The sequence below is a fragment of the Sus scrofa genome, chromosome 5, assembly GCF_054392235.1.
Source record: "Sus scrofa isolate SSC_HxYL_T2T_F1_AM1 chromosome 5, Sscrofa_HxYL_maternal_Yorkshire_Landrace_v2.0, whole genome shotgun sequence".
Classification (NCBI taxonomy): Eukaryota; Metazoa; Chordata; class Mammalia; order Artiodactyla; family Suidae; genus Sus; species Sus scrofa.
This window is the reverse complement of record NC_139387.1, coordinates 84138087-84679598: the sequence shown is the minus strand read 5'-3', so window position 1 is coordinate 84679598 and position 541512 is coordinate 84138087. Positions and strand designations below refer to the sequence as shown.

Below are 541512 nucleotides of genomic sequence, written 5' to 3'. Positions count from 1 at the left end.
CTGCTTATTAAGCATTTGTGTGCATTTTTGCCTCAACTCTCTGGTTAAACACTTCTCCAAAGCATTCATGCTTGAGTGAATCGTTCTAGAAGTCTAGACTTAAAGAGCTAGGGCACAGGTTTTTGGGGGTTTTTTTAATCTTTTTTTTTTTTTCCAATTATATTCTTTTTTCCAAAGACAAGGATCTTGCCTGAAGTACAAACATAATGAAAGGCCTGTGATGTGTAAGCCTAACAGAAGTTGTTTGTTTTTTCTGTCTTAATATTCATATTTAATTACAACCTTAGGGAAGCCTTCAGCTCTCAGTCCGACCTACTTGAAATCAGTGGAGAAAATAGCAATATCACCCCTAAGCAACCATTCATAATAACTTTGACTCTTTCCTAAAGCCCAGAGGAAACGTAGTTCTCCATTCTGGGCCAAGCTTGTCAGGAACAATTTGCATTAATAAATCTTTTTCATGTAAGGATTCAATTGAACAATCCTATCATCCATCATAATATATAGTTGGAATAAGGACCTTCATTAGCTATGTAGGTTGAAGTGATTTGAATGACAAATGTGTTATGACATTTTTTTGTTTGTTTAATTGGTCAATATTAAGCATCTTAGGAACTGGACAGAGTTTTGGACAATGAAATTATGTGTGGCCCCATAAAGGGGTCTGAGGTTTCCCTAAAGACTTAAAGCTTGCTTTTTAGGGATTTCCTACTAATTACGATAAGACTGCTAACTCCTCTGCTGTTTGTCACTCAGAGTATTCTCTAATTCTGCTCAGTTTCCAGTACCGCACACTTGGGGAGATGGGAGAGGCAGCATCAAGCATCCCATATATCTCTTGAATTTAGGGGGGCTGCCAGGTTCCTACCAAGCCTGGGAGAAGCCTCTTCCCACAGGGCCCTAAAGATTTAGAAGAGATGGCAGCAGAGGCCGTTATGAGAAGTTTTCTCTGGCTACCTGTTCATCTCCTCTATTTATTTTTGGAAAATGCTTAGGAAACGTGTTTATTATTTGCTATCAAACCACCCTAAAGATACTTGGCTCCATAAGCCTGCCTCCAGCTCCACCTCCTCTCTCTGAAAGGCCTTCTTGTCCCCTGGAAAGTGCTGGGCACTGAGTACTTGACAATCTCTGGGCATTTCCTGTTCAACCTGTTTATGTTTGCTCTGGAAATGCCTTCTGGGTTGTTGCATAAAGGTGGTTCTTCCCATGGTCTTTCTCATCTCAGTCAAATAGCCACCCCATCCTTCCAATGGCCCAAGCCCCAAACTTGGTGTCATCTTTGACTCTTTTTTGCTCTCACACCTGATATCTCTGCTGATCAGTGGGGAAGGTCCCTTGGGATGCCTTCAAAATTAGTTTTGGGAATCCAACCTCTTCTCACCCCACCAGTCATCCAAGCCACCAGCATCTCTCCCCAGTCTTTCCACTCCCATCCTTGGCCTTCTTAAAACTACAGCCACCATGATGCTTCTGAAGCCTAAGCCAACGTCTGTCCTTCCTCCGGACTCGGTGCATCTTAGCCCCCTGATTACTTCCTAGAGGCCACGCAGAGATGTCAAAAACTTTCCCAGGCCTGGGCTCCATCCCTGCAGATTTGGATTCACTTGGTTTTAAAAGTTCCGCAGGTGATTCCAGCAATGGGAATCCCACCCTGGCAGGTCCTCTGGCCTCATTCACTTGGTTTTAAAAGTTCCGCAGGTGATTCCAGCAATGGGAATCCCCACCCTGGCAGGTCCTCTGGCCTCACATCCACTGCCCAGACCCACGCTCACTCTGTGCCCGCCCCTTGGCCTCCATGCACACGGGGCATGTTCCCACTTCGTCCTGGGAATTCTCTTCCCAATTCCCACCAGGCTGACTTTGCCTCCTTCAGCTCTCTGCTCGAATATCACCTCAGTGAGGCCTCTGAGCAGTGAGTCCCCCACCCGGCACGCAGCCCACCCTCCTGCTCCCTCTTTCCTGCTTTATTTTTCTCCATCACACTCATCACCAACCAGCTGACGTCCTGTGTGTTTTGAGTGTCACGATGCTGTTCCACGAGGGCAGGAGGTTTTGGCAGGTTTTCTTGGGGGTTGTGCCATGAACGATAGAAATAAATATTCACAAATAAATATTTATCCAATGAATGAAGCACGCTCGGGAAGGAGCTGTGGGGCCGCCCCCTGTGAGCAGCGCTGAGGTGAGGCCCAAACAGGCAAGCGGTGCTGAGGACAGTTGCCTTGTTTTTTGCTTTGTCCCACTGTGACACGCTTCTTCACCCCCCGAAGCGCGTAAGAAGGGCTTGGCTGTATTCAATGATGAATGAACCATCTGAGTACATCCTAGTCCCCCTTTTGCATATTTTTCCCATCGTTTTAGGCATCTCGTTTGGTCTTTACAGAAAGCTGTCCTGCTGGGTACAGGAGAGGCCGGAAGCCAGCCTGTCTCCTCTTAGCATCTGCTAACAGAGTGATGCCAATTAGCATGTGTCAAGGGCCTGAAAAGAATCAGACTGGGCTTAAAAGGTATCAGGCAGTCAGCCTGGCACAGATTTAATAAGCTGTCTGCTGCCTCTGGAGCAGGGGGGTTTTTTTGGTTTGTTTGTATTTATTTATTTATTTATCTGTCTAGCTCTGTCAAGAGGAGTCCTGATTGCTTTAGTGGTTACACAGCAGAGATCCTGCATTTACTCAGTGACTTCCGAATGCAGTCAAAGATGACCTCTGGGGCGACCGTGTGGTCCAAACAGGGCAATTAACTCTTCTTGTCCATATGTGTAAACTTCCAGCAACTTCCATGGCAAAGTACTTTCTGAACTACTTCCTGGTATGAGGAGAAAGTTATATCACCACGGAGAAAACCAGGCAAAAGAAGAACCCGGAAAGGGGTGGCCCCTCGGAATATCCACCTACTCCAGGGGAGGGGCAGGTGTGTGTGGTGAGTGGGAAGTGGCTGGTGAACCGTGAAATGCGAGGTGGTGGGGGCGATCAAAGATGCAGCTGGGCTGGTGTCAGTGGCTCATGGGGGTGGGGGTGGGGCACGGCCAAGCAGCCCTCTCCTCCATCAGGGTTTTCCAGAACATCTACTGCTGCTCCCCTCCACCTGGACCCCTCTTGCTGTTCCCTTAAGAGTCTGTGGAAAACTAAACCCAAGAGAGTGGGGGTCAGCACACTGCTTACACGAGGCTACTCCTCTTGCCATATGATCGTCTATGCCATAAAAGCATTGTTTTCAGGTCCACGCTATTGTCATCTTGTCAACTTAATTTCTGGCTATTAATAATAACCTCAATGCATAAGAAGTGACAACGCGAAACAGAAAGCTAACATTTAGTGAGCCCGCACCATGTGCCAGCCCCTGTCTTCAGTGTGTTCCAGGAAATCCTCCGAATGACCTCTGAATGAGGGATTACTTCAAAAGCCCCTGACCTGCCTGCAAACGAATGCACAGAGATTTAGAAACTGGCCCAAGGTCATGCAGCTGGTCTCTGGCAGAGCCAGCGCTCACACGCAGCACTTCATTTCATCTAATGTAGACAGGGCCACACTGAAGGAAGTACTATGGAGCCAAATTACACAGGAGATGCTCAAAGAAATGACTCCCCCAAGGCCATACAGCTATTAAGAAGCTAAGATCCGAACCCAAGTTTGTCTGGTTTCAAAGCCCTTGGCTCTGCTTTAATTGGTTTCTTGAGTAAAGACCACTCTTTTTTATTCATCAATAGTATTCTAAATGTGGTATTATCGTGAGTTACCATCGTGGCTCAGTGGAAATGAATCTGACTAGCATCCATGAGATCCCAGGCCTCACTCCTTGGGTTGGGGATCCAGCGTTGCTGTGAGCTGTGGTGTAGGCTGCAGATGGCTCACGTCTGGTGTTGCTGTGGTGTAGGTCGGCAGCTGTAGCTCCGATTCAACCCCTAGCCTGGAATCCTCTATATGCCGTGTGGTCCTAAAAAAGAAAAAAAAAAAAAAAAATTGGTATTATAACTTCAGCTGGAAGCAGCATCCAGATATAACTAGGTGTTAGGTTAAGATTCTGTAATTTTTAGCTTCACTAAAAAAAAAAAAAAAAAAAGGGGAGTTCCCATCATGGTTCAGTGGCTAATGAATCTGAATAGGAACCATGAGGTTGCGGGTTTGATCCCTGGCCTTGCTCAGTGGGTTAAGGATCCGGCGTTGCCTTGAGCTGTGGTGTAGGCCCCAGATGAAGCTCGGCTCCTGCATTGCTGTGGCTCTGGCATAGGCTGGAGGCTACAGCTCCGTCTGAACCCCTAGCCTGGGAACCTTCATATGCCTCTGGTGTGGCCCTAAAAAGACAAAAAAAAAAAAAAAAAAAAAATAGGAGTTCCTATGTGGCTCAGTGAGTTAAGGACCCCAAGTAGTCTCCATGAGTATGTAGGTTTGAGTCCTGGCCTCACTCAGTGGGTTAAGAAGCTGGCATTGCCACAAGCTATGGCATAGGTAGCACAGAAGCAGCTGGGATCCATTGTTGTTGTGGCTGTGGCATAGGCCTCAGCCGCAGCTCCCATTTGACCCCTAGCCTGGGAACTTCCATATGCCGCAGATGCAGCCGTAAAAAGAAAAATAAATAAATAGCCAATCTTCAAAATCTGAACAGTAACACCATAGAGGTGCAAAGAATGATGGCTATAAGGCACCCATGACCATGGACTGTGTACTTGACACAGTGCCAGGTTCTTGCTGCCATAATTGCAAAGAATTGTGCCATCCCTGTGAGGTGGGCCTCAACAGACCTGTCCTCAGGTGGGAAAAACTGCCTGAGGTTATACCACAGAGCTAGCAGGTAGCTGAGACGGGACATGATCCCACATCCCTTAACCAAAACCCAAACCTGGCCCACAGTCATCTCTTCAGCAATGTTTGGTGCAAAAGCCCTGTGCTGCCTGGTACGCAGGCATCTTAAGCACACCGTTGTTATTTCTTTTTCTGTCATAGAAGAACTAAGAGGAGTTCCTGTCGTGGCCCAGTGGTTAACGAATCCGACTAGGAACCATGAGGCTGCGGGTTCGATCCCTGCCCTTGCTCAGTGGGTTAAGGATCTGGTGTTGCCTGCCGTGAACTGTGGTGTAGGTTGCAGATGCGGCTCGGATCCCGCGTTGCTGGGGCTCTGGCCTAGGCCGGTGATTAAACCCCGAGCCTGGGATCCTCCATATGCCATGGGAAATGGCAAAAAGACAAAAAAAAAAAAAAAAAAAAAAAGAAGAAGAAGAAGAAGAACTAAGAATGCTTGTCATTACATTGGGGAATGTTTGAGTGTGAGCTTAAGGGTCAGACCCCTCTCTGGGCTTGTCTGGCTCCATCTAGCCCAGCAGTGCTCCATTCTCTGGTCCCAGCCAGCCATCGAAGGAAAAGATGCTACTATTGGCCACGAGCAAGACCCGTCGAGATGGAAGATAGTCATCATAAACCTAGCCTTTCTGTTAGTAACCCTTTGAAATCTGTGCCCAAAAGCAGACACGGAAAGCATTTGGCGCTTCTTTAAGCTCATGGATGGATGAAGGTTTTTTACTCAGTGTTTTCAATGTTCACATTCAATTCACGTTCTGGCAAATTCCAGAAAGTATTTATTGGTAGCTGGATAAATTTAATTGAATGAGTCTAATAAAAGTCTTGCTGAAAATAGAAGCAGCATTATCATTTTGACAGTGATTACAAAATGTGTGTCTGTACATATTATTCATGTTTATCAGCTTATGTTTTGTTTTGGTCTCATGGGGAAAAAAAATCCCACTGAATGTGGCACCAAGTATTAAGTCAGTTCCTTTCAATTTTCTCTTTTCCTTTCCCATGTCCCCTTCCTTCCTTCTTTCCTTCCTCTCTCTCTCTTTCTCTTTTTTCTCTCTTTTCCTTCCTTTTGTAATTAAATCACTACTGTAATAATAATCAATTCTAGTCTGGAAAAACTGTAGCACTACTCTTCTAGACTAATAAGCCCTTTAGAATCTCATCGTTTGGACTCAGCTAGCATATGCCATTTAGAATCTGAAAACACATTATGTTTTCTCATTCAGCTCAATATCTAACATCAAATTCAAACCAGTCTTTCTTAAACAGTATATAACCAGTAGAGGTTACCTTTAGCGTGGCTCCTAAGGCTGCTGCCTCATCAGTGAATATCATTCTAACGGAGGGAAGAAGAAGATACCTTCAATTCACCAGACCCTCATGTCACTAACCTTAAACATCCCTTTGGGTGTCATAAAATATCCCACAATATTGTCACAGCCCACATTCAAAATCAAGATAGTTGGTACTTAATACGTTCCTGAGAAATAATTGTATGACCTTGGAGTTCTTTGGTGGTACCGTGGGTTAAGGATCCGGCATTTTCTCTGCTATGCCTCTTGTCACTGTGTGGGTTCAATCCCTGGCCCAAGAACTTTCACATGCCCCTGGTGTGACCAAAAATATTTTTTTAAAAAAGAAATAATTATATGACCTTAAACTAGGTTCACAAAATATGTAAATAATTAGCACATTGTATTCAGTATTTTGTTTGCTTGTTTTGAGTGGCAAGATGAATTTGTTGACTGATAGAATGCTTCAGAATTTCTTCAGGAGTTCCCGTCGTGGCGCAGTGGTTAACGAATCCGACTAGGAACCATGAGGTTGCGGGTTCGGTCCCTGCCCTTGCTCAGTGGGTTAAGGATCCAGCGTTGCCATGAACTGTGGTGTAGGTTGCAGACGCGCCTCGGATCCTGCGTTGCTGTGGCTGTGGTGTAGGCCGGAGACTACAGCTCTGATTAGACCCCTAGCCTGGGAACCTCCATATGCCTTGGGAGCGGCCCAAGAAATAGCAAAAAGACAAAAAAAAAAAAAAGTTCTTCAGTTTTTATAGGTCTGGGACTTTAATCCAGGCATTCTCAGTCCCAATTCACTGTTTTAAAAGCCTTTAAGAATAATTACAGAATCTATATTAATTCAATCTTTCCCAGTTGCAAAGCAGTTTTAAAAATTAAAAATCACTGGCTTAATTATTAGCCAGTCAAAGATGATTTTTACCATTGATGGAAACTTTCCCTAATGCAAACTATTTATTTTCCGGCACAAAATAAAAAAAGTCCTCCTTGGAGTATCTGAATTTGATAACCAAGCCTTTACACAACAGAGCATCCTCTTAAACAATCTATCACTTTCTCTGGAGATGATATTTTTGCATCATATTATTTTCCTTTTTTTTTTTTTTGTCTTTTTGCCATTTCTTGGGCCACTCCCGCGGCATATGGAGGTTCCCAGGCTAGGGGTTGAATCAGAGCTGCAGCCACCAGCCTACGCCAGAGCCACAGCAACGCGGGATCCGAGCCATGTCAGCAACCTACACCACAGCTCCCGGCAATGCCGGGTCCTTAACCCACTGAGCAAGGCCAGGGATTGAACCTGCAACCTCATGGTTCCTAGTCAGATTCCTTAACCACTGCACCACAACGGGAACTCCCATATTATTTTCCTTTTAAATAACTGCAGTTTCCCCTAATTATTTTTCTATTCTTATTGGTTAGATTATTTTATAAGAATATAATTATCTTAGAGTCATATTGATATACACTTTAAAAATTAGTCTTTTTTTTTTTTTTTTTTTTTTTTTTTTTTTTTTTTTTTTGTCTTTTTGCCTTTTCTAGGGCCATAACCGCAGCATATGGAGATTCCCAGGCTAGGGGTCTAATCAGAGCTGTGGCCGCTGGGCTACGCCACAGCCACGGCCGCAGCCACAGCCACGGCCGCAGCCACAGCCACGCCACATCCAAGCCACTTCTGCAACCTACACCACAGCTCGTGGCAACACCGGATCCTTAACCCACTGAGCAAGGCCAGGGGTTGAACCCACGACGTCATTGTTCCTAGTCGGATTCGTTAACCACTGAGCCTGATGGGAACTCCTAAAAATTAGTCATTTAAATGGGCACTGGCTTTGGTTAAATATTACAGTAACTGATAGTTTTCTTCTTTGTTTTTGTTTTTTCTTTTTGCTGCCCCACCTGCAGTATGGAAGTTCCCAGGCTAGGGAGTGAGTCGGAGCTGTAGGTGCCAGTCTACACCACAGCCACAACCCACACCACAGTTTGCAGCAACAGTGGATTCTTAACCCACTTAGTGAGGCTGGGGATTGAACCCATAATCTCACAGAGACAACATCGCGTCCTTAACCTGCTGAGCCACAACAGAAATCCCCTGATAGTTTTCTTTTAAACAATGTTTCCTGAGTCAGTCTTTTTTCATATCAGAGTATTAAAAATGCAGCTCTTAATACTATTTCAACCTGCCCCCTCAGCTCTTCCCCCCCCCCGCCCCAGTGCATCTCTTGGCTTCTTTTCTGGCATTGCTGTGACATATGCTGTTTCAGTCAGTCTTTGGGGATCCAGCCTATGACCTGTCACTTAATAATAATGATTAAAAATAGTTCCTTTCACTTCTCTAAACTGTGTTAATCTGAAGTAGGGAAATTAGATGCAGAACTCAATTTTGTCTTGCATAAAACACATTTAATGGTACAACCCTTTAGGATTGCACTCAAAATTCTCTTTAGCTTGGCTCCAGGCAATTTTTTTCCTGTGTTCATTCCTACAATTCTTCTGCCTCAACCATGCATTCCAATCGGGCCTATTCAGGGTCCCTAAAGAATGTTCTCCCTGTTATTTTCCACTGATTGGTAGCCTATTAATCCTAAAAAGAACTAGCAAAAATCTCACTTCTATGAAGCCGTTTTTAACTGCATTCATTCGTAGGTGAAATTAACATTTTCTGAACCAATTCTGATTTAAGCCCTTTTGAAAGACCCCTTTGAAGAAGAGAAGGCATATTAATTCAATCTGCATCTGAAAAAGATTCTTCTGATAGGTTGAGATGGGTTGGGTGTGGAGAAGGCGGGAATGGAAGCAGGGAAAGCAATAGAGGGCTTTACATCAGTCTAGTAGTAAGCACAGGGCAGATTTCTAGAGAGATTAACGAGGCACAATTTTTAGGACTTCATTGATTGAAAGTAGACAGACATCTCATTCCCAGCTCACACAAGGTTGGTGATAAAGACATGCACAAAGCATTATAGGAGAACAAAGAAGGCTGATGGTGCTTAGTGTTCAGAAAAGCTTACCTAAGTGTTTTCAGAGAGACAGCAGTGTGTGTGAGAGCTTGAAGTGAGATCTTAATTCTCTGCTCAAGAATTGAACCTGAGCAGCCTGGGCGAAAACCAGGAAGCCTAGCCACTAGACTAGCTAGAGGCTAAAAGCAGAATTGCCCTGATTCTTGCCCCCATAGAAAGCAAGGATGTTTCAAGGACGCGAAGATGGAGGAAACAGGTACAAAGTTTACTGTTAGAAACAAGTATAAGACATGGGAGCACACACAGAGAAGTAGTCTATTTATCCAAGGCAGAAGCAAAGCAGTAATACATACCCAAAGAGGAGTGTGCGTACGGGCATCCTCCTGAATGAGGAGCAACAGAGAGATGATTTAAACCACTTATATATGGGGTAGTTCTTACATATGGGGCGGGTCTTTGTTTTCCTTTGGCCGATGATCTTTTTTTATTTCTCGCTGGACCCAGGGCCTTTCCTGATATTCATGTGCATGTTTTGGCCAAGATGGATTCAAGAGCAAAGGGTTATGGGAAGGTTATCAGGACTTATTGTGGCCTGGCATCTCCTCTCTTTCTGACCCAAAAGGGTCTTTCTATGCATATGGAGTTGGGGGTCTCTCTGACCCCGAGGATAAAGATGAATGAAGATGCCCAGAGCGCAGAAGAGAGAGCTGAGCCAGAGATTGAGAGTTTGATGATGAGTCTACATTTAGTGAGTGGGTCAAGCCATGGAGTGGATGAAATGAATCAGAGAATATGTAGCAAGAGAGGAGAAGAGGATGGAACAGGGGAGACGGCAATATCTGAGTAGCTGGAAGAACGGAAGCCAGAAAAGGAGGAACCAAAGAGGCAAAAGCCATAGGGAGATAGGGGAAGAGAGCGCCTGGATGGTTCACTGGATTTAGACACAGGTGACCTCAGCACGAGCAGTTAGGTGGAGGAGGAAGGCAGATGAAGAAATCAGGAGATGCACACATCTCTTTCAAGAAATTTGGATGCGAGGGGAGGAAATCAAAAGACAAAGCCTGAACTATGCAGGGGGAATGCAAAATCAAGAGAGGGCCTGAATCAAGAAATTCAAGGAGTTCCCATCGTGACACAGTGGTTAAGGAATCCGACTAGGAACCATGAGGTTGTGTGTTCGGTCCCTGGCCTTGCTCAGTGGGTTGACAATCCGGCGTTGCCGTGAGCTGTGGTGTAGGTTGCAGACACGGCTCGGATCCTGCGTTGCTGTGGCTCTGGCGTAGGCAGGTGGCTACAGCTCCGATTGGACCCCCAGCCTGGGAACCTCCATATGCCGCGGAAGTGGCCCAAGAAATAGCAAAAAGACAAAAAAAAAAAAAAAAAAAAAAAAAAAAAAGAAACAAAAAGAAAGAAAAGAAAAGAAATTCAAGAAGTTCCCGTCGTGACACAGTGGTTAACGAATCCGACTAGGAACCATGAGGTTGCAGGTTCAATCCCTGGCCTTGCTCAGTGGGTTAAGGATCTGGCGTTGCCGTGAGCTGTGGTGTAGGCTGCAGATGCGGCTTAGATCCCGTGTTGCTGTGGCTGTGGTGTAGGCCGGCGGCTACAGCTCTGATTGGACCCCTAGCCTGGGAACCTCCATGTGCCGTGGGAGCAGCCCAAGGAATGGCAAAAAGACAAAAAAAAAGAAAGAAAGAAAGAAAGAAAGAAATTCAATAGGTGTGCACTTATTTTGTTAAAAAATTTAATTGAAGTAGAGTCAATTTATATGCCCAGGAGTGGGGTTGCTGGATCATATGGCAATTCTATTTTTAGTTTTGTTTTTTTTTTTTCCCTTTCTCTTTTTAGAGCTGCACCTGTGGCATATGGAAGTTGCCAGGCTAGGGGTCGAATCAGAGCTGCGGCTACTGGCCTACGTATGCCACAGCCACAGCAACGCAGGATCAGAGCTGCATGTGCAAACTACACTGCAGCTCAGGCAACACTGGGTCCTTAACCCACTGAGAGAGGCCAGGGATAGAGCCCACATCCTCATGGATAGTGTTGGGTTTGAAACTGCTAAGCCACAAAGGGAACTCTTATTTTTAGGGTTTTGTTGTTGTTGTTGTTGTTGTTGTTTTTGGAGGAACCTTCATACTGTTTTCTATCCTGACCGCACCAATTTACATTTCCACCAGGAGTGTTCGAAGCTTCCCATTTCTGTGGGGTGGGCATATTTAAATGCTGAGTGGAAGAGTCAGTAGGAGAGAATGAAGATCTGGCTGAGACAGGGCAGAAAGACAGCAAAGCAAAGGCTTGAGACAGTGGGAAGGAAGGAAGGCAATGAATGCATGGGGGGCCACAGAAGGGACATGACTTCAATTCAGTGAAGCGGGAAGGGGAAAAAAAGTAGGACTAGCGAGGAAGCGGAGGGAATCTTTGCCTGATGATCTCAATTCCTATGTGGAATAGAAAAAGTTCATTTGGTGAGAGTGAGGGGAAGTGATAGATTGGGGAGGAACCCAAAGAAAGGGGAGAAGATTTGAACTAATCATTGGAGGTATCGGAGAGGAGAAACTTCTTCTACCCTCTTAGGTTCATGGACAGAGTCCCGTGAACGAAACTAACACAAGACATGTTGGTGAGAGGAAAAAATAGATTTCTTTTTTTCATATACATACAGAGAAGTTCACCCAAAAAAATGTGATTCAAAGAGATGGTTAGAATTTGGGGTTAATATACCATTTTGATAGGGGAAGAAAAAAGGAAAAGAGAATACAAATAACCCTTAGGAAAGATAGATAGGCCCTTAGGAGACTGGATGGCAGGTGTGACAGTTTTGTGACAAGGTCTGTTTAGGTGATCTCCTATCCTGGTACTGATGTCTCATCTTTGGTGCTAGGAGTCTACCTTGTTGGATTGTGAAACTCCTAGGGCAGGGATTTGTGATTACTGAGTTCCTTTGGAAGGCTCTGTTTTTAGGCAGATAAAGGGAGTTCAGAAAAAAGAAAAATCTCTTCCTGCATCTGTTGATTTCTCAAATGCCTTCAGCTCAAAATAATTTTTATGTCACAGTGGCGTATTTCTGGAAAATAAGATAAAGTATGACCAAGAAAATGTGGAGCCTTTTCAAACTGATGGCAACAACATGTCTACATGTTTGTGTGACTTTTTTCCCCCCAGCAGAACCCAGCAGGGTAGATGGAGGAGCAGAGGAAGTGGGGCCTGAGATTGATGCATGTTTATAGTTTCTTCAAACTGGTGGGATAGAAGGATAAGGGGTGAAGAGAGTTTAGGGTGCTGATTAGCCTGGGCATGATTGAACTTTTGGACCATTGATAACAAAATGGTATCGTGGCGTGAATGTTTGTATCCCTGCCCCCCATTCATATGTTGATGCCCTAAAGCCCATGTGACTATATATGGAGACAAACCTCTGATAAAGAAGTTAAGGTTTAATGATGTCATAAGGGTGGGGCCCTTATCTAATAGGATTAGTGTCCTTATTAAAAGAGAGAGCCTTGAGACCTTTCTGTCTCTTCATGCACACACACCAAGGGAAGGCCGTGGGAGGACATAATGAGGTGAGGGGACCGTCCACAAGCCAGAAGGAGAGCTCTTGCCAGAAACCAAAACAGTCAAATCCTTAATCTTGCACCTCTAGCCTTCAGAGCTCTGAGAAAATAAACATCTGTTGTTTAAGTCACCTAGACTGCCGTTTTCATTATGCTTGCCCTGGCAGACTAATATATGGGCAGGGAAAGAGGTAAAGACAGGAAGGGCAGAAAAGTGAATAATGGATCTCAAGGGTGCTGAGGTCAAGGTAGTGGCCATTGGGCAAAGGAGGAAAGCTGTGGAGGAGTCTGCTCTAGCATTTGTAATTGTCAAGGAAGATAAGCGGTAGGGGATGAGGAGCTCTAAGACTGTAGGTAAAGGGCAACAGAGGAAAGGAGGTTAAGATGGCTAAGGAAGTTAAGAATTGTGAGGCCAAGGCTTGAAGGTCATCCATGGGGACAGAGAATTCACCTAGGAGGTAGGCAGGACCTGAGATGAGAAGGATGTATGAGTCAGGAAAAGCAATGCTTGCTGCTGTAACAAGCATCCCTACATTTCTGTGCTTTACCAGAATAAACTTTTGTTTCTTTCTTATGTCACCTTCCAGTTTGGTAGGCAGCTCCCCTGACAGCTGCCCTCCAAGCAGAGACTCAGAGATGGGGACTCTGGTGTGCGGCCCTTCCACCTGGGGTCATTTATTTCCAACAAGTATAACCCCAATATAAAACATAGCAAAGATAGCACACAAAGAAAGGAAACCACCATCTCACTTATAAATATGGATGCAAACATTTCTATAAAATGCCAGCAGTAATAAAAGAAAAATATGGCGTGACCTAACAGAGTTTATTTTAGGAGTAAAGACAGGTTCTGTCTACTGGCTGAACTGGATGGAATGGAAACATTTGCTTTGCTCAACCTTCTGCAGCTCATCCAAACATTTGCATATTATAAAGTCAGAAGTAGTGGCCCTCCACTTCAGCCATCAGCAATGAGATAAATCTGTGAAGACACTCTGTAAATTGAAATGCACTCAGTAGGAGTAAGGAATTTCTGAGCACATAGGGCCACATGCCAGGTGTTGTTTAGGACAAGAAGTTGAAGGCATGATTTCTCTTCTCCTGGATCCCACTGTCTGGTTGGGAAAGATAAGCTTTGAAAAGATGCAAAGGACACCAAGCAGTCAAGGTCCAATAGTGGGATAGACCGTGTTTGGAGTTGAGAGGGAGAGAAAATAATTTCCAGCATTGTTGCAGAGAAAAGAAATCATTTCACTTGCTCTCTGGGAATGACTGCTTTTTCATTCCATAGTCTTCAAAGGAAGACTACATTTTCCAGCCCTAACTGCTTCTGGGAGAAGTCACCTAACAGCTCTGGCCCCTGGAATATGAGCAGGGCCAGTGGTGCCATCTAGCCTTGGCCCTTAAATACCCTGCTGGTCCCTCCCCACCCCCATTTTGTGCAAAGAATAAGCAAATGTCAATATTACACCCTCCCTTCAAAAAAAGGCAAATTGTTTTCCAGTCTCTTATTTTCTTAATCTATTCGTTCACTTAAGCAGTATTTTTCATGTACCCATTATACACCAGAAAACTGTATCCTCATGGAGTTTGGCATGCTAGTTGATTGGTGAGTTCCAGGGATTTTTTTTTCCATTTTATTTTGTTATTCAAAGTTACCTCTTGGATTGATTAACTCAAACAATTTTGTGTTTTCTAAGACTTGGTTGCCAAGGAGGAAGGGGAGGGAGTAGGATGGACTGGGAGTCTGGGGTTAGTAGATGCAAACTATTATATTTTGAATGGATAAGCAATAAGGTCTTGTTGTACAGCACAGGAAACTATATCCAGTCTCTTGGGCTAGAACATGATGGAAGATGTATGAGAAAAAGAATGGATATATATGTAGGACTGGGTCACTTTGCTTACAGCAGAAACTGGCACCACAACAGTGTACATCAACTATACTTTAATTTAAAAAACAAAAATTTAAGCCACTGTAAAACTAAAATAAAGACAACAAAGTCACCCCTTTATTGACTAATTCAACCAATTTTCTGTTTTTCCTAATTCACTGATATCACTCTTCAGTCTGATGGTTTTCTTGTTCTTCCCTGACTTTAAGATGATTTTGTTGTTATTAAAATTCCATAAATTTTGGCCTTTTTTATTTCTCCTCTTGTTTAATAATAAAAGTATTTAAGAGGACAACGAAGTCATGTCACGCATGCATTAAAAGTTTGTGAAATTAACTGAATACTTTTGCATGGATATTCCTCAGAACGACCAACCCTGTGGCTTACACAGAGGAGGCAGTCAAATCCGAAAATTGTCAGCAGGAGTTCTAAAATTCAGGGAAAGAACACATGAAGGATTTTAAAGTTTTCTCAACTATTGACAAAGATGTAATATGCACCATTTGTTTTAAAAAATCAACGTGATCCATATACTCCATGAGTGATTACAGGTCTTTTCAAGATGTGTTTTTACCATAGGTGACTTTTGCTTTCATTTCAGGGCCAATTCTCCATTTGTTTACTTGCTTATAGCTATTATTGTCCCTCATATGTTTTCAGCTAGCACATTCTAGCTATCAGTGGTCTAAAGATTGTTTACTGTGGTTTTGATTTCTTTGAATGTCTGAGTTGTTAGGAAAGGTCACCTCATCTGATACCTTGTGGCAGAAAAATCCCCACTTCTAGGAAGTGTTAAACACTTCTCTGGCTCTTAAAAATATGTAATTGATTATACACGCATGATGTTACAGATCGTCACACTTACTCTTTACTGGTCTGCCCTAGGCATGCTAGGATGTGAATTGATCACTGAGTTATGCATCTTTATCCACTCAGATTGCTCATATAAAGTCCAGCAGCAAAGCGTGAGGATCAGAATGCTACGGATTAGCATTAATGATGCCCACCTATGATTATAGTCACCCAACCACCATTCACCTCGCAATCAAAACAAAACAAAACCAAAAAGGTAAGAAACAAGAACAAACTTGCTTTTGATGAAGCTTAACTAAGAGCCAAGAAGCTGAGGCCATTGGGAGATCCGGGCAGTGCCTGGCATGTGGTGGTACTTAGTACCTTTCTTTTTTTTTTTTTTTGTCTTTTTTTGCCTTTTCCTGGGCCGCTCCCGTGGCACATGGAGGTTTCCAGGCTAGGAGTCCAATCGGAGCTGCAGCCACCAGCCTACGCCAGAGCCACAGCAACGCAGGATCCGAGCCGCGTCTGCGACCCACACCACAGCTCACGGCAACGCCGGATCGTTAACCCACTGAGCAAGGGCAGGGATCGAACCCATAACCCCATGGTTCCTAGTCGGATTCGCCAACCACTGCGCCACGACGGGAACTCCTACTTAGTACCTTTCTAGTGAATCACCCAGCAAGTGAATTCTGATTTCAAATCACACGCTTCTCCTACCTCATACCCTCAGTGTTATTGTGAAGCTCAAACAGGAAAGCGTTTGCCAAACTGTCGAGCCCCTTATCCCTACTGTGGTTTTTACGGCGCATATTCTGTGACCCTAAGGCGCAATGCGCGACAGAACCGCCAGGGGGCGGCAGCCATTCTACTGCTCTGAAAAACCTCAGTGAATCCCTTTCAGAAGGAAAATGAAAGGCTCTTGGTCTCGCTAAAGCTTTTTTAAAAAAGGATTTCATTGTCAGTACTAAGATCCCCCAGATTTAACCTCGTCTCTACTTATGTGAGGTGGCTGAGAAAGTGGGAAAGAGAACTTAGGTAGCTTTACCACCAACCACCACCCCGCCCCGCGCCCCCTGCTGCTGCCGCTCACCCCTACCCAACACATGGGACTGCAGAAAATATTATTTCTTCATCCCTTTGGGCCAATCAGCTTTGGAGGAATAATAGATCAGTGGGTCAACGGTAGAATGATTGATTTGTGCCTTTGTTTCCCTGAATATTTTAGGATAAATTATTTCCTGGAACATGATCACATGAAAAGAACTAATACTGATTTAGCACTTCTTTTGTATCAGACCGTGTTCTTTACATGAGGTAAGTATGATAATCATCTCCATTTTATACATGAGGAAACTAGCACAGAGAGGTTAGATCATTTATGTAAAGTTGCCCAGCTGAAGTAAATGGCAGAGCCAAGTTAGGAAGCCCTATGACTTGGCTTCTAAAGGTGTATTCTTTTTTGTTTGTTTGTTTTGGCCACACCAGAGCGCATGCAGGTTCCCTGGCCAGGGGTCGACCTCACACCACAGCAGCGATCAGAGCCAATGCAGTGACAATGCCAGATCCTTAACCTGCTGCACCACAAGGGAACTCCCACCGAATGTGTACTCTCAACCACTGAAACAATACTACCCTTTAGAAACAAAGGCTTTCCCCCACATCTCATAATTGTAGCTAGACTGCTGGGCCGGTTTTGCACCTGACTCTGTACATGGCTTTGTAGTGAAGGCATGGATTATTTTCAAATCACCAAAAGCATTCCTAGTAATTGGCAGTCCATAAGGAGTAAAGTCTGAGATTTCAACACAGGCACTTGAACAACTTAGGTGTGATATTTATTGGGGCATAGCTTTCCACAAAGCTGAAATTGCATAGCCGAAATTTCTTTTTTTAATTAAAAATTTTTTATTATATAGTTTATATACAATATTGTGCCAATTTCTGCTGTACAGCTAAGGGACCCAGTCATCCCTATACATATGCAATCCCTTTCTTATATTATCTTCCATCATCATCTATCCCAAGAGACTGGATATAGTTCCCTGTGTTGCACAGTAGGACTTCATTGCTCATCTATTCTAAATGTAACACTTTGCATCTCCCAACCCTAAACTCCCCATCCATCCCACTTCTCCATCCCCCCCACTCCCGGCAGCCACACAAGTCTGTTCTCTATGTCTGTGAGTCTGTTTCTGTTTTGTAGATAGGTTCATTTCTGCCATATTTTAGTTTCCACATAAAAGTGATATCACATGGTATTTGTCCTTATCTTTCTGACTTACTTCACTTACTCTGAGAGTCTCTACTTCCATGCTGCTGCAGATGGTATTATTTTGTTCTTTTTAATGGCTGAGTAGTATTCCATTATGTATATATACCACATCTTCTTAATCCATTCATCTGTTGGTGGATATTTAGGTCGCTTCCATGTCTTTGCTATTGTGAATAGTGCTGGTGTGAACATGTGGGTGCATGTATCTTTTTGAATTGTAGTTTCGTCCAGATATATGCCCAAGAATGGAATTGCTGAATCATATGTTAGTTCTTTATTTAGTTTTCAGAGGAACCTCCATTCTGTTTTCACGGTGCTTGTGCCAATTTACATTCTCACCAACAATGGCTTGGGTAGATGGGTTCCCTTTTCTCCCAAAATTTCTCTTAAGGAAATCATGAAGGTTTTCAGAGTAGATCACTATAGACTTTAGCACTTGCAAAGGGGCCTTAAAGATGACCTTGTTCAGCCTCTGAGAAGCTCAGTAACTTGTCAAAGGCTCTACTAGCACAGGTAGAATTTGAATCCAAGGACCTGAGATCCCCAGTTCCAAGTGCAGAGGTCTTTATAACAAAGCTTTCCCTCTTCATGATAAATTTCTCTTTCTTCTTGGCTCTCTTCCAGCAGCTTCAGCATTCAAGAGAGAGAAAAAAAATCGAGATATTTCTCTCAAGGAGAACTCAGAAAAATGGGTAAAAAAACTTCCTAAGGTCCCCACTCACTTGGACTCGGTGCCTTTCCTTAGTTCCTTCCATTAGTGATCACATGTAAGCTTCAGGTTTTTGTCAAGAATGGCAGAGGCTCTGAGATTTTACCTATCAGCAAGCTAACCGCTTCACCTGCAGCAGTTTAATGGATGCTGGTAAGAAACACAAGCCTCCTGGGTCAGAGATAAAGGAAGGTTCATTATTCACAGTATAAGCATTTTTTGCACTGGCTCCCGAAGCCCCAACTTCCAAAGAGCAATAGGAAAAAAGCAGATGATGCCTGCTTATGCAACAGGTTGTGGTGCAGGAGAAGGACTCTGACCCGAATCTCCTGCAATGGGCAGTAAACATGCTTTTTCTTTCCTCCAAAGAGAGAGATTATATTCATGCTACTGGACAGTAGATATGCCTGTCCTTCGCTCCAGTGGGAAACACTCCATCTGTCAAGGCTGCTCTCCATACAAAATCCTTGAAAAGATAGTCTGTAACAAAAGACAATCAATGCCTCTGTTTGCAGGATGTGCCACACAGTTGAGGGACCATGAGGCAGCCTTGAGATCCATGGAGAATTGTCTCCCAGCCTCATGAATCTCTGAAAACCAGCCCTATTCAAGTCATTGAATGTTATGCTATTTTTAAAGTGCCCAAGGTAGCAGAGTTACTTGATAATCAGACATCCATTTCATATTGTTTCACCTAAACCTTGCAGCAAGAAAGCTGACTTTTGACCCACTCCAGCAAAAATAACTCAGTGCTGATGAGAGCATCTCGAGAATTTTAAAAATTATTTTTCTGAGTATTTCATTTTTCCGGAGAAAGAACATTTTCTTTAACACACAAGGGCCCATGAAAACTTTTCTCCTTTGGGAAGTGACATGGAGGAAGAAGGGCAAGTGACAACTCCATTTCTCAGGACCCACATCAGCAACACTTATTTTCACGTACAGACATCACTGGGGTGGTGTTGCCACACCGATCAGTGCAAATATCTCCCATGTTATATAATTGTTTATGTTAATACAATTCCTCTTTATGGTAAGAGAAAAGATATCATCATAAGTATTAAAGGCTTATGCATCCTATGTAAATAGTTTTCCTAGGTGATTAGAATTTTTGCCACTTAAGGCAACAATTTCTTTTCTCTTACCTTAATATTTTGAATAATGCCAGCTACCATGTGTCATGCCCCTAAGATTCATGTAATTTGCATATTTAATCTCATTTGGATTGTAATTAAGGTATAGGAAGCAACAGACACACCAGCCACAGGATTCAGTTCTACCTGTCTGGAAAGTTGGTATATTGCTATTATTGAATTACTCTGCTTTTTTCTTACCTGGCCCACCTCTTGGCCTGGGTATGGATTTCCAAGAAGATTCTGAAGCACGTCCCTCCAGGCTGCTAAGTCAATGGCCTTAGTCTCCTTGGCTAGGGCATGCTGGCCTTCTCCACAGCGCTCCCGTCTCCGTAGTTCAGGAATATCATGGGATCTTGAGACGAAAGGGGTCCCAAGAGTCTCCAGTCTACAGCATCCCCAGAGCGTGCCCATCTGTTTCCTGCTGCCAAGCTTCCTTGGTTGGAAGTGCCTGTAATTAGAAGTTTTTAAAATGTTGCTCCATTCTGTCATTTTGTAATTGGCACATATTGTTCTAAGTCTGCTCTTAAATCTACTTCCTTTTCTAGAAGGACCTCTCATAAAACCCGAGAAAAGCATTTCCAGAGAAGCATGCTGAACAAAGAGCAATAATCCAGGAAGTTTATATAGTTATATCTTTAAATTTGCTATTAAATGTTAAAATATAGCTGTTCGCTTTTCAAGCACTGTTTGGGGTTAAATCATGCCAATAAATTACTCTAAACCATTTGCCACTGGAAGGATTGGGGCTGCCTTTAGTGAAATGCTTATTGGTGCTAATCCATTTTCTATTATGCATCTAACACATATGTTAAAGTTAGTAGTTTCAGCAGAAACCCAACATTGAATAAATTTTTTTGTTTTGTTTTTGGCCGTATCTGCGGCGTGTGTAAGTTCCTGGGGCCCGGAATTGAATCAGAGACAAGCCGCAACTTGCTTCAGTGACAACGCTAGATTCTTAACCTCTGTGCCACAAGGGAACTCCTGTCATTCATTTTCAGAATAAACCACACAGCAGACTTATGGGTGGTCTGATAAGAGATCATCCTCCTAGAGGCCACCATCTCTAGCTGTTAACCCTCTCTTCTGTGACCTGCAACCTCTGACCCATCTACTTTTTCCAACTAAGTCCTTTTTAAAGAAATCCCACCTTAAATAGACTTCATTTCCTCAGATCCAGGACAAAGTACGAAGAAATTCAAGTCTCATTTGGGAAAGTTGTTTTTTCCATTTACTGCCCCCTAGAAAGTCATGTTTATCCAGAATCTCAGAATATGACTTTTTTGGAAATTTGTAGATGTGATAAGTTAAATATCTCAAGATGAAATCATCCTGGATTTAGGCTGGGCCCTGGATCCTATGACTAGAGTCTTTTTATCTCTTTTTTTGGCCACACTCATGACACACCAACGTCCCTGGTCAGGGATCGAGTCTGAGCTGCACCACAGTTGCGGCAACCCTGAATCCTTAACCCACCGTGTCAGCCTGGGGATTGAACCCTCACTGCCACAGAGACAACACCTGGATCCTTAACCCACTGTGCTACAGTGGGAACTCCCAGAGTCCTATTAAGAAGCGGAAAGGGGAGTTCCTTTGTGGTGCAGGGAGTTAAAGATCCAGCATTGTCACTTCTGTGGCTTGAGTCACTGCTGTGGCATGGGTTTGATCCCTGGCCCAGGAACTTTCACGTGCTGTGGGCATGGCAAAAATAAATAAATAAATAAAAGATATAAGAAGAGGAAATGACACAGGGAGACAACGGAAAAGAAGGAGATAGAAGCAGAGATTTGAGATATGGGTCTCCAGCAAAGGGACACCAAGGATTGCAAGCAATCACCAGAAGCTGGAGAAGGATGGGCTGATTTTTCCCTCCAAGCCTCCAAGGAACCAACCCTACTGACATGTCAATTTCAAACTCCAGCCTCCTGAATGATGAGAGAATCAATTTATGTTCTTTTCAACCCCTGAGTTGGTAGTAAGTCGTTCTGGCAGTCCCAGGAAACTAATACAGTGATGTAACAACAGTTTTAAACCGAAAGAACAGAAGTGTTTATCTGTAGGTGGTGTCCCAATCAAACGAGACACACTGAGAAAAGTAAAAAGGATTGACTGGAGGATGTTGCCGGATCTGAAAATAGGCTGCTGCTTTAATTAAAAACCATCACTCTTCATAAATAGCCTGCAAAGATAAACGGACTGCCCGGCTTGTTCTCAGTTATTCTCCACAGCCGTGAACACGTTGTATTGGAGTCGTTTGTCTTCTGCAAGGGCCCTTTCGTATTCTCAGAGGAGGCTCTGTGTCCTCACAGAGGGACTGGCGGCTGGCAAGTCACAGTAAGTGCTCAGTAGATAAGGGGACATGTATCCAGGTTTGCTGGGGCAACCCTTGTGGGCACCTGTTTTCCTGGCGTAATTATCAATAGTGTCCTCTTTCGTTTTCAGAAATGTCCCATTTGGATGAAAAATTACACGGTCATTCTATTAACTTATCCTTATTGCATATAGGGAACAGATGATTTTGAAAGTACAGATGATTTTATGAACAGACGATGTTATGAGTCTATTTGGCAAAGGGGCAGAGTGAAGTTTTTCCCTAGCTTTATTAATTTTTACTGGGAAATTCACAATTTAAAAACTTATTGTAGTGACTACATCCGGGATGATCCCATTAAGGTGAGTCAGATCGTGTCTCTCCAAGGCTCAAAATCCTTCCTTGTGTTTCCAGCTCCCTCAGAAGAACAGCCAAAGTCCTTACAGCGAGCGGCCTCTAAGGCCCTGTGTGATCTGATCCATTTCCTCCCTGACCCCATCACCTGACGTCTGGTCCAGTTGCCCCCCTTCCTGACACTCAGAGACACATATACGTTACGGAGGCAGGAGATCTGCACTTGTTGCTGATAAACACATGTTAAAATTTGTGGAATATACCCCAGTGTTGGGATCTTAATAGACTTAAAATATTTATAATAGAAATAATAGAAATAAAACAACAGAAATTAATGGCCTAAAGGTAACGCAGACGTGGCTTGGATCCCGTGTTGCTGCGACTGTGGCATAGGCTGGCAGCTGCAGCTCCAATTTGACACCTAAACTGTGAACTTCCGTATGCCTCACCTGTGTCCCTGAAAAATCAGTAAATAAAGAAATAATGTTGAGGGAGTTCCCATCGTGGCGCAGTGGTTAACGTATCCGACTAGGAACCATGAGGTTGCAGGTTCGATCCCTGGCCTTGCTCAGTGGGTTAAGGATCTGGCGTTGCCGTGAGCTGTGGTGTAGGTTGCAGATGCGGCTCGGATCCTGCATTGCTGTGGCTCTGGCATAGGCCGGTGGCTGCAGCTCTGATTCGACCCCTGGCCAGGGAACCTCCATATGCTGTGGGAGCAGCCCAAGAAATTGCAAAAAGACAAAAAAAAAAAAAAATAAAAATAAAAATAAAAAAAAAATAAAAGGCTTCTGTAAAAAAAAAAAAAAAAAAAGAAATAATGTTGAAACTCAGCTAGAAGAAAGCCCCCTATAATCCCAAAGAGAGCAAAATAAAGGCAATAGTAATGACAAATTTACAAATGCATGAAATTAAAAGTCTCTAAAGATGACCAACACAAAAGTCGTTATTTGAAAAGACTAAAAGTCCTGGCAATTTTCATCACGAAAAAAGAAAGTGTAAATAAATATTGTTAGACATGAAGACATGTAAGCTCTATTAGGGATTTTAAATCATGGGAGAATATAAATAAGCAAGTTATGAAAAAAGTTTTGAAACTGTAAATGAAATAGATATTTTAAAGGAAAATATAAAGAACCAACACATGACTCAGGAAAGATATTTTTAAAATGCAAAAAATCAGTATTGGTTAATGATAGATTGGTAGTCCAACCAATCCCTTCCCCAAAGGGGTCAGGTTCAGAAGGTTAGGTATAAGTGAATTGTACCAATCCTTTAAGGAACAGTTAATTTCCATTTTATATAAACTGCTATAGAAAAGTAGGGAAATTTATTTAAATATTTAATACAATCTGGATAAGGACATAAGAGTAATTCAAGATAAACATTGTAGCCCAATTGTAGTTATGAACATTATTTTATGAAAATATTTGCAAATCAAGTCCAGCAACGTACAGACCAAAAAATATTAAATGTTCAACATTAGAAGCTCATTAATATAATTTGCAATATTGATATTCTAAAGAGAAAAATTATATGGTAATCTTAATAGAGGTAAGAGAAAAGCATTTGAAGAAATTTAACACTCATTTTCTTAAGTTTTAAGAAAAACCTGACATATTCTACCAAGTATTAAAATACAAGTTCTAAAGTTCTCTTGTGGCACAGCAGGTTGAGAATATGTGGTGTTGTCACTGCAGCGGCTTGGGTCTTGTTGTGGCACAGATTTGTTCCCCTGGCCCAGGAATTTTCACATGCTGTGGGCCAGGCCAAAAAAAAAGAGAGGAAAAAAAAGACATAAGTTTTACCAAATATTTATTAAATGAAATTCCAGTTTTATATAAATTATTCTAGATTCTATAATTATTTTGATATCAAGCATAATATTTTTTTTTCTTTGTTTCTTTTTTTTTTTTTTTAGGGTCACACCTGCAGCATATGGAGGTTCCCAGGCTAGGGATCTAATTGGAGCTACAGCTGCTGGCCTACACCACAGCCACAGCAACATGGGATCCCAGCTGCATCTTCGATCTTGACCACAGCTCATGGCAATACCGGATCCTTAACCCACTGAGCAAGGCCAGGGATCAAACCTGCATCCTCATGGATTCTAGTCGGGTTTGTTAACTGCTGAGCCAGGAAGGAAACGCCCTCTTTTTTCCCATTTTTAAAATATTATTGAAGTATAGTTGCTTTACGATGTTGTGATGATTTCTGCTGTACAACGAAGTGATTCAGTTATGCATATACACACAGCCATTCTTTTGCAGATTCTTTTCCCATGTAGGTTATCGCAGAATACTGAGTAGCGTGCCCTGTGCATCAAACATAATCTTGATACCAAAACTAGACAAGGACAGTGAAGGTTGGCAGAATAGGCCACCCCAGAATATGCCACTGTGGCTTAAGGATTATTCTGAGCTAAAAACACTTGAAAAATAGCAGATCCAAGAAGGACACTCTGACCTTAAAGCATGAGATAAAAATTCCCATGTGAAAAGTTCCCTCCCTTCCAGTACCAAGAAGAAACTTTCTTATCAACAGAGATGAGGTGTCAAGGTGGAGAGAAATCTGCCCAAACAGACCTTGTTAAAATCATTCCTATCTTCCTTCAGTCTCTTTATACACGCCAGTTGCTTTCTCACGCTGGCTCCTCTTTGATCAATCTAGTATGTAAACACATACGCCTACCTACTTCTTTGGGTCTTCATTTTCCTACGGGGTCTCCCAGGTACATATACAAATCTATCTGCTTTTCTCCTATGAATTGTCCTACTCCATTTTAATGCTCAGGCCCAGCTAGAGAGCCTAAGTGGGTAGAAGTAGCTCTGCTTCCCCTACGACAACATTAAATAGAAAATTCACAGTCTAATTTCACTCGTGAACATAGGTATAGAAATCCTCCACAAAATCTTATAAAACCAAATTCCATCATCTATAAGAAGAAATTACTGGAGTTCCCGTCATGGCGCAGTGGTTAACAAATCCAACTAGGAACCATGATGCTTTGGGTTTGAACCCTGGCCTCGCTCAGTGGGTTAACGATCCGGCGTTGCCATGAGCTGTGGTGTAGGTTGCAGACGCGGCTCGGATCCCGCGTTGCTGTGGCTCTGGCATAGGCCGGTGGCTACAGCTCCGATTCAACCCCTAGCCTGGGAACCTCCATATGCTGCAGGAGCGGCCCAAGCAATAGCAAAAAGATAAATAAATAAATAAATAAAAATAAAATGCTTTAAAAAAAAAAAAGAAGAAGAAGAAATTACGATCAGGTTGAATTCATTCCAGGAATACAAAGTTGATTCAAATGTCAGAAGGTAAAATTACATTATTTATCTCATGTGCAGTAAAGATTGTAAACTTGCCCCCAAAGAGGTCTAGCTTTTGTCCTTTGCTTCTGGGAGATAATCTCCAAGCATCTGGAACATCATGCCTGATCCGACTGTCTTGATTTGCCTGGAAGCTTTGGATAACTGGATAGTTGAACAGTGTGGTTTAGGGTAGAGGCTGGCTACATCGGAAACTAGAGACTGGAGACTGAAATCAGCCGTACGAGTCATCTGTCCTTCTTACGTAATGGAGTCAAATTCATTAACATCCCAGTAAAATCTCTGTCCCCCAAGGCTCAGGTGAGCGATTCTGGTGGACGTTACTTTGTGCACATTGTCACACATCGGAACTGGGGAAGGAATACCTTCGTGACCCCACGCGGAAAGGACAACAAAAGTTTCGTGTCTCTTGTATCCTGGACTCTGCCTTAGGGCCTCTTCTTGACTGATTTTAATCTGTCCTAAAATGATCCAACCAATCAAATGGTGTTAATTCTCCTAAAATCCCAACAGTGCAACACGCCAATTTTAAAACTGACATGGAATAGCAAAGGATGAAGAATAACCACGACTCTTTTTTTTTTGGTAGGGTGAATTTTCAGAGCTTTATTGAGGTATAATTTACATAGTATACAATTCAAACATGTAAAGTATACAGTTAAATATTTGCAGTTTAATCACAGAATTATGCAAATATCAATTCAGAACACTTCATCCCTGAAAAAGAAAACTTATTAGGGCATCAACTCTGTTGCTCCCCAATTTCCCCTTCAGCCCTCTGTGACAGCTAATCTTTCTGACCCTGTAGTTCTAAGTTTCTAAGACACTTCTGAAGAAGATGGAGGTCTTCTATAGTCAGATATCAAGATTTATTCAAAAGCAATAGCCGTTTAGACACAGTGTATGGCACAGGGATTGATCAATGGAACAGACCAGAGAGCCCAGGACTAATAGACCTACAGGTGTACAGACAACAGTCAGTGGAAAGGAGAGAAGCTCCAAGGAGGAAGAGGGAGAAAAGAAAGGAAAATGGTCGAAAGAGAGAAATGTTTGTCTCTGTGTGCCTCTGACCATGGCCCAAAACTATTTTTTTTTAATATTTAAGGAACGAGGAGACATCAAGAGTGCTCAAGTCGCGGCTCAGTTTTCACGCTAAGAAAGAGGATCAGTCACCTCATTTGTGGGGCCCCAAATGAAACTGTTGCACCTCCTCTGATTCAAATCTTACTGATAATTTCAAGACCCTGAGAGCCACCTCCACCAAGGAATATCTTACAGGTGTCTCTGCAGGGCGGGGCTTGAGTAATAGACTCTTATGAATCCTGTATACATTATTGTCAACTTTTTGGGTGTCCGCTAATGTGGAAAAAGTGCTATCATGTCAGTGTTTTCCCTGACAACTCAATATTCTCTGGAATTAGGGTAAGGAATTTTCTACTTTCTCCCCAGTTATGTTAATTCAAACACACTTGTAACACAATACCTCATTTTAAGTTTCATCTTAAAGACAGTTGCAAGCTATAGCCCAGTTCCGAGAATTTTGGAGAGTACTTTAAATTTTCCTCCAGTACCCTAATAAAGTCTCCATCGTTTGGCATTTTCCTTGTGGCATTCATTTTCAGACTTGAAAGATGAATGGAACATTTCACGGAGGTAATTCTAGGTTACTTTATTTTATTTTAGGTTACTTTATTTTTTGTGGTCCAATGGAGTGAATAAATCAGTGTCCGAAGTTGTAGAGATGATAACGTATTAATGTGAATAACTGGTAAGGCCTAAAAATTGATTTTCTAGAACGGAGTACAGTTGAACTATACTCAAAATTTGTCTTTATAAATTAAAAAAAAAAAAAAACAACTTTAACCTACTTTAAAGCAGATACTTTTGAAAAATGTGAATGTAGAGAAGCTCCCACTACATTATTTTGAATCTTCCAAAGATGGACTGGTTGCATTTTAATTTATTATTATTTTGGGCATAATGCTTCTTCACCCCTAGGGCCTATGAATAAAATTATGGTTGAAGTTAAAATATTCACAGGTGCTTGGTAGTTTGTTATACCCAGGCCGTGCTTCTGGAGCCATTTGGGGCCATATCTATTACAGGTAATATTTTCCAGTGAATTCTTTCACCCCAGATGAAGCATTCCTTTCACTTTCAGAGCAGTGATTAAACGAACGACTGCAATTGCTTGCTTCTTACACAGTTACTCTTAAAATGCTGCAAAGGATTTCATCATAGATTTCAGGTCACATCTTTTTGTAAGTTTTCTCATCGGAGATCTTCTGCCTGAAGCCACAAGCGGGAGTTTTTAAGGCGGTCAGAGAGAGCGTATGAGGGCATCTGCATTTGCTGTTATTAAAGGGACCCTACTGATGAGTGCTTTTATTTGGCAGCATCATAACAGATTACCTGAACATTCAAGCCCACAGCAGCCCTTCAAGAAAAATCCAATTTGCAATGTGCATTTTCCACTCTTGCTCTCTGCCAGCTCACAAAATCAACGGGCAGGTGCCTGTTCAGCTCCAAAAGGCATCCTAATGGGAACGGCAACAACCCTAAGCTGTCTTCGGGATGCTCCCACTCAGTGGCCAGCAGAGGGTGGCTGCGCTCTGTGCTCTCAGTTGGTGGTGGGAAGAGGGCAAGATTTAATGGAAATCCAAAGTCCTGTTGAAAGCTGATAAACTTCTCAGTGACAGGGGCTGATCTCAAGAATCACAGATACAAACAGTGGAGATTGTTGACTGTCACCCAGGCTCTGTCAGCCTGAGGTCTGGCCCTTCCTCCCCTCCACACTCCCCGCTTGCCCATTGGCCACAGGGCCTCCACTTTGCCATGTCTTGTTTATCTTTTGCTTTGGACTTGTCTTTAAGGAATTGTGATGACGGAAGAGTTTACGGGCCATTTGCATAGCCGCTTCTGGGAGTTACTCTTATTCATTTTTCTATCGGATTTTTTTTTCTTATTAATTTGTAGAAGGTCTTTATATATTTGGGATAAGCTTTTAACTGTTGTTTGTGTTGTGAATATTTTCTTCTCTCTGGGATTCCCCTTTATCCTTTGGTGAATAGAAGTTGTTCATTTCAATGTAATTAAATGTGTGGCTTGTGCTTTTATGGTTTCTTTATAGTTGGTATTTTTTATGCTGTCTTTTTTCTTTTTTTTAAGGCTGCACTCATGGCATATGAAGGTTCCCAGGCTAGGGGTCAAATCAGAGCTGCAGGTGCAGCCCTATGCCACAGCCACAGCAAATCGGGATCCCAGCTGCTTCTATGACCTACACCACAACTCACAGCAATGCCAGATCTTTAACCCACTGAGCAAGGCCAGGGATCAAACACACATCTTCATGGAAACTAGTCAGATTCCTTACCACTGAGACACAACGGGAACTCCTGTTGTCATATTTTTGAAATCTTTTTCTAGTCTGATATTCCTGTCATATCTTCTTGACGTTCTTTCTTTTTTTCTTTCACATTCATGATGAAAATAATCTGGAGTTAATATATGTTTGTGGTATAAGGTAGAGGTCAAGTTCCTTTTTTTATAGTGATATTTGATTGTCCCAGGATTATTTGTTGAAGAGAGTCCTCCTTTTTCCTATTTCTCTGTAATACCACCTTTCTCATAAGTCGGGGGTCCATGTGTGGCTGTCTGTTTTGGCTTTCTATTTGTCTGTCCTTGTACCATTCTCCTAATTTGTGCCAATGTCCTAACGACTGTTGCTTCATAGTCTTTTTTTTTTTTTGTCTTTTTTTTTTTTTTTTTTTTTTTTTTTTTTTTTTTTTTGTCTTTTGTTGTTGTTGTTGCTGTTGTTGCTATTTCTTGGGCCGCTCCAGCGGCATATGGAGGTTCCCAGGCTAGGGGTCTAATCGGAGCTGTAGCCACCGGCCTACGCCAGAGCCACAGCAACTCGGGATCCGAGCCGCGTCTGCGACCTACACCACAGCTCACGGCAACGCCGGATCGTTAACCCACTGAGCAAGGGCAGGGACCGAACCCGCAACCTCATGGTTCCTAGTCGGATTCGTTAACCACTGCGCCACGATGGGAACTCCTGCTTCATAGTCTTGATAATCAGAAATCTGGTTTGTTCTTCTTCTTACCAATCTTGGTTTTCGGATTTCTAACATATTTCAGCTAGTTGAGTTTAATAATAATAATATTCTAAAAAGTATGATCAAGAGAGTTTTGCATTAAATGTATAGATCCATCTGATATTATTCTTTACAATTTTGCTTCCTCCAATCCATGAATATATTTCCCATCAATTATTTAAATATTATTTTAGTCTTAATAGTGTTTTATACTTTTTTGCATTGAGGTTTTTCATATCCTTTGTTAGATGTATTATTTGAAATTTGATATTTTTAAAGTTATTATAAATGGAATCTTTGTATTCGATTTTAAATTACTAGTATATAGCATTTAAAAATACTGTTTCTAGTAACTTTGCTAAACTCAATTTATTAATTACTTAAATTTGGCTGTAGTTTCTTTTCAATTTTTCCACTCACATAATTATATAATCTGTCAATAGCGATGTTTTATTTCTTTATTTCCCAAAATTATACAATTTATTTATTTTTCTTCTCACATTGCATTGGCTAGGACTTTCAATGGTTTATGTTGAATAAAAGTAGATCCTTGTCATAGACCTCAAAAAGAAAAACTTTCAACATTTTATCATTAATTATTATATTCCTCAATATTTGTTTTGTAAACATCCTTTATTAAGAAAGTTCCCCTGAAATCCAAGTTTACTAGGAGTGTTTGTTTTTTTAAAATCATGAATGGATATTGGATTTTTACCAAATGCTTTTTCTATAGCTATTGAGATGATTTGTGTTTTTTCTCTTTCATTCTATAAATCTGGTGAATAGCACTGATTTATTCTTCAATGTAAGACCAAAATTCAAAATTGCGTTTTTGGAATAAATCCAAATCATATTACAGGACTCTCTCTACAGCACTAGAATGTAAGTTTCATAAAGGCAGTGGGCTTTGTCTGTTTTATTCATTGTTGTGTTACCGTGGCACACTTTGGGAGTGAATGAATGAATGACTCCCCCTACGCTGCTTGTGAATAGAGAGCCCTGAGCCCCTGGTTACCTGGGGTGGGACCATTTCTCTTGGCTGCACAGGGGTCACCTCTCCTCGGGACAGAGCACTACCTTCACCCCACTTTCTAGAGAGCATACATCCAAACAACCCCTTCTCACTTGGTTTCTTACCAAACCTTCTGTCTCCTTACTCATCTCCCTGCCCTTCCCATCCACTGAGACCCCTTATATTCTATATCTGGGGTGTAGTGGATTAATGGGTCACTTGCTCACTGGCCTCCCACCCCCCATTCACCCACATGGCACAGATGCCTAGGAGGCCAAGAGGAGACAAGGAGAGAAGGTGGAGAGACTACAGCTACCTTTTATCACTCTGAAGATCATGCCTAGAATCCCATATTCTGGGAAGAACTCCCACCTGTTCTGTGGAAGTCATCCTTGAACATGCCCCTGACCAGAATAGAAGAGCTGAGGCATGAATTTTTAATCAGGGATCATGAAACCAGGAGGAACAAGACCAAAGTGTACTGTCAGATAACAAATAGATACTCACCTATGTTCCTCCCTTACAAAGCTTAAGAAATGGTTTCAAATGCTAAGCATTTCATTTCCAAATATTTTTAAGTTAAGGGGGGAAAAAAAAATCTCATTTTAAAATGATCAAGTACCGTGAAGTCAATAAGCTAATTTCGAACAAAAATGATACGAGCTACATTATGATTTCTTTACTGGTGACACTGTGTAATTACAATTAGAATTCTATTTGTGAAAAACAAAATCCATAAACAAAACACTGGACCTTCAATTGGCTTAGAAGGTTACAGAGTTCTTCATGACTCTTCTGCCTACTTCTCTATTTTTCTCCTTGCACTTTTGCCCCAGGGGGTTTGTAATTCCCATTATCCAATAAACTAAGTTTCCCAGACTCTAGATGTACCACCCCCCCACACACATACACAATCTTCACTCTCTTTCTTTCTCTTGTGCCCTTGGAACACTTCTTTGTCTGTCTAACCTCAACCTTTCAGAGGCCTTAAATATCACTTCCCACCTCCAACCCCAACTAGGAACCAGGCCCTTCAGCTGTATTTTATAGCCCCATGAAATTTTCGGCCCTGTGACATTTTCTTATCACATCACTCATCAAATGTCATTTATTTGCTTGTCTTTCTAGAGTCTACAAACTCTTAGGGGAGGCTCCACCTTATCTTTTTCACCCTTGAATCCCTAGCCCCTGGGGTTGTACCTAAAACATATCAGGGGTTCCATAAATATTTATTGCATGAATGAATGAACAATTAAAATCTTCAGCTGTCTTATATCCCTGAATTATTAGTGTACCTTTCTAAGCTGACTTAGACCTAGTTTCAGGGACTTATGTCTCAGGATATAATTTTTCCCTAGATGAGGAGAGGTGATTTAAACCTAAAAGCCCCTGCCCAGTGTCCAGTGAGAGGCAGGCTGCCTGGGTTTGGGTCCCTACTCCCCTACTTACTAGCCATAGTTGATCTTGAGCAAGTGACTTACTTGGTGTGTGTGTGCCTTAACACTTCCTATAAGGTGGTTGTTGAAGGATTAAAGGAGTTTAATCTTTTCTTTTTTTTTAAGGCTGCACTTGCAGCATACAGAAGTTCCCAGGCTAGGGGTCCAATCAGAGCTGTAGCTGCTGGCCTACACCACAGCCACAGCAAGACTGAATCCGAGCTGCATCTGCAACCTATGCTGCAGCTTACGGCAATGCTAGATCCTTAACCCAATGAGCAAGGCCAGGGATTGAACCTGCATCCTCATGGATACTAGTCAGGTTCCTAACCTGCTGAGCCACAGCGGGAACTCCAGGAGTTTACTCCTTTAAACTGGTATACAATGAGGGCTGAAGGAGTGCCATTCCCTTATTTGATGGTAAGTTAGGGGTAAGTGGAGTGCTTGGCATCCCCGGAAGCTGGGGAAGAGGCTCCCCTTGGAGGAAATAGTTCTCTTGTAAAGAGGTACTGGGGACACCAGTGAAAGGGGGCATTTCAGTCACCTGAACTGAAAAATGGTGTTGGGGCTGCTGAGTACCCTGCAGTCTAAAACAGACACTGGGCTCCAAAGAGGGGAAGGGGAGACCTATTTAGGGATATATAGGGACTTCTCTCAATTTCAACACTTAAGAACTAAATATAAACAGGGGGAAACTCTCAAAAAAGATGAGTTTCCTTGTCCATTATCTTATTTCAGGGGACTGTTTTGAAAGCGCCGTAACCATAGACCCAGCCAGGAATGATCTCCTAGTCTTTCTCTGCCAGTGTTCAGATTAACTGGAGGAGACAGTGGGTGCTGGGGTGGTGGGGGGAGAGAGAACGGAGTGGAGCTGTGGAATGCATTAAGCATCCTACACTGTGTGAGTTGGCTACCCCAAGTCTCATCCTAAACCGCCTTCTCATCAGCCAGCTTCCAGCCAGGGTGGCCCTGTGACATGATTCTGACTGATGAGATATAAGAGAACATTTAAGTGCTGGGACCTCTGGGAAGTTGTTTGCTTTCTTGATAAAGAGGAGTCTGAATAGGCTAGCATCTTCATTTTGCCCCTCTTTCTTTCCCCTTCTCCCTGCCTAGAACATGGACGGATGTGATGTCTTGAGATGTAGCAGCTATTTTGCAACCATTAGGCAGTAAGCATGAAGGCAAAAGCCTCTGAGCTAAGGATGGTGCAAAGAAAGATGGAAACACCATGGTCTCTGCTGGCTCATGGAGCTCCTGCCCTGGCCCTGGAAAGCCTGCCTCTGTCATATGGGACAAAATAAGCTGAGACGGGAATGTAGGGGTGTGGGAAAGGGAATAGGGAGCTTGACAAGAATGAAGCCATTTTGCTGCCACCATCCATCTTGGTGAACTTAAGTGACTCAGATGAGGGCTCTGAGAAAAACAAAGTCATTAGGACTTGAGAAATTCCGGCCCAATTGTTCTAAAGAAATTCAAAAATATCTAGATTGTGTTTGAGGTTAATCATTAAAGTAACAATATAAGACATTCCATACAGCTATGCATCTTTCTGTATCCTGCGTGTAACTAAAGATTAATGTAGCATGTTAGACACGTAAGCAAGCACTATAAATGTACCTCCCCCTTTTTGTTTGAGGTCCATGATTGGGAATTCAACAACAGGAGTTGGCTGGGTTTTCTTGTCTTTGAACAGACTCCTAACTCATATGTACATGCATGCCTGCATACATACTAATACTGCCTGCAGCCCAAACTTTTAGACCATGTGGACTTCAGTTGCAACACTTACCACAGTATCTAATCATGGTTTAGTTCTTTTTCTTTTTTACTAGACCTGAGTTCCTTATGAGTAGGGATCTGGGCTTATTTAATTCTCTCTCTGCAGCAGACACGGTAGACACTTGGTAGATGTTTGATGAATGAATGCATTTCATTGGGTGTATTGTGACGTGTGAACTTGCAGATCAGGAACTGGTGCTCAGGCCCAGCCAGGAGAGGGAATTGCTCCTTGAATTCTCAAGGTGCACCTTGAGAAATGAAGGCTCATCAGCCATTGACTGAACTCTTGTGTTTGCACTTGCTTCTGGATCTTTCATGACAAAAAAAAAAAAAAAAAAAAAGAAAAAAAAAAGAAAAGAAAAGAAACATGCTAATAAATATAAAAATTCAGTCATTTTACTGGATAATAAAAACATGTTCTTCTCAAATATAGAATTAACCTTCATAGGAGGAGTGATGGGAAAACAAAACAGAGAAAAGGGCAAAATCCTTTTTCTCCCCTTATTCATGTGACTGCTCACTCATGCAGTAGATCTTGATTTTGCCAGAAAAATCTAGACATTTGTAAATTTTTTTAAGTTTTATTGAAGTATGGTTAATTTACAGCAATGTTGTGATAGACAGCTATACCTTCAAGCATCCAGAACCCTTACTGATTAAGAAAAGCCCAATCTTGACCTTATCAGTTTCATCCAGGGAACAGTCAGTGGCTGTCTGTTTGCAAAAGGTTACTTCTCCAGGCTTTGTCTTTCCTCGCTGTCTTCCCCTTTGCCTGAGGCTGATTTCATTTTCTTTGGGATCTTGAGGCTCAGGAGCTAGTTCGCCCAGAGCTTTCCTGTCGTTTGCATTTCAGCTATCCACTTCTCTGCTAGTTTCTGTTTTCAAATGCTTATGTAACCACTTGGGGCCTGCTGGGGTCTTTTGAGCCTTGAAGATTTTAATCAGACAGGCTTGAGTACCTATTTCCTGCCCTGTAGAAAAAGCTAGTGTCTGCTCTGAGATTCCTCCTCATTCCCAGGCTGTCTCAGAGATGCCTGTGGCTGAGGGGTCGGTGCTTTTCACCCTGCACTTGTGCTAATTCCTTATCTACTTTGGCGTGGACATGGCTGTGGAACTCCAGACTTTGCTTAATTTGTATTACTGTTTTGAATTAACCAACTAATTTGTAGCAGTAAATGGGACTTCCTCTTTCTAAGTAACATGTCAAACTTCTGTGAAGATGTGTGGAGTACTTTTTTTCATTCTTGTCACTGTCATGCCAAGGACACTTTCATGACCCATTGGACTAGGTGATGGGGAGGTAACTGTGACAGGAGAGCCACCATCCCTGCCCTTGTAGGGCAGCGGACAGGCCAGCCCATAAACAATTGGGTGGAGGCACTGTGGTGGGGTCCATTGGCCATGAGGGGTGGCAACACTCCCCGTGCCCTAGGCAGGCATGTGTCTGTAGACGCTTCCATATTGTTCTTAGGCTGATCGGCTCAACTGAATTGCAGCCTCACTCAAACTCTCTTTATAAGCTGTATTTCTTCACTATAAAATCCCTACTAAGAAGCTCTAATAATTAAGTCAACATTGGAAAACAAATTACTTGTGTGAGTACCTGCAAAAATAACTCATGTTGAACACAACATGAATTATATTGGTCTGGACTTATGTGGGCTCCAAGTTATGGTCTGGATCTATACATGCCCCAAGAAAGAAAAATGCTGCTGTGTTAGAGAATAAAACTTGATTCTGATAAGCACTTAAATAAACCCAGGCTAGATATTTTATCTTTTTTTATTTTTTTTTTGCTTTTTAGGGCTGCACCTTTGGCATATGGAGGTTTCCAGGTTAGGGGTCAAATTAGAGCTGCAGCTGCCAGCCTATGCCACAGCCACAGCCACATAGTATCCGAGCCTCATCTGAGAGCTACACCACAGCTCACAGCAACGCCAGATCCTTAACCCACTGATCAAGGCCAGGGATCGAGCCCACAACCTCATGGTTAATAGTCAGATTCATTTCTGCTGCACCACAATGGGAACTCCTTAGATATTTTAACTTTGCATGAATTATCTTTTTCTGCTGGCTCACAAGCAAAGAAAAGAGGTTTTTTTTCCTTCTGCTTCTTGCCAACTCATACAAACCCCTGTGTGCGCTGATCCCTTTGAAACATCTGGACTTAAGGTGAGCTTTAGGGCCCTCTAGTGGTGTCTTGAACATGAAATAAAAAGCTTTAGGGCCCTCTAGTGGTATCTCGAACATGAAATAAAAATCGCCACCAAGCTGAATAAGAGAAAAAGATATCTCTTTACGTTTGCTACATATCAGATCTCAAAACGTTTAAAGACAGATATTGGAAAACTCGCGGTAGCTCCTATATATCCTTTTTCTCCTTCCAAAATGAAATGTATGTGTTACTATATTTTCATTCCCACTGTAGTATGAAAATAGCTCCCAGATAAGGGGTATCTTACAGCATAAAGATAAAATAATTTCATATTTAGAACTCACATGCCACACTAGTGCCACGGCACTGTGTAAGACTTATCTTACTTTTTACATTGGCGTATTCAAATGTGGACGCAGAAAGGACCCATGTGAGTTTTTGGATTTCTTGAGGAATGATGAGATTTTGCTATCTTGTGGGTTGGTCATGGAGTTTTAATCCATTCTGACAACTAAGAGAATTTTCTGGCACCAACCTTTGTGCCTTTCTATTACATCCAATCTGAAAGAAGGCTAGCCTAGGGCTAGCTCACTCCTAAGTGATTTAAAGGAGTAGTTATAGACTTCTCTCAGTTTGGTCAAGGAGGTAGCCCTTATCAAAGATTGGAATATTTAAAGACAACATTGGGACTGACAATATGAGTGTGGGGAGTCCAATTACAGTGAACCCAGCTGTGTTTCCTTTTGCCAAAAGAAGCATCACCTCCAATTTAAATGCTCCCCATGTCCCCAAAGTCTTGCTTGGTATTGGCCGTGTGCATGGTTGCAGAACTAGCAGTAGGAAGGAGCAAGAGGAACCTGGGCCCGCGCTGAGTGAGGCTGTCAGTGGTCCTTGTATTTGTGCATGCTTTAAAGGCCTTCATTTATTTAAGGCAAGTATTTAAAATATACTACAATTTTGTAACATTGCTTTGTCCTTTTTCTGTTTTCTGAACACAGTGGAGCCTCCCTGTATTGTGAGCCATCTGCCCCTCTCGGCCTCAGAGAGACCCCTTGTGGATGGTTTCTAGAAGGCTGTTCATCAATTATCTGGATTGCAAAAACCTGAGAATGAGTCAATTATCTACCCCTTCCCACAATCCTCTCCTCAACCCATCCGTGAAGAAACTAACCACGTGGTGCATGGGAAAGGGTCTGACCTGAGGACTTTGAGTTGCCATCACGATGACGTCGTATAAACCGTAAGACCAGACGGGTCACTTAAGGAGTGAGCGAGGTGTTCCTGTTGTGACCCAGTAGGTTACCAACCTGACTGGCCTCCGTGTGGATTCGGGTTCCATCCCTGGCCTTGTTCCGTGGGTTAAGGATCCAGCGTTACCGTGAGCTGTGGTGTAGTTTGCAGACGTGGCTCGGATCCTACGCGGCTGTGGCTCTGGTGTAGGCCGGCGGCTGCAGCTCCAATTGGACCCCTAGCCTGGGAACCTCCATATGCCGAGGAAAAAAAAAACCCAAAAAACAGAGTGAGCTGAAGTGTAGAGCCTGGGTGCTTCCACGTGCAGAGATCTGGGAGAGGAGAATCCAGCAGAGAAGATGGTGAGGGAGGCATGGAGGAGAAACACCAATGATTGTTAAAAAAAAAAAAAGAAAGAAACCAAACCCCCCCTCAAAAACAAAAACCCACTATTTCATTACTGGCGCTTCACCAATTCAGAGGGCGCTCCTTCCACAGACACAGATCCCTCCTATAATCCTGGATTGCTCCGTTTCTGCTGGACACACATGGAAGCACCGCGCTCACAAACAGACCTGCGGTAACACTGACCTCAGCTTTCCACCCATCTCCTGACCTAGCGTCGGGGAAAGGACACAGTTAGTCATAGAGGTTGACTTAGATGTGTTTTCTTTAATAAGTCAGGTTTTCCAAGTTGCTCTTTATTGGAGTTAAGCAAATGAAGTAGAAACCACTTCAGATTTTTCAGCGAGGAGGGACTTGAACAGAGGCAGTTAGGCACTTACGAATTCATCAGAAGCTCCCGGGGCTCCCAGTGACCTGTTGGTTTCTAGATCTAACCGCTATTGCTGCTGCCCCCACCACACCTGCTCACAGCCTGGAAGCTGAGAACCAGATGTGAGAAGAGAGTCCAGCTGCCACTGCCAGTTAGGTTTGGGGGAACTTCCTTGCCGTCTTGGACGCCACCAAGGTCCAACATTTTTCTCCTGACCTTTCATCTGCACAAGCAAATCATGAATCCATTGATCAGCAACACAAGAGATGAAACGGCTGCTGAGGGAGAGGGCGTGAGGAACATCTGATGGGGGGGGTTCACAATCTGCCAAAACCCAGCCTAAAAGTATAGACTGACCTCACCACTGTTTCCAGGCTGGTCTCACTCTCTTTTTTTGCCCCTGCCATGCCTGTGGCATGTAGAAGTTCCTGGGCCAGGGATCACCCCTGCGCCACAGCAGTAATCAGAGCCACAGCAGTAATCAGAGCCACAGCAGTGACAATGCTGGACCCTTAACCCACTGAGCCGCCAGGGAACTCCTAGGCCAGTATCTCTTAACTATTGCTTAACTTGATCCCAGCACTGCTGATCCACGAAGTGCACTTGCCTCTGCTACCTTTATTCAACCCCCTCTTCCTACTTCACACCCAAGGTCAAAGCTCAGTAACTTACAAACCAGAGCAATGGGCAGTACTTAGTTCATTTCAAAACTAAAATGTCTTCTTCTGAGACTTCCACTCTTTGTTATTATTTTTTCTATCTTCAGCCTTTGTGGGAAATTAAAGAAAGAATACCAAGAAATAAGTCAAAAGCCACAACTCCCGAAGGAAGTAAAACTAAGTAACTAATTCTATTGTAAAAATACCTTACAGTCCTCCTCCCAGTAGACTTGACAAATGAGGAGAGTCTCAAAGATGCATCTAGAAACACGTGTCATGGCTAGGGCTCCTTGACTATTATCTTTCCTGTTTAAAACACAGCGATCCAAATAATGATGTTTTTTCTTCGTGAATACTGTAAGGCTGCTTGGATATCTGTGAATACTATAAGCCTGTATGTTATAGAATATTAATGGGGTATTTCTCAGGGGTATTGCATTAGAGAATATTAAGACCTGTGATTTGAAAAAAAGGAATTACTTGGTTTAGTTGTCTGCCACCTGAGCTGAGGAGGAGCTTCTTGAGGACAGCTCTGATGTGAGCTGTGCCCAGGATACAATGGGGGACAGGAGAAGGCTGAGGGAGGTCCCTGGACTCGAGTTTGGAAGGATGAAGAGAAATGAACTACATGGATAGCACTCCAGGGAGCCAGTACATTTCAGGCAGAAAGCAAAAGCATAGCATGCTTGGGAAAAGGTAGGTGGCTTAAGGACTGTTCTGTTGGGATGTACAGAGGAGTGGGGCTAGAGGAGGGCAAGGTTCACAACACGCAGAGTCAAGGCTGCGAAGAGAGGAAGTTTCAGCTTTCTCCGAAAAGCCACAGGAAGAGCTTAATCCAGACGGAGGGGACAATCTGGAAAAAGCATCCTATCCCTGTAGGCTGGGTTGAGGATGCACTAGAGAGTGGGAAACAGATGAGAGACAGGGAGGTCAGCTAGAAGGTAACTGCGATAAATCTAGGCAACGACTGATGATGCTCTAAACTGGTGTTAAGTGTATGGAGTTCAGGGAAGGGACACATGAATTTGAGATGTAATCAAGCAGGAGAACCTCTTGCAAATCTGCCATCGAAGTAGAGTCTGGCTGTCGAGAAGATAAGCACTGAGAACACACTGCCTGGGTTCAAGTTCTGCTGACTCTGCCACCATGGCATGGCTTTGGCAAGTTGCTTAACTTCTTAGTACCTCCGTGCCATCACCTGTGAGACGAGGGGTAGTAATTTAACACACAGAATTATCATGGGGGTTTAGTCAAACCGTACACGAAGGGCGCACAGCTTTTTTCACTGCCTTCCCAGGACTGGAGACCAGGTGAACCCCCAAGTATGAGAGCGGGATGTATTCCCGCTTGAACCACAAGGGGGCGGTAAAAAAAAAAGTCTGGATGGAAGTGACTTCAGAACTTCAGTTTCTCAAGATTTGCAGGCTTGATATTATCATCATGGAGGCTTAGGAATTTTGCTTTTTTTGACACACGAAATTCACGAATACACTTTGAACAGTGTATCAAATTGAAAGACAAAACCAAAGGTTGTTCCTGTTTTTGAGCAGTTTTTAAGACAAGGGGATGCTTAGTGCATGAAAGGCAGTTTGGAGAAAGAAATCTGACATGTCTGTACATCCATGGCCTTCGTAGAATATACCCACCTGATTCCTCAAGGACCTCAGCACAACAAATTGGCTTCAGAGATTAGAATCCTAAATGACGGCTAAGGGTAACAGGGAAGATGAATGGGTTTTAGAAATTGTTTTGGTATATCTTTCTTGAAACAGATGATGCGCCTCAGATCTAGAAGGCCCACCAAGGGAGAGACATGAGCTCTCCAATACCCCCTGTCTCTCTTCCTCACTCCCCTTTGCCTCATTCACTTTATCTCTTCCCATCCTTCAAAGCCCTGGTCAAATCCCTCCTCTATTAAGACTTCCCTGCCTCAAAGCTCAGCCTTTGTCCTTTGGTCTCTCTGCTTCACGGCGGTATGTGTACAGCAGTGAATTGTGAACTTTAATCTTTCTTTGATTAAGAGGTGCCCTGATTAAGGTGGAATCAATAACAGAGTTGAAAGAAGATAATAACAGATGTTATCAATATTTCTGAAGAAAAAGACGAATGCCAGTTATTCGAAGGAAGCCAGGAAGAAAGTACTCTTTTCTGTTCTAAAGATGGTATCCTCGAAAAAGCCTGACATGGCATTTGTCTACCTTGGCATTTCGGAATCATGTTTCTCAAATGATTGACAGCCTTGTTCTGTAATGCTGGCAGGTGTGCCATCATGAAACCCTAAGAAATATACTAGACTCTGTTAGCTCCTGTTTATGCTTCGCTGTCCCATTGGTTTGATTATGGCAACTAGGAGAATGCATGGGGCCTGCATTTGGCGGGGTGTAGTTGAGATGCATGGACATGTGCAGGCTTTCATAGCATGGCTTTAAAACACTTTGGGTCACATTTATGAGCAAAAGATCCAGAATTAGACACACACAGGTTCTACCCCGATGAGGTCTTTTACTGGCAAAGTGACTTTGAACAAGTTACTCAAAGACTGAGCCTCAGTTTCTTCTTTTGGAAAATGACACTTTGCCAGATCGTTGTGAAATTTAAAGGAAACGAAGTAAAGCACTTGGCATATATTCAGAATTTTAGAGAGTTCCCTTTGTGGCTCAGTGGTTAACAATCCCAATTAGGATCCAGGAGGATACAGGCTTGATCCCTGCCCTCACTCAGTGGGTTAAGGATCTGGTGTTGCCATGAGCTATGGTGTAGGTCGCAGATTCGGCTCGGATCCCATGTTGCTGTTGCTGTGGTGCTCGGAGTTGACTCCTAGCCTGGGAACTTCTATATGCCTCAGGTGCAGCCCTAAAAAAAAGCAAAAGAAAAAAAAAGAATTTAATATAAGTGGGGGTTTCTGTTTTTTCATGTCTAATTCCAAGAAAGTTTTTCTGAAATGATTGTATTTATAATAAATGCCACTTTAATAAAAAAATAATATGCCTTTTACTGTAATAATTGCTGTTCCCAAGGGCCAACATGTAATAAAGCATTTTTATACTTCTTCCAATGTTATCTGTATGTGTTTGGAGAATATGATTTTGCTTTCTTGTCTTTTTATCTTCAGCAAAATCACTCATTCTTTCATAATTTGCCTCTGAAGAAGTAAGTAGCAATGAAAAGAATCTCTTCTATCACTTTGAGATGGTTAGAAAACAAGGCATTTGAAGGCATTTCTAAAACTACGAGATAAGAAACCATTATCATTATTTCTCACTATTTACTACACGTGAAGAATAAGACAATAGAGAAGATCGTGTGGTTATAATTCTACAAAGGATCAATTAATACAGTGGACTTGACATCTCTCACAATGATTCTTATAGATTTGGTCTTTTATAGACAGCACATCGCTTATAACTTTAAGTCCAAGCAACCAGAGAGCCCAAATATGCATTTTAAGAAAATATTCCAAGTATAAACCTGTAGGGTCCTAAAGTATCATTTGAACAAGAGTGACATTAAAGCTACCTTAAGGTTAGGGTCGAGTTTATTTTATTGCATGATGGGTTTTGGTGTATTGCCACTGCACATATTTTGATAAAATAAGTTAATAGACATATTAAGTTCTGAAAGCTTCATTTCTTAATTATACTGGCTAAATTAGAATTTACACATGCCCGCCTATAAATTTTTGGATGACTCAACACTTCGCCCTTGGCTATTTGATATAACGATTTCATCCCTCCATTGTGAGGAAGAAAGAATCTCATTGGACCTTCCCATGTGTTATTTAAAGCATCAACCACCTCAACAAAGAATAGAAAATACAAAACATTAGCCACTAGGTGGCACACCAGTAGCGGGAATACTCTATCATTGGGGACAAAATAACATTTTTGAAATCTAGTTAAAACAGTAGATTATATGGGTGTACATTATGTTACTGAATGAAGGAAAACATCAAAAAGTTGACTATAAATATGAATTTCCATACAATAAATTTCTTTTCCCCACTGACTTCTATTATAAAGTCAAAGATGTGTTTCTCTGGGTAGTGAAAATTGCCGTGGGAGATAAAATTAGCCATGATGCAGGAAAGCCATGAGCCTTTTATATGGACATATTTAAAGGAAAATGTTACTTTAACAGCCTGATAAAGGTATGGATGTGTCAAAATTTGAATGTTATACAGTTAAGATTAATTTTGTGTTTGGCACAACATCATACGAGTCTAGAAAAATAAAAGGACATTTATTTATTTATTTATTTTTGTCTTTTTAGGCCCGCACCCATGGCATATGGAGGTTCCCAGGCTAGGGGTCTAATCCGAGCTGTAGCCCCCGGCCTACACCACAGCCACAGCAACTCAGGATCCTTAACCCATTGAGCAAGGCCAGGGATCGAACCTGCAATCTCATGGTTCCTAGTCAGATTCGTTAACCACTACACCACAACAGGAATTCCTAGAAAAATAAAGGACATTTAGATTGCACCAGATACACGGGCTCAAAGTCAATCAGGCATAATTCCTTCGAGACTCTCTGAAGGGGTTCCTGATAGCCCCTGGATTGTGATGAGTTTTAGAAGTTCATAGTCTGGGCCAAGAGAATGAAGGAGAACTCAACACAGCAGAGGCAGGAACTAAAGCAGAAAAGCAAATGAAAAAACAGTGGCACATCCTGCAGGTCCAGAGAAGTAAGTAACTGAAACCAGAGGAAAGCCCAAAGATCGAAAGGGAGGAGGAAAGGACTGGAGAGTTCTGGGAAAAGAGTCTTTAGTGACCCAATGATTCTTTTTTTTTAAATTATGAAGGTGTGCCTAAATGAAAACCAGGTTCATTTTATAATGAGACAAACATTTTTCTGTCTATTTGATTTAGACATCACTGTTTATCAACCAACTGCTCATCAAGATCTGATGTACAGCTGTCTCTTAAATCAAAACAAAATTCATAATGATGGGATCACAGGTCCCCCCCTGTCTGGCTCTCTGCCTTGCCTTACTGTTCCCATCTGCCTGGAGGCGCGAATTCCTACCCCTGCCAGGCAGGCGTGCTCGCTGCTGTTCTGCATCTCACGGCATCTCCCCTCTCCCCTTGCGCTTGGCGGTGGCCAAGATGGCAAAATCCCTTTCCATGGCATAGAGCTGGTGCTGAGAAGCCCTGACCAGCCCAGGCCCACATTCCCCAGCTCCTCTCTCCCTTGCATCCAGGTTGGACTCTGTCACTAGTTCTTTTTTTTTTTTTAATGAAAATATAGTTGCTTTACAATATTTCTTCAATTTCTCTTGTACAGCAAGGTGACCCAATCACACACAGTTCCCTGTGTGGTACAGTGGGGCCCCCTTGCCCATCCATTCCAAATATAACAGTTTGCATCCAAAAAAAACCCCCCACATGCCCAACCATCCCACTCCCTCCCCTTCCGTCTGGGATCCCAAGTCTGCTCTCCTTGTCCATGGTCTGTTTGTGTTTTGTAGATTGGGGCCTCTGTCTGTCACTAGTTCTCGCTAGTGGAGTATGAAAGGAAATGATGTGTGTCACTTCTTGGCCAAACTGAGTGAGAAGTGGCCGTGCCTTCTCTGTGCTTTCTCCCTCCACCCGCTTCTGCCAGGTGGATTATGACACCCAGCATGACGGTGGAAGGCACAGGAGGAAGGTGAGGGAGAGTCCATCAGCTCGGGCTCTGCAGGCTCATAGGGAGCAGAGCCTTCTCCACTTCTAGGCCTGTACTTCCATTCCGGTCACCTCACTGGAACCATTTGTTTTGGATTTTATGTGAGTGAGAAATAAGCTTGTATTTGTGCTAAGTCATAAAGATTTATTATTTTTTTTAAAACAGCAAATAGCCTTATCTGAATTTATTTGCAAAAGCCATTTTCCCAACTGGAGTATTTTTTCCATTATGGTGGGGGACAGAGAATGTTTATTGAGCATCTATTATATGCTGATGACATCATAATGGTAACAACTTCACAATGATGTTCATACGGTATCTTTTTTTTTTTTTGGCCATGCCCTCATGGGGTCCTTAACCTGCTGGGCCACAAGGGAACTCCATTGTATCATATTTTAAGTCTTCCCAGCTCCAAGAGCTAGTCATCATTATGTTATTGGTATAGACTTAATATGTGCTGTTGCATTGTTTTGTTTAAGTGTAGACAGTCTCTGACTTGTGAACATTTTATATTATAAGGTCCAGCGGGGGACGTAATTACAGGGTTGAGTAAGCCAAAGATCAATGAAGAAAATACGGGAGATGGTCAATGACATTCTCAAATATTTAAGTCGGGCTATAGTGTAGGCACAGGCTTTGACCTACATAAAGAAATAATAGAGAAATGAAACTGATAGACTAAGCTCCAGATAAATAATGATATTGAACGCAAATCTAAGAAATTCGGACTTTGGCCTATAGGCAATCGGGAGGAGCCAAGTCAGGTGATATGAACCAAACTCTGCTTTAAGAAGATTTATTTGGCAATAATATTATATACAGCCAGTTTACAAGTTAACTTTAGGAAAAGAGGGTTTTTTGGTGTGAGAGAGTCATCCTGAGCATTGCAGGATGTTCAGCTGCATCCTTGGTCTCTACCAATGAAATCCTAGAAGCAATTCTCACCCCCTTCACATTGTGACAATCTCTGGACATTGGACTTTGCCACATGTCCCACAGGGAGCAAAAGCAGCCCTGACTGAGCTCCGCTGTTCTCGAGAAATGGTTCACCAAGTGAGACTTGTCTTTAATGTTTTCATTTAAAGACACACCACTGCCACATCCTCCTAGATGGGGACAAGAATAGCCCCTGGGCCCCACCGCCACCCCCACCCCTTGCTTTCATCAGAAGACACAGGTGGACATGACACACCCCTCCCGTAATGCAGGTGGTCTTGGGACCATGGGGATTTGGCCACCCGAAGTCCATGCCCTCCTTTCTACCATATTCTGGATACTCATGATCCTGGAATTCTTGGCCCAAACAGCCCCATTTTCCAAGGGATTGGAGATTGGGGGTGGGCATAGGTTGAGTTTGGACATGCGGGCGAGGGCATCCACGTGCCTGTGCCTGAAGGCCCTCGTGGTACCAGAAGGAAAGAGTGTGGGAGGAGAAGGGGGTGACTCCTTAAAATTCCTGCGTGGGACTCCGAGAAATGTGAGAATTCGAAATTCGAGGCTGACCTCCCTGCCTATTGAGAAACTTAAAAACACAGTGCCAGAGGTGGTGGGGAGAGCAGGGGTCCCCTGTAACAAGAGGGTTTTTGTGCTATTTGGAAGGAGTGGGGTGAGGAGAAGCCTGAGCCATGTGGGACAGGGCTCCTGTTTGCCCATTGCCTCAGAATCACAATTTGCATTTCACAGTCCAGTTAGGGTAACAAGGTAGGAAGAAGAGCTTGGGACTCTGAAATCACAGGCCACAAGGTGACAGCCTGATTCTGCCTATAGCATCTGCCTAGAGCTGAGCAAGGCTGGGAAAAATTAGGATGCTTTGGCCAGGCAGAGAAGGGGGAAGGGCATCCAGGGAGTGTGTGAAAAGGCACAACAACGGTTTGCACAATGCTTGAGTGTTTCGGAGTGGTTCAAGGACGAGGAAGATGAAGGCGTGGTTGGAGGACAGTGCGCCAGGGAAAAGAGCAGAGGGTGTGCAAAGACCGGAACACAAGGCCACTCAAAGGAGCAGAGACTTCCTATTGCAACCACACAGAGCTTTGAGGGTCGTTAAGCAGAGCAGGCTCTCTGGTTTAGCTCTGGATGGAACTGGAGACAAAGTCAAGTCCAGGAGAATGAAAAGGTGTTTTTAAAATTCTGACAAGAGAAATGCTGGGCTGAACAAAGACATCAAGCACCAGGGAGTTCCCTGGTGGTCTAGTGGTTAGGATTCAGCGCTTTCACTTGCTGCAGATTGGGTTCAAGTCCTGGTCTGGGAACTGAGATCCCACATCAAGCTGTTGCACCTCTGGCCAAAGATGTTGGGTCTGGGAGTGAAGAGGAGAGAGTGGAGAAATTCCACGAAGGCTGAATTGCTCAGAAAATGATAGCTCTTGATAGAGCCCCCAGCAAGTTGAAATGTGGACACCTGCTCTTGGCTTTTAAGAATTTGGCATAGGGAGTTCCTGTTATGACTCAGAGGGTTATGGACCGGACTAGTATCCATGAGGATGCAGGTTTGATCCCTGGCCTTGGTCAGTGGGTTAAGAATCCAGAGTTGGAGTTCCTGTCGTGGTGCAGTGGAAATGAATCCGACTAGGAACGATGAGGTTGCAGGTTTGATCCCTGGCCTTGCTCGGGGGGTTGAGGATCCAGCGTTACCGTGAGCTGTGGTGTAGGTCACAGACACGGCTCGGATCTGGTGTTGCTGTGGCTGTGCTGTTGACAGGCAGCTGCAGCTCTGATTCTGTTTCCATATGCCACAAGTGTGGCCCTAAAAAGCTAAAAAAAAAAAAAAAAAAAAAAAAAAAAAAGAGCAGAAGATTTTGGTTTTTGCATGGGGACACACTAAATGAAATCTTCAAACAGGATTTAAAAATTTTACTTTCTTCTTCCTTTTCAGGGTGACTTGGTAGACCTTTTGTGCCTCCACATCTTTTAAAAATGTTGCATTTCACTTGGGTATGTGTATGCTCTTCCACAAATATGATTTCAAAAATAGACATTTCAGGCTGAATGAGAACCAGAAGAGGTTATATTTGGAAGCAACAGGGATTCTGATATCCCTGGAATCACTCAGCCTTCGTGCCTCACAGTACTGCCAACACGGACACGTCTCCATGTCACTGTCCCACAAGGCGTTGACCTCTCACACATGGAAATAATCTATGGAAAGGAGAATCAAAAAAGAGTATAATATTCCAGTTTAAGTCAAGAGAGCAAATTCTTCAGGGCTTCATTTTTGGATAAAGATCATCCAAAAATGATTCATTAAACATTAATTTTCATCTCTATACAACTGCCTTCAGCTATATTTAAGAAAGGTAACTTGTCTATATTTAGAAAATTTCAACAGATATTTACATTCCTGTTCACCTTCTGCTGAGATATCAACAGAAGGGAGATGTCTCTGAATGATTAGTGTTCTTCTCTACAACTGGAAATTTCCATCCCTTCCAAGGAGTTTTCAGACTGTCTCCCTTGGGTCCAATGACTGTAGGATGCCAATTAGAACATGGCAAACAATGGGCTCAGGAGGCCTGGAAGAATTCCCAGTCATCTAGTGGGCTTGTCAAGGCTTCTTCTGGACAATGAAAGAAATGTGGGAAATGCAGCAGCTGCCTTAAAGGGCATATTGTTCCCCTCTGAGAGCTCTCTGTACGACGTGTTTTGATCCACTTTCAATTTCATAGAAACAGGGCGTCACAAGTCAGAAGGGGCCTTTCAAGGTCATTTAAATCTGTCTTTCCTTTTCCCATTTTTAACTTTACACAAAGACATTTAGACCAACAAGGATTTTTAAACAGTTACCCTGTGCAAGTTGCTGGGACAAGAATAAAGTCCCCTTGTACCGAGCCTTTGCTTGCAGTGGGCAGGAAAGCCTTTTCAGAAAAGGTAGGAGGTGAACTAGAAAGTGCTGTTAGATGGGATCTGGGCAGCCTGTGCTAGGAGAGCATGTGAGGCAGAGGAAATGAGATGCAGAAATGTGCAGAGGAGGGGAGAACAGAACCCAGTCAGCAAGACATCCGTGTACCAGTTGGACCTGATAGAAAGTTCACATAAGGAATAGGGGTTAAGGTACCATAGGTCTTTGCAACCACGAATCGGTAAGACTTGGACTCCGAAAGCAGTGAGGACTAATGATCAAAGCTTTTTGAACAGAGGTATGGACAATAAACCCATCCAATGATCAAGGAATTTACTCATGGAAAAAGGAAATAAAATTTACTCAAGGAAAAAGATTAATTCTGATTTAAGAGAAACTGGGGATCCAATATGCCTATTAAAGCAATCTATAACGATGACTTCAGCGTATGCCTGACAAGTTCAAACTCATTTCTAGGAAACCTGCCCAGTTGCCTGCCATGTAGGCCTATCACTGCCACCTATCAGAGATGAGAAGGAGCTGTCCTGGGGAATGGATATCAAAACCCTGAGGACTTAGGTGACATAGGTGGCAAAAGAAATTAAAGCAGGATTGAATGTGGGAGTGCAAGAGAAAATAATTGGAAATAACATAGGACATTTCAGCCATTCGGGAATATTGACAATTTCAAAGGCTATTTTGATTTTGGTCTCCCACCATTGAAAGCTCCATCATTACCCATGGCAAAAATATAGAAATACTCTTGTCACTTCTATTTACATTCTCTGGGAAAGATCATTCATGTCTATGTAGTTAAACCCCATATGCATGTGGGCTTTATGAGCGCTAGAGCCGGAGGAAAGCGTTAAATGCCCTCCTACGTGGCTAGTGGGGATGTTAATATAAAACAAATAATAGATAACAATTATTCCCAAACCCCCAATCCATCCCTCCCCTTCCACCCTTCCCCCTTGGTACCATACACTTGTTTTCAAAGTCTGTGTGTCTTTCTGTTCTGTAAATAAGTGCACTTGTATTATTTTATTTTATTTTATTTTATTTTATTTTATTTTATTTTATTTTATTTTATTTTATTTTGTCTTTTGTCTTTATAGGGCCACACCCATGGCACAAGGTTCCCAGGCTAGGGGTCTAATCAGAGCTGTAGCCACTGGCCTACACCACAGCCACAGCAATGCTAGATCCGAGGCACATCTGCCACCTACATCACAGCTCAAGGCAACGCTGTAACCTTAACTCACTGAGCAAGGCCAGGGATCAAACCACCAACCTAATGGTTCCTAGTTGGATTTGTTAACCACTGAGCCACGATGGGAACTCCTTGTATCATTTTTAAATTACACATGTAAGTTATATCATATGATATTTGCCTTTCTCTGTCTGACTTGCTTCACTTAGTATGAGAATCTCTACATCAATGCATGTTGCTGCAAATGGCATTATTTCAGTCTTCTTATGGCTGAATTATATTCTGTTGTATACATGTACCACATCTTCTTTATCCATTCTTGTGTCAATGGACATTTAGGTTGCTTCCATGTCTTGTTATGGTAAATAGTGCTGCAGTGAACATTGAGGGGTGCGGGTATCTTTTCAAATTTTGGTTTCCTCTGGAAAGATGCCCAGGAGTGGGATTGCTGGGTCATCTTGTAGTTCTATGTTTTTTTTTTTTTCATCTTCTTCCTGCTGATTTGGATACAGCCTCATCAGCCCTCTTTCTGTTCTCTAACCTTACCAAGTCTGTTTTCATCCTAGGGTCTTTGCAACTGCCATTTGTTCTGTCTGGAACCTTTCCCCCAGATTTTCACACGTCTCATCCCCTCCCTTCATTGAATTCTCAAATTAAAAAACAACTTCTCAGAGAAACCATTGTTGCTACCATTTCCATATCTTCCACATCCTCGACCATTTTCCATCACTGCAAAATCCCTTGTCATGCTTCATTTTTATTTTTTTCGGGTGCTTGTGAAAGTTCCCACGCCGGGGATCAAACTTGTGCCACAGCAGCAACCTGAGCTGCTTCAGTGAAAATGCTGGATCCTTAACCCAATGTGCCATAAGGGAACTCCAAATCATGCTTCATTTTTATTCACAGAAACCATAATTTGTTCACCTGTTTATTTATGATCTGTGCCTACCCGTAACCCATATGTACTGTGATTATATTATCTGTTTTATTCACTGCTATATCCCTAATTGCCTAGGTCATTGCCATAGAGGGCACACAATAAATGTCTGTGTTTTGTTTGTTTGTTTTGTCTTTTTAGGGCTGCACTGTGGCATATGGAAGTTCCCAAGCCAGGGGTTGAATTGAAGCTACAGCTGCTGGCTTATGCCACAGCCACAGCCACATGGGATCTGAGTGGCATCTGTGACCTACACCCCTGCTCATGGCAACACCAGATCCTTAACTCACTGAGTGGCTCCAGGGATCAAACCCACACGTTCTCATGGATACTAGTTGGATTTGTTACCACTGAGCCACAATAGGAACTCCTTTTTTTTTTTTTTTTTACTTTTTAGGCTGCTCCTGCGACATGTGGAAGTTTCCGGGCCAGGGGCTGAATTGGAGTTGCAGCTGCCGGCCTATACCACAGCCACAGAAACACCAGATTCGAGGGGCATCTGCGACCTGCATCGCAGCTCACAGCAATGCTGGATCCTTAACCCACTGATCAGGGCCAGGGATTGAACCCACCTTCCCATGGATCCTAGTGTGGTTTGTTACTGCTGAGCCACAACAAGAACTCCTGCTGCTTTCAGTTAATTCATTAAGGCAGAAACCCTCTTGGTTATGTATAAGATTTAATTTACCTTGGCACTCCGTGAACCAGAACCTTCCTGCTCTTACAGATTGTTTTTTCCTCAAAGAGCACTACTCTCCAGGGAATTTGATATTTGCATCCTTTATTTGTAGAAGTGGGTAATCAGGTACCTATTTCCTAGGATGAGCATCAAGATCCTTTGAGATCCCGTATGTGAAACGCTGAGCACAGTGCGTGGCACATGGTCCTATGGGCAGTGTCCTCTCCACAAGTGTAAGTTCTGGCCACTGCTGTGTCTGCAGCCATGTCTGGATTCCTGTAGAGAAAACTTTCAAAGTACAGGAAAGAGGGGAAGTCTATTAAGCATTACCATATTTCTAAAATATTATATTTTCTAAATTTAGGGGAAGGTTTTTTTTTTTTTTTTTTTTTTTTTGTCTTTTTTAGGGCCACACCTGGGGCATATGGAAGTTTCCAGACCAGGGGTTGAATTGGAGCTGTAGCCACTGGCCTATGCCACAGCAACTTGGGATCTGAGCCTTGTCTGCAACCTATCCCACAGCTCACAGCAACTACAGATCCTTAACCCACTGAGCAAGGCCAGGGATCGAACCTGTATCCTCATGGATACTAGTTGGGTTTGTTGCTACCGAGCCACAATGGGAACTCCTAGGGGAAGAATTAAAGGATCTAAAATAGAGCTGTCTGCTATCCTGATGGTAAAGTGAGACGTGAGCAAGTTCTGAATTGCCTTTCATCTCTTCAAACCCTCTGGACTCTAAATCTTTTTTATAGTATCACCGGTTTACTTGCGATACTGTAACCGTTCAGAATATTATGGCCATGCTTTCATCATGACCTAATGAAGAGAAAGCAGAACAAAAATCCTTCTGGCAACAGCCTGTACTGTATCTAATGCATTATTGAACACAATAGGGATTTCCATTCGGTTTTTACTTTCAAATTAAGAATACATTCAATCATAGAGTTGATGAATCCCATCCCTATATTTCAGTTGACAGAACCATTAAAGGTGATACAGTTAACATAGTTAATCCAGTCTCTTGGATAATTCTTTCCAAAAGCTATGATCAAAATAAATCTTGCGAACAGGATCTTTAGGAAATGGCTTCCAAACACTGAAAGAGCCTGAGAATATTAAGCTAGTAAAACACTGAGGTAATTGTTTTCAAATAAAGAATCACTCTGGGGTTTTTTTTTTTTAAGCAATCACTTAAAAGAATAAGCTCTCTCTTGACTCATTAGTATAAATACCCTTTGCTCCATCATTACTGAATCATCTCATAGACCTCGGTATTGGTTTATCCATGGACAGGGCGGGTGGGGCTCCCTCACTGCTGGCTCTGGGACCAGCAGTGTCTCCCTCCCGGATCTACTCAAAGAGGGTCAAAGGTCCTGTATGTGCCATTTTATAGGCACATGATACATCGGATGGAAGGAGTTGGGGTGTGATTGAAATGCAATTCCTATGAAAGCGTAAAACATGAGAGGCAGCCCCCATCCCCGCCCCCAGCACCTATCACACACAGGACGATTCGCATCCCTACTCGGAACTGGCATTTATTACACTGTTGCCCAGCCTCCTCTGCATCAGGCTGGGTGGCACATTGGGAAACCCAGCCTCTACATGGAGAGAGAAATAGAATTGCTGATGGGGGAAAAAACAGAGGTTATGACTTTGGCTGGCTCAGGTGACCACTCTGCCTTTTCTGGACCAAGGATACCCTTGTCCTGGAGGTACGGGTAGGGAGTGGAGACGGAGGGGGCGGGAGTCAAAGTCTTCCTCTTGCTTTGGGGTCGTTCTAGCTGTTCTGGTTCAGAGGGTAATGGTTGTGCTATCCAAGAATATGCTTCTCACCCCCTCCTCATTCGTGATGTTAGTGGAAAGCCCCTCTGAACTTGGACGTTATTTTCTCTTTGGTTGACTGCGCTGGGGCCAGTCTAGTATACTATCGTTTAGTAAACTCTCATGGGTATTTTAATAAGAAATTGAGAAGATGTCTGTTGGCTGTTGCTAATTTGCTGCCACGTTAACCTGAAAGTTTGTTTAAGTTCTTTGATTTTGTTTATTATTAAGAAAGATCAGTGGGGCAGAATAATTGGATCTCATACTGAATGGTATCATAACGACCCTCTAAGGATCAGTCTCAAAAACTCAGTCTCTTTGATTGGTGGAGATAAAAGGGAAATGGAACATCATCTACTCCAGACCCCCCTCACTTTATCTTAGGAATCTGATGACCCAAGAGGCTCAATGACCTGCCCAAGGACACAGTCCATTAGGGATGGAGAATCGAGCAGGTTCTGTGTCAACCGGTTAATATTATTCTGCATCACTGATTTGTTATAATTTGAACAGGAGTCTTAGGAGAGGGAAATACCAAATACCTATTATAAGTCAAGCCTGCGCCGGGCGTCTCACTTATATTCCTTATTTGGATCTTCTCTCTATTTAATTTATTTATTTGACGACACCTGTGGCATGCAGAAGTTCCCAGGCCAGGGATCGAACTCTCGCCACAGCAGTGACACCACAACAGTGACAATGTGAGATTCTTAGCCCGCTGTGCCACCAGAGAACTCCATCCTTATTTTGATCTTCATAACAACCTACTGAAAGAATGTGTTGTTATCCATGTAATGCCAGTCAATGATTTTATCTTTATTAAAATGAGAGATTTTTAAATTTAAAGTTTTTTGCAGAGCAACTATTGAAATTGCTAAATACATTGTCAGAGAAGGTTCTAAAAAGTGAGAAGTCTTTATTTCTAATGACCAGATTGTATTTCCATCAGGAACTCTATTACAACTAGTTTAGAGCATTGAGGTTTCACCTCACTGATGCTTCTTGCTCCGTGCTACCCACGTCTAGGTCCCCTTACACTGTGGTATAACTTGTTACATTTGTAATATCAGGTTAGACAGTCAGCTTTGTGAGGCAGAAACAATATGTGTCCTACACACATCTTCAACTCCAGCATCTAGTTCTCCCATAAAAGGCATTCGATAAATATTCATTTATGGACTAATTTGCATGTAACTTTTGGTGGCTTCTCTGTCTTCTTGCTTACTACTCAATTATGACTTATTAAAGATATTAGTTTGCTAATAAGTACCATTTATGTCAAATTGTGGATGTTGAAGACTAATAGACATGAGTGGTCCCCGTAGTGCTTGGCAGTGGTGTTTTAGAGTGAAATTCTCTGCATGCTGTTCAGCTGCAGTGGGAATATTAAATCCATGACTTCATCCCAGATGTTTCTTCTATTAACTCACTTTCAACATGTCAAATCAACATAGTTAGATTAATGCTAAATTGCAAATTGACCAAAGTAAACATTTCCTTAGATTATTTGGGATTACTAGCATTCTGGGGAAATTATAAATGAGTAATTCTAGGAACTATTCTTGCTTTTGTCTTGTCTTCCTCAGAATTCATGCCATTATTTTAATAAGCTTTTTTTCTGGTTGGGTTAGTCATGACCATATGGAAGTAATATGTAGTTTTATGTAAAATAAAGTAATATCCAATATTCTGAAATGGGTTTTTATTTTATTTTAACAATAGGCAGTATTGGCTTTTTGTTGGCATCTGAGGTAAGGCAACTGAAAAACAGGAAAACAGGTAGTAACTAATCAACATCAAAGGAGTGACAGAGAAAAATATACAAAGTACGGTTTGTTTCTTTGCCTTTGCCTGTGTATTGAAATAATATACTTAATTTCAAAACATAGGAGTTCCTGTTGTTCAGCAGGTTAAGAACCCAACATAGTATCCATGAGGATAAGGATTCGATACCTGACTTAGCTTAGCTGGCGCACTCTGGCAGTTGCAACTCTGATTTGACCCCTAACCCCTAACCCATATATATATATTTATATATATAATGTAATTAATTATTAATTATATATATATTTAACTCTTAGAGACTCTGAATCTGAGTTCTCTTTGAACAAGTGTTTATAATTCATCCGTCTTCAGTCACGATGGAGAGAAAATGAAAATGAGATTACATCTAGCAAAATGCTTTTCCTTTCATAGGGATGGGATTCTCAGCTTTTCCCTTGAAGTGCGAAGAAAAAAGCAAGTTCTGACCTGTGGAGAGGCCAAAGCACGTTCTTTTTTATTTTTTATTTTTAGTCTTTTTACTATTTCTTTGGCCGCTCCCGCGGCATATGGAGGTTCCCAGGCTAGGGCTCGAATCGGAGCTGTAGCCACTGGCCTACACCAGAGCCACAGCAACGCGGGATCCGAGCCGCATCTGCAACCTACACCACAGCTCACGGCAACGCCGGATCGTTAACCCACTGAGCGAGGGCAGGGACCGAACCCGTGATCTCATGGTTCCTAGTCGGATTCGTTAACCACTGCGCCACGACGGGAACTCCCCCAAAACACGTTCTTTTCCCTCCTAGCCGTTCATTCTTCCCTGGGCATCTCACGTGTCCCCATGACTTCGGGCCTCCGAGGGCCAACCTTTCCTTTAATATCAGTTCACTGAATCTCAGCTCCTGACCTTTACAACTGCGGAAGTGCGGGTTTTATGGGGTCTCTCTGCGAGTATTTCTGAGCGTCCTCAAGGGCTGCTTATACATCCTACAAAGATGTTTCCCTGCGTTTGTGCTTTTAGGCAGTCGCTGTTCTCTAAAAAATATGGCTTGTCCAGGCTGCAGCAGCTTCCTTACAATTGCACCCCATGGCTGGCGGGGTGGGGGCGGGGGACATCCCATTTCTCTGAAGCTTCACTAAATAAGGATGAGTTTTTAAGAAAACTTCACGGAAGGCTTGGGGGTTATTAGATGGAATGGAATGTGGCCCTGAACTATCCAGCTCTCACTACTCTCAAGTCCATTACCAGTGCCCTTCTTTGTTATCCTCTATCTTCCTTTCTTCTTGATCCTCAGATGGTGCCATCTTGAAGGGATTTGTACTGTGTACCCTCCTGCCTGAAATCTAGGCTCAGTTTCTCCTGGCTCCCAAGACCTCTTCACGGGCCTAGACTCTTTCCTTTCTGGCTCTTGGGATGACAGACAGGAGGGACTCCCACTTGTGGCCCCCCCGGTAGCATGGGCTCCATTCCTCCAACTCCCTATTCATTGCTTAGACAGGACACTCAGCAGAAGTCTATACATCTCCTGAGGGCTGAACACCCCATCTGTAGAACAAAATCAAGCAGTCCACTTCTAAACCAACCCCATCTACTTCTTTGTCTGTGTGTGTCTTTTGACGGCTGCACCCACGGCATATGTAGGTTCCCAAGCTCGGGGTCAAATCAGAGCTGTAGCCACTGGCCTACACCACAGGCACAGCAATGCAGGATCCGAGCCACGTCTGTGATCTACACCACAGCTCACAGCAACACTGGATCCTTAACGCACTGAGCGAGGCCAGGGATCGAACCTATGTCCTCTGGATACTAGTCAGATTCGTTTCCACTGAGCCATGATGGGAACTCCCTCCTTGGATTATTTTAGATCACTGGCATTCCAGGGAAATTATGAATCAGTAATTCTAATAACTCGCCTTCTTGCTTTTGGCTTATTTTCCTCAGAATTTATGCCACTATTTTAAGAAGCTTTTTTCTGGTTGGGTTAGACATGTGCATCTGGAAGTGATAGAGATATATTTAACTTTCTTGAAAATTGCTTTTAATTTTAAAAGATTGGGGGGCGGGGGGAAAGAAGAGGCAAAGCCCTTGAGACTCCACAGTTTCCCTGACTCTTAATCACATTACAATGGAACTTTCAGGACTTGGTCCATTCTGAGAGAGTTTTGGATACAAATCTCATTTCCCTTTTTCTTTTCTTTTTTTTTTTGGCTTGTCTTTTTTTTTTTTTTTTTTTTTTTTTTTTAGGGACACACCCATGGCATATGGAGGTTCCCAAGCTAGCAGTCTAATCAGGGCTGTAGCCGCCGGCCTACACCACAGCCACAACAACGCCAGATCCAAGCTGCATCTGCGACCTACACCACAGCTCACAGCATTGCTGGATCCTTAACCCACTGAGTGAGGCCAGGGATCGAACCTGCAACCTCATGGTTCCTAGTCGGATTTGTTTCTGCTGCGCCATGATGGGAATTCCCAAATCTCATTTTTCTATTGAGTGGAAGCAAAAATCAGGAATATTTAAAGAGAAACAGAACGCATTTTACATTTCTACAATTATCCTATTTAAGGGAAACACACCAATAACTGCCCCCCAACCAGGTTTTAACATAGCACCTCCTCTCCCCTCTCCCATTCAGTTAGCTAACTGACTGGTGGAGAAATCTGCCTGGGTAGGAAATGCCTCAACGAAGCCCTGAGGGACTAGGCGAACCGCAGGCCAGACCATCCCCCTTCCCTCGTCATCTCCCAGAGTTACATGTATAAGCTTATTTGACAGCAGAGCGTTGAGACCCAGGGCTTTCAGGCCCACCCCTGCCTCCCTGGTTCCTTCTTGCCAGCTTATTCATCACTACACTTTCCTTTGAGCGTGTTGTGCGTTCCCAGTTGCGAATCACAAGATCACATATCGCAAAATCCAAGGTCATGAGGGGGGCCACATACCCTCTCTATTTCATGGACAGGACGCAGGCCTTGAGGTCATGCAGCACAGAATGCTCTGTTGGGGCAGGGCATCAGGGAGGGCTCCCTGGAGGAGGAGGCTTCTGGCTGGAGGGCAAGAAGACATCAGCCATGCGTAGGCCAGGCTCTGCTTCAACACTGGGCCAGGCTGAAAGCCTGGGATCCTGGGCAGCCGAGAGAGTTGCAGAGGGTAGGGAGGGGGGCTAATGTGGGGGGCCAAGTCTAAACACCGGTGGGGCCTCTGTGGCCAACTTTGGAGGAGCTGCTCCATCCCTGCTGGCCTCTCAGTCTTTCCCTCACCTCGGGAGGGAGGCAGGCCAGTCCTTCACTCTACAAAGCCCTTAATTATATTTTTCCTCTGTCCTGGTTCTTGCTCCAGTCTAAAATCCAGTGCATATAGGATTGGAGTTTGTTCTACCAGAGAGAGAGAAATAGATAAAAGGTCGCAAAAGAAGTCTTCTTTGACAACACTTTAGTGTTTATACATGTTCATGTCCTTATTTGCCTGTTTTGTAAAACCAAGCACCTCTAAGAACATATTTTTTAAGACAGGAAATACGGTATTTCTGCTTGCAATCTCATGTGCATTCTCTTTTTCCCTATGAATGTATTTTTACACTCAAGTGATGTCTCACTGGTTATCTGTGGGTAGGTTTCCAAAGAAACCCCAACCGCATTGGGACTTATCCCTGCTCCAGTTTGTTGGCCAGATTTTAGTTTCAAGCAAAGGCTTTTTTTTAAAAAAAAAAAAATCTGTGAAACAAGAATGTATTTGTCAAAAGTCAGAAATAAGCTGTTGAGTACCCGGTGGGGAAGTAATTTGATCAGCTATTATTTAGCAATCTTAGGTATGGTTTCAGAGCTGAAGCTGCTTTGGCGCTCTTTGGAAAGAAAACTCTGATAGCATCATACATCATATGCCTGGCTACTGCAAGTGTTTGAGATACTGTTTACATGAGGCCATCTATTTGCCTTAAGTTTATTTTGTTTTTGTCTTTTTTAGAAAATGATTAAATTGGATATTGACCAGCGATGTCCTTGGACAGCCATGTAAGTAGACGAAGAGCTGTACAAACACAGACGTATGAACACATTCCTATCACGGGGATTAAAATCCCTGCCCTAGTCCAGTGACGCATGTGACAGAATAAGTGACCTATCTCCTCTCTCCTTGCTCCCCAAACAGTTCCTCGAGAGTGGATTCATTCAGGGGTAACCATCAGGCTGTAAATTTGGAATGAGATGGTTTTCCAGAGAATAGGTGGGTGTGTGTCTGTGTGTCTGTTTGCCCTGGTCATCCCAGGCTTGGTGAATACCTTTGAAATGTGAAAGATTACACCAGCTGCTCACCCCTCTCCACAACCTGAGAAGGTGAATACTCAGACATTTTATATTTGAGAATCTAAAACGGAGCCACTAGCCTACAAGGGGGAAAGCATTGGATCTGCGAGTGGTGAGTCCCAAGACCACGTTGCATCTGAAAGACAAGTTGTGTCTATGAGTGGAGGCAGGGGTTGTGGGGAGGGAGACTGTCTCAGTGGGCATCAGGTCAGCATGCGGAACAGCGGTGGAACATAGGACCTCACCTGCACTCGCCCTGTTACCACCGTGGCAAATGTTGTCATGTGAGTTAGAGATTTCAGGTCCACAAAGCTTTAGAACATCCTGAGCTGGATACAGAGGGAATGTCCCAGGTCATTTCAAGATGGTTGCAGTGCATGGGGGAGTGGTGTACCACAGGATCTCTTAGATCAAGGATCACCATCAATCAAAACATACATCTGAGATTCAGGCAGGAAAAGGAGCCACACAGACATACAGGTAAGTCCTTATCACGAGACCTTGGCTTATTGGTAGGCATAAAAGTAAGAGGAGCACAGATATGTTATGTGAAATCAATATGTTGGCTGAAATTATGATTTCCCCTAAGATGTGGGGACCTATTCCAAGCTCACTTGTTGACAGAATTTAGTTCTGTATGGTTGTAGGACTGAGACCCTAAATTCTTAGCAGCTTCTTGCTATATCCTGCCACATGGCCCTCCTCACAACCTGGCAGTTGTTCTTTCAAATTCAACAGGAATGCATCACTGCTGCTATAATGCTCTCTCCGGGAAGACCACAAGGGTCTTGGAAAGATCTCGCCTGGTTAGGTCAGGCCCACCAAGGATAATATCCTCCCTCTACCCACCCCTTTAATCATTTTTAAGGATACAGTTCAGTGGCATTGGGTATATTCATTGTTGTGCAAGCAGCATCACTATCCATCTCCAGAGGTTTTTCAACATCCTATACTGAAACTCTGTACCCATTAGACTACAACTCCCTACCGTCCCCACCTCTCAGCCTCTGATAAGCACTGTTGGACTTTCTTTCTCAGTGAATTTGACCATACTGGGTACCTCATATAAGTGGAATCATATAGTATTTACTGGCCATTTGTCTTCAAGTTTCATTCATGTTATAACATGTTTTAGCCTTTCATTCCTTTTTAAAGACTGAGACTATTCCATTGAATGGATATACCAAATACAGCTTTCTTAGGGTAAGTCCTCTGGGACAGCTCTGAACTGGAGCTCCCTAATCTAGGCAAATGGGTTGCATTTCACATACTGATGCCAATGGAATTCCTGGAATGTTGGATTGAGAAAGCTCTGTGGCCACTTTTAGAAGGAACATCCTGGTAGATGAGGAATAGCACCATGGATACAGATGAGAATCAGGTAGTAGGACCAGGTGCTTTAAACACTTCCCCATCCAGAACAAAGTTGCTTCATAGAGGCTTAATCATTTCACCCTGGAGGATTGCAGAGATGATATATTTACACTAACTACCCCAAATTCATATTTCCTTATTCAAAGCAAGCCTTGAAAACTTCATGGAGAAATGTCCAGGAATCAGGAACAAAAGGATGTCCCAGTATAGATCCTTCTCAGTGTGCTCTTGGCAGACCTGGCTGAGTGTAATCCCCACAGGAGCCTTTGCTGTGGATCTGGAGTTACTTCCTCAAAGTCAATTGTTGCCTATTTGCTTGATTTGTTGACTGCACCACCCTGACCTGCACATGGCAATGGGAAATTTACTCGTTGGCATCAAGGGGAATAATAAGAGGCAAACCTGCCACGACAAGGCCTTTGGCAGAACTTGTTGAAATCCCTTCTATTTCCAGAACCTGGAATGCACATGGACCTCAAAAGCACTGGAGAGTCACTCCAACTTATTCTTAGTGCCCCTAAGAGAAATTTTTTTTTTTTTTGCAATATTTGACCCTATATGACCTACCCAGGTACAGCTTGGTATCATATTTCAAATGCTTTATTTCCATAGGTGAAGAATTTATCTCCCCATCTGCTGTACCCCAACAACCCCCACAGCCCAGCTCATGTAAATGGGCAGACACAAAAAGAAAATGTTGAAATCCTAAAAAACAAAAACAAACAAACAAACAAAAAACCCCCAAATTAGGATACTGATCATAAAGGGCATTTTTCATCTTTGAAGTGAATGATGAAAGTATCAGGTCACGTGGGTGGAAGAGACACTGACATATTTTTTAGCTGCTGCACATGAGCCATAATTTTAAAATACCCATATGAAGCCTTAACTGTGATTTTGTTTCTTTCATTGCACTATGTAGCCCTTCCTCCAAATATACGTCATTAGTCCTCTACCAGATACCAAATCCTCTCTCTAACCAGCTGCTAATAAGACACACATAAGAGATAACGGAGAACAAGGATGAAAGTTCTTTGTGCTAACTTATCATGAGAATAGAGGCAACATATCAACTTAGGATGCATCAAAAGAAGGAATGCTTAAAACAAGTCAACTACAAAGAGCAGGAATTAAAAAAAAAAATCTATGACAACAGTTTGATGCAAGAGTTTTCATAAAGCCCATTAATAAACACACAGCAGGCACTCAATACACAGTTATTGAATTGAACTAATGATGGTTCCAGTTTCTTAAACTCTCTCTGAATAGCTTAGTCTTCACTAGGATTGCAGGTAACCTCTTTCCCTTTTACCCTCTATCTCCCCAACCAAAAGTAGTCTACAAGCATCAAAAGATGAAACCAATGCAATTTTTGAGGACAAATCCTAGCTCATGAATTCTGTATATAGGATGAGTCTTCAGAGGGAACTAAGGATCTGTTCCACATTTGTCCCCAAGTTCAAGGGGAACTGACACACAACTTACAGAAGTTTTCTTTCTGAGAGATCTGGTTTAGTCCATGCAAGAGCCAGTCTTAACAAAAGGGCATCTTAGGAATTACTCTCCCCAAGGTTTCAAAGTAGTGAAGTGTAATGGGCAAATCTTGGTACTTTCACAAATCATATAGGTAATAGTCTGATATTTTCTTAATTTTCTCCTCTTATCTTCTTACCTCCTGAAGACAAACGCTTCTTTTAACAATGATTTTAACCTATCCAGACCTGACTACGTTGCATGAATGTTTTATCTGTAAAATACATCGTGAAGAATATAGCAATTGCCTCCAATTATTGGAATATAACTGATTTTAATTATTTATATCTTTTAGCTTTGTTTACTTTCCAGATGATTTGGAGAGAACAAAGCTTCTCATAGAGAATGAGTGTGATTAGGAAAGTGGTTAAAGGAAATGAGTGGAGAGCCTTCCATAGTTTCTTTAGATTGTGGGAAGCTACCAAATACTCAATAAAGAAATCAGTGCTACCTGAACAGTGACTCTGGTGTTTGCTCTTTTATTTCCGATGCCCCAGATTAAGTCCTCATCACCTCTTGCTAGACTGTTGTGATAGTCACCTTATCTGGCCTCTCAGTCTCCTCTCTCTCTTCTTCAATCCATCTTGTGTCAATCACATAACCAAGAAATGTGTACCTGGAGTTCCCGTTGTGGTTCAGTGGTTAACGAATCCGACTAGGAACCATGAGGTTGTGGGTTCGATCCCTGGCCTCGCTCAGTGGGTTAAGGATCCCTCATTGCTGTGAACTGTGGTGTAGGTCGCAGACGTGGCTCAGATCCTGAGTTGCTGTGGCTCTGGCGTAGGCCGGTGGCTACAGCTCCGATTAGACCCCTAGCCTGGGAACCTCCATATGCCGTGGGGGTGGCCCTAGAAAAGATTAAAAAAAGACAAAAAAAAAAAAAAAGAAAGAAAAAGAAATGTGTACCTAACATCTACAACATACTAGGAATATTTTTTAAATAAACTACCTGGGGATCTTTGGAGAGAAAAAGACTTCTCTCTGTTGAACTAACTTTTAAAGAGAACAACCTGAAGGGGTGGTCTGTCAAATTCATCCACATAGGATCTATGATTAGGAGTGTGTGTGTGTGTGTGTGTGTGTGTGTGTGTGTATCTGCTAGATGAAAACTTGACATGACTGTGCTTTCATCTCTGAAGAGGGAAAAAGGTAGTCATTCATGTAGATGACTATTCCAACAAGAGCCTGGGGATACACAGAGCAAAGCTCTGGATCTGGCTCATGTTCTCAGGTATGAGGAAAATGGGTGTCACTGTGATATAATTACCATCACATTTCTCCAGTCATTTAGCCTAAGAATGATTCAAAGCATCTCACCACCTCTTCCCTCCCAGAATCCCTGGTATTTTTCAAACTTGATTTCATTAATATTCGTATGCCCTCTGTTTCCAAAGCAGCTTTCAGAATGTTTTAAAAAACATACTCACATTATTTTGAAAATTTCTTATTCCAGGATGAATTTTATTTTTCCATTTAAATCTGTAAATCTGAAATCTTTATAATGCTATGTGAATAGTAACTGGTGGTTTTAAGAAAAAAATTTTGATCTCAAGAAATCTCTTCAATTAAGATGCCTATAAGCTTTACGAAAAGGCTTAATTTATATTCAAGACTGTGCATTGTTTTATTTCTGTCTATTGAGAAACGAGCTCTGCCTGCCTGGGATTTGTGAAATGATACTATGGAAAGAGCTTGGGGTCTGGTGAAGATATGGATTTAAATTCAGTCTCTAGGAGCTCCTCCCATGGCTCAGTGGGTTAAGAATCTGACAGCAGTGGCTCGGGTGGCTGCAGAGGTGTGGGTTCAGTTCCTGGCTGGGGACTTCCATATGCTGCAGGTGCGGCCATAAAAATTAAAAACTAAATTCAGTTTTAATCCCTTGCTGTGTTCTCCTGGGAGCGGCAATTTGGATCTCGGTGCGTCTGTTCCCTCCTGTAAAAACCTCACAGGTTGGTGCTGAGGTATGTGAAATCCCTCTGGGAACCTAGATTTACTCTCTTACTTGTGCACTTGTTGTGAGAAGGGATGCCTGGGGCCCGTGGGGTCTCCCTCTGACAGTACAGCAATTGAGGCAAAACACTTCTATCTCTTCTTGCCAAGCAGAGATGGGGTCTCCTCTGGAACTTGAAGATTATGTATTATGATGAGTACTTGATACATATTGCAAGTATGAAAAAGGACTAAAAAGCATTACTCATTGACCAATTAATTATGGAAGCTAATCAGTGAATCTGAATAGCCTTTGGCATAAACATGCAAATATTTTTAGCCACTATTGGTAATGAATCTTTCACTTTTATGGGGGCCACTTTTTCCAAGTATTTGTTTAATCTTCGTTCTTCTGCCTCCTGCACTTTTAGGGTTGGATACTAATTAGGAAAATACATAGTGAGTATCCAGACATAAGCCACAGGAATGCATGATTACATATACTCAGTCGTGTAAAAAAAATAAATAAATAACCAGTAGACTCCTTTCAATTTCTTAAAAACACAATGTTCTGGTCTCTAAGTCAAATAGATGAAAGATGACTAACAATTATCACACATGAAATGTGATTAAATCTACTGGCCAGACAGAAACCCTGACAGAAAAATAAAATCTTTCCTGTCTTTAGACTAGAATCCCTACACTGGTCCAGCTGCAGATTCTCCCAAAGGCCTGTGGGGTTTGTTGTTAAAACATTAAATCCTGGTAATAGTGAGAATTTTTGAGGACAATTATATGCCTCTAATTACCATGTTACTTCTCACATTTAGAAGTCATTGAACTAATCCTTCTACTTACATTTCAATGAACATAGGTCACCATAATCTTTTAAAAATATAATATCCGCTGAAATTATTTTCTTCGAAGATCCACTGGCACATTTTTTTTTTCTGTTCACTTTCTGTCTCCATTTCTGTCTCCATTTCCTTACTGGGGCTCTGTGCCCTCTGGGGACTTTTTTGTCACCATCAGTTCTCCACCTGTTTGAATTTCATGAGCAGCTGGCTCAGACCACTCCTCATCTTCTTGGAGATGCAGATGTTGCCAACAATCCCAGTGCGCCTATTTTTCCAAGCTGTAGCCACCGGTCATTGGAACTGACCAGCCCATCCAGTCGTAGAAGCGGACCTGGTCAGTCACTCCACGGGCACAAGAAGAAAGGGGACAAAGGTCATGCCAGGCTGAGCTCTGGAGAAGCCACTGAACAGTGACTTCCTGAACCTTAAAAGACATTGACTCTTTAGTCAGGAAAAGATTCTGGTTCCTGAAAACTTATTTCCAGCACCTATTTTGTAGGAGGAGATGGAGATACCTTCGTGTGCAGTTTTTGCATCCTTTTCATCTCTAGTTCTTTATTTATTCACACCAATCACTTTGCTGAGAGCTAATGGAGGGTGGAGGTAGAGGGGAGCAGAGGGTGGAAGAGACGCAAATGAACTCCAGCCCACCACCTAGGACACACACCAACTTTCGAGGGAAAAAATATCCAACCATGCCAATTGCAATGGCAGGCAGACTAGCATGGCACTGAGGGCTGGCAGCGTCCCCAGACATCCCACCTCTGAGTTCCTTTTCCGTGATGTTTTTGAAGCACCTCTGTATATCCCACAGTGCTGGAAGTGTGGCAGATGACCCAAAGGGCTTCTTGAGTTCCCTTTTTTTAGTAACCATCTCCTTTATTTCTCTGATTATTAAATGAATTTGCAGAGACTTTGCTTTCAGAGATACTGGACCTTGAAGTGTTACAAAGCGACCTGACTGAATTCAGCAGATTCTATATTTTTAAAACCTCCCCACCTTCCACTTCCCAATGAATCACTTCAGTAGTCAGGGACAATCTGTTATACAACAGTCTCAGTAGCTCAAAGGACAACAGTTAATGATTGATAGATCAGGAGTGGCTCCGAGATTTTGAAATTGGAGAGTGTGACCCACAAATGAAATATGTAACATACACACCCAGTCCTCTTTATTTTAAAGATATACTTTTACCTTAACTAAGCATATCTCTCTTTTAAGTCTTGTGTATTTTTTTTTTTTTTGTCTTTTTGCCTTTTCTAGGGCTGTTCCCGTGGCATATGGAGGTTCCGAGGCTAGGGGTCTAATCAGAGCTGTAGCTGCCAGCCTACACCAGAGCCATAGCAGCTCGGGATCCGATCCGAATCTGCGACCTACACCACAGCTCACAGCAACTACAGATCCTTAACCCACTGAGCAAGGCCAGGGATGGAACCCACAACCTCATGGTTCCTAATCAGATTCGTCAACCACTGAGCCACGATAGGAACTCCAGTCTTGTGTATTATTAAGGCAACATTAACACAAATTACCAAGAAGTACGGAACTTACTTTGACTTCACGCTGGAAACCTTGACACTAATTTGAGCATTTAATATTTTGAAACATCTTCTGGTGGCATACAAAATTTGGGATGACAAATCTAATGAAATAAAGACAATCCACAAAGGTCCTTGTCACATTTTTTTCTTGAGAAAAGGGCACCGCACAGTGGAATTTCTTAGCTCTCAAGATGAATTTGGCATGACAGCTGTGGAATTGGGTTAGCCAAGAAAGCCTGAGGGTTAAGTGAGAAATCTTGAGGTGGATGAGTTCTTTGAAATAAAGCATCCCATAAAGGAAGGAGGGTCTACTTATTACCCAGGCATACAAAACTTCCAGGAAGAAGTGTTACAATTATTTGTTCCTATACATCAACAGAGTGGTGGATTGCCCTTTGGGTCGACTAGTTGCTTTCTCTGCCCTCTATGACTTAGATACAGTTATATTTCCTCTTCTATCATAGGCTGGGGCCATGATGCAGTCATGGAGTTGAGCTTGAAGACTGCCAAATGAAGTGTTCGAGGGACTCTAGGAGGAAAAGAACATGGTAGAACAGCAGTCCTGAGGCTATTTGAAAGGCAGGGGGGCAGGGGTCTGGAGGAGGTGGGGCATTGTCAGGAGAGGGCTGGCCAACTGCCCAGACAGGTCCTTAGGAGGAGGCTGTCTCAGGGATTGAATCCACCACTTGCCAAGGAACATCCTCAGACTTGTGGGCGCTGACATTCATCAGTAACCCAGGGTCCTTTGGACTTAGAAATTATACCTTAGCTACCAAAAGCTGAAAAAATCATGAAGTAGAAACACAGAATGCCAATCTATTACGTTTTAAAGAGAAAGGTAACTGTCAAGGAGACCCACATTCAAGCCAGTCTGACCAACACAAAATACACTGAGAAGTCTACTCTGGGGAAAAGGAAACAGAACAAGGGGAATGAGTTGTATGAACAGGATATATCGACTTCTTGCTTGCTTGGGGGTGCACCACTCAGGCTTGCCCATGATTTTAATGGGATTTTCTAAATCTCTCTCTACTACAAATTATGGTGGATTTATTTCTTAACTTTAATTTTCAAATTACAATCTCACTTCCCTTATTTCCAGGTTTGTGAGATCCATTTCTCTGTGTTCCCCATGGACTGTTGGCAAGGTAAATGACCAAAAGATCTAGAGCCAAATTATGGAACATTACAGCAGTGAAATGTGTCTCTGATACCCATACAGTCAAAGGCACAACTAAAATAACATCAGACCCTAAAGAGATTGGGAGTGACCTCAGACCAGTGTGCTGGGTGGCATATTTTCTTGATCCAAGACCAATGGCCACTGTTGGCAAGCCCACCATGGAGGAAAATTCTCCGAGGATGCAAAAGTCTTGAAAATCATTTCCCACCTTTCCCTCTGCTATCCAAGGTGAAAACTTCCGCTAGATGCTGAGTCATCAACCAGCTGGTATTTACAGCTGTAATTAAACACAAAATTTTTTTGTACACCCATCCTTCCTTCTCTCCTTTCCTTTTTCTCTCTTTTCCTTGATGGGGTGCTATTGGGAAGGTAACTGGAGCTAGACTGGAGATTTTTTCCTAGGCCACTGTAATTAGATATCATTTAAACAAACACTTTGAATGATCAGGATTCTCTTTTTTCCTAGCCTAACTAAGAACTGCAATTGGCACAGAGAACTATATCCAGTCTCTTGGGGTAGAACATGATGGAAGATAGTATGAGAAAAAGAACATATGTATGACAGGGTGGATATGCCGTAGAGCAGAAATTGATATAACACTGTAAATCAACTAATGAAAAAATACAAAGTTAATATGTAGAAAGCTACTCTATGTCCATAGACTAGCAATAAACTAGAAATTGAAAAAAAAAAAACAAAACTTCAATTGGGTGCTTATGCTGTTTCTTTTTTTTTTTTTAAGTTTTTTTTTAAATTTTTTTTTTTTTTTTTTTTTGTCTTTTGTTGTTGTTGTTGCTATTTCTTGGGCCGCTCCCACGGCATATGGAGGTTCCCAGGCTAGGGGTCGAATCGGAGCTGTAGCCGCCAGCCTACGCCAGAGCCACAGCAACGCGGGATCCGAGCCGCGTCTGCAACCTACACCACAGCTCACGGCAACGCCGGATTGTTAACCCACTTAGCAAGGGCAGGGACCGAACCCGCAACCTCATGGTTCCTAGTCGGATTCGTTAACCACTGCGCCACGACGGGAACTCCTATGCTGTTTCTTAAAGACAAACACACCTTTAAAATCCTTATCACATCACCCCACACCAAGCTGGAAGACTATTGATTACGTGGGTGAAATTTACCTCAGAAAATGTGTCACAGTCAATATAAATTCAACCAAAGCAGGGAATATTTTTTTTGAGCCTTGACAGCTCATCACTCTTTTGCTGTTATTGGTGGTGGTCAACACTTTTGTATTTTTTGACGCTAATTGCAGTTTAAGTGGTTAACATTCTGTGAGGCAATATGATTCTGATTAAGCCAGTGTACATAACTAAGAAGACCCATCCAACATGTTTTGGAAGAGCAACATTTAGTGTTCGCATATACTGAAGTCTTATCTCCCAGATTACCTAAATCTGTAATTTCAGATCAATCAGAGCAAGCAGTCCTTCCTCAGGGAATCCAACTTTGCAGGAAATAGTGCAGCACTGAGTATTTTCGTACTGAAGTTCATACTGGGTTTTATTGTGTTTTGTTTTTTAAATTTATTTTACTGAAGTATAGTTGATTTACAATGTTGTGTTAATTTCTGCTGTAGGGCAAGGTGATTCCGTTATACATGTGTACATTTGTTTTGTTTTTAATTTCAAAGTAGGAAACTACACAATGCCTTCCAGACAGAGGTCAGCTACTAAGGAGAACACTACATCACCTTGTTCCTGAGCTTTTGTCTTTATCTTAAAGCAGTTTAATCCACAACATCTATTTTGAAGAGAACTTTAGAGAACTTCAGCTATTTTTGGACTCTACTGAAGTTCTCCATGTGTGAGCACTTTCCTGTCTGACCATTCAATTACTGACTTCCTGTCAACGGGGAAATCTGCAAAGAGGGTTTTTCGAATCTTTGGGGCTTCTTATCACCACTTCCGTTTATAGTTATTATAAAATATTGGCTATATTCCCTGTGTTGTACAATATAGCCTCATAGATTATTTATTTTATACATAATACTTTGTATCTCTTAATACTCTACCTTATCTTGCCCCTCTGGCAATCAATAGTTTGTTTTCTATATCTGTGAGTCTGTTTCTTTTTTGTTGTGTTCACTAGTTTTGTTTCACTTTTTAGATTCCACATGTAGGTGATATCATATAGTATTTGTCTTTCTCTATCTGACATTTCATTTAACATAATACTCTCCAAGTCCATCAATGTTGCAAATGGCAACATGTCATTCTTTTTTATGGCTGAGTAGTATTCCATTGTATATATATGACACATCTCTTTATCCATTCATCTGTTGATGGGCACTTAGGCTGCTTCTGTATTTTGGCAATTATAAATAATTTTGCTATGAATATTGAGGTACATGTATCTCTTTGAATTTGTGTTTTCACATTTTCAGGTATATACCCAGGGGTGGGATTGCTGGATCATATGATAATTTTATTCTTAGATTTTTATAGAACCTCCATATTGTTATCCACAGAGGCTGTATCAATTTACATTCTTAACAACAGCATATGAGTGTTCCCTTTAGGCAGAGTACTCTTTGACATAAACAGTAGCAATATTTTTTTGGACCCATCTTCTAAGGCAAAAGAAATGAAAGCAAAAATGAATGAATGGGATCAAATTAAACATAAAAGCTTTTACACAGCAAAGGAAACTATTGACAAGAGAGAAAGACAACCTACTGAACGGGAGAAAATATTTGCAAATGATATAATAAGGGGGTACTATCCAGAATATATAACTAGCTCATAGAAGTCAAAAGTAAAACAATAGAGAGCCCAGTTAAAAAATGGGCAGAAGACTTGAACAGACTTTTTCCCAAAGATATACTGATGACCAACGGCACATGAAAAAGTGCTCAATATCACTAATCATCAGAGAAATGCAATTCAAAACCTCAGTGAGCTATCACCTCACACTTGTCAGAATGGCTGTTATCAACAAGTCTACAGATAACAAGTCCGAGAGAATGTGGAGGAAAGGAAATCCGAGAAAACTGGTGCAGCTACTATGGAAAACAGTATGAAGAGTCCTCGAAAAATTAAAAATAGAACTATCATCCAATCCAGCAATTCTACTTGTGGGTATTTTCACAAAGAAAACCAAAACATTAATTTGAAAAGATTTATGCACCCCTGTGTTTCCTGGAGCACTATTTACAATGACCAGGATATGGAAGCAACCTAAGTGTCCATGAAGAGGTGAATGGATAAAGAATAGGGGGAATAGGGGCACACATAGTGGAAGAGGGGTGTGGAATTAAGAGACACAAATTACTACGTATAAAATAAATAAGCAGGAGTTCCCGTCGTGGCGCAGTGGTTAACAAATCCGACTAGGAACCATGAGGTTGCGGGTTTGGTCCCTGCCCTTGCTCAGTGGGTGAAGGATCCGACGTTGCCGTGAGCTGTGGTGTAGGTTGCAGACGCGGCTCGGATCCCACATTGCTGTGGCTCTGGCGTAGGCCGGTGGCTACAGCTCCGATTTGACCCCTAGCCTGGGAACCTCCATATGCTGCCGGAGCGGCCCTAGAAAAGGCAAAAAGACAAAATAAATAAATAAATAAATAAATAAGCAACAAGAACATATTGTACAGCACAGGAAAGTGTAGCCATTATTTTATAATAACCTTAAACGGAGTATAATCTGTAAAAATATGGAATCGCTCTATTGTACACCTGAAACTAATACAATATCATAAATCAACTATACTTCAATTTAAAAAAAAAGAAATGTAATCTAAAAATTGTTCCTTTTCAGTCCTGTAAAAATTGCATTTTTAACTTTCAAAAGAGGATGAAAAGGGTGACCTTTGAATGCGGAGCCAACTGATTTGTCTTTTAAAATCAGCACTGACTAGAACCTTATGAATAAATGATTAGATTCTCTATACATCTTTCCCCGAAGTTGTCAGGTATGTTAAGAGGTAAATTAATGTTGGTTGAGGAAGTATAAAGTGAGTCATAGGAAGAGAATCTGGTTCAATAATCTTGAAATGTATCAAATGTCAAAGATAATAATTTAAACTCTTTTTTTTTTTCTAGTTTTTTAGGGCAGCGACCCATTATCTAAATACTTTTAAGAAGCAAATCTGGCTATCGACGTAGAGTGATTCAACAACATGAATTTGCTCGCAGAACTTATAGCCATCAATATAAGGAGAGCATTCCAGAATGTGAAAGCTGCAAACCTGCCCTCATTTTCCTCCCTTCCCACTCTTCAGACAGATGAGGCTTTTTGACTCTTCTGCTGAAAGCCTGATATAATAGATACCTTAAATAACTTACCAAGTTTGAGTCTACACCTCAGACCTAAACTGAGCGAAACAGACAACTTACAAACACAATAAATGGGACGGTTATGCGCATAGATTTGGATGCATGCAAGATGCATATATACCCCAAATACTTAATAATCATTATGGCATAAAAACTGATGAGCAGAGTGAGTGTCCGCTGTGGGCTGGAGCAGGGTCCTGGGAAGCCTCTCTTGCTCCAGGCATCAACCTTTTTTCTTTTTACATCACAAGGAGGTGGGAGGATGCCAGGGAGGATCTAGGGTGGCTAGAAAGGGGATGCTGTTTACCAACTGGTATGAGACAACTTCAGTAACTTCGAAAACAGTGTGATCACCCTGGAAGAGATCAAGTAACTATCAGCTCTGAAGATGGAAACGTCTCTAAGTTATCTTTTGAGTGTCAGGAAACTGACTCAGAATGTATTCGGCCTGTCCAAAGTCATATTCACTGAGTCAGTGGGCAGAGCCTGGACTCTGTCCCAGGTCACTTGACCCCTAATCCTCTGCTCTTTGCATCGTAGTAAATATTTCAGGCAGAGAATTAAAACAACACCGAGGAATGGAATTTTAAATCTTATTTAATTTTAATTAATTTACATTTACCTCTAAATAGGCACATGTGCTTAGTGGCTATGATGTTAGACTCTGCAGGCATATAGGGAGCCAGAGAAAGCTGGAGATGGGAGGAGGAACTAAAGATGCTACGAATTACTGAGAGAAGGGAGAAGATGGTCCTTCTCTTTCCTAAACTACCCTATACCTAAAAAGCCATTCCCTTGAGGCTTGTTTCAGCTGTGCACGTTTACACAATACTTTTCTAATGACTTTCTTTGCTAAGGCATTTTTCCAGGGAGAAGTCTGGCTTATCACTCGTTTCTTTGGAAATTAGTGTTAGACACTTGCAATTGTGTAAGACATTGTCTATCTTATCACAGGAAACCTTTTAAAATGCTTGTAGCTTCCGTGTTATGCTCATCCTTGTCTTGCGAGGGCTGACTTTTAACTGCATGTCCAAACATATTAGCCTTAATTTCTCTGTCTTTGAGGAGCCCTCAAGGCAGCTTTGCTGATATGCAGTGAGTCAAAATCCAAAACTTCTACTGGCAGAATATTGCACTCCAAGGAGATTATGTTCTAGAAAGACTCAAAGCAGATATGCATGGATATGCTACAAAGGGTAAGATAACATGGATGCTTAGTAACCGGGAGTGGTGAGAACCACAGGTATTTTGTGGGCAATAGAGCATTTTTCATTTTCTTTTCTTTTTTTTTTTTTTTTGTCTTTTTAGGGCCTCACCCACAGCACATGGAAGTTCCCAGTCTAGGGGTCGAATCGGAGCAATAGCCGCCGGCCTATGCCACAGCCTTAGCAATGCCAGATCTGAGCCACATCTATGACCTATACCATAGCTCGAACCACCAGATCCTTAACCCACTGAGAGAGGCCAGGGATAGAACCTGCGTCCTCATGGACACTAGTCGGGTTTGTTACCGCTGAGCCACAATGGGAACTCCTTTTTTTTTTTTTTCCCCATCTTTCATCTTGATTCTAGGTCATACCTTGAACTAAAGAAAAAAAAAAAAGGATTATCTTAATACTCCTTTCTCCCCAGTATCTCCTTCTCTGGTTAGGAGATACTAAAGCTTCTGTTCTAACTGAATAATAATAATAATAGGTAGAGGCAATGGATATTCAAAATATGTTATCAGGCTTTGGGCAAAACACTCCCAGAAAATGGGAAGAAAAGGTTTATTTACTCTTAAATTTGACTGAAGAAATAACCACTAATTAATTAATAGCTTTAAAGTGATACAGAAACATGAATTCTGAAGGCTTGTTCACGTTTATTTCTCATTAAAATGCATTTCAAAACACATCCTATTGTTCTTAGGGTGCTAATGAATTCATATTTAAGAGATGCACACAAAAGCATCTCCCAGGCTTCCGAGACAATATAAAAATGCACCAGTTGACGGTTTGCTTAAATGGAGCACAATTATCACCAAGTTGCACAGCCTTTTTATCTGTACTGTCACTGCAGGAAATCTCACTGTGGATGTGACCTGAATACATATAAGCCAGTGGAAAATTCCATAAATGCAGAGTAGCCTAAGAGCACCCAACAGCTGCCTTTTTTTTTTTTTTTTAATCAAACACCAGGGATTGCTGGAGAATAGTTTCCCAAACCACTGGGCCTTTTTAGAATTCTCTGTCATTTTCATCTATCCATATTAATTCTTAAGCAGTATCCACTCAAATAGCTGTGCTTCAACCCTGAGGAATGTAAATACTGAGGTAATTATGAGCTGTATTTTCCAGTGGCACATATCTCAATGATTATCGGAAAGTCAAATGTTAATGTCACCAAATAAAGAAGTAAAACATGGTTAATGTATTGTGACCAAAGTTAATAGGCTAAGATGGAGCAAGCAATCTCACATTGCCAGGACATTTGAATGGGGAGACCAGAAGTGCTTTTTCATCATTGCAATCTTACAGGACTGTAGCTGTGTTTTACTTGCATGAGCCTCTCAGAAGGACTGACGAGACACAGGGTATGAGGCAGAGGGCTGAGATAAAAACGGGTGGAGGCGGGTTGTTGGACAAAGTGTGTGTGTCTAATTGGGCAGGGGTGCGGGGTGAGAGAATGACTCAGGGCACAGTCCTCTTCCTAAATCTGCGAGAGTTCAAGGGCAGCAAGGAAATCCTTTGTCGCATGGGAATTGGCCATGAACTTGCTCTCTGGGTTTCCTCCTTCTCCGGGTTCCATTCTACAAGTTGCTTCTCTTCCTCTCTTCTGTATCCGACTCCCCTTCCCCTTAAGCAAATTTGAACACATATCGATTGGAAAGTTTGTAGTGTCCCTAATTGTTTTCCACTTTCTATTTATCATCCATTATGGAATCTGGTGGGTCTACAAAAAATCTGATTGTTATGGGCCGAATTGAGTATCCCTTCAAAACATATGTTGAAGTCCTAACCCCCAGTACCTGTGAATGCGATCCGCCCAAAAGATATGTTGAAGTCCTAACCCCCAATACCTCCAAATGTGATTCTATTTGGAAATAGGGCAGTTACAGATGTCATAAGTCAAGATGGGGAGGCCTCTGATCCAACGTGCCTGGTGTGGTTAGAAGAGGCTCGTGGCCACGTGAAGACACAGAGATGCACAGGGAAAATGTCATGTGAGGATGGAAGCAGAGATTGAAACGATACAAGTGGAGAAGGGACAAGGTGGCTGAGCGGAAGGACCTTGAGCTCATCTCCTCTCCGGAGAACGCCAGCATCACAACTAACTGCTGAACAACCTTGGATCAAAACACCTGGAAATGATGCACCTACAAGCCGAGGAATGCCAGAGACTATCACCAGAAAGTAAGGAGAGAGGCACGGAAGAGATCCTCCCTCAGAGTCCTCAGAAAAAACCAACACCTCGATTTTAGACTTCTGGCTTTTTCTGTTATTTTAAGCCACCCAGTTTGTGGTCCTTTTTTTATAGCAGCCCTAGGAAGCTAAAACACGAATATTTGAAAGAAATCTTAACATTTCTCCCTTTAGATGACAATTATATCCATAGCCCAATAACAAGAATGACTGCCAACATTTAGTGCTTGCTGTATACATGTCAGACATCAAGTTTTCCTCCCCAGAACTGCCCCATTGACCCTACAGAAAGTAGGCTGCCTGTTACTCTTTGACTCAAGCACCCAGGGATCCTACTGTTGACAATAGATGGTCCACTCAGTAGTTACAGTTCTGAGGCTCCACCACGCAGTTCTCAGAATCCCCAAGAACCCCTTTGCGGACTTATTGCCTCCCTAAAGAGACACCTCCTGAGACGTTAAACAGTCGACTGAATATTGGTCGGGGGAGGATGAACTCAGAGTCAGCTGTGTAGTCAGATGAACGGGATACTCCATGACACCAGACACTTCCGTTTCACAATGAAGATAATCTTTGAGCTGGAATGTTGCCATCTTCTTCTCTGGTCAGAAGATCCGAGCTGCAGTTGGCAGTCTTTGTAGAGCTCCCTGAGCTGACCAACCTTTCTGAGAGCAACATTTTCCCCTTTGTTGTATTAATATACTAATTAATCAAGTTACAGTTGGTTATATGTTAGTTCAGGAAGCAGATGTCAAGATGGGATTAAACGTGCATGGATTTTACCTGAGGAAGAAGTCAGGGAAGGCTCGGAGGGTCACTGGACCACGAGGCAAGGCTGTTCCCTGATGAAGGAAAAAAGGGCAGAAAAGAGAGGGCGGAAGTGTCCCAGATTGCCACATGGTGTAGGGAAGTTCATTAAAGCCACTGGGGCAGGAGTGCGTGGAGGAGGTGACTAGAGGCAAAGTGGGAGGGAAGAGGAATCCTCCTTCTCTCAGGAATGGATCTGCCCTGGTGGTCCTGCTGTGCCCTGTGACTGGCTGGGAGCAACCCATGGGAGGCTGGGTCTTAGAGCTGATGCAGTGAAGGATTTCAGAGGCAGAAGGTGGGTGGGTCCTTGGTCAATTACACACACTGTGGTTGGAGGTCTTCCGTGGCCCACACACCACAGCCTGGGAGTCACTCTTCTGTAAGGGGATTGACTGCACATCTTGGTAATGCACTGATTTAAAGTTTAAGTGCCAGAAGCCATTTTACTTCCCATTTCTTGGAAGAAGCCTCACTGGGGCACAACTTCCAAGTGTTCATAATACCTATCTTGTTTTAGTTCGTGTGCCTGTTATATACGTAAACACACACATACAGACATATGTTTAAGATATACTACTGTATTTTTTTTTAAAAAAGAGAAGGCCATTGAGCTAAACACTTCCTGAGAAATCTAACTTTTTCAAACCTATAGTGAAATAGCTCTTAAATGGAAGGATCCTGTTTCAGTACACTGCATTATATCTGCTAGACTTACATAAATGCACATTCATAATAACACCTCAAGGTGAATAAATGATACACCTTATACCTTGCAGCATAGACCACACTTAATGAAACACCTCGCTGGCTCTAGAGAACACTTTGCTTCTCTTTAATAAGAACAGATGTTGTCTGCAGAAAAAGTAATTTCCACAACCCCGGTGCTGAGAACAGGTGAAACGAACAACAGTGCACGTTATTCTTACCACACCGTCCAAATGGCACTTGAGGAATATGCTGAGCACAGCTCTGTCTGTCTGGTCAGAGAACTTTGTGTAGAGAAGATGTGGAAGAACATGGTGTGCATGTGAATTCAACCAGACCAGAGTGACTGGCCCTCCCAAACCTCTGGGAGGGAATTCCTCTTAAAATGATGTGAAATACACAGTACCCAAGAGGTGAGGGAATCAGCGAAAATGGCCATCCACTGAATAAGAATCTTCGATTGTTGTCTAGTGCATTGTTGAAATTTAGATAAATTACTGAATTAATGTCATGATCAATTCCTTTTTTGTTTGGGCTGCCTCCTTTTTTCTTTTTATGCAGCCCAGTTTAATCCACATAAAACCACTTTGGCCTGATGGTTCCTTTTATCAAAGTGATTGGAAAATGCCATTTCAATAATTAGACTTCCTCTATGTTTTCCCAGTATTTTTTTTCCCATTTATAACTTGTTTGGAATATTTTTTCAATGTTCTGATGCAATGCAAAGAAATATGACCCCCCAAAAAGCAAAAACATTTTGAGCCTTTCTTTATCTAGAAACTAGTCATTCTTTTGGTTCCAAAAACGCTCAACACTTCCAGGTTACCTCAAGTTCGTGAACAGGGTAGAAAAGTTAGAATAATAATAATCTAAATAACTGGAAGCTTCAACTAATCAGATTTTTGTTTTTCACTGTCAGCACTCTAAGTTTATGAAAAAATTACAAGTAAACTATAATAACAATTTCTAAGGTGATTTTTAGTATTCTTGGTCATATTCAGTGGCTTACAGTTGAAAATTGTGTTATTGAACTATAACATACTTTGAACGTGTATTTGAAATGTTCTATTTGCTAAGGCAAGAAATAGAATAATACATTTCATCAATAATTTTAGGAGTTCCTGCTGTGGGTACAGCGGGTTAAAGATCTGGCATTGCTGCAGTTGCGGCGTAGGCGGCAGCTGCAGCTTGGATTTGATCCCTTGCCCAGGAACTTCATATGCTGCCAGTGTGGCCAAAAAAACCCCAAAACAAAACAAAACAAAACAAAACAAAAAAAAAAAAGAAAAAAAAAAGTAAAAAGAAAAGAAAACAAAAAAACTCAATAATTTTTAACTAGAGGAGGAGACAACAAATTTTGGCATTTAGAGCATTAACTCTTGGCCAAGCAGAAAGTAGAATAACCAGAGTCTCTCATTTAGTTATCCAAGACTTTGCACTACTTCTCAGGACACAGGGACAAATACCTGGCCTCTTACACACTAATGCAGATTTACATCTCAATTCCATGAGCATTGAGTCAGTTTCTAGGAGGCCTATTAGCACTGGCAGCCTCCTTGTTATGCCCACATAGTGCTCCTATAGTGATCCTGAATCTGAAGAATTAGAGAAATTATTCTAGGCTGCATAGTTTAATCGAGGAGTGGGGGCTGGAGAAAGAAAGCTGTCAAGTCAAAAGGAGATGATTATAGGTTTCCCAAGGCAAAGAGATCTAGAAAGAAAGGGAAGCTAGATTCTGCTGGCACCTGTTCCTCCATTACACACACACACACACACACACACACACACACACACACACACATTGTGGGCGGTACCTTTCTCACTTCTTTTCTCTTCCACCTTTGGTGTTCATTCGAATGGGACTGGGCACAGAGAATGCTTATGAGCTAAAGAGGACCTATACTGAGTGAATAGTCTTGAGTCACATATTTGTCTAGGAAGTCATCTTTGGGCCCATGATCTATTAAGCAGGTACTTAATAAACATTTATTGAATAGATGCATGTATACTGGCTGCCTACTGACCCAAGGCTTAAATCAGATTGTTAGAAGACTTATTCCCCATTGCTTCAGAATCATTTCCTCTGCACAGTTCAGGGATTCTATGCTGCTAAGAGCTGCTGCGTTAGGAATTAAATAAGAAGATCCTGAACTCTTAAAAACTCTGAAAAACATCTATCGAAGCTTGGGTTTTTCCATCCTCTGTCTTGAGCTCATTCCAATTTTGTAAATGACTTTCAGCTATTCTCCTAATAGCCCATCTGTAAACTCTATTGCTGCCTTGCAGTGAAATTCTTCTATAGGTGAACATGCAATATGGGTACCAAAATCCATCAGAAACTGAACTATTATGATGAGAACATAAATAACTAGGAAATTGGTGTAGAATTTTTTGTTTTTTTATACAGAAAGTGTGCTTGTTGTTTAATGTAATACTCTGTGTATAAATGATTGGCTTAACATATAATAACTTTTAGAGGGATTCCAGATTTTTATTTACATGTTTAACATTCATGTGGCTTGACTTGAATCTATATCTTTGGGGTCCCGTTTCTCTGAAGTCAAGAAAGGGGTAGGACAGGAGCCGCTAACGTCTACAGCTGGCCACTGTAACGACCCTTCCCCATCCTGCCACGTGCACGCTTCCTTCATCACTTGAGTCGGCTCCCGAATTTCTGCACATGTTCAGAGCCAACAGAGCTGTGTTCATCTCCAAGCTCTCGGGAGGAGCCTGTTCAGAAACCCCGTGACATCTTCCTTGGGCACAACAGTATTGCAGCTTCAGTGCTGTTATGGGCTCAAGAACTGTGTAGCAAAATGTTTTAGTGCTTAATGCAAATTACACAGAGCCATTAAATACTGAGGAGTAAGTCTCTGTCAACAGGAAAATATTTTGCAAAATAGGAAGCCACCTAACCAGATTTCTTTAATAAAACCTGTTTGATAACAAGGTTATGCTGGTGTTGTGTAAATCAGAGCCCTCTGACTGACCTTCCTTATACTTCTTTCACATCCTACATGGTTTCTCACAATACCTTGCACACTTCTCATAGCATCAGGACCGAAAACATACCTACTGGTGGTTCTCAAAAGAACAGCAGTGATTTGGGGGGCAGGGAGTTATACATATATATAATTATTACTCATTTATTGCAAAGTAAATAACAAAATTAGAAATAGAAGAAAAGTAAAATTCTCAGAACTCTACTACCCAAGAATTAACCATTATTGATATTTTGTCTGAAAGATTTTCAGACTTTTTCTGTGCATCTATGTACATATATTTCCAAAGATGGGAGCATATTCTACATACTCTATACACATACCTTTTATTTTTATTTATTTATTTATTTATTGCTTTTTAGGGCCACACCTGTGGCATGTGGAAATTCCCAGGCTAGGAGTCAAGTCAGAGCCATAGCTGCCGACCTACACTATAGCTCACAACACCAGATCCTTAACCCACTGAGCAGGGCCAGGGATTGAACCTGCATCCTCATGGATACTAGTCAGATTCATTACCAATGAGCCACAACAGGAACTCCTTATTTTATTTTTTAATTCTTTATTTTATTTTATTTATTTATTTATTTTTTCTAGGCTGCTCCTGAGGCATATGGAGGTTCCCAGGCTAGGAGTTGAATCAGAGCTGTAGCCACCAGCCTAGCCAGAGCCACAGCAACGCAGGATCTGAGCCGCGTCTGCAACCTACACCACAGTTCACGGCAACACCGGATCTTTAACCCACTGAGCGAGGCCAGGGATTGAACCCGCAACCTCATGGTTCCTAGTCGGATTCGTTAACCACTGAGCCACGACGGGAACTCCTATTTTATTTTTTAAATTTACTTTATTGAGGTATAGTTGATATACACTATCGTGTTAATTTCTGTCATACAGCAGTGATTCAGTTATACAAATACATGTGTGTGTATACATTCCTTTTTCATATTTTTTCATTATAGTTCACCATAGGATGTTGAATAGAGTTCTCTGTGCTCTACGGTAGGACCTTCTTGTTTATCCATTCTACTTATAATAGTTTGCATCTGCTAATCTCAAATTCCCAATCCATCCCTCTCCCACCATCCCTTCCTCTTGGCAACCACAAGTCTGTGCTTTGTGTCTGTGAGTCTATACAGATAACTTTAACCTGATTCTTACACTTAACAATTTATCAAGATATTTTCCTATGTCAACAAACATTCTTTCACAACATAATTTTTAATGGTGGCACAGACTTCCTTAAGATAGAGGTATCATGACTATTTAATGATGATTCTACATTCTACATTTAGACTGGCTTCAAAAACTCACTACTATAAATAGCACTGCCATAAACATCTATAGCTAAGCAGTTATTTCATGAGGATTAATGATTTCCTTATGATAAATTATTAGATATAAAAGTGCTGGCTCAAAGGCTATCCGTGTTTTTAAGGGCTTGGATATTTAGAGTGGCAGCAATTTCTGAAGGAGTCCCTTGCCATGGATGCTATCTGACCTGGGTTTTTGGAACAGACAATTTGAAGGACAAATTTGACCAAGAAAATGTGGCAAAGCCATCTCATTTGGGATATACAATGAAATAGTGAGATCTCTTGGTTTCCAAATGAATATTGGGCTTCCAGGTGAGTATGTCTATAGGAGATAGGTTTTAAAATTAAAAAATTGGGACAATCCATAACTGGAAAAATATAGGTACACCAGAAATGCAGAGGTCACTTTAGTGCAGTGGACGGCCCTGAATGTTTTCTGAGCCACCTGGGACAGTAGGAGTCCTACCATATGGAATGGGGGGGGTCACTGATATTGACAGCTCCTTTCAGTGACATGAAACCCCCTTCCCAGTTAATTTTATCTTGTTCTTTTTTTTTTCTTGTCTTTTTAGGGCCACATCCGAGGCACATGGAGGTTCCCAGGCTAGGGGTCAAATTGGGCTGTAGCTGCTGGCCTATACCACAGCCACAGCAACACAGGATCCAAGCCGCATCCTCTACCTACACCACAGCTCATGGCAACGCTAGATCCCTGACCCACTGAGTGAGGCCAGGGACCGAACCTGCATCCTCATGGATACTAGTAGGTTTCATTACCACTGGGTCACCACATGAACACCTTATCTCATTCTTTACACATTGAAGGGCATGAAGCTGACAAGTGCCAAATACTGAATTAAGGCTCAACAAACCACCGTCTGCTGAGTCAATTTATTGGGAACTGTACCATGCAAAGTCCACACGTGACTCAGTGGGCTCCCCCCAAATCCACTGTGCCCTCAAGATAATGGAGCTCTGGTTAAGAAGGCAAAGAAGAAAGGAGGAAACACTGAGTAGTAGGTCAGTGGAGGGCTCAGAAAAGATGAGACAGGACAGGGACCTGGCAGAGAAGGCATGAAGAGCTCTCTTCCATTCCAGCGGGGACAAATGTCAGCGTCAGAGGTGACAAAGAATGGCTAAAAGTTGGGGGCGGGAGAGAAAGATGCACACACATGTTTTTCTAAATTTCTTCTTCTTCTTCTTCTTCTTCTTTTTTTGCTTTTTAGGGCCAAACCCGCAACATATGGACGTTCCCAGGCTAGAGGTCGAATGGGAGCTACAGCTGCCTGCCTACATCACAGCCACAGCAACGTGGGATCCGAGCCATGTCTGTGACCTAAATTTCTTCTAGAATTGGTTAATAGGCACTTACCTGTCCTTTAAGAAGGGACAAAGGCCAAATGAATACATGTAAAATGTCTCAGAAGATGTAGGGTTTTGTCTTGGGTCCCAGGTGGACACCAGGTGAGTGCACGCGGCTCGCAGGGGCAGTGGGGCTGGGACAAGGGGACAGGCACGGAGGCTCACGTGTTTCCCTCTCATGTCCATGGACATCCCTCCTCTTCCCTTCCCTCGGCCATCACCAGGAAAGGGACCACGGCTCCTGGCCCAGCAAGCCCACGTTCTCTTGCTCTACGCTGCCCTCTTTCCATTTCTCTTCACCGTGAGGACTCGAGGGGACCCTGCTTAAAATCCTGGGGGCTGGGGCCCTGGACTGAGCAACCCACACAGAAGATGGAGGCCTGGGAAATGACTTTAAATGAAAAAAACATATGAACATGAAACACTGAAATACTAGCGGAAAGCAAAACAAAAACCAAAAGAAAGCAGAATTGAGACAACAAATGTTTTAAAAATTACCTTTGTATTTTATGTTTTTGCCACAGTGTGTTGTGGCTTCATATGGAATCTCAGTTCCTAGACCAGGGATTGAACCACGGCTGCAGTGGTGTAAGTGCTGAATTCTAATTACGAGGCCGCCAAGGAACTCCCCCAAATTATTGTTTTGTTTTGTTTTTGTTTTTTGCTGGAACAAAGTAATGCTAAAAATATCCTTCCTAGAGAAAATTAGAGGCACACCAACCACCTCTAAATAAAGAGATCCTCAGTCAATCAAATATTTTCTAAACCTAGCAGTTGTTAATTTGCAACACCTTGATGGGAAAGGAAGGCCAATGATTTGGGATGTTTCTTTCCTAGTAAAATGGGATATGACCAGTAACTTGTTGCATTCCATAGCTTATGTAGCTTATATTCATTAAGTTAAGATAGCTTATATGAACTGAGAACTTGTAAAGTACCAGAAACAACATTAAGTATTTTTTACTTGTTACCTTGTTTTATAGATACCGTGTGATGTCATCATCCATAAACTTATGCAGTGAGTGACTGCGAGGGCTCTGGACACGGGCTCTGTGAGGCTGGGTCCCTGCTTCTCACTGCTGTACTGCATTGATCACCACGTGGAACCGCAGCTTGGGAGGGAAAAGAGCTGATCAGCTCACCAGGCCCACCTCCTCTACCACGTTTTGTCAAGGTTTCTTGTTTCAATGAACCAACAATGGTCTCCCAAGAAACAGATTTCTACAAATGGTTTTGCACATTGCAGGATCCAAAACAATGCCAACTGAATAAGAGCAGCTGTACAAAGAGTGCTTTGATCCTATCTGTATGAATAAAAGCAGAGGGTTTTTACAGTTTTACCTAAAAGAACACAAAGGAATGCTGGCCTCTCCTAAAATGAATCCCATTTTTAAAAATTGAAGCATAGTTAAATTACAATGTTATGTGAGTTTCAGGAATACAGCAAGGTGATTCCATGATAGACAGATAGGTGATAGATAGACAGATATGTATCTATATGTACATATATCTATATACTTTTTCAGATTATTTTCCATTATATGTTGTTACAAGATATTGAATATAGTTCCTTGTGTTATACAGTAGATCCTTGTTTAAGAATGAATCCCATTTTAAATACTCAAATAACTTAGAGTAAAATAGAAAAACAACAACAAAAAAGTGTGACAGTTAAATTAACCTCTTTGAATTGCCTTGAAAACAAATGGCCGAGGGCAAAGATGGAGGTGATTTCTCTGTGTTCTCCACGTGGGGGCGCACTGAGCCCTCCTCAGGCCTTAGGACCAGCCTGTAGCTCCGAGTATGTACCTACCAGATAAGGAAGAAGAATGCAGGAGCAAGACCAGAGGCCCCTGAGAACCATCAGTCACGTTCAGGGGGATCAACGATCTTTATCAGCAGCGCTCAAGCGCTCGTGTCCATCCTCACAGGCCTGGGCGACCTTCCCCTGGGTTGGCAGCAATCACGACCAGGCCTCGGAGGTGGATGCAGCCATTCGCTAGTTTTACAGAAATCCCCGCGTAACAATAATCACAGCACACCACTGTTGTCCTTTGCACTCAGCGAGGGTGAGCGCGCGTCTCTTCTGGAAGGCTGTACATTCTGGGTCTCTTCTCCCCAGTCGGGATAAATTCTCTTCATGAGACACATCAGCAACTGTGAGGGGATGGCGTGTGAGGCACACTTTTTAAAATAGGCCTGGTGACATAATTCAGTAAGTGGCTCTTTCCCAGGCTGGGGTGGAACCTATTTCCAGAGGAAGATAAAGGCAGCGAGCCAAAGGTAGCCAGCCAGCCCCCTGAGCCCAGAGCAAAGCCCGGGCCCAGAGAAAGACCAAGGTCAGGAAGCTTTCTAGATTTCCTTCCTCTCCCCCTCCCCTAAACATAGCTCTGAAACGCAGTAGCCATAGGTACCTTTTCTTTGGAAAGCCAGGAACAGAGGCATTTACAAGAAAAACAAAGGGGGAGGCTGGTTTAAGACGCCAGAGCCTGAGGGAGATTCCTGGGTGGGCATTAGAAATACTTGACACTCATTTCTATTCTGTCTCCAGACTCTTCAACATGGTTGTTTCAGGACGTGCTGAGGGATTCCCTTGCTCCTGGTTTCAGGATAACGGAGCTGTGGGTGCTGCCCGACTCCCTCTTGTAAAGGCCCCTCTTGCTACTGGGCACCCGTCTCATGACAGAAGGTGCCTTGAGGTAAAGCAATTCACTCTCAAGTGCTCCCAGTAGATGGCAGCACTAACCTGGCTCATTTAGTTCAGCGTCTGCTTTGGCAGCAGAACTCGGCCTGTTGCTTCAATGGCAACATCGTAAGGATGGGAAATAGATAATTAGATGCTTGCCTTAAAAAAAAAAAAAATGTCTACTTGGGAAATAGATAATTAGATGCTTACCTTAAAAAAAAAAAGATGTCTACTTGGGAAGGAAGAGGTTGGAGGATTTTGCCCACATTCATGGAGACACGTGCAAGGCAAAGGGAAAACCTTGCTTCGTTTCAGGTGGCTTTTCTTCCTCACCAAAGTCCCAGACACATCCATTTGTTACGACTTTCCTGAAGAAAAGAAAAGATAAGGCTTGGAATTAAAAAGAGAGAATTGGTATTTTACTATATAAAATTTCTATCTTAGGGTCTGACAGAGTTGGCTTTAATTATTATATTTTTAGTAGACTTCATTTTCTAGAGAGGTTTTAGGTACACAGAAAAATTGAGTAGCAGGTGCAGAGATTCCCCATACAACTCCTGCGCCCCCACCACTACGAAAAGCACCCCCTACCCCCAATCCGCATCGTGCACCACTCTGGTGCACGGTCGAAATGGATGAACTTACACTGACACATCATTCTCACCCAAAGTCCGTGGAGTTCCTTTTTGGTGGTGTACATTTTCTGTGTTTGTCTGTTTGTTTGTTTTTTGCCTGCACTCTCAGCATGTGGAATTTCCCAGGGCCAGGGATGGAACCCACGCCATAGCAGAGACCTGAGCCGCTGCAGTGACATTGCCAGATTCTTAACGCACTACTCCACAAGGGAGTATTCTAAAGTGTATATATGCATATACATTCATGTCTATGTGGTTTCTGTATTCTAAATCACTTTGCTGCACACCTGAAACTAACACAACATTGTAAATCAACTATACTTCCAAAAAAAGCAATATGTATGTGCACATATGCCAGTTACTTTATGTGCAGTAAAAGAATGAAGAGAGAGAAAAGGAAAGAACAGAGAAAACTACACTGACAGCTGCCGTGGAACCAATTTGCAGTTCCTAGTTGAGAATGTAATCTTGGACTGTAGGAGCAGAGTCCTGGAGAAACATAGCAGGTTCCTTGTTAGAAGACCCCTGTCTACTGCTGGCACCCATCACTTGTATCTTCAGCCTCTGTTTCAACCTGTGCAGGTGTCTCTGTTTCATTGACTGGCTACCCATCAATTCGGAATCTGATCTGCCTCATTGACAAACTCATTCACAATGGGCTTTCATCAGCTTACTAGGTTTACTAAGTGGTGTATACCTCTTAATCTTAAACTGTACCACAGAATCACCCCGCCCCCACTATTTTCATTTCTTTTTTTTATTGCTCAAATGAATTTATCACATCTATAGTTGTATAATGATCATCACAGTCCAATTTCATAGGATTTCCATCCCACAACCCAAGCACATCTCCCCACCCCCCAAACTGTTTCCCCCGGAGACCATAAGTTTTTCAATGCCTGTGAGTCAGCATCTGTTCTGCAAAGAAGTTCCGTCTGTCCTTTTTGCAGATTCCACATGTCAGTGAAAGCATTTGATGTTGGTGTCTCATTGTATGGCTGACTTCACTTAGCATGATAGTTTCTAGGTCCATCCATGTTGCTGAAAATGCCGGTATTTCATTCCTTCTAATGACTGAGTAATATTCCATTGTGTACATCATGTACCACATCTTCTGGATCCACTCCTCTGTCGATGGACATTTAGGTTGTTTCCATGTTGCCCCCACTATTTTCAAGTCAATGTCAAGACTGCTGAGAATCCTAACTGCAGACATTTATGGAGCTTTCCACCCCACCCCACCCCTTGCTGGGGTTCATATCAGGAATCCAGGGTTATAGATAGCGTCCAAATACGGGTGACTAGAGGAAGGAGAAGGGGGGGTCAGATCCTCTTTTCCTGGTGGTTGTTTCTCGTCTGTACTTTACTCCTGAGATGACCATGATCCTTGTCCCTGTGACCCCTACAGATGTGATGGCTCCCTGTGCCTCCATAGCACAGGATTTGACTGGGAAGCAAACTATGTTTCTATATCACCCTGGAGCCCAGGAGATCCAGAACTGGTTCACAAATATTTTAATGGCATGCAAAACTTTTTTTAAAAAAATATATTTTGTGGCATTCATTTAGTTGTCATGTGCTCTGCTCCTCTTTTCCATTCTGCCACATTTATTTCCCCAGGCAGTGGGATTTAACACTGCTTTTCTCTTCAAGCTGGAGGAAAAAAAAAAAAAACAGTCATAAAGACTAGGAAAAAAAATTGTTAGTATTTCAAAATACTCTTCCGTCACTACCCCGCATAGTTATAATTATTCCAGGTTCCTATGCTATAGGGTAACAATAAATCAATTATTTTGGTCTTCTAGCTGAATTTGTCTACCCAGTTACGACAGCTAATATGTAAAATGCACAAGCAGTTTAGGAAAAGATAAAATTCCTTGAAAATACCCCTGAGAATGGATATATGTATATGTATAACGGATTCACTTTGCTGTACACATGAAACTAATGCAACATGTGAGTCAACTATATTCCAGGAAAATTATTTTTAAAAAATCTTCCTTTCCTACCTCACAGAGAATGAGATAATACAGAGAAGAATATATTCTAACCTTTAAGCTGAAACATAGTAACAGTGACAGTATCATTCAAGAAGGTTGAGCACCTCTTATACATCAGACAGCATTCTGGGCTCCAAGCATATGCAGAGCAAAACAAAGATGGCTGCTCTCAAGGGGTCAGTCTTCACTCCTAGGAAAATGAGTTTTACCATTCTTTCTCTCATCTATCCCTGTCCATCTCCATTGCCACTTCCTATGCTATGGAAAATTGTTGTGATTATACTTCATTGTAAGATCTTTTATTGACGTTACTATGTTAGGTCCAATGGGCCCTTCTCTGACACAATAGTTTTTTTCCCCCAGTCACCAGCTCTGGATTGAAAGTGAAATTGCAATAAATTATCCTTGACATTCAGAGAAGGGAACAAGGCAGTCTTCTTATCCCTGGTAAGGATCAATCTAATTTGTTCAGATTTGTCCAAAGATTTTAGTCGTGGTGATTGTAAAGATTCCTTCCTAATTGCAGATAATTTTAACTTCTCTTTGCCAATGTCAAATAGCTATGTAATGCTTTACACAAACTGAGATGAACTCTCTGGGACTGATCCCAGAAGACACGTTCTAAGATTATAATGCAGAATAGCAAAATTATCTAAACAGTCACGTTGAAAGCATTTCAATAAAATTTACCCGCAAAAGACGACTTCCATCAAAATCTGTCTTTAGAAGTACTCCAAATTCTTAATTGGAAGACTATTTTATTTGCTTTCTTGACTTGTTTAAATATGATTTTTTTTTTTTTTTTTTTGTCTTTTTGCCTTTTCTGGGGCCGCTCCTGCGGCATATGGAGTTTCCCAGGCTAGGGGTCGAATCGGAGCTACAGCTGCTGGCCTACTCCAGAGCCACAGCAATGCCAGATCCAAGCCACGTCTTCGACCTACACCACAGCTCACGGCAATGCCGGATCCTTAACCCACTGAGCAAGGCCAAGGATCGAACCTGCAACCTCATGGTTCCTAGTCGGGTTCATTAACCACTGTGCCAGGACGGGAACTCCTGAAATTTTTTTGAATGGACCCAAATCACATTAAACATTTTTCTCAAAAAATATTTGATGTCTTTTTCTAATGAAGATCTGGGGTAGTGCTATCTGATAGAATTCTCTGTGAGGATAAAAAGGTTCTAAATCTGTACCACTAGCCATGTAGCTAAAGAGCACTTAAAACGTTTCTAGTTTGATAGAAAAACTGACTTCTTAATTGTATATTTAATTTTAAATAATTAAAAATTAAGTAACCACCTGTGTCTAGTGACTACTCTTTTGGGCCCTGCAGATTCAGGGCTTCAAGCTCCTAAGAGCCAGCACTTAAAATATGTGTAGTGTGATACAAAAAACTGGCTTTTAAATTGTATTTAATGTTCATTAATTAAAATTTAAGTAGCTACCTGTGTCTTGTGGCTACTGTTTTGGACCCTGAAGATCCAGGGCTCTTAGATCCTAAGAGCTATATGTTCTAATTCTCCCCACTAAAAAGTTAGGAGTCCAAATTGCTTCCACAGCCATCATCACCTATGCAGAAAATCAGAACCATCAAAATACATGAAGGGGAGTTCCCGTCGTGGCGCAGTGGTTAACGAATCCGACTAGGAACCATGAGGTTGCGGGTTCGGTCCCTGCCCTTGCTCAGTGGGTTAACGATCCGGCGTTGCCGTGAGCTGTGGTGTAGGTTGCAGACGCGGCTCGGATCCCATGTTGCTGTGTCTCTGGCGTAGGCCGGTGGCAATGGCTCCGATTCAACCCCTAGCCTGGGAACCTCCATATGCCGCGGGGGCGGCCCAAGAAATAGCAAAAAGACAAAAAAAAAAAAAAAAAAAAAGAAAATACATGAAGGAATCTCTTCTCCGCACAGAACAGGGATTGGGAAGAGAGATGGAAATTTGATGTTTGTATTTAGTTTTATGGAGCTAAAAAAACAGTGCAAATATCCACAAACCACCACCTTCCCATGACTCCATGAAATATATACTTTAATACAGAGAATTAAAAAAAAGTACCTCCCCTTCTGACATGCTATAGACTCAAACAATTTCTCATTTTGCTCAAGTGGAAGAATTTCCTCCTAAATCGTTTTCTCTTATTCCAAGTTAGAGTTTTATTCATTCATTCAATAGACATCAATTAAGCACATTGACTGGGCTTCCATATAGTTAATAAAGTTTTAAGCACTGCAATCATCTGTGTAAATCTGACATGTTTACTGAATTAGCCAGCAGGGTATAAACCAGATTCTCTTTATTCTTTTCCCCCCAGGACCCTTCAACCTGCTCTCTTGCTGGTTCTTTCCTGCCTCTGGAGGAAATACCAAGCGTATTCCACAACTTTTCTAGTCTTCTGCTGTCCCAAGAGTAATTTCATTCTATAGTTTGGAAAAGCATCTTCCAGTCTAACCTTGAAAGATCTACGGTTTATCCAATTAAAAGCCTCTGCCTCTCCCATCAAGGACTGTCTGTGGCTGGGAAATCTCCAGTGTGGATCCGGGGTGGGGGGGTCTCCTCCTTGCTTCTCCCAGTCTCCTACTCCTCACCCCTCACTAGCTGCTGTATGGGGTCCCTCCAGGGATGGAGCAAATGGAAGAAGGGAGAAGTTTTAGTGATGGTCTCTTCTAACTGTACTAGTGCCGTCACAGTCTGGGATGTGCCTTCTGGTAGCAGATGCACAATTGAGGACTCGGGATATGACCCGCGCCCCTAACATCATCTTACGAGGCTCCTCACTTACACTTCTTTTGACTTGGATGAAGATGCCTCCTTGGTTGGCCACCATCAATTCCACCATCAATTCATCTTCCTGGCTCCCAGGCAGTCCACACCTATGTTGAATCCCCTTGGCCCTCCAGACCAACCTGTTTTTGGTTCAACATGTGTATCTCAGTCAGGAGACTCCTGGCCATAACCAGTGATGTACAGGAAAACAAATTAACAACCAGATTTTTTTTGGTGTGGATAGGAATCCCCAATTCGGAGCACTTCACAGTTTCTGAGTTTTAAATAGTCCCATCATGGCCACTTTCGAGCTAACAAGATGATGTCACTGAGTACAGAGTTGGGAAGAGATGTGCCCAATCAGCTCTAGTGAGCTGGCTCCAGCATCTACTGTTGCTTCAGTAAGTGACAAGTCAAACTGGCTTATGCTATAAAGGAATAGATTGGTTTATATTACAAGAAACCTGGAGGTGGGTGAGAGTTAGGGCTTTCTTATCTGTGAGTTTATGGAACTCGTAAAACATCCAAGTTCTTTCTGGCTCCAGGAGCAATGTTGTCTTGATTTTTTTTTTTTTTTTGTCATGCGCCAAATGTTATATTTTTTTTACCCTGAACTGGTATAATTTGAGGTAAATCTGTTGCCTTCTTTATTGCATTGTTTTAGTACTACTCAAACTTTTAAAAAATAATTTGTATCAGCGTGTTGTTGATTTATAATATTCCTTCAATTTCTGCTGTATGCTAAAGTGACACAGTTTATATATATACATATATATTCTTATATATATATTCTTTTTTTTCATACTAATCTTCCATCATGTTTTAACCCAAGAGATTGGACATCGTTCCCTGTGCTATACAGAAGGACCCCATCGTTTATCTATTCTAAATGTAATAGTTTGCATCTATCAACAAATGTTGTCTTGAGTTTGAGGCACTGTTCTTGACTTGAGTAGAGTTAGCTCATTTTGAATTTTTTCTTGGTCTGAGCTTTGGACCTTTAAAGTAACTTGGGATCAAAGACCTTATCAGTAGATTTTTCTTTAGAATTTAATTTCTCTCCTCTCCTCTTAGACTCAGAATCATTTTCAGGTGAAGAAAAAAGTTGTGCCAGATAATGTGTAAAGTCCTATCAGCTTTCAAAGAGTTATGAGCTGCTCCCACAACTTGTTTCCACATAACCTTGTTTCTATGTACACTTTTCCATGATGATCTCATCTCCTCACATGGTTTCAGTTATTGTCTCTGTGTGCAGTAGATAATTCACAAATATGTAAGTCTAGCTCTGAAATCTCTTCATGACTCTAGTACCTACGTTTCAAATTCCCAATCAACATTTTTTTCTATGGGGGTCCCAGGGACTTCAAATGCAACTCATCTAATCTGAATAAATCACTCTTCCCTTGTTCTTTCCAAGTACATAAACGAACAAGAGCTAAACTTTTCCAGAAAGGGTCAGTCACTGTTAAGGGCGCCACTACTCTCCAAGGAAAAAAAAAAATGACTCATCTTTTGATAATTAAGGATGATGCTCAGGTCAAAATCTGATTTAAGAAAATAAATGACTCATCGTTTAATGCACTGAGAGAGGGAAGGCATAGAGGATAATGTGGTCTCTTATGATAAGGGTTGGAGGAGAAGGCGTAGAGAATAGGGGATGAACTTGGCTTTGAGTACCTTATTTATTTATTTATTTTTTGGCCACACCTGTGGCATATGGAAGTTCCTGTGCCAGGAATCGAACCTGTGCTACCACAGAGACAATACCAGATCCTTAATCCCACCGTGCCACAGAGGGAATTCCTGGTCATGCCAAATTTAAAGCGTGATTTTGACGTCCCAGAGAAGGTATCTGGAGACAATGATGCTCACTGGTCTGGTACTCAGGGGAGAGATCCCGGCTGGGGAGAAAGATGGACTTGACGGTACCGGTGTGGAAAAGCACACTCAGGTGGAGCAGGCAGAGTGAGGAAAGAAGAATAGTGAGGCTGATGCCCTGAGCATGATATTGAAGGAAAGACATGGAGAGAAAATATCTTCAAAAGTTGACTGAAAAAAAGCAGGGAGGTCGGAAGAAAGCCAAGATAATGACATGTTCTTGAAGTCAAGGGAAGAGAAGGTTCAAGGAAAATTTCCGGTCTGGAGAGTCAACTCTTGTTGACACCTGACAGAGGGTTGAGGCCTGTGAAGTGTACTCTGGATTAGCAATAAAGAGCTTGTGGGAGATCTTCCAAATGCATTTGCATGGGTGTGTGGGGTGCAGCCGCCAGGATGTGGTGAGCGGGAAGTGAGGACACAGATGACTATTCAGCAAATGGTGTTAGCAAAAAGGGATAACCTTTTGGGAGGAAGAATCAACACATGTTCGCTTAAATATCCATTATGTGGCCAGGGTGGAAAATAAAAACAAACAGGAAATAAGTCCAAGAGCTCATCCTCCAGGAAGATGTAAGAGAAGGCTTCAACCGAAATGCAGCCCAACATTCCCTGGCATTTTCAGGGGCAGCAATGTGAAGAAAGTATTTTCAGGACCAGAAAGGGTTTGAGTACAGGTGTAACGACAGCAGAGGAAGGTATGTATGTGCTGAGGAGCTGTCGTGTTTCAGAAAAATTAACTAAGATTAACCAAGACAGAGCAAAGGGAGGGAAACCTGCAAGCAGGACGAACACGGGCTGGGAGGCTCTCTTCCACTGTTCTTTTCACCGACGTTTGAACATCTTCAAGACCATGGCATTTGAAAGCACCACCACTGCCACCACCATCATCATACAAACCTCTTCCTGGAGTTCCCGTCATGGCGCAGTGGTTAACGAATCCGACTAGGAACCATGAGGTTGCGGGTTCGATCCCTGGCCTTGCTCAGTGGGTTGGGGATCCGACGTTGCCGTGAGCTGTGGTGTAGGTCGCAGACGCGGCTCGGATCCCACGTTGCTGTGGCTCTGGTGTAGGCCAGTGGCTACAGCTCCGATTTGACCCCTAGCCTGGGAACCTCCCTCCATATGCCACGGGAAGCGGCCCTAGAAAAGGCAAAAAGACAAAAAAAAAAAAAAGCCTCTTCCTATAGCACCCTACTTTTCTCTAGTCCCAGCCACACTCTCTCCTTTTCACAACCAAACATTTCAAAATGCTTTCTCTCCATGCATGCTGAGCTCCTTAAAGTTCTTTTGAATCCGTTTCAAGGCCTCGTTATTTACTCCAACCTCCATCTAAATTTTTTTTCCGGGTTCTTTTCCACGGAGGAAGGGGAAGGGAGGGAAGGACTGGGCCGACGAGCAGTCACAGTACAGGCACACGGTGGCCCCTGTGCTTCGGCGAGGCAGAGCCCTTCTCTTGGCTCCCCTGGGCTGCTGCCCCACCCCCACTTTCTTCCTCCTTCTGTTTTACATGTCTTTGAGCTTCCATCATCTCTCAGTCTCCCAAATGTTTTTCTGCAGCATGGTTGATTGTTTTAAATTGAAGTACAATTGATTTACAATGCTGCGTTAGTTTCAGGGATACAACAGCAAAGTGATTCAGTTTTATATATATATATATACATACACACACGCAGATATATAATCTTTTTCAGATTCTTTTCCATTATATGTTATTACAAGATATTGACTGTAGTTCCTTGTGCTATTCAGTAGGTCCTTGTTGGTTTATCTAATTTTTATATATAGTAGTGTGTGTATGTTAATTCTACACGCCTAATTTTTTCCCTCCCCCCTTTCCCCTTTGGTAACCTTAAGTTCATTTTCTGTGTCCATGAGTCTGTTTCTATTTTGTAAATAAGCTCATTCATCTAATTTTTTTAGATTCCACATATAAGTGATATCATATGATATTTGTCTTTAACTTCACTTAGTATGATAATTTCTAGGTCCATCTATGTTGTTTAAAATGGCATTATTTCATTCTTTTTTATAGCTGAATAATATTCCTATATATGTATATATAAAATATTCCTATATATACAGACACATATATATACACACACACACATACATATATTTATCCATTAATTTTTGATGGACATTTAGGTTGCTTCCATGTCTTGGCTATTTGTAAATAGTTCTTCCAGATACTTTTTGAAACCTTTGTTCAATGCTGATTTACTTTCTGTTTTCCTTGTGGTTATAAGTTTTTCCCTTTCCTAGGGGGTATTTAGGAGGGCTCAATTTTGTTTTTGAAAATAGCGTAAGAGAATAGAGAAAGAAAAAATATTTTTCCCTGCCTGATTTTTATTAGCATACCTTAAAATGAATTTATATCGGAAGACAAAATTCGTCTTTATGTATTGGTTGTGGCATGCTAAATGTTCCCTCCCTGGGTCTTTGCTTCACTCTTTCCTCTGGCCGATTTCTTGTCAGCTTTCCTTGCCGGTCTCCTTCTGTCCATTTAGGACGCTGCTCATCTGTCACGACCTCAGAGAGCCCTTCATTAACAATCAGCCTATCCCTGCCCAGTCCCTCTTCTATCGACCGTGTTTGTTGTCTTCAAAGCAGTTCTCACTGGGTGAAGTGATCTTGCCTCTTGTTCATGGTGGAACATCAGAAGCTTTGAATAGCGCCTGAGGCACAGGAAGTGTGCAATAAAAAATATGATCTAGGGAGTTCCCGTCGTGGCGCAGTGGTTAACGAATCCGACTAGGAACCATGAGGTTGCGGGTTCGGTCCCTGCCCTTGCTCAGTGGGTTAACGATCCGGCGTTGCCGTGAGCTGTGGTGTAGGTTGCAGACGCGGCTCGGATCCTGCGTTGCTGTGCCTCTGGCGTAGGCCGGTGGCTACAGCTCCGATTCGACCCCTAGCCTGGGAACCTCCATATGCCGCGAGAGCGGCCCAAGAAATAGCAACAACAAGAACAACAACAACTAAAGACAAAAAGACAAAAAAAAAAAAAAAATATGATCTATATAATTTATTTACTCAGTGAAGTACTTCAACAGTTGAAGCTTTTGTTCCTGAAATGATCAAAAATTAGAAGAAAATGTAGTTTAAATGGTTACTTCTTTGTCCTATTTGTGGACTTCAAATCTTTGAATTTCTCATCAGCATGCCACACTCCAACCCATGAAACATTTACTAAACACTTACTAAGGGCAGGCGTGGTAGGAGACAGAGAGCTGTAAGTGGGGGTGGCTGACTTCTGCTAAACCAGCTCACATGGTTCCCTGAGCCTCATGACATCAGGTGAAATGTCCTAACCTGCCCTCCAGGAGCTTCCACCCTTCCTTTCTGTAACTCTATCACATAGTGTGTGTCTTAGATCAAGCTCCTAAATTAATGATTACTGTGCCTCTGTTGATTCCATTAGAAAAATGCTCCTCTTCTGCATAATCAAATCTTGGCCATCCTTCAAGACTCAACTCCAAACTCCTTTCTCCATGTGCTTTTACCCAAATCCCAGTTTTCAGTGTTATTCATTGACTTTGATCAGAGTACACAGTCTGTCATAGAACTTCAGATTTGTCTTGTTCACTCTTTCCCGTTCTAAGTCTTGACTCCACCCTGGATTACAAACTCCAAGAGGAACTTATAGTAGGTTCTCCATAAACACCAATCCACTGGACACCACCTAACTCAGTGCCCCAAGATAGGTTTGAAGTTCAGAATCACGTTCATGCAGCAGAATGGAAAGAGATCCCGAGAGCTTCTCCAAAAAATCCTGTTCTTCACCCAAGCTAACAAGCACTCTCTGCCATAGTCATAAAAGTTTCTTCTTCCATTAAGACAAACATGTTATATTTGGGATGATACAGTGGCCCCATGTGTTCCCCACCTTGCTCCTTCTCCCACACTCCAGCATCTGGGATCTGTATCACCAAGGTGTTAGAATCTTTGGAAGGATGAAAGTGACAAGGAAAGGAAGGGCGAGAAGGAAATGGGATGGTTTGTGTATTTTCTCATTTAGTGAAACATGGATGTGTATTAATTCATCCTTTCTGTGCCTAAATTCTAAAAAAGATTCCAGTGGGGAAAGAAATAGGATTATAAACCCTCTTGCCTCTCACATGTCAAGCACTGAATTGTGTGTGTGTTTTCTGCCCAAATTAGCAGTGGAAAAGAAAGGATTCCAAAGCTGTTGGTGTCATGATGCCAAAATATCCAGATGAAAAATTCAATCAATTGTGCAGATGTTCCAAATTCATAATGCCAAATATCCCAATCTGTGGAAACATCCAGCGATGATCTTTCTTCATTTGTCCGTGATATTTTAGTAGGGTATAGTTGCAGCCTGATTTGCCAGGCTTAAAAGCCAAAATCACAATATTTTCTTTCCAAAGTGATGAGGTTGATACTCTGGAAAGGGTTTTTGGTATTTTAAAGATTTGCATTTTCTTCTTTTAAGGTACTCTTCAAGAAGGAATTATTTTTCTCGCTTTCATTACTTATTTAATTTAATCAGAAGGGGGGAAAGGTAGACAAGATAGACAAATGCTCAGAAATTGCTGCAGACACGAATACACACTATTTTCAAAAACAAATGGTATATAGAAGGACACAACTTTTAAAGCGATTTCAATAGTCCTAAGGAAAAATGTACAAGATACTATGAATTAAATTTTCTCATATCAACATATTAAATTTTAATAACACAACTTCTGTAAACGCTGGTCTATTTCAGGAATGCTCTAATTTGGCCTCAACTATCCAGGTCCTCAAATATCCGACACTCTGATTCCACAGTTCACCCTTGCTTGTACCAGAACAATTTGACACCAGAGTTTCACTTGGAATTTTGCTTCCAGTTAATCCCACGCACCTTCATGTCCCTGTCATGCTGGGTCACTGCCCAGACTGCAAGTACTTGAGGCCTTGAGGTCATCTTTTATTCTGTGGCTGCACCTGCAGCATGTGGAAATTCCTGGGCCAGGGACTGAATCTGAGCCACAACTCTGCATTCTTTAACCCACTGCACTGGGCTGGTGATAGAATCCTCAGCTCTGCAACGACCGGAACTAGTACCGTCGGATTCTTAACTCGCTGCGCCATGGTAAGAGAGCCTACTTCTTCCTTCACCACCACCTGCTCTTGGTTTTCTCTCTTCTGACCCAAACTCTAGACAGCCTCCTCCTCTCCGAATCCTTGATTATGGAAGAGGGGGCGGGGCTAAAGAACAAAGTTTCTTCACTCTCACTTTGTTTTTTCCTTTTCAAGGCTGCACCAGCGACATGTGGAAGTGCCCGGGCTAGGGGCTGAATCAGAGCTGCAGCTCTTGGCCTACACCAGGGCCCTGGCAACACCAGATCCTTAATCCACTGAGCAAGGCCAGGGATGGAACCCACATCCTCACAGAGACTGCATGGTCTTCTTAACCCACTAAGCCACAACAGGAACTCCTCCCACTTTTGCAAAAGCAAAGATTCTCTTCAATCATGTAACGGTCTGTGTTCACTTTTAAAAAACATATTTTACTGTCACTGTGATTAAATAGACAACCAAATGTTGTTTCTAGGGCACCCGGGACTATCTTAGCCAAGTGCCCAAATTTCCTCTGACAAGTGTTTTTCATGTTTGCCTTCCAAAAATTGAATCCTAGATACACAAAGAATAGAGAAAAATTCTCATGCTATCTTCCATACCTAAAACTGCCTGAGATTTCCCAGAGGGCCCCTGAACAATTACAAATATTTGTTCTTTCACCTATAAAAAAGAAAAGTACTGGGAATAAGCTAAGTGTGTTTGATGAAGCTGCATGGGAAGGGTTGTCAAATCAAGAGATGCTCAAACATTCCTAGGTAAAACTTTATTAATATACATTTATCAGGAGTTCCCGTCGTGGCGCAGTGGTTAACGAATCCGACTAGGAACCATGAGGTTGCGGGTTCGGTCCCTGCCCTTGCTCAGTGGGTTAACGATCCGGCGTTGCCGTGAGCTGTGGTGTAGGTTGCAGACGCGGCTCGGATCCCGCCTTGCTGTGGCTCTGGCGTAGGCCGGTGGCTACAGCTCCGATTCAACACCTAGCCTGGGAACCTCCATATGCCGCGGGAGCGGCCCAAGAAATAGCAAAAAGACCAAAAAAAAAAAATATATATATATATACATTTATCAGAAATTGTATGCTCTATAGGAAATCCTTGGTGAGTTGTCAGTATCTTCTCTGTCCACAATATATTTTAACCTTCATAGATAACATTGATCAAAACTCTCAGAAGTAGCTGTGTCATGTTTTCCTGTATCTATCGGAGTCCTAGTACTGCTCTTTCTGACGACCTGATCATTCTCATCTCCACTCTCCCCTTCCTGGATTTATTTTAACTGCTTCAACTCCCATCTACATGCTAATGGCTCTCCCATTTATACCTTTCTCATTTTTTAAACATTACCCTCATGTACCTTAATTTAAACCAAATCTGTTGTGTTTTTTTTTTTATTAAGCATAGTTGATTTACAATGTTGAGTCAATTTCTGCTGCAAAGCAAAATGACCCAGTCATAGAAACATATATACATTCCTTTTCTTATATTATCTTCCATCATAGTCTATCCCAAGAGATTGGATATAGTTCCCCTGAGCTAAACACACAGGTAACTTATTACTTATCCATTCTAAATGTATAGCTTTCATCTACTAACCACAAACTCCCCATCCATCCCACTCCCTTCCCCCTCCCCCTGGACAACCACAAGTCTGTTCTCTATGTCCACGAATCTGTTTCTGTTTGGTAAATAGGTTCATTGGTGCCATATTTTAGATTTCACAAATAAGTGACATCATATGGTATCTGTCTTTCTCTTTCTGGTTTATTTCACTTAGCATGATAATCTCTAGTTGCTTCCATGTTGTGGCAAATGGCATTATTTTGTTCTTTTTTATGTCTGAGTAGTATTCCATTGTGTTTGTGTACCACATCTTCTTAATTCATTCATCTGCTGATGGACATTTAGGTTGTTTCCATGTCTTGGCTATGAATAGTGCTGCAATGAGCATTGTCTTTTTGCATTATAGTTTTGTCCAGATATATGTCCAGGAATGGGATTGCTGGATCATGTGGTAGTTCTTTTTTTTTTTTTTTTTTTTTTTTTTTTGTCTTTTGTCTTTTTTGTTGTTGTTGTTGTTGTTGTTGTTGTTGCTATTTCTTGGGCCGCTCCCGCGGCATATGGAGGTTCCCAGGCTAGGGGTTGAATCGGAGCTGTAGCCACCGGCCTATACCAGAGCCACAGCAAGGCGGGATCCGAGCCGCGTCTGCAACCTACACCACAGCTCACAGCAACGCCGGATCGTTAACCCACTGAGCAAGGGCAAGGACCGAACCCGCAACCTCATGGTTCCTAGTCGGATTCGTTAACCACTGCGCCACGACGGGAACTCCATTTTTTTTTTTTTTTTTTGGTAGTTCTATATTTAGTTTTCTGAGGATCCTCCGTAATGTTTTCCATAGTGGTTGTACCAATTTACATTCCCATCAAAAGAGTTTTATTCACACCCTCTCCAGCATTTGCTGTTCGTAGACTTTTTAACGATGGCCATTCTGACCAGTGTGAGGGGGAACCTCATTGTAGTTTTGATTTGCATTTCTCTAATAATTAGTAATGTTGAGCATTTTTTCATGTGCCTATTGGCCATCCATATGTCTTCCTGGGTTAAGGATCCGTCTTCTGCCCATTTTTTTATTGGATTATTAAGTTTTTGTTGTTGTTGAGTTGTATGAGTTGTTTGTATATTTTGGAAATTAAGCCCTTGTTGGTTGCATCATTTACAACTATTTTCTCCCATTCTGTAGGTTGTCTTTTTTTTATGTAAACCAAATCAATTGCTGAAATATTATTCACCATGTTTACATGTCAAAAATTCTAATAATCTGCACTTTCCATGACATTTATAAATCTTAACTTATTTAAAATCTATTTTATGCTACTATTGATTTTATTAGTAAAGCTTTAAAAAGTTTTAAGTTATGTTGGCTCAGGGACTGACAAATGCATACTTATCCCATGAAAGCTGTACTGCAAACTTAGGGAGCTCTTCAAGATATTTACTCATGGGAGTTCCCATCGTGGCTCAGTGGTTAACGAATCCAACTAGAAACCAGGAGGTTTCGGGTTCAATCCCTGGCCTCGGTCAGTGGGTTAAGGATCCAGCATTGCTGTGAGCTGTGGTGTAGCTCGCAGACATGGCTTGGATTCCTCGTTGCTGTGGCTCTGGCGTAAGCCGACAGCTGTAGCTCTGATTAGACCCCTAGCCTGGGAACCTCCATATGCCGTGGATGCGGCCCTAGAAAAGACAAAAGGACCAAAAAAAAAAAAAGTTTTTTAGTTGTAAAGCATTACAAGTATGTTTTACAAGTGGCACTCAGAAGCATGCTAATGGTTAGGACAGATAAGCAACCTTTCTATAGGAAATATTTTATTTCTGAGAGTCTTTGCATCATTCTCAATGTGGTATGGCAAGTGTTAATTATCATTAGTCAGAAAGTCCGAAATGAAAAGTGTATTGCAATAATATCGCTGCCATTGACATTATCATCATAACTACAACATATGCAGCTAGAATATCTTTAAAATTTTCTTCTGTTTTGATAGAGTATATAGACAGGGGTGGGAAGGAAGGAAGAGCAAGTAAAAGTGGAGGTAAGGAAGCAGGGAAAATAGAGAGATCAATGAAAATACCAAACTGAGAACATCTGGAAGGTACTGAGAAGTTAGGAAGATACACAGAGAGATGGGGAGGAAATAGGAGACACTCAGAAAGAGGATCAGAGCACACCTCCCAGCCAAAAGTCTTTTACAGACGTACATGGGACAGGAACCTGGTTCGAAATTTTTTTTTTTTTTTTTGCTTTTTAGGGCCTCACTCGAGACATATGGAAGTTCCCAGGCTAGGAATCGAACTAGAGCTAGACCTGCCGGCCTACCACAGCCACAGGAATACACATCTGTAAGCCACATCTGCAGCCTACACCACAGCTCATGGCAATACTGGATCCTTCACCCACTGAGCAAGGCCAGGGATCGAGCCCAAGTCCTCAAGGATGCTAGTCAGATTCATTTCCACTGTGCCGTAATGGGAACTCCCTGGTTCAGAATTACGACATCCAGGAATCAGAACTCTAACAGGCCAGAAAGGTTTTTCCTAATGAACAACTATAAAATTAACTGGAAGGAAAAATCTGTTCCTCTTTCCAGTTCATATTAAATCCAATATTTTTTGGCACCACGTTTTCTCCCACATGTTGAAAAAAGTCAAATAACATAGTGTTTAATAAACAGTTTCGGATGCTAAATACTTAATATTTTTGCCACATGTAAAACTATGCAAAGCAAATAATCACAGACTAGATGTCTATACAGTGCCACTTGCAAAGGCCAAAGCATCCTTCAGAGCTTAAAACCACCTTAATCAATGGATAGCATGATCCCCATTGTGCAGACATGGAAATTAAGAGACAAGCAAAATAATTTGCCTCAAGTTACACAGCTACTGGTAAATGACTGAGCTTTTGCTCCTCCCATTGTATATGCCTATAATCTCTATTTTATGTCATTGAAGTAGAGTCGATTTACAACATCACGTTAATTTCTGCTATACAGCAAAGTGAGTCAGTTATACATATGTGTGTACGTATATCTATTCTTTTTCATATTCTTTTCCATTGCGGTTTATCCCATGGCTATTGGCTATAGTTCCTTGTGCTATAAAGTAAGACCTTGTTATCTTTTCTATATGTGGTCATTTGCATCTGCTAATCCCTAACCCCCACGCCTTCTCTTCCCTCCCTCCTTCCCCCTTGACCACCACAAGTCTGTTCTCTATGTCTGTGAGTCTATTCTGTGTCTGTTTCCTACACAAGTTCATTTGTGTCCTAGTTTAGTAAATCTCTACTATAGCCTTTTTGCCCATCGGTATCCCACTGATTTTCAAGGTCTAGTTCAAAAACGAATACCTTCAATTATGCATATCTGACACCTCCACCTTTATTCCCACCCCCAGCACAAGGACTTCTCTTCTCTTCTCCCGTCTCCCAGCACTTTGACATTCGTAGGGCACAACTTTGTCTTTATACGTTTGGTTTCCTCTACTACAGCATCTGGCACAGCACACAGCAGAGGCTTCACCAAGCCTGCATAAAATTATTTAATGTTCTCTGTACGTACCTCCTCCCACCACATATCATTTATTTCTCCTCAAACCACCAGAACACTTAGCACTTCCCTTATCCAATTTAACCCTTTTCCTACTGTTTTAAACCCTCCTCCTTGACCAATCTCTTGTAAAGTTTATAAATTCCTTCATTTATTGGACCTTAGTTGATTTACAACACACAAAATCTGCACGCAAGGAATGCACTTAGAAAATATCTGTTGAAGTGAATGGATGGGAATAACATCCGCCCCTGTGAGAGCAGTCCCAGTCCCAAAGAGATATATTTTAAAGACTTCATTCCTTAATTATATCCCCTAAGTCAGATCCTTAACACCCCTGTGCTTAGCTTAGCTGGATAATTGCCTGTATGTTCTAGTGGTGCCCGCTTCCACTTTAAATAAGAGCTGCAGGATGAGCTTCTCTGGACTTAAGAGTTTTGTCCTCTCTTAATAATGTAGCAAACAGAGGCCAATTGAGAGAGGAAACCCAGGGGCCCCAGCAAGGAGAAAATGAGAAGCTGATCTGAGAAGCTCTCTCTTCTTTGAATAAGAGGTTAGTAAGTGCGTAAGATTAAGAGTGGAGGAAGCCCTGAGAATGACAAGATATGACCGTGTCAAAGACAAGTAGACGGGGCCTTAGCGAGGATGACATCCAGGGGATTAAGGAAGGGGTCCAGGAAAAACTCCCCTCCTAGTGTGGGAGCTGCCAAAGAGCACCCGACGGGCCATTCAGCCAAGGCAGAGTGTGCTTGGTAGCTTCAACTTCGAGAGCTAGCAGGGCTTGACAGAGCCAGATAAATGTGTTAGTTCCCACAAATGCCAGATTCTTTATCCTGTGCTCTGCTCAGCTGGACAGGACTTGTACCACAGAATCCCTCACGTCGGAGTGGAGTTGACGGCTTACTGAGTCCATCTGCTGGGACTTTAAAAGGATGAAAAATGATGGTGGGTCTAAGGTGGTCTCGAAGGTTTGGTTGAAAGGGGAGAATTCTGCTGTCCCTTGGAAGATTCAGGGGGAACGTGACCCCTCTGCCCTAATGCCTTGGGTGTCTTCAACACACAGCCCCCAGCAACCACCACCCCCACCACTCCCAGAGGATTCTCCGGAGCTGCCCCAGAATACTCCCACTCTGTCTCAATTACCCTTCCACCCAGCAGCCCAGGCTTTGCGATTAATACGGTAACATCGTCCTCCTTTCTTTTGTCCTGGGCTTCCTTCCAAGATACACTGGCTGTGCATGTGGAGCCTTTTCCTGGGCATAAAGCATATTCAAAGTGTCAGCGTAGGGAGAGTTCTTATTTCTCATGGAATAGCTTTCTTGCAAGGTGGCACTGCTGTCTTTGGATGGCAAGGAAGTCTATAAAAGGTCTATATATCTCATAGTTGAGTTTTTCCAAGATAATTCAGAATTAAAATAGGCTATCACTGTTTGATTTTTGGTGCAGCAATAATATTCCACCCAAAATAAGCTTTTTTTCCTATAATCTGTAAGATTCCTGACAACCTATACCTCACAGTATTTTTTCAGTGCCATAATTAGAGATTTAAAAATAGCTTATCCAATTAATGCGTGCGCATGTTAAAAAAAAAAGCAGTATTAAAACACTTCCATTAAAAGTCAGCTGCTGATTAACCCACTTCTCCATATCACCCCCACCCCAAACAACTTTCAATTTTTTTAACTGTTTCTTCTGGGTTTTACCATTATGTTTTAAATGTTACCATCATGTCTCAAGTTTTGCCAAAATTTACTGTTGAGATTATTTCACTCTCTTATAAGCCCCACCCCTCCTTAGTCACTTCCACTGGCCCCTTCTCCCAGTACAGCTACATCACAATTTCTGAAATTAAATGATTAGTTCACGATTACACTATTACAGCTATATAAACATTGACCACTGCTGAGTCAAACATTGTAGTTGATATGTTTTCTTTCTTGTATAAATAAAGCTTTAATTTTCCATCCCCTCCTTTTTTTTGTAGTTTCTTCTGTGTCTGTGCAACTGCACCATGAGATCTGTAAAATACTGATAAATTTCCCAAATGCCCACATCAGATATTTTTTGATTTCGCAAATGCTCCCTACAAGATGCACAAGAAATCTCCGCTCCTGAGTCTTCTTTTCTTCTGCTCCAGTTTTCATGAAATTATTTTCTAGTCTTGAGTGGAGCTTTCATCCTGATGCTTTTCTTTGCTGTCTTCCTCTGCTGGGCCCCCAGTTTCCTGGGTCAAAGAACTTCCTTCTTGGTTCATTTCCTCATTTTTAAAACCACATTCTCTAGCACATGCCTAAGAAACCGTGCATGGGTGGTTAGTTTTCTGAGCCTGAGCATATCTGAAAATATCTTTTGCTCTCATACTTCACCGGTTGTTAGGCTAAGTATAGAAATTTTGATGTTAGAGTTCCTGCTATCGCACCGTATGTTAAGGATCCAGCTTTGTCTCTGTGGAGGTGAGGGTTCAATCCTTGTCCCAGCATGGTGGGTTAAGGATCCAATGTTGCCGTGGCATAGGCCTCAGCTACCGCTCGGATTTGATCCCTGGCCTGGGAACTTCCATATGCCATGGGTGCAGCCAAAAAAGAAAAATGGAAAATAAAAAAATAATTAAAAAAAAAAATAGAAGAACTTTTGGTGTAAAATCTTTTTTTCCCTCAGATTTTGAAGATATTAATTCATTGTCTTATAACTTTCAGTGTTACAAATTAAAGGTGTGATGCCATGCCACTGATTATATATATGTGTGTGTGTATTTTATGTATATGTATATACACACATATATATTCATATTTGTACATATGTTCATATATATGTATGTATTTGTGTTCAGGGTGTTTAAATATTAAGAATATAAAATATATATACAGAGTTCCCATTGTGGCTTAGTGGTTGGCGACTCCGACTAGGAACCATGAGGTTGCAGGTTCCATCCCTGGCCTTGCTCAGTGGGTTAAGGATCCGGCATTGCCCTGAGCTGTGGTGTAGGTTGCAGACACGGCTCAGATCCCGCGTTGCTGTGGCTCTGGTGTAGGCCGGCGGCTACAGCTCTGATTGGACCCCTAGGCTGGGAACCTCCATATGCTGCGGGAGTAGCCCAAGAAATGGCAAAAAGACAAAAATCAATCAATCAATCAATCAAATCAAATATATATACACCCATACATATTTGGTCTTTTTAAATTCAAAGATGCTTCGAAATTCATTTTTTAAAAATTTATTATTCTGAGTTCTCTGTGGAGTTTTCATTCTGGAAATCATGTTCATCGGCCATAGGAATTTTTCTCACTCTTTCTGTTTTACCTTCTGTGACTTCATATTCTCTTCTCTTTCTTTCTAGAAATCTTACATTGAAATTCCTGGTTGATTTTCCCATTTTATCATATCTCTACCGGTTACAACTCTTTGTCTTTTTGTTGCATTTTCTGGGATAGTGTCTTTGATTTAGTTGTAATCATATTTTTATTTGGGGGACTCTTTCTTTCTTCACAGCAGCTAGTTGTGCAGTGAAAATACAGAGATGCAATATTCTCTCTTCTCTCTCTGAGGATACTAATAAAATAGGTTTCATTTGACCTTTTCCTTTATTTCTTACATAGTGTCTTTTGTGGTTTATTTTCACTACTGTCTTTCATGTTGGAGGCTCTGCACAGGTGTTTGGTCCTCTGTAGCTCTCCATGTACATTTTTCTAAGAGCTTTATTGAGATCTACCTCACATGGCACATCATTCACCCATTTAAAATGTACACGTCAATGTTCTGTGGTATATTCACAGAGCCGTGCAGCCATCACCACAATAAAGTTTAGGACAGTTTCATTGTTCCCAAAAGAAACCCCATGCCCACCAGCCATCATTCCCTCTTTCCCCTCCATCACTCTCCCCGCTCCCACTCCTGATCCAACTCTAGGAAACCACTAATTTACTTGCCTATTTGGGCCATATCATCTAAGTGGAATCATACACTACAAGGTCTTTTGTGGCTGTTTCCTTTCACTTACGACATTTTCAAGATTCATCCAATGCTGCAGCATGTGTTAGAACTTTCTCCTTTTTAATTGCTGAATGATATTCCACTGTACCATTATACTTTAATGTTTATCTATTTGTCAGTTTATGGACATTTGAATAGTTTCCACTTTTTGACTATTATGAATAAGCCTGGTGTGAACATTTCTGTACAAGTTCTTACGTGGGCCTATGTCTCCATTTCTCCTGGGTTTGTATCTAGAAGTAGAATTACTAGATCATGTGATAAATCTATGTGCAACTTTTTAAGGAACTGTCAGAAAAGATTTCCAAAGTGTTGTGCACTTTTATATTCCTACCAGCAATGTATGAAGGTTTCAATTTCTCTATACATCTGCCAACAGTTGTAAGTATCTGTCCTTTTGCTTACAGCCATCTTAGCAGGTATGGAGTGGTAGCTTATGGTTTTGATTTGCATTTCTCTAAAGGCTAGTGATATTGAGCATTTTTTTCATGTGCTTCTTGAATATGTATGTAGAAAATACATATATATTCTTTCTTCTCCAAAATACATCTTATTTATTTTTTTATCATTGAGTTATAAGCATTTTAACATATTCTGGATATAAGCCTCTTAGCACATATATGATTTGCAAGCTTTTTCTCCCATTCTGTGGATTGCATTTTCACTTTCTTGATGGTATCCTTTGAAACACAAAAATGTTAAGGTTTAGTGAAGTCCAGTTTATCCATTTTTGTTTATTTCGTGGCTAGTGCTTTTGGTGTCATATCTAAGAAGGCATTGTCTAACCCACAGTCATAAAGATTTAATCCTCTATTTTACATGTTTTATAATTCTAGTCCTTACATTTAGGTCTATGATTCATTTTAAGATTTTTTTGGTATGAAGAAGCAGTCTGACTTCATTCTTTGCATGTGCATAGCCAATCAAGTCGGTATTATTTGCTGCAACGACTTGTTCATTCATATCGAAAAGTGAAATAGGAAAAGTCTGATTGGAAGTACCGTGTGTCTGAGAGTGGCTAATCAACTGGCAGACTTTACCTTAGGGTTGAACAGTGATTTGACCTTTTCCCTGAGTTTCTAAGATATGTGATATGTAGTGATATGGCATTCTGTCCTCAACCCCACACCTTACCCATTGCACCTGCTACTTTTAGGTCCAGACAGCTCTTGCTTAATTCCTCCAAAGAATTAGCCCGTGGTCACTTAGATAGAAGTGATGGGTAGGTGGTTAGGACAAGGCTGTCAATTATCCAGAGTGGGTCAAAAAGAGTATCTGCAGGAGTTCATCCACTTCATATGCAGACTTCCAAATTATTCTCCTGATTTTAACCTTTTGCTACATCCACACTTTAGTACCTCCAAGTCCTGAGGCTTTTTAAACTAAGTTTCAGGGCAGCAAATTGGCCATTCCTCATCAATCCCCCTTTCAGCACGTTGTCTTCTTCCACTCTAAGTCACTTACCATGCCTCTTTTAAATTTTATCATCTGAAAGTCTATTGAAAGCCTTTGTCTGCCGATGAATCATCTCCCTTTCTTGTTTTGATCATTCATCATTTTAATGGTGTTCAGGAGCAAAGGAAGATAACTACGTGATAAGTATGCCAGACTTAACAGGGAATTTCTCTTCAGTTTTAACTGTGCACAGCTTTCAAAAGAGCTTTCTTTCACATCAGAATATAGCTCAATTCAGTGGGGGAATCTAAGGTAACAAATGTAAGTTTTCAAGTTAAAGAGAGAGTGACAGAGAGTAATCTTTCTAAAGGAGAGGCCATGGCCCATATTAGACACCATCCCACTAACAAGTGTGACTTCCCTTGATGGCAGCACCATGTCTCTTTGTTTCACCATTGAGTTCTCAGAGCTTGGTGCAGCGTTTAATGCATAGGGAGGGACTTTGTAAATGAAGGGAATGATTAATGAGCAACCATATGACATTGATCAAAAGTTTCCAATGACCTGAGTCGCCTCCTGTTGTACAGTAATTTTTTTCATCACTAAGAGCACTGATTTTGACTGCCTTTTACATTCTGACTTGGGGGAGTAGATGAAGTATATTAATTTCTCAACTGTAGCACCAAAGCTAAGCTGTCTTGTTCAGACATAAGTCAGCACAGACTGATGAGGTAAAAGAATTTACTCCTAGTTCAAAGAAATCTGACTTCAAAGCAAGTTAAACTTACTCCTTTTTTTTTTTTTTTTTTTGTCTTTTGCCATTTGTTGGGCCGCTCCCGGGGCATATGGAGGTTCCCAGGCTAGGAGTCGAATCGGAGCTGTTGACGCCAGCCTACACCAGAGCCACAGCAACGCGAGATCCAAGCTGCGTCTGCCGTTAACCCACTGAGCAAGGGCAGGGATCGAACCCGCAACCTCATGGTTCCTAGTCGGATTCGTTAACCACTGCGCCACGACGGGAACTCCCTAAACTTACTCCTAAATCAGTCTTCCTACCAATTCCAGAAGACAAAGTGTTATTTTTCACCTACACGACTTAAATTGAATTAATACAGTCCATCCATCTTGATGGTTATAAAAGATAATTAAATTTATAACAGGATGCTAGCATATTACCATCCTGTTTCAAAATTACCTTTTTTAGCCTACTGAGATACATAAGAATTGAAATGAATATTTCTTTTGAATGAAATTTGGTTAATTTTATTGAGAAAATTCTAAAGACATGTTGAGATTCATACCACCTAGAAACTTTCATTGAGTCTAATATTTTTATTGTAGAAGGTAAGACACCATGAAGCTGAACAAAATAACAAGTTATTTGAAGTTGAAAAAGCAGAAGAAAAATATGCAGAGAATATTATTGTATTATACAGTTATAATTTTATACAGTTTTACTCATCATATTTATTACACCCTAATTTAATCTATTAGCAAACTCTGAAAATGGAACATGCAAAACAGGAGGTGTTAGTGATTTGGCATCTCAAAATGTTTAGCTTGCTGAGAAAGTTGTAGATAACTTTCCGATACAGCATACAGTGCATGTAAATTGTTCAGTTGGTCTCAAACCATGCCTGGGTCTTGGCTTACTGCCTAGCAATTTCTTTAGGATTGCTGGAAGGTGTTGTTGCTTGTCTTTTCCAGAATAGTTGAGACACAATCAAGAAAAGGATAGGTTTCCATTATTCTGAAAAAAAAAAAAAAAAAAAAGTAAAAGCAAAATGTTTTTCCCTCCAAAGTGGAAAAAAGTTGTTTCATTTCAATCAAGCGCTGCTTGATAATTACAACTTCTTTTGTATTTCTTTTGATTTCTTTGGTTAAAATCTCAATAACTACTGGAACTTACTGCTTTTCTTGATTATCATTGATTAGGTATTTAAAAATGATGTGAACATCATTTTTAAATCTCAAATAATAGTAATTTTAAAAAGCCATGTATTTGTATTACTTATACTGTGATTATGAAGACATTTTCCTGGTAGAACCAAATACTGGAGTTTCAGAGGAGTAAATATGTTATTGTCATTTATATTTTTCTAAAGACAACATTTCACAAGCCCCAGCCTAAGGAGTTCACTTTTAATTTTGTTCCAGTCTCTTGTTTCTGTAACATATGCAACTTCTGGTGTTTCTTGGATCACACATCCTGACTGAATGTTTGTATGCCCCCCAGATTTGCATGTTGAAACTTAATCCCCAAGATGATGGCCTTTGGAGCTGGGGCTCTGAGGAAGTGATTAGGTCATGAAGGTGGAGTCCTCGTGAATGGGCTTAGTGCCCTCATAAAAGAGACCTCCCCAGCCTTCTGCCACGTGAGGAGGCAGGGAGGAGAGGCCATGTAAGCATGAGAAGTGGGCTCGCTGGTCACCGAATCTGCTGGCAACTTGGTCTTGAACTGGGCTTCCAAAACTGTTAGAAATAAATGTCTGTTATTTATAAGCCATCCAGTTGATGGAATTCTGTTATAGCAGCTCAAACTAAGATACATTTTATATTTGGTTGATTTGTCTATTTAAATAACAAGGGAGCCTAGACTTTTGGAATTCTTGCATGCCCCCAAATGTCTTAATTTTCCATGACCATTGGATTAATTTTTGTCTGGGTACAGTATTCTAATCCAGACGTTAGAATTTACAAACCGTTATTCCACTGCTGTATGTGAAACATCCGCTATCAACCTGATTCATGGTACCCTGCAGATAGTTAATTTTCCTCCAGAGATTTTTAAGGTTTTCTTTTTAGCTTAGGGTTCTAATATTTCTTAAATATGTCTAGATGTGTTTTTTTTTTTTTTTTAAATTTACTGTCGTTGCCACTGAATAGAGTCGTTCCCATCTTTCTTCACCTAGTGCATTTCTACTCTTGTTTCCCAATTATTTCCTCTCTTTTTCCACCCGGTTTGCTACTCTTGAAACTCTATGTAGGTGGCTATTGGACTTAATGAAACGTAGCTTCCACATCACTCAGCTTATCTCCTACTTTTAAAATAGGCAATGGAGAATAACTAGCTAAGAGCAAGGTCTTTGGAATCAGATCCCCTGCATTTGCATTTCAGCTCTGCCACCTCGTTAGCTATGTGACTCTAGGCATGTTATTGACCCTCTCTGTGTATATACCAAGAGTTTTCGGCTCAGAGAGCTGTTATGAAAATTAACTATGTTATCATAACTGATGTACTTAGAACAGTCTAGCACATATTATGTACCACTGTCACTTTCTCATTGATTCTTTGCTCATATATTCTAAAGAGTTCCTTGAATTTATCTTCCATATCATCAGCTTTTCCAGGTGTCTAGTTATTTTGACCACTTATTAATTGTTTTCATTCAGGCAAATGTACTTTTAATTTCAATAAATTCTCTCCAATTTTCTGATTGCTCTATTTTCATAGCAGATGGTTCTTTTTTTTTTTTTTGGCAGCAAAATCATCTAAATTCTAATATTAATTTTTTTTTAAAGTGTAAGTCCTTGTTGGTTCACCAAGTTATGTCCTTTTCCCTAGGGTTAGTATTTCTTCTGTTTATCTTGGCCTTTCTCTTCCATGGTGTCAATTTTCCTTAAAGGCCTAGTAACCCCTGGTTTCCTTTGTATGTTTATGAATATTGATCAGTACACATACTGGGCTTGGTTTCCTTTGTAATTGTGTTCAATCTGGCTTTATAGCAGTCAAGAGTCCAAACAGAAAAGCAAAAACCACACTAGGCTTTTTAAACATGAATACAGATCAAATTGAATACAGAGACTCTTTGCATGATTGCTGAAAATTCTGGAGAAGCAAAAGATAAGATCAAGTCATTTGAAGATGAATAGCTATAGGGAACTGCGACCATCTCTGGGCTAAAGAGGAAAAACTTTACCCAAAGGCCAGGTCAGATGTGCTGCTAGGGCTCTTGCTACTGAAGCCCAGTTGCCTGAACAGGAACCTAGTAATTTGATCTAAATGGTTGGGATTGGGGTCTACAGACATAAATGCCTTCGAGGGTTTGGCATGCCCTATAGACGATGAAGCAGGTGGGCCAGTGGTCATGAAACAGCAAGGGTGGTACTATGGTTAGCTGGAGAATGCACATCTGGCTAGAAAGCATTTGCATGAAATTTTTACAAAATATTGTGCTAACATGAGTTTGCTATTTTTCTTGGAGTTGAATATGAGCCACTTGTATCTTACTTTAACATTTCGTTATAATCATTTATCATCTCACGATTTGGGTTACGCTGTTCTAAACATCCAGTTGTTTTTTGTCCAGTGATTTTGAGGGTAGAGGAAAACGATTCTGTTCCTTTAAATACTTTGTAGTCTTTTTGTAGCTCTGACAAACAGGAGCTGAAGCATCATTATGAGTTGGATGCTCTCCAGATATGACTATCACTTTTCAGACCATAAAAGGAGCGATAGGATCCTTGGCAAATGGACCAGAACTGACTGAACCTCCGAGGGACTGACTCTATGCTGACTGGCACAGCAAGAAAAGGAAACAACGGAAAACAAAGTGGACCCATCATATGATTGCTTGAATTTCTTCCACATACTATTACATTGATGAGGGGAAAACGCATACAAAGACCAAGCAATTATCTTCGATACTAGAGGAAAGGAACCTAGAGGGTTTTGTGTCAAATGCATGCCAGGCACTGTACACGTGCCATTTTTCTTTTTCTCAAATCAACCACGTAAGTCAGACATGTTAGCCCATGTTATAGATGGCAACTTGAGACTTAGAGAATCGAAGTCCCTCGCCTAATCAAACAGCTAATTAACTGGCAGTTTTGCTATTCAAACGTAAATCTGTTTGACTTTAACACCTAGATTTTTCCCTCCAGAGCGTATTATCTCTTTATGAAGTCAGAAGTGAGACATTTCAGAGACCTTGGCGGCGTTCTCAACAAAGGGGCATATTTTGGGAGTTGTCAATTTCCCCCTAACAATATGTTGAAACACTTTTAAGTTTTAGACACTTGACTGGTTTAGTTGCGGGCAGAGCAGTAAATGGGTAGAGTTATTCCAACTTCACCTCCACTTAGACAGTTGTTGAGGCCAGTCAGGTGTTGAAGATCCCCTGGCAGTCTTTGCCCCATTCCACAAATAGAGCAGTGATGACTCGGGCATAGTGCTGGTATTAAACCCGTTTGCTCACACATGCACCCTGAGCTGTGGTCCCCAGTGACTTACCGCGTTTCTGAACGTGGACAGGCAGCCAGCTACTTCTAAAAATCCCAGCTAGGAATAGAAAGGAACTGAGAAACCAGATACTGCTCACCACTTCCAGCAACCTCACAGCAGCATAATGGAAAAACCAGAGCAGGCCTTCAGTAGTCAACTGAAATATTAAGTTCTGGGGTGTCAGCATTAGCCAACATGAAACGTCATTGTTCAAGGGGCAATCAACCCTATGACCCGCAGGACACGAGAGGCCTCTGGAAGCGGGGCAGTCCATGAACACTGTATGGTTGTATCCTTTCGCACTGAAGGGCAGCATGCTGATATGTTTATGAGCATTTAATGGCACTGCCTAATACCACTGATTGGCTTAGTGTTAATCTTGGGTTTTATTCCTTCTGGGCTTTTATGATCCCTTACCTGGTTAGCTGCACCAGAACTGGCTGTGAAGGAGGCCAGTGAATGCTGCCTTCTGCATCCACGCATAAGGGACCAGAAGTCCATGGGGCCTAAGAAGGCCACAGCTCGGTATTTCTCTTGCCACCTCTTGTCTTGAAATCGTTGCGCCTAGAAAGCCCTTCATGCTTGCTCATATGAACTAAAAAGATCCTAAACGGCTTCCTAAAATCCTCTCTAACCCCATGGGCCTGGCCTCAAACTTTGGCCTGCATTGGTATTACCTGAGAGGCTTATTAAAAACGATTGTAGGCTTCCAGGGTAAAGCCTCCAAACGTCATCTCTAGCAAGTTCCAGGTGATGCCGATGTGACGGCACACTTTGAGCCCTGCTGCTCTGGCTGGATTCCCCAAAGCCACCCTAGAACCCATGCCTTTGGCAAGTCATCTAGCCTGGCCAAAGCCCTGTGCCGGAGACCCAAAGCTTTGTCAAAAGACACACTGAGGAAAAGTCAAGCTCTATTTTTTTTCCCCTTAAATGGGGGAAAGCCACAGGGATCCTTTAATTCAGTGGTTCTCAAAGTGTGGTTCCCCAACCAAAAATAGCAGCAGCCTCTGGGAACTTGTTGGGAATGCAGATTCTCAGGCCCCGCCCAAACCCGCTGAATCTGACCTTCTGTCGGGGGAAGCCCAGCGATCTGTGTGTTACACACACACCCGGCTCCCACTCCCTCATCTCCCACCGCTGGTCGCAATGAGACGGAGTGATCTTTTTCTTTCTCATTGACATTTTATTGTGATAATTGTAGATTCACTTGCAAACGCAAGGAATGGTATGGAGAGATTCCTTGTCGTTTTTCCCCATTGGTGGTAATGCTTTGCAAAAAACGTCATAACCAAGGTTTTAACACTCATAAAATGCACCGACTTTATGCTGATTTCTCCAGTTTTACTTGTAGTCATTTGTGTGTGTGTTCATCCCGTTCTCTACAGTTTTACCGCCTGCGTCCTTTCATAAATTCGCCACCACAGACAAGTTCCGACATCACGAAGATCCTTCAGTTTGTCCTTTTATAAGGAGACCCACTTCCCTCCGGCACAGCACCCCCTCTTCCCTGTCCCTCGCCTCGAGCAACCACTCATCTATTTTCCATTTTCAAGACTTGGTCACTTCAAAAATGCTAGAGAAATGGGATCATAACCTTTGGGGACGGGCTAAGCGTCATTCCCCAGCGATTCCTCCAAGTTGTGTACATCAACAGTTTGTTCCGTTTTATTGCGGAGTCATTTCTATGGTGCTTATGTAGCGGGGGCGGGGCCTGAGAATCTGCATTCCCAACAAGTTCCCAGAGGCTGCTGCTTTTTCTGGTTGGGGAACCACACTTTGAGAACCACTGAATTAGAGCATCACAGTTGGTTGAATCATTCCCAATGAGGAGTATCTAGATTGATTTCAATTTTTGGCTAGGAACATTCATATACCAGTTTTCGTGTGAACCTAAGGTTTCATTTCTCTGGGCGTAAATTCTCAAGAATTCAATTGCCAGGTGATCTAGAGCTGTGTGTTTAGTTTTATAAGAAACTCCCAAATTATTTTTCAGAGTAGCTGTATCATTTATATTCTTACAGCAAGGTATGAATGATCCAGTTCTCTGCATCCTCGTCAGCATTTGGCATTGTCACCATTTTTTGTTTTAGCCATTCTGATGTGTGTGTAATGATATCTCAGTGGGGTTTTAATTTACAGTTCCCTAATAGCCAACGACATTGAAATCTCTTCATGTGCTTTTTTTGCTCTCAGTAAAATGACTACTCATGGTTTGGGTTTTTTCCCCCATTAACTAAATGCATTATTTTGTTGTCATTGCTGTTTTACTGTTACATTTTGAGGATTCTTTATATATTCTAGATATGAATGCTTTGTCGGATATGTAGCTGGCACACCTTTTCTCCCAGTCTGCAGCTTGTCTTTTCATCCTCTTCACACAGACTTTCGCAGAGCTTTTAATTTATAAAAAATGCTTTGAATTTTGATGAGGTCCCATTTTTTCCTTTCATGGAATAATTATCCACAGCGACCTTTTTTTCATTCAAGATTTTTCTTGTTTCTTGAGGTAGGCCTGCATCACTATAAACTTCCTTTTAGAACTCCTTTTTCTCTATCCCATAGATTTTGGAAAGTTGTGTTCATGGTGACCATTTAAACATATAGGTATATATGGTAGTAAAATATACAGAACGTAGTGATTTTTGAAACCCCAAATTTGATTATGTTGCTTCCCTGATGAAAACCTTTGGGTTACCTATTTCCCTTAGGAAAAAGTTTTTTGGGTTTTTTTGTTTTTTGTTTTTTGTTTTTTGTTTTTTTTTGTCTTTTGTCGTTTGTCTTTTGGGGGCCACACTCACGACATAGGGAGATTCCCAGACTAGAGGACGAATCAGAGCTGCAGCTGCCGGTCTACACCACAAACACAGCAACATGGGATCTGAGCTGCATCTGCAACCTATACCACAGCTCACGGAAATGCCAGATCTTTAACCCACTGAGCGAGGCCAGGGGTCAAAGCCACGTCCTCATGGACACTAGTCGGGTTTGTTAACCACTGAGCCACGACGGGCACACCAGGAAGAAGTTTAAAGGCCCTAATGTGGATGACAGCCCTCAACTATCTTGCTATGAGGTTATTCTTCTCTGCACTTCAGCCAAATGGGAACTACTTTTACTTCTTCTAAGATACCTGGTTTCTCTGTCTTGACTCCTCCTGGGAAATTCTTCTCCTCGTCTCTTCTCCCCTCTACAATTTTTTCCCCCAGGTTTTGGCTTTGCAGTGGCTTCCCTTGTATATATATTTCATAGCACAAACATCTATGCTCTTGAATCACTTGCTATGTGGAGTTGCAAGTGCCCATTTTTCTGCTTCCCTGTTCTCTAAGCTCCTTGAAGGCAAGAACTATTCATTGCCCTCTTTCCACTGACTGTCAGAATGCCTACCACACAGGATGCTGGGACTTAAGTCACTAGCTCCCAACTTCTGGGACTGAAACCCTCCTCCCAGGACCACCCTGCAAGAAAAGAAAACAAAATCTAACCAAAACTTCAGCTTTGAAATGAACACCACCCTCATCGTCTCTGATCAGCTTTCAAAACCTTCTTCAGTTACAAAGCAGCTTTATTTTCAAGCCCTTGCATGGCATGGTATTTTGGCAAAGCCTTTTATAATTAGCTCATTGATTGCTTCTCAAAACCCTTAAGGAGAAATGTTCACGCTCTTTCAGAGAAGAGGGAACTGAGCCCAGATACACAGATCAGAAAACCACATCCACAGTCATATGACAAATCATTAGCCCTCAACACAAAGTGTCTTTTTCTCCGTGCTTTGACTGATGTGTAACTGCTCACTCTACTGGGGAAATCCATGAAACCCAGGGTACCCTCAGGGAGGGTTATCCAATACAACTCTCTTCTTTGGACCAATAGCAAAAATCGAATGATGATGATGTTAATGTCTATTTGTATGAATTAAACAACACAATCTTAACTTTTATTTTATTTTATTTATTTTATTTTATCTTAATTTCTGCATCCATGGCATATAGAAGTTTCCAGGCTAGGGGTCAAATTGGAGCTGCAGTTGGCAGCCTACACCACAGCCGCAGCAATGCAGGATCTGAGCACATCTGTAACCTACACCACAGCTCACAGCAATGCCAGATCCTTAACCCACTGAGCGGGGCCAGGGATTGAACCCACATCTTCATGGATGTTATGTTTTTAACCCACTGAGCCACAACATGAATCCCAATCTTAACTTTTAGATGTGGAACTAACTTTCCTGTTTAAAGAGGTAGGCTCAGAGTTCCCATCATGGCACAGTGGTTAATGAATCCGACTAGGAACCATGAGGTTGCAGGTTCGATCCCTGGCCTTGCTCAGTGGGTTAAGGATCTGGCATTAGCCGTGAGCTGTGGTGTAGGTCACAGACGTGGCTTGGATCCCACGTTGCTGTGGCTCTGGTGTGGGCCGGTGGCTACAGCTCCAATTAGATCCCTTCCATGTGCCACAGGAGCAGCCCTAGAAAAGGCAAAGAGACAAAAAAATAAAATAAAAATAAAAAAATAAAGAGGTAGGCTCATTACAAGTTCTACTCATCATTGGGCTACTGAACATTTTTGCTTGTATGAAATAGACTCCACAAAAGAGTATAATCATTCCTCCTTCTATAATATTGGAAGTGGAGAAATACATTCACAAATGGCACTAACTCATTCTCTCTATTTTGCAGTTTCATCTGGATCTCTTCTCTAGTAGTTGAGTGGAGTTAAAGACATCCGTTGTAAGCCACCCACATTGTCAGATCATTTTGAGCCTTCAGTACAGGCCTCACATAAGGAAGAAGGGCCAACTCAAAGGAAATCATGTTCAATGAAGAAAATTCAGCAATAAGACAGATCAGTCCATCCCCCACATAGCCTCCTACTCTTTTAGTTCTAAGGTAGTCTACATGGTCTCCTTTGGAGCAGCTATGGTTGGGACAAATGAAGTATTAGGACTTCTTGGACCAAGGCTTGATTGCTGCTGGATCTCCATCCTTGCATTCTTGTCAGGAGGGAAAAGACAAAGGAAAGAGGTCTGTCTCAAAGCAACGCTTAAACCAGTGAGCTATATACAGCAGCAGCCCCAGCCTGCCTAGGGCTCAGGTCTCACCCCATATCCATCCATCCAAGCAGGACTGCTCACCTCTGGTTGATCCAGGGCTTTTGCATCAGGAGCAGAAAATTACTTATTTTCTCCTAAACTTACACAGATATAGATTACAGCTATCCTTAGTGGTTTTACTTTGCTTGTGGAGATAACATTTATATATAATACAGGGATCTAAAATACTTTTGTAGTCTGGTTTTGCCAACCAATATAAAACCCTTGTTCATTTATTTATTCAACATGCACTTATTGAAAACTTGTTCTGACAGGCACTGTATTGGGCCTGAGGATTGAATGGTAAACAACATCAGCAGGGCTTCTGCCCTCTTGACGCTTACAGTTGAACAGGGGACGTTAGAGTCATGTAAGTGCATACATACCTCCTTTAAAGCCAGCCTACATATGCAGCGTTGATTTGCTATAATGCCATTTATTTTTAAACAATTTCCTTAACACACACACACACACACACACACAAGATGCACACACAGCACATCAGATGTAAAACACTCTATTGCAGTGCACTGTGCGTTTCCTGCACACTCAGTGAGAGCCAGCTCAGCCATTGCGGCGTGATGCTCTACTGTACAAAGACCCGGAGCCTAAATGCCAGGACAGCCACACGGCATTGCCTCCATCCTCATGGAGCTAAATTCTGCCAACAACCTGAATGAGCTTGAAAGTGGATTCCTCTGCAGAGCCTCCCAAAAGGCATGTACCCCTCCCAATGCTTTCGACTTTGTAGCTCCCAGATCAGCAGGCCAGCCAAGACCATGGGATTGCTACAGAGCTGTGAAATGATAATTAATGTTGTTTTAAGATACTGAGTTTTGATTGTCTGTTACAGCGGCAACAGAAAACTAATACAGGGGTAAGGGCACAAACCCCAATCAAGAAATTACTGCAAAATTCTAGACAGAGATATTGTCTGTGTGGTCCAGGCAGCAGAATGGGAGTGATGAGAACTGGTAAAATTATGTGTATGTTTTGAAGGTAGAGCCTGGGTGATTTGCTGATATAGTGTATGATTCAGAGGAGCCAAGGTCCTTCCAAGGTTTTTGGTCTGAGCAATTGGAAAGATGGTGTTCCCACTGAAATAGTGTCAACTGTGGGAGGAGCAGTTTGACAAGATGCATTTAGTGAGGTAGGTGGGAAACATTATATGGAGCTTTCTGAGTTATGTGAAGACTATTTGAACATTATCTAAAAATAAAGATGATTGAATACTTTTAAGTAGACACAAGTTAGAATCAATTTGCATCTTTAAAAGAACACTCAGGAGCCCTCCATGGTGAAATTGATGTGGTGAACCCAATGTAAGTAGGTAACTTACACGTTTAAGGAAGATCAGCAAAGCCAGGGTCCCCCCAAAGTGAGACCAAGGAAAGCCTCTTAGCTCATTAGAACAGAATTTCTCAAATGTAAGTAATAAAATGAGAGAATATTTCAAAGGAAAAAAATGCTCATGGGCTACTAGGATTTACTCAACTTATTTTAATTACAGTGCTACTTAAATGTATAATAAAACTAGACATAAACCATGTATAATTATAGTTCTTATATTGCTATAAAACTCAATACATTTACAAATTAAACACGAGGGAAAATATAACTCAAATTTACAGCGTTAATACACTACTATAGAAGATGTTGTTTTGCAGAAACTAAATTGCCAAAGCTTGACTTAGTAGTTGAAAAATGCAGTCTGTTTCTTTTTTCTTTCCTTTTTTTTTTTGCTTTTTAGGGCCACACGTGTGGCATAGGGAAGTTCCCAGGCCTTGGGATCAAATCAGAGCTGCAGTGGCCAGCCTACCTCAGAGCGACAGCAATGCAGGAGCTGAGCCACATCTACAACCTACATCATAGCTCATGGCAATGCCGGAGGGAAGCCAAGGATCAAACCCACATCCTCATGAATACCAGTCAGGTTCATTACCACTGACCCACATGGAATCTCTATGTTTCTTTTTTCTAAAATATCAACAATACAAATGCCAAGGTCGACTCTCAAATTGTAAAAAATGATGTTACTGATGTCAACCTCTGTTTGCTAGTTCAAGATAATCAGATATCGTATCAGTCAACATTTTACCAATGTCCCAATCTTCAAATGACATTTTTAATGAGACACGATTTGATAGATCTGTAAAGTGTACTCATTGGCATCAAGACGATACAGCATTGCAACATACTAGAAATTATTATTGATGTGACATTTAATAATTTTGTTGAACTTTCTTCATTTTATATTTACTTCCACACCAAAGAACTACAGCAAACAGACACATATAAAGGAGGAATTTGTGTAATACACCTACTTACAACACAGCACAGTGCCTTTTGAATTTGGCACACCTATATGCAAAGAAGACAAGGAGAAGAAAGTAAAATTATAAGGATTAGAAAAGAAAAAAAAGCAAAATTGAAATTCTTGCTAAACGATATGATTTTGCACATAAACGCTCCAAAGACACTTCAAATAATTAGTATAAATAACAAGAAAGCTAAGCAAAGTCGCCGGAAATAAAAGCAAATAAATGTTAATAGGCATGTCACATACCAGTACCAGTTTAAAAATAAAATAAAATAGATATTATTTCAAATATCATTAAAAAGAGCCACCTAGGGACTTCTCCTGTGATGCAGTGGGTTAAGGATCCAGCGTTGACACTGCAGTGGCTTGGGTCATTGCTGTGGTGCAGGTTCTGTCCCCCCAGGGAACTTGCATGCCACAGGTGCAGCCAAAAAAGAGGCACCTAATAATGAATAAAACACGAGATAGGTAAGATCTTTCTGGATAAATGTATGAAACTTTTCTGAATAATGTTTAAGGAGGCCTAAATAGATGGAACGATAGATGATATTCATTGATTGGAAAAAATGCTTTTTTTTTTTTTTTTTTTGCTTTTGCTTTGCTTTTTAGGGCTGCAGGTGTGGCACATGGGTGTCTCCAGGCTAGGGGTCAAATCAGAACTACAGCTGCAGGCCCACGCCACAGCCACAGCAATACCGGATCTGAGCTAGGTCTGTGACACACACCACAGTTCATGGCAACGTCGGATCCTTAACCCAGTGAGCAAGGCCAGGGATTGAACCTGCATCCTCATGGATACTAGTTGGGTTCGTTTCTACTGAGACACAATAGGAACTCCCAGAAAATGCACATTTAAAAGTGTTTCTAAATCAATTTAATAAAATATAATCATATAACCAGCAGGGTTTTTTTTTCTTTTTTAATAATTGATAAGCTAATTGTAAATTTTATATATCTGCAAAGAGCCAAGAATAACTAAGACATTTCTGGAGGAAAAAACAGGGGGAGTGACACCCAAGTGGACATTTTTTCCATAATGAATTATCAAGCTGAAGCAATTAAGACTAGAGGTAGTGCTGGCACAGAGAAATAGACAAATAGAGAAAATTAGAGCTTCCTCAAATAAACTCATTAATATCTGGGCTGTTGAAATAAGACAGGGGTAGTACCGCAGATCAATAAGGAAATGATTTTTTTAAATACACCATTCTGTGCACTAGCTGTCCTTTCAGAAAAAAAAAATAAAATTGGATGCCTTTCTCACACCGCAAATAAAAATAATCACAGGTAGATTAAAAATCTAAAAGAGAAAGCCAAAATTATTAAAGTTTAAAAATATAAAATAGAATACTTTTATGACTTCAAGGTAGGGAAGAATGTGGTAAATATGATATAAAAGCATAAATCATGAACGAATGATAGATTTAATTAAAATTAAGAACTCGTGTTCATTAAAAGTCACTACAAAAACAGTGAAATATGGAGTTCCTATTGTGGCTCAGGGGTTTAAGAAACTGACTTGTATCCATGAGGGTTAGGATACGTTCAATCCCTGGCCTCGCTCAGTGGGTTAAGGATCTGGTATTGCTGCAAACTGTGCTGTAGTTAGCAGATGTGGCTCAGATCTGGCATTGATTGGCTGTGGCATAGGCCTGCAGCTGCAGCTCTGATTCGACCCCTAGCTCGGGAACCTCCGTAGGCCACAGGTGCAGCCCTAAAAGGAATAAAAAGAATGAAATGACAATCCACAAACTGGGAGACGGTATTGAAACACATCTACAAAATGGGTGAATATGAAGAGGTTTTCTTTTCTGGGGGGTGGGGGGGCATGCCCGCAGCATGTGGAAGTTCTCAGGCCAGGGATCAAACCAGTGCCACAGCAGCAACCCAAGCTGCTGCAGTGACAGTGCCAGATCCTTAAGCTGCTGCGCCACAGGGGAACTCCTAGAGTTTCTTCTTTACAGGGACCTGCGTAAAAGAGATGGTAAAGGCAGGGATGGGATAATTAGAAGATAGAAGTCTTTGGGCAGGCAGGAAAAGATCAAAACACTCAAGGAAATATTTACTTTTGATAACTGTGGGAGCACTTGTCCATTAACCGAAAGGATGAAAAAGAAGAGAAGAACAGACAGAGGGACAGTTTTGGGCGTGCTGGAGCCAAACAGGGGGCTCCCGAGTGATGCTTTCAATTTTCTTTATCATTTACCAGGTAGTCATAAGCTGGTTGTCTAAGTTTAGGGATGCGAGATGCAAGGTTGAAGATGAGAGAAGAGCATGTGGAATACTTGTAGGGGGAAGAACGAATTTACTTCAAGCAGTATGGAGGGCCAATTTGCATTTGATGATCAAGACTATCTAAAGCTATTATTTTTCCCAAATACATAACAAATTTTCCGGTAATGCTCAGTCTTTGAACATATGTTCAGAGACTGCCAGCAATTGGGTTTATCCAGGGTTGGATATTTCCGAAGGCATGATCAAATAATATTTACTTAATGTTATTTAAGTTTCAGGTGAACTTCTAAATGTTTCATTCTCCTAACCCTAAAAGTCGTAATAATAACACTAATATTATTCTTATTTTACAGAGGAAGTAAGAGGATTTGAATTCTGACTAATGGAATGGAAACTACCAAGGGAGAGAGACTGTAGTTATGGACCATGATATTAAGGCTAGATAAGGAGTTAATGAAGGTAGAAGGGGCCTTATAGATAGAAAGGCAGGATAAACTCCGCTTTTAAGGCATCTTGCTTATACACCGCAAGCTGAAACATTTAATCTTGACTAGGAACATTGAAAAGTTCAAGCTAATTATTTACTCTGAGTTAGCAGATCAAGGCTAAACGTTTGCTAGTGGTATTATTTGGGAGGGGGTATAGTAAGTGGTGTGGTAATTCCAGATAATATGACCATATTATCTAAAATTATAGATAATATAATTATCTATACCGTTATAGGTTATTGTGAGATATTGAGCAAAGTTCCCTGTGCTATACCGTAGGGCCTTGTTGGTTATCTGTTTTACATATAGTCGTGTGTACATGTTAATCCCACTTTATCCCTGCCCCTCTCCCCTTTGGTAACCACGAAGTTTGTTTTCTATATCTGTGAGACTGTTTCTGTTTTGTAAATAATTTTATTTGTACTATTTTTTAGATTCCACGTGTAAGTGATATCATATAATACTTGTCTTTCTTTGTCTGACTTACTTCACCTAGTATCATAATATCTAGGTCTATATGTGTTGCTACAAAGGACATTCTTTCATTCTTTTTAATAGCTGAATAATACCCCATTATAGATCTATGTCTATGTCTGTGTCTATATCTATGTCTAGAGACCACATCTTATTTATCCATTCATCCGCTGATGGACATTTAGGTTGCTTCCCTGTTGGCTGCTGTAAATAATGCTGCTATGAACATGGGGGTGCATGTGACTTTTCAAATTAGAACTTTCCTCTTTTCCAGATATATTTCTGGGAGTGGGTCTACTGGGTCATGTGGTAACTCTGTTTTTAGTTTTTATTTATTTATTTATTTTTTTGGTCTTTTTGCCGTTTTTTTTGGGGGGGGCCGCTCCCTTGGCATATGGAGGTTCCCAGGCTAGGGGTCAAATTGGAGCTATAGCCGCCGGCCTACGCCAGAGCCACAGCAACGCAGGATCCGAGCCGCATCTGCAACCTACACCACAGCTCACGGCAACGCCGGATCGTTAACCCACTGAGCAAAGGCAGGGACCGAACCTGCAACCTCATGGTTCCTAGTCGGATTCGTTAACCACTGCGCCACGATGGGAACTCCCTGTTTTTAGTTTTTAAAGGAAACTCCATACTGTCATCCATAGTGGCTGTGCCAATTCGCATTCCCCACCAACAGTGTAGGAGAATTTCTTTTCCTCCACACTCTCTCCAGCATTTATTATCTGTGGGCTTTTTGAGGAAGACCATTCTGACTTGGTGTGAGGTGATACCTCATTGTGATTTGATTTTTTATTCTCTGTTAATTAGCAAAGTTGAGCATCTTTTCATGTGCTTCTTGGCCATCTGTATGTCTTATTTGAAGAAATGTCTATTTTGGAATACAACGGTTTGTTTGTTCAATTGTTCTTTTTAGGGCCATCCCTGCAGCATATGGAAGTTCCCAGGCTAGGGGTTGAATCAGAGCTGCAGCTGCCAGTTCACACCACACAGCCACAGCAACGCAGCATCCAAGCCACATTTGCTACCTACACTGGATCCTTAACCGCCTGAGTGAGGCCAGGATGGAACACGTATCCTCATGGATACTACCTGGGTTTTTAACCCACTGAGCCACAGTGGGAACTCTGAATACAGCTTATTTTAAAAGGGGCATAACGCTATAAAGAGGCTATGGATATAACTGAACAAGTATGATAGTCTTATTATACTAGTATTTTAGTTGTAATCAATAAAGCAAACTGATTTAGGTAGAAAGACATTTATGAAAAGAGCATGCATACCTTAGGGACCCCCCAAAGGAGAGGCAGAGCCACCATATGCTGGCAGAGCCCTGCACCTGACAGGAGGGGGCAGCTTTTTCTTTTTCACACAGAGGCCTAAGCAGGCTCCTGGAGGCCTTGGGTGGAAAATTTGATACAGGGTGGCAGATCCAGACAATGCCCCTACGGCTCCAGAGGGCGGTAGAGGGAAGCCATCACTGCCACCTTCCTGAGCACTGCAGCCTGTAGGGTGACAGACCAAGCACGGGCTCTGTTCATACCACTGGCACTCCTGTTGCTGCTGGCAGAGGCGGTGGCTCTGAGGTGGGGTTGCTGGGCCCTCGCTTCAAAGGAGTGGGGAAAGCAGGTTCCTGACATAGTCTGTTGTGATAATGAGCAGTGTCTGAGCCACCCACCAAGACTCAAGTGGTGAGGAATTCCCCAAACACAGGGAGGGGGTCTGCCGGACAGCTGAGGATGCCAACCCTAAAAAATATATATGTGCATGTAACAGTATATACATTGTAGAGACATACAGCAATTGTCATCGTTGTAATCATTTTCCATTTTGCTTCTGTTTTCTTGCTTTGTTCTCTATTTTGCCTCCTTCCTTTCCCCTTGACCCCCCCCCCCCGCCGCCACTGAATCAATCAGTACAATTGATTCAACTTGATCCCTTAACAGCATGAATTTCAACCATCAGCCACCTGTCCTTGATCCTGGTTCGTTTTATTTATTTATTTATTTATTTATTTATTTATTTATTTATTGATCTAACTTTTTAGGGCTGTACCCACAGCATATGGAGGTTCCCAAGCTAGGGATCAGGTCAGAGCTGTAGCCGCTGGCCTACACCACAGCCACAGCCACAGCAACGCCAGATTCGAGCCACATCTGCGACCTACACCACAGCTCGAGGCAACACCGGATCCTTAACCCACTGAGCAAGGCCAGGGATTGAACCTGCATCCTCATGGATGCTAGTCGTGTTCGTTAACTGCTAAACTATGACAGGAATTCCAGATCCTGGTTCAATTTAACTCAATTCGGTAAATATTTATTGTTTGCCTATTATGTGCAATGTATACAGATGTTATTAAAAACTCAGCAGTATGTCTTTCTTTCTCTTTGTCTCCCTCTCCACAGCTCATAGCAAATGAAGCTACCCCAGACAGATAAAAACAAATGAGATGGATGGAGGGACATAGGCAAGATACAGAAAACAAATGAACCCAGTATCTGTAAAATATCAATAAAATACTTTCCTTTGCCACAACTTTTTTTTTGTTATTTTTTAATATTTGAAAACACTCTGACTTTAGTACACTACTCAATAGCAAACTTTAAATACATTTAGAAATTCACTACACAGTAGATAAAAGCTCTGGATAAATTAAATAAAGCACTCCTTCATTCTAGAGAAAATTGTAGAGATGCCTTTCTTATTTTCAATTATTTTTCCAATATTCTGCAAATACATTCTCATAAAATAATGAGAGATATTAAGGAATGTACATTTAGGATAAAGAAAAAAGTGTTAACACACTTATAATGTATAATTATTTAAGGTGATATTACTTCAGCAGGCTAGATACAACTGGAGTCAATTTATTAGTGATATTCTTTGAAGCTCAACCAGAACTTTGATGTCTATTCCCTGGGAAAATGATTTTCCAAGTTTGCTAAAGCCCAGGGGAAGAAGGCTGAGCCGCCCTCCAAGACTCAAGAGGTGAGGAATTACGGGTGACACTTATGGGTATTGTTTTAAACCCGAATTAAGAACCAAATAAAGGATACAGTTGCGTTGCTTTTTATCTAACAATCTATCTTGTCACTTAACAGTCCTGAAGACATGGATGAGCTATTACTGGTACACTTACTGTGAATTAAAGATATTCTGCAAAAGGAGATGTTTGTTTGTTGGCTATTTGTTAAAAAGAGAGAGGTGACTAACAGATTCCAAGAGAAAAGGGATTTGTTTTTTAAAAGCAAATATGTGGCACACATGGACAGCTGAAAATCAAATTCTGGGACCGGGATTTGGAGACGTTCAAGCAGAAAGTATGCATAGCTCTGCTTTTGTTTACATATTCCTGGTCCGTCTGTTCCCCCTTTCCCTACCACTCCTCTTCCTAATTTTTATCATTTCTTTCAAAGCTTCTGCTTAATTCCATCTTGTCTGTGAGCAAATGACCTTGCTTTTTACCTTTCAGTGACTCTAATGCTTTCAGAGTCAAACTTTCCCAGAGTCCCAACTTTTGTGCTGATTTACATAGGGATCTGGTTATTTGCTGAATGTCTGTGTATCTGTCTCACTGGCTAGAAAACTCCATGAGATCAAGGATGGACCCTGTTCACCAGTGTCCCCAGCACCTGGCACATGATCTAGTGGGGGCTCACTAGGACACGTGTTGCCTAAATGAAGGAGCAAACTTCCTTCCCCTCATTTATAACTTTTCATCTTAAAAAACAAAAATCGTGTTTTTAATATACAGTCATGGTAAAAAAAAAAAATAAAAGAGTAGGGAATCATATTAAAGGAAAAGTTAAACCACCCTCCCCACGGGCTCCCTCCCTCACCTCCACTCCAGCCTCAGAAGCTAACCTTTCCCCTCTGCCCCAGATTCCATCCTCTTGCTGTGGTCTCTTCTAGGAAGCGCTTCACCTCCACGTGGACAAGTCCGGGAGGGGGAGTTGGCAGGGCAGTTACTCACAGTGGCCAAATTGCAACAGCTGAGGGTGAGGGCAAGCGTGTGGCCAAGGAGAGCAGTGGCCAGATGCCAGAGAAGTTAAATCAGTCATCAGATCTTAAGGGTGAATGCAAGCAAAAAAAAAAAAAAAAAAAAAAAAGAGGTGAAGCAAAAGGTCAGTGGGATGTAACAGGAGGTCAAGAATGCAAATGCAAGGCAAGAGCAAGTGAGAGGTCCAGGGCCACATAGATGAATGGAAGAGGAATACCAAGCAGGCATTTTTAATTGATTTGGGGGGAGTTTGCTAAGCAGTGAACCAGTAGGCTAATGAGGACTGGGCTGGTACCCTGAAACCTCTTCCCAACTTCAACTGCATTAATTATCCCCTCTTCTGTACAGTGGGCATCCCCCTTTCCTCTCATGGTCTCAGGTTACAAATATGCTAAGACTCTTACACTTAAAAGCAAAATAAAACAAACAGAAAACCTTTCTCTTAACCCTGCATCCCCCTCAAACTATCCTGCTCAATCTTTCTTCTGCTCATTCTAGATAAATTTCTTGAAAGATTACTATAAGCTCACTGTCTATACTCATTATCACGTCCTCATTGCCCTACTCAAGGGGACCTGCATTCTTCCCCATCGCTTTGCTGAAAATCATCTTTGGTAAGTCATCAATGGCCTTCTTATTGTTATCATTAAATATAGACGTCACACTGTCAATTCTATGTGAATTGACTCTTTGATGTCTGATGCCATTGATTGCTGTCTCCTCATTTGGCCTCTTTGATATACCCCTCTGCTGGTTCTGCTCCTCTATCTCTGGTTCATCCTTTTAGTTTCCTTTGTGAGACCCTATTTCTCCACTCATTTCTATCTCTAGCTGCCTGGGGAGATCAGGTAACATTGTATGGTAGGCATATGGCTGTACATGTCTTTCCATCCTTAGGCAGCTAATAGAGTCAGGCTGCAAGGGAACATGCCCTGAAACAAAATCTGCTCTGGGTTATTGTCCAGCACTGCTCCCCACTTACTTTCAATCTTCTCTCCCTCCTCAGCTCACTCTTCCTTTTTTTCATAGGAAAGCATTTTTTTCTGTCATGGGTCGTATTTTTATGGTTATGATTCATGGTGCACTTGCAATTTGCTAGGAATTCCACTGGGTGCTTATTTTATTTATTTATTCATTCAGTTATTTCCTTATTCAGCAAATATTTACTGATTTATTATGATGCAGGCTCTCTGGCTATATAATTTCTAGTCATTACAACTAAATTAAACTAAACTTAAAATAAATGTTGTTATTTTACAGATAATGAAACTGAGGCTAGGGGTTGTCCATCTTGGCTAAAGCTCTAAGACCAGGCAGACCAGGCATTTGAACTCACAAATGTCACTTTGTAAATTCTTTCCATGTCACTAAAATACCTCAAAAATATTCTATCTTTCATTGAGCATCTTGTGCCAGGAGTTTTTTCCCTCCTTTATCTTACTGTACTAGTAGGATCATTTGCCTATGGACTGATGTTATTTCTGAAACACAGAAGGGAACAATTCACAGCAGTGAAAACCCAGAATTCCACAAGCTTGTTATCAACACCATCACACTTGTTTCCACATGATCCAGATAAGGCTACCTATAACTCATGTAGCTAGAGATTTGCTTATTTATTCATGTTTGTATAGAGCTTACTGTGTATTAGTAGGGTACAGGGAGGTGGGAAAACAGAGCTCAGTCAATTAAATGAATGAGAATATATTATTATATCTGAAGAAATTCCAAGGAAGGAAAAGGTACGGTTATATATAAGCTAATAACAAAGATACTTGACCCAGATTGGTGGGGGCTCGGTCCAAGAAGCTTCCCCTAAAGAAGTGACATGTGACTTGAGATCTGAGTGATGAGTAGAAGTTAAGCTCATAAATAGGTAAGGAAGAACACTTCAAGATGAAGGAACATGCAAAGGCTCTGGGGAGAGGAGGAGGCGTAATGCTTTAAAAACCTAGAAGGCTGGGACATAGAGGGAGAGTAACGGGAAGAGGTATAGAGGGGAAGCCTGGGCCAGAGTATGTTGGTCATGCATCATTCTTTTTATCTTAAGAATCATAATCCTGGGAGTTCCCATTGTGACTTAGAGGGTTAAAAACATGACTAGTATCCATGAGGAGGCTGGTTTGGTCTCTGGTCTTCCTCAGCGGGTTAAGGATCCAGCATTGCTACAAGCTGCATCATGGGTCACAGATGCACCTTGGCTCTGGCATTGCTGTGTCTGTGACTGTGGCTGTGGGGTAGGCCTGCAGCTGCTGCTCTGATTTGACCCCCAGCATGGAATTTCCATATGCCACGGTGCAGCCTTAAAAAAAAGAAAAAGAATCATATTCCAACATGACGGGGTCTTATCAAATTTCTGTTCTGAGAAGTTCACTCTGGCTGCAGTGTAGAGAAACTTGGTAGAGGGCTCTAGGGAGGATGTATGGAGAATAGTTAGGAAGCTGCTGCTATCATGCGAGCATGAGATGATGGTGGCTTGGACTAGAGATATGTGTCAATTTGATGTATATTTGAAGAGGTAGAATCAGGAATTGCTGACAGATTAAATAAGAAGTGATGGAGAATAAAGCATCAAGGTTAAATCCTAGGCATCTGAGATGCTGAACTGCATGAATGATGGTGCCATTTGCTAGACAAGGAAAGGTAGATGTCCAGGTTTGGAGGAAATCATGGATTTGGTAAGTTATGTTAAAATTGAAGGGTTTGACACAATAAGAAGATCGCTGGATGCACAGGTCTGGAACTCCAAGGAGAGACCCAGGTTGAAGAGGTAAACTTAGGAGTCATCCATGGAGTAGTAATCAAGCCATGGCCATGAATGAGATCAAGTTGGAAAGAACGATAGTGTACTAAGAGGGGGATTTAAGATTGAGCCATCCAGAATGCCTTCATGTAAAGGACTCACAAAGAAATTTACCAGTCATTTACAAGGAAAACATTTTCTGAAGGAATGTATGAATTTCTTAACATAAATTTCTCTTGGCCATATTTTAAAATAATAACATCAATAAGAAGTTTGGAAAACACCCTGCAACTCTGTGACCCCAGATGAATATGTAGTTTTTTACTTATTAAAAAAAATTCTAAAGCATTCAAGATATTGGCATTTGTTTAAGTCTAATGGTACATACATGGGTGTTTGTAACAGGTCTCTGTAATTTTTGCATGAATGAAATATTTTGTATTTAAACAATGGAAAGTAACAGCAAAAATTCCAGGAAATAAGGCCTAAGACAATAAATACTCTGGCCAGAAAATTAACTACTAGAAGCAGTTAAGGGAAAAATAAAGATCAGAGATATTGCCAAGGAGCCTGTTGGCCCCAAAAAGAAAAGTTTTAGACTCAACCTAATAAGATGTACCATGAGAAACTCTGCTGATAGTCTTTGTAGGAATTTCCATATTATGGAGACCATACAAATAGAATCTTGGCTCTATTTATATTTCTGGATAATGAGAGACAAGAAATTGACCAACATTATTTGCTTTGGTTACACATAAAAGTAATCATTCTGGCTTAATGAATGGATGTTACTCCTATGAGACTATATATGCAGGATTATTATTTAAAATTTGGAAGCAAACTACATCTGAAAGAAGAGTATGACCTCTAATCTCTACAACCACCAACATCCTTTCTTATTCACTATCCCCAAGAGAGGATAAAGGATGATTTTGGAAGGGTGTTTTCTCTAAGAAATTCATCTGCCCCTGTATTAAGGAATAAATGGCTCAGTAATTGGCCAGCCTAAACAACCTTGTGAAAGAACAAAGTTTGAGGTATCATACTCCATGATTTCAAACCATATACAAAGCTGTAGTAATCAAAACAGTATGGTAGCTCAAAAACAGGCACATAGACCAATGGAACAGAATAGAAAGCCCAGAAATAAGCCTGTACTTATACCATCAATTAATCTATGAAGGAGCAAAGAAAATACAATGGATAAAGGACAATCTCTTCAATATATGTGTTGGGAAAACTGGACAATCACATGCAGAAGAATGAAACTAGACCACTATCTTACAAAAATAAATTCCCACAAAAATTAGTTCAAAATGGAATAAAGACTTCAGCGACCTGAAACCATAATGTGCCTAGAAGCAAACAGATAGTAACCTTGTAGACATTAGTTTTAGAGATGTTTTTGTGGATCTGACTCCAAAGGCAAGGGAAACAAAAGCTAAAATAAACAAATGGGGCTTAATCAAGCATAAATCCTTTTGCACAGTGAAGGAAACTCTCAAAAGAATGAAAAGGCAGCTTCCTGAATGGGAGAAGATATTTGCAAATCATATTATCACCAAAGAATTTAATATCCAAAACATATAAAGAATTCAAACAACTCAACAACAAAAAGTAAACACCTGATTTTAAAAAGTGGGCAGAGGACTAGAATAGACACTTTCCCAAAGAAGACATACACAGGGCCAATGGGAACATGAAAAGATACTAATCACTAATTATTGGGGAAATGTAAATCAAAACCTCAAAGAAATATCATCTCACACCTGTTAGAATGGCTGTTATCAGAAAGACAGGAAATAACAAGTGTTGAAGAAGATGTGAAGAAAAGGGAACATTTGTACACTTTGGTGGGAATGGAAATCAGTACAGCCACTATGGAAAACAGTACAGAAATTCTTCAGAAAATTAAGAGCAGAACTACTACATGACCCAGCTATTCCACCTCTGGGTATCTATCTGAAGAACATGAAAACACTAATTTTGAACAGATACATCCATCCCTATGTTCACTGCGGCATTGTTTACAATAGCCAAGATATCGAAACAACCTAAGTGTTCATGAATGGATGAATGGATAAAGATGCTGTATATACACAATGAAATATTACTCAGTCATAAAAAAGAATGGGATCCTACCATGTGCGATGACGTGGATGAACCTCAAGGGTATTATGCTAAGTAAAATAAGTCAGATGGAGAAAGAGAAACACCATATTATCTCAGTCAAAAGTGGAATCTGAAAAACAAACAAATAGGGATTTCCCTTTTTTGTGCAGTGGAAACGAAATCTGACTAGTAACCATGAGGATGTGGGTTCGATGCCTGGACTTGCTCAGTGGGTTAAGGATCCAGCATTGCCATGAGCTGTGGTGTAGGTCACAGACGCAGCCTGGGCTATGGTGTGGTGTAGGCTGGCAGTTGTAGCTCTGATTCGACCCCTAGCCTGGGAACTTCCACCTGCCTTAGGTGTGGCCCTTGAAAAAAAAAGCCAAAAATTTTTTTTAACTAAAAACAAAACAAAACAAAACAAAGCCCTCAAACCCCCATACAATGAACAAACAAAGCAAAACGTACTCAAAACAGATCAGTGGTACCAGAGGGGGAGGGGGATTGTGGGGCGGGCTAAACAGCTGAAAAGGATCCACTCCATGGTGACGGAAGGTAACTAGACTTGTGATAGGGATCACTCTGTGATGCATACAGATGTTGAACTATCATGCTATACACCTGAAACTTATATAATAAAAATGTTTACTATTTGGTGGGTTTTAGTATACTCGCAATTGTGCAGCAATAACCACAATCAATTTTTTATGGTTTGAGAAGTAATTGAAATATTTCACTGTATAAGTTTAAGGCACAGAGCACGATGGTTTGATTTATATGTATTATGAAAAGATGACCCCTATAAACTCAGCTAACAACCATCATCTCGTATAAATGCAATAGAAAGAAAATGAAGAAAGGAAAAATGAAAATTATTTTTCCTTATAGTAAGAACTCAGGATTTGCTTTCTTAACAAATTTCCTGTACATTACACAGTAGTACTGTACATTAACTGTAGTCGTCATTTCTTCCATAGAACTTATTGTATCCTATAGCTGGAAGTCTAAATATTTTGACCATTTTCTTCCAATTATCCTTTACCTGAATTTGGTTGGATGGTTGGTTGGTTGGTTGGTTTTTCCTTCTTTCCTTTTAGATTCCGCATATAAGTGAGACCATAAAGTATTTGTCTTTTCCTGTCTAACTTACTTCACTCAGCTTAATGCCTCAAGCTCTATGCATGTTTTTGCAAATAGTGCACAATTAGTGATTCATTCCTTTGGCCTAAAGGTTATTTTGCTATTCTGTTAGCAGCAAACATTCCTGGGAAGGAGGGCCCCTTCAAATGCTGGAGAATAAGCATAGTTAACATTAAGCACTGTCCTGTTGCTTTGGGGAGGATATTGAGATATTTTCCAACAATGTCCCAGTTGGAACCATGAGCCTGCCTAGTTCTACATTCCTTCATTTTTGCTCCCCACCACTGTCCTCCACTCCACCCCCCAAAATTATTCTCATTTAGAACAATTACTTTTACCTGAATGCTTCCCTTCATTAGACTACAATTTTTTTTTCTGCTTTTCTTTTTTTTGCTTTTTATGGCTGCACCCCGCGGTATATGGAGGTTGCCAGGCTAGGGGTGGAATCAGAGCTACAGCTGCCAGCCTACACCACAGCCACAGCGACACTAGATCCAAGCCAAATCTTCGTCCTACACCACAGCTCATGGCAACGTGGGATCCTTAACCCACTGAGCGAGGCCAGGGATTGAACCCGCAACCTCATGGTTCCTAGTTGGATTCGTTTCCGCTGCACCCCAACGGGAAATCCAGACTACAAATTCTTAAGAACAGAAAGTGTCTAATTAGTCTCTGTATCTTTGACATTATCCAGCATGTAACCATAGTATATTCTGTACTATCTTCTTAATAAACTAAAGACAGTACAGAATATAGTACCTTAAATCCTTGCACCTTTTTAAACATTTTATTTATTTGTTTATTTTTAATAAATTTTATTAGCGTGTGGGTGTTTTACAATGTTGTGTTATTTTCAGGTGCACAGCAAAGTGACAGTCATAAATCATCATAACTTAATGCCAATGGGTTATCAGGTCACTGCAGATTGATGTGGAGAAAGATGAGAATGTGAGGGCACCGGGACCCTTCCCACTGCCCGCCCCCCCCCAACACACACACCGCTTCCCATGCGGCAAAAGAAAGCTGAAGATACAGCTGACAAATGTCAAGCGGTCATCTTTCATGCTGAGGTCAGTTCTAAAAGGGTGATACCTCCCCCATATCAGGCCTCTTAGGTGGCCATAAAATAGCTGTTTTTTCAGGGCTTTGCTCTGTGAGCAAGCAGAGTGGGTAGCTCTGAGAATTCCGGGTTAGTTGATGCCTAGAAGTCTGCTTGCCCTAAATATTCAGCTTAATGATACTTAAAGAAGATCAAGCTTCTGATAAAATGAAAGGGCCTTAAGTTCTGATAGGTGTCCAGGAATATAGACCCTACACCAAAGAGCAAAGTCAGGAGTTTGCCTTCCTAAATGGACAGAAGGCTCTTTCTTCTCCTGCGAAAATAGAAAATGGGACAGTGGACAGGCATGCAGGCCCTAGAGGACACTCGAAGGGGAAACTAATTCAATGCATCTGTCACATTCCATCCCATTTACTCTGTCTAAGGCCAACCTAAAGAGTGGGGACCCTGTATCGTGGGGTGATTTTAAAGTGAGGGCAAAGGTAAAAACACCAGGTTTATGAGCAGAAGACTTGATTTGATGAAGGTATTTGAAATTCACATTTGGAAACCAACTGTCATGATCACCTTGAGACACGTGTGTCCGAGCTCGTACCTTCGAATGAGGATGGCTGAGTGTATCCGGTGGGATTTTCCTTTTCAGTCGTAAGGCAAACTGCAAGCATGAGAATGGGTTACATTAAAAAACACAAATCCTGGAACCTGGGCTTGAGGTGTGACTTTGTCCTTTACACATTAAATATTACAACACCTCTTTCCTAACATACTGCATGCTGCAATAGGTCAACATAAGTTTAAGAAAGAATTCAGGCACTGACTGTAAATCTCAGTTTCGAACTGACTTTCCCACTTGTTTGTTTGTTTGTTTAAGGTTGAAAGGACTCTCTTTCTGTTTCATGTACCAGACCCTCCTCAAAAGGATGGCACCCAACATCCCCACTCATTCATTCCTGTCTCACTCAGATGCTGTCTCCAGTTAACCATCGGGCTTATTTTTTGTCTTTTGTCTTTTAATGGCTTCACCCCAGGGCATATGGAAGTTCCCAGGCTCTGGGTCAAATCAGAGCTGCAAATGCCAGCCTATATCACAGCCACAGCCACAGCCACACGGGATCCGCGGTGTCTGCAAACTACACAATATCTCAGGGCAACACAGGACCCTTACCCCACTGAACCAGGTCAGGGATCGAATTCGAATCCTCGTGGATACTACTCAGGTTCGTTAACCCCTGACCTATGATGGGAACTCCAAGCCAGAACCTTTTTTGACTCTGAATCCTTTGGGGCAAATTGAATTAACAGATTCCCCACGTCTCCAACTCAATCATCAGCAGAGGATCTGTTATCAAAAAGATGCCATCCGGGAGTTTTTGTTGTGGTTCAGCAGTAATGAAACTGACGAGTATCCAGGTTTGATCCCTGGTCTTTCTCAGTGGGTTAAGGATCCGGCATTGCCACGAGCTGTGGCGTGGGTGGCAGACGTGGCTCAGATCCTGCGTTTTTGTGGCTATGGTAAAGGCCAGCAGCTACAGCTCCGACTCGACCCCTGGCTGGGGAACTTTCATAGGCCACAGGTGTGGCCCTAAAAAGACAAAAAAAAAAAAGGATTCCATCCAGCTGGATCATCCCTTTAGAAAGCAAAGGGAGTGAGCCACCACTGATTACTGGTGCCCTATGATGGTTAGTGCAACCGGTACTGACTTAAGGCAGGACAAAAAAAAAGAGCCGAAAGCATGGCATTAGGGGTAGGGTGTGATTCTCTACTATTCCTAAAGGATCAGGCAAAAAGAGAAGTAACTCTGGTTATCTCTGGATGAGTAAAGCAAGTGTCTGTGGAATGTGCTGATCAGTAACACGGAGCAGCCAGCCCAAGGCTCTCCGTGGGGGAGACAGAACTAGACTCAGTTTCCTGTATTTATCCCATCTTGGAGACAAGAGCACTTGTGTCTCTGCAGAGCATGAGTTAAGGAAACGGAGCAGGGAAAGTGTCCCTCTTACTATAAAGGCGATCACTCCACCGGTGATGGATTCACCGGTCCCACCATCTCAGGAGCACCCGCCCTGTCCTGCCTTCTCCACGGGGGTGAGCTGCCCGCTGGCATGGGAATAGGCCAAAGTCACTCACCTTCATCTTCAAGGGTCGTTTCTTCAGGGGAGCCTGTCCCCATCATCAGTGTATCACTCCTTCAGCAGTCTTTGTCATCTTACATGTATGAGTGTATTTCCTCCTCCCAAATTATAAACTCCAGGAGGACGGGGATTGTATCTGTTTTCATTCACAGTTCTGTCCCCGCACCTAGAACTTAGGAGGGACCCAATAAATTTCTGCTGAAACAGAGGGTCAGCAAATGTGGCCAGAACTGTTTTTTTCTAAGGGAGAAGATGGGGTCGCCCACTTTAAATAGAGGGCTCTCTGAGGGCAGGCGAAGTCCAGAGAGGAGACCTGCTTCCAGCGAAGGCAGAGTACGTGAGACTTGGTGTCAGAGTCTTTTCTTGTGTGGTCAAATTATTCAGAATTTCAATCTTAAATCATCCACCTTGGAAAACCCTCGGAGGTGTGGCTCACCCTTCAGAACTTGGCATACCTACACACGCATGCATTTGTGGCTTACTGAAGCCTGACCGAGAAGGATGACATGAAAGAGAAGAGCCTGGACCTTCCACTTTGCTGAGGGTCTCAGCAGAGAAGTGGCTGGAAAAGCATTGGCCCCCCTAAGTGGAATAGAAGGCAGAATTCCCCTTAGTTGGTGGCAGCCGAGTGCAAAGGCACAGAAAACCCCAGGAAGACTCAGCTTCTCCAAAGTTCCACATAGGTTAGGAAGATCTCCCTTCCAAACTGCAGTAAGATAAGATGCCCAGACAAACCAGTTTATAATTTTAAAACCAGTAAGTTCCAAAATCTTCTTCACCATAGTATTTTAATCTGAAATGTTTTTGTTTGATTAAACGCCATTTTTATCTTTAAGAATTTTTTTTTTAACTTTCTTGGGTCACGCCCGTGGCATATGGAAGTTCCGAGGCTAAAGACTGAATCGGAGTTGCAGCTGCCAGCCACAGCCACAGCCACAGCAAGGCCAGATCCGTGCAGTGTCTGCGACCTACACTGCAGCTCATGGCAATGCCAGATTCTTAACCCACCTAGTGAAGCCAGAGATCGAACCCACATCCTCATGGATACCAGTTGGGTTCATTACCACTGAGGCACGACGGGAACTCCATTTATTTTTAAGAAAATTATTACTCAGCGTTTCAACTTCTTGAAAAACAGGGAAGCAGCAATTGACTGACACATCTATTCTTTCTTTCTTTCTTTCTTTCTTTCTTTCTTTCTTTCTTTCTTTCTTTCTTTCTTTCTTTCTTCCTTCCTTCCTTCCTTCCTTCCCTCTTTCTTTCTTTCTTTTTTCATTTTCTTTCACTCATTCTTTCTTTCTTCAGCAAATACATTTCAGCATCAAATCTACAGAACTTACGTCTCAAGAGGAACCATGCAAATCATCTATTATACAACACAAAGGACTGAAATGTACTGCATTGGAGCAGCCAAATGCAGGAGGGCAATGGAGAAATAAGCACACACGTCTGACTTCTTTCATACCATCTACCTCTTATATTTGATGACTAGAAGTTAAGTGTTTTCACGGTTTCAAAGTTAAACTGCAAATTTTGTTTTACTTTAGATTTTTTTTGAAAATTTATGAACAGATGAATAATAGTTTCCTGTTGTCCATCTCTTCATAAGGCCAATTTTAGGAACTTGGAGTTTTGTTGTGGCAACAGGGAATAAAAAAAGTAAATATCCAAAAGCTGTGAAATTGTAGAATCCTAAGAGCACACAGGATACAAGGATCAGATGATCTGCCCTCTTGTACTAAAAACAAGAAACAGGCCCAGGAGAACAGAATACAGTTTAAGGATCATTATAAGAATTTTTCAGTCACAGATGATATGACTATAAGCAGTATTTTCCATGTGAAAAATGATAGTTAAGAGCCTTAAGAAATTCACTTACCATTTGCAGCAACATGGATGGACCTAGAGATTATCATTCTAAGTGAAGTAAGTAAGACAAATATCATATGATATCACTCATATGTGGAATCTGAAACAAGCATACAAATGGACTTACTTACAAAACAGAAACAGACTCACAGAGTTTGAAAACCATCAAATGAGGGATAAATGAGGAGTTTGGGATTAGCATATACACACTATTACAGATAAAATAGATTCTCAACAAGGACCTACATATAGCACCGGGAACTCTACTCAATATTCGGTAATAATCTATATGGGAAAGGAATCTGAAAAGGAATGAATTTATGTGTACGTATAACTGACTCACTTTTGGGTACCCCTGAAACTAACACAACATTATAAAGCAACTTACTCCAGTAAAATAAAAAAGAAATTCACTTAAGTTTTTAGATAACTTTATGAGTTGTTTCTCCACAAATAAACAACACTGTCAGCCACAAATTATGGATAAGGAAACTGGGCCATAGAGAAGTTAATAATTTGCCTACTTATTATATAGCTAATGACTAGTTATCTGCTAGTAAATATCAGACCTGGAATTCAAACTCAGGGAGTAGGGCTCCAGAAATCAGAAACCAAGTGTTTAACTTTATATGTTCTATTTCCTATTCATTTAAAAAATATATATATTCATTTCAATTATATATACAATATTTATTTTTATTGTGAATATTCTCATTAAACATGTCTCGTTTATGATGATAAGTTCTTTCATTTTATTTTTCCAAATAAAGGGAATATAAAGTTAAGCTTGACATGGATAAGTTTCTAACTCTCAGAGGAATGTCACAAAGGGGAAAAATTACTTTTAGAGTGATTTGATATTTTCTGAAGGCTGGCATACTATTGCGTTACCTGGCAATGTCAAATCAACGTCAGTCTCTGTTCAAACACCAGTTGTGCAGAGCATGTCAGAGTAGCTGAGAGCCTGGCAGCTTCAAATTATAACTGACCACCTAATCGTGGTACCTCTTAAAATTAGAAAAAACACAGAAGATGCAAAACAGCATTAGGGATAAATCACAGACAACTTTATTTAACAAATCACTCAGGCATAGTGTTTATGACAGTAAGCAAATCATAGGGGTATTGCTCATTCATTCACTCAAATGCCAGGAACACTGGTGAGAATAACACAGAGACCAAGGGCTGAGGGGCTGGAAGGCTAGTGGGGGCCAGACTCGTGTGCTTCCGGAGCCCTAAAGAGGATAAGTTTAATGCTGGGACACAAGTGGAAGGTTTGGAATCATATACACTGAATCTTAATCTGATTCCGGCAAGCCACTTCATTCATTCATCCTCTGTTTTCTCATTTGAAAAGGGCAGATGAAACCACCCACCTCACAGGGTGGTGGTAAGCACTAAATTCCATGTCCCAAAACATGCTAGTCTTCTTTGTTTTTTGTTTTTTTCCATCCCCGTTAAAACTTCCCTACCACTCCATGTCCCCAACCTACCAAGAAAAAAAAAATAAATAAATAAATAACTGGAGGAGTCGGAAAGAGTTTCATTCACTTGAGTGGTGACATGTGAGCTGGGGCTTGAAAGACAAGTAAAAGGTGAAGGTGACAGACGGGGTTGGTAGCAAGGTTTCCAGGAAGTGGGGACAGTGCGTTCAAAAGCTCTGAGCTTTGGCAATTCCCCCTGGTGGCTTAGTGGGCTAAGGATCTGGTTTTATCCCTGATATGGTGTGGGGTTTGATCCATGGCCAGGAAATTTCTGCATGGAAGGAAGGAAGGGAGGGAGGAAGGAGGGGAGGGAGGGAAAAAGAAATCAAGGAAGAAAGGGAGGTTTGGACTCCTGCGACACAGGGAGCTGGGAGGTATGGAGTGGTTTAGAATATGGGTTGTTGAGAATGAAGCTGGAAAGGAAGGTGGCTGTGACTCCTCAGCTCTCTGCTTGCAATGCGGTTTCCAGACCAGAGGGACAGAAGCCGAACTCCCTGGGGCTGGTGATGAATACTGACCACAGGATGCCCACTCTGCTCTCTGAGCGATTCTCGGATGTGGCCTGGGCCCTGCTCCCTTTTCACCTCCTGGATGGGACCTCAGAGTCCAGACTCTGACATCCCAATCTTAGACACTAGAGTTGGATCTTCTAATATCCCAGATCTAGTTTGATAGTTCTGTTTTGAGATCCAGTATCTAGTTGTTTCATCATGTGTGAAACCGAGACAGTATCTTTGTCCTCGTGCCAAGAAGAAATCTAGCCCACTGAGAGAACATAATACTAAAGAAATTCATCCATAAGCATAATTCATGGTATCACTTGGTTTCTCACGTAAATCAAATACAAATTCATGGAAAAGAAAACCATGATCTTGAGATGTGACGTTTGTAGAGGCTCCTGTGATTATAATAAAGAGAAAATTACTTTTATAGTAATTATTTAAAATTCATAATTGTGTGGCTAACCATGCCATTCAGGACTGACTACATTATAGGTAGGAAAACAATGATCAGTTTCAGTAAAGAAAATGCTCAGATAAAAAGGAAGGTGGGCTGTGGGAGGGGAGACACTGAATTGGAAGCCAGAAACCCTGGTTCATGGTCCAGTCTCTTAATTTATCGGCTCTGTGTCTTCAGAGAAGTCATTCAGCCTCTTTGAATCTCATTTTTCTTTCCCATGAAATGGAGAAAATAGTAATATCTACATAGTGGGCTTATTTTAGTATCACGTGGCATAATATCTAGTAAGGTATTTTTTAACCTACAGTCATTTTACTAATTGCAATAAGTATTAATTGGAAAAATAATCCATGTTAAGTCTACTATCAACGAAAGCAAATTTAAACTAAAGTTTACTAAAATCACTGCAAACTTCGCAATGATGATCCATAAATCAAGGAACTTCATGCATGAGATGTCTGAATAATAACTGTGTTTATTTCCTTCCTGGGACATTTATTTATACTAAAATTCAGGAATGATTGCTCTCTGAATGATAAGACCTTAGAAAGCTTTCTCCAAAAAAGGAGCTCATGGTCATAGAGAAATACAGCGTGCTCCATCCCACCTTCAAGAGAATGATTCAAACTTTTGAGGAATCCTTCAGTAATATTTTTTTTCTTTTTATAATGTCTTTAAAACTTTTCCGAAACACAATTCACATACAATAAAACTGACCCATTTAAAAAGACAATTAAATTAATTTCAGTATATTCACAGAGTTGCAGAACCATCACAACAGAATTTTAGAATATTTTTGTCATTCCCCAAAAGAAATCCGTTAGCAGTCCCTCTCCATCTCTCCCACTTCCTCCTACCACAGCCCTAGACAACCACTAATCTACTTTATTTCTTTTTTAAAATTAAAGTGTAATTGATTTACGATGTCATGCCAATTTCTGCTGTACAGCGAAGTGATCCAGTCATAGATATACATACATTCCCTTTCTCATACTATCTTCCATCATGGTCTATCCCAAGAGACTGGATAGAGTTCCCTGTGCTGTATAGTAGGACCTCATTGCTTATCCATTCTAAATGGAATAGTTTGCATTTGCTAACCCCAAATAACTTTTAGCAGAATGTTTTCCAAACGTATTGCAGCATAAAACTCTGTTCTTAAGTATTAGCTCTAGTTCGAAGGAAATCTATTTGAGGAATATTTTTAAGAGAGACTTTTCTTAGACTCCACAACAAAACCAATAATCATTCCTAGGGCCAGTGTGTTAATATGTATGATTTTAGAGAATTTCAATTAATTCAGCTTTGTTCAAAAGGGAGTAAATTCTGACAGTTCTAGCCTTTTTATCGTCAGCTGCTAACACTTTCTATTCTTCCATCACTATTTGAGTTCGTAGCACTGTCTGAAAAAAGGGAAGGAAAACCATATATGAAGAAACATTCTCTATTTTTAGCATGGAGAAACTGAGTCACTAAGAACCGAAGCACATCGGCTCTGAGATTAGCACTCAGGTTGTCGGTGCCAGAGCCAGCAAATGATCTGATAATAAATCAAAATATGTTTCACAATGTGGTTCTGCAGGGATATTCATGTTCCTGGTTAGGGCTGCTTCACCTCCTTCCAACACTGGTTTAAAACAAACCCTTGAGGATTGTTGGATAGATTCAATGTAGTCATTAAAGCCTCAAGGTTTTGATAAGAGCATGGAAGACAAGGGCTTGTCCTTTGTCTCATATCCCCCAGACATTGCTCCGAGCTCTTCTAAAACTCTAGGTCCGAGAGCTACAAAAGAGGACAAATTTGAATTTTGCTCAGCAGTCCATTGCTTTATAGATTAATGCAGCTCATTTTACTTCAGCTCACACCTGATGAGTATTTATAGCACATGCATAGACAAATAATCCACAGTTCTCTAGTAAATTAAGCAATGAATCTCTGTCTTCAATCTCTTCTGTGGTGGCTAAGATATAGAGATCAAGAATTGATTAAATAAGCAATTCATTAAAGGGCTGATCAGTTGCACAGTAAACTAGTATCGTATCTAAGACTGCATTAATCCTCTTTATGTGTATTTTCTCTGGAATCGATTTTCATTTTAGTATCCTGGATTTTGATTTTACTAAATACCAAGTTAGGCAGAGAGAAATATATCTCTATCTTGATATCTCATTAATCCTCTCCTAATCTTACCAATTTTGACATTATATAGCTTTATAAAAGAGTTTATAGTTACTAAATTAGAATCAACGGAGAAGTGTGGTAGTGTAAATATAATCTAGTTTCAACAAGTGTAAGGGACTACCATATTATTCTGATGTATTCTAATTTCATAAAATGGAAACTTCTTATGACAGTCTAAAGAGGTATACCATATCTGATTAGGTGAAGGATAATCAGCTTTCAAAACAGATATTTCTTATACATCCTATTTAAATCATTAATGAGTTGTTTTTAGGTTTCAAAATGGTAACTCCAGGAGTTCTCCTGTGGTTCAGTAGGTTAAGGATCTGTGTTGTCACTGCAGCGGCTCTGATCATTGCTGCAGTTCAGGTTTGATATCTGGCCCAGGTACGTCCATACATTTAGAGCCAAAAAAAGAAAAAAAGAAAGAAAACCCACCACTAACAAAATGGTAGTTTCAGTGAGGGTATTTATGGCATCATCCTTCTATTGAATTTGCATTGTTGGATAGTTTTAGTACAATTTAATGTTTGTGCAATATGTATTAATGGAGAGTTTTAAATATTTCTGACTATAATACCACTGCATTACCCAGATGGATTTCTTGTTGTTATTGTTGTCTTGTTTCTTAAAGTGCTAAGATCTGCTGGTGTACTTGTTAGTGGGAACCATAAAATGAGAGGGTTCTAGGTATTCAAGTTCTGAACAAATGCTGAGACTGACCATTCTGAATAAGCCGAAATAAAATAAAGTGTTCCTTAAAGAATGACAAATATAGAATAAACATGGCATTGTGAACATATTACTTGGGCCTTCTTTGAAACAGGAATTTCGATTAACTTCAGAAAATGGTGTGGGTTTTTTCGTTTGTTTTTTTGGTGTTTGTTTGTTTGTTAGTTTTTGTCTTTTTAGGGCCACACCTGAAGCATATGGAGGTTCCCAGGCTAGGGGTCCAATTGGAGCTGTAGCTACCAGCCTAGACCAGAGCCCCAGCAATGCGGAATCTGAGCTGAGTCTGTGACCTACACCACAGCTCGTGTCAATGCAAATCCTTAACCTACTGAACAAGGATTCTTAACCCACTGAGTGAGGCCAGGGATCGAACCCGCATCCTCATGGATGCTAGTTGGGTTCTTTAACCACTGAGCCTCCACAGGAGTGATAGGTATTTTTCTTTAGAGTGATAGGTAGTGCCTTGGATAAGCAGAAATGAAATTATGGTGCAGTTTATTAAATCCGTATATGCTGAAGATTTCTTACCGTGGAATCCTAGGAAAAAAAATTACCACTAAAGACCCCTACTGATGGTTAAGTGCTGGCAAGCTAGTCTCTTCTCTGCTCTTGCATAAAGTGATTTATACTATGAATGACAGGGCGTTTTTGGTACCCCTTCCCCAGCTGTTTTTTTCCCCCTTTATATCAAGTTCAGGTTTGACATCCCCAAACCTGGAGGACGTTTAGAGCCATCCATTGAGAGAAAAACAAAGCTCTTTTCCAGACTTCAAAATGAGGATCGACGTGTATTTCTGTACATAAGACAGATCCAATTAATGCAACCTTGACTAATGAAGAAAATTAATCATCCCCAAAAAAATTCCTCGCAAAAAAAGCCCAGCTCACACCGTGAACCCAGGAAAGTGGGCTCAAGGGCTGGCAGGTCCCAGGCTTCACTCTTGGGGGACAGCTGGACAAGGCAGCCCCACCTGGGAGGATGCTTTTGTTTACATCTCAGGTTGCCGCCTGATGATTGGTGGCTGGGCTGGAAGGGAGGGTCCATAGGAAATGCGACACTGGGGATGCTGCCCCCTATCACATGATGGAAATTTCCACTCTTTAGAAAGGCGAAAAGAAAGAAGGGTCTCTCAATCCATCCTTTTCCCCCGGATCCCAATCGGGAGAGGGAAGAAAAAGGCGGGTGAGTGAAGCTGTTTCTATTTTCCGTTAGACTTAGAGACTTGTCACTGTGCAAACTTGTGGCTGGATCCTACCGGTGATGAGTGTGTGCGCATGGGGACACGCACACGTGTGTGCAGCCGTTCATTAAACAGTCTGGGGCTTAGGTCAGGCGCCGTGGCTCTTCATGTCTTGTTGATGGTCCCCAATCCTTACTGTCATTTCCCAAAGGATCCCACTTTGGGCGGGTTATTGCAGGCTAACGACTGGAATGACAGAATTAAGTAAACCAGGGCACACCGGGGTGTGTTGGGGTGGGTGCGGTGAGGACACAGGCTGGGAGGGTTCCTGTGCCTCCCTTTGCCAGGAGTGGTGGCCATGCCAAGGCTGCCTATTCCGGGGGTGCAGGGGTGGGGAGGGCAGGGGGTGGCTGCCGTGTGGGACACCCCCGCTCCCGGGCCCGGGATTCCCTGGGCTCTTGAATTTCGAGATGCTTGCCCTGAGACAGCCTCCCACCGCGGTAGCCCGGCCGCCTGCCCGACGGAGGAAGCCCGAGTCCCGGCTGCGGGATCTGGCTCCGCGTCAGCTCGGGTTCGTGCCCCGAAGGTGTTATCCTAGTAGCGGGACCCATGCCCGTGTCCTCAGAGCGGGGACAGTGGGTGCAGCACTTAAAATAGATCCATCGTCGCTGACAGCTGGGCCACCCAGGAGACCTGCAAGTTTGGGGAGGCTTCTTCAGGGCAGGAAAAAAGGCGAGAGCAAAGCTGGGTCCCAGGGGCCTTGGCGGTGGGCGGTGAGCAGGTTTGAAGACTGAGCCCGCGGTGCTGAGCGAGGCATCCCGCGCCGTCGAACTGAGAAGCCTGGGGCGCCCTGGAAAGAAGGAAGAGTCGGCGCAGAAATGCGGTGGAAAGAAGAGTGGAGCCGAGCAAACGGAGAGAGGACGTCGGGGAATAAGGAAGAAGCCCAGAGAGAAGGGAAGAAGGAGAGATCGTGTGGCATCCAGACGCCGGGAGGGACAGGAGTTGGAGGGAAGAGAGAGGAGGAAGTGAACGAAGGGAAGAGAGGATGGAGGGGGGAACGGGGACGCAGGGAGCTCCCTGGGAAGGAGAGCTGGGAGCACCTCCGCGTCCGGGGGAGGAGAGGGGTGAGCGCGGGTACCAGCCCGGGCTCCGCTGGCGGCTGCAGGGAGGGGCTCTTCTCACAGGTAGGCGTTCGCCCTGGGCTGGGGGTGGACGCGTGAAACCTGCGCACCTCCCGGCTCCCCTTAGGGTTCTGGCCGAGAGAGGTGGAGAGTGTCCCTTCGGTGCGCGCGCGCGCACCAGCCCAGGAGATGCGCACCGGGCTGCTGACTTGGTTGGAGGACCGGGTTGAACGAAGCCTGGGAACCCGGGCCCGGGAGACTGCGTCGCTCGTGTGCCAGGGCGCGCGCTGGGGACTGAGGAGGTAAGATTTGGGGGCCTTGAAATACTCAGCGAGGACCCTGAGATCCCCACCCGCAGTCCTCTGCAGAGCCGTTAGATACCTGGGCCTGGTTTCATCAGAGGAGAAGAGGTTGGCTCTTGATGTGTATCTCTCAGGTGCAAAAAGTCTGTCTCTACCTGCGGAGAGGAAAGGGGAAGGCGTAGCCGTGGCCCCTCTCTTCCCTGCTCTGCGTCCTGACCGGGTCCGCATCCCCCAAGCCTGCTGGACCTGCTGGCCTTGTTACCCACTGGGGTGCACCTTCACACCCTTCAGGAAAGGAGGGAGTGGCCAGACTGTCGCCAGGAATGGCCCGTTTCCCAATTTCCTGGCTTCCTACATTCATCTTTATTTGCTCCCCGGAGCAGCTGCAGAGGTAATCTTTGTGATCAAATTGCCTTATGTTGTCAAGAGAGCATCCGACACCCAGATCGCAATTTCCAGGGCCTGGTTGCTGGGGTTTGTTTCAACTTTGGTTTTAGCCTTCTGTAGACTTTAACTTTGTGTGTGTGGGGGGAGGGGGTGGGAGTGTGGGTTATAAATTAGCCCACAGGTTTTTGTTTGGTTTTTGTCCACACTGCAAACAAATCTCTAAAGAGTGGGTGGATTGGTGGGCTCTCTCATAGGAACACAAGAAGTGTGTGTGTGTGTGTGTGTGTGTGTGTGTATGTGTGTGATACAGTCTCTCAGATTCCAATAAATGAATCAACAGAAAATCTGTGTTCTGGGTGGAAATTTCCAAGGATAGAGACACTGAAGAGAATATCTGATCTTCCCAAAGTGCTGAATACACTATGTGTTCGGAGACAGAAAGATTGTATTAGGCTGATTTTTATCACAAAGCCTCAAAAAACCTGAAGACTGGGGGAAGGGTTAAGTAGCTTTCAAGGCTGCAGGGGCAGGACCTGAGCTTTTCCACCAGAGGGGCATGTGGTGCTAAGGGCTCCCAGGCGGCTCGTCTCTACTGGATTAAGGATGACAGTGGCTCACACAGACATAGCAATGATTATATATTCCTTATATGTTACTAAGTGCTTCTTTTGTGTTAACATTTGACCCTCATAACAACTTGATGCGATAGGTTCTATTATTCTACTTGTTTCCTAGATCAGGAAATGGATCTACACAGTGTAGAGAACATAGAGCATCTCTGGAAGTTTTATCTGGATATTAATTATTCTTAAGCGTAAAGAACAACTTTCAGAGTTCCCCTGTGCCTCAGCGGGTTAAGGATCCAGCATTGTCACAGCAGCGGCTTGGGTCGCTGCTATGGCGCACTTTCCATCTTTGGCCGGGGAACATCCCTATGCTGTGGGTGCAACCAAAACCAAAATGACACAAAGCAAAAATAGAGAACGATTTTCTTTTACTTTGCACTTTATCATGGGCAGAACTGAACAGGTGATGTCTAGGGACCCCAAACTGACTTCTTCATCTTTTAGAGACAAATCCTATCCACAGAAAGCCCAAAACATGATCCTGTGGTTTAAGAATTAATTTTTGCCAGCCCCAGGACTGGATTTTTCTAGCAGTGACATTTGAGAAATGCATGTTATAACTATGGCTACCTCTCAGTTTATCAAACCCTCAGAGCAAACATAATAAATATAGCGCCTATGAACTTCTGAGCTAAGTGTTTTCTGTCTTTTATGTCATCATCTTTGTTCATTTCTGCCATGTTTTTTAGGTTCCTTTTATCCTCTTATCCTTCAAATATTCTTAATATTTTCTATTTAAAAAAATGAAACTTTTTTCACTTTTTACATATCCAAAGCAATAATTTCTATAAAAATCAAAGGTTTAATAGAGTTTAATGTCTATGTACCTATTTTAATATATATCCAAAAAATTACCATTTTAAAAAAAATGAGCTTCCGTGCAGAAACCATCTTGCATGCTGCTATGGCTCGGATGACATCTTGCAGGAAGGTGGGGGGCTAGGAGTAGGGGAGAGACAAAAAGCAAGGCAAGGAAGACTCTCCGAAGTCCACCTTTCAGCCAAGCCTCTTCCATGCGTGAATCACATTTAATCTTCATACCGTACTCCATGCCATAGGTGTTTGTAATCTCCATTTTACAGAGGAGGAAATTGAAGCTCAGAGAAATTAGGGAAGAGCTAATGGTCACAGAGCTAGTGAGTGCCAGGACTGGCATCAGAGCTCAGTTCCTCCTATGCCAAAGTCCCTGCTTCGGATCCAGACAGCCGTAAGATAAAGATTACTAGGAGAGCAAAAACTTAAAGCAAGAAGCGGCTTAGAGAGGTTTTACACAACAGAGTAGGATGTGAGAGACGGAAGAATGGAAAAACCAAATCACTTTTATGTGCCTGCTAAACTTCCTCTGGGCTTCCTTCCACTCTCCATGTAACAATCTAATTCCATTCATTTATTCCACACACCATCACTGAGTATCATTATCTCCCAGGGACCATATTAGGGAATCTCTTTTATCCTTGACTCCCTAACACCTACCGCAGTCCTGGGCAAATACACAGTGCTCAAGTAATGTTTGTCGAATACATGAATTAGTCTAACGGGGCAAAGAATAAACAAGCAAACAGTTGTGCTAATAGCATGTGAAGGATTAGGGGGAAAAATCGGATTTGAGCACTCTGCTGCCCAACTGGCTTAGGAAAGGGGTCAGAGGACATTTCTAGACCAGATGATGTCTGAGCTGGGTTTGGAAGCAGGAATAGAAGTGAGCCAGGCAAAGAAGTGAAGGAAGTGGGGGAAGATTCTCAACAGAAAGGCCGGCCTGGACATAAGGGAGAAGGTAGGAGCTACTGGGGAATTTAAGAGTTGGGTGGAGACGTTGGGAGGAGGCAAGGGAGAGGGTGGGGGCAGGTGTGGCCTGGAGGTGCCGGCTGGGTTTCTTTGCCAGCTTCCCAATAGCTCTGCCCCTCCCTTGAATTCCCAAAGTGAACTGTGCTAACAGGGAACAAAATGACTGAATACGAGCGTCAGCAATATTTTTATTATTTTATCATTTTATTATGGCCCTGAAATGGAGAACAAAATTTTTTGGGTTTTTTTTTTTTTTTTTTTTTTTTTTTAACTCTTTATACTGTTAGTGTTTTAAAACCAGAGCTCAAATGGAAGGACTAGACTTTGTTGCCCTCTGTATAGAAAAAAACAAATTATTTCCCTATTCTCAAGGGGATATTCTATTTCAGCAGTGGTACAATCTACACATCATGAAAAAGACTTCCAAACACATGCTTTTCTAAGTTTCCTTAGGGGGGAGGTGGGGGGAGGGGGATTCTCTATATTAATTTATATATATATAAATTATATATATAAATAGATATATTTCTTTTTTAGGGCCGCACCCATGGCAATATGGAGGTTCCCAGGCTAGAGGTCGAATCAGATCTGTAACCGGCCTACGCCACAGCCACAGCAACACAGGATCTGAGCTGTGTCTGTGACCTACACCACAGTTCATGGCAGTGCTGGATCCTTAACCCACTGAGCAAGGCCAGGGATTGAACCCGCAACCTCATGCTTCCTAGTCGGATTCATTAACCGTTGAGCCACAAATGAAACTCCTATTTTAATTTTTAAAATTTACTTTTAATGAAGTATAGTCAATTTACATTGTGATGTTAACTTCTGCTGCACGTATACACAATCCATTCCATATATCTCTCCTTATTTTAGTTTTTAATGGTTTTATTTTTTATTTTAGTGTATTCTAGAGGAATCAAGAAGTAAAAATTTTCCTCTTTTAAAGTGAGGTGATTTTAAAAAATGATTCAGCCATACATATACATATATCCATTCCCATATATCTCTTCTTATTTTAATTTTTGATGGTTTTATTTTTCATTTAGTGTATTATAGAGGAATCAAAAATAAAAAGTTATTTATTTTTTTTTAAAGTGAGATGAGAAGTGGTAAGGAATTTCACTCTCCTATCTCCAAAGTAGATGTTTATGCCAATAAAGTTTCTGGCTTTTGATAAGAGACTTTGAAAACATAACTCCCAATGTCTCTTTTTCCCTTAGGGAATCTTTGATACCAATTTTTCCTTCTAGGCTCAGAAACTTGCATGCCCCTGCACCATTTTCACACTTGGACAATTCTCTCACTTACGCTGTCATTAGGAAGGGAATTGAAAGAGTAAATGCAACTGATAAATAATCCAAGATCTAATATCAGTTAACAGATTAAAACTTCTCCTTTTTAGCGTTATATCCTGGGACAAGTTTCTTAATCCTTCTGAGCTCCAATCTCTTTATCTATAAAGTCAGGATCACAATAGCTTTGGCCTCAAGAGATTATTATGAGGATGAAATGAGTTAACACATGGAAACTTCTTAGACTAAGGCCTAATACATAGGAAGTGTTCAGCATATGGTAGCTCTTAATATTCGTGTTACTCCTCTGCCAGACAAGGCACGATCTGAAATGTGAAACGAGGTCTATACTAAGTGTTCTTTGAAAATGTGTTTTCCTCTAACGGGGGTAACTATGAAGGGAACAGAAGGGAACAGAAGGGAACAGAAGGGAACAGAAGGGAGGAAATGAAAAAGGGGCTAAATACATCCAGCCCACAACAACATCTTACCTGTATATTAAGATTGAAATGTTCCCTCACTTCCTGAGGGGTATTTGCCCCTCTTGCCCCTGATAAATCTAGTGTGTATCCAACATTAAAATGAACATCATCTTTGGTTCCCTTGTTTTTCGCACCTTTGTCTCTTTTGGTCACTGCTGTTGCTCTGGTGCCTCACCCAGAGCCTGGCACAAACAAACACTCATGCATGTCTGTCGAATGAATGGAGGAAAGAGGAAAACCCATTCCTCCCCTCCTTTTTTTAAACAGTATTTGTTCTTCACTTGAACACTTTTTTATTGCAAAGTCAAAGGGCTTTATGAAATAAATCTGCATTGTTAACAGTTGACATAAGCCTTTTAAAACTCAGTTATTTATTCAGTGTGCTTCGCTGCACGTGACTAAGCACAAAGGCTTGGAAGTCCAGTGTGTGGATATTAATCCTGGTGCCATCCTTAAGTTGGGCTTCCAGGATTCAGATTTCATTTCCATCCTTCTGACTTCCCAGGTGCACATTTTGATTCTGTCACTTTCTTCCTGAGCGACCCCAAGTCCTTTAACCTGACTGCTTCATTCTCTTCATCTGTAAAGTGAGGGAAATGGGTCCTACTTCAGAAGGATTTTATGAAAATTAAATGAGTTAACGTGTGTAAAGAATTTAGAATCATGATGCACTTTGTAAGCATCAGTCAAAATTATATTCAATTGGATATAATTACCCACCTTATAGAATGAATTCGATGATACTGCATGGTACCCAGTAAACACACAAACTGTAACTACTACTACTGTGATTATTGCAAATCTTTATTTTTATTTTCTGCGCCGGAGGCGTTGGGTCCCTGACTCAGCCTTTCCATTCTTGGTCCATTGAAAGTCTTATTGATTCTACCTTACTTTTTTCTCCCCACCCTGTGTTTGTCCTGTTTTTTTTTTTTTTTTTTTTTTTTTGCCTTGCGTCATTCGCGCCTTTTACACGGCATACTCCTCAGGACAAGGACTTTGCTCTTTGTTTTGGCATAATTTTATAACTCTGGGTACACCCACGGTACTATAAAAATGTTAAAGAAAAAAAGAAAAAAGATGTAATTCACCAGGAGGCAACTCAGGCCCACAGCGACTGGGGCTGCTGTTGGGTTGGTTCTCTGTGGGGCTGCCGGGCAGCATCTCGGGGTGGCCGGTGGCTGGCGGCTCTCTAGGGAGGGACGCGCGCAGGGACGCGGGGACGCGGGGGAGCACGAGCTGGGTCGCGGCGTTCAGGGAGGACCGCCGAAGGCCGCCGCCTGGGGACTCCGCTCTGCTCGCAGGTTTGCTTGCTTTCTTGCTGGGCTAGAAAGATCAGGCTAGTGCCTGAGACGTGGACGCAGAAGGAGCAAAGAACTGGAAAAGGCGGGGAGAGGGAGGTGTTGATTGAACAGAGAGGCTCTGGGGCGCAGGGGTGTGTGTGTAGGGGGCCTTCTGTTTTAATAAACCTTTTCTGCGTGCCACGTGGGGCTACAGGCTAGGTCTTATTTTCTGGAGTTTTTCCAAATGGGAGCGAGGAAGGGGGTACCTGGATGCGGAATGTTCTTGTAAACTCTGTGACCAAATTGATCTTGATCGTTAATGGCTTCGTGTTTCCAGCCTCGCCCTGAGAACACACTTCATCACTCTTTTATGCCTTCTTGCTTTTGAGGCAATTCTTTAGTGACGGAACACTTTTTAAAAAGATCTGACACTTTGTTGGCCTGGGTCATTATGCTGTATTTATACTTGCTGTACAGAGGTGTACACACTGTTGGTTGACATATATATATATATATATATATTCTTAACCTTTTTATTTTAAAGTAATTACAGGTTCACAGGAAGTTGTGACGGGAGCACAGAGAGGTCCCATATACCTTTCACCCAGTTTCCTCCAATGGTGGTGGGGGACATAATTTGCTTACAATATCAAGACCAGGAAATTGACATTGATGCGATATGTGTATAATTTCTATGTCATTTTATCACATGCACAGATTTGTGCAACCACTACCACAACCAGTGACAGAGTTTCCATGCCACAGAGATATGGAAGCTTTGTAGTCACACCCACCTCCTCTCTACCCCGGCAACCAGATATTTCCTGTCGATGTATTTTTCTTTTTATCATTTTGAGAATGTTACAAAATGGAATCGTAGTATATGTGATCTTTAGGGGATTGATTTTTTTTTTTTTTTTCATTCAGCATAATGCTCTAGGGATTCATTCAAGCTGTGGTATCCACGGTTGGGTCCTTTCTGCTGCCAAGGAGCATTGTAATTGCTTGACTATATTTACCAGTATATGTTTTTCTTTCAGTTGATAATACTTAGAGAGTCAGCTGGATCAAAGTGCTAAAAGCACTTGGTAAAATAAAGAGTGTGAGGACAAAATTTGAATGTTTTTCTCTTAAAAATGACATTTGTATAAGATGGCAAAAGATGTGTGAACTATATCGCCACTGAAAACAGAGGTCACTGGAGGGCTGGAAAGGAGAAAAGAAAGGGCAGAGAAAAGTATGTACTTAGACAGTAGGGTATAAAATCTAGCACCTGTTAAAATTTCCACACCTATATGATAATCTAGTCTGTGACTTTACCTTTATTTAAGACAATTCAGATTTCTTGAAACCAAAAAAAAAAAAAACCAAAAGCCAAAAAACCACCACCACCAACCACCACCAACAAATCTTGTAGTAGAGAATTCCCTGCCAGTCTATGCTCAGTCACAAAGCTGATAACTCAGGGACAGATGCATGGCTGGAAATGCCAGCAAGTGGCCCCTCAGTTTGACAGGGGTCACCAAAAGTCAAAACAGCATCTTTAGCCCCAGGGCAATTATCAAGGGTTCGGAGACAGGTAGTGTTACCCTACTCTTCTGGCCTTTTGCCCCACCTACTGGGCAGAGCTTCTTCTAGAGGCCACTAAAGTCATGTTTTAAATGAGGATGTTGTGCTTCACCAGACTGCTCGCTAGCGTGGGGAACTTGGACTCTGGGGCTGTGACTGACTAGGGAAGAACACCGCTTCTGCGTAGTTCCTGGAAGAGGCAGGCTTGATCCCTCCGTCAGCCAGCACCTATCAGACAGCTGCCCAACCTCCAGCAAACCAAGTCCCCTAGGCACAGGGAGAACAAATATCCATCTGTTCTATCTACAACTCTCTGAATGTTGTAAATAGTCCTTTAAGTTTTTAGAGTTTCACATGGGAGGCTTTCTGAGACATAATGATTCACAAAATAATACAAACTATCCATCTGGAACCCTGACTAGACCCAAGTTTAACCGAAGATACTGCCCTAAGTCTCTGATTTCTGTTATCAGAAAAATACTCTTTTTCCCAAACCCTGCCCGAAGATGGAAGCTAGATATGGGATGCTGGTTCCAAAGCCTACATCTGGAAAGCATCATCATAGGTAAAATCATTGACAAGCCCTTTTACAGGCAAACCCACGTTTCTGAATCTTTCAAAATGGAATAGAATCGCTTTGCTATTTTTTTTTTTTTTTGTCTTTTTGCCATTTCTTGGGCCAATCCCGTGGCATATGGAGGTTCCCAGGCTAGGGGGTGAATTGGAGCTGTAGCTGCCGGCCTACGTCAGAGCCACAGCAACTCGGGACCCGAGCTGCCTCTGCGACCTACACCACAGCTCACGGCTACGCCGGATCGTTAACCCACTGAGCAAGGGCAGGGACTGAACCCGCAACCTCATGGTTTCTAGTCGGATTCGTTAACCACTGCGCCACGACGGGAACTCCCGCTTTGCTATTTTTATGATTTATCTTATTTTGTGCACATAGTAGGTACCTGTGTTGATTTACAGGGTTTTCTTTTGGGTCATATCTGGGGCACAAGGTTCCATAGCAAATGGTGGGCCAGATAACTCAGCCCCGAAGCCTTGCTGTGAATGGGGAGACTGGATAAAAAGCCTGCTGAATTCTGTTCACTTCTCTTTCGTTATTCTGTTTACTTATATGACTAATGATGGCAGTCATTGGCTTGGGGGGAGGGAAGTGACATAAAATGTTAAGTACCCATACACTGTGGTTCCCAACATTGCAGGAGTTGTTTTTTAAGGGGTGACAGGAAGGTTTGTCTGTTCTTTGAACTTTCTCTTTAAAGAGAAGAAATAGAGCTTTTCTGAAAGAAAAATAAGAGATATCCCATGTCCTATATCAAGGTAGACAGAAATCGCATATTAGCTGTGCAATTGCTCTCAGACAATTTTGTAACACTATAGCAGTATCTGCACTTTGAAGAATGAAACCAAATACAAGGCTTTACATTATTCTTTATACCAGAATTCCATAAGGTCCAAACTCCTTAACCTGGTGGTCAAGGTCAACCTCAGCCAGACGCTATACAAATATTCCATTTGAGCTAAAGTCGACTCTAGTTGTTTTAGTGTTTCTGGGCCCAGACTTCTGATCTCATTTCTCCTGCCTGGAACTGCCTCTCTGGGAAGTCACACCATTTTTCCTCCATGACACCTGCTCTGTTTGCCTCCAGCTCCCATACGGAACCCTCCAGTTCAGTCCCATGACTGAAAGACAGGGATCTGTCAGGGAAAATATCCAGCACACAGTAGGTACCCAATGGCCATGGGATCAGGCTCTGCAGTCAGATGTGGGGGTGTGAGTCCTACACAGCCAGCCCTTCACCAGCTTTGGTCTTTGGATAATAAAGTATTCAACCCTTTTGAGCGTCAGTTGCCTCCCTTGTAAAATGGGAGATAAGAGTACCTACCCCAATGGCGAGGCTATTACTAAGTGGATACATGCGAAATGCCTGGCCCAGTGCTGGGCTCTCGTGATATAATTATCACTAATGAGAACTTAAGAACAGAAAAAGAGAGACCTCAGATTTTACAAAATTGGCAGCATTCTGATCAAGAGGAGGATGAAGACCACAAAATGATTGTTTAGGCTTCTCTGTATCTTTCAACCCTCAGTGCTGTCATAAGAAGGAACAGAGTACCTCTCTGTCCACCAGGAAGAGAGAGTCTCCAGCTGCCCACCCACTGAGATTGAACACAAACAGACTGAAAGAGAATGAGAATTCCCCTCTTAGATCTAATGGAAATATGTGTGGCTTGGCACAGATTTTATTTTGGGTAAGAGATCATCAATTTGGATGAATTTCTATAAAAAGGGAACAAATGCTAGATATTAGCTTCAAAGAGCAATTAAAATAGTCTCACAATGCATTATTTGCCTTGAAGCTATTTACAAATACAACCTGAGGACAGGCAAAAATGTCCATAAATTATTGGGTTGTTTGAGCTACACAATACCAGATTATTATGTGTTCTCATACTTCCCTACAAATTGGTTGATGTTTTATTGAAGCATGGCTTCAATCAATTCAAGGTCATAACCATTAGCCCTTTTACAGGTTACACTGACATCTAAACAAACTCCTTCTGTGTTTTGAATTAGAGATCTAAAAAGGATGTGTTTAGACCATAGCATGCATTTAGAAACAGAACAGCAATACTTTAAATAAATAGCAAGGTAGATTGGGTTTGGGATCAAGGGTGCAGTCCCATACTGATTCTGACTTTTTCCTGCTCCTGGGGCCATGTCTTAAATAATTACTCTTTGTTAAGTAGTTGGAACTCTACATGTGCAAGTGTTTCAGAATAATGACCTCCTCCAAAGGTGTCCTCAAAAATTAGGTGAGGTGCACCTTTGCACAGGGTTATGTATAAATTTCACAAGAACAAACTCTTCAAAAGTCTCCTTTGTCTAACTAATGGTACAGAAAAAACTCTGTTCAGTGACTGGGGAAGGCAGTGTTCTGGTTAAGAGGAAATTATACTTACCATGTTTTGTCAATTTTCAAAGAATTAGAACACAGCAAGATCCATTTTATTTTATTTTTGATGAAAATTCATTTTTATTTTTATTTTTTTAATTCCCCAATATATTATTTTTTTTCTACTGTACAGCATGGTGAGCCAGTTACACATAGATGTATACATTCTTTTTCTCACATTATCATGCTTCATCGTAAGTGACTAGACATAGTTCCCAGTGTTACACACCAGGATCTCATTGCTAAACCAATCCAAAGGCAATAGTCTGCATCTATTAACCCCAAGCGCCCAGTCCATTTTAAAACCAGTTTTGGAGTTCCTGTTGTGGATCAGTGGGTTAGGAATCCAACTAGTATCCATGTGGATGCGGGTTCAATCCCTTGCCCTGATCAGTGTCTTAAGGATCCAGCATTGCCATGAGCTGTGGTGTAGGTCACAGATGCAGCTCGGATCCCACATTGCTATGGCTGTGGCTGTGGCAAGCAGCTGTAGCTCCAATTCAACCCCTAGCACCACAGGTGCTGCCCTAAAAAGAAAGGAAAAAAATAATTTTCTTGAGTATAATTTAATCTTTTTAATTTTTCAGAGTTCCTTAGGCTGGCCATCATGAACTCCATCTATAATGGCAAAACTCAAAAATGCCAGTTAAAAGAAATTTCTGGTTGTTTGGAAGAAATTTATAGTATCTTCCTTCTGCTTCCAAACTTTGCACAGAAATATCAAGGAAAATACAGGTAGTTGTTCTGGACTAGGAAACTTTAACACTTTTAATGTGGAAAATTTCTGACATAGTCCAATGTAGAGAATGATATAATGAAACTTCATCTTTACCCAACTTCAACAAATTTTTTTTTTTTTGGTCTTTTGTCCTTTTTTAGGGCCACACCATTTGCATAGGGAGGTTTCTAGGCTAGGGGTCTAATTGGAGCCGTTGCCACTGCCCTACGCCAGAGCCACAGCAACTCGGGATCCAAGCCGAGTCTGCAACCTACACCACAGCTCACGGCAACGCCGGATCCTTAACCCACTGAGCAAGGCCAGGGATCAAACCCACAACCTTATGGTTCTTAGTCAGATTCGTTTCTCTGCTGCGCCACGATGGGAACTCCCAAACTTCAATAATTATTAATACTTGTCTGCTGCATTTCATTTGTACCTAACCATTTCCTCCCTGATACCCTCACCATAATCATTATTAGATTATTTCTAAGTAAATCCCAGACATCATACCATTCGATCCATATATGATTCAGGATATACCTCAAAAAGATAAGAAGTCTTTAAAAATAACTAAAATATCACCACACCTTAAGTAAACTGACATTTCCTTAATATATTTTTTTTTTTTTTCTTTTTGTCTTTGTTGTTGTTGCTATTTCTTGCTCCCGCGGCATATGGAGGTTCCCAGGCTAGGGGTCGAATCGGAGCTGCAGCCACCGGCCTACGCCAGAGCCACAGCAACGCGGGATCCGAGCCGCGTCTGCAACCTACACCACAGCTCACGGCAACGCCGGATCATTAACCCACTGAGCAAGGGCAGGGACCGAACCCTCAACATCATGGTTCCTAGTCGGATTCGTTAACCACTGCGCCACAACAGGAACTCCCATTTCCTTAATATTATCAAATATATAGGTAGTGTTCAAATATCTGATTCTCTCCCTCTTTTGTTTTACCCTTAGATTTTTTTTTTTTTAAATCAGAATTGGAACAGGGTTCATATACTCCTTGGTTGATATGTCTCTTAAATGCATTTTAACCCAGGGTTCCGCCACCCTTCATCTCATTTTTTTCCCTCTTGCAATTTATTTGACCATGATACCCAATCATTTGTTCTACAGAATTTTCAGTGTTCTGAATTTTGTCGATTTATGCAAACTTTAAAATGTCCTCTGCAAACTCTGATTTTTCTGCCTTCTTCTATTTACCCCTCATAACACTGCCTCTGTTTTAAAGAAAAATTGTACCTTGTTGTCATTTCTTCACTTGGTTCCTTGAAGATCCTCCAGCCTATATTTTGCCTGGTTTTGCACAAATACTCTTCGTCTTAGCACCTGTGATTTCCCTAACATTTCTTCCTGATAGAATCTGGCCGACCTAGAGTGCCCTTTCAGTTTGGTTACTAACCCAGGTGCTTACCCAACTTTCTCCAAGATTGCAAGACATCACCAGTAAACACTGGGGCTTGATTTGATTTTAAAAGTTGTGCCACAAATTTACCTTTTTAAAAAGGGCTTTTCTATTACTGCTATGCAAAGATATGCTTACTAGAAAATTAGGTATTTGGAATTTGCTTTAAAATAATGGAGGGAGGAGAGTGGTGGTTGAGAGGTAATAAGATTGGCCATGGGTGGTAATTGTTGAAACTAGATAATGCATATGTGAGATTTCTCTATATTATTCCATCTACATTTGTATACATTTGAAATTTTCCCTAATAAGAGATAAAAATGAAATGTACTCTATAAGCTAAGGTAGGTCATGAAACATTTCATTTGGGGGACCTTTATTGTAGTACTTTTGCACAGAACAATCAAAAAAGCATGTCTAAGGAACAATGCACTTGCTTTTCTCATTCTGCAAGTCTGGGTTGCCTAAAAACAAATCAGTTTTAAAGTTAAAAAAAAACCACCATTAAATAATATGTAAATAAAATGGAGAAACTGGCTGGAGTGATTAAAAATATGACTTTTGCAGAGGTGATTGATAGATTTTGTGATTTGTGTCATCTGACTTTCTTAAGCCTCCAGGGTGGCAGAACCCATTGATGTGCCCCTGTTGTCCACCAATAGCTGACAAAAGGTTCCCTGAGGAGAAGTGAACCAAACCATGCCATCATCCCATAAGAAAAGATGCTAGAATGACTGTCACAATCACACTTAGAATCGTTCCCTGCTATTATACCGTATGAACATGCAGGTTTTATCTCCCAAGGTGAAAGTCAAAAGCAAAACTTTCCAAATACCTATCAGCTCTTAATTTCAGTTTGATTTCTCATTTTGTTCAACTATTGAAAAGATGAGAGAATTGATACCCTATGCTTACCTTAGTCATATGTACTAGAAAGTACTTCTTGAAAGGACATTTAGCTTCTGTTATAATAATAAATTTCTGTTACTTCATTCGTACTATGTATAATTAAGTACTTTAGTTAATAGTGGTTCATTTTTAACTATAATCAGCTTTGCAGTAGCAAGATTTAGTATTCTAGAAACATTTGAGTGAGCAAAAGATGAAAGGTTGAAATTTAATTGTATTTATCATAGTAAATTTAAAATAGGTAATAATATCATTGGTGGTATTTTTACTTTTATGAGTCTAAAAATATTTTACACATTCACTCAGGTTTGGCCCCAACCCTGTAAACTATATCTTTTCTTAACCTATTTAGTTACCCAACCTGCAGTTCTCCTGTCATGGACTTTTCAGGAGTTTGATTCTTTCACCTGGTGTGAGGTTATTCAATACCCAGATTCCCCAAACCCTCTGATTTGTTACTTCCTGCACAGTCACTTAAAACAATTTTTTTGATCAGAATTAAGATAAAAATGTATGCCACTTCGTAATTATTTCAATAGAACTAACGCTATACATATATATTATAGTTCTGAGTTTCTGGATGTGTCACTATTTTACATTTTGCAAACAAATTAGAAAATTAATTCAATAGCCCATGTAAATACATTTTTTTTATTCCTTTATTCTCCATCAAAATTAAGTGAGACAGGGAACTTTATCCAGTCTCTTGGGTAAGAACCTGATAGAAAATGAAAAAAGAAATGGGCATGTATGGGTGGCCGGGTCACTTTGCTGTACAGCAGAAATTGAAGGAACATTGTAAATCAACTATACTTTAATAAAAATTTTTAATAATTAAGTGAGAAAGATAACTGAGGGCAGTCCACTTTGGAATAGGGAAAGTATGGCAACAGTCAAGTGTATTTGGCTCCAAACTTCATGAGATTTAAGCCACCAAATATACCAAATACTGAGGCCAAAAGAAGGCTCAGTCACCTACCCACCTAATAATAAAGCCCAAATATTATTTTCTCACCTTAAAAATAGAAGAAATGTTTTATACTCATTCTTTGTAAGGATATAGAGTGGGGTTTTTTTTAGGTTCTACAAGATTTACTTTTCTTCTTTTTTTTTTTTTTTTTTTTTGTCTTTTGTCTTTTTAGGGCCCCACCTGTGGCATGTGGAGGTTCCCAGATACTTAACCCACTGAGCAAGGCCGGGGATCAAACCTGCATCCCCATGGATACTAGTCAGATTCGTTTCCGCTGAGCCACAATGGGAGCTCCAATTTCTACAAGGTTTACTTTGAACAAATAAACCTCAAACATAGAAGTAAAATGTCATGCAAAATGAAAGTAAGGTATTATACTTACAAATCATGTTTTTTATAAAGTGATAGTCATTAACCCAAATTCTTATATTGCTGTGCTTGTGTCTTCTTTTCCAGAGTCACTGTTATACATCCAAATACCTTTAAGATTCCTTTTAAGACTCCTTTTGTCAATAATAATAATAGCAATAATACTTAGAAATAGTCTAAGTATTTAGAAATATTCTCATGAAAATGGTATTACTATCCATATTTCCATTTTGCAGAATATCTAACCTGTACTTGTATGTTTCATTCAAAGAAAGTTCTTCTTACCTTCGAAATACATAGATACTTTGTGTTGCAGTGGTTGCTATGGCAAATTTAATATTTTAATAAACACCAGACCAGAGTAAACAAGACTTTGCAGCAGACCAAGGTAGTGCTGGAGGCATCAAGATCGTGTCAGCATTTCTGTTGTAAATATATATGTTTTCAAGGTTTCCTACATGTGAAATGTTAACTCTGTAACAAGTTAACACAAAGCAATGAGTGCTAATGCTTAAGAGGCTGAATATTTTATGGAACCCATAAAAGGAAGCTATGTCTCCTAGGGATCTGTGAATATTACACATAATAAAAGTTTGGGTACCATTCCCAGAATGTTTGCTGGTAGGCCTAGGAATTAAATTTGCCATCTAGGTTTTAGCCAAGAATATGGAATGAAATATTTAAATTTGGGATTAGTTAATATGTAATCATTATTCCTCTGAATCAAAAATAATCTCCTGCTTAAGAGAGTGCTTATAAAAATATTAAGTTTCTAGGCTACTTTATGTGGTTCAACAATTTAAAAAATCTACAACCAACAACAACAATTTATATATATAAATATATAATTATATATATATATATAAAACATATATTACTATGTCTCAAGCCTTGTTCTAAGCTCTGTACTTGTGTTATCCTACTTGCAGAAAAATAAGGAGTTCCCGTCGTGGCGCAGTGGTTAACGAATCCGACTAGGAACCATGAGGTTGTGTGTTTGATCCCTGGCTTTGCTCAGTGGGTTAACGATCTGACGTTGCCGTGAGCTGTGGTGTAGGTCGCAGACGCGGCTCGGATCCCGCATTGCTGTGGCTCTGGCGTAGGCCGGTGGCTACAGCTCTGATTGGACCCCTGGCCTGGGAACCTCCATGTGCCGCAGGAGAGGCCCAAGAAATGGCAAAAAGACAAAAAAAAAAAAAAAAAAAAAAAAAAAAGAAAAGACAAAAAAAAAAAAGAAAATGAAGACCATCTCCTTATGATTTATAGAGTTATATATTGCTAAGAGAGTAAATCTTAAAAGTTCTCATCACAAGGAAAAAATTTGTAATTAACTGTGGTAATAGATGTTAAATACACTGATTGTGGTGATGATTTTACAGTATATACAAATAGTGAATCGTTACATTGCACACCTGAAACTAATATAATGTTATATGTCTATTATAGCTCAATAAAAAAGAAAAAAATGAGACATAGAGCTATATACAGAGAGCAAAGTCAGTGCCTTCTAACCTCTTAGAATTGTTGAAAAGTTATTCACCCTCCCCCAAATCAACTCAATAATGGCATACTATCACATACCATGTGCATGTCAGTTATTCTCAAATAATTGCAGGGGTCACAACATAGAGTAAATGTGATCAGATGAGATAATGCAAAGTTTTGAAAGAAAATTGTTTCTTAAACATTTTTGGTGGAAACTCATGGGCCAAGAAGCTGTGTGAAGGCACCTGTTTCTACACGCTGAAAGTGGGCGTGTATATACACCTAAACAGTCCCTGTGGGTTGATCTAAACTTTGTGATAATAGAGACAGAAACCAAATACTTTTATTTGCTGACATTCTACAAAAAAAGTAAATAAATAAAACAAAGCCTTGCATTTTTCACTATAGCTGGAGTAAGAAGACATCTAAAAATGTTTCATCTTTTTGCCACGTTTCTACATTCTTATATTAGTGCAATAAAAAAACCCAGCTACACTGGATGTGAAAGAAATATTCAAACAATATGGCTTGTGACCAAAACATGACCAGAAAGCACTGAGTAAACTGCTAGGGGATTTTTCAACAATTCACTGAAACCTTATTTTTTTCTATTTCATATTGTAGTTCTTGCTCCTATTGATTCTTTTCCTAATTGAACATGGAAGAGATGAAAATCTTGTTTATCGAATGCTTGTCCCAGGAAAACCCATCTAGATGACTATGCTTTGGACAATGAATAATGCAGCAGGCCAGTTTTGTGGTCCTACCACCAAACAGTGGGACTGATTTAAAAAAAAAAAAAACAACTAAAATTTACCTTATAAAAATTAAACAGGGTTGTTGAGCCATGAGTCTTAGTAGTCTGGATAGGTACTAATTTTCAAGGCATCTATACTGTTATGCTAAATATACTTCAACATTATTTTGCTTAGAAGAAAGACAGAGAGTTACGTCAATTTATTTACATTGATGTGGGAAAAGCTCAATATGTCAGCAACTGGAAAACCAAGTGTTTGAAAAAGGAAGAGATGGAAGGAAAGTAGAATATCCGAGTTACATCACCAACTTTTACCAGCATTATGTTTGCTCCCATTTCTACCCATACTACCTGCGAAAAAAAGCATGTTTCCCAAAGAGCATAAGAATTTCTATACAAACACTAAAGATTTAAAAATAATGTTGTTTTTCATTTCTATAAAGCTTCCTGTTTGAAAACAACTGCATATATGTCTCCTTATTTCTAAATTTCCAAGAATAAATTGATATGGACATAAAAAAGAATTTGACATCGTGGTCTTATAGAGCTCAACTCAAATTCTTAGCAGGCTTATCCACATTACCATGAGATTAATGAGAAGTAGCAAGGTATGCATGCTTGTAAGGCCTCCCTGTATTTAAGAGATGCAAAGATGGAAGTCATGGGGCCCTGTTTGATCAAGAAGCTGCCTCAAAGAGAGACATCCATTCACGTCGCCAGCTTATCCAGACACTGATTCATAATGATTAAAAAGGTCTTGTCTTTGAGTTAACTGATTCTGATTAGACCAAAATTGTGTGGCTTGACAATTTGAGAATTAGTACAAAAAGGCCAGCCATCTTGAATCCTAGAGTGTACGTAAAATGTAATTATTTACTGAGGCATCTGGAAAAATGTGTCTCATACATTTTGGAGTCTTCATGTTTTGTCAATTTCACAGGAGAAAATAATCCAGAGGAAAGCCACCCCCTCCCCCCAAATCTACCAGCATATTGGCATGTTTAAACGAGGGCTCTGAGGACAGGTTCAGGAGTAAATATGTACCGTGTTGCTGTTCAACTTCACAGGTTGGTTAATGTTAAACAAACATGTACTGCAAACCATGTCTTATTACGAGGTTGTTTTCTGAGATTCCATGGGTCAGGGTCAAAACCTGCCATTTTCTAGCCTTTTGACTGTGCTAATCAATAGTTTAACAAATGAAATAATAGGCTAATAAACAGTGACAATACACTGCCAAAGCAAAAGGAGTAATTCTATAATCAATTTTGCTAACGTCATATTGCCCTTATAATCAAATAATAATAAAAATACTTTTTTATGTTTCTAGTGCTTAAATATCCATTATCTTGTTTAATCCTCACAGTCATAACTGTTTTTATTCGACCTGGTTTTAAAGAGAAAACGGAGTTCTAGAATACTGACATGCTTTTATCTACCTTTCGACAAGGACTTATTAAGTAGGTACCATCTTGGATTTTGACATTAAAGACAATTCTATAATTTTACACAGATAACAAGTACCTAATGTTTACTATGTGTCAGATACTCTTCTAAATGCTCTCCAAGTAGGGACATACTAGACTTAGTTAATCTTCATAACAGCCGTGTGAGGTAGGCACCATTATTATCTGCTTTTTACAGAGGAGGAAACTGAGGCGAGACAGCAAACAACTTGTGCAAAGTCAGATGGTTATTGAGTGATTTCAGAATCAGATTTAAGTCTAGGCAGTCAAGCTCCAGAATCTATACTAGAATCAGCTCTGCTGAGTAAGACACAGTGTCTGCTCCTAAGGACTTCAAAGTCTAGAAGGGCAGACCTGTAGAATACATCAGCATAGCAAGAAGGCACAATAGCAAAGCCTGCAGGATGCAAAGACAGCACAGAGGAGGGGGAGACTAACTCTACTTTGTAAAGTTTCTCAATTAGTAGATGGTAGAATGGGGATCCCATCTGAATCCTTGAACTTGGACTCCAGAGTCAGTGTGCTCTCCCTTTCATAGGGCAACTCCATATTTGGTAAAAGAATTTGGAATTACAGTGAGAAAACAACGATGCACTTATAGGAAAATAGGATATGAACCAAAGGATAAACTATGACTTTCTTTAAATAGGAAAAAACCCACTATGGTTCCTAACAGATGTAAATGTGAACATAGATACAGGTATGCTGATCTCTCTCTCTCTGTAACATATAATATATAATTTCATACCTATGTGGATACACACAGAACTCTTGTGTGTATTAACTCAACTACAAAGCTGTCCAGTTATACTAAAGCTTATGATCAGTCAGAAAAAAACAGCCAAAAGTAGAAGGAAAGCCTAAAGAAAGAGCAACACTCTTGGGCATCGTTCTGGGCATAAAATAGGTGTTCAGTGTTTACTCCCTAATTGAATGATTGCTTGATTGACTAATAGAAAACTATTAGATTGACTAATAGCAAAGAGAAAGGTGGGATGAAGGACTAAGACAATTCATTCCATTATTCACATTTTCACTTGGTGAAACTTTCGATGAGGAGAATTATTTAAATCTAAATATAACTAGAATCAAGATTTTATGTCAACATATCAGAATTGTATGTCCAATGTGCCTCTACTGGACAACCCCGTTGCTGTTTCTTTGAGTGCTCTGTAAGTGTAGCTACCGTCTATTTACATTTCTAAGTTTTATAGTCTAGACAGTGGCAAAAGGAGCTCCATGGGAAGAAAGAAATAAGTTTTGCCAGTTTGAAATGTAGACATGTTTGTAAGTGTATGTTTAGCACATAGTAGGTCCTAAATAAATGAATGCATGAATTTCATTTGCTCCTTACAATGATCTTGTTGTCATCCCGAGAATTATATACTTTTTATTAATAAGAAGACAGAGGCTCAGAGACTGTACTGAGTTACTGAGAGTTCCTCTAGTAAGTGGAGTTAGAACTTGAACCCAAATCTTCAGAATCAAGTGCAATGCTAAATGTTAGCATAACAGAGGAGGAAGACCTTATTCAGCTATTCGGATTCTTTGGGTATCAGAAGCCATCTCCTGGAGATTATAACAGTTTTAAGACAAAAAAAAAGGGAGCTCATCTCAGGCTTCCTTTGAAAAAGCTCATGTTAAAAGTCATAAGCTTCAAAGGAAATGTCATCAGCCTTTTAAACTGAAAAAAGAGCACAAGCAAAATGATTTTCATCAATCTGATTGTCTTATGCACATGTAAAAATTAGATCAAACATCATTAAAAAGCAAGTATCAGGAGTTCCCTGGTGGCTCAGTGGGTTAAGGATCTGGCATTGCCACTGCTGTGGCTCAGGTCACTGCTGTGGTGCAGGTTCGATCTCGGACTCAGGAAATTCCACGTGCTGTGACCTCAGCCAAAAAAGGACCAAGTATCAGTCTTCCAATTGTTGTTTATTATACTACAGTAGATACCATAAAAAATGAATAATTAAAAAATTAGAGCCTATAGATGCTTGAAAATTAGGACATTAATATTACTGAGTAAATTACTCATATAATTTAGTTATCATTCTTTACTTAGATGTATTTTTAAATCATTAAGAAAAGTTTAAATACGTTGAACCTTAGATTCTAACTTAAAAAATAATCTTCAAATATCTAGGAATAACTAAAGAAAGAGTCAAGATTTCTATAGTTAAATTTCAATTCCTGTAAGTCTTGTGATTACTTCCTTTTTTTTTCATTTTTAAAAGTTTTATTGAAGTATGGTTGATTTACGACGTGATCATTTCTGCTATAAACAGTTCCGTTATACATGTGCACACATCCATCCTTTTCCAGATTCTTTTCCCATATAGATTATCACAGAATATTGGGTAGAGTGCCTTGTGCTGTATAGCAGATTCCTGTTTGTGATTAGCTCCTCTTTCATATATTTTATATTATTTGAAGCAAAATACCTCATGAACCTGAATTTTTCTGTTCTTAGCCAAATTATAATACAACAATCCTGATGGTCTAAACAAAGCAGAGGCCTCCATCCACCTAAACACTCTTTCCAAGGCTGCAATGCAAGCAAGAATTTCCTCGTGCTAACCGGGTGGTTATTTATTATTGCTCGCAGTAACCTTAATTATCACAATTCCTAATGAAGCATTGGAATTTTGAACTCTATGTAGCATTGCTGGGCTGGCCTTTTTTATGAACTCACTTGAAGAGAACAGACAAGGAAAAGCCAGGGCATCCAGACCCCCTATGATCCCACCAGTGACCTGTCCAGCTGCATTTCTCAGCATCCCAGGAATACCCAGCAGCCAGCAGCTGCTTCTTGCCTCCTTGCTTTTCTCATGCTGTTCCCCGGCCTGCAGTCTTTTCCTCCCAGCCATTGCTCCTGGCCAGCTCCTGTTTGTTCTTTCAGTCGGACCCTGGCTATCACCTTCTCCAGTAAGTCTTTTCTGTCTTTTTCTTTCTTTCTGTTTTTTTGGCTGAGCCAGAAGCATATGGAAGTTCCTGGGTGGGGGAATGAACCCACTCCACTGCAGCAACTGCACCACAAGAGAACGCTTTCTCGGTCTTTTTCAAGCTGTCTTTTGGGTTTCACACTTCTGCCACCCTTCTGTTCCCACGGACATTTCACCCATGACCACATAGCATGGTGACCTCCTTTAGCAATGGATTCCCTGGACAGAAGCAGGTCTTCTTGTGAGCAGACACTGGGTCTTTTTGTTTGTCTTGCCTTAGCGCCTACTGTAAAGCCTGACAATTAGGTGTTGAATAATATTTACTGAATGAATAAATGAAGACGACTGCTTATTATGCTATAATAGAAACTGAGTCTCTTACATCATGATGAAAAAAAAATTTAAGGCTCCAGATATATTTAAAAATCTCCATTTTTCTCAACAATATTTCGAGATCTATTAGAGTACCTCTCGCTGGTGGGGAAAAAACAGTCCATCCTTCCAGAACAAACTGGATTTGTATAATTTTATCTCGACCCTAAATAACTCAAAGTGCCCATTCAGAACTGAAGATTTTTTCTTTAAAGAGGGTTGATTATTGCTAGTCAAGCACCCAAAATATTCTCACTCAAAATAGAGATTGAGCTAGTGGCTAATGTCTGAGATTGATTCACAATTGCTCCAAAACCTAAGAGAGGAAGTATTTGTTTTTGTTGTTTTTGTTTTTAATAATGTTTGTTGTTTTTCTCATAGTGAAAGTAATCCATGCTTTTTAAAGGTTAGCTGGCAAATATAGATGAGAAAAAAAAAAGATTATCAACATTTTCACTGCCTGGAAATAACATTTTATTTTTATATGTGTTCTTTCAGGCATTTTTCCTTTTGCAAATGTTTTTATATATTATGCACATTTTGGAAATAACACTTTATATTTTGATATGTGTTCTTTTAGACATTTTTTCTTTTGCAAGTGCTTTTATATACTATGTACATTTTATCTGGCTTTTTAAAGCTTATTATAATTTTCCCATACCCTTATTATTCTTTGAATTTTCTTTGAGCTCATTATTATAATTATTGCTTAAAATTCCAGAAATGCAGCTCTTTATAAAAGGACTAATGGCTCCTTGCATACAGCATGGGAATCCACTTTACCATCTCACAATTGGCTCTGAGCATAAGAAGGAACTACTGCCTTTTAATATATGGCAGGATCCTCAATTAAAATGTTTCTTTTTGCAGCTCTTAAGTAAATTCTAAAGAATTGTTTTGGATGCACAGATTAATCAGTGCCTTTAATAAAGACTTTTATTTATTCAGCATTTACACAGTACTTATCATGAACCAGGCATAGCCTAATATTAATAAGGTAAACAAGCAAAAGAGATTGTTTACAACTAATCTAGATTGGCTGTCTAGACATACTTGAATCCATCCCCAAACCTCCTAAATATACCATTTGCCCAAAAGCCCCCTCAACTGCTGTCCTGCTGAATGAGGTCAAGACATTTACTTTTTCTGAGTCAGCTTTTCTGTATTTACAGAAAGACTGGTGCTACCAACGTTACACCCAGCCCTCCAGGAAGTCTAATTCCTAACTCATGCAACCCGTAAAGTACAAAAAGTTCAGTGAATCTCGCCATGCTGGACATTGCTAATTCTTGTAGCCAAGGACAGTACATCTGTCCACAAGCAGGCTGCAAAGAGCTCTGATGGCACCAGGGGCAGGCTCTGCGGTTGCCTATAGCCCAGCAGAGAGAGAGCTCCCCAGGCAGAAACATGCCCCCTCACTCACTGAGGACACCTGACCCAGGAAACTCTGCATTCCCCGAAAAGTCCATTAGGAAATGTCAGCATCACTATGGTGTCTTGCTCTGCCCCAGTTCCTGTAAAGAACACTTTATGGCAGACACGCATTCCTTAGTTCAGTGTTCTGAAGAGGCCAGCCTGAACATACCTTTTGTTCTTAGGGGCACTGATTCTTCTACAGCATGGATTTGTGTCATCATTTTTTCGGAGAGCCCCTTCCCTTTAAAAATCCTGCTAGGGACTCTTCTGCCTCCTTTTCCCTCTATCTTCTCCCCATCTAGTCAGACAGCCCATTGGGTCCCAGCTTGCGAAACCAGTGGTTGTCCAAATTCAAGCAAGCTGATGCCAGTTTTACGGAGTCCAGTTGCTGATGAAATTATAAAATCCAAATGCATAGAAATTGTTCTGGTAGGGAGTTTGCTTTGAAAGCAAAGCAATGGGAGGGACTATGAAAGCAAGGGAAATGAATGTGCTCTGGCCCAAATAGAATGTAAATTTTGAAACCACCAATTGCTATTAGCTAGAAAGGCAGTCAGTTCAACCTGCACTATATTAGTACTGTATTCTGCATGAAGAACTTAATGGGGTGATTTGGTCATGTATGCAGTGTTGTTATAATTTAATCATTAAAATCATACATCTTCTAGCACTATTTTTTTCAAGCAGGCATTTTAAAGGATAGGTGGGAATCATTCTTTCAAGCAAGCTTTTAAAAGCTCTGATCTACCATTTAGAGTTTCAGTACATTTTTTAAGTTAGAATCACCCATAAGCCCAACAGACCTTGTTATCCTTCTTCCTCTCGGTGTATCTGCTTAGGCAGAAGCCTGGAATGAATCTATGATACCCTTTCATCATCTCCATGTGGGATTAAGAAATGAAACAGACCAGAAGGATTTGAGTTGCTTGAAAGGCAAAATGCAGAGAACAGAGTACCGTGAACAAAATGAACTGTCTTCTAATGAGGTGGTTTTTTTTTGTTTGTTTTTTATTTTTTCCTGTCAGCTGAGGCTAAAAGGAATTTTCTATTTAGGTCTGTGGCAAAGTCAGTAAGTTTGTCAACCTGCACTAAATGTGTTTACTAATTTTGCAACACAGTGACTATTCAAACATTTCCAAAATGCTCCTTTGTATAACTGTAAAGGTGGCTTGGGCTGGGCTGAAGAGAGGGGGCTACCATCAACCAAGTAATTCCCTCAGCACGCGTGCTTCTTGCTCTTCTCTTGGTCAGGGAGGTTTTTCAGAACAGAAAAGCAGGGCTGGGCAGTCTTTTCAGGCCTCCTATTTGGGAGAATCCCAAATTTAGACTTTTTGAAGGTATCATCAAGTAAGGCTATTCATAAAAGTCACTTGTATTATATGTGCGGTAGGGTGTTATTTTGTGAACTAAGAACACTGAAAATGTATTACAGTTTAGAACCTCTATTTTGGATTTTTTTTTTTAATTATAAGTATATTTGGGGCCTCAAAAAATAGAAGTGGACTAAGCTTCCATGGCTATCTGAGAGACACTGCCAAAGGGGAATTAGAAAATAATTCATCTTTATTTCTATTGTGCAATGAAGTTGGTATGTGGCCTTTTGGGGTAATACACATATATTTTAGTCCTTCTTTCTTATTCTGTAAGTTGAAGTTAATAATTTCATAACCATAAAAAGAGAGGCCTATAGCACAATAATGCTTTTCAGGAGATGCAAAAACCTAAGTGCTCAGCTCAGCTCCAGGATAATATGAGTTCTGCAACATTTCTATATAGCTTTTTCTTTTTTTCTTTTTTCTTTATACTAAGATAAGGTAAGGAATTTGAAGAGCCAAAACAAGCCATCAAAAAAGAACACAAACTCTCTTCATTACTATAAGCCTGAAACCCCAAGGCCAGAGAATAAATCCTGTGATTAAAAAAAAAAAAAGGTAATCAAAATCTTGCTTCCAACTGCAGTTGTGCTAGTGTCTTCTGTTTCTAGGAATGACTTGGTCAGATAGACATTTACCTGCAAAACTATAAAAAAGTAGTTGGCTTCATGTATGTGTTGTCTATCCTATCTTTGGAAGCACTAATATTGGTTGTTGGATGAGGACAGACCTATAATCCTGGAAATTGATCTACTTGATTAGATTTTGAGTTTACTGAATCTAAAGGCTGAAAATGATAAAAGGTAGCTTCTTGGAGAAAAAGGCATTACACAAATGTTAAAAAGAAAACGGAAGCAAGGAAAAAGGTAGGTGACCTAAAGGCAAATCAAAGTAGGAGCAAAGTAAGTCAATAGAGATACAAGGCAATACAAAATTATTAAAAATAGGTAATTTTGTTTCTTAGCCCTTGCTCTTTCTACTCATCTTCTTCCAGTTTGGCTATAACCAGACTATATTTCCAAGTATTATTTTGTCCCATGACTAAAGTTAGAAAATTGGGTATCGTCATGATAAGAACAGGAGGTTATCTTTCCCAGTGTCATTGCAAAATGTGTGATGGTCTGGCTGAGGGATTTTTTTTTTAATTGTTGACCAATTTCAACTTTATCCAGCTGGAACTTAGATAAAGTTCCACTGAGAGCATTGATGAAGCTATAAATTTGAAACAGATGAACAATACTTTCAAATACTGACAAGAAAAAATATGATTCAATTCATGGGTATGCTCTAAGTCTATTTTCAGTCAACAATTTTGTACTTTTAATTGGTAACATATTGAGATTTACATTCTAGAACCTTCTCTGTACTACTTGAAAATGATAGCCACAGATTGATGGAAGGGGTGATGAAAAGGATCTATTCTTTTTCTCAATGTAAAGAAAAAAATGAAGATTTTATTTGAAGTTTCTTAGCTCTCATAGAATGATCCCATAAAATTCATAGCATGTGTTGTATGCAAATGAAAGTGATAAATAGAAACAGTAATGCAAGAAAGAGTCAAACTACCGTTTACCATACTTTAATTCCTTTCCATCTGACTTCTCTTCTGCTATTATTCTCAGACAGGCGAGTATCACCAAAGCCAAGCCATAAGTCAACCTCCTCAGCATCCTCCCTGTCTCCATCTTCATCTCCACCCCATCATCCCACCTGAATCCCTTCCCTGCTGATTTTATGATTTCCTTCAGAAACTTTCAACATATCTTGCTCACAAAGAGTCTGAGTTCCTCAGACTTAATGTCTTTTACAGCATGGATAATTCCATTCGATTCTATTTTGCTCCAAAAAGTCTTTACTGCAGACAGCCTACTTTTAACTGTTGCTGGAATATGCTTTTAGCATGACTACATTTTTCATCCAGGATATCTCTCTTTTTCCTCTCTACCTATGGAAAATCTTACCTGGACTTTAAGGCCCTCTTCAAGGTCCATAGATGCCCCAAAGTCATCTTGGATGACCTTAGCCCCTGGGGACTTTTCATCTTTTGGAGTCCCAGGGCACGTGGTGCAGTTCTGCTGACATTAATCATGTTATAGTCTGGGAAGCCAGGGTCCCTTCAGGTGGACATATCTTACCCCCTGCAAACACCTCTCCCCAGACCAAGTCTCACATACTTGTTCTTGGTGACATTTAGATGAATTGCTTATATGAAAGATCAAAGTGTTTGTCATCTCATTGGTCAGACTTGTTTCACTATCCACTACCCACATATTTTTCATTTTATTCTTTTGTGTGTGTGTGTGTGTGTGTGTGTGTGTGTGTGTGTGTGTTTGCTATTTCTTGGGCCGCTCCCGCGGCACATGGAGGTTCCCAGGCTAGGGATTGAATTGGAGCTGTAGCCACCGGCCTACACCACAGCCACAGCAACGCGGGATCCGAGCCGCGTCTGCAACCTACACCACAGTTCAGGGCAACGCCGGATCCTTAACCCACTGAGCAAGGGCAGGGACCGAACCCTCAACCTCATGGTTCCTAATCGGATTCATTAACCACTGCGCCATGACGGGAACTCCCCATTTTACTCATTTTTTAAAAAAATCTGTACATATTCTGGTCCATTACTTCCTTATACAGCGATACTTGAATCAAAGCCTAACAGAATATAGGGCATTTGCATGTTTTAAAAATCAAAAGACAACAGATCTATTATCAAGCATATATGAAATTATATCAGAACATGAAAGTAAAATGCTTAAGTCTATATTTGAATTATGAAAGGAAAGTAACTGAATTTTGTCAAGACCAGACTGTACATTTCTTCATTAAGTTTGGCATGTCTAAAACATGTCAAATATCTAGGGAAAAAATAGGTAAACAACAAAAAAGTTCTTACGTTATTTTAATTCATCCAACTTTTGTCAAATTAGTTTTTGTATATGTATATTTGATTTTTGAGTCAGTGTTAAAGTTTTGTGATAAGAATTTTGCAGCTAGAGTAGGTTCAAAAGAAACATAAGATCCTTTATAGACATCTCTTATGTGTGCCTTTTATTTTAATCTAACATTGTAATTCACTATAATTATTTAGCGTTCTTAAAGAAGATTAAAAGTCAAAACTTAAAATTTTAAGAGAGGTAAAACTACAGGTATTTATACATTTATCTCTACCTTATTTCGTATGATGATATCATAGTATGAAATGGAATTCCACAATTAAATTGCAATTTGACTAGAATACAAAATGAATAAAGTATTTCATTTTCTAACAATTAGTACAGCTTTTTGATTTCTTAATCTTATACTCTTCTGGTAATTTTGCAGACAGAAGGAAAACTTAAATTGGAAAGATTATAAGTGATGGAAGTAGTTCAAAAAGGAGTATTCTTTAAATTTACCTGAAATGAATATTAGAGTATTTGTTATTTTTTTCCCTAGACCATAATAATTTGCATCTGATAAGGGACAAAACTACAAGATAAGTCTGAAAAGTAAAAAAGCAGCTAACTAAAAGACAAATGAAAGTAAACATACCATGTAAAAGTTCACAGACCAAATGGGCACATTTGAAAAGGAAAAGAGAAATGGATAATTGGATATTTTGTTTAATGTTTAATGTCTTGCATCAACTTAGGAATTTCTTACTCAAAGAACAATGTTTAGTCTTTTTTTTTTTTTATGTAGAAATAGGGAATTGACCCAACTGTTGCAATCTAGCATGTCTTCTGATTGGTTATAAGATAGCACATTCATGTTATAAATATTAAAAAGGCAAAGAACCGTCAATTCTGGATTGATTTTTAATCTGGTTTCCTCGCCTCACTTTCGGAATGCTCAATCTGCTTTATATATTTTGTTGACAGAATGAATTATTTGCCAACACATTTTAACTATTCCTCTAATATGTGGAAAGCCAAGAAGATTTTTTTTGAAAGGGAGAAAATGTCCGCTTAGAAATTCTTTAAAAACTTTAAACGGTGGTGTTTTGCTTACTCAGGACGCTGCCTTTGAAATGGAAGAAGTGGCTGAAAGGACTTAGGATTTCAAACCTCAAGGCACCTTGAGTAACTTGGTGCTGTTAGGAGTATCTGTTATTCTTATAACATTTCCTCTGGATAAAGTCGACAATTCAAAAGAAAATAAATAATTATTTTGCCGTTTAATTACTATTTTCTATGCATTCTGATTACAATATTTCATTAAGCAGTCCGATTCCATCTTACTGTATTATTTTTACCTTGACTTAAGTTCCTAAACCTCTTGAAAAATTAACATTTCTAGATTGATCAGTCAACCAACCTATAGAATCAAGGTAACACTCTCAGTGAGTATTTTGTTGTATAAAAGCCAAAATTCTAAAAGCAAATAGAAATTGGTGTAACTGATGTTTCATCTGAATGTACAACAGTAAACTGATTTAGCTTCCCTTTTTTTTAAAGAGCTGACGCAAGTTGGACGGAGGGAGGTGTTGGGGTGAGGTGGTGGTGGTGATTGGCTTGTCTAGTTCACTCCCACTCGTCTTTAAATCATTGTCTAGATCCCCAAAGTTTCATATAAGTCAACTTTGCTACAAGGGTCTACCATTCCAAACAATTCCGGAAAGATTACACAGGACTGGATAAACAATTAAGGTAAAGCTGTTTTTACATGAAAATGTGTAGTGTTAAAATAATACTTCCTGTCTTCTTTTTATGGTATTTATTTTCTATTAAAAATTAAAATGTTGGAAAATACTGCTTGGGTAACTTTTTTCTCATTAAAAAAAAGATAAATTTAATGTAACGTCAGGCATTGAAATGATTTACCCAGATACTGACTGCAGGGTGTTTTTTGCAGATAATTTTAGGTTTGAGCATAAAGTTAGGATAGTGGGTAACAGAAACGGGAAACATTGCAAAACCAGCAGGTAACAAATGTTTACTTATTTAAGTCTCCTGGCTAATCACTGAGTGAAGAGTTGATGTAATTTGTCTTAGGAAAAAATAGAAAGTTCAAGAAGTGTATTCTCATTTTTATAACATTAGAGATTTTCTTTATCTTGAAAACAAAACCCTCCACAAAAACTTAGTCTCTTCAAAGAAGTCACATCACATGACTGCAGCAGACACAAAGGCTCAGCATTTGGGCTGCATCATTGGCAAATGAAATACAAAAAAAAAAAAAAAGTTGTGCCTTACCCTGTCTTCTTATGTAACTTAATGAAAGAGTAATCTTACAGCTAATTTACTAGAAGAAACTGAGAGACTGAGTAGAGTATCGGCAAAGGTTTAGATTTTGAAGGACTGGAATCAACTATCTAAAATTTTGAGCTGTGCTCAAAACTGTACTCCTCAGATTTATCAGTCAGAGATGGGGGCATTCTCAATGGATTCAAGTATCCTTTATTTTGAGCTTCTTGCAGAGGGTATGGTGATTATTTTCATTAAATGCCCAAGTGATAACAAAACTGAATGTTTTATAACTCAGTGAAAAAATATTTGAACTGATGATATATATTGTATTTATGAATGACTCATTGTCTGAGAAGAGTTTTATTTTTGACAAACTAAAGAAATTTAGCTATGTTTCCTAGAGAAGATTGCCTTTTGTCTTACTGACCAAGATTTTCCAGTTGTTCAGATTTATATTTAGATAATATTTTGGGATTTTCTTGAAAGTCTTTTCTAAGAAGTATATCAGTAACATTTACGTACTGAGAAATGTAGTTTTAAGAGCTAAACTCCTGAGTTTTCTTTAACTAAATTATACAGTGTGCTTTTTGGGTTATTGAAGATATTATTTTTAATACATGAGTTACTTTACAGAAAGTGAAATAATTTATTGTCAGAAGATAGGAAGTACCTCTGGGGGTGGTCCTGTATGTATTATATAGAATGTAGATACTTTGGAACTTAGCGCAGCCACAATTTATGACAATTATTAAATATGCATTAACATGGGTAGCATAAACAGTTCCCTGTGTTAATATCATATATGCTATATATTGCTGTGAGTTTCTGTAAAGAAACTACTGTTTGGGAAAAAAAGTAACTAAAATTTATGCAGGAATTTAAGGTATTTCTTAGTATTTAAGATGACTGGAGAATCTGTCTTTTTCTAAGAGCAAAGCTAGAAAATCTGTAAGAAAAATAAAATATTCAGATTTTATGAATAGTCCTTTATACTTCATCAAAAGGCTACTTTAATTCTTATATTAGCAAGCATGTAATATTCTTGGCAAAGGGAAAAGACCTCAGCATGGGTTATTTCTTTTAACATTTCTGGTTCTCCCTTGATATTCTTTCTAAGCTATGTCTAAGAAGAGGAAGGGAATGAAAATTCTAAAATATTAGCTCCAGCAATAGGAGTCAAGCAAATACAGTTCTGCTGTTATTGGCAGTTTCTTTTCTAAGATATAATCTCAGACTGAATGATAGTGAATGCTTTTATGGAAGCTAATTTCTGTGAGAAATCATGCCGTGGGCTACCAAGCCATCTGACTATCAATGTGTGACTAGAATGGCATTGTTGGGGAAATTGTTTAAGCGGATTTAATATAAAGGTATAATGGAGTGATTTCATTGTCAATGCTACGTTCGCTTACCTAAGATGTCTTTTGGATGTGGATTTAAACCAGTTCTTTGGATGCAAGATATTTTGGCTTTTAGAAGTTGCAGGACCATCTACCTCCTGTTCACTCAAACAAAGGCAAATAATTTCTGCTACCCAAACCTAGATTTCAGAGTAGATTCATCAGAACTGGGCTGGCATGAAAGACAAAACAAATAGCAATGGTGGGAAATGCTCTGACAATATAGCTCCTTTTCACTTTCACGTATCAAAGAAAATAAACGTTATAAAGATATTAGAAAGAAATGTTATACATAATGTTTAATAACTAGAATTTGGATATAGGGAATCAGCTATTTAGCAGCTATTTAGGACATTCAGGTTTTTGGGTTTTTTTTTTTTTTTTGGGCTGCAGCATGCAGTGGCTTGATGTAGAATTTAGGTCCTATACCAGGCATCAAACCCAGTCCAGCACCAGCAGTGAAAGCACCAAATCCTAACCACTAGACCACCAGGGAACTCCCTCAGAATTTTTTTTTTTTTTTTTTGTCTTTTTACCATTTCTTGGGCTGCTCCCACAGCATGTGGAGGTTCCCAGGCTAGGGGTCTAATCGGAGCTGCAGCCGCCAGCCTACGCCGCAGCCACAGCCACGACGCAGGATCCGAGCCACGTCTGCAACCTACACCACAGCTCATGGCAACGCCGGATCCTTAACCCACTGAGCAAGGCCAGGGATCGAACCCACAAACTCATGGTTCCTAGTCGGATCCATTAACCACTGAGCCATGATGGGAACTCCAGAAATCTTAATAAATGTGATAAAACCAAGTCTTCTAAATGGCAATAGTATTCCAAATACCTTTATTTCAAGTTTTGATTTTGCACCTTCATGAATGAACAAAGCAGCAAAGTAGAAGACCACTGCACTAGCATTTCCAGTCTATTTCTACAAAAATCTCCTTTTGCAGAGAAATTTAACTTCACTGGAAAGAGAGGCTAGACAGTAGAAAGTTCTGTCAAACCAACTTTCATTTTTCTTTTAGAAGAATTTTGAACATTCTTTGTGCAACAAATCTGTCCTTCCTCTTGAAAAACAGAAGGGAACATTTCTGCTTTTGAAATATTAACCTATAAAGCTATCACAAGAATGCACACTTATATCTGTAAAGGAGAACATATGAAGTTGCCTTGGTCTTAGCAGAATATGGCACCAGGCACTGTACTAGAGGATGGGAGCATGGATAGTCTACAAACCTGGCCCTATTCTTATATTCATGAAATTTTTTGCTTAGCAGAGGAACCAGTTATTTATTAATCATACAACTAAGATTGTAAGTGCAAAGTGTGCTAAGTACTGTGAGGGAGAGGAGATCATGCTCAATGGGGGAATCTAGTTTAGACGTGGGGCTTCTCTGACCCATGGAAAGATTTTCCATTCCTTTTAGTTAACTTTGGGGTACGCTTGGGTTAAGAGTGTGGGGAAGGGCATCCCAGGCAGAGGGAACGGCATGTAAAAAGTCCTGAGGTGGCAATGAGGAAGCGACAGAAGTCCAGGGTATCTGGCAAGTAAAGGGGGGATATGATTCAATATAGGACTAAAGAGCTATGTCTGGATTCAACTCTGGAGAGCCTTACAATATATTAGGAAATTTGGCTTCTTTCGGAAAGCGATGAGAAAATCATTTTAGGGCCTTTAGCAGGTAGTCGTGTGGAATAACATAATGGTCATGGAGAGAGAAGTGGATGAATCTTAAGTTAATGGTACTAGATGGATTGAGAGGACTTGGTGATAGATTGACTGTGGGTAGGGGTTTCGGGACAGAGAATGGGATCAGTAATGACAGCCAGATTCCTCTTACGAGCCACTGGGTGACTAGAGGTGCCATGTACTAAGATGGAGAGCAGCAGGAGAATCTATAGCTAGGACAATTATATTATATATTATACACATTATAGTATATTAGTATATTGCATCGTATTATTATACTTTTCAATCACAGTGTTTGGCAGAATCACTCTTTTCTGGCCTCCCCATGCAGTGATTCATTAATTAGTTCAATAAGTGGCCAAAAAAGTAAAAATGTAAATCATGTTATGATATAATAGTTTGTTCAAAAATCTGTGGTCTCTACTGAACAGAATTGATCAGGTGCAGGGATTCTGTCCTATCCATGCTTTAACTTTCATAGTTTCTAGCTCATATTTCATTCCCAATGTGTGTTGAGTAAATAAATGCCATCTTTAAAATACTTCCATATTGAAGTCTAATCCTGTAAGTAATTATGCGATTAAGTTTTAGCAATTATGCTGCAGTCTATGTGCTTCCAAGTATGTACTTTGAGCTGCAGGCAAATGATTCAGACTATCTAGTTTCTCATAATATTTTAATTCTTTTAAAACTATGCTTTTAGCTGGCGTTCCCTTAAAAATAGGTCAGTAATAGAATCTTCAGAGCTAAAGATATGAGGTGTGAAAATATGTCCCAACTTTTGCGTGAAGATGTACTTGACCTGGGCCACATCGGGATTAGAGTCCAAGTCTTAAACTATTTCTTATGTCACGGGATATTTCTTGTCTTTAACAGAGAATAAAATGCATGGTTTTTTTGTTTGTTTTGATTTGGGGTTTTTGTTTTTGTTTTTTTGCTTTTTAAGGCCGCCCTCACAGCATATGGCAGTTCCCAGGCTAGGGGTCAAATTGGAGCTACAGCTGCTGGCCTACGCCACAGGCACAGAAACGGGGGATCTGAGCTGCATCTGCAACCTACAATAGAGCTCACTGCAAGGCCAGATCCCCGACCCACTGAGCAAGGCCAGGGTTCAATCCTGCATCCTCATGGAGACTAGTTGGATTTGTTTCCTGGGCCACAAAGGGAACTTCCAAAATGCATGTGTTTTATGTATGGTAAAAATTGCATAAGATTAAGGTCTCAATTTTCTTATTTGTGACAGTGTACCTACCTTGCTTACAAGGTTTGTGAGAGTTTTGAGAACCATCAAGTCCTCTAACTGCCTCAAGTAAATTACATGCGTGTGCAGATATACATACGAAATACTCTCTATGTTTGCATGCAAATGTAGACAGCAATTAAATTCTAATGACTGGAAGAGGGGGAAGGGATTTAAATGTATTGAGGGCCTACAACAAACCAAACTTTGCCACTCATATTATTATTTAAACTCTCACAACACCGCTTTATCCTCATTTTGCATATGGGAAGACAGAAAGATGGAAGTTAGTTAATTTGGTGATAACTTACACCCAGTTTTATTTATCACCAAAGCCAGCATTTCTGTTCCCTGTCCAGGCTTTAGTTCTCTGTAGTAGAGATGGCAGCACAAATGTGGTATTGCATGGGGAATGCTTAACCTCTTTGGGCCTCCATTACCCCATCTGTAAAATAGGAATAAGAACAAAAATAGTACCTACCTCTCTTAGCATGAGAATCTCTAGTTGCATCCATGTTGCTGCAAATGGCATTATGTCATTCTTTTTTATGGCTAGGTAGTATTTCATTATGTATATGTACCACATCTTTTTAATCCACTCATTTGTTGATGGATATTTAGGTTGTTTCCGCATCTTGGCTGTTGTTAATAATACTGCTGTGAACATCTGGTTGCATGCATCTTTTTGAATTGTAGTTTTGTTTGGATATATGCCCAAGAGTGGGATTGCTGGATCATATGGTAGTTCTATGCTTAGTTTTTCTGAGGTACCTCCATACTGTTATCCATGGAGGGTGTAACAATTTACATTCCCATCAACAGTGTAGGGGTGTTCCCTTTTCTTCACAACCTCTGTAGCACTTGTTATTTGTAGACTTATTAATGCTTTTTAAAAACTTGAAAAAAAAAAAAAAGTACCGACCTCAGCAGATTGCTGTGAGGATGAAATGAGTTGCTAGATCTGAAGCCCTTGTAACAGTGTCTGGCATAGAGTCAGTACCTTAAGCATACTTGATATTCTCTCACCTTTTATAAATCCCAGGATTAGCACGGATTCGTGTGAATAAAATTACTAAGGCTCCGATGAATAAGTACAATGTGAAGCAGCCTTTAAAGTCCCCAGGACTGCTGCCGTGTATACTGCAGTAAAGATCCAGAGAGGAAGACTAAGCCAACAGTGGAGTGCAGGAGAGGGAGAGCATTCCAGGCACTGTGACCTGAGTGTGCGAGTGGCCCTTGCTGGTAGAGAACTCGAGGGGTTCCTGAAACCAAGAGGAGGCCAGAGTGGCTAAAACAGTGACATAGGGAGAGTGTGGAAGGAGTGGAACCAGAAGCAGAGCAAGGAACATGTCAAATTTTGTGGGCATGTTGAGAATTTTGGATTTAATCCCAAGAGTAAAGGGAGGACATTAAGGGTTTTACACAAATAAAGGACATGACCTAAGTTTTGTTTTTCAAAGATCATTCTGGCTGTTGTGTGGAAAATGGGGTGGGCAGGGGGAGGGTAGGCAAGAAAGGATTCAAGACATCAATTACGACAGTTGTAACTGACAATGTAAGAAATGATATGGAGTCTCCACTGTGGCGCAGTGGGTTAAGAATCCAATTGCAGCAGCTCGGGTCACTGCAGAGGTGCCAGTTCAACCCCTGGCCCAGTGCATGAGTTAAAGGATCCAGTGTTGCTGCAGCTGCAGCTCAGGTCACAGCTGTGGCTTAGTTTCCATCCCCAGCCTGGGAACTACTTCCATATGCTGCAGGCGAGGCCATGAAAGAAAGAGAGAGAGGAAAGGAGGAAGGGAGAGAGAGAGGGAGGAAGGAAGGAAGGAAAGAAAAAAAGAAAGAAAGACAAGGAAGGAAGGAGGGAGGGAATGAAGGAAGGAAGGGGGAAAAAGAGGAAGAAAGAAAGAAAGAAAGAAAGAAAGAAAGAAAGAAAGAAAGAAAGAAAGAAAGAAAGAAAGAAAGAAAAAGAAAGAAAGAAAGAAAGAAAGAAAGAAAGAAAGAAAGAAAGAAAGAAAGAAAGAAAGAGAAAAGAAAGGAAGGAAGGAAGAAAGAAAGGCAACAGTCACTTGGACGGGACTGATGGTGGAAGAAATGGAAAGAGGTAGACTAATCTGAGAAATAATTTAGTTGCTTGTAAAATCAACTAGACTTTGGAAAGGACTGGATGTCAGAAATTTAGAAAAATTGGAAGATTGTTATTTCTGACTTGAGCTGGAGAAATGGTGATAATATTCTCTGAATAGGAAACACTAGAAGAAGGGGGAAGCATCACAAGTTAGATTTTAGACACATAGAATATAGGAGTTCTCTTGTGGTGCATCAGGTTAAGGATTCTACATTGTCACTGCAGTGGCTCAGGTCACTGATGTGATGAGGGTTTAATTCCTGGCTGGGAAATTTCTGAATGCTGCAGGTGTAGCAAAAAAAAAAAAAAAAAATTTTTTTTTTGTCTTTTTGCCATTTCTTGGGCCAGGCTAGGGATCGAATCAGAGCTGTAGCTGGCCGGCCTATGCCAGAGCCATAGCAACTTGGGATCTGACCCATGTCTGCGACCTACACCACAGCTCACAGCAATGTGGAATCCCTAACCCACTGAGCGAGGCCAGGGATCAAACCTGCAACCTCATGGTTCCTAGTTGGATTCGTTAACCATTGAGCCACTATGGGAACTCCAACCTACATTGATTTTAAACTGCCTTTGAGCTTTTGAGATATGCAAGTGTATATCCATCAGATCACTGGTTACATGGAACTGGAGATCAGAGCAGAGGCCTGGGCCAAAGCTATGACTTGAGGGGCCTTTGGTTTATGAAGCCTTGGGAGTAGATTGGAACAGGGGTGCTTAGGACCTGCCCTTGAGGAATTCAAACAATGAAACCTCAAACAAAACGGTACTTTTTAAAGGAGCAAAGCCACAAAAGTTCTGTAAAAATAATAGCAGTGTCACTAACAAACAGAAGGTTTAAGAATTCCTAGAAGCCAGAAAGCAGAGAGGGCTGGAAACCCCCTGAAAGAGAAAAGGAACCAGGGTAGACCAGGTAATGGGCTTTTTCCAGAAGGAGACCAGTATCAGTTCCAAGTTAAGTCAATAGAGACAAAGAGGAGGTGTGGATCACGATCAACCAATGACCGGGTGTTCACCAAGGAACTTTGGTTTGGACTCTCGGTCTGTTTGGGTTGCCTCTTTTGCCCAAAAGATAAGGCTGTAATCTAGTCCTGATAAAGGACTCTGTAATAAATTTCAGGGCCTCCACAGCAGGCAAATAGGGATTACAAGTGGAAATGGAAGCTCCATCAAGAGGAAACTACATCATAGTGTTTTGCTTCCAGAGGAAGCTCTCTTCCAGAGCCAGCTGTGTCTGGGAGTGGGCTCCTACAGATGCTTGGCACACAGACAGGCCACATAGAGGCCCCTTACACAGGACCTACAAGTGAGCAACCTGCCAGTGGAATAAACCTGCAAGATTTCAGAGAAAACCCAGGTACTAGCTTTCTAAGTTAACCAGTATACTCTTCGTTCATAAATATGAACAGACAAGCTAGGGTCATTAAGAATGTAAGGAAAACCAGTCATATGGAAGAGAAGGGCCACATCGAACAAACAGAATAACTCCACAAGAAAATAAATACAAAATTTAGGGAACAAAAAGAGCTTTTGGAAACTTCTAATCACTAGTTGTAGAGAGGTTTGAGTAAATACTGCATCTGGAAGACAACAACAATAAAAAGATGTTATGAAAATAGAGGAAGAGAATAAACAAGTTATCAAAAGTTAAAAACATGACTGTGAGAAATAATTAGTGGATGGATTGGAAAATCAAATGAGTACAGCTTACAAGCAAACACTGTTTTTCACCCTACCCTCAGTACTTTCTTCGACAATGAAAATGTGGGGTTTTATCACACGGGCTAATTCTCCTACACTAGCTGAGGGTCCTACAGTTCAGTCAATTTTGACCCTATTTCCTGGAGTTAGCATCAGATCCCACAGGTTAAGGGCTCAGTCCCACAAGATGGCCTCAACTTCAGATGCAATGGCAGGTCCAGACCTCCTGTACTTCTGTCCAGCCAGCCGTAAATCAGATTGAATAATTTTCTGGACTCGCTCACAGAATTCCAGAACACAGTTTCCTTACTAGATTACTGGTTTATTTTGAAAGGATGCAATTCAGGAACTGCCAGATGGCAGAGATGCATGGGATTAAAGTATGAGGGAAGGGGCTCAGAGCTTTCATGCCCTCTCTTGGTGCACCACCCTATGCACTACAGTGCAGCACCTCCATGTGGCAACCAATCCAGAAGCTCTCCAAACCCCTTCGGTTAAGATTTTTTGTGTGTGTGGAGACTTCATTACCTAGGCATGACTAATTAAATCATTGGCTATTACTGATTAACATAGCCCCTACCTGCTCTCCTTTCCCAAGAGGTTAAGAGTGGGGCTGAAAGTTCCAACTCTCTAAACACTTGGTTAGTTTCCCTGGCAATCAGCCACCCACCCTTAGGGGCTTTACAAAGTCATTTCATTTATATAAACTCAGGTGTGGTTGAGAGGGTCTTGTTATGAATGACCACCACCACCACAACTAAAACCCACACCTTTATCATTTCAGAGCTATTTCAGGGATAAAATTCAAATATTGATTCATTGCATTAATTCAGGGCTCTGTGCCAGGAATGAGGATGAAGACCAAATATATCTGTTTACTGCTACATGACAATATCACACAGCTGAAGATCAAATGCGTTGTTTTGGACATAACATCGAGGAACTATCTCTGAACATTGAATAATAAGACAAAGAGATGGGAAATAAATAGCAAATATTAGCAGTATAGATCAAGAGTTCCAAAACATGATCAATAAAAGTTTCAGATGGAGAAAACCCTTTTTAAAATAGTAGAACGTTGCAGTTACAGTGGGAAAATAAAATAAAAAAAAAAATAAAATAGTAGAACGTTTTTCTGATCAGAAGAAAGATACAAGTCTAAATGAATGGGCTCTCCACATGTGAAGTAAGATGAATTTCTAAAACCTCTCACATCTAGTTACGGCCTGCAGAAACTTCAGATTGTGATAAGGAGAAAAATTCTAAAATTCTACAAAAGAAAAAAAAATCAAAGAAATGAGAATCTGACTTTTCAGTGGAAGCTAGAAGTCAGGAGACAAATTATGAAGGAAAAAGATTTTGAATCTAGAATTCAAACAATCAGAAAAATTTGAGAGCAAAGTAAAGACATTTTCCGACATGAAACAACTCAGAAATTCTGTTTACAAACATGGACATATTGTGTGGGGGAAAAAAGAATTATTCAAGGCAGTATTTTGGCACAATGCAAAATGAATTGAAGAAAGGGGATCAAATGGCATTCAAGAATCATTGGCAGCTGAATGGGACCTAGAGGATGGAGGAAGGAGCCATTCAGAAAGTAAAAGAGCATGAATAATTTGCTATCAAAGTTTCAGTAATATAGGATTATGTTTCATTTATTATGAAGGTATATATACTATTTTGAGTCTTTTAGGGCATACTATTGACACAGTCATAATGTTGTAAATACTGATTATTTGGTTTAGGGTTCAGAAAAAACCATTCGATAAGTTATGAGAGATTTAATTGATTTACAGAATAAGATGAAAATATTATGAATCTCAGCATTGGAAAGGTTTTCCTAAACCGAAACAATTAGTGTGGGGAAAGGAATTAGGAGCACAGAAAGAACTATGCTAATGTCCTTATCTTGCCTAAGTGTCAGTCTAGAGCAGATAAACCAAGGCAGGAAGGTTTTAGTGAATAGTTTAAATTTAGAATGACTTTAAATGAAGAACTAAAAACAGTAACTCATTAGGGATTGCTACTGGGAAGTGAAACTGATACTGAGTGATGCTGAGAGAAGCCTTTGTACTCAGTTGATACAAGTTTCTATTTTTTTCTTTTAACTCTATCCTTGTCTTATTTTTATTCTCTGGTGCTTTTAAGATTTCGTTTTCTTTGAGGTTAAACATGCACACTACCTCATACTAATGAATATATTCATTTTTCTTCCTCCTGCTTGAAATACTGTGTGCTTAAAAAAAAAAAAAATCCTGAGAACTATCTTTCTTAGTTCCCCCCAATTTTTTCCCATTATATCCTTTTTATGTCTCCCTTGTATCACAATTCTCTTATATTAGCATAACCTAGGGTATGTTTAAACTTCTTGTTTTCTTTTCCATGTCTCTTCTTCATCGTTTTCTTTCTTTGTGATTTAATTTGAGTGATTTCCACTGATCTGTCTTCCAGTTTCATTACTTCTTCCTTCAGTTGAGTTTTTTATATGACTATATGTTTTATTTTTAGAATAATGTTTTTTTTGGCTCTTTGTTTCAGACCAACCTGATCTTTTTTTAGGGTGTTCTAAATCTATGGATGGTCTTTCTTATTTTGAATATTTTAATTGCTTGTATTATATTAATTTTAAAGTCCATTTTAAATTACTTTGCATTCGTAGTCACTTAATCTGATGATTTCCTGTGCCTACTGCACTCCTCCCATTGAGTTTCCATGTGTGATGTGTAACTTTTGCAATTTGGGGTATGGACTCTTCTTGAGTGGAGGCACTGTGGAGGCATTCTCATGTGGCTATTTTGTATTTGTCAGGTGATTTGTGGATTCCATGAGTTCTGAAGCAATTTTTATGTTAGTGTCTCTGCTCAGGGTTCCCTTACCAAATGAGCAGGGCACATTCCAGAACCATACCTTCCATGAGTGTTTCTCCCAATATAATTATTCAATGAGAATTGAATGAGTCTAGTAGTAAAAATTTCAAAACATTAACAACATTAGTGGATTCATAGCATTTTTTTTAAACACGGTTCCAGTCCACCTCCTTTTCACTTTACAATTGAGGGAAATGAGGTCCAAAAAAGCTAAATAACTTGTGTTGAAATCCAGTGAATGAAAGGCAGAACAGAGCTTGAGTGCTGGATCACTTTCTCGTCAACTTTAATTTTATATAAATGGTGAGTGATGCTATTTCAAAGATGCACCTGTAGTTGCTTTTGTTACTATTCTTAACTTTGGCCTCAGGATCCAAGTGCCTGCAAAGTGGCTTCCTAAGCCTAATCCTACCTTTGTTGTGTGTTACCAAGCATTTTGGTGGCATTAATTCTTTCATGCCCTATTAACAAATTAAAGCAGCAATTTTCTTATGTTACTCTGGTAGAGACACTGGTAGGTTCTGCCTTCTGCCTTCACAGGTCTTCCTTTATCAAGTTTACCACTGTCACTGTTGTTTTGAAGTCATGAAATCTGCTTACGAATACCTCAGACTTCTGGAAGACTGCTGCCGTCTTTTAAGATTTATTTATTTTTCTTTCTACAGTGACTAGCAAAGCACCTGCCATACATACATATTCTATAAATACCCACTGATTTGGCAATTTAGTAATAATTTTCCTTTTTCTCTTCCATTTTCTTTTTTGTTCCTGGGTAAGGGAACTTTTTGGGACAAATTTATGTGAAGTTTGCAGGAGTTTACTTCCTTTCCATGTTTTTTTGTTTGTTTACAGAGAACATATACAAAGAGGTGATTCCTATTTATTTATCTAATTTAAAGAAAATCAGAATGATTTGTTTTGTGTTTTGTCTGCAGAACGGTGTGTTCTGAACATCACACAGCTTCAGGAAGAGCCTGAAGCTGAAGGTACAGTATATTGTTTACACTGAAGGAGCTTGTGTGTGGACAAGAAAGCGCTGACAGCTCAAATGGATCCCATGGAACTGAGCAATGTCAACATCGAACCTGATGATGAGAGCATCAGTGGAGAAAGTGTTGAAGATAGCTACACCGGGATGGGAAATTTAGAAAAGGCAGCAATGAGCAGGTATGGGGTTAAAAATGAGCAGGTTCCATGGGAAAATAAGAGAAGTCTATGGCCCTGGAAAGAATTAGATTTATTACCTATCTGAGCGATAACCATGACTTTGATGTTGAGACATTGACTCCCTGATCCTGAAATACATATTATTGTATCATTATTGCGTGTCAGTCCTTTGTGTGACTAATTTAGATTCGCAGTTACAGTGAAAATAGTAATAGAGAATAATTTAAATTATATTAGCTATCACTTCTCTTCCCTTTCAGACTTTTCAGATTCCTCTTCCTTTGCCCTTTAAATGTTGCAACATCTCCAGCATTCTGCAGGGATGCTTCTCTGGCTAAAAGTGTCCTATGAGTAACCTCATTTACAACGATCATAGCTTCACCCACTGAACATATGCCGTATCTTCAGCCTGTTAGTCGTCTCAGCTGAATTTCAGATCACTATAGCCAACTGTTTACTACACATCTCTACTGGATGACTCGTGGGTCTGAACTGCCTAATATTGAACTCCTGTAATTCCCTTCAAAGTTTCCTCCTCCTCCAGCACATTCATCTTGGCAAGAGTCATCAATGTCGTGATTCAGCAATTCTGCCAAAGGACCTTTGGTGTCAACTTTGACTCATTCCTCCCCCAAACCGCACATCCAATGTTTGACCAAGCCCAGCTGGTCTGACCTCATTAATGCTTCAAGTCCATCCACTTGTCTGTATCCATTCTATTACCATCTTACTCCAGGCGCTCATCCTCTGTCACCTGCCCCTTAGAACAGCCCTGATTTCTCTCCTCCAACTAGCCCTCTACATCCCTTTCAAAAGTAATTTTTTACAGATGCAAATTCGTTCATGTTCCCTCCCTGAGTAAAACCTTCCAGTGGTTTCCCATTAGCCTTAAGAGGAACATTAGCGAGTTCCTGTTGTGGCTCAGTGGGTTAAGAACCTGATATAATGTCCATGAGAAAGCGGGTTCAGCCTCTGGCCTGCTCAGCAGGTTAAAGATCCCATCTTGCTGCAAGCGTGCAACTCTGATTTGACCCCAGTCCAGGAACGTCCATGTGCCACAGGTATGGCCATAAAAAAAAAAAAAGATAAATATTAGACTATACATTGCTTGGCATATAAGGCCCTTCATTGTCTGGCCTTCACCCAGCTCTCCTGTCCATCTCTTGGTCTGCTCCCTGTTTGTAACCTCTTTTCTCACCTTGTTGAGCCACTCACAACTCCTCACACACAATTCATTCTGCTCTGTCTGCCTGGAATGCTTTCTTTTACTGTTACCCACTCACCTTGTCCTTTTTCTCCACTGACTGCACTCATTGTCGTTCAATGCCAGGTCTTCTATGAAGCCTTCCCCCAGTTAGAGGTGCCCAACCCTTCCTTGGTGCACCCTCTCCCTATTCACATGTTCATGATGCCACTCCAACAGGTTAATGGCACTGCATGGTGCAGAATGGCTGCATGATTGTTATTTGATAAATATATTAATTTCTCACAGAATATTATATAATACAAGTTATGCATGATTTAAGACACTCGGAAGTGAATTTTTGACCAAATCTGGGTAGGAAGTAGAGAATATTAGACCAGGACATCTTATTGCATTCAAATATCCAGGAAAGGCTGTCTGGAGAAAGCAGTGTTCTTTCCTCCAAGGAGCTGGTGCAGTTAGTGATGTTGGATAGAGGCCATGGTGATATCAACATGGCACTTTCTAGGTTGGGTGACTCTGGAAGAGCCACAGTGTGGTAGAACCCAGGGCTTTGGATCTATGGAGGAGTCTCTGGACTTTCAAGAAGATATTATCTTCTTCAAGCTTCAGAGGAAAATCTAGAGAGGCAAACCAATGCCTGCCTTGCTGAGGATTAAATGAGCGCCTTTAAGATAGACAATACTCAGTAAACTTTTGTTTTTTTATCCCCCACTTCATCCCCCTCAGCACCTGATTAAATCTGAGGGCCCTTTTGTTTCTTAGAAGGATGCATACAAATATGAGCTCCATGAGGTGGCAGAGCTGAAGGAGACATGGTCCCAAGAACAGTCCTACAGAGGCATTCAATGTGGGCCTCTGAAAGCCATCATGGAAAGAGCAAGAGTGCTTTTGTTAGCACCAGACGGTGTGTTCTAGATCTCTTACAGTGACTTAGCTTGTAACTCCTGACTCAAGTGGGTCATTATTTTGCAATTTTATGATCACTTTAAAAAGTGATTTTTCTTTTAATGTTTGGTTTGAATTGGTCTCTGAAATGTAAATGGGGGGAAGTGAAACATAATACATTCATTTGGAATTATTATACCTATGTTTTCAATATATGCTGGGTTTGGCATTAAATCATTTAAGACACTGGGGACATTTCTCATGTATTTTATACAATCTTGGCATGTTTTATGACTACAACTCATCTCACACCGAAAGAAGAACATGCAAATGCCTCAAAGAAGGTAATCTCTTTACTTTCACATTTAAAAATTTAAAAATTACTCAGGAACTAAAGGATTCTAGTTTATCGATAAAGGCAAAAAATGGAATGTTCAATGTTCCAGAGATTAAATATGGATGACACTTTTGTTTTTATAATCATCAGGCCCATTTTAGGCTTAATTTCATCTTATCATCTTAGTTTCCAACTATGAACATTACGTACCAGTTTCCACATAGAGGTATATTAACTACAGACTGTTAAAATAAAGCACAAAAGGAGTTCCTGTCGTGGCTCAGCGGAAACAGATCTGACTAACATCCATGAGGACGCAGGTTTGATCCCTGGCCTCACTCAGTGGGTTATGGATCATTGCCATGAGCTGGGGCGTAGGTCACAGACATGGCTTGGATCTGGCATTGCTGTGGCTGTGGTATAGGCCGGCAGCTGCAGCTCCGATTCAATCCCTAGCTTGGGAATCCCCATATGCCGCAGGTGCGGCCCTAAAAAAAATAAAGCACAAAAAAAAGGAGGGAGGAGTACAGACATGGAAGAAGGCAGCATCTGAGGGTATTACGTTTCCTATGAGAAATAGAAAAATGACAAGAAATGTTCCTAACCTGTACACTGGGTTCTAGAAAACCCACTTCTTGGCTTTTAGGAAAGCACATAAAACTTTGTGATTTTACCTGCTGTTGTTGTCTATTCTCAAATGGTAACCTTGTTATCCTTCTTTCCCATAAGATATTTTCAGGATTAGCTTCCATGATAAAAGATAATTTGTACAGATCTATAATAATTATTTCCCTTTTTTTATTTCTAAGGGTTATTTTAATAAAACACTCTGTAATCATTTTATCTTACTCTCTCATGCAACAAATGCTCTAACAATTGCAGTCTATCTAACCCTAAAGCACTTCTGAGGAATATGCAGAGTTCTGCAGTGGCAAAGCAGGCTAGGGATCTGGCTTTGTCACTTCTGTGGCTCAGGTTACTGCTGTGGCGCAAGTTCACTCCCTGGCCGGAGAACTTCCACATGCCATGGGCATGCCCGCCCCCCCCCCCAAGAAAAAGCATATTTGGGGATTTCCTGCAACAAAAAGAAAGCCCATGTGATATTTTATAGTGTCAAAATACTATGGTGGCAGGTGGACTCATTAGTCAAGTGTTTTGGAGATGTGACTGATCTGTATCATTAAAGCCTCTGGCATAAGCTGCAGGAGCCAACCAGTACTGTCAGAGCATATGCAGGTTCCAGCCTGTACCCAGAAGACCACAATCACAATGCTCCGGGACTAGTCACATCTTGAAGTCCTGCTTCCCTCCCACCTCTTCTACTAATTCACTGCGTATCTTTAATGTTTTTCTTAATTTCATCCATTGTCTGATAACCCAAGTACATTTTCAGAGTAATGAAAATAAACACACAAACACACACAAAACAACCAACACAACAGGGAGCTTTCTCCAGCAAGAGCTACGTGTATAAACAGGTGGAGCCAAAAAAAGAGGAAAATACTGGCTACAGGTCCCTGCCTGGGGCTGCATGCTGCTGTGGGGGACCCTAGGCTTGGCGTCTGGTGGGGTGGGCTTGCCACCTTACTCTGAAGCCATAGTCGCTTCATCTTTAGAGCAGGGATACTGAGGTTTCTCCTCCAGGACATTTGAGCACCAAGAGAGATGGGATGACAGTGTGTAGGCACTTAATAAATATTTATGACTTAATAAGATCATCTGATCATGGTGTATGCGCAGTTGAGAAAACTCAGTCACTGCTTTGTTCCCTTCCTCTGGGAGGGCTCTAAATGGCAACAACATCGGCTTTAATTATTCTCTTTTTGGCATAGTCCACGTGCGATGAAGAAATGAAGCTTAAAAAAGGTCCCAACTAAAAAAAACCATTTTTTTTTCCTTCATAACTTTGTTCCTCTCTCCCAAAGTATATTCACAAGTGGGGCTCAGCCATTGGTCTGGAAGGAAAACTAATGTGAAGGAGAAGAGAAAAAGAGTGTTAAGGGTCTTATTTTTCCTCCCCTAAATGAGTGACTTAGATGACCTGAAACAGAAATATAATTCAGAGCATTTACCTAGCTGTTTTTCCTGTCTTATTTTCTCTCATCTGTGTGGCTTCAGTCAATTTGCAAACGAAGATGCTGAAAGTCAAAAATTCCTGACAAATGGATTTTTGGGGCAAAAGAAGCTGGCCAATTATGACGATGAACATGTAAGTGACTCTGCTGGCAGGCGGTAAACAGGGCCTGAGGGTGTCTCATCGACCTGGGTCTCTGCAGGAAAACAATGTGACTGAAATTTTCCAAGCCTTGATCAGCACATTCTCTGTTTATTCAGGCCCTTACTGGAATAAGGGCTTGTTTTTCCTGTTCGCCATATGGCTGCATAAATCATTTATGAAATTTATTTGTTTTTTGGAGAAATCATTCTAACCCAAATGTAATCTGCAGCCAGACATGGTTCCCTTCTGGAGGTCACTTAACCTGTATTTTTTTCCTTTTACTGACACCCCTGCTGAAATCAAGGATCCACTGAAAAGTCAATGGCATTTTCAAATTCCACTGAAAATGACACACTTTTATTGAAGTAGAGTAATAGCTTTTATTCACGGTGATTTTATCTTTGTCTTCAACTTTGGACAGTAGTCTCCTCCAGTAAAGATAATGTGGGATAAGAATAATCCAAAAAAGTAGATTTCCCTTTGTGGCTCAGTCGGTTAAGAACCTGACATAGTGTCTGTGAGGATGTCGGCTCAATCCCTGGTCTTGCTCAGTGGGTTAAGGATCCCACCTTGACACAAGCTGCGGTGTCGGTCACAGATGCAGCTCAGGTCCGGTGTTGCTGTGGCTGTGTTGTAGGCCTGCAGGTGCAGCTCTGATTCAACCCCTAGCTCAGAAACTCCCATGTGCTGCAGATGCAGCCCTAAAAAAACAAACAAACAAACAAACAAAAAAACTCCAAAAAATGTTCATCCTTTGGCAAATATTTGCTTACAATGCGTCTCTTTTTCTTAAAGCATCCTGGAACCACCTCCTTTGGGATGTCTTCATTCAACCTGAGTAATGCCATCATGGGCAGTGGAATCCTGGGCCTGTCCTATGCCATGGCCAACACAGGGATCATACTTTTCATGTAAGCGAATGGACTTATCCACACTTGGTTCAAAGCCCATGCATACCCAGTGTTCTTTTAGTTAACAATCTGAAGTTTGATCTTTGTGAACAGGAATAATCTGAAAAAGTATTAGCATGTACACTTCCTTTTAAATTAAATAGCAGTGAGAAGGAATCAGACCAGTCTAATCATGGTACTTGTTCAACCAGCCATGCCTAACTGAGGGGCAGAAAGTTTATGCTCTAGACCACCTCAAAGTGTTGGGGCAGCCCCACTAGTCTAGAGAGACCATTTTACAAAGTAATTCGTTATAAAGTAATTTGGTGTTCAGTAGTTGAAAAGATCTTTCCCAGCAGAAAATCACATTCTTTAGGAAAAAGATCCCATTCCAAACCAGACCTGCAGAGTCCTACATGTCCTGGTCCCATCTCACACCCCATTCCCCCATATCCCATATGCCAGATACACTGGGCACAGGGGTCTTCTCTCCATCTCATGAAGGTGCCATGTTCCTTCCTACCCCAGGGCCTTTGCATGTGATCTTAGAAACTTCTTCTCCTTCTTCTAGTTAACTAGTTAACTCCTCATAGCTCAGCTCAGCTTCGCCTCAGCCCTTCCCCAACCTCCACGACTGGGACACACCACCTTATTATACACTCACCACAGTGTTCATATTTTAGTGCAGTTGTCTGATTCATTTAGTTAATGTCAGTCCCCCTTGCTAGACTATCAGCTCCAAAGGATTGAGCCCAGCTCTGATTTTATACCACATGTCTCTATCCCCAAGGCCTAGTACAGTGCTTGGCCTAAGGATCCCAACTAAAAAAAAAAAACATTTTTGCAAAGTGGCCAGAGTTTATTCCTAAACCTGTGCACTGTATCCAAACTTGGCCAAATGCTGTGTGGTGGTGGCAGTGTCACATGGCTGACTTGGAGGATGGACACTGCATTGTCAGTGACAGACAGCCACAGGCATTTGTGCATGACGTATGGCCCGATACTTTCCAAGACACAGTTGGCAGCAGTGAAATTCTTCACGGGAATAAAGTCTAATGTTAGGCATCAGCAGGAACACACATCACAATCCCTAATGCAATGCTGGAGTGTTAAATAACTGTCTAAGAATGCAACCTTTACGTTGTAAATATATGCTGCTGGTGTTCCGAACATCAGTTGTGATTAGGTCATCACACAGCTATTTGCAGGCTAAGGGTCAGGCTAGACTATAAATATTTATATTGTGTCAGTGCTTCGATTGAATTGTTAGGTATAATTTTTAGCTGAATGGATTTTTCTGTCGATTTTATTTTTGTAAGCCATGTTTGAAATAAGGTGATTTAAAAAAATTCTCTGCATCTTAATGGCTAGAGATATGTTCATATGTATACGTGTATAGTCTTATAATGTACTACTACCTCTAAGACGGAAAGACCACCTTCTCCTTACGAATGACACACACCATTACAATTAATTAGGATGTTTTCATAGATCGCTGATGAATAGAAGCGGGAAACACGTCCCCTGATCCTAGAGCCACAGATCATGTTCACGGGTGGAGAGTGTCCCACTTTTAAAATTGAGAGCCTCATTTCAAGCCTGTAAACATTTAGCAGATTAATTTGACTGGAGCAATTAAAGCACATTAGGGAGTGTGTTTTATGTATCCAAATAGCCCAAATTGGATTCAGCAATCTCCCTTAATTCCCAGCAAGTGACATAGGATGTCATTGGTTTTACTTGTAGGAGTTTCTGCTAAAGCAGGTAGGTTTAGAATACAAGAAATGCTCATTATTTCTCCAGGGAACGAGTATGTAATCTGAATTACATAACTCTTTTAAAACAGGTAAATGCCCAAGGCATAGAGGAAAATATATGAGTAAGACAGCTCTGGAGAACATATTTCATGAAAAATGAGAGCACAATAGAGCTAGAAGAGTTATAGCATTTGTAACTCATAGTCTAGATCTACATTTGCAACATTGACTTCCCCATGTATTACCGAAGAATTTGATCAATTGTGGGGAGAACGTTTAGTGTACTCTCATCATATAGAACAGGCAAAGAATAAGATTTTTTTAGTAACAAACGCTGGAGAGGGTGTGGAGAAAAGGGAACTCTCTTACACTGTAGGTCGGAATATAAATTGGTGCAGGTACTATGGAAAACAATATGGAGGTTGCTCAAAAAACTAAAAACAGAATGATCCAGCAATCCCACACCTGACATATATCTAGACAAAACTATAATTTGAAAAGGTACATGCACTCCAATGTGCATAGCAGCACTATTTACAATAGCCAAGATATGGAAACAACCTAATGTCTATCAAAAAATGAATGGCTAAAGAAGATGTGGTAACATATACAATGGAATATTACTCAGCCATAAAAAGGACTGAAGTAATACCATTTGCAGCAACATGGATAGACCTAAAGATTATCATACTAAACGAAGTCAGTCAGAAAGAGATAGTTGAATACTGTATGATATCACTTATACATGGAATTTAAAATATGACACAGATGAACTTATCTACAAAACAGAAAAAAACTCAAAACATAGAGAATAGATTGTGGTTGCCAAGGGGGAGGGGGATGGGGAAGGGAAGAATTGAGAGTTTGGATTAGAAGGGACAAACTATTATATATAGAATGGATGAACAACAGAGTCCTACTGTATAGCACAGGGAACTATATTCAATATCCTGTGATAAGCCATAATGAAAAATAATATGAAAAATAATATATGTATATGTGTGTGTATATACACACAAACACACATATATACTGCAAGTATACCAGAAACTAATATAACTTTGTAAATCAACTATACTTCAATAAAAAGATGACATAAAATGATAAGATTAAAAATTTTTTTCAGGTAAAGCTTAGTCTTTTGCCTTAATTTATTACAGAGATGCTTCTATCTACAGTCTTATTTTGGCTCTTCACTTCTTGTTTTTAGAGAAGCACTGACCACTGTATACATAAAGACACCATACATGCCTGTGGACTTATGGAGGGTCCTGAACCACAAATGATTTTTTCTGAAAACAACAAAGGTTTTCTGCACCCTCTACCTACCTTTCTGTTTTCTCTATTATACAGGCAATTGCCTGACCCTCTGGTTCCCACCATCTAATGTGTAGGATCAGTAGTGGTGGAGCTCAGACTTTGCTTTGGCTTCTATATTTCTAGATTTTTTTTCCCTTTTGTCTTTTTAGGGCTGCACCTGCGGCATGTAGAAGTTCCCAGGCTAGGGGTCGAAGCAGAGCTACAGCTGCTGGCCTACACCACAGCCACAGCAATGCAGAATCTGAGCCGCATCTGTGACCTACACCACAGCTCATGGCAATGCTGGATCCTTAACCCACTGAGCGAGGCCAGGGATTGAACCCACGTCCTCATGGATACTAGTCAGATTCGTTAACTGCTGAACCACGATGGGAGCTCCCTATATTTCTAGATCTTAGATTCAAGTTTAGTTAGGTCAGTGAATAGCCCCTCAGTTATAAATGTTCATGGGACTGTCATGCAAATATCGTACCCATATAGCCCTATACTGTAAGTAGATACAGTATTTGCTAATTTTGCTGTACATTTAGTATCTAAGTTATAAACCAGATTCTACTATTGGGTAACACTAAAAAAAGATAATGTTAGGGACTTCAAGTGGTACACTTTGGTACAGAAAATAAAGCTAATTCCAGTTCTGTGTCATGAAAGAATGGGCATTTGTGGAGTTCTAAACAGAATTTTTCAGCTTCTCCCCAATTCACAAACTCTTAGAAAGTTAATGATTGAAAAGACCAATGTAATAATGTATCGGAATACCTAATATTATCACGTCTTATCTTTTCTAGAAACTTTATTGTCTACTCTCTCTTCCCTTCACAGAATCATGCTGCTTGCTGTGGCAATCCTGTCACTCTATTCAGTCCATCTCTTATTAAAGACCTCCAAGGAAGGAGGTAGGCCTCTCATTACACCCAAGACATTCTGTTTTGATTCTCATTAGAGGGTATTTCAGTCCATAGCCCCATGACTGTAGGAGGATGTCAGTCAGTTTTACATTTCATTTTCTTCTGACCCCAAACAACATGGTATCTCCAATGTTTTTAGTTATCTGGGAAAGTTAGACAAGTGAAAATCAACCCGTTTGAGTTCAGCTAAATAGAGAAAAGACTTTTGGTGGACGATAGACATAACTGTTCCGACTCATTGCATGAAGCCAAGATAAATGAATGAAGCCATTGCTTCTTGTTTGGAGAACATTTACCATATTTTGCGTCAGCTTTTGAGGTTTCGTATTTGGGGGTTTGTCATTTCTGTAGGGTGTTTATTTACATGGTTGAAGCACCAGGGTAGTATGACATGATAAGAATATTTTAGTCATTAAAACAATTTTTGAACAAGGTTCTTTTCATCTTTGACAATAGGATCTCTAATTTATGAAAAACTGGGTGAAAAAGCATTTGGATGGCCTGGGAAAATCGGAGCTTTTGTTTCCATTACAATGCAGAACATTGGAGGTAAGAGGATGTAGTTTTCAACAAACCATTTTAAACTTTTCAAGAATGCTCAAGACATGAGACGACTCTAGCAATAAACAGGCAAATACAGAAAAATAGTTGCTTTACAGTTTTTAAATTTACAAGTAAATTTCCCTAAATAGATTTGCTGTCCCTTATTAATGAAAAATAGCCTTATCTAAGAAATAAAATACTGTGTAAAATCCTGCCAGATGAATTCTGGAATTAAAATATAGAATGAAACCTTCCTTGATTTCAAATGCTATTATGGCTTTAATTATTACTTAAAAAAATTAAGTCATGAGTGCTTACATCTGTCATTACCCAGACAGTTGATGCGTCACATGTATGGTTGAGTTCATTTCATAAAATTGAAAAATCAGTATCTCAGGGGCATGGGGACATTTTGGAGTCCTTGAGACACAGCCTGCACAGAGCCAGCCCATTGGAGAGTGTCCCTAGAAGGTGTGCTAAGGCAAAAATCTGGCCAGGCATCAGAAGCATTCTGAAACACAGATTTCTTGGTTCTACAATTCTTATAATTCTTACCGAATGATCTTTTCCAGAGTAGAGCCTAGAAGTATATATTTTCAGTAGTGTTCCAGGTGATATGTTTGCCCACCTACTTCACTGATCTTTTCAAGCCTTTGACCCTAAGGCATCTTGACCCATACTTCAAACGTCCTAGTGGCTATGTCCTCTTGCATGACCCAGACACATAATGGCCCGTATTTCCTCACCTCCTACCCAGTCCCCAAACCTCTTATTCTATATTTCTGTTCTTTTCATCTCTCAATGAACAATACCAGCAGCATCCAGTTCCTTTTTTTGTTTGTTTGTTTTTTGTTTTTGTTTTTTGTTTTTTCCATTTTTTTTATTACTCAAATGAATTTCTCCGGAGGAGACAGTTTGGGGGGTGGGGGGATGTGCCTGGGCTGTGGGATGGAAATCCTGTGAAATCAGATTGTTATGATCATTATACAACTACAGATGTGATAAATTCATTTGAGCATCCAGTTTCTTAAGGCAGACATCTGGATGTCAGTCTAAACTCTCCCCTCTCTCCCTAACCGAGAACATCCAAATACCAGCTCTTATCCATTCTTTCTCTTATTTACCTTTCGAATCTCTCCACTCCTTCTCTTCTCACCACCGAAGTTCAGGTGATTGCTGTTTCTGCTCAGACTCTTGCAATAGCCATCTAACTGGTCCTCCTGTCCTAGGTTTCCCCTCTTCCACCTGTAATTCACCCTCCAAATTAAATTTCTCAAATTTAGATCTACTGTTGCTTCTCACATGCATAAAATCCTTCAGCCTGCCCTCATTATTTTTAAGATAAAATTTAATCTCTGTAGTCTGACATATAAGGGTCTTTATCATCATTCCTTTGCCTCCTTTTCTGATATCTTTCCTCCCAACTTCTGTATCTGTCTATGTATCTATCTACCTGTCTGTCTATCATCTGTTCCCTATGTGTCCTGTGTGATACCACAATGAACTATATTCTGTCCCCCAACTTTTACAATCCTCCAACCCTATCACACACATTCTCCAGCTCTCCACCTCCGTTTGTCACAAATGGTGCATCATTCCTCCAGGCTTTTAGGTCCTGGCTCCTCTGGGATTCCTAAGCCTTATTAAACTGTATCTGGTATGTTACTGGTTTTAAAAAGACATTTAAAAACCCTTGAGTAGAGAATAATTTTTGGAGCCTGATGCACCTGAATTTAAGTTTGTTTCTGTCACAATCTGTGACCTTTGGAAAGTCACTGTATACCTCTGAGTCCAAGTTTTTCATCTATGCAAAGTCATATTTCATCCTCAAAAAGTCATCAAAATACAGACTCAGTACATGCTTCCTTCTTCCCAGTTCTTGGATTCAATATCCATGTCTCTGGAGCCCTCCTGATTGTTATTGTTGTTTTTTTTTTTCCATTTTTTAAAATTGAATGATTTTTATTTTTTTCCATTATAGCTGGTTTATTGTGTCCTGTCAATTTTCTACTGTACAGCAAGATGACCCAGTCACACGTACATATACATTCCTTTTTCTCACATTTTCATGCTCCATCAGAAGTGACTAGATATAGTTCCCAGTGCTATATAGCAGGATCTCATTGGTTATCCATTTCAAAGGCAATAGTTTGCATCTATTAACCCCCAATTCCCAGTCCATCCCACTCCGTCCCCCTTCCCCTACCCCTTGGCAACCACCAGTCTGTTCTCCACATCCATGAGTTTCTTTTCTGTGAAAAGGTTCATTTTTGCCATATATTAGATTCCAGATATAAGTGATATCATTTGTCTTTCTCTTTCTGACTTACTTCACTTAGTATGAGAGTCTCTAGTTCCAGCCATGTTGCTGTAAATGGAATTGTTTTGTTCTTTTTTATGGCTGAGTAGTATTCCATTGTATATATATATACCATACCTTCTTAATCCAATCATTTGTTGATGGACATTTAGGTTGTTTCCATGTCTTGGCTATTGTGAATAGTGCTGCAATGAACATATGGGTGCATGTGTCTTTTTCAAGGAAAGTTTTGTCTGGATATATGCCCAAGAGTGAGATTGCTGGGTCATGTGGCAGTTCTATATTTAGTTTTCTGAGGTGCCTCCATACCTTTTTTCATAGTGGTTGTACCAATTTACATTCTCACCAACAGTGCAGGATGGTTCCCTTTTCTCCACACCCTCTCCAGCACTTGTTATTTGTGGACTTATTAATGATGGCCATTCTGGCTTGTGTGAGATGGTACCTCATAGTAGTTTTGATTTGTATTTCTGTAATAATCATGAATGTTGAACATTTGTTCATGTGCTTGTTGGCCATCTGCATATCTTCTTTGGAAAAATGTCTATCTGGGTCTTTTGCCCATTTTTCAATTGGGTTGTTAGCCTTTGTGTTGTTGAGTTGTATAAGTTGTTTGTATATTTTAGCGATTAAGCCCTTGTCAGTTGCATCATTTGAAACTATTTTCTCCCATTCTGTAAGATGTCTTTCTGTTTTTTGTTTTTTGTTTTTTTTATGGTTTCCTTTGCTGTGCAAAAGCTTGTCAGTTTGACTGACCTGAGAAAATATTTGTAAGGTTGATGTCAGAGAATGTTTTGCCTCTGTTTTATTCCAGGAGTTTGATGGCATCTTGTCTTACATTTAAGTCTTTAAGCCATTTTGAGTTTATTTTTGTGCAGGGTGTGTGGGTGTGTTCCAGTTTCATTGATTTACATGTGGCTGTCCAGTTTTCCCAGCACCACTTGCTGAAAAGACTGTCTTGTTCCCATTTTATATTCTTGCCTCCTTTATCAAAGATTAATAGGTGTCTGGGTTTATTTCCAGGTTCTCTATCTGTTTCATCGGTCTGTATGTCTGTTTTGGTACCAGTACCACACTGTCTTGATTACTGTGGCTTTGTAATATTGCCTGAGGTCTGGGAGAGTTAGGCCTCCTGCTTAGTTTTTGTTCCTCAGGATTGTTATGGCAATTCTGGGTCTTTTGTGGTTCTATATACATTTTTGAATTGTTTTTTATAGTTCTTTGAAAAATGTCATGGGTAATTTGATAGGGATTGCTTTGAATCTGTAGATTGCTTTGGGTAGTATGGCCATTTTTACAATATTAATTTCTCTGACCCAGGAGCATGGAGTATCTTTCCATTTCTTTGAATCCTCTTTAATTTCCTTGATTAATGTTTTATAGTTCTCAGCATATAAGTCTTTCATCTTCTTGGTCAGGTTTATTCCCAGGTATTCAATTTTTGGGGGTGCACTTTTAAAAGGTATTGTATTTTTGTATCCCTTTTCTAATATTTTGTTGTTGGTATACAGAAATGCAACTGATTTCTGAATGTTAATCTTATATCCTGCTATTTTTCTGAATTTGTTAATCAGTTCAAGTAGTCTTGGGGTTGAGTCCTTAGGGTTTTCTATATATAGTATCATGTCGTCTGCATACAGTGACAATTTTACCTCTTCCTTCCAAGTTGGATACCTTTTATTTCTTTTGTTTGTCTGATTGCTGTGGCTAGGACTTCCAATACTATGTTGAATAACAGTGGTGAGAGTGGGCATCCTGTCTTGTTCCAGATTTTAGTGGGAAGGCTTTCAGCTTTTCTCCATTGAGCATTATATTTGCTGTGGGTTTGTCATAAATGGCTTTTATTATGTTAAGGTATTCCATCTATACCCACTTTGATAAGAGTTTTTATCATGAATGGATGTTGGACTTTGTCAAATGCTTTTTCTGCATCTATTGAGATGATCATCTCCTGATCATTTTTAAATAGGCATTTTTATAATTATAAGATAAATATATGCTAATTGTGAAAAATAAAACATTACATAAATATATAAATAACAAAAAATGTTTATGTAAATTATCTTAGAAATAACCTCTCCAGGTTTTCCTCTATGACAAATTTAATAAATATATTGTTACTTTTAAAATTGGATCATCTCATAATACTGATGTGCAGCTTGCTTTTTTAATTTAACAATATGTCTTGAATGTTATTTGCCTAGTTCTCTTTCTAATAGCTTTTGAATTTTCCATTGTACAAATGCACCATAATTGGTTTATGAATCTCTTGATGAACAGTTTTGGATTGTTTCCAGTTTTTCACTATCACAAACAATGCTGCACTAAACAAACTTGCACAGGGATCTCGCAAGGAGGACATCCTTTTTGATTAATAAAATCACTGGAATTATCTAGGAGTTCTGGAATACAGCCATTCCTTTAATAACCTTTATCCAACCATACCTGCTCCTGATGATGGATGGTTGGTAAGCGGATAAATAAAATCCCGCCATATCATAATGGTTTGTATTTATGTCTTTCATATTTTTATATAGTAAGACTACAATCCTAGGTAGAATTTGACAGCAACACTGGAATTGTTTCATTCATTTTACTGTGGTTGGGCCATAAGAATATAAGGTTCCCATCCCCTATCAAATAAATTGCTTTCCATTTGGTTCAAATTTTCAGCCTTACCAAGATTTAAAATACCAAGCATTTCATAGGATCTCTTCATAGGTGATCTAACATACTTGTTCAGACAACTGAACTAACTGGACATACTCTTTTAACCGTGAACTCAGTAGGTTGAGTGGCAATACCATTTTTTATTATTCCAAGGGTAGCTACTATTGTGCATCTAAATAATGGAATAAACTCTAACATGGCCTCTCAGTCACACCCTCCACACACAAAACCCGCGTGGCTTTCAGGGAGTAAGATGAGATTTCATACATCATTGCTGAAAATCTCTCACTTTGGTTACTATATATGATTAGTGGTTATTGTGGCCAAAAAGAAACACTTGTATTTCTGTATTTAGCAACTCCACACTTAGAATGTTTAATTTTCTCAATGCCCTGAAAAATGAACATTTACCACGGATGTTTCAACATTAGCAGAATAATGTTGACATTACTCAGACAGGTCTGGGTCATTCTGAATTTTCAAAGACCAAACACATTAACAGAGGTGACATCACTGAAAGTCAGCGATTAATAGCTCTAAAACTGAATGCTGCCTCACTGAACCAGTTAATCAGAAATATCTCCTCTGTTTACCCTCTGTAAGATTTAGCTTTACCCAAGGCCTTTGTAAAGATTAACCAAATCATGTTTACAGAAGGTACATCAGGTATTGTAAAAATCTTTTCATTTCACAATAGAGAGGAAACACTGGCCTGAAATCAGGGATCTTATGTTTTGTATGTGGTCTGTCACTTTCAAGCTGTGTGATCTCGGACAAGGCATCTCATCTCTCAAAAATCTTTATATCCTCAGCTGCAGAATGGAGATCATAACAGGCATCTTTCTTTTTCACGTGGCTTTTCGGCTAATTACATGCAGAACTAAACAATGTGGGAAATTGTTATTACTATTATTTGAAGCTAAGGAAATATTTTTAAACTATTCATAGTTCAATTTGCAACGTAAATATCTGCTTTAAATGCCTCTTAGCAAAAAATCACCAGAAGGATGTAACACACACACTGAAACCTTACAATGCAAAACTTGTCAGTTTTTATTTTTAACTGAGTCTTTTGCCCACGTGTGAAATAGCAAATTCGTGTCATACTTCACTGAGTTCATGAACTTGGGAAAGAGATGTTGCATCAATTCCCTAGGCAAAAGTGTGTGTTCTGCATATGTATACATATATGTTTTTCCAGGGTGAGGGTTTACAGATTTTTATAGATCAGATTTTCAGAAGAGCCCATGATCATACACACATCACTTATCTAGATGCTCGAGAAATGTTGCCACTTGATATAACTTCTTATTTGGACAGAGAATATTTTTTAAAAACCTTCATTCACAAAGTTTGGAGAAGCTATCATCTCTCTCTCTCTTTTTGTCTTTGTAGGGCTGCACCTGCCGCATGTGGAAGTTCCCAGACTAGAGATCAAATTGGAGCTATAGCCTCTGGCTTATGTCATAGCCACAGCAAGGCCAGATTCAAGCCATGTCTGTGACCTATACCACAGCTCACCGCAATGCCAGATCCTTAACCCCCTGAGTGAGGCCAGGGATGGAACCCCCATCCTCATGGATGCTAGTCGGGTTTGGCACTGTTAAGCCACAAAGGAACTCCCAAGAAGCTGTCATCTTTTGTACGTTTTTGTTTTCACCAATCCAGTATGACTCCAGTTTAGAGAATCAGTGGTCTGAGACTTTCTGTGTCCCTCAGGGAGATGACAGAGGACTTGAATGGAGCCCAAATCTAGAGAAGGCTAGAGTGACATGTATTCTACCCAGCGCCACCCTGCAATTCTGCCCCCTCTCTCTGGCCCACGCTTTTTGTGACCAGACCCCGACCAGGTTATCAACACTAAAATATTCAGAAAGGCTAAGATGACTTATAACTATTGAGGGAAAAGCTTGCAAAGTGTGAAAACCTCAGGGCTGAATTTTACACAGAATCAGCATGGATACTTAGCAAAGGTCCTTAGACAGGAGCCAAAGGGCGAATGCCTGTTTCTGAGAGGGACCTGGCAGTCGTACAGAATTCAAAGTGGGTGGCTTTTGTCTCCATTGGGAGATTACTGAAAAGGATGGGCATCCCCCATGCCTGGATTTCTCACACCCTACCTGTGACGTGAGTGCCATGCACACCGCTAAGCTGTCACGTTTTCCATTTCAGCAATGTCAAGCTACCTCTTTATCATTAAATACGAACTACCTGAAGTAATCAGAGCCTTCATGGGACTTGAAGAAAATACTGGGTACGTCTTCTCTTCTCTCTCTAACATCAGGCAACTCATCCTACTTGGTCTTTTCTGATCCTGATTCTTGTCCTTCTGTTCTAGAGAATGGTACCTCAATGGCAACTACCTCGTCATTTTCGTGTCTGTTGCGATCATTCTTCCACTTTCTCTTCTTAAAAATTTAGGTAAAGTTCGTTTTCCATTTTTATTTTCATTTCATGTTCTAAGAGGTAAGCTGATTGTAGATGCCATATTCACCTTCCAGAATTTCTCTACTGACTCCTAGGTTACCTTGGTTATACCAGCGGATTTTCTCTTACCTGCATGGTGTTTTTTGTCAGTGTGGTAAGTGATTTTTGACATGATCCTTTTGGTTTAGTGGGCATGTGATGCTTTCAGTGCCTGAACTGGTGTCCTCATTTTAGTTCAAGTACATCACTAGCGTGAAATAGTTCTTGCATCACAGGCCATTTTCTTGTACTCTAATTTGGAATAAGAAAAGAACAGTCCTGAGTTTAAATATAGTTGAATTAGAATGTCAAGACCATTGCTCATAGTGTGTTCTAGGCACACTGGATGTATATTTGGACAAAAAGGAACACTTTAAGCAGGAATGGGACAATAACCCAGTGTTTAGAAGAGTGGAGGAAGAAGAAGTGAAGAGTCAGGGGAATTCCCTGGTAGCTAAGTGGGTTAAGGAACCAGCATTGTCACTGCTGGGGCTCAGGTCACTGCTGTGGCACAGGTTCAATCCTTGACCCAGGAACTTCCACATGCCACAGGTGCAACCAAAAAATAAAAAATTAAAAAGAAAGAAGTGCAGAGTCACAGGAGATAAATGAGTAGGCTATAGAATCAGCCGTATTTACATGAATCAGCCATTTTCTCTTACTCATTCTACCCATGAGGAGAGGGTAACCACAGTGAAATTCAAGAAAGAAATCTTTCTCCCCCCTCCATCCCCACTCCTTTCCAAAAGGGGGAATTTCTTCTAATATGAACGCCAACATTTTTACAGCATTTTCCCACAGAGGCAAAGGTGGGGAGCAATTTCTGAAAACCCATATTTTCACTAGTTTGAAGAAATGAACTGTATGAAATGTAGCAAGAAAATGATCATCTTTCTTATGGAAGAGTATGCATGAAATTTGGGGTACATTTACGCAAAATACCATCTTGTTGGCTCTCAGGGGCAGGCTTGCCAACCACGGTTCCCACTCTTTCCTTCGTGGAGAGGCTGGAGGGCATCTCCACCTGTCCGTTAGTCTGAAAGGGATCCTCAGCAGGGTTCCCTCAACTCTACACCGTAAACCACAAGTACGGATTTTTGTCCTACTGTTTTCCTCCAAAGGATGACGTTGTTCTTGTTGTTAATGATCGGGTCTAGGTGATTTACAAGAAATTCCAAATACCCTGCCCTCTGCCGGTTCTGGATCACAACGTTGGGAATGTGAGCTTCAACAATACCCTTCCCATGCACGTGGTCATGGTGCCCAACAACTCCGAGAGTAGCGGCGTGAACTTCATGATGGACTACACCCACCAGAAGCCTGCGGGGCTGGATGAGAACCAGGCCAAGGGCTCTCTTCACGGCAGTGGAGTAGAGTACGAAGCACACAGTGATGACAAGTGTCAGCCCAAATACTTTGTATTCAACTCCCGGGTAAGTGAGAGGCCATAGGCCTCGAAGAGCCTGGCCACATGGCCTCTGAGTTTTTATTTCACAAGCCGAGATGGCCCCGGGGTGGCCATCTGTGCTGGAATGCTAAACATGCGGTGTTGTCTTTGTCTTTCAGACGGCCTATGCAATTCCCATCCTAGCATTTGCTTTTGTATGCCACCCCGAGGTCCTTCCCATCTACAGTGAACTTAAAGAGTAAGGCAGCCATCATTTTAGCATTCTGATTTGCTTTGAAAATGTGCTCATATGTTCAACAGTGCTTTATACAGAAGCAGAGTTCACAGCTTTCTCCTCACAGAGAGTTTATGCTATAACCACTCCTCAGCCATGTGTTGTAACCACAAAGGTGTCAATCAGCCTCCTTACTGCACTATCTTATCCGCTTCCTTCTCTCCTATTCTTCCACCCTAAGGATCCCTGGGATTCAGGAGGAGGAGGAGTCAATGTCTATCAGAACTTTGGTAGGCTTGGGGAATTGGAATTTGAATGTTGTGGGAAGCAGTGACGTCACCTGAACTGGAAATGACCCACACTCATGAAGAACAAAAATTATGCTGAGGACAGCCTTGCTAAGCCACGAATGTCACTTGTCTTTACCCCCTGCCTAGAAAACATTCCATCACAGCGAGGTGCCAGCACCTGGCCTTCATTGTCTTATCTATGTAGTGGAGACACTGGCCAGACAGTCTTGTTTCTTCCAGCTGATATTCTATGATTCCTTAGTACTCTTTTCCCTTTGAGGCTTTTGACATGCACTTGGGGGTGAGTGGGTCTGAGCCCACTCTCACTACAGCAGTTTCTTCCTTTACCCTTGGCGGGGCTGTCATAATAATTTTCATCTTTACCCAGACATCAGTAACCTCAGTCTTTGTTCTCATGAAATAGCAATAACTTGCCCCATAAACTGTGGTTTACATCTTAAAAAAAAACTTTTAGAACACTTTCAAATATGCTGATGTCTGTGATTTACATGGAAAATCACATGTAGCAGTTACTCTACACTTGATTTTTGCCTCCAGATGGAGAAGGGATGGCAGTTATTCTAGAGGTTTGTTGATGGACTCTGAGCAGCCAGGTGCCTCTAGAATGGTTCCCAGAAGCTGGCCAGGTAACAGTATCAGGCTTCAGGAAGGCTGACCTCCCAGACGTAGTGCTTTGCTGATTGCAGTGGATTCTTGTCCTCAAATCCGTCTCACTGTGAAATATGAAGCCTTTCTGCATTAGAAGCCCGTTTGATTTTTGTGTTAATTACATTCATAAATACCCAACAGACAAGCATACTTAGCACAATCCTCTTCTAGGAAAACAGTCGTTTCTCAAGACTGATGAAGGCATGTTTAAGAAAATGGAAACAAATCCTCCGCAGCTCCCTAAGGCGAATTTAAATAAGCTACGTTTCTGCACTAGCGATGGGGTTTTATACGGAGCAACACAGACATACCGTTTTTAAATTATTTTTAAAATTTTAATTTGTACTTAAAGTGCTATGTTCATCCACTAAAAACAAAAACAAAACTCAGTGTTCTTTTCCTTTTCAGTCGGTCCCAGAGGAAGATGCAAACAGTGTCCAACATCTCCATCTCAGGGATGCTTGCTATGTACCTGCTTGCTGCCCTCTTTGGTTACCTAACCTTTTATGGTAGGTCACGCTCTCAAAGTCATTCTCTTTGTGCAAATCCTAGCTGGACTGATCATTAACCTGGGTAGGTACAATTCTTTTAATTACTCTCAATAAGCAGCATGACCTATGGATATACATACTCAATTTAACATACTGTATTAGCATTGTCATTTGACCTAAGAAAATGGGACCTGAACTGGGCTGCCTAACAGGTTAAAATAATTTGTGAATTCCCACTTGTTTTGTAAAAAAACCATCCCTCAAATTTAAAGATTTTTCGGAAAGGGAGAGAGGATAGTTCTTTGCCTTCACTCACTAGGTCATCTGAATGACTTTAGAGGATGAGAGTGACTCAGATCACATATTGTAAAGCTCTTTTGGTGGAATGACTAACTACCAAGCAAATGATGGGAAAGGCACAAAGTCCTTGAGGTGGGACCTGTGTCTTATTTACCAGTCAAGTCAAATCTGGAGGCTTGGGTCAAATTGTCTGGCTTCTCTCATTCTATTCTGTTACAGTGAAAGGTTTCTCAAGAAAAGAGAACCTGATCTAATTCCCATCCCATCCACCTGGGGATGTACTATCCAAAAAAAAAAAAAAAAAAAAAAAAGTGACTATAGCCATGTTAGATTATGCCTAAAACATTTCCTCTGTGGCATCTTAATAGGACACAAAAGGAGCAGAATCACTCTTTTCTTCCAGGATGTATGGCCCTACTAACATTTTGCATTTTTCTTTCTGACTGACTTGGTAAATTAAATTAATTGCAACACAAGTTGGGGAGGAGACGGAAGGGGGCACCATTTGCTTGTTTTGTTTTGTTGTTTTGTTTTTGACTAATATTTGGCTATTAACCAAGCACTGCTTTAGACTGGGCGTTAACTCTTTGCTAGTTGTGAACTAATGAAAGTCAGGTCAATGCCTTTGAAGGTATTTTTAATCCTCTTTTGTCTGATTTTGAGGGGAGTTTGATTCTCTAAGCATTTCCTTGTCATCTGTGCCTGGATGAAACGTGTTTTCCTGGAGGGCAGCATCTTAATCTTAGAGCAGTATTTACTGGGACACCCTGCAAAAATCACACTAATTCATCTTCACATTGTTACTCAATCTAATGAGTCTCCTCAGACCAATGAAAACCTGAAAAATCCCAACGTGTGTCTGTCAATGTCGTGAGGGAGTGTGGGCTTGAAAAAGTGTGAGATCACTTGCCCTATTGGGTTTCCATACTGGGTTTGGGGACGCCGTGTCAAGAGCTCCCTGGGCAAGTGGAGGTGGAGACAGGTGTAGTAACGGCTGATGAGACTTGACCTTTTCATCCCTTTCAACCGGAAGACCTCAGCCTGTCCTCTGCTTTGTGATGCTTCTGTGTAGTAGGGAGAAATGCATACCAGGCAAATGACCTAGAGAAGAGCCTTAGCAATTTTACATTAGCTCCTGCAAATGTACAAGCATCCGCACCCCTTTGTCTATTGGAACAAAGGTCACACAGCTAATAAGCTAAGAGATAAGATGAAAATAGAGGTGTCGGAGTTCCCATCGGGGCACAGAGAAATGAATCCGACTAGAAACCATGAGGTTGCAGGTTCGATCCCTGGCCTCGCTCTGTGGGTTAAGGATCCGGCATTGCCATGAGCTGTGGTGTAGGTCGCAGACGTGTCTTGGATCTGGCGTTGCTGTGGCTCTGGCGTAGGCCAGCAGCTGTAGGTCTGACTAAACCCCTAGCCTGGGAACTTCCATATGCCATGGGTGTGGTTCTAAAAAGACTAAAGACCAAAAGAAAAAAAAAAAAAAAAAAAGAAAAGAAAAGAAAATAGAGGCGTCTGGATTCCCAGGCCTGGGTTCTTTCTAGGACACTGTTCCTTCCATAAAACGTTGTCATGGGATACCGGTGCCTGTTTGGCTACACCAGTGGATTCATTTTCTTCCTCCTCATTGCAGGGGAAGTGGAAGACGAGCTGCTTCATGCTTACAGCAAAGTGTATACGTTTGACACCCCTCTCCTCATGGTACGCCTGGCAGTCCTGGTGGCGGTAACACTAACTGTGCCCATAGTCCTGTTTCCCGTAAGTACATGAAGCTTTGGTAAAAGAATCCTGCTTGACCCTAAGAATTAGTACATCTGTCCTGACTTGATATTGACCTAATTAAAATGTGACTTTGCCATTGCAATGCCCGAGAACATTATTTTTATGTGGCATTTTGGACCCACTTAAAACTGACCGTGTAATATGTAGAGAGAGTAAGTATTTTAAAGTGCTAAGTATTTTTTTAAATGTAGGGGAGAAAAAAAATCACAAAATTTATTTCTATGTATTTATTTGTTTTTTAATCTTTATTGATACTGAAATTTATTTTTAAACTCAAATTCAAAAATAGCAGATCTTGAGCTTCTACCTCGTGGATTAGTAGAAATGAGTCAAAGTTCACGTGGCTTTTTTTTTTGTTTTTGTCTTTTTGCCTTTTCTAGGGCCGCTCCTGCAGCATATGGAGGTTCCCAGGCTAGGGGTCGAATCGGAGCTGTAGCCGCCTGCCTACACCCCAGCCACAGCAACGCGGGATCCAAGCCGCGTCTGCAACCTACACCACAGCTCACGGCCATGCAGGATCCTTAACCCACTAAGCAAGGCCAGGGATCGAACCCGCAACCTCATGGTTCCTAGTCGGATTCATCAACCACTGAGCCACAACGGGAACTCCCCATGTGGCTTTTTTTAATTTTTACCAACATATAGTTAATTTACAAGGCTGTGATAATTTCTGCTGTACAACAAAGTGACCCAGTCATGCATAGACACATATCCATTCTCTCTCAGATTCTTTTCCCACATAGATTATCATAGACTACTGGGTAGAGTTCTCTGTGCTATACAGCAGGTCCCTGCTGGTCAGTCGTTCTATAAACGTCAATGTGCATATGCCAATCCCAAACCAAATCCCCAGTCCATCCCTCCCACCTCACCCCCAACCTGTCCCCATTGGTAACCATAAGTTTTTCAAAGTCTGTGAGCCTGTTTCTGTTCTACAAATAAGTTCATTTGTATCCTTTTTTTTTTTTTTTAGATTCCACATATAGGTGATATCATATGATGTTTGTCGTTCACTAACTAGCTTCACTTAGTATGATAGTTTCTAGATCCATCCACGTTCCTGCAAATGGCCTTATTTCATTCTTTTATATGACTGAGTGATGTTCCATTGTATACATGTACCACATCTTCTTCATCCATTCCTCTGTTGATGGACATTTAGGTTGCTTCCCTGTCTTGGCTATTGTGAATAGACCTGCCATGAACACTGGGGTGCATGTATCTTTACAAATTATGGTTTTCTCTGGATATATGCCCAGGAGTGGGATTGCTGTATCATATTGTAGTTCTATTTTTAGAGTTTTGAGGAACCTCTGTACTGTTTTCCATAGAGGTTGCACCAACTTACATTCCCACCAACAGTGTAGAAGTGTTCCCTTTTCTCCACACCCTCTCTAACATTTATTATTTGTAGACTTTTTGGTGATGGCTGGTGTAAGGTGGTACCTCATAGTAGTTTCAATTTGCATTTCTCTAATAATTAGTGATGTTGAGCATCTTTTCATGTGTTTTTTGGCCATCCGTTATGTCTTCTTACTTCTTAAATTTTAAAGCGCAAACTGCATCAACTTTCTAAACATAATTGCATTTTCACCACAGTTCTGAAGGTATTTCATGTCTTCCCCCTAGTTTCTTGTGCTACCTTAACATCCCAAAGTAACCTCATTTAATCTGATTCCTTGAAGGCTAATGAGGAGAGTCATGTTAAGTAAATTACATGCCAGAACCAAATTTCTTGAAAAACAACCATATTATCCATCATATGTCTCTTCTGCTGCCCCCAAGATTGACACAGACCCTCTTGCTGGACTTGTAGGAGTATGGTCCCTGCAGGACTTTTGCCATTGGCATCAGTTATTCTGGGATCTACTCAGGCTGGTCATGGAAATTGGGGCAGCACGAGTTAAAACCACCACCTATGGATAAACACAAGCCTGCACTTTCCTGCCAACTCTTCTCCTTTCATAAACACTGAATTTACCATTCATTTCACAGGAGTTGGGGGGGGGCATAAGCAACACAGTAACCAGTCCTGTCCTGTACAGAATGTTCCATACGGAGCCAAGTAGATGAGGACGACTCATATAATGACACTGTGGTCACTTTAAATGCAGCTTGTGTGCTGAAATATTTTCTGGCACATTCCTTTCTCATGAGTGCATGAAATCAGATCCTTATTACTATGGCGGCTAAGAGTTTACTTTTAAAGAATGTCTTTCCTCTCATACATCTGAAAGTATTTCAAATAACATGCACATAGCTTTCATCTAAAATCAGCGCCATTGTGGGTACAAGGCAGAAGACAGCTGTAGACAGAAAGTGTACCACAGGGTAAAATTGCCAAGCAAACAGCATTGCCAAGGAAAAAATATCTGGAGCCCTTATTTTTCATGTGTAAAATAAGATATTAATGATTACATTTGGGGACACAGTGGGCCCTCATATCATTGTCGAGTCACAGTATTTCATTAAAGAACTCTGTTGTGTGTTTCTGTACTGCTTTGTTCATAAGCCCTAAGCACAGTGCTTTCAAGTCGTGGTCTCAGGAGATTAATGGACTTGGCTGTGGTTACACAGCTAGTTGGTAAGAGTTGAACTAGTGCACTGCTCAGAGCATGACCCACTGGTGGTCATGGTAATGAGAAAACGGGAAGTGAGAGTCAGTCTTTCATTTAGTGAGGATCATTCCTGTCAACATTAACAATCCAGATCTTGGGAGTTCCCACTGTGGCTCAGTGGTAGTGAACCTGACTAGGATCCATGAGGATTCAGGCTCAAACCTTGGCCTCGCTCAGTGGGTTAAGGATCTGGTGTTGCCATGAGCTGAGGTGTAGGTTGCAGATGTGGCTCAGATCCCACATTGCTGTGGCTGGGGTGTAGACCGGTAGCTGTAGCTCTGATTCAACCCCTAGCCTGAATATGCCACCTATGTGGCCCTAAAAAGCAAAAAACAAAACAAACAAAAAAACAATACAGATCTCTCGTAGAAATGCTTCCCCGGTGAAACAGATAAGGCATGGACATAAACCCGACCATCAGGAATGGCGACACATTTCCCATTAGATGTACTTGCCATGATAGTTCAGAAACAATTCCCATCAGATGCCCATTCGAACCAAAACTGATCATTAGAACCAAATTTCAGAAAAACAACTGCTATCCTGTATTATGTACTTTCACTCCCCATTAGCAGATTTGAAACACTTTGCATGGAGTTCTGTTTCACCCTTACAGTGTTATATTGAGATGTCCTGTATATCTGTCCACTTTTTCCTCTGGGTTACAAGTCCCTGGAGGTTAGGGGTAGACACAGGGACTGGCACGGGATGAGCTCAACCAGGCGTGCACAGCTCACAGCAGGAATGCTAAGGAAAACAGTCTCCAAATGAATCTTGCCCTTTCTAGAGATGTGTAAACTGCCTTTTCTATAAAAAGCACAGACTTCTCCTGGCCGACATGTGCCGTGAACTTCAGTTTGGGTGAGGATCTTGGCTACGTGAACCTAGCCTCCAGGGTAGTGATGGATGACATAAAAGTGTGTCCAGCCCCCCTGTCCCAGTCTAGTGCCACAAGGCTACCTTCAGACACTTCTCCCCCAGAGTGATAGAAGCTGTTAGTGGTGTATATGTTTCTTACAACTGAAAGCCAAGATTTCCCACATGTTAAATGCGGAGTCTGAACAGCCTGGTTCTCCTAACATGTTTCTTTGAATGAAGAAACTCTTCATCAATACGTTTATTTCCTTTGTCTTGATATCTCCACATATGTGTAATAAACAAACAAATAAAACCTAATCTGGATTAATACCTGTAAATTTTAGGTATTTTTGTATTCTCCTTTTTCAATAAATAAGTTGATTCTTTTCCTTAGGAGCTCAAACTGTTGACAAGGGTTTTGGTTTTGCTGGTGGCAGTGGTTGGTTGGTTTTTCCTTTTATCTCTCCATTTATTATCTTTTCTCTAGCCAGGTTAGTTTTCTCCTTCTTAGAAAAGGCACAAAGTAAGGGCTTGAAGTACTTACTGAACAAATCAATAAAGTGAATTAAGACTTTAGCTTGTTCACTAGGCACCGAACTTTGTTTTCTCTTCCTTTAGTAGTAGGAAGAGGGGGGTGCCATGGGGCTGGGGTGTCTATTATGGGACTCTGTCTCCTTCCTAGGGACTAAAAATGCCATTTTGAGCTGGTGCTTCCCTTGCAGCAGAACATGCACACATAACCATGAAAACCAGACACCCCAGTAACCCCAGTGTGTTTATCAAGAACACAGACTCAAATTCCACCTACTGCACCTTAAAAAAAAAAACAAACCTCGGATTCTCTAGCTACTTCTGTTGTATTCTATTATAGTAAAACCATTCATTTCACTTACATTGCCTTCAGACTCCCTGATGTGAAGTGTATGTGGCAGACGTTATTGTGAACTGGAATAGAAGAGTGGTGCATGGGTGTTTCCTACACTCTCCTCCTACACAATCCTACAAAGTAAGGTGTGGTTCCCTTCAACAGAATTGATTTTTTTTTTTTTTTTTTTTTTTGAGTTCGGAATTAAAGCTCACACTTTCTACTCAGCCTCCACATTTCTCCTTTCACATTGGGTCCCCAAGTTAGGACACGGTGCTTCCTAACCGGCTCTTGTTCATAACCCTATCTCTGGAAACAACAGATGTTTTCTCTAGAGCTGCCTGGAACGTTTCTGACATTGTTCCGGAAGTGGAGGCTGTGGCTGTTGCTGGGGACTTCTCCATGCACAGCATCTGACCCACTTTTCCAGGTTGTTATCAGTTTGTGTCAGTAGAGAAAAGGGCACTGAGATAAGGGGAACAGCAGGCGAGGCTTTGTGGGTCATAAGCCAGAGTAGCCTCTATCCTGACACAGGGAACTAGGGCTGCTGAGGACCTTGGGAGCCCAGGTTCCCCCCTCATGGCAGCGCTTTAACATGGCATGACCAGCAAGTTTCCTTCTCCTCTGTTCTACCACCTACCACCACCAGGAGCCTCCATTCTCCTTGTGTGCCCTGTTGCCTATTTTAGGAATGCACTGGCAGCTCTATTGCCTTCAGTTCTGTTTGGGAATTTTTTTTTTTTTTAGGTATAGTTGATTTACGATATTGTGTTACTTTTCAGGTGTACAGTACTGTGATTCTGTTACACATATATTAAATATGTCTTTTCAGAGTCTTTTATTTTAGAAGTTATTACAAAGTATTGAGTATAGTTCCCTGTACTATACAGTAGGTCTTTGTGGGTTATCTATTTTTATACAGTAATGTGTCTCTGCTAATCCTGAACTCCTGGTTTATCTCTTCCCCCACCTTTTCCTTTTAGTAACCATAAGTTTGTTTTATACACCTGTGGGTCTATTTCTGTTTTCTGTATAGGGATTTATTATTCTTTATTCAAGTTTGAAGAGCAGGCTTTCACCATTTACTTCAACCATTATCCCTGTAAACTTTCTATACTATTACATCATTAAGCCAAATCTCAGTCTTTCTAGAGCCACGAGACCTTAAGAAACTGCATTTATTTCCACTCAAAGGCTCAGTGCACATAGATTTGCCTCTAACTCAGCTTTCTGAATTAGAGAGCTTATTTCTTTTTTTTTTTTTTGTCTTTTTTTAGCTATTTCTTGGGCCGCTCCCACCGCATATGGAGGTTTCCAGGCTAGGGGTCGAATCGGAGCTGTAGCCACCGGCCTACGCCAGAGCCACAGCAACGCGGGATCCGAGCCGCGTCTGCAACGTACACCACAGCTCACGGCAACGCCGGATCATTAACCCACTGAACAAGGACAGGGACCGAACCCGCAACCTCACGGTTCCTAGTCGGATTCGTTAACCACTGCGCCACGACGGGAACTCTGAGAGCTTATTTCTACAAAGGACTAAAAAGCACATACATGTGACCTCTGTCTGAGAATAACCTGTATTCTACTTGTTCATGCTAAAAATGTATCACTTTCAAACAAACATATCCTTAAGCACTACACATATATCATAGAAAGCTTATTTTAAGCTTGCTAAGTTTGGACCATATTGCATAAGCACTAATCGTAGGACATAATGGAGAATTTATAAGCTGCTGGGGAAAACAAAATCAAACCATTCATTTTCCTCAGTCTACTTTACAGGGTGAGTTTTACAATTTTCACTCATCCAATTTTCAAAATCCGTTACAAACTCACTCTTCAACTGTTTCCAGAAACTATCTGGCTTTGTCATTCTGGAAATGAAATTGCCTGTTAAACCTAAACATATGGTTTTAATTTGGGGTGGACCGGAATGAAAAGAATGTCGCGTTAGACACTGCAAGTAATTCAGCTCAAAGTTTTTGTCATTCGTACGTGAGCTTCAAAATATATTTTACATTTTCTGTCTTTTAAATGAATTCCCTTCTCTGCACAGGTAAGAGACTGCAGAAGCAAAATTTTAAAGAGAACATCAATCCCAACCTTTTTATAAATGGGAAGGCCTAGATTCACTGAAGTGCTCCCTTACTGGAAAGCCAATAAACTAACTCCACTAAGTCAAAAAATGTTTTCTAAAAGATTCCAAAGATAAGAATATTTCCAACTTTGTCAAACTGTTCAAACATAATCCGCACTCCCTCCCTCTACCCACAAGGATCTTTTTATCCAGTTACATCAGAGTAACTTGAGCGGCTGCTGCAATTGGAGCCTCTCCTGACCCTTCACCTACTTATTTCAGTGGCTGAAATAGGGCTCAGATCGGTCAAGGATTATAAAGGGAGGGAAGAGATTCATTCTATTCAGTTTAATTCAACATTTATTAGGTGCCTGCTGTTTGCAAGACACTACGGTAGAAACTCTGAGGAATGTTAAGATCTTGTTCTTTTGCTTTTTGTGCATTTATAATCTATACTTGGGAGGGAGGAAAAAGAGAAAGGAGGAAACATAAAAAGTATCATATTTTTTAAAATATTAGGAGGCAAAAATGTTAAATCAAATGTAAAGTTAAGAAATACCTAGGTTCCTAAAAATTCTGTTGACAGTCACATGCAGGTAAATTCAGTGCTTGCCTTTAATACTTAATCCAGGCTGATAAGACATGATTAGAAATCAACAAGGGTTTTACCGTGCCTCTGTATTATAGATCTTATCTGTTCTTTTACCTCTTTCTGACTGAAATTCTTTTTAAGAAAAAATTCTGAAGGCTGAGAAAGTGAACAGAAGATAGAACACCAAGGAAAAATGACACCTTTCCAGACATCACACATTAGCAGCGAACTTGCACAGCAATGTGAATGTACTTAGTGCCACTGAACTCGACACTTAAAAATGGTTACGATGGTACATTTTATGTTATTTGTACTTTACTACAATTTTAAAAATTCCAACATAAAAACCAGCTTCATGATCCCTTCTGGGAGAAGAATGAAGAACAAAGAACATGCTTTAGAGTGATGAGAATATTTAAAATAGTAAATAAAGTAAAAAACAAAGCAGTGACCTTACTTTTGAACCTTCTTGTTGCAGATTCGTACATCAGTGACCACTCTGTTATTTCCCAAAAGACCCTTCAGCTGGATAAGACATTTCCTAATTGCAGCCATAGTTATTGCACTTAATAATGTTTTGGTGATCCTTGTGCCAACTATAAAATACATCTTTGGATTCATAGGTAAGTGTCAGACAAGCTTTTACTTGGTCAACTCAAGTGGATACCTCCGTAAACAGAGGACAGGGAGCCAGTGATGGGAGGTCAAAATCTCAGTCCCTCTCAGGCTCACAGAATTCCTAGTAGCCCAGCTGGGCTCCAGCTGGTCACCTCCCCAGCCCCCACCCCGCACCTCGCCAGGTGACACTGGAAGTTATTCTTAGGATCAGAAAAAGTTAGTGCTAAAGCCTACCTTATAGGTTGTCTAGTCTAGCTGCCTCTTCTGACAGACAAAACAACTTGAGCCCCGTAGAAGCCAAGTCATAAAGCTTGGACTAGACCCAGGATCTGCAAAAAAAAAAAAAAAAAAAGAGAGGGAGGGGAGTTCCCGCTGTGGTGCCGTGGGTTAAGAATATGACTGCAGTGTCTTTGGTCCCTACAGAGGTGTCAGTTTGATCCCTGGCCAGGTAACAGTAGGATAAAAGATCTGGTGTTGCTGCAGCTGTGGTATAGGTAGCAGCTGAGGCTCAGATGTAATCCCTGGCCTGGTAACTTGCATATGCTGTGGGTTCAACCAATAAAAAAAAAAAAAAAAAAAAAAGGAATTCCTAAAGTGGCACAACAGGATCGGCAGTGTCTCTGCAGCCCCAGGATGCAGGTTTGATCCTCAGTCCAGCATCACGGGTTAAAGGATCTGGTGTTGCCATAGCTGTGGCATAGGCCACAAGTGTGGCTTGCCCAGGATCCTGGTCTGGGAACTTCATATGCCTCAGGGTGGCTGAAAAAAAAAAAAAAAGAAAAAAAGAAAAAAAGAAAAAGGAAGGTTACCTACAGGATACCCTCTTAGGTCTGAGTATCAGCTGAAAATTAAAGGATATATTTGGAGGAAGAAGAGGTTGACTTTGTAAAAGCATATGATTTCCCTTTAACTGGGTGGTCTGCTAATATATTTAATTTTCCATTCTGCTGATTTGAGGGCTGATTCACATTTTAAGTATACATAAAACTTTAAAAACTCAGGTGTAAGCATCTTGAAGTTAGAAGTGGACTGGGAGAGTGTGTGATGAGTCCAACCTCCTTTGCATGTGTTTATGACTAATTTCCTCTTAATTTGCAACATTCAGCCTTGTTGATGTTTAGTCCATGTTATGTATACTTAGCATGTAGCTATGAGATTAGGTACACTGAAATTTTATTTGTAAACACGTGTTCTTTGCACAAGCATCCATGAGCTTTTCATGCTAAGATCAAGGTAGCTTTGGATTTGCTTTCTTTCCAATGTATGCGCGTGGGTCAGACCAGCTGAGTGACACTTTCACCTGTCCCATGTCTCTCCTCAGGGGCTTCTTCTGCCACTATGCTGATTTTCATTCTTCCAGCAGCTTTTTACCTTAAACTGGTCAAGAAAGAACCCCTTAGGTCACCCCAAAAGGTCGGGGTAAGTAAGGTTTGCAATGTATCCCATCATAACTTGCTCTTTGACTTCTTAGAGTAAACCAGGAGTTCCAAAAAAATGAACTGATGCACAAGAACTAAAAATCAAAGATGGACTGGAACGCTCTGGTGGAGAGAAAGAGGGCATGGATTTTTGGAACTTGAGTGATTCTAGGATTTCTTCTCTTCAAATATTAATATCTTCTGTTGAGTCCTTCCTACCTTATCATATGCTAGAGGCGTTTGCCCACAGGCATACAGGTTTCCCAGTTTCCACCACCAAGTTATCACTGGGCTATCCAGAGGAAATCATGCAAATAGACTAATTATGAAAATATACTCCCTAGAAATAATTTAAATACTTGGGTCATGTTGGTTAGATGTGTAAGGCCAAAGGAAAAAAAATGTCACTTTTGTTTTCCTCTCCTTAGTCCCTTGTTGTCCCTTACTGTGGACAGAAATTCAGAACAGAACCATTTGTTTCCCAGTTAATCTCTTTAGGTACAATTTATAGTCTTTTTAACCTGAAGAGTATATATTTCTTTCCCATGATAGTCCTGCAAAAATATATGCTAGAAATAATTATTTTTCCAGTGTTAAGTCCTATCAATGATTGCTTAATAAAGTCTTGTAGTAAGGCTTGTAAAGTGCCTCTGACTGACTTACCCCAAATTTTGTCCGGAAGTCATTCTATTCTCCGGACCGTTCAGGGACTTTAGGACAGTTTGATATCAAAAGCTCCTCGTATCATCTTGCCCCCAGATTTCTACCCTATGCAGTCTATTCTCCTTGGACTTGCACAGCAGTGTGATCTTGGCAAATTACTTGTCTTTGTGACCCATTTTCAGCTTGACAAGAGGTAAAAGTGAGTAAAATTATCTCCACATCCTTTCTAGTGAAATAAAAACTTCAGCGGTTGTTTCCTCATATGTAGAATTAGGAGGTTAATCTGTGTGATAATATATAAGGCCCCTTCTAGTGTTAAAATTATGAAATATTTGTTTGTGTGTATTACATGTATGTGTGTATATATATATATATGTAATTACAAACATACACATACATTTTGGAATTTTTTTCAAAGAACATGCAACATATATTAGGCTTTTGTTTTTGTTTGCTTTATAAAATTTAATCCTATCATATGTACTACTCTTTCATAGCCTACCCCTTTTCACCTAAAAGATTATAAGCACTCTCTAAGCCATTAAATCTTTTTCTATCACTTGATTTGTAATGATTACATCATTTTGATGTACCAAATCAATTAGCCATTCTTCTATTTTGAACATCTGAATTAAATCTACTACTATGTCACCCTCTTTTCTTGGCTAGGGTTCTAAATTGATTGAACTGCTAGGCATGGACATCTGAACTATAAGAATAATACAATTCAATGTGCAAATCAGATGGCTGCCTTACGTAAACAGCCTATACAAGCCAACTGAACTAAGTAAGTGTGGTGTCTGTGTTCCCTAACAAGTTCTCTCTGGATTACAGGCTTTAATTTTCCTCGTGGTTGGCATCATCTTCATGATCGGAAGCATGGCCCTCATTATAATTGACTGGATTTACAATCCCCCAAATTCCAAGCATCACTAACCCAAGGAAAAATACTTTCATTTCCTATTGGAGATGCTTGCGAATTGTGCTCCCAAAGACATTTAAGTTATCTTGATTGGAATGTTATTTGTAGGAAATAACAGGAAGATTCCAAAGATGTTTACCAGCAAGATCACCAGGCACCTTCAGAAGAGAAAAATCATCGTTTTTGTCACGGGTGGCTCTCTATGGTTTTAAAATCTGTGGTGCACCTTTTTACCCAGGTTTTACTAGAGTGGTGTGAAATGATGTATTTTTGTTGCTGCATGAGCAGAGTAAGGGTACCTGCATGTAATGGTCATCAGATAATACCTTCTTCCTCCCTCCCCACCCCAAAGTACCAAATTCCTACACTCTCAGAATACCAAACAAAAACGCCCTGGTGGCAAAGCTATCACCATTTAATGCCCTCCCTCAATCTTGCCCCAAACACTCTGGGTCTAGTTATTAACAGAGGGAAAAGGCAAGTCTTATGAACTGTCCCTGTAAGGTTCACAAATGATCAGACACCAGGCTAGAACCTCTTACAGTCAACACTAAAGGAATATTTTGCCCATCTTGTTTGTGACATTGAATTAGCGACTACTTCATTCAGTAGATCTTTTGTAAATGTTCAAATGTCTTAATGGAACATAAAGAGGGGCTTTATTTAAATTATCAAGCCACAGCAAAAATAACGCTTATAGCGAGACCACCTGTTCTAGAAGCATTGGCTTATTAATGTTGTTCCCAGCCCTCTCCTCATCCTTTTGTCATTGAACAAGGCCCTCCCTCTCGTCTTCCAGTCTCATTCAGAATTTCTAGATTCATGTGGAGCTATACTACCCAGTATTGTTTGATACATTTTTATTTGATAAACATTCAGTGCAGGAAACTGTGATTGCTACGTGTTTATGTATATAATCTTACTCTGTCGTCATCAGAATTTTAATGTATGGTACATTTAATTTTTATTTTTTACGTGTGTCACTTTCTCTCTTCATCATCAAACATTTATATTATTGGGGGTGGGGTAGGGAATTAAGTGGATGGGCTAAAAAAATCCATTTGTATGTATCTGTCTATTGGAGATATTTTAAATTTGAGACCTAAGTTATAAATAGTTCAGTAATGCTCTTCTTCAATGTTTACAATATTATCATAATCATGTATAAGAAAATAAGTTTCCTACTTACAAATAACTATCAGTACCAAGGTTGTTATTTTAGTTTAGCATATCTAAAGTGGGATTTCGTTCATTGTAGCTTGCACAGGTGTGTGCTGACATTCGTTTACCACTCAATACAATGTTGAGTGGTTCTCTACAAAAATAAAAGTGCTAACACTACAAAGAGATGCAAACTATTATTCTTGCTCATTTTTACAACATAGTTACATGAAATAGATTTAAAAATTAGTATTCACTGCCTAGAATTTCTGGACTTTGCTCCTTTTTTTCCCTAAATCAGTAGCAAGCACATTGTTGTATATTTTATATTTTAGTATAGTCAAGTATGAAATACAAGTATAAGTATGATAATGTTAAATCACATTTCAATAGTTTTTTTCTGAATGTGCCTTAAGTAAATATATAGTTGTTTTGTGTATTATTTTCTAGAGGCATAATACTGTAAAGTGGTGCACTTTGTTATGTAAATTGAGCATTACTAGAAACTATCGTAACTGACTATTATTGAAAAAATTTGCCAAATAGCATCTTTAAGATATATTTCCATTTTCATTCATCTAAAGAGTGTATCAAAATAGAAAGTGGAAAAAAGATACCTTCTGAGTGTTAAAAAATGTTTAATCTGAATGTATTTAAATGTAAATATCAAAGATTAATCCAAAAAGTTGAAAAACTGTAAAATCTGTATATATATTGAATGCTTTATATTTGAAATGACTAACTTGAAATTATCAAATGTGTAATTATATAAATATTCAAGAGCAATACTACAGTGCCAAATAAGAAAGCAGCATTTTTTTCTCATGGTCATTTTCAGGATTAGATTTCACAGACTGCAGGGCAGACATACATATGGTATCTTGTACTGGTTAATTTAGCCCCATTTATAAACAGATGAAAATTTTATTTTCTTATTTCATTTATAAGATGGTTCAATGTATTGGGAGGCTTTTTTTTATTACAGAAAGTGTATATTGGTATATAATAAATGAACTTTTCAAATTACTGTGATGTGATTTTTTTCTACTGTTGAAGACCATGAATTATCTGTATATGGAAAAACTTTTTAATCTAAACATTGTCTTTTTTTTTCTTTTTTGGCCTCACCTGAAGTACATAGACGTTCCCAGGACATGGATCAAATTTGAGCTGTGACTGCAACCCACATGGCAGCTGTGGCAATATCAAATCCTTAACCCACTGTGCTGGGCAGGAGATTGAACCTGCACCACCACAGGAACAATGCCATATCCCTAACCCGCTGGGCCACAGCAGGAACTCCTAAATATTGTCTTTTTAATATTGATATATGTTCCATTTTTATTGTTTCTCTTGACATAAACTAACATACATCTTTCAAAAAAAACTTGCCATCTTATTTTGGCAAAATACACAGCTAATCCTCACTCATTCTTATTTTATATTATCCTAGAATGAATGTGGAATAAATGCCTCTCTTTGTGGTGAATTAGGGAGAAGTCATTTGGGATGGGAAAAGAGGGACTGGAAGAAAGGTAAGAAGAGTAAAATGAGGACATGGAAGATTTGAGAGCAAGGAGAGCAACATGAGGGGGCTAAGGATTGGGTAGAAAGTGACCAGTAGTGGGACTGACAGGTCGCATGGTAAATATATGCTTAACTTTTTAAGAAATTTTCAAGCAGTTCTCTAAAATGGTTCTGCCATTTTCACTCCCGCCAGTAAAATAGAGAGGCTCCAGTTGCTCCACATCTCTGCCAGCATTTGGCATTGTCTTTTGTACTTTATAGCCTTTCACATGGGTGTGAAATGTTAACTCATCATGACTGTGCTTTTCATTTCCATTTCCCTGATGACTAGTATTGGAAATTTTCATGTATTTAACGACCATTCTGTCTCCTTTTGTAAAGTGTCTGTGCAAATCTCTTGCTCATTTTTAAAATTAGATTGTCTTTTTATTTTGTATGTGTCAGGGTTCTTTATACATTCTGGGTACACATTCTTTGCAGATTACGAAGGTATTTTCCCACTCTATGGCATGCTTGCTCATTTTCCGAAAGGTATTCTGCAGTTCCTTTCTTACTGGCATTAAGATTAATTGGAATGGTATTGTCATAATTAATGTTCGAATTTCCAAATTGGATGGGTAAGAGTCTCCTTTTCTTTCACTCTCTCTCTCTTTTTCGTTGTTGATTTTTTTTTTTTTTGCCTTGCAGTTAGCTTTTCTAATGTATGCTAATCTAATTCTTGTTTTATCAAAGAACTTTGACCAAAAACAACTTTTTCTAAGTAACTTTAAATCTTGGTTAAGAGACCCAGAACTATCTAGATAGGCCCAGGACATCAAAAATCATTTCTGGCTACTTGTATTCAACTTTATTAGTTCTTTTTGCCATTGTTTCAAGCCTACATAGAGGAAACAAGAGAAATTAGTTCCTTTGATTCTTATTTACCACCTTGGAAGTCTGCCATTTTCTCTTTGCTCTGCATTTTTCTTCATGTGCAGAAGCAGTTAGTGTAACCTTTGCTTCTGTAGCATGCATCCTCATTACTGTCGTTTCCCAATTTTAAAAAAATGCACTAATTATTAGTGTTAAAGAAACTGATTTAAAAAAATCAATTGAGCCATTCTTCATACTGTGTACCAAAATGAAAAAAATTCAATATGAAAGCCAAAACATAAGCATTTTAGAAAACTATTTGATAGCTACTCTTTTTTACATGTGAAAGTAAAACATGTAAAAAAGAAATGATTTATGGAAGAAACCATAAAGGCAATGATGAATACAAATGACTATGCAGCAATAAAAAGTAATTCTGCACATTAAAGAATAAACAATTTAAGGAGTTTCTGTTGTGGCACAGTGGTTAATGAATCCGACGAGGAACCATGAGGTTGCGGGTTCGGTCCCTGCCCTTGCTCAGTGGGTTAAGGATCTGGCGTTGCCGTGAGCTGTGGTGTAGATCGCAGACTCGGCTCGGATCCAGCGTTGCTGTGGCTCTGGTATAGGCTGGTGGCTACAGCTCCGATTGGACCCCTATCGTGGGAGCCTCCATATGCCGTGGGAGTGGCCCAAGAAATGGCAAAAAGGAAAAAAAAAAAAAGAAAAAAAAAGAATAAACAATTTAAAATACTACCTACCAGGAGTTTCCTGGTGGTTCAGAGGCTTAAGGATTTCTTATTGTCACTGCTGTGGCATGGGTTCAATCCGTGGCATGGGTTCATTCCTGGCCTGGGAACTTCCACTTGTTGTGGGCACAGCCCCCCCCCCCAAATACCAGCTACTACAAAATACAGACCAATATATCCTTAATGTAAAAAGAGATAATTCAAATCAATAAGGGAAATACTAAGAATCTAATGGAAGAATGGGCAACAGATATGAAATCACAGGCAAGAAATGAATGGTGAACAAATATTTTTAAATGAGTATGACCTCACTGTGAACCAAAGACAGGCAGTAAAAAGACAAATAAAATTATCTTGTCTATTAGTGTAGTGAAATAAAGAAAAGATAAGATTCTGTCCTGGTGAGTGTGGGGAGTTGATCACACTCATTCTGGTGACAGAAATCTTTGTTTTGCTTACCTTATCTGGAAAGCATTCTGGCTGTACTTATAAAGATCTTCACAAATGTTTGTAAGTAGTCCAAATGGCTGCTGTTCTCTTGCACCTGAAAAGATATGACTTTTCATGGCAAATGGGACATGGCAGATATAACTCAAGTGCAGATCTTAAAACAGGGAAATTATCCTGAATAATCTAGTCCCACGAACCCGTAAAATCAGAGAACTTTCTTCAACTGAAGTCAAAAATATTCAAAGGGTAAAAGGATTTGGCCTGCCACTTTGGGCTTGAAGGTGGAGGAGACCTCATGGAAACTGTGAGAAGGAAATGAATTCTTCTAACAACTTAAGCCAATAAGATGATTCTTATCCTGAGCCTCCAAATAGGAGCCTTGGGCACCCCAAATAGGAGCTTTGGGCACCCAGGCTTTGATGTGAGGCTCGAGAGACCTGAAGCCTAGTACTCTACTGCGTCAGCCAGACTTCCGACCTACAGATTTGTGAGATAATAAATGGGTTAGGTTTTAAGTAGCTAAATTCATGAAAATTTGTTATGGCAGCAATATGAAACTATGAAATACAACATTCATGTCTTCTGACCCACTGATTTCTTTTCTAAGACTCTATTCCCAGGAAATAATCAGAGAAGTGAATTGTCTTTTACGAATTCATGTATTCTTTAAACACATAATGGACTACAAGTTTGAAATTCTCCAAATGTCTGAAATTGTGGAATGATTTAATACATTCTGGTACCTTCATAGGTTGGAATAAGATGCAGTCATTAAAAATGAAATATAGGAGTTCCCATCGGGGCATAGTGGAAATGAATCCGACTAGGAACCATGAGGTTGTGGGTTCGATCCCTGGCCTCGCCCAGTAGGTTAAGGATCTGGTGTTGCCATGTGCTGTGGTGTAGGTTACAGATGTGGCTCGGATCTTGCGTTGCTGTGGCTGTGGTGTAGGCCTGTGGCTGTAGCTCTGATTAGACCCCTAGCCTGGGCACCTCCATATGCCGCTGTTATGGCCCTAAAAAGACAAAAAATAAAAATAAATTTTAAAAAATAAAATAATAAAATAAAAAATGAAATATATATATATATAAGTAAATGATAAAAAATGAAAAAAGATAGTATAATATGAAGCGAAAAAAAACAAGAATAATTGCTTTCTTATCCAAATTTCACATATTGAAAATGGATGGAATATAGGAATAGAAGAAAAATGAAAGAAATCTAAAATGTTAAAAGCAGATATTTTTAAGTATCAAAATAATTAGCAGTGTTAGTTTTCATCTTCACATGTTTCCGTTATTTTCTAAATTTTCTACAAAGACTATATATTCCTTTTATCATGAGGGAAAACTTCACAGAAAGAAAAAATTTTTTCAGCCAATTTATATTTTATGGAAAAAGAATTAAAGCATGCTGCCAATTCCTACACATGTTTATATTTTCAGCTGAGTCTAAGGCAGAATCAAATAAATGTGCAATTCACAATTCATTGATGACTAAAGCAGAAGCTGAAAGGATGGGGCAGACCCTAGCCAGAGCTGCAGCTGGGGTGGGATGGGGATGACTTGAAGAAAATGGTTTAGCATGGCCAGTAGACCAGGATTTGAGTCCCATATCCAAGTCTGGGACAAGTCGTTTAATTTTATTGAGCTTTAGCATTGTCATTTTTGTTGGAATCATTTCTGTGTAATGCAATCCCCAAGATTATTTAGCTTGGAATCATTGGAAATGTCAGAAGGTTCTTTCTTATAACACAGTCATATCTCTAGTGCAAATGCTTGGCAATAGCTACAAATAAGTGATGGAAGAACTCTCTCCAATGGGGGACTTCCAAAGCATGATTTGCAGCTATGATTTCTGCAACTTGATCCTGAAAGTGAACAGGTAAGTCAAATGCACAGAGACTCAAAATACCTGAAGCAAAAACTGAGAACTGAAGGCGAAAGATAAATCCACAATTACAGCTGCAGGCTTCTACCTTCAGCTCTTAGAAACCAACAGAACTACTGGATAGAAAATCAGCAAAGATATAGTTCTGAACAACACAATCAACTAAAATTTCTAATTGACATACATGGAACACTCCAGTACTAGCAGCAGAATACACATACATTTTTTTTTAGCACCATGGAACATTGACCAGGATAGACCATAAAACAAACCTCAAAAATTTTAAGAGAATTGAAATAACACAGTATATGTTTTCTGACCATGATGGAATCAACTAGAAATCAATAACAGAAAGATATGGAAATCAAATAACACACTTCTACATAATCCATGAGTCAAAGAAAAAGTATCAAAGGAAATTTTAAATACATATAACTGACTAAAAATTTAAAAAGCAACATATTAAAATATGTGGGATGCATATAATGTAGTGCTGAGAGGAAAATTTATAGCACTAAAATGGTTAGAAATAAGGAAAAGTCTTAAATCAACAATTTAAGTTCCTAGTTTTAGAAACTAGGAAAAGACTGCACTGCTGGTGGGAATGTAAACTGGTACAGCCACTATGGAGAACAGTTTGGAGATACCTTAGAAATCTATACATAGAATTTCCATATGACCCCGCAATCCCACTCTTGGGCATATATCCAGACAAAACTCTACTTAAAAGAGACACATGCACCCGCATGTTCATTGCAGCACTATTCACAATAGCCAGGACGTGGAAACAACCCAAATGTCCATCAACAGATGACTGGATTCGGAAGAGGTGGTATATATACACAATGGAATACTACTCAGCCATAAAAAAGAACGACATAATGCCATTTGCAGCAACATGGATGGAACTAGAGAATCTCATCCTGAGTGAAATGAGCCAGAAAGACAAAGACAAATACCATATGATATCACTTGTAACTGGAATCTAATATCCAGCACAAATGAACATCTCCTCAGAAAAGAAAATCATAGACTTGGAGAAAAGACTTGTGGCTGCCTGATGGGAGGGGGAGGGAGTGGGAGGGATCGGGAGCTTGGGCTTATCAGACACAACTTAGAATAGATTTACAAGGAGATCCTGCTGAATAGCATTGAGAACTATGTCTAGATACTCATGTTACAACAGAACAAAGGGTGGGGGGAAAAATGTAATTGTAATGTATACATGTAAGGATAACTTGATCCCCTTGCTGTACAGTGGGAAAATGAAAAAATAAAAAAAAAATTTTAAAAAAAAGACACTGGGAAAAGAATAAAATAAAGCAGAAGGAAGAAAATTACTAAAGGTAAGAGCATATACCAGTGAAACCAAAAATGAGAAAACAATAAATAAAATCAATAAAACAAAAGCTGGTTATTTGGCAAATTCAAAATTAATAAACCTCTAGTAAGATGGACAAAAGAAAAAGAAAAAAAGAAAGCACTGTGTTTTAGTTTAATTGACAGCAATATTCCTTCTCTAGTGGTACATAAAATAATGGAGCATCTTAAAATGTAAAAACATCTTAAATTTAATAAAATATATTTTTTGTAAAAAAAAAAAAAAAGCCACGCTTTTAACATTCTGTGGTCAAAAGGATATGGGCCCCATTTTTTTCTAGAATTTCAGTTCATGGTAGTACAAAATGGTAGGGTTACTATCATGTGCCATTCTAATTCTTGAATGATAGAGCGTGTGTGTGTGTGTGTGTGTGTGTGTGTGTGTGTGTGTGTGTCTGAGTGTGTCTGTGTGTGTTGCATGTGTGTCTGTGTGTATGTTTGTGTGTGTATGGCTGTGTGTCTGTGTGGGTATTTTAGAGGTGGGATGGAAGGTTAGAGAAGGTGACCAAATAAAACATGAACTCATCACTATCTGAATTTTTCCCAAATCAGCCTAATTTTAGTCTAATTGGTTAGCTTAGTAGAGTCATAGGAAGAAAAAATTATACGCATTTTGTTAAAGGAAAATTGAGGATCCAGGAATCCAGAAGAAATAGTAAAATGGTCTCCACATTGCATTTGGCCTTTCTGGTCTCTGTAAGTCCCAGGCCTGGCTCAGGCAGCGTAGCTCCAGCAGTAAGGCTTGTAGCCAACAATCTTTACTCTTAGTTTGACATTAAGTGTAACTGTCACTAAGCATGAGCCCTGGGGGTGCAGGGAGAAAAACAGAAACCCAATTCTCCCCTGTTCATAGCTCAGCCTCCCTGGCACAGGGTCATAGAGCATTTTATCAGGGTCATTTGCAAATAAACTAGATGAGATTGATTATTTTGTGGGCAGATTCCTGGTATTGTCATCTCAAAGGAAAACTTGACTGCACTCCATAAAGCGATGGGCATATTTTTTCTATTATTGCCAGCTATTTAACTTTAAATTTGGGACAATCACCAAGTTTTACTTGGTGAGTAAAAAAAATTGTCTAAACCTGGTCTGTGGCCCAAACTTGTTTCCAGATGGGTAACCAGCATTTCTTTTAGCCTATGCTAACTCAGCAACTTAAAGAAGGCCAAAATTAGTTGCCATTTTGCAGTTATCTCTTTTCCTAAAGGCACAGGTCTTGGTCATCTGCTGACGGGTTTCTGTTAAGATGACAGTAACCCTTATCTTGTTGTGCAGGAAAATGAGAAGAAGATGGACTATTTCATCAAGTAATCACTTACCTATGAAGGATGTTCATTCCATAGATTACTTTCTAACATTTTTTTTGGCCACGCTTATGGCATTCAGAAGTTCCCAGGCCAGGGATCGAATCTATACCACAACAGTGAGAATGCTAGATCCTTCGCCCTCTGAGCCACCAGGGAACTCCTAGATCATGTTCTATTTAATAATGCTATGAAATGAAGTACCATTTAGTAGAATCTTATGTAATTATTCTTGCTGCTTGTTTAGAATAGAGTTACCTAAATGAAATTATTTTACTTCCAACTCCAACTCTCCTGATGGGAGAGTAGAAAAACTGAGAACTGAGGCTTTGGGAGCCTGAGTGCTAGTCAGAGTCCCCTGCCCGAGGATATCTGGAAAGCCCTCCTGCATCAATGCCCTACAATCAGAAACACAAATGACCTGAACCAGAGGCTGTCGGGGGACCCTCTGAGTCTATGAAGGAGCCTTCAGCTAGAGAAAAACTTATCAAGTAAAAATTGCACAACTGCTGGATTCCTGGGATACTTTCAAAATCTCCCTGAAAAACAAACTGTTCAACAGTTTGGGCAGAATCTCATGTTAAAGCAGAGGGTCAGGACTTAGCTTCCTGGTTTATACAACTCTTCACATCCCAGCCCCAGGTACCTCTCATCAGTAACATGCACACACTGCTGTGGATTGAATGTCTGTATCCCTGCTAAATGCATACGTTGAAGCTCTAACTCCCAATTTGATGGTATTTGAAAGTAAAAGTGTTGGGAGGTGGTATTCCCGTCGTGGCGCAGAGGAAATGAATCTGACTAGGATCCATGCAGTTTCGGGTTCGATCCCTGGCCTCGCTCAGTGGGTTAAGGATCCGGCATTGCCACAAACTGCAGTGTAGTTCACAGATGTGGCTCAGATCTGGTGTTGCTGTGGCTGTGGCCTAGGCCGCAGCTCCAATTGGACCCCCGGTCCCAGAACTTCCATGTGCCACAAGTGCGGCCCCAAAGAAGAGACTACAGGGTTCTGTCTCTCTGTCTCCTCTCCCTGCCACGTGAGGACACAGCAAGAGGTGGCCATCTGCGAGCCAGGAAGAAGGCTTTCACCGGATACCACATCCGCAGACACCTTGATGACGATTACGTGGAGAATATATTTATAAAGCAAGTGTTCATAATAATGAGAAGTTAAGAGGACAGGAAATCATTAAGCGAGGCCCTTCTGAAATAAAAAGTTGCTTTTCGATGAGTTTGTTCTGAGGTGTTTAAAACCTTCAACTTTACGTAATGAAAATTCTCCTGCTCCAAATGAAGTTACAGCTTACAAAATCTGTGTGTTCTGTTTTGTTTTCATGATCTTTCATCAAAGGATAGCATTAGTATTTCCTCATTTTCCTATATTAGTTCATTTGGAATTTTGATATTTTGTCACTTTTTCGTAATGCTCAGGGTGGTGTCCCTGCCGTGAAAGTGGAGGGTGCACTTAGAACAGCAGTCTGAAGCCTTAGCCTGCAACATGGAGGTTTTTTAAATTTAGCTTTTACCAAGTTAGGTGACTAGGGACTTAAAAAGGAAAACCAGGTCAAAACAATTTATTGTGCTGACGTCATCACCACGACTGCCTCCCGGGCATATTTTTAGCCTTTCACAGCACATTTGCATCCACAATACAATCTGCAAAGGAAACTCATAACTTCATGAGCTACATACAGGATTCCATAGGATTCGTTTTCCAAATATTCCTTGACTCCTGGAAGGAATTTTGTAGAAACGTGATCTACCTTCCCATCGGTATGGTTCAGTCCCTAAATGTCAGCATCAGAACACCACTGTGGAGTTCCTGCTCTGGTACAATGGGATTGGCAGTGTCTCTGGACCACTGGGAGGCAGGCTGGATTCCCAGCCTGGCACAGTGGGTTAAAGGACCTGGTGTTGCTGTAGCTGCGGCGTGGGTCACAACTGAGGCTCAGATCTGATCCCTGGCCCAGGAACCCCCAATGCCATGAGGATGCCCCCCCCCCCCGCCAAAAAAAAGACACCATTGCCTTTCCTGTGTAACAATCAGCATTCTGGCATCACGTTGTATCCACCCTGCCCCCTTGAGAATCCTCCCCAAATCAAGCTCGAAGCTGTTCTTCTTGCTCTGCAAACCTGCTATTAGAATAGGATCTGACACTGGTCGCTTATGGCGATTGCTAAATTTAAGCCAAGTGGTTCCCTCTTCCTGGAATATTTACTTATAAAGCTTCTCTCAAACTGAGATTTAAAACTCTGATGTGTTGTTGCTGTGGCTAAAAAACGCATAACCTACAATTTACCATCTTCACCACTTTTTCATCCTGCAAAATAAAAACTCAGTACCCAATGAAAACACATTGAACAACTATTTTTCCCCCTTCCCACAGCCCCTAGCAACCACCATTCTACTTTCTGTTTTTAAGAGGTCGACTAGTTTAGATACTCCATGTAAGTAGAATCATGCCATATTTGTCTTTTTGTGACTGGCTTATTTCACTTAGCATAACGTCCTCAAGGTTTGTCCACGTTGTAGCATATGACAGGATTTCCTTCAACGTGGATGTTAGAAAAATTAGAAAATGAGATATAACTAGAAATCAGTAAAATAATAGCACATAATAAGAGGTGTTTTATGGTCAACTTTTCAATCATAAAATCAGTATGGTTTGGAATGGGCAAAACTTCTTGGGGATGAGAATAATTGGAGAGCTGGTGTGCTTTAAGCTCAAAATGGATGGAGGACTTATTGTTCTCCCCTCAATGTCACATAAGAAAAAAAAAGTCCTTGGAAGCATTAGTAAACAAAAAGCTGACATTAGCAGACCAGAATATTAAGGAATTTCTATATGATGGAAATTCAGATGGACAGACTTCGATGTTGGCAAAACCTAACAGTGTGGGAATCTGCTTTCCAGGCAGTTGCCTGTAGCATTCGCCCCAGTCTAAAGTCCTAAGAATACATCTCCAGGCAATAGCGCTTACTTGTAGAGAATGCCCAGTCTGAGTCCTGGGACTGGAGAGAGAAGTAGTATGATCTTCCAGGTCACTTCTGGCTCCACTGTGGACATACAGCCTCACACTCAAACAATAAGCCTCTCTGGCCTTCAAAAGAAGCTAACCCAAAGTTCCCATTGTGGCTCAGCAGGTTAAGAACCCGACATAGGGTCCAGGAGGATGAGAGATCAATCCCTGGCCTCACTCAGTGGGTTAAGGATCTAGCATTGCCCCAAGCTGCGGTGTAGATCACAGATGCAGCTAGATCTAGTGTTGCTGTGGCTGCGGTATCATGAAAGAAAAAAGAAGAAAAAAAAAAAAGAAGCTCACCTATCACACAGACTCACTTACTACAGAGCCAGGTCCCAACACTGGAGAAAACCGAAAGAAAGCCAATAAATGGAAGAAGTAGAAGAATTATCCACAAGAGAAGCATGAGTAATGCAAGAAATGAAATAAATTCTTAAACAAGTATTTACAGAAATGTTTTCTGAGGAGTCAAGAAAAGTATATCCACTGCAAGAGAAGGGATGAGTGTGAAATTTAGGCATGAGAACCTTAAGTCATTCTTGGGAGACAAAAATCTGGTTGCTACTGCAAAAACCAGGAGAAGGTCTGAACACAGGAATGGGGAGGTCTAGAGACACACTTCGTAACCTGGAAGCTTGGGCTAAGGACTTTTCCAAGAACACAGTTCATTTTTTTTTCCAAAAAGAAAAAATAAATAAATAACTATGAGGAGTTAATCAACTTGGAGCTATATCCAGATAAATGCATATCCATATATTCTACCTAATAAAATGAGAGAACAGAGAGCATGAAGGGAGAAATAAAATCAAAGAAATAATGGAAGAAATGTCTACGTCTTAAAGAAAAACATGTATGTTCAGATCTAAAGGGTTCACCGTGTGTTTTACACAAAAACATTGAGAAATAACACATTTTGTTGATTTTCATGAATTCCAACGGTGAAGAGAAAATTCTACAAACTTTTGCAAAGAGAGAGTGTAGAAGGAAAGAAACGTTGCAGAGGAGGTTAGACTAGGATTTTGGCACCAGACTTTTGATTGGCAAGTGAAGAAGTTAGAAAAACCATGGGGAAACAGCCAAAATATTCTGGAGGAAAAACGATTTGGAAGCTTTTCCCAGATGAATTATTATTCAAGTATGAAGGCAAAATGAAGATATTTGTGAACATGCAAACAATTCAGAAATTTTGTCACCACAGAACCCTCTGAAAAATATTACCTAAAATAAAAATGTAATCGCAGAAGGGGAATGACATGGGATATAAGAAAAATAACAAGAACGGGAGAAAGAAAACGAGTAACCGGGAAAGCATATCATGAAGACAAATACGTTTTTATAGTACAGCTGCAATATGTACTCCAATTGTTGAGCACAGATTCCTAAAATAGAAAATGTAATTTAAAAATAATCTGGAACAGAATAAAAAAGAGTAGGAAGGGTATGAGGAGGGGGGAAGGGGGAGGGGAAGGGCAAGGGCAAGGAAGGGGGAGAAGGAGGAAGGGGGAGGAGGAGGAAGGGAGGTTGGGAAGGGGGAGCGGAGGAAGAGAAAGAGCAGAAGGGGAAGCAGCAGCAGCAAGGGGCTGAAGGAGAGGAGAGGGGAGATGGGAGATGAGCAAATGGTGCCAATGGTCTAGTCTTGTAGTGTTTTAAGGGAAGGCTGGAGGGCACAGAAGAGTGGGAAGCACCCCTCCCCCCCATTGCCACTGATGATTCCATCAAGCTCCCAATTCGATTAGCAGAAATCACAATTATCAGAATTCCAGGAACCCCCCTAGGACAAGAGCGGGTGATGCATATCCTGGCGTGACTTCTTCCTGACCACTGTTTGTTTACTAAAGAAGTTGTCCATAAAGTTTATCATCTAATATATGCATGAAAGTGAATGGGGCTTGTAACTGAATGGACTCTGAGACAATATGCATAAGCCAGGACTCTCCTGGAAAGTGGAGATAAATGATCATCCTGTCTATAAGGTAGTCATCTGTCAGTCACACTGGCTACATGGACAGAGCCCTGTCATGTTGGGAAAAACAGCTGGATCTGTGCTTGGCCACAAATCTTTAATGGATTTTCATCAGCATTGCTGAAGAACTGAGGTTATGATGAATGTATCTAATTCCACGTAAAGAACGGTTTGCAAACATCACGATCTGTTAGTTTTTTGTTTTCTTGTTTGTTTGTTTTTTAGGGCTGCACTTTCGGCACATGGAGGTTCCCAGGCTAGGGGTGAAAGAATTGGAGCTATAGCTGCCAGCCTATGCCACAGCCACAGCAACTTGGGATCCGAGCCACATCTGTGACCTACACCACAGATCACAGCAACGCCGGATCCCTAGCCCACTGAGCAAGGCCAAGGATCAAACCTGCATCCTCATGGATGCTAGTTGGGTTCATTAACCACTGAGCCACAAATGGAACTCTGGGATCTATTTGTTCTTGAATCAGGTTCTGCTAATGGCTGTTGCTGTAGAGCCTCCCTGTCTGCCATCCAGTTACTGCTGAAGTGATTAAATCTAACAAAGACGGTGCCAAGTTTGAGGTCTTTTGCAATCCTTGTTTAAAATGATCATTTCCTCATCTTAAAAAGCTGAGACAGGGGTTGTCAAATGCTCCTTTGAAGGGACTTAACAGATAAAATTGCAATCTTAGAGTCTGAAAGCTCTGTACCCAGTGTCCACTTGGGCTGGTCACAGAGAAGGAAAACATAAGGAAGCATGTGTAAGATGAACAGAATATCAAACAGTCTTATTAAATTCAACTGTGTTTGAAGTGCAGGAAAATAAAGCGGCTAATCTCTGTAAGGGCCCTAGGCAAGCCATTCAGGGTTCCCCACTCACAATCCTTGTCTCTGCCCCTACAAACCTAAAGGATAGTTTTACAGGCAATGCTTTCCCTGATGTGGGCGTCCCCGGACATGGACCCCAAATGCAGGCTGCTACATCCCCTTAGACTTGAGAGTGTTCATTCTCTGTCAATGTACTTCTACCTTCTTGCTGTCCTCTGGGTCCTTTGAAAATACACCCACATTAGGAGTTCCCGTTGTGACTCAGGGTTAAGAACCTGACATAGTATCCATAAGGATGTGGGTGGTTCGATCCCTGGCCTCACTCAGAGGGTTAAGGGGCTGACATTGCCAGGAACTGCAGCATAGATCACAGAAGCAGCTGGGGTCTGACATTGCTGTGGCTGCAGTGTAGGCTGGCAGTTGCAGCTCCTGTTCCACCCATAGCCCAGGAACTTCCATATATCACAGGTACAGCCCTAAAAAGAAGAAAGATGATAAGGATACGCTGAGCAACTGAGACTCTATTGATACAGCAGATGGGCAAGTGAACTGGTACTACTGCCTTGGCGAGGTGTTTGGCAGCATCTTCTAAACCTGAATATATGTATCCTGAATGACCCAGTAAATTCACTTATTGGAAGAGACCCAACAGAAAAATGTACATTTATTTATTCACAAGATGGACAAGAACACACTCATTTACAGCACTCCTCATAAAAGCTGAAAAACATCACAATGTCTATCAACAGTAGAATGGATACAAAATCACAGTGTATTCATGCAACAGAAGAACGTGGCAATGAGAATACACAAAATGCAGCTACACACAAAATCACAGGTGAATCTCACAAATGTAATGCTGAGTCTAAGAAGCTAGTCACAAAAGAATGCACAAAAAAAAAAAAAAAAAGAACGCACAAATAGGATTCAAGAATGGGCAAAACTAATCTATGGTGACAGAAGCCAGGAGAGTGGTTACATCGAGAGGGTAGGAGGACTCTGCCGGAGGGCTCCTGGTATCCTGGGAGGGTTCTGTTTTTCCAACTGGCTGCTAGTTTCAGTTTATGAAAATTTAATAAACTCTACATATGATTTTGCTCATGTCTATATTTATGTTGTTCATAAGTTTAAAATTAAATCTGTTTCCTACAAATATGTAAGAATTATTCATTTTTTATGTATTCATGAACTTTAACCAATTTCTTAGCATTATTACATTTAGTACCATGTCTTGGTATCAGTTGAAAAATTTATCTTTTTGAATAGGGTGTTGAAAAAAATGTCACGCCTAGAATTTTCCTCCAATTTACATTTAATGGTTAATAGGTTTGAAATGATTAATATTTTTCGATGATCCTGTTCTGTAAAGTTTGTCTATCTGAGAAAATCTCCCTCGACAGGGACCGAGGTACCCAATAAGCTCAGAGTAAATGCTGCTAAATCGAAGATATTCTTAATTCAGTATTTGGACATTGAAGCACGCAAAATTCTGAAGCCCAGATATTTTCTCAGTGCCTTTTTGCCTGGGCTCAGGATATATTTCTGTGATAAATATTGTTACAGAAGAGGACATATCAATTAAGTTTATGATTGTTTTAATGTTTTGCCATATTTATAGTCTGAAAAATAGTAAAGAATATGATGAGTTAACTTCAGATAAGTGTAGTCAGTTGTTGGCAATTGTCCCCTGCCCTCTTTCTCCTGATATGACATCTATTCTGGGTCTCAGGTATCACCATAGTTTCAGGGGAGGCATCTAGTCATTAGTCACCTGCCCACACTGACATTCATTACCATGGCCATTGTGTCACCTGGTTATGGCATCGCCCCTTTATGCCTCCATCTTCTAAGAGATCGCATTCTTCATGATTTTTAAACATACTGTCTTTGAGATCCTTTGACGACATCCCCTTGCAACTGAGATAACAACTTCAGGTCTGCCAGTTTGCTCTTAGCTAGTTTTTGTGCTTTTCTTAGGGTGGGGAAAAATTCTGCCTTCCCACCAACTTCTTCTGACTCCTTCCTATTGTTAAATAGGTCATGGGAAATTTGCTGGGGCTACTTCAAATGCCCCCGCCCTGCTTCCCATGCAGCCAACCCCCATTCTCAAGGGATACTGCTGCTGAGTGGGTCTTCCCAGGGTACTGGAGAGGAAACAGCACCTGTCCCCTCAGCTCAGGGCTTCCCACAGTTCGGAGAACTGTTCTTTTAGCCACCCACCCCCCATGCTGGAGCTAACCACAAAGCAGGGAAGCTGGGCACCGCACACCTGTTCAGAGATTCTCACCATCACCTTGCTCTCTGCTTCTCCTCTTAATGGCCCCTAACTCTGTCCAAGACCCCTCCCCTACAGGGAGCAGAAGGGCTGGTGAACTGCTCAGCCAGTTGCAATAGGACAGAAGTTTTACACTTAAAAACCAAGGATTTAATGCATTTATGCTTTGCTTCTGCTACGCTGATTTCGTTGGGGGACAATAAAAGCCTCCAGACCAAGAGGAGGAGGTTCCAGGGTAAACAAACAGTAAGAAGGACAAAAACCACATGGACGAATACGATCCTGCCCTATAGCCGGCAGCCATTCCTCTCCAGCACTTGTTACAGGACAGCCAAGGCTTCTTAGCTCCACACTTGGAGTAAACTTTGCCTGTGCAGATGCAAAGCCTAAAATCTCTGTGCCCAACAGCAAGGGCCTTGTTGAAAGTAAGCATTAGCTCTGGAACAAGACAGCAGAGCATGTGTAGAAAAGGACAACAGAACTGGATGATGAATAAACGAGCCACCAGCCAGTACTGGAATTTTAAAAACTTGATTCCTTAATATGGACTAGCGTTTCTCAGTGAGGGTCCTTAAACTCATTGGGGTTTTTAAGTGCATTTTCTTCTTTTTTCATTTAATCAGTTACTGTCAAAAATACAGTCATTGTACATTACATATGCTTTCAACCATAATTTCAGTTCACGGAAACAAACTCCTGATATTAGCTATTATAGAACAACAGAGTTATAAATATTAGCATTTTGTTCCTATGAGCTACTATTTACATCTTCTCACTGTTCCACATGTTCCCTACAGAAATTCTTTAAGTCTATATTTTCTTTTTGATGATCTTAAAAATTACTATAAACATAATAGTAATCATCTAGACAACTACTTTATCCTCAAATACCATCATGTAGTTTTAGTTCCTACCTCTCCAGTTGTGTCTGCAGCCATAAGGAGTTGCTTTAAGTGACTACATTTAAGTTTTAAGTTTTAACACATTAGACGCATGTTTGCCTGATGTTAGAGCAGCCGCCAGACCCTAGGTGTCCTAATATCAAAACAGAAATGCCTGTCCTTTATTCTCAGTTACACTCAAACTGAATTATTTTTATTTTATTTTATGAGTTACGAACATGGAAATTCTTTTTTAAATGCTAGTTTTCAATTAAAAATGTTCCCATAGCACTTTATATTAGTTAACAAGTGAGACGGATTTGACACTATGAAACAACTTCCTGTCACGGAGCGATATAAAGGACTATTCTTATGATTACAGGCTAGTGTAAAAAAAGAGCAGCTGAGAATTTAATGCAGAGGTAGGGCACTTCTGCTAAATGTAGACCATATGATGTCACTGTGTACCTCATGAGAGAAGTTTCTCATATTTGAGTGAAGAAAAGGGATGGGAGACTTGAGTCATTCTTTGGCACAAGAGACCTTAGGTATGGCAAACTCGGAAGGCTCAAATACCATGTTCACATTTCAAGCTGCAATGTAGCCAAGCAAAACAATTACCTATCACACTGAAATGACATCATTCATTTTGAATATTATAGGTTTTACAGCTTTGTTGATTTTTACATATAAATTAATATTGTTCTTACATCTGTATAAGAATTATAGATTATAGGGAGTTTATAACTAGTTTCTCTTTAGTTACATAGATAAGAAAAATTAAAATAAAAACATGAGTTCACATAAATAGACCTTCATGCATGCACTTGCACGCATGCACTCACGCGCGCGCACACACACACACACACACACACACACACACACACGCATGCACTCAATCCAGGTCCAATGTTCCTAACTGTGACCTCTTCCAAACATTAAAGGTGCCATTCTTTTACACAAAGTCTTCCAGAGAAGAGAAAAAGTATGAGGATTCCTAGCTCATTTTCTGAGGCCTGCAGAACTTTGACACCAACAACTGTGAAGAATATTTTAAAAAAAGAAAAGTACAAATCAATCTCTCATGCAAAGATTCAAAGTGCTCCACAAATTGAATAAAAGGAGACTTTTCACTAGATTTGTGACTCACTGACATACAGAGGAATTAGGCATTAATATTAGAATGATGCTTTGTAGCACCTACTTGTTTTTTCCTTAAGTGCATTTAGTGAGAAAACATTAATTTTTTCAAGTCAACAACATCATTTTCCTAGTGAGAGAATCATTTTTTATTGAACAAAACACCCTATTAGGCCATGATTCTGGAAGATGGAAAACAAAGAGAATGCCAACCTCTGTGAATAACAAAGGAAAAAAAGATAGAATTCTTTTGGCAGCTCAGGAAAGAGGACCTGAGGAAATTAGGCTAAAAGGAAGAGAGAAGAGAAGTTGAAGCTGTAAGAGAGAGGAAGAGGTTAGAAACTTGGTTCTATGAGACAAAGAAGTGGCCAGGGTCGCCGTCCTGGCAATGGGAATGTCCAATGGACTTTTCAAAACAGGGATGTCTGAGCATCCATGGTAAATTGCAGTGCTGTGGTATTGACTGCTGTTGTTACCCTCTAAGCCTTGGGTGAAATTCTTCTAATTGGCCTTGTGATGGAGATATTTCAGGGAAATCTAAGATAAGAGACTATGACTTAAACTCCTAACTTATCCTTTCCTCCCTTTCCCCTTTAGTAACCACCAATTTGTTTTCTGTGTGTGGGTCTGTGTCTGTTTTGTATACAAATTCATTGGGATTAACATATACACCACTACTACACATAAAAGAGATAAACAGCAAGGACTTAAATAGCACAGGAAAACATACCCACTATTTTTTAATAACCTATAAGGGAAAGAATTCAGTGAATATATATATTCAATCTGAAAAGGATCTCAATGAATATGTGTATGTAACTGAATCACTTTTCTGTACACCTGAACTAGCACAACATTGTAAACCAACTACAGTTCAATTTAAAAAATGGATTAAAGAAGAGAGACACTGTTTCTCTTGGTAGAACAAAGAATAGCCACAGGATGTGAGAAGTAAGTGGGAGTTTCATGAACAAGAGCTGCTGTAATCTGTACGAAGGCACACAAATCTGAGGGAGGGAACTCTAGATAGGCCCTTTAGCCATTTTAATTTTAATATCAAGAACAAAATGACTCTTTGAGATGATGATACTAGGATTAAATATAAATGAGAATGATATCAATATTTATTGTTTTTAATATGTACCAGTTTTTCCAAGTTCTTTAAATGTATTAATCTATTCTCTTTTTATTTTTTATTTTTTAAATGGTTGCACTCGAAGCGTATGGAAGTTCCCAAGCTGCAGCTACAACCTATGCTAGATCCTTTAACCCACTGCTCCCAGCCAGGCATCAAACCCGAGTGTCCACAGTGGCCCAAGCCACTGTAGTCTGATGCTTAACCCACTGAACCACAGTGGGAATGCCAACATATTTTATTTTTACAATAGCCATATGACTAAGTCAATTCATTCTTTCCACTTTACAGATGAGGCTGAGGTAATTTGTTGAAGATCACAACCTTTACATGGTAGAGCTGGGATTTAACCCCAGGGAGCTGATTTACATGAGCATGTGTTCTTCTCCTGCCAGATGCTACTGTCTGTTAAAAATAACACATCTGTGTTTGTTTCTCTTTTAAGGATTCAGTCATACATTAATGCAGACAGACAGATAAACCAAAAAAAAAAAAAAAAAAAAAAAACCAAAACTGAAGCAAAAAAAATTTCACCTTTCTGTTGACTTCATAGGTCCTGAATCATATTTCAACTAATATTGCCTCAGACCAAAACCTTATCTTTCACACAGACCACCTTCAGGGCTAGCCCCCCTTCCTCCAGTCCTAGCTCCCTCAAATATTTCTCTCAGTGCATTAGTTATACAGTGATTAATTTAAAATACAAATTAGGTGACTTAAGTTTCTGGCCTGGGGAGAGATTACCTGACTATCTCAGTCAAGACTTTGGTAATCAGAGGAGCTTCTGCTGTGGTACAGTGGGTTAAGAATCTGGCTGCAGCAGCAAAGGTCACTGTAGAGGTAAGGGTTTGATCCCTGGCACAGTGGGTTAAAGGATCCAGCATTGCTGCAGGTGCCCTGTGGGTTGCAGCTGTGCTCAGAATCAATTCCTGGCCTGGGAACTTCCATATGCCTCAGCCATGGATATGGCCATAAAATTAAGAAAAAAAAAAGATTGGTAATCAGAGTATGCTAAACCAAGTAGTCACTCTGCCTTCTAGAAAGTCTCCTTTTTAAAGCTTATTTCTGTGTTTATCAGTGCTACACTCTGCTCTCGGTCCTCCAACAACTGGGTAATTTATACAGATGGAAAAACCATCATACTCGGCCAGTCTGTGTTCTCCAGGCTCTGCTAAGTCCTTCACTCTTTGTGCTCCCTTTGGTCATCAGCCTCTTCATATGCAGTTACCACTGTAAACCTTGACCATCCTCACACACTCCACTCTTCTCCTTATTAGCAGATGGCATTGCCTTCTACTTTCCCCGGAAAACTGGAGCAAGCAGCTTTAAGCTGCTATAACTCCCCCATCATCATCCCCTCACACGTTCTGCTGCTCCTATAGTCTATATTTCAGGTGTAGCAACACTTCCCTCTCTGTCACCCTTTATCCCTCACCAATCCTCAAGCAATGACCCATGTTTTTCCACTACCTCCCCAAACCTGCCCAGATCTGTTATTGCCTCATCATGGGACATCCTTATCTTCTAGAAAGTAATTGCCCTAGTTTCCTCTTGGCCTCTCTGCATCTGTTTTTTTTTCTCTCCATTGGAATTTATCACTCATGCATACAGCCTTTCTGATCAATTTTCAAATCCCGTTTCCACCACACCATGCTCCCTTGAGTTCCCTGTGTTTTGATGTATAGGATAGAATGTAAGCTAAACTCCTTTTTTTGTTGTCCACCAGAATTTTATCGGTGATTATTTCATCAGATTTATGCATTTTAAAGGTACTTGTGTTTGTTAGCTCTTTGGAACCAGGACAAGATAGAGAGCCTTGGCATCTTGAAGTTTTCTGCAGTCCCTAAATGGCTGGATTCCCTTTATGGTTCTCAGCTCTTTGCTTCAGAATGAGAAAGGAAAAGGCAGCAGGAATTGAAGATGAAAGTATTTTTTTCATTCTTCTTCTTTTTTTTTCTTTCTGTTTTCTGGAACTTGGGATCCAGCAACAGTGGAATAGACAAGACCTCGGTCTCCTTGTCTAAGACCTTACTCAGCACACCACAAACACAGGCTTATTAGACACACTGAAGTAAAAACATGGCGTATGATAAAAGAAAGTTGCCCAGCGCATTATTTCCTTTTGCAGGAGCCATGTGATATTCAAGTTAAATAGCTTTTGTGGTGTTTTAATGTCTTCTGGCACCTGTGGATTAGGGTGTCTCTTTGTTCCCGAGCTGGTTCACACATGTTCCTGCAGTCACAAGCTGGGCTAGCTGCACGCTATTGGAGTTAACACCACATATTTTGGGAACTTGTCATGTCTGAAAACAGGAGCTTCCTCTTCTGGCGGCTTGGGGCACGTCCTCGCTTGTTTCAGCTCACATCTTCCTTCCCCAAAGGCTTCACAACTCAAGGAAACCGACGGCTCATTATTTCAGAACTTGGAAGGAGTGTTGCAGTTGGCAAGTGAGAGCCTGTCTTCCCCACCAAAGCTGTCTCCCTGATCCATGATTCCGTTTCACTCAATTATACAAATATTTACTAATTGACTTAGGTTCAAACGACTAGGCTGGGCACCTCAGAGAAGAGAAGGAGCATGGCACATCTTCTGCTATCAAAAGACTTATGATGGGTCATTACACAAATATCTGGACCATAAGTACATGGTAAAGCATCCTGAGAGATGGACAGAGTGCCTCATGGGAGGAACAAGGCAAAGAGAGGACACACCTAGTACCTATGGCACCAACATTCAGTGTAGCTCTACATTTTCCTAGCTGAGCAAGAAATTCATCTCAGAGTCTTTTCTTATCTATCCTACCCCAAAAAACTGGACTGAGGAGTAAACAAAACATTATATGCAAATTTCCTTGGGACAGTACCCAAAAGAGAGTCAGAACTTAGCAAATGTTAATTTCTTTGGCTTTCTCCCCACAAAGGGTGTGAGGTTTACAGGCAGAGAAGGGGCCTGGAGACAGGCATTTTAGGCAGAAGGAAGATCATGAGAGGACACAGAGGTGGTGGGAAGGACTTTGTGAAGGAAAGATGGAAGGCTCCAGTTTTACTACTTGAAAGTAAAGCCATGGATTTAGAAAGGTAAGCTGGGGCCCTACTGAAGGGGCAGCACTCTCTGGATAGGTGGGGGCGGGAGGGGGTGGTGGTGCAGTGGTGAGGCCTGGGGTTTGGAGCTATTCTCTGTATGACCCAGAGCAGACGTCTTAACTTTGTGTCTCAGTTCCTTCACCTATAAAACGGAGTTAGGTTGAATGTTTTTGCCATATTCCTTTCCTAGGAATTAAAAAGATTAAAATTTGTAAAGCAATTAGAATTGTGCCTGGTACCCAATAAGTGCCCAGTAAATGCTGGCTGGCTTCCATTAGTGGGCTGCAATATATATCATGAAGTGGCCTAGCCAGAGGCATGCTACAAATGCACAGCATTCTGGGGAAATTTTATCTGCCTTCACCAAGGTGAATGGGCCTTTCTGATCTAAGATAAGGCTCTGTCTCTTTATTTTACCTGAGATAATAAGGAGGTTTCTCAGCAACGGATAAGAACCAGTGCAAACCGTTCCTTAGAATTTCTGTTCTTTTTGTGATATCTGTAGGGCCCCCAACTCCACGAGGCTCCCAGGTTCCACCCCAGTAGAGGCCCTGCCAGCTGCAGCCTGGAACATCCAGCCAATAGCAGACATCACCCTTTCTTACATGCTGATGATTGAAGGGCCCGTCACATCATGCTGCACAGAAGATGACTAAATGGCAGGGACCAGCTTGAGCAATGCTAGTTCAGGTTTTGGGAACTAAAAGCCTCACTTTCACAAAGAAACTATGTGAGATCCTGCTTTCAGAGATTAGAGACCTGCCCAGGCAAACTCCAGCCCCTGATACATGTGTGGCTGTGCCCCAGAGGCTGAATGCATGGGGGATCCCACAAAGGGATGTTCTGGGGGCCATGAACCTCCTCCCCTCCCCAGACCTTATGCTCAGCTGCTCATGTATTTATGGGGTAACATTGTGTCCCGGGGTAAGAGCACATATCGGCTCTGAGTAAGAGAGAGGTGGTTGGGATTAAATCTTTCACTTTCAGAAAAACCAATAAATGAAAAATTCAATCCACTTGGTTTGGAGAAGAGAAACATATCCAATGCTGAAACCTGGACCTAATCTCTCAGAAAAAAGGCAAAAAATTAGGAGAGGAACCGTGTGTGTGCACGTGTGTGTGTGTGTGTGTGTGTGTGTGTGTGCATGCACTAAAACTCTACAGTGAAGTGGATGAGGGTGAATTCCATAATTTCGAACCCGGTATAAAAGTACAAGATTTACTGGGGACACTTGAAGCCCAAGAATGTTTGGAGACCCCTGTCTTCTGTACTGGACAATCATGAAAGTGGATGTATTAGTGGGAGGAACAGATGCTTTTGGGCTCAGGTGCTGAGCGGACTGAACCTAAGTGCTTGCTGATTAGAGGAGTACTGAGAAGTCTTAACTGCCCAGGGCCTGTGGGACTTCAAAGCCCCTTCCTGCGGTGGGAAAGAGACCACCAATCCAGAAGCCACCATGTCCTTGGTAAATTGGGTTCAGGTGCAGCCCCTCCCACTGGGAAAGAGGGACCATCAGTCCCAGCCTACTTTGTTAACAATCCACAGAGAGCACCTGGGCCATTCCACAAGCCTCATCCATGGAGCCTGCACACTGGAGAAGCACAGGTTTTGAGGGAGACTCTGAGCTGTGCTCTCGCTCCAGCAGCGATGGAAGGTGGAGGAGGAGGGGCCAGGGGCTGCTGGGGGCTGTCGCAGCAGCATTCAAACATTCACGTAAGCTACACTTAAGTCTCTCCGGATATTCAAGAAGGTGAAGGGTCCCAAACCACATCTTCAGAAAACAGTTAAAAATACTTTAGAATGTTTAGGCTCAAGATTAATGGTCACACAGAAGGGGAAAGCATGGACTTAACGTAATTCTAGACCTAATAGTCAGGAGCAAATTCTACCTCAACATAAAAACAAAGGAAAACAGAGTTGGAGCTACCCAGCAAGGGATGAAGTGAGAGAATGAGTTCTCTCTCGCTGGAGATATTGAAACAGAGACTAGGGGACATCTGTCAGCTGTTATGTAGGTGAGATTCATGCGTTGGGAAATGGTTGCAACAAAAGAGTAAACAAAAGAAGCTTATCTTTGACCAACACTTACCAAGGCTGTTTTTGCTCTTTCAATGACCCAGACTCTTACATTGCTTTAATTTTGCTTCATAGAGCTACAGAGAATGAAAGAGTTTTGCTTTGGTTTTTCAGGTTCTAAAAAAAACCTTAGGAATCATATAGATCAACCTCAATACTTTTGCTGACAGCGAGACTGCGGCACAACGGTTGGGTGGCTTCTAAGGTTACATAGTTAAGTGGTAAAACAGCAATAAGAACTCACAACCTGGAGTACCATTATGGTTTCCTAACTGGTTTACTTCCCTCTATATTCTCCCTAATACTGTTTATCCTACACATTCTGCACATATACCAGATCGATATTCCTAAGACACAGATCTGATTATGCCATTGCTCTATTTAAACCATTTCAAAAGCTCCCTGTGCTCTTTAAAAATATACTTGGGATTCTTTATTATGGCATTTAAGATTCGATCTTTTGGTTTTATCTCCAATTCCAACCTCTCAACCCAGTGCTTTTTACACACTTAGATGTTAAATGTGCATTGAATACAAATGGTTTGGGGAAATCCCAATTTTATTTCTTAGACTATTTCTTGCCATACTCCTCCTTTGTAGGGTTTGCTGATCATCTGGTGGTTGACCAGCATGTGATAAATCTCAGAATTTTTAAAATGTGCAGTTCTTGAAGATAATCAGCACAAGATACCAGGGACCATGTTTTGACCAATGCTGCACTAAAGAAGCTTCACATGAAAGCCTCTGAATGTGAGAGAAAAAAAAAACCCTAGTCATATCCCACTTCTAAGACTTTCTTAAGAATTCCTCCTTCTTTCACCATCAAAGATTTTAAAACATGCCTTCCAGATTCCAGCTTCTCAGAAATCCTTCTGAAGTTGTGTGAGAATATATGCCTTCGCAAGATCAACATGAGCATTTTTAGTATTTTAAAAGATCAAGAATGCACTTAAAAGCCAAATAGAAAAGATTCTTCCAGAAACACTTATGATATCTGTAATACTGGACTTTAATATGAGTGACAAAATAAAATCTATTCAATCATAAATTAATCTAAATTCCCGACAATGATAACTTTGACTCTCAATCACTTTTGCAAACTATCATTTCCATTAGTGATTGACAATCTGTATTCTCTAACTTTCATGTCAAATGAGCCAGGTCCCTACTTTTTTGAGGATGAAAAACAGAATGACTTGTGATAGACTTGTTAGTGGCAGAGTGTATGAATTAGCTTTTGCTGCCTAACCACTTACTACTCAAACTTAGTGGCTTAAAACAGCATCTATTGGATTGTCAGAGGGTGATAGACCATCACTCAGTACCTAAAACAAACAAAAACAAAAGCTGAATTTAAGAGTTACATTGATCAGGAAGAGTCCCTCCAAGCAGAGTAGACTATTAGTCTTACAAAAGACTAAGAGTTAGGGTTTTGAGGGAATCCATAATGTTCAAAGATTGGTGGATTTTCATGGTTATCATCTGTTGAATCATGGTTACTTGGGTGAGACTTTATTGATTGGTTGGCACATTCAGAAGTGTGCTAATTTGAGTGAATTTATTCCAGATTGATTGATTTACAAAAGTGAGAGGTTAATAATACTCATTGGCTAGGCTTGCAAAAACATGTTTAATGAGGGAAGTTGTAGTTGATCTATTAAATGAGTTTGAAATTGGGAAGGTGGCTATTTGTTTCCATGGCTACAGAAAAATTAGTCTTTAAAAGAGTATGTAAAGTAGGCAACACCAAAGATGTTTTCCAATGATCTCTGCCTTCTGCTATCATGACTTGTGTAATTCCCTCCCCTTGCATCTGGGCTGGATTTAGTGACTTGTTTCCAACAACAGAATGTGGTACAAGTAAAAGATATCACTTCCTGCATTAGGTTATAAAAAGACCATGGCTTCTGCACTGGGGAGAGGGGTCTTCTTTCACTTACTCCCACTCGATTTCTCATTCAGGGGAAGTAAGCTGCCATGTTGTGAGCATCTCTGCTGACAAGAAACTGGTATCTTTAGGTTTTCCCCCTAGGTGATCATATAACTTTAGTGATGCTATAACTGCACAAGGAACACTGCCTAGGAATTCAGATGCAGAGGAACCACTGTAAATTATAATCTGAGTTGTTTCTATTTTCTCAAGTTGCCATTGAAGCTCTTGATTCCTTTAGGGCCTTGTTTATCTGCTTTGTATTCTGGGTTCTTGTCCAATCATTCATTCTTACTAGCTTTTAATGAGCTATACTCATTTGACCAGGCCAGCTTCCAGTCTACCACAATGCCTTTTCCTTATGTGTTGCACTCATAGTTGCAAAGAAAATTGATTCCAAGTCCTTGCAGAGCAGAAAAACTGATCTTGAAATTCACCTTAACAAAAAGATCAAATAGACAATATTGAATCCACTTCTCCAAACTTATAAAAGTAGTTCTTTGTCTTCATGTTTGTTGCACCAAACATTTGTTCAAATTTAAAAATTGTATATGATTTATGATGAGGCTAAGTTACTAAATGTAGTTTTATGTAACTGGTTATTTTAATACTTCCTTCATAAAACTTTCTAAAGAAATATCCATTGATTATCATATAGCATAAAGAAATATGGTTTATAGGTTTTTAAAAAAAGAAGTTTGTGGTTTAGTCTATTAAAAAGCTGGCAATGATGATTGTACAACTATAAATGTAATAAAATTCATTCAGTAATTTAAAAAATTAAAAAATTAAAAGCTGGCAACAAGTTCCTTTACAGAAAAATAAACAAATTCAATTCTATTTCTATGTGGACAAATATCAGATTATACTGCTTCTGAGAACGTCTTTTTCAGAAATACAGCATATTGTAAGTGTGAGCAAGAGTACTCTATACCTTGCAAATTAGTATTTATTTTTGTCTACGGATATAGAGGGAGTCTTAAAAGTAGAAAAGGAAAAGATGCAATGATGATTAGAAATTTTAGGGTTGTTTTTAAATGTTCTTTTTAGATCCGTATTATAGTGAAATCATTCTCAAAGGATGTCCCATACTATAAAATTATTCCAGAGAAAAGAAAAATGACTGAAAGCTTATCAATATCATGAGGAAGCCATTCTCAAGCCTTTTCGCTCCTCAACTAGATTCATACCATGAGACAATTTTGTAAATATAAAAACTGATGTAAATGCTGCTGAATTGGGTCTGAGTATTAGACATAATTCTCCTGTCACTTGTTGGGTATTACAACCAAGAGTATCTTATTTACGTGTCCATCATTTGGTTGAGAATTGCTATAAAAGAGAGCAAGGAAGGAAAGGCTCCCAGGATTCAGTGTACTCCTATTATAGGTCAGACTCTTTCACATGCTACACTAATGAAATTCATGTTTTTCTACTCTATAATCCATCATTAACTATAAAAGAGCTTAGCTTTATTATGCGACATTGAGTTCAGTATGATGCAAAATATTTACCCACAGTAAGACATGTAAGTGGATGAAATACAAGTTCCATTTAGCAGCTGAGTTCTGATTTCATCCAAGGGACTCGTCTCTGATACCATCTTTATAACTTTGGTTTTCTCTTATTATTTTTACTTTTTTATTTTGAGATGATTTCAAATTTGCAGAAATATTCACCGAATATTACAAAGAACTCTTTGATAACTCATCCCCCAATTCTGCCATTTACATATATTTGTCCCGCTTGTTTTATCATTCTTTCTCTTTCTCTCTTTTTGCCTCTAAACACTTCAGAGTGTGGTTTATAAGATCATCAGGAAATTTAACATAATACAAACCTATTTTCTAATCTTTAATCCTTAATCAGATTTCTCCAATTGTCCTGATAATGTATTTTATAGCTTTTATTCTTGGTCCAGGATCTGCTCTGCATTTAGTTTCTGTATCTCCTTGGCCTCTGTTAATGTGGAATGAATCCTTAGCCTGTGTTTGTTTTTCATAGCATTCACATTTTTAGACTTTTTTTTTTTTTGAGAGGCAGGGAAGATGAAAATATTTAGTTCTCTTTAATAAATTTTTGACATTGATTGATTCTACTTGCATATTAAATGGTTTACATATATTTTTTATCATTTATTTATATATATACATAATTTTTCTACTGTACAGCATGGTATATATACATATTTTTTTCTACTGTACAGCATGGTGACCCTGTAAACATACAGGCATACATTCTTTTTTCTCACATTATGTGTTCCATCCATAATTGACTAGATGGAGTTCCCAGTGCTACACAGCAGGATCCCATTGCTAATCCATCCCGAAGGCAACATTCTGCATCTATTTACCCCAAGCTCCCATCCCTCCCAGCCTCTCCCCCTCCCACTTGGCAACCACAAGTCTATTCTCCAAGTCCATGATTTTCTTTTTTGTGGAAAGGTTCCTTTGTGCCGTATATTAGATTCCAGATATAAGTGATATCATATGGTATGGTCAATTAATCTTTGACAAAGGAGGCAAGAATATAAAATGGGAAAAAGGCAGTCTTTTCAGCAAGTATTGCTGGGAAACCTGGACAGCTGCATGCAAATCAGTGAAACTAGAACACACCCTCACACCATGCACCAAAATAAACTCAAAATGGCTTAAAGACTTAAATATAAGACAAGTGCTTTATATTTTTAAGATCTCTGATCTACAGTATAAGACAATATCAAACAAAACACATGTTCAAACACTGGTTACATTTATAAATTTATTTTAAAAGTCCAGTAGCTTTAAAGAATTGGGTTTACAAACGGCTCTGCCTAAGGCTAAATTGATTGGTGTTTCCTTTGTTGCCTGGAGACTAAACTTATTGATCTAGTTTTCATTGTTTATAACTGATGTAGAAGAGAGATAAAACTAAATGAGTGGGAATAAAAATACTACATGAACTCAAATTATCCAGATGTAAAAGTCATTTGTTACTACATACGGATTGGAAAGAAAATTTGTAGGACTAAGAAAAACAAAACAAGGCCATTCTGCCTTATTAAAATATTTTAAAGAAGCCAGTAGATGGTTCAAAATATTGAGTTAGCTTCTTGGTCTAACAGGAGGAACTCAGTATAAATATTTATCAGATGAATGAAAGAATAATGAAAACTACTAAGAGAATGAGACCAGACTAAGTGCTTTAAATAAGATAAAAAGAAATCTTGTACCTGTGGCAGACACCGTCAGTATCCCATTCCTGTGCCTTTTTTCTGGGAGGTCACTTTAGGGGACAATTTCCATGCATATTGGTAACTTCCTCTTCAAGTCCCTGTGTCTCACTGCTTAAGAGTCTTCTTTGCCTGTGTTCAGGGTGGGCCAAAAAAAAGAGGGGGGGAGTCAACACCTCCAGGAGAAAGCCCCAGCCAATGGGGAATAGGGGTTGAGTGGATAAATATTCAGCCCCCTCACTCTTGATGGGACAGCTGCAAGGTACCTTCTGCAGAGTCTCTCAGAGTCATTGGTGGGATCAGCTTCAGTCACCAACAGAGATGATTTGTTCATTAAAGCATCCTTTATTGGTTTTCCCCCAGGCCTGTTTGCGGTAGGCAGAGCTCCAAAAGAGACTTAATACATAGCCCTGGTAAGGTTTCTTTGAAAAGTGAGGCCCCTTGGGAAAGTACAGTCCCTGCTGTGGGAGGAAATGAACCTGGCTAACATGCATCAAGGGAAAGATAATATACGTGAGAACAGACCTTGAGGGTGCTGGACTAAAGGGTGGAAGAGGAGGTGAGGTAGCGGAGTGCTAACTGATAGGGGGCAGCCTCCCATGACTCCAGATCTAGCATCTAAGTAAGGTTACCTGATGTCAGTGCTAAAAACACTGCTTGGATAAGCTTACCTGTAAAATGAGGTAGAGATGCCAGAACTTCTTCAGCAGAGTCTGAGAAAACTGCCAGAAGAATCAGAGAAGGGACAGGTTAGAATGGATTTACATTAGAAGACCAGAGAACTCACCAGCTTCCTGTATCTCCTGAGAAAGCCCAAGGGTACTTCCTTCACCAAAACAATGCCCCAAAGAGGAGACTGTCACCACCGTGAAGAGGCTCAGGACTTCTGTGGGCCACAGCTGATGGTGGCCAAGGCTGGAACTATTGTACTGGACTACCTAGTGGCAATGGGCTGAGAAGATTCTGGAACATCAGAGATTGGGTGGAACAGTATAATCATCGGGGCAAGGTGGACATAATTTCTACGATGGGAAGCAAGGCCATAAAGGCAACCAAGGCCTAGATGTGCAGAGATCTATGGTGATGGCTAAAAAAAGACATGAAGTTTGACAGATGGGCAAGCAACGAGGGTGTTGCTTGACTCATGCAACCAAGAGCTCCAAAGTAGGTGAGCAGAAAGCCGACACAAGAATTCCCGCTGTGGCTCAGCAGGTTAAGAACCCGACATGGTGTCTGTGAGGGTGCAAGTTTGATCCCTGGCCTCACTCAGTGGGTTAAGGATCTGGTGTTACTATGGTTATGCCATAGGCTAGCAGCTGCAGCTCTGATTCGATCCCTAGCCTAGGAACATCCATATGCCGCAGGTGCAGCCTTAAGAAAAGAAAAAGAAATAAAGAAAGCTGATACAACCTGCAAGAAGGGAAAATTATGAACCCTTACCCAGTATGCACATCTGAGTCAGTTTTCAGGTCCAGACCCCATAGATTGAAAAAGAGAACAGTTCCCTTTGAGGAACAACTCTGCATTGCCATCATTTAAGTATATACAATAGTTATACCCCAACACTCACCCAGAGAGACCTATGGAGGGTACTACTCAGATCTTTCAAGGGCTATTGGATGTAGGAACTGAGCTTACAGTAATAATAGTGGGCAAAATACCATCATGGTCTCCCTGATAGCATGAGGCAAGTGGAGGCCAGGTGATAAATAGTGTCCCATCCCAAATCTACCTGAGAGTGAGTCCAGTGAACTGCATGTGCTCATCTTGTTCCTGGTCCCTAAATACCTGGTCCCTGAATACATAATCTATATGGATATCATGCTATACTGCTGACATTATGTGAAGACTCTTAGCAGGAAATGGTCAAATGTCTTTATGCCCTGGAAAGATAAATTCATGGCAGAGAGTGAGGGAGGGTTATTAACCCTCCAAACATTGAGGGGCTTTTTAAATCAGTGAAGTTCTGAGGTCCTGTTTAGGAAACCTCCTCCAAGGTGAAAGATAAGTTATTGTGCCTTATACCTCCTACTACTAAGAAAGGCACAGTCCTTAGGAGAACTTTTTGGAGACACCATAAACCATATTTGGAAATACAGCTCCAACTCTTTTATCAGGTGACTAGAGAGACTACCAGTTTTGAGTGGTACCTGGAGCAATCAAGGGCTCTGCAAAACATTCGGTCTGGAGCACAAGGTCTCTTGTCACTCAGGAAGACCCCTGTGGGACAGAAGTGAAATAAGAATGTTGTTGAAATTTCTGCCAAAGCCCAATGGTTAAGTCTCAGCATAGACTCATTCAGAGTTCTGGAGCAAGTCCATGCTGTCTGCAAAAGATAACTGCTCTCCATTCAAAAAGCAGCTTCAGGCATGATGCTGGGTAGACACCCCTGGTCATGAGACATCAGATAGCTCTAAACCAGAGCATTCCAATAGTGATCTGGACGTTATCAGATTCCTAGAGCCATAGATTTGGATAGGCACAGAAGAAATCAATTGTTTGATGAGAGATATATTTGGGATCAGACCAAACAGTTCCAGGGGGCATAAGCATCAAATGTAAACAGATAGCTTCCTCCCACATGTCATCTACCCAGATACAGCAGTGTTTCTCCCTCAGCCCATACCTGTGGCCTTGTTGGAGGTTCCTTGAACCCAGAGAAGATGAAGAGGGAAATACTCAAGCCTAAGTCACAGATGAAGCAGATTAGTACATATGATGTACAAGCAGAGAAAAGACTGGGGCTGCTGCATTAAAGTCTCACACACCGGTGACCTTTAAGGACAGGAAGAGCTCAGCATGTAGAGCTTTTAATGCTACATTTAGTCATTGACCTTGTGTGGAGGGAGAAATGTCCTGAGCTAAGGATAAATTCATGGGAAGTGAAAAATGACTTGGCTGGTGGGTCAGGAATCTGGAAGGAGCAAGATGAGGATACTGGAGAAAAGAAAACCTGGGGAAGAGGCATGTTAGACCATTAGGAGTAGCCACAATGGGTGCAGATTTTTTTTTTCTCATGTCAATATCTATTAAGTGCCTGCCCATCTCTGAGGAAGCACAGAACAATCTGTTGAACAGGGTGACTCACATAGTGGATATCAGCCAGCTTCTGTCCTGGGACACCCAAGTGCTTGCACAATGAGTTCATGAACAGAGTAACTATGGTGACAAGGATAATGACTATTTATAGGTCTTAACCACACAAACTTCTCATTAAAACTGATCTAGGTGCTGCTGTTGTTTAAATTCTCCCCTGGCAGCAGCAGAGACCAATGAGGAACCCCCATCAGAGAGACCAACAAGCCATGTGGAGGCAAGCTGAAGACATCAAATCCTTCCACCCTGGATGGGGCAGCAATTCTTTTTTGAGAGAGAATTTCTACAGAATACATAATCTATATGGAAATGAGTTTGCCTTTTCTGACCACAGTACCTCTACCAGCACCATTATCTGAAGACTCACTGAGTGTCTGAGGTACCAAGAAAAGATCTAATATATTATCTCCCTACATCAATTTTATGGAGAAGAGGACAAAACAATGGACATGTGTCTACTGGTTCTATAATACAGCACATTACCTGGAAGCTGCTGGCCTAACAGAACACTGACGTGGCCTCTGGCTTGCAGACAACACTTTTCTGTGTGGGGTGATAGTCATGTTTGATGATGTACTATCTATGTTGAGCCAAAGGTCGACATATGGTGCTATGTCCCTGATAGCTAGAAGACATAGGTCTAGAAATCAAGAGAAAATAACTTTTTTTTTTTTCTTAACTGTCACTTCCAGGGATCTACTATGCTTCTGGTTACTGAAACACTACACCCTCATGGATTAGAGGTTCTGATTCCTAGAAGAGTGAGATGAGATGCCTCAATCAAAGCACACAGCAAAATTCCTACTAAATTTAAAATCACACTTACCATTTGGATAATTTGGGCTCATACTGGTAGATCAGTAGGAAGAAGAAAGGAGTTGATACACGAGTAAGAGTAATTGACTCCAATCACCATGAGAGACTAAGCTTGCTGCTATAGAAAAAGGGAATGACTCTTCACTGGGCCATCTTTTAGTTTGCTATTCATAGTGACATCCATAGCAGCCATGGCCTGACATGGCCTACAAATTTGAAAAACAAAAACCAAAGGACACAGTAACCAAGGACTCAGACCCCTCGGAGATGAAGATCCAGATCACTCCATTGGGCTAGTTCCCTAGGCCGGCAAAAGTTCTGGCCAAAGGTGAGCAAATACAAAATGGTGGTAGGGGAGGGTGATAATAATTATCAATTACATCCTTGGAACAAACTTCAGTTTAGAGAATCAAATGAATTTAATGTAGAACACAAGCAAATATAGATCCCCTCAGCCCACCTTAAAGTCAGAGAGGCAGCTTCTTCACTAAAGAATTTCTGTACTGGTCATTGACTTCCTGTATCAAACATCTGCATCTCCTTGCTGCAGGAGCATCTTTCTGTGACTCCAGGAATACACTCTGCCCATGCACATGATAGGCTGAAACTGCCAGGGAATTCCTGATCCCAGGAGCACTTGTCAGCTGATTAGGTATGGGAGTTGCTGGATACCCACGCTTCCTTTGGCCTTTGGTGAGATAATTATAAGGTATGTTCTACACATTGGACTTGAACCCTGGCTGACCATGGTGGGAACTCACTCAACACACCTTTTAGGCTTTCCTCTTTTATCTGTCTCACTCCTTCACTGTGCTGCCTGGTATTACCTCTTGTGCCCAAATGCTTGCCTCAGGATCAAGTTTTGGTGGAACCTAAGCTAAGATGATACCAGGATCAAATGAAATAACATAATTTGTAGAATTGGTGATTAGGATCAGAATAACTAGTACACTCTAGTTTGAAGTTTTACTGAAACTACCCTCAGATTTCAAGTGTGTTTATCTATAAAATATAAAATTAGAAGAAAAAGAACTGTCTTGGAGGTTCTGTTTGGGAGAATATGACAGACTACAAATTTAAAAAACAAAAACCAAAAATCTTTCCACAACAAAATCCTTGACAGGTTAGATAAAATATTAATAACCTCCTTTTAAATGCATAAATAAGTTCACAAGAAAATTAGAGAAATACACAGGAACCAGTAAAAGAAATCTAAAACTGAACAATAAGGAGGCAAAACTGGCCCTGGGTTGGTAAAACCTGAGAAACTGATAGGAGAAACAAATGCAAAACTTCTCTTGAAGAAGCCATTCTCAACAGTGGCCTTACAATCCTCACGGATAAAGCCTTGTCAAAAATGAGCTCACAAGCCCAACATTTTAAAACCACAAGGAAAAAAGCCATCATAAGGAAAAAGGCAGATCTTAAGAAAGTTCAGATAGTATCATTGTTTGATAAAGACTATAAAATATCTGTCTAAAAGAAATAAAACACAAATCAAAATCGAAGCATGCAAGAGTTCCTGTTGTGGTACAGCAGAAACGAATCCAACTAGCATCCATGAGGACATGGGTTTTATCCCTGGCCTTGCTCAATGGTTAAGGGATCTGGCATTGCCATGAGCTGTGGTGTAGGTTGCAGACATGGCTTGAGTCCTGTGTTGCTGTGGCTGTGCCATAGTCAGCAGTTGAAGCTCTAATTCTCCTAGCCTGGGAACTTCCATATACCACAGGTGTGGCCCCAAAAAAGACAAAAAAAAAAAAAAAATGAAAGCATGCTACAAGATTCCATAACAACGTTAGACATTTAAAATAGAACTCCTAGAAATAAAAAAAACTAGTAACAGATAAAATATTCAGAGAATGGATTAAAACAATAGACATAGCTGAAGAGACGATTAGTCAATTAGAATATAAATCTAAAGACATTTAAAAAGAAGTCATAAGAGAGATAAAAAGTTGAAAAATGCAAAAGAAAAAAATGAAACATAAAAGAGATATTCTCCAATAAAAGTTCTGAGAAGAGAGGCCAGAGGGATTGGACAAGAGGAAATATTACGAAATGTTTCCAGAATTGATAAAGAAAAAAGTCATCAGATTCAGAAGGCATCATGAATACCAAATAAAATAAATCCAAACTTAGGCCATTACATAAAATTCAAAGCAAAAGGATCAAAAAACCAATCTAAGGGGGGAAATTAGATTATTTATAAAAACAACACCAAGGAAACTGTTCAAAGCAATAGCAGAAACTAGAATAGAGAGAGATTATTTTATTTAAACACTGGAGAATATAGATATTTATACTCCACCAAATTATTAATCAAGAACAAGACATTTTGGACAAGCAAAACTGACCTTACAACAAACAGGCCATCATTTCTAAATAAAGTATTTCAGGAAAAGAGGGAATGAACAGAAAAGGTAGGAATGAAATACTAAAAAGACAGATGAGCAAAGAAACTGGTAAACATTTAGGAAAAGATAAAAACCCTGGCCATACAAAACGTGATTATAACATGATGATCTCTAGTTTATGAATATAAACAATATGAAGCTAAAACACTAGCTGATGAAAATAAGTATAATTAGATGTAAGTAATAAAATAAACTGTTCCAAGATCCATGTTATGTTCAGAATATGTAAAGAATCTCTACCAACTCAAAGAAAAATGCTACAACCCATTGAAAAATGGGTCGACTAGAAAAGACTTGAGCAGACACTTCATAAAAGTAGAGATGTAACTGGCCAGTAAATTTATGGAAATTTGTTGTATTTTATTTTCACCAGTGAAATACAAATTAAAGCCACAGTATAATACCACCAGAAAGTTAGATGCATATCAAGCATTGGTGAGGATGTGGAACACCTAGGATTTCCTACACTGTTCTAAGAATATAAATTAGTACCATCAAAATCCAAACTGCTTTGGAAACCCCTTGGCAATGCCTACAGTCGCCACACGTACTCAAATCCTATGATCCAGCAATTCTAATTCTAGGTATATATTCAACAGAAATAGACACATATGTTACCAAAAGATATGTACAAGAAGGTTCACAGAAGAACTCATCATTGACATACCAAACTGGAAATAGTCCAAGAGTGGATAGACAATCAAATGCATAAATACACTGTGGTTTTTCAGCCAGTGGAACACGATGTTAACAATCAGACTAACGTAGATCTCACAGACATATGTTGAGTGAAAAGAGACACAAAAGCCAACCTGCTGGATAATTCATTTATATAAAGTTCAAAAGTAGGTAAGATTATTCTAACCTTTTATTTTTATTTTTTGTCTTTTTAGGGCTGCACCCGCGGCATATGGAGGGTCCCAGGCTAGGGGGGCCAATCAGAGCTGTAGCCACCGACCTACATCACAGGAATAACCACCTTAGATCAGAGTCACACCACAGCTCACGGCAACATCAGATCCTTAACCCACTGAGCCAAGCCAGGGACCGAACCCGCATTCTCATGGATGCTAGTTGGGTTCGTTAACCACTGAGCCATGACAGAAACTCCTATTCTAACCTTTTAGAAGTCATGTCAGTTGTTATGCTTTGGAGAAAAGGTAAGAACTGAAAAGGAAACACAAAGAGGGCTTCTGGGATTTTGGTTATGTTCAGATTATTACTCAAGTGCTAGGTAAAACCTGGGTATTGGTTTGTGCAAATTTGCTGAGGTGTATACTTATAAATTGTAAGTTTTTCCGCTTGTGTTATATTTCAATAAAAATATACGTTAAAATTGCTTTAACAAATGCCAATGGCAAAAAAAAAAAAGGGGGGTTTCGTTTTTAACGAATACCAATGGCAAAAAAAGGGTTTTTTTGTTTTAGATTGCTGAAGTTGTAATCTAAAACTTAGTTTAGGAGTTCCCGTCGTGGCTCAGTAGTAAACGAATCCAATTGGGAACCATGAGGTTGCGGGTTCGATCCCTGGCCTCGCTCAGTGGGTTAAGGATCCAGCATTGCTGTGAGCTGTGGTGTAGGTCGCAGACACGGCTCAGATCCTGCGTTGCTGTGGCTGTGGCATAGGCTGGCGGCTACAGCTCTGATTAGACCCCAGCCTGGGAACCTCCATATGCCGTGGGCATGACCATAGAAAAGACAAAAAGCCAAAAATAAATAAATAAATATTAAAAAAATAAAAACTTAGTTTACATTAATATTTTAATTTAAATTTAGAATACTTTTTTCTTTTCCAGAACTGAGCTTGATTTTTTTGAAAGTGTAATTTTTAAAAGATATATATATATATATAAAATAATGATTTTTATTTTTTCCATTATAGCTGGTTTAGTGTCCTCTCAATTTTCTACTGTACAGAAAGGTGACCCAGTTACACATACATGTATACATTCTTTTTTCCTCACATTATCATGCTCCATCAGAAGTGACTAGATATATAGTTCCCAGTGCTATACAGCAGGATCTCATTGCTTATCCACTCCAAAGGCAATAGTTTGCATCTATTAACCCCCAATTCCCAATCTATCCCACTCTCTCCCCCTCCCCTTTGATAACCACAAGTCTATTCTCCAAGTCCATGAGTTTCTTTTCTGTGGAAAGGTTCATTTTTGCCATATATTATATTCCAGATATAAGTGATATCATAAAGTATTTGTCTTTCTCTTTCTGACTTACTTCACCTAGTATGCGAGTCTCTAGTTCCATCCATGTTGCTGCAAATGGCATTATTTTGGTTTTTTTTTAATGGCTGAGTAGTATTCCATTGAATATACCACATTAAAAGATATATTTTTTACAAGCACAAGTTTCCTAGGAATGTATCTAAAATATGAAAGCCTTTATGGAGAAAATCATAAATTTTGAGAGACCTCAAAAATGAGAATAATGGAGAGAAAAAGTAGTTTCACAAATAAGACTTAGTATCATAAAGATGTTGACTTTTCCAACATAATGTTCAGTTAATGCACAGTACTAACCTGAATTCCAAATTTGTGGAGGGGGTGGGTAGAGGACTTAAAAGCTGATTCTAAAATTTATGTGGAGAGTCAAAGAGCCAAAATGGCCAAGTCAGTTTTGAAGACCAAAGGGGAAGAGGCTTTTTATTTCAAATATTAAACTTTCTATAAAACAATAGTAATCAAGAGAGCTTGGTATTTACACAGGGTGACAAACAGGCTAGTTGGCCAATATCTAGGAAAGAGGTCTTGACACTGCATCAAAGTTTGGTCATGAGTGTGTTCTAAATTAAAATAAAAATCTCAGGGTATATATACATGGAATGTTACAATTCCTTGCTTTAATCAAATTTTTCAATTAACATTTCAAGCAAGAGGATTTCAACTATACCTGTCATCTGGCACATAAATGTTAACTGAAAACATTATATTCAGAACCTGTTTATTGAATGCCTTCTGTGCGCCAGGATTTGCAGAAGACACAGAGAATGAAAAGAAACTGGATATGACCTTTAACTCAAGGACCCATGGATGTCATATGGGTCCTTGAGTTAAGGATCATATCCAGTGATGTCAACCACCTTAAATTCTCATGATTAAGGAAAGACATGTTCTTTCCTTTCCGAATAGACTGATGCCTCAGGAAAACAAGGCACAGAGAAATTTAAAGGGCAGATAGACCCATTCCCTACACAAACTACTCTCCCCATTATATTTCTAATTTAGAAGAAAAAGCCTTGAGGCACTTTAAGGAAGATCATTCCAAACCACCACGATTCCTTTTTCTCACTAGGATACCTTTAATCACAGTGACTCCAAACTTCTTATGCCCATTCTTTCCGTAACTTCCTCTCTGAATCGCTGTCCTGGATGTTGGTTATTTTTCTAGCTGGTAATGAATCATCTTGCAGTTTATCCATCTTCCATTTTCAAAGTCCCACTCTCTTCTGAACACTTCTTCAACAACCTCCTCCTAGGATCAAAAACACCTCAAAATTATGGGAAAGGGTGAGAGGAAGAGAGAGTGCCTACAAATACAATATGTTTGAAATAAAAGTATTGGCCATTACTGATTAGTTGGCAAAAGCAAATTCATTCCTTCAGTGCCAAATAAAGATATTTTGATAAGCACTGTTGCCATTTGTTGAGCCATTTCATCCAAATTGCTTTCCACTATGTAGAAAGGTGACCTTAGGAAATGAAAGCTCTAGACACCACTTTGGTTACTTCAATCCCTTCCCATTTTTTGACATTCCCACAGTTCCACTCCCCAGAACACATGCAATGAACATATTGTTTCAGGAGTAGTTACTATGGCCACAGAGGTTACTCCAAGATAATGCTATAACTTTAGAACAAAAATGAAATGACCTAGGATTTTGAATCAGTAGACAAAATGCTATGTATAAAATAAATATATCTAAAGAGGAAAATTAACAAATTCAGAGAAATGAAATACATCAGCGCTTTTTATTATATTTGGAATTTACTTCCTATGGCTATAAACTAGATATTATCTCTTTTAATCTCTTTTAACCCTTTTTTATCCTCTTTAATGTCAAGCTATTTCTTTTATAACATTCCCTGTGTTCCCAGGCCATGCATATTCACTATTTTTATTTTATATTATTATAAGAACATTAATAGATTAGTTACTCATCAAAATAAACTCGATATATCATATTCAGCAGTATTCTCATATTTTACAATTTAATGATTCTGTCAATTAGTATTCACAAGTTTATTGAAATCCAGAGAGTCAAGCAATAATGATAATAACAAGATCATTTCCATAGTATGTTGACATTTGATTAAATACACTAAAGGAAAAAATTCTGGTTGTTGCATTAATTTAATACTTTCTGGTAAAATCAAGAAAGTGCTAGTGTCAAAACTTGAAGAATTTGTGTCAACAGCTAGGAAGAAAATCCTGGAGCCTATTACATAAAGACTCCTGTTATATAAAAGGACTATTATATAAAGAAATGCTAAATCCTCATAAACTGCTGGTGGGAATGCGAATTGATACAACCACCTTATAAAACTGTTGGCAGTATATGCTAAAAGTTAAAATATGCAGCATTTCTATTCTTAGATAAATACATACCTACACATACATACACAAGTGTACCAAGAGATGTGCACAAGACTACTGCAGCATTGTATGCCCTAGAATAATATGAACTAAACTCAATTGCCCATCAAAGGAAGAGTGAATAACAAAATGAGGTATATTCATATAATGAATGTTATACAACAATAGTAATGAACAAACCATGCTACATACAGCAAGGGTATGTATCATAACAAAGGAAGTAAGGTGTGAAGAAACACATACTGAACCATTCCATTTATAGTAATACCACAAATAGGCAAAATGAATCATTATAATAAACTAATGGCCATAACAGTGAAAGAGTAAGGATAGTGCCTGGGCTTCTTGGGTGCTTTCTTGACGGGCTAGTGGTTTAATGGATGTTTCCTCCAGAGATAATTAATTAAACTGTACATTTATGTAATATGCATTGTTTCTTCAATAATATGTGTTAAAAAAAAAGTAATGGTACATCATTAGTACTTTTGATGTGCAGAGCAGGAACTATGTGAAAAACACCAGCAACTCTTGAATATAAAGAGTGATTCAGAAGAGTTGGATCCCAAATGTGAAGTTTTAGAAATATTTTAAGCAATTTATTTTTCTTATATGTTCCTTTTTATATAAACATAATAGGGGTAAATGATAAATTCTCTATATAAAAATGCCTAAAGAGCTCTTTTAATTATCATCGATTTAAAATTTTAAGTGATTAGAAAGCACAGTGGCATAGAATAATTGGCAGGTTTTTTCCCTTAATGGTCCATATAATAATGGTGCATTTTACAATCAATGGTTTCTTAGATTAGATGAAATAGATCAAGAAGGTGATTGTTTAGGAATTAATGTATCCAGTCAGAAGGGTTTGAATGCAGAGAAATTAGGAAGTTGGAGCAAGCATAAGACATGTGTAAACAGTGGCCGTGTACCTGTGAGTTGAGCCAAAGTTAGTCAGAGAGCGTAATAGGGAAGAACAAATCTGACTCCATATTAGATCTTTCTTTTACTTTAACCTTTGTATTCTAGTGCTTTGAGTTAAGAATGTTGTCTGTAGCCTGAAATACACAGGATAGCCCATTCTCAAGGCTCTGACCTTTAAGGGTATAACACTTTCCCATTCATATGGAGATAAAAAGCTGTAGAACAGAGAATAACATTTGTCTTTTTGGAGGTTGACAGGAACATCTTGACCTGACCTACATGGGGCAGCTGTAAGAACAAAGGATTCCTACATCAAGAAGTTTGCAAAACCCTCACTTTGTCTTTAAAAATGCTCTGCTGAAATCTTATGAGTGCTGTGCAGCAGAAATTGATATAACATTGTAAATCACCTATACTTTAATAAAAAAAGAAATTAAAAAAAAAGCCTTGTGGGGAGTTCGGGGGGTGGGGAAGGATTTTGACCACTTGCCATGTGTCTCCTTGCACGACCCTGCAATAAATCTTTCTGTGCTCCAAACTTCCATGTTTTGGTTTCTTTGGCCTCACTGTGTGTCAGGAACAGGAACCTACATTCAGTAACAATAGTATAAGCCCAGCAAGTCTTCACTTCTATAGCGATTAAACAAAGCAATAGGTAAGCATAAAATCCAAGCAAAAAGAGTACAAGTTTAGAAGATAGATTGAATGAGAGCTGTACATCTGCTGGGGTTTTTTTCATTTCAAGTTAGCCAAGAGGAATTGCTCCCCTCAAGTCTACCAAAGGCTAAATATAAGTACTGGTTATGAGAAGCAACCAAATATCAGTATATTCTAAGTCCCACTTTACTTTGTTTCTAACTTATTTGTGCATCTGTGTTATCCCTCCTAATAGCTCCCAAAGGCAGGGATAGTCATCTTTCTCTTGCATCTTCTATTGCATCCAGCAAGTGCTGAAAATATAAGCAGTCAATAAATATCCACTAAGGAAACACTTCAGCACTGCAATGTCTCAATTCAAACAGGTATAATGCAAGCAGCTTTGGCCAAAGATGTTAAGAGGAACCTGAAGAGCTCTTAATTCTAATTCACCTTCATTGATCCTAAGCACCAGAATTACATCCCTATAATGCCTAGCTAAACTGGTCTTCTCAGTTTATAGTATGGCTGGCTTGAAAGTGTAGTTTTAATTCATATTTTATAGACTTTTGGTCTCAGCTACTCACGTAGGACTTCAGTCTCACAAAAATCCCTATCACCACACAAGTATTTTTTAGCATCTCCAGTAGGTGGCTCACCTATGCTTGGTAACAAATCCAGTCCTGCTGCCCTTCTCCCAGGGCATCTCAAAGCCAAGACCATGCTCAGTGGGTGTTGCCCTCTCTTCCCAGAGAGGGGATACTTATGTTTCAAGAGTGTTCTCTTGGAAAAGAGGCAGATCATCTCTGTCTCCTTTAGGGTCATGAGCTATTAAAGACCTATGCAGGCCAAGCTGCCTGTGTGCTGTCTTTGATTTTAGAAAAATCGCCCTTTCAACCTTTACTCTGTCTCCTTCTCACAATAGTATCTGGGTATCCATCCTCTGGAGGTTGGGCTTAAAGACAAATCCCAAAAAGGCACTCAGTGATGTCATGGAAATTTCCCCTCCCTATGCACGCAATAGGGACCCTGAAAAAAAAGCCTCTTTGGAACTTTTTAACAAAAACTTTCTTTGGTGTCACCAAACAAGCCACCTAAATTAGTTAAACTGATAGCCCTTCAGTATACAGCTGGATGGGGCAGCTTGATCTCAAATTAGCAGTTTCAATTTGGGTGTTTTGTTCGAACTAGAAGAATGACGGCCTTTTGCTTCTGGCAGGTTTCTTGGGTCAGGAGGGCTTAGAGTCTGAATGCCTGGTTACTCGAGCTGGCCCCCAGTTAGAGAAATGGAAGGTCATTTTTCTGGACAACAGGCAGCATTCGGACTGGGCTGCCCTTGCTGCACTTTGCTGAGTCACTTCAGAGGCAGCAGCATCCAATTGCTTAGATTTTGCTTATACCTTCTAAGTCTGTGCTTTCTGGGTAAAAGCCCACACTCATTTGGACCTGCCCCTAGTTTTTTATTCTTATAAAAAATTAGTCCTTATTCAGAGTAAAACACCCTTTGTTACTGTATCTTCTTTGCCTGACCTCTCCCAGGAGGCTCTTCAGCCCCATGGAAACTTTGATAAGCTTAGCAGGCATGTCCCAGCATGAGTAGAGTTCAGGAGTGGGCAGAGTTTATACAAAGCTATGATTCTCTCCTCGATGAGTTAAAATACCATAAAAGGGAATGCTTTGTTTATTTCGAATTGATTTCCTACCAACTATTAAATCTCAAAAGCACCCTTCTAAGATATCATTTTGTGTTAGAAATACATTAAAAATCAAAGATAGTACAAGCGTCAGAGAAGAAGGTGTTATAAAATTGTTATAAAGTTTCCTCTGATAATGTAAGGATTATTCTATGATAATATAGGTTTCTGCCTCATTTTTGGCAATGCTTATTTTTCAGTAAAGTAATATCTGCTGTGGGCAATATTTCATGATAGAGACAATGGATGAAACAGTTATTTATATGGTTTTGAAATTGCTTACACAGATGTTTATATTGTAAGTTATATATGGTTTTTGAATGGAAGCATGTAGTGACTTAGGTAAATGTGGATCCTGTGTTGAAATAATGAAAGACTTGAGAAGGATAATTGAAGCCATGTTCACAGAGTTGTATATATGAAGCCACATACATCGTCCTTATTTTTAATATTGTTTAGTGTTCTAGAATGATAGCAGATCATTTTGTGTTGTAATGGGTTAGGATATTATAGCAAATTATACAAATACATCTATCAACACCAGTAAGTTAAGAAATTAAGTAAGAATTAGGTACGGTAAGTATTCAAGAGAGGGCTGTTATGAAATTTCTCCTTAAGAGATTAGTTTGGTTGATTTTTTTTTTTTTTTCGCTTTTTCAGGGCTGTACCTGGGGCATATGGAAATTTCCAGGCTAGGGGTCAAATCAGATCTGTATCTGCCTGCCACAGCCATAGCCACAGCAACTCTGGATCCAAGCTGCATCTGCAACCCACACCACAGCTCACAGAAACTCTGGATCCTTAACCCACTGAGCGAGGCCAGGGGTTGAACCTGCATCCTCATGGATACTAGTCACGTTCGTAACCCACTGAGCCACAACAGGAACTCCTACAATTTTTTATTTTAACTTGTTTTTAAGTTGGATTTTTTGAGCCCAAGTCAAATGAGTTGACCCTCTACCCCCCTCTACTGGAACATATTGGAACTCAGCAATCTAAAAGATGATAAAAATCCCCTTGCTGGGGTGTTATAAATTACTCTGAGAACTCCAATATTCTCCTTCTGCTAATGACTGTAATTTGCCAGTGCTTTTTGTCTTGATTTTATAATTTCTTCATGACCTTTGGAAAAGCAGTGAACAATTCATCTGACTTATAGTTCTTTTTTTCATTTTTAAAATTTTTATTGTAGTTGATTTACAATATTGTGATAATATCTGCTGTACAACATAGTGATTCAGTTATACATATACACATCCATTCTTTTCCAGATTCTTTTCTCATATAGATTATCACAGAATATTGGGTAGACAAGCCTGTGCTATATAGCAGGTCCCCACTGGATAGTCATTCCACATTCCACAGTGCATATGCCAGTCCCAATCCCCAGTCCATTCTCCCCCAGCACACACGTCCCCTTTGGAAACCATAAATTTGTTTTCAAAGTCTGTGAGTCTGTTTCTGTTCTACAGTTAAGTTCATTTGTATGCTTATTTTTTTTTTTAAGATTCCACATATAAGTGATATCATATGTTTGTCTTTCACTGTCTGACTTATAATTCTTATTAAGACCACATATTGTAGAAAAGGATAAGCTTTTTGAACTCTGATTATAAAAGCGTAGACTAATAAATCACTTACTTTTTTCCGATTATCATACTTGCTCGACAAGATGCTGGGTAACAATCCCTTCATTTGTTTTAATAGACTTCACCTAAGGAACACAAATAGCTTTTTAGATGTATTTAAGTTAGCTGACCATTTTTCTTCCCCTTTCTTTCCCTCTGCCTCCCATGTCCCCATTCTTCCCTCACCCCCACCTCACCGGTCTCACTCCAAGAGCAATATCTATGCATGTTTCCAGCTAGTGACCACCATTCTCTTCTTAATCAAGGTGAGAAAACAATTTAACAATATGGCAACTAAATGTGTTAGCCAGTGAGGGAGGGAAAACTAGGGTTGCTTGGGTTTACAAATACCAACCTTCATAGCTCATTTCAGTTAACTCTGTGGAAATAATATACAGAAAAGGAAATCCAGAACTAAGACCAAGGCTCCCCATGCTTATAATCAAGCTCCCCCCTTTTAAAAAGATTTTCATTAAAATATAGTACATTTACAATGTTGTGTTAGTTTCAGATGTATAGTAAATTTATACATATATGTATATATTCTTTTTCAGATTCTTTTCCATTATAGGTTATTACAAGATATTAATTGAATATAGTTCCCTGTGCTATACAGTAGGTCCTTGTTGTTTACCTATTTTACATATAGTGGTGTGTATATACTAAACTCCTAGTATATCCCTCCTCCTCTCTTTCCCCTTCAGTTCAATCTAACCCCTTTTAATAGCCCAGGGCTTGCAACAGCCATACCAGACCTGTGGGTGAGGACTGACTCAGAGCTTTGCTGAATCACCAACTCCACTTTCAAGTCGCTTCTGGAGTTCCCCTCATGGCACAGTGGAAACAAATCCGACTAGGAACAATGAAGTTGTGGGTTGGATCCCTGGCCTCACTCAGTGGGTTAAGGATCCGGTGTTGCCGTGAGCTGTGGTGTAGGTCACAGACACTGCTCGGATCCTGCATTGCTGTGGCTCTGGCGTGTAGGCCGGTGGCTATAGCTCTGATTGGACCCCTAGCCTGGGAAGCTCCATATGCCATGGGTGTGGCCCTAAAAAGACAAGACAAAAATAATAATAATGATAATAAAATTAAGTCACTTCTGTCATTTTCTTAACCTTGTACAGCACACAGGCAGCTTCTTTTACTTCTCATGGGTCCGGGTATCAGTACAAGTCTATAGAACATGCAGTTTCAGAAACCTAAACACCATATTGCTCCTTAATCCAGCATACACGCCAGGACAGCTATTCAAATTATGCGTCCCCTAATCCCCTCTCAAATCACTGCCAAATGTTCCAGCTTTGACCAGGGGTCGTGTGTTTGGTGTCTTTATTTCCAAAAGATGTTTTTAAAGATTAAGTTATATGATATAGCATTAAATTAATAAGATTAATCTTCCTGGATGGCTTACTGGAATTAGCCCTATTACATCATAGTTCCTTTTTTTTTAAACTGGCTTTGAATTATCTAGATAAAACTCTTTACACTTTGGAGGAGCTAACTGGCTCAAAGACTTTAAATTATTTCCTATAAAATATAATTTGGATTCTAAAAAAGAGTTATGAATCCTCCATTAGTATTTAAAATGTCACAGAAAAAAGGCAATGAATAGTTTAATGCTCAGATTAAGCTTAAAGCAATCCTGGAAATTTCAAAACTTCATTACTTGCCTCTAGTTAGAATAGTAATGATTTCTAATGATTTTTATTAAAGGCCAGAATAAGAATTTTTTTAAAAAAAAAATTGGAGGCCTCATCTTTGAGAACACAGTTTTCAAGTTGCATGCCAAAAATTCAGGTCTTGTGCATGATGAAGCCTTATTGTAATTGAAGGCGTCCCCTTCTGGGCTGGGATATGGGACTGCAGTATCCCAGCAACTCCTAATGAGCAGCAAGCACCTGAAAGTCACCCACTCCTCTGAAAACCTGATTCTAAACTCTAATTCACTCAACTTAAATTCGTCCTCCATATTACAGTCAGAATTGTGTCTCTAAAATGTACATTGGCCTTGTCAGTCCCTACTTAATTCCTTCAGTGGCTACTTCTTATCCTTAAGAAAACCTACCTTGTTCACCTAAGTTCTTCCAGCACTTTGTGCTGTTCCTCATAAATAATAATGATGGATAGATGGATAGATGGACGGATGATGGATGAATGCATGAATGGGAGAATGGCTGGAGGATGGATAGAAGAATATGTAGGAGGATGCATGGATGGATGAAAAGATAGATGGGAGGATAGGTTAGAGGATGCATAGATGGATGGGAAGATGGGTAGGAGGATGCACGGATAGATGAACAGGAGGATGGATGCAGCCAGCAAATTTTCAGTACAGCAAAATCTGTACTCAACACTTCATGGAGTGTTTGGTGGTAGCAATTGTGGAACCTCTCCAAACCCCTCATTAAAATGAATATGAAGAAAGAAAAAGATGAAAATTCACAACACCATAAACTAATATTTAAAAACAATCTAGTCGTATTCAGAAAAATAAACCCAAGCTTTGCCTGCTGACAGAATTAGAATTTATCTCACAAAAAAAGCACACTTGAGACAAGCATACAAAACTTCATCAAATGAAAGCAAATGAATTAAGTGCTTAACCTAAGTTTAGGGAGAAGAATTGCAAGGAAGAAGAAAAAAATGAATTACTAAAGATAAGAGAAGATCCTAGCATAAAACCAGTAGACTAAACAAATTATATATTAACAAATCCAAGAACTGGATCTCAAAAAGACTGATAAAAAAGTTATACCTTTAACTACACTAATCTTGAAGTTCAAGCAAACTAAATTCATTTCAACATTATAATGAATAAATAAACCATGTTCTCTGCATACAACTGAATACCATACAGTAATACATCTGAAAAATCTATAGCTGTATGCACCAATACACTTGAATCTCAAAAATATAATGTTAGGCAAAGGGTTCCAGACAAAAAAAGAATATATATTATATGTTTTTATTTTTAAGAATGTCAAAAACAGGCAACACAGTCTGTGGTGTTAAGAACCAGGATAGTAGTTACCTTTGGAAAAAAATGATTACCTTTCATTGGTAAGACCTGTATGTATTGCATGGATGCATAATGGGGGGGAAGGGGTGGTTCTGGAGATGCTAGTAATATTCTGTGTTTTGAGCTAGGGGGTTGCATGAATGTATTCAACTTACTTTAATTCATCAAGTAATACACTTTATGTCCTTTCAAGATATGCATTATATTTCAATTAAAAGTTTTAAAAATTTAATCAAGAACAGGCAACTTTTAAAAGGCAATTATATTTAATCAAGAGAAGAATGTTAAAATATTAGTAATGTAAACAGCTAATATGTATTGAGTACTTACTATATGCACATATTATGCTAAGCATCATAACATATTGCCTCCCAGCAGACATTTTTTCTTTTTTTTTTTAATTGAAGGACAGATGATTTACACTGTTGTGTTAATTTCTGCTGTACACCAAAGTGATTCAGTTATACATACATATACATTCTTTTTTATATTCTTTTCCATTTTAGTTCATCTCAGAATACTGAATATAGTTTGCTGTGCTGTACAGTAGGACCTTGTTGTCCATCTATTCTATCTGTAATAGTCTGCATCTGCTAACCCCACACACCTCACAACAGACTTATGAGGCACCTATTTACTAGCACCATTCTATGAGTATGGGAAATGATTCTTAGCATAATTAAGTAACTGCTAGCTGTCACACACCCTGAAAGCCTAAATTCTCTCTTTTTTTCTATACTTTTTAAAAATTTCATGATTTTAATTTTTTCCACTACAGTTGATTTACAGTGTCCTGTCACTTTCTACTGTACAGCAAATTGACCCAGTCATTCATACATTCATATATATATGTGTATATACATGTATATATATATATAATATACATATTCTTTTTCTCACATTATCCTCCATCATGTTCCGTCACAAGTGATTGTATATAGTTCCCTGTGGCATACAGCCAGATCTCATTGCTTATCCACTCCAAATGCAATAGTTTGCATCTATTAACCCCAGACTCCCCATCCATCCCACTCCTCTCTATCCCTTGGCAACCACAAATCTGTTCTCCAAGTCCATGAATTTCTTTTTTGTGGAAAGTCTATATTCTCAAACACTATTTTACACGGCTTCAGAGTAACTCCAAGACACAAACCAGTTTATATTTATTGCATGATGCGTAAATTGTTCTGGAATAATAATTTCCAAACTTTTGAATTTCATAAGCCATGAAAACTGAGGGGAAAGTTGGGGACACCAACAGGGAATAATCACCAGCTTTCAATTTTTTCTAGCAGAAACTTTCTTCTTTATTACCACTTATCATCATCATCACAATCATTTTGTAAAAGAGAAAAATGCTAACATTGAGAGCATAGGAGGTACATAATCTCAGGATTAAGAACTATTCTTCAAATTAAATCAAGTTAGGTTTCAAATCTATTACATTTTCTTTATTTTTCTCATCACATCAGGGACTCATGGAAACTTCTATGGATCAGAGTTTGGGATACATTGTTGTCTACTGGAGTTGGCTTAGGGAAATATCCCAATATATTTTATGATGATAGTATAACCTTAACACCTAATCTGAGAAAGATAAAACAGATCAATATAACTAATAAATGTAGATGCCAACATTCTAAATGAAAAATTAAGCAGATAGAACCCATACTTATATTAAAATAATAATAAATATTTATTATTTTAGGAATTTCAGGGGACTTTTTTTTAAAGTTAAAAAAAAAAGCAGGAGTTCCCGTCGTGGCTCGGCAGAAACGAATCTGACTAGGAACCATGAGGTTGCAGGTTCAATCCCTGGTCTCGCTTAGTGGGTTAAGGATCTGGTGTTGCTGTGAGCTGTGGTGCAGATCACAGATGCGGCTCAGATCTGTTGTTGCCATGGCTATGGTGTAGGCTGGCAGTTGTAGCTCAGATTGCACTCCTAGCCTGGTAACTTCCATATGCCATAGGTGCAGCCCTAAAAAGCAAAATAAATAAATCAATGAAATCAAAATAAAGTAAAAAAAGCAATAAAAATACAAGTTATTCACTCAACACTGAAAATTCTTGCCAACACAAAAAGAAAAGCAGGGATAATGGATGCAACTAGAGATTACCACACTAAGTGAAATGAGTCAGAAAGAGAAAGACAAGTACTGTATGATATAACATCGATGTGGAATCTAAAATATGGCACAAATGACCCTATCTACAAAACAGAAACAGACTCACAGACATAGAGAACAGACTTGTGGTTGCCAAGGGGGCAGGGAGAGGAAGTGGGATGGTCGGGAAGTTTGTGATTAGAAGATGTAAACTATTCCATTTAGAATGGATAAGCAATGAGGTCCTACTGTGCAGCACAGGGAACTCTATCCAGTCTCTTGGGATGGACCATGATGGAAGATAATATAAGAAAAGGAATGTGTGTGTGTGTGTGTGTGTGTGTGTGTGTGTGTGTGTGTGTGTGAATGACTGGGTCACTTTGCTGTACAGCAGAAATTGCCAGAACATTGTAAATGAACTATTTTTTTAAATAATAAAATAAAATAATCTAAAAAAAGAAAAGTAGAGATAAATATCTCCTTTCCTTCCTTTTTTAATTCTGGGCTTGGGTGTATTCCAGAGTTTAAAAGTTTTCTTATTTTAGAAAAGTTAATTTACTATACATTATGTAATAACAGAAACTGATGCAGATTTCTATAATTAATGATATTTCTACATTAAAATATGTGACTATTAACAGAGCTGAAACATAAGGACTATAAACAGCCTCACATCCAGTTAAGCCAGATTTTAGTGCCTAACTTACAAATTTCCCATCATCAAACTAAATTGCAGGTAAGAGGTTGTGAACTGTAATTAAAGAAGAGACCAAATTATACCAGTAGATTGTCTGCCTAAAAATCCCCTAAGAATTAACTTGAAAATTACAATAGCAATTCATCAAGGAAATCCCTTATTAAAGAAACATGATTTTGCAAACACCAACAAAACTCAGAAAACTAATGGAAAAGATGGTTTTCATAAAAGAAACAAGACTTACACAGAAATTGGCTTAATAGGAGCTCCTGTCGCGGCACAGTGATTAACGAATCCGACTAAGAACCATGAGGTTGAGGGTTCTATCCCTGGCCTCACTCGGTGGGTTAAGGATCCGGCATTGTCTTGAGCTGTGGTGTAGGTCACAGATGCGGCTTGGATCCTGAATTGCTCTGGCTGTGGCATGAGCCAGCCGCTACAGCTCTGATTAGACCCCTAGCCTGGGAACCTCCATATGCCATGGGTGCTGCCCTAGAAAAGACAAAAAGAAGGACAAAAAAAAGGAAATTGGCTTAACAGACATATGTAGTAATTTTTTTGAAGCAATCTTCAAAATTTTACCAAAGAAAATGAAACAAACTGAAAATAATTATATAAATAAATCCAATTTAACTTGATGGGAAGATTTTACTTGGTAGAGTTGTTAATTCTTCCAGACTGAAGTTATTAAAATGTATAAAAATTAATGTGTAAGTAAATGTATAAAGTTAATGATATTCTACTCAACTTCTTAATAAGGAATGTTTTAGAATTTGATAAAATAATTACAAACTTTATCTAGAAAATAAACAAGAATAAATAGCTGATTTTTTTTAAGGGCAGGACTTCCATTATCTTATCATATTAATTCACTAGAATATATACCACAAAGTTATAATAATAAAAACAATGGTAATGATATTAAAATAAAACAATTTTGTTGCTCTTGATAGAGTCACTTTTGGAATGCTCCAAAATCCACAGCACATATTTGGATAAACTTGAGGATAGCTTTCATTTAGCGACTTTTGCCAAGACTATTTTGCTGTATAGACCTAAGTTACTAACTACAAGTTGTTAGTTCCTTCACCCTACAGTTTTTATCTTTCTGTAGCATAGCTTAAGTTTTATCACCATTCATCAAATTTTCTTTTTATTTTTTATCCTGAGAAAATTTTAATTTTATAGTAATTTCAGAAAATATTTGAGCTGATATCTAGACCACAAAGTGGCAAACTTGTATAATTTTGTTGCACTTTCATTCCAGACATGTACATCTACAATGTTGCTGGTAATAATGAAACATACAGAAAAGAAAATACCTCCATATACAGGGTTGGTTTTAGAAAAAATCAATTCGACCTAAGGTCATTCCCATTTGCCTATCCTGAGTAATGACTATGTTTGTCAATGATTAAACCCCAGTTATAGGTAATATTTGTTACCTATTCCCATTCTACCTTTTAAGGATTTCACTCTTGGTATAAAGTCACCATGGAGTTAACCAAAAGAACTTCATCATTCTGTGTTGCAGATTGGCAAAGCTCCATTTTCATCCTTGTTTCAAATACTGAAAATTAGAATAGCTCCCAGGGAATGGGACACTGGCAAGGCTTTGGGGGTTTCACCTCTCCTTTGAGATCCCAAGTTCTCCTATAATCAATATTTTGCTACAAGCAAGGTTAAACGCTTCAGACTGATCTGCCAGGAGGCAGAGAGCATCTCTAGACGCCTCTGTGTAGTCTGCTCACTGTGAAGATGGTCCAGCCTTCCCCACAACTTTCAGAACAATGCATAAACAAGTTCCCATTTGTGCCACAAAACGTTATCCATACAATGGAAATAAAGGACATCATGCAAAAGAAACAAAAATCTGTCTGTGAAGCAAAATGACTTTAAGGAGGGTTTGTTTCAAATGAAAATTCAAAACATCCTGACCATTTGGGGCAAGGGAGTGATCTAATGAAAGAAACTGAGTAAAGATAAATGCTGGCAAGTCCAAATAAACACTGGACTAGGACTGGATAAGGAAGATGTGTTTCATTAGCAAGAATGTGGACAAAACAGACAGCAGGGTTTGAGTCAGTGGTAACCTCAGCATGAATCAACAGCAGCTTGACCTGACACTCAGTGGCAGACACATGGTCTGACCTCACTGAAGAAACTGCTTTGAACCCTGGGTATTCCCAGTGAAAAGGGATAGAGGCCAACTCAAATGAGTGAAGAGGAAATTAAGCAGGATTTGGAAACCTGACCTCAAACTATACCATAGAGAAAAAAATCAAGTAAAAAGTAATTTAGTAGCGATGTCCAAATGGGAACATGAACAATGTCTTCTGATAACTTGGTAGGTTCCCTTCTACATGCTTCAGAGGATGAGAGGGAGACTGAAGATGACTCAGTGTAAGGAAAAAGTTCATAATTTTTGAAATAGCCCAAGAGTGGGAATGTTGCCTTGGGAATTTCATATCACTAGAGGAGCACAAGCGTAACAGGAGGCGAGGGGATCACTTGACAAGGCTTTTGCAGGAATCAACAGGGAGTTTGGAGTAAATGACCTTTAAAGTCTCTTTTGACCTGAATTCTGTGATTCTTTTACTCTAAAACAAGTATGGGAGAGCAGCCAAACAGGAGGGCACACTTGACATCTTAACTCCATTAAATTACCCAGATTAGTGGAAATTCTCCATTCACCATGGTGCAACATGGTGTGGATGGAAAGCTAGCCAATAATGAAGCCAGGCAGGGCTCAAATATTGGCTCTGCTACTTGCTGACTGAGTAGATGTGGATTAATACTTGAACCTCTAGGAGCCTCTGTTTCCTGTAAAATGGGGATAATAGCATGCAACTTGCAGGCAGTGTATGCAAGAGGTCTAACTCCAAAAAGATTCTCAGTCTATAGCAGCAGTTATTATTATCACCTGGGAGAACGTCTGAAAAACAATAGTCCAGCTATCATAATGCAATACTGAACTCAGCACAACTGGATGGACTTTACTGCCGTAAGTGAAAGAAAAATATTAAATCCAGTAAGGAGTGAAAAGAAGAAAATTATATCTCAACGTTAAGGAACTGTAGCAAATGTCTTTCTTCGCCAGTGTAGAATCCTTCAGACTTTTGCATCTTTCCAAATTGCTCGAACTCCCGCTTGTTTAAATCTCACAGAGGAGAGTGTAAAGTGATAACTTCTGGCTGGAACAAACACAGTTCAACCAGTAACGTCCGGAATCAAAGGGTGTGAGTGGGCTGAAAGCTGACAAATAGACTTATCTGAAAGAGACTTATTTCCACTCATTGAAATCCCAAGTAAGGGGTGCATGATCTCTCTGTAGAAGGCATATTTCCTTTGCCCTAAATATTATGTTTTCCAAATCATGAAGTTCTGCATGGAGAAATGCATCTAAGTTGCTATTTCTCCCTCACAGTGATAAGGGAAAGGTGTGAGCATATTTTTTTTATTACTTTGTGTTTACCAAACTCTGGATGAAAGTACCAATCATGGTAATAGTGTAAATAGAGAGATTTCCTAAAATTTTCCCGGATCTGTTCCTTTTTTCCTTAGTTTTTCTTTTTTTTTTTAATTAAAGTATAGTTTATTTACAATGTTGTGCCAATTTCTGCTGTACAGCAAAATGACCCAGGTGTGTGTGTATGTATATATATATATTCCAAAAGTTCCCTGTGCTATACAGTATAACCTCATCACCCATCCATTTTGAATGTAATAGTTTGCACCAAGATCTCTTCTTTAAGTTTAACTTCAAGTATAGAGAGCTGCATGATATAGTGGGAGCACCTAGAAGCTCTGCCTTGCAGAGACCTAGCTTCTAGTCCAAGCATGGCTTTATTTTTCAAGCACAAATACATCACTCCTCAACTCAAAATCCTCCAGGGGCTAAAAACTCAAAGCCATTGCCACACCCATCAAGCCCTATACAATGTGTCCTCTCCCCTCACTACTCTCAGATCACATTCCCTGCCACTCTTCCCTCCATCCATTCATTCTGGTCACGCTGGCCTTTGAGCATGAGTCCTCCTCAGGGCCCTGCACTTGCTATTCTATCTGCCTGGAATGCTCTTTCCCCAGATATCCACATGGTTCATTCCCTCACCTCATTCAAGACACTGTGCAAATGTCACCTTCACTGAATATTTTATCTAAAACAGCACTCTTCCTCATCACCCTTTAGCCCTCATCTTGTTTAATCATGTTTTCTTAACAATTCCCATTACCTGACTTACTACATATTTGTTTAATTTTTATTGAATATTCACCTTTCCATTAGAATATAAATTCGGAGTTCCCATTGTGGCTCAGCGAAAATGAATCCAACTAGTATCCATGAGGACTTGGGTTCGATCCCTGGCTTTGTTCAGTGGGTTAAGTATCCAGCATTGCTGTGAGCTGTGGTGTTGGTCAAAGATGCAGCTCGGATCCTACAGCTCCGATTCAACCCCTAGCCTGGGAACTTCCATATGTCCCATGTGTGGCCTTAAAAAGCAAAAATAAAGAATACAAATCCATGAAAGCATGTATCTGTTTCGCTCATTGCTGTAACCCCAGCATGTAGAATAGAACCTAGCACATGATAGGCACACAATAAACACATGGTGAATGAATGCATGAAAGAATGACTGGGCAAGACTCAATCCCACTCTCGCTCCAATCTGTAAAATGACGAAGTTGTATCAGAAAATCTTTCATTTCTCTTCATGCTCTAACACTCTATAATTCTTTAGTTCCCTAGGGCAGTGTTCTCAATCATTATATTAGAAAAAGGAAAGAGTTTCCTAGTGGCCTGTAGTTAAGGAATTGGCATTGTCACTCCTGTGGCTCAGGTTCAACCCCTGGTCTGGGAACTTCTGAATGACAAGAATGCAGCCAAAAGAAGTAGCCAGAATGACTGATAAGAATTTACCACTTAGAATGCCCTGGTGGTTCAGTGGGTTAAGAATCTGGGATTGTCACTGCTTTGGCTCGAGTCTGATTCCTGGCTCCAGAACCTCCACACACTGCAGGGATGGCCAAAAAAAAAAAGGAGGAAAGAAGAAGTTCCTGGGGAACAATGTGCTTCTGAAAGGCCAAAAGTTCTAAGTAAATATGAGATTATCATCAGCAGAACTTAAAGTATTGCTCATAGAAAAAAAAAAATCTGTTCCCATTCTGTCTGTTAAACATATTCCTCAAAAGACACCATTGTAAGTATCTGGATACCAACCTTTTGCTAGAAAGAGAATTTTTCCACTGCCTTGGTGGCAACTCTTTGACAGCCAATTCCACAATCACAAACCATCTTCATTTTGGAAGATTCCAGAGTTTGGAATGTGTCTTAGTCTGTTCAGCTGTTATAAAAAAAAATTCCATAGATTGGGTATATTATCAAGCACAGAATTTTATCTTTCACAGCTCTGGAGGCTGGAAAATCCAAGATCAAGGTGCCAGCAGATTTGGCATCTGGTGAGAGCCTGCTTCTTGGTCCCCGGACAGCCACCTTCTCACTGTGTCACATGGTGAAAGGGGCAAGGGAGCTCGCTGGGGTCTCTTCCATGAGGGCAGTCACCTCCCAAAGGCTCCACTTCCTAACACCATGGGGTCGGGGAGTTCCTATTTCAACCTGTGAATTTTGAGGGGACAGACATTCAGTCTATACAAAGTAGGGAAAACGACAACTCGTTCCTTTAATAACACAAAAGAATTCAGGACTTGGCTACTTGAAATATGTGATGCTGAATGTCCTTATATCCACAGACAGCCAGTCTGAAGGAGAGGTTCTAATAATGTTGAACCAATCAGATTGTCCTTAGTCTGCAACACCCGCATTGCGCTGGGTCATCATGGCCCCAGTTGCCCTCCATTACCAGTTCTCTTCCTTCTACAATATGTTGAATAGCTTTAAACACTGTGTTGAAGGGTCCCTCCACCCTGTGTCAGAGATGACAAAGCTGAGAATCAGAATAAGAAACTCAACCTAGAATATTTTCCCTCTTGTATAAAACTGTTAAGTCAAGGGCTTAGAACAGAACAGAACAGGAGTTCCCCTTGTGGCTCAGCGGTAACAAATCTGACTAGTATCCATGAGAATGCAGGTTCAATCCCTGGCCTCGCTCAGTGGGGTTAAGGATCCGGCATCGTTGTGAGCTGCGGTATAGGTGGAAGACATGGCTCGGATCCCATGTTGCTGTGGCTGTGGTGTAGGCAGGCAGCTGCAGCTCCAATTTGACTCTAGCCTTGGAACTTCCAAAGGCCGGGAGTGCAGCCCTTAAAAAAAAAGAAAGGAAAAAAGAAAAAAAGTACATCATAGAACATAAAATACTTCTTGAGTGGCTGGGAGGGTGGTGGAGCCAGTGTATCTGGGTTCAAAGCCAGTGCTATTTTCACTCTACCCCACGCCCTCCCAGGCCACATCAGGAGGTCAGGAAGTGCAGCAGGATAGACCTAGTCGTCTCAAGGCTCCTCACTCCCTTGCATCTGTGATTCATTTGTAGCCAAAAAATGTCTGTCTTCTTAGAGTCATGAGAAAAATAAAGTACAGTTCAAAGTAAAACAAAGAGACAAAACGGAAACATCTAGATGAAAGCTCAGGAATTCTGTTTCAAATCCTGCCTCTGAGTCTTAACCACATATCACTTGGGCTCCCTGAACCTCAGTTTTCTTGTCTGTATAACAGTGTTATTTGTCTCTTTCTTGGAGGGTTACCCAGCACACAGTAGACCCTTGGGTTTTATATTCATTATAAAATGCTCATGAAAAGACTACGATCCGTCCAATCTCTCGGCCAGTTGGCTGGGCCAGCTTATTCACTCGTGAGACCAGTCCCCGCTAGAGGATCCTGAACCAGCAAGAAACGCAGAAAGACTATAAGGAAAGGATTCTATTTCACTGTTGCGGTTAGGTGGCAGCATCAATATTTACAAGTCTGTCTCATCATTGTTGCAACAGCCACAGAAAGATCACAATCTCCTGAACTTTCTAATAAGACTGGGTTCTAGGTTTTAATCACTCCAATCCTAGATCTTTCTCAGTGCCTTTACCTCTTATGGAAACCTCTGGCAGCCTCACTGTGTAAGTTTAGCAGGAAAACACATGTAGGTTGTCGTTGCCCCCTGTTACAAGTTTTTATGTACTGATGTTACATAAATGCTTGTCCCCTGTTCCGTTCCTGACCTTAGACAAAGGATGATAAAATCTCTTAGATACCCTGGCAGACATTATCAAGAAAGGACATCAGAAATGAGAAGCTGAGGTCACCCCCTGTATATGTCCTTCACCCTCCCTCCACACTCAAGATACTATTTCTAGAACTTTCTGTTGCAGATTGCAAAAGCCTTAACAGCGAAGATGGGCTTCTGTGGTCTAACACTTAATTCAATAAAGATCCCCTTTTTAAAGGCTGATCCTGTCTAACATGTGATTTTTCACACACTCTGAGATGTTTTTGCAAGTGAAAGGGGATGTTAACGATAATAATGGCAGGCGGCAGGCACAGAACACTGAGTTTGTGATCATCTTGTGCTTAATTGTGTTTAGAAACTATCCAATTAAAATATTTACCATCTTAATATTTTACGGGGGAGGGGGGCGGAACTTCTCCTTAGAAAATTTCTTAATGTAAAAAGTGTTTGTACTTGTTCTATACAAATAAGACTGCTTGGCCCCCAGGGCCAGTTGGTGTTAGCCTCCTTAGAGGTGGATGGAATCTTTAGGTTTTCTCTCCCTTCCCCTGCCTCTGGTCTATTAGCCCTTTGAGTCCTTTCTTTAAGGAAGGTCTCTCTGGCTCCATTTCTAGTAAGGACTTCCTCCTCTGACCCCCCTCTGGGCAAACCCTATACAACTATGCTTGTCTTCTCTCTGGAACTGCTTTGAAATGCTATGTTATTGTCATGTCAAAAAAAAAGTGTTTTGACTAATTTCCTATCCTAAACAATACTTGAAATCCATTTTTGCAAGGATGAAAATGCCAAACCAATTACTCATGTCCCCTTAAAAGTAAAATTTGGCCTTGGCTTGTTAAGAGGAATGTAGACACAGAGACAGAGACAGTCCGTCGAAGAGGTAGATCTGGCTGCTGGAGACAAGAAGCACATGCCCAGGTGACAGATGTGTGTCACACAAATGCCCGCCATCCACTGGGCAATTTCCTAAGAACAATATAGTCAGTATGTTTACTGGGAAATCCCACTGAAAAAAGGAGCATTATGAGTGCTCTTGGATAGTAGATATTAAAATTCAGACTAAATGTAGAAGTAGAAAGGACATAATGGGACAAAGTGGGGGGTGGAGAAGACCAAAGACAAAGGCCATGCTTCGTTGTTCTCTTGCTTTCTGGGCATGAAATAAACAAAAATGAGAATGTTTGTAACAAAAAAAAAATCTCCATTCTTCAAACTCCTACCTGACCACTTCAGGAGGGAGGAAATATAGACATGTGACAGAAAAGTAAAAAAAAATAAAATAAAAGCTTCATCTATTTAAAAACAAATCATGCTTAAAGGTTTTCTTAGCTGTATCTTCCCCCATTTTTCAGCCAGAGCAGCCATTTCTACTTTTGTTCTCTCTTACCCAGTTGTTCAAAATAGAAGGTTCTAACACAATTATTTAAAAAAAAAAAAAAAAAAAAAAGAATCCTCCAGGGACACTAGCTCAGATAAAAAGAGCTTCACTTAGTGGATAGCTGAGCTCTGAGCAGCTTGCAAGCAGCATTCCAGGAGTCCAGAGTTTGCAAGGCATTTTTAAAAACGGCTCTGGAGTTCCCTTAACAGCCAACCCCAATTATCCACAAATATATTTATTATATGACCTCATCAGTTGTTCCAAATAACAACTTATATACATCATGATTTTTTAAAAAAATAGCTATCAATATGGTGGGTCAAAACATCTCTCTAACCTGCACACACACTTGGGCTGCCCTGGGCCTCCCTCCCACACTCAGCTGCCCCACCCGAAGCACAAAATGTTCATGAGCAGGCTCAGTCATTATTTCTCTAGGGACCCTGAACACTGGCCTTCTGTTTGGAAGTTCAGTTCCCAAACACTTCCCCAGAACACTCAAGCCACAGTTAAACACACTTAGTTCATTTGGTCTCCATGAATACACCATACACAGCTTCTTATTTCTGGTCAAAACAAAGTTCAACAAAACATAAAAGATGGGCAAATGTTTTTCTCATAAATAAAAAGGTGTTATCCAGAAGCGCCTCTTGTTTAAAGGCACAGAGGTGGTCAAGGAAAAAAAAACAAAAAACAAAAAACAACTTTCTGAGCAGTGAGGTACAATCTTGCATCCAAGTGAGGTGAAAGGTTTAATGCCAGTGTTCAGGGCGCTAGAATCACAAACTAGCTGATTCCTCTTGGGTCCTGCCCGGCATGCAGACCTTTTGGCCAAGTTCATGTCAATTTACCTGAAGCCATTACTCAGGAAACAGGCTTCTGTTCCTCACTTAACATGTTCTTTTCAAAGCACTGGGGGTGACTCACTAAAGGAGCCTTTTTCTTGAAGTCATGAAACTTTTTGCTCACAGTGTGAAGTTTACCCTCCTAATTGCTGAATTCCTTTTTTAACGTATGGGATCTCCTCAAAGAGAAATATCGTCATTCAGCCATTTGATACAAAGGACATACCCCATTAAATTTCCTGTAAAATCTAATACATCAAGGAGGGAAGTCAAAAATCCATGACTGAGGCTTTTCCTTCTCAAGAGGTGAGGAGAGAAATTACTCGCTCTCTGGTAGTCTGTTAACTCTTGGCTTGCCAATGTCATCTCATCTTGCAGTAGATGTTTTCCAAAGAATGGCTCCAAGTGCCGTTAGGCTTGGGTTATGCCATTAAATAAACTACCATATTTAAAATTAATGTAACCTGGCGTTCCTGTTGTGGCTCATTGGGTTTAGAACCCAACATAGTGTCTGCGAGGATGCGGGTTGGATCCCTGGCCTCGCTCAGTGGGTTAGGGATCTGGTGTTGGCATAGGTCACAGATGTGTCTCAAATCTGGTGTTGCTGTGGCTATGGCGCAGGCCTGCAGCTGCAGCTCTGATTCGACCTCTGGCCTGGGAACTTCCATAGGCCCCAGGTGTGGCCCTAAAAATATATATATAAAGACATATATGAAATTTTAAAAATTAAGTAATTATTTTTTATCATAGGTATCATGTTGGAGGAAGACATGAAATTGTGTGAATCTTTCTGGCTAGCCAATGTCCACAGAATTGGGAGCTGTTTCCCTGCTCCAACTGAAATGGCTGAATATACTGGAAGGGCAAGAGGCAATGAAGGTAACTCTGGTCTAGCATTAAGGCGATAACCCAAACCACCAACCCATTCTAACCACCCCACCCCTAGAGAACTTTGCTTTAATGACTCTGAAAGGAAAAAAAAAAAAAAAAGACAATCCTGGGAGCACTCAGTGTGGCTCAGCACTAATGAATCCAACTGGTATTCATGAGGACTCGGGCTCGATCCCTGCTCTCGCTCAGTGGGTTAAGGATCTAGCATTGCTGTGAGCTCTGGTGTAGGTCACAGTTGAGGCTTGGATCCTGCGTGGCTGTGGCTGTGTCTAGGCTCCAATTCGATTCCTAGCCTGGGAACTTCCATATGCCACGGGTATGGCCCTAAAAAGACACACACACACACACACACACACACACACACACACACACAAGACAATCCTAACTGATCATATTTTGCCAGTTTTCTATTTATTCTATTCTTAAGTAATAGCTAATGGCCCTAATGGTGTCCTGGTCTGCAAGGAAATACTAAGGAAGTGCTACTGGGTGTCACTTCACATGCATTCCCATCTGCAAAGGGACAGGGTTTCTGTATGTGGGTCATAATATTAGTGACATTTCATGACAGTTGTGTCCAAAAGTCACAAAAGTCCTTCCCTGCTGAAACAAAAAAAATTAAAAAAATAAATAAATAAAACCTTCCTGGAAAAGTCTTCTTCTATCTAGTATTGGTTACCCTCCCCTCCTCTGAGAAGGAAACCATTTAAATAGGACAACTTTCCAAATCTGTTGGGAAACTCTGTTTTCACTTAAGAAAAAAAGAAATATGTGAAGATTTTTGACTGTCTCCAAGATAGAATTTCCCTTTAAGCCTCAGGGCGACATATATATTGGCGTCCACGGCAAGGGCTTTCCCAAGAGGGTTCATTCCCAGTTCTGATGAAGCGATCAGCTTTCCCTTAAAACAACCAAAAACAACCTTTTTGTCTGGAGCCGAAACCCTTCACCCCAGCACACTGTTATTGTAGTAATCTACTTCATTACAAAAACAACATTTGATCAAAATTAAGTTAGGGCGTCTGATAAGCTGGAGCCTTCACTGCTTGGTTCCATTCTTCACAGCCCAAATGTGACCCAAAGTCCTAGGAGCTTGATTTAAGATACCTGAATGGAAACACACACCCTTGCTGGTTTTATAAGCTTTCCAGCAGCACGGATCTGAGCTACCTTCACAGGGTTAAAGGAATCCTTAAAAGTTGATCTAGTCCTCTGGAGACACTGAGGCCAAGAGAGGTCAAGCAACTTGCAAGGTCACAACCGAGCAGTGCCAAGAACCAGTCTCTCCCACCTCCTAGTCCGGGACCCCTCCCCGTCCACTACCTTACCATTATTTAGGTCAGCATTCAATGAATGAACCACAGCAATACTCTCTCACCCGTTATATTCACAAATATCCCAACATTCAACAAACTTACATAAAACATATTTAGTAACTACTAGCATTCAGGGAACTATCATCTTGCAAAAAATTAATATTCAGTAAATCAATCCACCTAGTTTTTTGACATATTATATCCCTTCAATCAAAGCTCTAAATCTAGAGAAATCCAAGCATAAACCTGGAAAAAGAAATTAGCGGGTGGGCCCCATTAGACATGGCAGGAGTCAAAACAATTGTTCCAAGGGGTGGGTGACCAAGCGGCCAATCAAGACCTCCCATTGAGGGGCCAAAAAGCAGTGCAAGAATGGGGCAGAGGTGAGATATTCGGAGCCAGAGCCCCACCCCTGTGCTCAAGCTGACTGCCCAGCCTAGGAAGGGCTTACAACCATCAGAATAGCTCTGCCAAAAGCTAGCAACAAACATGATAATACCCGAGAACACTGTTGTTTTTGAATGTCTTCAAATTACTAGAAATATCTGAACAATGTCCCCTCTCCTGCCCCTACTCTCTGGCATTATATAATCCACCGTTACATAACCCCTCTGTGACATTTCAATAGCCTTTTTATATTTCACCAAAACCTATTTTTCCCCATTCTCCAAGGTGAATTATGAACGGATCTTTGGGCATATGACTCAAACTTTGAAAGCCATGTTAAGCTGAAGACGCTACCCAAGCCAACGCCTACTAGCTCTTCCCCAGTTAGACACAAGCTCATGCACCTACAGAGAGACAGACAGACAGACAGACAGACACACACACACACACAGACACACACACACACACACACACACACACTCACACACACACACACATCTCATTTCCCCAAATATATAGGACTTTACACATAACAAAGAACCACATTGGAAAAATCTGAGGAAGGTGGTTTGTGTCCATCCAGTACCGAATCCCTCAGCTGGATTAGACTGTCTGAGTGAATTCATCCATCAACAGAGTTAAAATAGGACCAGCAGGGCCAAAATATCACTGTGGTAGCTGTATTCTTCAGGGCACTTGAGTTTTCCTTCCTTCTTTCTTTCTTTCTTTTCTTTCTTTTTTTTTTTTTTTTAATGTATCTACCTATAGCGGAGAAAAAAATGCCAATTAATAAGTGTCCAAAGGAATTCCTCAATTCCAAAGCAAAACAGCTGGTTGGTGGCACTAAATGACTATCTAGCATTCTCTGACTTTTTACCACAAAACAGACAAAGCCTAGTCGCTCTTGAGGAAGGTCAGTTCTCAAAGGAAATCAACAGTTCAATCCTCTCATTTTACAGATGAGGAAACAGAGTCTGGCACAGATGGGAGTGGTCCTGGCTTGGATAGTTCTCCTTCGAATCACTCCATTTGAGACACAATCAAGAGGAAAGACAACTGGATTGAAATCTTCCTAGTAACTCTACAATTTTTTTTGGTTTTGTTTTTTTGTCTTTTTAGGGCTGCACCAGTGGCACATGGAGGTTCCCAGGCTAGGGGTCAAATTGGAGCTGTAGCCACTGGCCTACACCACAGCCACAGCAACACCAGAGCCGAGCCACATCTGCAACCTACCACAGCTCACAGCAACACCGGATCCTTAACCCACTGAGAGAGGTGAGGGATTGAACACACAACCTCATGGTTCCTAGTTGGATTCGTTTCCGCTGTGCCAAGACGGGAACTTCAATAACTCTACAGTCTTATTGGTGTTTTCCCAACTTTACTAGTGTGCATTCCATTCACTGTGAATGATTACCCTAGAAAGACATCCCTTGACCATACTACAAGGTTTGTAATATCTGCTCCTCCCAAACTCTGGATTTTAAGTGTCTCTACTGTGTGCTCTTAGTTCTCTCTGCTTTCCCTATTACAGTACTTACCCGATTATATTTTAATTACCTGTATCTAAATTCCATTAGACCCATAAGCTCCATGAGGGCAGAAACAGTCACATTCACTATTGTATCCCCAATCTAGCACTTTTCCAGTTCAACTACATTCATTTTTTCATTTAACAAACATTCACTGAAGGCCTACTATGTGTCAGGCTCTGTTCTGTGTGCTAGATACACCATGGAACAAAACAGATCAAGTCCCAGATCTCATGGAGATTATATTGTGGGAGAGACATGTAAGATGTCATTCAGTTGCCTGTGTCCCTTAACCCAGCCAGCACACCCTCTCCCAGGTGCTATGTGTGTTGGCTTGCAGCTTCTAGCTGCCCCCATTCCCAGGAGAGCCATCCTCGGCAGAGGTGCACTGCCTCAGCCAGGCAGTCACGATGTCTTCTCCTGGTCTACAGCCGATGACTGACTGATAGGGTCAAAGGACTGGCCCCTTGTCTCCAAGTGTAATTAATGGACCAAAAAATTCTTTGCCAAGATTAACCTTTCCCTGAAACAACATCTTCCTGGCTGCTTCCCCTCCTGCTCTCCTGCTTCACTTCCTCCCTCAAGGTGTTTTTCTGGAAGAGCATTCCCTCAATATGCATTTGAATTCTTTGCTCCACTTCTGCTTCTAGGAAACCCAACCTAACACAGAAGGGAAAGCAATAATCAACAATTAAACACGTGTATGCCTACCATGTCAGATAGCGATTACTGTTATGGAGGCAGGGCAAGAGGAAGGGGCATACTGGGAGAACGGAGAGTCCCATTTTGGATGAAATGGTTAGGGAAGGCTTCTCCAGTAAGAGGACCTTGGCAGTGACCTAAAAGGAGTGACAGGGTGAGAAGTGTGGAGGTCTGGGGATGAATGTTCCTGGCAGAGGGAGCTTGGCATGTTGAGGACAAGCATGTTTGTCATGGTTGCAGAACAAAGGAGGTAGGATTAGGGCAGCTGGGGAAGGATGGCAGGGGTGAGGTCATAAGTAGGTGGCTGGCTGTCGGGATTAACCAAGAGGAGTGCAACAGGGCCTTCTTCCCACTGCAAAATTGGGGAAGTACTAGAACATTGAAATAAGAGCAAGATCTGCATATGAAAACTGCTATCTCCTAAGACTAAATCTCCTGCAGAGATGCCATTGATGGGGAAATGTGTTTGTGACTGTGAGGGCAAGATTCCATACATCTTAGCAGAAGTATACAAGTAAAGGAGAATGGTAGTAGAGTTCTCTCTTTTCCTATATTTCATAAGAGTTTTCCCCCTCTTCTCTTATACATAACCCTCTTTCCACCTGTACTCTGTCCATCCTAATCTGGGATATGACTTCCTTGGTCAGTTTTGAATTATTATACATCCATAAATTAATTTCATTACGTTGGTGATACTACTGCAAAATACTACATAGCCATATTTGTGGGAAGGAACTGAATCATATACTTTTTTCTTCTTTTCTGTTCTCTTCCCCTTCCTTCATTCTCTCCCTTTCCTTTCTCTTCCATTTTCTTCTCTTCTCCTTTCTCTCTTTCTTCTTCTCTTCTATTTTTTTTTAGCACTTGGGAAAATGGTTACTCAGGAAACAAAGAGATCAGTGCCTTTTTCAGTGATGGCTCTTCCCTCTGTCTGTTACCTGAAGCTAGTCTAGACAACAGTTACCACTCAATTAGTACAAATTATTATTGACGAAAAGCAAACTTAACCTACAGAGTGAAGCTCAGAAAACATATATTAGGTACAATCTGGGGTTGCTTGTCTTATTGTCACTCCATGTTATGGGCAGACTTATTTTCTCCCTCTTTGTAGATAAGATTACTCACACCAAGAGTCAAGTGCCCCTCCCTGATTCCACAGCATATGTACAATACTTTTAATAATTAACAGTGGCCAAAAAGCCTGATGTTTTCTGTGTGCTCAGATTTGTGCCAATCAATTTACATACATATATCATCTCACTAAAATTTTACAACCCTGTGAGGTGGTAATTCCTTCCCCCTTTTTACAGAAGGGAAAGCTGAACCACTGAAATAAAGAACCTTCCCAGGATCATTCATCTAGTGAGTGGTACCTCTGGGAATGCAGCCAAGGTTAAATGAATCCAGAAGTGGAGATCTCGAATTTTACTCTACACTGCCCTCCACTAATTCACAACATTTTGCTTCTATTTCTATCTACCCACTTCCCCCCACTGCCCTGTGAACTTCCTAAGAGGAGACTATTTTAATATCAGTATCAGACTATTTAATATCAGGAGATTGATTCCAAGACCCCCATGAATATCGAAATCCACAGATGCTTGAGTCCCTTATATAACATGGCAGAGTATGGTCAGCCCTCTGAGTCTGTGGGTTCTGCATCTACGGAGATGGAGGGTCAACTATTCTTTTGTTTTTCCACCTGAACTCTATACCAAATGAGGGGTAAGGCAAAAGAGTAAGGGAGTTACAGATTTTAAAGGTATCAGCTTCATTACTGAAGAAGACTAGCCTCGAGAAGGCAATTCACTGTATAGGAACCATGGTCCTCTTGATGCCAAGCCCCAGCATTAGTCACAGTCATGGCCAGTGCAGGGAAAACCACAAGCATCCACTCTAAAATGCAGGGCTTGATTTGCAGGAACATGGATAGACCTAGACATTGTCATACTAAGTGAAGTTAAGACAAATATATGATATAATTTATAACTGGAAACTTAAAAAATGATGCAAACACACTTATTTACAAAATAAAAACAAACTCACAGATAGAAGAAACAAAAAATTTATGATTACCAAAGGGTAAAGGCGGGGGGAGGGGAGGGCATGGAGGGATAAATTAGGAGTTTGGGATTAGCAGATACACACCGTGATGTATAAAAGAGGTAAACAACAAGGACCTACTGTATGTACTGCATAGTACACGGAACTATACTCACTAGCTTGTAATAACCTTTAATGGAAAAGAATCTGAAAAAGAATATACATGTATTTATGTGTATTTATATACATATATATCTGAATCTCTTTGCTGTGCACCTGAAACTAACACAACATTGTAAATCAACTCCACTTCAATTAAAAATAAATTAAATTAAATGGACTTGGACTTGGAAGAGCAGACTGGAGTGAGTGGAGAAAGGGAGGGGGGGCCGATCCACACCTGGCTGACCAGCCCAGATCTCATTACTATGAGTGGCAAGCACCTGGAGAGTGACTAAGGTAAGTTTTTTTAGGGGAAAGAGGAACCCAGGCCAAGGAGGTTCCAGCAGCCTCTCCTACCCTCAATACATGGAACTCGATCTTCTTGAATTACTTAGGTGGGAGAGTGTTATCATAAGCTGTGCAATGTAGCACATAATTAATCAGCACTTTGAAAGTGGAGAGCCCAAATCCAGTGCAGATCTGAGGAATGCCCTCAGATTTCTTACCTCCCATATCAAGTGTACAGCTTGCTGGTACAGAAGGCCATCCCTCTTTTAAGCTCAGGTTTTTATTGAGGACTGAATTGGGCTAGATGGAAGCATCCTGGCATATCTTCTGGGTCCTGGGATTGGGGTACACGATAAGTCTCAGCTTTGGGGAGCATCAGTGAAAAGAGGAAACCCAGTGAGAGCCAGAATGTACTCCTGGCCAAGAGGCAAGTACACCTGTGACACTTCATTCAAGGTGGCGGTGGCATACCCTCTGCCACTATTGAGGGGAGCAACAGACAGAACAGAAGTGGAGAGTTCCACTGGCCACCCAGGATGCCTCACTTTCCTGGGAGACATCATTTTGTGTCCAAGTCCTCCCAAAGCAGCAGGATGTTTCTAGACCCTCAGAATCTGCTTGCTATCACCCCATCCATCCCTTTCCCCTAACCATCTCATTGACTTCATACTATCAATATTTTTACTTTGGAGAAGGGGATAAACAGAACCTAGAAGTCAGCCAGCCCAAACAAAATAGCACAGCCAGACACAAAATTTGAGTCTTCTTGGACGGATAGTCTATATTCAAAGAAAATAATCTTTTGCTCAAATTGTCTACATTGGCTCTTATCACTCCAAACATATTAAATTTTGACTTTCCGAACTGCTCTGGCTCTACTGGCCCATGGGAGCTGTTCTCTGCTGCCAGATAAGAAGTAGGGAAAGGACTTGATCTCAACAGTGAAAAGTTGACACCCTGTCACCAGGACCCCAAGTGCCATGGCCTAACCCAGCCCCATCCCTATATTTTGTTCAGAGGTCTGGGTGAAAGGACTAGCCAAAACTCTTTTATCAATCAGCTAGTAACCTCCACGGACGTTACATTAGAGATTTTATCCTACCTAAGTATATTTTATCCTAACCATGTAATTAGGGTCAAACTAAAGTCCAAACTAAAGTCCAAACCTGCCCTGTATATTAACCACCCTAATTCAGTCTAAGCCTGAGCTTGCTGGCATGGTGGTGAAGAGGTCCTGCGAATGGCTTCATCCCTGTCTGCTCTGGTCTGCTCTACACAGATAAATTCAGTGGCCAAGATTCAGAGATTTCACTGGTGGCCCCAGCTCTGGAACAAATAACCTTGTGAGGATCAGTAGAGACCAGACTAAGGATGACTCAGTAAAATCCATTGTCTATGGGACAGACATCAGAATAGGTCCAAATGACAGTGACATTTGTTTAGAAGGAGCATGGGTCTATAAAATGTTATCTCTGGAGCTAAGCTGTTCAAACAAAAAGATAAGATCTTGAAATAATGGTTAAATTGATGTAATCTATTGTGAAAGGTTCGAACCCCATCTGTGGTATCATCCAAGGCCAAGTTAAATCAGGCGTGGTGGGAATGATGCTATCTCGCCCCTGACCTGTCTAGACAAACACAACAACCTAAAAAGCCTTAGGGCTCAAGCCAGTTGTCGACCAGAGATAATCCCTAAAATCACGGGGGCAGCAGCAATGCTGTTTCTCCACTCACCTTTCAGCGAATTAATAAATGTCAGAAGGTTGTGCATGCTGCCCATGGGATTAAATTTCATATGTCTGTTAAATTCAGGTAAATAAGGCAACTGATAGTATTCTGATTTAGCTTTAAAAAAGTGAGGGCTTAAAATTATTTTCCCTGGACAAAGCACAAAATCCAGGTATTGTGATATTGAAAATGCAAAAAAAAAAAAAAGAGAGAATTGATATATGGGCAAATCCTAATTAAGGTAAGAAAAACAACCTTAGTGATAGAAAATAATTTAACATTTTTATCTCACCAAACTCCCCATATTACCTTTTTCCTTCCCATTGACTAAAGTGCTTTCCAGAGTTAGCCGGTTAACAGAATCACTCAGTTGTCAAAGTAGTAAGTCTTGCACCCATTACCCAGATTACTGATGCTGATAAACTTTGGCTTGTGATCCTTTCAATTGGTTAACTACAGAGTGGAAATCAAAATCAACAAGTGAAAAATATCAGAGAGAGTTGTCTATTTTCACCAAGAATATCTGCATAAAATTGCCCATCATTTGAAATAAAAAGCCTACTTTTAAATACTTCTTTTTTAAAAGCAAAGTGAACAATAAGAATACATTCTTATCGACCAAATATCTACGGGTTTATTTCTGGACTATCTATTTTGTTCCATTGATCTATGCATGTGTTTTTGTGCCAGTACCATACTCTTTTGATGACTATAGGTTTGTGGTATAGTCTGAAGTCAAGAAGTGAGATATCTCTGGCTTTCCTCCATTTTCTAAAGATTGCTTTGGCTATTCAGGGTCTTTTGTGGTTCCATACAAATTTTAGGATTATTTACTCTAGTTAGGTGAAAAATGTTGTGGGTATTTTAATAGAAATTGCATTAAATCAGTCAATTGCTTTGGACAGTAGGGGCATTTTAGCAATATTAATTCTTTCAATCCATAAACACACAGAGATATTTTTCCATTCATTTATATCATCTTCAATTTCCTTCATCAATGTCTTACAGTTTTTAAGGTACCGATCTTTTACCTCCTTGGCTAAATTCATTCCTAGGTATTTTAATTTTTTGATGCAATTGTAAATGGAACTGTTTTCTTGATTTTTCTTTCTAATAATTTATTGTTAGTGTATAGAAAAGCAACATATTTCCCTATACTAATCTTATATCCTGCAACTTTACTGAGTTCACTTATAATTCTAACAGTTTTCAGGTGGAGACTCTAGGGTTTTCCATATATAGTATCATGCCATCTGCAAATAGGGACAATTAATTTATGACAAAGGAAGCAAGAATATATAATGGAAAAAAGTCTCTTCAATAAGTGGTGCTAGGAAAACTGGACAGCACATGTAGCAGAATGAAACTAAAATGTTTTCTCATGCAATATATAAAAACAAATTCAAAATGGATTAAAAACCTAAATATAAGATGGGAAACCATAAAACTCCTAGGAGAAAACATAGACAGTACATTCTTTGACATAGGTCTTAGCAATATTTATTTATTTATGTGGATCCATCTCTTCAGGCTAGCAAAACAAAAGCAAAAATAAACAAATGGGACCTAATCAAACTTAAAATCTTTTGCACAGTGAAGAAAACCATCCACAAAACAAAAAGGCAACCTACCAAATGGGAGAAGACATTTGCCAATGAAATGTCTGATAAGAGATTAATATGTCAAATACACAAAGATCTCCTACAACTCAATGTCAAAAGAAACAAAAACCTGATTAAAAAGATCAGCAGAAGACTTGGATAGGCATTCTTCCAAACAAGACATAGAGATGGCCAACAGGCACATGAAAAGATGCTCTAAATCAGTAATCATCAGGATAATGCAAATCAAGACCACAAGGAGATACCATCTCACACCTACCAGACTGGCTAACATCAAAAAGAAAACAAATAACAAGTGCTGATGAGGAATGGAGAAAAGAGAACACTAGTACATGGTGAGTGGGAATATAAATTGCTATGGCCACCAGGGAAAATAGTACGCAGGTTCCTGAAAAAATATATTTTTAAAAAATACAGCTACCATATAATCTAACGATTCCACTCCTGGGTTATTTATTCAAAGAAAATGAAACACTAATTAGAAAGGATATAGGCACACCAATAGTCATAGCATTATTGACAATTGTCAAGCTATGGAAACAACTAAGTGTCCATAAACAGATGAATGGATAAAGAAGATGTGAGATATGTATAATGGATTATTACTCAACTGTAAAAAGAATTAGATTTTGCCATTTGCAACAACATGCCATGTACCTATGGACTACGCTAAGTGAAATAAGTTAGACGGAGGAAGACAAATACTCTGTTTTCCCTTGTATGTGGAACCTAAAAAATAAAACAAATGAATGAATATAATAAAACAGAAACAGACTCACAGATGTAAAGAACAAACTAGTAGTTGCCAGTTGGGGGGGGGGGTGCAAGATAAATGGAGGGAATTGAGATGTACAAACCACTATGTATAAAACAAAAAGTTACAAAGATATATTCTTCAGCATAGGGAGTATAGCAAATGTTTTACAATAGCTATAAATGGAACATAATCTATAAAAATATCAAATCACTATGTTGTACACTTAGAACTATTATTTTATTGCAAGTTATCTATATTCCAGTAAAAATTTATAATAAAAAATAAAGCAGGGAGGGAGAATTATCTCCTGCTTCCATCTCAACCCAAAGTAAAATTTAACCATCTTTTTTAATATTTACTTTTTAAAATTATAATTTTTTTATTGTTTATTTTATTTTATTTTAATGGCTGCACCTGGGGCATACAGAGGTTCCCAAGCTAGGGGCTGAATTGGAGCTGCAGCTGCAGGCCTACACCACAGTCACAACAACACTGGATACTTAACCCACTGAGTAAGGCCAGGGGTGGAACCCACATCCTCACAGACACTACTTAACCCACTATGCCACAACAGAAACTCCTAACCATCTTTCTTGACACACCGTCTACAGGTGCTTTTTGGCCTCCTAATTTCACTGGGAAATGGACCAAAGCCAGAAATGTGCTGTTCGTGTCTTGGTTATATGGATGAAAAGAGCAAGGTTTTAAGGAATTGACATCCTCTGAACCATTTCTTGTGGAAACTACCCCCCACCTATCTTTGGAATGGACAAAACCCATCCTGGAGCCCGCTTTTATGGGAAACAGAATTTCTTGAGTTACTTCTGAAGTGTCCACAGTCACATACCAAGGAGGCAAGCCTTCCCCCAAGCTCTGATTTGCAAAGACGTTTGTCACTTAAGCCTGTTCACCACAGACCACCTCACTTATAGAGAAAGAACACACACCAAACCCATTTTGGCTTCAGCGACCCTACACCCCACTTCCCCTCACTAACGTGTTACTCTTGTACTGTGTGATCAATCCCTCTCCTGCTGCCCTCTTCTTCCCAGTCACGTCCATGCCTTCCACCTCCCCTGACTCTCACTTCAAAGGATGGCAAAAAAACAGCTTTTCTAGGTTTATTTTAACCCCAGCAGATGTTAACACTAGTGGAATGAGCCAAAGCAGGCTTTTGTAAGCTACCAGTTGACACCTCCATTTCTTTGGAATGGCTGGAGGGCACAAGAGAATGAAGGAAATGAAACCATCCTGAAGCTTGGCCAAGGTGTCATTTCACACACAGTGAGTTCTGGGTTCCCTCTAAGACAGGATGTCTGTGGGAGTTATAGACAGCCTCTGGGTGGAAAAAAGAAGTGTTTTGAGACGAGTCTCATCGGCGTCGTCCTGCAATGGCTTCACAGAGAGCCAAAACGTCGCCTTCTCCGACTCCAGAACAGATGGCCCTTTCCTCAGCCACACCTGTCAACTCTCCCTGCTCCCCTCCACCCCCCAAAGCCCCACAACCACAAAAAAAATCCTCCCTCTGCTCACCCTCTGTTGCATTTTGTACTGCTTGTAATATCTTAAATATTCAATCTGCATTATGCATGTGTGACTGTTTAATCCTCCATTAAATGGTAGAAGGGCAGGAGCATTTTTTTTTTACCTCCATAACATCTAGTATTGTGCCCTGATCCAGTAGGAACTCAGTAAGTACGTGCTATGCTGAATAGAGACAAATCGCCTAGTCTGCTGCCATTCCCAGTACGTTGCTAAGAGTAATATTTATGTCTATTATTCTCAAATATTTGAAAACCTCAAAAAGAGACATTCTAATAGATCTCAGGGCAAAAAAAAAAAAAAATTATGTGAGTTGGAATTTGAGCTTGTATTTTTTTCAAAGAAAAGATTATTTAGAACAAAACCCTCATATTAAAGGATTTCCTTCCATAGATCACTGGATGTCAGCAGAAATATGTACAATGATAAGGCAATATTTAAATTATTAACAACAATTAACCATGGTGAAACAGAGTGATTTTTCTTTTTCTGCCACTGAAATATCCATGCCCTCCCTTGGAGGTGGTTATATAACAGGCCACTGAAATCCTATCTGGCCCATTTCAAAACTAAGTGTTAATGGTACAGAGGCTGCTCACCAACCCAAAGTATTATAAATTTCTCCATCTCATCCTAAGAATTGCCCAGTCATTTTCACCAGGCTTTGGTTCCAGGGGACTCATGCCAGAGTCTGGCATCGCAGACAGGCACCGCCAGCAAGCAGGCCAAGTGGCAGGACCCAGATCCTGGAAATTTGAGGTAGGGCACCACACACACACCTTCTGACCCTGGCTGGCCACAAGTATCAGTGTCAAAATAGTCTGTTTTGCACTCATTATCCAGATGAACTAGAGATGTTGACAAACTTTACTTTGTGATCCTTTAGTTAACTATGGGATGAAAAGTCAACATCCCAAATGAAAAATATCAGCATCATCTGTTTTCCTCAAAAACAAAAAGCTGTAGACAATTCACCAGCAAGAGATTCCAGTGAGGGGCAGAATCATGCAGACTGGCCCCCAGTGTCCTCACCTTTCCCACTGCCAGGGCGTCCCAGCCTCATTTCCTCCTCCCAAGAGTGAGTATGACTATGCCTTCACGTCTGCCTGGAGGTGACAAGTGATAAAGTGAAAAGGGCATGAAAAGAGATTCCAATCTCTTTCCAGCAACACTCACTGGATAAAAATGCTGCAAGAAGAATGCTTCTTAAGTTTTTTATCTTTTAAATTAAGTACTGCAAAAAAAATTAAGTAATGCATGAATATGTGCTCATTTTAGGCAACTCAAATAATACGGAATATAAAAAAAAGTGTTAGTCCTCCTTCACCCACACCAATTCCACTCGCTTCCCTAGAGAGATTCCCAGTGGAAATTTTATTGCATGTCCCTTCAGATCTTTTTCCCATGTGTGGATATAGATGCACATATATAACCATTTTATATATATATATATATATATATATATATATACGCACACACACACATATTCATAATATATGATCAAAAGGTATATGTGTGCATATTTATGTGTATATACATACACATATACACGTGCATATATATGATCAAAATATGTGTGTATACATACATATATACTCATATGATCAAAATGTATGTGTGCATATATACACATTTGTATATATTTGTATATATGCACACACATACATATGCATATATGTGATCAAAATGTATATGTGTGCATATATACACATTTGTATACATTTGTATATATACACACACATACACACATTATATATAATATGCTCAAAACCTATCTATCTACAAAATCCTTTTGTGAATACTCCTCAGGGATCTATTGGATTTACCCAACAACATACTTGGAGCTCCGTGTTTGTGAAAGTCTACACCAGTATTTATATATTCCCACAGTAAGTTCAGGTCCCTTCTCTGTAAGATGAGGATAAGGAGTCCACTTTCACAGGACTGCAGAGGGCATTGGTGAGGGGTCATTCGTAGAGCAGGGACTCATGGATTCTCACCTAGTGAACTCCATCCAAAACCTTCAGCTTTATTTGATGCTAATGTATGTATTCTGGGTCTTTGGCCCCACTAGAATGTAAATTTCTTCAGTGAGGTCTGTGTCTTTTTAGTTATGTGTCCCCAAGGGTCTAGAACAGAGCTGGCACATGGTGTGAGCACAGTAAATGCTCGCTGATTGGCTGGTTCCCTGGCTCCTCAGCCTTTCCATCTGTACTTGTCCTGCCCCAAATGCCAACTGAGCAGCTGAGTGGGAATCCCCAGCTGAGGGAGATGTGCTAGCCTACCTGGACTGTCTGTTAGAAAAGAGTATACGAGGCAGAGGCGGATGGGGCAGGCCAGGCAAACATGTGCGGAGGTCAAAGAAATGAGGATGAGCAGGGAGATGGCGTCAGAGGATGGGGGGCATGAGGGTGTTATCAAGACTGATGCCTAAAGCTGAGATTCTAGCAGATTCAGCTGATTGTTTTCTGTCTCCTGGATGGGAGGGGCCTGGGTCCCAGGCAGAAGCAGGGTCAGAAGGGACCGCCCCACCCCTCACCATCCAAAGGCAGCTCCTGTATAAGAGGGTAAAAAGGTACAGATCTCCACTGGTAAAATGCTTATGCAAACTACTATGTATAAAATAAGCAATACGCAATAAACAAAGATATATCGTACAACACAGGGAATATAGCCAATATGTTACAATAACTGTAAGTGGAGCATAACCTTTAAAAATAATGAATCCCTGAATTGTACATCTGTAACTTACATAATATTGCACATCGACTATATTTCAATTTAAAAAAAAAGAAAAAAAATAGTCATGGGAATGTAATATACAACATGGTGACAATGTGGTGACTACAGTTAACAAACTGTATTGCATATTTGCAAGTTGCTAACAGAACAGACCTTAAAAGTTCTCATCACAAAAAGAAATGTGTAACTATGTCTGGTGACACATGTTAACTACACTTACTGTGGTGATCCTTTTGCAATATACGCAATGTCAATCCTTACGTTTTACACCTGAAACTATGAGAATCTTATGTGTCAGTTATATCTCAGTTTTTTTAAAAGCAGCACTTGGCCTCAGAGGCAGCATGGGAGTTTCGAGTGGAGGGAGTCTGGAATCTTGCAGTGTTGGAGCTGGAAGGATATGGGTAATGTCTAGTCCTGTGGCTCTCAGACTTAGTAAGAATCAGAATCTCCTGGGCACTTGTTAAAATCCATCCACAGAAATTCTGAATTCAGATTCTGCAGGCTTGAGGATCTGGGCTAATCTTCTATACTGACTAAGAAAAGATCCAAGCAGGGCACACACCCTGCAAGAGATAGAGCCAGAGCATGGACACAGTGAGGGAGAGAAGAGTTGCTCGGTGGGAGGTCTGGGGCACAGCAGGATGCCAGGAATGCTTAGTCCCCTTCCCCCTCTTCAGTGGGAGGCTGGAGAGCACTCAGTGGGGCAGTGGTCCTCCATGTCTGGACCTGGGACCAGCAGCAGCAGCAGCAGCAGCAGCATTACCCTGGAACTTGTTAGAAAAACAAATTCTTGGACCCCACTCCAGATCTACTGATGACAAATTCTGGAAGCGAGAACCAGCAATCCACTTTAACAAATCCTCCAGGCAATTCCAATACTCACCAGTGTTTGAGAACCCTACAACAGGAGATAATCTGGTAACCAATTTTACATATTGCCTTTTGGAAAAGTTCGACTTGCTTCTGGATATGGTTTACCAGGTGTGCCAGAGACTCACTGGAAACCTCACTGCCAATACATTGTCAAAGTCATACTCAAGAATTTGAGAGGAGTTCCCGTCGTGGCGCAGTGGTTAACGAATCTGACTAGGAACCATGAGGTTGTGGGTTCGATCCCTGGCCTTGCTCAGTGGGTTAAGGATCCGGCGTTGCTGTGAGCTGTGGTGTAGGTTGCAGACGCGGCTCGGATCCCGCGTTGCTGTGGCTCTGGTGTAGGCCAGCGGCTGTGGCTCCAATTGGACCCCTAGCCTGGGAACCTCCATATGCCGCAGGAGCGGCCCAAGAAATAGCAAAAAAAAAAAAAAAAAAGAGTTTGAGAAATAACTCCATTTTCCTATCCAGAGTAATTAACTGATCAGTTCCAACGATTTCCAGAAATCCATTCTGTCCTGGAAATTAGCAAAGTGTCAGCTCCAGCTGAGCTGCCTCCACAGGAACTGCTGTGAGACCCAGTTGCCACCATCATCACAATAACCATCACCACCACTGTCATCATGCCAGCACTGACATATGCTTACTACATACTGGACGCTGTTCCTAGAGCTTTATAAATACTTATCCACTTAATTCATTTAATTTTAGGCACGAAAATCATAAAGCTGGTACTACATTTGTGTTCTCCCATTTTACAGATGAGAAACTGAGGCAAAGAGAGATTAAGTGATCTGTCCATAACCCCACTTCTCCTAAGGGTCAGAGTAGGGTTTTGAACGCAAGCAGATGGCCTCCTGAGCCAGAGAGGCAGCCTAAGTAGGGGTTAAGATTACTCACTCTGGAGAAGGTCACTGGATTTGAATCTAGCTCTGCCACTTATTTGTAGCAATTGTCTACTAATTGGTCTCCTAGTCTCTAGTCTCACCCCTTCCTGGAAAAAATCCTAAAATAAGTCTCTTCATATGTAAATGTACTTTTATCACCATCCTCAATATCCTTCTATTTTCTCCTCCCTTATGATAAAATCGAAGCACATGCTGCTATTCACAAAGAAGTTTCCGCTTACTCATCCTGCTTCATCTTCTGCCATTCTTCCCAGTACACTGAGCCACACCACCCCAATGCATCACCCCCGGATTAGGCCAGCCTATACTCCCTTGACTGGAATTTCCTCCCACCCAGCCCTCCACTCGGGAAATTCCTACTTTACTTTTAGTTTTGGCTAAACCACTGTTCCCTTGGGGAAGTCTTCCCTGGATCCACCCCTACTCAAACCTAAGGCATTGCTTTTGTTTCTGCTTCCACTGGCCTAATCTCCATTACAGGGGTTTGTATATTGTGTTGGAATTGCCTGCCTGTGTCTCTGGTAGCCTATGAACTCTTGAGAGCTGAAACTATCATTTTATCTTCTTGCCGTAGTCCCACTGCACATCACAGATGCAAATAAATACTGATGAAGTGAATGGATGGGGTGAATAGGGGACAGGTAAGCCCCTTACTTCAGGGAAGACAACAGACAAAGTTTAGGAATAACTAGAGAGAGAACTGAAGCAACACTGAAGTCATCATGGTTGGTATCAGACAATGATCTAAGAAGCCAGTATATAAAGGATGCAGCAATCCGAAGCACAGGGCTGGGCCGAATGTGCGTCATTTCCTGGCATGACATTATTGAAGTACCTTCAACTGACCATCCAGTCCTGGGAATCATTTAGTGAAAAATGTCTCTACCTATCCAAAGATTTCTTGGTTCTCTATATCACACAAATTTTTGAGAATTCCAATAGAATCTCTCTCCTCATGGAAAAGAGTTCTCTCGAAAGGGCTTCTCCTGGTAGAGATTCAGCTCCCAGCTGCCTGGATGAGAAGACCCACTTTGGGAATGACACTCACCAAGGCCACGTGGAGGAAGAAGGGGAGGCAATGGCTGGAGTGAAAGAAAAGATCAGAAACTGACCCAAAGATATGAAAAGCCCAGGGTTAAGATTTCAACCACCAAACATCAGAGTCTTAACAAACTAAAAGGAGACTTTTCCCATAAACCTGAATTTTCCTTTTGTTAAGAATAAAATGAAACTACCAGTGATATATCTGAAGTTTCACTATAGTGACTTGCTTAGTTTAATAGTATATCCAGTAGTGCTTACTGAAGGTTACTTGAGTTCAGTCTGTCACTGATTTTTATATACTGAGGCCATTAATATAATGTTATAACCTTATACATTCCAAAATAAATTGTCATGATACACAGGACGTCATAATATATATAATACATAGACACATAGAAAATATATGTAGGAGCTCCCTTGTGGCACAGCAGGTTAAGGATCTAGTGTTGTCACTGCAGTGGCTTTGTCACTGCTATGGCACTGGTTTGGTTTCACGTGCTGTGGGTGTGGCAAAAAAACTTTTTAAATATATGTAAATCTACCTATATATATAATATAAACATATGTGTGTGTGTTTGGTTAAACATCAAGAAAGGGTAAAATGACACATACTAAAAAAACAAACCCAATAACATACTTCTTTAATAAAAATCTTCCATATTAAAAGGTGTCCTCAGTCTCTGAAAAGATCTCTTTGTTTTGTTTGTTTTCTATGTAAGTATAGCAGATTTACTATGTTGTGTTGATTTCAGTTGTACAGCAAAGTAATTCAGTTTTATGGGTGTGTATTTTCTTTTCCCTATAAGTTATTACAAAATATTGTGTATAGTCCCCTGCACTATACAGTAGGTCTTTGTTAATTATCTATTTTGTATATAGTAGTGTTTGAAAAGATCTCTTTAAAAAGTAACAGCCAGCTCAAAATATTTCTGGAGTGAAATTCTTAGATTTTAGCTTCCAGTTATGGTTTAAAGTTTGCCAGATGATAATGGAGAAAAGCATTCCCAAGGGCCTCATCTAGGACTTTTATCCACATTTCTGGAAACTCAAAAAGAGCTAAGTAGTAACATGTAGCAAACCGTGCTTCTCATGGACGGTGAAACCCCATATCCTTACATTTTTGAAAGCACCAGTGGTCTCAAGGAACATGTTGAGTCCCTGCCCCCTGCGGTCTTCTTCAGAATGCATGGCCTCAGTCCTTCCTGGGCTTGTTCTTTGTTGGGTTAGACAGACAAGTACATACATGCAAATCCACAATTAAGTTAGGAAGGCAGCCTATCATAAGTGCCACACAATTGGTACAAATCCAAAAAATGTTTCAAGAATCTGGAGTAGGGAGAGACCAAATACTGTGTGGGGAAAATTCTGTGAAAGAGGTAAAGAAAGAGAGACCTTGAAGTAAGTACAATTTGAAAGAGAGAAGAGCATGACAGGAAGAGAATCTGTAAGGAGCAAAGGCACACAGACTCATATGCTCAGAGACTTTGCATATGCTGTTCCCTCTGCCTGGAACACTTCCCCTTTGACATATGAGTGGTTCCTCTCTCCTTTCTTCCAGTCTTTACTCAAAACCCACCTTCACTGGGGCCTCCCCTAGCTTTTATATAAACTTTCAACCCTTACCACACCCTGAAGTTGCATATCCCCTCTCCCTGCTTTAGATTTTCTCTTCAGGAATTATCACTATTACCTTATATTTTAATTTACCTTATACTGTAATTATTTATCTTGTTCATTGTTTCTTCCACCACAGTGTAAATTCCACAAAGCAGGGAAATGTGTCTGTTTTGTTTCCTACTAGATTCCCAGCACCCTAGAGCCATGTGCTTGGCACAGAGTAAGTACTCAGTAAATGTTTGTTGAATAAATAAACAAGCTGTACAGAGGAGAAAGGGGTTGATGAACAGACTATTATTAAAATATCAAATTGACAGAAATAGAAATTTTACATGAGGGAATCAGGTTCATGAATTTGGGCAGACAGTTTGGAGACACCTGGGGAGAATCTGGAATGTCCTGCCAGACTCATAAATAAAAAGGCTGCTGGGAGAGTCTGAGGGGTCATCTGGTCCACTTCCCTCATTTCTAGGCAGCCCCACCCCTAAGTCATCCCAGACAAAACAAGCTATTCAGCTTTCTATTTGCACAAGTTTCATTTCAGATTTCTCGGAGGCTGAGGCAAACATCACAGAGCTCAAGTTTACAGCCCCGTGGCTCCATTTTCAACCCCAGAGGGGGGAGATTGACATCTTTGTAGAACTGAGCTGCTGAATTCCTTCTCAATGTTTTAAATGATTGAGCCTGGATATAACTTGCATACGCTCTAATGGAAAAAACTGGAAAGGACCCGGCGGTCTAGTGGAAAATGAATTTTTTTTCTACTTCTAAAGTCGGAGAAGCAGCTCTCTGAAATCTACCAGAGCCCCTAGCTCTTTGGCACCCTCCACTGTGGTTGTGCTTCCCAGCAGAGAAGCTTCTAAGCATGGAAAGCATGGGTGACAAGCATTTATTAACTGTTTGAGTGCCATGGCCAGGGTCCTAACCTCCACCTGCATTCATTTCCAACATCTCTCACTGGTCTACACAGAAAGCCGTAAGAGGTATAAGAAGACATGAGACATGATGATATACGTCAATGTTCTCTAGGGAAGGAAACTGGACTTCCGGTTTTCTGGCACTGCGCATTGAATGCCTCTTGTGTATAGCGCATTCACAAGTGCAGGTGTCCACTTGGCAAAATAAGTCCCACCCTGCTCTCCAACAGGGAGCATATAATCTAAAAAAGAAAGGTGGAACAAGAGGAAATGACATGAGAAAGAAGTGGTAGAGAAGCAGAAACAGGGAGACATCACGTCAACCACAACCGCATAAAGCAGGCATTCAATAGCTACTTGATGAGTTGAATTATTTGCTGAAAGCTTAATTTGATTTTAAGGAACATTTACTCCAATTTAGTTGGTTTAAATGAGTCCTAATATAACTGACAATAAGCTATTGCACCAACTAGCAAAAACAAACTCCTAGCGGCATGCTCTGATGGATGAGATGAAAAAAAACCAACATTCCTAATTAACATTTGGAATTCTTGAGTGAAAGAGTTGAGAAACTGTACTAAAAACCGTTACAAGAATTTAAATACCTACAAGCAAATTACCTACTTTTTTTTGACCCCCCCTTTTTTAAATCAGGAGATAATCACTTTTTTTTTTTTTTTTTGGTCTTTTTGTCTTTTAAGGGTCGCACCTGAGGCATACGAAGGTTCCCAGGCTAGGGGTCAAATTGGAGCTGTAGCCACCGGCCTAATGTACAGCCACAGCAACTCGGGATCCAAGCCGAGTCTGCAGCCTACACCATAGCTCACAGCAATGTCTGACCCTTAACCCACTGAGCAAGGCCAGGGATGGAACCCGTGTCCTCATGGATACTAGTCGGATTCATAAACTGATGAACCAGGACAGGAACTCCCACTTTGTTTTTAATATTACTTTTTCTTGCATTTCTTACTCTCTACCCAGTATCTAATACTTGCTTTTCCAACACAAATATTACACAGCTCATACTAATTTTAGACTAGGAAAGGCATGGGTAATATTCACCAATTTGGCAAGAAAACTGAAAACAGCAGTGGAGACAAAATGGAGTGCAGTATAACAGAGTCATCGTGTGTTTGTTTTATTCGGAGCCTAGCAATGAGTATATGCTTTAGCTTTTCTGGTATTGTTTTGTCCTAATTGTCAATTAGCTCACTACTTCCACTTTGGAAATAAGGCTTGTTAATAATGTGGTGATATATTGTATCCTACAATGCTTTTTCTATTTTTTTAGGGCTGCACCCAAAACATATGGAGGTTCCCAGGTTGGAGGCCAAATCAATCAGAACAGCAGCTGCTGGCCTATGCCACAGCCTCGGCAATGCAGGATCTGAGCCACATTTGAGACCTACATTGCAGTTCACCACAACACTGGATCATTAACTCACTCAGCAGGGACGGGGATCCAACCCACATCCTCATAGATATTAGTCAGGTTCATTACCGCTGAGCTGCAATGGGAACTCCTGCATTTTCCTATTTTGAAGAAGTGACTTGTGTCTCTTTGGAATTTGAAGTACTGATTTGAAATAAAGATTTAACCCTTATTTACTTTTCTCCTCAGGTGTATTTTTATTCATCAGTTTGCCATTATACTTGCATAGTTAAAAGATACAGCTTTACTGACATCTTAATGCTTTTGAAAATTGTCCTAATTTCCTAGGATCCATAATTTCAAACTTGATTTAAGACCTCTCTGGAAGGGGAAGGGAGAAAAATGAATATTGATCAAACACCTTCTCTGTACCTTCTTTTTTGTGTGCTGGGTGTTTTATATGTCAACTCATTTCAGTGTAAGTAATATTATCCTTATTTTACCTCTGAGGAAACTGAGACTTAGTAACTAGCCCATGGTCACACTGCTAGAAATAGCAGGGCCAGAACCGCATCCAGATCTGCTGAATTCCAAGGCGTGGGCTCTTGTCCACATTGTAAGGAGACAGAATTACACAACAACTGGAGGGAGCCTCAGAGATCACTTAATCCAACAGGGTAAACCCTCCCTCCCTCTCCATCTGCTCACAACTCCACCAAACACACATTTCACAGACAAGGAGACTGAAAATCAGATAATTAATGCTTTGCCAAGACACAAGTTATGCAAGTGGTGAATGTACTCATACAAGTGATACTCGACAGCTTTACAGATGCAAAATTATTGATTTTTGGTCCTTCCAAACCCTGTCTTTTAAGTCAGTTTTATTGAGATATAATTCATATTCAGAGACTTATTTAAGTTATAAAAATCAATGATGGGCAGATGTATACACTCTTAAGAACCCCCAATAATCGAAATACAGAACATTTCCACTTGCCCCAGAAGGTTCCTCGTGCTTTGTACACTGGTCTTCCCTATACCCACAGCCCAAGGCAAAAACTGATCAGCTCTGGTCACTATTATTAGTTTCCATTTCCTAGAATGTGATGTAATTCATACCGTGTCTGAATTCTTTTCCTTGGCATGTGATTCTGAGAGTCATCCATGTTGTTCTGTGTATTTCATGTAGTTTGTTCCTTTGGATTGTTGAATAGCATTCCCTTGTATGGATCTGTTTCTCCATGACATGTTGAGGGACATTTGGGTCATTTCCAGGTCTTACAGCTATTGTGAATGAAGGTGCTGTGAACATAGGTGTGCCAGCCTTTATGTTCTCATCTTCTCACCTGTTTTTTGGTTTTCCTTTCCTTTCCTTTCCTTCCTTCTGGCCTATGGCATATGGACGTTCCCAGGCTAGGGGTCGAGTTGGAGCTGCAGCCTCTGGCCTATGCCACAGCAACCGCAACACCAGATCCGAGCCACATCTGCAACCTACACCTCAGCTCACGGCAATGCCAGATCCTTAACCTACTGAGTGAGGCCAGGGATCAAACAGGCATCCTCATGGATACTAGTCAGATTGGTTTCCACTGAGACATGACAGGAACTCCTCTTTTCTTTTCTTTTCTTTTTCCTTTCTTTTTATAACCACACCTGTAGCATATGGAAGTGTCCGGGTTAGGGGTCAAATCAGAGCTGCAGCTACAGCCTACATCAGAGCCATGGCACCATTGGATCCTTAACGCACTGAATGAGGCCAGGGATCAAACCCACATCCTCACAGACAGTATGTCGGGTTCTTAGCCCTCTGAGCCACAACGGGAACTCCTTATCTGTTTTTATTTTTCTTGAGTCACCGCAGTGGGATGACTCTACCACACACTATGTGTATGTTTAACTATTTAAGAAACTGACCGTCTTCCAAAATGGTTATACTATTTCACATTTCCACCAGCAATGTTCTGTCCCAGTGTCTTCTCATCTTTGCAAATATTTAGCCAAAATTTCCAGTCATTTCCATTTTGACCATTCTGGTACATGTATATAAGTATTCATTTGAATTTCCCTAATGACCAATGATGTTAAACATCCTTTCATGTATTATTAGACATTACAATATCTTCTTTTATAAAGGGTCTATTCAATTCATTTATTTATTTTTATAGAGTTGTTGGCTTATTGTAGAGTTTGTATTCTCTGAATATTCTGTACACAAATTCCTCATAAACTATATGTGGTGGTGGTTTTAAAAGCTAGTCTGCAAAATCTGGGCTAGCCTTCCAGTCATGTGGTGGAACTTAGTTTAACTTCGCTTGAGTGTGGGCTGGATGTAGGGGCTCTATTTGAGTCAACAGAACATGACCAAGGGGTGAACTATTACTTTGGAAAGCAGGTCATAGGAAGACAACAGCCACTGCTTCCTGCTCTCTCTTGAGCTACTCACTCTAGGAAAAGCCAGCTGCCATGTCTTGAGGACAGATTAGGCAGGCTATGGAGGGGCTCCCACGACTAGGAGCCTAGATGTGTTGGTGGAACTTCTGCAAATAGCCACATAAGTGGGCTTGGAAGTGACTTTCTCCAGCCAAGCCTTGAGATGACTGTAACCCCAGCCAACAGCTTAACTGCACCTCCCCACCAGATTCTTGGCCACAGGAAACTGATGATAAATGTTTGTCTTTATTTTAAGCTGCTAATTTTGGGGGTAATTTATTATGCAGCAATAGATAACTAACATACATGCATTGCAAAATTTTTCTCCCATTCTATGGCTTGCCTTTACACTTTTCTAAGGGTGTCTTTTAAAAAGCAAAAGCTTTTAATTTGGATAGGTCTGGTATACTATTTTTTTCTTTAATATTTTGTCACAATTAGTGTGTCTATCAAAGAACTCCACCTACCTCAAGGACATAAAGATTGTTGCCTGTATTTTCTTCTAGAATTTAGGTTTATAATCCATTTTGTATAAGGTATAAGGTAAGAATGTAGGTTCATTTTTTTTTCTTACAAATCTACAATTTATCTATCACCATTTTTGAAAATAATTTTTCCCCCAATGAATTACTGTTTTGTTAAAAAATCAACTGATCATAAATAGATGGGTCTGTTTCTGAACTCTCCTCTTTTTCATTGATCTATCTGTCTACCTTTTCACTAACACCATGCTGCCTTGATGACTATAGCTTTTTGCCTTGAAATTTGGTAGTAATGGACCTCCAACTTGTTTTTTTTTAAGATTGCTTTGGTCATTCTAGGTCCTTTGCATTTTCATACACATTTTAGAATCAGCATTTCAATTGTTGCCAATACAGGCTGCTGAGATTTTGATTGAGAATCCATTAAATTTGTGGATCAATTTAGAGAGAATTGAACTTTTAAAAATATTGGTCTTGGCTGTGTATTTTTTGCAATACCATTGAGTTTGGGAACTGTATTGGTATATTACTCATATTGGTATATTATACATTTCCTATTGTATAATTACTTGCCTTTTTCTGGATTTAGTTTTACAAAGTTTAAATTGAAGTCGCAACTCCACAACTTGGATATGCTTCTGTTTCCTAATTTATAAAGAGGAAGAGGATACTTGTCTCTGAGGATACAGCTGGAGCTCTCTAGGGAGAGAGTGGGGGACTGGAATTCAAGAATATAGTCCTATCTGGCTCTAAGAATTGGGGGCAATAACTGTTTCCATGGAATAATTTTGAAAAAGAATTATTTATAAATATATCATTAACTAGAAGATAGATTTGTTTGGTTTTGATTTCATTTTCTGGTGACTTAGAAATGAGTTACATAAGCAGCTAATACTTTCTGCAAATCTGATAAGGCGTTGTTTCATTCATTCATTCATTCATTCATTCCACAAATATTTACTGTCTACCAGGCCTGAACTGAATTAGGCACAGGGTACAGTGTGTGTTTCTTGGTATGAATAAGTGTACCTATATTTGGATATGTGTTTATCTGTATCTTTTCATAAGTTTATTTTATTTTTGTCTTCTTAGGGCCACACCCATGGCATATGGCAGTTCCCAGGCTAGGGGTCAAATCAGAGCTGCAGCTGCAGGCCTACGCCACAGCCACATCAACTCCGGATCCGAGCCACATCTTCAACCTACACCACAGCTCATGGCAATGCCCGATCCTTAACCCACTAAGTGAGGCCAGGGATCAAACCCAAGTCCTCATGGATATTAGTCAGGTTGGTTACTGCTAAGACACAAGGAAAACTCCTGTTCATAAGTTTAGATGAAAACGACTATCATTATTCTCATCCTTCTCCCTGCATCTTCTGAGCTAAAGTAGAAACTATGTATCATGGATCACTTTAACCAGTTCTCAGTTTATTTTGTCCCTAGTATTGTTGCAAAAACATGTCTCTGGCCTTTGCTCTGAAGTGTGAAGAAGAAGATGAAAACCGAGGTAAGAGGTAATGATAGAGTAATGGCCTCAAACTATCACAGAGCTGAGGCTACAAGCACCCCCACATTACAGAGGAAATACAGGAGCCAACAAGAATTTACCACATGCTTAGTAGGTTCCTGGACTTGAATATACTGGAGGTTCTTTATATCAATACTGTCACAACTAGAACTGCACTCTTGCTGGTCCTCAGTTAGGAAGTCTGAAAAGATGCAGGCAGAGAAGTTAGGAGGCTCCTGCAATGATGCCAGTAAAAATCAACTTAAGTCAAGACCAGAGGTGGCAGTGGAAATGGAAAGCAGAGGATGGATGTGGGGAATATCACAGTTTCTGGTGGATTGACACAGGGTTTGAGAGAGAAGGATGCCCAGGATATGTAGGATGTGGCCACATTCACTGTGACTTGGGAGCAGCAGGTGACAGAACTGGGGGGTGTGTGTGTGACATGATTCATGTGTCTTATTCATGTTGAATTTAAGGTGTCTTTGTGACCACAAAGTGGATGTATAAGGACATACTTGCCCCAGCGTTTGAAGGCGAGACCTGGGTTGGAAATAAAATTTTTCAGGTCACAGCTATACAGATGGGAATTCTTGCCTGAGGACAATGTGTAGAGCAAGAAGAGAACAAACAGGGCCCAGGATGGGGCCTTTAGAAATTCTAACATTTAATACACATTATAGAGGAGCAAGAACTTAATTTCAATGGCAACGAAGGAAGAAAGTTGGTTGACTTTCTCTAAAACCAATGGAGAGGGAACGCCAGAAGAAAAGTGTTTCAAAAAGGCAGGGGTTGGGATGATTTACATTGTTAATGATGCTGAAAAGCCAAGTAAAGTGAGAACTGGATTGGCAAACTATTTTATAAGAAGATACAGCTTCCAGCTAAGGAGAATCTTGGTGAGAAAGAGAAAGAGATGGAGGAATGACAGAAGGGAGGAAGGAAGGAAAGAAGGCAGAGAGGGAGGAAGGGAGGAAGGGAGGGAGAAAGGGTGGGGGAAGAAGAAAAGGAGATAATATTTAAACTAAAAAAAAAAAAAAACCCTACTAGAAGCATGATTCTTGGCACTCTCTACATAAGGATTATAGATTCCAAGTTTCGGATTCCTCTTCTCATGCTCTTCTTTGGCCAGCAAGCAACAATAACGTCTTCACCTTTTGACTGGTTAGGATTATGTCAGTGCTTTCTCTTGAGAAGAATTCTAGATGTGGGACTGTCTGGCTGAAAACAACAGCAACAACCACCATCATCACAACAAAACCCTCTTACATCCTATGTCAACAAACTCTAGAAGGAAATGCCAGGCTCAGTGAGCATCTTGGTTCCCCATAAGATGTAGTTCATAACATCTCTATAGCCTGGAGCTCCAAGCCAGGTAGCCATCAGGAACCTGACATAACCCAACAGATTCATTTCATAACCCTCTTTTAGACAACCTGAAATTAGTGATATGTGTAGAAATTTCCTAAAGCTCAGAGGTTAATAAGCTTTGAAATAGAGAGAGAAGGAGTTCCCTTCATGGCTCACCGTTAACGAACCTGACTAGGATCCATGAGGATGCAGGTTCAATCCCTGGCTTCACTCCATGGGTTAAGGATCCAGCATTGCCATGAACTGTGATGTAGGTCGCAGATGCGGCTCGGATCCCACAATGCTGTGGCTGTGGTATAAGCCAGGGGCTGTAGATCCCATTGGATCCCTAGCCTGGGAACTTCCATATGCAGTGGGTGTGGCTCTAGAAAGTGGAAAAAAAAGAAAAGAAGAGAAAAGAAAAGAAAAAGAAAGAAATAGAGAATCAGAAGTATACCCAATCAAATGAAAATTAGGCAATTACAATATACAATTTTTCCAAAGTTGCTTTTTGACACGAGTTTTTTTGGAGATTCTTAGCAGTTAGACTTTTAGACTAGAAGTCAAGGTTTTGTTAAACTAAAAAAACAAAACAAAACAAAAAAACAAAAAAAAACTTGCTTTACGATGCAAGGGAGCTATTGAACCATACTGAGTTTTAGTTTCATCTTTAACTGAAAAAATTTCTACCCTGCCTATGTCTCATTATTGGCATCATGATCAAAGCTTGCTCACAAAAGTGAAATTTAAAAACCACCAAATGATATAAAAATGCTATACCATTAACATTTCCAACTTAACATGAATGTGACTTCACTGTCCAAAGATGATTGAGACAAATCATCCACAGAACATCCTCTAAGGGTTTACAGTAGAGATTTTAAAACTTTGTTTTATTATTGGGCACTGTAATTCATATCCTATCATTTTCATGGTATTTTTAAAGGTTCTACCCTTATGCTCCCTCAATAACAAATAAATAAAACCACAAGTAAATGTCTTACTTTGGCTTTCCCCTAACCATTAAAAATAATAATAATTTGCACTTTATCCAGATGGTAAATGTAACCCCCACACACTGATTTCAATTGTCACCCTCTTCATGAGACTTCTCTGCCTTTAGCCTATGGAAAATGTCCTGCACTATGGCTTCAGAGCCACAGGGACCAGTGTGTGCCATGCTTTTGACTCTGGTTTCTATTTGTTCTGGTTATGTGGATATTCAATTGTTTCATTCAACAAACCAAAGTACCACACAAGTTCCTCAAAGAACTTAGCCCGTGCCCGCCATATATGTTTGCTAAATGCTAAAAAAAAAATAGCATGAGACAGATAGCAACAAAGACCTACTGTATGGCTCAGGGAACTATATTCATGTCTTGAACCTGTAATGGAAAAGAATCTGAAAACTGAATCACTTTGCAGTACACCTGAAGCTAACACAACATTGTAAATTCACTGTACTTTAATAATAATAAAAAAGAAAGATATAGCCTGAGACTGCGTGCAGGGGAAAGAACAAAAGGCTCAGAATTTATTTTTGTTTTTTGGGTTTGTTATTATTATTATTAAAATATAGTTGATTTACAATGTTTTGTCAAGTTCTGTTGTAGAACAACGTGACCCAGTCACACACATTTCCCTGTGCTGCACAGTAGGATCCCACTGCCCATCCATTCCAAATATAACAGTTTGCATCCAAAAAAAAAAAAAAAAACAAAAAAAAGCCCAAATGCCCATCCATCCCACTCCCTCCCCTTTCCCCTTTGGGAACCCCAAGTCTGCTCTTCTTGGCCATGATCTGTTTCTGTTCTTGTTTGTTTGTTTTTTATTTTTAGATAGGATCATCTGTTCCATATTTTAGATTTCTAGCCTACTTCCCTTAGTGTGAAAAGCAGGCTCTAGCTTAGATAGGCCACTAGCTGGTGGCACTGAGTAATTCACTGAAGGACCCTGAGCCTTCCTTATCTGTAAATGAAGAAGTTGGATTAAGTCCAGTCTTTTTCATTCTATGAAAATCAAATTTGCATCTATAGACCCCTTCCAGCAATTACCTTCAAAATCTCTCCCTGCAGAGCTCCTAACAGCTCAGGATTGTTGACCCAGAGTGTCCTTTTTGAGATTCTACAGGCAGGAAGACCACCTAAAATCCATACCACTGAACCAGTTTGGGGAGGTGACCATTACTAATCTGGGAAGTAATCACTGTAGCCTGTACCTTGATATCCTCACTCTGGACACAAAGCCACCTCTGGCACTGCCGTATCTGCCATTATAACTGCCCCAGGAACTTGGTCCTCTCTCACCATCCTCAGTGAAAAGTCCTTTTGACCTGCACCTCTGGCTGGGAGAGCAAGTAGTTGGCATTATATCATGAAAGCATTCCTTAAACACAGGAGGAGAGCCCACATAGTAGACAACAAAAAGAATGACAACTATCATAAGAAAAGAATGTATATATATGTATGACTGGGTCTCTTTGCTGTACAGCAGAAGTTGGCACAACATTGTACATCAACTCTATTTTTTTTAATAGTTTTAAAAAAAGAATGATAGGGCGTTCCCACTGTGGCTCAATGGATTACAAACCCAACTAGTACCCATGAAGTTGCGAGTATGATCCTTGGCCTCACCCACTGGGTTAAGGAACCACTGTTGCCATGAGCTGTGGTGTAGGTCACAGATGAGGCTCAGATTCCACATTGCTGTGGCTGCAACTCCAATTTGATCGCTAGCCTGGGAACTTCCATATGCTATAGGTGCAGTCCTAAAAAGAAAAAAAAAATAACAAATATCCACTCTAAGTATCTCCACTCTTATAATCTCTATTTTTCAGATCAAGAACCTCAGTCTTATCGAGGTTAACTAACTTGCAATGATCACAAAGATGGCAAATGGCCAAGTCGGTCTGTCTGATGCCAGGAACTCTCTGTTCCCCAGCAGCTTCCACTGAACGGAGACATTAGGGACAAGTTACTTTGGTCTGTAGGTTTCATTCATCTTCATCATCCTCATCATTGTCATCACCATTATCATGATATTTAAAGAGAGAATCTACAAAGTTGTGACTCAATTGGGTGCAACCTACCCACAAATCCCCAAGTCACCAGGATGTACCTGTTGATGTCAATAGAGATAGAATATTTTGATTAAAATATTTAAAAAGTAGTTCCCATAGACAGAAACAAAAATAGATTAACTCTAGTCAAGGGCAAAGTCATTGAGTCACTTTGAACTCAGGAGCCAAAGCTCAACACCAGGCCAATGTGGTCAACACCATTATCATCTCCTAAAAGCAACTACCGTTTTGCAACTAAACTCAATAACAACTTTCCCAACTACAGACTGTTTTCCCCTGTAGCTATTTCCATTGCAATTATGAAAGAGAAAAGCTTCTGGTTCTCTGACAATAATGCAGCCCGCTCAAGAGAACACTGCACACTTAAAGAGTGGGATTCATATGAAGAAAGACCAAGATTCGTCTCTTTTTGCTCCACACACATCTTCCAACTTCATTTTTCCCAGAGCATAAAGGAATTGCTATACAGTCGATTCCTGGCTGTATGTGGTAAGAGGAGAGAGAGATGGGCAGCATGGATAAATTAAGTTTATGTTTAGTCCCCAAACCACAATGTATGGTTATAAGCGTCAATATCCTCTACCATGAACCATGGACTTAGAACTGAAAAAAAAGAAACAAAATCTTTAATTGGGACTGTTCTCCCTGCCCTGGCTGCTGGTCCTCTTCAGTCAAGGAGATAATAAGCAGGTAAAAGGCCCAGCGCCAGCCCAAGGGAAATGACAGTGGCTGGAGCAATCCAGAGAAACCAGAAAGGCAGCTGTCCACTTCCACAGAAACCAAAGATCAGCAACACTCTTGTTATCCAAGCAGCAACCTTCATGTGACTGTATTTAAATATCGAGCTCTGATCAATTTCTAGAAAATTCTGAGTTCCCTAAAACCATAGGTATAATGTGCTCTGCTTCACTGAAAAAAGTGTCTGAAATATACGTAGTCAATTGCCCTTCGTCATCTGATTCTAATTGAAACACACTCTTTCCCAGCTTCCTACTCCAACCGTAATTATTCCTTGCATTGATCATAACACATCATCTAAAACCATTTAAAAGGAGCAGAGCTTCCTCCTGTGGCCAGGACTTTCCCAAAGTGTAAGCCTGCCAGCGATTACATGCCTTTGACTCCAAGTCTTTACCATTACTAATAGGGCCTTTTGGTCCTAGGAGCAGCAGTCCTTGGAGACAGAAAGCAAAAACAAAACAAAAGGAAGGGCCTCCCAGAGCAGTCATTCTCCAAATGCCTCATACTGAAAGCTCTCCACTCCTGGTGAGGAGAAGCCTACAAAGAGACTACTCAAAGGTCAGACACTGAGAGTATTCTGAGAGAAAATCTCATATACTGAATGATTAAGAATGGAGACTTAGGAGTTCCCGTCGTGGCGCAGTGGTTAACGAATCCGACTAGGAACCATGACGTTGCGGGTTCGGTCCCTGCCCTTGCTCAGTGGGTTAACGATCCGGCGTTGCCATGAGCTGTGGTGTAGGTCACAGACACGGCTTGGATCCCGCGTTGCTGTGGCTCTGGCGTAGGCTGGCGGCTACAGCTCCGATTCGACCCCTAGCCTGGGAACCTCCATATGCCGGGAGAGCGGCCCAAAGAAATAGCAAAAAGACAAAAAAAAAAGAACAAGTCTTTCATGTGCATTAAAAAAAAGAATGGAGACTTATTAAAATGTTCACTTTTACTAAAGTATAGTTGATTTACAGTGTTGTTAGTTTCCTGCATACATCAATGTGATTCAGTTATACATATATATATATTCTTCTTCATATTCTTTTCTATTATTACTTATTACTGGATATTGAATATAGTTTCCTGGGCTATACTGTAGGACCTTGTCAATTGTCTATTTTACATACAGTAGTTTGGATCTACTAATTCCCAAACTCCTCATTTATCCCTCCCCCACCTGCTTTCTCCTTTGGTAACCATAACCTTGTTTTCTCTGTGAGTCTGTTTCTGTTTTGTAAATACATTCGTGTCATATTTTAGATTAAGAATGATGTCTTTTCGGGAGTTCCCTAAAAGACACTATGGTGTGTGGTGGGATAATGATCCAGCCTGTCTCTGGAGGCATCAGTTTGATCCCCAGCCCTGCGCAATGGGTTAAGGATCAGGTGTTGCTGCAGCTATGGCATGAGGTGCAGCTCCAGCTCAGATTTGATCTCTGGCCTGGGAACTTCCATACACCACTGCGGAGGTGGCCAAAAAAAAGTTTTTTAAAGCAAACAGTAATGGTTACACTGGTAGACACTTCAATTGCCAACCACACCAACATTATTTTTTTATAATCAGTGGATTATCAAAGCAGGAGGATTATTTGTAGTGATTTTGAAATAACAGAATGCATTTTAGAAAGGCCTATTGCTCTTATTTGTAGTCTGTATTGCCTTAATTTATTTCACACATCCAAGGGCTAAAGTACTATGATCAACATAGTGAATAGGCCTACCAATGAATCAAAGAAAGAATTTCGAGGCCTGCTTTGGGTTCATCATGCTGAGAAGGAGATGAGCTAAATTCGGGAAGGTCAAAGGGGTGTTGCAATAGAGAAGGAAGAATTGCCCTAGATGCACAACCAGGTCAGGAACTTGGTCCTCTGTCTCTATTCAGGGCACTTTCCTTTCCACTGTTTAAACTTCATGCTTCAAGAACAGAAATATCTATTTGGTGAGGGGAAAAAAATGTTATGAGATATTATCATTAGCTGAAAACAACCCACGTAGACTGAGAAGTATTACATAGGATGAAGCACCTTCTTCACTGCTCATCCCCAAATATTTTTAAATTATTTTATTCAATTCACTTAAACTGAAAACAAAACCAAATTAAAAAAAAAAAAAAACAAAAAACCAGCTCACCCATTTCTCCCAACCCCACTCCCCATCTCTGGCAACCACTAATTGGTTCTTTATATCAATGAGCTTGGTTTTTTGGGGGTTTTTTAGATTCCATGTATAAGAGAGACTGTCTAATATTATATTTCTCTCTGACCTACTTCACTTAGCATAATGCCCTTGAGGTCCTTTCATGTTGTTGCAAATGGCAAGATTTCATTCTTTTTTATGGTTGAATTGTGTATCTTTATCCATTCATGCATCAATGGACACAGGTTTTTTTTTCATATCTTGGTTATTATATATAATGTTGCAATGAACATGAGTTCATGGAATTGCCTCCATGGTGCAGTGGGTTAAAGACCCAGCATTGTCTCTGCAGCAGTGTGGGTTCTATCCCCGGCCCAGTGCAGTGGGTTAAGGATACAGCATTGCCTCAGCTGTGGCATAGGTCGCAGCTGTGGCTCAGATTCAAGCCCTGGTCCGGGAATTTCCATATGCTTCAAGTGCAGCAAATAATAATAATAGTAATAACAACAACAACAAAAAAACCCATGGGGTTAATGTATCTTTTCAAGTTAGTGTTTCTTTGGATAAATAATCGTAAGTGGAATTTCTGGATCATACAGTAGTTCTATTTTTAATTTTTTTGAGGAAACCTTCATAGTATTTTCCATAGTGGCTGTACTAGTTTACATTCCTACCAATAGTACACGAAGGTTCCCTTTGCTCCACATCCTTGTCAACACTCGTTATTTGTTTATTTGAAAATAGCCACTCTAACAGGTATGAAGTAGTATCTAATTGTGGTTTGATTTTCATTTTCCTGATGGTTAATTATGTAGAAGATCTTTTCATTTACCTCTTTGCTATCTATATGTCTTCTTCAAGAAATGTGTATTCAAATCTTCTGCACTTTTTTCAATCTGATTTTTTTTGGTAACTGAGTTATATGAGTTCTTCACACATTTTGGATTATTAGTCCCTTGTCAGATATATACTTTACAATTAGTGCTTCTCATTCATTAGGTTGCCATTTTATTGAGTTGATGGTTCCCTTTGCTGTCCAGAAGCATTTTAGCTTGATGTAATCACACTTATTTATTTTTTATTTTGTTGCTTTTGCTTTTGACATCTGATTTGAAAAATTATTGCCAAGAACTATGTCAAGGAGCTTATCAACCATTTTTCTTCTAGGAGTCTTATGGTTTCAGGTTTTATGGTAAAATCTTTAATCCATTTAGAATTGATTTTTGTGTATGGTCCTGTTTTATTCTTTTGCATGTAGCTGTCCAGTTTTACCAACACTATTATTAAAGAGACTGTTCTTTCCCCATTGTGGATTCTCAGCTTCTTTGTCATAATTTAACTGACCATATACATGTGGGTTTATTTCTGGGCTCTCTATTCTGTTCCATTGATCTATGTGTCTGTTTTTATGCCAGTACTGTACTGTTTTAATTCTTATAACTCTTGTTATATAGCTTGAAATCAGAGAGCATAAAGCCTTCAGCTTTGTTCCTCTCTCTTAAAATTACTTTGGGCATTTGGGGTCTTTTACGGTTCCACACAAATTTTAGGACTTTTTGTTCTAGTTCCTTGAACAATATACAAAGGATTGTGATTAGATTTGCATTGAATTTGTATATTGCTTTGGCTAATATGGACCTTTTAACAATATTAATTCTTCCAATATATGAGCACAGTATCTTTCCATTTATTTCTGTTTTGTTCAATTTTTTAAATGTCTTTTAGTTTTCAATATACAGGTCTTTCACCCCTTCAGTTAAATTTATTCCTAGGTATTTTACTCTTCTTGATGAGATTTTTTATCACTTTCTTCTTCTGATAGTTCATTATTAGTATATATAAACACAACGGATTATATTAATCTTGTATCCTACAAGATTACTGAATTCATTTATTAGTTCTAATGGTTTTGGGCTGGAGACTTCAGGATTTTCTATATAAAGTATAACATCATCTGCAAATAGTGACAGGTTTGCTTCTCATTTATCTGGATGCCTTTTATTTCTTCCCTGCTTAACTGTTCTGGCTAGGATTTGCATAAATACTATGATGAATAAAAATGGTGGCAGTGATTCTTGCATTGTTCCCAATATTAGAGGAAAATTTTTCAGCTTTTCAAAATTGAGTATAATATTGGCTGTAGGTTTGTCATATATGGCCTTTATTATGTTGAGGTACATTCCTTCTACACCCACATTGGTTTTTTTTTTTTTTTTAAATGGATGTTGAATTTTGTCAAATGCTTGTTCTGCATCTGAAGTGGTTACATAGTTTTTATCCTTTGTTTTGTTAAGGTGGTGTATCATGTTGAATGATCTACAAATGCTGAACAATACTTGGATCCCTGGGATAAATCCCAATTGATCATGGCGTATGATCCTTTTAATGTATTCTTGTTCGTATTTTGTTAAGGATTTTTGCATGTTTGTTCAACAGGGATATTGGTCAATAATTTTCTTTTCTTGAGGCAGCCCTGTTTCATTTTAGCATCAGGGTAATGCTGGTTGTAAAATAAGTTTGAAAGCATTCCCTCCTCTTCTATTTTTTGGAAGAATTTGAGAAAGCCTGGTATTAACTCCTCTTTGAATGTTTGCTTGAATTCACTAGCAAAACCATTAGGTCCTGGACTTTTGTTTGCTGAGAGGTTTTTGATCGTTTATTCAATCTTCTTACTGGTGTGTTGAGATTTTTCTATTTCTAACTGATTTAGTATTGATAGGTTTTATGTTTATAGAAATCTACCCATTTCCTTTAGGTTGTCCGACGTGTTAGCCTATAATTGTTCATAGTCTCTTGTGATAATCTGTATTTCTGTGGTATCAGTTGTAATATCTACTTTTTCATTTCTAATTTTATTTGAGTTCTCTCTCTACTTTTCTTGGGAAGTCTAGCTTAAATTCGTCATTTGTGTTTATCTTTTCAAAGAATCAGTTATTAGTTTCACTGATCCTTTCTATTATCTTATTAGTCTCTACTTCATTTATTTCTACTCTAATCTCTATTATATCCTTCCTCCTACTAACTTTGAGTTTTGTTTATTCTTATTTTTCTAGTTCCTTGAAGTGGAAAGTGGGTTGTTTACTTAAGACTCTTCATGCTTCCTTTTTGTACTTGGGGTATATAGTTAATATACAATACTATATTAGTTTCAGGTGCATAACATAGTGATTCAAAATATTCTAGATTATACATCATTTAAAGCTATTATAAAAATTGGCTATATCCCTTGGTCTGTACCATATATCCTGATAGCCCATTTATTTTCTACATAGTAGTTTGTACCTCTTAATCTCCTACTTTTATCTTTTCCCTCCTCCTGGCCCTCTCCCAAGTGGTAACCACTAGTTTGTTCTCTATATCTGTGAGTCTGTTTCCATTCTGCTATGTTCATTCATTTGTTTTATTTTTTAGATTCCACATATGAGGGATAATATACAGTATTTGTCTTTCTCTAACTTATTTCACAAAGCATGATATCCTCCAGGTCAATCCGTGTTGTTGCAGATGACGAAATTTCATTATTTTATGGCTGAGTGGTAAAAGAATATATAAATTCTACATCTTCTTTCTCTGTTCATCTGTTAATGGACACTTAGATTATTTCCAAATCTTGGCTATTGTAAATAATGTTGATATGAACATTATGGTATACATATCTTTTCAAGTTAGTGTTTTCATTTTCTTCAAATATATACCCAGGAGTGAAATTGCTGGATCATATTGTAGTTTTATTTTTAGTTTTTTAAGGAACCTCTATATTGGTTTCCACAGTGGCAGCACCAGTTTACTTTCCTACCAAAGTGTCCAAGGGTTTCCTTTTCACCAAATCCTCACCAGTGTTTGTTATTGTGTTCTTTTTGACGATAGCTTTTCTGACAGGTATAAGGTGAAATAAGAACCATCACGCATTATTGTTGGGAATGTAATATGGTACAGCTTCTGTGGAAGGAGTCTGGCAATTCCTCAAAAAAGTTAAATGTAGAATTACCATATGACCCTGAAATTCCACTCTTAGGCCTATACCCTTGAAGAACTGAAAATAGGCACTTAAACTAAACATGTTCATGCATGTTCATAACATTCACTATAGCCAAAAAGTGAAAACAACCCAACCGTCCAACAGTGAATGAATGGATAAACAAATACAATGGAATATTATTTGGCCATAAAATGAAATGAAGTATTACTTGCTGAAAAGACTTTTTCCCATTTTACATTCTTGCCTCCTTTGTCAAAAATTAATTGACCATAGGTGTCTGGGCTTATTTCTGGGTTCTCTAATTTGTTCCATTGGTCTGTCTGTCTGTTTTGGTACCAGAACCACACTGTCTTGATAACTATGGGTTTGTAATACTGCCTGTAGTCTGGGAGAGAGATGCCTCCTGCTTGATTTTTATTCTTCAGAATTGCTTTGGCAATTCTGGGTCTTTTACGGTTCCATATAAATTTTTGGATTGTTTGTTCTAGTTCTGTGAAAAATGTCATGGGTAATTTGATAGGGATTGCATTGAATCTGTAGATTGCTTTGGGTAGTATGGCCATTTTTACAATATTAATTTTTCCAACCCAGGACCATGGAATATTTTTCCATTTCTTTACATCTTCTTTAATTTCCTTGATTAATGTTTTATAGTTCTCGGCATATAAGTCCTTTACCTCCTTGGTCAGGTGTATTCCCAGATATTTGATTTTTTAGGGGGTGCAATTTTAAAAGGTATTGTATTTCCATATTCCTTTTCTAATATTTCATTGTTAGTATACAGAAGTATTGCTGGAAAACCTGGACAGCTCTATGCAAATCAATCAAACTAGAACACACCCTCACACCATGTACCAAAATAAACTCAAAATGGCTTAAAGACAAGACACCATCAAACTCCTGGAAGAGAACATAGGCAAAACATTCTCTGACATCAACATCATGAATATCTTCTCAGGTCAGAAGCAACAGAAATAAAAGCAAAAATAAACCAATGGGAACTAATCAAACTGACAAGCTTTTGCACAGCAAAGGAAACCAGAAAGAAAAGCAAAAAGACAGCTTACAGAATGGGAGAAAATAGTTTCAAATGATACAACTGACAAGAGCTTAATCTCCAAAATATACAAACAACTTACACAACTCAATAGCAAAAAAGCCAACAACCCAATTGAAAATGAGCAAAGGACCTGGAGAGACATTTCTCCAAGGAAGATATACAGATGGTCAACAAACACTTGAAACAATGCGCACATTACTGATTATTAGAAAAATGCAAATCAAAACTACCATGAGGTACCAACTCACACCAATCACAATGGCCGTCATTAATAGGTCCACAAATAACAAATGCTGGAGGGGATGTGGAGAAAAGGGAACCCTCCTGCACTGTTGGTGGGAATGTAAGCTGGTACAACTACTATGGAAAACAGTATGGAGGTATCTCAGAAAACTATACATAGAACTAACACATGACCCATCAATCCCACTCTTGGGCATATATCTGGACAAAATTCTACTTAAAAAAGACACATGCACCCACATAGTCATTGCAGCACTATTCACAATAGCCAAGACATGGAATCAACCCAAATGTCCACTGATAGATGATTGGATTAGGAAGATGTGGTATATATACACAATGGAATACTAATCAGCCATAACAAAGAACAAAATAATGCCATCTGCAGCAATATGGATGGAACTAGAGACTCTCATCCTGAGTGAAATAAGCCAGAAAGAGAAAGACAAATACCATATGATATCACTTATATCTGGAATCTAATATACAGCACAAAGGAACCTTTTCAAAGAAAAGAAAATCATGGACTTGGAGAATAGACTTGTGGTTGCCAAGGGGGAAGGGGAGGGAGTAGGAGGGACTGGGAGCTTGGGGTAAATAGGTGCAGAATGTTGCCTTCAGGATGGATTAGCAATGGGATCCTGCTGTGTAGCACTGGGAACTCTGTCTAGTCACTTATGATGGAATACGTAATGTGGGGAAAAAATGTATACATGTATGTGTTACTGGGTCACCAGGCTGTACAGTAGAAAAAATATATTAAAAAATAAATAAATAAAAATAAAAATGAAAAAAAAAGAAATGAAGTACTGATAGAAGCAACGACTTGAGTGAACTTCAAAAACATTATGTTAAGGGAAAGAAGCCAAACAGAAATACTGTGTGATTCCTTCTGTATGAAAAATCCAGAATAGGCAAACCCAAATAGACAGAAAGCAGGTTGGTAGATAATAGGTGGAAGGAGAGGGGGATGGAAAGTGATTATCTAATGGGTATGAGGTATTATTCTCGAGTGATGAAAAAGTTTCAAAACTGGAGAGAGGTATTTGTTGCACAACACTGTGAACATACTGATGCCACTGAATTGTATACTTTCAAAGGGTTAATTGTGTGTTAAGTTCACCTCAATAAGAAAAAGTTCATGTGAAATCTACAAATTAGAGTTTCACCATTAATTGAAAAATTTGAAAGGTTAATTTTGTCAGTAGATGGAAAGAAAGAGCTGTTAAGGTCCTCACATGCAATTTCAACTATGGCAAACTTCTCCATTATGTTAAAAATTTGCTTTATGATTTGTGTCATATATGTTTGAATAAGATTTCTCACTGATAGTGGCTCTCAGGTCCTTGAAGTGATCACTATTAGAATGTCTTGATCATGTAGCCATTTCAAACTTAGTTGTAAAAAAAACATTAAGATTTCTCACTGATAGTGGCTCTCAGGTCCTTGAAGTGATCACTATTAGAATGTCTTGATCATGTAGCCATTTCAAACTTAGTCGTAGTGCAGTGGTTAATGAATCTAACTAGGAACCATGAGGTTGTGGGTTCAATCCCTGCCCTTGCTCAGTGGGTTAATGATCCGGCGTTGCCGTGAGCTGTGGTGTAGGTCGCAGACGTGGCTCAGATCCCAAGTTGCTGTGGCTCTGATGTAGGCTGGCAGCTACAGCTCCGATTCGACCCCTAGCCTGGGAATCTCCCATATGCCGCGGGAGCAGCCCAAGAAATGGCCAAAAAAAAGACACACATACAAAAAAAAAAAAAAAAACAAAACATTATGTTCATAAAAGCAATTTCAAGTTACTCTTTAAAATATTTGAAGGTATTTTTGGAAGTTTTTGACAAATTCAATACATCCTCTTTTACTTTGCATTACATTTTCTTATCACTATGATACATCATAAAACATGTTTAAGCTCTTTTTTTTTTTTAAACCAAATCCCATATAGGTAACCCTTAGTTTCTTCCAAATCTATTCATATACTATTTAAATGTTTTTCTATGTGTATTTTGATGTGAAAAATGTTAAGAAGGTTGAAGTATCTGCTCTTCAAAGTTAATCGAACACTGTATTGTACTTTTCATTGTTAAATTTTGTCTGCCCAAGCAGATCAAAATTTGCTCAAGGCTGTGATCATGCCCTCAACTGCTGGACTTTTTTGTATTTTCCATAGCAAACAGTATTTGGAAGCTCAATAAATCTTTTTCGGAGCGAACTGAATCACCAGGAAAATGTTCCACTCCTTCAGGTTGGTGCAAGCCTGGTCTTGACGTGTTTACTTTGCAACAAGCCTGACACCATATCCAGAAAGACACATGGTAAATATTTGGCTGTCTAGAGAATCTCGAGGGCTTTCTCACTTTTATATGCTTTCAACTGTGGATTTGCTCTTCCGTCAAGCCTCCAAAAGATCTGTGGGCCTTCAGCTAGAGCCAGATGTGCTTGTGACTATCCACTGAAGTTGTCTCACCACGTGGAATACCAACCTTGAACTACAGTCATCACATGACCTCTCAACAAACAGGAAAACATGGTTGATTCATCCATCCCTAGAAATGGAGATGGCATAGTCTATTTTGCAGGCATTTAGAAAAAGGAAAAGAAAAAAAAACAAAAAAAAATACACCTCTCTCATTTCATCACCCTCTCCTCATTAGGGGAAAAAAAAAAGTCTGGATGTTTTGATTTGCTAGCTTGTTTCTAATTGAGAAATAAATCAGAAGATCCAACTTTACCAAAAATGATGATGTTAACTGTATTTGTGTGCGACGCTGCCAGAAAACAAGCCAGGAGTTTTCCTCTCCTGCTAATAACAGAAGGTGGAGGGGGGCATCTTTGCTGAGGTGGGAGAGGGGACATACGTAAGGCTGGATTTAAATGCAGTCACATTCTCACTTATATGGTGGAATCTAAGATATGGCACAAATGAAACTATACAAAACAGAAACAAACTCAGAGACATAGAGAACACATTAGTGGTTACCAAGGGAGAGGGGGAGGGAGTGGGATGGACTGGGAGTTTGGGGTGGGTAGATGCAAACTATTCCATTTAGAATGGATAAGCAATGAGGTCCTACTGTATAGCACAGGGAACCATATCTAGTCTCTTGGGATGGACCATGATGGAAGATAGTGAGAATAAATGGGTTCTATGCCGTGCAGCAGAAATTGACACAACATTGTAAATCAACTACACTTTAATTTAAAAAAAAAAATGCAATGACCTAATTTCTTAAATTTTTTAGAATATTCTTTAAATTCTAGAGAGATACTCCAAGGCCCAATATGGTTCTGTTATTAAAAATAAATATTTAGTCTGAAGTTAAAAAATTACTTCAGTTTCTGGAGTTCCAGTTGTGGCTCAGGGGTAACAAACCTGACTAGTATCCATGAGGATGCGGATTTGATCCCTGGCCTTGCGCAGTAGGCTGAGGATCTGGTGTTGCCATCAGCAGCGGTGTAGGTCAAAGATGCAGCTTGGATCTGGCATTGCTGTAGCTGTGGTATGAGCTGGCAGCTATAGCTCTGATTCAACTCCTAGCTTGGGAACTTCCATATGGCACAGGTATGGCTCTAAAAAGAAAAAAAAAATTACTTCAGTTTCAGGTTTTTATTAAACACATTTTAAATGTTATATTTTAATTAAAAATGGCATATAGAAGAGTTCCCACTGTGGCTCAGTAGGTTAAGAACTTGACATAGCATCCATAAGGATGTGGGTTCGATCTTGGGCCTTGTTCAGTGGGTTAAGGATCTGGCATTGCCACAACCTGCAGTGTAGGTCGTAGATGTGGCTCAGATCTGATGTTGCTGTGGCTGTGACATAGGCCAGCAGCTGCAGTTCCAATTCAACCCCTAGCCTGGGAACTTCCATATGCCACAGGTGCAGCCCTAAAAAGAAAAAAAAAATTGCATATAGAGTAAAAAAAAATGTTTTTTTAATGTCGACAAATTCCTGTAAAGTCTGTCTGTACACTAATTCTAAAATAAACTGTCATGAGGTACCCTGTTTACAAGAGGCTTTTAAAAAATTCTACAGAATAAACAATAGCTCATAGAAGGAGAGAAAGGACAAGCAAGGACTGACAAAGATGACTGCTATTTTTGCTCACAGAATGAGAGAGAAAGCAGTCAGGCTACATGGGCTCAGGCTCTTCATGTGTACAGCATTTCTACCTAGGTATTCCCACAAACCTCAGAAGCACACACCTAGTTAAAGCCAGCCACATGCACTTATTTCTGGAGAGACTCCTATGCCTCAAACTGAACATACACTTTTAACATTTTTCTGTGCATGTGGTGTTGGGCCTCATTCCAGGAATGCATTCTGTCCATCATGGCTCCTTGGCCCTGAACCTATCATTGTCACCCATGCAGGGTATTTCATGTAACATTTCTGGGATTTTTTTTTTTTTTGTCTTTTTTGTTTCTTTAGGGCCACACCCACAGCATATGGAGGTTCCCAGGCTAGGGGTGGAATTGGAGCTGTAGCTGCCGGCCTATGCCACAGCCACAGCAATGCCAGATCCGAGCCATGTCTGCAACCTACACCATAGCTGGTGGCAATGCTTGATCCTTAACCCACTGATCAAGGCCAGGGATTGAACCCACGTCTTCATGGATGCTAGTTGGATTCGTTAACCCGCTGAGCCACGATGGGAACTCCTATGTATTATTATTATTATTTTTTTAAACTAGCTTATAACTAAGGCCTTAATTTAGGGAGAGGTAAGGAGACAGGCAGTGGGATAAACAGACTAATGGCACTAACTTTAGCTGACCAGGGGAAGATAGAGAAGAGATTTCAGAGACACTAAGAAGATTCATCTATTAAATCAGCTTCTTTGCTATGTACACATCCATGCTTCACCAAAAGGCAGAAGGAGGGACCAGGGAATGTGAGGAGTAATAAAAATTGTCCATTTCTTTATTATTATTATTATTATTTTTTTTTTTTTTTTTGTCTTTTTGTCTTTTGTTGTTGTTGTTGTTGCTATTTCTTGGGCTGCTCCCGCGGCATATGGAGGTTCCCAGGCTAGGGGTTGAATCGCAGCTGTAGCCACCGGCCTACGCCAGAGCCACAGCAACGCGGGATCCGAGCCGAGTCTGCAACCTACACCACAGCTCACGGCAACGCCGGATCGTTAACCCACTGAGCAAGGGCAGGGACCAAACCCGCAACCTCATGGTTCCTAGTCGGATTCATTAACCACTGTGCCACGACGGGAACTCCTTTATTATTTTCTTTTTACAGCCACACCTGCAGCACGTGGAAGTTCCCAAGGCTAGGGGTTGAATTGGAGGTGCAGCTGCCAGCCTTTGCCACAGCCACAGCAATGCCAGATCCAAGCCGCACCTGCATACTACACCACAGCTTGCAATAACACCAGATCCTTAACCCACTGAGCAAGGCCAGGGATTGAACCTACATCCTCATGGGTATTAGTCAGATTTATAACCTGCGGACCCACAACGGGAACTCCAAAATTGTCCATTTCTGAAATCCAGTCTTTTCTCCAGCAAGCATATTTCAGTCTAAGCTGTTCTCTCCTTCAAATAGGGACAGGCATAGCATACTTGAAGGGGAAAGCAATATAGAAATGATAGCCAATTAATCCACTGTGCAGATGGGGACCCTGACCCAAATATTGTCCCTTATGCCAACTCACAAAATGAGTTGATGAGAGAAATCCAGGTTTCTTGGCTCTCAATCCTGTTCCCTTTCCACCTCACCACACTTTATAATCTATGCAGAATTCCAGTCTAAAATGCATCTGATACTGGGAAACTATCTATTCCCATTAACCGCACTTTCAGGAAAGGAGGGGAAAAGCCCTTGGGCTATATAACAAATAGATTTTGTTTCTATAAACCCATCCACCAAAAACCTATTTATTTATAATCTCTACCTGCCCAACCACCATCATGGGATTACATAACTACCACCATTTTTTACCAACCTATGTTAAGATAAAATCTATATTTTATTAACCCTGAAATATACAAGATAATTTTATAACTTTGACAATATTGACAGCGACTAAGATAAGATTGATGCATTTTACATAGCATAATAACCAGGAATCCAAAAATACTCAAATCCTGTTCTACCAAACATCCCTTGTCCCTGCACGCTCCTGAGGAAGAACCTACTTCATGAATCCCATGCTACTAAGAGTCAATCATGACTCTTAAATGCCAAGGAATAGCTTTCAGTTTTATTTTATTTTATTTTTTTCAGTTTTAAATTTGGGAGAATTTAACTTAGCAGGTCAAAATATGGTACCCTATTTCCTACTACAAATGAAAGTCTGAAAACCAGCACGTTCAGACATGCCTTTGGGGAAAGAGGCTAGATCTTTACAAAAGACCTTGGCTTAACTCGCTCATCCAGAGATACAAGAGCAGAAGTAGAGGGAGTTCCCATTGTGGCTCAGTGGGTTAAGGACCTGACATTATCTCTGTGAGGACGTGGGTTTGATCCCTGGCCTTGCTCAGTGGGTTAAGAGTCTGGTGTTGCTACCAGCTGCAGCACAGCTTGGATCTGGCATTGCTGTGGCTATGGTGTAGGCTAGAGGCTGCAGCTCCAATTCAACCTTTAGCTCACGAACTTCCATATGCTGCAGGCATGGCCCTAAAAAGAAAAAAAAGAGGAAAGAAAAAAAGGAAAAATGGGATTCCTTTTCCTTAGAGTGGTGCCTGTCTTCCTTTTCCCCAACTCTCTGACTGAGAGCTCTTTGTTTACCTCCTGTGGTGGGATGTCTGCTTGTTCTTTCTTTGACAGCAGTGGTCTTTGGAGCAAGGATTCTAAAGCCAAGTCCAGCCTAATGTGAAAAATAAACATGGGGTTTCTCAAGTAACTTACACAGTTTTAATTTAAATAGCCCACTAAATCAGTCAGATTGAAAGAAGTGCGTAATGCTCAGAAGTAGGGCCATACTCGCAATAATGCCAGAATGAACTTTTCTCTGCATTTTAAAGAAAGGCCTGACTAGTATAAATTATCCCTGTGGGTTAATTCATTTATTCATTCAAAAATTTTTTTCTGGCAGTTCCCGTTGTGGCTCAGCAGTAATGAAACCGACTAGATCCATAAGGACACAGATTCGATCCCTGGCCTTGTTCAGTGGGTTAAGGATATGCATTGTCATGAGCTGTGGTGTAGGTCGCAGACACAGCTCAGATCCCACATTGCTGTGGCTGTGGTGTAGGCCAGCAGATGCAGCTCTGATTCAACCCCTAGCTTAGGAACTTCCATATACCACAGGTGAGGCACTAAGACCAAAAAAAAAAAAAAATTGTTTTCTGAGCATTTATAATATGTCAGGTACTATTACAAGTATCAAAGACATAACAGGGAACATATTCAATGAAAGTCTCTGTCTTTGTGAAATTAATATTGGCAATTCAGTATCATTGGGTCTGCTATGGGCTTAGAATGATCTTTTCAGTGCCATAGGGAAAGCAAACTATATAAACGCTACTAGGCATTGATCTTCTAGTGCCCTGAAATCTGGGTCAGCCATGGAGGTGGAATGAAAATAAAACTTACACCTATGAAGAGGCTCACTGCAATATAAGGCAAAGTAATACAAAACAGGGTTTCAGGGGAAGCAGGGGGCTATGGACCAGGCAATCAGAGTTGAAAAACACCTGAATGTACTTTGTACTTTGTAGGCACATTTGATAAATAAATCTTTCTTTGAGCAGGCAAAGTTTTTGTAAATAATTTTGTGGAATTTGAGAAGGACTAAGAAAAATGGTAGAAGCAAAATAGGGTGATCAAAATAAGGCGGGTTATTTCTATTACTGTTTATCTTATTTGCTTGCTCAAAAAAAGGATACTCTGTGATTTACTAAAATTTAGAGTAAAATAGTACTTTGTGGCCCCTGAAACTTCGGTTTAACCCTATTATTTAAACTTACATTGGCAGTTACAGATTAACATTGGACAAAACATTCAAATAACACAAAATTGTATTTTATGGAGCCAAGTATAAGTGACTTCCAAATGCAGTGGATTTACGTCCAAGTTTAAACCATAGCCAATTTGTAAAATGCCTGACACTTAAACTTACTTGATTTAATTTCTGTCTCGCTGTTTTCCAGTGATGGTTTCTCAACTACTCTATTCATGTAACTCAAAGAGCAATGATGATCTTTGTTTCTCGGCAAGAGGACAGGGCAAGAGTGGGTTGTTGTTGTTTCAGGGTTTTTTTTTTTCCCTCCATTTTCTTTTCTTTCTTTTTTTTGGGGGGGGTGGAAGGCTGAAGTCAGAACTTCATTTCTAAGATTTATTTTTTTAAAAAGACACACAAACACAGGAGGTAAATTCAGGTACTCTAATTAGACTACCTCTAATGAGGCAAGTGAACAGGGCTTGCTATTTTCTTTCTGTTTTTGTTAAAAGCCAGGTCTGAGTGATGACAATATGGTTGATTATCAACAAGTCTAGGAAGTAGAATGCTTTGAGTCCATGATGTACCTGGTTTCCCTCCCTTTCCAATACCATGAAAAACATATTGCCTTCCGATACATCAAAATATTTCTTTTAAACATTTTATGGTTGTTGGTGGTATTTTCATCTTTTATTTTTTTATTGACATATAGTTGATTTACGATATCACGTTAGCTTCAGGTATACAGCAAAGTGATTCCATTTTATTTTTTTCCATACTCTTTTCCCTTATAGATTATTGAAAATATTGAGTATACTTTCCTGTTGGTTATCTATTTTATATGTGGACTCTAAAACAAAATACACACACACAAGCACACACAAACTTATTTCCAAAACAGAAAGAGACTCTTAGACATAGAAAACAAATTTATGGTTACCAAAGGGGAAGGAGGTGGGGAGAGAAACAAAGTAGGAGGTTGGGATTAACATACTTTAAATATTTTTGAGCATGATATATTCTTTGAAGACATAATTCCTTCAGTATTGCACTCATAGTCTATTAACAGAAATAGATACACTAATAATTTAGGATCATAATCAGAAGAACACCTAGGTGTGACCTGATTTGAAACTCTCCAATTTCTAGATTTTAAGTGAAAAAACTTATACCCCAAGTAGAGTTTCTCCTAAACACTTTACGTGGTAACAAAGTCTATGACAGGTATCAACAGTGAAATATCCATACTTAAAGTAACGAATATTGGCCTAGGAATCCAGCTTTCAAATTAACAGAAAGGAAAATAGCATTCATTTTGGAGGAAATATCTCATAAACAAAGGAATACTCCCCTTTGAAAGAAAATTTCTCTTTGATAAAATATGGGTTAAATTTAATTGAGTTCAACCAGTTACCCACAGACATCATGATGATAAACAAATAGTCAAGGATCATAGTCCCCATGCAGGGTGGCTTCTAAGCACATCTGGAGGTGAGCGGGAATGCAAGCTAGGAACTGACACACTGTCCAATATGAGGCAGAACTGCTAGGGCCCCTGCAGAAAGTGAAATCTACAATGTTTGTGGCAGTGGATAGAAGGGCTTTCTTAAGCTGCAATTATATCATGACCATGACTTCAAAAGACAATGCCAGGAGTTCCCATTGTGGTACAGCGAAATGAATGTGACTAGTAACCATGATAATGCCAGTTCCATCCCTGGCCTCACTCAGTGGGTTAAGGATCCAGCATTGCCCGTGAGCTGTGGTGTAGGTCACAGATGAGGCTGGAATCCAGTGTTGCTGTGGCTGTGGCGTCGGCTGGCAGCTGTACCTCTGATTTGACCCCTAGTCTGGGAACTTCCATATGCTGTGGGTGTGGCCCTAAAAAGCAAAAAAAAAAAAAAAAAACAGAAAGAAAAAAAGACAATGCCACCACTAAAACTACATAAACTGTTATTAATTCACTCAAATACTTGAAATTTGAGAAGTAAAGGAAAGGGTGAGAGATTAAGCTACAGGGCCAGTGAATCCTGCTGTGACACTCAGCTGATTTATATATGTGAGGACACTGGATGTTCCCCAGAAGAACAATCTCCCCACTTCAAATTAGGAAAATTCTCTCATAAATGAGGAATTTTTTCTAAGAATGAACCCCTAGTCAGCTTTTAGAATCTCACCCCTATCTTAATAAACCAGTTTTAAATAGTCACGGTACATAAAACATATTCACTGACAGCCTAGTAATTCTCTAAACAATGCCACCAAATCCTCTGAACAGAACAACATCTCTCACAGGCCTCCTCATTTCTACAGACAGAATGAGAGCCCCTTGGAATGCTGACAGCTGTGACCAAAATGAAAATCATTTCTTCTAAAATTAGTGAGCTTCTATTATAGTATCTTGGGCTATTGCAGGGGTCTTGGTTTTTCTTAAACACTCCCTCAGACAGTTAATATACTGACGGTTTTGCAGACTTTGTCCCTGGCAGTACGTCTGACTCAAAGCACTGTCCATGTATACAAAAACAGCACTGTTGACAATGATTGCTAAATGCCAAGATTTGTATAAATTAAAGTGTGACAAATAACCTCTTCTACTTTGTGAACTAACAGCCTAGAAAAGTTGGAGTGGTGAAAATTAGGACTGAAAAAGTGAAAAGCAATTATTAACCTCCCACAATGCACAGAACATTATATACATATCATGCACCAAAGTGAGATTTAAAACTGGTCCAATACATTGTGTGTGATCTATTAGGAAAAATATTTAAACCAAAGAAAAACACCACAGAACATGTACAAAGCAACATCTTACTGGATGCCTCTATAAACACTATTTTACACTCTTAAGGATGATTCTCAGCCAGGGTAGATTTTTGCCCCCTCAGGGGATATTTGGCCATGTCTAGTAACATTTTCGGTTGTCAAAACCTTATGCCTAAAGGAACAAGAAAAAGAAAAACAAACAAAACCCAAAGTTAGTAGAAGAAAAGAAACCATAAAAATTAGAGCAGAAATAAAAGAAACAGAGACCAGAAGAACAATAGAAAAGATCAGTGAAACTAAGAGCTGGTCTTTTGAAAAGATGAAAAAAGTTGGTAAAACTTTCGCCAGATTCATCAAGAAAAAAAAAAGTACTGAAATCGATAAAATCAGAAATGAAAGAGAAGTTACAATCAACACTACAGAGATACAAAGGATCATAAGAGATTACCACAAATAATTATTATGCAACAATAAAGTGGATAATCTACAAGAAATGAATAAATTCCTAGAAACCTACAATCTCTCAAGGCTGAATCAGGAAGAAATAGAACATATGAACCAATTACCAGTTAATGAAACTGAACTGGTAATTTTAATAATCCCAACAAATAAAAGCCCAGGTGGGTTTCACGGGTGAATTCCACAAAACATTTAAACAGTTAACATTGTCCACTCAAACTATTCAAAGAAACCGAAGAGAAAGCAACACTTCTGAACTCACCCTTGGAGGCAGCATTGCCATGATACCAAAGCCAAAGACACCACAAAAAAAAAAAAAAAAAAAAAAAAGAAAGAAAGAAAAAGAAAGAAAGAAAGAGAAAGGAAGAAAATCATAAGTCAATATCAGTGGTAAAAGCCTCGATAAAATGTTAGCAAACCAAATTCAACAATACATTAAAAGAATCAGTATGAGAAAAAGTACATATTCTGAAACTGGCACAACATTATAAATCAACAATACTTTAATTTTAAAAAAAGGAAAAGAATCATACACCATGTTCAAGTAGAATTTATCCCAGGAATGCAAGGATGGTTCAGTACTCACAAATCAATCAATGTGATATACCGCATTAACACACTGAAGAATAAAAATCATATGATCATCTCAATAGATACAGAAAAAGCTTCTGATGAAATGCAACACTCATTTATCATAAAAAATCTTCCAATGTGGTTACAGAGGAGACATACCTCAATATAATAAAGGCTCTATGCAATAACCTACAGCTGATATCATACTCAATAGTGAAAAAAATGAAATTTTTTCCTTTAAGATCAGAAATAAAGCAAGGATGCCCACTCCCTCTAATTTTATTCAACATTGTATTGGAGGCCCTAGCCATAGCAATCAAACAAGAAAAAGAAATTAAATGAATCCAAGTCATAAAGGAAGAGGTGCAAATGTCCCATTTGAGATTACATATACTATGTATAGGAAATCCCTGATGCTACCCCAAAAAAACTATTAGAAACAATAAATGAATTCAGTAAAACTGCAGGATACAAAATTAATATACATAAATATGTTACTTTTCTATATACCAATAATGTGCTAACAGAAAGAGAATTAAGATAACTCCCATTTAAAACTGTAACAAATGGAATAAAACCTTGGAATAAATCTAACCAAAGAGGTAAATGCCTTGTACTTAGAAAACTATAAGACACTGAAGAAATAAATTGAAGATGACACACAAACAAATTAAAAGATATGTTCATGTCTGGAAGAATTTATATGGTTAAAATGACCATACTGTTCAAGGCAATCTACACATTCAATGCAATTGCTATCAAAATACCAAGGGCATTTTTCACAGCAATAGAAAATAATTATAAAATTTGTATGGCAACACAAAATATCCCAAATAGTCAAAGCAATCTTGAGAAAGAAGATTATAGCTACAAATATCATGCTCCCTGATTTCAAACTATACTACAAAGTTACAGTAGTCAAAACGGTATGTTACTGGCACAAAAACAGATGCATAGATCAATGCAAGAGGACAGAGAGCTCAGACGTAAACCCCCAGTTATATGGGCAATTAACCTATGACAAAGAAGGCAATAACATCCCATGAGGAAAAGACAACCTCTTCAATAATGCTGTTGGGAAAACTGGACAACTACTACTACATGTAAAAGATGACTACTTTCTTATACCATATATAAAATGAAACTGAAAATGTATTAAAGATGTACATGTAATACTGAAACCATAAAACTTCTAGAAGAAAACAAACAGTAAGCTCTCTGACATCAGTCTTAGCAATATTTTTTAACGTCTTCTCAAGCAAAGGAAAGAAAAACAAAAATAAATAAATGGGACAACATCAGATAAAAAGATTTTGCACAGCAAAGGAAACTATCAACAAAACAAAAAGACAACCTACTGAATGGAAAAAGATGTTTGCAAATGATATACCCAAAAAGGGATTAATATCCAAAACATACAAAGAACTTAAACAATTCAACATCAAAAAAGAAAAAACAACCCAGTTAAAAAAGGAGCAGAGGACCTGAATTAACATTTTCCAAAGAAGACATACAAGTGATTAATGGGCACATGAAAAGATGTTCAGCATTACTAATCATCAGGAAAATGCAAATTGAAACCATAATGAGACACAATCTTACACTTCTCAAATGGCTATTACCAAAAAGACAACAAATAACAAGTGCTGGCAAGGATGTGAGGAAAACGAAATTCTTATGCACTGTTGGTGGTATTATAAATTGAAGCAGCCACTACGGAAAGTAGTGTAGCAATTCCTCAAAAAATTAAAAGTAGAACTGACATATGATCCAGCAATTTCAGTTCTGGGTATTTACCTGAGGAAAACAAAAACATTAATTTGAAAAGACATATGCACATCAATGTTCATTGATTCACTGCAGAATTATTTACAATAGCCAAGATATGGAAACAACCTAGAGTCCATTGATAGATGAATGATTAAAGAAGATTTGGTGTGTGTGTGTCTGTGTATATATACATTTTGCATTTATAATTATTTATGGTATATATTTATATATAATTAATATATTATGTATAATATATAATTAACATATATGTTTATATATTTATAAATTCATATATCTTTATATGTATTGTGTGTGTACCTAATGCATATATATACACAGTGTAATGTTAGCCCGAAAAAGAATGAAATCTTGCTATTTGGGACAACATGGATGAATTGAAAGGGTATCATGCTTAGTGAAATAAGTCATACAGTGGAACACAAATACCATATGATCTCATTTATATGAGTAATCTAAAAAAGCAAACAAACAAAACGAGGCAAAATGAAAACAGATTCATAGATACAGAGATACAAGTGGTTGCTAAAGTGGAAAGGGGTAGGGTGGACAAAAGAAGTGAAGGAGATTAAAAGGTACAAACCTCCAGTTAGAAAATAAATAAGCCACTGGAGAGGTAATATACAGCATAAGGTATGTGGTCAATAATATTTTAATAGCTTTGGATGGGGACAGACAGTTCCTAGAATTTTCATGGTGCTCATCTCGTAATACATGCAAATGTCGAATCACTTTCCAGTACACCTGAAACTAACATACTATTATACATCAACTATATTTCAATTAAATATATTGAAATATTTTTTCTAGCTCTGTACAAGGCAGGGATAAAATTGAGGGCACCCCTAAAAAAAAAAAAAACCCTCAAAGTAGAGCATGTGAAGAGCAAATGGATTTTAAAGATAGAATTATCTGTCAAGGGCTGATGAATGTCAAGTTCATTAATGGAATGGAATGGTAAATTAAACTGAGTAGGACATGGCCAAAGAGCAATAGGATATGACCAAAGGGAATGCTTAAAACATAGAACATATGGGTCTACTCACCCACTGTATTTGAAATCCTCAGAATGTATTAAAACTAGTTATCTAACAGAAACACTATAAATTTTTAAGCCTCGTTTCCTTCCACCCAAAATTTAAAATATCTTTTGAATAGCTAATAAAAAAGTTCCATCGAGTGCCAGATCAATCAGTCAGCAACATTTATTTAGCTAACACTGTACAAAGAACATTATATTATGCAATAAAAGGGAATTAAAAACAGCTCCTTTGAGTTGCTTACAATCTGGGAATAAATAAATGGCAACATATGAAAACAATTTTAGGACATTTACTTTACAAAGCAACATTTTACTGAGTGCCTCTATAAACACTACTTTATTCTCTGGGGCATTTTAAAATAATATAGTTCTCTTTGTTGATGTAGAAATAGCTGAATATCATTGAAATCTATTACAATTTACTGCCCCCAAATCAGCCAGCTAAACCAATTACAAACAATTGAATGCAGGTTTATTTGGAGCACATAAGGGGAGTTAGTTAAATAGTTTACTCTTCTAAAATAATTCCTCATGTGTTATCTTTTCAGAAAAGGGAAATTTCATGGTTGGATTTCATAAAAATATCTGTGCCACCACAAAAATGTCACCAAATAGAACATCAACATTCTTTCTCACCTCTAGTCTCAGATTATATAAACAGATTCATGTATGCAGAGAGCAGTGGCACCTTTGGGAGGCAGTAGGTAGAAACCAACACCTCCATGAGGGCTGGTGGGCCAAACCACAGGCTGAAGTCTGTGTCTCCTTTTGTCCTGAGTTTAATGCCAAATATATCCTGGAAATGGAAAAACACTGTCGTTTGTGTATATTTATCTGGTATTTTTGCAGGCAAGACAAGAGTCTGAGGGTAGTTCTTAGAACTTTTGACTGAGTTCAGAAATAGTTATGAAGGCGGACAAAACAGAAAGACGCATTGATTCATGGTGTGGAAAGGTTATCTCAAGCATCTAGCTAGGCAAGATAGCTAGAAATATTAGCTCTCCGCCAAATGTGCCCAAAATGAGTTCCACGTAGGCTTAATAAACTGTTTTCTAAATGAGTAGTTAGTTGTAAATAATGGAAATCAGAATTCTGTAAATGGTCAAAATTTGACTCTTCTCTTTAAGATTTAAAAATCTTCTTTGCAGGAGTACCTGTCATGGCTTAGCAGAAATGAATCTGACTAGCATCCATGAGGACGCAGGTTCAATCTCTGGCCTTGTTCAGTGAGTTAAGGATCAGGCTTTGCCATGAGCTATGGTCAGCTCCAATTCGACCCCTAGCCTGGGAACTTCCTGAAAAAAAAAAAAAAAAAAAAGAAAGAAAATCTCTGCAACTCACAACAACACAAAACAAACAACCTGATTAAAAAATGGGCAAAGGACTTGAAAAGATATTTCCCCAAAGAAGATATATAGCTGGCCAGAAAGCACATGAAAAGATGTGCAACATTATTAATTATTAGGGAAATGCAAACCAGAATCACAATATAGCACTTCATACCCCTTAGGATGGCTATTATTAATTTATTTTTATTATTTAAAAAAATTTAAAGCAGAAAATAGCATGTGTTGGTGAGAATGTGGAGAAACTGGAACGTGTATGCATTGCTACTGGGAATGTAAAATGGTATGGTTGCTGCAGAACACAGCATAGCAGTTCTTAAAGAAATTAAACACAATAGCCAACACATGGAAACAACCCAAATGTCCATTAACAGACAACTGGATTGGGAAGATGTGGTATATATACACAATGGAATACTACTCGGCCATAAAAAAGAATGAAATAATGCCATTTGCAGCAACATGGATGGAACTAGAGACTCTCATACTGAGTGAAATAGGTCAGAAAGAGAAAGACAAATACCATATGATATCACTCATATCTGGTATCTAATATACCATACAAATGAACCTTTCCACAGAAAAGAAAATCATGGACTTGGAGAACAGACTTGTGGCTTCTCGGGGGGAGGGGGAGGGATTGGGAGCTTGAGGTTAACAGATGCAAACTATTGCTCTTGGAATGGATTTGCAATGAGATCCTGCTGTGTAGCACTGAGAACTATGTCTAGATGCTTACAACGCAGCATGACAATGGGAGAAAAAACTATGTATACGTGTATGTGTAATTGGGTCCCCATGCTCTACAGTGAGGAAAAAAAAGAGAAAGAAAGAAAGAAAGAGAGAGAGAGAGAGAAAGAAAGGTAGAAAAAGAAAGAGAGAGAGAGAAAGAAAGAAAGAAAAGAAAGAAAAGAAAAGAAAATGAAAGAAAGAAAGAAAGAAAGAAAGAAAGAAAGAAAGAAAGAAAGAAAGAAAGAAAGAAAGAAAGAAAGAGAGAAATTAATTAAACAGACTTGCCATATGGTCCAGCAATTCTACTTCTAGGTACATATCCAAAAGAATTGAAAATAAAGGCTCAAACAGATATTGGCACACCCATGATTACAGCAGCATTATTCACATTAGCCAAAAGGTGGAAGCAATCCAAATGCCCATCAACAGATAAACAGATTAAAAAAATGTGGTAAATACATATCATGAAATATCATTCAGCCTTAAAGAGGAAGGAAATTCTGTAATATGCTACATTGTGCATGAAATCTGAAGACATTATGCCTAGTGAAATAAGCCAGGTACAAAAAACCAAATGCTGTATGATTCCATTTATAAGTAGCTAGAGTAGTTAAATTCATAGAGACAGAAAGTAGAATGGTGGCTGCCAGGGGCTGGGGAAAGAGGAAATAGGGAGTTACTGATTAATGGGTACAGAGTTTCAGTTTGGGAAGATAAAGTTTTGACAATGGATGACAGCGATGTTTGTTCAACGATGTGAAAATGTTTAATACCACTGAACTTAAAAATGATTAAAACAGGTGATGGAGTTCCCATCGTGGTGCAGTGGAAACGAATCCGACTAGGAACCATGAGGTGGCAGGTTCGATCCTTGGCCTTGCTTAGTGGGTTAAGGATCCGGTGTTGCCGTGAGCTGTGGTGTAGGTCGCAGATGCGGCTCAGGTCTGGTGTTACTGTTGCTGTGGCTCTGGCGTAGGCCAGCAGCAACCGCTCCAATTAGACCCCTAGCCTGGGAACCTCCATATGCCAAGGGTGTGGTCCTAAAAAGACAAAAGACAAAAAAATAAATAGATAAAAACAGAGTTGCTTTCATGTGTGTGTATATTTCCCTACAATTAGAAAAAAGAAAAATGTCTTTGGAAGAGTTTCATGTGAGCATATATGCAAGTCACTTTATTCTGTTTATGCTCTTGCAGTAATACTGACCCAAGGTATTTTTATCATTTCCTGAGCCCCAAGAAAGAAACAGACTGTATGGGAAGCTTAGGTGGATTTGCCTTCTTTTTTGGATGCCAAATCCGTGTATTAGCTGCCATCTCTGCTTGAGGTCACACAGACATCTCAAACCCCAGGTTTGTGCACCTGAACTCCCTGACCTCTGCTATCCCCTCTTCTCCTCCCAATACAGCGTTAACGGTCTTCTCAGTCACCCAATTAAAAACCCCGGGATCAGTCCTTGATGTCTCCTCTACTCAACTGGAAACTGAAAAACTGGTGCTTCCTCACACTTACAGTTCTACCCCCACTTCTTCATATTTTCCAGTAAGGCTGTGGACTCTAAAGAGTGCCTTTGTCAGGTTTGTCTACCTCTATCCATCCTTCACCATGTCACCAAAGTGACCTTTCTAAAATGCAAAAAAAGGAGTTCCCGTCGTGGCGCAGTGGTTAACGAATCCGACTAGGAACCATGAGGTTGCGGGTTCGGTCCCTGCCCTTGCTCAGTGGGTTAACGATCCGGTATTGCCGTGAGCTGTGGTGTAGGTCGCAGATGTGGCTCGGATCCCGCGTTGCTGTGGCTCTGGCGTAGGCCGGTGGCTACAGCTCCGATTCGACCCCTAGCCTGGGAACCTCCATATGCCGCGGGAGCAGCCCAAGAAATAGCAACAACAACAACAACAACAAAAAGACAAAAAGACAAAAAATAAATAAATAAAAAATAAAATGCAAAAAAAAAAAAAAAAAAGAAAACAAATTTTGAAAAAGGGAGTTCCCTTCATGGCGCAGCAGAAACAAATCCAACTAGGAACCATGAGGTTGCAGGTTTGATCCCTGGTTGTGCTCTGTGGGTTAAGGATCCAGCATTGCCAATGAGCTGTGGTGTAGATCACAGATGCACCTCGGATTTGGTGTTGCTGTGGCTATGGCATAGACCAGCAGCTATAGCTCTGATTTGGCCCCTAGCCTGGGAACCTCCATATGCCAGAGGTGCAGCCCTAAAAAGCAAAAAAATAAAATAAAATAAAATGCAATTATGTAAGCATGCCTTCTGTGTTTGGAAAAACTAAAAGGATGGCGTTCCTTTTGTGGCTCAGCGGTTAACCTATCCAGCTATGATCCATGAGGATGCAGATTTGATCCCCGGCCTCGCTCAGTGGGTTAAGGATCCAGCATTGCCATGAGCTGTGGTATAGGTCGCAGATGTGGCTCAGATCCTGCGTTGCTGTGGCTGTGGTATAGGTTGCAGGTGTGGCTTGGATCCCACATTGCTGTGGCTGTGGTGTAGGCCAGCAGCTGTAGCTCCAATTCCCCCCTAGCCTGGGATCTTCCATATGCTGCCGGTAAGGCCCTGAAAAGCACAAAAAAAAAAAAAAAAAAAAAGACACTAAAAGGAGCATGCCTTCTGCTTCCACTACAGCAATACCTATTTCAGGAACTAGATGGAGAAAACATAAAATAAGAACTGAACTGCATGCTATACTTTTAATCAAGATTACTTAAGTCTGTGTGGCACTGTTTACAATAGCCAAGACATTGGTAATAACCTAAATGTCCACTGACAGATGAATGAATAAAGAATTATATATATATATAATATATAATATATAATAGAATAGAATATTACTCAGCTGTAAAAAGAATCAAATAATGCTATTTGTAGCAACATGGATGGACACAGAGATTATCATACTAAGAAAAATACCATATGATATCACTTACACGTGGAATCTAAAATATGATACAAATGAACTTATTCACAAAACAGAAACAGACTTGCAGACATAGAAAATAAATTTATGGTTACCAAAGAGGGAAGGTGAAGGGGGTATAAATTAGGAGTTTGGAATTAACATAAACACATTACTATATACAAAATAGATAACGACAAGGACCTACTGTATAACACAGGGAGCCATACTCAATATTTTGTAATATCTATAAAAAAAGAATCTGAAAAGAATATATATCTGAATCACTTTGCTATACACCCAAAACTAAGACAAGATTGTAAATCAACTATACTTCAATAAATAAAATTAAATTAAAAATTACTTAACTCTGCTAACAACCGTATGTACCCCTAGTGAAGTATTCATCAACTGAATCGCCTCTATCACAAACTGGTCTCATGGAAGAGTCTCCCCATATTTTTACACTCCACGTTGTCTCACTTTTATTTACATTTTTTAATTTCAGTAATTTTTAAATTTTTCAATTATATTTCTTAGATTTTTTTTTTTTAAGTAAGATGGCAACAGCTAGGCAATGGGCATATCTTGGAAAAAGAGGGGGAGCTGCATTTCTGTGGGATGTGAATAGGTGCGATGTTTCCAGTATCAACTTCCTGCTGAAATTTGAGTCTGCCGGTGTCCCAGGGAGCTGGACTGTAGGTGTTTAAAATGCAAGTGGATATGATTAAAGTCACTTATTTTATGTTACAGTATTGGAAAAAATCTAAAGTGTGATGAAATACACAACCAAATAGGAGGTTTAAAAAGAAGGGATTAAATTATCATTATCCATCTATTATTCACCACTGACTTTTGATTTAGAAAACCCTCATAGAATCATCTGCAAAACTATTAGAAACAATGAATCAAGACCCATAGCTTTCTCAGAAACCCACGAAAACCATTTATAAGGTATAGAAAAACTCCTATCTCAAGAGCCACACACACACACAAAGAATCTAAAAACCATCTTTTAAAAATAAGTGGGAAAATGAGAGATATATCATGGTTGGTTCTAGATAAAAATATTAAGGTTTAAGGCAATTATCAAAATTTGGATAGGATTTTCTTGGCAATTTGGCAAAATGTTTCTAAAATTCAGTGGAATAAATTGAATATATTTTGAACAATTTAAGGAATTTCTTATTCTCCTCGGTTTTGTTTTGTTTTGTTTTTCAGAAAATCCCAGGCAGGATTTTAAGTCCTTTGCCTCACGAATCCTTCTGGCATCATTTTCCTTCAGAATAGCAATTCATTTCCATGCCTTTCCCGTTGAGGTGCTTGAGGTCAGGGACAGTGTCATTCATAATTTCTACTACCCAACGCTAAGCCTGGCTCAGAGTGAGCACTCGATAAATTTTCGTCAAAAAAAAAAAAAAATCCTTTTAAACTGGTTAAACAAACACACCCACAGAGTGAGGGTTAACAGACCTTTGTCACCCCACAGGGTGGGCACCAGTGCCAAGCTCTAAAATTCTCTTTGCCCTACCCTCACTTCCATTGTCGTCAATGATTAAATGAATGTGTACTTCAGACACTTGCTATTTGGTAAATGGTGAGAGTTTGGGAGGAAAGAATAATAAACTGACAGACACAAGGATGCTCACATAACGCACACAGATACACAACCCTCTCTGAACAAAGGTTGGAGAATATAGAATCAGATTTGGGGGAACATACTTGGGATTTGGGAAGCCACACAGTGACGTGGTCTCCAAACTCTCAAAGTGACTTTACTTGGTCTAAATAGTTAGACTCATTTTGAAAAGAAATGTGAGACATAGTGTTTCAAATATAATGACAATCTTCTGGGTTTTATGGGGTTAATTCTGCTTGAATTAAACTCACCTAATATTTGGCTTTCATTTCTTTTTCTTTCTTTTTTTTTTTTTTTTTTTTTTTTCTTTTTACTGCTCCTGTGGCATATGGAAGTTTCTGGGCTAGAGGTCAAACGGGAGCTGCAGCTGCAGGCCTGCACTACAGCTTTCAGAAATGCCAGATCCTTAACCCACTGATCAAGGCCAGGGTTTGAACCCACATCCTCAGAGAGACAACATTGGGCCCTTAACCACTGAGCCACAATAGGAACTCCTGGCTTTCATTTCTGATTTCCATAAAATTAGTTTGACTGTGTCACTTTTTTTTAAATCGGAAATATAATTCTGTATCACTGAACAGTAGGCTCCCTGAGTCTTGGGAAAATTCAGCTTTGCCCTGAAGCTTCACAGCATGTAAGGACTTGACTAGATTCAAAGCCAGACAAGAACTTGGCTCTCAGCCTTTCCCATAACTATGAGAGTAGCATAGTTATGGCTAAGTGTAGACAAGTAGTCAAGGCACTTGTTCTGTTTGTACACTGCATTGTTTTCTGGAAGATTCTCAAATGTCAAGATATGCCATCAAGGAGTTGCACCATCAAATAGATTTTTCCTGAAGACCCTGTCAGAACATCAAGATGTGGCAATGTGAGGCATATTAGTTAAAAATGGAACATGAGAGACTTTCCAAATAAAGAAGTTAGGCAAGTTGCCTATATCATATCTTAAAATATATCTTCTTTTCTTCATCTTTCGGTCTCTCTTTTTCTCTTATCAACTTATAAACATGCCTATCTTGCAACTAATAATGCAGCAAAATACAGCGGAGGTGGGTAGATTAAAACACTAACATAAAAAATTAGGTCATCTTCATTTTAGACATATGTGAAATTTGCTCTTTTAAAAGAGAAGTTCAAGGAAAGGGTCATTGATACTTTTTCTCACTATAGCCCAGGGCCATTATTCATAAGTGATGATAAACCCAAAGAATGTGGGCATTTTCTAACATGTAGGTACCAGTCTGCAAGCCTCACACAACAACGCTACTTCCTATAAAGATTTCCACATACAAACAAATTCCCCTACGTGCCATGAGAAATGCTACAGAGAGAGGCAACCTATAATTACACTTCCAATAAATGCAAATGCACAAAATAGTTTCAAAACCATCACCACGGATTTCAGCAATGTCTTTTGGTTTACCAGACTACATAATTGACTAGCTTGGACTTGACTTAAAAAGTCAAAATAAATGTTAAATCCCTGGTATGTTTGTAGAAGAAAATGCCAACAGCATCATATGCTGCTGATAATGAGCATTATGATAGAAAGTGCAGCCCTAGAAATCAAAAATTTCCACCCCCTACTTCCACCCTTAAAAAGTTATTGTATTTTCAGACTGTATGGATATAACCCGAGTATCAGCTGGGATCTACTTTCTCCTTGGTTCAAACATCCATTCCACGGGCCACTGAAGACCAAAGTCTACTCCAAAAATTCTAGACTTTTGCGGGAAGAGGGGGAAAGGGAGGGGCTTCCTTAGCTCTGAATACTGGCTTTGGCTTACTGTGTTCATGTATGGCTTTTCCTGTTAGTGCTGACCCTATTCCACTTTAAGGAAATGAGGTCTTCCCACCATTTTCAATCCAAAAACAAAAAAGAAGTTCTCAACACGCGAGTGTTTACAACAGACTTTCCTAAAAGCTGAGGAGTCGGAATCATTTGCAATGGCAGAAACAGAAACAATTTCATTCGATATTAAGCATTCTTGTGCTTAAGAATCCTTCAGTCACCTCAACACTTGGGATTTTCACTCACGGCCTTTATGCTTGGTGGTTTCCCAGCATCACATCATCTCCCTGGCTGCTCTCCTCTCTCCCTTTCCATAAATCCTCCTCTACCCTTCCTTTCCTATGTCTCCCAGTTCCAGTTCAGCTCTCTGCACGTACAACCTCAAAAGTGGTTCTAAGACCACCTTAGAAGATTCAGACCCAATATGGTGCCCAGCAGAACAAGACATACACATACGTCTGAGTAACAGAATCCAGTTTCCTTGGAAGACAATTTGGTGTTTGCCCTCATTTATGTTATAATCATATTTGCTTGTTAAAATAATTTGGTGCAAGATTTGAAACTTTGGAGAAGCAAGATGGTTATGTCTTTGCATATCAAAATGTTCTTAGAATATAAAATTCAAATTGACCCAATACTCGAGGTAATTTTAGGGAGCCACATTTGCTCTATTTGTGTCTACATTTGCTCAGTCCTGAAAGGACCATTTTATACACAGCCAGAGGATTAAGTGTGCTTAAAATTTTTGCCCTGACTTCTGCACACAGTAAGCCATACTGTTGTAGTATTTTGAAGTATAGCCTCGAATACAACTATCTCCAAGTTGAATAGAGCCTACAAGCAAGATGGGAATTGTCTTAACCCGAGTGAATTGTAACATTTAAGAAAACAACATTTTATGCTAGCTTCCCATTGGTTTTTATGATTCTAATGCTGCTTTCCACCAAATTGTTTTTTTGGCTTGCTGTAGATTATGTAGGATTAATTTGTTAACAAATCTTGCACTTATGTACTGTTCATATTTTTCCAGGCATGCAATAAATAATGCTTAAGTAGTTGAGGGAAGAAGCTTTTATTCTCAAACATTGTTTATCTGGGGGCTTACAGATTCTAGTATCCAGTTCTCAAATAGGAAGTGACTCTAGGTCATTTCACACTTTCACACAGACAGGTTTTCTGGTGGGGTTATTATTCTAATTATATCAGTTTGGGGTGAGTTTCACTGAAAGAAAGAAAAAAAGAAAGAAAGAAAGAGAGAGAGAGAGAGGGAGGGAGGGAGGGAGGGAGGAAGGAAGGAAGGAAGACAAGAAAGAAAGAAAGAAAGAAAGAAAGAAAGAAAGAAAGAAAGAAAGAAAGAAAGAAAGAAAGGAGAGAAAGAAAGGAGAGAAAGAAAGAAGGAGAGAAAGAAAGAAAGAATCTTCACTTAAGAGTTCCCAGGTTTACCTTTTTCGTTATCTAGCCAAAACCATGTTTCTGGCTAAAGGTGTCTCTTACTCACCTTGTTTTTCATGGTTTAGAGGTGCCCTAGAGGCAGAGATGATTGCTGAAGGCTTATTCCATCCAGCCCTATGAATCATTGATCCTATGAGTCCATGCTTTGCAATTATAACATAATGGAAGACATTATTTTATGAAAGGAGAAGCTATGACTTGTCCAAAAAAGGAATCTAGATTATAATAAATATAGAAGATGAATTAGGATACAAGTTAACAAACATTTCCTTTTTTGTATGGACAGGATTTGAATGAGTCATTTTAGATGGGAAAAGGACACACTGAAAGTTTATTATTTAAAACATTTGGTTTATTCTTCATGAATAAATTATCCTAAATTATGTGGGTTTTGTTCTTAGAATATTAAGCTTTGAATAGGAGGGTTCAAAGATTTCAATATTAATTAAAATGCATTTTGACTTATTACTTTACTTAAGAAACATATACGTTTTAATTTTCCTTTTCAAATTGATATACTTCCACTTAACTAACAAAAATTTTTATTATTAGGATAATATAAATACATGTATGTAAAAGAAACTCAAATGATTTACCGACATGATGAGTAGCTACAATTGAAATTAGGATCCTTCGTGAACCAACTGACTTACAGTAATTGTGCTGTATTTTTCCATCTCAGGCAGAACATTTTGGACTGTCTTATGAATTCAGAGTCCAGGGAATTCCATTGAGATAATGTCATTGACTTTGAGTACAAATCATAAGAGGTGAATATTATAATGCGATAATGTGAAAGTTGCAAGGAGTTCTTTCTCAGACTCCATCAAAAAACCTGCTAAATCAACAGTAGAAGAAACCAAGTGTGAACCAAGAAGGCAGAACTTTAAGGCATGTTACCCTGAATAGAAAGGCTTCTAAGTAACTCTGAGAGATGTAGTGTGAGCCCTCATGCTTCACTGCTATTAAATTCGTTCTGCCCATGAGCCTCTCTCACATATCCAGCAGCCCTGCATCACTTAAGTGACCAAAGACAAAGGTCTACTTTCAGCTCAATGGTACCCACTTCGTTGTTCCTTTTGCCTCTTCTATCATCTTCGGTCAAATGATTTTCCCAGCATTCCACAAGCGTTGCAGCTTCATCAGAAATGGCCCTGCTTCTGAGAGCTGCACACTCCACTATGACTAAGAAACCAGGGCTGCCTCTTTAAAGGGCCCATGCCACAAGAAAAAAGGATCATCTGAGCCATATTATGTATGTTTACACCAGCAGGCTGCCAAAATACCTCCCTGATATTTGTCAAAAATGCGGTTGTAATTAGAGAGAGCAGAAGAAAATCAACCTCAGCCTGCTAACTGACCTGAGGCATCTAATTTATGTACATGTTCATTTTGCTAAAACATGCAAGCAAAGAGCTATTGGAGGCCATATGCCATTCGTTATGAAAAGCGCATTCCTTTAGTCTTCATAACAAAAGCCATATGGCTTTCTGAAAGTTAATTATATCATAAATATGCTGTAATAGTGGGAACCGTGGTCTAGCAATTGCTGGAAGAAATTTCAGGACCTGGCTTTCAGTCAGTTTCTCAATGGTTTCCATTCAGAACCTTGAAGTCATAAGCCCATTGTGCCTTAGTTTCCCAATATTCAAAGTGAAGATAATAATAATATGGCATCTAAATGAAAGAATAAAACTGAAATGTTTTCCTACTTATAGGTAAAATAATATAACAAGCTATAATTCAGGTCAATAAAACCATATTTTTTGAAATACTAACAAGTTAATCAAAATAATCTCTTCCTCCTTCCTGTGCTTCCCTCCCACCATTGCTGGAATAATCTTTCTGGAAAACAAATCCAATTTTCAAAACTCCTTTGTTAAATGTTACATATAAAATAGCACTGGAACTCTGGATAAATGGCTCTTTTTGGTCTGCTCTAGCCTGCTGTCCAGACTCATGTGCCAACAGTTTCTCCTGCTCTGGCACCCAGACAGACATACACATCAGGTCTCAAGATAGGCAGCCTTCACTGACATCTCTGTGTATTTCAAAGTCTGCTCCCCGTGCCAAGGATGTCCTACCTGCTCACCTCTACTGAACTCCTATGCATGCGTCAAGACCCAGACCATCAACCTCCCCTGGGTCAGGCCTTTGACTTTCTCAAGCCATTGATGGTTCCCAGCTCTGAGCTACAGTAGCACTTACTGTATACCTTCTTAAGCACTTATTACATTGTATAGTAATTATCTGTAAGCACATTTCTCTCGCCACCAAAATATGGGCTCCTGAAGGGGATGGTTAAGGCCTAGTAAATCATAGGTGCTCAATAATTACCAGTTTATTGTCCACTTTTAAAAGACAGAGGTAACCAACTGTTTGACCTCAGGGGTCAAGTCTTTGGCTAGTTTTCATGTTCATTTCAACCTTTTACCTCTCCACCAGTAACATTTTATAACAGTCAGAAAATGATCCCTAAGAACTTATGTTCCTAACTACCCATGACAGACTTTTCCACCATGCTATCCTTTTGATGCAAGGAAATGAAATGATTTTAGAAAATTGTTCAACAAGGATTAAAGCCCAGAGATTTCTGGTTAAACTTCAGCTCACAGCTAACCAGAAAATTAAATGAAACATAAGTCCTCATTCCTCAAGCATTTTAGTTAATCACAGTTTTATGGAATTTTAATCTAGCATGGAGACCGAAATGAAACAACACCAACAAGTCCAAGACAATTACATCTCCACGGATGTAACCACCCTGGGTACAGTTTTGTGTGGCATAATAGTAATAATTGTAAATTATCTAACATTAAATTCTCATCCCTGTGTTACTGAACATTATTCCAATGGCATGATTTGATTTTTTTAAATTTCATTTGATTTTGCTTCTGGTTTATCCTTAAAGGAGACCGAATAACCTCTCTCTTATTCCATAGGATTTGAATTTTGTAAAAAAAAAAAATTAAAATTAAAAAAAAAGGTAGGCGTCCCAAGCACCCTCTTTCGGGAACTAAATCATCTCCACATGTGCTAAGAGTAGTTAAAAAAAATAAAACAGGACCATTTAGGTCTGCGATATGTACACATAACTTAGAGCAAAACCAGAGGAATGTCTGAAAGTCAAAGAGAACAGAGGGGAAAGAGTCTGGCTTACAAATTTGTTGGGAGCTATTTTGTAGGAAACAAGTTTTAGGATCTGATTTGAGGGCAAGGCAACATGGAAATAAGAACAACAAAGACAAGAGGGAATCATTAATAGAGTTGCGCTCCAAAACTTGAATTTCCTCAAAATAGTTTCCAGATGGTTAAGACTGTCTTTCTATGTACAGTATTTTCAGGAGCTAAATAGAAAGTCATCCATTTGCATACGTGGTAATTTTTCAGCATGATGCCACTTTCATTTTAAATTGTCATTGCCAATCCTAGTCTTTTGATGTTCAAGACACCTGCCTGTGGGCTAACAGCACATACCAACTTTATCAGAATGTCAGAAACTGTCACCAGGACCTGGCCCCTCAGAGGCAGGATTCTGAATCATGGCTATGAAGCCAGTCTGTGCTTTGATGCTCACTTTCTTCCAGAAGGAGAGCTCTAGCTAACTGTCTGAAAATTCTCTCCTTTCTTCTCTCTGCATCTAGAGATGCAAAGCATGGAACTATGGCAGAGGAGAAGAAAGAACAAGAGTAGAGAAGGCAGAATTTCTTGATTTTATAAGTCCTTTTCATTTTACTAGAAACAGATCCAGACTAGGACTCAGAAGACTAGAATCAGTCCCTCCAGCCTGTCTCTTTGCTAGGCTAATGAATCTCTCCATCTCCCTCAGTTTCTGTCTGCCTTCAACTTTCTTAATAGAAATATTAAGAGTATGAATAACCCCATTAACGACACATGAATTTCTTAAGAGTCTATTATATAAACACAATGACTTCCAAAGTATCATTTTTGTTACCAAGCCATGTATCATTGGCAATTGTCCCATCATTTGACAATTACTTTTGACTCTTGTGCCTTAGACCACTTGGCCATCTGGATACACAACAAATACTTTTGAATGCCTACTATGTGTCAGGCACTGGGTGCTGGAATTTAATGGTGACCAAAACATAGTCCCTGACCTCATGGACTCTAAGGTCTAATTGGGAAAGCAAGGATTGGAGTTTCCACTGTGGCACAAGGGGATTGGTGGCATCTATGCAGCTCTAGGACACAGGCTCAATTCCCAGTCTGGTGCAGTGGGATAAAGGATCTGGCATTGCCAAAGCTGTGGTGTACGTTGCAACTGTGGCTCAAATCTGATCCCTGGCCCGGGAACTCCACATGCCACAGAATGGCCACAAAAGGGGGAAAAAAAGGGAAAGCAAGGATTGCTTAATAAGTACATACATAATTACAAACTATTACATACAGAATTACAACACATACTTATCACGATCCAGAAAACACTATATTTTAACTATCAAATGTTCCTGTTTGTTCTCTAATCTGTTTATCAATTAACTTTAATGATCAAATGGTTCTTGAAAAATATTTTCCCAACAAACGGTGTTACCTGCCGGTTCTGGCTTTCAGATAATGATCGGAATTGAGGTTTTCAGGAAGAAGGCATTCTCCATTTAATAAAACAGAAGAAATGCTGGTATAAAGTTTAAAACAATAAAATAGAAAGTTAAGACCTGAAGGATCGATCTTCCCTGGAAGCTCCTGAGTCATATTTACAGAAAAGCTATCTTTCAGTCTTTATAACATGAAGATCCTACATCCGTAGTGATAGCAGTATCCAATTCACTACATCTTACTACGTGCTAAGATACTAGTCTAAGCACTTTATAAATGTTAACTCGTTTAATCGTTGCAAGAACCCTCTGAGGCAGGTGTAGGCAGTGGTCGCGCCATTATCCCCAGTGGTCGCGCCATTATCCCCATTCTACAGATGAGGAAACCGAGGCAAGAGATTAAATAACTCAACTGCTGTCTCACAGCCAGTAAAGAGAGCCAAGATTCAAAGCCAGTCTATGCTCTTATCCACCATGGTGTAATGCCTCTCCTTCATACAGTTGGACTGCTGAAGCATGTTGAAAACTGGGCTTTTGGTTCAATAATTTAGACAGCATATTCAAAATCTATCTCTGCCCCCTCACACGTTCTGCTAGTGACTTCAGTATTCACATATAAAGAATAAATTCCACTTGGTAGCTCCTTATGAGAATCATAGTTTCAAAACAAAGCAAAATAAATTTTTCGATTCTTTTCTTTTTATTTGATTAAAGTATAGTTGATTTATAATGTTGTGCCAATTTCTGCTGTACAGCAAAGTGACCCAGGCATACACGCGTATACATTCTTTTTCTCATACTGTATTCCATCATGGTCTATCCCAAGAGACTGCACATAGTTCCCTGTGCTGTACAGTAGGACCTCATTGATTATCTATTCTAAATGTAATAGTTGCATTTATTAACCCCAAACTCCCAGTTCATCCTCTATCCACCCACCCCCTCCCCCCCAGGCATCCACAAGTCTTTTCAACAAAATTTTCAATTCTTTTCCATCAGAAACCTACTGGGATTTTAAAAAGAAGTGATTTTGTAATTATTTTTCAAAAACAAGAGGCATAATGTCTCTTGTTTTAGCATAATGTCTTCTCCCATTATTGTTGCAAAGTAAGCTACACCTGGATTTCATAGAAGTTCTACCCAGAAGGAAACAAGTCTCTTCAAATTTGATACAATATGATGGGAAAGGGTGCCAGGTGGTCTCAAGTTTAGACTCTAAGTTAAGGTGAAAAAAACAGACTGGAGCTGACCCCATTCTGTCTCCATGTAATTTTGAGACTAGAAATGTGTCTTCAGAAGATATATTGATGACTACAATCTTTTCATCTCAAATCATGCTGCTTCCCAGGCTTCATTCATGCCAGAAGATTTTTAAGAGCAGAAGAAAAAGGAAACAAAGCAAAGAAGACGTGTGCAGGCAAGTTGGTGTAGAGAATGCTATTGACTTTTTTTAGGGTGGAAAGATTCTTTGGGGAATAAAGATTAAGCAATCATCAGAAATGAGCCTCTTCATTTGACTTGAGAATTAGCACAGAGACTACTTTTTGAACTTAAAATACCAGAAGCCCACATTGAAATAAAGACTGACAACAAACACAGCTAACCATTGATTAGTTGATATGCTTACAAGACAAAAATAGGAGTCTTTAGGGGAGCCATCAAGATGTGTTGGAAAACAACAGTTTTACTACTACACAGAAAATTAAGGACACTGAAAATTGCATGTAGTTATCAAAATATGTAAACAGCTGAAACTAAAGTAAAACAAGAATTTTTAAAAGCACTTTTCTTCTCAGCAAACATTATCTGCTGGGTCCAAGAAATACATAGAGTGCAGTGATTCTTCCTCGTTTCATAAATAGGAAGAAAGAGCTTACACTAAAATGACAAGTTAAAACTTTAGGAAAAAAGAATATACCACAATATGTGGGTAAGCAGTCACTTCTTAGTGGAAATCTCCAACCTGAATCTCCTCAACTGACCATGAAAATGTTAGCTTTAAGCTTTAAGGGGAGCTTTTCTCTGGAAGGGGAGGGGTCAAGCTAAATAGTTGGTGATTGGAGTACCTACAATCTCAGGGATCCCATAAGACGTTTATGCCATGTTACACCACAGTGATCATATGCATAAATCTCTACAGGTATGTAAATGATATGAAAAGGGAATCCTCAAGGCATTTAAGTGTTTGAGGACCCCACGAAGGTTTAGAATAAGTCCCATGTGAGTTGGTATCCACAATACACCCAGTGAACAGAGAAATAATGTATTTACAGTGAAATGTGTTCAGTGCAGCACTAATCCCAATAGCCAAGATATGGAAACAACTGAAATGTTTATCAACACATGAATGGACTAAGAAGATGTGGTACACACACACAGTGGAATACTACTCAGCCATAAAAAAGACTTAAAGAACGCCATTCGCAGCAACATGGAGGCAACTAGAGATTCTCATACTAAGTGAAGTCAGAAAGAGAAAGACAAATCCCATATTATATCACTTACTTGTGGGATCTAAAATGTGGCACAAATGAAATTATCTACAGAACAGAAGCAGACTCACAGATGTAGAGAACAGACTTGTGGTTGGCAAGGGGGTGGGGGGATGGACTGGGAGTTTGGGTTTGGTAGGTGCAAACTATTCCATTTAGAACAGATAAGCAATGAGGTCCTACTGTACAGCACAGGGAAACTCTATCCAGTCTCTTGAGATTGACCATGTGTATGTCTCTTGCGACATACATATATATATATATGTAAGACTGGGTCACTTTTCTGTACAGCATAAATTGGTACAACATTGTAAATAAACTATACTTTAATAAAAAGTGTTTCAAAAAGGGGGGGATAAAGTGAACTGCTCTGTCTTGTATTCATTAGTTAGTCACCAGCAGATAGATCAAACACAGAGTAGAGCTGTAAATGTCTAGCTCTGGGGTGTGGAAAAACTGCCAGAGATTTGTAAATAAATAACCAGATAAATAAATAAATAAATAAATAAATAAGTTTATTTTTTTAATTGCTGCTATTTTAGGTCCACCTAACACAAGGGCTTTGTGAGTCTGCTTTTGTGTGACTTCAGACGCTGGTATGAGCACCCAGTTCAGGAATATGTGCTCTTGTTCTAATTATGGAAATGACTGGACTGATCAAATTACTTAACAGCATATCTTGCATGACACCAAAGAAACAATTCCAACAAAGGACTTTGATTTGATGATTGAGAATTGCCAGCCGTTTGTACAGGCCTTTGAAGAAAGGGAAAGCTGGACTGATGATAATAGCATCAACAAGAGCAGTGGAAAGTTACTTAAGCTTTAATACTGCTGTTGTGGTTGTAATTGTTTTCTCCTTCATTACTGCTGCCTAGTTTAAAAACTAGAACTCTTGAGAAAATGAGCTATATTACCTCTCCGAAACCTTCAAACAGAAATATTGATTTACGACTCTTTTTCTAGATATTGTTGTTGGAGGTCTAACTTGTATCCTATTTACTAGATTTTTAAATAAGTTCTTTCCCTACTTAAAAAGGATCGAATGAGAGGGAGGAGAGACACATGTGGCCTGATGCTGATAATCTGTCTGATTGGCCCATTCCCTACGTCCCAGATCCTGGAAATACCAACAAAAGATCTACCCCTGCTATCCCCTCATATTGGAGATGAGTGGCCTGTGGGTGTGCAGATGAAGGAAGGTACTTAGTAAAGCATTGAAGTGGGAGAACCCCTCAATTGCTCTTGAAGCAGAAAACCCTGGCACCCTGGCAAGGGAAGAGAACAAGACTTCTCCTGGGGGTGCCTGGGGGCAAGGAGTGGGGAAGTCCGTCTCCAGATGGACACTGCACACATGCTTGTTGATTCATGCCCCCAGACAATAATTACAATATGCATAATAATAAGATGTCCTACTCTGGAGTTACTTTTACTTCCAAGTAGACCACGGCTATTCAACAATCCACTGATCAATCTTCCTGGGCAATGCTGTATCATTCTTGACACGCTTCCATTCCACATCCTACCCAACACCTCTCCACACACACAAGCCCATGCCAAAAAGGTGAGAGAGCATAAGAATAACATGTCCACTTCCCAGCAGTCTACATTCAAAGATGCTGGAATCACATCGGTCGATTTATAAATAACCCTCCCAAAGGAGCAACGATGACCTTAGAGGGACACTGAGAAGGCATGACTCCAGATAGAGTTTTGTTTCTCTTTCTCTAGCTGGCCTAAGTTGTGGCAAAAAAAAAAAAAAAAAGAAAGAAAGAAAGAAAAGAAAATGACCAAATTCATGAAAAAAAATTCTATTTGCCTATAATTTATTGAGCGACTTGTGCTGAAATGCATAAAAAAATAGTGTAAGGGTTAACCCTAATTAGTTTATATTTTCCTGCCTTCCCAAGCCAGGCTTGCTTCCCTTCTCTGGTGACAGGCACTGCATTCTCTCCTGCCCTCCCCTCAAAATGTGTTCCCAAGACAGACCCAAGAGACCAATTCTTCTTTAGAGAGAATGACTAATGGGGCTTTAAGTGGCCTCCTCTTTGGAATAAAGAGCTGTGTTTTGAAAGGGCAGGGATAGGGCCCAGGTTCTCCTGGAGCCTCTGAAATCATGGCTGCCTTTCTCAAGGATTCACACACATTCTGGAGTTGGCTCAGGTGGTGACTGCCAGGAGAACGTACTAACAACTCATCATTTGTACATTACTGGCATTACTTCCACCAATATTTATTTATTGGTTGCTACAGAAGTCTATTTATTTGCTGTGAGTTCAGCATTTCAACAGGAGTTTCCTGTTGGCCTAAGGGTTAAGGATTCCATGTTGTCACTGCTGTAGCTTGGGTTTGATCTCTGGCCCAGGAACTTCTGCATGCCACAGGCACAGCCAAGAAAAATAAAATAAAATAAAGGAAATCTGCAGGAGCAATGTCCTTAACCATGAGATGTAAGCTGGGTCTATCTCCTTGGATCCTTAGTTTTCTTGCCTGTGGTTTCAGACACTAGGCCCCCTCACTCTGGGAACACTGACCTGAAGGATGCTACTCCTTAGCTACACTGGGGGAGGCAGGCGAGAACCATGATGACAGCAGGATGCTTGTAAGGGCCACCTTCCTGGCTCCTTCTATCCCCACCAGCTAACACCTCCAGAGAAGAGCAATGTTGCTTCCGAGCAAGAAAAACTCAGCCTAGAACCTGAGGGGTTGGCTTGACATGGCAACATGCTTGCGCCACACGATCAGCATCTCCTCCCTTCCTTCTCCAAACCTTCTCTTCCCATAGTTCCTCAGCACAGGAAGTATCTGTGCTTGCCACAGGGACTGATGGCATGGGCTTGGAAACCCATGGCCAGATCCCTGGGTTCAAATCCCAATTCCACCACTTAGTCCACATGACATATTGAGCAAGCTTTAATTGCTCTAAGCTTCACCTTCTGCATCCACGGAATGGATCTAACAACCGCTATGCAGATTAGAATGAGAATGAAATGGAATAATGCATGCAAAGCACTTAGCCAATATATATATATATTTTTTTGTCTTTTTGCCTTTTCTAGGGCCTCTCCCAGGGCACATGGAGGTTCCCAGGCTAGGGGTCTAATCAGAGCTGTAGCTGCCGGTCTATGCAGGAGCCACAGCAATGCGGGATCCGAGCCGTGTCTGCAACCTACACCACAGCGGGATCCTTAACCCACTGAGCAAGGCCAGGGATCGAACCCACAACATCATGGTTCCTAGTCGGATTCGTTAACCACTGAGCCATGATGGGAAGCACTTAGCAATATGCCAGGTACATAATAAGCACTCAAAACATAGTAGCTGATATTATTAATGAAACCACCATGTATGCAGTTGCTCAAATATGACAGGTCCCATTTTTCTCTTAGCCACCCTGACCTTATGTCCAATAAATTCTATCTTCTAAATATAGTTGAAGTGGAGATTCCACTTCTTCCTCCCCATCCCTGCTGTAATAACATCTTTTCTACCATTATAACCTTCTAACTTTGTACACCCATTCTCTTCCTATGCCAACCCTTCTGTGCATTTCCCAGTGGTGTGAATATTCTATAAGAGAACCGTACTCATGACACTCCACTAATTAAGATCTTTCAAGGGCTCCACGCATTACCTCCTGGATGCAATCCCAGCTCCTCAGCACACCCCCTTCAAGGCCTAGGGCTGTATTTCTCGCTCCCCGCTCACCTTACACACCTTCCTCCCAGAACAATCTCTACTTCTTAAAAGGGCCCTTGTGTCCAAGTGCCTATGAACGTGCTCTTCCTGGCACACGTTCCACTCTTCACATGACAGACTCCCCATAGCCTCTAAGACTCAGTGCCCAGCATTCTAGTCCAAGAATTCTTCCTGACTCCTCACTCACATAATACACGACTTTCTTTTCTGTTTTCTTGTCCAGCTCCTTCTGTTTAGAACAGAGCTTCTTGAAAGGAGGGACTGGGTACCTTGCCACATCCTGCATTGCAAAGGACTAACTAGGTGTTAAATCCACTCGTTCGGCACACACTTACTGAGCCCTAGGCTGGGTATTAGATGCATACTTGCGCTCTTTCATTGCACAATCCCCTATGGTTTTGCCATCCTTGGTGCCATAAGGAGTCACAAGCAGGATTTGACTACAGAAAATCTACCTCTTCAAGACTCTCACCCCAATGTCAATAGCTGCCCACTGGAAGACACAAACATGCATGTATCAACATCATCTAAATGTATTCTCACAACAACAAATGAGAAACCAAAAGTTCTGGGGATTTAATGCCTTGGCCAGCTTTTGATTGGCACGCTCAGGGGAGGCCATGTTCCATAGCGTTATAAGCTGGCTGGGGAAGTGAGACCAACCGGGGATCCAATCCCAGCCTTTCTAGGTAGAAGCTGTATGGTCTCACAAAAATTGCTTCCCCTCTTTGAGCCTCAGTTTCCCCTCCTGGAAAAGCATGGGAAATAATACTTAACCACCCACCTCACAGGATTGTGTGAAATCCAAATTAAAAACTGAATTATGGAAGTTCCCATCGTGGTTCAGTGGGTTAAGAACCCGACTAGCATCCATGAGGATGCAGGTTCAATCCCTGGCCCTATTCAGTGGATTAAGGATCCGGCGTTGCTGCAAGCTGCAGCATGGGTTGCAGATGCAGCTCGGATCCTGAGTTGCTATGGCTGTAGCATAAGCCGGCAGCTGCACCTTCGATTCACCTCCTAGCTTGGGAACTTCCATATGCCCCAGGTGCGACCCTAAACAGAAAAAAAAAAAAATCAATGTACGGCTTCAGTCTCTGAACCTAGTAAAATCCAAGGAACTCCAAATCATCTCAAAGCCCACATTCTTAATCATTCTGTGCTTTTTCCTGAGGAAGGGCTGGTGCTGATAGAAGAAAATATCTGAAGTTGCACAGAGAAGCTGAGGCCCAAATTGAGAATGCCTTTGTTTCCAGCAAGCAAGGACACCAAGAAAATTGCCTGTGTACCAACTCCATTATAGATGTTACCTAGAGAATTCTGATCTTGTCAGCCATCAAATAATAAGAGCTTGTGAAATGTGAAAGTCCTTCGAAAAATACAAACAGGCAGTATTGTTATCATCATTAATAGTCTAAGTTGGGACCCAGTGAAACTGTGACTCCAGTGAACCTGTGCTTGTCTACCATTTCTTTCCTTCTTCTACCATCATTTCTTTGAGGAGGACATATGACCAAGACTTTTTTTTTTTTTTTTTTTAAAGGTCTGCACCTGTTGCCTGTGGAAGTTACCAGGCAAGGGGTCAAAGTGGAGCTGCTGGCCTATGCCACAACCATAGCGAGGAAGGATTCGAGCCGCATGTGCAACATAATGCCTCAGCAGGCAACAACCCAGGAACCTTAATCCACTGAGCAAGGCCAGGGATCAGACCCACATTCTCCTGGATACTAGTTGCTTCCTTAACCCGTTGAGCCACAATGGGAACTCCAAGGACCGTGACTTTTTATTCTCTTGAACACCCACTATATCCAGGGTGTTGTTAGTTCTATCAGGTAGAGACTTTTGGTCCCACTTTGTAAGTGTAAGGCAACCCACTTCTAGGTGTAAATAAAATGGTTCTCACAGTTTATTGTAATCTTGAAGCTGTAGACAATCATATAATCATAAGCAATTATTAAGTTCATTCTATATGCTAGGTGCTGGGATTTTAAAGACAGATCAATTCATTTAATATAAGGCCCCAGTTGGAAATCTGAGATTTAATGGGTTCAACTCCTCGCCTCAGGTCATATGCTGTGAGTGACAGAGCAAGAAATCAAACCTATCAGAAACCAAGTTCTCTTCACGCATTCTGTTCAAAGCTCCTACCACACATGAGGCCCTGGACTATAAGGAAACAATATGAGAAGCACCCCTGTCCCATCCTCAAAGGGGCGAACCCCGTAGCTCCATCTTATATCCCATCTTGGACAAGAGAGGGATAAATAAGTGGATGAGTTCAGTGAAGTAGGCACCGAACAAAACTCTGGTGGAAAGGAGGGTAAATCATTGCCTGAGATGAACTCTAAACAAAGTAGAAGAGGAAAGTGTAGCTGGGGAATCAGAAAAGGCCCCTGGAGAAGATGCCATCAGAGGGCTGGATAACCTCATCTCAGCATCAATACACTATTCTCGTTAGAATCTCCACTCTATTTATAATTTTGACCTAAGTCCCAACACCTGTTCTGACTCCATCTCACAATCCAAGGAAAAGGATCTGGCTTGCCTTCTTCTCATTTTTGCAAAGTTGTTCCTGTCTGAGCATTTATTTTCTCATAATCTGCCTCTTACCCTTGACGTAGTGTGATGGCCACAGGAGCACTGGTCCACGTGTTTGGAGTTCACTGAATCTGAGCCACAGAAATATTCCAAATGAGGTTGGGATGGACAGCAAGCACCTCTGGCTTTAGCAGGATGTGTCTTCCTTCTGAGGAAAATGGGACTTCAAATCAGAATGTGTCTTTTGGGTTGGAACATCATAGTTTGTGATGCTCCACTATAAAAAGCATGTTTTATACCAAGACCAAGGTTTTGCCCAAAGTTTAAGCCTTTCATTGGGTATGTTTGAAAGCATCCTTGGAAAAAACGCCAACGTTCAGTCATAGTCTTGGGATTATATTTACTTTTTAGTTGGGTTTAACAAAATTTCACCCTTTTGTTAGTTCTCGTGTTGGTGGACTATTCAACTAAGTTAAAAACAACCTGAAAATGTTTAGTATGAGTATGAAAACACTTGTGCATAAACCTATATATCTCATCCAAGATGTAAACAATTGTATCCCCTTATACGATTAGGTATTTCTGGCTTTGAGAGGCTTTGAGTTGTACAGCTTTGAAAACAAACACTTGAAACTCTGCATGAGCAGATCATTGCTTGAGGTCTGCATATATTTGCAGGCTACAGTGACACAGCTTTTATGCAGTTCTGTTCTCATTTTCACAGGACCCTGGAGCTGTAGCATGTGCCCGAAGCACAACGATATGGTCAAAACTGTGCCCTGCTCCTCTGTCCTCAATCTCTCTGCATCCCCGGCCACCAATCCATCCACTTCAAGGCAGCCAGAGCTATGTCTCAATGATGCTGATCTGGTCAAGCCCTTACTCTATCAGAACCTCCCTTTCACTTACCGGATCAAGTTCAAGCTCCCTCGGGAGGATGAAGTTCTGCCACAGTGTTTCAACCTGAGCTTATCCACCTTCCCCAGCTGCTCTCACACACCTCAAGGTTTCCAGGCTGCTGGGACATCTCACCTCAGCAAGCCCTTCCTCACCTCTGTGCCCTTTGCCCGGGCTACCTCTCTGCCTACAGGTTCCATCCTCTCTGCAGTTCTCCTGGCAACATTTGTATTTGCCCTTTAAGACCAAATTCAAACATCCATGTCTCTGTGATGGCTCTCTGTCACCTCTCTTGCCATACACCTTCTCTCTGGGATCCCACCATCCTCTGGGCCTGTCCATCGTATGACATTTCACAGACTACGCTATCACTACATGTCCTGCCCCCACCCCTTACACCGAGAACCCCAGAGGGCTTGATTACTTCTTCCCCAGTCTTTTCTCCATCCTCAAAGTAGATGCCCAATAAACATCTGTTGAATAAATAAATGACCACAATAGGTGGATTTTTATCTTTGCCTTCTTCTACCCTTCCCCCATCACCAGCTGCACTTTCTCAGGCTTCCCTTCTCTTCTTCTCCCAGCCCCCACTCCCCAGACAACTCCGTCCCTCCAGCCCAAGCCACCCAGGTTTGACCCAACCATCAGCATCAACACTTGCTCTCGGGAAATGTTTTGAAAAATTCACAAGGCTGACCATGTGTCAACCTTCACTTTTTTTTTTCTTTTTAATAATTTGCCAGGTGACAAAATCTTGAGCCAAAATAATAAATCTCTAATTGTGGAATTTAATCCTGATCAGAGGCTCTTGCACACAGTCTCTGCCCCCACACTGTGGTGTTTTGTGTAGGCGTTGCCTTTTCCTGATTTTTAGAGGCAAAGGAATCTCTGCAAACTCTCAACTGTGTGATCTGGGGCCCTAGGAAGTCAGTCTGCCTCGAACAAAATGGTCCAGCCATTCTCCTAGAACTACCACATAATTATAAATCTTTCAGTATTTGAAAGATTGAAATACTTGAAGGCTCCACATTCAAAAGATAAGGAAGTCTTTGTGAAAAGATTTAAACTCAGCAGCTCTGATTTAAATACTAATTAATTATTTTATCTTTCTTATTGGGTGAACTATTTAATATGTAGGTATTTCCTAATAGGGGAAGGGAGACTAGGATCATTAAAATCTTAATAAGAGCTGAGCAGAGAAAAACCCTTCTCTAATTGTCTTTCAGCAAATAACAAATTAAAGGGCAAACGGTAAGAAAGATGAGCTCAGAAGAGTAACAAACAGAGTTGAATAAACATCCAGCTGGGTTTCCAAGGAATTCTGAAAGCTCCCTGAGTGTGTTGCGAGTCACATTTTTAAGAAGATAAAGGCTGGATGGTGAGGTTTACCATGCCTGCACATCAAAAGAGTGCATGATCTATACGGAGGTGACCCACACTCCCCAATTTCTGTACATTGGAATACCTGTGTTAAAAACAGATAAAAACAGGGGCTGCCTGCCACACCAGCCCCACGCCAGAACGGCCCCTTGGACCAAGGCCATACTGCCGAAGCGGAGAAGTCAATTAGAAATCTGCTGGCATGCAAACTATTACATTTCAAATGGATAAGTGATGAGGTCCTGCTGTACAGCACAGGAACTCTATCCAGTCTCTTGGGATAGACCATGATGGAAGACAGTATAAGAAAGGGAATGTGTATATATATATGACTGGGGCCCTTTGCTGTACTGCAAGAATTGGCACAACACTGAAAGTCAACTATACTTTAATAAAAAGAGGAAGGAAAGAAGGAAGGAAGGAAGGGAGGAAGGGAGGAAGGCAGGAAGGAAGGCAGGCAGGCAGGCAATCATCTGGCCATTGGGCAGTGAAAGCCTTCCATCTACTGAGTCAAAGTCTCTGCATTTTACCTTCCTTTTCCGAATTCACTACATGGTGACTCAACCCTGCTCAGACAGTAAAAGCAATATTCTAGATGTTCTTGTCTTCCAGACATGTAACAATATGATGCAATATTGAGGACCAGAAACCAAATGAGATCATGGGCGAGGAGAAGCATTTAAAACCCAAAATACCTCATAAATATCAGGTGGCAGTATTACTGCAATGGGGAGACACAGCGCCACTTGGCTAGTAGAGATGATGGTTAAATTGTCAAACACTAGGCCCCCATATGGATGGGCAAATCAATACAAGCCACCTCTCCCCTGCCCAATTTAACTAGGCTGTAATCCAAGAAAACAATGCTATATTTGAATATCAGAAAAAATCTATTTAAGACGTTCCATTATACTATACTGTAATTAGTAATGTATAGAATAGAATAGAATAGAATAGAATAGAATAGAATAGAATAGAATAGAATAGAATAGAATAGAATAGAATAGAATAGAATAGAATTGGCTTGGAATCAAGAAAAATGCTTCTGAGTTCCATGTCAGGCTCCCAAGAGCTTGTTTACCCACCGCTTTTAGTGAAGATTCACTTCCTAATTCCCCACTCCCTGCATCCCACACTGCCCCCAGTGGAACTAAGGTCTAGCAACAGAGATACATCTCCTGGGATCATTTAAGCATGGAAAAGGGACAAAGAGTTACTCAGTCCAACCCTCTGATGAGGTACAGTAAAAAATAAAAGAACTCAAGCATGTGGAACCTGTAGCATAATAATTAGCATATACTAAGCCCTCAATAAAAGTTACTATTCGTAGTACTAATAGTAATATCTTGGAGCTGTTTAGTGGCAGGGCTGCGACTAGAACCCAGTCTCTACTCTTGATTTTTCCCATAAGACTGGGACCTCCCACTGTGAAAAGACTAAAGAGGGAGGCTTTGAAAAATTATTTTAAAAGAGCTAATAATTTCCAAGCTATTTATTTTATTGCAAATTCCACAATTTATATGCTCAGATAGTCTGGTTTAACAATATAAACAGATAAAGTTTGATTTATTTCAGATCCCCAAATTATTTTTCCCTCTTCCTTTCACAAAGAGTCCAGGCATAAAAAGCGAATGTGGTAAAGAAAACCCCTGAATGATTACTTTCATTAAAATTATGTTTGCTTGAAAATTACACAATAAACCTTCATATCTCAGGACAGCAGCTGTTCAATTTGACAATAACCAGCATCTACAGATCTATTTTAACAAATATACTCCCACGAGGTAATCCAGGTTTTACGAAATGCTATGGTTCCTGGAAAAAAAGCTGGGAGCCATGTCCTCCTGAGCCTTATCCCAAAACAAAACAAATGAAACAAGAAAATTGCTCTTCCTTTTCCCCCAACACAACAGTAAAATATCTTCCTCCTAAAGTATTTCAGGGGATACCCAGGATAGTTCATTTTATTGTACTCTCTGTACAAATAAATTGAATTATTTGACTCTACCTGGCCACCAAAAATAGGTGTGGTCCTAGAACCTCTCAGCCTAAAGAACATGATTATGACTTGAAAGAAATCAAGCACTGGGCAATGATAACAATGATAAAATTCAGGTAACAATGATAAGAGTGATCATGATAATAAGCGGGATCGGAGTTCCCTCTGTGGCTCAGCAGTTAATGAACCCAACTAGGATCCATGGGGATGCGGGTTGGATCCCTGGCCTTGCTCAGTGGGTTAAGAATCCAGTGTTGCCCTGAGCCATGGTATAGGTCGCAGACATGGCTCAGACCCTGAGTTGCTGTGGTTGTGGTGTAGGCCGGCAGCTGTAGCTCAGATTCGACCCCTAGCCTGGGAACTTCCATATGCCACAGACACAGCCCTAAAAAAGTAAGTAAATAAATAAATAATAAATAAATAAACGAAAATAGTCAGGATCACATGGAGAGATTTTTGCGAAAAAAAAAAAAGAGTTCCATGATCAAATTAAATTTCAAAAACTCTTATTCGAACAAATTAAACCAATAAAATTAACCAAATTTCATTATTGCAGTATCCTCTAAGGCTTCAGTTTCCCCAGTGTGAATTGTTTCTCCCAGAAAGCGGAATGATATGTAGCAATTTGCAAGCATTTCTTTGCAGAGAATCAATTGGAGCTGGTATTTCATAGAACCCATTTTGGAACATTCTGATTTAGATTATAGGCAGATGCTTAAAAACACCCTCTAATATTAACGTATTGTATGAATATGTTCTTATATTAAATCCTTAGTACATATCAGTTATAAAATCTTAAAATAGATAGCTAACCATTATCTAAAGGAATTGAATTTATATTGGTGGTGATAAGAAAATTCACCACTTCTTACCAGGAAGATTACAGCTTGTTTCTCCCTGCCTACATTTAGTTTTTATTGCAGCTTTAAATTTGTTTTTTTGTTTTGTTTTGCTTTTCAGGGCCACACTCATGGCATATGGAGGTTTCCAGGCTAGGGGTCAAATTGGAGCTACAGATGCCGGCCTATGCTACAGCCACAGCAATGTGGGATCAGAGCTGAGTCTGCGACCTACGCCACAACTCAGGGCAATGCCGGATCCTTAACCCACCGAGCAAGGCCAGGGATTAAACCCGCCACCTCAGGGTTCCTAGTCAGATTCATTTCTGCTGCGCCACAGTGGAAACTCCCTATTGCAGCTTTAAATTTTACATGGAGAAAAAGAACACTTTTTCCCTTTTCCAGGTCACTAATATTCACTGCAATCAGAGTTGCCCTTGTTGAGGCAATGTAAGCATCAGTATTAAATTATGAACATATTTTTAAATTACTTGATTTTGATAAGAGTTGCATACCTAATATAAAAAATTTGGCAAAGCCAGAAATGATTTTTTTAAAAAAATAAATTACCAAAAATTTGAAAATGTAGGGATAAACTTTGATATATTTCCTTTCACAACTTTGTCTCTAATTTTTTCACATGCTGACATTTTTCTCTTGGTATTTAAAAGAATTATTCAAAAGCATTATTACCCAAGGTTACACATGGTGGATTGAAATCATGTGTTCATCCTCTCTCACCTCCCATTAAAAAGGGGAAAATTACCAAAAAAAATTGAAGAGTAAGGAAATTCGGCTTTTTCAAGATAGAAATTGCACGAAGGCATAAGAAGTGCCTTAGTAGAACAGAAAAAGCTGAAACAAGGGAATTTTGTCAAACTCAGAGAAAGTTCATTATAGAATCCTCCCCAAAGGGATTCACAGAAAGTAGAGGTGAGACGTGGAGCTGAGCACAGGAGAACCGTATTAGGAGGAAATACCCAGGGCCCACTGGGCACAGCCAAGGGACTATCCTTTCCCACCATATAGACACAGTGATTACTCTCTGGAGAAAATAATCCAGAGAACATCCTGGACATGGGATTGCCCCACCTGGCAAGTTAGGAGAGAAGCCAGAGGTGACACAAGTTACTAAAATGGGAATTTGAAAAATCTGAAAATAAAAAGATGAGATTCACACCCCTACCCCCACCCCAGAACAATAGCAGCTAAGCTGGTACAAGTAAGGCAACCAACTGGAAAGTCCTTCCATGGAGAAATAAAAACTAAACACGACCTAGATGCTTAAAAGGCCACAGGTACTAATATCTGTGGACCAATTAACAGAAAAAGGAACACTCAGCCCTATCATCCTGCAATGATGCCATATGCTTAGTTTCCAACCAACTTTGTCATGCCTCACTCTTAAATGTGAACGGAGAAATCTCCAGACATGTTTTCCCCCATGAAAAACAAATAGGTATTAAAAACGAGAGCTTAATGGAACCCAACACATTTGAGGAAAGAGGATAAATCACAAAATAAAACTGTATACATAAGACACATAAGATACATACATAAGAGAAGATATACATACATGTATACATACATAAGATATATGTATATCCTATACATGTATACATAAGATTATACTTCAGAGAAGATACAAAAACCATGAAATAATAAACAGAATATGGGGCTGGGAGGTAGAGGAGAGGAGAAAGGAAAACTCAGAACAAGAAAAACATCATCAGAAATTTTAAATTGCAACTAGAGATTCTCATACTAAGTGAAGTGAATCAGAAAGAGAAAGACAAATACCATATGATATCACGTACATGTGGAATCTAAAATATGGCACATATAAACCTATCTACAAAAGAGAAAGAGACTCACAGGCATGGAGAAAAGACTTGTGGTTACCAAGGGGATGGGGAGGGAGAAGGATGGATGGGGAGTTTGGGATTAGTAGATGCAAACTGTTACATTCAGAGTGGATAAGCAACGAGGTCCTGCTGTATAGCCCAGGGAACTATATCCAGTCTTTTGGGATAGACCATGATGGAAGGTAATAGAAGAAAAGGAATGTGTATATATACATATATATACATATGTATACACATACACACACACAGACACACACACACATCCATATATGACTGGGTCGCTTTGCTATACAGCAGAAATTGGCACAACATTAAATCAACTATAATTTTTAAAAATTGAAAATAAAAAATTTTAAATACTATAAACAAACAAAAAAAATCAATAGGAAGCTTGGAATATAATGAAGAAATTCCCCAGAGAGTAGAATAAAAAGACAAAAAAAAAAGGACAATTGAAAGAAAAACGAATGAAGAAAAATAAGCAAAGTCCGACATCTACCTAAAAGGAACGCTGGGAAGAAAATGAAAGGAAACAGGACAAGGCATGTGTGATATAAGAATAATTATATTTTTAGGTACATATAGTTTTTAAAACAGACTAGTTTTTAGAGCAGATTTAGCTTATAGCAAAACTGAGCACAAAGTAGGGAGTTTCCACATACCACCGCCACCCCCCGACACACACATCACAGTGGGACATGTGTTACACAATCAATGAACTGAAATTAACACATCATTATCACTCAGAATCCAGAGTTTACATTAGGGTTCACTCTTGGTATTGTATGTTCAATGGATTATGACAAAATAATAACCTGTATCCTCCGATATAGTTACCATACGGAGTATTATTCTATCTTCAAAAATCCTCTTTGTTTCACTAGTCATTCTTCCATCCTCCCTAGCTGATGGCAACCACTGACAGTTTTCTTATCACTCATAGTTTTCTTATCACTTCTTTCACTCAGTAATATGCATCTAAATTTCCTCCATGCTTTTCATTACCTGATAGTTCACTTCTTTTCAGTGCTGAATATTCCATTGTCTGGATATACCATAGTTTCCTTATCCATTCACCTACTTAAAGACATTTGTGGTTGTTTCCAAGTTTTGGCAATTATGTACAAAGGTACTATAAGCATTTGTGTGCAGGTTTTTGTATAAATATATGTTTTCAGCTCCTTGGGATACATACCAAGGAGTGTGAGCACTGGATCATGTGGTAAGAGTATGCTTACTTTTCTAAACAACTGCCAAACTATCTTCCAAAGTAGAGGTACCATTTTGCTTTCCCATCAGCAGCGAATGAGAGTTTCAGTTGCTCTACATCCTTGCCAGCATTTACTGTTGTCAGTGTTTTGGATTTAAGCTATTCTAACAGATGTCTATTGGTGTCTCATTGTTTTAATTTGCAGTTCTCTAAAGGAATGCGTTGAACATCTTTTATGCTTATCTGCCACCTATATACCTTCTTTGGTCAAGTTTTCTTTCATTTTTAAATCAGGTTGCTTGTTTTCTTTTTCTTTTTTTTAATTTATTTTTTATTGTTATTTCCCCCTACGCACTTTTTTTTCCCCTGAAAAACAAAAATCAAGTAGGAGCCATAACTCTTCCAGAGTTCAAGCAATATTACAAAGCCACAGTCATCAAGAATGTGTGGTAGTGGTATCAAAACAGACATACAGACCAATGGAAAAGAATAGAAAATGCAGAAATAAACCCTGATACCTATGGTCAATTAATTTTTGACAAAGGAGGCAAGAACATAAAATGGGGAAAAGACAGTTTATTCAGCAAGAATTGCTGGGAAACCTGGACAGCTGCATGCAAATCAATGAAACTAGAACACACCCTCACACCATGCACAAAAATAAACACAAAATGACTTAAAGGCTGCTTGTTTTCTTATTGTGCAGTTTTAAGAGTTCTTTGTATATTTTGGACAGCTGTCCTTTATCAGATATGTGTTTTGCAAATATTTTCTCCAAGTCTGTGGCTTGGGCTTCTCATTCTCTTAACAGTCTCTCCCAGAGCAGAAGTTTTTAATTTTTTTTTTTTTTTCTTTTTTGGCTGCCCCATGACATATGGAGTTCCTGGGCCAGAGATCAGACCTAGCAATACTGGATCCTTTAACACACAGTGCTGGGCCAGGGATCAAACCTATGTCCTTGGATACAGAGACACTGCCAATCCCATTGGTCCACAAGGAACTCCCAAAAGTTTTTAATTTTTAATGGAGTCCAGTTTATCATTTCTTTCATGGATTGTGCCTTTGGTATTATACCTGAAAAGCCATCATCTCCAACTATTTTTGCTCCATTGTATTGCCTTTGCTCCTTTGTCAAAAATCAGTTGACTATATTTATATGGGACTATTTCAGGGTTGTCTGTTTTGTACCATTGTTCTGATTGTTTATTCTTTTGTCAATGCCACACAGTTTGATTTCATTTTATAATAGTTTTATAATAAGTCTCGAAGTCAGGTACTGCCAGTCCTACAGCTTTGTGCTTCTCCAATATTCTCCACATAAATTTTAGAATCGGTTTGTTGATAAGCACAAAATAACTAGCCCGGAGTGTGACGGAGGTGTTGAATCTATAGATCAAGAGAGAAGAACTAACATCTGGACAATATTTTCTTCCTACCTATGATTGTGAACTATCTTTCCACTTATTTATTTCTTTGATTTTCTTTCATCAGAGTTTTGTAGTTTTCCTCATATATATCTTCTATATATTTTGTTAAGTTTATACATAAGTATTTCATTCTTTTGGGTGCTAATGTAAATGGTATTGTCTTTTCAATCTCAAGTTCCACTTGTTCATTGCTGGTATACAGGGAAGACATTGACTTTTGCGTACTAAACCTTTATCCTGTAACTTTTGTGCATTAACTTTGTGTTCTTTGTAACTTGCAATTCACTTATCCCAGGAGTGGTGTTGTTGATTCTTTCAGAAATTCCACTTAAATGATCATGTCATCTGAAAACAAAGCCAGTTCAATTTCTTCACTCCCTATCAGTGTACCTTTTATTCCTTTTCCTTTTCTTTGTTTCCTTGTCTTGTTGCATTAGCTAGGACTTCCAGTACAGTGTTAAAAAGCAGTGGTGAGAGGAAACATCCTTGCCTTGTTCCTGATTTAATGGAAAACTTCTAGTGGCTTACTACTAAGTATGCTATTAGTTATAAATTTTTGTAGCTGTTCTTTATCAAGTTGGGGAGATTCCTCTCTATTCAAAGTTTGCTGAGTTTTTATGATGACTGGGTGTTGGATTTTATCAAATGTTTTTTATGCATCTATTGATATGGTCATGAGATTTTTCTTCTTTAGCCAGGTGATGTGAGGGATTACACTAATTGGTTTTCCAAATGTTGAACCAGCCTTTCTTACTTGAGATAAATCCCACTTGGTCTTATTGTATAATTCCCTTTACATATTGTTGAATTTTATTTGCTAATATTTTTTGAGAATTTTAGTATGTACATTCATGAAGGATATTGGTCTGTAGTTTTCTTCTGGTGTCTTTGTCTGGGTTTGTTGCTAGAGCAATGCTGTCCTTATAAGATAAGCTAGAAAGTATCCCTCTGCTTCTATCTTCTGGAAGAGATGGTGGAGAATTTATATAATTTCCTCCTTAAATGTTTGATAGGGTTCACCAGTGAATCCATTTGGGCTGGAGGCACTCTACTTTGGAAAGCTAATGATTATTGATTCAATTTCTTTAGTAGATATACTTCTATTCATGTTGGTTTTTTTCTTGTGGGTCTTTTGACAGATTGAGTCTTTCAAGGAATTAGTCTATTTTGTCTAGGCTATCAAATTGGTAGGTATCAAGTTGTTCATAATATTCTTTTATTATTCTTTTAGGGTCCATGGGATCTGAATGTAGCCATGTCCCTTCTTTTATTTCTGATATGAGCAATTTGCATCTATTTTCCCCCTCAGTTTGCTTGTCAATTGTATTGATCATTTTAAAGAATTAGTTTTTCATTTCATGGACTTTCTTTTAATGTCTTACTTTTAATTCCATTGATTTCTGCTCTAAATTTCATTATTTATTTTCTTCTGCTTACTTTGAATTTAATTTGCTTTTTTTTTTTTTAGTTTTCTAGAAACTTAGATTATTGATTTTAGAACAGTCTTACTTTGTAATATATGTCTTCAATACTATGAACTTCCCCCCAGTCACTGCTTTCACTGCATCCCACAAATTTTGACAAACTGTATTTTCACTTATATTTATTTATCTTGAAATGTCTCCTTTGACCTACATGTTATTTGGAAGCATATTGTTTAATCTCCAAGTATTTGGGGATTTTCCAGATATCTTCCCACTGTTGGGTTCCAGTGTATTGTGATTCGAGAGCAGACACTGTATATCTTCTATTCTTTTAAATTTGTTAAAGTGTGCATTATGGCCCAGAAGTGGTCTCTCTTGGTGAATGTTCCATATGAGCTGGAGAAGAATGTGTAGTTTGCTGTTGTTGAATGGAATAGTCTATAAATGTATTCTATCCAGCTGATTAATGGTGCTGTTGAGTTCAGCAATATCCTTACTGATTTTCTGCCTGCTGGGTCTGTCCATTTCTAACAGAGGAGTGTTAAAGTCTCCAACTATGATAATGGATTCATCTATTTCTCCTTACGGTTCTATCATTTGTGCCCACATATTTTGACTCTTTAGTTAGCCACATATACACTGAGGATTGTTACATCTTCTTGGAGAATTTATCCTTTTATAGGTATAGTATCTGAAATTAACATGACAATTGTCCTAAAGCCCAACCCACAAGGGCTGCAATGTCCCTTATTATTCTTGGAGAAAAACTGTTTTCAGACATTGCTTTCTGTACCAATACCATTTGCTGGTTCATTTGCTGGTCTGCTGATCAACTGCTTTTGCTGGAAAGCTCAGTTCTTCCTGCTCCCTCTAGGCACATACAAGGACTTTGTTATTGAACCCAACATCAAAACCAAACCTCTGGTATTGCAAATTCAGATGACTCCTCCACTCAAGACCTCCTGTCTTTTCAACAAAGGGGCTGACCCTTTCTTTCAGAGCTCCCCCAGTTTTCTAAGCCACAGAGCAGCTCTTAATTTTTTTTATTTTTTTAATTATAGTTGATTACAGTGTTGCATCAATTTCTGCTGTACAGTAAAGTGATCCAGTCATATATATTATATGTGTGTGTGTGTATACATTCTATTTCTCATATGATCTTCCATCACGGTCCATCACAAGTGATTGGATATATACCTCCCTGTGCTATACAGCAGGACCTCATTGCTCATCCATTCTAAATGTAATAGTTTGCATCTACTAAGCCCAAACTCCCAGTACATCCCACCCCCTCTCCCTCCCTCTTGGCAAAGGGGCTTTCAGAGCTCCCCCAATGTCCTAAGCCACAGAGCAGCTCTCAATTTTGAATCCATCCCGGTTTTAAGTGCTTATAAACATACTAGACCAAAATAGAAAAAGGGTGGCAAATAGGTTTCTTCTCATTTCCAAAGCCAATTAATTAGTAGATCCCACCGGAGCACCATGTTGAAAGACTCCATCTAGGCTCTGAGACTCTGTCTAGGCTCACTGGGAAAGAGGGTGATGCTTAGCTAGCAATGTCTAGGACAGTGTCTCCTGTCCAGGACAGGAGAGAAGCAGCACACCTAACAGGAACATGCCGTCCCTCAAGGGATTGCTCAAGCTCTCCAACAACTGCCTCGTGATCGCTCAGGTTCATAAGGAACATGTTAGCAAAGTGAAATAAAAGGAGCCTGGGTACTCTGTGTCACCAACTTCTTTTCAACTTTCACTTTTAATCCCCAGGTAATTAATACAAATGTAATTCAAATACCCTCCTCCTCCCAGGATGACTCAAAAGGCTCTTCTACAGATGAAGGTCATTGCCACACTCCAAGAAGACACAGGCCTGACTGCACTTGACTGCAGGAATGACAACAGCCCCCTGAGTCAGCTGCAGAGCATGCTGCAAGTGAAGGAGGGTAATCAGCCCGGCACTTTAGGACGTGGTTATGACACTAAGCAGAGTGAGCTCCACAGCCCTGCCCCCTTGTATAATCAGTCTCACCAAGTTCAGCAGGAGGAAACAGAACTGGTATGAAAGGCTGACCAACCTGGCTTCTCCTCCAGGCCCTTTCACTTACTGAACGACTCATGACGTGCTCACAGGCGAGAAGAGGTGATTTTGTGAAGCTGTGGATGCTCCCCAAATTAATCTATCAATTCCAAATCAAAATCCCAACAGAGCTTTGACAAACTGACTCTAAAATAAATACAGAGCAGCAAAAGACCAATAACTGACAAAATTTTTTGAAGGAAGTCAAGATATAGGGTTGGTGTTGAGTTCCCTCAAGGCTCTGGGGGTTAAGGATCTGGTGTTGTCACTGCTATGGCTCAGGTCACTGCCATGGAGCATGTCCAGTCCCTGACCTGGGAACTTCTATTTGCAGTGGTTACAAGAAGGACATTAAGTAAACACCAAGGAAATCTATATAAACAATGAACTTCGGCTCATCAAAAAAATATATTAATAAAAAGAGAGAAAAAATGCTATAACTAGTGGGAGGAGGGGAAATAAATTTGGAATTTATAATAAATTCCAAATGGATAGAAGATCTATTGAAGAAAGTAAAACTTCAAAAATTTTAGAAGAAAACATAAGGGACTATCTTTATGATCTTGGGGAAAGGACCTCTTGTGTCTTTAAGACACAAAACCACAAACCACACAGTAAAAGATTCATAATATGATTACACTAAAATAGAAAAGTTCTAAATATAAACAGACACTATAAACGTAAAAAGGCAAACCCCAGACTGAAAGAAGACATTTACAAACCATAAAAATGACAACTGATTTCTATCTAAATAAATAAAATACTCTTATAAACCAAGGGGGGAAAATGATTTAGAAGAAAACTGAATTGAAAAAAGGACAAAGGGTATGAATAAGCAAATTTAAAAGGCAAAAAAATATATGAACTATCCATCAGGGAAATGCAAGTTAAAACCCGACCTCCTCCAGATTAGAAAAAGTTTAAAAATCTGACAGTTCTTGGAGTTCCTGCTAGGGCACAGCGGAATCACTGCTGTCTCTGGAACCTAGGACACAGGTGCTATTTATGGCCCAGAACAGTAGGTTAGGGATCCAGCATTGCAAAAAAATATATATGCTAAAATAAAACTCTGATAGTTCCAAGTGACGACAGAGATGTGGAGACATGACTCTTAGAGTCTATTGAGAAGGAACTTAAATTTGTGTAACCTCTATGGAAAGTGTAGCAAACACACAGAAGTTACACTTCTAAATATAAACTCCTGAAAGAAGTGATTTTCCAACTATGGGTCTCAACCTGTGTGAAGTCAAGTTGGTAGATTTCAAGCAACAGTTTTGGGGTTTGTTCATTTGTTTTTAGGGCCAAACCTGCAGCATATGGAGGTCCCCAGGCTAGGGGTCAAATCAGAGCTGTAGCTGCCAGCCTGCCTACGCCACAGCCACAGAAATGCGGGATCTGAGCCACATCTGTGACCTACACCACAGCTCATGGCGATGCCGGATCCTTAACCCACCAAGCGAGGCCAGGGATCAAACCTTCCTACATCCTCACGGACACTAGTCAGAGTCATTCCAACTCAGCCAGGGATCAAACCTTCCTACATCCTCATGGACACTAGTCAGAGTCATTCCCACTCAGCCACGATGGGAACTCCTCAACCAACAATTCTGTTATAAAATAAGGCAAAATAAAAAGAACAGACAATGTCACAGTGCACTGCAAATAGTAAAAGTAAGTATAATTTTGTGAAACTTTTTTTCAAGTTATATTCAGGTGGGCATGTGTTCACACATGTATGTATGGGTTTTCTGGGCACAATATACAGAATTTGCTTCTTATTGGCAATCATGGTCAAAAATGTCTGAAAGACATGGCTTAGAATAGCAGTCCTCAAATTATGGTCTGGAAACTTCTGAGGGTCCTAAGACACAGTGGATCCACATGATCAAAACAATTTTTATAATAATACTAAGTTACTATTTGCACTTTTGGCTCTCATTTTCTCACAAGTGTGCAGTGGAGTTTTCCAGAGGATATATGATGTGTAACATCACAACCAAGGAAATGCAGAAGCAGATAGGAGAATTCGGCTCCTTCTATTAAAGAGATTTACAAAAATCTAAAGCAATTCCAGGAGTTCCCACCATGGCGCAGTGGGTGAAGAATCCGACTGCAGCAGCTGTGGCTTGGATTCAGTCCCTGGCCTGGGAACTTCCACATGGTGGGTGCCACTATAAATAAATAAATAAATAAATAATAAAGCAATACCACTTCTCTCACTAACTTTTAAAATTTAGAGGTTTGGGAGTTCCCGTTGTGGCTCACTAGAAACGAATCTGACTAGCATCCATGAGGACACAGGTTCGATCCCTGGCCTCATTTAGTGGATTAAAGGATCCAGTGTTGCCGTGAGCTATGGTGTAAGTCGCAGATGTGGCTCAGATCTGGCATTGCTATGGCTGTGACGTAGATCGGTGGCTATAGTTCCAATTTGACCCCTAGTCTGGGAATCTCCATATGCCACGGGTGCAGCCCTAAAAAAGACAGAAATAAAATAACAAATATAAAATAAAATAAAATTAGAGGTTTGGAGAGAGTGAGAAGGACTGGGAGTTTGGGGTTAGTAGATGAAAACTCTGACATTTAGAATGGATAGACAATGACAATGGATAAACATGGGGAACTATACCTAATCTCTTGTGATAGACCATGATGGAAAATAATATAAGAAAGAGAATATATTACTGGGTCCATTTGCCATACAGCAGAAATTGGCACAACAGTGAAAATCAACTATATTTTAATTTTAAAAATAGCAAAAATTTAGATGTTTGGATTTAATACATGCACACTATTATATATAAAATAGATAAACAACAAGGACCTACTGTATAGTACTGGGAACTATACTCACTGTCCTGTAATAACTTACACTGGAAAAGAATCTGAAAAAGAATCCATGTGTGTGTGTTTAACTGAATCACTTTGCTGTATACTTGGAACTAACACAACACTGTAAACTTTTTATTTAATTGAAATGACTATATTTCAATTAAATAAAAAATATCGTTAAAGTTGATCAGTTTCCATTTCTAATATAAGCACTAATAGACATAATTCACACAAAGAAAGATCTTTGGGTTCCTCAACAACTTTTAGAAGTATAAAAGGGTCCCCAAATCAAAAAGTTTAAGAAATGCAAGCTCAGAAACTGTCTCCCACATGTTCCCAAAAGAACACTGATGAGAATATTCACTGGCACATGGTAACAGCAAAGGAAGGGGGAGGAAGGAAGGAAAGGAAGAAGGAAAAAAGGACAGAAGGAAAGAAAGAGAGAAAAACAGAAATAAACTAAATATCCATCAACAGGAAAATGGATAAATTAATTAATTTTGTCATAGTCATTGAAGACTATACAAACTTGAAAATGAACTAGAGCTACATCTAACTCACAAATGCAGTACTGAGAGAAAAAGCAAGTTTCAGGAGGATACATGCAAGTATGATGCCATCTATATAAAGTTTTAAAAACATGTTTTCCATGCATATATACAAATAAGAACAAACAATAAAAGCATTAAGGCCTGCAGGGGAAAACAAACACCTTATTCAAGACGGTAATTCACTGGAGCCAAGGTGATATGAGGGTAGTAGGTTGGAAGTGGAATGGGATTAGGAGGAGATTCAACAAGGGTTTTCAGCCCCATCTGTGAAGTTTTGTTTCTTAAGCTAATAGTATGTACATGGATATCATACTCTCTATATTGTGTTTCTTAACTTTTTCAAAAAGGAATTGAATTTGGGTGCTATACAACGGCACCCCCACTCCACTTTACTTATAACTTTATTTAGCTTTAAATTATCCACCTATGAAAACCAAAGACCTATAGGAGCAATGGCAAAAGGAAAAGGGAACTAGCATCTGTGTATCTACCTGTGTGTACCATCTCTTCAGTGGGTATTACTTTTTTTCTTATTTAATCTTTACAACAGAATCATGATGTACTGGTGAATGTTCAAGACATTTTCCATTGACAGATGAATGGATTAAGAAGCTGTGATACATATATACAATGGAATACTATTCAGCCATAAAAAAGAATTAAAGAATGCCATTCACAGCAACATGAATGCAACTAAAGAGTCTCATACTAAGTGAAGTAAGTCAGAAAGACAAATACCATGTGACATCACATAGATGGAATCTAAAATATGGCACAAATGAACCTATCTACAAAATAGAAAAGAACTCACACACATACATGACAGTCTTGTGGTTGCCAAGAGGGAAGGGGGAGGAAATGGGATGGACTGAGAGTTTGGGATTGGAAGATGCAAACCATTCCATTTAGAATGGATAAACAATGAGGTCCTACTGTATAGGACAGGGAACTATGTCTAGTCTCTTGGGATAGAACATGATGGAAGATAATATGAGAAAAAGAATGCATATATATATTTATGACTGGGTTACTATGCTGTACGGCAGAAACTGGCACAGCAACTATACTTTTAAAAATCAAAAAAAAAAAAAAAGAAAAGAAATTCAGCTAGCTTATCAGTACCTAAGATTAAGATATCAAGTGTCACCAGATATTGGTTGTTTTTTGAAAAGTGAGTAAAATTATTCAAATCTACAAAAAAAATCAGTTGTGTAGGATTTGCTGATATAAGAGTGATATAAGAGTGATACAAGACATCACTCTTTATGAAAACTTAAAGTCCCAAACTCTCCTCACTTACTGTATTCCTAATGGGGAGATTTCTCTGCTACGGAAACCCTCGCAGAGAAGATAGACAAATAAGTAAGATGGGGTTTTTCCCACTGGATCAGCAGGACACAGAAATGTCTCTAGAAATCTTTCTTCATATAATTTTCCCATAAAAATGTTAAATAACCCAAAGAGAAACTTCACTTTTCAGAAGTCCACATGTGAATCAGTTCCTGACCTATAATATTTGATTTACCTGTGTCCATAGGATCAGCTGTTAGTATTGCTGCTCCAGGGAGGGATAGAGCCAGGGCCAGGGGTGGGGGAGGGTGCCTGTCAGCTGTTGCTTGTGGCACTGCCCCTGTGCCTACCCAGAACTTATGGAAGAAATGTAGTCCTAGAATACTAGTCACCTGAACGTTGATGAAGACAAGTACATAGCTCCTTAGCTTTGTCAAAGATGCCCAAGAGATGCCCCTTCATCTTCCTTTTGACTCCACAGAATGTTAATTTCAAGTCTTCTGGAAAGCGGGTATCTTGGAAAGGATAGATGGATTTTTTCCCTCTTTTTCTAGGCACCATCCAACCAACCTTTATTTTTTCCCCACCAGAGGGGTCCTCAAGACCAAGTCTGTCTTTGACTCCCTCTACTCAGCCAACCCAGATGAGCTGAACTTGTCGTTTAGTGAATCTGTTCGGTCCAAATCCTTGACTGTGGCCAACCATCCTTCACCTCCTCTTCTATTCTAGCTGATTTGATTTCTTTCTTTTTCCCTTCATCAAGCTCCCAAAGCAAAGCCCATTTCCTGTATTATCATTTGCACCCACTTTATGATTTATAGAGTGGAATTCCCACTCATTCTCCTTAACCTGCCCCCTGCCACCTGTTTCAATGTGGAGAAGTGGCAGATGATAATAGGATGTCCATCTTGGCATCAGACGGACCTGGGCTCTGACTCCAGCTGGGCCACTGTACGGACTGGATAAGTTATTTTATCTCTCTGAGGTTTGGCCTCTTTGTATGTACAACAGATGCCTCAATAACTACTTTGGGAAGAAAAAATGAATGCAAAATGCCTGATACGTAATCGATGCTAAATAGAACTTACTATTATTGTTCCTTTAAGGATTACCATTTTAATCTGCCAAGGATGCTTTTCTCTGGACTGCCCCCTCACCACATTCCCGATCATCACCCTCTGCCTTCTCTGTCAGGGGCAACAGGGCAGCAGTTCACCACCCAAATTGCTGTTTCTCTTGGCCAAGGCCATTTGGTTCCCGAAGGGAGCTTTTTTCCTTCCCACACATTTGCCCCCGGGTCACATTATTTGTTAAACAGCAATTATAATTAAATGAGCCTGGGAGACTTTCACATAATCAAGGTAACAACTTTTCAGACCAAAGTGAAAATGTACACGACTGGCAGTGAGGTCTTCAGATGATAGATCTGTCCTTTCGAGGGCCAGGCCCAGTCCCAGGTATTCCCATAGCAACAGACTTTCTCCTCTCATGGTTTTGTTTTGTCTTTTTAGGGCCACACCCAGGGCATATGGAAGTTCCCAGGCTAGGGGTCAAATCAGAGCTGTAGCTGCCTGTTTATGCCACAGCCACAGCAATTCAGGATCTGAGCCACATCTGCAACCTACACTGCGGCTTGAAGCAATGCTGGATCCTTAACCCACTGAGCGAGGCCAGAGATCGAACCTGCATCCTCATGGACACTATGTCAGATTTTTAACCCACTGAGCCAAAACGGGAACTCCTCCTCTCACATTTTAACCACAGCTCCAGACCATCCCTCTGTAGGGAGAACGTGGAAAACTCCTGTCTGTCCCAGGACTTGCAAAGTTGAGGAAGCTCATCCTTACTAACCCGCTGCCCTGGCCCAGGTCTCCAGAGAACTCAGTCCCCACCCCCACTGCCCCTCCCCTGGGGGTTGGGGTAGGGGATCGAACAGCTGTGGGCTTGGGTGAGTGCTCCTCAGATCCATGCCCCCTCCTTCAACCGAACAGAGAGGAAAACTCCTGGGGCTCTAGGCCAGAGGAATTTAAAAGCCTTCTCTCTGTTGGGCAAGCCATTGCCCTGAGCTAGAAGGACCTGCCCCATCTGCTTCCCTCAGCCTCCCTGAGAAGTCACTGTCCCTCAAAAATCTGAGCCCCTCTGATTCAGCCCACTGGCCACCCCAGCCTCCTCTCCCTCCTCCCCCACCTTCCCAGTCTCATGTGCTCTTCCTTCGGCATAAAAAAACCCAGCCTCACCCTTCCCTTTTAACCTCCAGCCCTGAAGGGCACTAAGGAATTCCCTTGACCCCAGCCACTTTTGAGGAGAGGGCAAAAGTGACCACCAATTCTCAGGCTTCATCATTAAAACTCAATGAGCAGAGCCTCGAGCAGTTCTGTTGTCAACTCTCAGGTAGACTCTACTAGATATTCCTGCCCTTTGCTGGAAAACCTGTCCCACCCATTTTGGCCTGAAAGAGGCAGCTCTAACCTCCCACGTGACCCTCACTACACAGGGCCACAAGTGATTGGATCATGGATAAACTGTGGATCAAAGAGGAGCCACCTCTTGGTGGCCAGTGGCTGGCAAGTCATGTGATCGGGCTCAAAGAGATACGCTGGACCAATCAGATTTCTCTTCTAAACTGTGTGTCAAGAGACACACAAGCCTGCTGCTATCGGTGGTGGCTGGGAGGGCGCTGGGGCCACATGCAAGATGAGTAGGCAGAGGGATCTACAAAGACAGAGGAGGAGGGGGCAAAGTACAGACAGAGCAGAGCTGGGAAAGCCACATGGAAACTGAGAGCCAAGGTGAGTTATCCCACTGGAGGCTCCCAACTCCAAACTTGACTCAGTCCTTCATCTTTATGAGATTCTCCCATAAACTTTCCCTCAAGATCCCCTGACTGGAGCTAACTGGAACAAGGTTTTGTTTCTTTGCAACCAAAAGAATCTCGATGGAAACAGAGTTTCCCCAAGTAGATGCCTATGTCTAAAAACTTCTTCCAGACATGCTGCATTGTAGTTTGAGTCTCCTGTTAGTTTGCCTGTGATAATAAACATGGCTATCACTTACTGAACTTTCTTTGGTGTCAGGCAGGGTGTTAAGAGCCTTACACATATCATTTTGTTTCCTCTTGGAAATGTACAGCCTTGGATGTGCTATTATTATCCCTGTTTTTCATGTAAGAACACTGAGACTTAGGTTAAGTAAAATTGCCCAAGGCCATTCCCTTTCCAAGTGACAGACCCAGCATCAATGTCTAGTTGGTATGATTCCAAGTCTGTATTCCCAGGATGTTGTCCATCCATCCCCAGGATGTTGTCTCCACGTAATGGACGAGGCAGGAAGAACCCACATCACTACTACCTGCAGACGTGTGGTTACAAGTCTCCAGAGGCTCTCTTGGGAAGGGCCAGCATCCCAGTGCTACAAAGCAACACGGATGCTCGGGAGGAACTGAGAATTATGGAGACGGTCACAGATGCTGCTGACACTCCTGGTGTCCCATGGATGGATCCCAAAGGATTTCTGAAATATACAAGCCCCAGCCCCTGCCCCCTGCAGGTTTTCAAAAGGAAATGTGGAATGAAAAGCATGCTAGGAAAGGAGGCTCTGTCTGCAAAATTACCTACAGCACTGACGGAATTTTGAGGAACAATTTACAAATATATTGACTAAAAGATCAATTTGATTTTTTAAAAATCCTCCTCCAGTTCACTGCTTTATTAACCCTAAACATCATTTAAAATCAGCAGTCTCTAAAATAAATTCCTGGGGATAATTTTCATTGTGAGGCCTCTATTTCATTGACACGTGACCCGTGAAATCTGTTCATTTGTGTAGAAAGAGATAACAATAACTGCAGGTTGGAGTTCCTGTTGAGGCTCAGTGGGCTAAGAACCTGACATAGTGTCCATGAGGATGCAGGTTCAATCCCTGGCCTTGCTCAGTGGGTTAAGGATCTGTATTGCCATAAACTGCAGTGTAGGTCACAGATGGGGCTCCAATCTGGTGGTGTTGAAACTGTGGCATACGCCAACTGCTGCAGCTCCAATTGGACCCCTAGCCTGGGAATCTCCATATGCCATGGGTGAGACCCTAAAATAATAATAATAATAATAATAATAATAATAATAATAATAATAATAATAATGGCAGGTTGACACTTTAATGAAGTATAGATAGTAGCATAATATTTACTAAGATACTCAAGCCCCAGTTCTGATCAACCACTCTTGCTAGTTCCTCCCAAGTATATTCTAGGGTAGGAGAAATGGCATTGAATAAGGATGTTTTATTCAAAAACACATTCACTTTTCAGAGCAGTTAAATGACTGCTATTGGGGGTCAGTGCCTAAGGAGAACACTCTGAAGGCAGGAAGGCAAAGATAAAGGCAGATAGTAATTAAATGTGCCCAAGACGTTGTTGTTTTTTTAACAAGAACTGTAATTACAGGGCTCCTAAAGATGTGAAGTATATAGTTAAGGTTTCGTCAGCACTTTTATTGTAATACTTAGTGAGATTAGTCATTTCAGTTGTTCCCTCTCCATGCCAAAAATGGAAGACAGCTGTTTTGTGCTCTACGAGCTGTTTTTTAAAGGATAGTTCCCTCTGTTTGTCGTGTATTTTGCCACCAGGGAAACGAATTTTAAAGCTTTTGCACCATCAAAATGAAGTGAGTAGGAATGATTGCTTTAGCTATGATGTCTGGATAATGACCCGAAGCTTTAACGTGTAGGAAAGCCACACAGGGACAAGGCACAATATCTGGGTGCACAAATAGTCCCATTTCCATCTCTTCCTGTAAAGAAGTATTCCCATTGGCCTTGATCAGTCCCCAAACTTAGTCCCTGAGCTGGGGAGTTACTGCAGAAAGATTGAGCGACAGTGCTGTGAAGGCTGGTGACCCATGTCACAACCAGCCCATCTCCTACCAATAGAAAGCCAGCTTCTTGTCATTAGGCAGTGTCTCTTACTGAATCAAATCTAAATGCAGGGGTTGTGACTGGCTTGGATGAATTCATCTCTCAAAGCGCAATAAAACCCAAGACTGTGTTTCCAACAGTACATTAAACCTTTGGAGTCTAACATCCCCCCAAAGTTTGAAGCTTAATTAAATTTTAAACAAAGCCCAGGTTTATCATTTGTTCTTACTTCCAACTTGTCAAGTTTCTCTAAGGATGGTAAGATTTCTCTCTCTTCTATGAATGGTCTGAAGATTATCCTTCTTTTTATTCCAGAGGCATTCAGTTATGTTGTTACCCAATTCAATTGATAATCTAATCAAAATCCTAAGGTACTCCTTTGCAGAAAGGGCTAAAAAAATCCATTAATTGGCACTGCCTCTTTTTTGTTTGTTTTTACCATATGTTTCTTTGGAGTTTATGTTGTTGTCCTAAGACTCTGACTCTGAATACAGTTACACTCTAGTAAGATAAGACCTCAAGACATAAAACAATTAAGCAACCAACACAAATCACCCTACTAAAAGGTGTTGCTGGAGCAGAGAGAGATGGACAGTTTGGCTCTCCCCTTGGGAAGGACTCAGCAACCAGCTGCAAGGACCAGGGTGAGCAGACCGCCTCCAGTTGTGAGCCCCTTCAGCTTTTAGCCAAGGTCACACTCTTCTCAGGAGGCCCCCAGACATAACTGAGGAGGGCCGGAGTCCAGGACCTGGCCATGGAGTATTCCACTGCTCCGTAACTCTCCACGGGGCTGGCAGGCCCCCCCTTGATGGCCCCCATGCCCAGTCTTGCATCCCCTTCTTTTCCTCTCCCAGTGGGCGCTCCTCCATAAAGCTTGAGCAATCCTCACTGTGTCTCAGGGTCTGCTTTCCGGACATCCTCACCCCCAAGAATGTCAAAATATTAACAGAAATCAAGAAGGAGGTGGGACCAAGGCTCTGTGTGTGCCTTCAGGGAAGTGAGGGGTGTTGGAAAGGGTATTAAAGTGCCCCAGGGGAATTGTGATGATTGGTGACTTTTGGGTTCCACTGCCTGAAATGATACCTGCCCTTGGAAAGCCAAGGAGATTGGGAACCATAGAAGGAGAGACCTGGGTAGACCACTCTAGCGTAGGTCAAGGCCAAAGGGCACCCAGGAAGAAAAGAGCTGGCCCACCATCATCCCCCCACTGAGGAAAACCTTTCGGTCACGGAGAAGACGCCTATCTTGCATTCAGAAAAGGCCCGACTTGTATCCTAGATCTCTCTTTGATGACCTATGTGACACTGGACAGACGACTCCACCTCCCAGGACCTTCCTTGTTCATCGGGGATGATGGTGGCACTTACGTGGAATCCAGTAAAATAGGGCATGTGAAAGTGTTTTATTGGTAGAACACACCCATGAGAACTTAAGACATTACCCTGCCACCTCTCAAAGGCAAGCAGAAGCCCCAGAGCACCAACCCCGCTCCTTCTCCAGCCATACTGGCTAATGCTCATCCACACTGGGGGTCTCAGCTTCCCGCTTCCAGCATCGACACCCCAAATCTGAATGCTAATGCTGAAGACTGAGTGAGCAGATCCCTACCTTTTCAAGTGTGATCAGTTAGTCATTTTATTATCTTCTCCCTGGTGTATTTATAGTTCAATTTGGTGATCCTGGCACAAAATATACACTCCATAAATATTTGTTCAATTGAACTGATTTGATCCTTTATTTAGCCTATGCGTCTCTAACAGCTTTAACAGACGGATTTTCTTTATGATACTGTAACATCCTATTCTTTATGTCAGAGTGAATGATTTAGTCACTCTCTGTTAAATACCATGTTAGCTGCTCCCTTCACTAGAAGATAATGACTTGAATTCAGTGTCAACTTATCAAGGCTACATGAAAATGAACACTCAGGGACTATAGCTTATCTTTAGTGAATTTTATCCTTAAAAAGGTACTTCAAGCCCTAAGATATTTCTTTATTTCTTATCATGTCTAGTCTTAAAAATATTTGTCTTCTAGACATGATGGGGGGTGGCTGCAGATATTGCCTTTTGTCTTTTTTTGTCTTGCTCTTTCCTGTCCAGTATCCTTTCCTCCAGTTTCCTCCGATAATAACACTCCCTCTTTATAGAAAGAACCATTCTCCTTAGCTTCGGTGGAACTGCCAACCACAGGGCTCACGGTGAGCTCACCATCCAGATGGGCCACATTGTGGTACCCATCCCCTTGGGCTGGGTGACTGACACAACCCAAGCTGGGCAAATTCAAGTGATTTATGGATGGCTGCTAGAAGAATGTGAGGTCAAGATGGGGCTGGGGTAAGCTTAGAGTGATCAAAGATCAAACTCTTCCTTTGCCTCACCACATGGAGGTCTAGGTGAAGAAATGAGCTTAAATTCCAAAAAGGCAAGGCACAGAGAGGCAAGGAGAGGGAGAGACAGAAAGGGAGAGGAGGAGCAGAGGAGGATGAAGGAAGGGGACAAGAAGGAGGGGGGAGGGAAAGAGGAGGGGACAGGAGGGGGAGGGGAGGGTGGAGGAAGGAAGAAAGACGAAGGAGGGAAGGCGAGAAAGAGGAAGAAAGAGAAGTTTAGAGAGAAAGAGGTAGAGGGAGGGTTATTGAGAAGGAAGAAGAGAATGGGGGTGATACAGAGGAAAGGGAGGAGAAGAGAGGAGAAGAGATTGGAGAGAGAGAGGGGAGAGGAAAGAGTAGGAAAGAGAGGCCAGGATTACTGAGGGCAGGGAGTTCCCACTGTGGCTCAGCAGAATCCGACTAGTATCCATGAGGATGCGGGTTGGCTCCCTGGCTTGGCTCAGTGGGCTGGGGATCCAGCATTGCCATGAGCTGTGGTGTAGGAAGCAGATGAGGCTCGGATCTGTCATTGTTGTGGCTGTGGCAGAGGCCGTCAGCTACAGCTCTGATTCCACCCCTAGCCTGGGAACTTCCATAAGCCGCACTTGCAGCCCTAAAAAAAGCAAAAAGACTACTGACGGCAACTGCATAAATGTATTATAGACAAGGTGAAATGTTTCTGCATCCTCATGTTTACCTGCTAAACCCCTAAAGAACTTTGAGAAAGTTCTTTACCCTACAACATGGGCACACATCATCAGAGTCATTGTAAGATCATGACCTTGAAAACTGGAAACACTACACCAAACGGAACCACACACTGTTTTTCCTCCTTATGTAATTGAGATTCCTCAGTCAGATATGACCTCTTTGTAGCCCCTTCAGTGCCCTGGATATAGTAGATACTCAATAAATGTCTGTTAAGTTAACGTGGGATAGATGGACAGAATAGACGAACACGTTAAAATGTAGAGGCTCTCAAATTGCATAGACAAGGCTTAGCTACAGCTACGACCCCGTAGGAAAATAAGTAACACTTGTCTGTGGCTTTCTTAGCCTCCTCTTCGAGGACACTTTCATCCCTTTCCGGTGCCCGCCCTGCCCCCTACTGCATTTCCCACTCCCCGTCTAATAAAAGCGCTTTCAAAGGACAGTTCAACACTCCTGTAAAGGCCGGTGGAACTTAATGATCTGTTCCTCACAGGGCCCTTCTAAGGGCATTTTAAAAGGAGACAAAGGAAGCTTTAAAAATTTCCCCCCAAATCAATGTTTAATTCTGGAATTTCTGGCCTAAGTGAGGCAGTGCTGGAAGCATTTGAGATGATGGTACAGAAAGGCAGAGGCCTCCTGGGACTCCCTGTGGTTGTACAAGAGCTAATTCTGGGTGAGAGGGGTGCGAAGTCAGGGTTCAGATTCAGAATTCCTGAAATCCTGACCACTGGGCCCCAGAAGGAAACCCATCTGTTTGAGTCTGATTTCATTTATTTATGTTTTGCATTTTTCTTGTAGGAAAATACGTAGTTATTTTGGCCACGTTGTGCCCACTGAAATCACAGAATGTTTCCAACGCTTTTAATGTCCACCCTGAAAAGAACAAATTTATTACTATTCCACAACTCCAGAGCCTCTCAGAACGCATAAACAAAATATTTCTTATTAATAAGCTAACACACAGAGAGAAGCCGGGGGGGGGGGGTCCCAAGAGAAAATGTTCATCAGTGATTAATTTTAACCTTACCATAGAATTCTTCTAGTCCACTTCTGCCTTGATTTACTGGTGAGGAAAAAGACAGCCTTCTCTAGGAATTTCCAGGTATTTTCTGCATCAAAGACAGTGTTCACCTTGCTCGGCAACTCTGCTGGATTTCTCGTGGCTGACCGAAGCCCGGTATTGATGAGGCTGTCAAAGCCACATCTAGGTACAGTGAGGAAAAGTACCATGATTAGCGATGTCTGCCCTGGGTAGAGGAGGGAAAATTGTGGATGGCATACCACCAGTTGTTCATGCCACCTGGCATTCATTCACTCTCCTCTTGGTAACTGAACCCAGATTCCCTCTGGGAAACAACTCGTCCTTCCAAACGAGCCCATATACTCTGGGCTCAGAGTAGAACATAAGACCAGATCTAAGCTAATCAGTATTTCCCGTTCTCTAAATCATAATGACAGGTTGATGGTGGTCAAATGACCCTATGAGAGCCAATAACACTTCAGTAGGGAATGCCAAAACAATGACTCTCACTTTTTTTCTGCAGGATTTCAGCTTGGAAGGATTTTATGGTCCCTAGTAAATATCTTGCCACCATGAAAGAAGTGAAGGAAGCCAGACAAAGATGATATTGCTTATACGTGGGATCTTAACACAAATGACACAAATGAACATTGATACAAGACAAAAATAGACCCACAGATAGAAAACAAACTTAGGGCTACCAAAGGGGAAAGGATAAATTAGGAATTTGGGATTAACATATATACACGACTATATATAAAATAATCAACAAGGACATACTGTATAGCACAGAGAGCTACCCTCAATATTTTGTAACAGACTATGAGGGAAAAGAATCTGAAAGAGAATAACTGGTTCACTTTGCTGTACACCTGAAACTAACACAACATTTGCAAGTCAACCGTACTTCAATTTTAAAAAAAGGATCTGGACCTTGTCTTCAATCCATCCACCTGGACATCCTCACTCCACACTAAGGAAGCACAGGGAACTATAGCCAGTTGCTTGGGATAGAACATGATAGATGATAATATAAGAAAGGATAGAGGGAGAGAGAGCGCGTGCACACTGGGCCACTTTACTGTACAGCAGAAATTGGCACTACATTGTAAAGCAACTATACTTTCAAAAAAAAATTTTTAGGCCAAAAAAAAAAAAAAAAAAAAAAAAAAAAGACGTGATTAGACAGCACAAGAAGAAATCCTAGACCATGAGGGTGTTCTTCTATTGAAGAACTTTGATATGATCAATGAATACTTACTGAACACTTGCCACTTGCTAGGTCTTGGTCAAGGATCCGAGTCTGCAGAGATGAAGATAAAATATAATCTCATCAGGGAGTCTGCCAGGTAGCACAGGACAATAATCTACCTTAGCCACCTGACAAGCATTCCACCTATGCCAATTCTGGCCCCGTGGGAGAAGCGGTATTCCCAGGACATCAATCAAGGATCCCTGCATAGAGATGGGGGGCATGCACTAGTGATTTTTTTTTCTTTTTTTTTACTCTAAATAACTATTTGGAGCACACACAGTACTCTGTATGGAAAGAGAAATCTCTTCTTTGCCTTTGCATCACAGAAATTGGCCTTGCCAAAGGGAGGATTCCCCGTGTGAACTGAAGGTTGGCACTTGCCGTCACCCTCTACATGGATTAAATCATGAGCCACTGCAGTTGCCGACCCACAGCACCCCCTGACCGGAGCTCAGGGTGGAAATCAGGAGTGAGGCACTCTGTGCTGCGGGAAAACTGGAAGAATAGGTCTTCAGATAGTTAGACATTTTCCGGAGAAGGTTTTACGTGCCCGATTCTTGCATCTCACATCTAGAAAAACACTACAATTCATGATGATGTCTGCTCCTTGTGACTTGTAGTAACCTTCGCGAGACGAGCAGCACACTTGTACACTGCAAGCACGGCTGCAGGCACCTCCGCTCACCTTTATCACACACACTGACAGTATTTCCCCCACCTCCGGGGGGGTGGTATTTCACTGTCATTTGCGAATGCAGCCATCTCCAAGGGTGAGCCCTGAGGGCTGTGAAAACTCAGGATACTGGCCCCGATAGCTGAGATGCATATCAAAGGAATGATTTCAGTGAGCCCAGATCTCTTTTGTTCCTGCTACCTGCCCTTTGTCGCAAAAACTCCCATTTGTCCTAGCTCTCCCTGGCCTCCTACGAAAGCAGTTTCTCAGGGCTACCTGAGATGCTGTCTCCTGGGCTGAAGTCCTAATTTCACACCAAATAAAACTTAATTCTCAACTTTCAGGTTGTGCATTTTTTTTTAAGTCACCCCCTGGCAGGTTTAGGTTTGCTTCGGTCTCACCATGCCTTGTTGTCAAAGGTGCCAATATCGGAGGCTCTCCCTAAAGAGACTATGAAGACCCTATACCTTTATAGCATCGCCATGCAGGAACCCCATCAAGACCGAAAGAAACAACAGCTCTCTTTAACACTTCCCTAGATGCACGCCAGTCGACACTCCTGACTCCCTAAAATAAATCTCCACCCCACATCCTTTTCCTGATCACCAGACTCGGAACGATGACTGGACACTCTGCTTGTTATAATACGAGTATTTAAAGCACACTCTGCCATAAACAGAATTCACTCTTTCTCCCCAACCATGCCTATCCCCATCTCAGTGACCAACCCTATTGTCCACTGGGTTGTCCAAGCCAGAAGCCTGGATCTGTCCTTGCCCCCACTCTATACTCACCGCCCCCAATTTCTAATCAAATACATCCTATTTTTTAAAACTGAAACATAGTGAACTTACCATATTGTGTTAGTTTCAAGAACAAGGCAAAGTGATTCAATTATACACATACATCTGTATTTTAAAAAAAATTTCCATTATAGTTTATTACAAGATTTTGAATATAGTTCCTCATGCTACACAGTAAATCCTTGTTGATTACCTGTTTTCTATATGATAGTGTGCATCTGTTAATACGATACTCTCAGGTTCCCCTTTGGTAATCATTAAGTTTGGTTTTTTTTTTTTTTATGTCTGTGAATCTGTGTCTGTTTTGTAGATAAGGTCATTTGCACTATTTTTTAGATTCCACACTTAAGTTATATTATATGATATTTGTCTTTCTCTGTCTGACTTACTTTCACTTAGTATGATAAACTCTAGGTCCATCCATGTTGCTGCAAATGGTATTTTTCATTCTTTTTATGGCTGAGTAATATTCATATAGATATAGATAGGTAGATAGATAGATAGATAGATAGATAGATAGATACATCTTCTCTATCCATGCATTTATTGATGGACACAGGTTACTTCTATGTCTCAGCTATTGTAAACAGTGCTACTATAAACACTGAGGTGCAGGATGTATATATATGTATGTATATATACTCAAAACATTTCATGTAGAACTTGAAAACTATAATTTCTGAATTCAGTGCCTCTCATGGTGGCTGCCCAGCTACAGTAAGTCACATGCATTTTCCCTCTCGGGGCCCTGCCCATGGTGGTGGCAGGCCCCTAGAAGCCAGGTCTGTGCTGTGCCGTCCTGCACGTCTAACCCTAGTCTTTGATCCAAGATAAACACTGACTCGCATTGGCCCAATAAGACTTTTTCTCCCAAGAACTGGGAATCTGGTGTTAATCTAGTGTCCATAGAGCTGAGCCATTTTATATCACCTCTCAATTTCTGCAACACCTCACCTTCCCAAGGCCTAGCTGTTCAACTCTTCCTTGGAGCCTATGAGAATCTTCAGAACTATTTTAATAAATCTCTATTTTTTTTCAGGTTTTTTTGTTTGTTTGTTTGTTTGTTTGTTTTTTGTTGCACCCACGGCATGAGGAAATTCCTGGGCCAGGGACTGGACCCTCACCACGGCTGTAACTAGAGCCACAGCAAAGACAATGCCGGATCCTTAACTGGCTGAGCCATCAGGAAACTCGATAAATCTCTATTTTTTTCTCACATCCCTTTCTGTGACTTCTCATCAAGAGAATCTTCCTATTACAACAGCAATGTTACTGAAAACTATCAATAGTTTATTTTTCTTGTTAGTTCAATTTCTCAAAGGCTACATTCTCTATTATCAAGAACATTTTAGGGCGTTCCCATTGTGGTTCAGTGGCTTATGAACCCAACTAGTATCCATGAAGACATGGGTTCAATCCCTGGCCTCACTCAATAGGTTAAGGATCCAGCATTGCCATGAGCTACAGTGTAGACCAGGAGCTGCAGCTCAGATTTTATCCCTAGTCTGGGAATTTCCATATGCTACAGTTGTAGCCCTAAAAAGCCACAAATTTCAAAAAGAGACAACTTTATAAAACCTTTCTTGGGAGTTCCCTTGTGGCACAGCAGATTAAGGATCCTGGGTTGTTACTACAGCAGCTCTGATCACTACTGTGGTGTGGATTTGATCCCTGGCCCAAAAACTTCTGCATGCCAAAAAAGAAAAAAGGAAAAAAGAAAGCCTTTCTCAACCATCCTTACAGGAAAACATCTTATGCCCTGAAGCCTCACTTTAATGCTCTACTCAGGGCCTCTGCTGTGAGATCAAGTACAATCCTAAAAGAGGAATGGGGATAGATCTGAAAGATCTACAGGATCACCCAGGCCAGTGGAGCCATCCTATATAGAGCATCTCTGGCATATAATCTAGCCCTAAAAAAACTGAAAGATCATCATGTTCTAGCAATGACCAAGTATGAGCAAACTCAATTTTTTATTTTTGCTTTTTAGGGCCACACCTGCAGCATATGGAAGTTCCCAGGACAGGGGTCGAATTGGAGCTAGAGCTGCTGGTCTATGCCACAGCCACAGCAACACCAGATCTGAGCCGCATCTGTGACCTACACCACAGGTCATGGCAATGCTGAATTCTTAACCCACTGAGCGAGGCTAGGGATTGAACCCACATCCTCATGGATACTAGTCGGATTCATTTCCACCGCACCGCAACAGAACTACTGAATATTTATTTTAAAAACAAGGACCTCCCTAAAGAAATCTTCCCTCTATTTCTCCCTTTCTTTTTTTTTTTTTTTGGCCACGCCCACATGTGAATGTTCCCAGACCAGGGTTAGAACGTGTGCCACAGCAGTGACTGGAGTCGCTGCAGTAACAACAGCTAATCCTTACCAGCTGCACCACAAGGGAACTTGTATATCTTTTTAATAAATAATACAAATAAGATGAGATTAAGTTTTAGTAGATGTTCTGCCACAGTGTCAGACCAGAGGAATATACCTCTATCACCAGCAGCCAGCATGTGCCTGGTTTTTTTTTGAAGCCCACTTGTTGGCAGTTCTCATGCCTTCTATAGCAAAGGAACTTTTAACAATACTCCATAAGAGTAGCAATAGAGGAGTTCCCGTCGTGGCTTTGCGGAAACGAATCTGACCAGTATCCATGAAGACACAGGTTTGATCCTCGACCTCATTCAGCGGGTTAAGGATCTGGCACTGCCATGAGCTATGGTGTAGGTTGCAGACACGGCTCGGATCTGCTGTTGCTGTGGCTGTGGTGTAGGCTGGCAGCTGTAGCTCCAATTCAACCCCTAGCCTGGGAACTTCCACATGCCTCAGGTATGGCCCTAAAAAGACAAAAAGAAGAAGAAGAAGAAGATTAGCAGTAGAATGCACAGTGGCCAAAATTTCCCCCAGGCTTCATGAATGAGTGCATCTCTTTCTGCATTAAGGGTAGGAGTCCCATGGAAAGGGAATTTACCACAGTCTCCCCAAAGATGAGCCTGCTCTTTCCACTAAGACAGATCCCAAATGCCCAAAGCTTTGGAAACATTAATTACTCAGTGAAATTTAGGGAAGTGGGGGTTACCAAAGAGTTCCAGCAAATCTGAGTCCACTTCAGAGAACAGTGATCCTGGCTGCAAACCACGGTTTACATTCCATCTTCAAAGCGAGATAACACAAGAATGCCAAAAATTCAACAGAGCCTTCTCGAGTAACAATCTTGTCCTTGAGAGAGTATGGGATTCTCAGTGGTGGAATTTTCCACTCATTTATTCTTTCATTTTCCATCTCCCTTTGCCTTCAAGTGTCAGTTGGCTCCTCTCGGTCACAGCTGTACAAATCACAGGACTTTTTTTTTCCTTGGCAAACGACATATATATTATTCATCTATTGAGGGTTCTCTGAAGGAAATCCAACACAGACACAGTTGCATTTTCCAAACAGAAATATTTAAAGCTGCTTTTTCCTCACAAGAATCCAGAGAGAAGACTCTATCTATGATCTATGTAAGTACAAATTTTGTTGCCTATCAGAGCATGTAGGAATTTGGTTTTATTAAAATGTAGGCCTGCTTTTGCCCTGTTATGCATCACAGTACTTGTATATCATATGTAGCAAATTCAATGTTTTTATCAGTTTGCAAAGCCTTATGTGCCATAATAATACCAAGAACACCATGTGCTTCACCCCTCAAGCAAATATTGACTTCAAAGGACACTTTGAAGTGCTACCTCCTTGATAGAAAGCATGTAAGTCTTGCATTGCGGGATGTGTTTTGTTCTAACTGTAAATGTGGTGAGGCAGAAAATTCAAGCAGTGACTATACTTCGAGAAATTACCTTGGCCTCCAGGTTGCTGCCTGAACTAGAATGCAGGGTAAGGTCAGGGTGACCCTCATTTAGCAAGCTCTTCGGTTGCCAGAGGAAATGATCTGTGCCAAACTCAACAGGCACATGCCTCCCTATTTGACAAGCCAGTCCTGAGTCACAGAAATCCCATATGAAAGGCAGGAAGAAAATGATGTCCCAGGAGTTCCTGCTGTGGCTCAGTGAGCCACGAACCCAACCAGTACCTGTAAGGATACTGGCCTCGCTCAGGGGGTTAAGGATCCGGCCTTGCCTTGAGCTGTGGTGTAGGTCACAGATGTGGCTCAGATCCTGGGTGGCTGTGGCTGTGGCTGGCAGCTGCAGCTCTGATTCGACCCCTAGCCTGGGAACTTCCATATGCCACAGGTATTGCCCTGAAAAGTAAAAAAAAAAAAAAGAAGAAGAAGAAAGAAAGAAAATGATGTTGGAGTCGGTAATGAGATGTGTCCCAGCCTTGTGCACTGGCCACGACCATAGGTTCCTCATATGATATAAGGATGAACCCTTTTCCAGGAGAGAGTTCACACCCTGCTCTGCAAAAGCATCATGGGACACCCTTACAGAGCAGTGGTGAGAGAGACATCCTCCTGCTTCCCTATCTGCAACCCAGCTCTCCATGACTCTAAAGCCTTGAGTAGTAACCATCAACCAGTAATGAAAAACACTGAGCAAAAAAAAAAAAAAAAAAAAAAAAAAAAAAAAGATGTGAGCTCCAAGCTCTCCGTCTGAAAATAATGGATAAGCCATGAAGTCCTTCTGTACAGCACAGGAAATTGTATTCAGGCTCTTGGGATAAAACATGATGGAAGACAGTAGGAGAAAAAGAATGTATACATACATTTGACTGGGTCACTATGCTGTACAGCAGAAATTGGCACGACTCTGTACATCAACTATACCCTCATAAAAAAATATTTACAAAAGAAGATAAAGGTTACCTTATAAAAAAGGCAGTCATGGCTCTACATGCAAAACAGAACTTTCTCAACCTCTCACAGCCATCTCATTAACCAACGTTCTCTCATCATGAGTGATCATGGTTATTTAGAGTCAGAAGCAAAATATGGGGAGCTCTGTCTGCAGGCAAGTGGAGACAAGGCATAATAAAGGAAGAGCTAGGTGTGTGAGGAAAATGATGAAGTGGGCATATTTTAGTGCTTAATTCATAAGGAAGAAAATGCAACTCAAGCAAGAATTTAACCCCTTTCTGGCTGGAATATCAACTATACATGTAAACAATTATTTCTGCATCTTTCTGCGTCCATCTGCTCTATATGGTTTGAACTTGTCTTTTGCTCCAATACTGGGGTTTAGTTCAAGTCTTGGTAAAGGCACCTCATAAAAGCCTTTCACATAAAAAAAAAGGCACAAATTTCAACATCTTTAATTGTTTTTGAAAACTCATTGATTCTAAGTGGAGGAAGTTATAATTTGTGATGATTCAGTTCCGAGTTGCACCAAAGTGTACCACTGAACTCACAGCTGGGCTTCTCAAATGAGAGACGGAAAGAATTTCTGAGACGTTATACCTCAGGGGCGGCAAGGAGGGTGGCCCTCAGTAGCTGATGTTGAGAAAGACTTTAAATTCAAATAATTCAGGCCAAGAACACACCCCAACAGCATCACCAAGTGGGAAGCCTTATCTGTTCTTCAGAGGCTTGTACACACACTTTGATGTTTATTTGGTCATGTCACCTTCCTGTTTCCCCATCTCAAGTTGCCCTCACATTCATTTTAACCTAGTCTGTCTGTATAAATTCATTGGCACAAAGGAAAGAACTGTGGGATTTTGGACTTTGTCTTCCTTCATGGAGGATTTTGTATTACGTTTGAGGGAAAGATTTGCTAAAATGGGAGTTCCCCTCGTGGCACAGTGGTTAACGAATCCGACTAGGAACCATGAGGTTGAGGGTTCGATCCCTGGCCTCACTCAGTAGGTTAAGGATCTGGCGTTGCCGTGAGCTGTGGTGAAGGTCGCAGACGCGGTTGGGATCCTGCATTGCTGTGGCTCTGGTGTAGGCTGGTGGCTATAGCTCCGATTAGACTCGTAGCCTGGGAACCTCCATATGCCGCAGGAGTGGCCCTAGAAAAGGCAAAAAGACAAAAAAAAAAAAAAAAAGATTTGCTAAAATAAATCTTTTAAAAAGTAACATAGGAGGGAGGAGAGAAAGAGTGGTTGATGTTTCTCTGTTTTTTCCTAAGTTAAAATGCTTTGAAGGTTTGTACACTTAATGCTTATATATAAATTAAAGTCAAAATGATGTGTGGCTTTTGTTTATCCCTGGACATAGGGTAAGGTGGAGCAGAAAAAGGTAGAAACAGGTATGAAAAGACAGCCTCAGTTCACAGAGCATAATAAGGTAGCAGGTAAGAGGACAGTAGTACAAGAAAAAAATCCTCAAGATCTGCTAGTTCAACCTAATGGTATAAGAGCTGAGACACTGAGCATCGGTGGGGGAGGATCTTTGCCCAAAGACAAGAATGGGACAGCTGGGATGATTATAAGAAACCATTACCCATTTTTAATAAGAAAAGCAAAAACGCAAATTTTACTTACCAGCCATTTATTAGCTCTGTCACCTGGCGCAGGTTGTTTAACTTCTCTGGGGCTCAGTTTCATCATCTGTAAATTTAAGATGTAATGGCAGCTACTTCATAGGCTGGCTGGGAAAATCACACCGGTGAATCCTTGTAAAGCACCTGGAAACAATAAGTACTGATAAGCATCAATTGTTTTCATTGTTATTATTACCACTACTATTGTGAATTCAGCCAGGCCTTTCTCAAGTAAGTGAGGTTTTGTTGGTTGATGAACTGGAAAAGTCGGCCCACTACAGATTGGCATAGGTGTCAACATTTAAAGATACACTGAGGCAGAGCCTAGCTTCAGCTTGGAGCCAAACAAAGGAGCGGGGGCATGCCTAGAGGAGTCTCACCTCCATGAGTAATGGTCACTCATATTTAAAAACACTTAGGTAGCAACTTTCAAGTGGCATTAAAAAACAAAACAAAACAAAACAAAAACCCTCCATAAATGGAACTGAAAACCCAAATTTTTCTTGAGGCCCAGTTTTGATTTTTGAAAATCTCGACCAAGCCACTAACACATCTGGCGTCAATAACAATCTTCACCTGAATTGTTATAAAGATTAAATGCATTTGATAGCAACTTATGATCTATAAATTTTACAGAGAATCATACATTCTTAAAAACACAATGTATTACAATTACAAAATGTTTCTCTTATTTTGAAATCACGGGGAAAAAAATCATTCTTGGTTTCTTCCAAGGATTTAACATTGACCATGAAGATAGCATATGTGGTCAGAATATTCACGAAAAGTGTGTTTGAAAGAAAGAATAGTGAGCTGGGAAGCATGAAGGTTTGGGTCCCAGCCCCAGTTTTCCCATGGCTGCAGCGCACAGCTCTGGGCAAGTCGCTTAGACTTCCTGGCTCCCAGTTTCCTTTCCTGCAAAACACAGAGCGAATTAGATGATCTCTCCCCCTCTAATTCTATAATTCTAAATGTCATACATATGTTTGCACGAATCCATGAGTCACTAAAACCTGGTAAATTTCAGAAAATTATTTAATAAACAAAATGTCTCATAAGCAATTCAAGAGATCTTGGATCCAACTCCCCAAATATTGCATAATCACGTTTAGGCAAAGACTTCAAACCCGAGAAGAACATCTTGGAATTGGGCCTCTTTCTACCAGCATTCGAAATTCACAGAAGACAGTCCTGTGATCACACTCTCTCTGCCGGAAGGGCTCAGAATATCTGAACGTCTCTCATTAATAGGGCGGGGGCTTAATAGACAGAAACCATTCTGGCCTCTTTTCCAAAGGAAGTGAAAGCCTAAGACTTTGTTTTATGTCTAGAACATGTTCAGCATCTCAAAATGCTCTAGTAACACTTTTAGCATTTTTCCCCCACCCTCCTCATTTCTGATTTGATCACTGTGACAACTTTGGGCGGTAGACTGAATTGTTGGGTCCATTTTACAAATGAGTATCCTGGGGACAAAGACATAAAATAACTTGCTGCCCGCTTAGAGTTGATGAGCCTCATTCTTGGATCTCCCAACTTTCCCATGAAACCAGACCTTAGGCATCACGGAGTAACCTCCTCGTTAGGGTCCACCTGTCTGCCCCCAGAAATGCCTGCCTCGGCTCCCTTCAAGAGCCAAACCTCGCCTCCAACTTACCGCCCTCCCAGTTACTTCCTGGGAGCCCAGATAGAACTGAAGTGTTTCTCTGAATGCTTGAGCCCTTTTAAAGGACATCCATGGAAAAATAAAATCTCCAAGATAGAAACAATGGATTTATTGAAGAGCAAATCAGACCCTGTCTCCCAAGTCCTGTGGTTTCTCCCCAGAAATGGTTTTCCCGTAATTCAGCGGCTGCGTTGGGAGAGCTGTCCAGAACTCTTTCATCAGAGATATTTTTTCATCCTAAGATTCTGGCCATCTCTCAGTTTATTTTTAAAAGGGGGGAAAGGATGGATCATGTCCTAGAAGGAAAGATCCTACAAGGTTTTCAACATTTTATAGCCATGGGGATAATTAGGCAGATTGGAGAATGATAGCCCCTCCGTTAACTTGACTGAGGAGGGGACCAACTCCAAATCACAAACACAGGATTCTGAACCCAAAGTATAATTTCATGTAACTCACATCCAAGCCCCTGTGGTAGAAACAAGACCGTGATCTGTTTGAAGTGCCTGCTCTGGGCTTGGTTGGCAAATGGAATCCAGCAGAGCCAGTGGGCTGGGAACAAAAGATCACACAGAGATTAGCTCCACAGGAAACATGCCTGTGTTTGCATAATATCCATGTTTCCACCTTCCTAGCGGCTTCATTGCTTTTGTCCCCCAAACAGAGTGACAGCTACTCTTTGTGGCACATAGGCTCCCCCTGCTCCTTCTGCTGGTCCTATGAGAGGGGCATTATGGCCTCCCATCTGGCTTCTGAAGCAAAATAAACCCTTTGACTCAGTTTTCACCCATGATGGAAGAGACTGGCAGCCATGCACGTCACTTCACCTAATTCAGGTCCCCCAACAGAACATACTGTGGGCTCAGTGCCATGTGAGAGCCCTCAGGCGACCAAAATCTGAGCTCGGTCAAGTGAGTGATTGCTGGGAAGGGATTGTGGGGGGCTGGCGATGGGGGAGAGGACAGGTCTTCAAATTACTGTTTAGAATCAAACCTTTTATAACCAAAGTGCACCTCATGATCAAGCACAACATAGATATCAAACTTAACGCCAGATTTCTGCATCCCACTGTGGTACTTTCAAAAAAATATTTTTTTTAGGGAAAGAAAAGAGAGGTATTTTGAAGGTTCGGAAAAGGGATGGTTCTGAAGAGGATAAGTAACAATTCGTGAGGAAAGTGGCACTGGAAATGAGTTCTGAAGGTTGACTTTAAAAAAATGGGTAAAATAGTAATAAACACAATATATATGATACACAATTTTAAATGGTGCTATTACACATTACTGCCTAAGACAGGAAGAGGAGGTCCTTTCATGTAGGAACTGCACCAAGAGCAAATACAAGAGGCCTGGAAGCACCAGACCTCTGTAGAAACTGGTAAATACTTTCACATGTGCACTCCAAACCTTTAGTGAGCACCTACTGTGTTCCAGGGATGAAGCATAGGTGATACAAGGATTCTAAGGCACAAATGTCTGCCTCCATGTATCATGCAGCCTGGACGGAGAGGCCAACACAGTTGGCTCAGATTGTATGTGTCAGGTGGAAGCAGAAGATACAGGGTATACCAGGACCAGGTTAAGAGGGTGTTTAGGAGTTCTGGTTGTGGCTCAGCAGGTTAAGAACCTGATATAGGTCTGTGAGGATGCGGGTTCCATCCCTGGCCTCGCCTAGTGGCTTAAGGATCCACCATTGCCTCAAGCTGCAGCATACATCACAGATGCGACTTAGATCCGTATTGCCATGGCTGTGCTATAGATCTCAGCTACAGCTCTGATTGGACCCCTACCTCAGGATCTTCCCTATGCTACAGGCGCAGTCATAAAAAGGAAAACAAACAAACAAACAAAAAACCTCAGCTAACGGGGCAGTACGTATTTCAATGGCAAGAGAGGATTATTCAAGATTTGGGGAGTCTTCGCCGTCGGTTAAGGATCCAGCGTTGCTGCAGCTGTGGCATAGGTCTCAGCTGCAGCTCAGATCTGATCTTTGGCCAGGGAAATTTCATGTGCCATGAGTACAGCCATTAAAAAAATTTTTTTTAATTTTTAAAAATTAAAAAAATAAAAGATTTGGGGTTGAGGAGATATGATCTGGGTTGACTATGTGATTCATTTAGAGCAAATGCATAGGATTCATTCAGAACAGAAGAAATGAGGAAGAAAAACTGGCTAGGAGACAAAGCAAAGGTTCCAGGCAAGAGATAATAGGGCTCTGAATACGGCAGCCCTAAAGAAGAGGAAAGAATTTAAAAAAAAAAAAAAAAGAGAGAGAGAGAGAGAGAGTGTGACTCAGCTAAAACAAACAGTGTAGGACATTGAATTGTTTGAAAGAAAAAGGAAATATTTGCTATGGGCCATGCTGAGTTTGGGATGCTAGCAGGATGCAGAGAGGAGGAGCTTAGCCCACAGCTGGACAGTTGGGTCTGGGGTTTTCCGCTGCTGGCCGGAAAGACATGTTTCGGCACCATCCACAAGGCAGTAGCTGATAAGGCCATGGGATTGAACAAGATAGCTGAGGTAGCAAGTAAGCAGGGGGAGGAAGAAAACATCCCTGGGGAATAGGTATGTTTATGGGGTAGAAGGAGAAAGGGAAGCCCATGAAGAAGACAGGAGAAAGGAGAAAAGGGCTGAGGGTCAAGATAAGGCAGTGCCAGGGAAAAGGAGCAGGAAGACATTCGAAGGGGGACGTATCAGGAGTCAGATGCTAAGAGAAGTGGGAGGTACAGCCAGAGCTGGGATGAGCCAGTGCACAGGGGCCAGTGGCTGCTTTTGAGAACAGAAACTTCACAGAGGTGGAGAACCGAACCGTCAGCACCCGGCAGTGAAAAGGGAGCAAGTGAACAGCAAGGAGGGAGATTTTAGACGTTGGATGGAGGGATGGAGAATGAAGATGCACATGAGGAGAAACGGACTGATGACGGGCCAGGGGGCAAGGGAACCAGGTTCGCAGACAGAGGGGATGAAGCAGCAAGAAGAGCGTGTATTGCCCGGAGGCAAGTTGGACGGAGGACAGGGTGGAGAGGGTGGTGAAAACAGAGGTTCTCTCCCTAGACCGACTGGCCCACGCCACCCACGCCGAGGGCGCAATTACCACCTCTCCCTGGGGTGACTCACACCTCTCCATCTCCTGCCCTAACCCCTTCCTGAGCTCCTGATCTATATAGAATATGATCTACTAGACAACTCCAGCTGGGTTCAGAAAGTCACCTCAAACGCAACCAGCCTGCATCAAAGGCAAGATCTTTTCCTCCAAACCATGTTGCCTCCCAGTCCCTTTTCAACATGTGGTAGATTATCCACCGAATTGCCAAAGTCACAAAGTTAAAACTTACCTCGATTGCTCTCAAACCCCTCACCACCACTAAAGGGTTTTCATTTCCCTTCCCTCAACTGCTTTGGCCCCCTTCTAAGCTCCATACTACAGCTAGAGGGATCTGTTCAAAACTCAAGTCTGAGCATGTTCACCCCTGCTTAGAGCCTCCAGCGGCTTCCTGTGGGGCAGGGCCAGAATCTGACAAGGCTCCCCAGGCCCCGCATGGCTGGGCCCTGCCCACTTCCCGGCCTCACTCTGATCTCCGCCCAGCCTGCCTACCGCAGCACCCTCTGTGCCCCACACATGCTGTTCCACCTGCTTGGCATCCCTTCCCACCATTCTCGCCACCTGCTTAACTTCCATTTCAAGCAACATGGGAGAGAGAGTCCAAATGGTTAGGACTCCAGATTTTGCAATTTTTTTCTTCTTTTTATAGCTGCACCTGCAGCATATGGAAGTTCCCAGGCCATGGGTCATATGGGAGCTGCAGCTGAGACCTACACCAAGCAACGCTGGATCCCAGCCTCATGTGCAACCTATGCCACAGCTTGTGGCAACACCAGATCCTTAATCCTTAATCCGTGAGGCCAGGGATTGAACCCTCATCCTCAGAGAGACAATGTCAGGTCTTTTACCCACTGAGCCACAATGGGAACTCCTTGCAATCAAACTGAGTTCCAATCCCCACTCTTCTGCTCACAGCTGGATGACCCTAAACAAGTTACTTACTATCTCCAAGCCTGAATTCTCTCACCTATATATTAACGGGAGTCCATAATTCACCAAAAAAAATCCTTAAAAGCACTAAGATCAGGGCCTGGCTCATAGGAACCACTTGGTAAATGTCAGCCCATTTTATTATTCTTTCCAATCTTGGATCAGTCATCCCTTCCTGGAAACACCTCCCTGAACAGGTCACTGCCCCCCATCTGCACTCCCAGTCCCCTGCACCCTCCTTCCTTGCACCCATCACAGATTTCAGCTTGCATTCGTTGTGAGATTCTTAGATCACTTCTCCGCTCTCCATCAGGTTGAAGGCTCTTTGAGACTCCACCTCTTTTACTCATGCAAAGAGCCCAGCGCCTAGCATGCCTGACACAAAGTAGACATTCAACTAATACTTACTCAGTAAGTGAATGAACAAAAGAGTAAACAGACATGGCCCCACTGTGATTGGAGTGTGTAAGGGTTGGCACATCCAGCTTGTCCTCTATGGAACAATCTAGTATTTCGTCATGTAGCCATTTCATCCTCACTTTAGGGATGGCCAGATGAGCAGTGTGCCATCTCATCTGGGAATACTGGTACATTGTTATTGGCAACATGTATATGTATTTTTCATGGAGTTCCCTTTGAGGCTCAGTAGGTTAAGAACCTGACAGTGTCCCTGAGGATGCAGATTCGATCCCTGGCCTTGCTCAGTGGGTTAAGGATCTGGCTTTGTCACAAGCTGTGGCATAGGTTGCAGACGTGACTCGGATCTGATGTTGCTGAGGCTATGGTACAGACCTACGGCTGCAGCTCCAATTGGACCCCTAGCCTGGGAACTTCTATATGCAGCAGGTGAGGCCTAACAAGACAAAAATGTATTGTTCAGAAACCATATGAGTCTGGAGTAAAACTCCTGTGTGTGCAGGCCTCCTTCACCGAGGACATCTGGTATCTACGGTTGAGGCAGATGACGATGGTGACAGCAGTGATGACCACCTCTTCATTATCAAAGCTTATAACTATTAGTATGGTGTCCCAGAACCCACTGAGCCAGTACGCGGAAAGGACCGGACAGAAGCTTCTGAAGGTCATCGTAGAGGACAGATGGGAAACGTGGAGGGAGAGATCCATCTCCCTCGCCGCCTTTAGCCCATCTTCCTGTTCTGTGTTGTAGACACAAACACAGATGTCGAACTGCATCCCTCACAGAGCTGTGACCTCTGCAGCCTTCTGACTGTGAACGGTGACTTATAGTCTCGGAAAGCAGGTCACATGCTTCTGCAGCCTGCCTTCCTCCCACATCACCTTCCCTCTCATCTCTTCTAAGGAAAACTTTTTTTTTTTTTGTCTTTTTACGGCCACACCCACGGCATATGGAGGTTCCCAGACTAGGGGGCGAATTGGAGCGGTAGCTGCCAGCCTACGCCACAGCCACAGCCACAGCAACATGGGATCCAAGGCACGGCTTTGACCTCCACCCCAGCTCATGGCAATGCCGGATCCTTAACCCACGGAGCGAGGCCAGGGATCGAACCCACGTCTTCGTGGATACTAGTCTGGTTGGTTAACCACTGAGCCATGACGGGAACTCTGGAAAACATTTAATTCTAGGGGATGTTTTCTGAATAGTTTTCTTGGTGTCTGCTACTGGGCACATACTAAGTCCATGGAAATCATATACAATCCCAGACAGATCTGAGAAAAAGCAAATGGAAATTCCCTACAACTCCCCAGAGATCACCTTTACTACAGGCAAACCCTTTGAGTCATGCCTCCCTTGGCTTCTAAGACACCCTGTTCTTTCCCTTGGGGGAACACGAGAGCTTTGGGGTGACTGAGTGAATAGGTTCTTATCATAGTTGGAATACATGCTCTCATCCACGGCCTTTACTCTTACTGAGTAAAGGTAGCAGACCACAAGGCCCTACGTGCATTCCTTGTGCTTCTCATTAAATGGAGCCGTGGTTTCAATGCCTTGAGCATAAAATCTAAGAGCTCCGTACTCGTTACAGAACAGGGCAGAAAAACTGAACTCTTCAAAACACTCACAGATTGTGATCTGTCCCTTGCTCTCCCAGGACTGTTTATCTTCAGAGCTCTGTTTAGCCCCTGGCTGACTGTAGTTGAAACAGTAAAAGTAAGATTAACCACAATATGGTAACATGAAAACCTTTCCCTTCCAGAACTTCATGAATCTTTTGGAAAAAATCCATTATTGCCTAGAAATTCTATTATAAAAGCACATTAGGGTTTCAAAATGCAAAGTGGCTGGGGAAAAAAAAAAAAAAAAGGCTTATGTAGCAGTAGAAGCAAAAACCTGATGGGAGAGTCATGCCTATGCTAAGACTGTAACTATATGAAAATTAGGTAACATATTGACAGTAACTGGAAGGAAAAATTAAAACAGCTGGTTTGTAGAATGGCAAGATTAGAGATATGTTTTCTTTCCCTTTTTTTCTTGCTTGATTTCTGTTGTTATAGTATTGTTTGTACAATACACAGTTGTCAGCTCAACATTTAGATTATGCTTAAAATATTGTGGAAAAATCATAATTTACTTGTAGTACAGACATTAAAAATTATACCTCACCTTAAAATTGAGTATGGAAAATATGAAACTATTCTACCTTATTTTTTAAAGCTATTATTTATTCTACAAAACAAAATAGGGAACGACTTCTAGTATAATTGTTGAAATTGGTGGAAATGAACTGCATTTATCGCCTGCACTACAGGTGACAGCCTCAAAAATTTTATTTTCTTCAATGCGGAATGATAGGACAGAATAATTTTTTTCTTAAATTTTCTTTCTGCTTATCCTGTAGGCCATAAAACCTCTCTAGAAAAACTACTCTATGTTTGAAGAATTCTTAGTAAGACTAGGTCAGAAAATGCTTCAGCATACATTTGCCTCGTGACTATAAATGCTCACCGCCAGATTTGAAACACTGAATTACAGGTCTACAAATTCAACTCAGAAAATAACCACACAGTCCCATTTCTTAACCTGTTTCATTCAGTGCTTCACTCACAGGGACCTAATGCCTGTCAAAAACACAATGGGCTTCAGATAAATCTCACACTGAATGAGCTTTTCCTTCTGCCCAGAAAGTTCCATTTGCTTTTTAAATAAAATGATTCCTATCCATAGAGCTGGCTGCCTTTGCCCTCTGGAATGCCATGAAGAGGTTAAGAGAGTCTGTGGCTAGGGAGTTCCCATTGTGGCTCAGTGGTAACAAACCCTAGTAGTATTCATGAGGATGCGGGTTTGATCCCTGGCCTTGCTCAGTGGGTTAAGAATCCAGCGTTGCCATGAGCTGTGGTGTAGGTCACAGACATGGCTCAGATCCCACATTGCTGTGGCTGTGGTGTAGGCCGGCAGCTGCAGCTGTGATTCGACCCCTAACCTGGGAACTTCCATGTGCCACAGATGTGGCCCTAAAAAGCAAAAAGGAAAAAAAGAGAGAGAAAGCGAGAGCCTGTGGCTAGTTTGGATTTTATCTGTCTTAGAGCTCAGGCCTCTCCTTGTGTCCCTTCCACGCAAGTCAATCCAGTAAAAAGGTATCCAGCTGAGAGGCTTCCCAGAGCTGTTGAGTCAACAAGCTCTACCAGGAGGCTTCGGAAACACCTTATTGGCCCTTGAGTGCTGCATCTCGCCCAGTGGTTAGTTAGCACGGTTCATGCTGGACTTCTAAACAGTTCAATCAGGAATCGGCCAGACTGTGTGTTCCCAATCTTCCTTTGCACATGACTGGTTATATGCGGTAAGAGTTATCAGCTGCAAAAACAAATAAGGCCAACGCAAGAAATCTGCTGACCAGAAAATAAGTGACTCAATACTGGTAAACTGATTGCCACACTAAAGTTAATGAATTTGATTCTGGGGGAAGGGGAGTCACAGAATGATTTTTGAGAAGAACAGGGAGAATGTAACTTGGGTTTAAGATGAGAATTAAATGTAGAGGCTGGATGAAAATAAACTGGAGAGGGTAGAGGCTTGCTGGAATCAAGAAACAAACAGGGAGTTCCTGTTATGGCTCAGGGAGGTTAAGAACCTGACTAGTACCCATGAGGATGCAAGTTCAATCCCTGGCCTTGCTAAAGATCTAGCGTTGCCACAAACTGCAGTATGGGTTGAAGATGCAGCTCTGATCTGGCATTGCTGTGGCTGTGCCAAAGGCTGCCAGCTGCCTTTCGACCCCTAGCCCAGAAACTTCCACATGCCACAGATAGAGCCATAAAGAGAGAAAAGAAAAAGAGAGAGAGAGAGAGGAACAAACAAGAAGTTATTAGAATTAGATGAATTGGCTCAAACCAAGGTAATGATGACAGGCATTGAAATCAGATAGATAATAGACTAAAAATGGATCAGATGATGCAACAGATCTGATGCAGATTAATGAAGACAAACATTATGTAAAGATGAAGTTAAGGAAACACTAAAGTTGCTGGCCTAGATTATTAAGTTGTAGGTGGTATCATTAACGTAACCGAGGAAACAAGAGGGAAGGTTTGGGGAATGAGACAGTGAACTCAGCCTTAGATATGAAAGTTTGTGTTGTTGTTGTTGTTGTTGTTTTCTTTTTATGGCCACACCTGCAGCATGTGAAAGTTCCCAGGCTAGAGGTCGAATCAGAGCTGCAGCTGCTGGCCTGTACCACAGCCACAGCAATGCCAGTTCTGGGCCATGCCTGTGACCTACACTGCAGTTCATGGCAACACTGGATCCTTAACCCACTGAGCAGGGCCAAGGATGGAACCCACATCCTCATGGATGCTAGTTGGGTTCCTTACTGTTGAGCCATAATGGGAACTCCCCAAATCTGACTGTTTTAAAGTGTCTGTCAGACATCCATAGGGAACACTCTTGCTGGCCGTATAGAAAAAGTACTTAACAGGACAGACTTTGAAATTAAACCCACTTAAGTTGAGTGACCTTGGGTAAGATATTGAAGCTTTTGAGCCTCTAGTTTCTTTATCTGAAAAATGAAGAAAGCAATTACATGATGGGACTGTTGTGAATATTAAAGAAGAATGGAAAGTACTTATAGTACCTGAAACAGAACTAAAAAAAAGTGCCTATCCTTGAACCCCTGCAGTGATCTCTTCCTGGTTCATTCTTTATCTCCCTCAGTTCACCTCTGCATGGCAATCAGAGAGATCTTGTTATAATAAAAATGAGAGCCCCATCACACCTCTGCTTTTAGAGGTCTCAGCATTCCTATCCTCGAACATGACACTCTTACCCTAGCCTCAGGGCCTTTGCACTTGCTGTTCCCTCTTCCTGGAGTGCTCTTCTCCAGATTTCTCAAGGTTGGCCCTTTTACATCCGTTTGCTATTAGATTACGTGCTACCATCTTAGGAAAGCCTTGTTTTTTTTTCTTTTTTGGCTGTGCCTGTGGCATGCAGACATTCCTTGGCCAAGGACTGAACCCACACCACAGCAGTGACAATGCTGGATCCTTAACCTCTAGGCCACAAGGGAACTCCTCATGGAAGGCTTCTGATGATCATTTCTTCATCCACCTCAAGCACTCTACCTATTGTTATTCCGTTTTTATTTTGTCCATAGAAAATTAGCATTTGGAATGAAAAATTCATGTACATATTTACATTTTCTGTCTGTTCTCTCCCTTCAAATGGAATGTCAATTTCTTGACGCCTTGTATATCTTATTCCCCACTATAATGCCAATGCCTGGCACATAGTAGGATCTCCATAAATAATTGCTGAACGAATGAATGAATACACATGCAAGTATATGGATTCCCTAATTAAAAATAAGATTGGAAAGTCTAAATCAAAAACATAATCCAATGAGGTTCAGTTACTCTAACCTGGATGTTTCTCTGAGGTAAGCCAATTAACCTCCCTGGCCCCCACTGTCCTTCTCATTATAAAAGAGCCAACAATTGCCACTCTCTTGCCAAAGCCAAATGTAGTAAAGAATAAATAAGATGAAATCTGGCCTTTTACAAAGAGGAAGACACTATTTAACCCGCCATAAAGATAACAGGCACAGACCAAAGCAGCAGAATCAAAACCCCCAAAGTCACATCAAGTCACCGGACTACAAATCCCCAAAATGGCCCTGAAACAATAATCAGTCAGAATTTCCGCCAAGCTGCAGCGATAGCATAAACCCCAGGATCACAATTCAGAGTGGCGGTTCCTGAAATATCATGAAAAGCAAGGCCACTCCCCAAATGGATTACTGCTCACAAAGAAAATGCAGAGTGCCTTCTGCCACAGTGTGGTCAACACCTGGTCCCAGGGTCCTGGCTTCCTCTCTCTGTGGACACCACCTATCAGTGCCCCCCGGGTGCCCAGGAGCCCCCTGCCCGAGCATTCAGCCAGCACCCTCAGAAAATCAGCTTACTCTCAGAAAATCTTTTCAAGATATACCCAACCAAACTGAAGGAAATAGCTTAGTCTGGAGCTTCCTTTTAAGCCCAGCAAATGAAAGCTGGCTTTATAAGTAGGGTATAATGACTCAGCTCAGGACAACTCTGACCTAAGCACCATCCCTCTCCAGTTACGAGCCCATTGCCAGCTGTGAAGTCTTTCTTAGAACAAGAGAATCCAGAAAGCTCATCACATTTGGAGTAGGGATTAAGAAAATGGATTTTTCTCTTTTATTACTTAGATGGCCCCAGATTATTCCTGACTTTGTCACTTACCAGTGGTGTAATGTCAGGCAAGTTATTCTAAATCCTCAGGGGCTTCAGTTTTCAATTTATAAAATGAGGATAAGAATGCCTACCTTGGTGGAGCTCCCTGTTGGCCTAGTGGGTTAAGGACCCAGCAAGGCTGGGTCACTGCTGTGGTGTAGGTTTGATCCCTGGCCCACCCAGAAACTTTCACACGCTATGGGCATGGCCAAAAAAAAAAAAAAAAAAAAAAGTCTACCTTAGTGGGCGTGGTAAAGGAGATAAAGGTAGAGTAAAACACTGAGCATGCTCAATGAATCCTAGCTATTATTACTAATCAATATTATTAATCAATAGGTGATAATTAATTGTTAATAAAATATCTGAGTTCAAGTTCTTTCCTTTTTATTCATCAGCACATATTTATGGAGTATCTACTTGATGCCCAGCATTGTGTGAGGTGCTGGAGATGCACCAACAAATCTGGGAGACTGACCCCTGTCCTCGTGCCATCCGCAGACTTGTAAATAGGCAATTACAGGGGGGCAAAGGAAGTGCTACCATGGGGAAGGCTCGGAGTGCACTGAGAACATGGGCCAGGGGGTCATGGAAATCTTCTTGGAGGAAGTGATGCTTAAGCTGTATCCCGAGGATGTCATCCAAAAGCTGGGGAGGATGGAGCAAAGTAAATCCTATGCAGAAGAAACACTCTTCACCGATGCTAAAAGAATAGATAGCACGGCACTTCTGAGTTGATGAAAATAGGTTTGAGCAAGGCATGTCAGGCTGGTAAGAAGGGTCCTAGCAAGTCTTTGTGAAAGAGTTTGTGCTTTCATTTGAGAGTCCTGGGGAACACAGTAAGATTTTAAGCCAAAGAATGGCATGGTTGCAAGTGTATTTCAGAATGACCAGTTTGGCTGCCATGTGAAGACTAGATGTAGGCAAAAAAAAAAAAAAATCAGTCTATGAATCCAGAAAATATCCCACACGGATGTGGGGAAGTGGACATATTCTAGAGGTACTGAGAAGGACAATGACAGGACTTGGCAATCAGCAGAGTGGGGGAGCGGGAGGGGAGAAAGATGGATGGCAGGCTAAGTGGTGGTACCACTCACTGAGGTAGGAAAGACAGAGGAGGCAGACCTTTTGGATGTTCTGTACAGAATAAGCTGAATTTGAAATGCCTGCAGGACCATCAGGGGGAAATATTCATCAATAAGTTGGTTAGTAAGGCTTGAACATTTTCTTATCATCACCATTATTATCACAGCTACCTTCCTTTAGTACCTATTCACTGCCACTGTGATCCAGCTTCAGAGGACTTCTCTTCCTTGGACATACCCAGCTCATTTCCACCAACAGGCTTTTGGACCTGCTGTTCTCTCCAGTGGGGATCCTCTTCCCTCATGTGGCCAAATGTAATTGAAATTGTAATTCAGACGTCAACTAAGACATGACCTCCACAGAGGGGTCGTCTCTGACCATCCAACCCAAACTCACCCCATCCTAAATAGCATCATCACTGCCCTGATAAGAGATAACTATCAGAAATGATCTTGTTCTTTTATTCATTTACTTCTTCCTTCTTTGTCACCCGCACTCTAGAATTGTTGTTCAATGCCACAGCCACTGGCCACACGTGGCTTTCTAAATTTAAATAAAATGAAATAAGATTTGAAAATTCAATCCCTCTTGGCACCAACCACATTTCAAAGGCTAAAGAGTGGCAGGTGGTTAGTGGCTACCATATTGATACATACAGATAGACTATTTCCATCAGTACAGAAAAATCTAATGAAAAGCTCAGCTCTAGAAAGAAAGTTTCATGTGGCCAATGCTTCTATATCCTCAGAGCCTAGAAGAATGTCTTATTTTGTATCAATTTTTTTGTTATATTCCACATATAAGTGTTATCATATGATATTTGTCTTTGGCCTACTTCACTTAGTATGGTCATCTCTAGGTCCATCCATGTTGCTGCACATGGCATTATTTCATTCTTTTTTATGACTGAGTTATATTCCATGGTATAAATATATCACATGTTCTTTATCTATTCATCTATCTACAGACATACAATGTTTTCTAAACTGTAAGCCATGTTTCATTTGAGGTTTGGGAAATTTAGCAGATAGTGACCAGTATGAGTTTGTGAAATAGAATAGAAAATAACAAAGCATTTCACATTAAATATAGGGAAAGTAAGAATCTCTCAAAGAAAATTTGCTTCTCTGGAGTTCCCGTCGTGGCGCAGTGGTTAACACATCTGACTAGGAACCATGAGGTTGCAGGTTCGGTCCCTGCCCTTGCTCAGTGGGTTAACAATCTGGCGTTGCCGTGAGCTGCGGTGTAGGTTGCAGACACGGTTCAGATCCTGCGTTGTTGTGGCTGTGGTGTAGGCGGGCGGCTACAGCTCTGATTCGACCCCTAGCCTGGAAACCTCCACATGCCGCAGGAGCGGCCCAAGAAATAGCAAAAAGACAAAAAAAAAAAAAAAAAAAAGAAAGAAAGAAAAGAAAATTTGCTTCTCTGTATGTATGTTCCAGGTGGCATTATAAATTATCCTTCTTGGAAGTTCTCATCATGGCTCAACGGTAACGAGCCCGACTAGTATCCATGAGGATGCAGGTTCAATCCCTGGCCTCACTCAGTGGGTAAAGGATCTGGCATTGCTGTGAGCTGTGGTGTAGGCCAGCAGCTACAACTCCAATACAACCCCTAGCCTGGGAACCTCCATATGCCATGGGTATAGCCCTAAAAAGCAAAAAAAATAATAATAATAATAATAATAAAATAAATAAAAATAAGAATAAAAAATAAACTATCCTTCTTATTGTATGTCATAGTCAAAAAATAGCTTGTACGTAGTAGCTGTAACATAATATGTGCTCAAATCATTTTTAAATTTTTTTTTTTTGTCTTTTTGCTATTTCTTGGGCCGCTTCCACGGCATATGGAGGTTCCCAGGCTAGGGGTCGAATCGGAGCTGTAGCTGCCGGCCTACGCCAGAGTCACAGCAACCCGGGATCCGAGCCGCGTCTGCAACCTACACCACAGCTCACGGCAACGCCGGATCGTTAACCCACTGAGCAAGGCCAGGGACCGAACCCGCAACCTCATGGTTCCTAGTCGGATTCGTTAACCACTGCGCCACCACGGGAACTCCATTTTTTTAAATTTTTAATCAATCATTTATAGAGTTTATCCATTTAAACTGAATCCCGATGCACACCCCCGTGAGGTGGGAATTACTATGCTTAAAGTTGAGAAGACGCAGGTTATGAAAGTTAAATGACTTGTCCAGATGACGCAACTTAAAAGGGTTGGAATGAAGTATCAAATTTGGGTCTGGCTGACTCTAAATACTGTGATCTTAACCATGGATGTGGCTGGAAGAGATGAGGTGCTTGGGGAGGACCAGAAGGGAATCTGACATTGGGAGATGAGCGAAGGAGGAAAAGCCTGGAAAACAGGAGCCTCAGGAAGGAGGCTGAGCCTGTGGGGAAGGAGAGAGTGGTCCATGCTACCAGGGAAAGAAAGTCTGGCAATTTCAGTGACGATAGCATGAGATTCTCATACTAAGTGAAGTAAGTCAGAAAGAGAAAGACAAAACCATATGATATTACTTATATGTGGAATCTAAAACATGGCACAAATGAACCTGTCTGGAGAACAGACATAGAGACCAGACCTGTGGTTGACAAGGGGGGGGGGGGGGGATGGACTAGGAGTTTGGGGTTGGTAGATGCAAACTATTCCATATACATAGATAAGCAACGAGGTCCTACTGTATAGCACAGGGAACTATATCCAATCACCACTCACTTGAGATAGAACATGATAGAAAATAATATGAGAAAATAATATTTTTTATATATATATAAAATTGGGGGAGTTCCCGTGGTGGCGCAGTGTTTAACGAATCCGACTAGGAACCATGAGGTTGCAGGTTCGACCCTGCCCTTGCTCAGTGGGTTAAAGATCCGGCGTTGCCGTGAGCTGTGGTGTAGGTCGCAGACGCGGCTCGGATCCTGCGTTGCTGTGGCTCTGGTGTAGGCCGGTGGCTACAGCTCTGATTAGACCCCTAGCCTGGGAACCTCCATATGCCGCGGGAGCGGCCCAAGAAATGGCAAAAAGACAAAAAATAAATAAAAATAAATTAATTAATTAATTTTAAAAAAAATTGGGTCACTTTGCAGAAATTGATAGAACATTGTAAATCAAGGATAATTTAATTTTTTTAAACAAAATACAGAAAAGGAAAAAAAAAAAAAAAGACAGCATCACTGAGGTTGTTAGAGACTTTTGGCAAGAGTGATTTCAGTGAAGCAATGGGTTCAGAACCTGCCACTGAAGGCTGGAGGGGAAATGGGAGGCAAATGTCGCATTTCTGCTGTGAGGGAGGAAACGAGCCAGAGGCAGAGGTACTGCTTATTTATTTACTCTCCAAAAAGGACTTTCTGAGCATGATGAAGTACTGATATGAAGGGAGAGCTTGGTATAAAGAGAGAGTTTCCCAGTAGACCAGAGGGGATGAGATCCTGGGAAGAGATGGAGAGATGGCCTTGGATAAGGGGAGGCCCATCCACTCCCTCTGGTTCAACCAGGAGGACAGAGCAGGTGAGAAAATGGGTCAGAGACAGACTAGAAGCAGGATGTTACCAGAGCTCCTCTCCATGGGTCTCTTTCCTCTGGGAAGCAGGAGAGATCGTGTGCTATGAGAAGAGAGCCAGAAAAAAAGTGTGGAAAGGGTATTTGTTTACATGTATTTTCCTGAGGTATAATTATTTACAACGCAGTGTTCACGTCTGCTGTACAGCAAAGGGATTCAGTTATACATATACACATTCTTTTTCCCATTCTCTTCCATTATGGTTTATCACAGGAGACTGGATATAATTGCCTGTGCTCTACAGTAGGATCTCGTTTATCCATCCTGCATATAACAGTTGCCATCTGCTAACCCTAAATTCCCAATCCATCCTTCCCCCACTCCCATCCCCGCCCCCCGGCAACCACAAGTTCATTTTCTATATCCCTGAGTCTGTTTCTGTTTCGTAGATAATTTCATTTGTGTCATATTTTAGATGCCACATGTAAGGGATATCATATGGTATTTGCCTTTCTCTGGAAAGGGTATTTTTTTTAAATAAACAAGGCTTTACCTACATTCACATGTGCATAAACTCTCAAAATTCTGTTCCTAATTCTCCTAAATCGGAAAACCAAAGCTTTCCCCAATCACAGTGCCCTGAAGGAGTGGAACTACAAAACACTGAAGGAAGGGTACTCCAATCCAGTGAATTGGAAGACAGAGTTGACCCGGAAAGCAGGACTGGGGGGCACATGAAATAACCCCATGGAAGCTGCAGTCTGTGAACTTTTAGTGACACCAGTGAGCAAACTTCCTGGAAATGCCAGGACAATCTCTAACAGAGCTGTTTAACACATCAGACTTAGAGTAAGAACCTGACCTTGGATGCAGTGGGTTAAGAATCTGACTGCAGCAGCTTGGGTCACTGTGGAGGTGTGGGTTTAATCGTGGTGGAGGTGTGGGTTTAATCCTGGGCCCAGGGCAGTGGGTCAAGGATCCAGCATTGCTACAACTGTGGTATAGGTTGCATCTGTGGCTTGGATTCCATCCCAGGCCCAGGAACATGGTTCCATAGGCCATGGGTGTGGCCTTAAAAAAAAAAAAAAGAACCTGACTTCAGACCTCATTCCTCCTATGAAAACTAAAAACTTAAAGAAACAAACATCCAGCAGTGAGCAGAAGAAAAATAGAATAAATGTAGCCATGGCCGGGTGGCGGGGGACTTAAATGCTCAGGTGTATAAAAATCTAAACTCCCTTTTTGCACCATCCTTTTTGCCTTACACATTCACTGCAAGTTTCCAATCCTGCACGTATAGGTGCATAAGATGATGTTAGCCTTACAAGGTCTGTTTAAAGTTAGATAGGCACAAGTTCATAAAAACTCAGTTCAGTCTACCTCCCGAGAAGGGAAAAGCCCAGTTCCCCCCTGCCATGTGTTTCTTTCCTGTCTGTCTCCCTTACTGCTCATGCTGTACACCTCACTTCGGGGGACCAAATGTGGGGGGGTTAACCCACACCAAGCAGTTCTCCAAGACACCAACTAGGCATCTTACAATTTAACTCAATTCTCACTCTATCTCCCTGGAGACAGATCCCACAGGCTAAGAGTGCAGTCCCACCAAACTGTCCCCCACTCTGGAGGGCTAGGGCCAGTCCAGATTGTTACCTGTGCTTCTGACCAATGAACCGTCAATCACAGACATCCACAACCCCCTCCTCTGGTCTGATGGCTTTGCTAGAGCCACTCACAGAACTAGGAAGACAGTTTACTTATGTCTGCCAGTTTATTTCAAAAGGATATGATAAAAGATACAGATGAACATCCGATGGAAGAGACACAGGGGCAAGTAAAGGAGACGAGCATTTCCTCTGGCCCCACTCAAGGAGACGCCGAAAATGGGCTCTGAGTAATTTCCAAGTCTGATTAAAACCCCACTCCCAAGACTGTACTTAGGCCCCTCTATGGATTGCTTGTCCTCACAGAAATCTGACACTTTATGTTCAAGACAAGGATTAACACGATTCCCAAGTAAATCTAACAGGGACATTTAACCGTAGCTACCCAAGTTGATGAATGGTTTGGAGCACTGGTACACTCTTGCAAAACACAGTTGACTGTTTATAAGACAGGGAAGCAATTTCTTTTCCTGCATTTTTTCCTCCAGCCTTTCTGAGCAGTTACATTAGAAAGTGGCTACTTCCTCTGGCAGCTGGGCTCTGTATCTCAAACCCTAGAGAAGCAATTCTCCGTGCTACAAACGCCTAGAGGTTGGCTCATTACAAAAGAGTAACTTCTCTTTCGTAAGAACGTTTGAAGAACGTACTTCAGACAATGCACTGAACACTAGTGTTAATCATTGCCAGAAAGGCAAGACTAAAACGCAGGTAGGTGGATGAACTTAAATCCAAACTTACTTTGATAAAATTTGGTACCTTGGACTCTAGGTTTTATGTGAACAATGAGGCTGTGGGCCCAGCTCCCAGCATATATGTGTCAGCCAATTTCCCTTCCCATTATAATTCTAATAGCATACTTCACTGATTTGATGTAACACCTCTTCTCTCTGTTTCCTCATCTGAAAAACTAAACGTAGACTATCTATACTAGAGTTGCAGTGAAATTCAGCTTACCGTTGCTAAAACTGTCCCAAGTAAACTCTGGTGGGACGTAGCCCTTAAAATAAATATCTTCTAAAAATTGCAGGCAAAAATAGAAAGTAGGAAATATGTAGTTTCATCAATCACAAAATTTTATAGCTAAAAAAATAACTATTCAACTATACTCACAAATACATATGCGGTAATTTTTTCCTAATTTGCTTGTACACTCCCATTCTTTTATACCATAAAACAGGAAAAAAAAAATTATCTCTGGATACTTCCTAAAGTGGATGCATTTTTTTTTCCTTCCCTGGGCGTATAGCCAATAAAGATTAAACTGGGGAGGGAACTGATATGACCTTGGACAAATATATTAACCCTTCAGGATGCCAGTTTCCTCTTCTGTAAAATGAGAAAATTAGAAAAATAAGTCCTTCTGAAACCACAGTGTGTTCTGGGAAGCACATGTCCCAACCACTGGCGTAGGGTCTATGCAACTGTATTTTTTTTGTTGTTTTTTGGGCCTCATCTGCAGCATATGGAAGATCTCAGGCTAGGGGTCCAACTGAAGCTGCAGCTGAGGTCTGTACCACAGCCACAGCAACACTGTATCCAAGCCACATCTGCAACCTACAGTGTAGCTTGCAGTAAGGTAAGGTGGAATCCTTAACCCACTGAGGAAGGAAAGGGATGGAACCCTGCATACTCAGAGAAATAGCATTGGGTTCTTAACCCACTGAGCCACAACAGGAACTCTGCATCTGTGTCTGTGGAGGGGGTTGTTTTTGTTTGTTTTTAGCAAACTCCCCAAGAGATTCGGATGCATCTCAAGTTAGAGAATCTTAAAATCCAGTGATTTGGAGTTTCTGTTGTGGCTCAGTGGGTTAAGAACCTGACATAGTGTCAGTGAGGATGCAGGTTTGATCCCTGGCAATAACTCAGTGGGTTAAGGATCTGGTGTTGCCACAAGCTGCAGTATAGTTTACAGACATGGCTCAGATGCAGTGTTGCTGTGGTTGTGGTGTAAGGCCTGCAGTTGCAGCTCTGATTCTATCCCTCACCTGAGAACTCTCATATGTCACAGATATGGCCGTAAAAATAACAATCAAATAAAATAAAAAAATCCAATGATCTTTAAAATCACTTTTGGCTCTAACAATTATTAATCTTTTTTGGAATATATTTTCTCTGTGTTTATAGATAATTTCATAAAAATGCAAAACTGCAACCATATATGTGTTTTGGAGACATTTTTTTCTCTTTTCCCTTTTTGTGTGGCTACATCTGCTGCTGCTCATCCTAGTCTACCCGCAAGGTCATCCTCCTCCCACAGGACTCTATGTGAATACTCTATCAATGATCTTAATAAAGTAAGCGGAGGCCTGGCTGATCCCTTCTTCTAGATTTGCATCCCAACCCTCAATTGTATTTTTTAATTCTAACTGAAAAGATCAATCCTGTGCCAGTTTCCTGCCTCCTCTTATTCTGTCTCCCTTGCCATGACCCAAGTAACTTTGTGTCAAAGCAGTTGCTCCTTCGAGATCACAGTTGTCTTTGCCTCTGGGTCTCCTAAGCCCAGGTTAGGTCTTAGCTGACACTTGGTATTGTTTGTTGACTGACTAAACTGGATTGGAAAAAGAGAAATTTCAATCTTTGCCCCTGATTGTTCTGTGACTCTTAGTGAGTCATTGTCTTTACTGAAGAGATAGAAATAGGAACATCGGAGATGAATGAAGCTGCAAAGGAGATGGAGAGCCAGAACCTGGAGTCTCCCAGGATCCAATCTCTCTCAATTTACATGCAAAAGAGACTCTGAAACTGGACACTGTCTACACAAAAATAAGAAGAAATAACAGTTCTCTTCAAAATAGGTAAGCTAGAGTCCTACAAAAGAGCAGACTGAAATCAAAATACTGTGTAGAATCTCACAAGAGTTTTTTTTTTTTTTTTTTTGCCTTCAGTTTCATTTGATTATATTTTGTTATATTTTTACATTTGGCAAGAAATCAGTAAACATTGTACTGATAGATGAGAATCTTCCTAAGACTGAAATTTTATGATTTGCTCATAGGACTAAAACTCCTCCTTTGGTGAATCTCTGTAAATGGGAAGTTGAGATTTGATTTGCTACCCCATGTCCCCCACCACAGATTAGTGGTCCCTCTCCATGTTTTACTGTGTCCACCCAAACCACCCTGATTTATAACCAGGCACAAGAGGGGATCTTAACATTGCCTTGCTTGTCTCAGAGGGGCCAGGAAGAACTGTGCCAAAGCCATCAAGAAAATGAACTGCACTGACTACCTTGGCAGTGCCAACTCATGTATAATAACCCTCCTGGTCAGGTCACTCTTCCGGTGCTGTTAATGTATAGTACAAATTTAATTAAGAATTCAGCCAAAGAGCCAAAGATCAAAAGAGCATGGCCGATGACACACCCTCAAATCCCTAAAAAAATTGATACAGAGACCACACATTGACCTGTTGTTGAGGACACTTCCAGTGCTGTCATGCCTGCCAGGTAGCTCTCCACAGAAAAGACTTTGGCCTTCAGGGCCATCAGGCAAACCTCCTGACACAGGCATTGCAGTAAACATCAACCACCATGGCACTATTCAGTCAGATCTTTGAACGAGCTTGGGACATTATCCAGCATGCCTCAGAACCACACCTCCATACCATGACCTTCCCACAGCGATGAGGCATGGTGACCACATCCAGGGCTGGGGTAAGAGGAGTTAGTGGAAGTGCCATGGGAAGAAGACGCACCCATACCCCCTTCTGGGGTCCTTCGGTGGCTTCCATCAAGTTCTCATTCTTGAGATCCTTCAGCTAAGACAGCCAACAAAGTTACCTCCTTTTTTTCCAGATGCACAATGAACCACAGTATTCTCAGAACCTAGTGTAAATGGGTATCACTTCCCACTCCCGTAAGAGAGCCAGAGCTGAGCAAGGAGTGCAAATCTTGGGATGTAAATATGTCTGAAATGTTTGATATGGCAGATTCATATTATTTAGACAAATTTTCCATAGAGCTGCTCAGGTAATGAAGTGTGAACTTGACTGAGACAAAGCAAGGAAGTGAAGCAGTTACTGCATGTGAGACTGAAACGTAAACAGATAGATTCTATTGTCACTGGCCTTCACATCTGGAGAAAAAAATCTAATGTACACTAATGTCCACCAACTTTTTAAAGTTCTACAAGAGACCTCAACATCTGGAACTACAAAAATATTAGGATTTGTGTTAAAATAGATATTAGCTATAATATACTATTAACATACGTTTACATACATGGTCGCTAAGCCTTCCATCAAACTACACTTCACCTAAAACTAATAGTAATAGTCTCCTTGGTTCTTTTCTTTCCCTCAGTCTCACTCCCAATCCACCATTAGCTTTAACAAAAAACATATATCCCATATTTTCCCACCTTTCCCCAGGTCCCTGATCAACATTCTAGTCTGAGCCAAAATCATCTCTCTCCTGCACCACTACAATAGCTGCCAAAATTTGTTCCTTTGCTTGCCTCCCTGCCCTCCAAGAGCAGCCAGAGAGATCATTATGTCACTCAAACCTTCCATGGCTTTCCTTTCAACTTAGCCTGGCCTTGCACAATCAAGCCCAGGTCTACAGATCCAACTCCATCGCCTTTCAGCCTCCCCTCCCTCAGTACGCTCCCGGCACTGTGGCTTTCGCTCTAACCCTTCCACCCACAAATCTCACCCTGCTCTCTTTCATCAGCTGCTGGAGGGCAGGATCTTGCCCATTTTTTGGTATCCTAGATTCAACTCAGTATCAGCACTCCCAGAAAAGCATCTGAAGTAGCCTCCCAACCTCAGACTCTTGACTACATCACTCTGATTATTTGCTCCATAGCAGTAATCATTCCTTTGACTGTCCTTAGCAAGTGAGAGCTGCCTCACCCAGGTTTAACAGGATACTTCCTGTGGTCAGTCTGTATCCACCAATGGGTCCAGGCAACAGTAGAAAGAAGAGTCCATCTCCAAAGTGAGGACATCTCTGAAAAGTCATCCCAGTCTCAAATCTCCATGAAGAGTTAGCTGAGCCCTCCCCTGAGGTGCAGCCCCATTTCCCCCCTGCCCAACCCCAGTTCCACACCCTCCGTCCACAGATAGGTGACCCCAAGAGCTCTCCCTAATAACTTCCTTCACGCTCATTGCCCCCTAGGTGGGCTTCCCAGGATTTCCTTCCCCCCGCCCCGCCCAATAACAGAATTGGTCATACTCTAAAGATATCTTGCAGGCAGAACCAAGAACATTTTCTGAGGGATGTTATATAGGATATGAGTGGAAAAAAAGGGAGGCAGTAATAACGCCAAGATTTTTATCTTAAGTAACTGGAAAACCAAGTTGCCATTTACTGTCATGGGGAAGTCTGCAGGAAGAACACATTGGGGATGGGGATGGGACTCACTATTTGATTCTGTTCCAGCCACGATGCCTACAAGGGAGTTTCAAGTAAGCACTTGAATATGTAAGACTGGAGCTCAAGGGAGAGGTCAGGGCAAAAATGGAAATGTGGGAGTGGCCAGCATGTGGAAGGTGGGTGCTTGCAACTGGATGGGAACATCTTGAGATCAAAAAAGTATATTCATTATAATATTGGTTAGCGTTACCCAAGTAGACTATGTATTTTTATTACCGTATTTTGATTTTTAAGTTTGTCATGAGATTTATTCTGTCATTAATTAGCTATTCCACCTTGAGCAAGTCATTTTCTTAACTTATGGAACTCTTGGTTTCCTTATCTTACAAGCGGAGATAAATTATACTTATAAATTCCAACTTCAAGGATTACTCTGAGGATCAAATGAGAAGATAGCTAGGAAAGTACTTAGAAGAGTTAAAACTTATCCTAATGAGACATTTTATTTCTGTTAGTTTTTTTTTTAAGAAATATAGTTTCTTTGTTATTAGGAATGAAAGTGAGACAAGAATTAAATTAAACATCCACTGAATTTCATGTGGGGGAAATAGCAAATGACTCCAAAAGAAAATTAAATAAGTTCAATAACATTAACAAAGCAAAAATAAACACATTGAAAAACACTGAAATTCATGAACAGATAAAATTCAAATTTTCAATAAGCTAAAAACCACAAAAACGTTTTGCAAATTGTTAAATACAAAAGATGAGTTTACACATTAAATGACATTGAATAAAATTTAAAAGATTTTTGAATAAAAGTGAGTATTTATCAAAAGCAAAAAACCAAGAAACATAGATGTTTCTCCTAGACATTAACTGGAATTCCTACTTGCCTAAACAAGATACCGTTATGTGCTGTCATTTTTGATCCATTTCAACTGGGAAATGCAATTTTAATTGTCTATGGAAATATCTTTTTAAAAATATTTTTGGTATTTCTTCTGTGACTCTGTGGGTTAAGAATCCAACTGCAGTGGCTTGGGTCACTGCAGAGGCTCAAGTTTGATCCCTGGCCTGGTGTAGTAGGTTAAAGGATCTGGCATTCAGCTGCAAAGTAGGTCTCAGCTGCGGCTTGGATTCAGTCCCTGGCCTGGGAACTTCCATACACCATGGGTGCAGCCATTAAAAAAAAAAAAAAAAGTTTTAATGGGAAAATCTGAAAAAAGTAACTTAAAATATTAGGCAGTCCCATTCTTCTTATTTCCCCTTTTCAATTTCAATCACTGTCTAGATGTGACTCATCCTGCTCAAGTCATTGTATCCTTGCTGGAATGAGGGCTCCATAGAGACTTTTTAAAATTGAAGTAAGGTTTTCAGATGTATAACATAGCGACTCCAGTACTTTCATAGATTATACACCATACACAGTCATTATAAAAGAATGACTATATTCCCTGTGCTGCACATTACATTCTTGTGACTTACTTTATAACTGGTAGTTTATACTTCTTAATCCCTGTTTGCCTATTACACTCCTCTCTCCATCACTTTCCCCTCTAGTAACCATTGTTTGTTCTCTATATCTGTGAGTCATGAGTCTGTTTCTATTTTGTTATATTTATTTGTTTCATTTCTCAGATTCCAGATATAAGGGAAAACATACAGCATTTGTCTTCCTCTGTATTAATTATTTTTACTAAGCATAATACCCTGTAGGTCAATCCATGTTGACACAAAAGACAAGATTTCTTTTTATGGGTTAGTAATATTCCATTGTGTTCTTTATCCATTCATCTGTTGGTGGACACTTAGATTGCTCCCATATCTCTGCTCTTGTAAATAATGCTGCAATGAGAATTGGGGTATATTTATCTTTTCAAATTAGTATTTTTATTTTCTTTGCATAAATGCCCAAGAGTAGAATTGCTGGATGTTACTGTAGTTTTATTATTAATTTTCTGAGGAATTTCCATATTGTTTCCTCCAGTGACTGTACCAATTTACATTTATACTAGCAGTGTACTAGGGTGCTCTTTTCTCCACATCCTCATCAACACTTGTTATTTGTTGCCCTTTTGATGATGGCCATTCTGATAGGTTGAGGTGATTTCTCATTGTGATTTTGATTTGCATTTCTCTAGTAATTAGCAATGCTGAACATCTTTTTCATGCCTGTTAGCCATCTGTATGTCTTCTTTAGAAAAATGTCTATTTAGGTCTTTTGCTCATTTTTTGATTGAGTCGTTTTGTGTTTTTGATACTGAATTATATGAGCTGTTTATATATGTTGGATATGAACCCCTTGTTGGTCACATTATTTGCAAATATTTTCTCCCATTCTGCAGGTTGTCTTTTTGTTTTGTTGATGGTTTCCTTTGCTATGCAAGAGCAAGTTTAATTAAGTCCTATTTTTTAATTTTTTGCTTTTGTTTCCTTTGCCTGAGGAGACAGATTAAAAAAAAAAATACTCCTAAGCCCATTATCAAAGAGCATTCTGCCTGTTTTCTTCTAGGAGTTTCATGGTTACAGGTCTTACATATGTCGTTAATCGATTTTGAGGGGGGTTTTTTGTATATGGTATAAGGAAATTTCTCTTACATGTAGCTGTCCAGTTTTCCAAGCACCACTTATTGAAGAGACTGTCTTTGCTCCATTGTATGGACTTACCTCCTTTGTCATAGATTGATTGACCATTTAAGTGTGGGTTTATTTCTTGCTCTCTGTTCTGTTCCATTGGCCTGTGTCTGTGCTTGTACCACTATAATACTATTTAGATTACTTTAGTTTTGCAGTATAGTTTGAAGTCAGGGAGCCTAATAATGCTTTCTTCTTTCTTCTTTCTCAAGACTGCTTCCACTCTTCAAGATCTTTGGCGGTTCCATCCAAATTTTGGTATTAATTTGTTCTAGTTCTGTGAAAAATGCCATGAGTATTTTGACACTGCATTGAATGTATACATTGTTTGGGATAGTATGGATAGTTTAACAATATATCTTCCAATCCATGAGCACAGTATATCTTTCCATTTACTTGTATCATCTTCAGTTTCTTTCATCAATATATTATAGTTTTCAGAGTATAGGTCTTTCACCTCCTGGGTTAAATTTATTCCTAGGTATTTTATTCTTCTTGATTAGACTATAAAGTAGATTGTTTTCTTGATTTCTTTTTTATAATAATTCATTGTTAGTGTATAGAAATGCAACATATCTCTGTACATTAATTTTGTATCCCATAACATTAATAAATTTATTAGTTCTAAGAGTTTTTGGCAGTCTTTAGGGTTTTCTATATATAGCATCATGTCATCTGCAAATCAGTGATGGTTTTACTTCTTCCATTTCAACTTGTACGTCTTCTATTTCTTTTTTTTATCTGATTGCTGTGACTCTGACTTCCAATAGTATATTAAATAGAACTGGTGAGACTGGGCATCCTTGTCTTGTTCCTGATCTTAGAGGAAAAGTTTTCAGCTTTCCACCATTGAATAAAAGATGTTTGTCATTAAAGAAAAAAAAAAACTTTGCTATGTTGGGAGGTATGTTCCCTCTATATCAACTTTGTTGAGAGTTTTTATCATGAATGGCTGTTGAATCTTTTCAAATACTTTCTCTGCATCTATTAAGATAATCATGTGATTTTTATCCTTCATTTTATTGTGGTATATGACTTTGATTTGTGGATTCCTAAATTTTCCTACTTGTTTTCCCCTTTTATCATGTTTGTATGATTTTAAAGCTGGAAATAATTTCTTAGAATTTTAATAAACTATTAATTATTAATGAATTTCTCCTGTCTCTTTGTGTATTCTTAAGAATTTCACCTAAATTTGCATCTTTTTAAAGACTTTGTAAAACATAAGACTACTGCAATGCTTTTTAAGAATACCTGTTTAAAATAATATTTTAGGTCTTGAAGTTGATTTATATTATTCTCGGTCATGTAAGGCATGACATGAAAGTGACTAATGAAGAGGAACATGTTGGTAAACAATTCATCAGGCTCATCCATGGAACTCCAGTCAAGTGACCCTCTCTGTCACCACAGAGTAACTCATTTTTCCTGGCTGGCAGCAGTCAGTTTCCATGTCTATAATATGGAGACTGTGAAGATTCAGAAAAATTGGTCCTCATAGGAGTACATACTTGAAAAACTGTTCCCAAGAGCCCAACATACAGTAGGTGTTCAATGAATGCTTAATAAGTAAATCAAATTGGTAAAAATTCCTGACCAAACTCACAGACATATGACACCTTTAGGAGATAAACTTCTAAAAATCTTAACAGCTCAAAGATGTTATTTCAGAAAGTCACACATGTGCTGAATTGTACTTTTTCACTGGATTTGAGGAGGACTGGGAAGATGGAAACTAACTCTTAGATGATCAGAGTGGAAGAAAAAGAGCCAGGACCATCTTAAGAGACATCAAACCCAATAACTACTCTCTTAAATTGAATCAAACAGTTGCGGCGGCGGCGGGGCTGCTTCAATGACTTAATTTCTTTTAATACACCAGTTAGAAACCGAGTGGACAAAGTCTGGCCTCTCCTCAGAATGATATGGATTGTTCCCATCTCGTGAACTCAGCCTGCTTTCTCCCAATGTTATTTTTAGACTGCACAGGAAACGCTCAAGACTAAGGAAGTCAGAATGTGACTGACCTTTTACCTGTAATGATACTCGCAGCACTGGCATTTGCCACCAGGGACGTGGAACACAGCTGACAGGTGCTCTTTGCCCGACAATTGAACGGCTTCTTTTCATTTGACCTGATACTTACTCTGCAGGTTTGCAGAGCCCTACAATTACTTCAGACCACATAAGGTTTAAAACAGGACATGCCACACTTTACAATCTACTCCTCTTAAAAGAAATCATAAGAAAACTACTAGGGTTTTGCTCTCCTTGACTGAGGATCCGCACAGATGAATGAAATGACAATCCAGCAAGATTATCCTCAGTAGAAGCACCTTGACCATTCTCTGTACACGGATCCGAGGCCTCCCTGTGAGAGGCGTTTCTAATGTCTGAGTAAAATGTCTAAATAATTCCAATGCCTGGTCACATAGCATAAAGCCATTTACTAACATTTCAGTAGCTAACAGGTAACAGGTAACATTGTGGCCTAATTATGCTTTGAAAGTCTTTCACACTCAGCCATTAAATAGCTATTGGAGAACTTTGGACCCAGTTCCTAGAAAATCTTGTATAATACCTGCTTCCTTCATAGCTATAAACCAACAGAGGCAACATCCTCTTCCTTTCCTCTCGTTTAATTATATGAATCAGAACCAGGCTTTTAATTCACACCAGGCAGTAAGTATCCAAAACTACCAATATTTTGTATATATTAATTGAAAACATAAATTTATTCCATCACCCTAAAATTCCCCTGACAGGGTTCTGGGGTAGCCAATCTGGGAGCTTCCTGAACGGCAAGGCCCTTCCCCAACTTAAAATCTTTCAGTGGATTCCCACTGCTCTCTAATACAAAGCTGACTCTTGAAGAAGATCTAAAAATGACTGGATCTTTACTGCTTTCTCCAGCCTTATGCCCCACCCTGTTGTCAAACCATGGTGTGTTCTCCCTTTCTGGACCATTCACTAAAGACAATTTATATTTCCATAATTTTCAGGCACCAAGATAGCTTTTGTAATAATAGGAGATGGCTACTTTATGTTATTATACGGAAAAAGCCATCTTTATCAAGATTATCAATCCCTAACCAATCAATCATCTTTTTTTCATGTTTTAAAGTGTTATTGAGTCACTTATGATGGAGCATGATAATGTGAGAAAATAGAATGTGTACATGTATGTATAGCTGGGTTACCATGCTGTACAGTAGGGGAAAAACTCATATTGGGGAAATAACAATTAAAAAAAGAAAAGAAAAGAAAAGAAAAAAATTATCAAGGAGCTGTGAGCTGAAATCTCAAATCCCAAAAGACCAAAAAAGTTGGCGTAATCTAGCCCTGAGGTAAAGGCTAGCTTGGATTTTCATAATAATTGTTAACAATGAGCCTCAAGATAAAAAATAAAAATAAAAAAATAGAATGTTATTGAAATACAGTTGATTTACAAGGTTGTGATAATTTCTCCTGTACAATGAAGTGATTCAGTTATACCCATACGCACATCCAACCAATCGATCATTTTGGTGAAAGGGACATGAATGTGACAAACAGGCAGATATTTTAAGTTACTAGATGATTTTATGATATAATGGCTACAATTTTTTGTTTTTAATATGTGGCAGGCATCTATATGTGCCTCACATATAGTAAATCTCATCTAATTCTCCCACAAGCCCTTTGAGGTAGGTAACATATGGTTTCCATTCTAGAGTTAACTGATTCCTTGGACTGGATTTGCTCGCTGAATTTCCATTCATTCTCATTGAAGAGGTTGCAGGCGTTCCTGCTGTGGTGCAGTGGGTTACGGATTCAACTGAAGTGGCTAGGGTCACTGCAGAGGTGCAGGTTCGATCCCTGGCCCAGTAGAGTGGGTTAAAATATCTGGTATTGCCACAACTGCAGTTCAGATTCAATCCCTGGCCCAGGAACTTCCATATGCCCTGGGCACGGACATTTAAAAAAACTAATAATAATAGACTGTAAATAAGCTATAATGGAAAAAAATAAAAATAATTAAATTAAAAAAAAAAAAGGAAAAGGAAGAAGTCACAAAGACAGAAAGTACATTTCCCAGATCCCCTTGCAGCTAGGATGCTGGAAACAAACTGGGTCTCCAAAGGTGTATGCTCAGAAGTAAGACATGATGCTATAGAAGGCAGAAGTGAGGCCAAAACCAGTTTCTTATCCCTTCTTGACTATTTTTTCTGGCAAGAAAGTTAAGGCTCTTTGGCCTCTTGTTCCAGGGTCCATTCTATATATACTCCTTGGTGTCCAGAGGCAAGAACAATAGGTTCTTGATCCTGGCAGAGTTTTGTTGCTGGCCTCAGTGGTAGTAATCTCCAGTGGGTCAGTTTTATAGTTTTGTGGTCATTCCTGGATGACTTTGGAACAACACAGAACCTGCTTCTTTAACATTTCTAATGCTTTTGTAAGTTTCTAATCCCCCCTTTCTGTTTAAAATACTTAAAGTGGTTTCCCTTTTCTTGCATTGAATCTGAGAGAGTGCAAAAGCCTATGTGTTTGTTATATTACAGGTTAAACTGAAACAAAGACACTTAAAAAATAGTGGGGCTCAAATAAGTCCAAAGTTTGTTTTTCTTCCATGAAACAGTCCAAAGGTGGGTGATACCACACAGGTGGGATGGATCTATCATCATCAATATGCAGCTTTTCTCGGAGTTCCCATTGTGGCTCAGTGATAATGAATCCAACTAGCATCCGTAAGGAAGTGGGTTCGATATTGGCCTTGCTCATTGGATTAAGGATCTGGCATTGCCATGAGCTATGGTATAGGCCACAGATGTGACTTGGATCCCACAATGCTATGGCTGTGTTGCAGGCCAGCAGCTGCAGCTCCGATTAGCCCCCTCGCCTGGGAACTTCCAGATGTGTAGTTAGACAGTAGGAATACAAAAATAACTAAGGTATGCAAGAGAGAATCATCTGGAATCTTTATTCAAGATTTCTATTGGAGTTCCTGTTGTGGCTCAGTAGGTTAAGAACCTGACATAGCATCTGTGAGGATGCAGGTTGGATCCCTGACTTCGCTCAGTGGGTTAAGGATCAGGTGTTGCCACAAGCTGCAGCATAGGTCACAGATGCAGCTTGGATCTAGGGTTGCCAGTGGCTGTAGCATAGGCCTGCAGCTGCAGCTCTGATTTGACCCCCAGTCCAGGAACTTCCATAAGGTGCAGGTGCAGCCATAAAAAAAAAAAAAAAAAAAAAAAGTTTCTATTATTTGAAATACTTACTTAGAAAATTCATCATTCTCTGAGAATATCATAAAACCAACATGTGTTTTAAAATGATAAATTTAGGAGAAGCACACGAAAGAAAGAGGGTTTTTTATTTTTCACTTTCCTTCCTCAATTTTGTAGTAATTGAATCAACTGGCTTAACTAAAAATTATAATTTAGTGTAAAATGAATCATTTAAGATACAAAAATCTTGGCAATAAGGACAAGTCACAACTCAGTTACACCCACACACTTTTTCTAATCAACTGCTATATTGATACCAGCTTCCATCATGAATATGAAACTGCAATATGCAAAAGACTTTTTTCCCTCCACTGAGGGTCCCCCAGTTTGGAATCCTACTTCTTCTGGATCTAAATCAACATCAGAATATTCCCCAGAAGAAGCCAGACACCAATGATATATACTATTTTATTCCATTGATACCTAAATTTAAAAAAAAAAAGAGAGAGAGAGAGAAAGCTAATCTACATTATCAGAAGTGAGGATAGGATGCATGCTGGAATGCTTCCAGTATGCTGATAAGGTTTTGTTTCTGGATCAGGGTGGTGATTACACAGGTGCCTTCAGTTCGTAAATCCCACTCAGCACTCCATACTGGAAAATTCTGGTAGCAATTTTTTATATAGTTTTGAAGGCCATAGGGAACCTTAGAGAGTGCTAAGCACTGGACCAGCCACTGTGCAGATTTCTAACAATGCACGTGCCACCTTTCCTTTCCCACCCAAACGAGACAGCTGTGATGTGAAGGAAAAAGACTGAGCTGTGTGGGTCCAAGCTAACAGTCACCACTCTGAGCCTTGGTTTTCCGAGCTACATCCGAACTCTAAGGCTCTCTGCTCTACAGTTCCCTCTGGTCAGTCATGGTTGGCACTTTGCTCTTTCCATCTAAAGCAGCGTTTTAGATGCTCTGAACAACACTCTTAGCAAACCTAGAAATATTTTTTAACATTGTTTCAGCCCGGCTGATGGCCAGTTTAGAACAAATCTCCTGTCAAGGTCTGGTGCCTGACCTGCCGAATTCCTTAAAAGACACTGGACTGGCAGGCAGTAATATATCATATGCCCGGCGAGGATACAAAATGTCCCAGATGTTGCCATGACTCTCAAGGAGCAGTTGGAGTTCACTTTAGTACTTCTAAAAATATGATGGGATAGCCCTCCCTGGATGGTTTCCTTTAGACACTAGACCATCAATTAATGGGCGAGAAACAGCTATTATAAGAGAGCTTTGAGGAAAAATGTACACTATTAAATCAGTCCTTAATGTGTGGTTTTTCCGTACTGAATCTTCATTCAGTTTTTAGCCCCAAATCCTACCCTAAACTGAACGCCAGGTTTGGGCTTAACACTGTGTATAATAGGACTGTTTTCTAAATCGGGCATCATGAGCCTGCCTCTTTGTTTACTCCTGTAATTGTAAATGCACGGAGGTGTTCCCAATAAAGCCATGTTCTCATGTATCTTTCCACCCTCCCCACTTCCACCCTCCCTCTTGCGGGCACCATGACCCTACAGAGTGCACGGGTAACATCTCTTGGAAACGGCTGTGTCCTGTATCACTTTCTAGTGTTCTATGTATCATTTGTTAAACATATTTTTAGAATCGATTCTGCCAGAGGCCAGGAGCTACAGCTATGTCCTAATGAGTTGCACATAGCCCTGTCCCCATAGAGAACTGACCGCCGAAACGGATATGGCCAGGAGCCCTGGGCTACTCGACCAGAGGGAATTAAGAGGGTCCTATGGAGGCTCATCGGAGGCCAGCAAAGGCTTTCTGGAAAAGTTCCATCCAGCCTGAGACCTGAAGGTTGGAATTCTCCAACTGAAGGAGGAGTGTGGGGGTGGGGAGAAGGTGGGGGTGGGGAGAAGGTGGGGGTGGGGAGAAGGTGGGAGTGGGGAGAAGCTGAGGGTGGGGAGGTGGGGAAAAAAAATGGGAGAAAAAGACCATCTCAGGCAGAGGAGGCCACAGAAGCCCAGCCTGAGCCTCGGGGAACCAACACAGGCTTTCAGCATGACCCAAATGCCCAGTCTGAGGGCAGGCAGTGATCATTTGCAGGTGACAGCCTTGCTATGGTACAAAGAGTGTTGGTAAGAAGTGCTCTAAGGCTCACATACTGAGCTTGACCCTGTGTGCGTGTTCCCAGATGCTGTCCCATCTCCCGAGAATGCAGCCCCAGAAACAGGAACCAGAATTCTACTCAATCCTCTGTATCTCTTATCAGCCTGTGCAGTTTGCACAACTATTTGGGGTCCCTTCAGAGGGAGGGAAGGGCTCCACTGCCTGTTGTCTGCAAGCTTGCATCTGAGAAGCCCTCCTCATGAAGGCCAGTGGGGACTGTGAACAGTCAGAGCAAACCCAGAGCCAGGGAATATCCTGAGCCTTTCACATATATTTGGAGATTTTCTCTTTTCATTCTTACAACCTCTCTGAGCCTGCCTGTTGGTTTTTTCCTGTGCTTTTTGTCCACACGATGGGATACACTATTATCCCTCTTCTACAGATGAGGAAGTTGAAGCTCAGAGAGGCTGAGTAATTTTGTCCGAAGTCACACAGCTCATGACTAAAGAGAAGCACTGGAACCCAGACAGTCCAGCTCCAGCTGGAGCTCTCAGGCGCCCCCCTCCATGGCTCTCGACTCCAGCCCCGCGATGAGCGCAGCAAGCCTTGCTTCCCTTCAGGAGCTGGGGGACGTGGATATAAACCACTACCCAGAGCACAGGGGCTTTACTAGAAATATGAGTCACCTGACTGCAACTGAAAAAACAAACTTTAAGGAGGCATAGTCCACCATATGTACACAAAACAGAACACATTCTGCCTAAGAGAAATGGCTACTTCATTTCAGTTATCTCATTGCCTTCTCATAAGCACTGTGCAAGGGAGACAGCATCTCGCCATCTGACGTAAGAGGAAACAGGCTAAGCGAAGTTGTGTAGCCAGGTCCAGGTGGTGAAGCCAAGGTTCTTTCCCTATTCGTTGCAACCCCCTTAAAGCACAGCACTGTGTCTTTGGTCCTAAAAGGTGGCATCCATTTCAGGGAGCTTCTCTTTGACACAGAGAATAAGGGGAAGTGTTTTTGTTCAGGCAGTTACCAGATCCACTTCCTAAACTCTGCAACAGGAAGCTGGTGCAAACACACCAAAACATCGTGCTCACGGCAGCCTGACTGCTTAGAGAGACCTCTAGCTCCAGACTATTCATTCCATCTGAGGCTGAGCGGGACTCCGCGGAGGGCACTGTAAGGTAGAAGGATGTCCGGTTGGAGTTCTAGATCCCACTTGGCAGCGGGAGAAGGTGTTTGAAGAGTTTGGCAAAAGTGGAAAGGGAAAAAGAGGAAAAAGTGAGGGGAAGGGGGAGGGGGTCATGGATCAGACACCACAGCACAATCAAAGCTTTGATCCTTCCATCAGGATCTTCCTTCAACAGTAAAGGTTGCCTAGCCTAGGCTGGTCAATCCAAACTTAAGCGTCTTCCTGGAAAACAAAAACACAGCTACAGGACTTCTCTTGTAGTACAGTGGGTTAAAGATCCAGCATTGTCCCTGCAGCGGCTCGGGTCACTGCTGTGGCTCTGATTCGGTCTCTGGCCAGGGAAGAACTTTCATGTGCCACAGCCATGGCCAAAAAAAAAAAAAGAAAGAAAGAAAGAAAAAAAGCTGTACAGCCAGGGTTTATAGCCAAGATTTCAGGAGAGGAAGGTCCATTTTAGCCCTGAAGTGTAAGATACATTGCTCCAAAGACTAGGGGAGGGGAGGGAATGAAAAGTATAACTTTGCTTTTAAACATGGACTTCAATTTTATAATAACAGCTTCCTTCTCCCTCCTCCAAAGCCCCCATCCTGTGAAATAATGCCGTTTGTACTAAGTCTGCCTGCCATTATAGAACCTGAAGATCAGTTTAGATCCAGTTTTGTTCTTATATTAGGTGGGGCAAGAGCAAAAAGGGGGCAAGGTATTAGACTTCCCAATGAGTAGGAAAAAGACAAGAACCATGTAGAGGAAAGTAAAAGTAAACCAGCATTTGAGTATCAAAAAGAGCAATGATTCAATAAGAATCCAACAAAGGAAGAGCTGTGTGGCTGAGTCAAAATAGTAGTGACTTGTGTGAAAAACAAAGGAAAGTGACTCTTGTCCCTTCTGGCCAAGGACTGCATGGAGCCTGGGGGCAGCCGGCTTTCCCTTGGGGCTGCTTGGAGGATTAGGTAAATATAAACCTCTTCAAATAACCCAAGAAGTGAGAAATTGAAAGCATAGCAAGCTGGAGTAGTCATCAGAGGATATATTTAGGAGAGCATATTTTGCAGGCTAGAATTACAGCGCAACAAGATGCAGTCAATTAAAAGTATTTAAGGATGAGTTGCTATGATTGGGAGGGAATTATAATCTATGACCAAGAGTCAGAAGAGACCACCATTCTTCAAAGGTCAGGCAATAATTTTAATAAATCGGCTCATTCACCATTGTCCCAACTGCCAGTTTCTACATCAAGACTACTTCAAGATTTCAACAAAAGGAAGTGGTTTACAAAAGAATCGGCAAGAACACAGAAGTGTTTAATGAAAAAAAAAAATTATTGCCCAAGGAAAAATTTGCTCTGTATGCTAATCAGGTTATACGTGTTTTACGACCTTTAAAAAGAGACACTGCTACAAAATCCCATTATATTCACTGGATTCTTTATGGCCTCGAGGCTCTTGCCATGTCCCCTTACCTTGCTGGGTCTCCTAATTACCTACTTAGGTGGAGGAGGAATTATGGTCATTTTACAGATGAGGAAACTGAGGCTCAAGAAGGTTAAATATATTGAGATGGTCATGCAGCTAGGAGTACAGGCCTGAGATATGAACCCCGTCTGAATCATGCTGTTTTCCTTGGCCCTATACACCTCAAAACATAAAATCTGACCTCAGAAACATTCATTTCAGAGAACAGAAATGACTGCAACTTTCTTGACCCACTCCATCAAATCCAGCTCCTGTAATTGCCTCGTAATTGTCATAGTTTTATTCACCTCCTTCAATGTACTTCTCACTTCTTTGCAGCTCAAAGTAGTCCCGTCATCTACAGGGGGCTTTCCTGAAGACTCTGCACACGCTGCTTCGCCCTTTCAGTCCAAAGCAATGATTACATCACTTTCTGTGTCCTGTCAGGTTCTGCTATTTAATCTTTTTTTCTATCTATGACTTACCTTACCCATAAGACTATACGCTTTGGTGGGGGGGGAGAACCATACCTGGGTCCCCTTTCGTGAGCCACCTGTCCTACCCCCCAAAATATCAGGCACTGTGCTCAACCCACAGAAGATGCTCACTAAATACAAATTGAATTCTTCCTTGATAAATTATTTCTTGGCATTATGTAATTTGGGCACTACAATAATTTGTGTGACATACTGTGGGAACGTTACCAGTTTCATAAAATATGATGTTTTCGGTTGCATGAGGTTCAAGCTGACTTTGCTTTACTCCAGGATTTTATATTAATTTAATTTGCTATTTTATCAGCTTTCTGCTCTCTCCTGGGGAGAAATGGAAATACAGTGATCATAAAATAATAATGATAATAATAGCTAATAAGTGTTTATCATGTGCCAGACATGCTAAATTTTTTGTATTTATTATTTCATTTAATCCTCATACTCACTCTCCTCAATTGACAGATGGGGAAATTGAGGCACAGAGACATGAAACAACTTGCCCAAGGTCACACTGCTAAGAGGTGGCAGATTCAAATCCCCACTGGAGGCCACATTTTAGTATTTTTTTTTTCTTGAAATATAATTATTTACAATGTTGTGTCAGTTTCTGGTGTATAGCAAAGTGATTCAGTTATACATACACACACATACTTTTTCATAGTCTTTTCTATTATAGGCTATTACAAGATATTGAATATAGCTCCCTGTTCTATGCAGTAGGACTTTCTGTTTATTTATTCCTCCCACCCTTTTCCTCCTTGGTAACCATAAGTTTGTTTTCTCTGTCTGTGAGCCTGTTTCCATCTTGTAAACAAATTCATTTGTACTACTGTTTAGATTCCATAATAAGCAATATATTATGGTATTTCTCTTTCTGACTTCACTTCATATGATCATCTCTAGCTCCATCCATGTTGCTGCAAGTTGCATTTTTTCACTCTTTTTTATGGATGAGTAATATTCCATTGCATAAATGTACCACTCTTTTTTATCCATGCCTCTGTTGATGGACATTTAGGTTGTCTCCGTGTCTTGGCCATTGTAAATAGTGCTGCTATGAACGTTGGAGTGCATGTGCTTTTTCAATTAGAGTTCTCTCTGGATATACACCCAGGAGTGGGATTGCTGGACCGCATGGTGGTTGTATTTTTAGCTTTTTAAGGAACCTCCATACTGTTCTTCATAGTGGCTCCGCCAATTTACATTCTCACCAATAGTGTAAGAGGGTTCCCTTTTCTCCGCACCCTCTCCAGCGTGAGAGACATTCTGACCAGTGCAAGGTGACACTTCATTTTACTATTGATTTGCATTTCTCTGATAGTGATGTTGAGCATCTTTTCATGTGCCTGTTGCAGAGGCCCCACCTTTTAAACTGGTCATTTGGTGCCATCACAAAAACAATTATTCTGCAGTCTTTTTTAATGTTTACTGAGATTTAGTCAATTTGTGCGATTTTTTTTTTTTCTGCTTTAATTTTTACAAAACACTTTGAGATTTGTGACACTGTTCTTCTGGGTCCAGCATTTAATAAGCTCTGTAACTTTTAAAACATTACTGAAGCTGAGGCCCTCTGCCTCAGTTTCCTCCTCTCTAAAATGAGAACGTGAATGGTTATTATACAGATTAAACTAGTTTATTCATGGAAAACGGCTGTTATTAGGGCCAGGGGCCCATGGAAGTGTTCTGTTGGTATAAACTATTATCATTGCTGCTACTGCCCAGGGCCTGCCTTCCCCGACATGGCCAAGAACTTGCGTTGTAGACACTTATTACCATGCCACAGCAGACTCAGAGGACTCTCCAGCGTTCAGTACGTGTTTTGAAACCAACTGCTTGCCAAATATAAAAGAAATATGCCTAAACAAAAACATATGCCTTTATAAAATATAAATGCACCTAGAATGATGACTGGCACATATTATTAGGTCATTGCATATTTGATGATAAATGTATAAATTTAAGGAATAAATGATCAAAAGCTCAAACAAGAAAGTGAATGACTAATAAACAAAATTATGAAGATTAAATTGATCTGGAGAACCTAGAAATAAATGACTCCACAGAGGAATAAAATGGAAACCACATTTTTTTTTACCTTCCAAGAAATGCATTTCACTTAATTCACTATATGCCACATCTCTATTAAAATACAAATAATATTTCCCAAAAACATGTAGTATGAAGTCATGTAAAAACCTAAAAAGTCCACATCCAATTATAAGAGAACCTTCGTGAGTTCTTACCCAAAACTGAGGAAGGAAGTCTAAGGTCAAGTTTATTTCAACTTCAATTTCCCACCCTTTTCAAAGAGCCAAATTATAACTCTTTCTCAAACATTTTCAAGGAAGTATTGTGATTATGAAAATGGATACTCCAAATACCTAAGCTAAATATTTGCATTCTGCCTTTTTAGTTAAACAATTGACTTTGTTCTTTAGCATTTATGTCAAAATACTTAAACATTTTAAAACATCAATAACAAGAGGATATGGTTTTTCACCAAATTGTCTAAATTTATCTGATTTTTAGCAAAAGCTTCACAAGAAGGAACCAGGCAATTAAAAAATGTGAATGCACATACACCATGGAAATAAGGGGAGAAGGTGGAGGAGGTGTTGGCCATTTATGCTTTTTTTTTTTTTTTTTTCTTTTTACAGCCACACCTGTGGCATATGGAAGTTCCCAGGCCAGGGGTCAAATGGAAGCTGCAGCTACAGGCTTACACCACAGCCACAGTAATACAGGATCCGAGCTGCATCTTTGACTTAACACCATTGGTGGCAATGCCAGATCCTTAAACCACTGAATGAGGCCAAGGATCAAATCCATAACCTCATGGAGACTAGTTGAGTTCTTAACCTGCTGAGCCACAATGGAACTCTGGTCATTTATTCCTTTAGCACACACATAAAAATTTCTTCTACTTCCCTATGTCTGTGTAGTTAAGATTTGCTAAGTATTTACGTCCGCTTACAACAATAGCCCCAATTTCCTGACTTTTCATAGGAGTGACTTCAAAGCAGTTCTTAGATTGGCATGCCTTGGTTTATTATTCATTTTCAGAGCATCCTTGGATGTAGGTAAGGGACTAGCATTTTATCTTTATCCTACACAATTAAAACTGAGAGTATGAAGGGATGATGGGGCTTGCCCCCAAAAGACAAAGACATTAACTATTATTATGAAACTTGGCTTAGTACTCAGATCTCCTTTAATACAGGAGGGTGTTTTCCCCTGAGATTATGCTTCCTTTACATATCTTTAAACTGGGAAGCCTACACCAGACAAATCCCAAGAAGATTTTTGGAGGTTGGGTTAACATGACCCAGTTCTGAGGCTGTGAAGACAGGGAAGCCAGGCTGAGAAAACTGTGCATGTTTTGTGATATTTAGTGAGCATCATGCAACCACTGCTAACAGATCAGCCAAATAAAGCTGTGTAAGAAAAGGTGAGAAATGGGAGTGCTTTTTAACAAACTTCTGCTCTGGCCCTGAGTTTTGTGTCTTTGCCTCATGCCCGCCCAACTGGAGCTCTTCCATGTGTCACTGGAGCTGCTGTCGCAGGAACCAGAAGACTAGCTTCTCCAGCAGCCAACCAGGGGTAGGTGGCTTTGTGCAAGGAGGCTGCAGAGGAGAATGTCCAGTTGTACTGAACCAGTCACACTTGTGACACGGGAACAGTACATTCTTCAAGAATGAAGCCATTCAAAGCCCTTTGCTACCAAAGTCACAAGGAGGCATTTGGATTCCCACAGTCACCTCTCTCAAACTTGACTTGAGCCGCCACAGCCAAGTCACTTTGTTTCCACTGTAGCTCACATTACGGGTGGCAGGTTCCACCTGTTTCAATATTTGGTTGATGACGAAAGTGACCCTTGAGAGCGGAGTGACATGGGCAGCTGAGCAGACTTCCAAACCAATTGTGGGAAAAACCAAGATAACCTGTACCCTATAAAAGAGATTATGAAGACAAATAAGGCCAAAAGAGGGTGCTGTGAGAAGTTTCTATGTCTAAACTCTTTCTTGGGGTTAATCAGTGTTGGGTGAGGGGTCAGTTTAAAGAGCAGAAGAAGCGGGCATAAGCTTAAGTTACAGAGGAAAGAATGAAAATCAGATACAGTAATGCTAACTCAAGAGGAGAAAGAATAGACTTTGTAGATTTCTGAAGCAGACACCTGGAAGCAAGACAGCACAACAAGTCCTTTTACTACTAGAATGCTCTACAAGGAAGTAGGCGCATCAGAGAGAGAAGGAGACACAAAATCCTTTGCCATCTTGAAATACTCCTCCTCTTTGTCCCCTCATCCTTGCCCTCCAGGCAAACCCCGCCTCTCCTCCATGCTGTGCATTAATTGCTCTATTCATGAATGTAATGCCAGGACCAGATTTCTCCCAACACAGCTTTTCACCCCACTCAACTTCTCAAAAGCCCTACCCCTTCCCAACCACCTCTCGAGAGTGGATGAAGTGATTGCTTAAGATGATTTAAGCACTGGGGAGAATTTGACCAGCTCTCCTCCATTTTAAGCTTGCCATTCCAAAGAAGTGGTAGCCAGCTCGTGCAGACACTGGGGAAAACATCAAGGTGTGGTAAGCAAGCACTGAAAGAGCACCTCAAAAGATCTGGGGTCTTATTTTGCCTTTGCCATTTGCTTTCTGTGTGGCCTTGTGTCGATAACTCAACGGCTCTCTGCCTACTTTATTTCAAAAAGCCTGCCCATATCGTCTCTGATGCATTCTAAACAACAAGGAATCAACAGATGGTCTTTCTTCCTCTTGCATCGGGTCACTCACATTAAAGGTTTCTAGAATGTGCACATTCTGATCATCAGAATCTCAGAAAAAGACAGTGAGGGGGCAAAGACAGCCCTTTACAAGTGCTTGTATGATGTAAACCACATTCGTCTCTCTCTGAAATCTCGTCTTTCCCTAAAAGAATTTACTTTATAGAAAAAGAATAATTTTGTGATTAAAGATTATTTCAATTTAGGGATTGTCAGTGAATTCAATTTTATTTTATAATATAGTCGGGGTAAATGTATATCATGTCGGAATAATCGATGATTTTCTTGATGCCTTTCTTCAACTGCTATAAGCACTGATATTTTCATGACATTAAAGGCTCTGTAGTTAAACCAGAACATTAAATGCTGTCACCATTCAGCATTTCCCTGATTGAGGAAGATGTTACAGCTGAATTTTCATTGGAGGATGTCTGTGGACTTTTTATAATCATTAAGGCTCATTACATTATTACTAGATTTTCATCTTCTATGAATCTTTAAGGATCAAAACAAAATATATGAAGAAAGGAAGGATGCATGTGTCGTTATAGCTCCTTAACAAATGGGAGAAATGGCGCAGGAAAATGGCCAAGTTTACCATAAATCACAAAAATAGGAGTTCCCTTGTGGCTCAGTGGTAACAAATCCAACTAGGATCTGTGACGATGAGGGTTCCTCCATCCCTGGCTTTGCTCAGTGGTTAAGGATCTGGCATTGCCATGAGCTGTAGTGTAAGTCGCAGACATGGCTCAGATTCTGCATTGCTGTGGCTGTGGTATAGGCCAGCAGCTGTGGCTCAGATTCGACCCCTAGCCTGGGAACTTCCATATGCTGCAGGTACAGCCCTAAAAAAAATATTTTTAAATAGGTTTCAGAGATTAAAAAGAGAGAGCAGAATTCCTGAATCCCAGGCATGGATGGATGATTCTGTCTCCCCTCTTTTACTGTGACACACGTGACCAAAAGGCTATGGCAGCCTTTTCCCCACGTCTCATAAGAGTTGGCATTGAAGAGGTCACACTGTCTGTCCCTAGCCACCTTAAGTTTTAAAGGAAGCACTCAGAGTTCCTGTCGTGGCGCAGGGGAAACAAATCCGACTAGGAACCATGAGGTTGCAGGTTCGATCCCTGGCTTCGCTCAGTGGGTTAAGGATCCAGCATTGCCATGAGCTGTGGTGTAGGTTGAAGACGCGGCTTGGATCTGACGTTGCTGTGGCTGTGGTGTAGGCTGGTGGCTACAGCTCTGATTAGACCCCTAGCCTAGGAACCTCCATATGCCGCAGGTGCGGCCCTGAAAAGACAAAAAATAAATAAATAAACAAATAAATAAAGGGAGCATTCTGAGGCCCATAGAGTTGAAGGGACTTGCCTTAAACCATACAGCTAGTAAGAGAGGCCTCCTTCCCAGACATTGCACTGCTCCATTCATGCTCCATCCCAGAGCCACTGGAACAGACTCACTCATTCAGCAAAAATGTCCTGAGAACCTGCTAGCAGGGGAAGTCCCAGACAGAAGGCCAATTCTCATCTGCTAAAAAAAAAAAAAAAAATTCCTTTCTCCCCTCAAAGGGAAAAAAAAAAGATCAAAGTCAAAATGAACAGGGTCATAGGTCAGGACAAGATTTAGAGAGGCCTGAAGTTTAGGCAGACCTGGATGCATAGCCTGACTCTACGCTTTGCTAATGTGTGACCTTGGGCTTCTGCATCCTACTCTGTAAAACTGTGAAAATTCCTCAGAAGTGGTTTGTGAGGATGAAAGGAGATGGCGCTTTTTTGTTTGTTTTTTGTTTTTTGGTATTTTTAAATAACATAGTGTCTGGACACAGTAAGAGGGTGACGAAGTGGTCCCAGGTAGCACTACCACTGACTGAGCCAGGCTGGGAAAGAAAGAATATTTTTGTTCCCTTTTCCTTCATTCTCCCCTCAGATAGCCTAAGGGTGCTCTCCTCTTGCCCCTGCCGTCTGCACCACATCAAGGCGGAGAGTTCCTTGCGTGTTACAAACGGCCTTGCAAGGCCTCACTTCCTGGGTTCTGCATGCAGGGCTTCCTAACTCTAACTCTCTCTCTCTCTCTCTTCCTCTCTCTCGCTCTCTGGCTTTTCACTAAACCACGGCTTTTAAACTCCTCCAAGTCTGTGACTCATCCACTAGTCCAAACTTGCACACATTCCTACAAGAAAGAACTCAGAACTCTGCCTATTAAATTTCCAGTTACTAATAAGACATCAGATTAGACATTCAGCTGAGAATGGCTGAAAAGCAAAACACAAGTGTATTGAGAGCTCCCCCCAATACACCCTTTATTCTTGGCCTCTGTGAGTCCTTTAATCCATAACAAACAACGCAAAGTGCTACATGAAAGGTGACAGGGGCGGGATCCCCAGTGCTCCTGGAAGAGTTGGGATAAGCGCTGGCAAACACAGAGTGAGGAGCATGGAAATGCCAAGGCAGTCAGGGCTATATAAAGACAGATGCGTCAGTGTTCAGAACAGGGAACATCTATAAGACCCAGGGGTTAGCAGAATGACGGTGGAGAGTGAAGCAAGATAGCACCTGTTTGGAAAGGCTTCAAGGAAAAGAGTTCTGAAGGGCAGTGGGGTGACAGGCGGACCTCAGAGGTGACAAGAGGGAGCAGAGCGCAGAGGGCAAGGCGATAACAGAAAGAAAAAGGGAGCAAAGAGCAAAAGTGAGGGTATTTGCAAACTTCACCAGAACACCTTGCTGCCCACGTGAGCAAAGAGAACCGGAGAGCTGAATACATCTGATTAGAAGCAGAGGTAATTGTTGCCCACTCTTCCCCCTTACAGGCTTATCTGTATGAATCAAGTCATGAATTCGCTTCCTCCTTAGCATTGATCACAAATGGGAATGCCCCAGACCCAAAGGCAAATAAATAACTTCAAAACCCTAGGAGTGAATTATTAGCCTCGCCTGGATCACTGAAAAGGAGAAACATCTAGGGGTCATGGCCAAACTTTTTTTTTCCACTACAGACCTATCTATAAATTTTAAAACATGAATTTCCATAAACGGTTTGGTTAACCTGTCTTATCACACATGACGGCAAGTTTTTAATGACTAGAAGGTTTACGTTTTTGCTGTGTGAACAACGATGTCTAATCCAGCAGCACCGTGTTGCTAGTGGAGACTTTTATAAATACTCGTTAACTAAGCTGCTCATGCTCTTGACTCAGGTCATATCCGTTTCGAGAAACCTTGATTTGATCAACCACGAAGGCCCAGGGGGCCACATGGGTGACAATTTATATAATAAAATAATATCCTCTTTAACGAGAGCATTCAAGGTGACAAGCACAATTCTAGCACCTTACTCATCATTTCCAATTCTTGATGATTAAGGAATCTCACCCTGTGATAAAGCCGATGTCCTTCCAGATGAGAAAACAGGGGCCTAGAGAAGAGAAGCAATGTTCCCAAGTTATATAATTAATAAGTCACTGAAAGGAGACCACAGTCCAGCCCTACCTAATTCCACACTGAGGTGGTGGGGGTCTCACCCAAAAATCAGACAGATTACACCAAGAAATCTCTTAAATCTATGCTTTAAATTAAAAAGAAAAAAAAAAGTAAGAAAGAATAACAACTACCTTTGCAGACCTATAAATAGTTTTTCAAATATAAAATTAAGTACCCAGTTAAATAAGCCCCAATAGTCACCACATAAATTGCAACCAGACTTCAAAGGCAACTAAGAGCCATCCCACAAGAAAGGAGGTCAGATTTCTCCAGGCTCCTCAATGCCTCCATCCCATCCACATGCCAGGAGCTCTGCTGTCTAGGTCTGACACCAGAGGATGAAAATAATTGCAGTCTGAGGTCTCACTTCATTGCTACTGGTGGCCAAAAATTGATCTTCAGGTCTAGACCATGTCATAGGAAGCAATCCACCATGTCCAGCAGACACTGGCCACTCAGAGAGATGGATCTTGAACAGCCACCACCCTGCCCCACCCGGCCCCGGCTGGGCTGGCAGGGGGAAGTGCCTGTGGGCAGAGGGGAGCTGCCAATTTCAACACCAGCCTGGCCTCCTGCAGCCCCACTGGCTCCGTGTCCCAGCCCCCGGGAGGGTGCCTGGCCCGTGTGCAGGAATAACAGCAGCCTCCACGGAGGCAGCAGCGGGGAAAGGCCAGTGTGTTCAAGTTGTTGTATCTGGATCGGTGAACAAGTCTGGGCCTTGGGAACCAAGAGGCCATGCAGGGACTGGCAGAGGCCCTTGTTGAAATGCAGCAACCTCCCCTGGGTCCCACCCTTGGGTTCTGGGGTGACGCTCACTGCTCCTACATCCTCTCCACTTCTTACCTGAACCCTGGGAAAATGACAACCACCACCCCAGGGGATCCCTGTGACCACAACACCCTGGAGATGACATTTGCAGCTCAAGTGAACCCTCCCAGCAAAGCCACCCTGGTTAAGGAAGTGTATGTAAGCGAAGGGCCTGGGGGGAGCGTGAAGCAGTGACAATGTGAGACAGGAGACTGGCCAGGAGATTCAGCTCAACCTAGACCAAACCAAAGTTATGCTGATCACAATAGGAAGAAATTAAAAATCTAGAAGAACGGCTGGGGAGGAACTGTAAAACACCTCACCCTTCTTTAAAAAGGCACAACTGTGGAATTCAAATCAATTATATTTTCCAGTGCAGAAAATGTTTATCCTACTTCAAATTTATTTGGCACTCCAATATCATTCTACAGACCTTTTTTCCAAATACCCTTTTTCTATTACTTAATTGCTAGAGGTTATTTTAATATTTATAAATCATCTTTCTGAATCTCTCCCTCTCTCCCAGTTTGAATCTCCAGAAATAATAATAACAATAATAAAGTCAAGGAGTTCCCACCATAGCTCAGTGGGTTAAGAACCTGACATAGTGTCTGTGAGGATATGCATTCAATCCCTGGCCTCGCTCAGTGGGTTAAGGATCTGGGGTTGCAGCAAGCTGCAGCGTGGATCAAAAATAAGGCTTGGATGTGGCATTGCTGTGGTTGTGGCGTAAAGGCCAGCAGCTGCAGCTCTGATTCGACCCCTAGCCTGGGAACTTCCATATGCCACAGGTGCAGCTATAGAAGGAACAACAACAACAACAATAATAATAAAGTCAAATATAAAGAAGAGGACAAGAAAAAAGGTAGAGGACCTGAAATGTCTTTGGTTCTGAATTCTGCTTTCAGAATTCCCTTCTGAAGTGTGATTTCTGACTAAACTGCTTTTATGAACACATGCCTCTCAGAGGGCGCTGGTAAGTACTGCTCTCCAGGGCTCCAGGCTCACCCTCTCCAAGCCACTATGCTACCCAAAGAGCACCCTAACTTGTAAATATCTTTATGTTCGCCTTAAAATTTTTCAGTGGCTACCCAGGACATAGAACAAAGTTCTGAACTGTTTGGGGACATCTGATTAGATCTTTGGTCACTATTTTTCACTCCCTGGAAGTGAACCACTCGGAATAGATAATAAATCCTGAGTTAAGAATCACTGGTCTAGAGCAGAGGGGGTGTATGCACCCCGGGGGTACATCTGAAGATCCACAGTTGTACAGAAAAAACAGTAATAGCTCTTTGTATTTATAAATACTTCATCTTTAACAAAACTAAAAAGAATATAAGTAGAAAGTAATTTAAATGTATACTAATATTGAATTATGAAGTAAAACCGCTGTCCTTGGCCTGTCTGTCTTTCACCTAACTCATTTGGGTTCTCTGAAGAAGAAAGGGAATTTCGCAAACAAGGTTGATGCTGCTCCCGCATTCTTCACCTTCAGTATATGGTCATGGTTTGCATGCTACAGGCTCTAAGATACCATCAACGCTTAGGCTATAAAATTAAGTCCTTCATAAAGTACATTCTTTGCAATTCTTTTAAACTGGATGGAAAGTTGTACTTGTATCAGTCTGCTAGTTATTTCATGTCCAAATACTTAAGAGAGCTGTCCAACTACAAGAGGACTTTTGCAAATAACAAGGCTCCCAAGTTGTCTGACCTTTCCTCTGACGACCAGTGGCTGCCAGGATTATGCAAATATTTTCAGAAAAATAAATATGCTTAATATGTCTCCTTGAGGTAAAGATGACATTTTAATGGTGAATAAGAAAGGAACTTCTTTTCAAAATGAACTCGCTATTTTGAAAACGGGTGCAGTATGCAGCCTCTGAAGCTCCCCTGCCCCCGCCTCATCTCTTCTTGCTGGTGTCCATGCTCTGTGTAACCCCCTCCACCTGCGTGTGGGCTGGACCTCAGGACTCACTTTTAACTAACAGAATATACCAAAGGGACCTCTGAGATTAAGTTACAAAAAGACTGTGAATTTCGTCTTTCACTTTCTCTCATGCTCTCTTTATGGAGAAGCCCACTGGCAAGGAACTGCTGTCTCTGCATTGCCAGTGAGGACGGATCTAGTCCCCCCAACAGGCACTTGAGTAAACTTGGAAGCAAACTGGCTCCCAACCCTGCCTTGAGCTGATGGAGGACTGGCCACCACATCGGCTGCAGCCCTGAGACAAAAGAACACAGCTGAGCCACTCCTGGATTCCTGAACACAGACACCGTGAGATAATAAATATCTGCTGTTTTAAGCCACTGATTTGCGGGATAATTTGTTACACAGCAATAGATAACTCATACAACTGGAGAACGTTTCCCCATCATTAATGAGTGGATGGCTGAAAATCATGAATGTGTTTCATTTCAAATGGAAGGAAAAAAAAAAAAAACTCTCACATCTGCCCATTAAAAAAATTAGAAACAGAATTTCCTAGCCTATTTTAAGATACCTCTGATAAAGACTATCAGTGGGTTTGAACCAATTGCTAAAAATTTGAAAATGCAACACTTTCCAAAGAGTTTGCAAGAATTGATTGACATCATGGAAGATGAAAAGTTATTAATTGAATTTCAAAAAAAAAAAAAACCTGAGCATAGTGCTTGATTTTGAAAAAAATAGCATCATGATTTAGTTAGTCCTGCTAAACACACACTTCTTCAGTTGAAACTCTCTTTGTGCAATATCTTGTTTCGATTAAAACTAGAAATCAAAATAAAATGAACTTAAAACCAGTCCTTTAAATTGCCCTATCACAAAGTATGAAACCAAAGTCTTCAAAAGTAAACATTTTCAAGAACATATTTAATAGTTAATATTTTGTGAAAGCAAAAAAAGATAAACCTTTAAGTACTGTCTATACAACTTTATGTATTTTGTAAAAGGTATAATATACTGGTATGATAGGACACATATATAAGAAACAAAATATCCATATAAATTATTAAATAACTACATAATTGAGGAGCACATGCTCAAGTTATTTTTACTGGTAGGTGTCTGCAATTGACACAGTTTATATCCCTGACCTCAAAGTTAAGTCCAAATGCTTTCCCTTAGTTTGCCCAGCTTCCACCTATCTTTCTAGTCCTGCACTTAGAGCCACTTATAATTCTGAAGACACTCTTGAGTAAGCTGAGAAGAGAATCCCCAGCTCCACCAAAGCCTTTCTTCTAGCACCACCCCCACCCAGCCACTATGTCCACTGAAGAATTCCTACTCATATTTCAACACTCAGCTTACTTGTCAACCATTCCTTGGCATGTCCTCCTCCCCTCCCCATCCCTCCACCTCCCAAAGCTTTGTACCTTTGGAATGCCTCTATTACAGGACTTACCACACTGTGGTATATTTTAAGGACATTTTTATTTTTCATCTGTCCTTACCAAACTGAGGGCTTCCTATAAACTTTACTCAGTAGATGAATGTAGACATGAACTCATCTTTTCAGACCATTTTTCTCCATGGCTCAAAGTCTAACAAGTTAAGAAGAGACTGTCCCTTTATCTCATCCTGGCAGGGTATCTGGAAACTTCACCACCAAGATTTAAGTTAACCAATGTTTTAAACTAATCTTTTGCAAAAAAATTTTAAAGGTGATTTAAGGACCAGATCCAGTATTTTTGATCAGATTTCTTCCAATGGTATGTAAGCAGAATTTTCTACCAGACTGTCTCTGGTTAAATCAGTTGTGCAACTTGGGCATATTAAATATGCTCCTTGCACCTCAGTTTCCTCATCTGGTAAATGTGGAAAACAATTAATGCCTATAGGTGTGGCACAGAGTAAAACTTCCATAAGTGTTGGTTATTATACTGTTGACTTTGTGCAGAAATATTAAGCAAATGAGTAATAAATGCTAAATAAACTCCCAGAGTGGACCTTCCCTGTACCTCCAGGGAACACACAATGTACCCACAGGGAGATGCACATCAAGGGCAGGGCCATGCCAACTTTTATTTTCATTGTTGTAACCCCGGTGCCTGGCATATAGTAGGTACTCAATTAATGTTTGTTGATTTACTTCAAAATTCTCCATACATTCCTGCCTTGTACAGATTTGAATTCACACTGTGGTTCAGACCACCCTTTTGAAAGCATTCTCAGAGTGGCTATTGTCAGAAGCAGGATGTGGGGAAACAGTTAAAGTGGCTGATGTTGCAGGAAAAGCTGAGAAAGAGACATGGGAGGAAATAATAGTTCAATAGGGTTCAAAAGTCTATCAGCAATGTAATGGGAAATGATTCACAAATGCAGTATTTACACACAAGTACAAAATGTTCCAGTGACTTCAGAAGGTAAAAGGGTTATTTAAAAACAAACAACGACCTTGACAAATTCTAACACAGCATAAAAACTTTTTAAAATTCTATCATTTCTATTGTCAGAATTCTTTCAGTTGCAAGTGGTTATCTGGTATAAGAAAATAACTTTGTGGGCTCATAAAAATGACAAGGGTAGAGGTGTGTCTCAGGGACAAATAAACTGCCATCAGGTGGGTTCATCGATATATTTACTCTTTTATCTATACATCCATACATCCATCTCTCTGACTCCCGATCTCTCTCTTTTGATCATCTTTTATTGCAGGCAAGTTTTCTCCATTGACAGAGAAAAGAAGTGCAAAGCCACCAACAACTCCAGGTATATATCCTTCATCCTAGTTCATTAGCCAGAGGTGGGAAGTTCCTTTTTTCTTCTTCGGTTCAGTAGGGTGGGAACATATATCTGGAGAAATATCTGTCCACCACATCCACAAAGGGAAAACCACTCCAACACACAAACCAATTGCCACCCTCACATTTCCTGATAGTACTAGGGAATAAATTTTATATAATATCCTGGCACATTGTTTTCTTTTTTAAAAAACTTTTTAAAAAAGTAACATATAGTTGATTTAAAATGTGGTACCAATTTCTGCTGTACAGCAAAGTGTCCCAGTCACACACAAACACACACACATATATATATATATACATTCCTTTTATTATAGTATCTTTCTTTACGGTATAGCCCAAGAGATTGGATATAGTTCCAATCCCTATATCCAATCTCCCTGTGCTGACAGTAGGACCTCATTGCATATCCACTCTAAATGTAATAGTTTGCATCTACCACCCCCAAACTCCCCATCCATCCCCCACCCTCCCCCACCCCCTTGGCAAACACAAGTCTGCTCTCTTTGCCTATAAGTCTGTTTCTGTTTTGTAGACAGGTTCATTTGCTGGCACATCTTTTCCATTTGACATTCTGTCAGAAGCATTTTACCGGTCGCTACATAGACTTTATAACGATCACTTTTAAGGGTCTATAAATATTTAATTAAATCATTAGTCATGATGCAGTAATTTACTTAGCATGTCCTTAGTGATTAATATTTCTCCAATTTCCAGCTAGTGCTGTAATTTAAAAATACAGTAATTACTCTCTGCTTACCTATAGCAGGTGAGTTCTTTAAAAAAGTATTCTTCAAGATAATTCCCAGAAGTTGGTTTCATGAGTGAAACAGTAAGCACATTTACATAGATCTAGTTCTTAAGATACAGAACCAGATGTATGTTCAAAACGTTGAGTCTATTTTCAGCATCTTCAGTGATGGGCACAGGCCACAGCACTGCCATGTGATGCTGAGTGTACATATAAACTGTTATGAAGTCATGGTGCCTGAACGTTCTCACCAGTCCACAATCTCTTCATTAATCCTACACATTTACATCCTGACGCTCTCACCTGAGGGAACACACACAAGATGACCTAGCCCAGGATCTGGCACATAATAGGCACTAAAAGTTAGGTCCATCTGCAATAGACTCTCTTATGTTCCTCTCTCTGTTTCTAGGGACAACCACCTTTGGAAATGTGGGCTTTGATCACATGAAGTACAGAACCAAGATAAGCAACAATAAATCTGTGGGGTCACGTCTGTGCAAAACTGTACAGAAGAAGGAGGACTTTCTTTTTTATCTGCCAACTCTCTTGAGCTTCTCTTATTTGTTTTGGCAAACAATCAAATAAATCTGAAGGAATTATTCTCACAGAAGCATAACACAATTATTGTTGATCATTCTCTAAGAGTTGGGTTTTTTTTATTTTTATTTCTTTTTAGGGCCACACCCGCGGCATATGGAATTTCTCAGGCTAGTGGTCGAATCAGAGCTACAGCTGCCAGCCTACACCACAGCCACAGCCACAGCAATGCAAGATCCAAGCCGTGTCTGTGACCTACACCAGGGCTCATGGCAACACAGGATCCTTAACCCACTGAGCGAGGCCAAGGACCAAACCTGCAACCTCATGGATACTAGTCAGGCTCGCTACCACTGAGCCACAACAGGAACTTCTGTTTTTTCTTCAAAGATTAACCAAGCCCACCACTGTGCAACACTGTGGCTCAAAACACTGGATGCCTGTCAGAACGACCTGTGGAAGGTCAGGTCATTTTTTTCATAAAGACGTCTAGGCCCCATCCCCAATCCTCCCATTTAGAATACCCACGGGTAGAGCCAAAGTGGGTATTTATAACTTTTTAAATCTCTATAGGTGATTCTGACACAGACCCAGGATTTGAGAAACAAATAAATCACCCAGCAATGAGGCAGCAGTATTAACATCAGTTATGCTTAGGCCTTTTATTTAATTTGAGAGCAGACTTTCTTGGGGTTTTTTTTCTTGTACTTTTCCCCTGTCTCATGGTTCCATGTGGCAGGAATATAGCACACCACCCCAAGCCCGCATCACGCAGCACCTCCCCACCCTGCCCAACCTCTGTGGACCAGCTTTCTGCACATCCTCTTCTACCACAGGAGGCTGTGGTTCTTGGGCTGCCAGGGGCCTGTGCCTGTGGATATCCAGCCAGAGCATGGGCTAACAGATCTATGCCACGTTCTCCAGACCCACCCGCACCACTTTCTCAAACTCTGAGTTCCCAACTTGGCCAGGAAACTCCACAAATAGTTGTCTATTTATGCACCCACCTTTCTTCCTAGACCACATGCTTGTTGAGGGCAAGCTGACACATCTCCTGGATGGTTTAAAAGGCACAGAGCCTGGCACCTAACAGACATCAGATAAATGCGTGCTGAGCAGGGTGTGAGGGAGGTGAGACATCCACTCCACACCCACTCTGTGCTAAGCATGTAAGGTCTTTACATAACCTCATGCTACCTGCATCACAGCCCTAGGATGTAGGATTTAATATTCCCAATTTGCAGGCAAGAATAGAAATGATCATCAGGAGTTCCCGTCGTGGCGCAGTGGTTAACGAATCCGACTAGGAACCATGAGGTTGCGGGTTCGATCCCTGCCCTTGCTCAGTGGGTTAACAATCCGGCGTTGCCGTGAGCTGTGGTGTAGGTTGCAGACGCGGCTCGGATCCCGCGTTGCTGTGGCTCTGGCGTAGGCCGGTGGCTACAGCTCCGATTCAACCCCTAGCCTGGGAACCTCCATATGCCGCGGGAGCGGCCCAAGAAATAGCAACAACAACAACAAAAAAGACAAAAAAGACAAAAAAAAAAAAAAAAAAAAAAAAAAAAAAAAAAAAAAAAAAAAAAAAAGAAATGATCATCAAATGGAGTCCATTCTATCAGACTATTTTTAGGCAAGAACACTAAGAAGTGAAAATGTATTCCCCTTTTTCTACCTGCTACCTAATTTTCACAAGATAATGTCCTCTAAGCACACAACTGATGGTTCAGAGATCCCTTATATGACAGACATATAGTTGTCTAGAGATGTGTGTTCTCAGTTGGAAATCATAAAATTGATGAGCTCTAACCCAGACAAGGGCCCTCTCTCTTTCTAGCTTGTTCATTATCATGAGATCTTGGTATTTCAAATAAGATTATGCCATATGGGCTGGGTACTTAAGATTTCCCTAAGGGCCAAGGCTGAGTAATGTTCAGGTAATGAGCTTTAATGTCCAAGGAAAGAGACATCCTGAATCACCTTCTGAACCTGTGCCATGGATCTGCTGTAATCCTCAGGATCAGTTGTCCTAGAACCTTGCATAATTGATCTTGTGACTTGAAATCGAACCACTTTCCAGGCTTCTTCCAAAGTAGTTGCCCTCCTGAACTGTCCTCTGTTACAGCCAAACTTAGTCAAGCAGCTGAGGCAAAAGAAAATGATCATTCCTGATGCTTCCACCTTCACTGAGGTGGAAGGCGCTCTGAGCCCTCTCCACCACAAGGGCAGAGTGAACCACAGGCAAACTTTTCCCCAGATTGAAAAAAACACAGGGTGAGAATCAGAGAAAAGGGAGATCTTGCCACATACTTAGGAATTCAGATCTTCAGTTCTTCAAGAGCTCCAAGCCACTACCCTGGGGACGTGACCCAATTTATACAAGCCCTTGTGCTCACCACCAGGAAGAAAATCCATATCAGCGTGCAGTATCAGTGTGCACAGTATAGTGAAATTCACTAAGCCAGACCCCATTCATTCCAAATTTGATATTGTAAAACCTGAAAGTTGGTACCCTTTCCATTTACAGATGAGGCAACAGAAGCTTCAGAGAGGTCAAGTGACTTGCCAGAAATCACATAGCTATCAAGTAGCCCAAATGGTTTGAAGGTAGTTCTCCAGAAAGCTGAGATGTAACTTCATTCTAAGATAAAATATTTTATAAACTAAAAAATAACAGAAGATGTGTAGAGATGAAGGTAGAAAGGTACAAAGTTTTTCTACTAAAAAAAAAAAAATGATCATTAGGAGTGAGAAGGAAATAGGAGGTTAGAATGAAAAGTCCACTCTTCAATTTACTAGTTGGATAATCTTGGGAAAGTTAGTTGACTGCCGTCAACTATAAAATATTGTAAACTATAACTGTTCTTATCTATAAAATGGACCTATTCATAGGGTTATTATAAGATTTAATATTTATCTATATTACAAATAATATAGATAAACTAGCTGAAACTTAGGTGGGCAATAAATGTTACTGCTCTTCCTTGAAACAGATGTAAGTTAACCATCATTCTTATCCATTCATTAAAGAGTCTTCCCAAGGACATAACAGATTTTTGGGCCTGTTATTGTGTTGGTTATTTGCTTACCTATTTTTTTTCTGCCTACTCCCACTAAGAGGTAAGCTTAAAGAGGACAAGTCCATTTCTGTCCTGTTTCCCAATATGTCCTTAATTCCTAATACAGGGTCTGACCCCAGTAACCATTAGAAAAAAATGGCAAATAACAAGAAAGAATTAAAAACGTCATAGGGAGAAGTGAAACTGCTTTTCCTCACCATTTTTTTAAAGAAAAGATGATGTTTTTATTAATTGTTTTATCCTAAATTTGTCTTATGTAAAGAATATGATTATATATATATGTATATATATATATATATATATACACACACACACATATATCCAGCACAGTGTATACTAAAATAGTTGTAATGTAGTATACTAAGTTCTATGTTATAATAATATAATATTAGTATTGACAGGTTACATGTGTATAAACTATATTTAGATATCAAAATAAAGGATACATCAAATATGAGAAGTGGTTGCCTTTGAAGAGCAAGGTAAAGGAAAAGGCACTTGGATAGAAGCAAAGAGAAGTTCAACATTATTCTGCAAGTGTCCTATTTCTTTTATATTTAAAAATGATAGACATACATGCACCCCAGTGTTCACTGCAGCAGTATTTACAGTAGCCAAGACAAGGAAGCAACTTAAACTCCATCAACAGATGAATGGACAAAGAAGATGTGGTGCATATATACGATGGAATACTACTCAGCCATAAAAAAGAATGAAATAATGTCATTTATCACAATATATATGCGGTCCTAGAGATTATCATCTTAAGTGAAGTAAGTCTGACAGAGAATACAAAAACATGATATCACTTACATGTAGAATCTTTAAAAAATGATACAAATGAAGTTATTTATAAAACAGAAATAGACTCACAGACATAGAAAACAAATTTGTGGTTACCAAAGCAAAAGAGGGGAGGGAGGTACAAATTAGGATTTTGGGGTTAACAGATACATGCTACTATATATGAAATAGATAAACAACAAGGTCCTACTCTATAGCACAGGGAACTGTATTCAATATCTTGTAATAAACCATAATGGAAAAAAATATGAAAAAGAATAAATATATATGGTGTCCTGCTGTACACCAGGAAAAAAACCAAAAAATTTTTAAATTTAAAAATTTAAATGATAGACAAGGTAAAAGAGACCAAAAACACATTATATCAGAGGAAATAAAACTGCATGGGAAAAGGTGTTGATACGAAAGAAACAGGTAGAAACCGACTCTGCCAACCTTATGAAGTAAATAGTCCTATTCCAAGTTTACAGGTGGGAAAGCCAAGTCTCATCAATTTGTTCAAAGACAAGCAGGGAGCAGGGAGCCAGGCCAGGTAAGGAAGTGAGGGCAGGATTTGTCAAACATCAGACACTGCTCCTCCCGCCACTAGGACCTGGTGTGGTTTCCCAGAAGATAGGATTCACCATCAGCAGAATTCCCAGTGTACTGACCCTGGAGGAACATATATGCTCATCATTATTAGAGCAACGTCACTCCCCAGAGGAGTGGTATTACTGAACAGCCTTTAGGCAAAGACCGTATTTGTGAAATACCGTATTTACCCTATTATAAATAATATACTGCATTAGTCAGCTTTCACTCTAGTATGGTCATTAACAGCCCCCAAAACTCAGCGCTTTTTCCACAACAAAGATTTGCTTCGCAGTCCCGTTTCCTATGTTGCTGTGGCTCTGCGGACTGTGACCCGGCTAAGTGGCAAACTGCAAGGCTCCTTAGTGTTTGCCTGGAACTTCACTCACACAGGCGCACATTGCTTCCTCCCGCTGGGTTGGCCAAAGCAAAGGCTTCTCTCCAGGGGACCAGGAGGGCGACTGCCCCCACAGTGAGGCACTATAAATCATAGGGTTTCTGGCAGGCATGTATCAAACTATGAAAAGGTACAGCAAAGGATTGAGACCAATAACACAGTATTTCACAGATACCATGTTTTCTGCTTTTTTTTTTTGTAATCAAGAGGTAGGGTTTCTGTTTTAGTTTCCAAAAACATAACAACCCTGGCTTTTTATCATTTACCCAGATTATTTCTTTCAGAAGCTTAGGCTGCTGATGAATGTATTTAAAAATTCCCTGAGATGGACTAAGGGTTTGGGACTGGCATATGCACACTGAGGTATATGGAATGACTGGCCAATGGGGACCTGCTGTACAGCACAGAGAACTCTTCCCAGTGTCCTGTGATAATCTGTGTAGGAAAGAATCTGAGAGAGAATGGACATGTGTATACGTATGACTGGGTCATTTTGTTGTACAGCAGAAATTACCACAATCTCATCAACTACACTTCAATAAAACTTAAAATAATAAATAAATAAACAAATAAATAAATATTCCCTGAAATTCCCAGATAGTTCTCTGTCCTGTTGGGAAGGTGGGACTACAATAAATAAGAAACCTTCACTTATTTATTGAATAGAATAAGACACCCATTCTGATATCCTATGGTTCTTCCACAAATTGTTATGGCCACACCAAATGAATTCTAAACTATTCTCTTCGCTCCACAGATGTTAGTTGTACAATAACACTACTTCAAAAGAAACAAGTGGCCTAAGTGCCCAGACTGGGTTAATTTTGTTAAACAATGGCTGTGAATTTTCCCCTTGGTGTTACAGTCGAAGTGGAAGGGAATTTGATTAAGTAGCCTGTGCCTGATTTACTGCTCTGTTTTCGCCTTGTTGAAATTCTTTTTTGAACAAGTCATCCACATCTTCATTTTTGCACCGGATTCCCCACAGTATGTAGCCAGCCTACTCAGATGGAGGTTCCCTCCCCTGGAACAATTTTTCTGACCCCTTCCGTAAGGCCAGCGCTTCTCCTAGGGGCTCTCATAAGGCCCTATGATCACAGCCCATGCTACTTTATCCTGGAACTTAATAATATATCGTCTTCCCTTCTGGCCTGTGGGTTCCTTGAAAGCAGGAACAATGACTAATTCATCATGGTACTTCTGGCATCTGCTACCCAACGACTATTTGATGAATAAATGATTATCAGACATGGGATTATTTTCATAAAGCTTCCAATTTTGTGAAATTTTTCTCTCCTGCAGAAAGCCATAACTCAGTCTTGGTAGAGTATTCTTCCTATGCTCTTCGCCAGATTTTGCCAAGTGAGCTGATAGCAGCAGGGTTCCGATCTCACACACCTTCAGACAGCTGCAAGGCCCCCCACAGGGACCTGAGACACCAGCTAGAATCTCACACCCCTCAAACCTGTCCCCTAGACCTCTTTTTTTTTTTTTTCTCATACCCAGTTCAGAAAACCATATTCAGTCTTCACTGATGTCTAATACTTGAAGTCTCTGGCTACTGCCAAAAGCACAGGAACAGAGACAAATGCAAATTACCATACTCCAGGAAAAAAGAGAAATTAAAAATTTACAGAGTACATTTTCCCAATCCTGCACAGGAATTAGAGTCTATTTTCAACTAATAAGGTCATTCTTATGGACAACCAGAACTAAATACAGAAACTTCAACAAGCTGCAAAAGAACCTACATCTCTCTGCAGACTCTTATCTTTGAATAAAAATAAACTGGAACATGTGCCACTTGTGTTAAAAAAAAAAAAAAATTCTGGGCAGTTCACCAAAGCCAAACTGGGAGAAATTACTGTAATGTCAGCGTTGCTTGATGGGCATATGCGTCATGGTAGGCACACAGGCTCGGAGTCCAAACGCTCCTGAGTTGGAATCCCCACTCTGTTGTTTATTTGCTGTGACACTTGGGTTATTTACTTAAATCTCTCTGAGCCAGTTTCCTCATTTTTTTTTTTTTTTTGGCTGTGCCTACAACCTACGGAAGTTCCAGGGCCAGGGATCAAACCCACACCACAGCTGTAACCAGAGCCACAGCAGTGACAATGCCAGATCCTTAACCCACTGAGCCACCAGGGAACTCCAGTTTCCTCATTTTTAAATATAGAGAATATCAGCTCCCTTGCAATCTTGTTAAGGGGAATACTGAGAAGATATAGGTAGAGCACTTAGCACAGAGCAGGAAAAGCATAGGAAATCTCAGGAACAGCGTTCAACACTCTTCTAGCCCTTCTCATGCCCTAATTCCCAAAAAGCAAAACATCCCTCCGCCTACTTCTAACCCATTCATACTATATTCCATTCCCTTCATTCCCTCCTCCAAACTGGAGTTTCTTAATATTTCTTCCTATCTTAAAGACTTAGTTACCTAGCTTGCCATTTATTTGAACTGATCCCTATAAATCACCTTAAAAATAACCTTGGTTCTGAAATAATAAGGATATAATACAAACTCCTGATATAATGATGTTTAATCAGAATGTTATTCATAACATCAAAATATTTGGGAAAAAAACCTAAATATTCAGCAAGGGATAGTGTATCCTAGTATGGAATACTACACAACATATTTTAAAGTGATATTTTCAAAGAAGTTTTAACATGGTAAATGTTAACATTAATAAAGTAAGCTTAATTAAACAGGAACAAAAGGAACAAAATCATACATAAAGTATAAGTATATTGTAAAATTACATGTAATATATGTATTTAGGGGGATATATATGTGTGTGTGTGTGTGTGTGTGTGTGTGTGTGTGTGTGTGTTTCACGTTATATATTTTATTATAGCTAGCCTGAAAGGATGTATACCAAAATGTCAATAGTGGTTATCTTTAGATGGTGGGATTATGGATTAGTTTTTCTTTTTGTCTTTTGTCTTTTTTTTTTTTTTTTTAAGGCTGCACCCACGGCATATGGAGGTTCCCAGGCTAGGGGTCTAATCAGAACTGTAGCTGCCAGCCTACACCACAGCCGCAGCAATGCCAGACCTGAGCCGCATCTACAACCTACACTGCAGCTCATGGCAATGCCAGATCCTTAACCCACTGAGCGAGACCAGGGATTGAACCCACAACCTCTTGGTTCCTAGTCGGATTTGTTCCCACTGTACCACGACAGGAACTCCTGGATTAGTTTTTAACGTTACTTTTGTTTAATTTTCTTTTCTTTTGGTTGTTGGTTTTTTCTTTTTTAGTTTGTTGTATGATTCCAAACATATGACATTCTGAAAAAGCAAACCATGGAGGCGGTAAAAAGATCAGTGGTACCGAGGGCTGGGGGAAGTGAGGGAGGGATGAAGAGGTGGAGCACACGGACCTTTAGGACTGAAACTATTCTGCATGATACTCAATAGTGGATACATGGCACTCTGAATTTGGTAAAAAAAAAAAAAAAAAAATAGAAGAGTGAAACCTAATGTAACCTTTAGTTAATAATAATATATCAATATTGTTTCATCAGTTGTAACAAATATGCCACACCAATGCAAGATGCTAATTACAGGGAGAATGGGTGTGCATGGGGGGAGGAATGAGTGTATATGAAGTACTTTCTGTTCATTGTTTCTATAAACCTAAAACTGCTCTAAGAAGTAAAGTCTATTCAAAAGAAAATGGACTATGAAGAATACATATGCTTGATTCTCTTTTTGCAGTGTGTGTGCATGTGTGTGTCTGTGGCACATGTGTAGAAATACCCAGAAGGATGACATCAAATGTTAACAGTGATATTGGCCAGTTTTTGAATGATTATTGCTTTTTTTTTTTTTGGCTGCACTAGCAGCATGTGGAAATTCCTGGGCCAGAGACTGAACCCACGCTGCAGTAGTGACGTGAGCCACAGCAGTGACAACACCAGCTCCTTAACCCACTGCATCACAAGGGAACTCTGATTTTCACTTTTTAATTGATGTCTTTCTGTACTATCTAAATACTTTACAGTTGTTTTTATATTCTTTGTCTAAGAAAATAAATAATATTCCATTATCTGGATGTACCACAGTTGCTGTATCTACTCATCTACTGAAAGACATCTTGGCTGCTTCCATTTTTTGGCAACTGTGCATAAAGCTGCTATAAATGGGCACCTGTAGGTTTGCATGCAGATGTTAAGTTTTCAACTCCTTCGGACAGATACCTAGAAATGTGATTACCGGGTCATATGATAAGATCGTGTTTGGTACAGTGGGAAAAAAAAGAAGGAAAAAAAAAGAAGAAAAAAAAAGAAAAAGAAAAAAAAAAGATCATGTTTGGCTTCACAAGAAACTACCAAACTGTCTTCCAAAATGACTGCTGTAGTCTGCTTTTTAATTAAAAATGTATTATAGACATATTTCCATATAAATAAATAATAACTGCATAGTATTCCATACTCTGTATATACTGTAGCTTATTTAACTACTTGCCTATTAATAGGCATCAAGGTCATTTCCAATTTTTTACTACTGCAAATGATGCTGAGATAAATACTTCCATACCTACATCTTTGATCACTTGTTCAACTGTATCTGGGGGAAATTTTGAGAAAATTTATAAGGCATAAAAATATTTATTTCTGGTTAAAGGCTATCCAAATTTACTCTCCCATTAGAAGTAAATGAGAATGCTGTTTACCCTTTGTCTCTCATAATGAATCCTTCTCAACTTTACCAGGTAATAAATTGCATCTAAGTGTGTTTCAGCTTACCTTTCTTTGATCACTCAAGAGGTTAAACACCCTTTCACTTTTGTTGGCTATTTCTACCTTTTCGTGAATTGTGCTCATCATATTCTTTTTACTTTTGCTGTTAGAGTACGCACAAAATATGTCTCCTCTCTAAAATTCTTCATATATTATTTCTGCTTTCTATTTGGTCGTTTACTAGACTATGTACTATCAATTTAACGGCTCTTAAAAAGCAAGGGGAAAGAAACACTATCACATTAAATGTATATACTAATTTCAGGAAGAGTGAAAAAACAGAATGTGTGATGTGTGCTGTTTTTTTAAAAAAATTTAACTTTTGTGGGTGAGGATTTTGATTGTTTTGTCTTCAAAACATTGAAGTTTTATATGGTCAACTCCATAGACCTTCTATTTTGTTTGCTGGCTTAGTGATTGTGTTTGAACAGGCTTTCTCTAGTCAAAGAGTATAAAAATATTTACTTAAATATTCATCTAGCCATTTAATGTATGTTTATCAACATCAAAGTCTTTTATCCATGTGTAATTTTTGTCTATATAAGGTAGGATCACAACTTTTTTTTTTTTTTTTTTTCCGCATGGCTAGCAAGTTGTTCCAGCACCACTTATAAACGGTTGATCTTTCTGGCCACTTGCTCACATGCTGTCTTCAGTGATATTTGGGCCAATTCCTGGACTCAAGATTTTGTTCCTTTTTTTTTTTTTTCTGTGGTTCTTTGGCGCTAAGACCACACTGTTTTAATTACTGTGGCTTTTAATATCCCAGATAACCTCATGACTCACCTTCTGCAGGTCTTTACTCAAATACAGCCTTTTCTGTGAGATCTTCCTCAAGCACCCTATTTACAATGCTGGCTTCCCTCTACCCCAACCCCTGCCCGCAACCACCTCCATATAGTCTCTGCTTTGCTTTATTCTTCTCCTTATCACATGTTACCATCTGTTAATCGACATATTTTACTTATTCATTTGCGTACTGTCTGCATATCTAGACTAAGTTTCATGAGATGATAAGTCCATGAAAACAGGGATTTTCATTTCTTTGACTCACTTTTGTATCCCCGGTGCCTGGAACACTGCCAAGCACAGAACAGATTCCCAAAAATATTTATTGAATGAATGACAAACCGGTAGAGAAAAACATCCTACATACAACCACTCCCCACCCCGATTTTTTTTTCGAGAATTCGTTGGCTCTTTTTACACAATCTTTTGTCATGAAATATAGTGCTAAATTGACCAAGTCAAAAAGAAGATCCATGGGATTTTGAATGGGCCCATGTTGAATACACAGGTTAATTTAGGAAGAATTGACAACTTTACAGCTTTGATTATTTCCGAGGAAGATCCAGTTATTTCCCTATTTTTTCAAGCCTTCTTTTATTCCCTCAGTGTAGCAAAATGATTTTCTTTGTAAAGGCCCTATGAATTTCATATGAAGATTGTTCCCAATCATGTTGTGATGTTTTGTTATTCATTCACTTATTCAATAAATGCTTCTTGTTGTCAATCATGTGCCAGACACTGTTCTAGGAGCTGGGAATGCAGCAGTGAACAAAAAATTGTTCTCTGCCCTCATGGATGTCATGTTCTAATAAGAATGGAATTCTTTTTTCCCTTATATTTTTTAACTAGCAATATTTGGTATAAAAGAGAGCTATTGAGTTTGGGGTACTTCTTTTAACATATCTTCTTACTAAATTCTCTCATCATTTCTTTTTTTAAAGACTTTTATTTTTCCCATTATAGTTGGTTTACAGTGTTCTGTCAATTTTTTACTGTATAGCAAAGTGACCCAATCTCTCTCTCTCTCTCTCTCTCTCTCTCTCACACACACACACACACACATATTTTTCTCACATTATCCTCCATCTTTTTCCATCACAAATGACTAGATATAGTGTATTGCAATTGATTTTCTAGTTTTACCAAATAGACAATCATATCACTTGCAGATACTAAAAAAATTTGCCATCACTTTTCCAAAGATGAATATCTCTAGTCTATTTTCCCCTTTTATCTGTTGGCAAAATGAAGTTTTCCAATACAGTCCCTGTATTTATCCACAATTGGATTTCTGGAAATTAATTCCATATTTTTAGTCAAGAAGAAAAGTCACAATTTTTTAAAAATATTTAGGACTGTATAATATACCAGAAATGAATTTAGGTATCAAATTATCTGATATGATCCAAATATCTGATATGATACAATTGACAATAGTTGTATGCAACTGATGCAAGTCATTTTGAGAAAATATTAATTTTTTACTCTTTGCTGGCAGACTGTTTAGGAACCTAACTCCCTGAGTCAGCTACTGTTGAGTCTATTTTTTTAATAAAACATAAAACCATGGTTCTCCATTGAAAGTTAGAGAACATAAAATCTACTGATTTCTTTTATATTACTTTCTGTTTGCCAATTACTTGTACAAACACTGAAGTAGCTAAAGATTTAATTTGCATATCCAACCACAATAAAACAAGGATGCCTGAGTAAAGTCTTACATCACAGCTGTAAACTAAGATTTTCTGAGGAGTTACATTTGTCCTAATAATATAAGACAGGGATTAAGAGCAATTATACAACACCCATTTCTGCAACTAAAGAAATGAGGTTTGGCAGCCTGAAGAGTCTTGAGCATGCTAACGCTGTCAGTAGCAGAGCGTGGACAAAAACTTTAGTTTTCTGCTTCACATCAAATACTCTTTCCACCGTGCTCTCCCTTTCATTCGGCATTACCTGCGTCACTAGAAACACTCAAATATGTTTCTTCACTTACCTAGAAATTGTTGTGTTACCTTTGCCTATTATTTTAGGAGGAAATCATTTCTTATAAAATTCACATATGGCTTTTGATTTTGTGGCATCCTTTTCCTGGAGGTTCAAAGAATGAGCGTATGCTTGAAGAGTAAATTCTTACAACAGGTCTGTGGGGCGGGGGTGTGGGGAGCAGAAATGATGAGTCTCCTGTGATATAAATCAACATTCTAATCGTTAAAAAATAGATGCACTCATTCATAAGTGTCACAAAACACTCCAAACTGAATAGGAAGGAATATCTGAATGGAACTGATAACAGCCAAGCCTGAAGAGGAAGCACAACAGCCCATTACGAGCTATTGAAAATTTCCATAGAGAGAAAAAAAAAAATGACATACAGCAGGAAATTCCTGACCAGTAGTGTAATCTCTTACATAAAATGTGTTGGCAGATAAATGGATTTTTATGATTTTGCTTACACCCACTACTTATTGCCCCTTCAGATATGTCACCTTGTAACTGTATTTTAACTTCACTCTAACTCTGTTTAATGGAATTGGAGGTTCATCTTAATCCCCTCAAAATACTCTTGGTCCTTTGCCAAACATGGGGGAAGAGGTTAGTAACTAAAACACTGAAACTTGCTATAAGTTAGGCCTAGGAAAATATTATACTGCGATTTAATATAGTAATACCCTAATTTACCAATATCGTACATAGGAATTAGGCAGTGGAAAAAAAAACTTTTTTGGCCACGCCCACAGGACACAGAAGTTCCGGGCCAGGGATCAAGCCTGAGCCACAGCAGTGACAACACTGGGTCCCTAACCTAGGTCACCAGGGAATTCTAGCAGTGGAAATTTTAATATACTGATTAAGGCCATAGCTATAGAACTATAAACGTGGCACTGAGAGTAAAGAGCTAAAAAGTAGGTGAAGTAAGTATGTATCAAAGTCGAGGCACATGTTAAATTCTGACCTAGGTGTTTTACTTAACAGTATCTCATTTCACTTTTATAACTACACTGAAAAATGACTATTATGCTCATCCCACAGAGCAGAAGACTGAATTTCTAGAAGATACAGTTATATAATCCATGCCCTCCCACTTCCGAGGCAGACCTAGATTTCGTAATTCCTGGCTCTGCCACTTTCTGCCTGGGCAACCCTGGGCCAATGTGAGCCTTCCTTTCCTCACTTGTAAAATGAAAGTGATGGCACCCGCCTTCCCACTTCATAAGTTGGTGCGAATCAACTTAACACTGAAAGCAAAACACGTTGCCGGTTACCACTGAACACAAACAAAAGGTTAAACGAATAAGGGAAAGTGATGGGAATTGATTTCTAAATTATTTTTCTCAGACACTTTGTTTTCAATGCTTGATTACACAATACTGAGCTGTGTTTTCCAGGCAAGGTCTTTCTGGTTGAGCGTCAATGAATCATTTCCTTCATATTCAGATGAAAGATATGCCTGGGTAGGTTGGGTTCCCACCCTGCTTTATCTTAACAATCCATACATTGCAGGTAAGCAAACAATTAGGATTGTTAAGAATATCACTCCTGGGCGTCTTAGGGTTCCCTCTCTGCAGAAATTTCCAGCACAAAAGACAAGGACTGTAGGGTCACTGACCTACTGACACTGGGTCTACAATGACTAACTTCCATACCGGTAAAATGAGAAGCAAGAGGAATAATTTCGGCATTTTCCATTTACCTTGTCAAGTAAACTTGATTTTCAAAGGAAATCTCAAGCGGCTCCACAACATAAACAGATCATAAAAGCAATATTTCATTAGAGTAATTTATCGGTTCAATTTTGTTACATGTTTTTATTATAAGATTAATAAATGACACAATGAGCTTTAAGGAACACAAAAAATTTGAAATTGGAAGTTATTCGTGACAGTGATACAAATCACTCAGGATCCAAAAATTTCGTTTTGCTGTTTTCACTAAAATTGAGAGAAGTTTGATCCACAAGCAGTTGCAAATGAGAACAGTTTATGTTGGTTGGTGGCTTGGTCTTGTTTTTGTGGTTTGGATGTTTTATCCTGTGTTCATATTTAACAGCTTATATTGCTTTTCAATTAAACAGTTAGCCAGAGAGAATTTGTTTGGAAATGTGCACAGAAATAAGTTAACCTGGCCATATAAGTTAACATCATCATAATTTAATATTGTTCTGAAGGTATGTGTAGATCAAATGATTGTTTAGCTGAGGGACTCAAGAGAATCAGCTGAAAAACTATATAAACAATGAAAGACTCCAGTATGGTAAAAACCACAATATGGAAAAATCAATAGTCTTCATACACACAAACAACAACCAGAAGAGATAACAGAATCATTCTACTCACCAAAAAAAAAAAAAAAAAAAAAAAAAAAAAAGATGAAAGTTCCTCAAGAAAAACTTAATTGCTATTTTTTAAAAGACTCATACAAATGGAAAGGCATAGCATGTCCTTGCTTCAAAAGACTCAGTACCGGGGAGTTCCAGTCGTGGCCCAGTGGTTAACGAATCCGACTAGGAACCATGAGGTTTCGGGTTCGATCCCTGGCCTTGCTCAGTGGGTTAACGATCTGGCATTGCCGTGAGCTGTGGTGTAGGTTGAAGACGTGGCTCGGATCCCGCGTTGCTGTGGCTCTGGCATAGGCTGGCAGCTACAGCTCCGATTCGACCCCTAGCCTGGGAACCTCCCATATGCTGCAGGAGCGGCCCAAGAAATGGCAAAAAGACCAAAAAAAAACAAAAAAACTTCTTAAATATCAGCAGAACTTCAATGATACGAGGAGGCATAAAATCTCAAACCCTTAATATTATCCCTGGCACGTAGAGGCACTCGAGAAATATTTGTTGAATAAACATGAACCACTAGAAATATAAGCCATCTTTTGGAAGCCTAATGCCATTAAGTGGATTTTAAAACTATGGTAATTAGGATTTTTTAAAGGGTAATTAAGATCTTTTAAACTCAGTTTTGAAAAGTCAAAATCATAGGAGTTAGGATCAAAATGGTTTCAACACAAAAGCAACCAAAAAAGAAAACAAAGTCCTTATTTTCAATAAACACAGCAAAAGTACTCTAATTGTTCTCCTGTGGTCACTCGGTCAGGCAAGCACCCCAAAAGGTATTATTATAAAAAGATACATCATTCCTTGCAGTATTATAATAGTAACAGCAAAAGTCTGAAAACCATCTAAGTATCCATCAATAGAGTACAAGTTTTGAACAAATTCTGACACATTTATATAATAGAATATTACGTAGCTATTTAAAAGAATACAGTAAATCTGTAAATGCTGGTATAGAACAACAAAGATATCCTGTTAACTTTGCAGAAAGCGCAGAGCTCAACCAGGGGCAGGGGGTGCCACTCTACACGGACTCTCAAGTCAGGGAGTAAGGCTGGAATTGCAGTCCCAGGGTCCCTTGGAGACCCCTCAGAGCAATGCCAGTTCGAAGGCTCACAAACCCTCTCTTGGTAAATCCTGCACAGAGCCAGTGTTGCCTTTGGCTTTGAAAGGCATTCCTAGTTCTTCAGTTGCACATCAGATGAAGCTGGCTGTCATTTAGGGGCCATGTTTGTGATAGACAAAGTCTTAAAAACGTCTCTTGGATATCACACCTAAAGTGCAAGCAACAAAAGCAAAAATAAACAAGTGGGCCTACATCAAACTAAAAAGTTTCTGCACAGCAGAAGCAATCAGCAAAATGAAAAGACAACTTATGGAATGGGAGAAAATATTTTCAAACTATCTATCTGATAAAGGTTAATATCCAAAATATATAAAGAACCCTACAACTCAATAGTAAAAAAAAATCAAACAATCCAACTAAAAGATGGACAGAGGACTTGAAGAGACATTTTCCCTAAGAAGACATACAAATGGCTAAAAGGTACATGAAAAGGTGCAGATTACTTTTCTGTAGCTATTTACTTGTAATTCTCCCTTTGTCTCCATATTTTTAATTCCTAAGATATGTTTGTGTTTTTTAATTTTTTTTATTACGGTAGAGTTGATTTACAATGTTTTCACAAGTTCTGCTGTATAGGAAAGTGACCCAATCATATATATATATATATATATGTCTCCTTTTTCTCATATCATCTTCTATCATGTTCTATCACAAATGATTTGACATAGTTCCCTGTGCTGTACAGCAGGACCTCATTGCTTATCCATTCTAAATGGAATAGTTTGCATCTACCAACCCCAAACTCCCTGTCCATCCCACTCCTTCCTGCTCCCCCTTGGAAACCACAGATATGTTCTCCGTGTCTGTGAGTCTGTTTCTGATCTGTAGGTAGGTTCACTTGTGCCATATTTTAGATTCTACATATAAGTGATAGCATATGGATAGATCTATAATTGGTGTTAATGTTTCTGAATAACTGATACAAGTGCCCTGATTACAATAGATGTTCAGTGTTAGATATATCAAAATAAAAATAATAAACTAGATTGGGGAATATTTGGGAAAAAAAAAAAAAAAGCCAAACTCTCTTCAGCCATAAAGGAGAAGGAAATTTTGCAACAAGTGACAACATGGATGAAACGCCAGGGCTTTGTACTAAGTGAAATAAGCCAATCACAGGGGGCACGATTCTATTTCTATGAGGTATCTAAAATAGTCAACTCCACAGACTAGGATGGACGTTCCAGGGGCTGGCAAAGGGGAAGGGAGGAACTGCAAATCACCAGGTATATATAAAGTGATGCGTGATGACTAAGTTGCAGACTTAGTCTGCTGTACAATATGGTGCCTGCAGTTAACAATACTGTATTGCAGTTAACAATACTGTGAGGAGGGTAGATCTCATGTTAAGTGTTCTTAACATAGTAAAACAAAAATAAAAAGCTAGCCTCACCCTGAGCATAGGGCTGTGCACTCGCCGAGAGGGAGTCCAGCTGAAGGAACAAGGGTTGGCATGTCCATTTCCTGTTCAGTCATTGAGTGGAATGGCAGGTGAGATCACCAGCACCAATTCCTGCTTTGGTTTCCTTTGTTTTGCTGTTGTTGTTGCTGTTGTTATTAGTTTGCCAAGTATGTGTAGCTGACTTTTTCACATCAGATATACGAGGTTGACTTTTTCACTTCAGATATATGAGGTGGAATGTCACTTAGGGCACACTTCCTCTGCAAAATTCTCCCATTTGTGTAAAATGATTAAACAAAAGTAAAAATATTCACATATATACTCACCTGCACAGAGGCTATCTAGAGGGATTCTCAAGAAACTGGGAATGCAGGTTACCTTTGCCAAGAAGGATATGGAACTTGCAAAACTGAGTCAGGAAGACAATGTTCACTCTAATATTTTTTGTGTTATTTAGATGTTTTACCATGTATAGCATTGTTTTTAAAAATACTAGTGAACATTTCCACAGCAAAGAAAATCATGGACTTGGAAAATAGACTTGTGGCTGCCCAGGGGGAGAGGGAGGGAGTGGGAGGGATCAGGAGCTTGGGGTTATCAGATACAACTTGGAATGGATTTACAAGGAGATCCTGCTGAGTAGCATCTAGAACTATGTCTAGATACTTATATCGCAACAGAACAAAGGGTGGGGGAAAAAAAAGCATATACATGTAAGAGTAACTTGGTCCCCATGCTGAATAGTAGAAAAATAAAAATACTAGTTAAAATGGAGTTTAAAATTCACAAAATATCTAATGGTTTAAGAAGATTTCGTTGTAAAGTGAAGACCTATTAACCTCCTGCTAATAATGCCTTACTCCTCCTTCTCTAGCCCAATTCTTAACCTTTGGGAGCTTATAGGACCTTTAAAAGTTTGATAAAGTTAAAATCCTCCCCCGGTGGAATACAGATACATACCCATACACCCATGAAGTCCCTAAACCCTCAATTTAAAGCTGTCACACTACATCTTGCTAAAATGTTTAATCTGAATCTATTCATGAAGATATAATCAGATAAATTCTACACAGGGAATATTCTTCAATATAACCAGCCTAAATTCTTCAAAAATTCAATGTCATGGAACAATGCAAAACAAAAATATAAATCCAAAGAGACTAAGAGATGCAACAACTAAATGCAATACATGAACCTTGGTCGAATCACGAATTGGGGAAGAAAAGAAATCTATAAGACATATTTGAGACAACTAGGGAAATTTGAATGTGGATTCCATATTAGATGACATTATGGGATTATTGTTTAATGGTGTGATCATACCTATTAAAAACTGAAGGGTTAAATGTCCTGTCTGCAACTTACTTTATAGTTCAAAAAATTGCACACAGTACAAATGAGTGTAACCAAATGTTACCCATTGGTAAATCTATGTAAAGAGTATATAGGAACTCATTGTACTATTTTTCTAACTTTTCCAAGTCTGAAATTTTTCAATATAAAAAGTTCTTTTCAGTCTCTTATAATTCTAACACAGCATCACCACCAAATTTTCCCCTTTTTCCAACTTACCCATTTGGCCTTCCATCTCCACCTCTTGCCAAAATGGATTGTTGGTACTGATCAAGAAATCTAGCACTTGATTCATTTCTTCCAAAAATATTATGAAGCATAGGCAGTGTCTCAATCTGAGCCCAGGCTTCCTTTGCCTTTGTCTCTCTTGGCTAACCTAAGAGGAACTACGCTGTTATCATCTTTATAACCACAGTGTTATAAACACAATAAGGAGGCAATAAACATGAACTGAACTGAGCCTTTGGACCAGTCTGCAGAGCTTTAAACCTATTGTGTTATTTCTTAGCAAAGCAGGTAACAGATTTCATGGGAGGATAAAACAAATGCTGGAACCAAATCACTAAAATCAAATTCTACTCGTGCCTCTCCCACGAGTATAGATAGTATCTTTGTGCCACATTAGCAAAAGTATGGAAATACAAAGAATGCCTGAAGCAGAATAAAGTTAAATTTTTTTCCCACTGCCATCTGTGCATGCTGCTGGCTTTTCCCAACTTCCACCTGTTAGCTTTTTATTCTCTAATACTGTGCTGACAGCATCTTCTGGGATGATGGAGCTGCAGAGCCGGCATGGGCAACATAAGCACCATCCTACTTTAGAGTAAATAAAACTATTTCAAGCAAATTGGAAACTAAGTGACAGAAAGTGCCACAGATGGAAGACAATGGTAACAAGAGGGAAAGGCTGCATTGCTCATCGTCCCCACAGTCCGGAATGGAGTCGACTCAGAAATGCTGGCAGTGGACCTGAGGTGACTAATGCTATGTGTATACAGAAGAGGCCAAATGAATTGTATTCATCTCTGGGAATAAAAAGAAGCTCTTGCTCTCTGTTACAACAAAAATCAAATCTATCTCTTGCAACCAGTGTTTCGTGTGTGTGTGTGTGTGTGTGTGTGTGTGTGTGTCTTTTAGGGCCACACCCATGGCATATGGACGTTCTCAGGCTAGGGGTCAAATCAGAGCTGTAGCCACCCGCCTACACCACAGCCATGGCAATGACAGATCCAAGCCAACTCTGCAACCTACACCACAGTTCATGGCAACGCCGGATCCTTTAACCCACTGAGCAAGGCCAGGGATCGAACCCGAATCCTTGTAGATACTAGTTGGTTTCATTACCCCTGAGCCACAATGGGAACTCTAGGTATTTCACTTTTTAAAAATGTTTCCTCTTGAAGTTCCCTGGGGGCCTAGCAGTTAAGGATCTGGCTTTGTCACTGCTGTGACTCAGGTCACTGCAGTGGTGAGGGTTTAGTCCCTGGTCCAGCTACATGCTGTAGGTGTGGCTGAAAAAAAAAAAAATTTCGTCTAACGTTACCGATAACCCATTATGTCTCCTTCTCTCTTTTCCTATACCTTCCTTCCTTTTTAGAAATGTCTCTATAAAGGAAACACATTGGCCTCAACCATTGGCCTGGGAAATTAGAGAGCCAGATTTCCCATCTCCAGCTCCCTGCTAATCCTGGAACCCCTGACCTGGCTAAGGAAAAAGAGTGACACCTAAGTCGTTTCAGCCCCCACTTCTTTCTGATTTGAAATCCATTCTCTTGATGAAGCTTTAAAAATACATAAGTAAATGAAGATGTTTGTAGTTGGGTTACATAATGGCAGAGCACAATGGTCCAAGACAGGGGTTGGGAACTGGGACACATAACTGATGACATAAACCACATTGCCTGGCCTAGCCTCTATTTTATCTTTAGGTCCTTCTGCACCTTTCTACCCTCTCCCTGTTTTTCTCTCCCTTTTGACCCCTTCCACATCCCACACTGGTGTCAATTAACGACTGCCAAAGGCACCCGACTTGCTAAAATTATTTCTGTCTTTTGGAATCAAGACCAGAATTCCCTTCTCCTTTTCACTCATTTGTCATAAGAAGGTTGAGCCCAAGTCAGTCCATAGCTATCCACCATCAAGAGGCAAGTGCTACTGAGTAGTGCTCTGTCCCATGTACAAGCAAAGAGCTGTAAGCCTTGTCCTTGCCTGCAAGAAGCTTTTGCTCCAACAGAGGGAAAGCAAACATGCAAACAACTAAATCTAATGCAAGGGAGAATCACAGAGGGAAAAGCATTTATATGCCAGTGAGTGTTGTGTTCACCAAGCCCTTCCAAGAGGTTATACTGCAAAACAATTTTTTTTTTCTAAAAACACTCAAATAGACAAGAGTGTAAAACATAGATTTATTGAATATCACACAAAGTAACCTTCAACCTCAAAAAACATCTCTCCTTGAAAATTTTTGCAAGAGGTGGGGTACTGCACAGTACCCATGCTTCAGGAAACGAACTAAACAGATGGAAGACCAGAGTAACTGCTTATAATGTGACACTTCTAACTGGGGTGATTCTTAGTCAAGAACAGCTTACCATGCCTTATCCACAAGATGCTACAAATAAAGCTGCATAAATTGTCTACGTGTGCAGACAAGCAAAGCACCTGGGTCTCTACAACATAAGAGGGGAGAAATATTTGACTGGTACCTGACTGGTAGGTTATCTCTTTTCCCTTCTTTTAGTTGCCAAGAGAATTAAGCGAGTTCAGAGAAAGTGGACCTGCATGAATGACCTAAGAAACATTTTTCTAGAGTCAGGCCACCATGCCACATAGACAGGACAACACTGTTGGGAGAAGGAAGGAACACTGAAGAGAAGAGAGTGCCAATTACAAGCAGCTAGTCAAGATCCCTGAGGCCCCATCTATAAATAACTGTTTTTCCCCATGTCCCTTTCACCTCTTCCCAAAGTGAGAGTTAGATGAGTTAGATTCCTGGCCAAAGGCTAAGCCTCACTCCCATGTCCTCCTTTCCCACCAAGCAACACTTCCTAATGCAATGTGGTGCTGGGCCGTAAATCAGCAGGAGTTCAGGAGACAGGCGCCTCCTTGGGAGCTTCCTGCCTTCTGTTTCCCAGCTTTTTGTTTTTTGTTTTTGTTTTGTTGTCTTTTTGTCTTTTTTAGGGCCGTGTAGGGCCGCACCTGCGGTATATGGAGGTTCCCAAGCTAGGGGTCTAATCAGAGCTGTTGCCATCAGTCTAGGCCACAGCCACAGCAACGCAGGATCCGAGCCGAATCTGCGACCTACACCACAGCTCACGACAACGCCGGAACCTTAACCAACTGATTGAGGCCAGGGATCAAACCCTCAACCTCATGGTTCCTAGTCAGATTCATTTCCGCTGAGCCACGACGGGAACTCCAGCTTTTTGAATCTCTGAACCTGAGCTGCTCCACCTGAAAAGTGGGACAATGATGATGATGGTGATAATGAGTGACCATAAAATAGGCCCTGTGCTGAGTTCTTCACATGCATTATTCATTTAATCTTCAGAGGGAAAAAAAAAGTCAGGGCAGTATTAATTATTATAAGTACTAATAGTAATTCCTTCTTTACAGATGAAGAAATTGCAATTCTGAGAGGAGTTCATTAAGGTCTAACCTCCCTGCCTGAATTCTCAACCCTATACATGATGGTTAGAATACTTGTCTAAACAGGATACTGAAAGGGTTAACACCAGTGTGTATGCACACCAGGGAACGCTACTGTCACTATTTCTGATGCTACAGATGTTTCTGCTGCTTTTCTCTCTCCCCAGATGCTGAGAGTTCTGAGGTCTATTAACCACAAACCATCGGCCAAGGCTAAACCAAGTCTAAACCGAGGACTTAGGGACATTTTTGAGCACCAAATAACAGAACTGATGTAACGTCTAGATGCTCTCTTGTTAAAATATACCTGTTGAGGATGAATGAGAGATCAAGAGACAAGGAAATGGGATTCAGTACTAATATTTCAACTTCCTACCTAAAAGGGCCCCCCAGTGCTTATATTTTATTAGTTCAGAATGACAAAAACATAAGATGCATCCTTCTTATGTTTCACTTTGATTTTCTAACTTGAAATTATGTATCTTATGCCAACTTTCGACTGTCCAAACTGTGCTTTTGATCCATTCTTACCTTTCTTAAATTTATCTTTTTACTAAAGATAAATAGTTGATAGTTGATTTACAACGTTGTACCAATTTCTGCTGTACAGCAAAGTGACCCAGTCATTCACTACACACACACACACACACACACACACACACACACACACACACACACACATATACACATTCCTTTTCTTATATTATATTTCATCATGGTCTATCCCAAGAGATTGGCTGTAGTTCCCTGTGCTATACAGTAGGACCTCTTTGCTTATCCATTCTTACCTTTTAACTCACTTTTCATCATCATGAAATAACTATGATAAAGGTTTAAACCTGGGACATGCCAAGATGTCCATCACATTAAACACAGCAAGCATTTAGCATACACCTGGAGAATTCCCTAAGTAAAATAAAATTATTATCGCATGTCATCCCTTCCTTCCGAAGGCCAACTAATGTGCCCACATCTGTAAGGGTCATCTTCAAGTTACACATCTATTTATAATAATGTGTTCACTGTCTTCTTTCTCAGGTACATTGTCTGTGACCTTGACCGTTTCAAGACTGATAAAATAGAGCCATCAATATATGTTTATGAAGCTCTAGGCATCTTGTAAGAGAGTTCATAGTTATTACAAGCAATAAAGAGTGACCAGGACAGTTCTGTGCTATAATACTGCCTGTCAAGAGAAAAATGTCACCCTTCCTGTAAAGGACCCAGAGGCATAATTAGGAGGTAGAAGAGGGGATGATTTTGTAGGCACAGTCATGAGAAGCTCGGGTAAAAGACAGCAGCAGTGAAGAGTGCCTTCCCTACAACCTGCCTCACTGGACCCTCAGTCCCCATCCAAAGAGTCCAGGTTGGAGTTCCTGCTGTGGTTCAGCAGAAACGAATCTGACTAGTATCCATGAGGACGCAGGTTCAATCCCTGGCCTCACTCAGTGGGTTAAAGATCCAGCATTGCCATGAGCTGTGGTGTAGGTCACAGACTTGGCTTGGACCTGGCGTGGCTGTGGTGTAGGCCAGCAGCTGGAGCTCAGACTTGACCCCTAGCCTGGGAACCTCCATATGCTGTGGGTGTGGCCCTAAAAAGACAAAAACAAAAACAAAAACCCAAGAGTCCAGGTAACAGTGATGATTCCATGTCCAAAATGTGGAGCCCCACAGGATGCCCAGGTTAGCAGCGCCCCACAAGAGTACCAATCAGAGCCTCTGTGAGGAACTGTGACTTTTCCTATTAGCATCAAAATGAAAACTAATGACTCCTCCAGGGCACCTTCTAAGAACCTTAAAAGAATGTAAGCATCACAGCTCCCGAATGTCCATACCCCTAAACACAAATCCATACACCCCAGAGAGCTATAAATAAGTCCTGCCTGAAGGTCTCCTTGCTGTTCCTCCATAAAATCTGATGGGATCTCCTTCCCTTTATCCTAACCTTTATCCTCATCACTCCTCTCAGTCAGGAACAGGAGGTAGAGAAAGACTCAAATGGGGCTGCAGATGCCTTCTCAGTTAAGTGCCGCTTGAAAGTTGGTTTTCTTAGGACCAAAGAAAATGCGACCCTGTAACCTGGTTTCAAGTCTGTGTGGCACCCAGGGACCTCTCTGCAAAATGGGGGAGTTCCGTGTGACCCCGTCCATCCTTCCAGCTCAAGCATTCTACGATTCGGGGAGGCGCAGTTGTACACGAGAAGAGTCTCAGCCCCCCCTCCCCCCCCCCCCCCCCCCCGCCCCGCACAGCCTCTCTCCTGGTCCTTGGCCCCTTCTCCTCCTGGTGGGGTAGAGCTGGGCTGCTTTGAGGGGCTGGGGCTGGGAGGTAGACGTCACTCCCTCCCCTCAGGGTTAACAGTGACTTCCAAGACAGGGCAGCTTTTTCCCAAATGACTTTCCTCACTTCTGTCATCACTGTCACTCACCTGCCAGCGCCAACACCTATCCTGTCTCCTCCACGTCTCAGATGTAACTTCTCGGGGGCATCAGTTTCCACCTCGTAGGGTAGGAACAGCATCAATGGCTATTGTGAGGGCTAAATGGGTTAGTGCAGGCAAGGCGCTTACTTACAAAAGTCCCTAGAATATAGGAAGTACCAGATAACTGCTATTGTTTGTATGGTTATTACTGGCAGGGGTCATACTGAGAGTTGCATTCTGTCACCAAACGCAGGGATTCCAACACTGTTATCTTTCCCTCCCTTATATTAAGTTTAGGGTGAACTGTTCAGATCCCCACATTGAAGAGTCTGTGAACCTAGGACAAAGCCCACTGCCAGGGCTCTAGAGACTTTACTGGAAGGTTTTCATTTTCTCTTGACAGGAGGCATTGTGTATTGAAAATGTCCTTGCCACCTCGATGGTATTAATAACCACCAAATGGGGCTAGAGAGCCATAAACATGTCAGTGATTTGATTCCATGGGTTTACGTCATGATTCAAAGAGTCAAGGTCACAAACAATGGGATAAAGACAGACAGCGGCCCCAGGATACCAAGCCCACATTTTCTCCAACTTTTCTGTCATGTGTTAAAGAGTTTAGCATTTTAGGGTCCTCTTTTGTGCCTGTGTTTGATGGAGAATTCTTCCCTAAGACTATTTTGTATTTTGAGTAACGCCCCAGTTTATGGGTTGGATCAGGGTGATAACAGCAAATGGCAGAAAAATAATGGTTTAAAATTATTCCCAAGCCCAAACCTCTTCTCTCGGAATGAGTCTAGAGCTGTGGCAAGCAGACTGGCTCTTTGCTGCTTCTTCTGCCCACAGACTCTAGGAACACTCAGAGGCTATGGTTTTTAAATTACATTTTAACAAAGGTTTGAAGAAGAAAAAAAAATATGAGACCCAATCATTTAAATTCTTTTTTTTTCTTTTCTTCTTTTCTTTTCTTTTTTTTTTTTTTTGCCAATCCAATATTTGAAATCCTTGTAAGCTCTAAAATGATGATATGTTCCAATCACTGAAGGTTTTATTTTATGGGACCCTATCATTTCAACACATGTCATGAATTAATTTATCCCTGTTCATCTTAAATCTAGAGGGACATCCTGGCACCGGCCAAAGTCTATGTGGTCAGGATCACTGACGGAGACTGATTTACTTAACATAGCACACATTCTTCATGGGTAGGGGGAGGTATGTTCAGAAATAAGTGACTAAAAAAATAATCTTCTCAAAAATTAAATAAACCTTGGTGTGGGTGGAGTAGAACGATCAGAGGACAGTCTCTCTGGTAGAGATTGATCCAGAGGCAACTCTGTTCTCAACCCATCATCCCCCCAAGGGTCTAGACCCCAGCTGTGGGTGGTGAAGGAAGATGGTGTCCTCCCACTGCCTCCCCAAACCCAACATGCTGTAGAGTCGGGTCGTCACTCAAGTCCAGGTGACATAACCCATCCCATACAGTGACAGAGTCCACCCTGTACAGCATCCAAAGTGTGGCAAGGAGTTGAGGGTGGCACTCTAGATCGGTTAACTCACTCCTAGGTACTAACTATGGGAGCAGGTCTCAATCCCTCACTCTCGGGGGTCCCATGTGGCCACCGCATGGTGGATGGTGAGTAGCTCCCTCTGGCCAGTCTTCCCCACATCCTCTCCCTCTCTCCTGTGGTTCCACACTCTCTGAAGGCTCCACTCCTCTGGTCTCATTCTCTACTCCACATGGTTCAACTGTGAGGTAGGGAAGATTAAGATGTCTGTGGGTGGAGGCGGTGGGGAAGGAGCCCCTGCCCATGATCTTGCTCTCTGGGTGGGAGCACATTACACTGCAAAGGTAGCTGCACTACCTCCAGTTGGTGTAACTCTCCAACCTTCATCAGCTAGTCCTCCTTCCTAGCTTACAGTTACATTTCTTTTCTTTCTTTCTTTCTTTTCTTCCTCTTTAGCGCTGCATGTGCAGCATATGGAAGTTCTCAGACTAGGTGTCAAAGCGGAGCTACAGCTGCCTGCCTATGCCACAGCCACAACAACATGGGATCTGAGTTGCATCTGCGACCCACACCACAGCTCACAGCAAGAGCCGGATACTTAACCCACTGAGCCCTTATGGATGCTAGTCAGGTCATTACCACTGAGCCACAACAGGAACTCCTAGAGTTATATTTCATAAAGCTGCCTTCCACTAACATACCATCCGAGAAAAAGGAGCTGCCCCAACCCTCTCTATCCCACTAAGCAAATCTGTTTTATTCTTGGCACTCGGTATTAGGTAAAATTGATTTGAACTCTTTGACATGTTAATTGCCTCCCTCCCACATTCCCCCTGCCCCCACTCTACTAGAATGGAAGCTCCATAAGCATCACCTTTCTCAGCATATTTACTGCTTTATACCCAATTCCTATCAAGGTGCCTGGCACAGGGTAGTAAGTTCTGGCTCCGCCTTTCCAATTGTTGACTAGTATCAGCCAACAGGCACTTCAATTATAACTTGGAAAAAACAATTTGGGAAAGATGTTCCCAGAAAACCACCCCTTCCTCCTTTCTACCATTCGCCCCAGCTGGAGAATTCAGCCATCCCCGAATTAGCTTCTCCCTCGCCTCATTGCTCCAACTCCCACATTCCTAGGTTCTTGCACCATTTTCCTCCTTCTTCCCCTCCACCCATCCCACCCTTCCCCGCCTCGCCACATCTAACTGGCTTCCAACCTGAGCCAATTCCTCCGCCATCATCCCTCCTTCCCATGCGTAAGCCTTATCACTGCTGTGCGGTCTTTTCCTGACCACTATAGTCGGCAGCTGTCATCTCTGGGCATCACGCCGCTGTGTCCCTCAATTCACTCAGTGGTTTTTATGTCCTTTTAGGATCTCAAACTTTCTCAAGAATCTGATCAAAGTCATGGGTCCAAGAAGATGCATTTGCACTCAAATTGTGACATAAAATGCCAGAATTCTCCACTTTAAACCCCTTACTGCAACACAATTCATGATTATTTTGTTGTACCTATTTACAGAGGACACCCCTGTCTCCCTTATTAGAATGTGAGCAGTTCAAGGGCAAGTTTGTACTTTTAAAAATTTTTTTTCCTTTAATCCCTTTATGGGGAGGCCTATGCTGAATATGTACTAGGTACTAAAAAATGTTAAAAGACCTGACTGATGGGCTAGTGTAATATTTGGGTTAATTAAACACCTTCTAAATATCAGTCATGTGAGTCACACTTTCACAATTTTTACATCTGCTACAACTTGTCTTATCGTTTATTTATTTAACATTGTTTGTAAGATTTTTGCCAAAGATTCTCCCACCTCTGAAGACATGTGCCACTAATCTCTCCCAAAACATGCAAAGTCTGTTTCTTTCCTCCTTGAATCTAGACTTGTCCTGTGGCTTCCTTGTGGGTTCCAGATCCAGGCCTTAAGACACGTAGTAGCTTTTTTTTTTTTTCACTGTCTTGGGATCCATGCACAATATAAAAAAGCCCAGGCCAGGAGTTCCTGTCTTGGCTCAGTGGTTAATGAATTCGACTAGGAACCATGAGGTTTTGGGTTCGATCCCTGGCCTCACTCACTCAGTGGGTTAAGGATCCCGCGTTGCCGTGAGCTGTGGTATAGGTCTCAAACGGGGCTCAGATCCCTGTTGCTGTGGCTCTGGCATAGGCCAGTGGCTACAGCTTCGATTGGACCCCTAGCCTGGGAACCTCCATATGCCGCGGATACAACCCTAAAAAGAAAAAAAGACAAATAAAAAAGCTCAGGCCAGACTAGTGTATGATGAGAGACCACACAGAAAGAGATGGGCTCAGCCAGCTGCAGCCATTCTGGCCACTCCGGCTGGGCAGCCAGACACATGGCTGAAGCCATCCTGGTCCTTCCAGCCCCAGCCGAGCTCTCAAGCCACAGGAATGATCCTAGCAGACATCATGTGGAAAAGAAGAATTGCCCAGCTGAGCCCAGCCAATTCACAAACCCCTAATAAGGCATTCGATTGTTTTTTAAGTCTCTATGTTTTGGGAGAGTTTGTTAACACAGCAGTAGATAACCAATGAGCTGCTTTTCTTTAAATCAGCTCTTTTTATTCTAACTCTTTTGTCAAAAGATTTTTGTCCCTTCTGTAAATAGAAAACTAGTATCACTTTCCATAAGACCTAACATAATGAAAAAAAAAAAAAGAAAGCAACGTTATTCACTTATATCCAGATACTGCTGCCTACAGAAGCCTCTACATTAGTTCCAAAGGAAGATCTCCAAATATCAGAGCGGTATTAAAGATTCACCAGAAATAAACTGGAACTCTCTCCTTGGTGTAAGCTAGGCTGAAAGAAAATTTAGTGAAGGAGTTCCCTGGAGGCTCAGTGGGTAAAGGATCCAGCATTGTCACTGCTGTGGTATAGGTTCAATCCTTGGCCCCGGAACCTCCGGCCGAGGGTGTGGCCAGAAAAAGAAAATGTAGTGAAAATAACATGCTCATTCTGAAATATGATATATTTAGTGCTCTGTCACCAAAAATTACTATCATTGCTGCTATAGGTAATAAATCGTAATACAGGTAGAGTAAACATGTACCGCAAAAATTGTGAGGAAGGTGCTCAATTGACTGACATGTGGAAGATGCTATATTCCCCTAATGCCTAAATAGCGACTTCGGTAACAGTCCACATTTTTAGTGCCTTTGATACAAGAACACACTTCTAAACAGAGAGGGGTTTGAATAAAAGGTAAAACATAAAGCAATTATGTCCTAAAAATGCTTATATTCTAGTAGAGAAGACAAGGTGTGTAAACAATTATAACACATTAACCATGGAAAATGTATCTAAATGAATTCCATTGAACTAGGAAGTCCACGGACACACACTTCGAATTCCTGACCATCTGTGTGAGAGTTTACGGGTAGTTGGCTGTTTCTGGGCCCAATACCTTCTTCAGTTTCTCGAAGGAGTCCAAAGGAACACATTCCATAGCTTAGGAAACACTCGATTAGATACTGCATAAGTCACGCGCCGGGTTCAATTGCTTCTGCCTCAAGGCCTTTTCAGATTGGATACTCATTTTCTGTCTGTTAATGCTGAAATCAAAACTCTGACCTTCTCTGTCCTCCCCAGAGTTTTCCACCTTTCTCATCCGGCTATACAAACACTCTCTTAAATTCTCTGATGACCAGACTCCCTTAATCTCTACCATGAGGTAAACTCGTTGCACCTCGGGACATGTCATAGAACTTCCTGCCTTCTGTGATCAATAAACATCTGTTAAATAAAGAACACCTTCTAGAACTCCTGAAGGAAGTTCTTCCTGCTACCTAGGACTGATTCTGTTGCTCAGACTATGAACACTAGAAGGATGTTTCATCTGAAATGTGTGCCGTAATAAAATATTTGGGGGAGGAGTTCCTGCTGTGGCTCAGTGGGTTAAGAACCCGACTAGTATCCATGAGGATGAAGGTTCCATCTCTGGCCTTACTCAGTGGGTTAAGAATCCAGTGTTGCCATGAGCTGTGGTGTAGGTTACAGATGCAGCTCAGATCTGGTGTTGCTGTGGCTGTGGTGTAAGCCAGCAGCCGCAGCTCCGATTGAACCCTTAGCCTGGGAACTTTCATATGCCCCAGGTGTGGTCCTAAAAAGCAAAAATATAAAATTAAAATATTGAGGGGGAGGAATCATCAAGTTCTTCCTGCAATGTGTTCTATGTGTAGCTTCATAAACATCTGCCTGGAGGGGCATTTTCTGTATGTGCCTACTTAGGTCAGTGTTGAATATTTTAAATGGTGTGGGGACTGCGTGTTTATTGACCTACTGCATAAAGCTGTGTTGCAACATCATTCGCACCCAGGGCCTTGGGGCCTCTCCTGGGCATGAAAGCACTGCTGTTGATATTCATGTTTCCCTCACTGTTTCTTCTTTTATCCTATTCCTCCAACTAGCGATTTTGTTTCTCTCTGGAACTTAAATTCAGTGAAAAATACAGACCTCTAAAATGTTAGCACTTTCACCAGAATTTTTTTTTAACGTTTTAGCCATGTTGTGAAGGGAGTGAGCTGAAGTCTCCTCTGTTCAAAGTTCTTGAAGGTTTGACATTTAAATTTATTCTAAAATAGTTTTTGCATGAAAAACCAAGAAAGGGAGGATTGTGGTTTGTACCTTGGCATGGAATTTTATACGAGTGGGACAGAAAGAGAGCGGTGGTGTTGAAGCTGTCTGCAGGATTGGCTGGCACTGATCAGGGCAGAAGTGGCCCAGTGTCCAAACAAGCACATAATTCATATGACTAATTCTAGCTTTTGCCTAATCCTCCACCTTCACACCCCCCTTACACATGATCAACAGGTATGGAAATCTCAGCAAAGTCATCATCTCATCCTGCCAAAATGATTGGTTTCCCTCATACCCATGACCAAGCTTTTCTGCAAAGAAAGGGGACCTTTGGGGAAAGAAGTTGCAAAGGGCAGCAAATTACAGTAGGCACCCCTGCAAAGCTTTCTGTGAGGGGACAGAATTAAACATATTTGCTTCCAAGGTGTTTTCTGGGGGTGTGCTTCTGAGACATAGGAGCATCAGAGTCTGGTTCTGAAAATTTTTTTTTGGCAGCACCCACAGTAAGCAGAAGTTCCTGGGCCAGGGATTGAACCTGCGCCACATCAGTGACCACCCCAGATTCTTAACCCACTAGGCCACCAGGGAACTCCTTGAAAACATTATATATATATATGTATATATACACACACAAACGCACACACACACATACACACGCACATATATAATTGTATAGGCATATGCATATATACACATGTATACAAACACTGTAAACTTTACCATTTTTTTTCTAAATACTTTATAACCTAAACCTTAATTTTTAAGGAATGTTTAAGTATCATCTGAATATACTCCTTACTTACATGCATCTTATTCTAGTACTTGAAATGGCCTTTTCATTCATCTATATCTCTAAACCTTTAGTAACACCCCATTATAATTAGGAGTTTGAACAAATTAGCCATGACATGACACAATCCTTTACAAAGACTTAACACACGTGTCTGCTGAAATGTGTAAGAGAAAACACCTGCCATTTAGAGTGTACAGTTCACCTAATACAAAGTAGTAGGATTTGGGGACTATGCATCATAAATAGGGCAACTGCCAGAGGCAAGCTAAAGCTCTACCTCCCAGGGCCCCACAAAATGACTTCAAGGACAGCCCTTGTTATAGCAAGTTGTTTTCAGGCTAATCCCTCACACTTCTTCTCTTAAAGCTTCTTCCAAAAGTGGACAAAACAGATGTGTGGGTGTGTGTGTGTTTTCCTGCGTTGAGGTAGAAAGTTCTAGAAGTAGATGCTAGGTGCTGCCTGAGATGCCAACATAGCAGCTGAATAAAGCAGAGTACGAAGAAGAGGGTTCCACCAGAAGTCCTAGCATGGTTCCTTCCAAGTTCAAAAGTCTACTCTCCTCTGTTCAGGGGCAACTGAATTGGCACAAAAACCTGCTTCTCCCCCGATGTAAAGAGCTAAAGGAAAAAGCAGAGCATTAATTGAAAGATGGTGGAAAGATGAACAGGCAGGGAGGTGCCGTGCAAACATAGTCCCCCAGAGGCTGTGGAGACAGGGTGGGGGCTCATGGGTGCCTTGAGCCTCCACATAGTGGATGGGGCAGTGAGGTGTCCCCTATAGGCACCTGGAGGTCCCTCCATGCAGTGAAGATACACTTGTGCCTGAAAAAACTATAGGTTCACACAATCACCCCGGGGTTGGGCTCCAGTGTAGACAAGGGCAGGAGAAAGACATGGCAGCAGAGTTTCTGGACGGCTCCTCTGTCCAAGCTGATAAGGGTGTGGAAGAACCCAGACACTGTCAAAATGCCTGGGTCAGTTCTCTGCCTTGTCACTTATTTTCACATGACCTTTTGTCAGTGACTAAACTGGTCAGAGCCCAAGGTTTTTTAAACTGCAGAATGGACATAAGGGCAGTGTTTCTTTTACCAAAGCAAAGTGGTGAGGACAGCCTGGGCCAGAGAACAGCTTCTGCGCTTCTGTGCCTCTGAGGGGCGGGCAGGGCCTTGCACAAGAGCACCAGGGACACAGAACAGCAAATGGCACCTCAGTCTGTCAGAGTCCAGTGGAGCCACACTGAGAGGACATCTGTGCCTCCACACCCGTGCAGGACCCTCTGTGTCCACACCCCAGTCCCTCCTCTTCAGCCACCAGTGGCCACTTCCTGTTCCTGCTGCTTGTGCACTCGAGCCCAGCCCCTCTCACCTCCCTCAAGATGCTGCTCTGACTTAGCCACTTGCTCTTGCGTCACAGAGCGGTTACTTTCTGTGGATGCTTCCCAGCATGCAAGTGTGCTGTCATAATTTCTCCTATTTAAAAATAAAGTTAAAAACTTCCCTTGTCCCACATCCTCCTCCAGCTACTACCCCACGTCTCTTCCTTTTAAGAGTAAAATGCTTCTCAAGAGTAGCCTAGAGCCTGCCTCCTGTGCAGCTCCTCCCATTCCTTCTGGAATCCACTCCAAACAGCTCTCAGCCTCATTACCTCATCAAAAAAGTTCCCATCAAAGTCACCAATGACCTCCACGTGCTGCACCCAATGGTCAGTTCCCAGTCCCCCTCTCACCCACCCTGTCAGCCACATCTGACACACTGGATCCCTCCCTCTTTCTTAAAACACCCGATTGTCTGGCGTTCTGGGACTTCATGCTGCTCAGAACCCTAGAATGGTATCCATTCCAACCCACTGGGAAGAAAAATCAAAAACCTCAGAATGGCTTAAAGGCCTTTGAGTCCTCTGCTGGGAATTCTCTCCTTCTAGATAAACTTGGAACCCCTTCCCTCAATTCTATCAGTTCAAATATTCCTTATCAGCCTGGGGTGGCTTTCCCTGGCACCCTAGGTAAAATAGCTGCCTCCTTAATCTCCTCATTCCCTTACCAGAAATTGAATATAACAATTGCCCACACAACCTATGTTGTATAAATTACACAATTTTATGGAAGCTTACTTATTCTATATAAGCTGTTTTTGTCCACTGCCCTATCCCCAGCACCTACAATACCATCTGCCCATAGCAAGGATTCGGGTATTTATGAAGTGTTTGAGTGAAGGACTTCTAGGTCCTGGAAACCGGACAGAGGTGTGCATATCGCCAGCCTTCAATATTTAGTGAGAGAGGGACAGCTGTCAGAATAGAAGTGGACAGAGCTAGGGACATTCTGTACACTCTATTTATATTGGGCTCGATAGCTCTCTCCCTGACCAAGGGTGAGGCAGGACAAAAGCAACACGATGCCTTTGAAAAGATTCTAAAATATCGGGCGAAATGTTGCTGTCCTGTTTGGTGTCCTAAACAGAGGTGTATGAAAGCACAAGCTTCCACATCAGAGGAAGAAAATTCAAGAATGAATAGACTAAGATAAAAGGAGAAAAGAGAATGAAGCCACTGGAGTAAGAAGAAAAAAGATGAGATGCAGGAAATTCAAAATGCTGTAGCAGACAGAATCAAAGCGTTCCTTCGAAGCAATAATGACTATCACTGGACCTGCAGAAAATCAACTGTAGTGTGGATGGATTAGTTGAGGAGCAATTCTGAAATGCAGCACAAAGGCAAAAAAACACGGAAACAAGACCAAAATAAATTTTCCAATATATTACCAATGTTAGGATCATCAGCGATTTTTTTTCTTGCTTCTATATACTCTTTCCTTTTTCTAAATTTTCCATAACATGTGTCGAATCGTAATAACATTGAAGAAAGAAAAAAGAAAAAAATTAAATATATATCTTAAGTTGTTTGTTCATGGTCTTTGGTGTTGTTTGTTTGTTTTTGCTTTTGTTTTGAGAAGGCAGGAAATTATCCCCTAGCTCACTATGCCCGTGCAACCTAGTAATGCAATTCTTTCCCTCTGGCACTCAACTACCTAATTCAGAAGCGCCCGTGAAATTCATTTGAGTAGTAACCCCTATAGGATTTGGCTTTTTAAGTATGACTAGATCTCAGGAAGGTCCCAATACTTTGGGTAAGATTAAGAGCACTGGGAAATCATGAAACTGAGAAGACTTCATTTCATATTCCTCTACCTATCACGGTGATAGGTACACAACCATTTTGTTTAAATGCCTGTTAGGATGGAGAGTACCAATTCCGCTTAAACATACACATTTTGAATAAGGGATGAGAAAATGTTCTCGGGCTCCTAGGCCTATGTGAACGTTGGAGTCTGATGGAAAATCTGCCTTGCAATCCCATAGCCCTAATGCAGTGGCCTTGGCCGCTTCGGGCATGCTTCCAAAACTGCAGTTGGAGTTTAAAAACCTCAGTTGGCTCTGCTAGTATGTAGTGCTACTTCTTTCCCTCCTTCCCCAAATTTGCAAGCTCGTTTCTTCTTAAATGTTCCATAAGATGATGTATGAATGCATTTTATTTCCTCAATGGAAATGTAGAGGCTGCACAGCTGTTAGACTTGAAATCACCAGGTGGTACTTGGAAGCAGGAACTAAGATGCTGTTGCCAGGGAAACCACACACTCTTCCAACTATGGGAAGAGCTGCCATGTTTTCTATGCTCTTAGGAATATATGTTATAAAAGGATTGGCTGAGTGCCTATGAATATTTACTATTTTAAAAGAACACCCATTTCTTCATAAAGCAGTGGAATTTTCTTTTCACATGCCTGAAAAAGACTTTATCTTTTCGGGGCATTAGGGCTCAACTTTCTTTGCCAATAGAATTGTAGGGACCAAGTAATAACTCATATTTTATGTTACCCAAAATGTACGAGTGTATCTCATTTTATACATTAGATTCATTTAAAATATGCAGTTAGCGTAGTATTTACGCCACTCTGAATCCTATAAGAAAATATATTTACAGAACGTATTCATCAGTGATGAAAATCATTCTTTTCCCAGTAGAATCTTGGAGATGTAGAGGCTAATCTGAGGTCCCCAAAGTTGCACTGGACCTGCAGGGTGCTTTACAACAACACAAGGCAAGGAAAAAGCAGTCCCTTAACACCCAGAATTAACACAAATATCCATCCTTCCTTCCTCCCTTTCTTTCTTGCTTTCTTTCTTGCTTGCTTGCTTGCTTCCTTCCCTTAACTTCTATTTACTGAGCTCCTACTTCAAGTAGGACTGTGGCAGGTGCTCTGAGACTTTCTCTAGGGATTAAACCCATCAATGGAGGTACAGCGCGTATGGTAGGTTCATCTTAAACTGTAATAGATTTTGTCCAGTTGTTTTCCGGAGTGGTAGTGCCAGTGCCATTCTCCCACGAGCAGCAGGATTTCTCTTAGTTCTCCATCCTCACCAACACTTGGACTCTGATGGATGTGAAATCCTACCTTCTGACAGTTTTTGTTCTGCATTGTCCTGATCATTATGCTCTCATGATTGCTGTCCGTGTGAGGATTCTTTCCTCTGTGCGCTGCCTGAATCATGTCTCCATTTTTCTACTGGGTTGTTTTTTCCTTATTGATTTATAGGATTTATTTTTATATTCTGTGCATGAATACTTCATATGTTTAAGTCTCTTTCTTACTTCTTGCTCACTTTTTTTTTTTTTTTTTTTTTTTTTTTTTTTGCCAAGCCCATGGCATGCAGAAGTTCCTAGGCCAAGGATCAAATCCATGTAATGGCACTGACCCAAGCCACTGTAGTGACAATGCCGGATCCTTAACCCCACTGAGCCACACGAGGACTCTGTTTGTATCTTTCAATTATGGACATATCTAATTTTAACATCGTCAGGTTTATTTATCGATGTTTTCCTTTACTTTTTTTTACATTGTTTAAGAAATCCCTACCTATCCCACATTCAGAAAATAGCTTCTTTTCGATGTTTAAAAAATGTGATTTTCATATTTATGCCTTTAATTTATCTATAATTGATTTTCATGTATAGTATGATATAGGCATCTCATGTTACTTTTTTCCTGTTACAGTAAATCCATTACTGCCTAAGCCCTCAAACTTTTCCCCAATATGACCTCTCGTATATATCAAGTTTTCATATATGTCTAGATCAGTTTCTAAACTTTCCATTCTGTGCCATCATTGTACATCTCTAAGCCTTTGCCATCACTTCTACCTTGAGTACTAAAGTTTCATAATAAGCTTTCATATCTGTTAGAGCAAAATTCTGCACTTCTTTTAAAGTAAAATTCTGGGAGTTCTCATTGTGGCTCAGTGGGTTAAGAACCCAGCATAGTGACCATGGGGATACAGGTTCCATCTCTGGCCTCACTCAGTGGGTTAAGGATCCAGCATCGCTGCAAGCTGTAGCATAGGTCGCACATGCGGCATCCCATGTTGCTGTGGCTGTGGTATAGGCCTGCAGCTGCAGCTCCGATTTGACCCCTAGCCCGGGAACTTTCATATGCCACAGGTGCAGCCATAAAAAGAAAAAATAATAAATTAAAATTCTGTTCTTCAAAATTATCTTAACTACTTTTGGCTCTTTGCTCTCTTACATAAAATTCAGAACAGTCTTTTGAACTGCTACTGTCATCATGAGTATTTTATGCTACAGATTATGCAGCTGATTTTTACATACAAAGGTTAATCAGATACATACAATCTGATTCTTGGGAGCTTGACTACTAAGTTACATAAAAATTCTAAAAGGACCATATCCTCAAATCATATCAAAAGTGACTGCTATATGACTTTGATTATAAATATTGACAGATATTGAATCTTTCATGGGTAAGAGACTTTGCCATCTCACTCTGCTTCAGATGATGCAAATCAGCCACTTAACAATTTTCCCCTCCTGACGAGTGTCACTAGCTGGTAGCAGCTTCCACAGTTCCTGATGACACAGGAGGAGGTCCTACCACTGGCTTACTGGCCAGTGTGCAAGTTAAGATTGAAGAATGTCCCACCTCATCTACACTGCTCCCCGGCACCTCCAAACTGCTTGCCCCCCAGAGTCCTCAACACTAATCACACGTCTGTAACAAATTAAATTAGTCTCTGTACATCTTCAGAAACTTCAGCTTTGTCACTGCCTCCACAGCAAATGCAGGAATCTTGCAGAGTGACTGCATATCTCCACACTCCTGTCACATGTTTAGTACCTAATGACACTCAGAAATACCTCTTTAAAACTGCAGTAACTCAGAGCCACAATAGGTGTATCTGTTTTCACCAAGTACTGGCCATGAACTCTGAGCACATTTTATGTATCAAGTACGGTGGGAGGTACTTTGCATACACTGTTTCAAGGATCCCTACAGCAAGCAATCTTACAAGGTAGGTAAATATACCCCCAAACTTGCAGGTGAGGAGGCTGAAGATCAGAGAAGTTATTGCTTAAGGCAAGTGTAGTAACTAGCGGTGAATGCTAGAGTGAAGAGACAAACCCAGATCTTTTCAGATCCAAAGTCCTTGCTCCCTCCTACACCACTTTAGACTGTATCAAAACCTTCCAGTTGAAAACAATAATGGGACTGTTTGCATTTAAGGATACTTATTTTAAAATCTGTTAATAAGTATGTGACAAACAATTCAGTTATTTATTTGAAATGTATTACTAAATGCCTATAATATGCTAGTTGCTGGCTATCCTTAAAAGCAGCTCAGAATTAATCTAAGTGTCAACACACCCTGAAAAAAGTTAGAAAAAGTGAAAATGTCAAATTAGTTGGGTAATATGATAAGCAAAACAAAACAGAAATTCAAGGTTCTCTGGCTGATTGTTTTGAAAGGATATAGAGACACGAACTACTACAAATGTTGCCCAAGACTTGTTTATTGTCCTTTTGTCCAGCCTGAGTTGAAAACCCCAAGAATTTAAATCATTCCAAAGAGTCTCTAAATAAACTGGGACAAATTCACTGGCTAACGACAAATGTAGATATTGTCCAGCACATGAACTATGCTACACATAATTAAGCAAGGGAAGGATGTTTTCAAATTGTAGTACTAGTTAATCCCACGGAAAATACGAGAACAAATTTCTTTTTTTTAATCAATAAAAAGTAAGGAGACTGGTTCTCTTCCTATACACTTTGGGTAACATGATACCCGGCGCTTCAGTTTTCCAGTTTGTAAAAATGGAGAAAATCCTAGAAGCCATCTCGAAAGTTCAGGTTGATTAAATGCGATAATGCATTTGAAAAGTACTTGAGAAACTGTAATGTGATGAGTGCATGCTACTTATTATTAGACAGACGTTTGATAATAGAAACAACTGTGCCTGGAGTTATGCTTATACCAAGAGCGAGTAAAAAAGCAGAGTTCCTACTCATTTCAGAATGGAAAAAAACCTAGGGCAGGAGATGGAAGTGGAAATAATAAGTTTCTAAATGAAAAAGGAATACGAATAGAACCTAGCAGAAGTTATTTCAAGTTTATCTTAGAATGAGAGTAAACATATCTGAAACTATAAAAGTTTGAAGTGCCCTTTCCCAGCTGGCACTCTCTTTGTGGGGGACAGTAGAATATTACCTGATCCACCACATCTTCCAAAATTCAGGACTACCAAAACTGTAAGAGAAGAATCTGCAGAGGTAACGTCAAAGAGTCAAGACTTTCTGCTATGTTTGGTTGAAGTCCAGACTTTAATGGGATTTTAATCTATTGCATGTCCAATGAAAAATTTAACTGAGAATAATACTGAAAAGAAATAGTGGATGAGAAACAAGAAAGGCCAAAACCCACAAATCTTGTGAGGCCGCTCCTGACAGGATTTTATGTCAATAGACTGACTGGTTTTTAGCCAGGGCCTTTTCCAAGTACTCGGTCTTTCAGCTTGTAAATCATTGGAAATTGAATAAAACACACCATAGTAAATTGTAAGTGCATGTAGATAAAAAGAACCAATGGCATTGCAGAAATACAATTTATGGCTAAAAGGGCTTAATATTCTGGTGCCGTTCTCCTCATTTTTAGATGAGTATAAGGTCCGGGAGGACCTTAACCCTAAATTAAGTGCCTTAATAAAACCTCTGCTAGAAAACAGTCTTGGACTGTCAGCAAGATGCTTGTGGATTATCTTAAGTATTAATTCGCCATTGCCCAATGGATTCAATGACAAAAACCACTAAACCATCTTTTCCCCAACTCCAACTATTTAAGTAGACTGAGACTGAACAAAATGAACAGCACATCTCTGAAACTGAGGCAGAGGAAGTAACATTCAAAAATCTGCCTTCAGAGCCACCACCAGCAAGGTGCAGTTTGTGTACTGCCCCAAATCCTGGGTGGATGAGGCGGCAGGGGCTGAAATCCAGCTTGTATTCCACTTGTCAAGCCCTACACCCTCGGATGGGACCGTCAGCGAGGAAGAAGAGGAGCCTCCTCTAAATAAAAAGCCCATGAGTCAGAAGGGCTTCCGGGCTAGTTGTCACATAGACTAGCGGGCCCTACCTGGCTGACTCAGTAGTGAGAGCCTAAATGACTTAGGGAAAACCATGACTTTTCCATCTCCTGGGGTAAGCCTTTCACATTATCAAATTACAACTGCTTGGCAACCCAAACTCTGACTAATAGCCCATCTCCCACTGAAGGGTAGCAACTAGGGTCTTTATCTCCAGTTGGAAATAATATAAACAAATTACCATCTAGCAAGACCCTTGTCCGGAGCTTTAAGCAATGGCAGTCATACTCTGCTATATTTTCCTCACCATCTTGTCCTCTGACTTTAGCTCCAGCTGCATGGAAGCACTTAGAAGATGTTTCACAAGAGGGAATAAATCCCGAGGATCATTTTTCTTTTAACTTTAGCTAGTGATATGTTGCAAACTGCCACTTGATATTAGCATCTCCGATGTGGCAAAGACAAAATTCCAGATTTTTTTCTTTTCCTAAACGAAAACTAGCATAATTCTTCTATGTGTGCTAGCCATGGTTCTAAGTGCTTTCTTTACAGACTCATTAAATCCTCATCAGTTATTATTCATCCTTTATATTTGTGAAAACGGAAACCCACAGCTAGCAAGAAGCAAAACCAGGAATCAAGCCAGGCTGTCTGGATCCAGAGTCCACATGCTCCCTAGATTGCCTTGCTGTAGTTGCCATTCTAGTTGCAACGAAACAGTCACCTCTGAAGAATGTATCTTCCAATCCTTCCACACTATGAATAATGCCTTAGGGTAAAGTCTCTGGGAAATAAAATGCTGTGGTCCTTGAAGTCAGATATAATGCCTAACTTTTTAAAAATATTTTAAGTATCATATCAAAAGTATATTGAGATGCAATGTTCTCAACTAAAGTAAGCAAAGACCTGCTATGAAGGTTTTCTTCGTATTCAACAGAAAACATGATTTCTGCCAACAAATGAGAAGTATTTTATTTTATTTTTTTTATTTATTTTTTTTTTTGGTCTTTTTTTTTGCTATATCTGGGCCGCTCCCTCGGCATATGGAGGTTCCCAGGCTAGGGGTCCAATCGGAACTGTAGCCTCCGGCCTACGCCAGAGCCACAGCAACGAGGGATCCGAGCCTCGTCTGCGACCTACACCCCAGCTCACGGCAACACCAGATCGTTAACCCACTGAGCAAGGGCAGGGACCGAACCCGCAACCTCATGGTTCCTAGTCAGATTCGTTAACCACTGCACCACGACGGGAACTCCTTTTTTTTTTTTTTTTTGTAGAAGTATTTCAAAGCAAGATGAAATGTTCCCCTCTCTCCAGGGACAAGAGATGCAAAAATCCTATATTCTTTTTTTTTCCCCCTTTTTAGGGCCACACTTGCGGCATATGGAAATTCCCAGTCCAAGGGCTGAATTGAGCTGCAGCTGCCAGTCCACACCACTGCCATGGGAACACCGGATCCAAGCCACATCTGTGCCCTACACCACAGCTTGAGGCAACACTGGATCTTTCACCCACTGAGAGAGGCCAGGGATCAAACCCGCATCCTCACAAACACTATGTAACGTAACCCACTGAGCGACACTGGAACTCCAAAAATTCCATATTCTAAAAAATCATCTGATTTGTCAGAGATGGCATTCAGCATCTTTTCTCTTCAATTCTTTATAAATTCAGGTTACAACGTTTATAAAGAGAAAATTTTCAAATTGTGTTAAAAACCACAAGGAGGGGGGGCTTTAACCAGCATGTCTCATGACATTTCAGCATCTCAAGCATCTTGATCAGTCAAAGAAAGAAACAAGAATACTACTTATCAGACACATGTTCTCTTAACTTTTCTCAATGAAATTTCCAGGACAAAGGAACTTGGTGATCATAAACCAGTACTCAGAATGAACTTCTAATCCTGGTCAAAGATACATGTATACAAGAACGTATGTGTAAGAATATGTGTTTTATCCAGGAAGATAGTAAAAAGGCCAATGGTTGACAGGGCTTGAAATGTGGGAAAGACAGAATAGGCAAAGTACAGAGTCCTTTTGGGGCAGTGAAAATACTCTTCATATTATGATGATGGACATACATCACTATACATTTGACCAAAACTATAGAATATATGACATGATTGAACTCTAAGGGAAACTAAGAACTTTGGGTAATTACGATGTGTTAATATAGGCGCATCCTTGGTTTTTAAAAAAGTACTGTTTTTGTGAGCGATGCTGATAATGGGGGAGGCTCTGCCTGTGTGTGGCAAGGGTATGTGGGAAATATCTGTACTTCCCTCTCAATTTTGTTGTAAACTTAAACCAGTTTAAAAAAAAATAAAATCTTAAAAATTAAACAAACGAATGTTATACAGTTATAATCAGCTAACTTGAAGCATTATACTATATAATCAGCTTAATTAAAGCCAATTTAGAAACAACCTTACAAAGTAACTATAAATGACTAGTTAAATAATTGACTTCTGGTTCTCCAAAATTCACAGAGCAGATTTTAGCCTAACGGGTTAACAACGTAAGTGCTAGGTACTCGCTGAGAGCACATCTGGAATCACTTTATCTGGAACTGTTGTATAATGAGGTGCTAACATAGCCAACTATGGCTCACCCCCCACCGAAACAAGTGTGTGTGTCCTGGACCTAACCCCCTTTTCAGTAGCAAGTTCAAATTCCAGAACAGCTTGTCCAGGGATCATGTTGGCAGGAATGTGCTTGTCTTGGAAACCTGTGGACCAAAATAAGAAAAGCATCCTCAAGAAAAGCAGATCCTGCAGATATGGGGGCTGGCCAATCAGTGTTCTCAGAAATTCTCATAGATTCTTCCCTCTTTCCAATACCAAGCCCATGTTCTCTTCAGCAGTACTTGTGAAACAAATGGCAATAAGCAAGAAGTTGTAACGAGTCCTAATAAAATACCCACCATACCAAGATATTCAGGGAGAGGCAATTTTGGGAGGAGAAGGGCAATTATTCACAATGGCAATGATGAAGCATGCGAACATATCATTGATTTTATGGCTGTCAACTGACAAGTTTTCTGCTAGAAACTGATTTATCTAATGGCTGAATAATACAATTTATTAATTCCCATGACATGGCACTCTGAAGAGGAATGAGGACACAGGAGACCTGGGTCTGCCACCAGTCTTGCTGCTAACTAGCAGCACGACCAGCAGTAAGTCATTTCCTTGCCCAGCCACAGCTGCTTCCCCCCATAAAATAAGACAAGTCAAATAATCTCTAAAACCCCTTCCAATTTAGAACCTATCCTAGATTCAAAAGTCTTTTGCTGAACCTCAAATACATTTGTGTATATACATGTATATGTCTATACATATGCATGTATGTGGGTAGAGAGAGAATGAGAATCCAAACCACCTATTGAGAATTAAAGTAGGCATGAAAATCCAGAGGCTGCACTCTGTAGTTCATGCTCACCGACAATTCTTGGTTGTCATTTCCTCCTCGTGCAGAGCTCATGGGTGCTCACCGAGACAGGGCTTGAGTTCTCACCATGTATGCCCTTCAGCCTCTCTCATTTCCTTCCCTCTTCTTAACCACTGTCATTCCAAAAGTTGTATCATGTAGGACAGATCATTGCAAAACCATGAAACGATGCCAACTTCTTCCTAAACATTTTTTATTCCAAGAAATATAGCTATTTTCACTTTTTAAAATATTATGTATGTCAGCATTTAATGGGGTTTTTTTTTAATGAATTCAATGTTTTAATTTCCTGGTTTTTTTTTTTTTGTTTTTTTTTTTTCCTGTCTTTTGTTGTTGTTGCTATTTCTTGGGCCGCTCCCGCGGCATATGGAGGTTCCCAGGCTAGGGGTCGAATCGGAGCTGTAGCCACCAGCCTACGCCAGAGCCACAGCAATGCGGGATCCGAGCCGCGTCTGCAACCTACACCACAGCTCACGGCAACGCCGGATCATTAACCCACTGAGCAAGGGCAGGGACTGAACCCGCAACCTCATGGTTCCTAGTCGGATTCGTTAACCACTGCGCCACGACGGGAACTCCAATGTTTTAATTTCTAATACGGTGAATACCAACAGAATGACCCACCTGAACAAAAACTCTTTGTGGTCCTCAATAATTTCTGAAAGTGTGCGTGTGTTGTCAGGACGTGGTGGGACAGGTCAGGGGTGTGCGTGTGGAGGGTGTGGGGTGGGTCCTAAGACCAGGAAGCTTGAGAACTGCTAGTGTAGTGGTTAAGATCATAAACTCCAGAGCCAGACTGGCTGAGTTCACATCCCACTTCTCCCCCTCTTTTTTTATTTTTTATTATAGTTGACTTACAATGTTGTGCCAATTTCTGCTGTACAGCAAAGTGACCCAGTCATATATACACATATATCTTAATCTTGCCATATTAAATTCTATATACATTAAACGGTAACTCCCTATTCCTCCCTCCTCTGAGCCCCTGATGACCACCATCCTTTTTGACTCTATGAATTTGACTATTCCAGACAATTTCATATAAATGGAATCATACAGTATTTGTCTTTTTGTGACTGGCTTATTTCACTTAGCATAACATCCTTGAGATTTATCTATATATACAGCCCCTTTCTTATAGTATCTTCCATCATGGTCTTCAGGTCTTCTACTGCTTAGGATTTGTGTGATACTGGGAATAGTTGCTCAACATCTCTGTGCCTCAGTTTCCTCATCTATCAAATGGGGATAATAAGGATTAGTGCTTACCTCCCCTGGATTGCCAGGAGGCTTAAAAGAGTTGGTGCATGTGCTGTGCTTTGAACTACTGATGTTACCCATCATTCTCTTTGGTGTCCTTCCCTTCCTCTGTACCCACCTCCACTCCCCTGTTCATTCTCTCCTCTTCTCATTCTTCCTATCTCCCTCTCCCTTCCTCCCTCTCCCCCATGCTCACCTCTCTTTCCCCATTGCTATTTTTACCTGTTTGGTTTGGCTTGGTTTGGTTTGATTTACTCTGGTCTAACTACTGCTGCCTCTGCCTTAGGCCAGCAAGTAGCTGTGGCACTGCTTCTCTAAGAGCTAAAGGCTTAGCTGCCCAGGCCCCCCAGAACTGCAACCTCCATTTTCCTACACTTGTGCTGTGACAGCCAGTTGTACTCTTGAATTTGCCCTTCACAGAAGCTCCATCAGCAAAAGACTACAAGAAAATCAAAGCAAGCAACGCTAAGTTTTTTTTAAAACACGCTACGTCAGATGAATTAGGATGTAAAGTAGAAACTTTAGCCTTAGGAGTAATCAATGAAACCGAAGGAGGAAGTAGAGAGAAAATGTGAGCAATTACATTCATTCTTTAAAGGGAAAGTGATATTTACAAAAACTCTTTCCAAATTTTGAACTATTTCCTTTCACAGCCTTCCAACTCCTTTTTAAAATCTCTCTTCCACCTCCCAGAACATCCCCAGCCCTCCAGAATCTTCAGGCCACCAAGCGGCTTAAAAATTTTGATGAACCAGATTCCAATCTTGTGCGGCATGTCTGAGGGCCATTTAACCCTGGGATGAGGAGAGTTGAGTTTTACTAAGGTATATAATCATAGTCCCTTGTTTTTATATTAGCTTCCTAATCTATAAAGTACTTTTGAATAAACATTCCTTTAATTCTTGACAATCAGCATTTTATTATTCCTATTTTACAGTTTAGAAAACAGAGGCTCAGAAAAGAAAGACCACAAAACTTTGAATTGACAGAACGGAATCTGGATCACAAATGAAATCAAAGAATTGTAAGAGAGTTCCCGTTGGGGCGCAGTAGAAACAAACCCCACTAGTATCCCTGAAGATACGGGTTCGATACCTGGCCCCATTCAATGGGTCGGGGATCTGGGGCTGGTGAGCCCTGGTGTAGGTTGAAGATGTGGCTCCGATCCCGCGTTGCTATGGCTGTGGTGTAGGCTGGCAGCTGCAGCTCCAATCTGACCCCAGCCTGGGAACTACCATATGTTGCCTGCGCAGCCCTAAAACGCAAAAAAAGAAAAAAAGAATTGTAAGAACAGGGGAGTGGGAGAGAGGCAGGGCAAGGAGGGGCGGGGCCAGAGGGAGAAAGGTGGCTCTAGACTATTTTTGTCAGGGGGTTACCACTTAAGCAAATCTGCTCTACTGCGGAAATAACCTCTACTAATTCCCCAAGGTTTCACTCCGGCTTCTTTGTTGCCCCCACAACTTACACTATCCATTGTCTTAGAATTGCAGTATTTATTTTATTTTTTTATTGACTAATTTTTGTACAATGGGCACCTTGGCAATACTGTCCTAAGGAAGAGTTTAAAGAAAGTACGCCAGTATGTTTTCTATCTGGGCTGCTTCTGAATAGAGTGTTTGTAAATTGAAAACTGTCTTAGGGCATGTGTGATGTCATTAAATATATATTTGGTCAGTCCAAAACTATCTGGCATTTGGCCTTTACCAACATTACTGAGTATTTTAGCTCCTCAATCATGCGAGCTTAAAATGCACAGCCGAAGCGAATGAATGTCAAACTTGTGCAGTGACTCAAGTTGATCAGAGGATTTTTAACCAGAAAAAAGTGAAGACTCACAAAGGATTGATTGGGGTGAATATTCACCTTAAGGGACTACAAAGAGGAATCCTTTTGAACCACAGGCTCTTCTGCATATGTTTAAATGTGCATTAATTTAACCACAACCGTTAAGGAAAAAAAAATGTTTATCTATGTGAAATAGCAGACATCTGAAATAAGAATGTGATGCTCTTTGTATGTAAAAGAACTGCTATGCCATCTGAAATATTTTTTAGTAGCAGTGATATATTTAAGCTAATGAAACTATGCCCTTTAACCTATTTTTTGTAACTTGTCAGCTCTGCCCAGTAGAACTTTCCGCAATAATGGAAATCTCTGTATCAAGGCTGCCCAACAGAGTAGCCACTAGTCACATGTGGCTACTGAGCACCCAAAAGGAGGCAAAAGCTGAGTAACTTAATTTTTAATTTTATTTTAGTCAGTTTAAATTGAAATAGCCTGTGTCTACCAGCTGGCTTACATAATTATCAGGTCCCCTTCAGGGAAAAAAAAAAAAATCGTATGATTCTATCATCTTACAGACCCCAAACAGTGAGGTTAGGATTAAGGCTGCAGTTATTTATTAATTGGGTGCCAAAATAAAGTTAAAATTTTCAGAGGTTGTTTTTGTTCTTATTTAATATCAAAAAAACTATTATGTGCCAAATGGGTGCAAAAAGTGGGACAATGGGATATATACCCAAACTGAAACAAAATATATATCCCTGACTGTGTGGTTTATATCCAGTGGTAAAGACAGATAGACAGACAGACAGTTGGATAGAGAGATAGAGAGATAGAGGGAGATAGATGGTATACACACAGATAACATAGAGAGAGACAGAGAGATAGATAAGATAAAGTATGTAGGTGGAATTCAAGGAAATGTAAGAAAGGAGGAAACTGGGAGGTCTGTTTAGAGACTATGCTTCTGATGGATACATTGGTCTCACAGTTTCTGTTAAATCCCAACTCAGTACATCCTAACAAGACAAGGCTGACCAGTAAAAACCATCATTTTAACCAGTCAGTATTGCTCCAATTTTAGGACAACTGTGCTGAGTTCTGGAGACATACTATTGAGAAGGACAGAATGTCTGCCCTTCGTGAAACTTAAGAATCTCCCAGGAGGTAGTTAGGTGAACAAGCAATGAGAAAACAGTGTACCACTGCAGGCACAGATTCTGGGTGCACAGGAGCACACAGAAGAGGCTTCTAACCCAGTCTTGGAGGTCACAGAAGTGTTCAAGGACAGGGAAGAAGACTCCAGAAAGAAAATGGAGGGAAAAAAAAAAAAAAAAAAAAAACGAATATCTTCCCTTTTCTTATTTTTGCTTTCTAGGGCCACAAGCACAGCACATGGAAGTTCCCAGGCACCCGAGGCATATGGAAATTCCCAGGCTAGTGGCTGAAGTGGAGCTACACCTGCCAGCCTACAACCACAGCCAGAGCAGCACGGGATCCAAGCAGCGTCTTCCACCTACACCACAGCTCAAAGCAACGCAAGATCCTTAGCCCACTGAGCAAGGCAAGGGATCAAACTGGAATCCTCATGGATCCTAGTGGGGTTCCTTAACCACTGAGCCACGAAGGGAACTCCCTGAGTATCTTCCCTGACTCCACCCAATACTTATGTTTCTTTGGGGAAATTTCCTTTTCATTTGACATCATGTCATCGACCATGTCAAGGATGCTCACTTCTTGAGTACATTTGAATCAATATTTAGTTTTCAAACACTGATGACTGAAGAGTTTCTCCTGGAGGGCTCGCCATGTTCTCGGGGATCACGGTATACCAAGACAAACGTTTCTCCTAAGGAAAATAACTTCCCAGGTCAAACATTTCAATAACCTTGCATGTAAGAAAAATGTAACACTGCCTTGGAATGCATGGTTTCTTATTGAGAGTTTCCTTTTTAAATTGTGAGTCCTGCTCTGTCCACACTAAATTTGGACATTTCGCCAAAATAAACTTCAGGAAGCCTAAATAAGTAAAAGGAAAAAAAAAATTCCACCTAATTATAAGTTTAATATTTCAATACAACTATGCTCGCTAGTGGGTAATTTCTATAACATTGTGACCACAGCATGGCATTTACCTCCGACAGTTTGCGTTCAAATTCCATCTCTTCCACTTACAGGCTAGAAGAGGCCTTGTTATCTAACTTGACCATGCCTCAATTTCCTCATCTCTAAGGAATGAAGTAAGTTGGATAATGGGACAATAGCCCCGACTTCACACAGTTGATGAATTAAATAATCACAGGTTTGTAAACAAAATAGTGCCTGCCCCGAGTACTACATATTAGCTCTTCTTATTAACTGCAATAATCCTGTTTGTTAATTCACAAACCTATGAGAAAGTAATATACATAGTTCCGGCGGAAAGGTTCAAACTAGTGTAGAAAATAAGAGACATCCGGCAAGTCCCTCATCTATGTTTCTGCCTCAAGGTGGGAGCGAGAGAGAAGAAGGACCCAAAAGAAGCTACGAATAAACCTGAGCAGCGCAAACCCATAAGGCCGTCTTCACTTAACTTTCTAATTCAGACTAGTTTTTTTTTTTAGTTTGCTTCCAAGACTTTGATAGAATGACTTGAGGGAAAGGAAACCGCCACACTTACTAGAAAGAACCTAAAAAAAAAAAAGAAAGAGATGAAACAGTTGGAGTACTTGTGTAATAAATGTTTCTTTACAAGAGCAAAGATGGGGTGGGGTTTCTGTGTAATGTCTAGTCAATGCAGCAGCAGGATCAGAGGAAATCTTTGATGTGCCAATTCGATTTCCAAAAGTACTAACGGGGAGCCATCTGGAGCCTGCTGCACGACACATCCCACGTTCACCGAAGTCTCGAGGATTTCCTCGTGGGTCTGGGGGTTTAACCCAAGAATAATCCGTGCCTTTGGAACTCCCTGGGCACAGAGGATGGGTCAAGGCCTCACCCTTTCGTCCCTCCCTCGGTGCACGCTTTCGCAGCCACTGTTCCCCACGTTAGGAGCCACGTACACAGGCATCGACAGCTGCCAACAGGGCGGGAGAGTTTCCAAGACTGCTTCTTCCCTGCGGCACATCCCCACGCGGCCTGGCGCATCCGCAAAAACTCCGCGGGACTCGAGGCCCCCTGACGCTTTCCTCAAAGTACCCAGAGATTAGCCCTGAGATTTAGGGCTCTCTAGGTTTTCCACGTCGCAGGCAAGTGCTGGGCGCGCCCAGAGCGAGCCTGGCTGGCGCGAACTTGGCGGCTTCCCAGACGGCCGAGCTACACTGCAGGGGCGTTGGGCACCAAGAAAAAGGCCAGCGCCTCCGCACCTCTCGTCTCCTCTCCCCTCGGCTTCCCTGCCTCCTCCATCACTTCCCTCCTGTCCTCCCCCTGCCTTCCCCTGCCCAATTTCCCTCCTCGCCCTGCCACCGCCTCCCCGCCCGCGGCCCGGAAGGCGGAGCCTGGTGAGTCACCGTCACGTGGCCTCGTGTGCGCGAGGTTGGGGGTGGGGGTGCTGCGCCTCGGTGACCCGGGCTCTCCGAACCCGAGTGGAAAATTTCCGGAGACCTACTGGGGCTGCGCGCCCGAAGCCTCGCCCCGCCCCCCCCGGCCCCGCCTCCTTCCCCCCGCTGCGCGCCCCTGGCCCCCCGCCTTCCGGCCGCTTCCCGAGCCGCCAGCGCGTAGGTTTCTTTTTCCCGCGGGAGCCGCGCTGCGCACACCCCGCCCTCCGCCGCCGCCGCCGCCACCGCCGCCCCCAAGGCTGGCGCCGCCCGCGCCGCTAGCCCTTCGGCCGGCAGCCCTCGCTTCCTTCGCGCCCCCTCCTTTGGAGCGCCGAGCCGCCGCGCGGCCTTGCCCCCGACCTTGCGTGTACCCGGCTGGCATCCTGCGAGACGAGGAGCGGCGTCCTGGCGCCTCTGCCTTCGCCTCTGGGGCGCCGCTGCCCCCCTCGGCCCCGCCACCACTGATCCGCGTGACACAGGTCCCCCCACACCTCTGGGGGGGGGCATGGGAGACAAAGGGAGGGGACGGTTCTGGTGGGCGTCTTGCCTTCTGATCATTTAACGCACTGCGTCGTCGTTCACACACAGCGTGTATGCGGCCCTATTGTAATGTCCTTACTCCCACTTCACCACCAGGAAAATAAACAAGTTGTTTTCCTTATTCCATAACATTCCCACTTCGGTTTCCCAGTCACGAATAAAATGTAGTCCTGAGACAGCAACTTTGCGGAGCTTGCTGACCTCGTCCACCCAGGGTTGACTAGTGGCAACAAAATGACATTATTTCACTGAAAAGGGGTGTGTTATGCGCGTGGTTCACCTCAAGAAAGCAAGCAACATTCAACTGCTTCTTGGCAACTGGAAGGTTCTGGACTATTCTTTCGGGTGGGTGTCACTGAATGGAGAAGGTGGGTTGAAAAGTGGCATCGATGCCAGGTGTCTGACATGAGGTTACCCGGCAGTAGCTGCAGGCGTTTTAATCAGACACAAGGTGCCAAAGATTTCGACCCAAACAGTGGGAGTTTTACCTGAGTAAAGATCCCAGAACCAAACCCAGATAATAAAATGCTTTCCATCTAAGAACCAGAATTGCAGGTATGTTAATTTTAATAAATCTCTATTTCAGTATCTTAGTCCTGGGCAAAGAAAGATCCAGAAACTGACTGAAGGCCAGGAACATAAGCCCATCGTGGCCTAATAGTAATGTTTTGAGTAGAACACATCGTTCAGTCGCTGTCATTTCTCTTTGGACAAGACAAACTGCTAAGAAGCCTAAAAATAAAAGTATTTTTAAATCGCTCTATTTTGGGAAATTAGACCGGAAATTTTAACTTTTCAAAAGAATGGAGCCTAGTACACTACTCGATAAAACATATCTTTTCCTTACTAAATCTGTACACGCCTTGTTTTCCTAGGTTAATTCTTGATCCTCAGTGAAACCTGGCATGTTCTGAATTACCTGTAAGCGTGTGTGAACTCATATACATGATTTTGCTTTGGCATTTCACTTTCCAAGCCACTTACTGCTAATGAGCAAGTCAGTTTACCCAGTGAAAGAACCATGGGCAATTAAAAATCCTGCCTCTGACACTGTTTTCATTCATACACATTAGTATACACCACACTTTCCCAAATGGACAATTCCAGGATCATAGGAAAAGGCCAGTGGGTAAACACCACAAAAAAAGTCAAGCCATTCCTTCCCTCTTTATTTAGGGAGGAGATGAGATAGAGTACTGATACTCTGGGAAGCGCTACAGACCTGGCATAATTAACTATGTTTATACTAAATGTCTGCAGAGGAGTTTCCTGGTGGCCTAGTGGGTTAAGGACTTGTCATTGTCACTGCTGTGGCTCAGGTCACTGCTGTGGTGTGGGTTCAATCCCTGGCCCAGGAATTTCTGCATGTTGTGGACATGGCCAAAAATACATGAAAAAAGATAAAATGTAAGACTATTTTAAATATTTCTAATTACTTTTAAGATTGAGCTTCTGTGGGCACACTAAGTTTCTTCTGGATAAAAAAAGAGGCGTGCGGTTACAAAACATTGCACACATATAATTCATAATATAAAGTTTTTTATGCATAACTATGTTACCTAATTCTGGCCAGTAGGATCAGAGACATTCCCAGTAGTACTTCCAGGAAATATCTCTGTTAATAAAGCTGACTCACAAAATTGACAGTTCTTTCCTTTTTTGGTGGATGTGGCCCATCTGTATATGGTCCTTTAAACCACTACAGCCAACATGTGATGATGACAGGAGATACTTCCATATGCTGAAGATGTCAGAGTAAAAAGACGGTGAGCTCTCAATCTTCGAGGAGATGAAAAGGCCAAGAATTAAGTTTAGGACTACCTTATCAGTAGACTTCCTATTATACGAGATAGTAAGTGTCATTATTTAAGCCACTTCTAATTGCATGCTGTGTTTCTTGCAATGAAAAGTTTTCTGCTGCTGACAGCCTCTCTGGGGAAGCCAGCCTCCAGGAAGGTCCCAATGATCCTCACCTCCTGGTATTCACATCTTTGAATAATCCCCTCCTAAATTGAATCAGGGCTGGCTTTTGTGACTAAGAGATTATGGTGGAAATAGAAAGTGTGGCTTCCAAGTTGAATTTATAAAGGCATTGCAGTTTCTGCCTTGATCTCTCTTGGCTCACTTGCTCTGGGATAAGCCTGCTACCATGTCATGGGGACACTCAGTCGGGCTTGTGGAGAAGCCCTCTTGGAGAAGAATCAACAGGCCAGTACCAACTTGCCAGCATGTGAGTGAGTGACCTTAGAAACAGATCTTCCAAACCTAGGCAGGCCATCAGATAACTTCAAACATAGTTGTCAGATGACTGGAACCTCCTAAGAGACTCCAAACCAAAACACACAATTGAATTGCTTTCGAATTTCTGATTCATATAAACTTTGAGAGTTGCAGCCCCTGAGTTTTGGAATAAGTTGTTACACAGCAATTGCTACCTAATAGCGTATCCTTCAACATCCGAAAAACATGCCAAAGTCACCAGGGTGCTCACAAGAGTTAATATGATTGCTTGGGGCTTAAGAGCGATCTTAAAAATAAAAAACAACACTTCATTACCAAACATCACTTCACTACTAAACATAATACCAAGAATAAAATATAAAAAATGATAAGAAAGAAAAAAGAGTAGAGAGAGGAATTGGTTGAGGAACTCAGGAAAGATTGATGCTAAGAAAATTTGGAAGTCATTAAAACTGAGGGAAGAGTTTGGTTTGAAGGGAAATGGGGGGTGGGAGAGGGAGTTCACCATTTCTCCATAATGCCAATGCCCACACTTGAATTTTGAACAACACTGTCTAGACAAGAATGTCAGGCTGTGTACATCCTGACATCATATTAACTAGGTAAAATGAAGCCATTAGAAAGTAAGAAATTGGAAGCAATTCTCAGGCTTGCAGCTTACAGAAGACTGGGCTCAAGAAAACCCTATCCTGGGAGTTCCTGTCGTGGCGCAGTGGAAACGAATCCAACTAGTATCCATGAGGTAGTGGGTTTGATCCCTGGCCTTACTCAGTGGTTAACCTTAACGGATCTGGTGTTGCTGTGGCTGTGGCATAATCCGGTAGCTGTAGCTCTGATTCGAGCCCTAGCCTAGGAACTTCCATACACCGCAGGTGCAGCCTTAAAAAAGCAAAAAAAGGAGTTCCCGTCGTGGTGCAGTGGTTAACGAATCTGACTAGGAACCATGAGGTTGCGGGTTCGGTCCCTGCCCTTGCTCAGTGGGTTAACGATCCGGCGTTGCCGTGAGCTGTGGTGTAGGTTGCAGACGCGGCTTGGATCCCACGTTGCTGTGGCTCTGGCATAGGCTGGTGGCTACAGATCCGATTCGACCCCTAGCCTGGGAACCTCCATATGCCGCGAAAGCGGCCCAAGAAATGGCAAAAAAGACAAAAATAAATAAATAAATAAATAAAAATTTTAAAAATTTTAAGAAAAATGAAAAAAAGGAAAGAAAAACCTGTCCTCTCCAACCACCAAGTCATTGCAGCTGGCTTTATTATGTGCTAAGCACTGACGGTTAACGGTAAAGGTTAAGAGTCAGTGAACACTTATTGAACTCCTACATATCAGGCACTGTTCTAGGCGCTGAAATTTCAATGAGGAGCAAACCAAAAGACAATTAACATCTCAGAAAGGAGTTTGAGAGCGAAGCTGCAGGACCAGGGGAAAGATCAAAGGCAAATAAACAAATAATGCAATCATGTATTCTCATACCATGAAAAAATGCAAAAAATAAAATATGACAATGAGGAAATGGCGATTGCACACAAAGGGCAACTTTTGCTGGGACAATCAAGGAAGACTTTTTTCCCTTGGCCACACCCACAACTTGCAGCAGTTCATTGTCCAGGGATTGAATCCAGGCCACAGCAGTGAAAGTGCTGAATCCTAATAATCACTAGATCACTAGGGAACTCCTAAGACTTTGGTGTGTATGTGTTTTCTTTTAAGGAGGTGACGTTTGAACAGACATAAGTGGCAGTTCCCATTGTGGCTCAACGGTAACAAACCCAACCAGCATCCATGAGGTTTGATCCCTGGCCTCATTCAGTGGATTAAGGATCCAGCATTGTGAGCTGTGGTGAAGGTCACAGAGGAGGCTCCGAACCTGCATGGCTGTGGCTGTGGTGCAGGCGGCAGCTGCAGCTCAGGTTCGACCCCTAAGCCTGGGAACTTCCATGTGACGCAGGTGTGGCCCTAAAAGCAAATAAATAAACAGACCTAAGCGATGCCACCCAAACATATAGGCAAGAGGATTTCTAAGCATAAGAAATAGCAAGTGCCATGCCCTGAGAAGGGAATAACTTAGAGTGTTTCAGGGACAGAAGGAAAATCGCTGTGGCTGGTACACAGTGAAAAGGAAAAGAGTGGTAAGATTTGAGGTTGGGGAGGTGGGCAAGGGTACAACCAGGTAAGGAATACGAGTGAGGAATATGGATTTTGTTCTGGCTGTAGTTAGAAGCCACTGGAAGGCTTGATAATTTATCCCTTTAAGCAAGGGATTTGATTTATGTTCTGAGAAGACCTTTCTCACTGCCAGGTGGAGACTGGACAGTGAGCACCAAGAATGGAAGCCCAGAGATAAGGCAGGCTGTGGCTTCTGCAGTGATCCAGGGGAGAGGTGACAGTCACTTGGACTAGGACCAAAGCAATGGAGATGGTGAGAAATGGCAGGATCCTGAATGTATCTGGAAGCCGAGCCCTCATAACTTGCTGATGGATTGGGTATCTGAGGAAGAGGAGGACCCAAGAGGACTTGCTGGCCTGGGGCCTGAGCTCCCTCATGAATGATGCTGTTATTCTTCTAAACTGTAAAAAATTAGGAGAGGAACAGTTTTGCTAGGTTCATCAAGAGTTCTGTTTTGGCCACTAAGGAATGAGGTAGATGCCATTTAGACATATTAGATAATACATTTTCTCCTGGTCCCAGAGAAACTCTAAAGTGTTTACTTGTGCCTTTATTCATTCAACAAAAATGTACTTTTGTTTAGCAGCCTGGGGTTGTTCTAGATACTGGAGCAGTGATCAAAACAGATTAAACCCCTGCCTTCATAAAAGAGCCTATATTCTAAGGAGGGAGACCAACGGTAAACAGATAAATAAATATAATTTAGATGGTGATAGGTATTTAAATAGGTACTTAAATGTATTTAATTCATCCATATACTTTATTTTATTTTTTTATTTTTTTTGTCTTTTTGCCATTTCTTGGGCCGCTCCCACGGCATATGGAGTTTCCCAGGCTAGGGGTCTAATTGGAGCTGTAGCCACCGGCCTACGCCAGAGCCACAGCAACGTGGGATCCAAGCCGCGTCTGCGACCTACACCACAGCTCATGGCAACACCGGATCGTTAACCCACTGAGCAAGGGCAGGGACCGAACCCGCAACCTCATGGTTCCTAGTCAGATTCGTTAACCACTGCGCCACGACGGGAACTCCTCATCCCATATACTTTAAAAAAAAAATCTTATTTTACAAGTGACTGAGCCAGGTGTGATTAGCCAGATTCTACCCCAAAAAAGACACTAACATAAAATCTAGTACATAGAAAACACAAAAAGAAGTGCTACCAAAGATACTTATAAAGCACTACATTCAAACTAGGAGATCAGTTTCAAATGGGAGCATCAGATAAAGAAAAATTAATGAACGCACAGGTATTTAAGCTGGGCCTCAAAGGGAAGATAGAGTTGAGACACAAAGTAGTAGGGGAGAGGCGGTAAGAAGAATAGTCCAAGCAGTGGGAAGAGCTTGAATGGGAAAGGGTTTGTATTGAGAACACTGGCAAAAGCATAGGATGTGAGAAAGGGAATTCACTGTCAGTGGCCAAGTAACCAACAACATCGTTTAAAACACATTTGATCACTCATTGCTGTGGGTCGGGAATCCAGGCTGGGCTTAGCTGGGCCCTCTCACCACGGTATTAGCTGGGGGGGCAGGCATCTCGAGGGGTCAACCAGGCAGGATCAGCTTCCACACTTACTCAGGTGACTCTGGGCAGGCCTCCCTGGGCTGCTGCCAGAGATATTGGTTCCTTGCCCTAGGGGCACCTCTGTAGGACAGTTCACAAGATGGCAGCTGGTTTCCTCCAAGCAAATGAGTGGGTGAGCAAGAGAGAACAAGATGGAAGTCAAAGACTTTGTGTAACCTAATCTTAGAAGTAACATGCCATCACTTTTGCTGAATAGAAGCACAGGATAGATCCACCCCCCTATTTGAGGAAAGGGGGATTCCAAATGAGTATGAACAACAGGTGAGGCTCCTTGGGCTCCGTCTCAGAATTTACCCACCAGAAGGAATAGTGGGAGATTGGGGTGCAAATACACGCTAGAGTCACATCAATGAAACAATAAAAGGAATTCCCTGGTGGTCTAAGAACACAGTGGTTGTCAGTGCTGTGGTTGTCAATGATCTCTCTTGGGATAGGTTTACTCTCAGTAGCTTTCAAAATTCTTCGATACCAACCCACAGTAGGAGATAGATTTTACACCATAACTCAGAATATATACATATTTATACCTAATCAAATTTAAAGTTTTATAGGTTAGTGCTGAACATTACTATATATGGACTATAGATGACAAACGGATATTTTAAATTCTATTTTCATTCTACTGAATTAAAGAGGGGGAAAAAAAAGGCTTGTAGTAATCCACTGAATTCATCACTACCCGTTCTTGGGTCTCATTCCGCAGTTTGAAAAGCAGTGTTCTTCTAAAACATTCGCTTAGGAATGAAGCATAATCATGGTAGCACTTTTTTTTTTTTTCTGTTTTGTTTTGTTTTCATTTGGGGGGGGGGTTAAATTGTAGCACTTCTGACCAACAAGCATTTGGGTGTTTCCCAGAAATTGGATCAGGGTACTGTGTCCCCTGCATTCTGGCCCAAAGCATAAGGTCAAAAATTCAAGCACAATGGGCTTCACTTGGAAGTCACTGGAATTACCAGCTATGACTCAAATTGGCCTTTGAAAACAGGAATCAAACTGGCAATAGAAAAATCGATGTTTCAATACCTCCCCCTCTCTTTTTGTTATTTCCTGTTCAGGTTCTCATCATATGGAAATCAGAACACACAACACATACACAGACCCTCAACTTTACAGGTTTTCTTCAGCACACACTGGAAAACCGACCAAAAAAATCCATCGGACAAGGACAAGAGAAGTCGTTTTAACGTCCCACCTATAACCACCACTGACTACCCTTCATGACATGCATGAAGACGGGATTTTTAAGACCTTTTGATTTTCATCCGTAGCAATCTGATGGAAAGGAACTTCCAGGAAGTCCTCTCTAACCCACTGCTAAGATAGCTCTCCACACAGGAAGAGGTGACCGGTGTTATTTGGGAAGGTATGTGGAAGAAAGATAAAGTTTTGTTCAGTCCCAGTTGTACTTCAAGTCTCAGACTTGCCCTGCGGATCTCACAGCCTCCCTGGTAGAACAAGAACAATTCTGAGTGCAAGACAGTACAGGTTTTAAAAAGTCCTCACCACATGGTTTAGAAAAGTCCCTGCAAAGAGAGGGGTGATTACCGCGTAGGGAGACTTGCTGAGGCTCAGTGACGAAACTGCAGTGGCGGTGAGGGGAAGCCTGGCACTAAAGCAAGAAAGAGTATTGTTTAGGTGAGGCAGGTCTGACCAGTTGAAGGGGTGGGAGACAAAGGAGCGTAAAGGGGAAATCGGGTCCTCCCTTGTCAATCACGAACCCTGGTGCAGGCCCAGGGCACCCGCAGCCTCACGTGCCACGGAAATAGACAGTTGTACAGATTTCCTCAGGAAAACATTGAAAGCAGAAATTGTGATCACACCCAGCCCTGCCCAATCTCTCCCACGTCCCCAAAAGGAAGAGAGCAGTAGGTCAAATCGTTTGTTTATTCATTCATGCAACCAACAATTCTCTCTCCTAAGAGGCCTTTGTTTCCAGCCTTTCCGGCGGCACCGAGTATTCCACAGCGGAGGGGCCCCCTAGTTGCCTGGCTCAGCAAGACCACATCCACACTGGAAGGGGAGGACCAGCATTCCAACCGAGGCGAGGAGGGCTGTCCGATCGGGGTGGGGTGGTGGAATGCGTGAAATGCGTCTGCGAGAGGACCGCGGGCTTCCTACACCTCCTCGGTAGAGGCGGGACCCCCACCAGGGATCCCTTCCGAGGGGTCTGGCTTCCTGGGCAGGATCTAGCTTTGCCCTAACTAGGGTTTTCCGGGTCCCCACGAAAAGGATATCCCGAAAAGGAGCTGCCAACCGAGCTAATCAGACTAGTTTTGAAGAGTGAAAGCAGGTCTACGAGGTGAAGAAAGAACGAGAACAGAAACCTCCCATGGAGACAACATTGCTGCTTTGGCCCAACTTTGCCAGAGAAAACCCCCATGTAAATCGCAAAAATAACAGGCAGGAAAGGTTTGGGTGGGCGGGATGTGTCCCCAAAAAGCTTCGAGGAGAAAGCAGAGCCTGCTGCTGGTAACCCGGGCAGAAGGAAATGTGAAGGGAACCCTTTCTCAGAGACAACCCCTTGTCTAGGGCACCAATCGGGGCTGAAAGGAACAGAGCGAGGGAAGCACTGGGGTCTCTCCAAACTGCCCCGGAGCCTGCACAGTAGGCTTCGCCAGTGCGGGGGCGGTGGCGGGGGGTGCCAGTGGGCCGGACCGCCCGCCTCTGCCGCGGGGGAGGGGCGCGGCTGCGGCGGGGCGGGGCTTCGAGGGCCCGGGCGGGCCGGGGGCGGAGCACAGGTGGTGTTGATACACAAAGAGCAGGCACCCAGCGGCTGCGGCCCCGCCCACTGACGCGTACTCCCGGGCGGCCGCTAAAACCCGCCGCTCGCCGGGCTGCTCCAGAGCCGCGCGACGCCGCCGTCCGGGAGCACTTTCCTCGCCTCACCGCCGGCAGCCCGACCACGCGTTCCCACACACTCGCGCCTTTCCTTTCAGACGGCGGACGCCGGACGATTGGGGCGGCAACGTACCATTTCCCTTTTTAAATTAAAATTCTTTTCCTGTCTGTTGTTGGGGTTTTGTTTTTGTTTTTGTTTTTTTACAATTTTTGTTTGACTGAGAAAAACTCACCGAAGGCCTTTGCGTGTTGTTTCCGGGATACAGGAGCCGAGACCTCTGAGGTAAAGCGCGCGGGGGCGTCTGTGCAAAGGGCGCGGGCCCCCGGCGGAGCGGGGGAGGGGCGTCCGGGAGGGGCCGCGGCGGGAAAGCAGCTGCGGGTGGTTTGCTTCAGCGGAGGGTGTTTTCGGTCTGCTGGCCAGTCTTCGACCCCGGCCCGCACGAGGGTCACCGCCCTCCTCCGGGCGGGGGAGGGGCGCGACGCAGGGGCCGCGTGCCCGCCCGGAGCGGAACCGCATCCTCCCGTTAGGGGGAGGGGAGCCAGCTGGGCCCGCGGCTCCGCTGCGACAAGTCTTCTGACTGATTTGAATTAATGAAAACAATTACAGCCAAGGGTCCCGGAATTCGGGGGCGGCGGAGGAGGGTTCGGGTTTTTAGTATAGCTTGGGGGCCAGGACTGGGGAAGAGCAGCCGGGAACGTTTGACAATCGGCGATCGATATTGCATCAGTTTCCTTTCCGGGCATAGGAGGGGCCAACCGGGCGAAGCGCTCGCGGGCCGAATGCCTGTGGACGGGTGTGCTCGAAGGCACGGGCGTGCGCGTGTAAACAAACCTTAGGCGCTTCTGCGAGCCCGCGAACGGACGTCCTCCCCTTCTCGGGAGAGGAGCACTCGTGTCAGCCCTTTTCGCCCGCTTTGAGTCTGTGTGCCGCAGAGGCATTTCCCCTTCTGGGGGCTCCGGGAGTGAAAGGACGGACGACGCGGCATTGCTGTTGCAAATGCCAGACACGGGGAGCTTTGCGCTTGGGCTCTGGGCTGCTTGCACATCCAGCCAATGTTTGGGTGGGATGTGTGCCCTGCGTGCATGTGCATGACCAAGGAGGCTTCGAGAAAAGCAAGAGACTCCTTCCCGTGAAAGTGGAGAGAATGGAGAGGGCGAAACTCTAAATTCCAGTGGCGAGAGGCCGCGGGGTTCAGAGGGCGCGGGCCTCCGAGGCCGCAGCGCTGCAGTGGGACCATCTTTGTTCTCCGCGGCTCCGCGGTCTGTACTTTTCCGCCCCTCCGCGCGCGCCCCCGCCCCTCGCGCTCGGCTGGTACTTTTCCACTCGCCTGGCCAGGGATGAATCAGCCGCGCTGCGCCGCCCGGCGGCGTCACGTGACCAGGGCGGGCGGGCGCTGCAGTCCTGACGCGCCGCCTCTACCTTCACAGGCAGCCGCCCGGGCCCGTGCATCGCCAAGGACAAAAGGCACCCGGCGTTACTTGCTGCTCCCGATTCCTGTCGCTCCACAGCATGAAGAAAACCGAAATGGGAAGGTTCAATATTTCTCCGGATGAGGACAGCAGCAGCTACAGTTCCAACAGCGACTTCAACTACTCCTACCCCACCAAGCAAGCTGCTCTGAAAAGGTGGGAGAAGTTGTGTGCTTTTTTAAAAAACGACTTGTATATACACTGAAGGTTCTTTACCTGGGACTCTGCTTCTGTTGCTTTAATTTACTGTAGCGTTTGGAGAGACTGTGCAATTTTTGAGATGATGGGGTTTATTGCAATGACATGATATCCTGTAAAAGTCTTCCAGTTAAAAGACTCCTAGTTAATGTGCATTTAAATAAAGATGTGTGACAGCTAAATGGGATGGGGGCTTTTGTGTTAAAGCATTCCTTTGTATCTTTCAGCCCAATTTAGGATTTTTTTCTCTTTTTTTGCAGCCATTATGCAGATGTAGATCCTGAAAACCAGAACTTTTTACTTGAATCGAATTTGGGGAAGAAGAAGTATGAAACAGACTTTGTAAGTTAAAAACAATATTTTGTATCTCTGTGGCTTTATGGACTAAAAGAATAGTTTTACTTTTAGATTTCAAATCTAACTTGCCCAAAGCTGGTTTTTCTCCTTTTAATTATTGTTATATGTTTGGTTATCGTTTCCCTCTATGTAGCATCCAGGTACTACTTCCTTTGGAATGTCAGTATTTAATCTGAGCAATGCGATTGTGGGCAGTGGAATCCTTGGGCTTTCTTATGCCATGGCTAATACTGGAATTGCTCTTTTTATGTAAGTATGTGTAAGTAGAGAGTCTGCCATGCAGGGCAGTTAATATGATACAACGTATATTTTGGCTCCAGAGACTGAATTTACAGTTGAAGTAGTTAAAAGTCATTTGCTTGAAATTTAAAATATGAGAATTCAGAAAAATCTCTTTATTCTACTATTTAGCTGCATGATACTAAAAAAGCCAATTAGAGAGGAAAAATTAGGACAACATCCAAAACTGATAATTAAACTGAAAGTGTTTAAGTCAGTGGGAATAGTTAAAATTGAAAAGTGATTGGCTATTAAAAAAGAATTGTTGATAAGTCCTGGGTAGTTAGAATTTTTGTTCTGGCAAAATCTGAAGCAAGAGGTATTAAAAAACATGGTATCTCCAAGTCAGTTGGTAAATTGACAGTCATCCCAAGGACCTGTGGCCCCTTATGTACATAAGGAACACAACTAGTTTTTTTTTTTAAATATATAGGGTGTGGTGGTATTTGCCTAACCTGGAACATGTTTGTTTTGAGACAAGTGAGTCATAATCTTCTGGACACAGAAAAGCAACCCATATGTGATTTTTTTTTTTTTAATACATATTTCTTCAGGCCTTGTGATTGCCACAGCAAAAGAGGAATATTTTAATAACTATCCGCTTTGAATTGCTTTTTTTCTTTTTTCTTACCCAGTTAGAATTAGTTATTCCTGTACTTTCCAGCATAAATACTTAGAATTTTGGAACTATGTACTTTAGAACAGTGGTTTTTAACTGTTTGGGGGTCACTGACCCTTGGAGAGAATATAGTAGAAAAGTTTGGACCTTTTCCCAGGAAAACAAAAGAAAAATGCGTGTAAAGTTGCGTACACATTTTCAGTGACGTGTGTATCGTTAACTACTAAGACTACTAGTACCGCCTCCTAGCTAAGGTGCTTTCTGTGGAAGATAGTGTGATTTACTGTCTGGATGAAAAAAACTGCTCGTACACGTAGCCTGGCATTGTCTTTTAGCTACAGGTGTATTTTAGTTAGCTAACTGGTGCCTTCTACTCAAGTTATTTTTCCCAGCAGAAAAGAAATTTGTGATGAAATTCCACACTGAAGTTAAGCATGGCTTTGAGCACTGGAAGCTAGGATTCACTCAGCTTATTACTTCATTAGCGTGAGGCTATTGGCAATCTAAGAATGAGCACCAGGAATTTACATAGAAAGGACCCTGGAGTTTCAAATTTTTCCTTGGGGTGCTTGAATGGCATTATTGTCAAGTATTTGAAACCCTTCCTAACTCTTAGTATGAAAATTGGAGGCAATTTTTAAAAGCTCCCAGTGTGATTATGGTGCAGAATTTTCATGAGATAAAATGGCACCTTTGTTTCATAAGAGAAAGCAACATTTTAATCTTACCTTTGTACTTGTGAAATTATTTATGCTTAATAGGGTCTGTGTGTTTGATGATTAGCTGTTTTAATAAAGAGTTAAATAATATCAAGAGTGCTAAAGTGGCTTTTAAAATCTATCAGTATTTTACAAAGTTTATTTAGATGTATGGAGGCAAATGGTCCAAAAGCCATGTGGCTGCCATGGTCTGGTTAAACCACACTGTAGCTAACCCTGTTAAGTAGAATCAGTCTTGAGGCTGAAAGTGACCTCAAGGATTGTGAAATCTATTCATTCCTCATTGTCCTTTCTTTGTAAAAGAAAGGACTAAATTTGTCAGCACAGTTTGAACATTTTGCTTAAGCTATGCTTGGTCCAGTTAGAGGTAAGGCTGATGATGTCATTTCCACGGCATTCTAGACCCCATAAAACTTTTGGCATGAGAATGGCAGCTCAGTGCTGCCACCTATATTTAACTAACATGCATCAGTTTCTTTGCCATGCGTACATTGTACTGTATCCACTGTGCCGGTACAGAATTTTGAAAATGTGACTGTCTTATTTGCAGAGTTTTCCATGAGTTTCCAGATTTTGATTTTTTGTTGTTGTTATTCCTTATAATAAAGAAGAAATTGATGGTTTTCTTGGCTTGCCTAGTGGAGAAAAAAGTAAAGCTGAAATGAGAGAGAGCATGTATCCTAAAGGAAAACTTAGTGACTTAGTAGAGAACCTTTGGTCCCTCGCTATTCCTTCCCCTCCCCATTCCATCCAAGTAAAAGGGCTTAGAGAGGAGACAGCGCAGGCAGTGGGACAGTTTGCCTCCTTGTTCTAGCACAGGCATTGTTTAACTTTGTGACAAAGCTGGGCCTGTCTTCCATACCATGGGGGGCAATATAGTATATCGTCATAGTAGTTATTTCTCTGATTTGTGTCCAGTTGTTTGTTAAGCCGTGCCTTGACACTTAACATGTCAGTATCTTTCCCTGTTCCTTTATAGTCCCATTGTTCTGCTTATATATAATATGGTCCAATATAAAAGGTCTCAAGACCTTTCCTGAACCTATCTCAGTCGGATTTCACATATACCTTGTAGGCTGGGTTTACTGGCAGGTGTTAAAACCATTTTACAGGTAAAAGCAACTGTTACCACGCAGAGAAGTGGCAAGTACACAGCTAAATATTATGGTGCCAGAATAAAAATATCAGTCTTATAACTCTACCACTGGGAAATTAGGCTGTCCAGTGTCTTCCAGCACCTTCTGTTCAGTGGGTGACAGTAGAGCTATTACCTGAGACCTGAGACAGTCATGTTTAGTGCCAGGTAAGAGGACTTGTTGACACCAGCCAGGAGAGTGACCACCCATTCTTGGGGACATTTGATCTAGCACAGAAAATACTAGGACAAGTTCCATATTTAATGTTTAAATAAAAACCAAAAAGAATTGTCTTTAAATATAGATGTGCTTTTTTATAACCCTGTGCCTTTTCCTTCTCTTATCAGAATTCTCTTGACAGTTGTGTCAATATTTTCCCTGTATTCTGTTCATCTCCTTTTGAAGACTGCCAATGAAGGAGGTATGGTAGCATTCTTGATATTTCTAAACAATTATGCCTATTGTGATTTTCTTCCTCTTATAAAATACTTTCTTTCACGCTTCTGGGTTCTTTAAATTACAGGGTCTTTATTATATGAACAACTGGGGCATAAGGCATTTGGATTGGTTGGAAAATTTGCAGCCTCTGGATCCATTACGATGCAGAACATTGGAGGTAAGAATTTTTAAAAGACTGCCTTGGGTAGATCCTTTTTGCTGTTTGTGTAGCAGAGAGGGGTGACACGTTATATTTTGTGTCACATGCCACATTTTGCACTTGTAATGGTATAATTTTGTTTTCCTCCAGCTATGTCAAGCTACCTCTTCATAGTGAAATATGAGTTACCTTTGGTGATCCAGGCATTAATGAACATTGAAGCTACGGATGGGTAGGTGCTAAGTAAGGTTGCTCATAAAAAACCGTCATGGTCTAAAATGATTTAGATACATTTTATCAAAGTTGGATACAAAATGATGATCAGTAAATTTTTTTTTTTTTATAAATGTTCCTATTGAATCTGACCAAGAAGTCCCCCATAAACTAATTTGATCTTTTGAGAATGAAAAGTCAAAGATAGTAGCTAGTCCTTTAACACTGGATACCAGATTTATACCCTGGATGTGAAAACAGGTTTTCTAGAACTACTTACCTTTTTTCCCTGTTTACTATCCCAAGAAGTTGTAGTTGAATAACATATACTCCAATCTAAATTAGGACTAACATTTTGAATTACATTAGTTCCTGTCTGGTTTTTGCAAATTTTAAGCCTCATCTATTTAAGATTCAGAAAGAGCAGAAAATGTGTGGCCCTGCTGTAAAAACCTTATCCTTCTATTGCAAAGTCATTCACCCCAGTGGACTAAAAGGTTTTTATCTAAAGTAAACATGAGGAGGGATAATTTACTTCCCAACTTACATGTGGCTCGTTATCTCAAAATAGAGAGGTGTGGTTATCTCTTTGACATTGGAAATTTAATAAGCTGATCTTTGAATATTAGCTTTCCTTGGGGGGTTTTGTTGCTGAAGTAGACCGAGTAGAATTGACAGGGCAATCAGAATTTGAAAATAGTTAATTTAAAACATTGCTAGAACTCTTAGGAGAGATGTACAACATTTTCTCTGAGTTCAGAAGGGATCTTTTTACTATTTTTGGAGTCACGGTGGTGCTCTCTACAACCTGGAATACGTTGTTTTGGGAGGTCAGGTTTTGTGGTTGTGTTCTTGCCTATGTATTTATCGAAGTATGAAAAAACTTCCTTGTTGAAACATTATAATAAGTACATTTGCTAATGGATGTCTGAAAGAAACTTGTTTTAAAACTCCCTTATTTCCAGCATTTAAAAAAATGGGAACTTAAGCTATGACAAAGTTGATGGATAATCTTCTGAAAATGCTTAAAGATAAGATTATTGGCTTTACAATGTCCCTTTGTTCCCTACATTAGCCTTTCAAGCCTTTAAGAAGCATTTTAAGTTATGAATCAGCTGGCAGCCTTCCCAGAGCAAACAGTGGGACAAAAGTTAGACTGTTTCGTACCCGATTTCTAACTTGAGTGAATGTTCATCTAGCAGCTAAGTTAGGAATCTATTCCTGTCTACGTGGGCTTTTTTGAAAAAGCGGTCCTCTCTCTAAACCTGTCTTTTTTTTTTAAAGTATGAAACGAGTCCTTTGAGAAGATGTGTATGTCATTCTGGGGATATTTGTGGCTGGTTGTGACCTTGTTTTTCTTTTCTTTCACTCAGATTGTGGTATCTGAATGGTGACTACTTGGTTCTGCTGGTGTCCTTGGTGCTCATTCTTCCCTTGTCACTGCTGAGGAATTTAGGTGAGCAAACCCATCTCTAGAGAGGACTGAAATGAGCCTCACCAGCTGGCTGGCTTCCTTTTAGTCAAAATGAACGAGAACTAAAGGAGACGAAAGCATTCAAAGGGCTTAAAAAAATCCTAGCAAGATAGTTAGCAATGGGCCCTGATTTTTTTTTTTTTTTTTTCCTTTTTTCTTTTTTCTTTATATAGTCATACCCACCACATATGGAAGTTCCCAGGCTAGGGGTCAAATTGCAGCTGCACTTGCCCGCCTACACCACAACCACAGCAACACCAGATCTGAGCTGCATCTGCACCTTACACCACAGATTGCAGTATTGACAGACTCCTAACCTACTGAGTGAGGCAAGGGATCAGACCGGGATCCTCAGACACCGTCTGGTTCTTCACCTGCTGAGCCACAGCAGGAATTCCAAGGACCCATATATTTTGTTGACATTTATATCATCTCTTGCTTTCTAAAAATACATAAGGATAGTTAATTGTTTTAGTTAATAAGTATTTTTAAGTAATTCTGCATCTTACTGCAGAAGTTAGAAATTTCGTTGTGTCCACACTGAAGTCTTGCAAGCAGAATTGAGTTATATTTGCCCTAATACTCTCTTTTTTTTTTTTTTTTTTTTTTTTTCCCCCTTCACACAGGATATTTGGGATACACCAGTGGCCTTTCCTTGTTGTGTATGATGTTCTTTCTAATTGTGGTAGGTATAATTTTTATTTAAAGCTAGAGATTCTTTTTCCAAGTCCTGTCACGTTATTCAGTCTAACAATTGCAAAATAATATATTTTCAGGTGATTTGCAAGAAATTTCAGATTCCTTGTCCTGTGGAAGTTGCTATAATAATTAATGAAACCATAAACAGCACCTTTACACAGCCCACAACTTTTGTACCTGATATGGCTTTTAATATGACTGAAGATGATTCTTGCCGACCACGTTATTTTATCTTAAACTCACAGGTAACTAAATACAATCTTTTGCTCAAAGAAAGATTTTTGGGAAGGAAACAGAAAATACCCACTGGAAGTTTTTTAAAAACATGCCCAAGGTAAATGGAGATGAGGTAAAGAGCTGCTTTTTAGGAACCATGATTAGCTCATTGAGGATGAGGAGAAAGCACTGGTTTGTATCTTAAAATAGGTTGAGAAATAAAGTAATCACCTGTTGTTAAAATTGACACATCCGGAAGTGAGGATATTGAACACAGTGAACAAACTAAAAGAGTGGGAGCTAATTACGCAAGAAAACATTATTTTAGGCTTTGATTTTTAAATTAATGAAAAAATATAAGTTGCAAAACTGATAACATGAGTTTGTTACATCAGGATATTAAGAACGTTTTTACGTCTTTTGCAGACTGTCTATGCTGTGCCAATTCTGACCTTTTCATTTGTCTGTCATCCTGCTATCCTTCCCATTTATGAAGAACTTAAAGGGTGAGTACTTTGCCTACTTTCATGTAAACTTATTGGAAAAACTGGTAATATATTGGATGACTTGCTATAACTATTGCTAAAATATGTGTCTGTATTTTCCTTTGAATTTGCGTAGCCGCAGCCGTAGAAGAATGATGAATGTGTCCAAGATTTCCTTTTTCGCTATGTTTCTCATGTACCTGCTTGCTGCCCTCTTTGGATACCTGACTTTTTACGGTAAATAATGTCTAGTTTACCAAAAGGACACTTAGTGAAATGAAATTGGTCCTTCTGTAACTTTAAAAACTCAAGTCTGTTTTGGTATACTTCATATTTGTGATGAGAAATTGAACTTAGAATTTCCTACAGTATATTGAATCAGTAATTTCTAGAATCCAGGTTCAATATATGCCATTAGCCGTTTAATGACATTTTTATGTGGTATCTTCATCCTGTCTCCTCTCCCATCCCCTTCAGATTATGCGCACACACACACTCACACACACATCCCCCCATACCATGGATGGGATTTAGCTATTTAGCTCCTGTTGTTTTTAATGGGGGTCATGTGGCTAAATCTCTTCTTGGTATTTAGAAAAATTTTCCTTCAATGTTATTTTAATTGCATTAACCCTAATTCCAAATTAATCTTATTAGCCTCTTAGTTTATAGTTATTTTGCGAGTAGCTAATAACTTCAGTGCAGATTTTCTAACTAATCTCTAGAGAGAACGGCACACTTGAAGCTTTTTTTGTTTTGTTTTGTTTTGTTTTTCCTTATAGACCACGTTGAGACGGAATTGCTTCACACCTACTCTTCTATCATGGGAACTGATATCCTCCTTCTCATTGTCCGTTTGGCTGTGTTAGTTGCTGTCACCTTGACAGTGCCTGTAGTTATTTTCCCGGTAAGTAATCACCTGCTCTCCTTTCAGTAGGAATGAGTTGTTAAACATGAAGATTTGTGAGATTTTCATCTTCTGGGAGAAGGGAAACAGTACTATTGCAATATCAAGTTGATAGTGGTTTTTGAAGGTGTTTTTTTGTTTTTTGTTTTATGTTTGTACATTTTTAAAACATCCTGGAGCTTTTTTTCTGTACTTTAAGGTGCAGAATGATCTTTACAGTGTTCATACGTTTCAAAAACAGCAGTAGAGGAGGGGGTGCAGTTTTAATATTTAAATAGCTGTTTGTCTAGATATATTTATTTCTTGTTGTTTGAGTTTTGGCTTTTCCACTATTTAAAGTTGCAGTATTTATTTATCCATTTCTTTTTGCAGATCCGGAGTTCCATCACTCACTTGTTGTGTGCAACAAAAGAGTTCAGCTGGTGGCGTCACAGTATCATTACTGTGTCCATTTTGGCATTTACCAATTTGCTTGTCATCTTTGTCCCAACTATAAGGGATATCTTTGGTTTTATTGGTAAGTCTTAGGAAGTATCAGAGTTGATTGAAATAGCAGGGATGTTAAGGTTTAAAAAATGAATTAACAATGATTCATTAAATCCTTAAGGAATGGTAAATGTTCTTTTACAGGTGCATCTGCAGCTGCTATGTTGATTTTCATTCTTCCATCTGCCTTCTATATCAAGTTGGTGAAGAAAGAACCTATGAAATCTGTACAAAAGATTGGGGTGAGTGAGAGATTATGATTGGAGAAAGAATAAAATCGAATGCCATAAATTCCTCAACTGATTTTAATTTAGTCTCCTAAATGTCATTTATTCTAGTTTTATTTTAAGTTTCTAGTAAATAGAATTGTGCTTCACATGTGGAAGATTAGAGGAGTGCAGGGGGGGTGAGAGATGGTTTGCCATCTAATACATAACCTTAAGTTAACTGTAAGAAAATTCTTAGATATTTTAGAGAGAAGAACAGAGTGTAGAGTATACAGATACTGACTCAACTTTCAACGTTTAAGCAGTATTTGTTGGACCACCTACTGTGTGACAGGCGCTTAAATGGGCCTAGAGTGTGTAAAAGAGGAAGAAATGGGTTTTAGTTGAGTGAGACTAACCATCTTTGAAGCAAAGCTCTGGGAGGCTATTTCTACACTTTGAAGTGGCATAACAAGTGATTTTACAGAGTATGAAGTGTTAGCTATGGATGATCCTGGTGGGGATATTTAGGGAAAAGACCGCTTTTCAGTCCTTATTCTCCACTACCATTGTAGTGTGATGAAAATACTAGAATTGTTTAGAAACCAACAACAGCCATCTTGTCTTACTCAAAATATATGGTGGCAGTAATTGAAGGGTAGGATCAGAGGACGACTTATTCATGTTTCTTAGAAAAACCTCCAGCTTGGACTTAGGCTGCATTTTTAAGATGACTTGGGTTTGATTTTGTAAGTTACATTTTTTCCTTTAAAAAAAAAATGCAGAAATCCCAGTCCAGTTGTGTTATATAAGAAATAGTTTATTCAGCAAAGAAAATTTTTTACCATTGCATTTGATAGAAAGGAGTAGAAAGGGAAAGTTGTTGGAAGGTTTCAAAGATACATATTTTGAAACATCAAAAAATACATATTTAGTGCTATATAGATAACCCCTTGATCAATCATTCAAGACAGTTTAAATATCTTAGCACTATGAAATATTATGGATACATGTTGAGTCATTTTTAAAAGCAGGCAGAAGATTTAGCGTATGTTTTGTTGTTTGCTGATCAGTTTTCTCTGTGTGCTCCTTGCAGGCTGTGCTCTTCCTGTTAAGTGGCATAGGGGTGATGACCGGAAGCATGGCCCTGATTGTGTTGGATTGGGTACACAATGCCCCAGGAGGTGGCCATTAACTGGCACCACTAAAACTCCAATAGTCCATTTGATGCCAGTGTTGAGTCAGCTCTCAACTACTATGAAATTTCACCTAATGTTTTCAGTTTCACTTCCTTTTGAAGTGTAGATTCCTCGCTGGTTCTTCTGAGTGCAGAATAAGTGAACTCTTTTTGTTTGTTTTTGTTTTGTTTTGTTTTTTTAAAAGAAACTATTCTGTATGATAGAAATGGATGTTAACAACAAAACCACGAGTCTCGGGTTAACGGAAGTGACAATTTTATTCCATTCCAGAGAATGGACGAACTCTTAACTTTTAATCAAGCCACATGTTTGGCTGTGTCATTGTTTAACTTGGATATTTTATGATTTTACTTGAATGTGCCTAATGGAACCATTCGATGTGAGAAACAATTCTTCTTAATTTACAGCAAAGTATTGAAATAACCATTGAGAAAAACACTATTATTTTTTGTACCAAAAATATTTAAAGACCTCAGAAGCACTATTTTACTTTTTAAAATCGCTTTTTTTGAACTTTATCCAAAAGCAGTTGTCAATAAATTCCGTAAAAAAATTTCATTGTTATTTAAAAACGTAATATGAAATGATTTGCCTTTTTGTAGGCATGATAAGCCAAATACTTTTTTTACCCAAAATAATTTTTAGAGAAAATGATGTAATGAAAAATTGTACCATGAATAGTAGCATAGTTTTTTCCATTCAGACTTCACCGTTAAAGGCTATTTGCTTGATTGTGGCTATACCAAATCAGATGAACTCTGTTCATCACTTTTCTCCTCTGTCCCCAAATAATTTGGTTCATTTAACTGAAATATTTATGGCTTCAATCTAGCTTCAATCTATTAGAATCAATAATGCAGTTATTTCTGTGGGAAATAAAGTAACTGATTTTGAGGTACCAAATAGTGCAATTGGGTAAAACAGGGTTTATTCAGTTGCATCTGCCTCCAGAGTTGTGTTGACAGCTCCAGGTTTTTTTGGGCCAGCCCTTTTTTTGGCATTGCTTCCAGCAGTGGAAAATGGGCATTTGATGGCTATAGGCCAAAACTTCTATCCAGAGAGTACAACTTTTCAAAATGCTCATGTGCTACTGGAAGTGTGAATTACTTGACAATGTATGGTTTAGTTGTGTTCATGTTTTGTCTACAGTAGAGGTCTTATCCACAGGTTACACCGATATTTGGTATAATAGAAGCTCTCTTCATATAGGCCACTGGGTTTCTCATGCAGTAAGCTTTTTTAAAACTCCTTTGCACTGGATTGTCATCTCATTCTTGTACAACATAGAATTACTTGTTTACATCCCACAGATAGTTAGCTAGGGAAAACAGTGCAAACCTGAGTGTAACTAGTCGGTCCGACTGCATGTTCACCCTTCCATTTCAATCCCAGTTAGAAGTGAAAAAAATTCCTCGGCTTTAAGAGCACATTTATTGTACGTCACGGTGTATGGTGAATATATTATTAAATAATGTGGTACTTTGCTCATCAGACATAATGTCTAAACTCTAATATACATAATTCCATTAGTGGTTGAGGGAAGCAAATAATGGAATCATCAATTGGTTGTCTGGCTCTAAGGTTGTTCTCTAAACATTTGTAGTTTTAGGCAAGGGCCAGAAATGTGGCAGACGTGGTTTTTGTTATGCATTCTTGTATCATATGTGACTAAATTACAGACGAGACGTCTGTAATCAAAGACCCTTGTGGAACTGGAAGACATCTTGTAGTGCGACATTGGGTGAAACCAATGGTCCATTTTTGTTTGTTTCTACGAAAAGGGAAGTGGGGACCATCTTGAAAGGCAGTGAGAAGACGGATTCTACAGCACTGCTTTCATTTAATCGGGCACTTGGCACTCCGTTTGAATCCAGAACCTCACCTCTAGTTCAGACCAAGAATTGGCACTTCAGCTAGAGTTCCTGGAAAAAAATGGCTGGTTTTGTATCTTAAAGACTTGCCAGGGAATACCAAGTAAAGAGTTGTTCTCTACAGTTTACATCCTTTTACATGGGAGCAAATACCATGCAACCCGGAAGAAATGGAAAAAAAAAAAGCTCTTACAGCCAATCAGTGTGAGGCTCCTCCCATCGCCTGACTGTTTAAGGTTCAAAATCAACTGCCAAGGGTAAATTCCATTGCATGATTTTCTTGGAACTATTGTATCTACCTGGAGGTTCCTAAGCTGAATTCCCAGCAATGAGCAGTCTTCAGTATTAAAACCACTGTCTGGTCACCTCATTTTGCATTACTGTCTTCCGTGGATGTTTCAGTTATAACTGTAATGTTATTTATAGAACAGCATTAATCCATTAAAGCTAACCTATTTTTCAATATTTATGATAATCTTATGTACATACATTGTCTGTCCATATGTATTTGTAAATAGGTTGTAAATACTGTCATGTTTGGGTCCTGGGTTCAAATGTATATATTCCTATAAGTTTCTTAACTGCATTTTGATGAATTTACATTATGTATCTATAACAATTGTCCCCAAAGTACCTGTACAGAGATTTCAATAAGCAAATTGAGAAATTGTGTAAACACTAGAAATTTAAAATACTGTTCAAATTGTATTTGCAATAAACAAACTGGTTGAACATCACTTTTTTTTTTTCATGAAAACTTGGTGCAAATTCAGATCTCGTATTTAAATTTTTAAATAAGGTCTAGATTTTCAAAATGCAGTACTTCTCAAAATGTGACCTAGTGTAATGGAATCAAATGTGATCTAGTGTAATGAAAGACCTTTGAGAACCTGGGTGTGTGAAGCTTGGTGTATATAGTGTAAATATCTCCACTGTACTGTTAAGAGACCAACAATTCCAGTATGGCTTGTTGGCAAAGAGTGCTACACCGTTTCAATGAAACATTGTATGTTTGTTTTAACTGAACTAAAATAAATACATGCTTAATCCTGAATAGCAGTGTTTTATTTAAGGTGATGATAAGACATGTCAGCTGGTATATTTTGTAAGTCTGGCCACCTAGCATTTAGAGGGTGCCATATAATGTAATAATGATGCAAGAAAAAGTGGTTGGGAAAAAGGTTCAGTTTGCTCTTAAATTCCTAAGGACGATTATGAGGAGGGATGAAAAATGCTCCAAGGCATCTGGAGGACCTGAGCGTGGCTCTGCTCTAAGTAGGCCGATGTGCATCAGAATCACCTGGGGAGCATTTGCAAAATGCCCCTTTCTGAAGACTCTGCCTGAGGACTGATTCCTTAAGTCTTGATTTTTTTTTTTTCTGGTCCTTCCAGGAAGCTGCCCAAGTGATTTCTGATGCACAGGTTAAAGAAGAAAAACTGAAATAGGCCTTGGAAGAAGTCAGAAGGGTTCAGCCTTGGTGGAGTAGTGCCAGAAAAGGAGAGGACGCACTCTGGCTGGAGGGGAATCAGCAGTTGATTTCTGATACCTGAGGGATGGATTCTAGGTATGAGTAGGTGTCTAAGGTACACAGGGTAACTCAGATATGTAGATTGGCATCCTAGTCCCTTTCAGTATTTTCCTTTATTTATTTACTTTTAGGGCCTCACCCAAGGCATATGGAGGTTCCGGGGCTAAGGGTTGAATCGGAGCTGCAGCTGCCTGCCTAGGCCACAGCCATAGCAATACCAGGTCGGAGCCACGTCTGACCTACATCATAGCTCACAGCAACTCCGGATCCTTAACCCACTAGGGAGGCCAGGGATGGAATCCGAATCCTCATGGATACTGGTCGGGTTCTTCACCCACTGGGCCACAATGAAAATTCCTCAAATCACATGTTTTCTGATTTCCCCCACAAGAGGTGTAAGCTTCATAAAAACAGACATCTGACTTTTCATTGATTTATCTCCAAAACAACAATGCCTAGCCAATCATACATACATTCTCAATATAGTTGTTGAGTAAATAAATATGCCCATCATTTCCCAGCATTACTGAAGTGAGGCTCAAGCTTTTAAGTAAAAACACAGGGGGAGTGGGAAGGGAGTGGGATGGACTGGGAGTTTGGGGTTGGTAGATGCAAACTATTACCTTTAGAATGGGTAAGAAATGTCCTCCTGTACAGCACAGGGAACTATGTCCAGTCTCTTGGGATGGACCATGATAGAAGATGATAGGAGAAAGGGAATGTGTGTATATGTTTGACTGGGTTGCTTTGCTATAGAGCAGAAATTGGCACAACATTGTGTATAAACTATGCTTTATTTTTAAAATGAAAAAATATACTAAATGCTTGCAAAATAAATTCAGCTAGCACCATGAAATGAAACGCTCAGACTTAAAAGAGTTCAGTCATCTTACGAAGAGGCCTTACAGTAGGAAGTCTTTCTTGCCTAGCCTGGGATCTGCCTCCAGGGGGCAGAAGCCATCTTTAACCTCTACCACATCTTTAACCTCATGTAAGTGAGTCTGTAGCTGAGAAATCCTTTTCCACATCCTGGCTAGATTTGGTTATCTCCCACATATTGGGAGGAAAACATTCACACAGCGAGCCTGGTTGCTTATTACTTATATCAAGGGAACCATGAGTGTCCCTTGGCCAACTAACTCCTGGGAATGTCGCCTTTGGAATTGACTTTATGTTAGTGATTGCTGATTTTGTTATATATACTTGAAGCAAGGGACCATCCTAGACTGATGTTTCAAGTTGCTTTACAAATACCAAGATTTATTATGTGCCCCTGATTTCTGAGTCTGCGTTCTGGTAGCCACCGCTGGTTGCAGAGCAGAATACATCTGTGTGAACCACCCACTTCTGCCCGCAAAAAAAGTCTTGGACCTTAAAGCTTATTTGGACCTCCCTGGGCAAGACAATCCACACATGTCCCTGCATTCAGTGCTAGAAAAAGAGCATTTTTTTCCATTTTTAAAAAAGTTTTGTTGAAGTGTAGCAGATTTACAATGTTGTAATAATTTCTATTGTACAATAATGTGGTTGAGTTATACATGTACACACAGCCATTCTCTTTCAGCTTTTTTCCCACGTAGATTGTCACAGAGGATTGGGTAGCATTCTCTGCATACAGCAGGGCCCTGTTGGCCATTCTCCTGTGGCCTTGGACAAGGAAGGTCTTGGAAGCCCGTGATGGACCTATGTGGACTCACTGTTGCCTATCTTTTTCCTGTTGCTTTTGCCCTATATCCTTTGCTGTCATTAAGCTTAGCAGTGAGTATTACCGGCTATTGAGTCTTGGGGGTCCTTCTGGTGAGTTATCAAATGAAACACTTATGGTGTCTTTTTTTCTCCACACCATCACAGTTTGCAAATCTTGGCATCTCTTGCCTTCTCTGGGAAGAGTCTATTCACAATGAAAACCCCAAAGCCAGTTCTACTAGTTATTCTCTGGAGGAGTGTTGGAGGGTTCAATAGTAAAGGGACTTTTTACATTGCACATGCCACTCTGTGCAACTTCATAAAATCCCATTAGACATATTTTTCTCCCAAGTCAGCCTGGCTGTGCTGTGAACTACAGTCTGTCTGCCTGCCCTTCCTCCCCCACCATACGCAGCCTGTCCCCTATTCTCATGAGGAGCTCCGCTCTGTCCCGAAACCTGCCAATCCATCTCAGATAAACAAAAGTTTGAAGTCGTCAGGATCTACCCCTCTAAGATGGCAGTTTACGGGTCATCTCTTTTTATGTCCACTCTGCTTTTGAACATCTCACCCTTCCTCAATGACTTCTCTTAGCAGTCTTCCTAACCACATGCAGTACTTTTCCTGAAAGGAGTTCTGAGTAGTTCATCTTTGTCATCTGATTATTTTTTTAAAAAAATACCTGATGTAGAACCCAACCTGTAAAGTAGACTAAAGCAGAGCTGTGTGCTGGTCGAAACAGTCAGGGGCGAGGTCTAGAGGCGAAGAGCTCAGCCTCCCAACCCCGCTCCTCCTGCACCATCTCTCCGCAAGGCTCCACAGCATGCTGCCTGAACAGCCTGGGCTCTATGGAATGGAGTTGGAAAATGTGGCTTTACATTCTTTCGGGAGAACGAGCCTTCAAGATAACAGGAATCCTGCCAACCTGAAGCTCAGCGACTAAGTCCTCTCTTTCTCTCCCTACTGACAGGATGGTGGCCTTGGCATCCTGACTACACCTCAATCATCTTAAGCTCAGTACCACCCAAGAGCCTCAAGATGGACACTAAGGTCACACAGAGGTCAAGTCTCCTTGACGGTGCATGTGTTGCTGGGGTGATGCTTAAGTCCTCCCTCCAGGCATCTCTAAGACAGAGCCGGTGAAGAAATCCATGTGGACAAGAGACCATGTCAAATAATCCATTTCCTGCCCCCCTCAACAGTGATGTCCTCGCCAAGAAGTGCCTTCAGGGTGCTGAAGGTGTGGTCCTTCTAAGTGGGCAGGGTAAGAAACCTTTAAAACCTGTGGACCTTTGGCGCGCTCTAGTTCTGAAGGTCTATCTTTTTGAAAGGACAAGTGATCATAAACCAAGGTACTGAATCATCTGTTTCTCAGAGAGTTGGGGAATTATGCCTAGGCCCTACGTGTATTGAACTTTGAACTTCCAAATATGCTCACTGAAAATGTGGCAAAACCACACATTACTATAGTTTTAAAAATCGAGATACCTGGTCTAAATAGGTACTAAAAGGAACCAAATATCTTGATGATGCCTACGTTAGGGACACTCTTCTGGCAAGCAACAGTTTATTTTTCCTGAGGGGGGAAAAGCACCCTTTAAGTTTTGCCAAATGATGTGTTTTCTTCCAGTATCTCCAATCTATTTTAACCTATCATGGAGTCACGCTAAGTTCCAAGCCAAAACGAAGCTATGTTTCTTTTTAATTTCCTTTGTATTTCACCATTAAAGTGACTCAAAGTCTCAAGAGATGTGGAACTCATGGTTCACAACCCTTCTGCTCCGGAGAGTGGAGTTGTATTTTTAAACTGATCCCTAAAATAGCAAGACACAAAGAAGGAACTATGTGAAATATGAAAATCTCTTCTCAAAATGCATGAGAGCCTCATAAATTTGAAAACATTCTTCTCTCATAAACTGCTCCAAAAAGAAATGGCTAGTACTTACTGCCTCTGTTGGAGGCAATGAAGCAAGCAGGAGAACATTCCTTCTTGCTTGTGGGGGAGAGGCTAATGAAACAAGGACTCTTTCTTCTCAAAACACACACACACACACACACACACACACACACACACACACACACACACACACACAACATGCAAGAAGTAATAAACTTAAAAGGCAACCACAGGTGTTACTACCGGAGTTCCCCCATGACTCAGTGGATTAGGGATCTGGTGGTGTGGCTGTGGCTTGGGATGCTGCTATGGCATGGGTTTGATCCCAGGCCCAGGAACTTCCACATGCCGTGGTGCAGGAAAAGACAAAAGAAAAAAAAAAACCACCATCACAGACTTTAATGCAATATTTATTGAAGAAAAGTTAATAATCAACAATGCCAGGAATTGCTTCAGACTTCTTGTCACTATGCCACGCTGTTTACGGAAAGCTCTCCTGGTCTAGGGAAAAAGCATGACTTTGTATTTGTGCAGAGTTAGGTTCAAGATCTGATTTGCCATTGCTAGCTCTTTCATCTCTAGCAAGTTCCTTTACCTGCCTACACCTAGGTGACATCTTTCGTAATAAAATGTAAACTGCCATCCGTTAGTGCTTACCGCATGCCAGGTACCACACTGAGGGGAATCGCTCAGGTGATCCTGAGGTAGACAGGCCAAAAGTCTCACTGGAGCCATCCAGCTTCAAGTCCAGGACTTTGGGAAGATGTATAGTAGACTCTTCACTGGGGCTGATGTCCCATTATGTCTCCTTAGCTCTGGATGCGATTCTTTTTGCTCCAAGTCCTATAAACTAAAAAGATGTTATCAGCCCTCAATATATTCTTCCTGGGGATCAGAGGCAGGATAAATGCACTAAATACTCCTGGAAGTCCAGGTCTGTAGCCATTCTAAAGTCCTGCTTGGCCAACTTACCCTGGGATGGGATAAATTATTTAATTAGGCTCCAATTCTGTGCCCCATGTGGGACCCTTCGATCCACTTGCCTTCGTAGTCCTTGAATGAAACCTCAGTAAGAGTCCTCCTTTTATCATAGTTACCTTCTCAAAAGTAGAAATTAGTGAATATACTTTCCTTAGGTGTTGGGCAGTTTCTCTTGCCCACTCTCTACTCATAGAAGTTGGGGCCTAAGCAGACAATTTTTCTTTTCTAGGCTAGTGGTCCCTTAAGCATGTTCAACCTTCTGAAAATTTAGTCATAGTCTCATTTGATGCCAGTCAATTTCACAAGCCAATAGCCATACCCACAATTCTTTTCTGAGATATACTTTTTAAAATTTTCTCTTTCTTTTCTTTTTTTTTTTTCTCTTTATGGCCATACTTGTGGCATATGGAAGTTCCCGGGCTAGGGGTTGAATTGGAGCTGCAGCTGCCAGCCTACATCACAACCACTGCAATGCCAGATCTGAGCTGCATCTGCAACCTATGCTGCAGCTTGCAGCAACGCTGGACCTTAACCCACTGAGTGGGGCCAGGGATCGAACCCCATCTTCATGAAGGCTATGTTGCGTTCTTAACCCACTGAACCACAACGGGAACTCCTGAGATACACTTCTTTTTAAATTCAAGTTTATTTTGAGATAAAATTAATACATCATAAAACTGCCCCATTTAAAGCATAAGATTCAATGGTTTTTAATATCATCACAAAATTATGTAACTATTGCCAGAAATTACAGAATATTTTCATCTCAAAAAGAAACACTATTCCCTTTTTTCTCTTTTTTTCTCAATTATTCAATTTATTTGAACTAAAAATTAAAACCAAAAGCAATTCACCCATTTCTCCCCTCACTCCATGCCCACCCCCTGCCTCTGGCAACAACCAGTCTCTTCACTGTGTCCAAGAGCTATTTATTATTATATTCTACAGAAAGAGAGATCATGTGTTATTTGTCTTTCTCTGTTTGACATTTCACTTAGCATGATGCCCTTGGGCTCCATTCAGGTAGCTGCAAATGACAAGATTTCATTCTTTTTTATGGCTGAATCTTATTCCATTGTACATATACACCACAGTTGCTTTATCCTTCCATCCATCCGTGGACACTTAGATTGAGAAACTGTACTCCCATTAGCAGTCATTTCCTATAACCCCGCCTTGACTTCTCCCTCTGCAGCGCACTCTGCTCCCAGCAATAGGCAAAAATCTGCATTCTGTCTCTACCAATTTGCCTCTCCTGGACATTTCACATAAATTAGATCATATACATGGTCCTTTGCGGCTGGCTTCTTTCACTTAGCATACTTCCAAGGTTCGCCCATGTTGCAGCATGTCACTTAGTTTCTTTTTATTGGTAAATAATATTACATTGTACAGATATACTGTATTTTACTTCTCCATCAAGCAATAGACATTTGAGTTGTTTCCACACTTAGGCTATGACAAATAATGTTGTTATAAACATTTATGTACAAGTTTTTGAATGGACATATGTTTTCATTTCTCTGTAGTCATACTTCTTGAATTTTCTACCTGACTTTGTCTTATTGACTCTCTCTCAATTACAATCACTTTGGGGGCAATCTTTGGTAGGAAAGCCACACCTTTAGTTCATGCACCCTATTTTGTCCAGTTGAAAAGATACAGCATGTGCCATCTTACGCCGTTCAGATTTTAACAATAGGCCCAGTGACTGTATCTTTTTTTTATTTCTTTTTATGGTCGCACCTGCAGCATATAGAAGTTCTCGGCTAGAGGTGAAATCAGAGCTGCAGCTGCAGGCTTATGCCACAGCCATAGCAACAAGGGATCCAAGTCACATCTGTGACCTAAGTCACAGCTTGTGGCAACAACAGATCCTTAACTCACTGAGCCAGGCCAGGGATCAGACCTGCATCCTCATGGATGGGTTCTTAACCGGCTGAGGCACAGTGGGAACTCCCCAATGGCTGTATTTTGATTTGCTCATGGCTGCAGGGCTATTTCAATCGGACTTTGTTATCAGGGCATTGTTCAATACAACTTTTTACTGTTTGAGGCTCAGAAATAATTGCCTTTTGCAACCCTATGATTTCCCAAATTTGTGGACACACTCTATCCTTTTCCTGCTGGTAAACTGGCCAATTCTTTTCTGAGCTCATCAATTTCTTATACTACCTTGCCAAACACAGTCATCATCAACCAACACAGGCTATAAACATGCTACGTTCCAACCTTGTCTTCTAAGGCTACAAATCATCAGGAACTTTCTGTGCCTTACAAATTAACACCGGTGTCAGTTTTACCAAATGTTTTGCTACCGTATAATATGGATACACATCCGTTCATCCTCCAATAACAGTTTTCTGCCACCTGCTACCAACCCTTAAGCCTGTACTTCACTTTATGGGAATTTAATTAAAACAGAACTTTCTATGACATCCAGGCTAGGCTAAGTTAGGTTATGCTCTGATAATAAAACAAAACAAAATGATCCCCACCTCCCAGAATCTGAGCAACTTAATGTTAAAAATTTTAGTTCTTGCTTACACTACATTTCTAATGCAGTTTGTCAAGACAATGGGAAGGTAAAAATAGCTTGGACTGTAAAAATCTGTCCTACTCTTCATCAGACTGGAATAAAAGACATAGATCAAGCCAGCTGCAAAGTTAACAAGAAGCAATACTTCCCCCAAGGACACATCACAGCTGTAAAGTATCATAACAACCCCCTTCGAGTGACTGCTGCTTTCTTCCGCACTGAGAAACGGTTCTCTAAAATCAGACTATCAGAAATGTAAGTGATTGGATTTAAATTGTTGTTTGAAAAGATATCAGTAAGAACAGAACAACCTACCCTTGCCTGGGTGGGTGTTGGGGGGAGTTACTTTGACACAGAGAAGCAATCTGGATTTACCGCCCAGGTGCAGAGATCCAGATAAGGGGTTTCTGTACACAACATCCCACATCTATCTTAGCTTTCTTTTTTTTCCAAAGAAATGAGACCCTGGGTCTATTTTGCAGTCCAAATGGAATATTGACCATTTTACATGGCCTCGCTTTTCTTAGAGCCTTTCCAAACACTGATTTCTTTCAATCTCACTCCAGCTCTGCCCTTGCCCAGAATGCTATCTACCCTAAATTTCCCTTTGGTTGGTGAGATACCCCCCACTTTCTCTGATTTGTGGTTTCCCTCATAGCAATATAGGTCAATAAATTTGATTTTTTGGTGGTGGTTGTTCTCTTTATGGCCGCACCTGAGGCATATGGAAGTTCCGGGGCTGGGGTCAAATCAGAGCTGCAGCTGCCAGCCTACATCACAGCCACAGCAACGCTGGATCCGAGCCACATCTGTGACCTATGCCACAGCTCACGGCAACGAGGGCTCCTTAACCCACTGAGCGAGGCCAGGGATGGAATCTGCATCCTCACGGATACTCTCCAGGTTCTTAACTCGCTGAGCCACCACAGGAACTCTGGTCAATTTGATATTTGCCTAACAAGGCTTTATTTTCAATGGCTTGGGGTTGATAGTGCTATGGCAGGGCATTCAACTCATTATAAACTTTTGACATCTGTATTTTGTATAATGAAATAAATATAGGTTCTCGTCAGGCCCTGCCTTGACCATAAACTTTCTTAGCTGTCTGAAGATGTTACTCCCTTCCTAGAAAAAGGAAGCCACCTGGTGTGTATAACCCAAGCCCTGGATCACAAAAGCTATGGGGCCTAATAGCAGTAGCTAAAGTCCTAACATTTCAGGGCAACTTGGGTACTGGTCTGTCTCTTAAAATTCCATTGGAACACAGCCAGGCTGCCACTGAGCCCGTTTGTCTCTGTCCCTCTAAGACACGGATGCCCTAGGTAGAGGGAAGCCCTGCACTGTGTCCTGGGTAGCTGACATCTCGCAAAAATATGTGTAGAATGAAAGACAAGGGAAAAATTGTAAATACGCAATCCTTTCTCCACTCCCCATCCATCAATGTGGTTATCCTTAGAGAAAGAGGAAGGCGTTCGGAAGTGGGTATTGGGAGTTGCACCAAGATGACGTAGAGTTTGAAATCAGGGACATACACAGAGAAAGGGCTTGGATATCAGTCATCGTCCCAACAAGAAACACATGTGGATAAGGTTAAAGGAACTAACAAGGGAAGACAAAGAATCTGGAACAAGCAATAGTAGGGAGCCATTTACCGCCACTTGCCTGAAAAGGCAAAGGGAGGGAGATGCAGAACCCATTATAAGCCAAGAAACTCCAAGTCCATTATCAGTCACTTCTCAGACCTTCTCCTGCCCCTGTGCTGCGCAACTCCTAATAATAGCTTCTGTCTCTAAGAATTTGTCCATTCTAGACATTTCGTATAAATAGGATCCTACCGCATGCAGTCATTTGTGACTGGCTCCTTTCACTTAGCATATTGTTTTCAAAGTCCATCCATGGCGTAGTTTACCTTGGCACTTCATTGCTTTCGATGAATGAATAACATTCCATTGTATGGATTATACCACATTTTGTTCATTCACCAGCTGATGGACGTTTGAGTTTCCACTTTTTTTGGCTCTTGTGAATAATGCCGCTGTAAACATTTCTATCCAAGTTTGTGTGTGGCTGTAGGTTTTCTGTTCTTTGGAGGATATATCAGGCACTATGGTGATTCTGTGTTTAACTTTTTTTTTTTTTTTTTTTTTTTGTCTTGTCTTTTTGCTATTTCTTTGGGCCGCTCCCGCGGCACATGGAGGTTCCCAGGCTAGGGGTCTAATCGGAGCTGTAGCCACCGGCCTACACCAGAGCCACAGCAACAGAGGATCGGAGCCGCAACTGCAACCTACACCACAGCTCACGGCAACGCCAGATCGTTAACCCACTGAGCAAGCACAGGGACCGAACCCGCAACCTCATGGTTCCTAGTCGGATTCGTTAACCACTGCGCCACGACGGGAACTCCCTGTGTTTAACTTTTTGAGGAACTGCTAAACCGTTTTCCCAAGTGACAATACCATTTTACATTTTCATTAGCATGGTTCGAGTCTCTCTATATCTTTTTATTTTTTTTATTTATTTATTTATTTATTTATTTATTTATTTATTTATTTTTTTTGTCTTTTGTTGTTGTTGTTGTTGCTATTTCTTGGGCCGCTCCCGCGGCATATGGAGGTTCCCAGGCTAGGGGTTGAATCGGAGCTGTAGCCACCGGCCTACGCCAGAGCCACAGCAACACGGGATCCGAGCCGCGTCTGCAACCTACACCACAGCTCACGGCAACGCCGGATCGTTAACCCACTGAGCAAGCACAGGGACCGAACCCGCAACCTCATGGTTCCTAGTCGGATTCGTTAACCACTGCGCCATGACGGGAACTCCTCTATATCTTCAACAATGCTTTTTGTGGTCTGTGTTTGATTATTGCCATTCTCCTAGTATCTTTTGAATATATGTACTTAGGTTTCTATTATCAGATTATGGAGTAGGCTCTGGAATATGATAGGAATAGAGGTCTTGGTGGGGTAAAGGCATCAGAGAAGAGTTAGAGTCGGGGTCATTACACGTGGAACGGGACAGTTGACTTAGAAAGGTGATGAAGTTGATGACTTCCATACTTTGCTCTTCCGATGTGGGACACATGCAGGGGATGGAGCAGAGCCTAATGGTGTCTCCCATTTGGATACGCTCAGCTGTTTTTTCCTTTGTGCTCTTTTGACCACTGGAAGTTCTTCTGAAAGGTCTCATGAGATGCTCGGGGTTCTTCCAGGTGCTGGGAATGTTCTTGTGATGCTGGGGAATTCAGAGAAATCATGGAGGATGAAGTGGAAGCAGATGTGACTGTGGGAGAAATGGTAGCCTGTTTGCCCACACCACAGTGGCTCGGTTCTCAGGCCAGCCCAACTGTCTGTAGAATGCCTGGCACTAGCTTGGTCTATTCTGCTAGGCCAGGCTAATACGCTCCATCCGTATGTGGATGGCAGGTGGTTACTGAGGAGATTCAAATATTTTCCCCCAAAATTGGCATGCAAAATGGGTAATGGAGAGATTGAGTCCACGGAGAGGAAAAAGTATGCCTTGACAAGTCAAGTGGGAGTGAGAAGCAAAGTAAATAGGGTTGCTGTGGTGAACTCAGAGGTCGGACTGGTCTGGGAGAGGCACTGGTGAAAATGAAAGTCCAATGTCATGAGTCCCAAGGTATCTGAAGCAGGTTCAAGTGTCCCTACAAGGTCTGCAATGACCAAAGGTCATAGGTAGCTAGTCACGGGGTCGTATTAAGAGTCAGGCCAACAGGAGAAGCATCTGGAATTTCCCAATATGTCAGAAAGGCTTGTGGGGGGCAGCCCTGGGTTTAGATGTCTCTAGGTGGGAAGGACAGGCAGCTGTCCTCGGAAACGAAGATGCCTCTCCCTTGCACCATTGCCCTCAGGCATTGCTGGCCATGGAATTCTTTGATGGCATCAGCTGGAGAGAAAGCTGTTTGGACCCAGGAGGGAATCATTTTATTTGACTTTGTTTTTATGGCCGCACCTGTGACAAATGGAAGTTCCCAGACCAGGAATTGAATCTGAGCCACAGCTGCAACTTACAGCACAATGGCAAGGGTACCAGATCCTTAACCCCCAGTGCCAGGCTGGGGATTGAACCTGCACCTCTACAGTGACCTGAGCCACTGCAGTCAGATTCATAACCCACTGAGCCACAGCAGGAACCCATCATTTGATTTTTTAAAGGTTGCAAAGGATTGATCCTGTCCCTATCTCTCTTTTAATTGATTTTTGTTTTATTGTGGAGGCTATTTTTAGAGGAGCTGGCAGTAAGTTAGCTCATTGAATATTATATGTAATTTCTGGTATTAACTGATAATAAGGCTGACTGGTAGGCTAAGGAGATTTGTGCTGTTATTTCTAATCTGTTTTATGGATTAGAATTTATTTTGCACAATAAGAATAACTAAATTTATGATCCAATTAATCTCTGAAACTAATCACATGATGTATCTTTTTCTGTGTAGAAATTTTCCTATAGATAGTAAAGAAATGATATCTCAAGAGTTCTTGTCGTGGCTCGGCGGTTAACAAATCTGACTAGCATCCATTAGGACACAGGTTTGATCCCTGGCCTTGCTCAGTGGGTTAAGGATCTAGTGTTGCTATTGCCATGAGCTGTGGTATAGGTCGCAGACGCAGCTGAGATCCTGCATTGCTGTGGCTGTGGCGTAGGCTGGTGGCTGCAGCTCCGATTCAGCCCCTAGCCTGGGAACCTCCACATGCCACGAGTGCAGCCTAAAAGCCAAAAAAAAAAAAAAAAAAAAAAAAAAGATATCTCAGAGTTCCTGTCATGGCTCAGTGGGTTAAAAACCCTGACACAGTGTCCATGAGGATGCAGGTTTAATCCCTGCCTTGCTCAGAGGGTTAAGGATCTGGCATTGACACAAGCTACAGTGTAGGTTGCAGATACTGCTTGGATCCAGCGTTGCTGTGGCTGTGGTGTAAGCCTGCAGCTGCAGCTCCAGTTTGATTCCTAGCCCAAGAAGTTCTATTTGCTACAGGTGCAGCGGGTAAAAAGAAAAAGAAATGACCCTGAGCCTCAAAATATCAGTCGCCATACCTATAAGATAAAAAAAAAAAAAAAATGTGTAACTTAAAGCCTGGGATATTCTTTCAATCTAATTCCTTCCTTTAGCATATTGATGGCATTGTTCGTTTTAATCCTAAAAGAAGATCAAATGGAAACGACATAAAAAAAACTCACATTTGTTTTTAGAGTGGACTTTATCATCACTTGCTAGTTTCTCAGTTTCTGGAAGAATTCATTGCTGCAATGAATTGGTCTTAGAAAACAAGACTCATACATACTGGTAGAGAACAGAGGTAGAATTTAGAAGCAGCTTAGCTAGAACTTCATTAGTCATTCTCTTTAATTCTTCATGTCAAAAGCATAATGCTGTTTTGGCATCACTCTTAATAATGAGAATTCTTCACTCTCTCCAGGAAGCTTTAAACATTCCGAAAACAAACATTGCCTCAGAAGCTTCAACTGGTGACTGAATAGAGAGTGCAAACATTTCCATAATCCTCCCAGAGAGTTTGAGCAAAGTTGCTGTTAATGTTCCCTGCTTTTCCCAGAAAACTCTCATTCCTAAGGTGGCGATGTTTTCAGAAAAAGTTGGCTTTCTGTAAATAACCTTCATCTTTGGTGAAATTATGCATAGATGCGATAAAAAGAAAATTATAAAAATTCTGTTTGAACCTAGTCGGCTCTTTTCCTTTTACAGCTTTATTAAAATATAAGCCACATACTATAAATATAAGCCACATACTATAAAATTCACAGGATAAAATTCACCCTTTTAAATTATACTGCTTGGTGGGTTTCAATATTCATAGAGTTAAATATGCTAAATTTAAATATGCATATATTTATACATAAATACAAAAAAATTCTATTGCATGTATGTAACACATTTTGTTTATCTTTTTTTTTTTTTTTTTTTTTTTTTTTTTTTTTTTTTTTTTTTTTTGCTTTTTAGGGCTGCATCTGCAGCGCATGAAAGTTCCCAGGCTAGGGGTCAAATCAGAGCTGCAGCTGCCTGCTGACACCACAGCAACACTGGATCTGAGCCACAGCTACAAACTATGCCATAGCTTGCGGCAATACCAGATCCTTAACCCACTGAGTGAGGCCAGGAATTGAACCTGCATCCTCATGGATACTAATTGGGTTCATTTTCTGCTGAGCCACAGTGGGAACTCCTTGTTTATCTTTTTATCAGGGGATGGACATTGAGGTTGTGTCCATCTAGGGCTATTAGAGTAATGCTGTTTGAACGTGCACGCGCAAGTCTTTGGACATACGTTTTCAATCCCAGTCGTGTTTTAAATACACATTTGTGGACAGCGTTAAAATGTGGTTTTTTTTTTTTTATTGTGTGCTTTCTTCTGAGAAAAAGATCCCGTATACTCGCTTACACTGTCGCTTTTTTTCTTTAAGCCTAAGTGAGGAAGAGAGAAGGCAAAGGAGGTAAAAGAGAGGGTCACCCAGAGCCCCAAACACTTTTCCTGATGCCAAACAAAGGGGTATATTCACCAAGGGTATCTTCCAATCACATCTGTCTCTTTTATGTGAGAAAATATAAGTGGACAAATTAAGACTACATTCACACATAAATAAATGTGTGTGTGTGTGTGTGTGTAAAGGCTTCATCCAAAAGGTAAATAAAAGGTAATAGAGAAAGAAGACTTTCAAACATAAATATTCATATGGTTTTAAAAAGTATCACTTTTGAATATCTGATCTCCTGGTCTTTTAGGGAAATCCAATTTTGAACAACTAGATCTTGAAAGACTTTTTTATCCTTGTTCTAAGAAGCCATATGCTCATGTAGGCCTAGTTTGTGATTATAGGGTAAACTCAAGTGAAACAAAGTGTTTTTTTTCCTGCTTGCCTCTTTTCTAAATTTACTTGAAAGATCATTCTTTCTTTTATAGAATCCACTACCAATCCTCATTTTGTTGATATCATCTGATAATCAATTAAGCAATATTCTGCATGTCATTCCCATGGCAACTTGGGGGTTCTCTCTTTTACCATTAAAACTTTTTACACCTGCTGAGCCCCATTCATGATTCATTTCCACTGAGTTTCTGGACTAATGCAAGTCAGAAGATACAGTTGAGCCTCTCTCTGCACCTCCCATGAGAGTTAAACTTCTGGAACTTTCTGACATGCTTAGTTAGAAAGCTAGTCTGCCCAGATTATAAAGAATACCTCCAGGGAGCATTGCTTCCTAATTGCACATGCCAGCCTTTCAGAGGCCTTCCCCTGGCTTAGCAAAAATACTCTAACATCATCATTAGCATCTCACAAAATTATTGAAAATACACACACAAATTAACTTTAATAGTCAGTCCCGGCAGTGGTGCAGTAAAACTGCTATCAAATATTGAAAATGGCATTATAAATTGGAAAATGTTTGGAAATCTATACAGCGAAATATATCAAGAACTAAGAAAATGTTCATTGACACAGTGACACCGTTAAATTGAATATAGTCTCAGATAATCTAAAATGTAAGGAAAGTCATGTCATGCATTATTTGCAACATGGAAAAATTATAAGAAAATTAATGGTCAATGATAAAGATACTATACCACAATATTTTTGGCTGCATCCATGGCATATGGAAGTTCTCCATGCCAGGGATCGAATCTGAGCCAAACCTGTGACTCAAGCTGCTGCAGAAACAATGCTGGATCTCTAACCGGCTGCACCACAGCAGGAATTCCAATATTATAGCACATTTATCTGATGGAATCCTATATTGATATTAAAATAATTAGTATAAACCCGGGAGTTCCCGTCGTGGCGCAGTGGTTAACGAATCCGACTAGGAACCATGAGGTTGCGGGTTCGGTCCCTGCCCTTGCTCAGTGGGTTAACGATCCGGCGTTGCCGTGAGCTGTGGTGTAGGTTGCAGACGCGGCTCGGATCCTGCGTTGCTGTGGCTCTGGTGTAGGCCGGGGACTACAGCTCCGATTCGACCCCTAGCCTGGGAACCTCCATATGCCGCGGGAGCGGCCCAAAGAAATAGAAAAAAAAGACAAAAAAAAACAAACAAACAAAAAAAAAATAATTAGTATAAACCCTATGTAACAATATACGTATGATAAAATAACTACCATACACTGAATGCTATGTCCCAGGCCATAAATTAGTAATGTTGTGGCTATTACTTCATATTCGTCTCAATAATTCTGTGAAGGGGTATTACCCCATGTACGCACTGTGAACGCTCTTTTGAAGATTCTTCTTTCATTTCCTCTGCACTCTTTCAATTATCTCTCAGGGTAACTTCCCTTTTCCACTTAACAGGAGAACTCCTTAAAGAAGCTCCCATCTGACTCCAGAACATGAGTTTTTGTTTTGTTTTATTTTTTTCTTTTTATGGCCACACCCGAAGGACATGGAAGTGCCCTGGCCAGGGATTGAATCTGAGGTGCAGCTGTGGCAAGGCTGGATCCTTTAATCCACCACACCAGGCTGGGAGTAGAACTTGCACCTCCACAGTGACTGGAGCCAGGCAGTTGGATTCTTAACCCACTGTGCCACAGCAGGAACTCCCAGGGGTTGGGGTTTTTTTTTTTGCCATTACCCTAGCTGACTCCTAGCTAATATGGTGTTAAATAGAAAAGCAAAAGGAAATCAGATTACAAAATTATTATATCACTTCAATTTAAATTTTAAAGATGTCGCCTTTAGAAAAAAAATTAGAAGAGAATACACAGACCTGATGACAGTTATCTTAGGGTTATGATATTTTAGAGGGATAATACTTTTTCATCAGAATTTCTGTAATGTAACTTAATGTTCTTATACTATAAGCAAAAATACTCACAATCCCCCAACTGGAAAGAGTTTGGTTCTTGACTGATGGATCATGATCTTCTTGTCCTAAAGCATTTTTCCCCCACCCCCAGGACTAAAGCGTGCTTTATGGCCATTGTAATGTTTTCAGAATTTCTAAATATGCTAAGCAATAAAGAATTTTGCTACATTTATGAAAGTAGCAATGATTAAGTTTTAAGAGCTTAAGGACAGAAATCATGGTACTGTTATGCATCGGTCTAATGCCTTGCAGTTTTCAGTTTCACATACACTGATTCACTTGATCTTTCTGACACCTTCAACATTTCTGCAAGTTGTCCAGAAAGCCCTTTCCCTAGAGTTTCAATGTACCCACAGTCGCACTGGAGGTACTGGCTGGTCTACATGCCCCAGAAAAGGGCCGCTAGGGCCCTTGACATACGCCTCCTCCAGCCCCATCCAGGCACAGCTGGAAACACAGCTGCAGGCTACAGCTGGCCGAGTCCCTGGAGTAATCATGACCGAAAAATGCTGGACAGGAAGGCTCTTCCGAAGGTTCTTCCTTCCCACCACCCCCTCTCTCTGTCCCTCTGGGCTGATTTTCTACTTAATAAGAAGAGCAGTTCTACTCAGTGTCACTGAACAAGTGACAGCTGGCTTTGATGACGAGGGTCCTCAGTTCTTCCAAACATACCAAAAACAGGGCAACTGCTAAACTGGGGGGGTGGGGACTACTACTGCCTTGGCTAGGAAAAAAAATTGCAGAAACTGCAGCTTTCATTCAGATTTAAGGACCTAACAGGGAAAACCAGAAACATTAGATGTTGCTTTCTTTTTTACAAGCATGGGATTCTTCTGATTATAAAAGTATCACTCTGTGCAGAAAAAAAAAAAAAAACAATAAATTCAAAGAATCAAATCACCTTAAGTCCTTTCCCCAGAAATAACCAACATGAATATGTTTTTAATAAATTCCTGGGCTTTTAACAATATATGAGAAATATAAACGTGCATTTCTATACATGTTCATTTCACCATTTGAGAATCATACTGCATATACTATTTAGTTTCCTCCTTTATTTTCAGTTAACCTTACTCACATCTTCCCATTTTATTAACCGTGCTGCAAAAATATGTTTTTAACACTCTATGCATACTATCATAACTTTAGGAACCATATGCTGCAGGGTGGTTATAATATTAGCGCCATCTGACTCCTCTCTCTGTATGCTTTAACTCTGCTGAATCCTCATGGGCATTTAACACTCTCTGGCTTCAGTGAGAATTAAGCACAGGAAGAGGAAAAGCAGGCCATCTGTGCAGGAAGGTAAAACCAGTGTAAATTAAATGGGGTGTGAAAAAAAGCCACTTATGCTCTTTAAATATGTGCTACTTGAGAGAAATGCTCACCTATGTACAGAACTAATCAGTGAACACACAGGCTTCAGGTGAGTGACTGGTTCTGAGTGTTCTGCGTTCAAAAAAGCAAAAGCAATCCTATTTGTCAAAAATAATTATCTATAGCTTCAAAATGATTCCAAGAGATCTTGATCAAACCTTAAGCACTTCAAGGATGGTTAGCCCAAACCCAAACAAGCCTCCATCTCTGGCCATTTTCTTCCCTCCTCTGCTTACCACCAGCTCAGAGTTATTTTGGACTCTGTCTGTTGATCCAGGGCTGTTTGCTCATTCACTGCCATCTCTTTCTCCCTGGTGGGGGTTTGCCTTTTCTTTTCTATTTCTCTCTCCAGACCACTCTACCCTGTCTTTGCTGGAACACCCATCGTGGAATAGCCTGGTGCTGGAGAATGCCAGATTTGAATCCTGTGCATTTGCATTCTGTCTGTGGCAATTTATGCAAATACTGTTCCCCTCTGTCCTTCAGTTTTCAACCTGACAAATGGGAATAACAGTACCTACTTCAGAGGACTGTGGGGAGGTGTACATGAGCTACTTTCTGTAAAACTTTTTAAAATGTATTTATTTTTTTATTAAAGTATAGTTGCTTTACATTGTTGTTCCAGTTTCTGCTGTACAGCCAAGTGACCCAGTCATAGATAATATAAGAAATGAAATATATATATTCCTTTTATTATATTATCTTCCATTGTGGTCTGTCCCAAGTGATTGGATATAGTTCCCAGTGGAACCTCTTTGCTTATCCATTCTAAATGCAATAGTTTGAATGTAAAGCATTTTTAGACAAATGCCTGATGGAGTTCCCATTGTGGCTCAGTGGGTTAAGAACCCAACTAGTATCCATGAAGATGTGGGTTCAATCCCTGGCCTTGCTCAGTGGGTTAAGGATCCAGTGTTGCCATGAGCTGTGGTGTTGCAGACAAGGCTCAGATCCCACACTGCTACATCTGTAGTGTAGCCAGCAGCTATCGCTCCAATTCAACCCCTAGCATGGAAACTTCCATATGCCATTGGTGAGCCCCTAAAAAGTGAAAAAAATAAAAATAAAAATAAAAAACCTTTTTATTGAAGTGTAGTTGATTTACGGTTGAGAGTCTGCATTTCTAACAAGCTCCAAGGTGATGCCAGCAGTATTGGTTCTTGAGTGCCAGGGTTGAGTAGATGTTCTTAAGGAAGAAGTGGAACAGTTAATTGAATATTTTAGGAAAGTATTAACTTATAAAGGGATAGAGAAACAAGTATAATCTAGAAAAGACAAAATATTAATCTAGGAAAATAAAGACCCGAAGTCTTTTTTTTTTTTTTTTTTTTCTTTTTTTTTTTTTTTTGTCTTTTTAGGGCTGCACTCTTGGCATCTGCAAGTTTCCA

The 541512-nt window shown here is 40.7% G+C and overlaps 3 protein-coding genes and 3 long non-coding RNA genes across 19 annotated transcripts; 3 read left to right on the top strand and 3 right to left on the bottom strand.

Annotated features, from left to right (window-relative positions):
* Positions 1-108904: 108904 nt before the first annotated feature.
* On the bottom strand, positions 108905-112919 carry LOC146403493 (uncharacterized). The gene is made up of 2 exons (XR_014804109.1): positions 112818-112919; positions 108905-109334 (listed from the first exon to the last, which is right to left on the bottom strand). It is a non-coding gene; the product is annotated as an uncharacterized LOC146403493 (long non-coding RNA).
* Positions 112920-141374: 28455 nt separating this feature from the next.
* LOC106510389 (uncharacterized) lies at positions 141375-146696 on the bottom strand. Its single transcript, XM_021092584.2, has 2 exons — positions 146515-146696; positions 141375-145862 (listed from the first exon to the last, which is right to left on the bottom strand). The coding sequence occupies exons 1-2, from the start codon at positions 146528-146530 to the stop codon at positions 145384-145386; spliced, it is 495 nt and encodes a 164-aa protein (XP_020948243.2). The 5' UTR covers positions 146531-146696; the 3' UTR covers positions 141375-145383.
* On the top strand, positions 144935-223882 carry SLC38A4 (solute carrier family 38 member 4). Of its 10 annotated transcripts, XM_084957260.1 has the most exons (18): positions 144935-145014; positions 146261-146435; positions 188148-188379; positions 192927-193017; positions 193822-193937; positions 197816-197889; positions 198358-198450; positions 205607-205688; positions 205773-205855; positions 205957-206015; positions 207058-207333; positions 207467-207546; positions 208890-208990; positions 210912-211036; positions 218552-218696; positions 220013-220110; positions 220869-220965; positions 221607-223882. In XM_084957260.1, the coding sequence occupies exons 3-17, from the start codon at positions 188261-188263 to the stop codon at positions 220941-220943; spliced, it is 1617 nt and encodes a 538-aa protein (XP_084813386.1). In that variant the 5' UTR covers positions 144935-145014; positions 146261-146435; positions 188148-188260; the 3' UTR covers positions 220944-220965; positions 221607-223882. The 10 variants fall into 10 exon arrangements, with proteins under 10 accessions (XP_084813386.1, XP_084813384.1, XP_084813383.1 ...); XM_084957258.1 differs by lacking the exon at positions 146261-146435; XM_084957257.1 differs by lacking the exon at positions 146261-146435 and having other exon boundaries at positions 220869-220971.
* LOC106510390 (uncharacterized) lies at positions 204464-527250 on the bottom strand. Of its 3 annotated transcripts, XR_014804108.1 has the most exons (12): positions 396665-396807; positions 387517-387693; positions 360787-360922; positions 279411-279534; positions 268382-268454; positions 262193-262367; positions 254701-254770; positions 253222-253272; positions 252551-252682; positions 226443-226527; positions 218926-219020; positions 204464-208546 (listed from the first exon to the last, which is right to left on the bottom strand). It is a non-coding gene; the product is annotated as an uncharacterized LOC106510390 (long non-coding RNA). The 3 variants fall into 3 exon arrangements; XR_014804107.1 differs by lacking the exons at positions 204464-208546; positions 218926-219020; positions 279411-279534 and adding exons at positions 388772-388813; positions 527058-527250 and having other exon boundaries at positions 225033-226527; XR_002344177.2 differs by lacking the exons at positions 204464-208546; positions 279411-279534 and having other exon boundaries at positions 216420-219020.
* Positions 393609-448861, top strand: LOC102160630 (uncharacterized). The gene is made up of 3 exons (XR_303569.4): positions 393609-393747; positions 447403-447456; positions 448652-448861. It is a non-coding gene; the product is annotated as an uncharacterized LOC102160630 (long non-coding RNA).
* Positions 508160-522342, top strand: SLC38A2 (solute carrier family 38 member 2). 3 transcript variants are annotated; one of them, XM_003126626.7, is made up of 16 exons: positions 508160-508439; positions 509585-509782; positions 510085-510166; positions 510315-510430; positions 513282-513355; positions 513458-513550; positions 513683-513764; positions 515119-515201; positions 515846-515904; positions 515996-516163; positions 516561-516640; positions 516756-516856; positions 517402-517526; positions 517899-518043; positions 518157-518254; positions 519315-522342. In XM_003126626.7, the coding sequence occupies exons 2-16, from the start codon at positions 509667-509669 to the stop codon at positions 519411-519413; spliced, it is 1521 nt and encodes a 506-aa protein (XP_003126674.1). In that variant the 5' UTR covers positions 508160-508439; positions 509585-509666; the 3' UTR covers positions 519414-522342. The 3 variants fall into 3 exon arrangements, with proteins under 3 accessions (XP_003126674.1, XP_013853418.1, NP_001304010.1); XM_013997964.3 differs by lacking the exon at positions 510315-510430; NM_001317081.1 differs by lacking the exon at positions 508160-508439 and having other exon boundaries at positions 509667-509782; positions 519315-519413.
* Positions 527251-541512: the final 14262 nt, after the last annotated feature.

Bases quoted from the DNA above. Each gene is read 5' to 3' on its own strand.
- SLC38A4 (XM_013997965.3), top strand. From the start codon at position 188,261: ATGGATCCCATGGAACTGAGCAATGTCAACATCGAACCTGATGATGAG. The intron at 205,856-205,956 runs GTAAAGTTCGTT...ACTGACTCCTAG, and splicing joins TTCTCTTCTTAAAAATTTAG to GTTACCTTGGTTATACCAGC. The intron at 206,016-207,057 runs GTAAGTGATTTT...GATCGGGTCTAG, and splicing joins TGGTGTTTTTTGTCAGTGTG to GTGATTTACAAGAAATTCCA.
- SLC38A2 (XM_003126626.7), top strand. From the start codon at position 509,667: ATGAAGAAAACCGAAATGGGAAGGTTCAATATTTCTCCGGATGAGGAC. The intron at 513,765-515,118 runs GTAGGTGCTAAG...TCTTTCACTCAG, and splicing joins AACATTGAAGCTACGGATGG to ATTGTGGTATCTGAATGGTG. The intron at 516,641-516,755 runs GTGAGTACTTTG...GAATTTGCGTAG, and splicing joins ATTTATGAAGAACTTAAAGG to CCGCAGCCGTAGAAGAATGA.